General features: G+C 29.5%; 5 protein-coding genes across 10 annotated transcripts; 3 read left to right on the forward strand and 2 right to left on the reverse strand.

Moving 5' to 3' along the window:
- Window positions 1-1,516: 1,516 nt before the first annotated feature.
- On the forward strand, window positions 1,517-51,023 carry LOC129988192 (tetratricopeptide repeat protein 12-like). 4 transcript variants are annotated; one of them, XR_008785632.1, is made up of 22 exons: window positions 1,517-1,670; window positions 1,756-1,847; window positions 7,616-7,690; window positions 10,566-10,611; window positions 10,848-10,904; window positions 11,717-11,742; window positions 11,962-12,042; window positions 27,807-27,866; window positions 27,974-28,020; window positions 28,117-28,150; window positions 28,991-29,104; window positions 31,091-31,133; window positions 31,943-32,033; window positions 32,130-32,180; window positions 32,816-32,906; window positions 33,773-33,877; window positions 36,887-37,098; window positions 39,462-39,551; window positions 41,666-41,768; window positions 41,865-41,944; window positions 44,275-46,460; window positions 46,501-51,023. XR_008785632.1 is itself a non-coding variant. In XM_056096350.1 (22 exons), exons 5-22 carry the CDS (start codon window positions 10,572-10,574, stop codon window positions 44,411-44,413), a joined length of 1,464 nt encoding a protein of 487 aa, XP_055952325.1. In that variant the 5' UTR covers window positions 1,621-1,670; window positions 1,756-1,847; window positions 5,463-5,524; window positions 7,616-7,690; window positions 10,566-10,571; the 3' UTR covers window positions 44,414-51,023. The 4 variants fall into 4 exon arrangements, 3 of the variants coding, with proteins under 3 accessions (XP_055952323.1, XP_055952324.1, XP_055952325.1); XM_056096350.1 differs by adding an exon at window positions 5,463-5,524 and having other exon boundaries at window positions 1,621-1,670; window positions 44,275-51,023; XM_056096348.1 differs by having other exon boundaries at window positions 44,275-51,023.
- Window positions 51,024-70,865: 19,842 nt separating this feature from the next.
- On the forward strand, window positions 70,866-312,437 carry LOC129988833 (corticotropin-releasing factor receptor 1-like). 3 transcript variants are annotated; one of them, XM_056097107.1, is made up of 12 exons: window positions 70,866-71,726; window positions 241,042-241,182; window positions 255,204-255,295; window positions 279,163-279,266; window positions 282,782-282,911; window positions 291,435-291,591; window positions 301,391-301,521; window positions 302,987-303,072; window positions 304,636-304,771; window positions 304,992-305,033; window positions 308,827-309,056; window positions 312,281-312,437. In XM_056097107.1, the coding sequence occupies exons 1-12, from the start codon at window positions 71,651-71,653 to the stop codon at window positions 312,315-312,317; spliced, it is 1,362 nt and encodes a 453-aa protein (XP_055953082.1). In that variant the 5' UTR covers window positions 70,866-71,650; the 3' UTR covers window positions 312,318-312,437. The 3 variants fall into 3 exon arrangements, with proteins under 3 accessions (XP_055953082.1, XP_055953081.1, XP_055953083.1); XM_056097106.1 differs by lacking the exon at window positions 70,866-71,726 and adding an exon at window positions 168,548-169,093; XM_056097108.1 differs by lacking the exon at window positions 70,866-71,726 and adding an exon at window positions 211,428-211,538.
- On the reverse strand, window positions 202,783-211,338 carry LOC129988835 (uncharacterized). The gene is made up of 2 exons (XM_056097109.1): window positions 210,655-211,338; window positions 202,783-204,405 (listed from the first exon to the last, which is right to left on the reverse strand). The coding sequence occupies exons 1-2, from the start codon at window positions 211,336-211,338 to the stop codon at window positions 204,196-204,198; spliced, it is 894 nt and encodes a 297-aa protein (XP_055953084.1). The 3' UTR covers window positions 202,783-204,195.
- Window positions 312,438-414,079: 101,642 nt separating the features above from the next.
- On the forward strand, window positions 414,080-417,766 carry LOC129987527 (uncharacterized). Its single transcript, XM_056095497.1, has 2 exons — window positions 414,080-416,212; window positions 416,402-417,766. Exons 1-2 carry the CDS (start codon window positions 414,080-414,082, stop codon window positions 417,764-417,766), a joined length of 3,498 nt encoding a protein of 1,165 aa, XP_055951472.1.
- A 30,887-nt stretch (window positions 417,767-448,653) lies between these two features.
- On the reverse strand, window positions 448,654-452,363 carry LOC129988769 (uncharacterized). Its single transcript, XM_056097035.1, has 2 exons — window positions 451,691-452,363; window positions 448,654-449,049 (listed from the first exon to the last, which is right to left on the reverse strand). Exons 1-2 carry the CDS (start codon window positions 452,357-452,359, stop codon window positions 448,840-448,842), a joined length of 879 nt encoding a protein of 292 aa, XP_055953010.1. The 5' UTR covers window positions 452,360-452,363; the 3' UTR covers window positions 448,654-448,839.
- Between the last annotated feature and the right edge of the window lie 83,212 nt (window positions 452,364-535,575).

Here is a 535,575-nt window from a genome sequence, read left to right on the forward strand (position 1 = left end):
ACTAATTTATAAATTTTATTTGTTCAAAAATATTTTACATTATTTACAGCTAATTTCAATCGATTTTGAATCGAATCTAATAATAATCAATTTCTCATATACAATATTTAAATAAATAGGAGGGAAAGTGCATCGCTTTAAAAACAATAAAACATAATAGACATTGGCGACAAATCTAAAATTCAGCAATTAGCGAGTCGAAAGGGGGGGGGGGTGTAATATGCTATCGCAAATTTCAGTTATCATGTGAGAACATATATAACAAGTTATCATGTGAGAGGCACGCATTATGTACAAGCAGAAGCGACGAGCACACGCGCAATACAGAACGACACAGAGCGAAATGAGGAAAAGCTCATGAACATTTTATCTCTGGTCTTATGTAACATGAGTGCTTATATACAATGAGATTTCGATAATGATTTTCGTTACACGCGCCGACCAGGAAAGGGAAACACAGGGATCTTTTAAAAGAATTTGTTAAGTCAGCGGTATTTTGTTCCTTCACTCGGAGTGTGGGAACGTGAGGCTTTTAACTGATTCAGCAATTTTACAAAGCTTCTGTTGAATTAATTAGATAGAAAAAGTGGAATGGGATCAGGAAATAAGAGAATATTCTAGAATCAAGTTAATTTGGGCTATATTGAGCAAAAATTAGGAAATTAATGAAGTTTAAATAAAAATTTTAATATATATATATATATATATATATATATATTATAAATAAATATAATTATATTATATATATTATATTATTATAAATATTATTATATAAAAAATATTATTATATTAATTGCAGATTAATTCTTTCCACTTTAATTTAAAGCATAAATTCTACGGGAGCTAACAGAAAATTGGAGAGATACAGATTACCTTATGACTGAAGGCCTTTATAATATTCTGAGTGAATTGAAATTTGAAGTTTTAAAATATTTTAATGAAGAAGCTATTAAAGTAGGAATTGCATAAAATATTTAATTATTAAAATTTTAACGAACATTAAGATTGGCGAACCGGCTGGTTGCCAAAGGCGGCTAGTATATATATATATTTATTGCTAAATTTCTGCCCATGCCTATTAAGTCTTCAAAATTTCCAAACCAAAGCAACATTAAGTTCTAACATAATAATAATAATATTAAAAAAGACGAGAAAAGGTATGATATTTGCTCAATTTTATATAAGTACGCTTCTCGCACTGCCAGATCACTAACATCTCATTGCTTTTTTAGCTTTTTACATAGTGCGAAAGCCTTCTTTAAATCCGTTCTTCGTTTCAAGTAGATGACGCCATTTGAATTCATTTCTGTTTTGTTTTTTTCTCGTGTAACGTTCATTTTTAATTCCATTTATTCAACAATGCCCTTATAATATTTTTATCTTTAAATAAAGTTTAATAGTTTTTACTATATTTAAATAAATGAGGATTATTATTATGCACTGATGCCATTTGATGGGTATTTCCCTGTAACCGTTAACTGCTGCAAAACTCAAAAGTTTCATTCCTTCAATTTTTCGAAGCAACTTGTCATACACGCGTCAGAGCTGAAATTTTTAGTAATTTGGAGCTGATTTTATGACTAACAATGAAAAATAATTGACAGTTAGTTGTTGGTTAGTTATGCCTTTTTCTAAGGATATTGCTTTAGATATATTAGGATTACCATCATGTAAGATTGATAAATTTTAATCATTGTTTTGACTCTTGATTTATGTTAGTGCCGATTAATAAACGAGCTGTTTATTTTTATACAGTTGCTACAGCGGATGATATTGTGTTTCGATATAAAGTTTTATCTTTGATGTGGTATCCTGAAAATCACCATAATCGAGAATTTGCTTTGCATGTAAGTTTCAGATCATTATTTTAGATGAATGTCTCACTGTGATGAACTTCTGAATTTTTATTAAAACGATCGATTTGTTCACCATATCATTCAATTTCGTTTGTTTCTATGATTTTTTGATCAGAATAACACATTATCGCAAGCAAATGAAATTAGATCTGAAAATAACTTGTTATTTTATTGTAAATCTCATTGTACGTTACTCTATAGTTTATACAGATGGTTATTGTAAGACTGTTTAGTCACTTTTGGAACGTTAAAGTAATAGAAAGGAAAAGAATTTGAATAGATTTTAAATTTCTTATTATTTACTATGTTTTACTTATTTATTTTATGAATGATTTTTTTAATGATGAGATTATGTTTGGTAATCTGTCTTATGTTAAAAATTCATCAAAAACAATTTTTGTTTTAACTTTTTATTCTAATTTTGTTATAGTCTGTTTTGTTAAATTTTTATATAGTTATCTGATTTTTTTTTGTGAGGCTAAACAGTTTCTAAAATTTTACTTATTCCCAAAGATTTTAATCATCATCATTTTGGAAGCTGTTAAATGTAAAAAATTCATAATATATGTATATTATTAGTATAATTTTTTCAAATATCAATTTGCTCTGTGCTTTTATGTCATTCTGATTTTTGCTGAAAAACTTATGACCTTATAAATGCTGTATTCATTTTATCACTATGTTTTATCTGTGACTTTTAAAATGCATATATGTTTTTGATATAGTTTTATATTTTTGATTGTTATTGTATTTCTGACAGTATATAATTGTCATCTTTGTTTCTAAATCTCTTATAACATAGGAGTGTTTCTTATTTCAGTTTTTTTTAAATTTAATTGAATCCTTATTTTTATATATTATGACATTCTGAATCTTCTATTTTATTTTCTGATTTATGCTAATATTTTATTTTCTGATGTATTATGTTTAACATTTTGTAAGTTCCTAGTTTTTGTTTATGTATGTAAGTTTCTTTATTTGAAAGAATAATTTTATCTAATGCAATATTTGTTTAATTGTGCCTTTCTTAAATATATATATTTATATGCATACTTTATTAAAATAATAAATTTGTGGATACCTTCTGATTGTTGGATTGCAAATTTAAAGTTATTTACTGGCACTCGTGTATGAACCTCATGCCATTGTTAAAATTTATTATAAATTGCATACTTTTGGAGAATATAATCCAATTTTAGCTGAGAAAGCACCTGTTAAAGAGAGTGCGACCTTTGGCAATTGATCGCTAGCATGTGGTTAATATACAAGTTCTATTGATTAATCTTAACCATAACCACTTATTAATCTTAACCTAACTGTAATAATAGTGATTGGCTTGCATTCTATCTTATTTTTATTTTCATATATAAATATTATTTGCTCTTCACATAGTTAGCAGTTGGCATAAATATTGTGTTTTTACTTTTTATTTATTATATTAAATTAATATTAATTATTTTTTAAATTTCGTTCCAAATCCTTCTTTCCAAATTCCTTTGTTATTTCTTTAGTAGTCCTGCATTTTATTTGGTTGCTAAGATAGGTAGTTTCTTTAAAATTTAATGTAGTTTTTCAAAAATTTTAGCCTTAAAGATTTGAATTGAAAACTTACGTTCACCCAATAAGTATAAGATTTGAAATCCACAATTATGTCCTTTCCTGTCAGGTAACTATTTTAATGGTACCCAATGTAATTTTTTAAAAAACTTAAAAAAAAAAAAAAAACATTCCTAGGGTTTGGCAGCTGCAAGAAGGGAAGCATATTTTTTTATTAGTGCCACAAAATTAAAAATAAATCATGTTTTCTTTATTAAACCAATGATTTTAGATAAATTATGCATATGATATTTATTGTAAAAAAGGGAATGGGGAAAAAAACAAGCAGGCTTTGTTAATTGCCGGAGCGAAAGACATGCTTAGCTTCAATATTTCATTTAAACATATTCAATCATAATAATAAAAATAAAACTTTAAGAACTATTTTTATAATTTATCTGAATGGTAACATAGGAAACAGTATCTAATTTTAATATACTATTTAAACAAAATTTTCATTTTTCTGTAATTATTGAATCGGAGAAATAGGAAAAGAAGGGAGAGGGGGAAGATAACAGTAGCATTGTTTTTATTCAAACTAATGTATATTTTCTACTAGTTGCATTTGACAATTGGTTGGTGGCTAGAATTATTGGTAAAGTAAAATTTTCGTGAAATATTATGTAGTAACTTAATCTTAATGGTTTCCTCAGCAATAAATTTTCAGATTTAAATAACAATGCAATTCATATTATAAAAGTTTTAATAAGGTCTTCTGCTATTCACCTCACAAATTTTCTATAATTTAACTTAAAATTTGAATTTTGATTTTGAAAGAAACAGATTAAACTTAAGTTAATCCAACAGGCTTTATGAATTGAAGCACATTTATAAAAAAATATAATCACTGAATAATAAATAATTTAATATTGAATTTTGGGTGAACTACAAAATAGATTTATTGATTTACATAATATATTGTAAGATTATTCAATAATATTGATAAAAAATCGCTAACTATAATAACAAAACATCCAGCTTAAGGAGTGATAATATTACTGTTTAAAATTGCACAAATTTAAAAAGGTTTTCACCGTCATTTACTTCTCAAATTAATCATTTGCCGTAATTTAACGGCAAATTAATCATTTGCCGTAATTTAATGGCAAATGATTTAATTAATATCTTATTAAAAATATGCTTTAAACAGAGACCTATTCATCATGAAAATAATAAAATCTTGACTATAGAATTCTACAAATAAATTGATATCACTGAAAAAATATTTTTTTAAACTTTAAATTGATGTAAAAATAACTTTTGTGTAGAAATATTTTTGGAAGCTAGTCATTAAGAAATGTCAAATTTATGCTTAATTTTTAATAATTAAATTTCAAAAAAATGATTTGATGTGCACATTCTTACCCTTCAAACTATGTATGTTACAAATTTAATTGCTCTAGATCAATTGGTGTGGCTTGCAGAGTGCTAGCACACACACTCTCCTTTGTTTGTAGGGATAGAGATGTATGAGCATTTGGAAAACTAGGATTCTAACTCTTTATGCATTTACTTCATTTATTCATCTTTTGATGATTTAATCAGTATCTGATTTACTTTTTGTGTTGAAATGAATTATATTTTGAAAAATTATTACTTTTTGATCAGTAAGAAAGTATAATCCCCCTTCTTCATAAGGTTTTTACTTCTCATTTCTCTTTTTAAATTTTCAAGTCAGATAATTACACTAAAATACGATTAAAATTCTCATTCCATAATGTATTAATCTGATTACATATTGCTGATTTTTTTTTTCATTTGCTTTAAAATGCTTGGATTCTTTTGCGATTGCATAGGTATGAAATTTATTAGTGAATTAGAATTAATAATTTGAATGTATTTTTGTTAACAGTTTAGAGAAAGATTTTCTTGGATTCAGAATATCCTTTTTATTTGTTAAAGAAGCCCCTTGTTCTTTTATGATACAAAAAGTCTGTGATGTTAAAGTATTTACCAATCGCACACAAATAACTATTTATTGTAGCTAAAATCACTTTATTGCTTGTACAGTACAAAGGCTACTAAGAAGTGTTGCACACTACAGCTGCAAACAGAGCGTAAGTTCAAGTTGAGTAAGTATTTGCAACAAAGAGAACTGTTTTCTTTTTTTAAGTATTATTTCTGCAAGTTATTAATTTGTTTAAATTTAAAACAATGATGTTTTAACAATATAACATACTGAAAATTCTGTTATTAGATTTTGGAACATGATTGTTTACTAGCAGGGTAATTTTTTTTTTTTTTTTTGTTATATAAAGCATGATTTAACTTTGACAAAAATAACAAGGAATAGATAAAATAGTTTTATATAGATAATTAAAATAATTTTTTTGTAAGAAGATTATTGAATATTAAGTTGCTTTTAGATTCTTTAGCGAGGTTATAAATACTTTTATCAAAACAAAAATCTAGAATATATATCAGTAAGGTCAATTTGGTGTAATTTTTCAAAAATTAATCACAGAAGATGCTAATATATGAAGCTAAGTTGTGTATTAAAGAGAATTTAATGTTTTATATGAGAAGAATTTATAAGAGAATTTAATGTTTTATGCATTGGTTTTTATATACAAATCTTAGACCTACAGTTTTATGTGAATGAAGCAAATAATGATTTAAAATGAATCATGATACTGAAGTGATGTAAAAATGAATGTCACACTATTAGAATATATACCTGATGAAATTATAAATTAAAAAAAAAAATGCCTGTTATACAATGCGCACACACACACACAAATTGCTTAATTTATTAATATATATATTGTACTTGTTTCCAGTTTTATCTGTTCATGATAAATTTTTACTTAGATTTTAATTTTATGGTTATATGTCTTATGGATATTGTACTTTGTGTTGCATATATATATATATTTAAAATCTGTTTTTTATTTATTTTCTGCAGAACAATTTTAATTATTTAGAACTATACATGAATATTCTCATTCTTTTTTCTATAATCATTTTATATTTCTTTCAATTTTATCATTTTTATCTCTCTTTAATTTTATAATCAGTTCTTGAATGAAAGAGCCGTTCATTGGTTGATTTGTTTTCATTGTTCTGAGTTGAATGAAATATCCTTTTCTGGATTGTATTGATTTGGCATGAAAAAAAAGTTGTTATTATTTGCTTTTTTTTAAACCTCTGTTTCCTTTTTCAATGTTAACAGGCAAGGTGAGAATTAAGAAGTATAAAATTATTTTTTTAATAACTACATACAAATTCTGGCAAACAATTTTCATGAAAAATATCATTTTTACAGTTATATAAATAATTGATTTAATAAACTGCAACTTTAGGGTAATTGCTTCATTTAGTAAAACAAAAATTTATTTGGTTTCAAATATACATGTACTATGAAGGTTTCATGAAAATTAATTGAAATAGTTAATTTTTGTTATTAATTATAATTCCTTAAAAAAAACTTATTTTATCTTTGGTATTGGTATTTTATTTTAGTATTGAATGAAAATATTATAGGTGGTTTAAAATCATTTTACTTATTGACTTTTGAGTGAAAAATTGGAGATGATAAAATAGTTTGTGCATTATATTTTTCATATTTTTTTTTGCATTAAATGTAGCATATATAAATTTAGAAAAGAAAAGCCCTTTTTTTATATGAATGTAATTATTTTATTAAATGTTAATATTAAATATATTCTTACATGTATGCATATCGCATTTACACTATTTGATTTATCATAAATTTTCTTAATTACCTTTTCTATGACTTCCTTTATAACAAAAGTAATTATAACAGCACTTCTGTTGTATTATTATAAGTTCATGTTTTGCTCACAAATACTGAAACATAAGAAAAGTTTAATGAAGATTTGGTCACTACTAATTAAATAGTTATATTTTCATTGATAAAAGATCTCGAAATATACTAACCTCTAATTTAAATTAAGTATTTTTGACCTCAATTCAAAATATGATGGTATGTATCAAATATGTGAAAAGTCAGTTTAAAATTGAAGATTTCCATACACACCTGTTATGATAGATTTTTGTCTTTTCTTTTCTCTTGTTCTTGATAGAGATTTTTTTTTCTGAAATTCATTCTTATTTTCTCATTAAGAATTTTGTTCTTTAAAAATTAATTTAAAACATCCAGTTGCAATTTCCAATTTAGCTTTGATGTTTTTCCTTTTCAGGAATTTAGTAACGTTAGTGAAGCAGCTGTGAGACTAATTTTTCCTGAAAAAGATTTACCCAGAAAATTGACTTTGGTAATATAAATTTTTATTGTCTTATTACTCAATTTAAAAAATTGGATATGATAAATGTTATAATAATTTGCTGCTGAAAAATCAAAAGAAATATATATTTCATATTTGGTAAATTCCGTAACTCAGAGATACATTTGATTTCCTAGTTCTTTCATAATGCTTCCTAGGATGTAAACTTCAAGCTTTTTAATCTGGAATGCTATTTATATTTTGAAATTAATGTTATGTTATGTTTTAGCCATAGCCAATAAAATGCATTTTTTTTCTTGGAGTTATAGTGTGATTTGATTCATTGGGATGAAATCTTGCATAAATCTCAACAGCATATTTGAAAATAGTGTTTGCCAGCAAAATTTAATTTAATACGGGATATACATGTTTTATCCAATAATCATATATTGATTAAATTCTATATTATGTTATGTAGTCTTAGCCTTAAATGACTTTTGTGATGCAAAATAACTTTTGTTTCTTTATTTGAAACTTAAATAAATTTTGAAAGCAACATAGTCATGTGATAATAGTGTAGAATTAACATTAAATTACAATGATACTAAATGCATTATATTCTTTTTCATAACTTAAAATATATTTATTCTTGAAATTTGAGATTCAGAATGTACTGTTAAATGTAGTTTATGAAAATTAATTGTATTTTTCTTTTTCTTTTGTCAAAGTTTATTTTTATACAGAGTAATAATAATTAAAGTAACCATACTCAAATAAATGCAGAGCTTATTTTAGTGGACATACTTTATTGAAACTTGATTTATGCATTTTAAACAATGATATGCTTGTTGAATATCTGAAAGGAGATTCTTTAATAGGTCTGAAAACTGTGTATGATATCATAAACTTTTATGGAGGTGTTTTAGATGTTCAGATTTCAAAAGGTTTGCTTCTATATGCAAATGAGAATGTGCAAGATATTATGAAACTTTAGAAGAGCAAAAAGTAGTTTAGGGAAAAGAAAAGAAGTTCAGCAAGTGCAAAGCAGCATTGCAAATAAAATTGTTGCTGAAGAAAAAAAAAATTAAACTGATGACTGGAAAATTTGTAGAAATTTCAAAAATTGAGAAGTTGCAAAATATGAGTTGGAAAATAAATAAATAAAAAAATCTTGCTCTATATTGTTTTTTTTGGTTAAGTAATCATTAAATAATTTGTATCATGATTGTAAAAATTTTATTTTCTCGTTTTATTTCATCTGAGTTCTTAATTTTATGGGACTTACAAATAAAGAGCATTCAATATATCTGTTCCCTTTATATGTAAATAATGTCTTTGGACAATAAATAAAGAGAAATTGCTTTTTCTTTATGTAAATGTAAGCATTCTTTTAATATATAATTATTTCAAGTAATATTAAATTACTACTTTCTTTCCTTGCTTTTTGATTCATTAAAACCATGGAATATTGTTATTCCATTATTACCAGCACATAAGTTTTGGTCATGTATTTCCTCTTATATTGCTTATATGTACAGGAAATCTTTTTTGCCAAATTTGAGTGGCAACCATGTTTATGGCATGAAAGATTCTATGTTCTATTTTAAATTAGTATCCATACAAAGTTCCCCTGATGTAAAACTGTTTTCTCAAGATTTGGTACATCCCCCCCCCCCCCATTTTTCTTAAGTCAAGTAGAATGTGAATGCGCCCTGGTGAATCATAGAAACAGTTGTCGGTTTTTGCTGCTGCACCATAATGTAATCGCTTTTTTAGTGCATAATTTCTCTTTCATAATCACTACTTTTTTCGTTTATTACCCATTTTCAAATCTTCTCTGTTGTACACCTCACAAATCATTAAGCATACCCCAAGAACAATTTATGAAATACTGTAGTACTGTGCATTTATAATCAAGAACAGCGGCAATAACTGAGGTACTTTATACACTGACAAAATTTCTGAACAAGGAGCAGAACTCTGCTCATTTCCTGTCACAACTTGTGTTTAGCACACAATAAGTCAGAGGATCACAGCAGACGCCCACTTCCAATGCCTTTGCAGTATTGCCAATGCAGCGCTTTGCTTTCATCATTTATTTATCATAAAAGAAAACTAGACCGTACAATCACGAACCAGATACTTGGGAATGTACTGTATTTAGGAGCATCTGTCTTCATGCAAGACGGTACAACACCCCATATTCGATAAATGAAGCAAATGCTTCATGTTCCCTTTAGAGATAAATGGGCAATGCAGATACATTTTACTGATTATCTGATCTTCTTGTGTTTTCTAATTTTGAGAATTCTTGAAAGATTGCATCTGTAGAAAAAGCATACAAACTTTGCCTTAAATTGAAATCAAGAATAATAATATGTCATTTGCTGCAATTTCTCAAGGAACACCTCATGCTGCTGTTGAGTACACTTTGAACATGTGATTGATGTCAATAGAATGTGCATTCATAAATCATGTGATAAATTAACTTATGTGTTTGAATTTATGATTTTATAATTGCGTATAATATATACGAAATAAGTTTCAAGAAAGTGCATCAGCTAGTACAGTCTCTACATAAATCTGAGTTGGGTTGCTTTAAATATAACCACTCTGTACTTTGAGGTACAAATTATAATTCTCTATGTTTGCTTAGTAATCCAATTTTTTTTTTCATACATGATATTTATCATACTAATTACAGAAACCTTGAGTTATTAAAAAATGTCCTGTTAATTAAATATTTCAAAATTGAAAATAGGCCAGAGTTACTCATGATAAGTATGAATACTGTAATTAACAATTTTATGGTATTAAGATTTTGGTGTTGAAGTTAATACATTAAATATAATTTAATTTTTATGATTATTTTTCCATGGATGTTCAAGAGATAAATTAAATTCCATTTTAATTTTATATCTTTTAGCCAGAAATGTATGGATTTTTCCAGTATATCTTCTTTAGAAATAAAGGTAAATTTCATAATTTTATCCCATTATTTTTCTCCCCTTTTTTTTGACAGTAGCTCTATAACTCGAAAATCTTAATTAAATCTTAAATGATTTGAAATTTTACAATGATTGATATTTTAATTTCTTTGAATTTCTATCTTTGAATTAGTAGACTTAAGTTATGTTTTCTTGCTAATTAATTTTTACTCCTATTGTATGTTAATTTTTAATTGTATATAATGTTTAATGCTTTTCAGATAAGGATAAAGATAGCTGTGAGTATGTGAGTGATGACAGCTCTGTGACAGTTGAAGGTAAATATTTTTTAGATCTAAGCATTGAAAAATTGAAGTATTCTACCTCTTCCCATCTGAAACTTATAGGCTCAAAATAGTAGACATTTTTGTTTGATAAATTAAAATTCCATTACTATGTGACAAATATCTGATTACATAGAATGTAATGACTTATATTATTTTTATATATAAATATTATGTCTATATTAAAATGCCTTTTTATTAAATAATATAAATATTAAAATGTCTTTTTATCTGAAAAATGATTAATAATAATTTTTTTTTCACTAAGATAAAAATGACTCTTCCAAAAATTGGCCTTTTTTTTTTTTTTTTTTTTGAGAAATTTGAAAACTAGATTTATGATGATTGGTCATATATTAAGCAACAATGTAAAAACAATTTAAAAATAAAGATATTCCAAATTGTCTGTGGCAGTTAAATATTTCCCCAAAACATTTAAATGATTTAATTATATGTAGCTTATAAATAGATTATCACAAATGTCTTTAAAAAATGGTGAATGCTACTTTATAAGGTTATATTTATTAAAAAAAAAAAATTAAGTTTTTCTAGGTGATAACTATTAATTCATTTACTATGTATACTCAAATCAGTTTGAATTACTTGTATTAACAAATTCAATTTTGTATTCTCATGAACTGAGATATCCAAATATACATTGCCATATTTTTCTCAATTATTTATGTGATTCCAACTCTTTAATTTTAAATGTATCGAGCTTATACTTACATGGGTGTTTCTTTAAATTTGTTTATTTTGATTCATATATTATATTTGTACTTATTAATTTTGATTTGTTTTTTCAGAGGCTGACATAGTAAAAGAAATTCAGGTAATTTTTTTTTTGTAACTTAATTGCATTAAAACAGTGTAAATGTTGAAAACTTCAAGTATTGCAAAAACATTTCCTAACTTCACTTATTAGTAAAAATGGATTTTGATTGACTAAATTAATAGAAGTAAATTCTGGTTATATGATCTTTGAAATTTCGGGTTAATGTTTAGATAAAAGTTCTACTTTGTGATAATTATTTATTTTTAATATTTGCAGGCTGATGGCAATGCAACAGAATTGATAATGGAAGAAGAGCGTGAAAAAAATAAAGCAGAAAAAAGGAGAGCTAAAAAGAAAGTAAAAAGACATTTTAAATTATTTATTTATGATTTTGTAATATTATCTTTTAAGTCAAACTTTCTGAGCTATCAAAGAGGGTTGAATTTCCATAAGTTTCTAAGAGATTTATTTTTTCCAAAATATTTAAAAATGTACACTTTTTCCTTGCATTTTTTAAACAATATTCGATTTTCCTTAAGTCATTTTTTAAAAACTATTAATAAAACTTTTTCATTTAACCTTTATTTATTGCATTATTCTTCAAGAAAATAAGAATTTATTCAGCTGAAAGTTATAGAATTTCTGTTCTTTTCTTCTAAGTGATCAGTGCTTTTACTTCTGCTATGAAAGAATAAAAAATATTATAATTTTAATATATTAAGTTGCATTTTTTCATTTAAAATAAAGAAATAAAAATTAAACCATAATAAGTTATGTGTTATTTTAAAAAATAGATGTTTCCTTGAATATTTCTGTTCTACTCAATCCAAAAGAATGAAATATTTGCATTCAGGAATCAAATAACATTGCATTGCAGAGATTCAGCTGTTTATAATAACTTTTATTTGATTTCGTTAATCCGTGGAGTTGAAAATGCTACCTAACATTGATAACTTACTTTCAGCAAAACAGTAATAAAATCATTTGAAAGTACTATGTATGAATAAATATTTCCCAACTGTAAAATATGCTTAGATTTAAATTTATTTATTTATGTTTGTTTCTTTTGTTGCTATGCATATTTTTAAATATTTTCAAGAATAGGCAAAAAGAAAAAAAATCAATTACAGTAGCAGATATATTGAATTCAGTGCTTTAATTAGAAAATTAAATGATTATTTAGTTCTTTTTACTGAGACATCATATAAGATTTCACAATATGTAATAAAAAAATTCTTCTTATTCTTTAGTTGTTAAATTGTATCTAAAAGGCATGATTTAACAAAGATACCATTATTCTGTCTTGATTTAGTATGATGTATAACAGATTCTTTGATATTTCATTGATTTATCAGTATCATTAGACCACTCCTGAAAGTCGTTATAAATAATATAGGTTTAATTTAATTTTTAATCTTATACATGCAAAATACACCATTTACTAATAAATAATTTGACACCTGTGATAAAAGAGATAAACACAATTTATTCATATTCAATTGTTGGTAGAGCCTCCACTTGAGGCAATTACATCCTTAACCCTCTGGGGCATGCTTTCCACAAGTGTTTGGACAGTGGTATTTTCTTCCACTCGTTTGGAGGAAACATGCAAGTTCTTCTATCATTTTTGGATGGTTGCTGCACCCTTTAATTCAGTAATCTATCATATCCCAGAGGTTTTTTTATTGGATTCAAGTCTGGACTCTGGGCAGACCAGTCCAGTCGGTTCACCCCATGACAAGTAGTGTAGTCATCCTGGAAATAATTATTATCCAATCCATAAAATTGCCATAATGTAGGAAGCGCATTGTTGTCTAAAATAGTGGAGCTGGAGTCAGCATTGAGCTTACAATAAATTGGGATCAAGTCCATATCGCAAGAAACATCCCCTGACCATAATTGCATCTCTAGCAAACTTTACTGTAGGCATGAAGCATTCTGGTGAAATGCATCCTCCATGCATATGCCAAACAAAGACTCTGCCATCCGACTGGTAGAGATGGAACTTTGATTCATCACTCCAGAAAAACCTGTTTCCACTCACTTATAGTCCAATTTCGACATGCTTTGCTCCACCTCAACTGAACAATGTGCTTGGATTTTGTAATCAAAGGCTTATAGGCGGCAATATGACCACAGAAATCAAGCAAATGTACTTCCTTATGGTTGGTATTGAAACAACAGTCTCGGATGTTTGTTGGAACTCCTGGAATATGTGGGCCATCGGTTTAGGTTTTTTTCCCCCCCTAAATTTCTTTGGACAGTTTTTGTCTGTCTCTGTATCTTAATTTTGTGTGTCTGCCAAGTCGTGGCACATCCTGATAATTACTACTTGCCATCCACTTAATCACAGGTCACTGCTGATTTTGGAATGTTTAAGTCACTACATATGTAATATAATGATCGGCCATTTCCATGATATCTGGCAATTAGGCCTTTATCAAAGTCAGATAGCATAGAATTTCATGGCATCTTACATCTGAGCCAATGCTGTTCCCTACACGATGTTTTTCTGACTTAGATCAGGATCACAGATATCCTCATTTGCATGGGTGTCCGAATACTTATTGGTAGATAGTGTATATTTGTATTATTTATATAATGAATACAGTACATTTGCTTTTCATGTAACTTGCTGCATAATGTGTGCTTTGAAATCCTTTCTCCAGGCTATTAATCCACTGCTGAATTTTATAAACATAACACCATCATTATGTGTATGTTTCAAATTAGTGTATGTGAGATATATTTGCTTGAGTTGAATGATGACTACACTGCTCTGTCCCTGACTATAAGTTATGCATTAATTGTTTGTTCTGATATTTATGCTTTTACCCCTTCATATATTTTTGAAATTAGCAGAATTTAATATTTTAGGTTTCACTTAGTTTCGATTATTTTTTGTGTTAGTATATAATTTTGCATGATATGAATGCTGACTTCTTAGCTCCGTTGCTAATTGAAATTGATGCATTGATTGTTTGTTTTGGTATTTCTTCCGTGATGCGTAATTTGTTTGTTCTGATATTTCCTCCTTTAACCATTCATAACTTTTTGACATTTGTGAGGTTAACGTTTTAGATCCAAAATAATTTCAATTTTTTTGTGTTTACATATTAAGTTGCATGGTTTGAATGATGACTTCATTGCTCTGTCACTGACTATAAGTTATGCATTAATTGTTTGTTCTGATATTTATGCTTTTACCCCTTCATATATTTTTGAAATTAGCAGAATTTAATATTTTAGGTTTCACTTAGTTTCGATTATTTTTTGTGTTAGTATATAATTTTGCATGATATGAATGCTGACTTCTTAGCTCTGTTGCTAATTGAAATTGATGCATTGATTGTTTGTTTTGGTATTTCTTCCTTGAGGCGTAATTTGTTTGTTCTGATATTTCCTCCTTTAACCATTTATAACTTTTTGACATTTGTGAGATTAATGTTTTAGATCCAAAATAATTTCGATTCTTTTGTGTTTACATATTAAGTTTCATGGTTTGAATGATGACTTCATTGCTCTGTCACTGATTAAAATGATGCATAATTTGTTTTTTCTGATATTTACTAATTAACCATTCATACCTTTTTCACATTTATGAGGCTAATGTTTTAGGCTCCAATTACTTTGATTTTTTTTTTGTTTGTATATAAAGTTGCATGGTTTGAATGATGACTTCATTGCTCTGTCGCTGATTAAAATTGATGTATAATTTGTTTGTTCTGATATTTCCTCCTTTTGACATTTGTGAGGTTAATGTTTTAGATCCAAAATAATTTCGATTTTTTTGTGTTTACATATTAAGTTGCATGGTTTAAATGATGACTTCATTGCTCTGTCGCTGATTCAAATTGATGCATAATTTCTTTGTTCTGATATTTTCTCCTTCAACTATTCATACATTTTTCACATTTATGAGAATAATATTTGCGGTTCCAATTAATTTTGATTTTTTTTTGTTTGTATATAAAGTTGCATGGTGTGAATGATGACTTCATTGCTCTGTCTCTGATTAAAATTGATGCATAATTTGTTTGTTCTCATATTTCCTCCTTTAACCATTCATAACTTTTTGATATTTATGAGGATAATATTTTAGATCCAAAGTAATTTCGATTTCTCTTTTTTTTTTGTATATAAAGTTGCATGGTTTGAATGATGACTTCATTGCTCTGTCACTGATTAAAATTGATGCATAATTTGTTTGTTCTGATATTTCCCCCTATAACCATTCATAACTTTTTGACATTTGTGATGTTAATGTTTTAGATCCAAAATAATTTCGATTTTTTTGTGTTTACATATTAAGTTGCATGGTTTGAATGATGGCTTCATTGCTCTGTCGCTGATTAAAATTGATGCATAATTTGTTTGTTCTGATATTTCCTCCTTTAACCATTCATAACTTTTGGATATTTATGAGGATAATATTTTAGATCCAAAATAATTTCGATTTCTCTCTTTTTTTTTTGTATATAAAGTTGCATGGTTTGAATGATGACTTCATTGCTCTGTCACTGATTGAAATTGATGCATAATTTATTTTTTCTGAAATTTCCTCCTTTAACCATTCATAACTTTTTGACATTTATGGGGATAATATTTTAGATCCAAAATAATTTCGATTTTTTTTTTGTGTTAACATATTAAGTTGCATGGTTTGAATGATGACTTCATTGCTCTGTCGCTGATTAAAATTGATGCATAATTTGTTTGTTCTGATATTTCCTTCTTTAACCATTCATAACTTTTTCACATTTGTGAAGTTAATGTTTTAGATCCAAAATAATTATTCATAACTTTTTCATATTTGTGAGGTTAATGTTTTAGATCCAAAATAATTTCGATTTTTTTTTTTGTGTTTGCATATTAAGTTGCATGGTGTGAATGATGACTTCATTGCTCTGTCGCTGATTAAAATTGATGCATAATTTGTTTGTTCTGATATTTCCTTTTTTAACCATTCATAACTTTTTGATATTTATGAGGATAATATTTTAGATCCAAAATAATTTCGATTTCTCTTTTTTTTTTTTTTTTGTATATAAAGTTGCATGGTTTGAATGATGACTTCAATGCTCTGTCGCTGATTAAAATTGATGCATAATTTGTTTGTTCTGATATTTTCTCCTTTAACTATTCATACATTTTTCACATTTATGAGAATAATATTTGAGGTTCCAATTAATTTTGATTTTTTTGTGTTTACATATTAAGTTGCATAGTTTGAATGGTAACTTCATTGCTCTGTCGCTGATTAAAATTGATGCATAATTTGTTTGTTCTGATATTTCCTTCTTTAACCATTCATAACTTTTTATCATTTGTGAAGTTAATGTTTTAGATCCAAAATAATTATTCATAACTTTTTCATATTTGTGAGGTTAATGTTTTAGATCCAAAATAATTTCGATTTTTTTTTTTTGTGTTTGCATATTAAGTTGCATGGTGTGAATGATGACTTCATTGCTCTGTCGCTGATTAAAATTGATGCATAATTTGTTTGTTCTGATATTTTCTCCTTTAACCATTCATAACTTTTTGATATTTATGAGGATAATATTTTAGATCCAAAATAATTTCGATTTCTCTTTTTTTTTTGTATATAAAGTTGCATGGTTTGAATGATGACTTCATTGCTCTGTCACTGATTAAAATGATGCATAATTTGTTTTTTCTGATATTTACTAATTAACCATTCATACCTTTTTCACATTTATGAGGCTAATGTTTTAGGCTCCAATTACTTTGATTTTTTTTTTGTTTGTATATAAAGTTGCATGGTTTGAATGATGACTTCATTGCTCTGTCGCTGATTAAAATTGATGTATAATTTGTTTGTTCTGATATTTCCTCCTTTAACCATTCATAACTTTTTGACATTTGTGAGGTTAATGTTTTAGATCCAAAATAATTTCGATTTTTTTGTGTTTACATATTAAGTTGCATGGTTTGAATGATGACTTCATTGCTCTGTCGCTGATTCAAATTGATGCATAATTTCTTTGTTCTGATATTTTCTCCTTTAACTATTCATACATTTTTCACATTTATGAGAATAATATTTGTGGTTCCAATTAATTTTGATTTTTTTTTGTTTGTATATAAAGTTGCATGGTGTGAATGATGACTTCATTGCTCTGTCTCTGATTAAAATTGATGCATAATTTGTTTGTTCTCATATTTCCTCCTTTAACCATTCATAACTTTTTGATATTTATGGGGATAATATTTTAGATCCAAAATAATTTCGATTTTTTTTTTTGTGTTAACATATTAAGTTGCATGGTTTGAATGATGACTTCATTGCTCTGTCGCTGATTAAAATTGATGCATAATTTGTTTGTTCTGATATTTCCTTCTTTAACCATTCATAACTTTTTCACATTTGTGAAGTTAATGTTTTAGATCCAAAATAATTATTCATAACTTTTTCATATTTGTGAGGTTAATGTTTTAGATCCAAAATAATTTCGATTTTTTTTTTGTGTTTGCATATTAAGTTGCATGGTGTGAATGATGACTTCATTGCTCTGTCACTGATTAAAATTGATGCATAATTTGTTTGTTCTGATATTTCCTCCTTTAACCATTTATAACTTTTTGACATTTGTGAGGTTAATGTTTTAGATCCAAAATAATTTCGATTTTTTTGTGTTAACATATCAAGTTGCATGGTTTGAATGATGACTTCATTGCTCTGTCGCTGATTAAAATTGATGCATAATTTGTTTGTTCTGATATTTCCTCCTTTAACCATACATCACTTTTTCACATTTATGAGGTTAATGTTTTAGATCCAAAATAATTTCGATTTTTTTTTGTGTTTACATATTAAGTTGCATGGTTTGAATGATGACTTCATTGCTCTGTCACTGATTAAAATTGATGCATAATTTGTTTGTTCTGATATTTCCTCCTTTAACCATTCATACCTTTTTCACATTTACGAGGATAAGTTTTTAGGTTCCAATTAATTTTGATTTTTTTTTGGTTTGTATATAAAGTTGCATGGTTTGAATGATGACTTCATTGCTCTGTCGCTGATTAAAATTGATGCATAATTTGTTTTTTCTGATATTTCCTAATTAACCATTCATACCTTTTTCACATTTATGAGGCTAATGTTTTAGGCTCCAATTAATTTTGATTTTTTTTTGTTTATATATAAAGTTGCATGGTTTGAATGATGACTTCATTGCTCTATAGCTGATTAAAATTGATGCATAATTAGTTTGTTCTGATATTTTCTCCTTTAACTATTCATACATTTTTCACATTTATGAGAATAATATTTGAGGTTCCAATTAATTTTGATTTTTTTTGTTTGTATATAAAGTGGCATGTTGTGAATGATGACTTCATTGCTCTGTCTCTGATTAAAATTGATGCATAGTTTTTTTGTTCTGATATTTCCTACTTTAACCATTCATAACTTTTTCACATTTATGAGGTTAATGTTTTAGATCCAAAATAATTTCGATTTTTTTGTGTTTACATATTAAGTTGCATGGTTTGAATGATGACCTCATTGCTCTGTCGCTGATTAAAATTGATGCATAATTTGTTTGTTCTGATATTTCCTCCTTTAACCATTCTTAACTTTTGGATATTTATGAGGATAATATTTTAGATCCAAAATAATTTCGTTCTCTCTCTCTGTTTTTTTTTTTTTTTTTTTTTTTTTTTGTATATAAATTTGCATGGTTTGAATGATGACTTCATTGCTCTGTCACTGATTAAAATTGATGCATAATTTGTTTTTTCTGAAATTTCCTCCTTTAACTATTCATAACTTTTTGACATTTATGAGGATAATATTTTAGATCCAAAATAATTTCGATTTTTTTTTTGTCTTAACATATTAAGTTGCATGGTTTGAATGATGACTTCATTGCTCTGTCGCTGATTAAAATTGATGCATAATTTGTTTTTTCTGATATTTCCTAATTAACCATTCATACCTTTTTCACATTTACGAGGATAATGTTTTAGGTTCCAATTAACTTTGATTTTTTTTTTGTTTGTATATAAAGTTGCATGGTGTGAATGATGACTTCATTGCTCTGTCTCTGATTAAAATTGATGCATAATTTGTTTGTTCTGATATTTCCTTCTTTAACCATTCATAACTTTTTATCATTTGTGAAGTTAATGTTTTAGATCCAAAATAATTATTCATAAGTTTTTCATATTTGTGAGGTTAATGTTTTAGATCCAAAATAATTTCGATTTTTTTTTGTGTTTGCATATTAAGTTGCATGGTGTGAATGATGACTTCATTGCTCTGTCGCTGATTAAAATTGATGCATAATTTGTTTTTTTTCTGATATTTCCAAATTAACCATTCATACCTATTTCACATTTGTGAGATTAATGCTTTAGATCCAAAATAATTTCGATTTTTTTGTGTTAACATATCAAGTTGCATGGTTTGAATGATGACTTCATTGCTCTGTCGCTGATTAAAATTGATGCATAATTTGTTTGTTCTGATATTTCCTCCGTTAACCATACATCACTTTTTCACATTTATGAGGTTAATGTTTTAGATCCAAAATAATTTCGATTTTTTTGTGTTTGCATATTAAGTTGCATGGTTTGAATGATGACTTCATTGCTCTGTTGCTGATTAAAATTGATGCATAATTTGTTTTTTCTGATATTTCCTAATTAACCATTCATACCTTTTTCACATTTATGAGGCTAATGTTTTAGGCTCCAATTAATTTTGATTTTTTTTTCTGTTTATATATAAAGTTGCATGGTTTGAATGATGACTTCATTGCTCTATAGCTGATTAAAATTGATGCATAACTAGTTTGTTCTGATATTTTCTCCTTTAACTATTCATACATTTTTCACATTTATGAGAATAATATTTGAGGTTCCAATTAATTTTGATTTTTTTTTGTTTGTATATAAAGTTGCATGGTGTGAATGATGACTTCATTGCTCTGTCTCTGATTAAAATTGATGCATAGTTTATTTGTTCTGATATTTCCTACTTTAACCATTCATAACTTTTTGACATTTGTGAGGTTAATGTTTAAGATCCAAAATAATTTCGATTTTTTTGTGTTTACATATTAAGTTGCATGGTTTGAATGATGACCTCATTGCTCTGTCGCTGATTAAAATTGATGCATAATTTGTTTGTTCTGATATTTCCTCCTTTAACCATTCTTAACTTTTGGATATTTATGGGGATAATATTTTAGATCCAAAATAAATTCGTTCTCTCTCTCTGTTTTTTTTTTTTTTTTTTGTATATAAATTTGCATGGTTTGAATGATGACTTCATTGCTCTGTCACTGATTAAAATTGATGCATAATTTGTTTTTTCTGAAATTTCCTCCTTTAACTATTCATAACTTTTTGACATTTATGAGGATAATATTTTAGATCCAAAATAATTTCGATTTTTTTGTCTTAACATATTAAGTTGCATGGTTTGAATGATGACTTCATTGCTCTGTCGCTGATTAAAATTGATGCATAATTTGTTTTTTCTGATATTTCCTAATTAACCATTCATACCTTTTTCACATTTATGAGGCTAATGTTTTAGGCTCCAATTAATTTTGATTTTTTTTTGTTTATATATAAAGTTGCATGGTTTGAATGATGACTTCATTGCTCTATAGCTGATTAAAATTGATGCATAATTAGTTTGTTCTCATATTTTCTCCTTTAACTATTCATACATTTTTCACATTTATGAGAATAATATTTGAGGTTCCAATTAATTTTGATTTTTTTTGTTTGTATATAAAGTGGCATGTTGTGAATGATGACTTCATTGCTCTGTCTCTGATTAAAATTGATGCATAGTTTTTTTGTTCTGATATTTCCTACTTTAACCATTCATAACTTTTTCACATTTATGAGGTTAATGTTTTAGATCCAAAATAATTTCGATTTTTTTGTGTTTACATATTAAGTTGCATGGTTTGAATGATGACCTCATTGCTCTGTCGCTGATTAAAATTGATGCATAATTTGTTTGTTCTGATATTTCCTCCTTTAACCATTCTTAACTTTTGGATATTTATGAGGATAATATTTTAGATCCAAAATAATTTCGTTCTCTCTCTCTGTTTTTTTTTTTTTTTTTTTTTGTATATAAATTTGCATGGTTTGAATGATGACTTCATTGCTCTGTCACTGATTAAAATTGATGCATAATTTGTTTTTTCTGAAATTTCCTCCTTTAACTATTCATAACTTTTTGACATTTATGAGGATAATATTTTAGATCCAAAATAATTTCGATTTTTTTTTTGTCTTAACATATTAAGTTGCATGGTTTGAATGATGACTTCATTGCTCTGTCGCTGATTAAAATTGATGCATAATTTGTTTTTTCTGATATTTCCTAATTAACCATTCATACCTTTTTCACATTTACGAGGATAATGTTTTAGGTTCCAATTAACTTTGATTTTTTTTTGTTTGTATATAAAGTTGCATGGTGTGAATGATGACTTCATTGCTCTGTCTCTGATTAAAATTGATGCATAATTTGTTTGTTCTGATATTTCCTTCTTTAACCATTCATAACTTTTTATCATTTGTGAAGTTAATGTTTTAGATCCAAAATAATTATTCATAAGTTTTTCATATTTGTGAGGTTAATGTTTTAGATCCAAAATAATTTCGATTTTTTTTTGTGTTTGCATATTAAGTTGCATGGTGTGAATGATGACTTCATTGCTCTGTCGCTGATTAAAATTGATGCATAATTTGTTTTTTTCTGATATTTCCAAATTAACCATTCATACCTATTTCACATTTGTGAGATTAATGCTTTAGATCCAAAATAATTTCGATTTTTTTGTGTTAACATATCAAGTTGCATGGTTTGAATGATGACTTCATTGCTCTGTCGCTGATTAAAATTGATGCATAATTTGTTTGTTCTGATATTTCCTCCGTTAACCATACATCACTTTTTCACATTTATGAGGTTAATGTTTTAGATCCAAAATAATTTCGATTTTTTTGTGTTTGCATATTAAGTTGCATGGTTTGAATGATGACTTCATTGCTCTGTTGCTGATTAAAATTGATGCATAATTTGTTTTTTCTGATATTTCCTAATTAACCATTCATACCTTTTTCACATTTATGAGGCTAATGTTTTAGGCTCCAATTAATTTTGATTTTTTTTTCTGTTTATATATAAAGTTGCATGGTTTGAATGATGACTTCATTGCTCTATAGCTGATTAAAATTGATGCATAACTAGTTTGTTCTGATATTTTCTCCTTTAACTATTCATACATTTTTCACATTTATGAGAATAATATTTGAGGTTCCAATTAATTTTGATTTTTTTTGTTTGTATATAAAGTTGCATGGTGTGAATGATGACTTCATTGCTCTGTCTCTGATTAAAATTGATGCATAGTTTATTTGTTCTGATATTTCCTACTTTAACCATTCATAACTTTTTGACATTTGTGAGGTTAATGTTTAAGATCCAAAATAATTTCGATTTTTTTGTGTTTACATATTAAGTTGCATGGTTTGAATGATGACCTCATTGCTCTGTCGCTGATTAAAATTGATGCATAATTTGTTTGTTCTGATATTTCCTCCTTTAACCATTCTTAACTTTTGGATATTTATGGGGATAATATTTTAGATCCAAAATAAATTCGTTCTCTCTCTCTGTTTTTTTTTTTTTTTTTTTTTGTATATAAATTTGCATGGTTTGAATGATGACTTCATTGCTCTGTCACTGATTAAAATTGATGCATAATTTGTTTTTTCTGAAATTTCCTCCTTTAACTATTCATAACTTTTTGACATTTATGAGGATAATATTTTAGATCCAAAATAATTTCGATTTTTTTGTCTTAACATATTAAGTTGCATGGTTTGAATGATGACTTCATTGCTCTGTCGCTGATTAAAATTGATGCATAATTTGTTTTTTCTGATATTTCCTAATTAACCATTCATACCTTTTTCACATTTATGAGGATAATGTTTTAGGTTCCAATTAACTTTGATTTTCTTTTTGTCTGTATATAAAGTTGCATGGTGTGAATGATGACTTCATTGCTCTGTCTCTGATTAAAATTGATGCATAATTTGTTTGTTCTGATATTTCCTTCTTTAACCATTCATAACTTTTTATCATTTGTGAAGTTAATGTTTTAGATCCAAAATAATTATTCATAACTTTTTCATATTTGTGAGGTTAATGTTTTAGATCCAAAATAATTTCGATTTTTTTTTTGTGTTTGCATATTAAGTTGCATGGTGTGAATGATGACTTCATTGCTCTGTCGCTGATTAAAATTGATGCATAATTTGTTTGTTCTGATATTTTCTCCTTTAACCATTCATAACTTTTTGATATTTATGAGGATAATATTTTAGATCCAAAATAATTTCGATTTCTCTTTTTTTTTTGTATATAAAGTTGCATGGTTTGAATGATGACTTCATTGCTCTGTCACTGATTAACATTGAGGCATAATTTGTTTTTTTCTGATATTTCCTAATTAACCGTTCATCCTATTTCACATTTATGAGGCTAATGTTTTAGGCTCCAATTAATTTTGATTTTTTTTTTTTTTTGTTTATATATAAAGTTGCATGGTTTGAATGATGACTTCATTGCTCTGTCGCTGATTAAAATTGATGCATAATTTGTTTGTTCTGATATTTCCTCCTTTAACCATTTATAACTTTTTGACATTTGTGAGGCTAATGTTTGAGATCCAAAATAATTTCGATTTTTTTGTGTTAACATATTAAGTTGCATGGTTTGAATGATGACTTCATTGTTCTGTCACTGATTAAAATTGATGCATAATTTGTTTGTTCTGATATTTCCTCCTTTAACCATTTATAACTTTTTGACATTTGTGAGAATAATATTTGAGGTTCCAATTAATTTTGATTTTTTTTTTTTTTTTTTTTTTTTTGTATATAAAGTTGCATGGTTTGAATGATGACTTCATTGCTCTGTCGCTGATTAAAATTGATGCATAATTTGTTTGTTCTGATATTTCCTCCTTTAACCATTCATACCTTTTTCACATTTACGAGGATAAATTTTTAGGTTCCAATTAATTTTGATTTTTTTTTTTGTTTGTATATAAAGTTGCATGGTTTGAATGATGACTTCATTGCTCTGTCGTTGATTAAAATTGATGCATAATTTGTTTGTTCTGATATCTCCTCCATTAACCATTCATATCTTTTTGACATTTGTGAGGTTAAATGTTTTAGGTTCAAATTAATTTTTAAATTTTTCAGTTGTATATAAAATAGCATGGTTTGAATACTTTATTGCTCTTTCGCTGTTTAAAATTGATGCATAGATTATTTGTTTTGATATTTCCAAGTTTAATCATTCATACATTTTTGATACTTTTGAGGTTAAGTGTTAGTGATTTCATTTGTGTCTGTTGTTAAGAATACAGCATGGTTTGAAGTTTGACTAATTTGCCCTGACTTTAATTAAAATTGATCCATTACTTGTTTAAATATATATATATATATATTTTAGATGTATTGAGAAATTTTTGAATTCATCTTATAAATTTTCGCTTTAGTTTAATTTTATACTTTGCCTTGTGCATGTATTTTTTTCTTTTATTTGAATGAGATGCATATTTATTCTGTTGCTGATTTTAATTGATGCATATCTTTTTTAATGTAACTTTCCGACTTTCTTTTTTTTTTTTTTTGTTAACATAATTAAGGTTTTATTTAGTTATGAATTTACTTTCATGCATTATTTGATTACTGGTTACATGTCTTTGTCTTAGATTTAGTTCTATGTCAGGCTTTCTCTGTTTGTTATTTTTATGATTTAATTTTCAAACAAATTTTGTAAGATCCTTTTTTTTTTTTTTTTTTTTTTACCTATTTTGAATGACTGTGATTTGTGTATAAAAAAAAAAAACTTCTTTAATTTAAATTGTGATTTGAAAGTTGCAGCAGTTTACCTTACCTTACCTTAAAGATCAATGTTTTACTTTGATTTCAATATTTGAAGATTTTCCTTAAAAAGTTCATTATCATTACTCTTTTATTTACCTAGTGATTAACATTATGGCATGTACTTCCGTGTACTTTTAAGTTTCCTTCCTTTTCTTTTTGATGCTTAAAACAACAACAATAAAAATTTAATAATCCCATATATTTTGAACTACTTTGTGAATGGCGTATTATCATATATATTTGAAGAAAACATGAATAATTCTTATCATATGTTGTGTGATTTGAAATGCCAATATCTTCATAAGTATTAAAATATGAAATAACCTATATTGTATATGCTGTTAAATTTTCACATCCTGATATTAAGAGCAGTTATTTCTACCAATGGTCAGTATTTATCTAAATATAAATTTTTTTAAAAAAGTAAAAGAATGTTATTAAAAGCAACATTTTTTGGAACTTAAGTCATTTTCTTTTTCTAACAATTTCATCTATCAATGTAGAAATTTTCTATACAGTAATTAATTTTAGCTTTGCAAATAAAGGGAAAAAAAAAACTTTAAAATTTTCCATGGGTTGTAGAATTTTTATTAATCACTTTCTTAAAACTTTTCAGACTGAATTAATTCTGATGACACATTACTATATCTTTTATGACATTAAATGACAATTAATGAAAGGCTTCTAGATCGAATAATTGCAGGCTTGAGATCAGGTACCAAAGATTATCAAAATAAGTGTGCTTTATGCTCATCAATTGACCTCTTGCAGAGATTTTCAACATAACATATAACTTCTGACTGAAATGTTAATCTGGACCAAATCCTTAAGCTAAACTTTGATTGCATTAGAAAAAGCTTTCGATAGTGTTGCAATATTCTTTGGATGGGTCTGAAAATGAAATTTGGTGGTTTTTATTTAAAACTGAGATAGATCAGATTCTCAAAATATGGTATAATCAATATTTGGTGTTGAAATTTTTTTTCCTTTCAAATATTTGGTATATTTCTCTTAGCTTATTGAGAGTACTTGCTGTTATTTCATCATTTTATAATGCACATTTTTCAAATTTGAAACTTGATTTGATAATGTGTCAAAAGATATTTTCATTTGGAATCTATACCATGGATATTTTATGCAGAATTGTTGCTTCAATTAGTCTTTTTCACATGTAATTTGATTTTATTTGGGTGCATAAAAAAGTTGATGCATTTCCCCTCTCTGTTGAACATTAATTTGTTTTATTGGGCTTCCTAAAATGGATTATATTCATTTTTAATTGTTTTGGGAATTTTATAATTTTTTAAAAAAAATAGTATCTGATAGTTGAAGAAAATTTAGAAAATATTTTTGCACTGTTATAATTTATCTTTTCTCCCTGAGTGAATTTACAAGAATAATTTCAATCCCCTTTTAGTTTTAAAAGATTAATGCATCTGGAATCAGACTCAAATTGAGACTGGGGCTTTCTATAATTTGTTCCATAGGAAAGTGTATAGAATGATTCTATAGAATGATAGGATGTTTAGTAAGTAGAGGATTTTGAAGAAAGTAAAAGATTTTATTAATGGCAAAGAGTGTTTTTGCTCTATAGTAATTGTAAATCCCTGTATAGATTTTATAATGAATACAAATTGTTTTTATAATAAATTTTCAACTTCCACTACTCAACAAAAATTTCATTATGCTCATTAGTACTAATGAATACATTATTAAATTAGTACTTAAATAGATACATTAGTAATTTAAATAGATAATTCTGAAAGCTTTGAATGACATTATCACTGATGGATGTTGCAATAGTTTCTGTATGTCTTATTCCCTAAAGACATGGGTTCTTAAAACCTAACAACTTTTTTTGTCTTGAATTTCATTACATAATATTTTGATTATTGATATTTGAAACTAAGTTTAATTTTTTACTTGTAAGTCTAATTGAGCTTGTTAACTATCTAACTAAATTGCTTAAGGATCGTTTTCAACTTAAATTGTCTCTAACATCAACCTTTTAAAATTGATATTATGATGGATTTTCTGAATTGTATTTTTATTGTTATTTTTTTTCTTATGTACATTTTTTGTTGATAATTACATATTTTGTGATGGTATTAATATTATTTGAGAAAATAAGTTAAAAAAATGTATTTTAGAGAAGGAAGGAAAGGAAAAAAATGGAAAAATTAGAAAAGGAAACAAAACCTGAAAAGAAGGTGAGAAATTTTTTTAAATTGCGGATGATTCGTAATATAACAAATTTTTATTTCGTTATTTTACGAATGATTGATTTTGATGATTTGATTTTTCCAAATTTTTCCAGAGTGCTACATCTAAAACCAAGACACCCAAGTCAGTTAATAAACAGAAGTAAGGCTTTTTTTTTTTATTTAGAAATATTTTTAAACTTCTGCATATTTGAATGAAGTTTTTCATATTATAAACACTTGATTACTTTTCTTCTAGACCTCAAGAGCCTAAATCATCGGAATCAGAGGAAGTAAGAAATAAATTGATTTTTTTTGTTTATTATTATTTTTAAAAACTTTCTTGATGGATTTATATTGCAAATTTTAAAAAAAGTATATGTGTTGTCATAATGAAATAATTTAATAGCATTTTCATTGCAAATTATATTTTATTTGAGAAGTTTAAATATGTTCCAAATCTCTGGTAAATTCTGTGAATTGTCAAAGGGTTTAGAATTTAAGGAGTTAAATATACCTTAAGAGATTAAATGTGTACATTGTTAATTTGTTTCTATGACTGAATTTAAGTGTAATTTATTTTATAGCACCATTTTAAATTGTGCACAATAATTTTAGGCATTTTATAGTATAACTGGAATGCTTGTTGACAGAGACTGTATTCAGTTTTATAAGGAAAATAAAATATAAATTTTATATACATTGACATCCATTTCCATCATGATTTTTGAAAAAATAAAAATGGATTAGACTGATAAAAATAGGTATATAATTAAAAAAATGCTGCATTTTATGCTAATTAAGGAAGATGTAGAAGCATTACAAAATAAAATTCATGAAATGTAGTTCATAAAAGACGGATAATTTTAGAAAAAGTATTAAAAAATTTAAAGCAATAATTACTTTCTTTGGAATAATTTTAAATTTGTAGATGCCTACTTATTAAATAAAGAAAAAAAATTGTTTTTGTAATTGACTTTTACTAAACAAATAAAAAAATTTCTTCTTAGGAAGGAAAAGAAAGATCTTTGTTAAATTAATGTAACTGACTAGTTAAAAATAAAACATAATGTTATAGATGGTGATATTTTTTCCCACAATATTCTATTTAATTATACTTTAAAATTTTACAGGATTTTGACACATCTAGTGCCTTTGTTTCGGTGGTAGCTAGAAAACATAAAAAAGTTCCTGAAACCGTAGAGATAAAAGAAAATAAAAAACGTTCTAATTCGGCACTTCCCAAAGTAAGTTTTTAAACATTTGATTGAAATTTGTGCTTAACTGTATTTTGCTTACTCATAACCCTAGAAAATGTGATTGATGATTGCTATTTCTAAGTATACACATAGATCTAAAATGCTTTGGAGATTGGGAAAGAAAAACATAATTTTATAGGATTTTTAGTTTTTTTTTCTTTAAACTTTTCAAAAACATTTGATAGTATAATTATTACTACTAAGTATTTTTTTTTTTTAAATTTTTAGTTATTATATACTAATATATGAAGTTAGATTTCACAAGTAAGTCATGTTCTATTTAGAAATAGTGAGTTATGAAAGTGATCCTAAGTATAAATATTCCATAATTAATTTTTAAATTTTAGAGAACTGTTGTATAACCTTACCTTATAATTAGCATTTCATAGACAAAATTGTAATCCAATTTTAAGTATTTTTTCTTTCAGATTTTAGACTGTCTAGAGACTTGTGTCCTTTATTTGTCAAAGTAAGTCAAAACTCAGTGGCCCGCTTTGTTTATTAGATTCAAAACTGCTTAAGCTTAGAATCAAATCAGCTTAGCATGTAATGAAAAATTTTAAAGTAGTATTTTGTAAAGTTTTTAAAAAGCATTTTTATTTTATTTATTTTTGGTCTTATTGAAAGGACACTAAAGGTTAAATGTTGTTAAGGGTCAACATTAAGTGTTACAAATTTTGCCTTAGGTATGAGGCAATTGAGACTTTGTAGTGGAATAATTTTTATTACTTGTGGAATTAAATTTTTTTCTTAAATTTTATGAAAAAGGATACATGTAAATGTTGTAAGCATGACTCAATTACTTTTTATTTGGTTAAATCTTCTTTAAAAATAAATAGAGCAGAAACTGCTGATGTAATTTTAAGTTGTTGACAAACAACTTTTTGTAATGAAATACATAATTATGTCAACATATGAGTAACAATTCGTAGAATTTAAAGATAGATCTAAATTGTCTTTAGATTTAGAACAAGATATTTTATTGTAATGCTGCATTTTTAAATTTGAATTTTTTAATCTGCTTTCAAGGAAAGTATTTTATTTTAATTGGTAAAGTTTTTTTTATACTGTACATTTCTTCAAAATTCTTATATCATCATTGATTTTAAAATTGCTTCCCTAATTTAAGTCTAAAAAAATAATTAAAAAAATATGAAGTTATGCTTTTGAATGTGGAACAAAAAATAGTTTTCCCCTTATGAAAAATCTATATTTCAATCATTCCCCTCCATACAGTTTAAAATATTTTGATTCACTTTTTTGTTATTTATTAGGCTTTTAGGATTTGTAAAATAGTTTTTAATATAAAATTTTAGTCAGCTTTTATATTTTTATTCGCTCATATAAGCTGCATTTCTTGGCTGGCCACTGTAAATAATGCTGAATTTAAATTAGCAAATTGGAATCAATATTACTATCCATTAAGAAGTGAACATGTATATATTGCTTTGCCTTTGCTTTTGTTTTGATATATTTTTTTCCTTAATTTGTTTAGGAAATCTATTGTAAATATCACTTATATAATTTTTTATTCATTTATTTTAATTTTTAGTGTAAACCATTACTGTTTTAAAAAACCCAACATTGTTTTTATGTTTACATTATATTGAATTACGACCAAGTAATAAAAGAAGGAATATTTTTACTTTTAAAATACTTTTCTAATTAACCTAATGGAATTTTTATTATAAGTACATACTCACTTTTTTCTCTCTCCAATCTTTACGGTGTTATGTGTATTGTTTCCAAATTATGGTAATTAGATTTTAAAAAATAAAAATAATAAATATGATTTTAATAATTTTTTTTTACATTCCTCATGTATTTTGGATATGTAATAAAAAATATATCCATTGTTCTTCTAGAGTTATGAGTATGCAATATTTATATTTTCTTGTTTTGTTTTTATGCATATAAATATATAAATTTTATTTCATTGTTCAAATTAAAATTAAAAAAAAAAAATATTTTCAGGAAGATCCTCAGTCTGTAGTTTTACGAAGCAGGCAGCTGGCAGGTAAATCTGAAATTGAAGTGAATTTTCAATTTTTTAATACTAGTTTTATACACTAAGTGTATTGCTTTTATTTCATGAAAACTTTTTATGTAAAATAATTTATCTATTTTATTACAAAAGATAAGACAGTGTTGTGGTTTTGAAGAAATAGGTGAACACATATTATTTGAATCTAATATAGTTTTATAAAATTGATTTTGATTAGATAAATTTTGAATTTAAATATATTAATTATAATTTCATGGCATTATCTTTTACTATTTGATATCACTTTAAATTTTTGATTGGTGACCTTCAGACTTTGAAAAGCAGAGGGAAACAGTATTTGAAAATGTTTACAGGGTGTTTATTCAATAAATAATTATCTAGATTTCGAGTCTTGCGAATTATTTGGTCATTTTAGTTTGAAATTCAAATCTGACTTTCAGGATTGTAAATCTTATGAAGATAAATTTTTAAGATTTGAAGTGGAATATAAAAATATTATTAAATATTTAGCTTTTGGTTAAAGCCAAAATAATTTGTCCTGTTAAATAAAATATCATTTTTAAAAATGAATGTAAAATAAAATCACCCAGAGAAATTTAAAGCACATGGTAATTATATTTGTATTAATTATCAATTTAAAAAAAATAAATTCATGTTTTATTACCTTACCTCATTTTCAGTCTGTAAAATCTATCATGAGTAATTTTTTCTTAATCAACTCTCAAAATATATCAAATTTATATGTGTTGCACCTACTGTATTTTTCTGTTTTCCTTCCTCCTTTTACTGAAAAGAAATTTATAATTCATTTTTTTTATTAGTGCGTGGGAATGAAATGGCAAATTTAGGTTATTATTCTGAAGCTGCAGAGTTGTTTTCTGAATCCATTAAATTAGATCCAACAGATCACAGGTAATTGTTAATCTTTATTAAATTGATCTTGCAAATTGTATTTTTTCAATAACCATAAAAATTATCTGTGACTAACTGTAATTTGTTTCTTTTTAGGTTTTATGGTAATCGCTCATATTGTTATGATCGTCTTACTTTGTATGAAAAGTAATTATACATTTTTTTTAAATTCTAATATATGTTCAAGTATTTTTAGTCTTTTTTGTTTGAAATTAAAGTTTAAATCTTTTGTTATTTCTTTTAATTGTTACCACCTTCTCATTTATTTTTTTTATTGCCTATATATAATGTTTATGTCATGATTTACTATAAGTTAAAGAAAAGAATGGTTTTTGTGTAAAAATTGGGTAATTGCAACTGAAATGGCTTTAATTTAAATCGGAAAATCAGTTTATAATTAAAAATTGGCATAATTATTACATCTGATTATGAGTTGTATTGAAACTTTTATGAGAGCATAATTAAAAGGTCTTCCTTTTTAATTTTACCAACATTATTGATTAGTAAGAGATGGATATATGTAGTGTATAATCATATTCAGTGTCAAATGATGCAGCAATATTTAAGATTTCTTTTGTTAAAACATATTTTAATCACTACAGTTTAATTGTAAATCTGTTACATGTGATGAATTTCTACTGTTTGCTGCTCCTTTTAAATTTTGAAATAATTTATCTTGATTTAAGAATATCACAAATATTTATTTGCCTTGTTTTATTAATGATAGTACATTTATTATTTATGGAATTATTTTTTACTAATAAATGTTTCTTTTAATGTAGAGCATTAAAAGATGCAGAAAAAGCTATTGCATTATCTCCTGTATGGCCTAAAGGATATTTTAGAAAAGGAAGAGCGTTATTGGGTTTAAAAGTAAGATTTTTTTTCAGTAATTTTTTATCTGATAATTGTAATTTTCAATAAACTCATGACTAGTATTAGTGGTTATAATTAATTTTGATATATAGATATGTTTATTACTGCATTTGATGTTTTTCATAACAAATATTAATTTTATGTAAACAATATTTATGTATGCATTGCTTCTTGTTTTTTATCATATTGGCATTTTTTTAAATTGAGCTATTTTTATCATTATTTGAAAATTGCATTTTGTCTTTTCTTTTCATGTAAGAAACTGCATTTAATTTTATGGATCAAAACAGTTCCATTTATATTTTTAATGGTGTTGACTTCTTTTTTCTGTACTAAAATTTATTTTGGGGAGGAGATTAAAAGTTTGGTCAATGTAAATGACATCAAATAATTTTTAAATATTTCTTTTCAGTTTAATGTAGAAATAGGGTATTTTTTGTAGTAATTGTAAAATTACCGTATTACATTTATAATTGATTCAACTCCAGGTCTCAAGAAAATTTTAGCAAATGCTTGAAATAATCATCTGTTCCAATTTTTAATAATGTATTGATTAAAGCAACATGAAGGGGACTACTATAATGTTGAGGATATGCTCATTAAAAGAAAGGGCTGATTTTCTTGTGTATTAGCAAATATGATAATTTTTAGTTGTGTTTTTTTTTCTCATTAAAAAGAAGTGATGAAAGGAATCTAAAATCTGCATTTACTGCTATTAACAATTGCATGGTATGCTGAGGACATTATATATTTCTTCAATTTTTTTTTTTTTTTATTTGCAAAAAATTTTGTCTTTTTTTTTTTTTTTTTTGCTATAGTATATTGATAAATCAAAATGTTCTTTTTCCTCTCTTTTTGCGTAGAAATATGCGTTAGCTGAACAGTGTTTTGTTGAAGTAATGAAGCTTGATAATGATTGTGTGGATGCAATAACTGAATTACATAAAGCAAAAGTTTTGCAAATAATGGTGAGTTTAAAAAAAACTAATTAATAAAAAATCATTATCATAAAAAAATTAGTAGTATAATTATATGAAAAAAAATATTTGCATAGTTTTTCAAATTTACAATAACAAAATAACCCATAGAAATTATTTTTAATAGTTATTTAATAACTTTTTTGTTTGTATATGACTGCAATCAGATTAGGAAATTTTTAGTTGTAGGAACTTAATAATTTGTACAATTGTTGTACAGGGGGAACCTACCATCAAAATTTGCTAGCTGTTCTATAAATCATATTTGAATTATTTTTTTTAAAAATCAAAACATAACAATTTCTTATTATTATAAGTTAAATTTAAAATTTTCTTTAATTGTAAGTAAAAGAATTTCTATTTCTTATTTGCATGTGATTTGAAGGTAATTCGTTAAGTTTTGTATAATTAAATGTTATAAAATTTATTACTGGGACATTCTAATGCATTTAGAATGTTTACACACTTCATGTACGACTAAATCTTTACTAGAACTATTTTCTTAATGGGTTTTTCAGTTGAATTAATATTTCTTTCACTGCATATTAGAATGCAAGGTATACAGTGTCTTGAAAAGTTCTTAAATTTGAAAACCAGTAAGTCAAAAACACCTTAAAAATGCTTACTTTTAAAAAAAGAGTCCTTATAAAGTGATTCATTTTTTTGCTAAGTGCAAAGAATATTTTTTGGCTTCCCCCCTGGCATTGAATGTGATAAATTGAAAGCATATTCACAAGGATTTGGAATCAGTTATATCAAGAAAGGAAACCAACAAAAGGGATGGATTCAGTAAAGGAAATAGGTCCAGAGGGGCCAACTTATACTAAGATAGTATTTAATAACTTTTTTTCTTCTCCTTCTTTCTTCAACAATATGTAACACTGTTTATTGAAATACTAGAATGGTTACCCCTTATTAGGCAGTATAAAATACATATTGTGTCATGCTTGTCACAGTTTGCAAAATGTTCAAATTTCAATTTCTAATATTTAGAATGTGAAGAATTTATTTTATTTATGCTTCGTAAATTGAACAGCATGATCAGTAAATGTTTTCTTTGCTTTAAAGTAAATTTAAAAAACTTTAAAGCAGTTCATTGAATGATGTTGTTAAATTTTGAAGCAGTGCAATGAAGCAACAATTTTGAAGCAATTGTCATGTGCTGGCTTCAAAAAAAAAAAAAAAAAAAGAGAATATATATATATATGAACTCACATTTTTATTTTCATTTCAGTTCTAACTACAAAGCTGGCATCTTTTTTAATTTCATGAATTTATTTCTGTTACTCACAGAAATTCTTAAATCTCTGATAATGCATCAAGCTAATTTTTTTTTCATGTTTACTTACTGTTACAAGAGTTGTTACTTTATTTTCATTTGCTTATATATTATTTTGAGAAATCTAACAATATTTGTTTATGTATTAATTTCAATTCCTATTTAAAAATCAATCACCTTATTTTTCTTTTTGCTTTAGTATTTAATTTCAATTGGCACTCAAATCTTATCAAATGGTGAAATTAAATTGAGTAGGGAACTCTGTTAAGTATCCACGCAAATCATTTTTATTTTTTCATAAAATATATAATCATGTTTCTCTGCAATTCTTTTTAAAGCAAAAGTAAATATATATATATTCTGTATATTTAAAAACAGGTTTTTATTAAATGTGTGAAATGTTAAAAAAAAGCACTTACTAAATTTCAGAAATAAGATGTAGTAGGTAATTTTTGATACTTAACCAAATTTAAACACTACAATTGTTCTATTAATAAAATTGATTAAAAAAAACTTAATTAGGCTAGGGCACTGTTCTGTTGTCAATTTCATAGTAGTTTTGCCAACCTTATAATGGTAACCTTTCTGGAATGTTTTAGTTTTTAGTTTTGTAAGACTGCAAATAAAATGCTCTAGATTCCTAACTATGATGAATTATTGCAGTAGAAAATTTACACTTTCAGTCACAATTTATTTGTTTCTGCATATATAAAAATCTAATACAGTATTTTGGTCATGTTATGCTTCTATATCAATGTCAACATTTTCAGAAGTGATGTATTTCTCCAAATAAACTGGTAATTTATTACTTTTAAGAAATGTTGAAAGGAGTCATGAATAAAGATAATCTTAAAAGTTGGTCTTTTAAAAATTGATATAATTTTGGATATTGATAGTGTTATTGCTTACTTTCATGTTTTGATCAAAACCAAAAAGGCATAATTTGTTTTTAATACAAATAGAGTTAATTAATAATGCAAAATATTAAATAAATATAAAAATTTTAAAAATATATATTTAAAAATTTAAAAAAATATATATTTAAAAATTTAAAAAAATATATATTTAAAAAGTTCTATAAAAACTATATTTCCCATTTTTATTAAACAGGAACCATCCTATCAGTAGAAAATACTTATTTTATATATGCATGCATATATAAATGTATCTAATTTTATTGGCTAAGGTGCTTAGTTTTTGTTGCAATTTCTTACTATGTATACTCTGGGATGATAGAATCGGAGCATATAATGATTTGGATTTTGTTTTTCTCCCAAATTTAATGCACCACACCTCTTACCACTAGCAGAAATTTTTACTTTTCATTCGTATTAGTCTTTCCATAAGTGATTTATCAAGTAATGCAAACATTAGAATATTAATTGTAAAAATAAATAGTAAAGTCAATGATTTATTTAAAAATTGCAAACATACTTTTTAAATTGAAATTTCCATTTTAAAAATGTTTATAGATTTTAGCATATATAAAAGACCTTTAAAAAGAAAGGGAAAGAGGAAAACATAGAAAGACGAGGCATTCCTTTCAGGTATAAATTGCAATGTCATATAAAAAATGTCTATATCAAATACATGAAATTTCTCATTTATTTAAAATAGTGGAACATTTCATGTTAATTGGATTTTTACTGTATTTGGCTCTTGTAAGCATAATTGAATTTCTTTAAGTTTTTTTAAAAAGAAGTTTCCTTTGTATTTTGTAGGAAAAAGGATTTTCTAAAGAACATGCAGAAGCTGCTATTTCAACTTGTAGTACTGTTGCTGAAGCCTTGAACTTTTTACGAGTTAATGGGACTTCAAGATTACCTGTAAGAAGTGACACAGACATTTTTATATCTGATGATGAAAGTGATGTAGTTTGGAAGGCTGTCAATAAACCAAAAACTCCACAACAGGCATATGATATAAAAATGGAGTATGTATTTCATATTTCAAGACTACTCTCTTTTCGTTTATGTCACATCAATGAGAAAATATAGAGAATTTTAAAAATAATCTATAAAACAGAAAAAATGCAAGGGATTTTGAAAATTTCCATAAAATAAACCCATAAAAATTCAGGAGATTTTGCAATTTTTTCATTTAAAAAATATTGATTTTTTTTTTTTTTTTCCAAAAATAAAATACTATTCAGGATGGTTAAACCAAAGGTCTTTTCTTCTGCATAGATTAATCCAGTTTCAAGACTGAGAAGAAATGTTGGAAATATGATTACTAGCTACTTGAATATTATTGGAGTTACTGAAACTGAAAAAGTAGACCTCATAGTAGAGAGTTTTATAATTGGGAAGAATATTACAAAAGGGATTTTTGAATACATGTACAAACATTTTGCTGTTTTTAAAGTTGTCTTTTTTTAAACCTCTGTTTGTTGAAAAACAGTGCAGTATGCAAGCAAATGGTTTATTTTCTTCAACTCCTTTATTTTAAAGCACAAAATTCCAATACATGTTGAAAACATGTAAAGATCTAAAAGAATGTAACATGTAAAGAAAGAAAGAATTTAAAATTTTTCTAAAAAAAGCAAAGCAAAGCAAAAAAAAAGTTTTATTTATGTTTCTATTCTAATTTTTTGAGGTCTAAAAATTTTTCTGATTTTTAAAAAATGAAAAATAATTCTTGTATTGCAACAGCAATGCAACTGTGGAAAGTGGATTTAGAATGAACAAGGATATGCTTGTTGAAAATCTGAAAGATGATGATACTTTAGTTGTTTTAAGAACTGTATATGATGCAATAGATTTATGAATTTAAGAGTTGTCTAAAATGTTCTAATCTCAAGAGATTTGCTATGATATGCAAAATTATAACTTGATTATGAAATTTGTGAAGCGAGGAAAAGGTCAGGGGGAAAAAAAAAAGTCCAAAAACTCCAAATCAAATTTATGTATTAAATTTTTGCAAAAAAAAAAAAAAAAAAAAAAAAAGGAGGGGGCAATGTTTCTGAAATTGATGTTCAAATTTATAAAATGGAGAAAAAAGGATTTTCAGTTTTCCTTTGCAATATTTTTTTTTCTTAAGTAATCATTAAATATAATGATAGCAAAATTGTTATTTTGTTTTATTTCACCACAGATATTGATTTTGTGATTTTAAATTAGAAAGCTTGAGATAAGTGATCAATACTTTTTTCTCCCCTTAACATGTTAATTTTATCTTGCTAAATTCTAGACAATAAATAAAAATAGATTGATTTTTTTTGTATGTAAATATAAACATTCATTCAATATATTATTATTTCAGGAAAAGTTAAATTCTTACTTACTTACCTTAGTTTTTTCCACTAATAAAAACTAGAAGGGTTTTGATATTCTGTAATAACTAGCATGTTAGTGCTATTCACATTCCCTTTTATATTGTATGTACATACAGATAAAGCACAGGGATTCTCTCTCCCCCCCCCAGATTTGAGTGGCAACCTTATATAAATATGTAAAGCATGCTAATTAAATAATTGCTTTTAAAATTAATTTTTGGTTTATAAATTTTTTTTCTTCAAATGTATGAATATGTAAACACAAGATTTTATATAATATATATATATATATTAGTAAATTTTAGGTACTAAAAATAGTATGTTATTTTGTTTCTTTTATTAATTTACTTTATAATAATGAAAAAAAAAATTGTTTATAGAAACTTTTGTGAATTTGAACAATAGTTGATATTTTATGTTGAAGGAAGATATATTCCTTAAGTAATGATTTTAGAAATTCTCATGCTTTACTGTTCAATCTTAAATTCCTTATAGCTAGCAATTTGTCATGATCTATTTTAATATAATTTTATGGAATTGTTGTGAAATTTTATATACAGTTTTTAGCACAATTTTTCTATGTATTAGAGATCAAAGAAAAATACAAATAAAATTTTAAATTTTATTTTGACATTTTATATCTTAAACAGTAATAAAACGTTTGTGAAAAATTTCATTATGATATTGGCACTATTGATCCCCATAAATGGTGAAATTTCTTTATTGCATCCTTAATGTTTAAACTACTTCGAAATAATTTAAAAAATTATTTATGAAAAATTTTTGACTTTTGTATACTGTGATAAACATCTTTTTTTTTCTCTCTCTTCAGATTATTAAGTGAGGAAAATTACTATTTTGAATGCAAATTTGCGTAAAGTATAGCAACTTGTATATTTTTTTGTAATAAGTCATGCCTAATTACTTATACAATGCTGATTTATCTGAATTAGTTTAAATGTTTTCTCCAATAAAAAAAGTTTATCTTATGTAATTTTAATTATTAATTTTTTTATTTTTAGTCCCAATAATCCAGAAGGGCACAATTCTTTATGGATTGGGAATGTCCAAGAAGATGTAACAGAAAAAAAATTAATTCAGATGTTTGGAAAGTAAGTTAAAATGTTTTTTAGAAATTATTAACTTTCAAATGGCAATTGCTGGGCTAAACTGTCTGCATATGCCTTATTTTCTGTGGAGGCAATGCTGTAAAATAATGATGTTGTTGACTTTTGTATTAAATATTTAAATTAAAAGAAGATGTGAAAAGAAGTCTTGACAAAATTAAATCATTCCCCAGCCTCCCCATTGAATTATTTGGATAATATTATGATAAATGGTGAACACCTTCGAGATTGGGTAGGCTGTAAAAAATTGAGACCGTAAAACCTTATTTATTTATTTTTTAAAACAAAAACACATTTATGGTTGTGGGGATCAAAAAATTCTTCAAAACTCCCTTGGCAAGATTGCATGGAAAATTTGAATTTTCCATTCATGGCATTGTACAAAATTGTTTTACTATTTACAATGAAATTTTTCTTCCTGGGTGCTGTTTCTTTCCGATGCCTGTTTATATAGATACTTTAACAGAAATTTTAGTTTCTGCTGGAGTACTAGAAGGGTTAAATGCAAAACTGAAATTTCATTTATTAGCTGCACTAAAACTGTTCCCACATTTAAAATGCAAGTATTACAATTCCCAGAATTGTCTACCCTCCCCAAAAAATTGTTTGAATTAAGCAGTTATTAAAAGAATGCCAAATGATATTGTGAAATGATGTAGCGAAAAATAATTACAAAATTACACCTTTTCTTTGTTGATTGAAATTGTTTAAATATATGAGCATAATAAAATTATCAGAAGTTATTCTCATTATTGAAATTTTTATTAGTTTTTAATAATTTTATTTCTTTGAAGTGAAATAAAATCTTTCAGTTTAGTGAAATCTTTAATGGAATTTAAGTTTAATGAAATCTTAAAAAAATATGCATGCCATCTTATAAACATTCTAATTAATCAATGTTATATCAGATTTTTACTTCCTGTTAGTTTTCAAGATTTTTTATTTGACATTGCAGTAAATTTTATCTTTAATCATATTTTTCTCAGATTATTGTTCGTTTATTTTTGCAAAGTATTTTAAAAATTGTTACTTTAATTTATCACAAATAGATTGAACTACAAAAGAACTGGCAAGCATTATTTCTTGATTTAATTTGTCATGCAGGAACAAGTTATGTTGATTGTATCTGTTTAAAAATAATATTTCTGCTAGTTTTGATTCATCAGTATTCATATTTTTAAAAACATTTGACTTTAGTATTGGTTATGTTATTTTTATTTAAGATTTTTTAAAATTGAATAATATGCGATAATGCCTTGTATTTTATTGGTTGGTTATAAATAAATTTAAAAAAAATCAATTATTGTTCATTAGCTCAAAATATTATACATTGGATGCCAATATTTGAAAAAGGCATGTGCCAATATTTTTTTAGCTCTATGTTCTGTAATCAGTTTGCAAACTATGATATATGGTGTTATTTTAAATGCTGTGTATCATTTGAGACTTATGTTTTTTTTTTTGACACTTAAAAAACACTATCAAATTTTATTTTGGGGAAGAAAAAAAAAGTGATTATACATTTTATTTTCATATTTGTAAAATCAAACTTCTTTTTTTTTTTAAAAAAAAATTGATTTTGATTTATTATAGGAATAGAATTTTTAAGCTATTTGCTGGCTGCATTAGCATCTGTGATTGATTATGTCTGGCTTTTTGTAAAGTATTGAATGTCAAATTTTTTTTGTGAAATATCACAAATTAATTTTTAATGTTTAGATATTTTTTCTGTGGTTGAACCCAAAATGCAATATAACTAGCTCGGCATATTAGCTTTTGTACTGAAATGAGCCAAACATCAGATTTCTTTATTTCATATCTACTTTAAAAAATCTCACAGGATATATTTTGTGCTTGACAGCCTCTGTTGTTGAGAAGATAAAAATATTATTTTAACTTTGCAAAAGATTTATTTATCTCTTTCAGTTTTTAATAGGCACTCAATTTAATTCAATTTAAAGGTACTTGAGTTATAATTATTTGTCTGATTAATAGTTTCAAAACCTTAAAATAAACTTTTATGCATTTGGATTACAAATTTGTAGAAGTTTGCCTTTGCTTGTATGCATGTACATGAATGAATTTTGTCTCTCTTGCAGATATGGTGAACTGTTAAGTGTCAAAATAATGCCTGAAAAATTCTGTGCATTTGTAAATTATAAACTCAAATCATCACCTGGCAAGGCAATGCAAGCATATCAGGTAAGATATCAGTAATTAGATCTATATAATTGATAATCTTAGTTTTTGTATTTCTTTATTTTCAGTGAAAATAAACTTACTTGGTTTGTTTTACAGGGTTATGAATTGAGTGGATATAAACTTGTAATTAGATTTCCAAATCTGCCTGGAGAAACAACTGTGAAGAAAAAACCTGTGTAAGGTTTTATACTGATTAAAACATTTTTAAAGTTTCGTTTTCATAAAGTGTCATTTATTTATTCATATTACAACTCATACAATTGTCTATATTCTGATTTAAATTCTTTATTATCTTTTCTTTTATTGTTATGCTTAAGATTATTTTATACTAATTGACATTGATTCCTCTGTAGTTTTCTTTAATGTATCCTGCAGTATATTTTGCTACTGCATATATATATATATTTCTGCTTTGCAACTAATTGGAATTAGTCATAAAATTTTGAAGACTGCTTCCTTCTGGCCACGAGATTGGTATTCAGAAGGAACCCACATCCTGTCCTTCATGAATATTATATCATCATTATGTTGTGTACAAATTTATGTTAATAAAATAGAAAAATATAAATAAAAAGAATTGAAATAAATGCATTCATCTATTTTAAATATTATTTTCATTGAGTTAAATGCCTCTATGTGACCTAATGTATCATAAAAAAACAAATTAGGAAATTTGTGTACTTTTTACATTAAATATATAGAATAAAACTGTAATATGATAGTTTATCCCATTTTGCTTTTCAAAGTGTCTGCATAATGAAATTATCTAATAATGAGATAAAGTATCAAAATACTATTTAGAAAGATATTGGAAAAAAAAAATGTTTAAAAAGTTGCTAAATGTGAATTTTGTTTCATATTTAATTTTGTTATGAGTAAAAGTTATTATATTTTTTAATTATAGTGTATGAAAAAAAAAGGATTTATAATGACTAAAAAATTGAAATAGAACAAAAAAAAAAAAAAAAATCTCTCATTTAAAGCAAAGTAAAGACCAAATATATGTCATCATGTTGTAAAAATTGTTAGTTTGAAGTATAAAATGATTTCTTTTCATATAATACATCAAAACAAACGAAAATGAATTCATTCAATGAGTTTGAATCGACGAACAATTTGCAAGATTGCATTCCATCCAATTGCAGGAAAATATCTTGGAGTTAATGCATTTATTATAAAGAAAAAAAATTATAAAACCGTAAGTTTAATAATGCAAAATACATTGCATTTAAATTATCTGATGAAATAATGAAATTTTTAATTTCATTTCAAAAATGAAATGTATTATTGCATATTTTTTAAATGTAATATAATATATATATAATATAATTTTTAAAAAAAGCATTTTAAATTTATCATTTATTTAGTATTATTGAACAGATGTTTTTTAAAAAAAAATCAAGATGTTGTCAAAATCATTTTTGTATGATGACATATTTGGATGTTATCATTAAAAGATGGATGGAGTTGGATGGCAAGCCTTTGCTTGATTAATTTTAAGCTAAAATTCTTAAAATATTCCAAGATACAGTTTCTGATCCTTTAAAATAACCTTATACCAAATTTAAAAGCTCTTATTCAGATGATTTTGGCTTTTAGATTGCTGATGAATATAGACTGAAAGTCAGACATTTGCTTTTATTATTAATAATCATTTCAATTTGTTTTATTTTTGAAATTCTTCTTGAAAAATTTCATAAATCAAAATATACGTAGTTACTAGGTGTTTTAAAAAAATGTTTTTCATATATTCACTACATTAGCTCTCCCCCCCCCCCCCCATCATTTTATTTTGATTATAATATTTGAAATTGTAAATGCCTTTTTGCACATATTATTAGTAAATTATTATACAGGCTTATTGATGTATACATATTGTCTTCATAGATTTTTATGATATACTATACAATATTTAGTGTTGATCTTAAAAGCATAGATCCAAATATTTGTATAAGACAAATCTGCATACTTTTAAAAATAAAAGTTGTATAAGAAAATAAATGAAAGAAATTTAAATTTTGATAATCAAAAAGAAATTTAATTTAAACTAGCAATTTACCAAATTTAAAGAGATTTTTTTAATTTAAGTATTTAATAACTTTAAAAATCTAATTTACTTAATTAACTTTTGCTTAAAAACATAAAAAAATTTAGCAGGAAAATCCTCCTGAGCATTTCTATGGCTGACAAATTATTATGTTACCTCAAAGTTTTTAATAAATTAAAGGCAGTAAACTACTTTTTATAAAAGCATTAGTAATCTTAGATTTCATAATCTATGGTACTTTAGATGTTAACATTAAAAAAATATTGATATTTATAAAGGCTTGTGCGGTAAATATTGTATTACTGTGTCTTTTTTTGCTTTGTTTATTTACTTTGCGTATTATGCATTTTTTTCAGTTGCTTATTAGATAACATTTTAAGTTTTGGAAATGAGTTCTAGGCATTAATTATTGATTTTATTAAATAGCTCATCTTTAGTTTTTGCATTCATTTTTTTTAGAGCAGCTGCACAAGAAAAGAAACAAACAGGCCCAGCAAATGGTAATGAATGTTATTTTTGGCGCACAACAGGTTGTGTTCATGGTCCAAATTGTCGCTATCAACATGTGAAAGAACATAAAGGCATTGATAAAAAATAAAGGCTGATTTCTTGATTACATCATGATAGAGAAAATGATTTGAACTGGGTTTTTATAACTATTGATCTGGAGACTTAATTTTATGAATAGATTCTGAAGACATTATTGTAAAAATATATGCATATATGCTCAGACAGCTACTGATGCTTTTTTTGCATACTTGATTAGTATATTGGTAATTTGGTAAATGTCTTTGATGTACTGAAAAATAAAGCTGAATTGTTAGTTTTTCGGAAATTATTACATGTTATATTGCTGATTTATAAATTCAAGTTTTTATTTTTTTTTATTATTATTATTACTCATTGCTTTTATGGTTGAAATTATATTGATCAGAATGTCAAAGACTACATTTACTAATTCATTTAAGAATTTGTCGATTTGTGAAAAATTTGCATGTATGCTAATTATAATGTTATTTTAGTTTTATATTATTTTTTAATGTTTTCATCTTATTTTTTATGTTGCCAATGATTTGATTCCTTTTTAAAGTGTCCATTTTTGTAATTGTGCATTTAGCCATTAAACATAATGTACTTTTCAAGAATGATGATGATTTCCTACAATGTATTTGTAAATAGTTATATTTCTCAAATTGATTTTATCCATTTCTTTTGTTGTAAGATATTTCCATCTCTCAATGTATAATGTGTGTTTGTTGTTGTTGTCAGATGAATTACTTTTTACCACTCCAATTCGTAAGTCGTGTTGAAGTTTTTAAATTTTGTAACTATCTTGCAGAACTGTTGGCAGTGGCTTGAAATTTTTCTAAGAACCAAAATTTATTAATAAAAAATGCGATTTTAAGCTGTAAGATATATATCTTGCGCAGTGTCATTTTATATTAAAAAAAATTAAATCTTACAATTTTGCAGGCTTGCTAAAATCATTAGTTAATTGTTGATTCCATCATCTATGAATTCAGTTTTTTTATTAATGCATGCACATTACTATTTCTATACACTGCTTGATTTCTATACATTTTATAATGTTCAATGACTATTGCTTATTATTTATTTTCTTTTATTAATGCTTTATTGACAATATCAATCTTGATAGCCGAAGAATGAATTATTTTGTATTATACATATTTTTAAAAGATACCAATTCACATTTATAATATCTTTTGGATCTGCTGGAAAGTTGTTTGCTACCATGATCTGTATGTAGTTAAACGAGAATTCAGTCTTGCATTTGAAAATCGGTAAAGTATTTTTTTCTCTTATTTTATCATGCTTTTATTGTTAGCTGGCGTGTTTCAATTTTTTCTTAAATATATATCATTTCTTCGTAAAAATCATTTGTTCTATTTCTCATTGATTTAGAAGAATTATAATTACTTATTTGCATTTATAAATCAGGTTAATTCAATAAACTTGTCTAAATTATACATTATTGTGTGCAATGAAATAGATCACACATTTCTATTATGTATGCTTTATGCAACTAATGTTTATGCTGATAATACCTATATGGTAATTCATTCTGTGCCATACATTATGTTATTTTATCATTGTTGTGGCACTGTATAGGAAACTAAACTATTAAGGTATTGATGAACGATGTAACATATGTTCATATGCATTTTGAATTTCATTGTAAAGAATATCAATTATTGGTGTTTAAGACAAATTCTGTGTGAATATATCAATTACTTTTAAATATATTTAGATCATTCGTAGGAATTTTTAAATGGGCATGTTGACCCATTTAAAAATAACCCAATTTGTGCTGTATTATTAATGTGAATTGTTATTGACTGGTGCAACTGATGCGTGCATCTTTAGTTCTTGCTTTGCCCTTGAATAAGTTCACAAATTCACAATATATTCACCCTTTGGTAATCCCCTAAAAAATTAATAACCAGTATCACGTTAATAGTGGCTAATTCGGCAGTGCAATAGAATATCATTCAGAAGAATTTCTCAACTTTAGTACCACTGTATAGGTACTGATTCCATTGCCATTTTATGGTTCCTTTTTTATCATTGAAATATAATGATGCTACAATAAATTAATAACCTAGGAAACAAATTCTATTAAGAAGGTGTTTTTTTTTAAGAAGGCTTTTCTTTTCTATTAATAAGGTGTTTTTGCAAAATTATTTCACTTTTTTTTTTTTTTTTTTAATTTTTAGACAAAAATTTCACTGCAGACATCAAAAATGAGTGACAATGTTTATAGACTAGCACCATTTACTTACAAGAGCTTACTAATAACAGAATTTACCTAAAGATACAGATTTTTAAAAATTTCTTACATAAATTTTTCAAAAATTTCATGTTTATTATAGATGATATTGCTTGGGTGAGTCAATACAGATGATGCACTGAGAATTTTTTAAAACTCTTGTCAATAAGGATGTGTAAGTTCTATTCATAAATAAAACAAATCCATGAAAATTTTGCTGATGTTTTGGAAAAAGAGGTAATTTTGCTTCAAATTGTAAAATCACTTTCATGCCTAAAATTTCATCTGAAACTTTTTGAAAATTCTATGGCTTATAAATTTATTAAAATCTCAAATGTATCAAAATGACATACAGTTAACTACTTAACTGTTTATGTGTCATTGGTGCATTGAACTATCATATTTTGGAACATTTATAAACATAATTCAATGCAAAAATGGTTTGGAATATGCAGACATCTTGAAGTTTTTTGAACTCTAAATTGATGGTGAAAAAACCCCCATCAAAATATTATTTTAAATGTTATTTTTTTGTATTATATAATTATATAATAATTTAATGCTTTGTTGAAATTGTCAAGAACCCAAATCTTCTATCTTTACAAATTATTAGTTTGTTCTTAGTGTAAATGCATTTCATCTTTGTATTAACTTAGTTTACAGACATTGCCTTTTAAACTGAACAATTTAAATAAATTTATTCTTAATCCTTTGACTAATGCATACAGTCTCATTGAATTATATATATGTATTTATTTTTTTTAAAGTTTTGTAACTAATGTAAATTTGTAGTCACTAATTTCAAAGCAGCATGGTTAATTTAGGAAACAAAATTCTTTTAAGACATTTAAATGAATTGACTGTTTTTGTTTTTTTGAATTTAAAGTATTTTATCTCCCTCTACAGGTATTTAAAGCTTAAAATAGAATATTTTATCTAATTGTGTTATATCAGATTGAAATATTTCTTCCCCTCCCTTTCTTATTTCTTTTTTCAACCAAAACAAGTTTTCCCCATTTTTAGCTGATGATTTTTATTACTTGCAATATGCATCTTACAGAAATAAAGAATAAAGCTATAATTTATAGTTAACACAAAACATAATTCAATGCAATTATTTGATTGAATGAATTGCTTTGCTGAAAACTTATGTTATAACTTTATATTTTTCTATATCTTTGTGGATCTATTTTGTGGAGACCTGGAAAATTGTACCTTAAGAGATGAATGACTTTTAAATTAGCCTTGTTTGTAGTCTACTTAAGTATATGAATAGTTTAGAATTGGCAAAGGAGTTGATTAATGTCTGAAGTTTATTTACATTGCATTGTTTGTGTACTTATTATGAATTGTTTTTGTTCATGGTAAAAGTATAGCATATATAAAATCTATAATATAATATGATCTAAAAATAAATAAAAAAATATCTGACCAATAATTCTATTATTAAAAAAATCCTTGTTAACAATAATAATCTAAAAGATACGAAATCTGGTAATTTTTTGGAATTGGACTATTTGTAATTCCACTACAATTATTAAAAGGAGTGGTGGAATAAATAGATATGTTTTTTCCCCCGTTCTTTTTAATATTTCTATTGAAATATATTTGGCTATATAAATTTTGCATTTAAACCTTTTCAAACAGTATCTTTTTTAAACACTGTTTATCAATGTACAATCAATAAGGAAATATTCCCTGCTTTTATGCATGTACCAGGGGTTATTTATTTTGCCAAAATAAAGGTTAAGTGAAAGAAAATGCTCTAATGGGATGGAAGTTAAATTCAAAATCTAACAAAAATTTCTAGAGATATGCCATTTTTGCTGTGCATTATCCTTTTGTGGAGTAAAATCATTCAAAACTGTTAGTCTTAGAATTCTGAAATGAACAGTATATTTGGATATATTGATATACAAATAATTCCACATTATTGAATCTTATTCTTTGTACATTCTGATTTATTTGAATCTTTTTTTTTTATGTTGAGAAAAGAAACATATGTTTTAGAATTTCTCCTTTTAAGACCATCAGAAATATATAGGCCACAAAATCAAAAAAGATTTGACCCCTTGAAAAGATTTTCAGTCATAAAATTCCCATTAATCTTCTTTTAATTACTGTTAATAATGCTTTGTTCAGTCGTGGTAGGTGGTCAGCTGTATACGAAAAGAAAAAGTCTTCTTTAAATCTTTCATTGTATTTCTGAAAAGTTCTATGCCAATTAAAATTCTGCTTTATTTAAACTTTTATCAGATGTTAAATGATTTCATAAGTATATTTATAAAAGTACTCTTAATAAAAAATTGAAATTGCCACATTTTTATTAAATATTACAGAAGTTATGTAGAATTTTATTTAAAAAAAATCTTGAAAATATTCTTTTGTTAAATAGAAGCAAGAACTAGAGAATACTCAGTGGCTCTACTAACTTATCTGTCTGTTAATTAACATATTGTGCACTATTTGTAATCTGTGTGTTAGTAAAAATGTGACTGGTAGTTGTGTAAAATGATTTAAAAAATATGAATGAAACTGTCATTTGATATTTTAACAAGATTTTTTTTCTCTTCATTTTGTTTTTATTCTCTCTTTTCCAACTCCTCCATCATTTTATAGTCATATATGTGATATAATTTATATGTAAAGGATCAAAGAATAAAAGTTATGCTTTGTGTTCCTTGTAATTGAATAGTGGTTTCTTATTCTAATGGTGAAACCATTTTTTTTCTGCAGAAATATTCTGTGTACAAAAGAGTTTTGTGCAGTTCCAGTCGTTTGATATTTTAACTCAAAATTTTCTTTTTCTTTTGTTTTTGTTCTCTTTTTTCCAGATAAAATGAGCATAAACAGAAGGACAGCAAAAAAAATAACTAATGGAATTAATGATAAATAAATGAATATTAACTGATTTTTTTAATAATATTTTAATGATATGTTTCAAATGAAGCTGATTTTCTTAGTTGTTTTCTCATTTATATTTTAAATTCTGGCAAATGTTTATACCATTTACTTTCATGGCACCGAAGGTCATTCATGAGACCTCGCAGTTTAAGAAGCCATGTTCTTAATGTTAAATGGATGTTTATTAAAAAAAAAAAATCATGAATGTGAGTTATACAGTTTTTGAATATTATAATTAAATGTTATACACAATGGATAAACTTGGTGTCTGTTTACCCCACATTAGTATCACCTGAATATTTCTTATTGTTTGATTGTAGCTTGCATGTTAGGGCTGCAGAATTGCAGCACCCTGTTCGATTATTTAAATTTATTTTTGTATTATTTGCTGATTTGTTCTTCCTGAGATTTTTAAGGCATTTATTAATTGAAGATAAAAGTAATTTTTTAGGCACATTATATAACAATAGTTTGGTTGTAAAACTCTTCTATCCTTCAGTCAAAAGACCATTTTAAGCCTTTCTTTTAGATAGCTCAAAATCGCTGAGTGGGTATAAGGAAATAAGTAGGCAAGAATGGTATTTCTGTTTGTTTCTGGAGATTGCAGAGCTTATCAGGCCATCCCCAATAACTGAAACAATCAAGAATATGCACTTTTTCCACTTCCTTCACCCATTAAACAGTTTTCTTTGTTCTGTTTTTTAAAAATCATTCTGCTTTAAGATTTGCTCAAAGAAGAGTGCTTTGTAGGTATTACCCTATTAGACAAAATATTGTGTGATATCATCACAATGTTGCTCTATATTTTGAATACTGTACGATATTGTGATCATTTTGTGCTAATAGAGCATGCATTTTTAACACGTTTCTCAAGGATATCGCTTTTATTTTAATATTTATAATTCATGCATGCACATTAAATTTCGCTCATGTGCAAAGCAGTTAAAATGTTGAAAAGTGAGTTTTAAAAATTGAATATCATAATTTGCACTATAATTAAAGACACTTTTAGAAATATTGCTACAACACTATTAGTTTCTGAATCAATATTTGCTGATATGGTTTGGAAATATCTACTGTTATTAAAAAGATAAAATAAGCTCATCATCATGATCTAATGGGTAATACCTTATGTTTTGTTGCTTGTCTTTACCACCAAATAATGATTTTTTTTTTTTTTTTTTTTTTTTTTGAAAATCCTTTCCCTCACTTCAAGGTCTGTTAATATTTTGAAAGAAGTAGGTTTGTTTATAAAAGTAATATCAACATTTTGAGTGCTATTCACGAGCTTAGCGAAGTGTGTTGTACTTTTCATTTTTGTTTCTTTTATTGTATCTGCATTTTATTTACCAGTGTAATGCATTTTTATTTCAGTATTCTTTGTGTTGTCTTTTGTTTTATTCAAAGTATCTTAAAATGTAAAGCAAATCTTAAAGATTTTTTGTTTTTTATAAATGTGCCTTACTGTTCACTAAAGCTTATTTTGAAACTTTGACCCTAGTATTAATATTGTACATGTGCTCTTTGTAATAAAATATATTTTTTTAAACTTTTTTTGTGAATTATTTTATTTTGTGCTGAAAAATTTCTTTTACTGGCTGGGAAGTGTTATTTTTATTATTTTCTAATAAAATCTTTCATATAATATAGCATGTCGAATTTCTGGAAACTATCTTTGAAATTAATATTATTTCTTGTAAAAGGATATCTTCTCTCTCAAATATCACATATATCGAATATTTTTTATTTCTATATCAAAGCTATCTCATGTAGCTAGCTAATCCACAAAAATGAATAATAAGCTATTTTTTGTACATTTATGTATATAATATATATATATATATATAATAATAATATTTGTTTATCTTCTGTTGGAATTCTCAAAAGCTTTTCAATATTTTTCATTTCTTTCAGTTTGTTAAAACATGGTTTTTGTCATGATATTAATCACTATAAATGTTAGTAATTTAATAATTTTTATGTATTGCAAAAAGGAATAAATGCAGTCTCGTTTTAAAAGATGTGGAATACAAATCTGAGGTTTCAAATAAATTAGTATAATAATCTTGATATAAATAAGTCACTGTAGTTATGTATGAATATATGTACATCTCGCATCTAAAAATCCGGTTCGAATTGAACCAAATTTTGCACATTTGTTATTTAAAACGAGAGAAGAGAATACTGCCATCTTTTCAAATTGCAAAGGTTAATTAGAAGATTTGAGAAAGCTGAAATGTTGCCTTTTTTGCTGAAATAAACTTGGAGCAAATAATTTTACACGAAATATTTCAATACCCTTTAAAAATCCCAAGTTTTATTTAGTGATGTAAAATTAATTTCTGTATAATATTTCTTTCGACTTTTTTTTTTTTATTTTAAAAAAAGATAAGTGACAAGGTGCGCTTACATCACATCATAAGAGCGAACGAAATGCTAATCCCCATGATTATATGCTGTGAGATTCTGATAGGGATTTTTTAAACGTGTCGATTTAGGTAAGGGAATTATAGGGATCTTTTAAAAGAATTAGTTTAGATCGACACATTTTTATCCCTTCACTCGGAGTGTGGGAACTAGTCGATTTCAGCAATGTTACAGAGCTTCTGTTGCATTAATTCAATAAAAAAGGTGGAATTGGATCAGGAAATAAGAGAACATTTTATAATTAAGTTAATATGGCTGCATTAAGATAAAAATTAAGATTTAATCATTACATATATATCATTTTTAAATATAAGAAATCGAAACAAAACATACTTAACATTTTTTTGATTTTTTTTTTACAGGTGTGAAAACATGTAGTTTTATTATCGATTTACTCTCTCGAGGTATCTCGGGCAAATGAAAAATATTTAAATATTAGTCCATTATATTTAAAGTCCACGCCTTCATAATCACTATTTGAAAAATCATCTGCACTGCATATTCCTTATTTTACGCAATTGCCGTTTTTATTACTCCTTTGCAACGTAACTATCCTTACTTATTTAGCAGCTGCCACAAAGACTTGAGCAAAACGCCTGTCCGTCCTGTCCCATTATCCAAAGTCCTCTTACAAAACTTTGTAAGCTAACAATTAAAACAGAATATTTCTTTTTGAGTTTTAGGGCGAAGAAAAACGTGATTAAACAAATCGTATTGACAAATCTTGTGAGATTCGAGTTTTCTCGTAATAATAATGAATTACAATATATACGAACTCGAGATAATCAGAAAAGCAATTAATACATATATTTAAACAAGGTTTTCATTTGTTTCAAAGTAGTGATGTAACAACAAGTAAAAACAAGCAAAGATCTATCTCTTAAATGGAGCCAAGAAGAATAAATCTTTTGTGAACAAATGAAATATGTTTTCGACAGCAGCATAGGATTCAGTTTATGAGAAGCTAACCAATATTTTGACCTTTTTTCCGCAGAAACTTCAGTGAAAAATATTCTATAGGAATTAACACTTTTTTATAATTAAAATTTTTACCTTTGCAATTATACCAGTTTCGAGCAATTTTTCTTTCGATTCTTATTAATTCTGATGATTTTGAAGTAAGAAAATTTATAGTTTTTATTTTGCTGGGCAATTTAAAGCTTAAAAACTTTACCGGTATATATATATATATATATATATTAAAAAGTTCTGTTTTATTTCAATACATATGTCTTGAAAATTATTTTGTATAAAATACTATACAACAGTAATTTCTAAGTTAAAAATATTATATATTGATGAATTTTAATCCAGAGCAATGCCAAGTAACATCAGCTTATGAGATATAAGCGCATACACTGGTATGTTTAGTAAATTCCTTTTTCAATATATATAGTGGTTCAAACAATAGAGAATACACCTTATTTTACGTGATAAATCAATATAAATAACACATTACCGTTGGGGGTCGTTGTCCTGCTAGAAAATGAAATTTCCATCCAAACTCAAATTTTTAGCGTTTTTCTTTAGATTTCTACGAAGTATATTCAAGTAAACCATATGGTTCATAATGCCATCTATAAAAAGTAAATTTCCTACCCCGGAGGAAGATTTACAATCTCCAATTCATGACGGGGTCACCACCATGTTTAACTGTAAGACTTAAATTTTTTGGATCCAAAGCAGTACTAGGCTTTCTCCATACGGTGCGATGGCTTTCAATGCCAAAAGGGTTGAATTTTCTTTCGTCACTGAATATAACTTTCTTCCAAAAGTTATTGGTCTTCAGCTGATGAGTTTTTGCAAATTTCAAACGATTTTTTTTTTTGAATTTGCAAGCTGATGAAGGGTTTTTCTCTCTAAGAATTCACTTTTGTATCCAGTTTGTCTAATTACTTTTCACACAGTTTCTGCACTTAACTTCTGCCTATGATTTGAGAAATTTCTACAGCAAGTTGCATGAACCATATGGTCCCAGCAAATCTAAATGAAAGTCCTAAAGATATGGGTTTAGATGGTAATTTAATTTTCCAGCAGAACAACGCCCCCAAACAGAATGCACATAACATCAAAATGTGGCGTCTTGTTGATTGTAAACAGGAGTAACACACACTACCACAGTCCGCCGACATCAATGTCATTGAATATCTGTGGACCACACTTGAAACAGCGGTCCAAAAACACAAAATTAGAAACGAAACCCATTTAAAACAAGAACGGCAAGAAGAATGGGTTAAAATATCTTCAGATACCAGCAAAATTTGTTGAATCGGTGCCATGACGTTTCTAGGCCATTATAAAAGTCAAAAGACATGCAACTAAATACTGACACTTTCTTTGTATGCGAGATATTACAAAAATTTCATTGGTTTATTTTCAATTTTTTGAGGCAAAAATCTGCGTATGTTTATTTAAAATGCTTCTGAAAATTTTCAATTTAGAATTTTTTTATTGATTGTACTTTATTTTTACTTTAAATTGAACCATTTGTTATGTGTAACAATAAAAACTTGTTTGCACTTCCTGGTAATGTATTATTTATATTGAAAGTCGGATTTATCAAGTAAAACTAAGGTGTACTCTTAATTGTTTGAGCCACTGCATATATTTAAAAAATATTACAAATTTATTGGTTTAACTATAACCGATTGTTCAGGAGTTGTTTGTCTAGTGGGATAATTTTGATGAAGAAACAGGGCTGTCAATGATTCAAAAGCAACGAATTTTCTATACTGACTATAATTTTGAACTAAACCATTTACTTGATTCTTGCTTTATACAGGATACAAATAAAAATATGGTAATAATTTGTAACAGTCATCGATTTTATAATGTTAGAATCGCATGTATGCCACTTAAAAAATTATTCGCAAGAAACAATCAGGGGAAAAATTTTGACCTATGCGTGCCATAGAAATTATCAAGAATTTTATTTAATTAGAATAAAGTTTTTACTGTCTCCTTATATTATAAATTACAATAAAATGCATATTTTTGTATTAATAAAATGAATTGTTTTAAAATTTTTTAAAAAAGCAAATAAGTTTATGCGTTTTATTATATTATATATGTTACTGCACTTTTTGTATTAAATAAATCTATTTAAAATTTTTATTACTATTAATTATTAAAATTTATTACTATTTTATTCTGTAATAATTGAAATTTATCATGGGTATGATCAAAGCAATATAATATTACTTGCAAAATCTTCTTTTGGAAAGGTACTTTTAATCAAAAAATAGATGGTATCTTTTTTTCCCCCTTCAAATTATTTTATTAATTAGGCATTTCAAATTCAAACTCCTAGTTATAATTCTTGTTGGGAGACATTCGAATTGGAAGACCATTTGAAACTTTCTTTATTGAAAACTATTACTTAGGAAAGTTATCCTATTGAACTGCTTATTTCTTATTGAAAATCAAATTTATTAAACATCACTATAGTGAGAATAGGTAGTTGTAGCTAGTACTACTATCAAAACAAATCTAGTTATATATATATATATATATGACTTGAAATATGACATAATTAGATGGCACAGGGATTCGGAATGATCATTGCCAATAGTTCTGACGGGGCGATAGATTTGTTAAGAAATCTTGCTTGTTCACCTTCTTGTATTTTCAACGTATTAATCATAAATCTGATACGTTTTTGGATGAAGGAAGACCAATTAGTCATAGATATCAATACGGTAACAGTGAATTGCTTTTTAAAACAATCCATACTGTTAGCATCTTATACGGTGTTTAAGACTTTGTATTAGACATTGGAATCATTAACCTGCTTCATTATCATGGACCTCTAAAGGAACCGATCATTTTTTTATTTGTGTTTTTTTTACTTGTCGTCTCCGTATTTTGAGTTAATTTAGGAAAAGTTTTCGGGTGCATTAAAAAATAATTCCTATATTTAGTTTACTTTTTATATGAAAATAATATTGTTCCGAAATTTCCGGGGTTCGTTTGGATAGTGGAAGTTATATGGTGTGAAGAACGCTCAATCACCAGGCGGCAGTAGGAAATAAAACAACGACGTTTGTTTACACGAAGACACACAGGACAGCACAAAGACGACAACTATATACAGCACAGAAGACGATTATCTTCAGCCGAGACGTGCAGCATACAAAACAGCATACAACAGACAGTAGAACACAGGTTAGTTCAGCACTAGCTTCACTCCGTCGCTGCTCCGCTTATCTCTGGAAGGCCAGTTCTTTATCGTCGTTTCCGACTACTCAATTCACCACTGGTTCACCACTCGACTCACCACTGCCCGGCAGCTTGATGGTTGGGTTGACGGGGCGCCTAGCCTCGGCAGGGGCTTATCCCCATCCACTGCCTTCAGCTGCGGGTGCTTCCTTTTATAGGTCTCAGGAGGCGGGGCTAGAAGCCTCTCAACCAATCAGGAACGTTCGAGGCGTATCTCCTTTTCTACTGAACGGATCGGGAAAATTCTCGATGTTTCGGGTATAATCTGTTTTGGCGCCAAAGTCGCTAAATTCGTCGCCAAGTCGCCAAATGGTCGCCAAGTTTATCGCCAAGCTCTGGGATCTCCTATGGAACCCACTATGCCGGGAAGCCGCCTCACAGGTTCGTAACAATATCAAAGAATTTGCATTATATGCACTGAATAACTTTTCACTTGAACCGGAAGTATGCATAGTAACAGATATTTAGTTGGAAGGGATTGATTATTGATTCCAACTTGATCTAGAATAGTACGTTAATCATCTGTCTAGGTATTCATTAGAGTATTCCTAAAAATCTTTATCAATAGCATTTTAAGAAGAATTTTGTGACGTCCACATCAGTGATGGATTTAGGTGTCTTTCGGCTCTAGATAGTGCGTGTTATGAGGTCTCTCTTTTTACATGATGATCAATTTAGTTTCAAATTCCCACATATTTTAAATATGTTAATGATTTATTTTAAGTTAAACTTTTTTCATTATTTTTATTAACCTTTTGAAACTATAGTTGTTTTTATCCATTATGATTTCAGATTGCTCGGCACAATATTCTTGAAGTAGAGGATTCGATGTTTATATTCCTGTCCTCTTCCTCTATGAGCGAATACCTTCAATGACCTTTGCAGAAATGCAACATAAGGCCATCTTGTGTTCCCCTCCCCAAGTGCCTGTAATACTGAGGTTATCACCACTGCAGAAACAGGTTATCCTTCCCCTTTGAGAACGAATAATTTATGATCCAGTTTCTTAGAATTTCCTAATCGTTTTTCGTATTCTAATTGCACCTCTGTGAATTTTTTGAAACTTCGAAATATCTCCACAAAATTTCTAATACGATACCGCCATACTGATTTAAAAAAAAGTGTTTTATCTGTAAAGCACGATTTTATAACTTGCATGATATTTTTAATGCAAAAAATGTGAAAATATTAAAAGATCCATTGCATGTTTGTATTTAGTAATTTTTTCGCTTCAATGGTTGATAAAAATTTCATATGGATATTTATTAACCAGAAAACGCTCTTTACCATTACTTTTTATTACAAAATTTTTTACTTTGGCGTATACTGTGATAGTATTCTTACTCTGACCATAAATTATAAGCATGCAGAGTTTGATTGAAAGCGATCCAGTCTTTTAGGAGACGTGGAACATACAAAGTCTTTTTTTATATTACATTTAATGCCTTGCCACAGTTTTTACTTTCTGATATACGTAGTAATGAGGAAGTATTGCAATCTTCAAAAATTCGAACTCGAGATTTGTAAGAACTTTCACGTTTTAGATCTCCCCGAATTCGAGAAACATCTTTTTAGAAAATGTTTGTCTGTCTGTAACAAAGCTAACTCAAAACAGATTTGAACTAGAGGTTTGAAATTTCCTATAGGATCTTTAAATCAAATTTACCGATTCATATCAAATTTTGAATTAAATCAGTTCAGAGGAAGGCCATCTTCACCTCCGTTCGAATATAATTTAACACGAAAATAACAAAACAAAGAAATCTAAATAGACAAAATTCTGCGCATAGATTTAACATCTATAGTATAGATACCTGTCAAATTTTGAGCCAAATTCAACTACGAGTTGACTGTCTTTCAGAAATATGTAAACGTGACAATTCGAAAACGCAATGACTTAAATATATCCAGTTTGGTATGGGAATTTGTGACTACAAGTGCAGTTTTCAGTCACATTTTTTGTTTCAATCTGTTCAGAACAGCGTGTCTAAAACACAGATTCTACCTTTGGATACGCTTGACGTGGATTAATTGCCAAATAACTCGCCAAAGATTCACCAAAAGTTAATATTTTGTGAGTATTGAACGCCAGTGCCATGTAAGGCATTCTCTGGCATAACAAGTTTATTAGATCATGCGAGAAAGTTTCGAAGAGACCACTCCCGCTGGTTTTTCAATCAGTACATATTGATTTGAATAAGATAAGAAGGAAATTTTAGAAACACAGTTAAATAATCATATTAGTATTAAAGAAAATTTAACGTAACACATATATATTTTTTAGTTTTAATTGAATATTATAATAAACTGTTTTGTTCAAACAGTGCATATTGGTTCGAACCAGTTAATAAAAGAATTTTAGAATCATGGCTTCATTTATTGTATTAATGCAAATTTAATGTTAATAAATGATATTGTTTCAGTATTTATTAAATTTTATAATATATTATAATTCATTCTCAAAATGTTTTGGCATTTGTTTAAAATTTTGATCTTGCAAAATTTCTACATCTTCTCTAATTTGCAAAATACCTTCACAATCATCTATTTAAACCATTAAAATTTATGATTGGTTTGGTTATATTAACGTCCCGTTTGAAGCAACACTAGGGCTATTTTGGGACGGACCTCGTAATTTGGAACCACGGTCAGATGACGAGGACGACACCTGAACTGGCACCCCCCTCTCCACACCACACCACTCCAGCGGGAGGACATTTGGTCATAACGGATTTGACGTGCAACAGACCCCCTTACACGACGGTTCTTCGGTGGAATCGGGTCACGAACCTGGAACCCACCAGTTCCGAAGCCGAGACCTTACCACCAGGCCACCGCGGCCCCATTAAAATTTATGAAGCAACTGTTATATATGTACGGTGGCTCAAACAATATGTGTTGAATATATGTGGCCCACACTCGAAATAGTGGTTCGAAACACAAAATTAGAAACAAAACCTATTTAAAACAAGTGTTGCAAGAAGAATGGGGTAAAATATCTTCAGAGACCATAAAAAAATTGGTGAAATCGGTAACACGATCTTTAGAGGCCATTATAAAAGTCAAAGGGCATGCAACTAAATATTTATACTTTCTTTGTATGCGAGATATTACAAAATTTTCATTGGTGTATTCTTAATTTTTCGAGGCAAAAATCTGCGTATGTTTATTTAAAATGCTTCTGAAAATTTTCAATTTAGAAGTTTTTTGTTGATTGTTCTTTATTTTTAATCTAAATTATACCATTTATTATGTAAAAATAAAAACATGTTTGCACTTCTCGGTAATGAGTTATTTATATTGAAAATTGGATTTTCATGTAAAAGTAAAGTGTACTCTTAATTGTTTGAGCCACTGCATATAAAACAGAGACGATTTTAGTGGATTAGATTTCATAATTTTTTGAGAAATATGTTTATTGACTCAAAAAGCTAAAGCATAATGCTTCTCATCCTTTAAGTAGGTGACTATATTACAAAGTTGATTTTTTACGAAAAATGATTTTTTTAATTTAATATTCTTAATGTTTAAACAATTTTCTTTTTTTACATTGATTTTTATATTTGCATTTGCATACGTTTTAATGCTATCTTTCATCTTCAGATTTCTATTCTTAAATAAAGAATATGATAGAATTTTCTTACGAAAAACTTCATAAATTGAAATCTTATGTATATTTTTTGGTTAAAATTTGATATAGTGATTTTTTTTATTATGTTCTACAGTTCCTGAACAAAAGAATAAGTAATCTATTCATTTAGAAATATTTTATGGTTGTTTTAATGATTCACGATGCAAAAGAATTGAAAATTTCGTGTTATTTATTAGTCGATTGATTCTGTTGAATAGATTCTTTTTTAATTATCTCATGGCTCATATCCTTATCTCATGGCCTTCTGGTGTCAAGCCGCCAACTTGTTGAAGCAGGTTCGATCCTCGCCCTTCCAATTAATTTTTGGACCGCGGTGGCCTGGTGGAAAGATCTTGGCTTCGGAACCGGAGGGTTTCAGGTTCGTGACCCGATTCCACCGAAGAACCGTCGTGTAAGGGAGTCTGTTGCACGTTAAATCCGTCATGACCAAACGTCCTCCCGCTGGTGTGGTGTGGAGAGGGGGTGCCAGCTCAGGTGTCGTCCTCGTCATCTGACTGCGGTTCAAAATGACGAGGTCCGTCTAAAAATAGCCCTAGTGTTACTTTAAAACGGGACGTTAATATAACCAAACCAATATTCAAAGAATAAATAGAAATATAGCTTATTTTTTAGTTCAGGAAATAGATAATATTCCCCTTAAGCTTATCCGCAAAAATTGAATCAAATCATTTGATAAACCTTTAAACTTTAAGATTTTTTGCTTTATACCTCTTTTTAGCCAAAAAAAAATGCATTTTTTCTTCCTTCCAATTTTTAAAACAATTTTGGCTTTTGGCTGGTATTTTTTGGTTTCATAGATGTTTTTTTAATTTCCTTTATGCAAATATTCAAAAATACAATAGTTTTTGAATGTTTTTCAAAAAATTCATCCCAAACGTAGTCACATACCTATTAAAGCATTTTTCCATTTGAAACTATGTGTCTATTTCTAACAGTTTAGAAATTGTAATTGGACGACGATAAGAGTGACTGGATATCCTGTATGTAAAATTAAATTTTGTATGCAAAATTTACATAACATTTGTTTGTGATCGACTTTTCCAATTAGAAAATATTTTGAAAGGTACTCTTTGCTATCACGAACTGAAATCCGCTTAAAATGTTGCCATAAACTTGCATATCCTAACTTTTAAACGAAACAGAGTTCAGAAGTTTCAGCTTTCAATTTTTTTCCGTCTACTCCAAACATAAATGAGTTAAAAATGACTCGCTTGTCTTCATAGAATTCGCAGAACACTAAGGAATTTATTGCATCTATTTCAGTAGATTTTCTTCATCCTCTGAGATATTTATGAGTATTCCAAACAAAGTGCTGTAGTTTTCATTTTTGGAATCTTTTCTTGGGGAAGAATCTATGCATTCAAGATGTGGAATTCCTAGAAGTGTTTAAACGATATCTCGCGCTCAGCAGGGTTTTGTATGCGCGTAGTTTTAAAAAAGATGCTTGTCTAAAAACTCAAATGAATGAAGTGTCATATTTCTTAAAACTGTTAGAGAATTTTAAACTATTAGATTTAGTCATTTTGCGGTTTCCTTTTCCATTTTTTTTTTTTTTTTTTTTTACTTTTCCGCATTCGTATTATAGATAAATTATTGTAATCGTCAAAAAATTCGAACTCGAGTTCATGCCGAATCTCTATGTTTTAGACCTTCTAGAGTTCGAAAATCACATTTAACTCAAAAATGCCTTGAGCTAGACGGTTGAAATTTGGTATACGGTCTTTATACCAAATTTGTAGATATCTATCAAATTTTGAGAAAAATCTGCACATAGGATGTCTATCTGTCCGGGTGTTCAAATATAATCTAACACTATAACTACAAAACGAAGGGAGCTAGCTAGATAAAATTCGGTACACTGAATTACCATCTATAGTCTAAATACCAATAAAAGTTCTAGTCAAATACAAAGCCCTAACCATCCGTTGGTTTGTACTTTTAGAAACATAATTCAAAGTTGCAATCATTTTTCAATCAAATTTTTTATGTGATTTTGTGACTGCAAGTGTAGTTTTCCGATAAATTTCTATTTGGGAAAGACACGCTTAAAATAAGAAATCAATTTTCAGACACTATTAACCTTATGCCAGGAATTAATTGCAAAAACAACAACAACAACTTGGGCCGAAAATGACACGATAGATTCAATAAAAATGCTAAATTCACACTAAAAGTTAGTGTTTCACAATTATGTTACGCCAGCGTTATGCAAGGCGTTATCTGGGATAACACCTTTATTAGAGAGTATCCGAGAAAGTTTGAGGGAGACCATTTCCATTGATTTTTTTTCTTCCATAAAATGGTGAGTTTTGTTCAATATTTTCAAGATATTTTTCACATAATCAACATGTCAATGAGATATTCTAAGTAATTTTTTTTTAACTTTTTGTAATTTTTTTTTGTAACTTTTAAACCAAAAAATAAAACTTCTGTTGAACAGTATATGATATGATATATATGATATATGATATATATGATATGTATGATATTATTTATATATGATATTATTTATGATATATATGATATTATTTATTTACTAGCTGTTTTCGATGATCAGCACGTTTGTCATGATTATTAACTACGAATGAATTGAATTTCTTTGAAAGTATTTATTGCTTTTCTAAATGGCTTTCTCAGGACAAAGTTTTTAAGTTTTGATTTTTGACAATCATTAATTATTTGTATTCTATTATAGAGTGATATAGTTTTATAATTTTGAAATCTAGAAAGAAACAAGATTTCCCATCACTGTTTTAAGATATTCGGCACAAAATAATATAATTATAGTAAATCTGGCACTATAATTATATTATTTTAGAATCCTTAGATAATTATTTTCATCATGTATAGCTATTTAATTTTCAGTAATTTCGCCTAAAATCTGAAGTTTAATTGTCAAAGAGAAGATATTAAATTTCAACTAGTCCAGTAATGTGCTTGCTGAATTGAAGCACGTTCGTAAAAAATATTAAAATATAAAGGAAAATCATGCAATATTGAAGTTTTATTATGTACTATTGAAACTTATTTCATGTTTACGCTTTATATCAGAAGATCATCTGTAGCTGGATGTGTTGTGTTTTATCCAATAAAAAATTCTTGTTTGCCTTTTGTCAATTTATTTTTGCATTTCAACATCACACATACTCACATATAACATGGACGAAAATCCCATAACATTTAGGGTAATCCATAGCATTTCATACTCAACATATCCACTAACAAAAAGCAAGTTGTGCCTAATTCACCAGTTTAAACACAGAACAAACACAAAAGTAAAAAAAAAGAAAGAAAAGAAAAAAAAAAAAAAAGAAAAAAAAAAAACAAGTGCTCGTCATTCATTCCCAAATTATACTGTTTAGAATGAATGGCGTCATCTGTACATGTAACGCCATCTATTAACAATATTAATTAGTTTAGCTTGTGAATAATTACAGACAGAAAATTATAATTACAATTAACAGAAGTACATGATCATTATCCTTTCCAAGATCCCGTTCTGGTGCCTCATCGTGGTAGAGGGGTGTTCTTGGATGGAATGGGCATTTATTCCTTTGTAGATAATTCGCATAGATTTTCTCTTGGATGAAACTTCAATGACTAATTTGCTGGTTAAAACACTGCAAAGCAGAAATAGGATTAAGATGTTTTAGAATACTGGACTGTCTTGCTTACTTTCAACTGTGACTGCTCAGAAGGAGAAAATTTGCCGTGTTTGAAGATCCGCGATTGTAATCCCATAACTATTTAAAGTTATCGACACATTCTACATTAACCTTTGATTCTCATATCAAAGAACATCAGGAAAGTTCATATGATTAACTGTCAATCATTTTAGATATCAAACATAAGATCTTCCTTTAAAATGAATCGTTAAGTTATCCTTACTCCAAGGACTCTTTCATCTAGAGATCAATAGTCATTACAAGGCTTAAAAAAATGCGAATATTTCAAAATCAGCACTTGATGAATATCGTAAATGTTTCTTGATACGTCATATGAAATTATTTAGTACAATTATTTAAGAATCAAATCAGTTTTGGGTCATATTACATGAAGGTCAAATTTCTCCTTAAAATGTCTTCGATTTGCAAGGAGTTTCTCCGAAGTTTCTCAGCTTGTGATTAAGCTAAGCCTAGTTGAAATGAAATATCTTCCTCTTGGACTATATAGTTGATAATTTTCCACTGATTAAGAGAAGAATTTTTGATTCTTTAGAAATTTTTTTTTTTCCCATTATATTAATTTTATTTAAGCATAATCTTTTTACTTTCTCTTATACCTAGTATAGATAAAGTTTAGAAATCGCCAAAAAATTCGAACTGGAGATTTTGACGAATCTCCACGAACCATCTTGAGTTCGGAAAACCTCCTTGTGATAATGTCCATCTGTCTGTGAAAAAGGTGACTCAAAAAAATTTATGCTAGACAGTTTAAATTTCGTATACGGTCTTAAAACCGTTTGGTATGACGGATTTAAAGTGCAATAGACCCCCTTAGACGACGGTTCTTCGGTGGAATCGGGTCTCGAACTTGAAACCCTACGGCTCACAAGCCGAGACCTTAACACCAGGCCACCGCGGCCTTTCAAGTAGTTGAGAAAAACGAGCCTAAAATACAAATTCGATCTTCGGATACTATTTATCACATACCAGAGATGAATCGTGAAATAACTCTGCAGGGATGACTGGATAGATTCAGTAAAAGTTCTAAATTCATGCCAAAAGATAAAATTTCGTAATTTCTGTACCCCAATGCCATGCAAATGGTTCTCTGGCATGACAGATTTATTAGAGAGTATGCAAACTAGTTCTCTCTAGTTTCTATTTCTAATACATTTTCAAATAAATTTTACAAAACACTTTTTATTGTTGTAGTTAATGAATTTATAGGATTTATATTCACGCTCTTTTTTACTATATCGATGTTTTATGTGTGTGTTTGTGTGCACATTACTGTTATTTTTATGTTGCTTTTTTTTCCTATAAACTGCGTCACGCAAAAGTTATTACACACAAAATGCAACGGCTTAATGAAGCCAGACTCCGACAGGACAGACAAATCGTGCATTAAATATTATCCATGTATGAGGCATCTAATTAGAAATTCGAATTATCTTTTTTTTGTCAAGCAATTTATCACAAACTCATCTGTATATTCATGCATTATTAAAAAAAAAGATTTAAAAAATTATCACCCCATAATCATTTTTCTTAAATAAATAAAAAGCACCCATGGTGAACTGGCGTATTGATTGCTAACTTCACAATAAACGGGATCTTTCTTCATTTTCCTATCAAGTGCAGCTGACAGGGGGTCGATTTTTTTTCACTTTCGTGCTTTGTTGGGTTTCCCACCCCTTTCTCAATTCTTTTTTGATACTACATCAGAGGTTTCCCACCTTGTCATTTTCCTTCTTCATTTTTTTTTTTTTTTTTTTTTTGAAAATTAATTTTTCCAAAAATTTTTTTTTATCAATAATATCGAATTTCTTATGCCTGAATACTAAAGAAAAGCGTTTTTATATTCGATAATTAATAGAATTCAAATTCATAAAAAATATTATCAATTATTATTATTATTTATTAAAAAACAATATTTTTAAAAAATATATGTATTTACTTTCTTATATACAAAGTATTCAAAGAGAAAGTATTATAATCATTAAAAAGTTTGGGACTGAGATTTTGATGGCTTTCCATTTCGTAGAATAGAAATTATGTCTATAAATTATGTCTAGAATTATGTCTATCTGTCTGTCTGTAAACACGATATTTCAAAAATATTTAGAATTAGAAAGAAGAAATTCATTACATGGTCTTAACATTAAATTTGGAGATTTCTACCAAAATTTGAGTGAAATCCATTGAGAGGAAGTCCATCTTTTCAGCAGTTGTATATAAGTTAACATGCCAACTACAAAAAGAAGAGAACTAGATGGACAAGATTTGGTACATTAATATCTTTAGTGTGAATATAAGTATTAAATTTGGAAAGGCCAAATTTGTCAGGGTATTGATCTTTGGCCTGTGTTCTTTTGAATACATATAAACATGCTTCAAAAACGTAGAAGTTAGATAAATGAAATTTGGTCACAGTTTTAGAATCTTAATGTAGATCTTTATTCACATCTGTCAAAGAATTGTTGGTCTGTACTTTCACAAGCATGTAATTGCTATCTTTCAAAGACGTAATACTTTAAATATTAAAATTTGGTCTGTGTTCTTGAGATACAATTGTTCTGTGTCGAATTGTTGTAAAATTTTGGTTTTAATAAATCTGTAAAAAGATTTCGAAAGACAAATTTATTTTTTTTAAACTTGTGGATTAAAAAAAATCCCAGCGATTAATCGGTAAAGATCGTTCGCAATCTAATAGGCTTTTAGTTTGCTAGAAGCATATGCTTAATAATATACAAATACATTTATTGGACGGTACGCGAGAAAATTTCAGGGAGACCAAGACCACTTCCATTAATATTGTTCCATTTTTTGGAACAATAATAAAAAATAGTTCTGACGCACAATTGGGAGAATTATATATTTTGTTATATTTCTAAAGTATTAAGCACATTCCGACAATAATAGCGGTCTGCTTTTACCACTATTGAAATAAAAATTACAATTGCAAAAACTTAGAGATTGTTGAATTTAATATCTACATTTTGCTTTTGGGAAAAAATTCGGTGGTGCATATTTTTGGGAAATAAATAATATGCATCATCAATTGCTTCATAAATATTATAACTAAACCATTAACATAGACTTTCTATTAAATGATTAAAATGTACTTATTCGTTAAAGAGTTCGCATTTTGAGATATGAAATAGACTGTAATTTAGCGTATTGTTATTTATTGTTTTATATTAGAATAAATATGCTTCATGATTTGCTAAATTTGAAGCTCGATAGAGAAAGCAAAAAATTTGCCTACAAAATTCATATCTATCTGTGACAAAATTTAAAGGTTTGTATCATTTATACTGAATTGCACATTTGGCAAAATTAGTGAATATTAGTTTCATTATACTTCAAAAATAGTTTGTCCTTTTTTTTTCATTTGTTCTCTTTTAAACTAAACTAGAATTCTAATTCTAATAGCAATTTATTAGATTTTTTTACAAGGAAATTAATGAAAACGATTCGAAATTACCGAATGTAAGTAAATTTATTATTATTTATGCAGCTTCCGTAAATACATGTTTTATTTGAAATTTATCTAAAAAGTAAACATTCGATGAAGCTATGATGGCGATTTAAAATTGCTATTGAATCATACAAGACATTTAATTAATTTAAATAAAACATAATTTGACATAGGGAAGAATTTACTGAATTATTTTATTTATAAATTCAGACGTGTAGCGACGACTTTTAAAAATTGCTTTAATTACCACACACACACACAACTTTTTAAAACTCTTTATGTATTATCACTGCAATTTTCTCCTATTACATTCCGTGTAATATAATTCTTGATAGAATATGTTTCCCTTTTATTTTTGATACTGTTGATTAAGAAATCTTTTCTCTCGAATTTTATTTATTAAGTTGAAAATGCGTTAATATATTTTAATTCAATATAATATGTTTTCAGTTTCACGATATGCAGGAGGTCCTTGTAAATTTGAACTCAATTTCATTCAGAATGGATAAAACGATAAATTTTTTAGAATAGAAAAAACAAATATATATTTTTTCGAGAATTTGCATATAGGATTAATATGTTTATCGAGATATATATAAAAAGGAAAAAAACAAACAAACAATTTTATTTAAGTTTATTTAAAGTTTCCTGAAATATATTCTAACTTTTGATATCTATATTTTAGGATTTCTGATACGAATAATAAAAATTCTAAAATATTGTAAAAGAAAAATTTTAATTATTTTTTAAAATTCAGTTGTAGGTATATCTTTTACAAGAAACATAAATTAATCCAAAATGCGTTGTTATTGTTTCAGGGAAATTTTTATTCCTTCAATAAACTATATACGCATATAAGTATAAATAATATAATGGTAATTTCTTTTATTCAAAATCTTGCTAAAAGGCAATCAAAGATACTCTTTGTAAGCAATTTTTACAAGAAAATTCGCATGCATTTGTTTACTCGGCAATTTGACACTTTTAATACTAATAAATTATAAAACATTAAATAGGCAATGATTTTTAAAAATCAACCATAATGATTCACTTCTGAAAATATTTCATTTGATAGTTCAATTTTATCTTAAAATGGAATGTAATAATCTAGAATTAAGTAGAAGTTATGTAATTTAAATCTGTATTATAAATGAAAAAGTCATGTCTTAAATAATGTTAAAAATGTTTTTAAACAATATTTGCTAAAAAATTTAAATTATTTTACTATACGTTATTCCTTCTAAAAAATTAATTTTGCTGTGAATACTTTCTACGCTTGTAATCTAATTAAAAAACATGTGTTTTTTTCCCCCAGTGAAATTGCATCTAAATGAAATTATAAATTACAATATAAGAATTATTGGTTTCTTTATTGATAAATTTATATGCAACATAAAGTGAGTCAACTTCTATCATCATTTTAATAAACTATTATTTGAAAATAAAAATTTTAGGAATGGGAAATATATGAGTTTTTGTAAAGACATGTATTTAACGCAAAGTAATGACAGTTTTAAAATATATACATTATTATTCTCTGCTTATCTTATTATTTAACAATGCCTACTCATATTTCAGTGAAAAAAGTGAAAAGAAGTTTAATTCTATTTCACTCTTATAATTCTAATTTAAAGTAAAAATCTAAATTGTTTTTCATTTGTGAATTTAAAATTAAATGCAAATAGAAATATATGATTCAACATCCTTCAAATTAAAATGATATTTGAAGCATTGTAAACATGTAAAATAATTTTTAAAAATTTAATTATTACATTTTTTTTTTTTTTTTTGCTCCCTGACTTTACCTTTTTATTCGATAGACTGCAAAACTAAAATTTTTCAAAATTTGTTATTTTTCTTTTCATTTTTTTTAAAAAAAGAATTTAATGGGATCAAAAATAACATCGAATATTTATAAGTATTATGATGTTTATAGTTCTCCCCTGGAAAAACTGCAGGAGATAAACGGCAAAACTAAAATTTTTTCAAAATTTGTTATTTGATTCCTTTTTTTATAAAAAGAATTTAATGGGATAAAAAATAACATCTAACATTTATTAGTATTTTGATGTTTATAGTTTTCTCCTACTATCTAGAAATTGCTTTATGTGACATGCTTGAAGAAATTTTTTTTCAAAATGTTATTCAGAGCATATTATTGAACCTTGGAACTACCAAATTTGACAAATAGTTATTTCTTGGAAAATAGTTCCTCATTAGGAAAGGATCTTTAAATTGTAAACATATTTTTAATTAAAATTTAGCGAAATTTTAGCATTACGCTCTCGTATTAACATATTTGCTGTAACAGGCATTATCATTTATTTCTATTATCTCTGAACTATAGAAATAATAGAAATAATTATAGTAGAAATAACTTATCTAGTGGGAAAATAGGTATGAATCACCTACTTTAACCGCTTACAATAAAGAAACAATTAGTGGTAGTTTTGTTTCTGTACTGTACTTTCTCCAATTTTAATAAATAGTTAAAAATATTTTAAATATAATTTACATTAATACTTTTCAATATTTTACTAACTGCATTTATACACATGATTGTTACGACGATATTGAATACATTTTTTGATTGCAGATTATCGTTACGATATAATGGAACAAATTAAAAAAAATCCTAATAAAGATTTGAAAAAAAAGTTTAATAAATCTATATCTTAAAATTTTTAAAAATCTAAAAAATCTTGATGAATCAAACCCAAAATGTCACCGCGTTCTATATTTCGGATGAGGGATTCGAATTTCGCGAATTTTTTTATGGATTAGTAATTAACTTGCATTATGATTTTGTAATTATGATTTTAGTCAGTATTTCTTGCATAAAAGAACTGTAATGTGATTTCTAAAAAGAAAAACTTCTATGCATTTTGAATTACCACGAGAACGAAAAGCCTTTTCTGTATTTACTTTGACATACAATCTGAATGCCTTTAGATTAAAAAATTTTCAGAATTCGAAGGCGGAATTTGAGATGTTATTTCCTCCAGAAATTTGGTACCAATATTCTACGAACAAAATGAAAGAAATTTGTAATACGAATGAAATAAAATAATAAAATGTAATATAATTTTGAATTTATTTTTCCTCATAAATGCGTCATTTGAACACATCGAAGTCTTGTGAACAGAGTTTGTGAAATTCCGCTGAAATGTTTTTCTTATGAGTTTTGACATTCAAATTATGTATATATTTTCTGTAATAATATATAAGTAAAAATTAAAGATAATCTTCTTACTGTCTAAAACTACTTAAAACTTTTACGCAACTCAATATTACACGCTTTAAGTGAAAGTTCTTTATTCTCAGAACGAGGAAGTTCGATTTTCCATTGATGGAAACACTCGTGATGTAATAACTCGCGCACATGCGCACTGCAACTTCCCCGCTCGACTCAAATGTTTTGGGAAAAAGCCCGCCAATCGGTCGCAAACGGAACACCGAGTCGAGCGGCTTTTATCCCGGTTCTCTACCTAAGGACTGCTTATTCCGTGGAAAGTATAAGGCTGCGAACTTTGTTGAGAAAAGATTTTAACAGATGTAAATAGTAGCGAATGATATTTGAAAATTTCTGTTAAAAAGTGTTAAGAGTTATTTTTACTTAAAAAAAATTATAATACTTGTAAAGCTTTTATTAAAAAGTGTTATTTCTTAAATTTAAGTTGAAATTTATATATTTTTAAAGAAGAAAAATACTTAGAGATTATTTAATGTTTTTATTTGAATTTTAGTTTTTTTTTTTTTTTTTTTTTTGTTATTCGGTATTTTTATGATTTTAACATGATTTAAAGTTTGGCTTGAATCATCAAAAGTGAATAAAATATTTTCAATTGTAATTTTAATAAAATTAGGACAATGCTTTTTAAATTGTGATTTTTAACTTAATTAAAGGTTTTTAAAGTGATGAAATTTATTTTGAAAAGATCTTAAAGCCCTTTGCGTGGAAGAAGTAAATAGAAGTTTTATAAAATACGGAATAATAATGGTCTAATGTTTAAAAATTTGAGTAAATTGGAAAAAAATCATTTAAATGAATATCACAGCACGTTATTTTTCATTTGATGGTATATATTTCATTTAAGGATTATATATTATTCACAAGATAAAATCATTTTATTAAAATTAAAACAAATGTTTTTGATAATTTTTTGAAACGAAGATGACTTTTTCTATAATAGCTGCTAGAAAAATGGAGATAAAATTAGACAATTCTAAATACTAGTTTAAATAATAAAAAAAAGGAAACAATTTTGTTGAATGAACGATTGCAAATAGAGAGAACTAGAAATGATTGAAAAGAAAAAGACTGTGAATTTCTTTTAATTGTGAACTTCTATTAATTGTAAAGAAACAAATGTTAAACATGCTTTTCACATTCAAAATATTTATTCAAGAAATATAGACAAAGCAAAAGAGTTTCTAAAAAAGAATCTACTTGCGAAAAAGACTTTTTTCGAAGAAAAATGAATTCTGAATTCATAAAAATGGACCTGAGAACAGCAAATATATGTTGATAATCGTTCATTTATATAACGTACAAATTCTGAATGGACTTCTTTGAATGGAACTAGTTATTTCAACGACTTTTATTTTAAACATAATTGAACAGTTTTAGTTCATTGGAATTGATTTTCACGGCTTTAGATATTCAGCTCGAAAAGTCGAATGAAAACTGTCTAAAAAAAATGGCAGACGATTTTTTGCTAACTTCAGCTGAAGAATGCATCAGAAAATTTGGAAGAAACAATACAGATAAAAATGGTAAGTCCAATTTTAAAAAAAATTTTTCTGTTACACATATTGATTTTTGTAATATAATTTTATTCACTTGTTGGTCATGTTCGATTTTAAAGAGAACAGAACGAACATTGATATTTTCTCTCTGAAATCGCCGTGTTTAATAAAAAAAAAATAAGATTAAACATTAAAAGCTAAAATTTCAATTCAGACAATATAATTTTTAAATTTAATTTGTACTTGAATCTACGCTTTAAAACAATGAAACAAGAAAACAAGACAAAATATGAATTTTGGAGCATATTATTTATTGCATTTCTAAAAGATGTGTTGGATTAAAGCGTTATAGGCTTTATAAGCTGTTGAAGTTGTGTTCCCAATTTTTGTGAAACGTCAACGTTAAGTTACGGACGAGCAACCTTTGTTTATTATTTCTGATATGTTCTTTAAGAGAATGGTTGTATTGTTCGCTGTGATTTATTAGTATCGCTTGAAAATTATTGACACTTTTATAGATTTGTCGTCTTTTTTATCAAGCCATTTCCTTTTACTCAAAAATGAACGAAAAGGAAAAACAAATTTAGGAATTCAAAGCTTGTTAGTGTTTCATGATTGGTAGCGACTTGCTAATCATTTTTTTTGTGTTAGTTCAGCTTACAGTTATTTAAAATTTTAAAATAAGTTAAGAAATGTTGTTTATCTAACTTTCAAATTTAATGCAATATTTTTGCAAAAGTATTTGGGTTTAATAAAAGCTGTCATTTTATTCGACAATTTTTTTTCAATGAAACAATAGAAAAAATATGAAATGATGAAACAACTAATATAATTTTACAAGTAAGTAATAGTGGTCAAATATATTTAAAGAAATTAAAAATCTGGTGAAGTTTATTTTACAATAAATACCCCTCTAAGAAATCTATTCCTTAAATATTTTGTTAAGAATAAACTAGATGCTATGTTGGGGTTATATTTTTATATATTATATTATATTTATATTTTTTATTATATATACTTATATTTTTTTCAAACAAACGCGTAAACCCTTTTCAATATACAAAAATTGCAAAAATCTTTGAAACCTCTCATTTAGAAAATAGTTATCAATAAAAAAAAATTACGAATTTATTTTTTTGTCGAATGTGAAGTTGATTCTGTTATTTCTAGTTGAAAATAATAATTTGAATGGAATTTTGCTCATCGTAATGATAAATATAATTTTTACTTTTTAAATAACTGGATATAATCTATAATTTTAAATCGATGAAAATTTCTTTTATGAAAAATGCTCAGATTATCTTAATTTTCTTTAATTTTTCATTCATTATAACGATTTTATCTCTTTTATGAACTAAAATATTTTAGAAAATGTTTAGATTTGTCTTTGATTTTTTGAAGGAGAAAGTTTTATTGTATTTCTACTCAACAGGAAAAACAACCTCTGTTACATTTATGTATTTTTAATGTAATCTGGATCATATACATTTTAGTTAAAAATTTGTCAGAGTATAATTCCTGAGAAAGATATTCTAAGTAAATTTCAGAAGTCCTTTTCATTACCTGTGCAAATGTAATAAAATGTTTCTGATATAATTCTTCTTTGAGCCAGAAGAGTTGAATTGAAAATGACACTGGAGTCAGATTTAGTGAACAGCATTTTACCATTGACGGTAAATCCAGTAAATTCACTTTTTCACTGGAACAAGCAGTTGTGCTTTTCTGTTTGTATGGATGTGCAATTTCTTCCTTTAGAGATTGATAGCTTTTTTCCATTTAAATATAAATAAGAAATGAATGCCGCTATACGGAACTTTCAAGAACGATATGCTTTTTGATTTAGAAAAGACCTACTTTGTTTACTACGATCGCTTCGGGTCCTAAAATCTTGAAATGCACTCAGAAGATTGTTTTTTGTTCTTGGTTTTAAGTAACGATACATGTTATTTGGGATTAGTTAAATTTATTTGAAATAGATTTTTTGAATTCTGAATATACCATTCAATCAAAGTTTTCCTTTTTCATTATTTGAAATAAAGTGCTTGTAGTAAAATGAGATTTCATAATTAATAAGAAGAAAATTTAAATTCACTTCCAACTTTCATTGATCAAGGAGTATTAAATAAATATATTATTAGTCTGATCTACAATTTATTGGAATCTTTAGAAATAACATCATAACATGAGGTAGCATTATCTAAATAAAGACTTTAAAATGTCATAATTTATAACATTCAAGAGACAAAGTTTCTCACAAGCCTAAATTGTATATTTATTTATTTTTCAGTTTGTAGTGTAAATATCTGCAAAGGTAATAAAGCAATATGGAAAATATGTTTAGAATAGTAATTTTGAACTAAAAAGATTTTAATTAAAGATAATTAATTAAAGACTTCAATTGTGCAAGGTAGTACTTGCTATTTTTAAAAAATTTCTTGCTTTAAATCAACCATCTAATATGTGAGTTATTTTATTAATTTATAAATTTAACCGTCGTCATTCTCTCAAAGTCCATCCTAGACAGTGTATCATTTTATCTGGAATGGTGTATGAGAAAAAAACTTTTTTGATTTCGATAGTTAATAAACCCTTTCAAAGTTGCAAGAAAAAAAAATCGCAGATCAATTTTTTAAACCAAAAATTTTAAAGATCTGTAGCGATTACGTTTTTTTTTCACTTTTTTAAATTATAAAATGAGTCTTTGTATTCCATGAATAATAATGTACTAATAACTTTTTCGACTGCAAGGTGTTAATTATTTAAAATTAGTTTTCAAATGACATAAAAATGAAATGATTGAACTTTGTATTATTATGTAATTAACTGTTAAAATGAATAAAAATAGCATTAATTTGACTTTTCTACCTCATTAATGGCTCTGCAAGCAGACAATAATGAAATTGCAATCATTTTAGTTGAGAATGAATTGAAACTTTCAAGAATTTAAGGTGTGGACTTAACTCTAAGACCGAAAACATATCTCGTATTTCGGTAATTTTTTTTTTTTAACTTGGTTGTGTTTATATTGGAACTAAAAAAAATTATATCCACTTTTTTTCTTCTATTAAAATATCTTACACACATTACATATCTTTTACAAAAATATTAAAAGATATGATAATAGAAGAAAGTAGCATAAAGTAATTGCTATAATCTTAGAATTGTATATATATATACCGATTTCAGAAATATTTTTGCCGAAATATATTCAGAAAAATTCAATATTTTGAAAAACGCTGATTTTATGTATAATTTTATATAAATATATATATTTTTTCCTTCTAATCTGTCTTGTCTCGATCATTTTGTAATAATTTCGTCTAATAAAAATCGATGTTTAATTAAAATTACAAAATGAATGAACATAAATTCCTCGTTTCGATATTTTCGTGTACTAACGCATCATGAAGTGTTTTGTGGTTCATATCAGTTCATTCAGTTGTGGGATAACCTACAATTGTATCAAGAACATCCTACAATTCATTGTATTTCTACAACTATTAAGGACATCCTACAACTGTTCTTGAATCAGTTGTAACTCATTTGCCTATGTCGTTGTGTTCTAGAGCATTAAATTCTGAAATATAAATCTATTAATCCACCTTTTGGCGCATTGGGTCCAAAATTTGACATAGATCTATAATTCTAATGGTCATCTAATGGTATTATTCTAATGATAATTTATCTATCTAGCCGTCTGCACATCAGATGTACATATCACACCCACAGCTTGTTTGAGTTGTAGTCTTAGCTCTTTCTCTGAAGGTCATTGCGTTATGAGTTATTTACAAACAGGCAATATTTCATCTTTTTTGTTTGGATCGGGTGGAAGGACTCTGAAACTTGGCGATTTATCACACTTTCGAGTTCGAACTTTTCAACTTTTAAAATAATTTATCTTTGTATACATTATCTATGAAAAAGTTGACGATATCAGTTGTAAGGTGATTTTTACTTTAAAAATTATACTCTATTTTTTAAAAAAATGTACTTTAAAAATGTCCTTGACAAATTACTTAAAAAAAATGTAAAAATTTTCTTGACGTTAATCGGAAATATTTTTTTTTTGCATATCACATTTACATCTTTTATTGGGAATATACGAAGAAATCGAATTGTAAAAACATTCGCTATTACATTTACGAACTTTGAATCTCTCATGAAATCAATTCCTTTGAAGGACAAGAAAAGTAATCAGAGAGAAATATTGATTTTATATGTTAAAGAAATCAAGCAATAATATTTTATATACATAATTTTTAAAAATTTGAATATGTTTCTTTGTTGCTAGATCAAAAGTTAGATATTTGTTTGATTTTATACTCATTTTATAGCAAGAATTTTGTCAAAATTATTTAAATATTAAAATTATACATTTTATTATTTATGTATATTAACATATATAAATAATAAAATACATTTTTGTATTATATTATATCCATATATATTTATAATATAATATAAATATTAAATTTCTTTAAATATATAATTATAAAGAAATATAAATTATAATTATTAAAAAATTGTTGTTAAATTATAAGCAAAATTATTTATAAGCTATATTATTATTTCTTTCATTTATTTTTAATTAATGGTTGAAGCTATTCTATTCTATTTTTGATCTTCTTCTATATTGTTTTTCTTCCCAATTTATTTGAAAAAAATTTACTAGAGCAGTATTTTTCCTATATTTTAATAATTGTGTTTGGGGAATACTTCTAAATCAGTATATGTGTGAAGGATATTGTTTATACATAAAAAAAGTTTGGCTATCTTAAACCACATGAATTAATTTCTTTTTATAGAAATAGAGGAAAAATAATGAGTTTATCATTGGTATTGTGAATATTAATTCAAGTTACTTTTATATATTTTTAAAGGCTTGTTTATCGCGTGCTTTCCTCGATTGTGGTAAAAAAAAGCACTGATCCATGAAATTGAACAAAAGATGATAATGCCTAGCTAGTGGTTATAAAAAAAATATATGTATTGTATCTGAAGAAAATGAAGATACATGCGAAAAGAATTGCTATAAAACACTATTTTTTCGCGAGTCTGCAAATTACACGAATTATATACTCGTTTGCAAAAAATTTTCTCTTAATTGACCAAGAAATTTCTTGAACAGGAAACTTGGCCAACCAGTTCCAAACATTCTTTTTCACTACTTGTCGAGCTATAATTTTGCAATTAACTCTTTCTTTAGAGTTGACTACAGGTAAAAATATTATTTTCTATTAAAATCTCATTTGTATTGTGTTCGGAGCCTATTTTTGGAGAAATAGTTGTGAATCAGTACCCAAAGACGTATGTAAATTGTATAAATCATATTAATCCGTTTTTGAAAATGATTTCCTTGCCATTATAATGTATAATGGTTAAAATTTTTACATAGTTATTCTTCACTTTTTTAGATTAATTGAAGCTTATTAAGAAAACTGGTGGGAGTTATCTCTCCAGAACTTTCTAGCATATTTTCTAATAAACTTGTCATGCCAGAGAACGCTTTGAATGATATCGGAATACAATAATTACGAAATATTAACTTTTGGCATGAATATAGCATTTTTATTGAATGTATCATGTTATAATTGGCGAGTAATTTGGCGATTAATCTCTAGTATGTGATCCGTAAATCGAATTTATGCTTTAGAGACGTTTTTCTCAACCGATTGAAACAAAAATTTGACACAAAACTGCACTTGTAGTCACAAAATGCCATACCAAATTTGATATATTTAAGTCATTGCGTTTTTGAGTTATCGTGCTCACATGTTTCTGAAAGTACAGACAGACAGACGGTCACCCCATTGTTGAATTTAACTCAAAATTTGATAGGTGTCTACATTATATAATTAAATCTGTGCACCGAATCTTACTCTCTTCGTTTCGTTGTTATTGGGCTAACTTATATTCGAACAACCGAGTTTCCTCTGAATAGATTTTATTCAAAATTTGATAGAAATCTGGAAATTCGGTTCAAAGACTGTATACCAAATATCAACGCCCTAGCTCAAATGGTTTTTCAGGTATCTTTGTCACAAACAGAGAGACGGACATTTTCTAAAAATGTGTTTTTCGAACTCAGGGAGCTCTAAAACGTGTTATTCATTACTTATGAACTTCATTAAATTCGCGAGTTTGAATTTTTTGACGATTACTATACTTTTTCTATACTTCGTATAAGAGAAAGTAGGAAAAAATGTCCGAAATGTGTGAAAGTAGGAAAACTGATAATCTGTTTTAGTCAGTACAAAAGTAATTATGATATTCATCGGTTACGAATCATGTTTAATTAACACAATTAAAACAATTGAAGTTAAACAACCAATCAATTTATTATGACAAATATACGGCTGTTTAATTTTCGAAATTATTGTACTTCTTGAAGGAAGAAAACGGATGTGACGGTAGAATTATAGAATAGACGGAAAACGGTAGAATTATATTAGTCACATGATATAAAATCACACGAACTGTCTCTATTGGCATTTGCCTTCACAGTTTTTTCAAAGTATCGGTACTTAATAATCTATTAAATTTTACGATAAATAACTTAAAATAAGAGTATGGGAATTATTTGTGCGATTGGGAACATTAATGAGATCTCACAATTATTTTATTTATATTTTCTTTTACCTTTTTCACTTCTCGAAATTTCTTTGATATTATGGCACGGTTATTTTCTTTCAGCAATTTTGACTAAATATGCTATTATTTAATTTTTATTTGTTGTCTTATCCTATATTTTTTGAGACCCTTTTAATTTTATCAAACTGATTTTGCTAGAAAAATCCGCCCTTCAGCGGTATTTTTTTTTTCTTTTCTCGATTGAGAAACTTAAAAAATAAATTTAATTTTTTTCTGATGATAATAAGAAGAAAGTGAGTGTATATATGCAAAAAAAAAAAAAAAAAAAAAAAAAAAAAATCCAGCAGAACTTTAGAAGTTTTACTATCTTCCGTCTTATTCAGAAAACATCTTCAGTTTGGTTTACTAAGTAATGATTTATTTTTGTACAAAACTGTATTAAAAATTATTGTTATTTTTTACTTTCACAGTATCACTTCAGGGCATACCTTTTCCTTTGATTATGACTTTTTTTATTTTAAACGACATCATTGGAACACAAAGAAAGGGCAAATTATTTGAAATGGCCTCTCTAATCTAACAACAGCTAATTTCTAAATCTTTAGGGATACACAAATAGCTACGATTACATCCTTTTGATGAGTACAATACCTTCTCTTTATGTACTGCGTATATGTGAAAGTAAAATTTGTTTTAAATATGTTACTGTTATTTATTTATACATAAAATAGAAACTCCCATTTTTTGGATGCATGATTTTCACAAATTTTAATTTCATCTGACTACTTGCCGGAAGGACTGAAATTAATTAATGAATACATTAAATTAATTAATTGAATACATTAACTTGAGAATATAACAAAATGAACAATTAGAATTTTAATACAGTCATTCATTATTTTCTAAAACAGAGATAGCATAATCTAAAATAATTCCACGTTACTTGACGATTTTCATCTATCTATACTTATAATAAAGCTCAATGTGTGTGTGTGTGTGTTGGCGCTCTACAGGCCAGACCGTTTGACATAAAGCTACCAAATTTGGTACATGTATACCTTGGAGGTTGGGAATGTGCACCTGGGGTTTCTTTTTTCGAATTTTTAATTAGAATTTTAATTATTAATTAAAAGCTAACTTTCCCGCCAAAAAAATCTTCCATTTTTCCCACCGCCAACTTTTCCGCCAAAAAAATCTTCCATTATCCCCAGCGCCAAACGAGAAAGGCTTCAGTTTTTTTTTTCTCCCAACAGTAATGAGGCTAGGGTTAAAATTTTTCGGCGGATTATTTCAATCGGTTCTGTTTATTTTCTTAATGTTTGATGCATTTAAAATGAAACATTGTTAATGAATCAATCTTTCAGATTCATTCTGAAGTACTTTTGAATTAAAAAAAAACAGAATAAAGGAAATTAAAAATATATAATCTGCATAGCGTTACCCCAACTGGCGTAGAAAAAATCACGTATTTGCGTTGCGTAACTGGCGTTGAAAATTCACGCATGCGCATTCTGTTCTGATTGTTGCCATGACAACGTTATCAATGGATGATTTAAATTATTTTTGGGTTAGTTGCATGCTTTTGTAAGTAAATTGTATTTATGTTAGTTATATATTTTTTGTATATGCTTATAGTTTTAAGTACATCGTTTTTTAAATTGTTTTTTTAAAACCTGTTTTCAACCGTTTATTTTAAACTATAAGCATATTATTTTTTGTATATGCTTATAGTTTTAAGTACATCGTTTTTTAAGTAGTTTTTTTAAAACCTGTTTTCAACCGTTTATTTTAAATGATTCGTTTTATTTTCTTAGTGCTTCACGCATTTAAATTTAAACATTGTTAATTAATCGATCTGCTCATAATGAATCTAAGAAAATTTTGTTGACCAACTCTTGAGATATTACATAAATTAAAAAAGATATTCTTTAGTGCCCATAAAGTTTAAACGCTGAGTGACTCTATTTTCAGTAATCAGATTATAAAAAAATGCTTTGTTTCAGTAAAAAATATTATTATATTAATTGAAGATAAATTCTTTCCACTTTAATTTAAAGCATAAATTCTACGGGTGCTAACAGAAAATGAGAGAGATACATATTACGTTATGACTGAAGGCCTTTATAATATTATGAATGAATTATATGATAATCAAAATTTGAAGTTTTAAAATATTTTGATGAAGAAGCTATTAAAGTAGAAATTGCATAAAATATTTAATTATTAAAATTTTAACGAACATTAAGATTGGCGAACCGGCTGGTCGCCAAAGGCGGCTAGTTAGTTTTATAAAAAAGAAAAAAGTAGATACGATATTGAAATATAAGTACAACATTAATATTAACTCTGTTCGAGTGTATCCTTTGAAGTGAGTATATTAGCACATGGTAATTTATTAATTAGTCTAACGGAAGTTATACCTGTTTATAAATATCTAATGGTAATTTATTTGAAATAGCAGAATATATTGTTGAATTTCCGATTCTTTAGGTTTCATATTACAAAGTGAGGATATAAAAAACACACACACCCATTTTTCTGCTAGTGACATTTCTGAGTATAACTTAGTTTTAATCCTTTGACAGTGTGTGACAGATGATGAATATTCATGGTTCAATGTTCCGGCTCGGAAGTATTGAGAAAATGATTTTCGATAGCTGATCAATACTTATTTCTGAAATCTTATCTGAGCATATGATTGAATATAAATTACTTTTTCAAATCATTTATTAGATGTCCAGGTCGAATCATTTGTCAGATGTTAGAATTTTTGCAAAGAAAAGTTTTTAATGAAATTGGAATAAAGGAGTTCCAAATTTTATTTCGTAAAAACATATGTTTATATACAGATTGTCCACAAAATGTGGAACAAGCTATTATTTCTTTAATATTATAATTAGACACATGCTTCCAGTTACAAAGTTTTATTAAATAATGGGGCAATTGAATAAAAACAGTGTATATTGAAAAAAAGTTTTAAAAATTATTTTTCTATCCCACATAGTGTAAAAATATCAACTAATAAAACACATACGTACACAAAACTTTCACATTTATATCTAAACATTCTCCAGATATATGTTTATTTTTAAATTTATAAGGACAAATCACATATTTGGACGAAATCATTTATTTCTCAACTGCAAATTTATTCAAAATAGGAAAATGTAATACTTAAATATTTGTGTGGAAATCACCGTAACATTTGTCTGAAAGTGCATTATGCGTGACTTCAAAGAAATTTGTTAGTCACGCATAATGTTGTTCACTTTGATTGGTCGACAGTTGAAACACCGACTTTATAAAGAAGGAAATGGAAACGTGAGAAAATGAACGTTAAAGATATCTCAGAGAAGTACTGGAATGCATAGCAATATATATATATATATATATATATATATATATATATATATATATATATATATATATATATATATATATATATATATATATATATATATATATATATATATATATATATATATATATATATATATATATATATATATATATATATATAAAGCTCAATGTGTGTGTGTTGGCGCTCTACAGGCCAGACCGTTCGACCTACAGCTACCAAATTTGGCACATGCATACCTTGGAAGTCGGGAATGTGCACCTGGGGTCCCTTTTTTTGAATTTCTAATTAGAATTTTAATTATTAATTAAAAACTAACTTTCCCGCCAAAAAATCTTTTCATTTCCCCACCGCGAAACGAGTAAAGCTTCAGTTTTTTTTCCCACACTAAAGAGGATAGGCTTAAGAAATTTTCGTCAGAGTATTTCAAAGGATTCTGTTTATTTTCTTAATATTTGATGCATTTAAAATTAAACATTGTTAATGAATCGATCTTTCAGATTTATTCTGAAATACTTTTGAATAAAAATAAAACAAAATAAAGGAAATTAAAAATTTTTAATCTGCATAGCATTACCCCAACTGGAGTAGAAAATTCACGCATTTGCGTTACTATAATTGGCGTTGAAAATTCACGCATGCGCATTGTGTTCTGATTGTTGACAACTATTATCAACGGATACAGACTTGACTTTGAAGGCTTAATATGTTTTCGACAGATTATTTCAAACGATTCTGTTTATTTTTTTAGTGTTTGACGCATTTAAAATTAAACATTGTTAATGAATCGATCTGTTCATGATGAATCTGAGAAAATTTTGTTGGAAACTTCTTGAGATATTATATAGATTAAGAAAAATATTCTTTAGTGCCCATAAGGTTTAAATACTCAGCGACTCTGTTTTCAGTACTAATATTTAAAAAAAATGCTTCGTTTCGGTAAAAAAATATTATTATATTAATTGCAGTTCAATCCTTTCCACTTTAATTTAATGCATAAATTCTACGGGAGCTAACAGAAAATGAGAGAGATACATATTACGTTATGACTGAAGGCCTTTATAATATTATGAGTGAATTATTTGACTATAAAAATTTGAAGTCATAAAATATTTTAATGAAAAAGCATTTAAAATGGAAATTGCATAAAATATTTAATTATTAAAATTTTAACGTGCATTAAGATTGGCGAACCGGCTGGTCGCCAAAGGCGGCTAGTATATATATATATATATATATATTGTTCATAGTTATGTGCTTTACAAAAGAACAACATACTTTACTCGGTACTTGAAGATGCAACATATTCATATACGTTTATAATTTATGATGTTTTTAATCACAATGTTTGCCTAGATGTAAAAGAATACAAACATAGCATGCCTGATTCCCGGCATTCTTCTAGGCAGTATTTGATTTGTCGATATGATGGGAGTTTCACGGAGCTCTTAAACTGAAGGTTCTCAACCTCCGGACATAACAGATGAATAGAGTAATGGTATGGTTATGAAACAACTTAGTAAGTGATTGTGATTAGAAAATAAAAATAAAAAAGATTTAGAAGATTCTATGCAGTGTGTTTACCGAACGGTTTAATGATCACAAACAGGAGGATCCTTGCTTGCGCAATGAAGAAAGGATTGGATGACGCATTATATATGGAAATGATACAGGAAATGATTATAGCCTGTTTTCAAGTTACCCTTTTGCTCGTGTACGAACAGTCTGTCTAGAGTTCAACAGGCAACTTAGAAAATATTTCATTGAAATAACTAGCATCCATGCAGTATTTGTCGAATCCGTGAACTGATACAACAGTTACATAGACAACTACACGATCGGCGTATAGAATTTTACAATTGGGCCCTACCTTAGATAAAATCAAATCATTCTTTTTTTTTGAGAAATGTAATTTGGAGAGACAAATGTTGCTTTAATCGAGATAGAAATATAAATCTTCAACATTTGGAATGGCACTGTTCGTTCTTCGTACAAGAGGTTCACCGTCAGTGGCAATTTTTGTTTATAAACATGCTGTGCGGTATTTTTTAACAATTTCTTGGTTCTTTCCATTTTATACAATAGTGTGATTAATAGTGACTGATATATTCAATTCATTTTGATTGACATTGTGTCTAATATTCTACGAGATACCTGATGCTTCCATCAGCCATTTTTTTAGAAACCTCAAAATGACTGATTACAAGAGTCATCAATCTTTCTGCGCCAAAAATGCAAATGAACATACAAGAAACTTAATTAAACGCGTCTGATATCTTATAGCAGTGTGAAGAGATATAAATAGCTTATAATTGTAACCTTTTCGCCAATTATGGTTTTGAGACGCCATTTATTTATTTTTCATTTTCTAGTATATATAAAATATATAAAAAAAAATCATCAAAAAACTCCAAGTTTTGAAGTCCTTTCAGACATGTCTGAGTTCGAAAAACTCATTTTTGACATTATATTGGTCTATCTGAGATCCCAATAACTTAAAAACCATTTGAGTTTGATGCATGAATATATGGTCTTCACAAAATTTGTAGATTTCTCACAGATTTTGAACGAAATCCATTCAGAGGAAGTCTGTCTGAATTTGAAGTGCTCTATGGATAACATACAGTATGGAGTCTTAATTCTAAAGCGTAGATTTTTTCCTCAAATTTTGAACTAAATGTGTCAAAGGGTTGACTTCTACCCGTCTATGCTTTTGCATGCATGTGTACGTGTTAAATCAAAATCACGACCTAATAAAATGAAGTTTAATACACAGTTTAATTAGATTAAATGTAGATCCTTAAAATTTTTTTTATCATATCCATCAAAGGGTTGACCGCCTGCTGATTTGTAAATACATGTAAATGCGTATACATACAAATGCGTGTACATACATGTAAATGCGTATACATGTAAATGCGTGTACATACATGTAAATGTATGTACATACATGTAAATGCATGTACATACATGTAAATTCGTATACATGTAAATGCGTGTACATGTAATTGAGTATACATGTAAATGCGTGTACATACATATAAATGCGTATACATGTAAATGCGTATACATACAAATGCGTGTACATGCATGTAAATGCGTATACATGTAAATGCGATAACTCAAAAATATAACTAACATAACTAAATAAAACTAACATGAATGAAATTCGGCACATTATCTTCTTATTAAAATTATAGTTTTAAGTCAATATTTCATTTTAATCCTCAAAAAAAAAAGTGCATTAAATGCATATTTGGTCTTTTTCACTATATTACAAAACAAAATTCTCCCGTGCGGTACACTGAAAATAAAAATATGAGTACTCAGGTGTTTACGGCCTTGTCCAGGTTCTGCAATTGTGTATGGGCGTGCGTGTGGATAACATCTTTTTCTAAAGAGAATGTGAGGAGAATTTCTGATATCACTCTCGCTGTTCGTGTTTGTTAATCCGCCAGAAATCATAGGGTCGCGGTTGCCTGGTAGTAAGGTCTCGGCTTCGGAACCGGAGGGTTTCATGTTCGAGACCCGATTCCACCGAAGAAGCGTCGTGTAACCGGATATGGTGTGCGTTAAATCCATCAAGGCCAAACGTCCTCCTACTGATGTGATGTGGAAATTTGAGGGTGGAGTGCCAACTCCGGTGTCGTCCACGTCATCTGACTGCTATTCAAAATTACAGGATTCGTCTCAAAATAGACCTAGTGTTGCTTTTAAACAGGATTTTAATGTAACTAAATTAAACCGCTAGCCATCATTGAGGAGAAAATTCCATTCCCATCAATCAACAGAAAAGCATAATAATTATTTCGAAAAAATCTTTAAAATCTTATTTTTAATATGGCAGTAAATTTTTGCTTATAAAAGGTTTGACTTTGGCAAGAATAATAGTTTCTCGCAGAGCACTTAACTCTAATGCATTTCCCACCGAACAACAAAGATTATAACAAATCACGAAAACGGCAAGACTTCGAACACAAAAGAAACGGAACTATGTGGCAGACATTTATTTGAGTTAATTATTTCTTAAACTCATAAGCTTAAGGCATTACATCATAACACTAAAACGCGCGTTTCAGAAATAATCCTATTACGTCCACGGTACTCTTTAATTCTTATTTCTACGCCATGAAATGAATTTTACTAAGATATTTCCTTTTAATTATCGCAGCTGCTTTTGTGATATTTTAAATTTTTTTGACAACATTTTTCTTCTAAGAGGATTAATTATCAGACATTTTAAGTTCGTGATTTATTATAATAAACAGCAAGAGATTGAAAGTGGAAAAGTATGAAACGTCTTATGACGTCTGAATTATTAAGTTGTAACTTAAGGGCAAGAGTCGGTATCACGCAAGCTCGTTCAGGTGTTTGTAGTTGAGAAATTATTAAATCTGTATGCTAATCTCTGAGGATCAGAATTTGCATTTCTAGCGTAATTCATTTTGCTCAGGTGATTATATCTTTAAATACATAGTTGATTTTTATATTTTTGTGCATGAAATAAGCAAAGAGAAAATATTAATAAGATAAACTGCTAATAACTTGCATTAAAATTTGTTATTTTGTACTAATTTGAGGTTAATTTAGGAAGGGAATTATTAGCGTCGACTGAAGTGAACAAGCAGCAAATATGGCAATGTCACGTTTTCAAATGAAAGGAAAATAAAGATAATTTTATTTCTAAGTGCGGACTTGTTTTTTTAAAAAAGCAAATGAAATTCCTATTTCACATGAGAAATATACCAAAAAGAAGTAGCGTAATCATCGAAAAATTCTCTTTTGAGATTTTTATGCACTTCCATGTTTTCCGAATTCGAATCAGTCATTTTTGTAATTATATCTGCCAGTCTATGAACACGATAATAACTCACTGTCTACTCCGACCCGCTCTGAGGCACACAGATAAAATCTGAATTACCGCATCTCCATGTTAACATTGGGTCAGTCCTAAGGTCCATTACCGGACACAGTACAACTTTTCACGTGGGAAGTATGTCCAGTCATCAGTAGGGGGTAGTCGCCCTCACATCATTTCTGTAGCCACAAAGGTGGCGATATCCAACCATCATGCCGTAAGCTTGTCATTCTCATATCTGAGGGGCCTCTTCCTCTGGGATAGTGAACAGAATAAAAAATCACTTAATACTAGATGAATAAAATATGCTATATAACGTTACATTGACAGTATAAATTTCTATCAAATTTGAACGAAACCCAACCATTGGAGGTTTGTTTGTCTCTTTAAACGAGTAAAAAATAACTCATCAACTACAAACTATAAAAAGCTAGATACATAAAATTTGGTGCATATTTATGATAATGCGTTTGATGATAAATTAGATTGGCTGTCTGTTGTTTTGCGTATTCAAATGTATATAAAGGCAGTAATCGAAAAATTCAACATCTTAGATAAATGAAATTTATTATGTATTTTTTGTTACTAAAATTGTAGTTTTGTAACAAATATTAGTTTCTACCCATTGAAAAACAAACATCCAAAATGCATTCGCAGTTTCTATCCATTACATACTCGTGGCTCTCTCAATCTACAGGAAGATGGGAAAAGAGGAGATGTATTTCACTTTTGTTGTGACTCTTCTGTTTTATTCTGGTCTCCGATTCCTTTAAATAAATATCTGAGCATTCGTGGGATTCATGGATTTGTCCAAGGTGTGCAACTCTTATGCGAGAAGGAGAAGGAATGCGTTTTGAATTTTTAAAAATCTACCTTATGTGATAAATTTTATACAAACGTGCCATAAACTTAAAAATAGCTTCGACAAGAATGCGATTTCAGATGTTTTTACTGAATGTAATATAATCATTCGTAAAAATGGATTTTAGATTTTGCTTTGCTGCTTAGAAAAGTCATTATCATTTCGAAATGATTCATGTATTAAAATTCTTTTATAAAATTCACATTTCGCTATAATTTTTTATGCATGATTTCTTGTTAAACAATACTAAAAAAGTTTTAAAGACTTATTTTTTGAGAATAAAAGAAAATATAAATTTTTTTAAAGATATCTGTCCACAAAAAATGAGACTTAACTTCTCTTTCCTTTTTTAAATAAAAAATTTCTCTGTATATCTTTACACCGTAAAATTCAATTTTATACGCAAAATTCTTTTGACATAAAGTAAATACCAGGTTTCCTATTGCTGCATATAGGGACGTAAAAGAAAATATAATACACCATAAAAAAGATTGAGTCTAAGAAAAAGATTGGCAGGTAAAAGAAAAATTCTTGCAGAGGTGTCACGCTTCCAAACGCTTGTAATTTTAGAAGAGTGTCTTCGGTCTTTTTGATGAGACCGTTTAGCCCAAGTAACAATTAAGTTTGTTTTGCTGGCATGAATATTTATTTTAGCCGGTTTTATTGTTAATACCGAAACTTACATAAAGTCGATTATGAAGTGAACTATTTTATTTTAGTTTCATCATAGTTCGTTAAACCTGAAGTCATTTCAGAAATGTAAACTGTTTTATAATAATATTGTATAAACAGGTCGCTGAAACTTAAATAATTTTAAAACATGAAAACATACAATATTTTTGCGTGATGCATGAGTTTGCAATAAAAAGAGGATTTTTGGTAAAAGGTAGCTGAAGTAAAAACTAGCAGTAGTGGTCTCCTTAAAACTTTCCCTCATACTCTCCAATAAACTTGCCATGCCAGAGAAGGCTTTATTGGCCAACCATAGTTACGAAGTAGCAACTTCAGGTATGAATGAATCTATTTTTATGAATCTATCATATCATTCTTTGACAATTAATTTTCGGCATGCGGGTAATAATATCTGAATATCAAATTTGTGTTTTAGACGCGCTATTCCCAATCGATTGAAACAAAAATTTGACATAACACTACATTTATAGTCGCAAAATCCCATACCAAATTTGATATTGTAATGTCCTGATCTAGACTGATCAAATAACGAAGCAGAATTTCTAGACAATTCTTTATTTTACAGCCCTATATATACAAAGAACAACTTGTTCTAATCTTGGTTAAATAAATAGTTATTTACACCTGTAGTGGGAGATACAACAGTTAAAATCGAAGGTTTTTCTTGAAACTCAGTTCTCCATCACGTCAACACGTCCACTGCAGGGGTAGTTTCTCAGACTCGTGGGCGAACTCGTGGGCGTCGTCCAACCGTCTACTGCAATAGTTTCTTCTCTCCCTCCTAAAAAAATCTCCGCGCTTTATTTCGGCGACAATCTCCACCTCTTAATTTACATTGGTCATTTGAACTCTCTTTCGGCCAATCGGGGTTCAGCCATATGCTCTCTCAGCGGCGCCAGTGGGTCGTGGGAGGGTCCTTTCACAAAGAGAAACATCTAGCATCCAGATGTTTGGACTCCCCTTTCTCTTTGAAAATACTATCAATACCTCTTGGACGAGGAATTCCACATGTGGTCTGTCACTGTAGTCGCTAATGAACAGATGCGAGACCACCCAGGTGAAAAGATCCACCATCTGGCTATCTCGAAGGGTTTAGTAAGTAACAACGACGACACAGCTGACTGTAAATGTCTTATCAGTACTGAGAAACGGGGAATGTTACAATATGTTTAACTCATTGCGTTTTTGATTTATCGCGTTTACATGTTTCTGAAAGTACAGATCGTCGAACCCCTGTTGGATTCGCACAAAATTTGATATGCGTCTATACTAAAAATGCTAAATCTGTGTACAGAATCTTATCTGTCTAGCTCTCTTCGTTTTGTAGTTATCGTGCTAATTTATATTCGATCAGCCGGACAGACATCCTCTGAACAGATTTTACTCAAAATTTGATAGAAATCTGCTAATCTGCTGTAAAAACTGTATACCAAATTTCAACTGTCTAGCTAAAAGTGTTTTTGAGTTATCCCTGTCACAGACACATAGACGGAAATTTTCTAAAAATATGTTGTTGTTTTTTTAAATTAAAAAAAAAAAAATTTTGGTTTAAAATGCGGAGATTCTTCAAAATCTCGAGATCGATTTTTTTTTTAATTACTATATTTTCTCTATATTACGTGTGCGAGAAAGTAAAAAACGTTCTATAATATTTAAATACAAATATTAAAATATACACATTCTTAGAAACTTTTACAAAAATATATTGCCGATAGAAATAAAAAAAAAAAATGCCATCAAACTCATATGATCAAAAGCTATTGTTACTCAAACTTCTTCTAAAACTTTTAAATTTTTCTATAAATTTTATTTATAACAAATAATTGCGGAAACCTAATAAAAGATTTGAACAAACCTCTGAACGAAATGCCTTTCCATCGCATTGCGTTCTCGCTACGTGGACAATAACAATAATAGCTCTTTTCTTTGTTTACTAATGTAATCAGAAAATCTGAGGTTTGCTAGTTATTTGTATTTCGGTATATTTATTATTTATCACGGAAAGCAATATGTGTTCCCTTTTGTTATTTTGTTTGGTGCCGTAGAAAGAACAGATGATTTATTATTGCAATCCCAGACTGAATTATTTGTAAATGAATAAATTATTTATTTTACCTAAAAAAACATTGAGGTTGTTCTTTTCTTTTTTGGAATATTACTTATTTCAAACAAAGACTAATATTTTTCAAATTAAAAATTTCTGTTGCTTTTCAGATGTAAATAAAATTACATTTTATAATCCATCTCATAATCATATATTTTTATTTTCAAAAAAATCTTTAACGTGATTAATCAAAAATAAGTATCAACAAATTGTAGTATAAAATATTTTACAAATTTATTGATTCTTGGAATAATATAAATAAATAACCACGACATCATTCTATTTCATAAAATATTATTTATATGTCTAAGACAGCAGGAATACACTTTAACTAATGCAATAAAAACTTTAATACCATATTTGGCTACCATTGGGTCAGTATTGCTAATCACAAAAAATATTGTTTGAAACTTTTACTTATAATTTTATCCCAACTATTCTCTTTAGTAATCTAGTTTTATAAGTCAAAATTTTATAGTTATTTTTTTATCCAATGTGCTATATTAAAAGTCTTACACCTGTTTTACTCATAGAGTCATGCACTTTCTTAATTTTCAATATCTGAGTACTCATCTAAATTTTGAATTTTGATCTAAAGCTGGAAATTAAATTTCATCCTACACAATAATTTTTTTGTTTTGTTCATTTAATGACACTTTTTAAAATATTGATTTCTTTATTTCATTTGCAGTTGTCAAAATAGGGTGTTTAATTAAAAAGTTAATTTTATTAAGAATTTTCAGTAGATGCTTATTGGAAACTAGCGACTTTTAGAGACCAGCTAGCCCACTGAAAATATTACTAGTTTTGTTTAATTTCAATTAAATTCTGTAACTTGAGTTTATAATTATCTGAACAAATTATCAGTGGTGCTCCTATATCAGGGCTGTAGAGCTGCAGCACCTTGTGAAGTCATTTTTTTAAATTTGCATTTTTGTTTTTATTTAATGTACTAACTTTTCCACTCTGAGTACCCGAAAAGTTCTGTAGTAACTTTAACTTCCTGAGAGGCTGACGATTAAAAACAAAACAAAACAAAAACGAATTGAGAAAAGTAAAAAAAATAAATCTACAAGCAAGAGAAATCCAAGCTGGAACTAATCTTTCGGCAGCTCCAAAATCACTCTCACACAATTGATTGATTAATTTAAAGATTAAAACCAAACTTACTCCCTTTGTACTTAGAAACACCAGAGTTGCAATTTCACTAAACCTGCTTTGAAACGCTGGCAATTGGTCCTTTTTTCTTCCCATCCAAATTTCGCCTTGGTTTTCTCAGTGTTTTCTTTCTTTCTTTTTCTTCCCTCATTGGCTATTTATAAATTTCAGTTTCTCTTCCTTGCTTCTTCGAAAGAAATATACTTCGTTTATTTAATGATCATTTTCATTTAATTTAACTAGCATTTAAAAAAATTCGTAAATAATTTTATAAAATGTTGTTTAGATAAAAAATTATGTAAACAAGGATCACTAATTATTAATGATTACGTATAAAAATGATGTATTTTCGTTGTTTCCACTAAGCGAATATTTGGTTAGAAATCTTACAGTTCATTCTGAATGTTGTTTAAGTCTCCAAACACAAAAATTCATTACCAATAAAAATCTCACACACCTAAATTTATTCTGAACATGGTTTGCAATGCAAAAAAAGCATTATTTTGTTTCCCTCGTTTACTTTATGGTGCAAATGATGCATGTGATGTTAATGGTGTGAATGATTTACGATATTTTCTGAAAAAATGAGGAAAAGTAAAAAAATTAAGAAAAACTTTTAAGGAATGGAATGTACTTGATATAATGATGCTTGATGACAATAAATTTACATCTGGTTTCGAAATTTAAAGTTTTAAACTGCTAATGGATAAACTAGCATTTTTTAAGTGCTTTTTCTTGATAACTAATATAGAGTTATATAAAATATATAGTTTATATAAAACTATATAAATTATATAGCTAAACTATGTAATTTTTTGCAACTCTGTTAATTTCTGAGATGATGAACTGCTACTGCAAAATGCATTAAACTGTAATAGACACTAGAACAGTGTTATTTTCACAGCTTTGTATCTGCTTTGTTTATTGTATGACAAAAACGTTGGAATGAAGTAGAGTAAAAACGTAATTATATAGGTAATCTATCTTTTAATTGCATGTTTCTTGCACCAAGGTAGGCGCTCACTTTTTTTCTTAGCATGTAATCTGTGCAGATAATAAAAAAATATTCTTTATTAATTTTAGCAAAGTAGGAAAATTATGCGATTAAATATTTTATGAAATATGAGAACGGTTTGAATTTCATTGCAACAGTGAAATGTATCATTGAAAATTATGCATTAACACATTTATGAGGAATTTTGAAATTTCCAGAGAAAAATTATGTAACATTAGAGTTACCACAATTAAAGGATACATCTTATATTTTTTAAAAAACTAAGTAAAAATAATTTTGGTATGATTATATTTTTAGAAGTTATTGCTAGAAAACCAAATCTTGTTTAATTATTCAATTAATAAATAATTCTAATTACAATTTTGAAAAAAATCGCTCGAAGATGCACATTTTTACTCTTTAATATAAATGTATACACCAAATTTAGTTGTTTGAAGCCAAACGATCAAATTTGCAGACCGCAAAGTAAGCACACATTCACTTATACTATTAATAGAGATTAGCCATTATTGATAATAAGATCATAATGAAGGTAATATTTTTCATTTTAGGATAGTAAAAACGTAAGCTTTAAAAATCATTTAACAAAACTCTATGATTAAACACTGCAATTAACCATTATCATTTAATTCATTTACTTCCATGATGGTGTATTCTATTTTCACTGCAGTGTTCATATTTAATTTCAACTATAGGCTTCAAATTGGATTTTGAAAAATTCCGTTGCAGTTAAGAAAATTACTATCCTAGATAATCTTCAAATTTTTATTAACAATAATTGATTGAAGATAACATCTTTTCAAGTAATCAATAAAATTGCATTTTTAAGGAGCTGCAAATGTACTACTTGCAAAAGAAGAGAGGAAAGTCCACCCATTTTGTTCTCTCTTATGAAGCTGTTCGTGTTTTTGCTGTCTCAGCGAACTGATAATGATACATAGCTGTTACTGTTATCGATAAATAAAACGAAACAGAAAATCAATGTAGTGATATTCATTATTATCAATTAGGCAGTCATGATAAAGTGAGGAAAAGAAAGAGAGTATCGCGTGAACTATTTTTCTTTTCTATTGGATAAGCATTGTTTTTTAATTACAACCTGTCACCCCGTTATCGCAGAACTAAGCCGTATAAACAGGGATTATTGTGATTGGCTGTTATGCGCCTTAACCATCCAGCTTTTACATAAGAGGACAACGAGCCGAGACAAAGTTCAAAGAGCCTTCAAATTGTTGCTAAAAGGCCAGAAATATTTTCCATCATTTTTTTAACCCTTATGCTCATTTTGTATAGATACCATACATACAACTTTATAAAAATATACTACCATTATAAAATAAAAATATATATAAAATATAAAAAAATATAAAAATATAAAATATAAAAAATATAAAAACATAAAATATAAAAAAATATATATATAAAATATAAAATAAGCTACCTATATACATTTTTTTTTGCTTTTCTTCAAAAAAGCAATCTTGCCACGATAAGGGCTAATGTTTTTAAATTTTCGAGGTATTACGGAGGAAGCTAACATAAATTTCTCTTAACTCCTTGTTCTAAAATCCTTTTCTTAAAAAATTCGTGATAAAAAAGTTCCTTAAGAAAATCTGCTACGTATTTAATATATCAGCCTTTTTCCGATTATTGCCTCAAATATGAGACACGATTTCTTACTTTTTCATATACGTTGTATAGATAAAGTATTGTAATTATACTTTTCGAACCCGAGACCCGAAATTCGAACCCGAGATTTTAACAAATCTCCACGTTTTAGACCTCCCTCAGTTAGAAAAACATATTTTTTGAAAAATGATAGATCGTCCGTTTGTTTATCTGTGATAAAGTTAACTCAAAAATTCTTTGAGCTAGATAGATGAAATTTGATATACCTCGCTTATACCGCATTTGAAGATTTTTATTAAATTTTGAGCAAACTCCTTTCAGAGGAAATCTGTATATTTATTTATTCGAATATAATTTAGCATGATTACTTCAAAACGAAGAGAGCTAGGCAGATGAAATTTGGTTCTCTGCATTTGCATTTACAGTGTAGACACCCCCGAAATTCTGAGCCAAATCCAAAAAGGGACTGATAATCTGTCGAGCTATACTTTTAGAAACATTCGGGGCCGCGGTGGCCTGGTGGTAAGGTCCCGGAGGGTTTCAGGTTCGAGACCCGATTCCGCCGAAGAACCGTCGTGTAAGGGGGTCTGTTGCACGTTAAATCCGTCATGACCAAACGTCCTTCCGCTTGTGTGGTGTTGAGAGGGGGGTGCCAGCTCAGGTGTCGTCCTCGTCATCTGACCGCGGTTCAAAATTACGAGGTCCGTCCCAAAATAGCCCTAGTGTTGCTTCAAACGGGACGTTAATATAACTAAACTAAACTTTAGGAACATGCAAACGTAAACCTCAAAAACACAATGACTTAAATATAACAAATTTGGTATGTCATTTTATAACTACAAATATAGTTTTCTGTCAAATTTTTATTTTGTTCAGTTGGGAAAAACAGATCCAAAATACAAATTCGATGTTCAGATATTTTTAACCGCATGCCAATGGTTAATCGCCAAAAAACTCGCCAAGAACGACATGATCGATTTATAAAAATGCTAAATTCAAACTTAAGAGCAATATTTCGTGACTACTGTACTCCACTTTTATGCAAGGTGTTCTCTGAGATATCTTTATTATAGAGTATATGGGAAAGTTTTTGGGAAAAATTCCCACTGGTAGTTTTCATAAATGATAATAGGAAATCCCTTTTCTTTGATGAGTAATCCAAGAAGTATACTGAATTCATTGCTACCACAAGTTAAATAAATATATTCTATGTTTACAGGGGTTCAGAAGATATCAATCTTGGTTAAGAAATCTCTACTGTGCAATTAGCAGTAATGCTTACTCTAAGTACTAATGGATCTTTTTGGACAACATTTCTACTCAGCTACCATGTTCTTAATTTTGAGAAGTATCGGCCACAGTTATTTTTGACATATGGCGTATCATTTGTCTTATATCTTATTGAAAATTTATTTCCCATTATCCTAATAGGTTTCTTTTTTACAAAATAGAAATAATTACATGCGCACATCTTTCAGGCTTTTAAAATGAGATGCATCAAAATGTTTGTAAAATTAAAACTACATTACTTGTGTTTTCTTTCATATTCGAAAACATTCTGGAACAAGAAAAGTTTTATGTTTCTATGTGTAGGATAAACTTCTATATTCCTTATAGATTTAAGGAATCTTAGATTCTGTTTTAAATCTCAAGATGTTGTTTATTACCTTTTAACAGACTGAAAATCAGGTAATTCCTATTATTATAAGAGGGGGAGGGGAAGTACTGTGGTGATCATGCTTTCATCAAGATCACGTCCGGGTCACCAATATGGATGGTTGTCCACATTTTCAATTCAACAACGGTGTAAAATATAACATTTGTATAAAAAAAATATTAAGATGTTTTTGTTTTGTTAGTTAATGGAATATGTAGCAAATATATACAAATCTCGTGAACACAGAAATAAAATATAGTAGGCTCATGCATCGCATGATTCATCCGCTGACACGAGCACGTAGCTTAAACTGAGACGACATCTTGATGAAAGCAGGATTACCACAATTATATAATTAAATAAAATTATTAGTTATTTTCTCACTTTTGTTATAAATGCACTTCGGTAATTCTAATTAGAATCGGTAATTCGGTAATTAGAATTCCCTTTTTTTTCGTTTCTTTTATCACTGGAATTAAAACAATTTCTATAGTTGAACGAATTTGATGCATGAAAACAATTTTGTAAAGCTATACGAATTTGATTGCATGAAAACCATTTTGTAAAGCTATACGAATTTGATTGCATGAAAACAATTTCGAACATATATTGCATGAAAATAATTTCGAACATATATACGAACTTGATTGCATGGTAACAATTTCGTACAGATATGCGAATTTGATTGCATGAAAACAATTTCATATATATATACATTCGCATTTGATTGCATGAAAACAATTTCATATATATATATACATTCGAATTTGATTGCATGAAAACAATTTCATATATATATACATTCGAATTTGATTGCATGAAAATAATTTTTTATTGATATACAAATTTGGTTGCATGAAGAAAATTTTGTACAGATATACGAATTCGACTGCATGGAAATAATTTCGCACAGATATATGAATTTGACTGCATGGAAACAATTTCTAACATATATACGAATTTGATTACATGAAAAAATAACGTACAGATATGCAAATTTGATTGCATGAAAGCAATTTCTAACATATATACGAATTTGATTGCACGAAAACCATTTCGTATATATACATACGAATTTGATTGCATGAAAATAATTTCATATATATATACATTCGAATTTGATTGCATGAAAATAATTTTTTATTGATATACAAATTTGGTTGCATGAAGAAAATTTTGTACAGATATACGAATTCGACTGCATGGAAATAATTTCGCACAGATATATGAATTTGACTGCATGGAAACAATTTCTAACATATATACGAATTTGATTACATGAAAAAATTTCGTACAGATATGCAAATTTGATTGCATGAAAGCAATTTCTAACATATATACGAATTTGATTGCACGAAAACCATTTCGTATATATACATACGAATTTGATTGCATGAAAATAATTTCATATATATATACATTCGAATTTGATTGCATGAAAATAATTTTTTATTGATATACAAATTTGGTTGCATGAAGAAAATTTTGTACAGATATACGAATTCGACTGCATGGAAATAATTTCGCACAGATATATGAATTTGACTGCATGGAAACAATTTCTAACATATATACGAATTTGATTACATGAAAAAATTTCGTACAGATATGCAAATTTGATTGCATGAAAGCAATTTCTAACATATATACGAATTTGATTGCACGAAAACCATTTCGTATATATACATACGAATTTGATTGCATGAAAATAATTTCTTATCGATATACGAATTCGATTACATGAAAAAAATTTCTTACATATATACGAATCTCATTGCATGAAAACAATTTTTTATCGATATGCGAATTTGATTGCATGAAAACAATTGTGTACATATATACGAATCTGATTGCATGAAAACAATTTTGCATGTACATACGAATTTGATTGCTTATAAATAATTTGTACACACATATATATATACGGATTTGATTGCATGAAAACTGTTTCGTACAAATATGCGAATCTGAATCTCGAAAGTCACTCACATATTTAATAGTAGCATGCTTATTTTATCATATGTTTGCAGTATCAGTCAGCAATTTGCAAACCTGATATCCCATTTAACGTTTTGATATGCGCTATCTTTTTAGACATAAATAACACAATCTTGTTTCGAAATGATAAGTAGAATGTTTTTTTTCCAAGCATATGAATGAAGCTTATTTTTACTTTTTCAAAATACCTTCGCCGAATCGCTACGCCGAAAAAAAAGTCTTATAATCTCTTGCATCTCCTTTACAGCAATAAACTGATTTTTTCCCCCTGACTGCCACCCACAAAACACTCGTTCAGTGATAACGACAGACAACAACTGGCTTTGAACTTGAAGCAATTTCTTCAGGAATGCTTTCAACAAAACAGACTCTACACAAAGCTTTTGGTGAATCGTTATCTACTTTCCAGTCTTATTTGATAGCAGCGAAAAGTGGAATTGGACAAATGCTGGCATTCATTCGAGCACTTATGGACTCCAAATGCCGCCGGACTGCCCACTAGGATTCCACGAAACAACCACGTATGGGAAACGCATATTTTTAGATGCAAAAAAACATTTTGTAGCGAATTTTTTTAAAGCGAAATACAGCCGCCCGATGTTATTATTACTGTGTTCTGTTATGTTTCAGATTAATATGATATAAATATATTGATAAATTCAAGATGCCATTATATAATGTCGGAAGATCTATTTCGAAGTAAAAATACGGCGTCTTGCTTCTTCGGGCGTGATTTGATTTATCGTCCTAATATTTGGCAATAATTGTTTTTTGATAGCGACTAACTGTTTCTTTCTTTACCCTACTTATTTAGAGATCAATCACTTTCACTCCGCTAAAAAAAAGTTCCGAACGTATACAAGAATTAGCCACGGTTGAAAGATGAAGAAATAAATGACAGAGTTCAAAGATACTAAGCGGCATTTAATCAAGGCGTCTTTCATTTCGTATTGTGATTATTGAAAGCGATGTTGACAATGATAGGATCTCAGGCTACAGTCTGAACGACATAATCAAAATCAAAATAATTCAAAAATTTGGGAATTAAATTAAAACATTTTTTTAAAATAAGAGTAGTGAGGTATTTATTATTATTATTATTATTATTATTAATGACCTAAAAAAGTATTTTAATCAAAAAAACAAAAACATTTTTCTTATTAAAGTGAAGAAAAGCTAATATTTTTTTCAGTTGAAATAATAATAATAAAAAGGATCTTTATCTTAATATTTGGTCTTTACATTTATATTAAGGAAATTTAATGAACTGTGTATTCATCTTTTAAGAATTAGAATAAAACAATGGATAAGATTGTTAATATTGATTAATTTATGTAAATTGAATGGAAAATTATGATTACGTTTGAAAACTCAAAGTTAAAGTTTTGTTTAGTTATATTAACGTCTCTTTTAAAGCAACGCTAGAGCTATTTTTGGACGGACCTTCTAATTTCAGTCGTGGTCAGATGGTGAGGACGACACTTGAGCTGAGACCCCATCCTCCAAGCTTCCCGCTACACCAGCGGGATGGCATTTGACCCCGACGGATTTAACATACACCAAGTCCACTTACGCAACGGTTTTTCGGTAGAATCGGTCTTGAACCTGAAACCGTCCGATTCAGGACCTAAGACTGTACCATCAGGCCACCGCATCACATTTAAAGCTAAAACTTTAGTAAATATTTAAGATTTGCAAATGGAAATATTAAATAAATGTTGTTCCATATATTTCATTCTACATGTTAAAAGCGGTTTTAATTATTAGGCAATCTGCACAATTTGTTTATTATAACTAGTGAACAATCTTTTAGAAAAATTTTGCAAATATATATATATATATATATATATATATATATATATATATATATATATATATATATATATATATATATATATTGTAGTTTTTTAGAATAACTCCTCCATTGTTTTTGAGAAAGTGTTCATTTCATCCACTGCACTTTTGTCAGGGAAAAGCCCATTTAAATTTCAAATTTTGAAGCATTATGCTCTTCACTCGTATCTGGAATATGATTGTCCCGTAGATTATTAACTTACAAATAGACCTTTTCAGATCAGATCACAGACCTTTTCCCGCTTGTTTACGTTTTCGAGGTTACTGTAAGTAAACACCTGTCTCTTTTCTGAAAATTTCAGCGTCTTCAAAATTAACCTAATATTAGAAGATGAGGGAACTAATAGGGGATATTTATCAGGGAATCTCTCAACCGCTATAACTGAATTATTAATTTTTTTTTATTAATTCAGAACAGACATTTTCTTGCATTTCTTTCTTGCTAGATACATTAAATAATTTTCTATGTCTTATATCGGAATGAATTATTTAATCCTTCATATAAGTTTTGTTGTCAATATACCTATTTCTCAAATAATATAAAGATTATAGCGATTCATTATGTGTCAGTGGATAAGACATTTAGTAATTTATGATATAAAATGTTCAGTTTCGTTAAAGCGCATTGTTTGTTTAAAATTTAAATGAAATAAAAAATTGATCTTTTGACCACATATATGCGTTTTCATACCTTTTTTCTATTTCGTAAAAAAATTAACCTTTAAAATCATAAAACTTCCTCTTACTTTAGCCAATTTACACACACACACACACACACACACACACACACACACACACACACACACACACACACACATTTACTTTGGGGTGGAAGAAATAGAATATATGAAAGTTTTTCAAGGATTGACTGATACTTAATATACTGAAATTAGATAATGAAATGACATGGAAATTAAAATAGTGGCATAAAAATAAATTTGTGTGTTAGATCCAATTTTCTTTAAAAATGTGTGAAATGGCACATTCAGTTTTTGCACTCATGAACAAAAATGTTTTATTATATTTTTTATTATTATAATTTTATATTATTACAATTTAATAATTAATAACGTATTTCTATTAAATTTTCTAATACCTCATACTTTGAAATATAATAAATATTAAATACTTTACTTTTGAATATATAATATAATAAGTATTAAATACTATATTTTTTGAAATACATAATTAACCATATACTTTGAAGTATAATAAGATATTACATTTCAAAATATTTGCATGTAGAGTTTTCATTTAAAAAAATACAAAAAATATCGTATGAAAATATAAAAATGTTCTGCATTTCTTTCTTCTAAAAAGGATTTTATTATTTAAAATATATGCGAACTCATTTATCACTCGGATATGACGAAAAACGATTCCATGCTGTACAAATCGATATTCAAAAAAAGTCGTCTGGTATTATTTCATAATAAGATTTATTACCAAATTGCTTATTATAATGATGTGTTTCTTCCACATGAAACTTCTCGAATTGGATAAAAACAAATTGTCATAATAATTGGTTACTCACTTCTAATGTTTTTTATAATGATTATGCAGAATATAAATCGGAGATTAAAATAAAAATCGTAGGAAGAGTCTTATCCCATTACGATAATTACTTTTGTGCTATTCTTGATTTTGCTTCCAATGTTTCAGGCAATTCAGTGTGATTACTTTTTTAAATCTGAAAAAAAATCACTTAACAACTGATTCATTTTTTTAAATTAGAAAATGTATTAAATGATTGTTAATGCTATTTTAATATATATTCAACATTCATGAAGTTAGAAAAAGGTTAAGAAATGTTAGAAATTGAAAAAAAAATGTTATCAATTGCATTATTTATTGTTAATGAATTATTTAAAGAGAACGATTACATTAATCAAAAAGAAAATTTGGTTGTTTTAAGGTATTGTGAGGCAGCTTGTTTCAAAGCTAAATGTTCATTTTGCCGACTTAGCTCTGCCTTTCAAAACAATGCTATTCTTATAATTTAAATGGTGTTTAAGATATTAATGTCAATGTTTATCTATAATATATAATGCATTTCATTAATACATATAGTTAATACATTTACTATTATTACCACCGTATAAAATATGGTGGTAATAATAAAGGAGATATACTCATATATGTGTAGAGTCCGTTTCGGTTGACATATTTCATTGATACTTAATTTGGTGCATAAAGAAAAGAAAATTGTAAAAAATAATAAATTAAATTTTCATCACTAGATGGCGCTTTTTAAGTAATATAGAAAAAATCATTATGAAAACTAGGAATACTAAAAAAAAAAAAAAAAAAAAAAACAGTAATCAATTGAAAATGTCATTATTCTCGTAACGAAGTAGTGGTTCAGGTGTATTGCGAGAATTTAGACACTTAAAAAGTTTGCGAAAAGACCTTTTACCTTTACCGAAGAACAGATTGAAAAGGAGGACTTTAAAATGTGAAGAAACTGAGGAGTTGGATGTGCTACAAGGAAGAAGATGGAAACGATTTTCAAATGAAAGTATAGAAGAAATCCGTATAAGAGTCGTTACAAGTGGGTCGGTTCTCAGCATTCTTTCTTAAGTGCTCGATCGGTGTCACATGATTTGTCTCTTTCTTGATCTTCTATATGAAAGGTTCTGGAATTTTTATGAGTTCTTCGACTCCTAGAGACATCCAATTTCTTGGCCGTCTGAGTCTGTATTCTCGCCGTAGTGCTAGCTCTCTTCTAATGTAAAAAGTTAACACTCATTTAATGTATTCTATGCATTTTTAGTGTTTCATAACTTAATATGCAATGTAAAATGTAATATTATTTTCCTCTATTCTTTTTCTGTACTAGTGCGCGTTTTCTTTAGAGGGTTCTTTGTTGTTTGCAAATGTTTGCAATTGTTCCTTCTTGCTGGGTGGGTTTGCTTTTTGGCGGCCTCATTAAGTTTCCGGCATGGCCTCTGGCTAGGTCGGGTTATTGCACAGTATGTACCTTTTTATGAAAGGATCTGGAATCCATTTTACAGTGGCATAGATACAAAATCCACTATAAAGCATTTTTTACAGACAGCATTTCATCGCCTGTGAATCATACAATGTATTAACCACCATACCAGCCATGTGAAGTGAAATTTATGTAATTGTTTCAGGGAGCAAAAATTGTAATTCTTATTACTGGTATCATACATGCACCATCTTTTTATTCTTTTTTTGATTAATAAATAGGTTTTATGTATAAGTCATGTTTATTTTGTTTCTGAACTTTTATCTGCTGAAGTTGGCATTATGGACATGAGTGCATTTTAGAATTGAACAGAAATAGTTTCTTTCTGGGAATTTTTCGTTTTAAACTTTGTAATAAGTTTTGCAGCTTAAGAGTTTGTAGGAAGGCGACTAGTTCTGATTTTTCAAAAGCTGTAACTTTTCTATATAACTGTAAATCATTATTTAAAGCTCGGGATTTTAACCCCAATTTCTTAAATATCTTTCAGACAGACAACAGAGGGAATTTTGTAAATTTATTAATCAACGAATTTTCAGCCTCAGAAACTGTTAAGTAAAATTCTTCGAAATAAAGTAACAGAAAGCTTTGCCCAGTGAATAACCTTCTTTAAAAGCTTTGTTAATCGAATTTTTAAAGTAATTAATCGATTTTAAGACAGGAATTCAAAAATAATCATTTCCCGTTGTTTCTCTTTGTCTCTTAACACCAAATGGAATAATATCGATTTTGTTAATATACTTACGTTTTATTTTTTAGTTAATAACTAGTAATAGATTTTTTTCAAAAAAATATTTAATTTTCTTTCTTCTTTGATCCCGGCTATTTTAAGAATTCTATTTTCTCAAAATCCGGGATAATTTTTCGTGCACGAAAACAGAATGGAATCGCCTCTTTCATATGAATAATTGATCACGAATTATTTTTCTTCTGCATTTTTGGTCTGCGCCCGTAAATACCCGAGTCAGAGCTTTATCAGACGGGGAGAGTTCCGACTTAGAAGAATTAAGCAACAGGGCATTTTGAAATTTCATTAATGTATTAAGAAGTAAATTCCAGAATATCGGTTTTAACTCAGTATGGTATTGTGTGAGAATAATATCTAATAAATGAAATAATTTTGAAAGTTGTTTCAAAAACCTTTATATAGTTTAATATTTAAAAAAAAATTGAGAAACCCTTATATACTTGAATATTATAAAAAATTTGGAAAACTTTAAATATTAGAAGAATAAAAAGCATTCTTATTTGAGAATCACCCTCTTTTATACTGATTTAAAAAACCAAACAGTAACAATGCATTTTTCCTATAAAAATGATTGCGTGCACTTTATGAAAACATCATAAAGCAACTTTGGTTATATAAATGCTCCGTTAAAAAAAATAAGGCTATATTTAACTAGACATGGAATTTTAAGTCGTAGTCAGTCGATGCCAGAAAGAGTATATTTGACTTCAACGAATCAAGTGTGCTTACAAAGCAGTTGTTCGTTGAAAATGGGTATTAAACATGGAGCTGTCCGGTTCCGGAAGAGGAAAACGCCCGAGTCAGAGCTTTATCGAAAGGGGCGAGTCCCGACTTAGACGAGTTAAGCAGTAAGTCATTTAGTTATTTCATTTCTATGTCTTAAAATTACAATGCCCTGTGGTCGTCTTCCGGAACCGGACAGCTACATGTTTAATACCCATTTCCACCGAAGAATCGCTGTGCAGGCAAGAACGATTCGTTGAAGTCAAATATACTCTCTCTGACATGGCTTGGAAGCCAGAAGAGGGTAACACTAGCTGAGGTGCCGTCCTCGTCGACTGACTATTACTTAAAATTACAGTCTTACCACAAGGGCATCACACCCCATCATACATCAACGAAAGGTATATTGCGTCATTTACTGCTATGTATTGTTACAAAATGGATGATGTATAAAGTTACATTTATAATGTGGCTATGCTGTCACATGAATTCACTCCGTTTCAAACCTATGAATATAAATATATCATATCGCTTGAATGACTTCGGATGTCACAGCTATTTTGTGATAAACATTGCATACAACATAGTTTGCAATTGAATTTCACTTAACAAAAATAGTTTTCAGTCTTCAAGAAAAATTTGAGTTTCAATTTTATCTATTTACCTTAATTCAGAAAACCCCCGGGGGGCACCTCGAAATGAGGATTAGATGCTTCCGGCATGGTGGATGGATCTCGCCACCTTGGAGGGTACATTAATAGGTGGGGGATCTGACTCCTCTCATCGATGACGGGACGTACTTCCTTCGGGGAGGGTTGTACCGTGGCCGGTGACAGCCCTTAGGACTCAAACACAGTTCCCGCTAATATTGCTGTTGCGGCGGTCCGGTCATTCAGTTTTATGGTTTAAATTCGTGTGCCTTCGTGGCGGGTCGGAGAGTTAGATGGTTGACTTACCTGAATTCAGAGATCAGTCGTAATAGATTATAGAAAAATATAACATTTTACTGAGATATTTTTGTAAAACGCGAATACAAGCTATAAACATTAAGAAAGTTTCAGTTTACTTGGCACAGCCTAGATGTCTCGCAGGTAACTATTTTCCTGGATTTTGTCACTTTCCATTAAGGTCTGATTGCGATAGCGAATGACACTGCCAGTTAGATTATGGAAAAGAAATCTTAATTGCCAATTTGTCAGGTTTTATACTTCCCTGTCTTCGAAACGGATAAGAAAATACGATCTAATAATGTAGACTTTTACTTCGCCTAATATACTTTGTTTTCAATGGAAAAGAACCAATTTTTCCCTCGTCTGGACTTTCTTATCTTTTATTTAACAAGGTATCTTTCAACTTTTCGCGGCGGAATCTTTTTCCCCTTGAGAAATTTTCTGTATTCTCATTATCTTTGTTTTTATCATTTTTCGACCCACATAAATCGGGTATAATCTTTTTTTTTGTTTCGTTTTGGGAAAAATCGATCAGCACAAAATATCGTCATGTGGGCAGTTTTCTTCTTTTTTTTTTTAAGTCCAGATATACTTATCTGGAGCTTCTTTATTTTTCTGGATGAAAGTAAAAAGAACTTGGTTACTTTGTGGGCGTTTAAATCTTCGTTAATGTGAGCTAGATTTCATGTAAGAAGTTTCAGAGTTGCCCAAATGAGGGGAGATGGGGGGCTTTTGTAAAGCAATTTGTGGGGCAGTAAATTTTACGTTTTTTGCAATGCAAACCTTATTGGTTTTTACACAAAATAATTCAATAGATTTTAGATTTAAAAAATATGAAGTATATAAATATCTTGAACTATATTGAATCTTTAACCACTATTATGAATTCCAGGGAAGTTTCTTTTCTTGTCTATTTGAATTCTTGTTTATACTTTTTTTTCCTCTTGAATAGATTGATTTTTATGGCTGCTAATAAAGTCTATTCTCTTACTGTAATAAAATTTCATTCAAGCAACAGATGTTTGTCTTTAATAGTGAAAGAAAATGATGAATGATTGTTAGATAATAGCATTTGAACAGCCTTCAACCCTGTTTGGAATATATAGTGGGTAAAAAAGTATCCTTGTGTGGGCATTATGCAGAATTGTCTAGATAGTATGTGGGATAATATGGATAGGTATTATGTAGATAGTATGTGGGTTTCTGAAAATAAAAATCTAAGTACCTGAGATGTTCACGGCTTTGCCCAAAATTCAGTATTTTTTGCGGAGAGAAAATAACTCCTTTTTAAGAGTGTATGTGAGAAAATTCCGTAGAGACGAATCACGCTCGTTTACAGTAGAAGAATATATCATTCATCTTACATAATCTTATAATAAATAAATTATTTTTTTGTATTGGTTTTTTTTTTCGTAAGCTTGTGCAGCATGCTGAATTCAGATATCGTTCTCTTCATTTTATCTCTTCCCAAAATCAAGAAGCAAATCACAGAAGTACTTTTAACTTGAAAATGGACATTATCTAACAAAACGAAACAAGTCATATTTTCACATTGAAATGTACAGTAGAAACTTCAAAACGAGAATAAATTAGCTCCAATTTTTATTCAAAATTCCATGTTTTAAATTTATGTTATTATTAAATTCAAATATGATTGAATTGATATAATTTACATGAATTTATATATGCCGGCGTCCTGACAGTGGTAGCCCGTCTTCCTCATGTTCTGGTCGTCCCGGGTTCGACTCCCAGGTCGGGCATGGTTGTTGTTCATCTTCTATGTTCCGTCTGTGAGGTGTGTGAATGTGCCCCCCCCCCCCATAAAAAGGGTTGTGCAAGCGAATGTGACGCATGAAGTAGCTAAGTCGTCCTCTTGGCCCTTGTTGGCGCAACTGAAAAAACAAGAGACGCTCACTCGGCTTAAATCGCTGACAGATAACTGTCAGTGGACTTGGAAAGTGCCATAAGTCACAACAATGAATTTATATTTTGAATTTGATTTGTTTCATATTTCGCTTTATATTTTTATTTATATTTCTAATCAGCAGATATCTTTCAGTCATTCGAACATATTATAAACTAGCCACCTTTGGCGTCCAGCTTGCTCGCCAAGATTATTGACTTTTTTAGGTCTTTAAACGATTAATTTGAAATGCATTTTTAAAAATTTACAGTTTTTTTTTATATGATTTAAAAGAACGGCTTTAACTGAATCATTATGCAAGTCAACCATCTAACTCTCCGACCCGCCCGAAGGCACACGGATTTAAACCATAAAACTGAATGACCGGACTGCTGCAACAGCAACATTGGTGGGAACTGTGGTTGAGTCCTAAGGGCCGACACTGGCCACGGTACAACCCTCCCCGAAGGAAGTACGTCCCGTCATCGATGGGAGGAGTCCGATCCCCCACCTATTAGTGTACCCTCCAGGGTGGTGAGATCCAACCACCATGCAGGAAGCATCTCATCCTCATTTCAAGGTGCCCCCCCCCGGGGGTTGAATCATTATGCAATAAATTATTATGGTCACAAATTAAAAGTGTATATAAAATATAAGAGGAAGTGAAATCCTTTTTTCTTGAATTAATGATAAAATATGCAATTTGTATCTTAATTAAAATTGATGAAAGCACGCGATTGAATATTTTGGTGGATGAGTTTGAACTTCATAACATTAAAAAAGCAAAGCATTACTCTTAGAAAACTTTTCTTAAACCAAATCAAACGTAACCTAACATTTGAAGCATTGTGACATTGTAAATAAATTTTGAAGAATTAATTAAAACTAAAGGAAAAAAAAACTGTAAGGAAATAATATAGACATCATTAAAAAGGTAATTTTTGAGTTTAAGATAATGCAAAAACTTTTTGGGTTATTAATAGGTTTAGAAGTCTTCCATTTTCATAGATGAGTATTTATAGTGATAGTTAAGCCTATTTTCATTCTCGATTCTTAAACTTTTCTATCGATGCTCATCTCTTAATTTCTTTTACATCTTCTGACTGAATAAAAGGTTTGACATGGAAAGTAGCATTTCAATATAATAATTTTATTTAATTAGAGAAGTGTTCAATTAAGGGCAGCTGTAAAAACGCTGAATAGAAGTCTGCTGAAATTATCGCACATCGATATGTTTACATTCGAGTGCTGCCATTCCGTCATAAGTAATAAAAGTGATTTCTCTGCCACGTACGTTAGCGTTATATCTATATATACAGTGGGTAAAAAAAGTATTGGCAATTGCCTTAATTTATTCATATTGACAAATAAATAAAATGTTATGCCATTTTAGCTGTCGTAATTAAATACAAGACATCTTAAATATATAAAAATAGTAAAACTTTTATTTTAATTTGCATTTTCTACGACTTTTTCTTTTAAAATCGAAAAATTGCATGTCAAAAAAAATATTGGCAAAGTTTTAACTACTATGCAAATTTTGTTACATTGAAGTCACGTGTTTCGACTGATAAGAAACTCTACCGGTATAAAGTCTGCAAAACTACTCCAAAAGTGTCTGTGCATTATTTTGCGATTACTGCAGTAAAATGACTTCGAAATCGAAGGAGTTGGACGTTAGTGTTAAAAATATGATTATTAGGCTCCTAAATGAAGGTTTAACTTATCGTGCTATAAGAGTGCAGTTGAATATAAGTTTATTTACTGTCAGAAGTGTTGTGAAAAAGTTCAAGGAAACAGGATCAATGAAAAATAAGACTAGAAGTGGACGACCTCGAATACTTTCTACAAGAGAAAAACGTGCCATTATTAACAAGGTTAAGAAAAACCCTAAAATAAGTGCACCCCAGATAGGTAGAGATGTTGCTTTCACTTCTCAAAAGACTGTCAGCGTATATATATATATATATATATATATATATATATATATTCCTTGCATATTGGATCACTCAATAGATGGCGCTGGGAGCCTGCATCTGTTTACATAATTTACCGTTAATTTTTTAAAAACAGGGAATCACAATCGATAGTTTAAAGTTTCCTTGACTGTTGATGGTATGTACTGGCCTTTTCGTTTTCAATTTTTAATTTTAGTGCTATTTTTTGTTTTTATTGTTATTTTTGTTATTGTATTTTTACTTTGTTGTGGTTAATTTCTTCTAATTTGTTGTTTTATATTTCCTTTCTGTTAAAATGGTATATCTCTTGAGCATAATTTCAGGGGATTTTCGGGTCACGAGGAATCATTATTAGACAATGTCTGTATTTCCTCACAGAAAAAATCCCTTTCTTTGAATCCCTGCCTGAGGGTGACCCTTGAAAAAGTCTTCAGGCCGGATTCTTTTTTTATATTTTTTATAATTTTTTTGGTTTAATTTTTTTTTTGATTTTTTGTTTTTCCTATTAACTTGATTCTAATACTTATATATATATATATATATATATATTCATTTTTGATTATTTATATTAATAGAAACGAAACTGTCAGAATGGAACATATTGTATGAAGGTTTACGATAAAATCAGTTATTGGATTTTTTTTTTTTTACATAAGAAACATTGTAACTAAGGCAGGGAAAAAAATTAGAAACATGGATATGATGTTGATTATTTAGAAAAAAGCTCAAGCGGTCATTCCTCCTGCCCAAATTTGATGTTTTTGCCTTTTTAAACGAGCAGCAATGGTCTATGCTTTCCCTTCCTAGAGTTTTGCTTTCAAGTTGTGATAAATATTTTCCATTCACCAAATATTTACCCTTATTTGCTAAGGGCGTGACGATTTGAATCGTTGCATATTTCTCCCAATATTGGTTTATTGATTTCTAATTTCAATTCAGATTTGAGATGAAAAAAATCCTTTATAGAGAATTTGTTTCCCGTTTTTATTTATTCCCTTCGATATGGTTGAGAATGACTACTTTGAAGTTCACATTAACTTGCTTTCAGAATATTATTTCAAAATATGACACAGAATTATCGATAACGCACAACTTGCAAAGAATGCTTAATGTTAGAATGAATATTTCATGCAGAATTTCAACTAAAATTGACAGAATGCCAGTAACGTTTCATTTTATGTCTTTGTGGTTGATATTATCATTGCTAGGAATTCGAAATATATATATCAGAAAATATGAATAGAGGCGTACGATTGGTGACTCGGAAATATATTTTTTCTATTAAATTAGAGCATAATAAAGGTAAAAAAAATATGCTTGGAATTTTTAAGAAAAGATGTATTCTGTATATGATTAAAAACTTTAACATGGATGATTGTAAAAGATGTTCTACTCCAACTGAAACCGATTTAAAATTTCAAAAACTTCAAAATAAGTATGAAAGTCTTTAGAAACATCTATTACGACGTATATAATATTAGAATTAATATTAAATATATGTTCTGTTATTTATTTCAAGATTGTGTCTGTAATTTGTAATAAATTTGTCAGCGAAATCTATAATGCTAGATGGAGTCAAAAAATATCCTTTATTCTGCATCATTATCGGGTGCACAAATCCTAATGTATATTAGTTTGGGGATGGTCCAGCAACCCAGGCAAATTTTTTTAATATTTAAATGGACCGAATTGTTAGCTTGAGATTAAACCTAAACTTGAATAAAATTATGGTACTTATAAATTTCCTATTTTATTTATATTTTTTATGGATGGATTGTATCAAAGATAAATCAGCTGTGGTCTGCAATTTCCATAATTTTATATTCATACTTATTCACTGATGTTTATAATTAGTAATTTCTTTCAGTATTATTGTTTATTTTGTTTTTGCCATTGCATATTTTTGTTATGAAGCAATGTTTGTTTCCATCGGATATTAGAGATTAGTTTTGATTTGAGTGTTCGCCAACAACATGGGTAGAGAAGATCTCATTGCAAAGAAACAAAACTTCTAATATTATTACAGATTTACATCTAAAGTTTATTCCAAATAGTAATTTTTTTTTATTTCTTAAGCACGATGCCAATGTGCAATGTTTTCTATCAGAAATTTTGCTATTTGTTCTTTAATAATCATACCTGGAATATTGTTAACAGGATAATAGCCCGTAGACGGATACGCGTTTTAGTCTATTAGACACATTTCAAACGAGCTTTTCATTATCTGAAAGAAGCCATGAAGGCTCGTGTTTATAAATACAAGTCTTAAGATTATTGAGTAGCATTGAAAAAAATTAAGAACTCGGTGACAAAGTGATAAAATATTTCATATTTTTCAGAAATCCAGAATGTGTGTTTTATTTGTTAATGATTTAAAGGTATATTTATAATTATTCATTTGATTGTTATAATATTAGTATAATATTAATTATTTATCTATAAATCTGATGATTTAGTAATGACATTACTATCAAACAGTAGTGGATAGCTGTGAAAAAGATTTTATTAAGTTGGAACAGTTACTAAAAATTATAGTTCTCATCCATAAGCCTTATAAGTTATTGAAAATAAATATTTTTGAATGCAGCCAAAAGTAATTTTGGCTTAATTTCATGAATTCTAGAATATCACACAATAATTAGACGTATTTTAACGGAAAACTTCAACAAAAAGAAAAGATATGAGGCACGTTTGAAAACGCATACTAAACTAATCAGCAGTGAAGAAATACGATATTCAAGGATCTAATCAGATTCCGTTTATTGTCCGATTCAAAGTGCCTGCATACATGGGGTTAACATAGGAAAAATCTATTATTCCATCAAGATCTTGGAAGATTACCATTAAATGTTTAATGGGCTTAAAGAAATTTGAGTCAAAGGAAGGGGACCCTTAAGTTGTTATTTTTTCATTATATTTTTTCTTCAGGCTTACTTGATGTTATTTTCATCTTTTATTTACATAAAACTACAACAATTATTTTTTCTTATTAAAATCTTGCTATTCCTTTATTTATGAACATCATTCATGTAATTCTGTGTATTTGCAATTATAATTTTTTTGTGTAATTATTCATATGCTAAATTTGTTAATTAATATTGTTAATAGATGGCGCTGCATGAACTCTCTAAATTGTATAGTTTGAGTGTGAGTGGAGAGTATTTCTGATTTTTCACTTCCGTGTCTGTTTTGCAATAAACTGGTGCGACTAGGCACAGCTCGCTCGTTGTTAGGAGCAATATTAAATGTGAAATAGAACATGTTATCCTAAATGTTTTGTGATTACAATCTTGTGTGTGTGATATCGAATTGCAAAAATAAATAAACAAAAAGCAAGTAAGAATTGTTCATTGGATAAAACATAACCCATCCAACAACACATATTAATGCATATACCTTATGAAATTGTAACAATTTTAATTTGGTGTACAAATTACATGAATTAGAATTTGTAATATTGTCACGTAGGTACTTGAGTGTGGAACTCAATGACACACGCAAGAAGTAGAGCTAAACCAATTTTATTAACTCAACTCTGAACTGACAACACAGTGACTGACAAATCTTCTGCTTTAATACTAGCAGGGAAAGTTCCAGAATACTTTTCTGGAGACAGTAAGAAATGTCCAGAACACTTGTCTAGTAAACTAAAGGAATGTCCAGAATCTTCTTGAACATGAAATAAAAAGAACATAAAATCAATTAATTAAATATTTACACACACTGTGAATCGCGGGATTCGAACTCACAATACCTTGATTATGAGATCAGTTCTAAGACCATTCGGCCATGCAAAGTCGACTGCCTCTTTTCAATGCGGCAATATTAACATATTGTTTTCTAAAATTTGAATAAATATTTGCTGGGAACTTATTAAAGTTGCCTAACAGTAATATACTAATAATATAGATTTATTAAAATATATACTAATAATATAAATTGATTAAAAATTAATATTTTAAATTTATTATAAAAGTAATGTCGAAAATTAATTAATACTATGCATTTTTTTCCAATAAACATATAAGGGAAGGTGCAACGACCTGTAAAAGACGTTAATACTTTAGAATAATAAATGATTCTTTTTCCATCATAGTCGAACATCAGTTTAATTTCTTCTTAATACCTATGATTGATGATTAAATCAATAGTGCTTAAACACTAAAAAGAAAGAATGAGGTCCAATTTTTTTACTTTTGTCTGGAAAATTAATAATCCTAAAATATTAATTCTAAAATAAATTTAATATTTATTATTATTGAGTCTCGTGTTTTGTACTTGCCTAAAAAATTTAATAATCCCGAAAATGGAAATTTTTAAAATTGATTTAATATTAAGGATGAGTGGTAAAATAATATTACGAATAATTGACATAATAATGCATCTGTTTAATTTCAGAGAACTTCTAAACAATGGAAACTCTTATATAAAAATATCTGTTTAAAGATACTACTAAATATTAAATAATGCTCTAAGCTTCTTTTAAAAAAATTTTTTATAAAGGGAATTAAGAGATTAGTTATATCAAGACTAACAATGAAGGCATTTTGTTTTTCATTACTAATCTATCTATACATTTTGAGTGGCAAGGACTTAAACCTGATCAGAAAGATTAAGGTTGCATTATGAAAAATTTCTATAAGTGTTGTATCCATTCATATACAATGAATGGATACAACATTGTATCCATTCAATTCATTTTCCCTAAAATGAATTTGTATATTATTTTTTATGAATAATAAGATTTTGATTGTTATAAAAATAAAACTGTTGGACATGAAAATAAACTCCAGTACCAAAGCAAGTACAATCTTTGAAAATGAGTCCTTTAATTGCTTGAAAAAGATGAAATGATACTTTAAAAGTTAAAAAAAAAAACTGAATTTTGGGTAGAATCCGCTAAAATATTTTCGAAGAAATAAAATTTTTTGGTTTGAATGGCTAATGGATCTGAAAAAGACCGAAAAGAAATCCGTAATTCTAAGACGAAGAGAAAAACCATTCAAGAACTCAATGTTATTGAAAATTTACGATCTGAATGGATGAAAGACCTTCCAGAAAAACCATTTTAAAAAGTATTATAAATAAAGACCCGTTTTATGAGAAAAATTACGAAAAATACATCGAAAAGGGAAAACTATATAGAACAATCATTTCAATTCAGTTATATTAATGTCTCGTTTCAAAGAAATACTAGTGATATTTTAGGATGGATTTCGTAATTTTGAACAGTGGTTAGATGACGAGGACAGCACCTGTACTGGCACCCTCTTTTAAAACTTCCACACTGCACCAGCGGGAGGACGTTTGGCTCCGACGGATTTAACTTGCAAAAGACCGACTTATACGACGATTCTTCGATGGGATAAGGTATCGAACCCAAACCCTTCCTTCCTTTAAGGTATCGAACCCGAGGTTTACCACCAAGGCACCGCGGCCTTACATATGCAATAAAATGTTTTCTATTATTTCCCGTTTTTAAAAAGATGTGCAAGATGTGAATGCGTGTTTTGAAAATATGACTTAGGCTTAAAAATTATGTGAATTAAAATATTATTAATTTATCATTTCTATTCTTTTTGTCTATTAAATTTTGAATGTACTTTTCATTACAACTATAAATATTACACTTGATACAGATCTTTATACTAGTCTTTTAACCTTTTGATGAAAATGAGAAAAATGTATTATCTATTTCATTGTTATAAATAATTACTTGAGGAGTGAAGTTCATTTTTTTTCACACGATATGATAAGTAATTTTATAAGCAACGAGAAATTGCTTCAAGTTTAAAGGTTAAAAGGTTTTAGAGAAAAACAGACAATATGATTATCTTATTAAAATTATTTGAAAGTGTGACTTGCAATTAATCTTGATTTTGGGGAAAAGAAAAGTGTTCAATATGATAAGCCACATTTCTGTAAATCACTTGCCATCATTCGGAGAGAACACCGACATTTTAATTCTAAGGGATTCTTTTAAGGTTTTATAATTTGCGAATTATTTTGATCTATTTTTAAAGGCATACTAAGTCTTTTTCAGCTCAAAATATTTTATACATCAAAGATCTTTTGAATTTCTTCCAAAATTATTTTATTGAAAGCTAGCAACAAATTCAAATCCCATTCTACGCTATTTCCGCTTTGAAATGGGGCGATTTCTATTTGCAGAACCATCTTATTTTCTGCTGCAGCTTTAAAAGTCCTGTAAAATTTTTAGAAATTCTAGAATAGTTCGTGACTCGAGATAAATCTTCCCAGCAAGATCCTGCAAGATTTAAAGCAGATCCAAAGAGTTAGCTAGATGTTTAAATCTGTCATAGGAACTTGACGAATTGCGCTTTTGGAATAAAAGATGCATCCACTTTTCAAGCAAATGTTTATAGTTTAAGAGTCACTACAATGGGGAACATTTATTGAAGTAAAATGCAGAATGTATTTTTCGATTTCTGAATCACATGTGTGTCTCTTTCGTTAAAAGTGGAATAATAAATAAAATAAATTGTTTAGTTTCATCTAAAGTTTAAAAAAATGAATAATCTGCATTTAAGATATAGGAATTTTAAATTTTGGAAATCCACCTTTCATTTTTAACTTTAAATAATAAAAATTATTCGTAACATAAAATATTGCTTCAAATATTATAAATGGATAGTTAAAATTTAATTAAATAATTTTTATTCTGATAAGTATAAGTTCTTATATCGTTGGAAAATGTAAAAAGTAAAAATAGTGATAGTAAAAATATTATTATCAAAGTATTTCGAAAAACAGTTGAACATTTTTATAGTTTTTCATCAGTTTATAATAAAAATTTGGCTTAAAATTTATTAAATATTTTAAATATTATTTCTCTTTAATTATTTACAATCTAATTATGCAGAAAATAGACAGCAATATGTTATACTTTTGCTAATTGTGATAATAAAGGTTCTTAATCTTAAGTTTATTGTATTTATTACTCGACAGTTATTATTTCAGTTCTGCAGACAAAAATCTAAAGGATTTATTTTAGTTTGACCCCATCAAGGTGTTTTTTCAGCCCCATTTTTTTAATATCAGGTGCTTGCATGTATTTTAATCAGCGACATCTATTGGTAAACATGCGAAGTATCTGTATAGACGACCGTAGTTGGGGTTTTACCAATTTACTATTACTTTATTGTTATTATTTTGAAAGTTTTACATTTAGTATTATTGAGTTATTCAGTGTATAAAAAACCCAATCATGGGACGCTCCAAATTGCATTTTCGACATTCACTGCTTTTTTGTGTGTTTGATTTGAAGAAATCTATTGCCGAAGCACATCAGACACTTTTAAAAACTTATGATGTTGCTCCGTCATATCCTAATTGTCGGCTTTGGTGTCAACGATTTAAGAGTGGCGATTTCGATGTCAATGACAAAGAACCAAATGGAGGACCAAAAAAAATCAAAGACAATCAATTGCAAGATTTATAAGGACAAAAAATGGGGAAAAGTTCTAAAGAAATGTTGGAAAATATTTTGATTGATATATATTGTACCAATTTTTCACAAGAAATGCCTTTTTAAAGTGAAAAAACGATAAAAATATACGCAAGCACCTATAAGAATATATGCTATACATAAATAAAATCGATTTCAAATGTCTTACTTATTCGATGAATTGCCATCTTTTATAAACTGAATTCCTCATTTTTAAGATCTAAACTAAGTGTAACTAAATACAATTATTAATAAAAACTGAATAGTTTTTACTCAGTGTTCAGAATTGCTTTTATACCTTTATAAAAATATAATTTTCCCAGCTCTTTTCAAATTAAAATTATTTAATATAAAAAAATCCGCATCACTAATGATTACTGTAACTTATATTAGTGTTGTTAAACTGCAATGAACATCATATACTTTTATAAGCCTGTATTTTAAAGGTTAAAACTTGTACTTTAAAATGGCGTTTTAATTTATAGGCTTTTGTTAAGGAGAGATGATGTTTCAACTAATACTAACATTTCCCATTTGTTTTTATTTAATATTTTGCACTGTTTTTTATTTGATTTTTAATTCCTATAATAAAGAATAATATGAGATTCCTGTTCAGTAATTCCAGAAATATTACAATAAATATTTTCTCTACATAATTTTATTACGTAAAGTTATCAAAAAATTCTTCTTATCCAACAATGCATAATAACATGTATAATTTATTCATTCTTGTATTTAACAGACGATAATATAAAAGATTTTAATTGGATTTCTGGTATTCCAAAATAATGAACTGATTTATTTCTAAAGGCATGCATTTAAACACACTAATTACACAAGATTAGCCCCTAATGTAAAAATTCTAGATGCCTTCCCCCCTCCCCCTCATTCTATCGTAAACAGTCCAATTAAGCCTTTGTGTATTTTCATGTCCGTAATATTTCGTGTCATTAGTTTTCTAACATTTCTATTGAAATATAAGTAGTCAAGTTCAATCTTTCGGTTGGAATGATATCGATAATTAATTTGGAAATCTTTTGAATCATTTCTAAAGAAGATTTATGGGACGGTGTTGTAGTTCTCTTTAATCATCCTAAGTGGGAACATATCAATAAAATCAAAGTTGTTGCTGAAGTTCACTCTAAGAAACGGCATAATCTATTAATCAGTTAGATTAAAGAGAAAATATTGTAAGATAAGTGATATTATAAATTTTATTTCCAATTTTTGTTTAAAATGCAGCAACAAAAACTATAAAATGCAATATTTTGTAAAATTGAAAAAAAGTGGAATAAAGATATATTTATTTTAAAATGATTTAATTTTTGGTTGTCAGACTATGTTCATTATTTTATATGTATGACAAATAAATATAAATTAGCGAATAAATTAAATAGTTCCATCCGATTATTTTTTATGTAACGATATACAAATGATGAAGTGTCTGAACGTATAGTTTTTAGCGATGAATCAAATTATTTCTTTATCTGAATTATATGAAAAATTAGTATTTTTGTAAAGTGTTTTACTATACGTAGACTTTTGCGTGTATATTAGAGAAGCATGAAAAAAGAAAAGAAAATAAATAAAAATTGAAATAAGCTATCACAAATTTAAAGTTATCATGTGAGAAAATTATTATTAGTAGTATTTTTAAACAAATGTCAGAAGTAATTGATTGATTCTGTAGTATCAATCCGACAGAAAAACGATGATTTTTTTTAAATCTCAAAATCGTTTGAGCTCTAAAATGTTTCCCTCGAGGTCAGATTTTTTTCTCTCGAAAATCCGGTTTAAACTGGTTTGGAATGATCACGTGACTATTGTATTGAGCAATCGTCACCTTTTAGAAAAGATATATATTTTTTTCCATCTCAAAATCGTTCGAGCTTCAAAACTTTTTTGTCGGCTAGAAAAATTAAAAATGATAATTTTAAAAAATTATATATATAATAATTACTATATATCTTTCTATATCTCCCTTCGCTGCTTGACGTTGATTCCCGTTTTCTTCTTCATGCTTCTTCAGGTGACAACTTCTTACGACCCAAGCCCTTTATTTTCTGCATACGCATTTTGAGGCTTCAAAAATCCCTAACCAAAACACATGTTCTCACAGAATAATAACAAATTGTTTTGCTATTTTCAAAACTATTCTTATGAGAATAAGCACCTAGTTTTTTCTTATTTATGAAATGTATTCTACAAGAATAAAAGATTTTATTTCTTTCCATAAAGATATTATTAGTTTTAATTCCGTTTTTTAATTGATAAAAAAAACAGCATAATTTTAATCTTTCTTTACTTTTTTGTATACCAAGTGTTATAATCTTTAAAAAAAAGCAGAGCAGTTTCGTGGCTGAGAAGAGACTTTCGAATTTTAAATTTCACTTTATTCCATCCCTGGAGGCATAATTTATGTACAAGAAGCGCGGGCAAAGCACGTCCATTCACAGCACGGCACAGAAGCGAAACAGAGCGAAAAAGGGACAGAAAATATTTTTCCAGAGTTATTTATACTATGAGATTCTGACAGGGATTTCTTTACTCGTGTCTGTTTAGGGAATTATAGGGATCTTTTAAAAGAATGTATTAAATCGACAGATTTTTAACCTTTCGGTCGGAGTGTGGGAACTTGTCGATGTCAGCAGTTTTACAAAGCTTCACTTGAATTTATTAAATCGGAAAAGTGGAAGAGAAACTTTATCATGAAGAATCAGAAAATAAGAGAATATTTTAGAGTGAAGTTAACATGAGGTAAATAAAGCTAAATATTAGCAAATTAATTAAGCTTAAATTAGATTTTAAAATATCATTACATATCTATGTAACATATGTTGTTTGAAGCAGAATGCAGGTTGAAGACATAGACAAGACGTTCTATTTTTAATTTAATTTTATTCTCTATTTAATACCCATCTCGGGAATACAATTTATTTACAAGAAGACGCAGCACGGCACAAAAGCAGAAGTAAGAAAGAAGCAAAAAAGGCCGAAACAAATGATCACTAGTCTTATATAAAAATTGGATTTCTGGCCATGAGTCATTTCAATACCGTAGTGATCTTTGACACCTTTTCAGGGGCACCGAAGGGATCACTTTCATTTGAGACGTAGTACTACTGATGACGCATTAGTTGTATAGAGGAATTAATTGAACCTAAAGTCGAATTGGATCACGAAATAAGAGAATATTTTAGAATGAAGTTACTATGGGCTAAATTAAGATTAAACCTTGAGAAATTAATTAAATTGAAATTATAATTAAAATATATATGCAGATATTTTCCTGAAATTTTGTCCAGAGAAATAGTGCAATTGGTAGTCTTCCTATAAGAATCTAGGAATCTACCTAATAATTTCGCACTAACTTCCATTCTTAAAATTAAGAAGCAATGAGTATATTTTATTTATAGCACAAAAATTGGCAGGCACGAACATCAATCTCATTATAAAAATGTGAAAAATATCTTTCCAAACTGCGTTGTTTGTCTAAGTACGCAGTAAAATTTTTTTGAAAGAATAAACTATCGCATTTGTATTTGAAAAGACGGCGAAGAGGTATTGATGCAAGCAGGTATTTGGGTTTGCATTTCGAGCGGATTTGTGCATTAGAATGTGACTCAGGTATCTTCTCTTTCTTCTTTTTTTCTTCTTCTTAAGAACTTTCAGTGTTGTAGTGGAATATGTAAAAATTTGGCTGGGGTTGGTTTAGAATATCTAAACTGAGTGGATATGCAGAGTTGTTGAAAAGACTGAATGTATTTCGGGTTTCTTTCGTTCAGTATCAAAATGTAACATACCTAATACATTATTTAAATAAAAAAAAAATCGAAAATAAATATTAGACTCTGGTTTATTTTTTACTATGTTAAAAAAGGTATGAATAGAATCTTAACAATACTGAGATTCGTTTGATAGAGCATCATTTCTAAGACTTATTTTTAAAGCAGCAAAATAAAATGTATATAATATAGTACACGGGGTTTATCAATGCATCGATTACAAACTTTCAACAGTTTTTTTTAAGTGTTATTCGTATTAACGTCCCGTTTTAGAGCAATACTAGGGCTATTTTGGAACGTGCCTCGTAATTTTGAACCGCGGACAGGCGACGAGGGCGACACGTGAGCAAAATTTCAAGAGAAATAGAGTACAGCTAGATGATGGGAAATAACATTGCATTGCAAGGTCGGAAACGTTTTCCTGAGGCAGTAGTGACGGTACAAAACCTAAGAATGGAAGAAAACGAACAAGATGAGAAAACATGTTTATTATTCTGAGTACGACAATAATGTTGGGAGGTCTTTGGTTGGTGTACGCGATAAACGTCGCTGCGTAAACCGACGGCGTCTTTATCTGAATGCAATGTATGGTCTACAGTGGATCGGACGGATTGATCCAGTGCATTCACCAGCTGGATTGGCAGATTACTTCTTCAGGCTTCTTCTCCGAGGGCCGCGATTACCTGGTGATAAAGTCTGGGCCTCGGATCCGGACGGTTTCAGGTTCGATACCCAATTCCACCAAAGGAACTTAAGCCTAAGTTAAATTTCCACAACACACATTCACATCTTGTATATATTTTTAAAAATCGGGAAATAATAGCCAACATTTTATTGCATATGAAAGGCCGAAGTAGCCTGGTGTTAAGGCCTCGTCTTTAGAACCGAAGGGTTTCAAGTTTGAGACCCTGTTCCACCAAAGAACCGTTCTGTAAACTGGTCAGGGGCACATTAAAGCAGTTCGGGATCAAACGTCCTCCTGCTGGTGTGGTGTGGAAATTTGGGGGGGGGGCAGGTCTGGTGTCGTTCTTAGCATCTGACCGCGGTTTAAAATTACGAAATCCGTTAAAAAATAGCCCTAGTGACTGAGGTCCATGTCGTAATTTCGGAACCTCCTTTAATAAAAACCATTGTCTCCTTATGTTCTTTTTTTTAGTTTTTTTGTTGAATAAGAATAATAAACATGTTTTCTCACCCTGTTCGTGTCCTTCCTTTTTTGAGTTTTGTGTCGTCACTACTGCACCAGGAAAGCGTTTCTGACTATGAATTGCTATGTAATTTCCCATCTTTATCTGAATCTTTATCTCTCCCGACACAACCTGTAGCATAAAAATATAGTAACAAAGTGTAAAATATATGTATAGTATTTTGGGTGTAATTCGTGTTTCAAAGAAAATAAATCTGGCTTTCACCTGAATCGTCAGATTAAAATCTTGTTGAAAAAGTATGAAATGGATAATGAAAATAGAATTTTCCATCCGAATATCGATTTTCAGACATTCGCTCTACAATATTGTAAGGGTATTTGATGCTAGACAAAATTTAATATACGACTCCCTAACTAATAGATATTTTGTAGAATGTGGAGGATAAGTCTACGATTTCAGATCAATATACTCATACTTGGGACATGAAAAACAACTAATAAGGTAATATAAATTTTTATTTTGGATGTATAAGATATAATAATTTGATAGATTTTGATTATCAAAAAAAAAGAGAAGTATTTAAATGGCAGTATTGATTAATTCCTAATTAAAACAAATTTGTAAGCAATCTAAACATATATTTATTTGCTGAACATCTAGAGGTATTTATTTACACAAAGTATTTGTTCATACTTTTTTATGCGAAGTGTACACACACACACACACATACACAAATGCCTTGGCATGCTGGGAGGCAAAGGCAGGCATCCTTTACATCTAAGTTATTATGTGACAACATAAATTGTTGATGCTAGAAACGGTCAAAATGAGGGCTTGAAAATCACTTTTCTGCCCTTCAATTCATTGCAGATATCTCATTCAGCCTCTCAAGATATTGCAGTTATCGAAAAACTGTAAATACAAAAGTTGTTCGTCTTAATGAGGGGCTAATTTGGCTAATTGGATTTATTTTTCTATCTTTAATATTAAGAAAGTTATCGCGAAATGAAAATTCCCACCTACTATTTCCACCTCCTTTGAGCCAGATGGACCATTTACGAACTCGTCCGAGACTATTACATTTCTAACAACAAATTCCAAGCCAATTAAAATCCAAGCAAAATTACTGTAGTTATCCTGTTCCTCAGATAACATGGGCAAAGTGTTATACGCATATATTATATAAATATATACACTTTTGAATAAAGAGTAATTCGGGGTTCTAAGGATCATGATTGGTAAAGAACTGAAGAAATTTTCCCGAAGTCTTGTCATGAGAACCATTGCAGTAGGTAGTCTTTCTATAGGAAATCTACCTAAAAAATATCATGATTGTCAAATTTAATTTTACATTCATTCATTTCCTTTCAAATCATACAGTGTGAAAAAATCATTTTGAGAATTTTGGGTGTTTGTTATAAACCAAAGTATTTTCTTATTTTTTTAAATGTTTTTTTTTTATTTTGCTAATTTTTTTTTATGATGTTTGTTTTAATTAATTTGGGATTCTAATTACTGGAGTGAAAATTTGTGTAAAGGCACCATTTAGATAAATTAAATTACTTATTTAAACAGTCATTGAATACCACTGCCTATGCTTTTTTTCTCTTAAATTTAAGCGTTAGAAAGGAACCTTATGCAAATCATGGTAGTTAAAAAGCAATTGTAACTTGGTCGTAGAAAAAGATTAGAACGGGATAAAAAATAAGGATTTAATTTTGACGTCGCAGTGAAAAGCTAGATACAATAGGATGTTTAATTGGAATTACTTAACTTTTATATATCTTTCGCTGTTTTGTGCTTTAAATCTGAAATTAGTATAATTAGAAAAGACTCTGAAACAACTTCAGCAACAGATTAATTAGAATGTAACTCATTCATGTTAAAAAAAAGAAATTATGTATAAAGCAAAAAAACAAACAAACAAAAAACTATTATAATTTTACTGGAAACCTCTATGACAAAAATTTAAATGCTTAGAATGTACTTAATAAATAATTTTTTTTTCAAATTGGGAAATGGAACTTTTTGTATATCGTGACAAATCAACTGAGATGAATTCTCCTTATCCAAATTTACATGTAACGGCTTTACCAAAGCGTTTTATCTTCTAGAACGCTTTGATGGAAAGAACTTTATCTTGGCAATTATTTTTATCTTTTTTGTTATACACTGGCGTTTTTCGCAAATGTTTTTGCACTTTTCTTTTTCATCCACAATTCCCCTGGTGAGCATTGGGAAGATTCACTTCTTTGAGTATTTCTGCGGGAGCTGGAAATTGATTTTCTGTAGTCAATACTCGAAACGGTCTCATTACCTCCTTGCTACAATCTCTCCCAAGAGGCAATGTATTCCTTAATCCCTTTTTCGAGGATACGGTAAAAGAGGTACTCGATTTATTACTTTGCCTTCCATCTTTCCCGAATATCTTCCTGCAATTTACGGCGTTCCAGGAATTCTTAGTTTTTCTTTCAAGTTAAGGCGGAAACCGTGTTAAGTTGATAGCCACACTGTCTTGGGAAAGTTCCACAAAGAAGACTGATATCACTGAAGATTCAAGACATTACAGAAGGAAACGTGTAAGAGTATTGTTAGGGCTTGGATCCTTGTTGTTGTTGTTTCTTATGGCACTTGCCACGGACAAGCCCGCTGTTCAAAGACAGCCGATTTAAGTCTAAGGGGGGGGGGGGGCGCCTCTTGTTTTTATCGTAGAGCCAACTTGGGCCAAGAGTACGACTTGACTACTCACGCATCACTCATTCGCTTGCACACCCCCTTTTTACAGGAAGGCACATTCACACATCTCAGAGATAGAACAGGAAGAACAACCATGCCCAAGCCGGGACTCGAACCCGAGACGCCCATATCACGGGGAAGATGCGCTACCCCTATGCCAGGATCCTTTATATGCAAGAGGTTGCTCCGTTTGCTATTCTTCATTTTGTTTTTAGAAAAAAAACACATTATTCACTGTCAGTAGTGCCGAATTAAAATTCCTGGAAATGAATATGTAATGTCTCGCTAAAGAGTCCAGATATTATATAAGGAATCATGTAATACTCGAATCCTTTAGATACAGTTGCTTATTTTTATGATAGAAGCGATTACTTCTTTTGTTGTATTTGACTTTGTTTTTAGAAAAAAGTATTATTCTAAAATTCCTCGAAATGAATATGTAATGTCTAGCTAAAGATTCATTACATAATCACGTAAATGTATTGTTAGGGCTAGAATCCCTTAGCTACAGTTACTTATTTTTATGAAACAAGAGATTACTTCTTTTGTTGTTCTTGACTTTGTTTATAGGAAAAAAATATTATTTACTGTCAGTAAGTAGTGTCATATTAATATTCTCCGAAATGAATATGTAATGTCAAGCTAAAGATTCGAGACATTATATAATCACGTAAATGTATTGTTAGGGCTAGAATCCCTTAGATGCAGTTACTTATTTTTATGAAACAAGAGATTACTTCTTTTGTTGTTCTTGACTTTGTTTATAGGAAAATATATTATTCACTGTCAGTAAGTAGTGTCAAATTAATATTCTCGGAAATGAATATGTAATATCACGCTAAAGATTCGAGACGTTACCTAAGGAATCATGTAAATTCGCTGTTAAGGGTCGAATCTTTTAGATACAGTTACTTCGTTTTATGATGCATGATATTACTTATTTTGCTGTTCTTTGTTTTTAGAAAAAAATACTATTCACTATCAGTAGTGCCAAATTAAAACTCCATTTAAATATCGATTATGTTCTGTTTTATTATATGAATTCTGCTGTTAATATGAACATTTCAAATTTTTCATTATTCTTTATGGAAGATAGATTAAATCAGTTACAGCTTTAATAGATGAAAAGTTTCTCATGTAATTTTAAACCTGAAACTTAATCAATGCAGCTGCTATAACGACTTTCTTTTGTTAAAACTTGAAGCATTCGTTTATTGTCTGTTATAAATAATTATCTACTATAGGTGACATTAGATTCTTTAGCCAAGAAATCGAGATACATAAACAACATTTTCGAATGATTGCCATAAAGTCTGCTTAATTTTATAAATATATAGAATGCTAATCATATTTCCCAAATACTTATTTGAATGAAAAATATCAACATTTTTACACCTAATATTTTTATGGTAAAGTTTTCTTTTTGGTTCTGTGTGCTAAACTTTTGGCAAAAAAAAAAATTAACATCGCCAGTAATGATAACAGTCATTCAGTTTGGCGTGATCAAAACGATTTTCTTCATTTCACTGCAAATGTTTTTCAAAAGTGCTGATTCAAATATTTTTCAATTTAAGAAGCAGGCTGGTAATGGCTTTTTGAAACATGCCACAAGTTATGAAGTTTACAGGCTTTTTTGCTTTATCATTAGAATTTCAAAATTCCTTTTTTAGGAGGAATGGCTTATTTCAGAATATCCGCATTCGAAATTCCGGCAGTTCGTCGTTAAATTTAGCTCCAAGAGTAAACGCAATAATTTAAAAAGAACATTTATTTAAAAGATAGAATTGAAATAACTTAAAATCTGAAAAACATTATATATTTAATATTTTCATTCAATTTTGACATAAGAAATGAATAAGTTTTGTTATCAGATATCTATTACTCAAAATATGATTAACCCTTTCGCGGCGCAGCACTCAGAAGTGAATTGCGCTCTAAGCAGCCAGCGTAACGGTGGAAGATCTGCGCGGACAACACGATACGTGAGTCGTTCCGAATGCAGTGATTTTGCTGGTCATTTCCCTGAAGCGGCTCACCGGTACGAAGATCAAACAGTAATAATAATAATAACGATTTTAAGTCAAAACATTACCTATAAAAACATTTTAGAAACCTACTTCAGGTATGTCACAAATGAACGGCGCCAAAAGGTGCTGTTCGTTCTGAGAGAGAAACTGCTTGAGGGCCTATAGGTGATTTTCGCTCAGAGCGTCAATAGCTGAGCGCCTAAAGTCTCTGTTTGCCGCGATTGGATTAACCTTAATAGTATAAAATAGTATGTATGTACTGCTGGGAAAATATACCACACATTCTAGTCATCTTTATTGCGACATCGCCAGTCATGCAAATATACCAAAGATATAATTTAAAAGAAATTGATGTTCTTTACAAGATTTCAACATAAAAGAAATCATAAAATGTCATATATATATTGAAATAAGAGCAAAACTTTTTAAGATCAATACCAATTCTCCTCAGAAATTTCAAAATTATTCTCAGCATTATAAATTTCAATGTCTGGGCATATTCGTTTAAAATTAATGGACTACAAAAGTTTAACTCTCTAATGTTAAAAAAAAAATCATAGAATTTTATTTTTATCATAAAAATTATAAAATGCAGCTTAAATGAAAGTTTAATGTAACTGAATGAAAAATATTTTGATCTTCTCCAGTCAGAATTCTCAACTATTCATAAAATATGAAGTTTATTAATAGAAAATTAATTTTATATTAGGATAAATAATATGAAAAATCTCCTTTATAATTTTCTGAAATGAAATGTATTTGTTTTTAATTATCTTTAAAAATATAAATAAATAAATAATGTATAAGAAATGAAGCAGTTCACTTTGAAAACATAATTCGGGCTGTTAAAGAAACCTCTTTATTCTTGAAAGAAAAGACTATTTGCTCCACGAACATAGTTTCAAATGAAGCCTTTAGCTTAGCCTTTCATTTTTGCAACATTTTTATCCCGTTTATATCGTTTAATTTAAATGAATGTACAATGTAATTGAAAGGAAATTTTTAAGTTGAAAATCTTCCTGGATTCTTCTGATATTATGATTCTCGTATATTTTAATTTCATTAAGTAAAATCGTTAGAAAATCGTCTGCATAATTTTCTGCAAAGAAATGAAGCCTGTTCCTAATCTTTAAGAGAAGACAAATAAAAGAAAAAAAAATTAGAACCAGATTAGAAAAGGCAAAAGAAGAAAGTCAGAATCCCGATCTTGTTTCAAAGGATATTTTTAACTTTGCTTTTCATCCTTCGGTATTCATATCCTCTCTGAATAGCATAACTTAAAGGAAAAAATATATTTGGAAGAAAAAATATCAGAATACACACGAAGTCGAATTTTTGGTTGTTACTTTATGAAATGTTTTAGTTTCATTATCTAAAAACATAAAAAAAGTTACCATTAAAATTTATGAACTGAAATTAATTTTATTCTCCTAATGGTGAAAAGAAATATAATTAAATAAAAGACAAACAGTACTTTCTGGCAGCATTACAATAAAATACCTCATAGCTGTGAATAAGATAGCTTGTAGTCGCATGCAAAATGCCACGAGCTATCTGACTTCGAGAAAGGCACAATTGTCGGATATCATAGAAATTGTTGATCATTAAGGAATGTATCCAGTGAGTTAAATGTTCCAAAATCGACAGCGGCTGTTACAATTACGAAGTGGTGGTTGAATAGGGATTGTCGAAATGTGCATCGACCCGGCAGACCCATGAAACTAATAGATCGAAACCGACGAATGCTGTCCAAAGAAATTCAGAAAAACTGCACCAAACCGATGGTCCACATTCTCCAGGAGTTCCAACAAGCATCTGAGATTATGGTTTTGATAAGTACTATCCGCAGGGAAGCAATTTGCTTCGTTTCCATGTTGTGCTGCCACCCATACGCCCTGATTACAAAATCCAACCACGCTGCAATTAAGGTTCAATATTTACCAGTCGAATGGCGGAGTATGAGTTAGGCCTATACATGGAGAACGCTTTTTGCCAGAATGCATTGTGCCTGCAGTAAAGTTTGGTGGAGGTTGAATTATGGTCTGTGAATATTTCTCGTGGTAAGTACTAGAACCCTTTTTTGAATTAATGGAAGCACAACGACTCCTACTGCACTATTTTAGACCACAATGTGCTTCCTCCATTGTGGCAATTTTACAGGTTGGATCATTGTTATTTTCAAAATGACAATGGCACTTGTCATGCTGCGAGGTCCACCATGGATGGGTATGATGACGATGGGGTGAATCGACTGGCCTGGCCGGCCCAGAGTTCAGATTTGAATCTTATAGAAAAACTTTGGGAAGAGTTGGATTCTGAATTAGAGGATGTAGCAGCCGTTCAAAATCGGTGGAAGAACTTGCATATTTTCTCTAAGCCGAGTAGAAGAAAATACCATTGTCCATCATCCAAACACTTGTGGAAAGCATGCCCCAAAGGGTTAATGCTGTAAATGCCTCGAGTGGAGGCTCTACCAACTAATGGATATGAATAAATTATGTTTATTTCTTTTATCACAGGTGTCCAATTACTTATTGGTAGTGTGTAGTATTTAGTGAATAGACTCTTTTGAATTTTTCTTGTTTGGATCCTTCATATACAGTGCTTTGAGTTTTTATGATATTATTTGAAGTGGGTTTACTCTCTTATTACAAATTAGCCATCCCTCCTCATTTCAAAATTCGCCTCACTGCTCACTCTTTTCTGTCATGCATTTTTTGTGAGTAACAGTTTATATATTTTCTTCCTTGATTTCATTTTAAACTATTGTACTTTTGAAAATGGAAATATGCATCTTAGAGTAAGATTACAAAGGTTTAATTAAACTTTTTAGTAATTAAAATTTAATTGATGCTTTGGCGTTTTAATGCGATAACATCAGAAAATAATATCGAAGAGAATTAATTTTACACCATTTTAAAATTTAAAGACTTTTTAATTATACGAATTTAATTTGCTAACACTTTTTTTCCTAATTTCCACGAATTTTAAAATTTTTATCTATTCTCTGTTGCACTATTTTTTAATTGTTGTAATGATATTAAAATTAATTTAATTGTTTCAAAAGTTTCCTAAATAATATTGGTTTCCGCTGTTGAAACTATTATTAGCATTTTTGATACATTAATTCCAAAAAAGTTATTTTCTTTTCCTTTGTTTGAATTTTTTATATTTTCCAAAATATGTTCTTAGACTCAAACTCATTAAATAAAAAGATTTTGAGATTTCCATTTCATATAATATGTTTTCATCTTGAAATATTTTTCTCACGTCAGTTTTAATCTTTTAAAATCAAGAAGGCTTATAAATATATTTGTTATCTAATGTAGTACTATTAAGACTAACGGAAAAAAGTTGAAGCAAACTATGAAAATTCGTATATATATCCACAAATCATAAGAAGTAATATTTTAATGTATCGGATTTCGTATTGAGTGAAATTTTCTATAAATAAGTGTTTTAATCATGAAATAGTTTCATCCTCCATCTTTATATTATACAAAACATATTAAGAAATTATTCTAAAAGCATTTTTGGAGGGATAAAAGCTATTTACATTTTCTAAAACTCCAATACACACATCAAGAAAAAAAGTCATTAACAAGAAACATCTTTCCTTTAGGAAAGAAACCATAAACGTAGTATCTTTCTTCCATTAAGTTAAAATATGACGAAACATCTGTTTTCCTTTCATTACAGTTACAGTTTATTTATTTCTTAGCGGTTTTAATGTTTTCAAAGTGAAATGAATTGGAATGCAGTCTCTGCTCCATTTACAATGCAATCCGTTTCCGAGGGATACTGAAAATTTATACCGGAATCTCTTTCTTTCTCTAGTACGAAAATAAAGCCGAGCTTCAAAAAGAAGTTTGATTTTGTTTCGGAGATTATATACCGAAGAATTATTTCGGATGTATCTTGTCAGAAATAAAGATCGGAAGACGTATATAAATAGATTGTTTTAAGAAGAAGGCGGGGGGGGGGGATAACTGAAAGAATACTGATATTATTTCTAGATACATTCCTTCATTAGTTAAATGCTGGGAAATAGAAATTTGAGCGGATTCAAAATGAAAGGAACATAACAAAATTGCACAGAGTTGTTCAGAAATCCTGTATTCACTTAAGAATGAATTATACCAGCATTTGAATATAGGACCGATAAAGGAAGAAATATGCGATATAATATTAGTTTTTGCGCTTTTAACCCTTTCTAGGGCCGTGGGAAGTATGCTTCCCACCAAATTATCAATCTTTGTATAAAATTATGTAGGTTGGCATAAGTTCTGACAAATTTTTTTAGTAAGTCAGAAACTTAGATGCTTCAGTTCTTTGTCACAGACAAAATGATGATTTCTTACTTAATTATTAATTATTCAAATTAATTAATCAAATTAAATTTATCTAATAAGCTAAATGAATCCCTTTTCTTATTCTAATTTCAAGCCTAAAAATATTTTAACATAATATGACTAGAAAAAAATAGCCCTTTAAAGGGTTAAGATTGCTTAGAAGAAAAGTTTAGTTAAAAACGTTATAATTATTAAAAAACTTATAGAACGAGCTACCATGCATTAAAACACCTAATTTGATAAAGGGCAAATTAAAAAAAAAAGGCAAGATTCAAAAAAGTCTTTTTTTGAGTTGCCGATCTATGCTGCTAAAGTACATATTATATAAGAAGAAAAATGTGATAAAATTTTCAGAATGACATTTGCGTTATTATTTGAAAAATTCACTTTTGTCGGTAAACTCGCGGGAGTGATCTTTCCAGAACTTTCTTGCATACTTTGCATGCCAGATCACGCTTTGCATGCCATTGGAGTACAGTAATTATGAAATATTATCTTTTGGCATAAATTTGTCATTTTTACTGAATCTATAGTGCCATTCTTGGCGAGTTTTTTTTTGGTGATTAATCCCTGGCATGTAATTAATAGTATCCAAAAGTCGAATTTGTACTTTAGATACGTTTTTCTCAACCAACTCTAACAGAGATTTGATACAAACCTGTACTTACACTCACAAAATCTTATACCAAATTTGATATATTTAAGTCATCTCATTTTTGAATGTTTCTGAAAGTAAAGACCGATAAACAGTCAACCCGTTTTTGAATCAGGCTCGAAATTTGGCAGGTTGTGCACTGTAGATATGATACGAATTTTATCTATCTGTCTCTATTCGTTTTGTAGATATCATGTTAATTTATATTAAAACAGCCGGACATACGGACTTCCTTTAAACAAATTTTACTCAAAATCTGATAGAAATCTGCAAAATTTGGTGTAAAGACAGACTACCAAATTTCAACCATCTAGCTCAAAATGCTTTCGAGTTATCTTTGTCACAAACAGACAGAAGGATATTTTCGAAAGATGTATTTTTCGAACTCAGGAAGATTTAAAACGTGATGATTCGACAAAATCTCGAATTCGAATTTTTTGACGATTACTATATTTTCTTTATACTACCTATACAAGAAAGTAAAAAGATCCACGAACAATGAGTTCTGAGCCCATTTTAATCAATCTGAGGATTTGAATCAAAACTCTACTCTAAAATTATTGTTCTTTTATTTCAAGTGGATTCTATCCGATTACTAATGGGAAAATGTTGTAAAATTAACCGATCAGTTAAACTTTTTGTATCTGAATTAATACGATTGAATACACTTGATCTGAAATCCCAAAATTTTAGAATATTTTGCTAATGTGAAATCTTAGAACCAATCTATAATGATTAGATCAAAGAGAAACAATTTTAAATACCACAAATCTGCTTGTGTTATGATTGTGAAAATGATTGAAGTAGTGTCAACAAAAGTAGTTATAGTTTTACTTCTCTTATTTTTATTAGAGGTCATAGAGATGCAAATTTAAGGAGACATTATATTATTACTGTTTTAGTCTTTTTGCATTTAAATAAAATTTAGGATTACAGAAAAGGGCTATCTTCTTATGTTGCATAATTTATGGGAAAAAATTTTATTAACTGCTTAACATTTTGCGATAGATGATTGTTGTAGAATTATGAAAAAAAGATCGAATTTATCATTACATTAATTTTTATATATATAACCCTAAAGGATGATTAAAATGAGTGAGATATTTAATGCGATCCCGGGTTAAACATACCATTTATTGTTGCCAAAATTATTTTTAAAAAGTTTACTTAAACATTTTTACTAAACACTACAGAGCAGGAATTAAATTAAATTTTAGTAAGTAATAAATTAAATTAAATTTTAGTAAGTAATAAATTAAATTTTAGTAAGTAATAAATTAAAATCAACGAAATCTTTAAAAAATTAAAATTACTTAAGCATTTAGCTGATTTTAATGAAATGCTTACATTTATTATGACTATATTAACTATACTTACTAGTATTAATAAGACCCCTCCCCGCAAATAGCGCTATATGGAAATTTCAACACCATTATATTATTCTACGCCAAACCTGATACAGTGTTTCATTTTTCAAATTTTAGAAACCTTGCTTTAACAGTGTTATCTCCTTCCAAACATTCTTTTCATTTCCATTTTATAATCTAAAAGGCAACCAAGTTAAGGAAAGAAATTTAGCTACCCTTTGGATTTAATTTAATTTTTTGTGGTCTTTCATATAATCATGGTCTTCTAATATATTCATAATTTGCCTCATGAAATAGCTTCTGCAGAATTACTTTGGTTGTTAAATTTCAACAAAAAAAACTTCTCACGTAATGATTTTTTAGTGGGAAATAGAAAACTCCGCACAATTTCATATGGAGATTTTTCATTTTTTTTCGCCTACCTTTTCAAAGAAAAAAAATCTCTGAGTTATTATGCACTGCATATTTTTAAATTAAATTTCTTTGTACTGTTGAATGAATTTTACAAAAAAAAAAAAAAAAAAAAAAAAAAGGCTGAATTCATGAAATGCAGAGATTTTTCTCTGATGTCAGTAGCGCTTTGGAAGTTTTCACAATAGAAAAACGAATGAAATGTAAACATTACGAACTAATATTTTAATGGAAGTTTGGAACTTCTGGGCGATTCATAAAAAGTCATTTTGATGAAGAAAATGACAACAGAATATTTTTAAGATTCGAATTTAGCTTTCATGCAGCTATAATTTTAAAAAAAATTATTTTTGATAATCTTTCTTTAGTTTATCAATTTTTAATGCCATTCCATAACGGAAATGGAATTTAAAATTTCTAAAAAGAAGATACATCATATTTGAAAAAATAGAAGAAACATTTTTTAAATGCACTTTTACATGTAATGCCTTCATTCAATAACTGTGGCTTTGCTCGATGGCATAGACTTAGAGACTTACAATACAAAAAAAATTACTTTGTTGTTGTTTATCGCCAGGAAAAATACTAAATACAATTTTTTATGGAACGAATAAAATAAAATTAGATGTTGCATGAAGTATTGAAGATTGTTAAAAAATGGGTATTGTTTGTCCAATCGATTGTCGGCTAGAGTGTATCTACTTTAAGTAAATTCCGAAAGGGTAAAAAATAATGAAATAAATAATAGCCTTATAAATATTATAAGGCCTTGTTGCATCGATTCTAATGTTTTCGAAAAAGCGGCATCTAATCTTTTAACGAAAACACTCGAAGATTATTTTAAAATTTCCATTATAAAAAAAATCCATGCTTATAAGAAGCATGGTTTTTATAAATCGATAGCTATTATTTTAAATGTTTGCTGATGAGTTTCATTATACTTTATTTCCAATAGTTTCTAAAATGGTCTAACATTTCATATGCACTTTCCTACCTTTAGTGGAAAAGATGAGGATCAGAGGTTCTCGCTCTGATCAAGTGTAGGAGTAGGTAAAGGGAATGATGTTTTGTGTGTTAATCTCGTTATTTTGATTATGGATCTCGAGTAATTATTTTCCAGTTTTTGAGTTTTTGAAATAATCGGTCGAAAAATGTTAAGCCTAACCTCATTAGCGTGGGGAAAAAAACTGAAAACTGAAGCTGAAGTTCTTCTGGCTTAAGAACTGGATATTTATATATTTATTTTTAAATACTCATATCCAAGCACAAGTCTGGATATCAATATTTATGTACATTATTGACTAGAAAAATATTTTACAAAAAAAAATGAACTATTCTCGAAATTTGTAGATTTATGATTTTAGATATGAGATTGCCTCATAATTTATACTTCTTTAAAAAGCCGATTAAAAGATAAGTGGATAAATTTTTTAAAATTGTAATGAAAAAAAACCCAGCATTGTTAAAAAAAATTGTATTTATTATTAATTTTTACATTTTGTATTTTTGTAATTTAAATATTATTTTGTATTTGTATTGTAGATTTTGTATTTTATATTTTTGTAGTTCTTATTTTTTTAAAAAAAATCTTTTTGTTCTAAATAGAAATATGAGGATTTATCAAAAATTATCTATGCAATAAATTTTTTCAAGGATAAAAAACATAAATATTTTCTTAATCAGAAAACGTATTATACATTGAATTTAAAAATTACATTTTACACATTGTTTTGCTATAAAGAACATACATATTGTTTTGCTATATTGTTTTACATATTGTTTGCTATATTGTTTTACATATTGTTTTGCTATATATACGTATTAATATATCTCTTTCAAAGTAACTTGAACATTAATAACAGCGTTATATTTCAAAATAACAGTTCAAATATCAAATATATTTTCTTATGAAAATGAAAAACATTGTTAAAAAAATTATTCTTATTTATCTAAAAAAATAACTCTTTCGAAACAAATGTATTGACTGTGCTTGTTTCACATATATTTGAAAGAAAAATTATATAGGATTAAAGCTAATTTTAAAATATTATGTAAAAACAGGTTAAATATTAAAACATTGATTTGAATTGATGGGGTTTACTGTTTTAGTATGATTAAAACATTACAAAGCATTATAAGAATATAAAATTCCTAAACATGAAACTAAATCGTGAGTTTTGAAATAAATCGTCCATTTCCTTTGGCAGCTGAAATTCAAAATAGAAAAGGCATTACTGAATTATACATTCAAGTTCAAAATTTTAGAAAAACTATTTCATGCGTTTTTCGATTTCAGTTTAAAGTTTGGAGAAAGAGAATACATTTCCTTTTGATATATAACTCTAGAAAATCTCAAATGGTCAAATTTTATGACAGTGAAAAATATTTCAAAATAACATTGGTTGAAGTAAAGGATCAAAGAAAACATTTTTTACGTTCTGTAATATAAAGACGCCTTTGAAACCATATAGAATAAAATTAGAGGATTTAAACGTTTTAAAAAATATTATCACATTTCAGAATTAATTTGATTATAATAGAATGTCGAAATTCTTTAATACTGTAGAAATTAAAAAAAAAACACCTCCGATTAATATTGCATTTTTAGGAATGAATTTTTAAGTGGAAAGATTAATTTTGCTGAAAATCAAACAGAAATACAAAACAGAAACGAAATCTGATCAAAGAAAGATATTTTCTTCACTTTTGTAAATCTACATTCCCGATTAAGGCATGTCAAGCCTTATGAACTCAAGATCGTTAATAACTATCTTCATAATCCAACCAGCATAAAATTGCAATACTGGTCAAAAGTATTGCAAGTTTGAGAAATTTCACGTTTTTACAAGAATAAGCTCCCCCAAGGTATTATTAAGGTAATATTATTTCATTTAAAATGATATTTTTTTTTATGTCAACATGTTACATTAATCTAAAGGCAAGATATATTTAAATAATTGGACAAAAAATATTTAATAAAGAGTAATTTAAGAATAAAATACAAACAAAATGTACAGGTTTTCAGTATTGCAATCCATTTTGGTTCCCCGGAATAAAATGAAATAAAGAAAAAAAAATCAAGTTCTTTTGGTCAGAGAAGACAATAAAAGAGTTCAAGTTAACTGGAAAGCATTTAATATTTGGTTGGGCCGCATTTGGCTTCCATCACAGCAACCACTCTGTTAGGCATGGAATCCACAATGTTTTGCAACACTTCTTTCAGTATTTCATGGCGCTAAACTTTAATTATTTTTTCCTGAAGTTCTCGTTTTGTTCTGGGATGATTCTCAGTAATTTTCTTTCCCATTATACTCCATAAATTTACAATGGAGTTGAAATCTGGAGAGTTTTCTGGCTATGCGAGAACATTAATTCCATGTTTTGCAAACGCAGCCTTAACCTAAAATAACGAATGTTTCGATATGGAGATCAGAACTGAACTGAAATGAAATTTAAAATCAATTGTAAAGTTTGTCTTACCTTTTTCGATGTATGACAGGGTGCTAGATCTTGCTGAAATATTCATTTCTGCCTTGGGAACATGTTACGAGCACTAGGAAGCAATTGATCCTTCAAAACACCAACATATTTGTCACCATTCGTGGTTCCCTGTACAAAATGAAGTCGCCAAGTTGATATATGACATGCATCCCCAAACCATTACGCTTTCTGGGTGTTTTGATGTACGAACTAGGCATTCTACCTCATGCTCTCCTTTGCTTACGCAAAAAGTGGCTAGCCTTGTCAGACATTAAAGAAAAGCGACTTTCATCGCTGAATATAACTTTATCCGAAATCCCCCAATTTTTATGCACCTTGGCAGACTCCAATCGTTTTTCCCACATTGCTTTTGTTAGTACTGGGTTTTTTTTCTAGGTACTTGTGCATAGGTAGCTAGGTACTTGTGCATCATAACCAGCTTCACAGAGCCTCCTCTGCGAACTGATCTGGGACTGTCAATGATAGATGTGCACTCATTCCATTCTCTTGCAAATGTAGCAGAACTTGCAAATCTATTTTAACGACATAATCGTGCCAATGTGGCATCAGCACGTTTAGAAGATAACCTCTGACGACCACTTCTAGGCTTTTTATGTATGGTTCCTTCACTTTTGAATCTCATGAAAAATTAATAAAGGTCTGCACTTTTATATATGACGAATTTTTAAATGAAAATGTCATTCCTAAAAATAACTGGTTTGACTTATGTAATTTTAATATTACTGAAAATTACGTTTTTAATGGTATTAATTTTTATAAACGAGTTAAGGGCATTCCAATGGGAACAGCTTTCTCAAGTGCTTTAGCTAATATTTTCCTACATTACTACGAGAAAAAAATAATTAAATGTAATTTAATAAACGGGTGGAGGTATATTGATGACCTACTTTTGATAAACTTCGACAATACTAATATTGTTACTAATTGCTATCAAAAAGATTTAATTCTAACAGAAACAAATAAAAATCAACTTGAGGCTACCTTTTTGGATTTAAAAATCGAAATTGCTAATGATAAAACAAAAGTTGGTATCTATGATATAAGGGATGAATTCGACTTTAAAATAACAAAACTATGTAACTATCATTCCAATCTAAACTCTAAAATTTTCAAAAATCTAATTTTCTCACAAGTTAACAGGATCAAAAGGGTTTACAATAATAAAAATTCATATATTGAAGCTTCAAATAACCTCATTAAAAATTTAATTAAAAATGAATTTCCTAGAAATTACTGTAATGTCAACTTTGTAATTAAACAAGGTATGGTTTGGGATTAATCCTTTAACTAAAATAAAAATAGAACTTTCCTTGCATATTAGATCACTCAATAGATGGCGCTGGGTGCCTACAATTTTTTTAACCTAAATTACCGTTAACTTTGCGTTTTTTAAAAAGCGGGAATCACAATCGATAGTTTAAAATGTCTTTGCCTGCTGCTGGTATTTCTTATCCGTTTTGTTTTCTTTAATGGTTTAAGTGTTATTTTATGGTATTTTTGTTTTTATTGTTATTTTTGTTATTGTATTTTTACTTATTAGTGGTTATTTTCTTCTAATTTGTTGTTTTGTATTTTCCTTTCTGTTAAAATGGTACATCTCTTGGGCCTAATTTCAGGGGATTTTCGGGTCACGAGTAATCATTATTAGACTGTCTTGTCTGTATTCCTTCACAGAAATTTGGTATTCCTCAGGCAGGGAATTCAAATTTTTTGAATCCCTGCCTGAGGGTGACCCTTCAGGCCGGATTCTTTTTTTATTTGGTTTATTTGATTTTTCTATTAACTTGATTTTAATACTTTTGTCTCAATTAATCATCTGTGTTTTAGAAGTAGCTGCATTTGCGCTTTCTAAATACTATGAAGTTTTTTTCCTGTTCCTTTTTTTGGTTTTAGTTTGAATAAGAAATAATTTTTAGTTGCGATTCCGAAACTGTTTTGTTTCGTTTTCGTTTCGCTTTCAAACTATTTCTTACTTTAGATTGGTTACTATATATATATATATATATATATATATATAAATCGGAAGGGAGGTAAATAAATTCAAAAATTAAATTCAATTTTTAATTCTTTTTTAGATATTACATGATTAAAGTGAACACAAATACACCAATTTTAATCAAATTTTGATATATATATATATATATCGTGCAATTATGTGATTAGAGACAGCTTGACAGCTTTTTATATCGAAGCATTTCATCTAAAACTGATTAAACTAAAGAACACGTAATATTACTGACGTTGTAAAGCGTTCGTTTAAAAACAAAATTCTAATTCTTTTTCTGACGAATGTCAATAAGATAGGAAAATTCAAATTATATTAGCTTCGTATACTTGATAGAAAATTTTAATATAACATGATTCTTTGTTTGCATAGCTTGTTATTTGATAAATTAGTTCACATTTATGTTTTCTTACAAACTGGGCAATATTATATATATATATTTGCAAATAAAATACACACTTGCTTTGAAGGAGTTTAAACAAATAAATAAAATACAAACACTTTATAAGAGACAAATAATGCATTCTGATGTTACTTTATTTTGAAGAAATATCGACTGTACTTTCAAACGCTTAAAGGGATAAACAAAGTTCCTCTCAAAAATGTACACACGTTCCAAGCACAAATTAGTTCCAGTTCTTGTAACGTGAACGTTTGTTTTAAATAAAAAGTTGTTCGTCCTGAAAATGTAATATTTGAATCTAGTCACAGTCGAAAGTCAATATTTCTCTGAACATTTTATAAGATGAATTCTTCCGCTCAAGAATGAAATTAAAGTCTGCAAAAGTATGACATTTTTTCCCCCTTTAAAAAGCTTCCTTTTTTTCTTCCTAAAACGAAGAAAAAATTGACCTCGTTTTGAGAAATTGAGTTATAAACTTTTGAAGTGTTTTTACTTTTTGAAATACGACGTTCAGCCTTTTAACCTTTTGTTTTATAACTAACAAAAGACGTATATGCAATGCCATTCATGTTTTACATCTCAGTTATATTTGCTTTTAAAATTAAGCATGGATTATTCATCGCATAATCAAAATTCTTAGGACTGTTACAAGTTGTTATAAATTTTATAATTGAAATTAACATAAATTATAATAACATAATAAATTATAATAATTAACATAGTAAATTATATAATTTTTAAATATACTATACGTTTCTAATATTTTTAGATAATTAATGGTAATTATGTTTTTATAAATTAAATGACTTTATTATTCGTAGAATTACCAGTTACTTTATATTAATAGTAACTGGAAAACTAAACTTCGCTCGGCAGTTTTTTTTTATAAAATTGAAAATAAAATCCTATCCTATCGTTCGTTTAAAGTTATAATTGGAATCTAATTGAACTGCAAACGTGGAATCGAACATGATAAAAATGCATGGAAGCTCTAACCATTACTCCATCTTTGATACACTTATGTGAGTTATGTCAATATTTAATTATAAAAAATGTTTTTCCTTGTGTAAAATTCCTTTCATTCTACATTGGCAATGAGTTCACAGAAAGAAAATCTATATTTATGTTAAAAATATATTTTTATTTTTCAAAATCTGTTGATATTATGTAAATTACGACAAAATAAACCTTAAAATTTAAACTTATTATTTGAACTGGAGCCCTTCAATTTGTTTCTTATAAAGTTCATACTCATGCTAAGCGTATATCGTCTTCAAACGTTGGTAGCCTTCAAATTATTGAAAAAAATAAACCATGGTATGAATGATAATAGATCCATCATATCTATTTCTACTTTCTCGTTTTCTTAATAGATAAAGTATAGTAATTGTCAAAAAATACGAACTCGAAATTTTGACGTATCACTACGCTTTAGACTTTCCTGAGTTCAGAAAACACATTTTTGAACAATGTCCGTGACAAAGATAATTCAAAAATGCTTTGATTTATCGGATAAAAGTTTGTTCAAAGGTTAATATTTCATAACTATTGTATGGCAATGCTATGCAAGACGTTCTCCCGAATAACATCTGTATAAGAAAGTATACGAGAAGTTGTGGGTATACCAATCACGTTACATTTTTTTATTGACACTTGTCTTGAATTTGGATACAGAGTTTCCTTTCTTAAATGTTTGAAATGCATCAATTACTTTTTTCAGCCTGTAGGCTTAACACATAACGCTTCAAAATGTAAAAAGACTTGAAGAGTTTCTTTGTATTTGAAACTGTAAAGATTTTTTTTTTCAAATATTTAATGATTGTATTTTAAGCCAATGAAAATATCAAGTTTACTTCCACTGTCCATGAATTTTTTGCTTCACCTACTAATATTTCTTTCTAAGTTATTTATAAAGTCATATATTTCATTCTTCGTAGGACAGACAGTATACGTTTTGGGGTAGGGGCACGTTTTTATAAAAAATAATACTACTCTCAGGTAGATGCAATTTTACCTTTCGCAGCTATTTTCATTACTGAAATTGTTAAGAATTTATGATACAAGAAAGTTCTGGCCAATGACTTCCCTGATAATTTCAATCTCTTTGAAGAAAGGTTTATGTTTAGAGTTATTTTCCTCACAAATTAAATGAGTAAAAACTCGTTTTTGTTAGGTATGATAATTTGATTAAAAGCACTGTAATAAATAAAAAGTCATAAAAATGCTTTAAAAATAATTAAATTTTAGCTGCTAAAAATAATAAATTATTAATTAAAATATAATATATTGTCACGTAGGTATTTTAGTACGGAACTCAATGACACACACAAGAAGTAGAGCTAAACCAATTTATTAACTCAACTCTGAACATAGTGACTGATAGATCTTCTGCTTTTATACTAGCAGGGAAAGTTCCAGAATACTTTTCTGGGGACAGTAAGAAAAGTCCAGAACACTTATCTGGTAAACTAAAGAAAGGTCCAGAATCTTCTGGAACATGAAATAAAGGAAAACATAAAATCAAGGAATTAAATATTTACACAAACTGTGAATTGCATTGTCTCTAGCGGGATTCACTTACGATCTCTTGATTATGAGACCAGTGCTATGACCATTCGGCCTTGGAGAGTCGATTACCTCTTTTCAATGCGGCAATATTATTAAATAAATAATAATAACAATAAAAAAAAACCAGCGTCCTGGCAATTGACTTATACCAGTGTCATTCTCAGATCAGTCAGCAGATAGTTTTGGAGCTGCTTCTTGTGGTAAGATATTGCACTATTGATTCCTGTTATTATCACACTAAATAGAGCAACCAGTAAAGATTCCAAATCCATTCTTACCTCAGATCGTATAATTTTTAGATTTACTTTACTTTCATTCTAACCAGCTCAATTGTGTCAGTCTGTCTTATCAACAGCATATAGGCAATACAGATCAAAGTGTCACATATTTGAAGCATTTAACAAATTTCTATGTTTAAATAAATTCAGATATGAAATTCTAGATCATTCTGATACCAGTTTATATTTTTGACATAGCTTATTTTATCGTCATTATTAATAGTACTTGAGAAAAATGCTACCAGAATACCAATGTTTAAATCTTTGTTTGGCCTTTTCTTTTCTGATACTTCAAGAAAAAATAGAGAAAAACCAGATGAAAGAGAAAACCTATTTGAGGAAAAAAATGAGGATGTATGGTTTTAAACTGCAATTTAGAAAAAAATGATAAAGTGAATTGACAGCAGATAGTGTGGAGTTCAGGATGCATTAACTTTTATTTTTCGAAAACAATAGCTTTCAAGAGATTCTTGTTTGTTATGCTCTAAATTTATTTTCTCTTCGAGTGGTTTTTTTTCTCTGATAAAGAATGGGCTTTACGATAAAGAGAAAATCCGTTTCGTTTACTGAAAGTGAGAAATTCCAAATGATAAACAAACAAAGAAGTTTAACAAACAAAAGAGTCGTATTATTTTTATTCAAATAGTTTCGAAATGATAAAAGTAATAAATATAAATTGTTGTAATGCTTTATAAATGCATACTATAAGTATTGTTTTATATTTGCTTAAAATGTTATTTTATGATTTAAATCACAATAATTTTTTAGTTTTGATATTAATGATTTTATAATCAAAGCGGTTTTTGTTCTAAATAGTTATTAAAATCTTTATTAAAATAAGTACGAAGGCTATATTGAATGGTAAAAAGTTCCAATATTATATTATTTCATATTTTAATGAAGTTTCTAAATTTTTTTCTTAAAAATTCTAATGCATATGAAACTGATTTATAAAAACTTATCAATGCTCAAAAATCACTTTTACAGTACACTTCGGAGTATCCGGTTCATGACTATCCGGTCCAGTTTTATTTTATCGTAATTAAATGAAGGCGTTGTTGCATCTGTAACATTGCGAAGGCCTTAAAAGCGAGTGCCTGCTACGAACTAAAATACAGAACCGGTAATCTAATAAAGACTTTTTCAAAAACTAAAAACTGTAGGTTTGATTCTTATCTTAGGGTTACGCTTTCATATTCGTATCATCATTTATCAGCAAAAATAAAAATCAGTTTGGATCCATTTTCTTAAGAATTAGGTCTACGATTTACGTTAATGTTTTGTTTATGTTTTCTGCATTTAAGTTAGCCATTATAGAATTCACGTTAAAATGTGAACAGTTTATAACTTACTTTTTCTCTAATAAATTCTTGAAACTTGCAGTGCAGTATATAAATTACCAGTACTGAGCCTTTTATTTTAACTCCGTGGCCATGTTCACATTCTACATGGCTTCAGATAAATGAAGAAATTTGTACTCAGTAAGAAATAAGAAAATATGTATTATAAGAAAACTTTGTCTTCTGGCATTGGTAGGCAATGAAATGAGTTCATAGAACTCCGGCTTATCCGGCTTTTTTTTATCCGGCCTGCCTTTTTCCACATTAGGCCGGATACTCGGGAGTATATTCTAATTTTAATAGTGATGATTAACGGATTATCCTTATATTTAAAAAGCAAGGAGATAAAAATATGTTTAAATATATTCAATGATCGTAAAGGATATTGTTACAAAATTTTCTTTTTACAACAAATACCGCCAATAAATTGTAATGGCGCAGCACATTTAATTGCAAGTTCAGCAGCTTTCTTGCTGTCTAATCCTCCAGTTTCTCTACGTGTCGGCGACTCCGACACACCACTTCTGAGGATCCACACGACTTCTTCACTGCAGTTTCCGAGTGCCCGTCTTTTATAGCTCCGGGAGGCGGGGCTAGAATCTTCAGACCAATCAGGGCGTACCTCGGTGTATCTCGGTTATTACTCGATGGATCGTGAAACTTCTCGAACTTTTATTATCCATTTAGTAGCCAAACTCGCCAAATTCATCGACAAGTCGCCAAATGGTCACCAAGCTCAGCACGCACAGTACAGATCTTACAACGGTCTTTCTCACGATGACACTATTCATGCTGGGTAGCAAAATTACAGATTTGTAACAATATTTTCCTGAAAGTATTATTTTCAGTAGTCTTAATTTCGTTTATTTGCTTTTTATCCAATTTAATTACTTATTAAGGGTACTAAAACTTAAATAATTAAAACAAAAGTTAAAAAGTTTTCTTATTTATTTTTAGTTTTATTAAGTCTGAGATAGAATTTTCGAAATCATCTAATAGGTAAGTATATGATGTCTAAACTGAGTTTAAGCAGTAAAAACAAAACACACAAAAAATCTGAAGATAATTAACCTAATTCATGGAAATATCATTTATTAAAGCATTTAAATATTATATCTCCAAAGTTAATTTGGCTATGCTAGTACTTTGCTGTTTTAAAAATAAACTATTTTTGTTCTTTATATTTCTTAATAGTAGTATTAAACTAAAGTTTGATCAGGATTCTTTTCTTATTTATTTTGCTATTAACATGGTGATCGTAATTAGAAATTTTATTCTTTACTAATTAAGGAGAGTTTTTGAATTTCTCTTGATTCTACTTTTGATTTTAATGAGTTTTTGGTTTTACGAAAAATTAGCTTGTTTGCGAAAAAGGTGGTAATTCCGGTAATTTAGAGCATAATTTTTTTTTATTGAAAGGAGCATAATTATTTTACTTGAAAATTTAGAAATAGATCGAATTTAAGAAATGGGAAAACTAATAATTGTTTGAAAATGCGAGAGTTAAAAAAGACCTAAAAAGATTAATCTGACAATTATTAAATTTATTTTTATATCTTTAGCCGGTCCACATTGGATTAAATTTTGTTTTTCTTGTAATGAAAAAGTATATATTTTTTTATTTGAGTATTGATTTCTTTGCTATAACGATTTAATATTCTGGCTTCATAGCAAAAACCCTTTATTGGATAATTTTACATTTGTTCAATTGGATAAATAAATAGGCTCGATAACCAATAGATTTCAAGAAAATACTGAAAAGAGATTTGCTATCTACAATATTTATTAGATACATGCATTCTGTTATAGCTGATGCATCAGCACTTAGTATCAATGAAATATAACAAATAAAACTTCTCTAACTACCAAAATACTGTAACATTAGATTCTTTTAATTCGGAAAATTGATATGGATCTAGGCAAATTCAGTTGTGTGACAAAATAACGTTCACACCTGTAAGAAAAGAATTTTAATAAAACTAATATTTACAAAAAGAAAAAAAGAGTTCTGAAAAAATTTGCTAAATTATCGTTTGAGTTTTTTTTTTTTTTTTTTACAAAAAAAATTTTTGAGTTGAGAAGTTTAAATTAAATCGTGCACGCGACAATAGCTTTCGTTTGCTCAGTTCCTTCAAAATATTATTGAGGATAACACCCATACCAGAAAAACAAACTCAATTTTATCATTTATATTTGATTTATTTTTTCATATGAAATGTTAAAAGGTTAAAGATATATTGCAGATTTTTATTAAAAAATAACAATGCAAAAAAGTATTTATTTTCTTATATAAAATATATTGATTAAAAATATTTCCTTGAAAACGGAATAATTACCTATTCATATAAAATTTTTATTTTATTTTATTTTATTCCTATATTTTCTTTTCAAAAAAATAAATAAAAAATAAATAGGAAACACCGTTTTTTATGTCAATTCATTTTTGTGCATTGCATAAAAAACTGTTTAACCATCTCTTCGGTAATATGTATTAAATGTAATTTTAAAATCTTTTATTATTTATCAAGCCATTGGGCTATTATTTATTACATCAGGAAGGTATAGTACTCGAAAAGCATATTCCAAATCTGAAAAACAAACATTACTTCATTTGTAGTATTTTAATGTATAATTTTACTATATTTGTATAACGTGTCTGCCACTCTAATGTTAGGAGAATCCATTACACTTTTCTTGCATTATGAAATTTTTAAAATAAAACAATGATTTCTCAATGTAAGAGTTTATAAGAATTATTTAAGATTAAGCCTTTATTCTATTTATGCCTTACAATCTTATTTTCCTATTTGGGCTTTTTATTTTATCACAGCAAAGGTTTTATTTTATTCATTATTTTTTCTCAAAATGTTTGTGTGTGTATATTTCAAATATAATTCTGGCGCATCGCCATTTTTTTGCCAATTTTATTTTTAAAAAGTAAGTTTAATTTTTTTTGAAATTTAGTTTATTATCTAATTAACATAAAATCAGGTAAGAATTTAATTTTTTTAACCAAAAAAGGAGATTATCTAGATTAAAGGATTCCTTTTTTGCTATAGTCACATGATAAATTTATCTGAATATGTAATTTGTCATTTAACTGAATGCTGTTTTATGATTAAATTTGTGATTTGAAGATCTTTTTTCTTCTGAAAAATAAGCAATGAATTTCAAAATTATTTGTTTCAGTGCGTGCAACACATATAATAACAGATGGAATCGTCGTGTTGTGCATGTACAGATGACGATTAAGTATCTGTCTACGTTTTATAGACAGTTTTTGGTCGAAATTCACAATTTTTTTTTATTGTTTTATTTTAAAATCCATTTATTTGGATTTCCAAATCTGCGTTTGTTTTAATTTTACGATAAATAGAAACCGAGATATGTGAAATTTTATAAACCACTGTAGCTAAAAACGAAACCGGAAGTACCAACTGGAAGTTAAATATTTTCTAAAATTTTATCAAATAAACGCCTCTCTGAATTATAATTTATTTTATAATATGTTATATCAGCAAGCTACAAGTATTAGAAAACGTTTTGAGTAGTTTTTATATCAAAAAGATTGGATTTTATATCTGCTTTTGAACATTGTTTATGTTTACAAAGCATTTTAAGTGCAGGACAAATGGAAACTTTAAATGAAATTTTTTGAAAAACTAGGATTTCGTAAAAAAATTCATACGCAAAAAATGATATCTTAAAAATTTATTGATATATTACCTTGAAATTTTGCATATATGTTACCTTAAATATTCCAAAGGCAATGAACTAGGGATATAATTTTGAACTGAGTAGTTTTTGTTTTAGAGTTGCTTAATGGAAATTTCAACAACGAATTTCGTGAAATTTTCAATACAGAAATACCCGATTAGCTATAAATTTTTGAAAAGGCACATATTTCTTAGATTCTAGTTCATTCCCTTCACTATAGTTGTTAGTATGATGCGTATAAAAATAATTGGAGAATGTACAATAGAATTTTTTGTAGAGTATTTTGCTTTTTGTTGCAATTTTCACTATTTTTTTTTTACCCAAATTGGCATATTTCACAGAATTTCAATTGGCACAGAATTTTCTGATAACTATTTTTCATTATTTGCAATGACACTGATCTAGAAAATGAAATGAAATAGCTCATTAGAGGGATTTTTCAAAAATTTGTCTCCGTAGGTAGACAGATACTTTAAAGCAAAAATTTACTATCAATTTATTCTTTTAAAAATGTCTATGCATATACAGAATTCCCAAGTCTGAAATTTATCCATTTATTGCATACAGGAATTAAAATTTTTGAGGAATTATTAATTGAATGAAAAGGTTTGACAAATATTAATGCTTCTAATTGAAAAAAACAAAAAGTAGAGTGATTTTTAGTGAATGATTCCATAAAATACTAATGCACATGAACAGAATAGTTTAGTTCGATTCAAATATTTGTGAAAAGCTCTTTTGATTCAAGACTACTATTCGAAATTCCGGTGATTAAATAAGTTACTAAAAGTTCCTCCGTAAAGCCATTTAGAGAATGAGCGGAAAAGCCCTTTTAATCCGTGCACAGATACTAACTTTTGACATTTGCATATCAGAGAGTTCAAGAAGACCATCAAGAGGTGATACCGAATGGAATGTGTTTTATTGAAAGGTCATTTAAATCTCAAATGATATTTAAAATAAACATGAAGTACATTGATTATTATAAGTAAGATTATTTGTCAGAATTGCAGGAGTCATCAAAAATTAATTAAATACAGAACAATAAAATTGTTTGTGATCTGTTTAATATATATATTTTATAAGATCTACACTTTTAAAACAATTAACAAATACTTTTGTTTTTAACTTATTTGAAAAAAAAATAACAAAGATAGCAAATAGTATGATTTATCATATAAAAGTGCGTTAAATTTGATGGTTTGGACTTCAGGTTAAAAATATAATTCTAAAGATTATATCTAGTTATCTGATATTTGGTGCATGAACACAAAAACTTAAAAATGCTATGAGCTGAATAGATGAAATTTAGTACGTAACCTTTAAACAATATTGGTGATCTGAAACAAATTTTCATATTTCTGCTAAGTTTGTTCACTCAGATGGTATGCGGATGCAGGAATGGAATAGGGTCATATCTCAAAAATCATTTTGAGATACAGTTCTTCCACAAAACTTCATCAAAAATTTTTGAGGTTTCATTACTGCAAACTGTTTGTTAATAGTTTATTGTGTAACTGGTTTGAAATGAATAAATTTTGCAACATTTGTTACTATTCCCATTAAAACACTAGTAATGCATAAAATGGTGGATTTTCCATTTGCATAATTGCACATGATGTTTGCTCTAATATTCATAATTCTTTGTCAAGGTCGATTTTTTTTGTTTTAATGCATATGTAGTTATAATTAACGAACTAAATGAGTTTTATATCTGGATTCTAAAAGACATAGGGTTTAGTTTAGTTATATTAATGTCCCGTTGTGAAGCAACACTAGGGCTATTTTGGGACGAACCCAGTAATTTTAAACCGCGGTCAGATGACGAGGACGACACCTGAGCTGGCATCCCCCTCTCCACACCGCACCACACTAGCGGGTGGACGTTTGTTCTGACGGATTTAACGTGCAACAGGCCCCCTTACACGACGGTTATTCGGTGGAATCGGGTCACAAACCTGAAACCCTACGGCTCACAAGCCGAGACCTTACCACCAGGCCACCGCGGCCCTAAAGACATAGGGATAGAAATTTCTAGAAAAATAATACCAAAACCGCTGATAAGGAAAATTTTGGTTCTGTTCATATCAAGGAACAGGCAAGCATTCAATTTCCATGGTAATAAACTCGATTATGCATAATTTTCAGAGGGACAAGCTAGCAGCGCCACTGTTATTGAAGTCTGAAACTTCGCCAGCTTGTTGCTGCTCGTACCTAAAGTCTTATATGTGGATTAAGAGAAGGATTTCATAGCAGAACCAATATTTCTGACTATATGATTCCTAAGGAATTTATATTTTGCATCATTACCGGGAAAAATTATTGAGAAATGCAGGAAAATTTTGCAATCCCTAACATTGCATTTCCTTATATTTTCCATGAAGCAACATACTATGCCATCAATCTTTGAAGCTCAATGAAGATCGATCACATAAAGTGAGAGTGCTTTCAATCTTTGCACTGGATGCCCTAATATATATGCCCAGTATATACACTGGATGCCCTAAATTTTATTTTATATATTTTGTTTTATCTTCATTAACTTTATTAGTACCTTTTATGAGATTTAAGTCACAAGAGATTTGTTCATTCTTTGGTCAATGAAAAGGTTTGGTTACCTATATCCAGCAAACATCTTCTTCTTCTTCTTCTTTTTTTTTACCATTCAATAATTTATCCTATACTTAAATTTGTACAATACACAATAAAATTTTTTGTTTTGACCAGCTCATATCAACTTAATGGCGGTCTTACTTCGAAGGTAAGCTAATGGGAAAAAACCTATTTCAAGCTTCTTGTTTATGTTAGAGAAGCATCTGTGATTTTACATATTTTTTTTACATCATTAATTTATTATTTTGTATTTCCTCACGGGAAATGAATTAATATGCTAAGCAACTTGCAGCAAAAATAATTTTTGTAAGACTATGATCTATAGATTATATAGAAGAGTTCATATTTTTTATATTTTCTTCTCACTCATGGACAAAAAGTCTTAAATAGAGGGCAAACATATGGGAGAAGGGAGCTTCATTTCTTCGACTTCAATCACGGTTTTACATTTGAAAAATTCTTAGCATTTTAAAATATATTGTTACAAATTTTCTATTCCTTTCTCATCTCATTTATGAGCATGCTTCTCAAACTAAAATATCAGTCACACTCCTTTGCCAAATCAATAGGTCGAATCACATATTAGCTTGTCTAACGCGAAAATGAGCAGTTGTTTCTCGATCTAATGTTTGAAACAATTTATCCGGAACTATCAACTGTTTTAAAGTTTCGAACTATGATTCTCTTCTCAGTTTTAAATAGTGATCAAAACTCGTATTTATTTAAATACGAAGCGAATTGAACGAGTGTACCGTTTTACCTATGTACATTTGTCAAATTCTCTAGACACTGTTAAAGAGTTGACTCAAATTCTTTCAAAACAATGGATTTAATTTCCCATAATCGTTTAGTTCTTTCTCGGTAGTAATATAAGTTAGAATATTAGAAGCACTTTCTTCTTATAAATTCAACCAGATTGAATTTTTAACTTCCTATGATCATTTATAGTGTTATTCTCTCTAGTGAAGTAGAAAAAAGATTTATTCAAAATTTCAATTTTAAATGTTTCATTATTTTTGATTGCAATGGCAACTGGCTCTTGGCTTTCGCTTTCAACTTCAATTAAAAAATTTTTATTGTCGCCAATGGCTCTTAAGTGTCTGACTTTAATTCTCTTTTAACCCATTCTAGGGCCGTGGGAAGTATGCTTCCCAACAAATTTATCAATCTTTGTATGAAGTTATGTAGGTTGGTATAAGTTCTGACAATTTTTTTTTAGTAAGTCAGAAACTTAGATACTTCAATTCTTTATCTCAAAATGATGTGTCTTGATTTGTTACTTAATTATTAATTAACCAAATTAATCAAATTAAATTTATCTAATAAGCTAAATGAATCCCTTTCCTTATTCTAATTTCAAGCCTAAAAATATTTTAACATAATATGACTAGAAAAAAAGGGCCCTTTAAAGGGTAAATTCAATTTGATTCTTCTCTATCTCAGTTTTGAATTCATTTTCATATTTTTTTTTTGGGGGGGGGGGCAGGTCTTCTTTTTATATATTTGATCAAAAACATTTTTCAATGATTCAGTATCATTTAAAAAATATCGTCCTCTTTCATCAAATATTTTAAATTAACTATTTTGCGCTTTCTGGCACAGTTAACCCAATTCCATCAGCAACGATAAATTATTATTATTATTATTTTGCTTTTATTGACATTCTTAAAATCTCAAATAAAAATGCAAAAAAATATCTCTAACTCGAATAAAAAAAGAAAATACTCTAAATTTAGAAAACGAAATTGATTTTGTAACTCTGCAGAACGACTTTGCTTGTCAAAGCGAAATTAATTTCAACATAAAGGAAACAAAATTTTTCTTACTTTAAATCCTCATGGGATCACTATTTCAAAGTGTGTTTGATTCTCAAATAATCCTATTTATTGGCATGCACAAAGTCATTAATAATTTTTTGTTTCATTTCTTCTTACTTCTCCGGTTCGATGGACCAATGGACTGCTCGTTCCACCTATGGTTCTTACATGCTCTCAGCATTTTACTTCATATATTATCTATACATCAGAGATAGCAAAATCATTTCATTAGAGTGTCCAGACATTACATTTAAATAACAAAATTGATTTACAGGGAAAATATCTAGATAAAAAATAACAATGTAAGATAATTTGTCAAATGAAAATTAAAATATATATTTAATAAAAGTGTATTTCTTATGAAAAACTGAGTTCGTAATCGATGTTATAAGAAGAGGATTTTTGTGTATTTTAGAAAATAATTAACATCTAAACAACAAATGATAGGTTAATTTAGGTCAGTTTTATTACATTATTTCAAGGTTAAATCTATCTCAGCTATAATTAAATTTAATAATAAAATTTTAAATCTCTGAATTAGATTCTTATTTTGAAAAAAAATAAAAAAAATAGCTAAAATTCCTGAAGACAGATAAGTCTGGAATATGTGAAAAAAACTTGTACATTCATAGATTTCTCAAATTGAATAAACGGATTTTGAAGAATTGCAAAACTATTTTTATAAAATTCAGCTTATTTTGTTAGCCAAGATAAAAAAAAAAAAAGGATTTTCGTTCTCTTTTTATATGCTTGTGTATATATAAAACATTGTAACGTAATTTCTACAAAAAAGACTAGGAATATGTACAATCTAAAAGGATATTGAACACATTCTATCTAAAAGTTAAGTAGGAAAAGATTGCAGATACAATGAAATTACGAAAAGATCAGAAGAACAGCTTCAGATATCTTATTCTTGTATATTTTTTTTTATTATTTAGTATATTTATTTTATTATTTACTATATATATTTAATATATCTTGTATATTTTTTATTACTTTTATTATTTTATTTATTATTAGCTATAATAGAATTTAATATTAGAATTTTAAATCTCTAAATTAGATTCTTATTTTGAAAAAAAAAATAGCTAAAATTCCTGAAGACAGATAAGTCTAGAATATATGAAAAATACTTGCACATTCATAGATTTCGCAAATTGAATAAACGGATTTTGAAGAATTGCAAAACTATTTTTATAAAATTCAGCTTATTTTGTTAGCCAAGATAAAAAAAAAGGATTTTCGTTCTCTTTTTATATGCTTGTGTATATGTAAAACATTGTAACGTAATTTCTACAAAAAAGACTAGGAATATGTACAATCTAAAAGGATATTGAACACATTCTATCTAAAAGTTAAGTAGGAAAAGATTGCAGATACAATGAAATTACGAAAAGATCAGAAGAACAGCTTCAGATATCTTATTCTTGTATATTTTTTTATTATTTAGTATATTTATTTTATTATTTACTATATATATTTAATATATCTTGTATATTTTTTATTATTTTTATTATTTTATTTATTATTAGCTATAATAGAATTTAATATTAGAATTTTAAATCTCTAAATTAGATTCTTATTTTGAAAAAAAAAAAAAATAGCTAAAATTCCTGAAGACAGATAAGTCTAGAATATATGAAAAAAACTTGCACATTCATAGATTTCGCAAATTGAATAAACGGATTTTGAAGAATTGCAAAACTATTTTTATAAAATTCAGCTTATTTTGTTAGCCAAGATAAAAAAAAAGGATTTTCGTTCTCTTTTTATATGCTTGTGTATATGTAAAACATTGTAACGTAATTTCTACAAAAAAGACTAGGAATATGTACAATCTAAAAGGATATTGAACACATTCTATCTAAAAGTTAAGTAGGAAAAGATTGCAGATACAATGAAATTACGAAAAGATCAGAAGAACAGCTTCAGATATCTTATTCTTGTATATTTTTTTATTATTTAGTATATTTATTTTATTATTTACTATATATATTTAATATATCTTGTATATTTTTTATTATTTTTATTATTTTATTTATTATTAGCTATAATAGAATTTAATATTAGAATTTTAAATCTCTAAATTAGATTCTTATTTTGAAAAAAAAAAAAAATAGCTAAAATTCCTGAAGACAGATAAGTCTAGAATATATGAAAAAAACTTGCACATTCATAGATTTCGCAAATTGAATAAACGGATTTTGAAGAATTGCAAAACTATTTTTATAAAATTCAGCTTATTTTGTTAGCCAAGATAAAAAAAAAGGATTTTCGTTCTCTTTTTATATGCTTGTGTATATGTAAAAAATTGTAACGTAATTTCTACAAAAAAGACTAGGAATATGTACAATCTAAAAGGATATTGAACACATTCTATCTAAAAGTTAAGTAGGAAAAGATTGCAGATACAATGAAATTACGAAAAGATCAGAAGAACAGCTTCAGATATCTTATTCTTGTATATTTTTTTTATTATTTAGTATATTTATTTTATTATTTACTATATATATTTAATATATCTTGTATATTTTTTATTATTTTTATTATTTTATTTATTATTAGCTATAATAGAATTTAATATTAGAATTTTAAATCTCTAAATTAGATTCTTATTTTGAAAAAAAAAATAGCTAAAATTCCTGAAGACAGATAAGTCTAGAATATATGAAAAAAACTTGCACATTCATAGATTTCGCAAATTGAATAAACGGATTTTGAAGAATTGCAAAACTATTTTTATAAAATTCAGCTTATTTTGTTAGCCAAGATAAAAAAAAAAAGGATTTTCGTTCTCTTTTTATATGCTTGTGTATATGTAAAACATTGTAACGTAATTTCTACAAAAAAGACTAGGAATATGTACAATCTAAAAGGATATTGAACACATTCTATCTAAACGTTAAGTAGGAAAAGATTGCAGATACAATGAAATTACGAAAAGATCAGAAGAACAGCTTCAGATATCTTATTCTTGTATATTTTTTTATTATTTAGTATATTTATTTTATTATTTACTATATATATTTAATATATCTTGTATATTTTTTATTATTTTTATTATTTTATTAATTATTAGCTATAATCGAATTTAATATTAGAATTTTAAATCTCTAAATTAGATTCTTATTTTCAAAAAAAAATAAAAAAAAAATAGCTAAAATTCCTGAAGACAGATAAATTTAGAAAACGAAATTGCTTTTGTAACTCTGCAGAACGACTTTGCTTGTCAGAGCGAAATTAATTTCAACATAAAGGAAACAAGATTTTTCTTACTTTAAATCCTCATGGGATCACTATTTCAAAGTGTGTTTGATTCTCAAATAATCCTATTTATTGGCATGCACAAAGTAATTAATAATTTTTGGTTTCATTTCTTCTTACTTCTCGGGTTCGATGGACCAATGGACTGCTCGTTCCACCTATGGTTCTTACATGCTCTCAGCATTTTACTTCATATATTATCTATACATCAGAGATAGCAAAATCATTTCATTAGAGTGTCCAGACATTACATTTAAATAATAAAATTGATGCACAGGAAAAATATCTAGATAAAAAAATAGCAATGTAAAATAATTTGTCAAATGAAAATTAAAATATATATTTAATAAAAGTGTTTTTCTTGTGAAAAACTGAGTTCGTAATCGACGTTATAAGAAGAGGATTTTTGTGTATTTCAGAAAATAATTAACATCTAAACAACAAATGATAGGTTAATTTAGGTTAGTTTTATTACATTATTTCAAGGTTAAATCTATCTCAGCTATAATTAAATTTAATAATAAAATTTTAAATCTCTGAATTAGATTCTTATTTTGAAAAAAAATAGCTAAAATTCCTGAAGACAGATAAGTCTGGAATATGTGAAAAAAACTTGTACATTCATAGATTTCTCAAATTGAATAAACGGATTTTGAAGAATTGCAAAACTATTTTTATAAAATTCAGCTTATTTTGTTAGCCAAGATAAAAAAAAAAGGATTTTCGTTCTCTTTTTATATGCTTGTGTATATGTAAAATATTGTAACGTAATTTCTAAAAAAGACTAGGAACATGTGCAATCTAAAAATATATTGAACACATTCTATCTAAAAGTTAAGTGGGAAAAGATGGCAGATATAATGAAATTACGAAAAGATCAGAAGAACAGCCTCAAATATTTTATTCTTTTAAATTTTTTTATTATTTAGTATATTTATTTTATTATTTACTATATATATTTAGTATATCTTGTTTATTTTTTATTATTTTTATTATTTTATTTATTATTAGCTATAATCGAATTTAATATTAGAATTTTAAATCTCTAAATTAGATTCTTATTTTGAAAAAAAAATAGCTAAAATTCCTGAAGACAGATAAGTCTAGAATATATGAAAAAACTTGCACATTCATAGATTTCGCAAATTGAATAAACGGAGTTTGAAGAATTGCAAAACTATTTTTATAAAATTCTGCTTATTTTGTTAGCCAAGATAAAAAAAAAAAGGATTTTCGTTCTCTTTTTATATGCTTGTGTATATGTAAAATATTGTAACGTAATTTCTAAAAAAGACTAGGAACATGTGCAATCTAAAAATATATTGAACACATTCTATCTAAAAGTTAAGTGGGAAAAGATGGCAGATATAATGAAATTACGAAAAGATCAGAAGAACAGCCTCAAATATTTTATTCTTTTATATTTTTTCTTAAGATAATGTTGTAAAGGCTTATAATTTAATATATAACGCATTTTATAACTTAATAACCAATGTTTTTTTAAAAAAGCGAGTGTCTAACATCTTTCTCATTGTGGTAATGGATTTCAGAATATCGTAAAATATGTGCGGCAAAATGCATAAACCTCTATAAATAGATACTTAATAATAGATTTCTGAGAAGTTTTTGAGTATAATGTCTGGAATTGTTTTAACTTATTGAATTTAAGGATAGAGCGGTTTTACTAGCCAAGCATTGTTATGTTAAACTGCAGATATTTAAGGATACCCGAGATATTACATAACACATAAGACATTTAAAAGATATTGTAAGAAATATAAGTAAAATCTTTGAAAAAAGGAAGTTGCGAAAAATTCTCACAAAATTTTTACATAAAACTTTTAAATATTGGTTTAAATAATTTAAAAGTTTTACTAAAAAACTATACAGAATAATTTTAATGATAAATTATGAAATTTTGTAACAGACAAAAAATATAGATTTGTAATGGTGGTGATTCCCATGACATCAGAATTACATGCTATGTGTAACAATTCATGTAACACAGCGATTCTCAACCTGTGGGGGGCGCCCCCCTAGGGGGGTGCGAGAATATCCAAGAGAAAATATTATTTAAAACAGTTGATTAAAACAGTTGACTGAAAGGAAAGCACACATACACATAGAAAACAAAATACATTTCGACATATGTAATAACTTATTAAAGTAAAACAACTTTCTTAATCAAAACATACTAAATTAAAACAAATTTAATAATTATTAGTGACTTCCTGCGGCCTGTCTTGCAGAGCAAAGTTTTTCGAAGGAAGACTTAATATTAGAAATAGCCACTCTCAGTTCTGCCGAGATGTATATTTTGTCTTCAAAGAAACCACAGTAGAAAATCCAGTTTCACATAGGTATAATGTTGAAAATGGTAATAGAATGCGAAATGCCCTTGTTTTTAGTGCAATTAAAATCATCCTCTACTCCTGCCCTAAGTCAAATAGTAATTTATTACTAAATTGTCTTCTAGTTTTGCCAATTGTCGTGAAGTCTATGAATTTTTCTTCCTCATCAATTGAGAGTCCTTCAGGAGTCTTATGAAATGGATCCCTAACTCACTCGTAACTCGCTATCAGTTTGTCGTCAGCAAGAAAATACTTTTTCAAATTCTTTGCCAGCATGGCTAAATGATTTTCAGTGGTTACAAAAACAATTTTTACATGTTCTTCTTCAGCCTTATACGTTTTAGTACAATCATCCACATTTGCAAACATTGTTAGATTTCTTTGCTTTAAATTTCTGCTCCGCAATTCCAATTTTCCAAAAAAGGCATTAACTTTATCACTCGTATCCAACATATGTGTATTTGCTCCTTGGAGTTGAAGATTCAAGTTATTAAATTTCTCGAATATATCGACCAAGTAGCTCAATTTCATCATAAATAAACCATCGCGAAAATTCTCGGCCTCCGATCTGTTTTCTTCTTCTAGGAAAATGACGATTTCTTCTCCTAATTCATAAACACGTTGTAAAAATTTCCCACGTGATAACCATCTTGCCTCGCAATAAAATAGTAAAGCTGAATGTACTGAACCCATGTCTTTACAAAGTGTGGAAAAGATTCTCAATTTCAGGGGGTCTCATTTTTATATTATTTACTACGGTTACAAACGTAGTTAACACAATATTCAGACCAGGACTCGTTTCTTTCGAATCCAAAGCTTTTCTGTGGATCATGCAATATGTCCAGACGTAGTGAGGTGATTTTTGTTTTACAAGTGCTTGTATACCTTGGAATCTTCCGGACATTGAACGAGCACCATCGGTGCATATTCCGACGCAATTTTTCCAATCTATGTTTGCCTATTTCATAAAATCATTTAAAATAGCAAATAATGCGAGGGAGGGTTTTGAGTTCTATTGGTTTGCAGAAAAGTCGTTCTTCTACTACTGACATATTATCACAAAATCGAACATAGGCAATCAAATGAGCATCTTTATTACTATCTGTTGCTTCATCAAGCTGTACTGAAAACAATTTGTCACGCAACTTCTAGAAAAGTTGACACTGTACATCTTCAGCTATATCACCAATTAGACGAGCAACAGTATCATTTGAAACAGGACGGACTGCAATTGTTTTGAAAAATTATCTCCAAACATAGTTTCTACAATCTCAATTGCTGCTGGCAAAATAAGCTCTTCACCAATGGTGTGAGGTTTATTACATCTGGCTATTTTATATGAACTTTGTAAGATGCAATAAAGCTTTTTTATTCACAGACAAAGTTTCTTTAAAAAATGATTTTAATTTTAATTCGAAGAATTCTCTGGGTTTTTTTACGTACTCACTATGAAGCGCTTCCAAATGTCGTTTCATGCTGCCTGGGTCAACATTCTTGAGTAAATAATATACAGGGGCCTTTCTTCTTCATTTACTTCAGTACTGGTGAACCCAAAATTTAAGCATTCTTGAGAATATTTTCTTGATTTTATTTTCGGAACCACGCTCGTCACGTACTTGTTCATGCTTGACTGTCGTCTAATGCTCGCTTACTTCCGCTTAAAAATTCATCCATGAGTTTGCATAAATCTGCTGCCGTAAATATTTAATATGGTGAATTGCAATTAACACGAAAACATATATAAAATACACATTCACGATATATTCGATAGCGATAGAAGGATCGACTCGACTGAGACTGACTGAAATTGAAAATTGAGTTATCAAACATTTCCCTTCTTCCTATGAGAAAATATCTGCACATGCTCGAGACGGCATCGGTCGTGTGGATTCTCTTCCACAAACATTACTTATTTTTTCTCTTTTGTTTAGTCATGCTCCTGTTTTATTTCTTTTATTATTCGAAAAAATGTATTCCCAGTTTTTAAATTTAACTCACCCCGTCTAGGTTAACATTCATTGACAAATTTTCTACTTTCATATTCTTTTAACGTTATCTCCCTGTTTGGTTTTCATTGTAAATATAATAATTAAAATTTCCCCCTTTCATTCGCTTCATCTGTTCACTGCCCGCTTTGCAAAATGCCAGATGTAGTTTTTCGCCAATGTTGGCTCGCTTTTACTCTTTATTTGGCAGTTAGTTAAAAATAATTTAAAAACAGAATACTCAATATACATTATTGTTGTATACTTTTTATTGTAAGCGCGGGGGGGGGGCGAGATGAAAATTATGATTGAAAACTGGGCCACGAATACTGAAAGGTTGAGAAACGCTGTTGTAACACCTAACACAAATTGTCCTATGTTGTGCCACGGTATTATGTCCCTGCAAAATATGCAATAGTTTCAAAATGAACTGGGCACATTTCACGAGCATCACGTGATCATAAATTTATATCCTAATTTATTTTTTATACAATATCAGTATTTATAATAATAATATTTTTATGCAACACAGACGTCAGTTTTATTAGTTCACAAACTAAATAAATATACTCTTGAAATAAATTTTATTGCTTCCTATAATATGCTAGTTTTAGTATTGAAATTTATCAGTAATTTGAGTTTCTTTCAAATAATCAAATTAAATTAATGTACTCCTGAAATAAATTGTATTGCATCGTTTAATATGCTAGTTTTAGCATTGAAATTTATTAGTATTGTGAGTTTTTTTTCTTCCAATAATCAAATTAAATTAATGTAACTCGTGAAAAAATTTGTATTGCATCTTTTAATATGCTAGTTATTGCTTTGAAATTTATTAGTATTGTGAGTTTATTACCAATAATCAAATAAAATTAATGTACTCGTGAAATAAATTTTATTGCCTTGTTTAATATGCTAGTTTTAGCATTGAAATTCATTAGTATTGTGAGTTTTTTTCCAATAATCAAATTAAATTAATGTACTCGTGAAATTAATTTTATTGCATCTTTTAATATGCTAGTTATTGCTTTGAAATTTATTAGTATTGTGAGTGTATTTCCAATAACCAAATTAAATTAATGTAATCGTGAAATAAATTTTATTGCGTCTTTTAATATGCTAGTTTTAGCATGGAAATTTATTAGTATTGTAAATTTCATTACAATAGATTCTTTTTTAAATTTAGATAAACACTAAGTTTTTTCTTCAGTCAGGAACTAAATTACGGTAACATTTCTGATATTTTTGATACTCAATATTCACTGGCAACTGAAGCTGATATTACACATAAAGAAAAATATGAATGGCAAAATCATAGATGAATGGATTCTCTTCCCACGTGCCTTGGGGCTATAGAAAATAAGCGGCCAAAGAAAGGAAACATAAAGATGAATTCAACAGCTTTCCTTTCATAGATAGAATTTTACTTCATAGAGTGTCGATTATTCCTAGTAAAATCTTTCGAATATTCTATTGAATAATAATAAAATTTTCGAATATTACGTGGGTGTGTAAAGAGTGAAGTTTTTTCTTGGATAATGTTACGCCTTCATCTTGATTTAGATTCTTTAGCAGTGTAATAAAAAATAGTTCAACATGCTGTTTTATTTTAAACATTTCTCTATATTTTAATCTAATAAAAATTTTAATGAATTGTTTCCTGTAAATGTTAGCTAATTTTTCATATTTATTTCAAAATTTTTGAACAGCATTCTTTTTAACAAAAGTAGGTGTCCAATGAAAAGATTTTGAAATGTTCTTATATATATACTAATTACTTCAAGACAGAGTTATGCTTAGAGCTAGTAAAAAAATGGATTCTATATTGTTATAAACTTGTAATGTTGCTTCCCAGCATGGTTAGTTCAACAACTGAAAAGACAGTTTTACGATCAGTTCTGTTGGATGCTGATCAGGTGCCGCATCAATGATCTCAGTTATTGATGACAAACTTGGCGATTATTTGGCAACTTTGGCGGCAAAATGGATATTACTGGAAACTTCGAGAATTTCCGCAAATCATCCAATTGGGATAGAGATGCGCCTGATTGGTCCAGAGCCTTCTCGGCCCAGTTAATAAAAGGCCGGCAGTCTTAAGCTGAAATCAATCGTAGTCAGACAAAAACAAGTATTGAATCGTCAAGAGGATAACGAAGCAACAACGTTGTGTGGAGCTCATGTGATTGCTGAATTGAGCTGTGTACCGAGTCCTGGTGTTTATTGTAGAAGCAGCATCGAATCATATGAGGAGTAGCCAGTCGTGTAGTAATGAGGCGGCAGGTGGATACAGCAAAAGCGAGGAGACTGTGGAGAATTGCAGACGTTTGGAGAAGCCGCAGAGAGTAGCTACGACGATTCCCTCCTCCTGTTGAATTCTGTCTGGCCGCTTTGTGTAATGTGGTTGTTATTACTACCAATTACTACTTGTGGGCTATGGTTTGTTGTAATGTGTTGCCTGTGTTCGTCTCGGCTGTATATTTGTTATCTGTGTATTCTTGTCTTCGTGTTTAATAAAAGTCGATGTTCGTTATTGAGGCCTGCTGGTTGTTTTCACACCATACACTCACTACAAACGAACCCGGCGATTTTACGGACATAGTAGAATTGAAATTCCGTAACAATATCAATGCAATAAACGATTGATCACTTCCGCATTAGCAACTTCACTTAAATATCTGAATCAATAAATTTTGTCTGGAAGATAAGTTCAAATCCGGTAATAGACGTTTTTTCCGATTTTTTTTATTCTTTTTAAATGAATTGGATTAGTTTCAAGTGAATAAAATTTGCAACTGATCTTCTATTCAATTTTTTTTTATGTTCTCGAGTTCTGAACAGTTCAACATACGTGTGTCCTTAATGGCTATGCAGTATTTAAGATTATCAGAAATTTATTGATTAATTTTAAACTGCTTGTGATTCCGCACTGTGACGTCACCTGGTGGTAACCTTACAGGAAAAAAATAACAAAATCTCATTATGATTATGATAAAAATGATAAGTTAAAGATTAAAATAGAAATATAAATGATAGATTTTATAAAAGCAGCTTTTATTTGTATACTAAAAATCAGAAAATATTTTTGATCAAAATGTAGGCATCAATGTATAAACTAGAAACGCAGATGTTGAAATCAGTGCGATAAAAATAATTAAACAATAAAGAATATCATAAGGGAAAAAAAACAGCAAGTGTGGTCGCCTCAAAACTTTCTTGCATATCCTCTAATAATGGTGTTATACCAAAGAATCGTCTGTATGAAATAGACGTAAAATAGTTACAAAATATTAATCTTTGTTGAGAATTTAGCCTTTTTACTAAACCTATTGCGTGCTTCTTAGTTGTTTTTTTTTTGGCGATTAAAATCTGCTATGAGGGTAATAATATACGAACATCAAATTTGTGTTTAAACGCGTTTTTCCCAACTGATTGAAACAAAAATTGGCTCGAAACTATATTTGTAATCACAAAATAATATACGAAATTTGATGTATTTAAGTCCCTGCGTTTTTGAGCTATTGCGTTTGCATATTTTTAAAAGTACAGACAAACAGATGCTCAATCCTTCCTAGATTTGACTCAAACTTTCATAAGTGTCTACAATAGAGACATTAAATATGTCTACCGAATTTTATGTATAGCTCTCTTCATTTTGTAGTTATTGTGTTAACTGATATTCGAACAGCTAGACAGATAGACTTCTTCTGAGTGGATATTGCTCAAAATTTGACAGAAATCTGCAAATTTTATGCAAAAATCACACACCAAATTTCAATCCTCTAGCTCAAAACATTTTTGAGTTATCTTTGTCTCAGACAGACAGACGAACGGACATTTTTCAAAACTGTGTTTTTCGAACTCCGGGAGCTTTAAAATATGGAGATTCGTCAAAATCTAGAGTTCTACTTTTTTTTTTAATGAGTATAAATATTTTCTCTGTACGAAAAAGTAAAATTCAAAAACATTCAAGAAAGATTAAAATATAAATGAGATTAAGACTGAAATTTACTTAAAAATCAATTTGTTTCAGAATTTTATGCTTTTTGTTTTTTTTTCAAACTTTTTTAAAAACAATCTTTTTTTTAGTACATTAATAAACGCATCAATTTAAAATATTTTACTATTTAAATATGTTGATAAATTGAACCACGACAATCTCGTTCATTATTCCCTTTTTCATGCGTCTGTATTATTTAACATGGCGTCTGTGAATTTCTCTGGAATACTATATATCTTAAAGTTACTTTATGCTGCAAATTATTGATAAATATGAATTAATATACTTATTTGCATCTCGAATATGCCCACTTAAAGCAAATAAAGGAAAAAATTCAGAATAATATTTTATGATTCAGTATTAACTCATTCAAAAAAACTTTTAGTTTTTATTTTTTGAAAATACTACATCTGAATATTCTTAAATACAGAATTTAGGATAAATCGTATTTTCTTTCGAGAAAAAACCCCCTTGAATTCTCAGTCATTATTTTACTCTCGTTTCAAAATCGATTGACGAAAAGTTTCATCGCAATTTCATTTTATCTGCTATACATAAAAAGTTAATTTATTTCTGTTCTTACCATATGGGCGCCTTTATTTGAATATGCAATGCATTTTAGTTTAAGGAAATGTTTCGAGAACAAATTTAATAAAAAGAGATTGTATTTACTTTTTTTAAATGATTTTTGATCGGCGAAAAGGTTTCGTTTTTCGACGCAATGCGTGAACTTTGCTTTACTCTTGGAAATCTGTATCCTCAATAAAGTGATTTTTAGACACTTTGATTTATGATAAGGTTTATAAAAAAAAGAGTTAAATGTAGCATAAACTCGAAATAATGTTTCCTCGCAAACAGGGATACAAATTATGTTCCGGAGATATATCCGTAATTCCTGATTCTTTTTTTTTTTTTTTTTTTTTAAAGTTTTCGAAATCCTGAATTCCTAGATTTTTTTACAGAGGCTCTCGAACTCTTTCGGAATTTGTCTTGTAAGACTTAATGTTTTATTATAACTGAATTAGAACTTTGTCAATCGATAACTCACCCAATGTGACAATTTGGACAGTTTTATTTGCAACTCTAGAAAAATGAAAATTAAATGTTTCTTTAACAAAACTTCGGGTTTTTTTCTTATTTTATTTATTTTATTCGGTAATAAGGCTTTTCGTAATTCTATCTGACAAAATGCTACAATTGCTCATTTTGTAAAGAAAGTAATAACAATCAAAACAAAAATTAAAATGCCTTAAAAATGCTGCATTAAAAAAAATAATTTTCCACATTTTATAGTCAATCTACCAGATTCAAGAGCATCACTATTTTTAAAAATCGATTACGATTTTTATGTCAAAATAGCTCCACTTTTCACAAATTACTTTCCAGGTGAAAGGATGAAGGATTTTTTGAAAAGACATAATTTATTAAAAATTTGTTTTCTTTACAATAAACAAGAATATTTTGACCATAAAATCTGTTTTGAATATTTTGAACACAAAATATGTTTTGAATATTTTGACCATAAAATCTTTTTTGAATATTATTGACATAAAGTTAACTTTTTAAAATTCATTAAATGCCATTTTGAAAGTAATTCCAACATTAGAGTAAAATTTACGCCAAGATACTTTTCTATGGCATTGACATTACAGTAAAAGATTAAATTATTTATTTCTTAGATTTCTGATGAATTACTTTTAATGATGATTAAACTTTTAAAAACAGTCTCTGGCTTTTGTGCCGTGTTTTTTACCTGTCGGCACGTGATTAAAATATATTGCACTAAATGGAAGCAAATTAAAATATCTAAAAATTACATTATGCACATTTTTGAACTTCACCTGAATGCAAAACATTTCTTAATAATAAACATAACTAATTTGATAATGTTATAAACTTAAAAGATGAACTTCAAAGGTTACGAATCTTTTCCGACTCAAAGCTGAAGTGCCTTAGTGTGATTAATTCCTTTCAAGTTAGAGCTGCACTCAACGGCCTTTGAATTCTTTATCTTCTTCTGCATCAAAAGTCCCTTTAATAAAACACTCTATTTGGATAGAAAAGACCTGGAAATGAAGCGAAACACCACTCATCGTTTACAAGAAAGCATTCTATCTTCAAAAGAACAATACAATCGCTCAATTTCTCGGATGTTTCTTTGTTTCAAAAAAGTAGAAAGAGAGAAGTTGTTTAAATAAAGGTACCCGCATACAGTAAGCATAAACGAATTTCGTTTTTAAGCATGAAAGTTAAGAGGACGCGCGCGTGTGTGTATGTGTTTATAAGGGAAGTAACACAGTTTAAATCAATCGTTTAACAATCATTATGGCGTTTAATTCAGTTAGTGAGATATGAGTATAATTAAACTCATACAAAGTAACCTGTACGTCTAAACAAATAATGTGAATCGGATAATCTCTTTACCTATGGTTTGAAGAAAAGCATGAATATGTTTTAGATATCACAAGTGAAAGATCTCCGAAAAATGACCTCACGCTGAAATGAAGTGATTCTAATTTTCGTCTTTTCTTTTACGAAATTGCAAAACTCCCGTCATTGTTTGAGCTCCATTCTCTAAGAAAACTGATAGTAATAAATAAATCTTTTCGGATTTTGCACGTAAATATGTTCCGGCAGAATGCGCTGTTTACTTCAAGAAAATAATTACGTTTATTTGTCTTGAAAGAGCACCTTTATGAATATATTTTCATAACGTACGCGTTTCCGGAGGCGCATTTTTAGGACAATTAATTAAAACTTTTGGTTTCGTCTCGTTTTTAATGGTGATTCAAATGACGATTCTTCACAATTTTAGCATATATTTGTTTGTCCAAGCGATATTTATATTTATTGATTCAAACGATGAGTTATTTATATTTCTGCAAGAGAAATTTAGAGTAGTTTCATAGCGGAAAACCAATTCAAAATTTTCAAATATAATCGAGCCAGTAAAATATTGCTGGAAAATCTATCCATAAGAAGTCTGTCATTTCACGGCTGTCATAATTAACTAAGCATTGCATTTCAAAATGCGTATATTTTAAGTTTACAAATTTCATACGTTATTCACAATAAACAAATTGATTTTTAGTTTTAGATTGACTAACCGCTTTCAATTTGTATTATATTTACACTGCGTTTAGATTTCGATTTATGATTTCACAAATGCTAATATACTGAAAACAATATTCCAAATAAAAGTTAAAATAAATTTTAGTTCAACTTATAATCAAAATTTTAAAAAATATATCTTTTAAAGAGTATATTCTTGTGGAGTGCCAACACACACACATGCATTTTTTCATCTTTATTAAAGTAAAGATAAAAATATATATGATGTGCTTAGTATGCAGACAACTAAATATTACTATTTCTTCGATTATATGGAATTATATTTTTATAATTTTTATGGTTGTAAAAAGTAAGCTAATTTCTTCTGAGAAATATTCCACGAATACGATGCGATCAAAATGAAATCAATGTCATTCTTAAATTCAATGAATGAACAACCGTTTCAGAAGTTTTAGTAAAAGAAATTTGACTCTATAGTCGATATTTAACCCTTAGTACTCAGTAAAGTAATTCGATGCTTAATTATTCACTTAATACAAGCACTTGTTCATTGTTTCAAAAAATAAATATATATAATTGCATTAAGTTGGATTTCTCCAAAAAATTCATCTATATCTTCTTACCAATCTGTAGATATTTTTAATAATTAAAATTAATAAAAATGTCAAAATGATGCACTGTATTACATGGTTCCTTGTGAGTATACATCCTAGTGCAAAAGGATAAAAGGATAATAGGATAAAGGATTAAATTATTATCCTACCTCGAAGCTGAAAATCTCCCACTTTTATGGCGTATTGTATAAAAAAAAGTCAATAGTATCTAATCGAGTGTATATTTTTTTAATCGCAAATGATGTTATTCCCGTAAAACGATCACTTTCTTACGAAAAATGAACATTACTAAATTTAGTTTAATTACATTAATATCAAGTTTGGAAGCAACACAAACGATATTTTCAGCTGAACCTTATAAGTTTCAGCCGCTGGCAAGGAGATGACAGAGCTGACTCTGAACGTTTCTGCTTTTTAATAACAGGAGAACGTTTGTTTCACGGCATCAGATTTAATGCACATCAGGCCTGGATATATGACGAATTTTCACTGGAATAGAATTCCTGAGCTAATACCTTTATACGCTAATGCTTTTTAGAATTTTATTCTTACATTTTATTTTCTTCTGCCCTAAAACCTAGATTTTATCAGAGCTTACTTACTACCCACAGTGGCTCTAGAATATTAATCACAGAAAGATGTTGAGGATGGTAATTCTGAAATCTTTATTCCGAAATCGTCTGTAATGAAATAAAATTCAACCCATTTTAAGTAAGATTGGTAAGAATAAATTTTCTATACAGGAAAACAAGGGGTTTTGTTATATATTTTGTCAGCTAGCATGATGAACCCAAACTTTAATGCTTAAGAAAAGAATTTTTAGGCAGGAATAGTCATTATTTAGAAGAGAAACATGATTTTTACAAGAATCGTTCAAGCCATCAATCCAGGACTTAAATTATATAGTATGTATTTATAGCGAAAATAAGTATTTAATATTTATTTGCTAAATTTTTTTTATAAAATATCTTATTATTTATATTATTACTTATTATTATTATTATTATATATTACTTATGATAAAAATATTTTATCAGATAAACAAATAAGGGTCTTGTACTTGAATCAGTTGCAAAGACACCTTTCATTATTTACTAATACAGTATAAAACTAACAGATTAATTTTAAGCCAAAGTTTGAAAGTAGCAAGAAATCATCATCAATATAAATAGAAAAGAATGTAAAGTGACTGTTTTTTTATATAATTAAATGAATAAAACTGAAACACTAATTTTTAGAAAGAGTGGTTTGGTTTGGTTATATTAACGTCCCGTTTGAAGCAACACTAGGGCTATTTTTGAACGGACCTCGTCATTTTGAACCACGGTCAGATGACGAGGACGACACCTGAGCTGGCACCTCCCTCTCCACACCAGCGGGAGGACGTTTGGTCATGACGAATTTAACATGCAACAGACCCCCTTACACGACGGTTCTTCGGTGAAATCGGGTCACGAACCTGAAACCCTCCTGTTCCGAAGCCGAGACCTTACCACCAGGCCACCGCGGCCCTTTTAGAAAGAGTGAACCAAGAGCTTAAAAGTAAATTACAATCACATTAAAAGTATGCAAATATCAGAATTCCATCTAAGACCTGAGTAAATAAGATTGGTATGTTTGAATTTTTTTAGAATTCGATAACTTAACCCCTTAACTATGATTTTCGTTCCAAAAGTTTGGGCCGAAAACGTAAACAAGGCCATGCTGACTTCGAGACATTAAACGGTTCGGCAAATCGGTCCTCAGTTGTACGCGCACGACTTACGGAATGTAAATACTGCACATAAGCCGCAATTAGTTTAATTTTGTGGGATATTTGATAGGTAATTATAACCTGATATAATAATTGCGATAAATATACAAAATAATTATTATCAATCTCTAAAATATGACATAATTCAAAAACATCCATTTGCAGTCCGATTATCGTTGCTCGAGCATCATACTACGGGCTATGCCCGTAGTTGTAGGTAAAAGGATTAAAATAAATTAGTGCCATCAAAATAATAACTTCATTGAAATGTGAAGAAATGTTAATATATAACAGGAAATCTTTTTCTACCGAAAGGTATGTTGATATCAAAGAAGTTTGTCATTGCTTGGTTTTAATCCCTGGTGTTTGGGTGTTTTTGTATTTTGACAATATTTGTATTTTGATAATATTTACCTTTACTATATTTTGTGTATTGTCTCAGTGTCTTCTGTTATTACTGTATATTATACTACTGTTTCTGGCAATCAGTTTTATTTTTGATGCCATCAAATCTGTCTCTTTGTGAATGGCAACGTTGTTGTGAAAAGAATTCGATATCCATAACCGCACTATGCTGCAGATATACTTTTCCTGTATTTTTATTTGTGTGCCGTCCTCATCTTGAATGTGAAAATCAAATGCTGTGTGTGCAAGAATTCTTGTCTTTTAGTCCCAAACGACAACCTTGATTCTGAAACTATGAAGAAATTTGAAAAAATGATGAAAAAATTTTCCATCAGATTAATTTTGAAATTTACAAAAACATATTTTTCATATGAAAATAAAATGGATTCCATTGACTTTGTTTTAAATCAAGTATATATATACCTCTTCAATTCTCAAAGTATTTAGGACGCTTGCATAGAGAAATTGGAAAATACGAAGAAAAAAAGTCTACAAGATCAAGACTGGAATTTGAAAAAAATATATTTTTATTTGAAAATAAAATGAATTCGATTGAATTTTACTTAACATATAATTAGTGCGTCACTTCAATTTACTTTTGGAATCCCTTGTGTATCTTGCGAGACATGAATCGCAGCATTAGACTATATCCATTTAATTGTTTGATGATATTTGTTGGGTCAATTACCTTCATATCGCTCCTGAAAACAGGTAAATATGAGTAGGAATTATTTCTTCCTAAATCTATTATCTTTTAAAATAAATTCATTGTTTCTTTAAAAAATGAATGTATTATGTGATATAAAGTGAATGCATATTCCCTTTAGTTATAAATGAACTAATTTTCTGCTGTGTCATTCTATCAATCACGATTTAGGTTAACATTTTCCTGACAAGCAAATAATTTTTCTGCTTTTTTTTCTCGCATTCATATAAGAGTAACAAGGATTTGATATTCTTTGATGGAAATTCTGAAAATAATTGAAAGTTATTTTTAACCTACATACAGTAGTAATAATGTCCATTAATGATCGCAGGTTCATTAATGACTTTAGATTTTAAATTTTGCTGCTGTCTGGGCATTACTTTTTTCCTTGTATTTGGTATTTTTGAGTGCTAGGTATATAAAAAAATATATGAAGTATTTGAGTGAATATTAGATTGCATAAGGCAGTCAAATGTTACATCAATTTTTTTAAACGTAATATCTTCATTCTTATTTCTGTGCAAGTTATCTCAGTGAAATAAATATTGCTTTTATAACCTGAAAAACCCGATTGAGGTTATAAAAGTAAGGATAAACTGGAATGGCAGCAGAGTTAAATAGCTGCTCTCCGAAGATAAAATTTTGAAGATTTATATCTTTGTATTCATAATCTAATTCACGAATATCCGATATACATATTTTACAACAAACGATTTTTCGAGAATTTGTTTTGCAATAATTGAATTGAAAATAATATATATATACGATAAAGAACAGACGATTCCAAAGTTTCTGTTTTCGAATAAACACATATTTTAGATTAAGTTTCAAAAAAGCAGCTGTTCCTGAAATTTAGATGCACTCGAAATAATTGGATTATGAACACTGAAACCTTTAAATAACAGACGGGTTATAATGCGAGATTTTATCGTTTTTATAAAGGCACCTATGCATTTAAGAGATACTATAAAATATTTATTGTTTAATATGGATAAATGATTTTTCGTGTTTTGCTTTTAAAGACCAGAATTTTTGTTTGGAATGTTAGGAATTGGTTTTTTGAAAGAAAACCAGAGAAAATAAAATGGAAATTACAGATTAAACTTTAAGGCAAAGATCCATTATGGCTGAAAAATAAAACATAGGCTTTTGAAGTATTACTGCAATTTATTTTGTTACTGTAACCATAATTAATTGATACGTATCTTATTCTCTTTTTAAGTTGTTCACTATACAGATCGATATAAATTATTATTATAATTTCGAAAGACTACATAAACAAAACGAGAAAGGTATAAATCTCATTTGACAAGTCAATTCACAATTTTTTTAAGATAAAATAAACCTATAACTTCGCAAATGTTTATTGCTATCGCCATGAGAAATCTATTATTTCTCATATATTGATTTATATTCTTTACTTTGGAGATTAAAAAAAACTGATTGCCATTATCCCTGTTTATGAGTTAACCTGTGCTAATCTGCAGAGATGGGAAAGGTATCGATTTTAAACTACTTCACAGAAAAAAAAAATCACAGCGATTTATTTTAAGATTCTAAGATACTCATCGCTAACTGACAATTAGCAATAAACACTCGAAATAGGATGAAAGAAGCTCTTAAAAGCATAATAAAATGAAACTTCTTAGCGTATTTCTAACGATGAAAAGTTGAACAGAACTCCAAGTCGAACAATTACGCGTAAGATGTTGAGGTCGTAATATTGCGGTGATATAATCTTATTAAGCCGTAATAACATTTCGTTTGTTCTTTTCATATATAACTACCAAGTCGTTCATTTTCGAATGATGCGGGACTATATTATAAATATTGTGACAATTTGCACCTCAAATTCCAAAATTTCATTAGGAAATGGCTTTTGAATAATACAATGGATATAAATGCCGTTGGTAAGGTCTTTTAATGTGTTAAAAGAAATATATACCTTTAGAGTGCTGTTGCGTTAAATTCAAACGCAACTGAATTCATCGAAGGCATGTTTTTTAAGAATTACCTTCGGCTTGGAATGTAGGAATTATTTCATGGATATTTGGCTGCTCGCCTGCTGATTGATTGATCAGCGTAACAAATGTACAACTTCAATATATTCAGTATATAAGCATCTTAAAAAATTATGAATTTGATCTGAACAAAAATGAATTTCCAATTTTAACACTTATCTTATCTCGCAATTTCCCGAATTGGCAATCAGTGCATTTTCTATTGGATCTCGCATTTTTTGCACTTTAGAGTGTTTATTTTTTACGATTACAGATTTTCATTATATCATATTAGCCGCCTTTGGCGACCAGCCGGTTCGCCAATCTTAATGTTCGTTAAAATTTGAATCATTAAATATTTTATGCAATTCCAAGTTTAATAGATTCTTCAGCAAAATATTTTAAAACTTCAGATTTTGATAGTCATATAATTCACTCATAATATTATAAAGGCCTTCAGTCATAACATAATATGTATCTCTAATTTTCTGTTACCCCTCGTAGAATTTATGCTTTAAATTAAAGTGTAAATGATTAATCTGCAATTAATACAATAATATTTTTTACTGAAACAAAACATTTTTTTAATAATATGATTACTGATAATAGAGTCACTGAGTGTTTAAACTTTATGGTCACTAAAGAATATCTTTCTTAATTTATGTAATCTCAAGAATTTGCATGCAAAAGCATGCAACTAACCTAAAAATAATTTAAATCATCCGTTGATAGTGGTTGTCATGACAACAATCAGAACAATGCGCATGCGTGAATTTTCTTCGCCGGTTACGTAACGCAAATGCGTGAATTTTTCTACGCCAGTTGGGGTAACGCTATGCAGATTATACATTTTTAATTTCCTTTATTCTGTGTTATTTTAATTCAAAAGTACTTCAGAATGAATCTGAAACATGGATTAATTAACAATGTTTCATTTTAAATGCATCAAACATTAAGAAAATTAACAGAATCGCGTGAAATAATCCGCCGAAAAATGTTAACCCTAGCCTCATTACTGTTGGGAGAAAAATAAAACTGAAGCCTTACTCATTTGGCGGTGGGGAAAATGGAAGATTATTTTGGCGGAAAAGTTGGCGGTGGGGAAAATAGAAGATTTTTTGGCGGGAAACTTAGTTTTTAATTAATAATTAAAATTTTAATTAAAATTTCAAAAAAAGGGACCCCAGGTGCACATTCCCGACCTCTAAGGTATACATGTACCAAATTTGGCAGCTGTATGTCAAATGACCTGGCCTGTAAAGCGCCAACACACACACACACACACACACACACACACACACACACACACACACACTTTGAGCTTTATTATAAGTATAGATTATTTTCGTTTAACATATAGTATTTCACTTTGTTTGAAAAATAGTTGAACTTATTTGCAAACATCGCATCTAAATAGTGATTTTAAAAAAAATCACATTCAGAGGGTTAAAAGACTTTTAGATAGATGTTTTCTTTTAAATGATTACGCTGAATTATGTTCAAATTTTAATAAGGTATAAATGGAAGTTCTATCGCGTTATAAAGAACTGTTACTTCACTTGCATAATAATATTAACTTATTAAATTAAACCGCGAATATCTCATACATTTAGAAAAAGATGTAGCAAAATTTTTTCATAATAAACAAGAAGTATTATTATGAAAATATAACTAATTTCATTAAATTCTTCAGATTCTAGATGATTCGGGTAATTCCAGATCGTCGAATCCTCAACCAGTTTCGATTTTTCAGTCTCAGAATGATGGATTATCGTCCAAAATACATTTTCTGCCAGTATTTCGATTATCTTGTCCCCTCCCCCCCTTTATTTTTCCGTTCCCTACGATGTCTGAAAACTTAGTTTACCTTTGTAGCCTTCGAAAATTCAGCAACAGAGGTGCAATTTTCAACGCAATTTTTGATTCCCGCTGCCTAGCACAGCTGCGCGTTTCGGTATTGGTGCATGCCGGGAAAAATATCTAACCATATGCGACAAGCGGTTTTGGAGTCCGCTGCCTTTAACAGGCTTGCAGGGTAGCAGGTTTTGATTTGTTGCTGGAGTTGTAGGAAAAAGTCTTCTTCTTTTGTAAGAAGTTTTTTGTGTGTATATGTGTTTTATTTTTCAAAGATGCTTTACATTGTAAGTCAAATACTTGTGGTCGAAAAGAAAATGTAAGAGTTGAATATTTGTTCTTTCAAATCCTTCGAAACTTTTTTTTTCGCAACTAATTTTGTAAAGAATTTTTTTATTTTTTATTTTTTTTATTTCGGTTGAAGATCAACCGCTGCTTTGAAAGAAAATCTACATCTGAAAGCATTCTTAAAATGTCTTCAGTAATTTCATAAAAATTTGTGTGATATATTGTTTGATTATACTTATAAACTTTTAATACAAGCGATCATCGTAAAAAAATAAAAGGGAAAATGTAATAAAATCATTTTTTTTTAATTTTAACTATCTAAAACCTTTAAAAAAGTATATAAATTTTAATAAAGTTTGCAATTAACAAATTTTGGAAAAATAATAAAAAATGATGTAATTATCTTTAGAATTGATAATTTACATTTTAAATTATTTTGTTTATCATTTTACTAATATCGTTGTGCATTTATTTATTTTGAAAATGACAATTATTAATTTATTATTCTGTTAACTAAATACAAATTTTAAAACAGGCTGACATTTATATAAAAAATTCAGATATGTAGACTGCAGAGAATTTTTGTTAATGTTTTATGACTGAATTCTTCGTCAGTAATGGTAAATGTATAATTTGATTCTTTGTTCATCCTGATCCTATTTTATCCAGCGATGCTTGTTTTTTTTATTTCGGTAAAGTGATTTACTAATTAAATCTTTCGATTTCACGTGACACCTTAGGGATTTCTAAATCTTTAAAATTTAATACAAGATTTGCAATAAATGTTTCATCCGACCTTCATCCCGAAATTCATAAATGAAATGGATGAATTATTAATCAAAATGTTAGATATCTTTTAGATGAAGTAAAAAGGTTCAAAAAGGTGTTAAAATCTAAATTTTGTTAAAATTTCTGAATATGAAATAAGTTCTAATATTTTGCTGATATCAATGAATGAATGAATAAATAAATATAAATAAATAAATCCTTCAAGATCATATTTAAACTTTAGGATGTCTTGATGATTGCCAAACTTACAAATCTCTTTTCAGTTTAATAGTTTGAGGCTACATAGATAATTGCATACGCAATTCTGATGAATCAGATGCAAATATGATTTTAATTTGCTAAAACAATTCGAATTAATATATAGTAAGATGGTTTTATTTATATATAATGCAGAAACTTGAACATTGATTACATAACACACTGAGTTAGAATTTCTTAAATCTAAGGTCCCGTGATTTAAATTCTGCAGCTACAATTAAATGTAAAATTATGTGTTCAAACAAATTCTAACTGCTTCAAAAAGCTTTTAAAAAATCCGGCTACTGCTTTTATATGGTTTGTTTTCAGTATATGAAAAAGGGCTTGATCATAATTTTTTTTCCATTATCAGCTCATATATACTCAATTTCATAAGGCCTTGAGCCCCTTATATATTGTCCATTATATTTGTGAATTTTTAAAATTCAGGAATCTGTATAGGTCTAGGAGAAATTATTTTATATTTTAGTCCATTTTAAAAACGCTGAATATTAATTCTTTTATTTAAATAATAATTATTTACTTTTTAATTTGTATCTATCAATTTCTATGTCTATCTAGTGTATTTGTATCTATTCGATTTTAAGCCAACTTCCAAGTGACAAAATGTGAATTGAACTGACATGAAAACGAGTTATTATTTCAATATCATCCAGTTTTGGGGCGCTTAAACTTAGATGTGTTAGAGACACACATCGAAAAGTTAGTTTAAAATCGATTGCAAAATTTATACCAAACTGACAAACAAGCAGCACGCACCAAAAAGCGAGTAAATAAAAATGTTTAAAAAATTATACCACTTATATTGCTTATCATGGCGCCATCTGTTGGTAATGAAAATTTTATTTCTTTTAAAATCAGTTGCAAAATTTGTACCGAACAGACAAACAAATAGAAGGAAAGAAAATGAAGTTTAATATTGTATTTTTATCCAGTTCTGAGTTTCAAGTCTCTAGCTCATCAGAAAGTTAGTTTAAAAAAGATTTAAATATTTGTACGGAACAGAAAAACAGTGACAAGAAAGTAAATAAGAAACATGTTAAAAAAATCACAATCATTCGGCAATTGCTTTATTTCCAAAATTTAAAAATCGTCGAACACCGGAAATAAGTAAACAAATTTCTGACCAACAAAAATTAATTATTAATTTGGATATCGCCTAAATCATCAGGGCTTTAATGGCTAATGTATTTTTTTTTTTTTTTGCGAGTGAGCCCAAAGTATTAAAGATTTATTTTGTAATTTATTGACCCTACTACAGAAATCTCATAATTAAATTTGTAAATTTCTGAAATAAGATGCAATCTCTATGCTGAAAAGCTAATAAATGAAAGATTAAAATATATGCAAATAAGTGGTCCAGTATGGTAAAATCTTGATATATCCTTCGGAGCTTTGTTTAAATACTTAAAATCTTATGGGTGAATTTGTAAGATTTCCTCAAGTCATTTAGACAACATAAATGAAGTTCCTAAATCTCAAAATGTTAAAAATCACAGAAGACGAAGAAAAAAAATTTTAAAATTCTGTTTCCATTATTACCCAGGTTACCTAGGTAGCACAGCCTATTGCACACTATTATACAATAATCTGCTATATTATATGATATTAAACAATATTCCTCTATATTATGCATTATTACGAATATTGATCAATGCCATACAATATTATACAGTATCCGTATGCTACAGGGTAGAAACCGCTGTTATTTATAATTAGATTTCTAATTTACAACACTTGTGAAGATGTAAATTGAGCAGTACAATTGAGGCCACTGGCAGAATCAATGATTCACTTTTACTTTATCTGTTGATTTACAACTATTTGTTTGCGTTTTACTTAATGCCTTTTGCAAATTATCAAAAGAAAGAAAGCAGTCTGCTAATGATGAATGAGTTGAAAAGGTTTTTAATCTTTCTTTTAAATCTAAAATTAAATTTCACTCTCTATCGTGAACCTTTCAGAAAAATGCTTGTTATTCGTGAACTTTAAAAACCCTGATTTCGAGAAATAACCTATATTAAAATTTGGCAAAGGCTCTACATTAACTTTTTTTTAAAAACAAGTTATATAATATCAAACATTTAAATTTATTTTGTATATTATTTAACGCAATTCATTTTTCAATCACATTTAATTTATCTTCTAGCTGTAAATTCCAATATTTTCATGAGTTTCTGAATTTTGCTAATATCCTTACGGTTTCAAGATAATCTTATCTATTTAAAGTTATCTTATCTCTTAATTATTTAAAGTTATTTTCTATCAATGGACTTGATTTAACAACAACAACAAAAAAAAAGAATTTTAACGAACTCTGTGGAGAGGAAGATAAGGAAATGGAATGTTTCAATGATTTAAATCTCCCTTATCAATTGCTTTAAACTTTTCTCAAAGATAGTATGGTATTCCATTTGAAAAAATCGCAGATTGAGCAAATCTTATCGATCGATTTAAGACTATAAATCCATTAACTTCTCAACAGCTTTGCTTGATGCTTTTTATTTTTTCCAAAGGAAATCTCACAAGCATTTAGCGAAAAGACGTCATCTAAATGTGATTCTGCACGACCTCTGATTCAATTTAGGGTCAATCTCGTCAGAATTTTTTTGAAAAGAGGGAGAAAATGGAATATATATAAATGCAGTAAGATCTCCTGATTTCCATTACGGTCGCTGGGAAGTAAAGAGCACTTGCTTTTAAATATGTAAAAGAAATCAGGTTGTTCCTGCAGTTTTTCTTGAAGACTGAAATGAGATGGAAAAGGAAAGGACTGGTTGAGTAATTGATATGCAAATGCTGATTGTCCATTCGCAGAGAAATAGATTTATCAAGATAAAGAATTTTGCAAATATATCGAATAAATTTCATCTTCCTGAAGACATTAACTGGCATTACCATATTTAGTTGATAATCAATATAAATCTAAGAATAAATTTCATAGATTCATCAAATATCTATAATAAGTTACAAGCGAACGAACCTAAAAAAAATTTCTTTTTAATCAAATCTTTGTAAACTTTCCGTTTAATGAATGAATCAGTTTTGAAAATGTTGTTTTTCCCATTAGGCCTAATTCTCAATTTTATTTTATTTAATCAATGAGAAGTTTAAATATGTTTAGTAAGTAGTTATTATCACATTTAAAAAAAATTTATAAAATAAAATAAAAATTGGGGTGTGATGTATAATGAACTATTTGAAAATCTATAGATCGTTCAATCCAAAAATTTGCTTGCAAAGTTTTGAAATCTTGATTTAAATTATTATCATTCTAATTAGATATTTAACTGAGAGCCATACAGATTAGATAGGAATTAATCCGCCCTGTCTAGGAATTCTGTGTTTAATTAAATGACTATCCAGCAAACATAGGCAGAAATGTGAGAGGGTAAATCTTAACAGGCACGGCTGTATCAGTATCCATTTTTCTCCTATAGGAGGTATTTTCCATCATTGTAGTAAAGATAACTCGACCCCACACTATTACTATGCTCATTATGAAAGCTAAAAATACTTCTTCATAAAGCAACTTCTCATTCACGTACTCATGGTGCCCGGTTGGGATAGTAAAATAAATATCTATAGCTCAGTAAATCAGATAGGGTAATTCTTAACATGCCCGGTTTAATCGCCACCCATTTTTCCCGTAGGAAGCACATTCCATCATCGGAGTGGAGATAACTCGATTCCACATTATTACTATGTTCACCAGGAAAGCTACAATATTTATTATAAGGCAACTTCTCATTCCTGTACTCATAGTGCCATGTTGAGATAGAAAAGGAAAAATATATATATCCTTAAAATGGGAAGATAATTTATATACATGGAAGCATTTAATTAGGGGAACTGATATTATTATATTTTACACAATAGTGTTTCTCTGAAATAGGCAACTAATATAGATTCCGGTTGAGAACTCTTATGGTGATAGTCATGCTTATAACAAGCAAAAAACATTATTGCCATTTTCTTTTCGCAAATTTAAACATGCATATTAAATTAAAATTGTACAACTAAGTCGATAAATTATTAAAAGTGAGGCCTAATAGTACTTAAAAGGCTGAAATCTTTTTGTACTCTTTATATATTTTCTTAATTGAACTGTTTAATAGATATTAATTTGCGAATGATAGCATTTTAATCAATGCATGTATTTTTGCACAGGAATCCTGAAATATCAAGGGGCTTAATTGAAAAATTCAAATAAATGAAATGTACGTTCATTTAATTAATTGATTATCTAAGCAGTTATTTTATTTGCAAATAAATATTCTTAATAAGGATAATTCTTTTTTTTTTACTCTACTTTGTAATTTCTCAAACAGCAGGGAATGTTTATACTTTTTTATACATCTGAAACTATCTCTAGCATCAATGCTTCGTCTGCTTAGTTATCCTCAACAATAGCTAAATTTTTGGAAAAAAATTTCTCTTTTCTTTTTATTCTGAAATTTTATTTTCATTATTTTTCCCTTTTCCGATTCTCACTTAAATATGATAACAAACACATATTCGCTACCTTCGTTTATGAATATGATTGTGTTAAATAGTTCTTAAGATTTTACAAATCCATTTTCACAAACCAAAAAAGTTTCCGGAATTAAATGCAATTAATTACTATATTGATGATAAGGTTATTAAAACCATAAAAGCAAGTAATTAAAAAAATTAAGCGTTGGATTCTTTTGTTTAGTGTACGTACTTAAAAGATGGATCCAAATGAAAATAGAACTGTTATTATAGAGAAATTATTCTATTAGCAGAATCTCAAGATTTCTCTAGCAGGTGGCCCTGTGTGACAGAACAAATATGATATAAAATGGTTAAAGCGATGGGTCTTTAATAAAAACCGGAAATATAAAAGAAATAATGTCTTATTGTGGATTACTGTACATATAATCAAATTTTTATAGGCAGAAAGTATTAGTGGAACTGATATTTACTGTCGAAAATGTATAAATGCTATAAATATATGTCATGTAACAAAGTTTTCAGATGGTACAATTTAATCACTGAAATCTGAATGCATGCAATCTGACATAAATAGAGGAATCGCACTTTTTTTTACAAAAGTAAAAATCAATGCATTTCGTGATGGAAAACTGAATATTGTTACCCACCGCTTTATTGTTAACATGAATGCCTTCTGAGGCAAATAATTAGATTACTGTTTGTTGTGAATCACGTTTTCATGACACAACTTTACTTGTTTTGTTACTCCTGTTCCAGGCAACAAAGTGGAACTTGTGGTATTTCGTTGCGTCACTTGCGATTATTTCAACGAGTAATCTAGAAAAATAAAAGATTCTTTTTATTGGCTATGCAGACTGTTATGCTTTAAAAATTAATACATACAGTTGTGCTTTGGAATTAATATATCAGATGCCACCTTTGGTGACTAGATGATTCGTGACGAATATTGGTTGTTTAGTTTCAATCAGATTTTTTATGTGTAACTCATGATTCTGGTAGTTAAATGCCAGGTAATTTTAAGCATGACATTTTTGAGGGATTTAAATTCTTGTATTTTAATAAAAATTATACTTGCTCTGATTAATGTATAATTGAATGAAATGAAGGAAATTCCATAAGTGAAATAAAATCCAATGAAATTTCCCCCAAAAATCATAGTGTGGTTAAAAACATAGCTGATCAAAGAATTCATCTTCAAACTGCATGTTGTTTTTCGCGATATTTGGGCTTCACTTTCTGATATCGCATGTTAACTGGCCAGATAATTAACAAAGTATTTCTTTAGCTTTCAACAATGGAAGAAAGTCATAAGTATTTGGTGAAACAATAAAAAATTTTGGAATTTCACGGCAACAATGAAAATCAATGTTGAAAATTATGAAAAAAAAAGCTATTGAAAAAAAAATTTAGAAATTCCAAGGGACAAATTTCGCAATTAAATTAGCATTAATAAAAAAGCAATTTTCTGATTTTTAAAATAATGTATAAATCATTTTTGTTCAGTAATATTTTCGGAAATTATCTGAGGGAAATGTCAAAATCCCGCGTAATTTGTAAATAAAATTTCGAAGTTTATATCTATATATATTACTTTGAGGAATTTCTACTTCCTAAAATGTGTTTCGTTCCAGTTGTTTCCAGTGAATTTTGTGAGGCTTGTATACAACCCTTATTATAAACTTATAAATTAAGATTAAGTAAGATAGTTGTCTTTTACCCCTATAAAACAAATCAAGTTTTAATTAAAATTTCATATTTGTCTCAGATTTAAAATTTCTAGTTATATACTACATGGTTATTAATGAAGTAATCTTTGAGGTTTATCGTACTAAAATACACGAAAACAAGTTTTAAAACATTCAACATAAGGTCAGTAGATTAAAAATATTTGGTGGATCTGCTTTCCATCCGACTTTCTCCGTAAATGCAGAATTGTTGATAATCATAGCGGAAATTAGGGAATGGAACCTCCAAATAGCTTAAATTAAATCAAAATTCAAAACTGCTGGTGGAGTTTCAAAGCTTAAAATCGGATTTTCCGATGCAAATTTTGAGCTACGCATTCCTTTTGTACAATTAATAAGAGTTCCTCACAATATCCGAAGCTTTTCTATTATTGAAAACTGAATTCGGAGTTTTAATCTTTTCTATTATTAAAATCCTTTGATAATAAATGCGAAATCATTTGGAAAAAGGTCAAGAGCGCTATGTTAATTATGAATGAGTTGCGCTCGAGTATTTTCGCCAACGATGCAACATTTGCAAGCCAAAACGAATAATTAAGATTAATGCATCCTTCTGAATCCCTTTGCTTGTCATTAACAGAATTTACTTTGTTAATTAACTGTGTTAGATATAGTCAATTAAGCCATTTTATCCATTAAAATGAGCGCAAATTAGGTTACTTGCTTGTTCATGGTTAAATTGATGATTCTTAACCAGTGTCTCTGACCCAATTTTCCATATTGGGTTCGAAAAATGGAATGAGGTCAACTGCTATTTATGCCAAATGTTAAAACCTTCAATACTGGATTCAAATGAATTATATAAGAATTTCAAAATGTATTCATGTACTATTTTGAAGATAAACGAGAAATATTTTGAATAAATCTAGCAATAACGAAAAATGGTCAAAAGACGAAGACAGACGCCTTCTCCCTCTATAGGATATTAATAAGTGAGATATTATTAGCTCCCGCAGACGGCACATCTCTGATAGAAAAGGATCTAAATACTAGAATTATAATTATCATGCTGTGATATATAAATGTATAGAATTTGCAATTCATTAAAGAATACACACATATTGTTTTCTTTTTTTTTTTTTCACCGAAGTATGTACTTTAATGTATCGACACTATAATTGATTAATTAATGGGTTATAATGGATTAACTTTCAATAAAAGCAATTTTAAAAGATGAACATGTAATACCAAGCTTGAAATATAAATAATTCACTATATTCATTATGCCGCATATGTTTGTTTTTAATTATTATTTGCATGCTAATAGATAGATGGCGCTGTACAACCGAAAATACAGCTGTGCAGCACATTTTCGGTTGTACAGCGCTATCTATCGGTGTTTCTGGAACTATTTTTCAGCTTAATCCATTTCCCCATGTCTTGAATAATATGCTCAACAATTTTGGAGCCCTTACAACGAGTAGTTCGCTGTATAAAGAACACAGAGTGGATTTTTTTTTAAATTCTGACTTCCTTGTAATTTACAGATAACGTAAATCAATGATTCAAACCCTTTTAAATAATGGATGAAACCACATCGATATGTCAGAATTATTTTCTAGTGCACCGAAATTATTTCATAATAATTGCGAAGATATGTTGATGACATTTTTATTATTTTAATTACTTTTTAAGAAGATCGCAAAAAAATAAAAAATTGCATTGTTTGAAATATATTTTGATTAAATACCAATATGGAATATAAAAAATGCCAATATCTGGTTTCTTTTAATGTGAAACAAATAATTACTTTGAAAAAAAATCTACTTTTTATCACTTTATATTTAACAAATTACTCTCTCAGAATAAAATTTATTTTCGAAACGTTTAAAAAAATGCGGAATGTCTAAATGCATTTTTTTATTATAATAACTATAACATTAAATATAATTACACAAAAAATTGTAGGAATTGAAAAATTTATTATTTTTACTGAATTAAAAATTCAGCATATTTTTCTTGCAGCTATTGTAATTATACTGTAGAAGCAAATAAAAAATTTTCTAAAAATATCAGAAGGCATGTATTAAATCATTGTAACTAATGATGAAATGAAGAATCCGTCATTTCCATTTCAATAAATAAAAGTTAAATTAATTTAAACTTACTAATTATTGATTATGCTGAGATTGAATAGCTTTAAAAGAACAGGGGGGAAATACATATCTAAGTTCTTTAAAAATATTCGAAATGGATTTATAATTAACTGCAGTACATTATCAAATCCAATAACAAATCGCATGTATTAATAATTATCTTATTTGCATGTAGTATTTATAAACATGTAAAATAAATTTTTATACGAAATAAATTATTTCATAACTGCATATGTTTTAAAATACTGTATCGTATCTTAAGCACACAATTTATTTATTTATTTTGCATAAAAGTATTCTTAAAATAAATCTTTAGAACAAAAGTTATGAACAATCGTTTAAAAAAATCTTTAAAGCTTCATGACTTAAAAACTTTGGATTAAGAGATTTATTTCACTAGGAAAAAAACGAATCCTGTATGATAATGGAAATTAGCGATACTAACATTCTGGTTTAGGAATACCCTATTTTTTTATTGCAAAGGCAAGTTAGGAATGCATAAAGAATTTAATTAGCCCTCTCTTTTTATTTCATCCTTATTATTTCTCCTCTATTCTTCTTTAAGCTGTATAATTTTCTTTCTTTTTTTTAATAAAAGAAATACTAAAAAAATTATATGATAATTAGGGAAAAATAGAATATTATTTCGAACATTTAGAAACAAATACGTCACCCCCCAGCATAAAAAAGAAAAAAGAAACTGGAGATAATTCTTTTTAATGAATTATAATATTTAATGGAATACCTGTAGAGAAAAAAAAAATTCTTTTATTTTTAAAATTAATTTTTGTTTTTCTTCTCTTGACTTATGAAAAAAGAACTTATTCAGATAAAAATAACTGAAGATTATGATTTCTTGTTCGCAGAATAAATCCGAATTACAGAAATTTGGAAAAAAATCTAGCTATACATACATAAAAAAAAAGACTTTCCTTTGGAAGATTTTTCTCTATTAGGAGGGATAAAAAGGTTTCTAGCTTCAAAGTCAATATTTAAAAAAAAAAGGAAAGTGTTAGAAATACATTAAAAAATATATGTGCTACTTTTTTTTACTGAAAAATGAACTTTTTAAAAATCTTATTTCTGAAGGGTTCAGTAGTTTATTTTATTAGATCTTCGAATTTACTTTTGTGCCTTTAATAAACATCACTGCTTTTATCCAAAAGGGTAACTCTACGAGTGAAATCCTTGAAAGCTCTCTCGTTTCCAATTTTAAGCATCTTTTCAAGCTCTTGCAAGTTAGAAGATAAATAAATAGTGAGTTTTACTTTCAGATGAAATGAAAATAATAGAAAAAGTATAGAGACATATTGATTAAATCTCCTGCAAATATGCTGTCCATTGAAGTATCTTTTTTGTGTGTGTGTGTGTCTTTTCAAAAGAGTTTTGTATTGTGTTATGTTCTGGCCAGTTCTTTTTCGCTGAATTTATTCCCAAACCTTTTATGGTTCTACATTTTCCATGGACTAAATTTTTTCAGTGTACTGTCATTGTAATTCATATAGTTTTTTGCTTTATAAAGAAGCTGTTTGGATAAATTGGCTGATTATTGGGACTGCAAGGCTCAAGATTCAAGTTTCGTTACTTTGTTTCACTTCAAAGACTGAATCTTGTCAGATGATTGTCCTATTTCTAAGCCAGAATGAAATTATTTTGGAATGAGCACATTAATTGTGTACCGCGGTTTGGATGACAAGAATGAAACCTGTGCTGACTTCCTCTTTGTCAAAACTCCATGTCACATCAGGACTTGGATGTTTAATTTCAACAAAGATTTAAATTTTCATCTTCAATGACAGTAGATTTTTAATTTTGTGTATCTCCATCTTGCTACTGAGGATTTCCAAGATTAAAAAAGCACGATTTGTTAATATGAAAAAACGATTCCAAATATTATTAAGTTTGTGTATTGATGTTTTTGTACCACTTCTTACTCTTGTACAAGAAATTACTACTATATAAAAAAGGTGAAAGTATATATATATATATATATATATATATATATATATATATATATATATATATCATTTTTAATGTTATTTTTATTATTAATTTTTTTAGCCTAAGATGAAAGAATTGATAAAAGTATCGTAGATTTAACGATAAGGAGATATTAAACAAGGTTTAATCTTTTTGTATTTTCGGCCAATTTTATTAATGTTTGTTTTTTAATTTCATTTTAAGTATTTATAAAAGATTGCATTATCCTTCATTTTTGTATAGCAACTTTTAAAAAACAAATAAGGAAAAGTATCGAAACAATAAATAATTTTAGAAAAATAAAGAATTCGTGAAATTACCGTTTATTTTTCTGAGAACTTCGTAATGTTTTGACTTATCAATTTTCACTGACTTTCCTAACTTTATTATTTTATTTTTCAGTAATTGATGGGAAATTTAAAAAAACATGAATTAACGGTAAATTTATTTAAAAAATTATTTTTTAAAGTATCTGATTAATTTTATCTCCAGAAAACCTGATTTATTACTAATGATAGTGTTTGTTATACTATCATTCTAACCCTACTATGCTAAATTAAATATACTTTATGCTGTCTCTTGAATAATTCTTAACAGTCTTTCCTCTTTTCGTCATGTAAAACGTTTCTGAGTTTAAATTTTTGGAAATTATTATTTTTGTTTCTATGAAATGTAATTTTTCAACAATTCTGTTCCGTCCAATTTGGTATTAATTCTTTTGGAAATGATAAGATAGGGAATTTTAAAATTATATGCAGCATATTTTATGCAAATGGTGTGAAATTTTTTAACAATACATTTTCCCTTAGTTATGACAAAGTGAGAAACGTTTATCGTCATGGATTGTAAGATAATCACTAATTTGAAGGTTAATCATAAGTAAGGAAAAAATATGCAAAAATCTTTTTAAAATGGGAATTCTGACAGGAAAAAAAGTTAAATGATTTTTAATCTTTCCTTTATTATTGAAAAATAAGAAACGTGATACATTTTGACCAATTTGGAAGTTTCCTATTCTTTCATGAAGAGATATAGTAAGATAGTAAGGTAAAATTATTTACTTTGTAAATAGATGACATAAGATTAATTCTTTGATTAATCGTTAACGGAATTCCTCAATAAACGATGGAATATTTCTACCAGCATCCCCCTTTCTCTAACCCACTAAACAGAAGGGGCTGCTCCCGCTTCTTCATTATATCCTTCAAGATTCTCTAAGATCGGCGGGAGCTGTTGTATTTCTGAAAATTCTTGAGAACAAGTGACGATATTCAAGCGATATTAGGATCGGGTGTCGCAATAACTGCTCTCTTATTTACAGTCTGGAATTTGTTGTTGAAATTCAGAGCTCGAAAATGATTATAGCCTCCATTTTCAAATCTGTATGTCATCGTCATAAGGTACCGTTATGGGAAACAAGGCTAGACAAGTACGATATAAATGAACTGTTAAATAAGATTAATTCTTCGAGGAATTGAAATTCCATTTGGTAAAAAGTGCAATAATTTTACCAGCTCTCATGAAGGAGGAAAACTTCCGATGATCATAAGAAAATAGCTGAAAGTTATAAAAATTCTGACTTTAAAGATTTCGATCTTAAACAACTCGCTGGTAAGTTCAAAACGGAAGGATGATCTCAGTAAACTGAATGTTACATTTTACGGAATTATTTTTTCACACAAATCAATTTTTTCCCTTCTTAATTAAAATTTTTATTATATATTATTTCTTTCGTCTCTTTAGAGATAATAAAAAGTGAAGAAACATGTTCCAAAAATAAGAAGTGAAATTTATATTGAATAATGCGAAACCGATGTAAAAGAATCAGATTTTGTCTCGAATAGTAGTAATTTGACTTTCTAATGGAACTTCTAGTTGAAATTTCTTTAACGAATAAATAAAATACATAAAGATTATCTTATAATTTTAAACGAGCATCTCATGTTATATTATAAAATTTATTTATTTCGTGTATCTCGGAAACGGCTCGAATGATTTGGATAAAATTTTATATTTAAATAAGGTTTTGCTTTTTAAGTTTATTTATACAGATGTTTTCACTGAAAAAAAAACGCAATGTTACACCTAAAAAAAAACAGTTTTTTAGAACAAAATATTGATATGTGGGGAGTATACATGACATGTATAAGTGTATCAGAAATGGATTAGTAGTTAAGGCGTCAGCTTGCGATGCGTTTTTATCATGTCCGATACCACGTTTACAATTCAGTTATATTTCGCTTATAACTTTAAACGAGTGGCAAAATAGAATTTTATTTCCGTTTTTACAAACGAAAAAAAAATGTCGAGTAGAATTCGGTTTTTCAGGTATTTATATTAAATTATATATTAGGGGCTTGCATGTATTTTAATCAGCGACATCTATTGGAAAGCATGCGAAGTATTTATATGAAAGACAATGGTTTTGGGTTTTACAAATTTACTATTTCTTTATTGTTATCATTTTGGAAGTTTTCCATTTAGTATTATTGAATTATTCAGTGTATAAAGACCTGAATCATTTAACGCTCCAAATTGCATTTTGGACATTCATTGCTTTTCTTTTTGTTGATTTGAAGAAATCCCACTAGACACTTGTAGAAACCTATGGTGATGCGGCTCCATCATATCCCAACTGGCAGTTTGGGGTTCAAGGGTTTAAGAGTGGTGATTTCGATGTCAATGACAAAAAACGGCCTGGCGGACCAAAAAATTCAAAGACAATCAATTGCAAGACTTATTGGACGAAAATGGAAAAAAAAGTTGTAGAAAATGACGGAAAATATTTTGATTGATATATACTGTACAAATTTTCCCCAAATACCTTTTTAAAGTGAAAAAAAATGATCAAAATACATTCAAGCATCTAATATATTATTATAGAACTTACGCAGTGCTTTTGTACTCGCTCTATTCTTTCTCAATCACTCTATTCTTTCTCAATCACTCTATTCTTTTGGACTCATTACTATTTCTATAATATCACTTAATTTGATAGAAATTTAAATCACACCCTATGAAACGGCACAAGCGTTTAATAACTTATAATGCTAGGAAAAAGCATTAATCAATAACTACAACAATTATATTTTATTAGAAATGTATCTTATTGTAGAAAATCATCTATTAGTTTAATTTATAAGGCATACAAGAACTGAAGCTTTCAACTCATTAATTTTTTTATAACTGACACATCTTTTAAGTAGTGAATAATATCGAGTTTTTAAAGATTGAAAAAACACCCAGGCTTAAGAGTGTTTTTTTTCTTTCAATAATTTTTTTTCATGCTCTGAAGTTGTAGAGTTTAATAAGCTAAATCCTCATTAAAACAATTTTAGTAAGTGTCTCTTTGTCATCATTAACGTCATTTTAACAAATGAGCGGTTCTGAACATTTTTTCAACATTATTAATTTTTCTCTACTCTCTGTCCCAAGATTTTTCTAACTTTTATGCTTTTCAACAAAAAAAATGTCTTACATTTTTCGAAATTAAATTTTATCTCTCCTAGTGTGTGATAGAAAAACAAATACCGTGTGTTGTAATAATGAAAAATGCTTGAATAACATTTAGAATTTTTTTTTTCATCAGACCTTTATTTTTAATTAAAGAGCTTATTTTAATAAATCATATTTCAGTGTTTTCAAGAACTGGTATTTAATTTTCACAATTATTTAAACGTAATCAAGGAAAAATTATATAATAAAAATATCACAATAGCACAAAGCTGTTTCTTTAGTTTAATGATATTCTTAATATTTGAGCTTTAATCTATACTTATATAAAGCTCAATGTGTGTGTGTGTTGGCGTTCTAGAGGCCAGATCGTTCGACCTACAGCTACCAAATTTGGCACATGCATACCTTGGAAGTGAGGAATGTGCACCTGAGGTCCCTTTTTTGAATCTTTCTTTAGCATTTTAATTAATTAAAAACTAACTTTCCCGCCAAAAAATCTTTTCATTTCCTCACCGCTAAATGAGTAGGGCTTCAGTTTTTTTCTCCACGCTAACAAGGATAGGCTTAACATATTTTCGGCCAATTATTTCAAACGATTATGTTTATTTTCTTAATATTTGATGCATTTACAACTAAACATTGTTAATTAATCGGTCTTTCAGATTCATTCTGAAGTACTTTTGAATTAAAATAAAACAGAATAAAGGAAATTATAAATTTCTAATTTGCGTAGCTTTACCCCAACTGGCGTAGAAAATTCACGCATTTGCATTAACAAACTGGCTTTGAAAATTCACGCATGCGCATTACGTTCTGATTGTTGACAACTATTTTCAACGGATGCGGACTTGCTTTAAATTATTTATAGGTTAATTTTATGCTTTTGCAATTAAATTGTATTTATGTTAGTCATATATTTTTTGTATATGCTTATAGTTTTAAGTACATCGTTGTTTTAAGTAGTTTTGTTAACCTGCTTTTGATCGATTATTTTAAACAATTCCGTTTATTTTCTTAGTGTTTGATGCATTTAAAATCAAACATTGATAATTAATCGACCTGTTCATGATGATCTGGGAAAATTTTGTTGACAAATTCTTGAGATATTACATAAATTAAGGAATATATTCTTTAGCGCCCATAAGGTTTAAATGTTCAGCTACCAAATTATATTATTAAAAAAATGCTTTGTTTCAGTAAAAAAATGCATTATATTAATTGCAGATTAATCATTTCCACTTTAATTTAAAGCATAAATTCTACGGGAGCTAACACAAAATTAGAGATATACATATTACGTGATGACTGAAAGCCTTTATAATATTATGAGTGAATTATATGATTATCAAAATTTGAAGTTTTAAAACATCTTGATGAAGAAGCTATTAAAGTAGGAATTGCATAAAATATTTAAATATTAAAATTTTCACGAGCATTAAGATTGGCGAACCGACTGGTCGCCAAACGCGGCTAGTATTATATATATATATATATATATATATATATATATATATATATATATAATATTTTGTTGGAAAAAATTGTTCTTTCAGTAAATCATATCCTCGTACTTCATTTGATTTTATATTCTGAATATTGAATGAAATTATTTTTTTTCTGCCAAGATTAATAAACTAAAGTTTTATGCTTAATTTTTTGTAATGAAAATAAATTATCAGTTATTTATTCCTATTTAAGCGATAAATGGATTATATTTTTTCTGTTTCTGCTAATAATAAAGATGAAAGTATGTGCGTGTTGGCGCTGTACAAGTTAGATCACTTAGCTTAGAGCGACTAAACATGGCGCATGCATACGTTGGAGAATAAAAATATGGACCTCGGATCAAATTAAAAAAAAAATTTAACACCAATTTTAATTAAAAATTAAGCGAAATGTTATCATTTTTTGGCGATAACTACCGAAAATGTTATTACACAAAAATGAATTTTGCACCATTTCAAAATTTAAAAAAATGTCTTATTAATAATATCAATTTTCCTAAATTTTGAACAGTTTTTTAAAAAGTAGTTTTTTTCTAATTTTTAATAATACATCACATTGTTCCATCAAATTCAAATTATTTTCATCGTTTCATTAAATATTTCGTCTATTGTTGAAGCTAAAGAAGAAGGATTCTGTTTGATATCTATGTACTTTGCAAGACAAAAAGTGAAGTTACAGTATCACTAAATTTAGAAGATGGATTATATGTATATTTAGATGGGAATTGTCTCCTTTAGAAAAGTTCCTTTACAAAATAAATAAAAGTTAAATAGTGCATTTAAAATAACACCTTTAATATCAAATAATTTGGCACAATCATGGACGTGAAGTTATATCTAAACTATTTATCTGAATTCAAATATAACCAACATTTCCGGCGAACTGTTTCGTTATCTGAGACGTCTAGTTTAAAATAAAAGCAATGGCAAAAAAAGGGAACCAGAGTATAAGAAAGGAAAAGTACAATTTTCTTTAAAGGAAACACTGAAAAACTACGATAGTAGAAATTTTCCGCAATCATCTTCTTTTATTTTAGTCATAAAATATTTATCATTTTTAAATTCATATATTGTTTGACATGTATTAAAATATTCATTTATAAAATATGACTTTTATTAAAATACAAATATGAAACAATTTGTCAGAATCATAGACGTTAGGTTATATCTAAATTATTTATTTAAAATCATATGTAATCAACATTTCCGGCGAATCAGTTGGTCGTCTGAGGCGACTAGTTTAACCCTTTTTAAGCCGTGGGAAGTATGCTTCCCACCAAATTTATCAATCTTTCTATGAAATTATGTAGGTTGGCATAAGTATGACAAACTTTTTTAGAAACACTTTTTTTTTCTTTATCTCACACAATATGATGTGTCTTGGTTTGTCACTTAATTGTTAATTAACCAAATTCATTAATTAATCAAATTAAATTTATCTAATAAGCTAAATGAATCCCTTTTCTTATTCTAATTTCAAGCCTAAAAATATTTTAGCACATTATGACTAGAAAAAAAATGGCCCTTTAAAAGGTTAAAATAAAAACAAGGCAAAAAAGCCAGAGTTTAAGTTGAAAAAAGGGAAGAGACAAAAATTTACTTTAAAGAAAACACTGAAGAACTACGATAGCGAAAATTTTCTGCAATCATCTTTTCTTTTAGTCATAAAATGATGTTCATCATTTTTAGTATTATTCATAGATTGTTTGACGTTTATTAAAATTTTCTGAAAATTATTGATGCGTTCAGAAATTTTCTTTTCGTAAAACAACACTGCGAATAGAAAGAAGATCAAAATATTGAAGAACAAAATAAAAAAAATAACGCTATACACTTGAATTCTGAATATGAACACTATTTTCATCTTATGAATTTTCAATTTGCGACTACTTCAAAAATTGTGAAAAGTTTTTTCGCTGCAAACATAACATTAAACCATTCTTCTTATATCTAGTAAAATAGAAAAAGAGGTTCGAGAAATTGTATGGTTAAAGATCGAAATAAATTCTTGTAATTCTCTTTAAGTTTTGTTTGTTTTAGTTTTGTCAGTTGCATTAGCGTCCGTTTTTAAATCAATACTTGTGCTATTTTGGGACGGATCTCGTAATTGTGATCCACAGCCTCTTCGTCTTTTTTATTTCTTCTTTAAATAAAATAGTTTATAGTGGTTTACTTTTACGTATTTTTATATTGAATAGTATTTGCACTCTAGAAAATACTCGTATTTTATCATTACTACATTTCCAACCAGGCAGACTAGGTAAACTCCCTATGGCTGCTAGGATGAGAGTTGTACTGCAAGCAGGTCGATAAATAATATAAATTCCATGAATTATAAAATATTAAGATAATATTAACACTGTAATATAATTAATAAAGTTCCTGATTATTTCAATGCATTCATTTGGTTTTTAGAATATTTATAAAACTACCTCAGTATAACTGTGTACAAAAGTGGATACCAGGTCGTATAGAACCCCATAAGTCATATCTCTGACTCTCCGACCCACCCAAAAGCTTACGGATAAATAACATTGAAGGACCGGACCGCCTCAATAGCAACAATGGCAGGAACTGTGGCTGAGTCCTAAGGGTCATAACCGGCCACGGTACAACCCTTCCCAAAGGAAGTTTGTCTCGCCATCGATGGGTGGCGCCAGATCCCTCACCTATTTATGTACCCACCAGGTGGCGAGATCCAACCACCATACCGGAAGCATCTCATCCTAATTTCGAGGTGCCCCCCGGTGGTTGGAACCATAATAAAAAAAAAATTCTTATCTGCCAAATTAATAAAATAAAGCAATGAGTGTGGTCTCCGCAAGACTTTCTCGTATACTTTCTAATAAACTTGCACTGCATGAGAACACCTTACATGGCACTAGTGTATAATAGTTACAAAATATTAACTTTTGGAGTGAATGTAGCATTTTTACAGAATCCATCGCTTCATCCTTGGCGAGTTATTTGGCGATTAATCCTTATCATGTGTTAATAATATTCAAAAATAAAATTTGACTTTTAGACGCGTTTTTCTCAAGCGATTGAAATCAAAATTTGACACAAAACTGCAGTTGTAGTCACAAAATACCGTGCAGGTCAGTAATAGATTGCCACATTGTTGCTCTGAAATTCAAACTGTTTTCTTTGTTTCATAAATATTTAATCGCATGATTGTCTTCCATGGTTGAAAGCTAAGGAATAGAGATTCGGTTTAATATCTGTGTAGTTTACAAAACTAATAAAAAGTGAAGTTACAATACAGCGAATGTTTCAAGAGAGATTAACCAGAAAATTGCCTTTTTAATATGATATTAAGAGACTAGTTTCCATCAGGAAAATTTCATGTAGTAAATAAACAGAACATTCTAACAATTTGACAGAATCATCGACATGAAGTCATATATACAGGAATTTTTTTAGATTAAATAAAACCAATATCCCCAAGGTAGCAGCTGGTCGCCAAAGGCATCTCGGTTTAAATAAAATAGCTAAAATTGTCTATATCGGTTACTGAAAATATTCTGTCTCTAAAAAGAGTTAAATTAATATGAAAAAAATGATGTTAAATATTTATTTTCTATTAACATTTCATGCACGGTACAGCAACAATATTTATAATTTTTTAACTGAGTGGACAGTTGAAAATTGCATTTTACTTATTTCATATATTTTAATAAATTATGCTTTCAAACCTGACTCTATAATTGAAGTATATTTTATATTAAATGAACTGCTTCAGCTTACTTACCGAAATTTATCAACAGAAATTGTAGTAATTTGAGATGTGACGTAATAAACTCTTAATATTTTGCTGAACAGTAGATTCAGAACGTTTATTTTATATCCAAGAACTTTATAAAATTAAATAAAAATTTAAATTATTTTTTGGTGTGAATGACAATCAAAACATTTCATGAATTTCTAATTCACAGAAAGCAAAGTTGTAAATTAATAGATGTCCTGCAGTGATTCAGATTTAGAATTTGTAAAGCAATTGGTAATACTAATCATTCCATTGTAATGAATTGATAATTTTAATTTAATCGTTTTAAACTGCCTCTTTATAAAAAAAAAGTCAGCATTTTTATATCTTTCATAAAAATGAATGTTCAAAAAAATAAATGAAAAAATAAGGCTTTTTTAATTAAATGAGAAATTATTTAAAATAAACAATTAAATGATTTCCCTGAAATTGAGAAATTTCTAATATTTCTTAAAGTTATCATTTCCTCAAAACAAAAGTTTTATTCAAAATATACATTTATCTTTCATACAAATAAAATAATTTTACTGAAAGCAAACGATAATTTTCTGAGAGTGATGATTCTGAGCTTTCTGTCAACAAAATAAAATTTTTTTTGAAAACGTGCGTTTATTTGTAAAATGTTCTTTAGAGTTATTTTTGTTTCTTTATATTTTCAAATTTGTTCATCACATACACGTAAAATTTACTTACCTTTTTAATCATTTCTATTAGATATGAATAGAGTGAGTGAATCTAATGAAAAGATAAAAAGTGTCTTTTAAATTTAATTCTTCAAAACCAGTATAATAATGCTTTTATTCTTGTTTTAAGGGGATTATTATTTTAAATTATTTGATAAAAATTATTAAATTACGTTTTATATATTGTAAGTCGATATTTGAAAATTCTCAAATATTGCCATTTTACTGTTTCTATATTTAATTAAAGCTAATTGTAGTGTTTCAATTTTTGTTGTTCAAATCTTTTAATTTTTGTGATTTTGTTTTTATTCTTCCTTTGTTTATTTTGTATTATATAAATATATTTTTCTTGTTTTTGAAAAACCTCAATTTTGAGCTTCAATTAAACCTCAATTAAAACCTTAGATGATGAGCTGTTAATTTTTAGATGATAGTCAGGCCCTCGTAGAGCAATTTGAATCTCTAATCATGATAAAAATGCTCTGATCGGTTTCGTCCATCTTTTCTATTTCTATTTATTTATTCGTTATAATTTTCAATTTTTTTTTCTATTTGGAATAATCTGTATGTAGCCATTTGTTGTTTAAAAATTGTAGCTTTTACGCTGTCTAATCTCAATATTTTTTTACTAGAAATTTTTTTTCTAATGATTGCATTTCTTTTAATATGTTTACTTGATTGGTTTTAATTTTAGCTTTAATTATTTTTAGATTTTTTTTTTTTACTAATGAAAAAATGTAATACTTATTATGCAATATGAAACTGAAGTTTCCATTTCTTATATTAATTCAATGACGGTCAATCAAAGCTTTATTTATTAGATTTAAAAAAATAATTGCTTTCTTTTATAAATAAATTGTTTCAAAAACAGTTCTTTTATAACTCAGTTCTTATCGCATCACAACAAGTACTGCGAAATTTAAATACCAGATCGTAAAACGTCTTCACCAAGTTTATATCCATTTATTTCATGCTACACATATTTTTCTTGATGTCTCTTAAACACCTGGGACTGTTTTAAGATTGTTTTTCTCGTTTATGATTTTATGTTTTTGTAATATCCAACAACGGAAATCGATGCAAAAAATTCGTTTGCCATAAATTTTTACTGACCTTTTCTAATCTTCTTTATACCATATCGCTAAAAATCGTCTTAAAAGCTAACTTTAAAATGGATTCAGTAAGTTTTATTTCTTTAGATTCGCTCGAGTAAAATGTGTCAAGAACGATTTTATGATTCTTTTAAGACTGAAAAGAAGTAAATTCTGTCAACTGCAGAACATTCGTTTTGCTTCTTGCTGAAATGCACAATCCTTAAAATGTTGTAAAGGATAAAAATTCTACCTCATGGACGAAAAAAAATTCTACCTCATGGACGAAAACTGACATCATCAAGTTTTCCAATAAGTTGAGTAGAATTGATCAAACTGGTGCTTCATTCAAAAATTCGAAATCATGTTCGGCCTATTTCCAAGCTGAAATGTTCCTTATATTTTGCTCGGATGTGCTTCCAAAGATATTGTATGCATAAGACAGTATGGCGCCCAAAATGCTTGGGAACATCTGTTTTGCTTATGTGATATGCATAGGCTATGTCCTAACTTTGAAGCAAAACTTTTTATCGTTCGATGTCAACGTTTCATCCAAATATTCTTCTAAGAAACTCGGACAGAAAAAAAAATAGAAAACTAGTGATTTCATTATACGAAAACCCATTTAGGAAAAAAAAATGTTTGTGTTCTGAATGATATAAAATTAAAAATATGTTCACTCATTTTTTGTACTGATCCTTATCAATGTTTTTATTTCAATATTTGTTAAATTGAATTTTAAATTATTGAAACAAATATTTTACTGCACTGTAAAATATTAATAATATATAATACTAATTATAATATTACTTATTTTTTGTTATTTATATTTACTATTACATATCACTTTACTGTAAATAAATTACCATTTTTTCCATTTGAAAGTTCAGAATCCCTTTATACTTTCATTTTCAGAACGTATTCCAAAAGAAGAAATAATGAATAATTATTCTTATAACAGTCATGTTTGCTCTAAATAGAAATCATAAAATCTAGGCTAGTTAATCACAACTGAAGCACTACGACAATTTTATTTATTTATTTTTTTATTTTCAACTACGTAGTGTATGAAAAAATATACATAGTATAGCAATCTTCAAAAAATTTGAACTCGAGATTTTGACAAATCTTCATGTTTTAGACTTCCTGAGTTCAAACACATGTTTGGAAATTGTCTACTTCCCTGTCTGTGACAACGATAACTCAAAAACTCTTTGAACTAGACTTATTAAATTTGATATATGGTAGGTATTTGTAGATTTATATCAATTTTTGAGCAAATTCCGCTCTGAAGAAATCTATCTGTCCGTTATTCGAATATAATTTAACATGATAATAGCGAAACGAAGAGAGCTAGATAGATAAATTGAGGAACAGAATTCACATCTATAGTAGATTGTCAAATTTTGCTACGAGTTGATGTCTGTCGGTCTGTAATTTTAAAAATATGTAAAAGCACATGTAAGAGAATATATAGAAATTCATAAACACAATGATTAAAATATATCATATTTGATATGTGATTTTGTGACAACAAATGTAATTTTAATGTCAAATTTTTATTTCAATGTAATGTCAAATATAATGTTAAAAATGTCAAATGTAATATGTAATGTAATAAAATGTGATGTCAAATTTTTATTTCAATCAGCTGGGGAAAACGCGTCTAAACCACAAACTTGCTTTTCGTATTTTTAACTGCATTCCAAAATACTCGCCAATGTACTCGTCAAATGTACGCCAAGGCTATGGTGTTCTCTGGAATAACACCTTTATTAGAAAAAATGCGAGAAAGTTTTCAGGATACAATTCTCACTTTTTTTTCTTTTCTTATTCATAATTTTGTTGATTCAATTTTTATAAAAGTTTATGTTCTTTTGCAAATGCAAATGCAGAAAAAAAACCCATTTATTAATTGCACTTTTTAAACATTTTAATACAGGGAAATTGAATGAAGTTTTCAAAAATATTAGCTGAAACGGAAATTTGAAACATTTTATAAAGTACTGATCTATTCAATTCGGTACTCAAAATCAATTATTCCACAAAATATTCTATGAATAATCAAGAGAAATCTATATCCTTCATTCCAAGTTGCGTATTTTTTTATTACATTTATTGTGAAAATTTTATTTTAACAAACGATAATTAGTAAAAGATTGCACTTAAATCTGAGAGATACATTGTGCTGCAATAATCGTTTTTAAAATTGACTAGCCTCCAAAGAATAAGATAAAAATAAAATCACGGTCCGAGTTTGGTGCTTCAACAGCATTGGATGATGAACCACCTGCACCTTTCCTTTAGTTCCAGACGATAAAATTCCGAATAATTAGTTTATTGTTCTGAAAGAACATTTTACAAAGAATTTTAAACAAAGAATATATTAGCAGGAGAAAATGTTGGTTTAGAAGTCCTTCAACTGTTATTTGCATTTTGCCCTTTCTCCGTCGGTGTTCGGTCATTCGTTAAATATAATTAATGGGTGTTTCCCTTGTTGCGGTTTAAATTAAATCTGCGGGTTCACGGGAATTTTTCTTTTTCAAGTAGTAAAGTGGCAACAGCGGAACAACAAAGAGATAAATTTCCTCAGCATTTGATACTCTATGGAAAGATTATCGAATTAATTTTCTTGAAACGGATTAAAAAGGAAAGAGATAATTATTGTAATTGTAAGGGCAAATAAAACTTTTTCTGTGTATTTTTAGTTTTTATAAACCGTTTGTTCTGCCATATTTTATAATATTTTTGTCAAATTTTTCAAGGCTAATATTTTTTTAGGAAAACAATGTTTAAATATTTTTAGTGAGGTTTACATTCTAATTAAACCACTTTAGTGCAATGTATAATCTTTTGGGGATAATAATAAAATAAATGAAGCTAATAAGAATTATTAAAGTTATATAATAATTTATAGTTTAAATTCTTTTCGCTTAAACTTTCAGAAATATTAATTAAATGATGAATTAAAGTTTTTTTAATCTTAAAGGAAAGATATTGGCGTCTTAATAAAAATATTAATGAATATTAATAAAAATAAAAATGGTATCTTTAAAATGTATTAATTGCGATAGTGGATTTAATTTTTTTCTGACTATACGTGTTTAAATAATTTGGTTTAATTATTTGTAATTGAAACTCTCTTACTCAAAAGATCAATGATGATATTAAAAATAGAAAGCTTTTAATCAGTTGTTTTCCAAATCGTTTATTGAATCTTTATTGAAATTTTGTTTTAAAAATGAATCTGAAAACATATTATACATATCAGAGCAGAATTTTAATTACTTGTTTCATTATTACATCCTACTTTTTCTTATATAAAGTATTCAAAGAAAAAGCATATTAAAATCATCACAAATTTCGAATTCGAGAATTTTATGAATCTGCACGCTTAACTTCCCACAATCCAAAAACACACACACACATTTTTGGAATTATGTCTGTCTGTCTATGAACACTATAATTTATAAACGCTTTGAGTTGGTCGAATGAAATTTCGAATATAGTCTTTACAATGAGTTTTGTAGATTTTTATCGAATTTCTAATGAAATCCAATTGAGGATGTTTGTCTGTCCGGCTTTCTAAATACAAATAACACATTAATTATAAAACGCAAAGTGTTCGAGGGACAACTGTTCGTTCACGGATTTACCATCTAAAGGTAGATCGTTATTATACCTATCAAAGGGTTAACTATCTATATCTGTACTTTCACAGGCATGTAAATTCCGTTTGTAAAAAAAACGCAATGACTTAAGTAAAAGAAATTTGATATGTGAATTTGTGACTATAATTCTTTTTTCATTTTGTTTTATTCAATCAAAAAAGAATCCATTTATTCGTTATTCTGGTATGTGTGTATTAATCACATCTTAGTGATTAAATACCAAATAGTCGCCAAAGATCACGCACTAAAGAATAGTTCATAACTATTTTTATGACATATGGTTAATAATGCGCAAGTGACGGGTTTCTTAATTGCGCTACGTAACACACAGTTCTCATTTGAGGAACTCTGAAATTAAAAAGCTATAAAAACTGATACTATTCCACGACCCTTTTTTCTTGTTCTCTTGCGCATCGCCACGTTTATAACTGGTTCTCTTTTAAACTTACTTAAAAGGACATATGTGTATGATACATTTTTTTCACCAAATTCTTATCTGATGCAAATTTACTGAGTTTTATCTCTTGCATTGACTGAGAAGTTGTCTGTAAATATTTGAAAATGTATCTTTTTATGAATAATGAGAAATATGCATATCTTGTGACTAACAAAGTGAGTATGCTATTGGAATGAAGTCGTAGAAACTCTTATCTAAGGATATATCCAAGTTGTAAGATTTGTATTATACCAGAAAACGGGATGTTGACGATAGAAATACCATATAGGATTGTTTTAATACGAAAAGATAGAATGACTTTGAATTTCTACATTTTCAACATACAGGGTGATTATTATTAAAGTTCCACTTAGAAATGGTCATAAAAGGAAATCTACTGGACCAAATGTTATCAAACTTGGTAATAAATTAAAGAAGCTCATGGGAAATTCTTTTCTGCCAAAAAAAAAAGGTTCAGAAACTCACCACCAGGGGGAAATTGGCTCTGTATGCATTATTTTTAAGCAAAATAGGACATGAAGACACCGGTTTAAAACGTGTTTAATCTTTTCTGAAACGTGTTACAAAGCATGTTCAATATGTGTTATCTCAAAAGCTCTGTTTATGATGAAAATCTAAACAATTTGGCGGTACTGAAAGATGCGGTACACCTACATGTGCGTAACATTCCTCCTCAAGAGTTTCTGTTGAGAATGCAGTAATGCGATTTAACCCTTTCTAGGGCCGTGGGAAGTATGCTTCCCACCAAATTTATCAATCTTTGTATGAATTTATGTAGGTTGGCATAAGTTCTGACAAATTTTTTTAGAAAGACAGAAACTTAGATGCTTTAGTTCTTTATTTTACACAAAATGATGTGTCTTGGTTTGATACTTAATTATTAATTAACCAATTTAATTAATTAATCAAATTAAATTTATCTAATAAGCTAAATGAATCCCCTTTTCTTATTCTAATTTCAAGCCTAAAAATATTTTAACATAATATGACTAGAAAAAAATGGCCCTTTCAAGAGTTAACTTGCTTTCAGAAAGTGGCGGACGCCACATTGAACATGTTTTGTAACACGCTTTTGAAACGATTAAACACATCTTAAACGAATGTCTTCATGTTCTATTTTGCTTATCAATATTGCATACTGCGCCATCTAACCCCTGATGGTGAGTGTTTGAACTTTTTTTTTTGGTGGAAAAGAAATTTCTATGACCACCTTTAAATTATTGCGAAGTTTGATAACATTAGTAGTTTTCCCTATTATGACTATTTCAAAGTGGAACTTTAATTATAACCACCATGTATTTTAGATGTTCTAAAAAACTTAAAAAATAGTTCATTTAGTTAAATTTTTAATATATATGATATATCATCTTATGTAAATATATGATGTATCATCTAAAAACATTAGTCGAAAATGTAAAAATTATTTAAGAATGGCACCGTAACTATCAGAAATTATTTTATTCTTTAAATGGATAAAATAAATTATCAATCTAATTAATCGTAAAGCGATAAGCACAGATTCACTCCAGTTTGTGAAAAAAAAAATGAAATTCTGCTCTTCTTTCACATTGGTCAGCAACATATTAAGCAAAATCGCAAAATGTTATACTCTTTTTATTGTATTTAAATGACAAAAATAAGGATGGAATTCTTCAGAATTCTCGTTTAAATTGTTATTGTTAAGAAAAAAGAAAGAAAATAAAAATAAGGATATAAATATCTTAAATAAGTAAGGCGAAAAAAACTTTTTAATTAACGTTTTTCTCAAAATTCTGAAAATGTTTTTTTTTCTCTTTTGCTTCATTTTATTTAAGTATCTCAATTTTTAGGCTTCTGTCATATACAATTTTTTTTCCTTTTTTTTTTGTATCGTGTCTAATAATACAAGTCAGCAAACGAAAAAATTGCCTTAAAAATAATTAGTCGTTCTTATAGTTTTTTATGCTAATTATCGGAAAGATAATTAAACCTAATCCATCATGTAAAGTTTTTTTTATCACAAATCGCAGATCTAATACGAATTTTTTATATATATATATTTAAGAGCAATTTAGCATTGTTTAAATATTCTTGTAAAAAAATATTCATAAAATTAAAATAATATTTTTACTTTGTATCCGAAAAAAATAAACCTATATTTGTTTAGATTGTCCTTCTAAAATAGTAAATTTATAAGGATTATACCACATTGAAACCCAAGTAATTAATGCAAAGCTTAATCACTAGCCTGATAGTGTATGTGTGTATCCCCTTCCTTTTTAATTATTTAAAATTTTTCAAGCATTTTTTTCCCGTTTTCTTATGTCAGCGTTGTAAACATGTATACAGGGTTTGTCACAAATAAGTGGAGCAAGCGTTTATTTCCTGTAATACTAAATATAAATTTACTAAGTACTAAAGTATTACTACGTATAAATTTACTACTTTTACTGTAGTACTAAATATAAATTTTAATATTAAAAAATTCAATTAATCACTCTCCAAAAAGGGGAAGTGGGTGCCCTCTTTACGGGACAATGTTCTAACAGCCAATTTAGAACAATTGATTCGTTAGAAAATCTACAGAGATTATTTCGATAATTTCTTATGATGGTGGCGATAATTATGAGTACCTTGACTCATAAATAATTTTATATCCATGATAAGAAATGTAAATCATTTAAAATAATAAAAATACACAAATTAATAAAAATTCTTTTATTAGATACATGGATCAAATGTGATTTGTGTTGATTAGGAAAAATAAAATTAACTCCATTCAATAAAATTTTAACTAAAAACTTAAATAAGCAAAAAAATGTAATCATTTATTATATTTAAATTATTAAAATTTAAGATATCAAGTAAAAATATGAAAATTGGGGATTTTTCATTATTTTGAAGGAAATTGCTAGAAGCAGGTAGCAATGTTTATTTGCTTCGCGTATAAAGAAATGTTGCATGTTTTCTGCATGAATTTACACGCAGATGTTAGAGAAGTTGCTGAGCTGTGATAGTGCGCCTATATGAGAACATTTTTAAGACAATCATTTAGATAAGTTCAGAATGAGTTAAGTTTTATACAAAGATATTAATTATATTTCAAGGATATTGGTGAAATAGGATCAATTGATTTTATTAAAATTAAAATCTTTAAGAAATTTGAAATATCCCCTTATTATAATGAAAAATTTGTGGCATTTTAAATATAAAATCAATCTAATATTGGAAACCATATTCGATCGTACTTCTCTCTATATTTCTGAAAAAAGACGAGATTTAATTTTTCATAAATTTTTCGGGTTTTCAATGTGTACAGTTTTTCTAAGAATATTTTTGTATTCTCTTTTGTGACCACCGCGACTGAAAGGGTTAATAATGAATTTACATTTTTAAGTTTTATTAATTATTGGTAAATGGTAAGGTATCCCAAAATTAACGCAAGATTTGAATTTGTTACCTTTCGTTCAATAAAGGGCTGACAACTCTATTAAAATAAAAAATTTGACAGGTGATAGTTTAGTGTTAATAAAAATGGAGCGTTACAAGATAGAACAACGTGTTAATGCAAGATTTGAATTAAATAAAAAACACAGATTTTCATTTAAATTGTTATATTTTTATTAAATCGTAAAGTTTACATGGTAGAGTTATATATGGAATAACACATACGGGAAATAACCTCCACGGCTTTGCTAACATGTATGCGCAGTATTATCGAAATTTTCCCACGACCATTTTGCCTAAATGTGGCTGAATTTCGCTGATGCAGCGTTGAATTTCCTTCTTCAATGACAGCATAGATCTTTACCTTATAACCTCATGAAAAGAAATCCAATGGTGTTAAATCACACGATCTAGGGGGCCGATTCTGAAACTTTTTGAACTGTGGCCGCCAGACTTTCGTTATTTTTGAAATATTGTTCAATAAGGAAAACACGTTTTTCTATCGTGTAACACTCCATTTTTACTAACCCTAAACTATCAGCTGTCAAATGATTTATTAATAGGTTTGCCACACTTTACTTCATAAATGGTGGCAAATTCAAATCTTTTGTTTTTTTAAACGTGTTCGAAAATTAACAAAACATTTTGGCTTTTATGAAGGTTGTTAATGATAAGCTTAAATTTCAATGGCTCTTCCAGCAAAAAAATTAACAAATGAATTGAAAGGCTCAATAAAAGCAAATGTTGAATTTAATGTTTAATGTTTCTGCTTCAATGCATTTGAGTAAAAATAATTTATTTTCGAATTCTAAAGCAACGAACCTCAATTCTATTTACGACATTATTTATTGTATTTTCTTTCTTTAAATTATTGAAATGTTTAATTACTTTACTCTGAAATAACTGTATATAAGACATTAATATATTAAATTGTTATTTTGAGTGTTTTGTAGAGTTTTAAAAACTCCTTTCTTAATTTTATATTGAAAAGGCATTGATAATGATAAAATCCATGTACTTAATGTCATTCATATCATTATATAGTTGGGCAATTGGTTGACACTCTTTTAAACTTAGAAGCGTAATGAAGTGAGGAATAGTTTTTAAAAATTTTCTTACCTAACTTAAATATGGTGGATATTTTTTGTAGAGTGTTTTCCCTTTCAAATAAAAAAAATATTGAAAATGATTATATTACATATTTTCAAAAAGTAGTGTCATAGTCTAATTATTTAAGAGTAGTATTTAACATAGTAAAAAGTTTGCAGTTTAACATTTCTGTATATATCTGTTATAAAAATAAATGAAAAGCTTTTTCTTCAGGATCATTGAATATATGAAATTTAATTTCCAATAATATTATTTTAGATAAATAATACAAAAATTTTTCAGCCATTTAAATTTTTTTTATGTTTTTTGTAAAACATTAGCAAATTAAGAAAATTACAGAACTTTATAAGTGCAATAAAATTACATAATAATTTCTAAATAAAAGTAAAAATGAAGAAAAAATGTTCGTCTAATTTTATTAGTCTGATAATTTGAAAGAAAAAAAAACTTATTTCATATTCTTTTAAATATTATAATTTCCTGATTTGTGCTAGTAGCAAATCTGAATCGGAACCGCTCCGGAAACAGATACAGTTCGTACTTATGACCCACGTTTGTGCTAAAAATTCTCTGTAACTTGTTTCTGAATATATCAAAATCATCATAAAATAAAGGATCCAAGACCACGAACAAGCTTCCTGGAGTCATTGAAGAGATGACATTCTGGAAAAGAGGAAAAACAAATTATGTGAATTATGGCAAAATCTTGTCACAAAGCAGAATGAACATTCTTGAATTCAAATTCCAAAGTTGACGATATCAAAAATTCCAGTTTATTTATTGCTTTTAATTGGAATCATTGAATATTCTTTACATTTATAGGAAGATGCTCTAGAATATTACGTTATATTATTTTAAACTGTGTACATTCATTCTGATTATGTTATTAGCTAAGAGTATCTGATACTAGTGTGGCGGATTGGTATGAGCGAGGATAGAACCTGGGACCTTGTCGTTCGCAGCCCAGTTACATGCCCACGATACAAAAGCAATTGATCGTGCAGCGTAGCTGTTAACTGGTTTATAAGTTTTCACCACATACTCTCCCTTCAGTGAGTCAGAGGTGAGACGAACGATATGGCTGTTGAGTGGTGATGTATTGGCTGTTGATTCTAATGCGCATGTACCCAATTGAGAGTGCCAAGCCTTATGGCGAGCGTGTGTGGGTGAGTGGTTGCTGTTTCTGCGTCAAGTGAGTTTGACGACTTTGGTTGCGGGTAGATGGCTCCACAACAGCTGTACGAAGGTTGAAGGTTCATCGTCCGAGGTCACTAAGGTGGCGAATTGTTATGAGCGAGGATAGAACCTTGGACCTTGTGGTTCGCAGCTCAGTAACATGCCCACGATATAAAAGCAATTGCTCATGCAGCGTAGCTGTTAACTGGTTTAAAAGCTTTCACCACCCTAGTATGTAAATTAACTGCATTAATACAATTTAAGTTGTGTGCTTAATTTTATACATCTTACATCATCGCACATCATAATTTTATACATCAACCGGGCAAATAGCGATTTCAATTCAAAATGGCTTTTTGCATTCAAAAGTAGCTCCTTCGATCTTAAAATTTGATCATTCTTCTTCTAACAATTAAAAAAACTGTCTTTAAATATTGTTTTAAGTCCCAATCTATAGAATAAACACATTAGCACACTGCTAGCTTTTACCAGATCTGTTAGAAACCTTTATTTAATTGGAGGATATTAGCTTTGTATATATCTATTTGGGTTAAATATTGTGGTTCTTCTCTAAAATTTCGTCCGTGAATCATGTTGATAATCTTGTTCTAATCTTTATAACAATTAAATAAATTAAATTTATACATAACTAGCCATCTTTGGCGACTAGCCGATTCGCCAGTATTAATGATCACTAAAATGTTCATTTAAATATTTCATGTAACTTGGTCTCTTAATAGCTTTTTCTGCAAAATATTTTTAAACTTCAGAATTTGATAGTTATATAATTCAATCATACTATTATGTAGACCTCAAACAGTTCTGTTCATTGTACTGCGTATCACTCTCTTTAATTTTCTGTCAACATTCATAAAATTGAAACTTTAAATTAAGGTGGAAATGTTAAACTGCAATTAATAAAAAAACTGTTTTTACTGAAACCAACCGCATCTTTTTTTTAAATATGAAAATGGAAAACAGAGCCGTTCGGCATTAAAGTTCACTGCAGAATCATTTTTGTAATTTATATAGTATTTTAAAGAATTATTCAATACAAATTTCTCTGATTGATCGTAGAATTAAGTTTTTTGTTTTACATACAAAATATTTAAATGATGTAAATAAAAATATTTTACTTTATTTCAATCAATAAATTTGTCAATTTTATTTTATTTATGAGAAAATTATGAAGTTTAAATTTTACGCTGTCCTTTTGTCCTAAGGAATCATATTATGCAAAATAGTTTTGACACTTCAACTTTTAAATAAATAAATAAACGTTTCTATTTTCAGCGATTAAATCTGACCGATTTATGAAGTTTTTATATATCACTTTTAGAACAATTAACATTTTCATTATCATTTTCTTTGAGACGATCGATGAAGTGGTCTAAAATAACCAGTTGCTATAGAAGAGTGACATTCAAATTTCATCAATTAGTCAGTTTTATTTAGTTGATTGTAGTTCAACAATTTTTATTTTAAATATTTGTGTCTCAAGAATATTTTGTTAAATATGATTCAAACGGCAGAGGACCTATGTAAAAATTTAAAATTGGTAAAATTAAAATTTAAATGTAAATAAAATTTTTAAAAAATTAAATTAATTTCATCGGAGCATTTTTTTACTCAAGTTACATAAAATATAATTATTTAGCTCATTTTGATCATTTTTTTAGCAGATGTATGCTCGAAATTAGCTGATGGGCACTGATTAGAGTGATTATCCTATATATATTAAACAAAATTCGGCTTAAATTAAATTGCTTTATTGAATTAATAATATAGATATTGTAAAAAATCATAGAAAACTTTTCCTCCATTTACTTTTTAGATAATATTATATTACAAACTTTTTCCCTTCATACAAGCACGTGATGAAAATTACATTTTTATATATTTAATTTGCAATAATAGTTGATTTATTATTTAATTTGAACTTCTGATAATGTGATGGCAACACTTTGATAAAAGCTAATTTTTTTCCATTGAGGTGCTCGTGCAGATAATATTTTATTTTTATTTTGTGTAAAATATATTGTGTAAAAATATGGTTAAAATATTTTTTAAAAGTTCATTAAAAATCGAAACTTAGTTTATAGGTTAAAGCATTGATATCTTTAAAAAGATATTTTTTCGAGCTTTAACTTGATGCAATAATCAATTTTGTACTCAAATACACATTTTTTTTTCTGATTCTCTAGTGTTATGATAAGATTTTAATGCTTGAGGATTAAATTATTACTTTTTAACTATCTACCAAAAAGTTCTATTATTTATTGTCGATTACATCAGTTTATCTCGAGTATAAGAAAACTACATAAATTACGCACTACGAAGTAACTCGGTTCATATCTTACAACTGTTATAAGGAATTTTAATACGTTGATACTTTATTAAGCCTGTTTTTTTTAAACATGTGATAATCATGAAATAATTTATTGCTGATGTCAATTGAATTAGAGGATTTAATTGAAAATGTGCTTTTTTTAATATCGGCTAAAAAATCGTAGGATTATATGTATATCAATATACGCACACACATACAAACACACGTGCATGCACGCATTTTTAATTTTTATTTTTAGTACAGAGGCTAGCATTTAATCAAAAATAATCCCCTGAAGTGTTTTAGAACGCTTGTGTATAGAGCTGTGAATAGCAACATTATTCAGAAAAAAAATAAAACGAAAATTTATTAACATTATTGAGAATAGACGAATGAGAATAATTTATTAAGTATGATAAAGGGTTGGATAAAAGATAGACAGAGATATTTTCAATTGATAATAATGTTATTAGATCGCATTTTATTATATTTAACATTTTTTATTGTATACAAATTTTGTATTTGACAATGCATTTTTTCTGTTAATAAACCACTTCGTGTTTTAATCCGAGTTTAATTATTAGTTTCAATTTGAATGTTCCTTAACTTTTGTATAGAGAAGTTCCCATGGTAAGGATACAAAGTTTAGCAGAGAGAAAGAACTACATGATGAACTTCGAGACAAATATAAAAATTAAGGGAAATCAAGAATATAAAAATTAGTTATGAATTAACAAACTTCACATTTTATTTATACTGGATTGTAGCAAAGGTTAACGAGCTGCAGACTGCTGATTCATAATACTCTCACTTCATTTGAAGCTTATTGCTAATATTTTGTTTCAGCATTATTTTTATTTTGTATTTATCATTACATTTTTTTTTTCCTATTACTGGATCACTGTTTGTTTCGAACAGATTTTAGTGATTAGTTTTGATTTGAGTATTCTTGAATATGAAAGATAAAGAAGATCCCACCATAAGAAAGCAAATCTTTCAATGTAACTGTATGTTTACGTTTAAAAGGTACTACAAATAATAATTTATAAACATTTCTTAAGCACTCTGCTAATGTACATGGTATTTTCTGTAACTGAAAAAAAATTGGACTTTCCTGATAGAAAAGATCGATTTCTATAAGTATGTAAATTGTGATAATGAGATCATGATTTCGGAACCATTCAAAATTAATGAATTAATTAAAGACGAATTATTTGATGCTAATTTAAGCGATGAGGCAAAAGAAAGTGAGAAGATATTTCGTTTCCCTTTACGAATACAGTGGGCTCCACTGGGTGATCAGACATATTCTGTTGATCAAACTGCACGTAAAAAAATAATCAGTGAAATTAGTTAGGTTCATAAAGTTGTATTTAATAATCACCGACTATCAACGCATTAGATAAGATAAAAACATTTTTAAACAAAAATTGAATATTTACTTGTATGTACAAAAATGGAATAAAATTAGAAGCATATAATCTATACCTAAGAAATATGCAAATAAAGATACGATTCCTCTTACTTTTATAATAAATTTTAAAATTTAATTATTATTTTCAACATTATACAATAATATACTGGCATTTCTCCTTTTAAATGAATTTGCATTAGTAGATTTAAATTTCTAATAATCAAATTTGTTTATTAAAATTTCACTATAACGTCATTCATTTGTACTGAATTGAAAATAGAATAAAGGGGCTTTATTGTATGTGAAATGAAAGATTCGATATTGCAAAATTAATCGTAGTAGCATAAGAAGTTTGATAATATACCGAGATAACCGAGAATCAATATTGTAAAGATAACCGAGATATCTTTACAATATTGTAAAGTCATCAAAATACCGAACAATATTGTAGAAATATTATAAAAATCTCTAGTTTATGAGATTAAATAAATATATACAAGTAAAAAATGACATTCAACATTTTCTATAGTTAATTATATCCAAGCCATTTTTAAAGACAGCGCAAAACACATTCGCTGATGCAATATTGAAAACGGAAAAAAAGTTTTAGAATGCATTCAAGGTATTTATATATTCGAAAAGGGACTTTTCCCTTAATTGAAAAATGAAATTAGACGTTTGCTAAATCATCAAATTGAGGCAATAGAAGTTGTAAATATCAGATTTTGAAAGGTGTGGGGGAAAAAGGCCCGTTATTAAGGGAAAAGAAGTTAAAATGTTCTTAACTCTGGATTTCAGTGAGGAAAAAATAAAGAATTTATTTTAGATGTATAGAATTTATTACCTAGATATATAAATAAATTTTGATGAGACAAAAATAAGAGTTTAGTTATCAAAAACCACAAACATCAAAGATGATAATGAAACGTATGGTAAGTCTATTATCGAAAACGTTACCCGCTAAAGGCAGGAGATTATAAGAACGGGTATCTATATGAGAGGATTTTGGCAGGATTACTTGAACCCTCAAAATTTTCTCTTGTCTTATCTTAGTTTATATTATCTGATCCAGTCTGCAAGACCTGACATTATCGGCATATTCGAATTCGCGATTTCATGTACGAACTGTTATCTGGAATTCAGTCTATCTAATCTAAACAATGTCGTTCATTGTAAAATCCAAATACACACCTGTTTATTATTCAAGAATTCTCCTGAGTCAGTATACTATACAGCTTATGGAAAAATGACATGATAGTGACAAATTTTATAAATCTTTAAAACAGCTAAAAATGTTTCATTGCTTACTAAACGGAGAATACTCATACTTCCCTGAAAAACATTCTGAAAAAATACCAATTTTTACTTACAATTAAGAGTTGTCCTTTTGTGCAGATTTTTATAATCAATTCTAAACTTATTTAATGTGAATTGGTTTTAAAATGTCTTATTTCATACTAGACGGTGAATATTCCTGTTTTCCCCGATAAACATTCTTAAAAAAAATACCATTCTTTACTCACAATTAAGAATTGTCCTTTGTTGCAACTTTTTATAATTAATTCTCAACTTATTTAATTAAAACATTAAAAAGATAAAATGCTATAAAGAAAAATTTAAATTATTACAGGAAATATATAGAAACTTATATAGGAACCATCTAACAAATATATAGAAACTAATATAGAAACCATACTAACAGGGAATATATAGAAACTAATACAGGAACTATACTAACAGGAAATATATAGAAACTAAACGGATTTAAATTTATGACTAAAATTTGGTCTCGTTAATTTTATATAAAATCATTCCTTATCAAACACTGAAATTTGAAAAATCAGTTCTGTAAATTTTCATCATTCCATGAATCATATATGAATGCTTTTTATTGAAATATAAAAATATTAAAATAAATAGCGAATAACAACAAACGTATTATCAAATCCTTATGTAATACTATATAAAATATAAAAGATGTTGTAAAATTTACCTCAGTTACCCGAATCCTTTCATAATCACCACTCAGGATAGATCGCAACCCTTTCATCCAAACCAAGTTTGCATTTCGTATTTCTTGCTGCAAATTAGCAGGCAACGAGTTTCCTAAATCGGCACAAACAAATGAAGTATTAATATTTCTGCTTTGGATTAATTCGGAAGCCTTTCCAAAAATCTCTTCATGGAGGCATGCTTCCACGGCTTTATGGTACGGAAACCACTGGCTGTTGCTATCTGCTAATGTTATTTCCATGTTTTCAAAGGTGCTCCTTCCTTCATAAAGAGCACTGTACAGTCCCACTAGATCACTGCCTGTACCTCCTCCGACACTAACCACCTTCAACGATGATTGATTGAAACATGATCGAAATTCAGGACAGTTCCGAATAGCGGCCAGAGCTTTTTTTCGCGTAACGCCTGCAGAAAGGGGTGATGACCAATAAAAATACCCCAGGGAATCTCCAAGTGTTCTAAAGTTAGCAGCTGCACAAGCGTCTGGTGGACCCCTCTCTCTGAAATAGGCAATGATGTTTTCGATGCCAGCCGAAATTTCGTCAGCAGTCGCACGATTTCTGTTAATTGACATCAACACTGTATCGAACAGTTCGATAAAACATCTCTCTTCTATTCGGGATACAATGGGATCGTCAATATCTTCTAGAAGGACGACTGCCATTTTCAAAAATTCGAAATAAACACAGTTTAAAGTGAAGACGTGCCCCCTCTGATAATGAAATGCTTCCTGAAATCACTCGTTATATACTACTTCAATATCAATAGTCCCTTATCAATAGAAGAAACAAAAAAAGGAACCAATGACGCCGTTTGTAAACCGGAAGGAGGGATGAATGGCTGAATCAACAACTCCGTATTTTAGTAGGTATTTGCTGAATTGGCAGACACACGCCAACGGCTTTTCTTTTTTCTTGTCTGTGTAACTCTTAAAAATTTAAATATTTCAGAAGTTTCAAATATCATTGGCGTTTTGCCAAGAAATCAGTAGATTTATTTTGCCTGCTAATACTTCCCGAGGTCAGTGTTTGACCTTGGTTTTATTATGTTGACGACGAAAATCCATCTCTTATAATTAAAAAAAAAGTGTTAAAATAATATAATAGAACCGTAAAATATTTTTAACGCAAAATTAGCTTATATATTTTATGGCTCTAATCTTATTCTCGTTCGACATTTTAATCATTTTTTTGTGCCATAACATTTTCATTTACTTTTTAATTTCATATATAAATGTTCTATTTCATTCAATTTCTATGTATGAATTATATGTATGTAATCTATGATCTTAATAGAAATTTTCCTTTTAATTTAGGAAAGGTAATGATAGACATTTAACTAATCTAAGAATGTGCATCTGGCACGGCATAATGTTCATCATTTTTTTTAAATAGAAATTCTTGGCACCGCAGTAGTTTGTGTATTATCGAAATTCACTTTTCACTATTTTAAAGATGATTAAAGGATAGATTTAAAGAATAAAAATAAAAATATTCCATACCATAAACAAGCGAAACTTTAAGCTCATAGAGTAACCATATTTCTATATGTATATATATAAATGAAAATCTGCTTCTTTATTTGTTTTACAAAATTCAACAAACCCTTAAGGAATTCGAACGAAATTTGAAACACACATTTCTTAGCATCTAAAATGATTAACTGTAATTTTAAATAAGTTTATACGGTCCTCTAAAGGAGATGAAATGGTATCTAAAAATTTTACATTTTTCTGCCCAAACTTCTGAACAAAACAAGACACAAAAAATCATACCTTCTTAAGATTAAGAAAATTTAATTTAATAGAATCTGCTTTATTACTATACCATTTTGATTTTATTTTTAATAAATTTTTCACAGTTAGTTTCAGCATCATTTTTTTTGTCGAAATATTAAACCTTTATTTCACCGTTTAATCACATTGATCATTCATATGGTTTTTTTTCAATATTAATGTTTTAAGTTGCTTTCGACTGATATTTTTCTTTTCTTTAACATGTAGAGTAAAAGCAAAATTTAATACGCTCGTGCTGTCCACCATTAAACATTATCTTTTAAAACTATTTGATTATATTATAAAATTTTATATTATAAAATTTTAATGTGCCTATTTAGCATAGCCTATGTTTTCTCATACAATTCTTTTAATTTGAGTTAGCTTTGGTTTTAGATAAAATACTGAAGATATAGGTTTTTATAGTCTAGAAAATAACTAGACTGTGTATTATAGATCATATAAAATATGTCTAATTATTTTTTATTTTTTAATATTGGGAGCACGATTTCTGCATTAGATTTAAATTTTCTTTTCCATATTTTTTTAATAATATTGTTTTTTTTTAAATAATTTTTGCTAAATTTTGAACTTTTCCAATCAATTTACCTTTTTATGATTTCAATAACTAGTTTTATCAGATTTCTATTTTTTTCTTCAATATTCGTTTTTTATTTCTTTTATTCTAAGTGATGATGTCGGAAGAGTTATTGAATTATCTCTAAAATCTTAAACAATATTCAGTTTTCAAAAGCGATCAATTCGCAAAATATTTCTTCGTATCCTCCATATGCAAAAGAAATTCGTTATATGATAACCAAGTATCAAGAAAATAATATTTTTTTTATATAAAATGAGATTTAATGGTAGAAAGATCTTTAAATTAATTTTGCTCGATATAAAAGTTTAAAATTTAATTTAAATACAAATTGTTGTTCACTATCTTAATTCATTACTAAAGTTCGTTCATATTTTGACAATCCTTACTTCATAAGAATTCTCTAATTTGCCGGTGTCCTGACTTAGGGGTAACACGTCTTCCCTGTTCTGGACATCCCGGATTCGAGTCCTAGTTCGGGTATGGTTGTTCTTCCCCTGTGATTTATCTGTGAATTGTGTGAAAGACTCCCCCTGTAAAAAAGGGGTTGTGCAAGCGAATGTGTGTATGTCATCTTCCTGTGGATGAGTGAATGAAATGCATGAATGAAGTTCGCCGCGTAAAAAGGGTTGTAACGCGTGAGTAGTTAAGACGTACTCTTGGCGCTAGATGGCACTACTGAAATCAAGAGATGCTCTCTCGGCTAAAATCTCGGCTTAAAATAAATTAGCTTAATCTATGACAAGTGCCATAAGAAACAACAACAACAACAGATCTTTAATTTATTCCTAAATTTCCTGCTTGTTTAAATACGTTGAAATAAAAATAAATTAGTTAGCAGGTTTCTAGCATAAAATACATGGAAATCATGAAATCATTGTTAACAAAACTGAATTAGAGAAATTATTTTATCATATAATGGAATATGTGGAAAAGTCGAAAGGTCTGAAGAAACCATTTTAATTTTAACATTGACAAAAGCGCCTCAAAATCGAAGGGGTTTTCAGATTCGAAGCATGAAAATTCCCTAAAATTCTTGTTCGAATTTTAAAACTATTATAACATTTCCTATTTGTATATGTTACCGTTACAGCTCGAAAGCCGCTAATGTGTAGATTACCTCTCTAGTATGCATTTTAACTGATTTGCTCCATTAAAGTGAGGAAACAAGAGTTTTCCTGCATTTTAATTAGGCAATGTGCGCATTAACGGCTTCCGTATCATTAAAGTTCAAAAGTTTTCTTCTGTTTCTTTGTCTGTACTCCACCCCCCAATCCCTCTAGTTTTAGTTTAGTTTATCAGCATTTGGTCGTCCCCGGTTGCGAGATCTGAATTCAGTGTTTGCAAAGAGAGTTTTTTAACGAAAGAAAAACCTCTTCCTGCTGTAGAAGTATCTTTACGTCAAACAGCAATGAAACAATCCCTTGACACCGAACAGGGTTTCGAAAAAATGTAATCTAATTCAAATCTAAATGCACCACAACAAATAGGCGTGCTTGTCGCAAAAACCAATTTCTTTGCAATTTCAAAGTGCCACCAATCTTTAGATTGCACTAATAAGTAAGGGTAATTTTATCACATATTTCGCAAATCCATTTCTTTGATTGTAATAATATGTTAAACTGTTTGAGTCTTTGTATTATAGTTCTTCAATTGATTAATGATTGATTCTATCAACAAATGTGTTGATTGATCTATTTTATTATCTTAAATCTTTAAATAACAAAAATTAATAAATAAATACTCAACACTTAATATAAGCTCGTAGAATCGTTGCTGTTGTCCCAGCGAGGATCTTATTTTCACTTTAAAGAGTACCTAGTAGGTAATGTGCAGATTTTCTAGGTAATTTGAGAAATGAAACAATTTTCCGCATTTTAACGGATCACCTAGTTAATTGCAGTTTAACTGATTCTTATACTTCAATAGTAACATTTACATCATATAAGCAGAAATAAAAGCTGGAATAAAATAAATGTTTAACATATTGATTAAAATAAAAAAAATTATAGAAATGTGACACTAAATTGACTTGTTATTGAAAGATAGAAAATGTAAATTACGTGAAACTGCTAAGTGACAAAATCTGCTTCTGAAAACACTGGGTATTTCGTTTGCAAACAATTAAAAATTGGAGATGACGATTAAATAGAATTATAGATAGATTAATCCAACAAGAAACGAATGCAAATTAAACAAAATGAATGTAAATAAGATTTTGAATGAGGTTTAGCCAAATTTCTATTACAATAGAGAGAAGAAACAAATTATAACATTGCGACACAAATGAGTTCGATTCCATTTTGAATGTAATCGCCCTTAAGCAGAAATGGTGAAATCCGCTTTTTTCTGCAGATTGGAACGTTTGAACGTGACCTTAAAACGTCATTCGTCTGTCAAAGGATTGAATAATCAGGGTTAGAAAATTCATGCGGTTATCGCTCTCGTGCTGCTACTTTTACTTTCTTTTTTTATCGAATGGAGCTGCGTGATTGGTCTTTGTGCAGGGAGAAACGGTAAAATCCCCTTTTTTTCACTTACAGTGAAACTTTCAACTCCCTGCACGCAAAAGTTTAAAAATAAGACACCTACGTCAGTGGATTGGTGGAATAATCAGAACTGCCAATCTGTGATTTTACCGCTTCTTCTTTGCTACTTTTGTGTCCTTGTTCATTGAATGATATCAGGAGAATATTTCTGTAAGGAATTGTTCTGTATTTAGAATTCTGCATTAAAATTAGCATTAGAATTCTGTATTAAAAATAGATGTCTCTCCAAATATAAAATTTCTTTAATTTTAATTGAACAGTTTTCATGTTGGTAATTTGAAGCTATAAATTTGGAATTAATTCAAAAATAATTTTTTTCATTTAAACACGTGAATACTTAAGCATTTCTAGTAATAAGTATATTTGGCATACAACCTCCAAATTAGTTGCCAAAAGATTTTTTACTCGTTTAAGTATTTTCACAAAATTTTTAAGAATGAAATTTTAAGAGGTTGAATACGAAGAGTGAGATTTCGGAAGTCGTTGTGCACAAAATCCCAAATTGGTTTCCTCATTTTTAAAAAAAGATTGTAGTAATTACATAACTTTACTACCTTCTCTTTTGATACAACAGAAAATGTTACGCATGATCCTTCTTGGGAGTTATTTTTTAATGGTATTCTGAGTGTCGTGTATTTTTTGTGTTCGTGTTTGTTTTGTCTTGTGAAATGTGGAACTTAGAAAATAATTAAATAACTGTTCCTGAAACTCGTCTGTTATTTTCATCTACCTCATAATGACGTCATAAAAAGTCTTGCCCCTCAACAAAGTAATTTTTTTTTATCATTTTCATAGGGAGCTCGAAATAGAGAAATATGCGATAAGAATAATCTGTAAACAGTCCAAAGTCCAAAAATAAATATATTTTAGCTTTTTAATTATAAAATTTGGAGTTTGAAACACCATAGGAAAAACGGAATTTTGTTTTTTCAGTCCAAAATTTCTTAGCATGATAATTTTATTCTTGATTTACCAATCTTTATTTTATTTTTAGAATTTACTCTTAATCATATAGTAATAATGGCGTGCACACAAAAAAAAAACTGTATTTAACTTTATTATTATTAAGTTAAATTCTATTAATATAAACATACCTATTATTAAATATATATTTAATTATTATTAAACTAAATACACTTTGTAGCGGTTACATAATTCTACTATTTTCTCTTTTGATACAACAGATGGCGTTACTTTATTAATATCAAGGTATATTTCCCATGATCCTTCTTGAGGGTCATTATTAGATTGTATTCTAAGTGAGAATCGTGTATTTTCGTGTTTGTGTTTATTTAGTATTGTGAAATGTGGAACTTGGAAAATATTTAAATAACTGTTCCTGAAACTCGTCTAATATTTTTCATCTGCCTCTTAATGAAGTTAAAGAGTTTCCTCCTTCTACAAGTTAAACTAAATACATGCTTATTATTTATTAACTGCTGCAACGCAGGTGAAAATAAATGTATTAAAATTTTGCTGAAAAATATATTTAAAATATTATTAAATATTTATTGAAATTAGGAAGAAAACTATACGGAAATAAAGTTGATATCGATACCGGAAAGCTATTCCGCATTAAGATTTCATCTTCGAGAAACCTTTTCTTAGTTCCTTATCTAAGTGCCTATTACCTACACATTGTTGACACGAATAGCAAACTGATACAACAAGTATAAGTAGATTCTACAATTTTTCTACCGATTTTTTTAAAATAAAGGGGGGGGGGGCAAATATGTGAACTAATTAACTGAAAACCTGTATTGTTATTTATAACCGAAATGTATTGCATTTGAAAATCAGTTTGTGTATAATATTCACTTTTTTACGACTCTAATATTCTTGTAAATCTATGACATTGGGAAGCTATTTTAGCGTTGAATGGTTACATTTAAAATTACGAGAATATCTCTCTCACAGAATTTTAGAGGAATCTGCTACATTATATAATCATTATTTATATCATTATCAGTATTTATAAATCAGTGTCAGTATTTTATATATCAGTGTAATCAGTATAATATCAGTATTTTATATATCAGTATAATCAGTATAATATCCGTATTTTATATATCAGTATCAGTATAATATAAATATTTTATATATCAGTAGAGTATCAGTATAATCTCAGTATTTTATATACCAATATAATCAGTATAATATCAGTATTTTATATATCGATACAATCAGTATAATATCAGTATTTTATACATCAATACAATCAGTATAATATCAGTATTTTATATATCAATACAATCGGTATAATATCAGTATTTTATATATCAATATAATCAGTATTATATCAGTACAGTATCAGTATTTTTATATCAATATAATCAGTATAATATCAGTATTTTATATATCAGTACAGTATCAGTATTTTTATATCAATATAATCAGTATAATATCAGTATTTTATATATCAGCATAGTATCAGTATTTTATATATCAGTATAGTATCAGCATTTTATGTATCGGTATAATCAGTATCAGTAAATTATATAATAAGTATAGCATCAGTATCAGTAAATTATATAATAAGTATAATATCAGTATCAGAAAATTATATAATCAGCATAATATCAGTATCAGTAAATTATAAAATCAGTATACACAGCTAATTGTTAATTTCATCATTTAATAAAGTTCTATTCTTGTAAGATTGCTTAGTAGCTTTGCAAATACTTCAGATTTAATTTTTATAAGTGGAGTAAGTTTTATATTTTTAATAGTTTTGGGACACCATACAGCACTTTGCATGTAAATAAAGACAACAACAGAAGACGTAAATAAAGACAACAACTGTATAATATTTTCCTTAGTGAAAACACTAAAATAAAAAAGAAATGCATCCGTCCAGAAATTATATAATTAGGGTTGTTAAATGTTGACCTTATTCACTTCCTCATAGTTACTTTCACTTTCTTATTAATCGAATGAATTGGAAACAGTGATTAAATCCTCCCCCCCCCCTTTTTTTTTTCTCTACCGAAACTTCAAATTATGGAACTATAGATATGACATATCCATCATAGAAGTAAAGAAATCTGGTAACCATTATCACTCTGACATTGCTTCTTTCTTGTTTTTATTCATCAAATGACTTGGCGAATGTATTTCCAAAGAATTGACGGGTTTTAATAGTTGAATTTTGATTTAAAAATATTTCTAGACAAAAATAAATGTTATATATTTTTAAATTAATTAGACTTTATGTTGTTAGTTATTTGAAAAGACGATATGGGATGATAGATTTGGACACATTCAAAAACAATATCTTTCCTTTAAAATATGAATTCTTTGTCCTTTGTAATAATATTTCTCTTCCATTCTTCAATCAGTTTGTAGCAGTTTTCTGTCCTTTTGGCTTATCTTCATGGAATTAAAAGTATATGGGTTGAAAAAATTTCGAATTTATCGATATAGCCAAATATCGAAAATAACGATTTCAACCTCCCTAATTCGACACTTAAAAAAATCGCAAGTTTGTTTCCCTATTTTTTTAAATATATATTTTGCATAATTTATAATTGCATTGTTTCTTTCGTGAATAATTTTCGGGACTGATGCGGGTACTGAAATACAACAGCGTAACTGATGCCAGTACTCCAATACAACAGAGTGACTGATGCAAGTATGTTTTTTTTTTTTTTTTTTTTTTTTTGAGAGAGAGAGAGCTCTTTGCCACACTTGGAAATAAAGCATAACCATGTAAAGATTTTAACTGTTGGTTATTAAAGATTAAAGTTCACAACAACAAAAAAGGCTTTAAGAAATTTCTAGTGCTTATTAAATGGTAGTGATGAAGAGTGGATATTAGTATTTCGCAGCTCTAGCCAATAAACCCTTTTTAATGATGATGATGATGTTGTGCCGCGTTATCATGGAAAGGGGTTGCAGTAACTTCTGAGGGTAAAGACCCCTGAGCATCCAAGGGTAGAAGTCTGACTTCTTACTCATATGAAGATGAAATTCACACATTCGCTTGCACAACCTCTTTTTACAGGGGGGCACATTCACACACCTCACAGATAGAACACAGATGAAGAACACCCATGCCCGAACTGGGACTCGAACCCGGGACGTCCAGATCACGAGATAGACGCGCCACCCCTATGCCAGGACGCTGGCAACCCTTTTTAATGAGCTGGCTTATTTAATTTTACATTTCAAAACAATTTTAATTTCATCACCATGCTACTGATTTATTTTATATTAATTTTTATTTTATTTTAGTATCTCTGTGAAAATGTGTATGCCCTTATTTATTTATTGCAACTCAGATCTAATACATTCATACATGTAGAAATAATTTTGATTTTTTTTCTTTGCAAATTTCTAAAAATATTGAAAGTGAGAGTAAAATCGCTGTGTTGAATCTTTTGATGACTAAAATATTTTCTCTGTGTATTTTGGCGGGAGTGACCTGGTTATAAAGTCTAAACTTCAGGACTGGAGAATTTCGGGTTCTAGATTCGATTCCACCGAAGAACCGTCGTTTTAGTGGGTCTGGTTCATATTAAATCATCGGGGGAAACGTCTTCCCTCTGTTGTGGTGTGGAAGTTTGGAGAGGGAGGTACCAGCTCAGGTGTCATCCTCATCATCTAACCGCTGCTCAAAATTACAAATTCGTTCCAAAGTAGCCCTTGTATTACTTTAAAAACCGAACGTTAATATAATTTAACTGAACTCGATGTGTTTCGCATACTAGATTTTTAAATATAATATGCTGATATGAAAAACAAAATGTAAAAAATATGTCCGTGAATGTCATTTTCTGTTACTACTTAATCATGTTTATGCATGATTAACATGATATTACTTAATCATGTTACTCTTAATTCTGTTACTACTTAATCATGTTACTCTTAATTCTGTTACTACTTAATCATGTTACTCTTAATTCTGTTACTACTTAATCATGTTACTCTTAATTCTGTTACTACTTAATCATGTTACTCTTAATTCTGTTACTACTTAATCATGTTACTCTTAATTCTGTTACTACTTAATCATGTTACTCTTAATTCTGTTACTACTTAATCATGTTACTCTTAATTCTGTTACTACTTAATCATGTTACTCTTAATTCTGTTACTTACTTACTTACTTACTTAATCATGTTTTGTGAATTTTGAGAAAATTTTGCATTTCGTTTGCCATATAGTTAAAATAGAATAAACCGAAAGAAAATTAGAATTGGTTAATTTTGAAGAAATACATATATATACGTGACAAAACTTCTATTTTTTATAATGCGTATGCATTGATTATTGCTTTTAAAAAGCAGGAAAACAACAATCATGCATTTCAGTTCTTTTTTTCATGCAGTTCAGTTCCATTTTGAACTTACCACCATCACTTGGACAGAAAATAGTACATTCCGCTTTTTTTTCTTTCGAATTGAAGTTCAAATTGTGACGCAATAAGCATGATGAGAAAAGGAAGAAAAATAATATACGCAAATACGTTTCTTGCTATTGTTAATCATATCTCCTGAAATAATCCCTGTTCAGGGCGAGATATTTATAAAAGAACAAGATATTATTATAGAACCGCCTTCGGGATGTAAACAGCAAAATATTTCCACGAGCGCAGCTGGCACTTGAAATGCGCCTCATCCTTCAAAGAATTGCATAATTATTGTTACTTTCTATGGTTATCTCTCTTTCAGTGTTAGTTTCCGGTAGCAAGACTATAGAATGTTATCTGATTATTCGCTCTTTTGTAGGAAACGGTTTAAGTATCTTTCTTCCGAGCTGCAACTTAGTAATAATTGGTGGATTTAACAATATCTCAACTGCCAAAAGATGAGTAATCCATTGGTAATTAATTACTCGTTCTTTAAATCGATTGAAAGGATTACTTCAAAACTGATTTAACGTACCTAGTGAATTTCTTTTCTGAATTGTGAATGGTTTTCTTAAATCGGCGCGACTAATAAAAAAAAATATATTTTTTTCATTTCATGATGAGCTCTAATAAATGCAATTTTTGCGACGAGAAATTTCAATAAGAAACCGAGGATGGCTTACAGAATAAAGAAAATTAAAAACAAACAAACATTGTAGCTATTTAATTTTTAAAAAATAAAGAGTAAAACACTATGGAAGATAATAATTTCAAGGGAAGTTTAGAGATCAACTTAGTAAAATGATTGAATTTCATCATTTATGTTCCGATGAAAGTGAAAAAAAAATAGTTATATAAAATTAAAGAAACCTCGAACTTCTAGACCTGAACATCGTAGCATAAACGTTTTTGACTTGCTTCGTTTATCTTTATTTTATTTTTAATCTTAATTTTATAGATGCAATAAAAGGCACATAAAATATATATTTGCTACTGGTGCAAAGTGCGTGAGCATAAGTACAGTAGCCTTAACTCGTTGATGAACAGTAGGCTCTCGGACGCCAAGCTCATGAAAATGATACGGCAGATCGCCTTACGACGTGAATGGCTTAATCCGTTCTGTCATGTCACATAATTTTATAATTATGCGTTGTGATGCTACGCCTATAAGCAATATATGAAATTTAGTATGTCTCATCAGGCACTGCAACCAAGGTTGTACTATCCATCAACGTGTTAAACAATGAAAAATTTTATTGTGAAATAATCTTTTAAATGTTTTTAAAAATTTATTAAAATTAAGGAAACGAGTAATAAGTTTATAAAACTAGCATAACTGAAAAGCTAATTTATTGAAGTTTAAAGTGGTTTCTGTGCATTGATATTGTCGAAGTTATAAGAAATTAGTGGAAGAAAAATGTAAAAGTTCCTTTAATTTTTAATTAAAAATCTAACTAAAATGTGCGATGATAATTTGAGCAAATGTTGAAAACATTTGTTAATTTAAAGCTACATTGTTGTTGGCGCATGCGCTCTCCCAACCGGTCATGTGATCATGAGTGTAAACAAGGGGAGACGCCGACAGGATTTCGGCAATAACGGACGTGGGTAATCACTGTGCTAAAGTATGAATCGAAACCCACAATAACAAAATTTACTGTCATTTATATTAATGTTTTGTGTTGTCTTGTGTGATGTCAATAAATAATTTAGAAAAAGGCAACACTGGTCCGTCGTTATTTTATCAAATGGAATCTGGATTTTAAGCCAGACCAATTGTTATCTTCAGTTTAAGAAGTTGTTCCTGGCGCATGTGCTGTCTGGTTATGATAATTGAAAACGGAATTGGAACAATCAAGCAATTTCAAAGCAACGTAGCCGTAATCTGCTAATCTTATTCATCACTCTGTCATTTGACTAACTATAAAATGACTGTTAATTATGTTCAATTATGTGTATGATGTTAATTCTTTTACCGGGAGAGAAAAGTGTAATAGGAGCTTGGGCATTGATAATCCAACTTAGTCATCTGATTTTTGTCGGAACTTGCCTCACTTATTATGAATAACCAATGTGTAGTTATATAATAGGATATTAATTTAAGAAATGAAATAAAACATATTTCGAACTAATTTTCAAACAAAAGCATTTCTACATTTCATCAGAATTTATTTAATGATTAATTTATCTTAATTTCTGTCAGAATCAAGGACGCGGTGGCCTGTTGGCAAAAACTACCATTTCTCAGCTCAGGTTCAGAAACCGATTCCGCCGAAACCTCCATGTAACGAGCATAGTACATATTAAATCCTTTTAGGACCAAATGCTCTAATGGAGGGAAAGAGAGAGAGAGAGAGAGAGATGTTGTCTGCGTCATCTGACTACGGTTTGAATTAAGGGATCCATCGCAGATTGTGTTTATATTGCTTTGAAATGGTGCCTACATTTAAAGAAACAAGGCCCAACGGAATCATACGACTTGTTGAAGCTCATTTTAGATACATCATTCTATCTGGGAAATACTTAAAATGTCTTATTTACCAGAAATATGATATAAAAAGCAGAAGAAAAAAACAACTAGATTTTCTTTAGATGTTTATTGAATAACCTCATTTTTATTCCTTCGATTAAAATGAATATTTAAAAATATTAGTCAAGAAGCTTTGGAAAAATCCGTTGCGATATAACAGATGAATTCAGCTATAAAAAAAATAGAAATCTGGTATCTCAAATTTCAAATTATCATGCGAGAACATTATTTAAGTCACGAGGTATCAATCCGACAGAAAAACGTCGTGTTCTCACATGACTCATATTCCGCAATTACCGACATTTAGAAAAGCGATGATATTTGACCATCGCAAAATCAATCGAGTTCTAAATTTTTTTTTTCTCGAGGCTAGATGCTTTTTTCGTGAAAAGGCAGTTTAAACCGGTTTTAAACAATCACGTGATTATCAGATTAAGCATATATCGATATTTTGAAAAGTGATCTCTCTGTCTGAAAATCATTTCATCTCCAAAACTTTTTTGCCAGCTAGAAAAAATGAAAATAAAAAAAAAGTTATATATGCATATATAATATATATATAAACTTTCGATATCTTCTTTCGCTATTTTGCATTCATTTATATTTTCTTCTCTGCGCTTCTTCGAACCTGCGCTTTATTGGCTAGACATGACAATCGGGTACATGGCGGATATTCACGCCAAGTTGTAACTCTTTATTGGCGATAAGTCACCAAATGTGGCAACATTTTATCCTTTTCTAATAACCCTAAAAGCGTAAAACTGATGTCTCAAAAGCGATAAATCGCCAATTTTCTGCCCGTGTATTTTGAAGCTTCAAAAATCCCAAACCAAAACAACATTAAGTTCTGACATGATAATAAAAAAAGATAAATATATGTCTTTCTTTTGCACAACAACAAAGAACAAGCATGTGGAATTAGAATTTGAAGTATTATAATGACAGTTTGATAAAAAAAAAATGAATAAATTTTTTTGCAGTATATTGTTTTTTTTACACGTATAAATCAGACTTTTCATATAATTTTAACATACAAAAACTAGCATCGTATTTGTAGCAGATCTACAGGGTAAATTTTAAAAACTGTTCTTCTCTATATTTAGTAGGTTAGAAAAATAAAGAATGTGGGCATCCTTAAAGATATATCTGCTGCCTATCTAGCTTTTGAAATGTCTTGTAAAAAAGATTTCAGAGATTTGATCTTTACGGATTATTTACTCCCGTAAGAATTTTTCCCGGCATCAGTCCACGTAAGAAACCTTTTATGTACCTCTCTCAACATGAAACAAATTCATTATTGATTAAGTCCTATTTCGTTACGGAATCGCGAACCATAACAGCCACCGTCTTTGAGTATCGGATCTAAAAAGGCAATTTTTGTATCGGTCAACAGCCAAGTCAAGGCAATAACTGTCACTATCTACAAAGCTGCAATATATTACTAAAGTGTTTACCCAACAAGCGAGATAACCCATTGAGAAGAAAAATGTTCGATTATCTACTGCAAACCCCGACCGTTTAATGTTAGTTTAGTGTTGTTATATATAGGACTTGTATTCCAGCCATCCACGCAGATAAGAAGATATCTCTGACATATAAAATGAGATGGGCTAATGGATATGCGATGACCACAACAATGTTTATCCTGTAGAAATCTACTAGATTGATTGTCTAATAGATTAAAAAATTTACAAGGTCGATAAAAATATTCACAAGCTAAAAAGCGGTATAAACTGAATTATTGAAGTGGATAAGTTGATGTTAACGGAATAGCGTTCGTTAATTTTTTTGGTGGAATACGTTAAAGCATATCCTAAAAAATCTGAATAATATCCGTGCTAAATTATTATTATGTAAACTAGCGGTATTGCCTCCCCAAACCTTTCTTGCATACTCTCTAATAAAGGTGTTACTCCAGAGAACACATTCAATGGCATTGGTGTACGATAGTTACGAAATAGTAACTTTTTTAGCATTTGTACTTAATCTATTGTGTCATCCTTGGTGAATTATTTAGTGATTAATTCCTGGCATGCGGTTAATAGCATTCGAAAATCGAATCTGTATTTTAGATATTATTATGCCGGCGTCCTGGCATAAGGTTAGCGCGTCTTCCACATGATCTGGTCATCCCGGGTTGGAGTCCCGGTTCAAGCATGATTGTTCTTCTTCGGTATTCTATCTGTGAGGTGTGTGAATGTTCGCCCCTGTAAAAAGAGGTTGTGCAAGCGAATGTGACGCATGAAGTAGCTAAGTCGTACTCTTGGTACTAATTAGCGCTCACTAGAGACGCTCACTCGGCTTAAGTCGCCGACAGATCTGTCAGCGGGCTTGTGAAGTGCCATAAGTAACAACAACAACAGATATTATTATTAAATTTAATATATTTAACTCATTACGTTTTTGAGTTATCGAATTTATATGTTTTTGAAAGTACAAATCGACAGACGGTCAACCCCTCATTCGATTTGGCTCAAAATTTGGCAGTTATCTACACAATAGATGTTAAATATATGCACCGAATTTTATCCATTTAGATTTCTTAGTTTTGTTATTTTTGTGTTAAATGATATTCAAACAGCCGGACAGACAGACTTTCATTCGCCGAATATTTCTCAAAATTTGATAGAAATCTACACATTTAGAGTAAGGACCATATACTAAATTTCATCCGCCTAGCTCAAAGCGTTTTTGAGTTATCTTTGTCACAGTCAAACATTTTCCAAAAATGTAATTATCGAGCACATGAAGATTTAAAACGTAAAGATTCGTGAAATGTCGAGTTCGAAATTTTTGACGATTACTATATTTTCTTTTTATTTATATCAAGAATTTCAGGATAACAATAAATACTAGCATTTATAATGCAAACCAAAATTAGAAATAAATATTAAGTTAATAGCCAAAGAATCAAAAAGAAAGATTAACTGAATCCGGCCCGAAGACTTTCTCAAGGGTCACCCTCAGGCAAGGATTCAAACCAGGGAATTTTTCAGTGAGAGGTCTGACTTTCGTCCAACAAACTGACCCCTCGTGACCCGAAAATCCTAGAAAATTGAGGTTTTAGAGATAAATTAGTATCACAAGATTAAAACAAGTAAAAACACTAGCAAAAAACAATCCAAATAATACCACAGCAAATCAAACCACAAAATACATGAAAATAGAACCAAAAAAGTAATATAAACACAAGGCAAAATACTTACAAATTGAAAGTACAATTCTGAAGAAAACTACTTGAAGTTAAAACGTGCTATTGTAGATGCATTTCGTTAACCTAAACTAAAATTTAATTTTTCCACGTTTACAGCTATATCCGCCTCCCACGTTTCGTCATAATGCATCGTCATCAAACTTGAAGCGCCATCTATTGAATTAAAACTCAAAGCTAACAAACCGGAGGAAGTCAGAAATTAAACAGACCCTCTCTTATCAAAACTTCTATATTGCAAAAGTTTTTGGGAAATTCGTTAATAGTTAAATTTTTAATGAGATTGTTTGTTGCTAAGATAAAGGAGCTTTTATTATTGCAAATTTTGTTAATCCTGTTAAATTGTGAAAATATCAAATTTTTGAAAATTTTAGAGTTTAAATTAGAATGGAGAATTTAAATTAGACCATTCTAATTTTCAAAAATTTGATATTTTCACAATTTAACAGGATTAACAAAATTTGCAATAATAAAAGCTCCTTTATCTTAGCAACAAACAATCTCATTAAAAATTTAACTATTAACGAATTTCCCAAAAACTTTTGCAATATAGAAGTTTTGATAAGAGAGGGTCTGTTTAATTTCTGACTTCCTCCGGTTTGTTAGCTTTGAGTTTTAATTCAATAGATGGCGCTTCAAGTTTGATGACGATGCATTATGACGAAACGTGGGAGGCGGATATAGCTGTAAACGTGGAAAAATTAAATTTTAGTTTAGGTTAACGAAATGCATCTACAATAGCACGTTTTAACTTCAAGTAGTTTTCTTCAGAATTGTACTTTCAATTTGTAAGTATTTTGCCTTGTGTTTATATTACTTTTTTGGTTCTATTTTCATGTATTTTGTGGTTTGATTTGCTGTGGTATTATTTGGATTGTTTTTTGCTAGTGTTTTTACTTGTTTTAATCTTGTGATACTAATTTATCTCTAAAACCTCAATTTTCTGGGATTTTCGGGTCACGAGGGGTCAGTTTGTTGGACGAAAGTCAGACCCCTCACAGAAAAAATCCCTGGTTTGAATCCTTGCCTGAGGGCGACCCTTGAGAAAGTCTTCGGGCCGGATTCAGTTAATCTTTCTTTCTGATTCTTTGGCTATTAACTTAATATTTATTTCTAATTTTGGTTAAGTTCATTTGTGTTATAGTTGTAGCAGCATTAGCGCTCTCTAAATTCAATGTATATTTTATATTTTATTATATAGATTTAGAAAAATTATATAGGTGTTTTTGCACATTGTTTATTTATGGATTGATAGTTTCTTATTTATAATTCAAAGTCATTTATAATAATTATATCACTCAAATTTCCTAAACTCAGACTCAGAAGTCATAACTCAAGAAACAGAAAAATAAACCTTTATTTTTGAAAGAAAAAAAAACTAAAAATATGTTAATTAAAACTATTTCTGTTTATTTAATTTGAATAATTTTCAGACCCCTAACCATCTGCATATGAATTGACTGAATTGATAACCACGCTGTTAGGTTGTTGTTTTCGGAAGACAAATTACTACGTACAAGCTATACGAAAATTTGAAGTCTATTATTATCTCAGAATTGGATAGCTATTTTGCTTTAATACTTTAATAAATAAATATTCTAAAAGTACACTGCCAATATACTAAAATTCATCCGTCTTCTCTCTCCTTGTTATTTTTTAAACATTCGAAATCAATTTTGTTTGTTTGAATCTACCTTCTATTAATTGATTGATCATGTTTCATTGCCATTGACTTTTATTGGAATGAATCTTTTTTTACACACGCAACCGAAAACTTTGTTCTTTCTTTCTGCACATCTTCCTATTCCAAATGACAATTCAAAAACTCTTTTATTTTCTTTAACATCAATGTTCAGAATTCGCGATTACCTTCAATAGAATTTCTGCATTTTGTTTGAACTATTTTCAAATTATGGTTGAACGATTTTTTGCTTTTATTTTTCAGTTAAATGCCTCATGAAACCCATAATATGATAACTTAATAGCTAAATTTAATTGGTTATTTTAAATTAATGCATTAATTGCGATGCTATAAAAACCAAAACGAACAAAGAAAGAAAAGAAAATATAGCCCTTATTGGTATTTATCTATGAATTATTTCTTGCTGGAAATGTAAAAACTCTCAATATATTACCTGTCAGCTTAGATCGATAGTATAATCAATCGTATTGGTATACAGTGGTGGCCAAAATTGTTGGAACCTTTTGAAAAAAGTTCAGTTTGGAAACTCATTATAGCAATAGTATTTGCAGTTATATATCTTTTTCAACATAATTTAACCAACAATGAATTGCATTTTCAAATTTTGCTGGCTCAGGTGTCGTCCTCGTCTTCTGATCGCGATTCAAAATCACGATGTCAGTCCCAAAATAGTCCTAGCTCTGCTTTAAAATGGTACTTTAATATAATTAAACTTAATTAAACCCATGCTATATGAGAAAGATCCGAAACTACGATTTTAATGTGCACGAGGTATCCTTATACAATAGTTCTATAAAGAAATTAGTTTTAAAACCTTTGGTTTCCGATTTTACGGACAAATACCTATCATTATCACAATTCCGACATAAAGAAGAGGACGTATTTAAAAAAGAATAAAATGGAAATTTATAAAAAAGGCATATAGAAATATATTAGAAAAAAAAACCTTTATATAAAACCCTTACATTCCATAAAGTCGTTTCGTTTGTTTCAGTTACCAGGTAAGTAAGTGTAAACCTTTAAGTATATTTATTCAAAATAATTTTTTGGTTATTTGCATATTTTTATTACATTATTAAATTCTTCAAGTGCGATTAATTTTAATATTTAATTGGACTGGAATCTGACAATGCAACGTTTCATTCTATTTTATTTTATGTTAAACATTTCCACGAAATAATTTTCATTGAAATAAAAAGAAAGAAGAAATGTACCGTTGTCTCATAAACAAACCCTAAAAATTGTCTTGTTGTAACGTTAAAACGAATTTAAAACGTGTTTCGTGTGCACGAATTAATCTCTAATTTGCAAATGAAAGGCCCGTCACTCTAGGGGAGAATATGCATGCATTATTTGAAATTTAAATGCATTTCTCATGAATATTTAGTGTAGAAACGCTACGCCGAAATTCGAAATGCCAACTAACGGAAAATCTTATTTATCAAACACTTTAAAGAGCGCAGAATTTTAATTATTCAAACAGAGAAGGCAGATGAGTCTCATTTACTGTCAGATGCGGGCATTAATGGATGTTTTACCGGTACATATGGATGATAGGTTCACGATTAACTTTCTGGTAAATAAATGTCTGACAATAACTGCTCATTAGAAGCAGTAAGTGACAGATAAATGCCTTCTGGCGCGATTAGTCATTTAATGTTAATAGCGTGATCGTCATTTGGTAAGATATTTGAAATGGAATCTATGAAACTTTTAGGCCTTTATTTAAAATATGGATTTCATACTTCTGGGGATTTATAAATTTTTTTGGATATTTAAATTGGATAGTTATGTCATCAATGGAACATGTCGTTTAGTCAAGAAACGAGAGCTTTGAAATGAAATTGCGAATTTGATTTCCGGGATTTAAAAAAAGTTATTAATTAAGAAAATAAGTGAAATGTATCGTTCATTTTTTGACAAAAATAGGATAGGTTAAGGGAAAAAAATAGAATGACATGCAATGCGACTAAAATTTCTTTATACTCAAACATGTTTTATTTCCCTATTAGATACTAAGTTTTTTAAAATGAAATTGTGATATTTTATAGAAAATAATCGAAAAAGGAATGCTTTTGAACGCCTTTTGTACTTTGATACAATAGCTTAATTATTTTATATTATGATTATTGTTCGCTTCAGGATTCCGAAATTAGGACTTTTAGACACTGGCACTTCGCTAAGGGGTGGTGAGCAAAAAGCTGAAGGGTTATTAAGTCTCCTACTCTGCGAATAATTTGCTGCTAAATGTAAACATCTCCTCCTTTCAACTTTCTTTTCACCCCCCCCCATTTGTTGAAATGAATTCTTTCTGGCGCATGCGCAAAAGCGCGGGTGGTACTTAGAATTCAAAAAGGAACAGTATGTTATCATTTGATATAATTTTAAGATTTTCTTATTTCATATTGCTTCAAAGTTTTTATTATTTTTTAGGTATTAAATTCTCTAAACTGTAGAAAATAATGCCTTTTTGTGTTCTGATAGAAGAAAGTGAAGTGTCAGTAGCGCTGCATGAAGGTGTTGTCGAAGTTGATGTATTCAAAAATGAATACTCACTTTTAAGCAATTGAGTGACATACTTTTGAGACGACTTTTGTCCAATAAAAATCAACAAAATGAATTTACATTAAAAAGAATATTTATAATCTTCCATTCCTAGTTTGATGTACTTTTGGGGGCCCTTCCACCGGAGGGCACCTCGGAAGTGAGGATGAGAAGCCTCCGGTATGTTGGTTGGTTCTCGCCACCCTGTTGGCCGGGGTCGACTACTTCCTATAGGTGACGGGATGTGTTTCACACGGGAAGGATTGTACCGTGGCAGGTAATAACCCTTAGGACTAAACCTTAGCTCCCGCCGATGTTGTCGCTGCGGTCCAGACATTCAAATTTAATCCGAATGCTTTTAATAAGCTGGATAGAGCAGCCTATGTGGTCACTTTTCGGTTCTAAAATGCGTATATTTCCTGAACATTGGACTTATTCCCTATTGGTCAACAAACCCTATATTTTAGATGAATTCTCGTAGATAGAACTATTTTTAAAGAGATTTAAAATGTTAATGATGCAAAAGTCGGTTCAAAATGGCTGTGAAATAGGTTTTGTACTTATCAGAAGAATAAACGAGATAATGATAGATAATTTTATTACGAGCAGGATAAAGTGGGGGAATTAGCTAGAGTTATATTATGGCTTCAGTCAGTGAACATTATGACATCTCTCTTTTAATTTAATGTCATGTTTGAAATGAATTTTTTAACAGGTCAATGATGCATTCATCCGTTACGTACACTACATTGGCAAAGGGGAAGATTAATTATAATTCACTGAGTCCATTTTTAATTCTTAACTTCATAAAGAGAATAATTGTAGCGCGCATACTATTGCTAAAAGAATGTATTTGTCTTCTTCAAAACTTCTACTGTGAAAATTAACGCACATGCAGCTGGATCTTTAATGCATAGCTTCATAAATAAGAAAAAGATCCAAAAGCATTGATTTTTTTTTTTTTTTTAGTGAGGTTAAAAAAATTTTAAGTTGTTTTGAATCCCTTAATTGTTTAATTCAAAAATGGTAACAAATACATATCAAATTTTGTTTCAGTTTTTTCTGATTAATTTTCCATTTTTGAGCTGCATGAAGGCCATTTTCGAAAGGCTTTTGGAATTCCTGATGGCAACTAGGAGGCAAGGACAATCAATAAATGCCCTCCTCCTCCTTTTCCACACCAGGATATTTTTATCCGTGACGAATCCACGTCTCGCATACATGTTGGGTTTTTAGTAGTGTGAGGTATTGAACTTGAGGTTCTCTGATTCCAATGCCGAGTTCTTGCAAATAAATCATCATCATCGCATTTCTGTAAAAATCGGGTTAGATAAATGATCAGAAAACATTAAAATTATCTTTAAAAACACTGCAATCAGAGTTTAGATTTTTAAGATTGTCTTACTGAAACAAATAAATTTAATGGAAATTACGGGTTGGAGTTGAAATTGCTTTTAATTGCAGCAAAAGAAAAACTTAAAAGGAACAGGAATAAGATTTGACCAACGCCCTATTTTTCTCTCGCAACGATAAGAAAAACATAGGTAAAGATATTGACAGTTTAGGGTGAAGAAAAAAAAAGATAAAGAATATACTAAAAATAGACAGGAAGGGTGTCATAAGAAAGAAACCAGAAAATTCCAAACGCTGCTAATGTTAAAATAACCTGAAGAGAAAAAGAAAGATAACTTACAATGATTCATGTCATAACGTTGGATAAAAATAAAAGCGAATGACAACCAGACACCGAAAAAAAGTTATCGTCCATATTTTCTGGAGCGTTAAACACTCTGTAACATATTTTCACAAGCAATGACAGGAAAATGGAAAAAATGGAGAAAGTGAGAGAGAATAGGTTGAAAAAAATGTATCTTATTCTTATAAAAGATACTATGCTTTAAAACTTTATCATCATCATTATCTACCCATTGCCATCATTATCTCAATGATCACGGCAATTTGAGTTAATTAGTTGTGATAATAATTTGCGATTATTCTTTTAAATTCTTGGCTGATGATTAAATTTTATGATCATTATTTTTTTTCTAGTTTGAAAATAAAGCCAATATTATTTTTATTTCTTATATTATTTTAAAATTTTAATTATTCGTATTATTATTTTATAATTTTTAAATACGTAAAAAAGTGTTTTCCTCACAACTAAATTATCTGTACTTGGTGTTACGTAAGCATGTTGTCCCGCCTCTCACTTGTAACGCCCTCTAGCGGTATATGTTATAAACCATCAGTCTTTGTAACATCATCGACGAAGCAGCACGCCGAAAGGCAAGGCTCAAACAAACTCCCGAAGCGGAGAATCAATAAAATCTTTAAAATACAAAAAAGGTCCGTCATCATTATCGAACCTCATCACTTGGGACAGATGTTAATGATGGAAATAATGATGAATGGATGATTCGAATGATGGAAAATTTACCAATTTCAAATTATTGTATTTTTTTATTTTTTATTATTATTATTATTATTATTTTTTTTTTTGAAAATTACAGAACTGCAAATGCAATTTTCCTCAAGAACTCTTTTTATAGATATGATAATTTCTCAATAATCTACGATCTGAAAAATAATTTCATAATCACTCAAACTCTAACTATACTATAACTTTAATCTCTGTCTTGAGCGGGGCTATTATTTTTCTCACGGAACCAAACCATTGGGCCAGCAAATCCTTTTCTAAAACTATACAAGTTTAAAATACTTTCTCACTCTCTCTGTTTTCTTGCCTTCCTATTCGGTATGCTGCACTATGCTCACCAGAGTTTGGACAAAGGATCTGGACAATGTATTAAGAGAAATTTCCTGAAATTATGAAGAATAAAAGTTGATACAGAACTTCAAAGCCTCTTTCTCTAAATCATATTTTATATGCATATAGATAAAAATAAAATATTGATGGCTAAATTAGTTATATTATTAATTAGTAATATTATTATGGTATGTTATTTAATCAGTGTTCTAGATCTTGAATTTTTCAGAGTTATTAATTAAATGCAGTTGACAGAAACAATATATAGGGTTGAGGATGTAAATCAGTATATATGAAAAATAATGTAGTAAGCTCAGTTCAGCATTTAGGAAAATAAAACAGTTGTATTGTAACATAATAAAAATAAAACAAATTTTTGTATATTAAAAATTTTACATAAATGTAGGACTCGGGAATCATTACTATTTTAGAATCACGCACATTTAACTACATTTAGGACGGACAATTACATTAACATAAAGGAAATGGACATTAAACAGATTTCGTCGAATACGTCGCAGGATTAATTCACATGTTAATATCGCAGTCATTGCATGGCAATATTCGTCGTTTCGTCAGCTGCATTCATCGTCTCACAGCTCTCGTCCAGACCTAAGTCGCGTCTTTCGTTCAGAGACCCGTCAAATTTTTGTATATTAAAAATTTTACATAAATGTAGGACTCGGGAATCATTACTATTTTAGAATCACGCACATTTAATTACATTTAGGACGGACAATTACATTAATATAAAGGAAATGGACATTAAACAGATTTCGTCGAATACGTCGCAGGATTAATTCACATGTTAATATCGCAGTCATTGCATGGCAATATTCGTCGTTTCGTCAGCTGCATTCATCGTCTCACAGCTCTCGTCCAGACCTAAGTCGCGTCTTTCGTTCAGAGACCCGTCAAATTTTTGTATATTAAAAATTTTACATAAATGTAGGACTCGGGAATCATTACTATTTTAGAATCACGCAAATTTAATTACATTTAGGACGGACAATTACATTAATATAAAGGAAATGGACATTAAACAGATTTCGTCGAATACGTCGCAGGATTAATTCACATGTTAATATCGCAGTCATTGCATGGCAATATTCGTCGTTTCGTCAGCTGCATTCATCGTCTCACAGCTCTCGTCCAGACCTAAGTCGCGTCTTTCGTTCAGAGACCCGTCAAATTTTTGTATATTAAAAATTTTACATAAATGTAGGACTCGGGAATCATTACTATTTTAGAATCACGCACATTTAATTACATTTAGGACGGACAATTACATTAATATAAAGGAAATGGACATTAAACAGATTTCGTCGAATACGTCGCAGGATTAATTCACATGTTAATATCGCAGTCATTGCATGGCAATATTCGTCGTTTCGTCAGCTGCATTCATCGTCTCACAGCTCTCGTCCAGACCTACGTCGCGTCTTTCGTTCAGAAACCCGTCTGATCTGTACTCCGTCTAACAAGCATCAACACTTGTTGGCCAGCAGATGGCGCTCGTCATCAGGCGTTCGTCACTAAATAGATTACATGATCAATACAATGTAAATACAGCAGATGAACATTTTGATTCTATAAAACTTACATAACACATAGTTAAAAATGGAAGAAAAATATCAATAAATCACTTCAAAATAGAAATATATAAAAGAATACAAGCAATATTTCAAACACTTACGAACTGCACTCATATTAGCGGTTATAAAATTGAAAAAAAGAAAAAAAAGAAAAAAAAAAAAAAACCTCGCTATCACTCATTGACCCCTAGACAATTTAAATTTAAAATTTAAATGTTTAACATTTTGTTAAGAAATTTTTTCGATTATTTTCTAATTAACGGCATTCTTAAATATGGATGGAGTAAATTACTTGCTGATTTAAATCAAATTGATTTTTCAACTGTTTATAATAATTATTTTACCTAATTTTATAAATGAATTAATTTTCGTCCTTTATAATAAGCATCATTTTTGTTTTATTACAAATAAAACTAATGATTGACTAAAATAAATATCACTAGATTCGTTTTCTTAGATTTATATTATGAGCAAATTCTTTCTCTATAAAATACTAATGAGTGAAAAAATAAAATTAATGATTGACTAAAATAAATATCACTAGATCCATTTTCTCTGATTTATATTATGAGCAAATTCTTTCTCTATAAAATACTAATGATTGAAAAAATAAAATTAATGATTGACTAAAATAAATATCACTAGATCCGTTTTCTCTGATTTATATTATGAGCAAATTCTTTCTCTATAAAATAACTAATGATTGAAAAAATAAAATTAATGATTGACTAAAATAAATATCACTAGATCCGTTTTCTCTTATTTATATTATGAGCAAATTCTTTCTCTATAAAATGAATTTTGTCTAGCATTATATAAAACTTTTTGACTTTATATTTATCTTTATAATACCATCATATAGCAGTTCAAAAAAAAAAAGTAATGGATATAACGAACTATTCACATATTACAAACATTTCTAGCCATCTACTTTATTCAAATAGAAAATCGAAGTATTTTATAGTTAACCAAAAAACTTTTTAAAGCTAAATCAATTTTCTCTTTTATCTTCTTGGAATTCTTTCTAAATTGTAAAAACTTACGAAATTTAAAATCGATTTTTGTATTTCCTTGGCTAAAGTAAGTAACTATAAATTTAATAAAAAAGCTTTGGCCCTTTTCCAAAAATTTCCGACCGATACTTAAGTCAGTCTTATTCCATTACCTTGTCAGAAAAAAAAAGTTTTTATTGATTGCTAATGGTTCTTAGAAAGTATTACAAAGTAGCATTTAAATTCGAAATTTAAAAACTCTATTAAGAATAGAAAATTACGTTCTTGTGAAGAATTATTTGTTCTGTTTAAAGCGAGGAGGGATAATATGTATTTATGTCGTTATGGTTATTAATAAAATATTCCTGTTATTTATGTATTAATACAGATGAAATCTTTGTTATTAGTTGAAAACCTTTCAAAAAATTTTAAACGATGAACCAACTGGTACGAAAAATGCATTAAAAACGTAGTTTCTGTAAAGCAAAAGAATTTAATATTTTGGAACAAAATAAAGAAAATAAGGTGCCGAGACATGTGTATAGTTGTGTATAGTTGGAAAGTCAGAGGCCGTGGTGGCCTGGTGGTAAGGTCTCGGCTTCGGAACCGGAGGGTTTCAGGTTCGAGACCCGATTCCACCGAAGTACCGTCTTGTAAGGGGATCTTTTACACGTTAAATCCGTCTTGACCAAACGACCTCCCGCTGGTGTGGTGTGGAGAGGGGGGTGCCATCTCAGGTGTCGTCCTCGTCATCTGACCGCGGTTCAAAATTACGAGGTCCTTCCCAAAATAGCCCTAGTGTTGCTTCAAATGGGACGTTAATATAACTAAACTAAACTAAACTTGGAAATTCTAAGAAGGTATGTTGTTATTGTTGTTTCTAATGGCGCTTGTTATCATCACTATCAAAAATGAAAAGAAGTTTTTCTAGATTTTCGTTAGTGAGAAAAAAAATTTGAAGGAGAGATATTCGTTTTAACATTTACATTAATTATATAACTGAGTTCTACGAAACAAAATTAATAGCAAACTTTCATAGCATTGTCCATTGAACTTTTTTGAACTAAATAAAGATTCTAAATATATCCCATTGAAAATGCTGGAAAGTACGTAGATAATGATTGGAAATGGTGGACTACGCTTAACATGGCTGCCGTGAAAAACTATAGACTATCTAAATAAGTGTTATCGAGTTTAATTTCTCGTTATTAGTTTTTCCTCGTGTGTCCACTTATAAAATGACCATTTGCACAGTAAAATGTTAGATTCTTTGTGAGAATAACGATTTAACTAGTAATATGCATAATAAAAAAATAGCCTTGACCGTCCTTGGAAAATTATATTTTTAAAAAAATGATAGAATCTTTGAAACTAAATCTTTCTGAAAATTTGTTAAATGAGAATATCTTACTCATTGCAAAAGATACGAATTCTGTTCTTGTAGGCTTTGGCGGCTGCTGTGGCCTGGTGGTAATGTCCCGGCTTCGGGAACGGAGGGTTTCAGATTTGAGACCTGACTCCACCGAAGAACCGTCATGCAAGCAAGCCGGTTCGGTGTACATTAAATCCGTCGGTGCCAAACATCCTCACGCTGGTGTGGTGAGGAAGTTAGGACAGGGGTGACGGCTCAGCTGTCGTCTTCGTCATCTGAACATGGTTTAAAATTCAGAGGTCTATTGCAAAATAGTCTTAGTGTTGCTTTAAAACGGGGCATTAATATAACTGAACTGTAGGCTGTGTCATAGATAGATGTTATTGTCAATAATAATCCATGATCTTCTCGAATAAAGCATTATTTTACAAGAAATTTTCAAAGTTTATGTTATCCTTATGCAATCTTTACTGCCATTTTTTAAAAAAAACTCTTCCGGTTTTGTATAAAAATATCTCGAGTAGCGACAAATAACAAATGCCTTGTCGTTGCGTTATTAGAGTGCTTATAAGGAATTTAGACAGTTTATGAATAGGACGATAGTTTTTCTGATAAAAAGATTTCTAAAATAAAATATATCAAACTCACGTTATTATTTTTTTCTTTTTATTCGCGAAAGGTTTTAATAAAATACTATTTATATATAAATTATCAAATAGCAAATTTAAATTTATTTTACTCTCTGCATAAATACTTCTATTTCGACCACAAGTCAGTATCATAAAGACCGAGTCAATCATCAGATACATTTCTATGGACTCTTCCACAATACGCTACAGCTGATTGGCGGCTTCTTTTTAGAAGTAAATTGAGTCACCATTTCACCTAGGGCGCTCTCTGTCTCACCTTTCAAGCTTCTACCTTCGTCCCACTCAAGCATTTCAGAAGGGTACGAAGCAATCCATTAAAGTTTAATAGAGTTAGGAGTTCCACTGTAAGCACTATCCTAACCTGCCATATTAATTATGCATATTACTCCACCTAGACTTCATTTCACGCTACGCTACCATATCTATGTGTGTATCTAATTAAGTACTCAATATCCATTGCTTTAATATGAGTACTCCGCGAAACTGGAAAGAAAGTGAAAGAAACAATTGGAATTTTTAATTTCACTGCTTTTATTTAACTATCATTTATGAATGAAAGTTCAATAGTATTTATTCAGTAGTATTAAACATTCTAGTTTCCGAGTCTGATATGTCTTTATTCATCTGACGACAGTTTCAGATAGCTTATTTTGAAGATGCACCTTATAATAGAAATAACAATAAATTATGAACCATGTTGTGTCAAAACGATGACATAATAATTTTAACGAAAGAAAAATAGAATTATGGAAATTGTGGTTATCGAAAGATTGTCAAATAAAGCCATAATAAATGGAATAATCTACCATTTACTTTTGTTCAGCCACAAAAGATTTTAAAATATCTATACTGACTATTCAAATTCTATGCATTTCGCATACTGGCAATTTTCGCGCTCCGAAAAGCATCACAATGTTTCCTTTCTATTTAGTTTCCTATAGCTTTAAAGTAATGACGTACCTAGGCAAAAAATAAATAAATGAAAAAAAATTTTGTACTTCTAAGCTAAATTTATTTCAGATATCTCATCAAATTGCAATGAATTTTAGCAGTTTGAGCCTGGGAATGGATAATATATAGTTTCTAACAAATTCTATTAGAGCATATTAATATTAATATTATCTTTTTCTATTGGAAAACTTTTTTAGGTATGCATTCACTAGAAAATGCTTCCCATTACTATACGTATACAAATATAGCAGGAGTTAAAACAAAACTAAGTCTTAATCAATGACTAAAAAAAACGATATAAATATGTGGAATATTTGATAGCTCTAGATCCAACAAATACAAATACGACAAATTTATAATATTATAAATGCTTCCCTGTGATATTAATTCCATGGTGAGGAAGGAATTTTACAAATCACTCTAACGGTGACTGAATGGCTTTGGCGATAAAAATGGATGTTCGAGAAAATACTGGAATTCGATAATATCTTGATTAGGACCGAAGATACGATATTCTTCTAGGAAATTCTTTGCCCTATCACGGAAGCTTTAAAATGGCTGGAGACAGAGTTAAAGCGTGTTCATCTCCAGCGACTGTTCTACTGTTGACATCGTTTAAGAAAAAGTTGGCGCTTATGTTATTGATTTCTGCAAATGTAGTTTTGGTTCGCCTTGTCTCGGTACCTATCTACTATTTGGTACACCTCGTTTTGTTACCTATGTTTTATGTTTTTGTGTAGAATAGAGTGTCATTATTTCTTATTGCGATTCTTGGACTTTTCACTGTATACTTACTGGACGGATTTTATGTCACAATATATGCTGGAAAATAAAAAAACTAACTAAGAGTAAATTAAAGATTTAAAAAAAACTATTTATGTGCCATGTTTGGTAGCTTTAACGATGTGCCTGTAGAGAATTTAAAACGATTTTTGCATCATGCTTATTTCATGCTGCATCAAAGAAATTATAAATAATATCTAATATGTAAATAATATTATGTTGAAATATTTCTGTAAGGTAAAAATTAAAAAAAAGTTTCTAACCTCTAATCCTAAACGTCGTCACGTGATAACATTTTAGGATTGATTCGTCTGTCTTTATATTATTAAAAAAATATTATTAATTATAGGAAAGATAACATGCATACAACGAATTGTTTTAAATACTGTCGACATACGCTTTAATATAATGGCAGTTACTAAAACAATGGAATAATATTAAAATATTTTTAAAATCTATTAAAATTAGGGATAAACAGGGTGAAAATTAAATTATTATCACTGAAATGTTTTTTAATTTTAAAAAGATGTAAGAATAGCTTTGATGATGTTATACATATATTTTTGGTTTAATATGCAAACATGCTTATTACGGTCTAAACATAATATAAAATATTTCTCTTAATGTTGGGGTTTTGACAAAGAAAACTGGAGAACATTTCTACATTTCAAATTGATGTCTGCTTTCGATCGATCGAAATATAAAAATATCCTTGTCACGCCAAGATAATAATAAATCTAGTTGCTCCACATGAGACTAAACATGGGGAGTGTAAGAATAAAAGATCCAGAAATGATTGGAGAAGACGAAATAGCTACTCTGTGATAATGAATCTTTAATAATCTAATAGTGTTACAACTATTATAGCAACTGTAAAAATTGCACTCCTATAAGAAAGAATTAAACGTATTTAGTTATATTATTTATTTAACTAACTTTTTATTGAAAATTATGAAATATATTTGTATTTTTCTTATTCATTTTAATCGTTCTCTCCAGGTGAGGCCTTCTGCGAGCCAGTGTGGGATTCAGTCCTCTGCTGGCCTGCAGTACCAGCTGGAGAGACAGCCTGGCGGTCGTGCTGGTACGTCCTGCAGTACATTCCATCCTTAGATGTCAAAAGCGTTGTGCTTCCCCCAGGTAAAAGAATTTTTTTTAATAAATATTTTTTATATGAGTTCATGAATTTGAATTTTTTTGAAACTCTAGATAAAAGAATACAATGCCAACAATTAAATTGACAGATAATATATTTGCATTTGTTGCAGTAGTCTTCAAGTACTTCAGATTCTTAGAAATCCTTACTTAAAATACTTGCAATTAAAAAGTGGTAAAAAATGATTATTTAACAAAATTTAGATCGTTTATGATTTTGTATCGTATGTTTCCATTTTTAATCTGTCTTTTCACGAAAGATTATACAGGTAGACTTTATAATTATACGTTATTTGCTTTATAATTGATGTTAATTTAATGATTTGCTTAACTTCAGATAATATTTTCATATCTTTATTCCAGCATGCTTTTATAAGATTTTATTTAAAGTAATTGTATTTAAATGTCAGCATATTTTTTTATTTTATATTTGGAAACCATATATGTTATTTGCATCAATAAGCGAACAATTGTAAAAGTTTTCACAGTCACTATTTCTTCACATTCATATTTTTTGTAAAAGATTCAACTCTGTAAATTGTTCTCCTTCATGTGCGTAAGAGTAAGGCTATATAAAAATTAATTGATAAATCATAATAACTAATAATAAACTTGAATAAGCCGACTAAAGTGAATACATATTAAAAATTTCAATAAATGAAAAAAAATGTAACGTGAAATTATGAATTGTTTATGTTTGATTATATAAATAAATCTGTTACTTTGGCATACGATGAGCAATTTGGAATATAATCCTAATTTTTGCTACCTTAAGATTTATATACAAAGCATGATTTAAGATTATAAACAAGATCCATTTCATAAGAAATTTTGCAATAAAACAACAAACAAATTATGAATAAAGCTAAAATATCTCCGATTGTCCCCAACCAATTTACCGAAAGCTAACTACATTCCATCTCTTGCCAAACAAAGAAGTAAATCGCCAAGGCACACAGAAAAGCGCCAACTACCGACTAAACATTCCGCACGATCTGTCCAAGAGAATAATCCCATTTGAATTCACGTTCGGGTGGCTTTCGTACAGGAATCGAGCAAGATTGTCAAAGCTCATCAATTATAGGAATTTTAATAAATTTCAATTGAAAATGCCTTGCCTAATAAATATGAAATGATCGGTTCAATCCGTTTTAGTGATGGAAATTTCTGGCACAATTAGATTTCTGTAGTTAGAGATGGCTTAGAGAGAAGAGAATGTGGCTTAGAGAATCATCAGCCTCCTCTAAAAGTTGAGTTTTGTTTATACTAGAGAGTAAAAATAAAAAAGTTATTTTTCATCATACAAATATGAAATTATACACTCATGTCCATAAGTTAAGGATAATTCAGTCACGCGGAAATAGACCTCTAAAATACATATATCACCCGTAAAATGACTACACATATCTTCAAAAATCATATGCAAATTTCAGGAAGCAACCAGATGACACCGATAGTTCGTCACAATGACGAGAGTGTAAGAAAGTGATGTATAAAGAATACAGGCAAAGAAATAAAATTGTTCGCAAGCGCTTTATAAGCCTTTAAGTGCAATAACCGCATAATTATGACACAAAGGACGCATTTGTATGATTTTTTACTTGGTAGAATTATCGACCGCCTGGAATGTGGTCGTACCCAGCTGGAAGTATCCGAGGGACTTGGAATCGCCCAGAGTGTCATCTCCAGGTTTTGACAAAGATTCCAAGATGATAGTAACATGAGTAGACATCACAGCACAGGTCGCATCGAGTTACAACGCCGAATGAGGGCCGGTATTTGGCAGTTACTGCCAAAATAAACAGACGGAGGAGAGCCTCAGACCTGTCTTGTCAGTTCTCTTCAGCCACAGTTTCAAGGCAGACCGTGTACAGACGCTTAGGGCAGATTGGTATATATGATCGTAGGCCTGTCAGATAAGTTCCACTTACTGTCGACTGTGGTTAGCCTGGAGTAGAGAGCAGGAATAGGGGACACCGCAACAGTGGGCTTGTGTGATGTTTTCCGACGAGTTCAGGTTTAGCTTGCAGTCTGATTCTAGCCGGACTTTCACATGGAGAGCGCCAACTAAACGTTACCACCAAATAAACATCATTGAATGACACCGTTACGGTGGTGCAGGATTGCTCGTTTAGGGAGGAATTATTTTGGGTTCCAGACAGACCAAATCTATCGGGAGGTCATTCTGAAACAACATGCACGTTTGTTTCGGAGCGCCATGGGCGCAATATTCGTATTTATGGATTACAACGCCCGTCCTCACCGTACAAACATCGTAAACGAATGCCTTCGATCGGAGGATATCACCCGTATGGACTGGCCAGCATTCTCACTGGATATGAATCCAGTAGAGAATGTGTGGGACATGCTTGGCCGATGAGTTTCAGCCAGTCAACCACCTCCTACATGTTTACCGGAACTTCGGAGAGCATTGCTTGATGAGTGACGTAATATTCCCCAAGATCAGATCGATAATTTGATACTTGTACGGACTGTATTACATTGTCTGGGAGACATACTATGTATTAACCATCATACCAACCATGTAATACTGGTTTTTGTGAATAGTTTTTTGTAATTTGCTCCAGGGAGTAAAAAATAGCAATTTTTATTAATGATATCAAACATATAGCATCTTCTTTGCTCTTTACCTTTTCATTAAAAAATGGGCTTTACAAATAAGTCACATTTGTTTTGCACATTTGTATATAGTCATTAAAAGAAATACATATACAAATATCAGGACCATGACGTTTGAGATGTTATGGCTCCTTAAATGAGTAGGATCAGCCCACGTAGTGCAAGGTTACATAGAAAGAAAGAAGAAAATCACATTTCCTGGTATCCTCTGGAAGAAATTATATTTATTTTCAAAATAATAACAAGAATCAATCAAGATGCTTTACATGAAATAGAATGATTGGAAAATTAAAAGAAGAGCATAGTTTTACGAGTGTTGCAGAAAATTTTAGAATTGTCTGAAATGTTGTTTCACAAGCTCTGAAATGTGCCAAAGAGCAGGTACAGTTGTGAGAAAGTTTGTTGGTGGTTAACAGTTGTAGAAAGGTTTACTCCCATTTCATTCCTTCTAAAAGGATGGAATTGAAGTTGCTGTTAGGGTTGCTGTTAGTAAAACTGATATCGTATTTTTCAAATGATTAAAGGAAACTACGAGAACCCCTTAACAGGAGATAAAATGTTTGAAAAACCGGAGGAAGTTCTTAGTTTCAGGAATGTACAGTTTGAAATTGACAAAAGTATTGTTTCACGAACTCTAAAGACATTTTGAAGCGCAGATACCACTATTAGAAAGGTTGCTGACGGACGGCCAAGTTAAACTAAGGGAAAACATACCAAATATATCGTCGTTCTTGCAAAAAAGCGATTGTTGCCAGGCAATGAACAGTATTCTTTAGCACTTGCGAATGGTAACCAGGCAGCAGGTCCCAGTTCATCCCCTGGTCCGACAGAGTTTTACTAGATGACTACACAAAGAACCTTATTCGTTCAGCATCTTTAACGCTGCATACCATTGACAACCGGCCACCAGGTATCGTTTATAATGATGCAACAAAAACAAAGACTGGGCATCTTTTTAATTATGTTATATCCTCTTTATGATAGATCGAGTTGTTTTAGTCTCACAAACGATTCTTGACGACATTTGATACATAGTATTATCGAGACATGTTTTATCTCAATAAATCAGAGGGAAAAAAACTGCTAAGACATTTCTGGTATATTTATAAGGGGAGACGTAATGATGAATGAAAGAACAGAACCCCACATCTTCAATAAAAGTTCAAATCGTTACTATGATAAAGTTATCCTTCTCCTACGTATGTCTGGTCGAAGTTATATATACCCAGTGTTTATGGTCGATAAAGCAGGGAGCTTCTGGAAAAAGAAGATAACTGTTGTATATCTTGACCAGGGTTCTCTTTTGATGCCCCTAAATACGTTGGAAATGTTTTGGGGAGACTTCGAACGACGTCATCGTATTCTCCGGAGACCAACAAATAATTGACAGGGATGCTCATTGGGAATTGGACACTCATATCTCAAAAATTACTGGATAATATTATTTTGAATAAGAACAAGAAGCATTAAGCAGTTACTGGTATTAGCTGAGGCCATATATCTCAATAAGGGGTATCTGTTTGTTGTCCTCCTACATGTCCATACATTTTTTATCACCACTATTCTTCGAATGAAGCCTTTTTCCGTTTCGTTCCTTAATGTCTTTACTATTTCAATTTTTGTTATACTCTTTAAATACTACATTATGGCTTTGTAGTATGAATTTCATGCCTTTCAGATTATATTTCACAGAATTACATGAAAATAAGAAAAGTTGTTTAAGTTTTACGCTCTAACATATTTCTGATATGCTGATTCAATTTAGTTATATGGTGTAAAACTTCATTTAGGACGATGGGAAAGTTGATTATATAAGTATCCTTATAAATTTTATATCAATACTGAATCGAACAATATTAAAATATTAAAATGGGTAGCAATCAAAGAGTGAAGACACAGTGAAATATAAAAAAAAACAAAGAAACTGAAGAAACTGAACAAATATGAAATATAAGTAATGACATTTATGATGCTACCAAGTCAAAAGGCAAACCATAAAATTAATATATTTATACAAAATTAACCACTATCATCTTATAAATTTCAAATAGCAAAATACTAGATAAAAGTGAAGACATATTGTCCTATTATAACTATTATATTATAACTATTTTTGAAATAGTTATTTCATATTATATGCAAGTGACTGCTTTTCTTAAAATGTAATAATATACATCAAGACGGTTTTTAGTTTTCTTTAAAAAAGTATTTTCCCTTTTAGATGTAAGATATTATGTTATAATAACCATTCTACGTTTTATCTCATCAAAAAAGAAATGATATAAGGATGTTGCAGACAAAGGCACTCATTTTAATAACTTTAATAATCTTCATCTGAAGCCAAAAAACATGCATTTAAATGAAATTGATTTCACCTAGGTTGCCATTTCGAAATGACGGATATTTATGCAAGATTTATCATGCATTTATTTATAGCACATTTAATCGCAAAACTGTTTGCTTAATTAATTTAACGGGTTGCATGCAATCAATTGTAGAAAGTGATCTACATCTTCCTGTCGTACACACGGTTTTTCTCTTCTTCTTGATGCAGAATGTAATTAGTTCTTTGAAATTACTTTATATGACATTGGACACAATAATCTGAAGAATGATTTTTACTAAATAAGAAAAAAATCTTTTAAACGAACAACTTGAAAGGTAGGAAACGAAAAGTACCACGAATATGAAATAAAACGATAAATTAATTTTTTTAAAAATAGTACAAGCCTAATTTTATTAATACCACACATTAATTAAACATAGTCAGAGCACAGTGTTTTATTTTGTGATGATAAATTACTTATTAAATATTGTTCATGTTTATTTTCTGTGGTACTAACGATCTACAGTGATAATCTTTACAGCAAACATCATTAAAATTTTGAACTGAAATGTCAAATCCGGTTTGTTATAAACATCATAGAGCAAATTGATAATAACAAGCTGCACTCTGCAGAACGTATTAAAAATTGATGATTTTTTGTGAAAAGTTTTATTTAGGAAACAATTTTTTATAAAAATAATTCTTTAAATTTAATAAATCCCTCTTAAAAAAATTAAATTGTCTACTAGAGCAGTGATGGTAAAAAATAAATTATAATTCAAGAGGTTAATAATTCAATAAGTTTGACCAATCAATTGCTATCACTTAAGACTCAACATTCTTCTAATATTGGTAGACAGTTTCCTTATAATTAGAGTAAGCAAAATTCACATTCTCTACTTAAGCAAAATTTACATAAGAGCAGATAAGTGCTTTTCCACGTTTCAAATAATTTGGAGTAAAGATATATTGTCTCTTATCTCTTGTCTCTCATATTGCCCCTTAAGAGTATCTACTTGCTTCTGTAAAATTACCAATTCTCGACTTAAATCAGTTATAATAACCTTAATTTCTTGATGTAAATGAACAGAGCACTTATTATCTATAGATTAATCAGAGACCAAACATAACGAAAACAAAAGCGTTATCACTTTGTAGTGTAGTATACACAACAGACTGTGCATGGAATTAAAAAATATATATTTAAGATGATGAATTACAGAGATTAATTTATTTCGGATGATATACAACGAACCAAAACAATGCTTTGCCAACATCTTTAAGTACATTGTAAATATATCTGCTTAAACATTTTCTTAAAATCAAATTTTCGGGTGTGATAATTTTTCACCACGGTGTAATTGAAAAGCTTAGAAGGCGCATCGCTAATTTAAACTAACTGCACAATCCAGGAAGGGATAAATTTCAAGACTTAAAGCAGATATTTTGGATAAAAGGGCAGCCTAAACAAAGTATCATCATAAGTGCTGTCAGCTGAAATTTCAGAAACTAGTTGAAGCGATGACTAGACAGTTTGTATAGACTTCTAAAAGGGCTAGATATATAATATAAGCCAAGCGGAAAGCGACGATAAGTTATTGTTGTTAGAAGCTGGCTTAATAACCACTTTGCTATGTCATGGCAATAACCGTCGCCTCTTAGTCTAACGCGGATCCCAATGAATGCTTATTTGCACATTTATGTGTTCATTTATTACAAATAATAACATTCTTCAGTTCATTTATTACAAATAATAACATTCTTCAGTTCATTTATTACAGATAATAACATTCCTCAGTTCATTTATTACAGATTATAACGTTCCTATTCATTTATTACAAATAACATGCCTCTATTTTTTACAGAAATTATTACATGATGCGAAATTAATCCAATATTTCACCATTTCATAAAAGAAAATGAATAATTATTATCAAAGAGTAAAAACTTAGGTATTTTTTCGTTTAATTCACATTACTATTTTCAAGGGTATTTTTTTATGTATTAACCCTTTATTTACCGAATTATTTTACCATCAATTTTTCAACTTTATTTTCGCAACGGTAGTTACAATTTCCTTGCAAAATAATCCCAGGGAATCCAAGAATTTTTTTAATTAATCAAAATATTAATACTATTGATAATTAATTTAATTAATAATTCAATATTTTTAATTTCTTCTTTTAACTGATATTATCAATTTGCAATCTGGGATACATTCTCCGTATTCTTTTGAATACATCTGAAAAAATAGTCATATTACGAAGATATAAGCCGGTTTTAAATGGTACTTTTAAGTACCGTCACTCAATAAAGGGTTAAACTACAATCTGAATAAAAAAAGCAAAACAAAATGATTAGAAACAAAAATATATTTAGGTATTTCAAAAGAATCTCGAATAAATATTTAAACTATGATATTTTGGAAATGTGTGTGATGAAAATTTTTATATTTCAGTAAAAATAGTTTGGCGTTATTCTTTTTATATTTAACAATAGCATTAAAATTGATTTTAAAGTTACGATTATCATAAAAATAAACTCATATTATAATGTCATCTAGTTCTGAAACAGTAGAACTTAAATTCAAAATTGTGTAGTTTTCTTTTAAATATATTCATCGCCGTTGAAAGGTTCATAGTTCTATTTTTTATTTTATTAATTTTAAAATTAGGAGATTTAAGGAATGTCTCAGTGACTTCAAAAAACTGTAAAAGAAATCTTCCTTGCACTGATTATTTAATATATACCGAAATCTTTTATTTGCCCTTTTTTTTGGAAGAATTAACATGATCTCTTTATAAGCGTATTTAATTATTTCAGATTAACCGTCTTTGACGACCGGTAAATATATGTATAACTTGTACGAATATATAATTTAAATCGAGTATAACCAATTTTTAATACCTAGTATCTACTTATACGACTATAGCTGTCAGCGTTTTGAGATACAAATGGATATAAAGGACTTAATTGGCATTGTGCACGCAAAATTTTTATGTTATTAATATTTCATTTAATAGAGAAGAAATTTTACGATTATTTTTTGGATAAATCATATTCCAAAACAATCCAATCACTTCACGTGCATACTTTAAACTTTAAATGCATTTTAATTTTTTGTAATCATTTATATTTTGTAAAAAGGAACACGTCATGGTAATGCAGCATATTTTAAAATGTACAGTCATGAGAGTGTGATTTTAAATGTTCAATCATGATTGATAGTATGTACAGTACGATCTTTATTGTACCATATAAATACGGGTAATGACCAATGTTTATTCCTACCAATGTTTATTCCTAATAATATTTTTGCATTTTTAAGGAAATTATAAGAAGATATATCTCATGATATAGGATTCTGGAATACTTTCAAAACAGTACTGAATTTAAAAATAGGTTGCATACTTATTTAGTATGTGTTTTTTTTCAAAACTGTAACATTCCCCGTTTCCCAGTACTGATAAGACATTTACAACCAGCTATGCCGTCGCTGTTAATTACTAAACTCCTCGAGATAGCCAAATGGTGGATCTTTTCACCTGGGTGGTTTCGCATCTGTTCATTAGCGACTACAGTGAAAGCCCACATGTGGGAATTCCTCGTCCAAGAGATATTGATAGTACTTTCAAAGAGAAAGGGGTGTCCAAATATCTGGATGCTAAATGTTTCTCATTTTGAAAGGACTATGATAAATCCGTGTTCCAGAATAGTCAGTTATGAAAGGTGCTTCACTAAAAGGACCTTCCCACGACCGACTGGCGACTCTGAGAGAGCATATTGCTGAGCCCCGATTGGCCGAAAGAGAGCTCAAATGACCAATGCAAATTAAGAGGAGTCCGAGAACTACCCCTGTAGTTGTCGTGTTGACTAATAACCTGTTAGTTCCCTGTGGTATTGTTCCTCCGTATTGATGGAGAACTGAGTTTCAAGATAAACCTTCAACTTCGCCTGTTGTGTCTCCTACTACAGGTGTAAATAACTATTTATTTAACCAAAATTAGAACAAGTTGTTCTTTTGTATATATAGGGCTGTAAAATAAAGAATTGCCAGGAAATTCTACTCCGTTATTTGATCAGTCTAGATCAAGACATTACAAAAGAAATATTCTTTTGAGATATATATTCGAAACAGTAATTTTCAAAATACTGATATGATATCGCGTTAAAACATGTAGTTTCCAAAAAAAAAACACCATTTTATAAATTCAATATAAATTGTACTAATTTCCTACAAAAAAAAATTCTTTAATATTAGAAACAATACATTTCTGACACATTTTTTATCTTGGCAGACTTGAGGAATTTAATTTTCAAGGACAAGTTATCATTCGCATGCTTAGCAATCAAATGAATGTTTTTTCCGATCTTCTGTCTAAAAGATTTAGACAAAATGTTTATTTTGTACAATAATGTACACCTCAGATGATTTTAAGAAAATCTAAATTAGAATTTTAAGTAAATAATAAACAAAATTTTGAAACATTATTTTAAGTACATTAGTATATGTTATATCAGAAAATGCGGAGAGAATTAATACAAATTAAAACCGGTTATTCAATCTGAAACCAAACATCAGTTTTTTTTTTTCATTCTAAATTCCTTGTTAAGTTTGAAAACTTAAAATATGCGCAATTTCCAACGGAAAGATTAGTTAATTACAAGTCATGGTATAACATACTGCAGTTGTTTATAACAGCTATATTTTTCTGCAATATTTTGCTGGCTCAATTATACCTCAAAATTTTGAATTGGTTTTCCGCTGCAAAACTACGTTAAAAACCACTCATCATTTGAATCAGAAATTAAAAGTTACTCGGACAAACAAGTATATGCTAAAATTCTAAAGAATCATCACTTGAATCACCATTAAATTTGGGGAAAAACCAAAAGCTGCAACTAATTATGCTAAAAATGCACCTTCCAAAACGCTTTATAAAAGTAGATTCATAAAGGCACTCTTTCAAGACAAATAAGCGTAATTATTTTCTTAAAGTAAATAGAGAACTCTCCCTGAACATATTTACTTGCAAAAGTCACCCAAGTATTTATTTATTACTCTCAGTTTTCCTGGGGATTGGAGCTCAAACAATGACGTAGGAGTTTCCCGTTTTCCTGAAAGAAAAGATGAAAATTAGAATCGCTTCATTTCAACGTGATGGCGTTTTTCGTTCTATCATCGGGGACATCTGAAACGTGCTCATTCGATTTTTCAAATCATAGGTAAAATGCATTATCCAAATCGCATTATTTGCTTTGAGGTAAAGATTATTTTGTATGCGTTTAATTATGCACATCTCACAAATTGAATCACACGCCACAATGATTCTTAAACGATTAATTTAAGCTGTGTTACTGCCCTGATACATACACGCGCGCACTCTTAACTTTCATGTTTAAAAACGAAATTTGTTTATGCTTGTTGCATGCGGGTACTTTTATTTAAACAACTTCTCCCGTTCTACTTTCTTGAAACAAAGAAACATCCGAGAAATTGCGCGATTGTATTGTTCTTTTGTAGATAGAATGCGTTCTTGTAAACGATGAAAAGTGTTTCGCTTTGTTTCCAGGTCTCTTTTATACAAATAGAGTATTTTATTAAAGGGACTTTTGATTCGGAAGAAGATAAAGAAATCAAAGGCCGTTGAGTGCGACTCTAATTTGAATAGAATTAATCGTACAAGAGTACTTCAACTTCGGAAAGGATTCGTAATCTTTGATGTTCATCTTTTAAGTTTATTCTTTTATCATATTAGTTCCATTTTCTCTTATTAAGAAATATTATGCATTCAGGTGGTGTTCAAAAATATGTTCAATTTATTTTTGAAATATATTAATTTTCTTCTACTTATTGTAATAATATGAAATATATTTTAATCTCGAGTTCAATTGGTTAAAAACACTGCACCAAAATCACAATCTATTTTTTAAAATTTAATCACCAATAAAAATGATTAATCAGTGATCTAAATAATAAATAATTTCATCTTTGATTATAATGTTAAAGCCATGAAAACGTATCTTGACGTACATTTTGCTCTAATTTTGGAATTACTTTCCAAGTGGCATTTAATGATTTTAAAGAGAGTATTAACATTATGGTCAATAACATTCAGAATAGTCTAATATAGAGAAAACAAATTTTAAATGAATTATGTCTTTAAAAAAAATTCATTTGTCCTTTTAACTGGGAAGTAACACCCGAAAAAGGGAGTTCTTTTCACTTACTGAATGTGGTGTATCGACTATAAAATGTAAAAAATCTTATTTATTTAAAAAAAAATGCAAAATTTTTTGTGTTTTTTATTTTTGTTTTGATTATTATTTCTTTCCATGCAGTTTCTGAAATAATAGCATTTTTTACCATTTAGAATTATGCAAATACCTTATTACCAATTAAAATAATAAATAAATAAACTAAAAACTTAAAAGTTTTGTTAAAGAAACATTATTTTTCGTTTTTTAGAGGTGCAATTAAAAGTGTTTAATTATCACATTTGGAATGGTTCGATTAAAAAGTTTTTTAATCCAGTTATAATGAAATATTAAATCTGACAAGACAAGATTCGAAAGTTTTTGAGAGTTTTGTAAAACATCTCGATATTCAGGATTTTGGAAATTAAAAATCAAGATGAACAGAGAGCAAGAAATTTTTGAAATAAAATAAACCTTTTTGGAGTTAATTTATAAGTAAAAGAATTGAAAGAAATCATAAAATTAGACACAAAAATGTTACATTAATATAAGTCTATGAGAAGAAACTGTCATTATCGACATAATTATCGATATGTAGGTCAAATATTAGACAAGAAAATCCAGTGTAGAACTGATAGAGCTAGAAATTATAATTTTTTCTATAAATGTTCTAAGGTTTTTGAATTATCTGGTGTTCTGACCTTTTCTGTTCATTATCAAAAGCATGTAAGATTCCGTATAAATTTTTAAGCACCCATAGATAAAGTATTTTAAAGATTTTAAAAATATGATTAAATATCAAAAATTACAATTAAATTTATTTACAATAATCATTTTATTTATAGGACAATTACATTTCACTTCTGTGGTTAATTTGAATTTATTTTATTGTTTCTTTTATTGATTTTCCTAAAAAGTCAAGGTATATTTCCAAACTTGTAACCATTAATCAATATCAGTAAATATTGGTATAAATAAATCCTATTATTCAGATTTTGAACCCAAAGAGTAATTATTTTGATTTCTGCTTTTTCTGTTGTGGCTTTCATTTATTTTAGAGTTTATACAAATGTTTCAAACATTGTCTATTTGTTTATATTTCATTATGTTTACAAAACTTTATTTAAAATATTTAAATGTTCTCTAAATAATTTTTGATAATTTTTTCTAAAAAAAAATCAAACAGTCTTTTAGTTGGTATCGAATTTTATTTCACATTTATTTTAATCTTTTGTGTTTATTATCCAAACGATGTTTGATCAAATATATATACTTTAAATTAAGTTGCGCAATAATAGGGTTTCGAACTTGAAAATCAAAATATTGGGGTTTCTCGAAGGTTTAGAAGCTAATAGGAAGCTACATATTTTGAATTATAAACATTTGTGGAAATAAACAATACAATCAAATTCTATATCGTTTCAAATTCAATAATTGCATTTAAAGAAATCAATTGTGCGGTGAAGTTCTTTCTTATGCAACAATCTGCAAACAAATGAATACAATTCACTATATCAAATTCAAAATCAATAAGATTGGTTTGGGCTTCCATTTAGATAACTTGCAGTTATTGGAAGTAGTTAATATTATTTTTATTATCTTTATTTTTAAACTAAAGAAAATAAATTTGTTAGATCATGAATTCATGGTCTAAGGTAGATTTTTCTTCTTTTTTTGTATTTAAAATATCCTCATGCGTAAGAAGTTTTTACAATTACATAAATTCGCAATATTTTACATTGAGAATAATAGAAAATGGGACAGTTCTAGAAACGGGTACCATTTAGCGATTTTCCGCCAAATTTTTCTCGCCAAGCCCCGCGGACGCTGTAATCAGATTTTATTTCTCAATATTATGACTATTTTCAAGAGATTTTTTCTGAAGATTACAGCGTCCATGGGGCTATGGTAGGAGAAAACTTTGGCGGTACCCGTCCCTAGGATTTAGCCTAGAAAATTATAGACTAGTTTTTAATCATATCAATTATTTATTCCAGATTCTTTGGAATATTCGTATTTTAGAAGTAGTATGAAAGGAATATTGCACTCATCTTCATTAAAATGCGTGTGAAGTTATATTTACCTCTCAAAAAATGTAAATAAAAACAACATCTATATGCTTTGTGGCATTTTCCATCGTTAAGAAGCTATTAGAGCAATTTTTGTCTTAACTTCTCTAGCTGTTGTTATGCGTTATTATGTATAGTATTATATATAAATTTTACAATATTACAATATTTTTGTATATAAAACAATTAAAATACATTTCTTTACACTACTTTAGAATATTTCCTTATTTATAAATAATATTGATTCTGTTTTAAGATTTAAAACGTTGATTGGATTCTGTGCATTAGCATTATGAAATAATCATACTTTCTTATATTCATTAGTATTTCTTTATACCATACATAAAAATAGCTAAATGAAAATAATGTGGATATTTTGACTCCACTGACACCATTTGATTCACATCTTCAGTTCAATTAGAGGACCATTCCTCTACTGAAGAAGAAAAGGAAAGAGTACTATCTAAATGAATAGAATGTTAGAAACACGCTCATGATCCATGAAAGTGAAAATGTTAACAGCTAATGTAAGATTCAACAAAAATCAACATTCAGAATTTCCATTTCACGAGCATATATCATGCCATGTTTTTAAGTTAAACACGTCAATATTCTAAATGTTGTAGCGAGATACGTTTTAAAACAAAAACGGAGCACAAAAGTAACTCGAACCAATAAATGCAATAAAATTAAGAAATAATATAATAAATTGATAAACACAATAAAGTTAAGAAATATATATCTCTTATAATAACTATTTAATTTTTTTTCAGGTGCAAAAGCCTACAGAATCTGCGACAAGGATGGAAAATGGCTTTGGGGCAACTGGACAAACTACAGCGAATGTTTAAACTTTACTACAACAGTAAGCAATAAATTTGTATTTTTCTTTCAATCCCAGTATATAATCAATAGAATTATCTGGGGGAGTGAAGGAGCTGGTAGATGCAAGGCAAGTGACCAAATAAGTAATGAGTGATTGATGGACGACAAAGTAATAGATGTTGACTAAGGGCCTACCTCTCATCTGGGGTTGTAAGAACTGTCTATAGATTGACTTAACCCTTTAAAGGGCCATTTTTTTCTAGTCATATTATGTTAAAATATTTTTAGGCTTGAAATTAGAACAAAAAAAAAAAAGGGATTCATTTAGCTTATTAGATAAATTTAATTTGTTTAATTAATTAATTTGGTTAATTAATAATTAAGTAAGAAATCAAGACACATTATTTTGTCTGAGATAAAGAACTGAAGCCTCTAAGTTTCTGACTTACTAAAAATATTTGTCAGAACTTATGCCCACCTACATAATTTCATACAAAGATTGATAAATTTGGTGGAAAGCATACTTCCCACGGGCCTAGAATGGGTTAATAGAGAAGGCACCTTGTATTAGGGTGTATTGTTTCGATTATAATGAGTGGCGAAGGTCATTTGTATATGCTTTTCCATTGGAAGTCAATAACTTCCGCTGTCAATTAAAATAAACCTAAAACAGGGCGTATACAAAACGCATTCTTCTGTAGTAGTCAATTAAAATGTAGCCGTCAGCGAAAATCAAAATGTAGCCATATTGATTTTCTCTTCAAGGATCTTCTAGCTTTATTTCTTTCTCGTATACGCAGTATAGAGAAAGTAATGTAATTGTCAAAAAAACCGAACTCAAGATTTCGACGAATCTCTACATTTTAAAACTACCAGAGTTAGAAAAACAAATTTTTGGAAAATGTACGTCTTCCTATCTGTGATAAAGATAACTCAAAAATGCTTTGAATCAGGCGGATGAAATTTGGTACACGATCTTTATAACAAATTTGAAGATTTTTATCAAATTTTGAAAAAAATATGTTTCGAGAAAATCTGTCTCTCCCGCTGTTCGAATATAATTTAACACGATAACCATAAAACGAAGAGATCTAGATAGATAAAGTTCAATACACAGATTGGACACCTACAATGTAGACGTATTTGAAATTTCCAGCAAATTCCAATGAGGAATTGCCCGATTTTCGGTTTATACTTTCAGAAACATGTAAACGCAATGACTTAAAAATATCAAATTTGGTATGGCATTTTGTGACAACAAGTCTAGTTTTGTGACAACACTTCGTTTCAATCGGTTGGGGAAAACGTGTCCTAAACACAAATTTGATTTTCGGATATTATTAACCACAGGCCAAGGATTAATCGCCAAAAATTTCGCCAAGGATCAGACGATAAATTTATTAAAACTGTTAAATTCACGTCAAAGTTTGATATTTTGAAACTATTATACGGCAATGCTATGCAAGACATTCTCCGGGATAATACCTTTATTAGAGAGTTTGCGAGAAAGTTTTTGGGGAGATACCAGAGAGATAAATTTTTCAATTTAACACATTACACATAAAATGAAATCAAAAATAATATATTTGTTTGCGTCACCATTATACGAAAAGCACCAAGCATTCGACATGAATATGGTTGATTATTTGAAGCCTAATCTGGTGTTTCATTATCCCCCCGTACATGATTTTATATTTCAAGTTTTTAAATTAAATTAAATATTATTGTGAAATTAAATAGTCCACCAATATTAAATTTTATCTTGATTTATTCTATTACAGAGAAATTGTTTAAATAACTAACTTTAGAAGAAAATATACATATTTTATAACAAAATTCAGGCTTGAAGACATTTCTAGATGGATGTATTACATTTTTTTTTACATTTACATTTTATTTTTGTGAATTCATTACATATATTCATTTTTTTACATTTACATTTTATTTGCAATTACTTAACATTTTTATGAATTCATTTGGTAGAAAAGAATGAAAATTATGAATTTACAAAATAATTGTGTCCAATTACATCCACATATAAAATATTCTTTTTTTTTTATTTAATTCAAGCTAAGATGCTGAAAATCTTTCTCGTCTAAAATTGTTCTGTATTTTAAAAAACTGAGGTGTTTTATATATATATATATATATATATATAAATTGTTGTTTTTGAATCATCAAGAAATGTAAATTGCTTTAATGCTTATTTGTAAATTATCATGCAATTTATTTTTCTTAAAAATCTAAATATTTCTAACTTTAATTTATATTTAAGTTTAAATCAAAGTTTTCACATTTCTTTCAAACTCTAAATGTCCTCTTCATTTCTTATGACTTAGTGAAATTTAAAGCTAAATTTCGTTTTATTAGAACATTGTGTGACAAAAATAAATATATTTGACATTTATGGAGTCTTTTATTTTATTTTTAATTTTCTTCAGTATAAGAACAATTATCTAATTAAAAGAAATTTCGCGAGAATAACATATGAAAAGCTACTCCTACTCCTACATAATTTTTAAAAAATAAATGCTGTACAACTGAGTATATTTTGCATGATGTATGTATGGCCTTGCATTCCATGAGCATATCCTGATTTAATAATTAAAGCCTTTTTCCTTAATATTAATTCTACATTTAACTACTGATTTCGATAATTTTATTTTCATTAAAAAATGAAAATAAAATTATAATTTTTTTTTTTTCGATAGAAATAAATATTTTAGAACGACATCACAAATAGTTATGCATAATTCATTGGAATCTTAATCTAAATAAACAGATAAACCTTAGAAAGAGAGGCCAATATGGAAAAAAGGTATTTTTTGCTATACAAACCTAAAAAAATAAAATGACTTTCAGTTCCGTCATTGAATATTTTTTGAGAGTCTCTAAAAGAGAATTTTTTTTTTTTTTAAAAAAGAAAGATATATTTATGTGGACTCTCTAAAAATGATGTTGCTGACAACAAGTAGTAGTTGTCAGCAACATCAACATAAAAAATCTCTTAAGTGATAGGAAAAACAATTTTTTTTTTTTTTTTTTTTGCTCAAAAGAAACGAGCAAAACATGTTGTCCTCAATGAAAAAGCCACTTTCAAAACCTATGACAGTTTTCTGTGTTGAGAAGAAGACTATTTTCCGTAACGTAAAAATGTTTTGAACCTAAACGTTTTGTTTGGGGAAAAAAAATGTCCCTTTTTGTCGTTCAGCTGCCCGTAATTAGTGCCTTCTAGATATCAATACAATTTGTTTCCGATTTTGAATGTTAAGGAAAAATTACAAAAAAATCACTATACATGGAATGATTTAATTTACTTACATATACATGCATATACTAATTTATTAGTAGGAATTTTTATTTTTCTAGGAAATATAAGGTTTATCCAAATGAAAAGTGGGAAAGCCAAATGAAAAGAATATCTTTATAGAAAATAAAAATAAAAAATCGCCATGAACGTTGTAACACAGGTAGGTCGTTTAGGTAGCAGGTCTATCTATGCCTTTGCTATGAAAAGATGGTTGTTGATTTTTAAAGAACTCCGGCACAGATTCCTTCACTTCGTCGCCCGAATCTAAGCATGTTCCCTATAATACTCTCATAAGGGACCCAAAGATGTGGAAGTCACAAGGTGACAAATCCGGACTGTACGGCGGATGCTCCAACATTTCGCAACGGGATTTTATTAAGGTCGTCTGGGTATCATGGAAGGCGTGTAGACAAGCGTTGTCATGGAGAAGGATCACTTGTTGTATCAGAAGGAACTGGCCGTTTGCCTTTGATTGCTTTCCGTAGTTTCGTCAGAGTACTGCGGTATTGTGTTGAATTGATAGCGCTCTCTTGGGGCAGGAAATCAATCAAGAATGGCCCACGGCAATTGAAGAATCAGAAACCTACAACCACGCTTTGTTCCGATCTGGGTGCATTCATGTATAACCCGACTTTACTTTCAATTAATGTCCACTGCTTCGAACAGCTTTCATTGCTGAGCGCCGTCTTCAGAACACTCCTCCTACCGCCCTTTATATTCCTGTTCGGTGGCGCTGCTATAGCTGCAGTCATTCTGACGCAATAGCAAGTGTCAAGCAAGTTTTTCATTTGAGAAATCTTTATATTTTGTAAAAAAGTAAAAGAAAAAACAAATTAATGAAGATTTTTTATTTATGTTGCTCCCAGTCTTTGAACAAGTTAAATTTTTAACAAAATAAATCACTACTAAAAATTTAATTTAGTTATATCGAGGTCATTTTTTGAAACAACATTACAGTTATCTTAAGATGGACCCCATAATTTTGGACTTCGTTCAGAAGACTCTGTGACACATTCACTATTACCCGCCTCCTTTTTAAAAAACCTCACAATACTAGCAAGAGAATATTTAGCCCTGAGAAATTTAACGTGCCCCTGAACAATTCAGAAAACCACGCATTATGTACATACGTTTTAAGAAAGTATCGATAAGGTAAATGATGATATTTAATTAAATATATTAGCTACTTTCAATGACCCGTATGTGTCATTTTAGATCACATCAGTGTGTGCAGATAATAATAATGAAATTTGGAATTCTGTGTATGGACCATTTTATGCTTTATATAATTTGTTGATGCTTGAAAAAAATGTTCAGCCATCTGAATACAAATATTATTGTGACCTCTGAAAAATAGCCATTACAAAAATTACTTTTTGTCTCATAACAGTTTTGGATACAATTAAGAAATTTTATAAATGTGTACATGCTAATGATAAATTAATAATTTTATTTTGTGTAAATTCTGTTTTTTCAAAATCAAAAATGAGTTATGCGAGTTTAAATTCAAAACTGTACAATGTTCTGTCGCTGATCAAAATATCATTATGTTTTTTTGTTTCTTTGATCAAGTCAGAGATACAATAATCTTTGTTTAGAATAAAATAAAGGTACTTGAACCCAGATGAAGTCCTCATATTATGAATAGTTGACAAACTGTGTATACTATTTCTATTTGATCTTTAATCATTTGGTATACTATTAGGGGTTTCTATTTTAATATGAAAAACTATTATAATGGATATTTGGAAAAAGTATTTTGAACAGATTTCCTTTCTTATTTTCTCGTATACTAAGTACAGAGAAATTATTGTAATCGTCAAAAAATTAGAATTCGAGATTTTGAAGTATCTCCCCGTTTTAGACCTGCCTGAGTTAAGGGGGGGGGGGAAACATTTATGGAAAATATGCGCCTGTTTGTCTTTGACAAAGACAACTGATAAAACCTTTCAGCTAGAAAGATGAAATTTGGTACATTTCTACACCAAATTTATAGATTCCTATCACATTTTGAGTAAAATTCATTTTGTAAAAGTCTGTTTGTCCAGCTGCTCGAATATAATTTAACACGATAACCACAAAATGAAAGGAGCTAGATGGATAAAATTCGGTACACAGATTTATTCAACTTTTATGATGTAGAAATCTATCAAATTTTGAGTCAAATCCAACTAGGGATTGAATGTCTGTCGGTCTGTACTTTCAGAAACATGTAAACGCAATAATTCAAAAACGAATGACATAGGTATTTCAAATTTTGTATGGGATTTTATGAATACAAATGTAGATGTCTGTGTCAAATTTCTGTCAATCGGTTGGGGGAAAAACGCAAAAAGCGCAAAATCGATTTTGGGTACCATTAACCATAAAATTCCTTTTTTATTTCTTATTTTATCCGACTGTGCTTTGAAAAACTCCAAGAAATTATTAAAATTTAATAATTTCTGTAGAATAAAAAATAAAAAAAACTTCTACATTGCCGATTCTATTTTTTTCCCAGGAAAATTTTATCGCAATACAAAAATTCAGAAGAATGAATAAATAGATTATTTATAGTTATAACAAAAAATAAAATTCAAATTAGTTTTTTTGTCCTTCTTAGTATAATCCCGAGATGATTATCACTATTCTGTGTATTTTCCATGCTTTTTGCTTTCCAGTTGGAACTTCGGCCAACTTTATATGTGTCACAGACTAAATGGATTTATAAAAAACATTCTAAAAATAGCTCATTTTCTGTGATAATCGTAAGAGAATACAAGCCTTTGTTTAACAAACTCATTGCCTTCTTTCTTTACCATAAAAATGAGTAACACACACACACACGCTCGTACACATACGCGCGCACACACACATTCAATGACAACTCGACTAATAATGTATACAAAAGTAATAAATAATCGCATGTCCAATGAAAAACGAATAATATTTCTGTGGATCCTGAAACACCCATTCACCCGAATTTGGGGGTGGTAGAATATCCATTTTTTTAATATTCCAACACGTGCACATATGTGAGAAATACATTAGTAGAGAATATCACTTTATGCTTTTTTATCGCAGGATACGAAAGCATGAAAGCAATTGATGGTTTTATTAGTTTTCGAAATTCACCTTTCTCTTACAAAAACTTGATCAACTACACATACACACAAAGCAAACTACACACATACACTTACACTTGATCTACACAACAAGAATCATTAAAATATCATTAAAAATCAATAAATCATCTGAGCAAGAATCATTAAAATATATTTATTTTCTTAACTGTGGAAAAACTTTAAGAATAACTATATTTTAATTATTACATTCTTGATAAGAAACGAATGAAAAAAATATCCTATTTGCTGCCTAGAATTGAATTTTTTTCTTCAAAGTTTCTTGTATCCACCCTAAAAAAATTGTCTGATGCTCGGCAGAATCTTAAATTAAATTAAATTCAACTGCACTCCGCAATTTCTAAATTGAGCAACTTTTAATCGAAAAATTATGAAATAAAAAATGAGCTGAAAAACGCGCCCCCACGAGTTTTTTTTTTTTTTATTTGAACTTTTTTTTTTGAGACATAGACTCGTCTCCCAAACTTAACAAGAGAAAGCAACTTTATAAAAACTAAAAATTAGATAAAAAGTTTAGTTATCCATTTTTATTTCCTAATCATTCGCGAATCGGAACTTAAAAAAGAATTTAATAAATCTTTAATTATTCATTGAATTTTTTTGCCTCCTACAACCAGATCAAAATTGCTTTGCTTTTTGAGGGAACATATTTATTAAAGGAACTACAGTCAATCAGGTATAGTTTTGAAGAAAAAAGCTATTTTTATTGCATTTTTTTCGTGATTTATTAGTTAGAAAGTTTTACAACTCATTTAAATTGGCTTTTTTTTCAATTGTTCGCGATGCTAAAGTAAAAAAATGCGTCGTAAGTAAAAAGTAAATAAAGTAAAAAAATCGTCTGCGGGTTCATATTTTCACTTATTCGTTTTATATTTTTGACGGAAAATAATACAGAATGAGAAAAAAAATAATTTATTAAAATTTTTTAATTTTTTTAGTGACGTCCAAATGTCAATTTCATTTAGAAAATTAATGAAAGTTATTTTTATAGAAACCCTGTGATTAAAATGGTTTTTTCATATTTATAATTTAGTAAAAAAAGGTGAATTAATAATTTATTTTAATGATTCAAAAATAATTAAAACAAGAAATATAATTTTTTTCACTATTAAATTGGGCAATAAAAGCAATCATTTTATAGAAGTAAAAGTTTTTTTCAGCATCAAATTGTCTTTATTAATTTTTTTATGAAAAAAAATTCATATCTTCATATTTTGTTAATAACAATTTGAGTTCTTTTTTCATTCCATATACAGGGTGGATATTAAATACTGCAACATTCAAGGACATATGAATTAATTGGGATAATACTTGATCCATGAAGGAGCGTGCATGTGGTGTGTTAGAATTAATTAGTTAATTTTCCACAAACATGCATATTTAATAGAGTTTTGGTGCAATAGGGCCTCAAACCTTTGTGCCTCCGAAACTGATGTTTCATCCCCGACAGACATACAAGGGGCCCGCTCATCTTTGAAAATTAATTGTATCATTGAAAAATTAATAAATTCTATCATTGAAAAAGTACCTAAAAATAAATATGTAAATAATTGTAACATTGAAAAAATACCTAAAAATAAATATGCAAAACATTGTATCATTGAAAAAAAAACCCTAAAAATTTTATAAATATAGAAAATAAGTATGTAATAATTGTATCATTAAAAAAATACCTAAAGAATAAATATGTAATAATTGTATCATTAAAAAAATACCTAAAGAATAAATATGCAAATAATTGTATCGTTAAAAAAATACCTAAAAAATAAATATGCAAAAATTGTAAAAAATACATAGAAATAAATATGCATAACATTGTATCATTGAAAAAATACCTAAAAATAAATATGCAAAATAAATATGCCCACTGACAAATAACTGCCAGTGGGCTTGTGAAGTGGCATAAGTTACAACCCAATAATAACAATTCTTTTAGCATAATGCCATTACAAAAAAGATAGATATAATAGAAACTATATACAATTTTTGTGTATAAAGTATAGCAAGAAATGTATTATTTTAGTCAACCTTGAAAGTTGATACTGTACGAGCTTAAACAGCATTTTTTTTTAGCATAACGTCATTTAATTAAATGTAAAAATTAAATACAAGCTTTATATTCAGGACATTGTAAGAAAGGTATTACTTTAGTCATAACTTTAAAAAGGATAATTTATAGTTTAAACAATAGTTTTTTAGCATAACATTAGACAGAAAATAACACAGAAATACATTGGATATAAAGAACATGAGATCGTTTATTTACAGAGAGAGTTTATTTCATGAGAATAAAAGATCGTTTATTTACAGTTAAATGCAAGTAAAATCGCTTGAAATTTACCTAAATACCATATCAAAAATTCAAATGTTAGTATTAATGACAACCAATTGCAGTACAAGAGTCAAAAATTGAACTAAGCGGCATTCATTGAATGAAGATTCTCGACATGTCAGCCTACTTCTACAGCTGCGACACGATTTAACTGGTTTCAGCACACTCCGCTGCCATATCTAAGATGGTATTTCAGATGTCAGTAGATAGAAAATTTCATCAATTCTGATTAATATAAACTATCATTTTTTTAAAAGTAAAATTCAGTAAGACAATTTTTCGGTTTCCATATTTTTAGCTCTTATTGTGTTTCAATATAAATATTATTATTTCAGTATAAATTCCATTATCTATAACGTTAATTTTGTCACGAAACGATGTATAACGAAATAGATACATAACGCGTAACGAAATATTCTATACCTTCTGAATTTTCTAATCCATTAAATTGTAACGATTCCATTAAATCATTTAGCCCTAGTCGCCTCTTGCGACTAGCTGGTTTGCCAAAAAGATTGGTTATATTTATTTTCAGATAAATCGTTTAGAAATAGTTTCATATCCACAATTTCATCCATTTATCAGGCATTAAACAGACATTATTTTAATTATTTTACATATGTTCTGTTTCTTGTAAACATGAACCTTTCTAAAGGACACTAGTCCCATGGCATCATATCGCTATTAAAAACATAAATGTTCGTTTCATCAACCTTCGTGATCTTGTAATTTCTATTTATTTAATGTTTTTTGTCTTCTAATATTCTAATCAAAAATGTTTTTTTTAAAAAAATCTTTCTGAAGTGCATATTTTTACCCTCTAAAGTATATATCTGCCAAATGTTCTAACTTTAGGTCAAAGGGTCGGGCCTGTAAAGCACCAACATATACATTCATTATTATTAATAGAAATGCACAAATTTTCATATTACCTGAAAATTGATAAGTTATTCAAAAATACATAGTAAGTCAATGAGATAAATTTGCAATCAGGGAACAGGGAAGGATACGGAAGGAGATTTATGAAAATTGAAATGACAGGTTTCGAAGCAATTACTAAAAACTTAAAAACGGCTTTTAAAAAAGAGTAATTTTAAACTGTAATTAATAACAAAGTCAAAGAAAGAGTAAAACTCATATATAAAAAAAATTGCAAATGAAAAATGAAAAGAATAACTAGGGAAAGAAAAAAGAAGTAAGCAATCTAAAATTTATTAAATGAAACGATTTTAAAACAAAGTTAATTATGATGAGTAGCAAACAAACGATAAACTATTTTTTTTTCTTTTAAATAAAAAGGAACGATAATTACAGTATAAAAACAATATCATTATATAGAACTGTAACTGAACAAAAAAAACAAAAAACAAATAATTAAAAAAAAGGATCGACGAATAAAAATGATTAGATGCATCCCTCTCTTTCTACCTTTCGTCTAATACGTTTTATCCTAAGTTCTATTTAACAACATAAATCACTTTTATTATGCAATCAAAATTTATTGATGTGTTTACTTTCCACTTTCAGTTTTTAATGCTAATCGTTAATTTGGATTTTTATAGCCTTTCATGCAGAAAGTTAGCCGTAATCAATAAATTCCTCGTCAACATTTATAATCCCATTTAATCACAAATAATCTGCTCGAATCATCGCCATTTGTTTAATGAATACCGAACATAAATTGCATCGTAATTTTAGATAGATTGATTAAAAAAGTTATTTCTTTTGAACTAAAAAAGAATTTCCGATCTTTCTTCAACATTTAATAGATTTTGTCGTGATGTTTTTGTTGAATGCTTATTAACAGTAGTTGTTCTGAAAACTTTTTAACATTTCGCACATTTTTTTTTAATAGATCTGCTTTAAAAGACTGAAACACCTTCATTATATTGTTGTAATACTTATGTATTATTTATAATTATTTTATTCTATGTAACAATGTAAACACTCTCACGGGTAAAAATAAATGTTAGGAGAAAATAGTTATTTAAAATCTTGACTAATAATATGTCGATGATAAATGTATATCGATAGAAAATAAGGTTTCAGACATTAGTTTTATATTTCTAGAGATAAAAATAAAGGAAAATGATATTTAATATTTGCGAGCGAATTTTTTTTAATGTTCACAGTGGATATATTTTTCTATTGTTTTATATTTTGTGGTACAGCCATCAACAACAACAACAACAAAAATGGGATACCTCTGTATTTTTTTAAAATTTATTGTCGCATTTTCACAAAATTGGTATCGATGGAAACAACTCGAGGGGACAGTGCCTATTCAAATCAACAAACTCATTAACCGAATTAATTAACGACTATCTCGAAATTTTTCCTTTATGGAAATTGAGATTTTTTAATAATTCGATTCAGCAGATCTGTATAATTCGATTCAGCAGTATGTGTATCAAATTTCGTTCCGAAATTCACAGTAGTTCTTGAGATAAAAAAATTTTGTTTGCTCAAAATTTCACCCAAAAAGATCCAAACCATATGGGACCATATATTAAGTAATTTTCGGCTTTTTAATAATTGCCGGTAAAGAGAAAAAATTAATTAGGCATTCCTGCAATCTGTTCTGCTATCAAATTTTATATCGTCTTAGTGGGAAAAAAAAAACGTCTCCTTTTAAAAATGAAAACAAAATTCATATTAAATTAAATCGTATAAAATTTATATTAATTAATTCATATTAAATTTTGACCTGAAAATTAATTTATTATTCATCTAACGGCGATATTACAGTTGCCATTGAAACTTGAGCCTCATGTAGATCTATATATACAAATAAAATGAATATACTGTCCCGTAAAAAATGAGCGTTGCAAATCGACCGGGGAATTTTACAATTTTTGTCTATATTTCAAAAACTATTTGAGTTATGCGCACAATGTTTTGAAATCAAATATTTTAGAATGTCAGCTTTGCATCCATGTAAAAATTTTACTATGTTACTATCCTTTTTTTTCCACCTTAGTGTTTAAAAATCCATAAAAAAAATATATTAAATTTGTGTTATTTATGCATTTATTTCGTGATTTAAAGAAAAAAATTATATATATATATATATATAGATATATTTTGGTGAACGAAAAAAGTTTTGAAAAATATATAATAGTTTCCAAGATATCGCCGAAAATGCATAAATTGCATTTAACAATGGAAGCGTCATTTTTCAAAATCGAAAACTCGAAATAACTCTCGAAATTGTCATTAGAATTTCATAAAATATGATTTAGAAGTTAATTACAAGTTAATAAATCGATTCAGCTAAAAATCTAGATTTCCGCATTGGAAATTTTTTGAGATAGTAGTTAATTAAGTATATTAATTAACTCGATTAATGAGTTTGTCGGTTGAAATAAATTTGTTCCCTCTAGCCATCTCCATCTACCCCAATTTTGTGAAAATGCAACAATATATAAAAGAATTACAAAAGAATCCTTTTTTTTTACCACTGTAAATTAACAGAAGATGAGGCTTTATTGATATGTAGACAGTTTGTCGCTTCTATTTCTTACTTATGTATTTTTTCTCTCTCGTATGCGAAGTATAGAGAAAATATTTTAATCGACACAAAATTCGAATTCGAGATTTTGAGAAGCTTTATGTTTCAGAGTTCCCCGAATTTGAAAAACACATTTTTGGTATTATGTCTGTCTGTCTATGAATTCGTTAATTTAAAAACTCTTTATGCTACATGAAACTTGTTATATGGGCTTTAGACCAAATTTGCATATATTTCTATGAGATTTTGAACAAAATCCATTCTGTGGATTTCTGACTTTCGAAATACAAGTGAAAAAGATATTTCGATAGACGAAATAAGGTAAGTCGAAATACAAGGTATACGAAATGTGTTATAAAAATTTAGCATTTAAAATATAGATTCTAATTAACAAAATCTCTCAAAAAGTTGGTTGTCTATTGGACTGTAATTTCTCATGCATGCAAAGGCAATAACTCAAACATGCAAGGGCTTAAATCATTGAAATGCAACATGTCATCTTGTGGTTACAGCTACGGTTTTTGATTTTTTAATTTCACTCGATCAGAAAGTAGGTGTTTAAAGTACATATTCAGTTTTCCGATATCCCATACCAGGAATTAAATGTTAAAAAGTAGTTTCAGATAGAGCGATAGATGCGATACAAATGCTAGATTCAAGCCAAAGATCCCATTTCGTAACCCTTGTTCGCTAAATCTATGCAAGCCGTTCGCCGTTCGATGTCCATAAGTTTATGCGGCAGGATGTGGAAAAGGCCTTTACTGGAGAGCATCGAGAAAATGCCAGGTAAACAACTTTTATTGCTCTTCTTTGTTTTTGTGAGTGAAACTTGGTTATTTTTGTTAATTTCTTACGTACTTATCGATCTAATAACTTTAAACGAACAGTTCTTGTGCATGTATCAATTTATTTATTTCGTGTATCTGGGAAATGGCTGTAACGATTTGGAACAAATTTTATGTTTAGATAAAGTTTTGCCTTTTTAAATTTATTTATATAGATGTCTTTCCTGAAAAAATGCGATTTTATACACATACAAAAAAATTACAATTAACTATTAGAATAAATATATTCAAATGTGACTTCAAAAAGTGAGCAGTGCAGTGTAGTGATAAGAACAACATAAGTGACGCCAGTGTTGAGGGTTCTTGGTTCGAGTCACGCTTTTTACTTTAATTTTTACTTATGTGTTTATATTTAATGTTTTTGCTTTTTAAATTAATCTATATAAGTGTCATTCCTAAAAAAACGGAATTTTATACAGAAAAAAAAACATTTTTTAATAACTATTACAATTTTTTTTCTTTCTGCTCTCATGCTGACAATGTTATATAGCGCCATATCGGGCTCGATTTTACTATGAGTGCAAGTTCAAAAATATAAGTAATGATGGATAAACTGTAAAATGAATAACATGTTAAATCATGTGATAAATCATAACATTTAACATGTTTTGTTAACACGTCAAATCGTGTTAAATCATAACATTTAACATGTTTTGTTAACACGTCAAATCGTGTTAAATCATAACACATAACATGTTTTGTTAACATGTCAAATCGAGTTAAATCATAACACATAACATGTTTTGTTAACATGTCAAATCGTGTTAAATCATAACATTTAACATGTTTTGAATAACATAAATTAAATCAATTCATGATTTTTTTTTATTTAAATGACCAGTTCATATGTGGATAAGATTAAAAAATATTCAATATGAGATTCGTATTTAAATTTTTCTCAAAAAAAAATGCCGATCAAAGATATTTTCCAGATATTTTAGTTAAATTATTCATTTTTTTCTAAAGAAAGACAAAACTAAACATTTATTAGATATTAGAAACGTATTCGTGACTTAATGTACACATTGTAACTTGTGTTCTACTATTATTACTTTTTTTTTGCTTTTAAACGTCTGATTGTTGCCATTCGGCTTTTTACATGCTCTCTCTAGTAATAATAAATATAAACACATCCTGCTTTTGTCAGTTACTCGCAAAATATAATCTCATCATGTATCTGCTGCAAAGCGAAAAAATGATTTAAAAGAGCTCGTTTTTTCTATATGAATATTCTAGGGTTTTTTTCTGCATAAGAATTTTGGTACTGACTTTTTCATATTTAATAAATAAAGTTAAGCGAGTATAAAATTCTTAGAGATCAACGATTCATTGAAAAATTATCATATAGTGATTTTTGTGAGAGAAAATTATTAAGGTTTTATTATTAATTATTAAGGTGACTTACTGTCTAATTTTAAGTATTTTTATGATGAAGGAAGTAATATACACTGCATTATCTCTCATTACATGATATTGTGGATATATAAGTATCGATAGTTTCTGTGTAATGGAGAATAAATACTTATGCCCCATTTTATGCCATGGGTACATTATTCCAGTAGTTAGAGTTTATTAATCAAATATCCATAACTTGAAAAACGTTTCAACAAGATTACATTTTCGATTCCAGGTTCATCAATATTCCATGAAAATCGTGTTTCAGTAAATTGTGTATAGAAAGAATAATGGCTGAAAGGTGTTAATCCGTTTTGGGAAGATTTCTTCGAAAAAATGACGTTGTAGTTCGGAAAAGGTTCCAAAGCAGTGCGAACCATTTCGGAGAAAATCGAATGTTTGGTAATGTGGTATAAGAAAATTATTTTTGATGAAGCAGTTTCTACGAATCTGTATCCTTTTTTTTTCTATTTTCATATCAACATATAAATGTCGAAGCATTAAAATTCCATTCCTATAAATTTCATAATAATTAAGGCTTAGTTAAAGGTAAATATAATTCCAATATTATCTAGAAATTTTTCTAATATTAACTGGAATAAATTCTTTATCAAGAATAAGAAAGAATAAACCCTTTACCAAGAATAGGAAAGAATAATATTCTTTACCAACAATAAGAAAGAATAATATTCTTTACCATGAATAAGAACGAATACCAAGAATACGAAAGAAAAATATTCTTTACCAAGAATAAGAAAGAATAATACTCTTTGCCAAGAATAACAAGGAATAAAAAAGAATGATATTGTTTACCAAAAATAGTAAAAAATAATATTCTTTACCTTTTACTTCCTTATTCTTACCTCTAATATTCGTTACCTTTTTTCTTGGTAAGAATAATATTTTTTACCAAGAATAGGAAAGAATAATATTCTTTACCAAGAATAGGAAAGAATAATATTCTTTACCAAGAATAAGAAAGAATAATACTCTTTACCAAGAATAAGAAAGAATAATACTCTTTACCAAGAATAAGAAAGAATAATATTCTTTTAAATATTATGCAAGTGTAATGAAAGGGGAAGAATATTCTTTCTAGAAGAATTATATTTTTTATGTAGAATTAATTTTATATTGTATAATTTTTGCACATATAGACTAAAAAGCGCCGTAACTGTGTTTCAACACGTTACGTGCTTTCTGTCTGTACATTACAATGAACTAAATTTAAATACTGAATTAGAAATTGGTATTAATGAGTCAACATGAACTTCAATAAGATCGGTATCAGTGCTTTACGTCGCCTGGGTCGGTTTTATCTTCCTGGGAAAATAAATAAGCACCAGTAAAAAGATTTGTATATGTAATAAAATAAGCTCCTTTGTAACTCGGCTGATAAATCAGGTTCTTCCCATCGTTTGATACAATAGTTTAAAAAATGGGTTTCAACTTTTATTAAACTTTTTTCCTACTTCGTAAATATCACAATTATTTTTAATGAAAGAGTGAGGCGAGATGAATCGTCTATAATATACAGATTTTAATTTTAAATTTTCTTTACAAAAATAGTAGTAATAGTTTGTAATAGCAATCTTACAAAAATATTTATTTAAATTCTTATATGAAAGATTAGAAAAATACACATAAATTAAAATAAAGGGAATAAGTAATGACATTCAATGATATTCAAACAAAACTTTCCAAATACATCCTGAAAATGAATTTCGAAAAGCATTTCTGTCACAAAAAACATGTGACTTTATAGCACCGTATGATGTTGCATGTGCAGTTAGGCGTTAAATGAGGATTCAGATAGTTTGGTATTAATGTTTTGACTTTTAGTGAGAACTGACCCCACTGAAATTATTGAACTTAAAAAGAAGAAAAGGAACGATACTTTAGAAAAAAGAAAATAGTATACATTTGAATGTTTCTCTTAAAATGGCGAAGCAAAGAAACAAATAATTAATCATGCTACAATCTTAAAGCATTAATATTTTCCTATAAAATCTCAGTAATAAATAATATATTACAGTCACTATTTTTTTAATACTAACAGAAAAAGAATTAAAAAACTAAGAGTGTAAGCTCTGTAAAAACTACAAAAAAAAATCAAGCACCCTTTTTTTTCGTCACTGAAATACAAAATTGAATAAAACTTTATACTGTAGTAAAACGTAGCGAAAAATGCCCTGTAAGTTTCTAAGAAATCCTAAAAACAATGTATTAGAAGATCACTAGGGCGGCATCACTAAAAGTTAATCAAGCAGTTATCATTATTACTATTATTATTAATTACGAGTTTTCGCTCTCGGTCTTTCTTTATTACCTCATATTTTTTTTCCTTTTCTAATTTTTATGACAACTGCTGATTTTCCACTTTTTTTATATTTGTTCATATCATCTTATAACATAACCAAAATAGTTTCTTTTTTATTCTCCTCGTTTTATTTTTTAATATATTTCTACCAACTAAATGTTAAGTTTTCTTTTCAATTAGTCTTTCGAGTAAAGAATTAAAAATATGCATGATTGAATTCCCCAACTCATTAAAATTATCTCATTTAATCACCTTTAATTTGTGCTAAACCTAGTCATCTATTTAACTAAAAGATTATCATTCAAATATTCTTTCATGTTGTCACGAATCTGTAATGTTTCTTACCAGTACAGTTGGTTCCATCGTGGGAAAGACCATTTCAGGACTAGCTTTATTCAATGCTGATCGGATGCCGGAGCAGTAATCTCCGGGCTTGGCGCCAAATTTGACGATTATTTGGTGACTTGGCTGCTTTGGCGACAAAATGGATGATATAGGAATTTTCAAAAATTTTGACAATAGCCAATTGGAGCTGAGATATGCTTGATTGTTAGAGAACCTTCTCTGCCGTGTCAAGAGAACTATAAAAGAACGTAAGACCGAAATGGAGACAGTCTTTTGAGTTCAACTTTAGCTAGTAGTTGAACGAGTTCTCTACCTGTGCGTTTCTAGCTGCTTATCATTGTTGTGCTGCTTGTATTCAGCCGTTTTCTAGAAGTGCTGCTGTTTATTGCTTGCGTACGTCTTGACTGTGTATTAGTGTTTCGGTGTTAATAAAAATAGATATTTGTTATTGAGACCTATTGACTGCGTCTCCATGCACCCACTACAGTGCGAACTCGTTACTATACGAATTTAGTGGTGGAAGTTCTGTAACAATACTATAGAGAAAGATAGAAAATGCTTATATACAGACAAAAAAATTATTGAATATTTGAAAGAACTCAGCAAAAGCTTTCATTGAACATAAGAGAACAATTGTTCTTCTGAAACTTATTCTAATTTCACCCAGCTCTCTTGACAAACTCTGTATAACTGTTTTAATACATGCGCTATTTGGCATTTGATTTTAAGGAGAACGAATTATGCGTGATCTGAGAGATAAAAAATTGCACGTTATTAAAGGAAAAGAGTCAAATGGCAACATTCTCTTTGTCCTTAGAATAATAACATATCAATGATAAATTCAAATCGTCAGAAAACAACGCACCAAATTTTCCACTGACATTATTTTCATTGTTGTGTAAAGAGAAAATAAATAAAAGCAGTGATTAATTTCAGTGTTCAGGTAAAGAGCAAATAAATAAAAGCGGTGATTTAATATTTGTGAGTGACTTTAGCGTATTTGTTTTCCGAAATCTTTTTCTTTTATGCTTACGATGAAAAGTGAGTCTGTAATAGGATTAGGACTTCTGTCGGTTTCGTTATATTTTATTCTTTTTTTTTTTGCATATTTGTGCTTGTAAAGAGGTCGTTAAGCATATGGAAAAGAAATTTCTTTACTGCATGGATTTCTTTCTTTTTTTGAACATCCAATTAACTTGCAATTTCGAATTTCATACAATCAGTTGAGCGGATATTAAACACAAACAAACAAAATTTTGTAAAAAATAGCATAGTACTATATATCATTAAAGAAATCAATATTGAAATAATTTGTTTTATGTTGTTGTTATTATGAAAACGAATTTCAGAGATAGTGTTTGATGAAAAATAGGCAAAATTTCTATGAATTTGTAATTATGACTGTATTTGTTATATACTGCATGACAAAATATTTTTATTATTTTAATGGCATTAAATAATAAAATGCATTATTATATGCATTTGGAAACAAAATTCATGTAAACTAATCTCAAATTATGTCAAATACAATTCAACTTCTTTTTCAATACCAAACTAACTTCACTCCATTACACAAGAGATTATTTATCATTTAATAATTCATTTTAGTAAATCAGAAATATTAAAATTTTTTCCATGGCATTTTTCAAATTCAGCTAGTTATATTAGAAAGTGTGTATGTTGGAGTTGATTTCCATTTGTATTTTCATTCGTTCATAATAATTCGCATCACTAACTTTGAACAACTTTCATAAAATTGGTGGATTCTGGAGCAATCTGTAATTTTTCTAATGAGCAATTTTGACAAATGACTTTTTTTCTTAATTCTGAAACAGTAAAATAAGAAAGAAAGCTCTAACTCAATCAAAATGGTATCATTTTTAGTTGTATAAAAAAATCATATGAAACATTTTTCCCCAAATAGAAACTAAGTATCTAAAAATAACCTTTATAGTTGCCGAAGCCAATGAGAACACAAATAATATACGTGTAGAAAACTACGATCATCTGAATCATTCTAATTAATAATTTCATGTATGCCTACAAAAAAAGTTCAATGAAATTAAGTAGATTCCATTTTAAATATAGAACACCATTTGGCATAATGTCTTTTTCTGATTCCTAAATCGATCGCGGTGACCAGGTGGTAAGATCTTGGCTTCCGAACCAAGGCTTTCAGGTTCGAGACTCGATTCCACCGAAGAACTGCCGTGTACACGGGTCTGGTGCACGTTAAATCCGTCTGGACCAAACGCCCTCCCACTGGTGTGTTGTGGAAATTTGAAGAAAGTGTGCTAGCTCATATATCGTTCCCGTCATCTGACCGAGATTCAAAATTACGAGGTCCGTCCCAAAATAGTCCTAGTGTTGCTTTAAAACAGGATGTTCATATAACTAAACTAAACTCTGATATTTAAATTCCACGTTCTTTTCATGCAGGAGATGATTACGTTATTAGGGCTTCTGAATAGAAAGTAAGATAGGAGTAATTTTAATACAAATAGGGGCAGAAATTTTTATAGCCTCTTTATCTTTAAAATAATATAATTGATTTTTAAGACATTCGTTTTAAAATAGTAAAAAATAGCTTATTTAAATTAAGCAATCGGTTCAATTTTTTCCAAAATTCGATCATCAATTCCTTTAAGCTCGAATAAAGTAAACATATTTATTGATTCTAAAATAAACACTTGTAAACAATGAATGAAGCCAATTGTGGGATTTTTTGAACTACATTATTTTATTTTCCTTTGTTTCGTCACATAAGATAAAAAATCTTAAGCCTTAGTTTTTGTCGTTTTTGAAACAATATTTGATATCGTTAACGTCCTTTAACTTATGATAATTTACCGAATTCAACCAATCAACCACCATCCATTTGGATTGGAATTTAAATCTGAAATCAAAATATAAATTCTGTTTCTCCCTAAAGAGAAAAAAAAACAGGAGGGGAGAGATAATAAGAGGACAGAATTATAAACAAGAAAATATTTTTAAAAACATCTAAGTAGATTGAAAAAATTGATGTAAATTTCGTATTTTAGAATTTTAAAAGTTTTAAAATTCACGAAGAAAAATTGAGTCTAATAAAATCTTTCTAAAACATCACATTCTATGAATGAATATACATATTGACATTGGTGGTAAAAAAAAGAACATACATCGACCACATAGTGGCTTTGTTTTGTAACTTAGAAAATTAATATCAAAAACATAATGTAACTTTGTATTATGTATATGAATCTGTACAAACGGAAAAATCGTGTATCTTTCTTATTAAAAGAACAGATATATTTTTTCATAGATAACAAATGAGGTATGTCGAAGGTATTGTCAATTTATTCTCTGAATATTTCATAAATATTCTGTGAACATTCCAAACTACATCGATCACAGAAAAAAGGAAAAGTTCCGTTCAATATGGATTTGATTTATTCGAAGAATGTCCAACATTGTTCAACCCCAATATTTGATTAAAGGTTTCCTGACAGTTCAGAAACCAGGTCATAACTCAAAGATGAATTGAATGAAACGTTTCACTTTGTTCTTTTATATGTATGGAAACATTTTTATCTTTTCCCCCTTGTAAGCAAAGTTTTCATCGTTTGATTTAAGTAATTTATTTTTTGCCATTATATATTTTTATAAACATAGAATATATTTTATATATAACGAATTAAGATTTTGCATGAAAAAATATTTAATTAAGCATGTTTCAGTATTAAGAAAATAAAATAACATAATAATAATAATAAAATAATAATTATAAACATAGAATATATTTTATATATAATGAATTAAGATTTTACATGAAAAAAAAGATTTAATTAAGCATGTTTCAGTATTAAGAAAATAAAATAATTGTCAACGACTTTAAAAGTTATTTCTCTTAACATTACAATAATTTGATAGATGGTACATGACCAAAATAGAAAGAGTAACTTATGATCTTATTCGTAAACCAGAAATAAATATAAGAAAATACCATCCACTAACAATCCACATTACATCAGGACATGGGCCGGCGTCTATTCATAGGGGTAGCGCGTCTTCCCCGTGATCTGGGCGTCCCGCGTTCGAGTCCCGGTTTGGGCATGGTGGTTCTTCAGTTGTTCTATCTGTGAGATGTGTTAATGTGCCCTCCTGTAAAAAGGGGTTTTGCAAGCAAATGAGTGATGCGTGAGTAGCAAAGTCGTACTCTTGGCCCTAGTTGGTGCTACTATGAAAACAAGAGACGCTCCCCCACCGGCTTAAAATCGCTGTCTTAGTAACAACGGGCTTGTCCGTGGCAAGTGCCATAAGAAACAACAACAACATCAGGACATGGAAGATTTCCCGCTTGCTTTCAAAGATTTGGAAGAATGCGGGAAAATAATTGCATCTGTGTAGGAATCGAAACTGCTTATAATTATTTAAAGGAATACTTAGAAGTTTCGAAATGAAGAAAGAATCTGGGAGTTGAACATGATGACATTAGCACAGTACTCAAAGTCCTCGAAAATCTTAAAACACTGAAAGACATGATGCTAAAAGTTGACAGTTTTATGCCAACTACGTAAAAACTTCAACCCGTGTGCTTTTCTTTTCTTGTGTAGCTGAAGGCCAACTGCCTCGAAGAGGATGTCAATTTGGAGAATTAGCCAGTGATATGGATGGACAGTCTATAAATCCTGTCGATACTACTTCGTTCAGCGATAGTGGGGTGGTCGGATGTACAAAAAAAAGTGGGTTTAAGTACATTGATAGCAGATAGGCAGTGTACATTCTATGGTTTTGCTCTGATTCTACTTCGATTTTTATGGAAAATTCTGAGAGAAAAATGTCACATATCACTCATTTAGAACATTTCGACGTAAGAGGTCTGTGAGCTGTTTCCTACTTCTCACAATGTAGCACTTTAAACCTTAAGTCGCTTCTCCGTCATTTTGTGCCTCTAATGATACCTTCTATTCAAATAAGATGTGTACGCTGATGTCAGGGTAACGAATCCGGGATCTATTCCATCAAATACCAGATGTATGTGTCATTATGAAGTTAACAGAAGCGATGTCAGCTCAGATGTCATAATCATAAGCTAAACAACATTCAAAAATACAAAACCTCTTATAGAATATCTAAAATGAAATCTGAAATACATAATGGTTTTGTTCATTGGGTTAATTTTAAGTATCTCAATAATCTTAAGATTAAATCCTTAAAACTTACTCCGTTACATGCTCCGTTTTGAAAATTACAAAATCAATTTCAAAAATGAGTATTAGACATGTAGATAATTATAAATATATAAGGAAAGTCAACCAACTGAAAGTCAACCAAGTGACCCGCCACGAAGGCACATGGATTTAAACCATAAGACTGAATGACCGGACCGCCGCAACAGCAACACTGGCGGGAACTGTGGTTGAGTCCTAAGGGCCATCACCGGCCACGGTACAACGCTCCCCGAAGGAAGTACGTCCCGTCATCGATGGGAAGAGCCAGATCCCCCACCTATTTGTGTACCCTCCAGGATGGCGAGATCCAACCACCATGCCGGAAGCATCTCATCCTCATTTCGATGTGCCCCCCCCCCGGGGATTAAATATATAAGGGAAAAAATATTTCTTATTTTTCACAAATTTTTGATTTTTTTTAGTGAAACAGCTAAATTTTAACGATATATTTTTCCTTGTTAAATAAAGCAATGCACAAAAATGGCATAGAATGAAAACTGTAACTAAAAGAAACTAAAATAACTTTATTCTGAAACTATAATTCACCAAATTTGATATATTTAAGTCATTCTGTTTTTGAAATATTACGCTTACATGTTTCTGAAAGCATAGACCGACAGATGGTCAACCTCTTGTTGGATTTGGCACAAAATTTTATAAGTATCTACACTATAGATATTAAATCCGTGAACCGAATTTTATCTATCTAGCTCTTTCCTTCTTGTAATTATTGTAATTCTATTCGAACAGTCGGACAAGCGCACTGCCTCTGAGCAAATTGTACTCAAAATTTAGTAGAAACCTTCAAATCTTGTGTAAAGATCGTATATGAAATATCAATAGTAGAGCTCAAAGTGTTTTTGAAGGCCGCGGTGGCCTGGTGGTAAGGTCTCGGCTTCGGAAACGGAGGGTTTCAGGTTCGTGACCCGATTCCACCGAAGAACCGTCGTGTAAGGGGGTCTGTTGCAAGTTAAATCCGTCATGACCAAACGTCCTCCCGCTGATGCGGTGTGGCATGGAGAGGGGGGTGCCAGCTCAGGTGTCGTCCTCGTCATCTGACCGCGGTTCAAAATGACGAGGTCCGTCCCAAAATAGCCCTAGTGTTGCTTCAAACGGGACGTTAGTGTAACCAAACCAAAGTGTTTTTGAGTTATCTTTGTTACAGACAAACAGATAGACGAACATTTTCCAAAAATGTATTTTTAGATCTTAGGGAGGTCTAAAAATGGAGATTCGTCAAAATCTCGAACTCACATTTTTTGTTGATTACTGTACTTTTTTTATACTACTATACGATGAAGTAAAAATTGTCAATTGTGCGATTTTACTACGAAACTAATTAGAACTAAGAGAAGAAATATATTTATGTTTGAACCGAAACAAAAGAAAGTGTTCAAGTAACATAATCTATGACAATAAATTTCAAAACCCTTTTGGCACTTTTGGTAAAATGGCTTTTACTTTGAATGAGAAAAAGGATGATTCACATTTGACTCACTTTTTATATTTTACAGGATGCCCCGAAGGCCCCACTGACAGTGAGTCTCATCCTCCTGATCTGCTCTATGATCTCGCTTTTTTTCCTCTCCGTCACCATCTTCATCTTCTTCTACTTCAAGTAAGTGCCTATCCTTCTTTTCTTTTTTTTCATTATCTCTTTCCTTCTCCACTAACTTCTCTGAGCAGAAAATGCATTTTCGGCATGCATTTTTTTACTTTCATCATCACGCCTGTTAAAGAAAAAGAAAACTGTAAATGTTTGATGGTAAATTGGATTTCACTTTGGAAATCTTGTAAAGGAGCGACAGTGAATGTGTTAAAGTAATGGTATTAATTTGTTGGAAATGTTTTCTTGGGAAAATCTCTGTTGAATGCATTTTCGGCCGAAGGGCGTGGGAGGTTCTTTGTAACTATTATAAAATTCAAATAAAAAAAAGTGGTAATGATTAGCATGAAGTCTGGAAAAGTGCATGAGGCTTACCTCGAGAATTTGTTTAAACGGTACTTAACTATTTCTAAACGTTAAATTTTTTCTTTTATAATGTAATCTCTTCAAACTATAAAACTTTTATAGATCGTAAAAGAAATAAACTGTAAATCTCAAAAGAAATACTTTTAAGGTGTACATACACACTAAAAGAATTTTAAATTTTATTTTTAAAAATCCAGTTTTTTGACAGTGGCTCATTAATATATGTTTAAACTCATTTCAGTGAGAAAAAAAACCATATTAAACTGATTATTAATTAATAAAATAATATTTAATGCGCTAATTAGCATATTTTTTTAAACATAATATCTTAAATTCTTATTTGTACAGACACACAATTCTAATTGGAAATGATGCCTAATATTAGTCTTCATGTTGTCTGCCTCAAACAAGTTATAAAAATATATAGTTTCTGTTTAACAATTTTTTCATCAACAATAAATAGAAAAAGCGAGATTTTTTCTGTAATTTTAACTTTTAAATAACTATTAAAAATTTATTTTTATAAATATAACTTTGATTGAAGCCCAAAACATCCTACGTTTCCTACAGATTATTTTGATACATAAATAATTGTATTTGGTTCATTTCTTGTTGAGTTATGATTGTTTGAATGAAGCAACAGAGTGGAAAAATATCATTCTTCATAAAATCAGTTAAAAAAAGAAACGAAACTAGAGTTTTTAGTAAAAGTACCTCAATAAAAATAATTATAACTCGAGAAATATTCCGCATATTGACAACATCTTGGTATCGTTTGAAAGCTAAAGCTTCATAGAACATTGTGAAGCATTTAAAAAATATTCGATATTTTGAACGATTTTCGAAGTTTCAAGTGTGTACGTACACCTTAAGTTCCCTAATGAATAATATGTTCTTTAATAAAGATCTCATATTAGTTTAATGAAGTATTCATTTAATATTTATGCTATCTACAAATATACAATATAATAGTAGACGTACAAGACCTTCTTTATTTGTTTTACCAACGCCCCTTCAGTTTGGTGGAATTAAAGATACATGAAGAGATTTTCCTCTTGGCCCACATGTTTTAAATATAGCACATAGAATAGATGTTAGAAACAGATAGCACCCATGTTATAATTTATATACAATAAATAATGATAAATTATACACTAAAAACAAAAATATTGATTGTACACTGTTGCGGTTACAGAATTCTACTACTTTCTCTTTTGATAGAACTGATGGTGTTACTTTATTAACATCAAAGTATATTTCCCATAATCCTTCTTGGGGTCATTATTAGATTGTATTCTGAGTATCGTGTAGTTTCGTGTTCGTGTTTGTTTTGTCTTGTGAAATGTGAAACTTAGAAAATAATTAAATGACTGTTCCTGAAATTCGTCTATTATTTTCATTATCACAAAATGACATTATAAAGAGTCTCGTCCCTCTATAATGCAAAACAAAAATTCAGAGTTCAAGTGGCAATAGCGTTAGTGACATAGAATATGTTTTAAAATAAAATTATATTATACATTTTCCTTTTTTATGTTCATTAATAACTTTTATTATACATAAATTCGGGATTTGTAATGGTTTCGATTACAGAAAGACCGTGGAAAAAAACCCAATTAACTTCGATTGCTCTGTTTGATGCCCAGATAAGTGTATAATTAATCGCAGCTATTCCGGAATGAAAATCTGAATTGGGTTTCTTTAATTGGAAATAATGTGTTCAAATTTCAATATTATTATCAATTCTGGGCTCATTCAAAATATAATTTGAACTAATCAATATTGAATTGTTGATATAAATGCGTGATTCCAATTTCAATAAGATGGTTAAATTGTTTTGCAATAAGATATTAAACTTTTACATTGATAATATTGTTCAAATTCTCAGAATGGAGTGTTTATGTTCCCTTTAACTATTTATTTACCGACGGTACTTAAAAGCACCGTTTAAATCCAGCTGATATCTTCACACCATGACTATTTTTTCCAACGGTATTTGAAAGAACACGAATAACGTATTTCCAATAGAAAGCAGTAGATATCAACTAAAAATAACATTAAAAAAATCTCTTATCATTAACTTAATTAATTAAATTATTTTAATTAATTGAAAAAAATTGTTTTCATCATCTGTTTATTCTGTACCAAAACTTAACTAATGGTTCAAAAATAAATTTGAAAAATTGATGGTAAAATAATTGGGTAAATAAAGAGTTAAAGTATTGTGATTGAATTTAAATATGTAAAAAATATTCCAAGTTAGCATATCAAATCATCAGCTAAGCATGGCAAGCACTGTATAATAGTAATTAAAACAATGTTCTAATACTTTGAAACTTTTCATTATTTTTGATATTGAGAGTTCTAAATAATATCCAAGCACTTCACAAAAGAGGACTTTTCTATCGTTGTCGCTTACCAATATTTTGAAAGAATTTTGTGAAAGTTCAGATTCGTCTCAATCAATGAAAATATGTAATTAAATGATAAACAATATAAAAACATTAAAATATGTGATGATTAGGATAGTTTATTATTAGATAAAACTCTCAGACATTATAGGCAATACATGATTTTGATTTTAAAGTTGATAATTTTAAATTATATTATCCGATAAATTATCCTTATTCCTTTTTAAAAATCATAAATCTATGATATTCTATGATCTATGATAATCTATAATCTATGATTGATTATATAAAGGATTAGTGATACTATCAGAATAAGTTATGCATAAGTTATTCAAAATACTAACAAATAGATGAAATATTATTTTCATTTCTTATATTTCTCACTCATTTTTTTCAAATTTACGAAACTATTTAAATGAAGTCATATTTAAATGTTTTCTTTATATATAAAAGAAACAACATTTATGGCTACAGCCTTAAAGAAGTGTATCAAAAATGGGTATAATATACACGAATCAATTATAAATCTATAATTCTTCTTCATCGCTATGGTTATTATATTCTACCTTGTATAATCAAATTAGATTCGATTCACATAAGAATAATTTTCAATACTGATATCATGATGAAATATCTCCTTTTTTATTTTGTATTTCAATTATAAGAAAGGGGGGATTTTATTTTAATATAATAATAACAATCAATATAATTAATATAATAATGCGAATTTAATGAACATTAATTCCACAGGTCCTTGCAATGTTCGAGATTACGAGTTCATCGGAATCTAGTCTTGGCTCTTATCGTCCACTCTTTAATGTTAATCGTCATTTCACTGCCTGTCGTAGGAGGAAACAGCATCCCATCGTACCGAGATATTGTGAGTATTGGAAATTTCATCACATCTGTAGAAATATATGGCTATAGTCAGTAGCAAAGGGCGTATAGTCCATAGCACACTGATATGCTTGGTTGTTTCTTATATACACAGAAATAAATGATGTTTGAACTGAGTTTAGTTTTTAAGAAATAAAGTCCATATTCTGTATAATTCAATTTTGTTTCAAAGGAAAATGTTATTGAGCCGGGCAAAGAAGGTTCTGGTACAATCAGGTATATCTAGGTTCCTATTGGCTTTATCGCCAAAATTCTGGAAGATTCCAGTATTATTTATTTTATTGCCACTGCCGCCAAGTTTGCCGCCAACACCTGAGATGACTGATTCGGTATTCGATCAGCATCCAACAGTGCTAATAGCAAAATGGTCTTTTCAGTGATTGAGCTAACAGTGCTCGGAAGCAACATTGCAGATTTGTAACAATAGTAATGAAGGGAAACAAGAATAGTTATTCCGTGGGTAATTAAAACAGATCTTCATAAATCTGTATGTTAAGTTATTCATTAGCGATCATAATTCATCATTGCTCTATTTTTATATTTTTTGATTTGAAAAAAGAAAATTGTACACTTCAGGAATTTTCATTAACATTTATTATTTTTTGATTAATAAGCAGACTTTGTTCTCGTTTAAGCAGACTTGTGAAAATTTTTAAAAAACGAAAAAAAAAATAATACAATATTCCAGTTTAAAATAATAAAAAGCGGAAATGATAGAAAATAAAAAAAATATCGATGTAAAAAGATTTAATGAATATATGTTCCTTAGATTTCTACTATTATACTTGATTGCCACTCCGTATTCCTTTCTCTTTATCAAATTCTTTTCCTCCCAATTAGAGCTGAGTGTCCTTTTTGCCTCAAATGAAAAAAAAAAAAATTACACTGTTCAGTAAACCTTACATAAAGGGCAATTAAGATAAAAAAAATACAAGGTGATTCATAAAGAAGTATACAGTTTCAATTCACTATAAATCAAGAACCATGCAAGATATTATGTCACCTGTAACAAAGTTGTATGGGGTTATTTTAAGTTTTGTTAGAGACAGTCGCAAATGTTCTATGTGTGACCGCTTAGAAGGGACCGTACACTTTCTTTCTGAAGAACAAATTTACCTTAGGGGAATCTCGAATGTTTTGAACTGTGAATTTGTGATTTTCTCTTTCCCAAAAGGGAACATTGTGCTTGTGTACCAACCCACTGACAAGAAATGTTGTTTTTATCAATAAAAACTGGGTGATAGGCTAAATCATCATTTTCAAAACAAAGCTGCATATGGCACAAAATTCAAAGCGTTTTTCTTTGTCAAAGTCATTTAAATTTTACATCTGCACATCGTATGGAATCAGTTGCAGTTTCTTTTTCCAAATTTTCCAACAGCGGGCTGAGAAATCGGCACTTCACGATTCGCCCTAGTGTTTATTTTTCCGGGCTTCGTTGAGTGATGACTTAATCAATCAGCCAGGATTTTTACCTTCGCACAAATAGCCCGTAATTTAAAATTTTTCATGCCATTGATAGATAGATTTTCTAAGCTGAACTTCTTTTCCGAATTAGGATCGAAAATGCTATTGCACAATAGTTGCGAATTCCGTTTTGCTAAATTGAAAAACAAAAAACCTTCCTCACTGCAAACGCTGCCATTTCGAATGATTAGTCACATGACATACATGCTACTGCCCGTGTGATTTCTGTCAAGGGCAAGACACAAACTTTAAAAGTACATCTACCTTACGATTATTTAAGGTGATTAACGTTTTCGACTGTTACTGTTTTACAGCATCTAGAAAGTGTATATTTCTTTATGAATCGCCCTGTATAGTCAAATAAATATTCTTTTTTTCTTTTTCTTAATTAAAAATACATTCGCTAGTAAAATAAGGGATTCATGGTTTTAACTTAATGGTCATTACTACTGCTTTATGATTACTTACGAATTATTCTCTCTGAATTATAAACTGAGTTTCTACTTCTTTCTAAGACGGCTAGACATTAAAACTGTTCGCAAAAGACATTAAACCCGAATGATCTTTTAATAGTTCAGATATCGGTTCCTTTCTGCATTGGTGTCATAGTTTTACTTTATGGCAAGAACTGGTTCGAGGTTCCTATGTGGAAAAAACTGGTGTAAAGAATAATAACCTTCAGCAAATTTTTCTCCTTAGAATTCGAAAGAAAACAAAATAAGAATCTACTTTGCATTTGGAAAACATTACGGCAGAACGTGACTTGTAATTTCAAAAAGACGAGAATAAATATATAATACATTGAGAAAAAGGTAATGCTGATTTGTCATTTTATTTTCAATGCATAAAACTGGATATAAATTGTTTACTAGTCAATTTTGTAAAAAGTTGAAAAAAAATGAGCATGCGATTTAAGAGTATGAACTTTCCATACATTTGTACCTAAAGTTACAAAAAAGAAATGAAATGAATTCAGTTGATGTCAGAGTCAATTGAAAAATGTAAATGTACTCACTTAACGTTCTGTGAGTAAGAGGATTTTTTGAGAAAAACTGTTTGAATAATAAATAGAATGATAAAAGATTATACAGATTTATTTTTGGTTGCTATGATACAAAATAAGCAGATAATTGTTATATGAAAATATTTTTCAAGATGTTCTTCCCTTTTATAATCCTGAATTATTAAAAGCATGAATTGAGTATTTCAAGGGAAGGTTTTAAACCTGCACCGAACACTATATTGTTTACTGGTAATAAATATTTTTTAATAAAATGGTAGAATTTATTAAACTTACAGAAGAAACGTCATACTAACATAAACATAACATAACATAACATACTAACATAAATGGACAGATTATAAATTCAAAATTGATGATTCTGCTTATATTACATTAACTATATTAATAATAAACTTCACGTATAATAATATAGGTCTATTAAGGAAACTCAGTACCCCAAAAAAATTTTCAACAATTTTCAGCAAATTTTTCAAATTTTGTAATAGATAGATATTGTTACGCAATTTTTCCTCAACAAATACCGCTAATCAATCTCAACACATTTAATCGCTATAGTTCAGTAGCTTGCTTGCTGTCTAATCCTCAAAAATCTTTTACTTGTCGGCGACTCCGACTCCTCTCACACACGACTTCTGACGATCCACACAACTTCACTGCAGCTTCAGAGTGCCCGTCTTTTATAGTTCCGGGAGGCGGGGCTAGAATCTTCAGACCAATCAGGGCGTATCTGAATGTATCTTGCTTCCTACTGGATGGATCGTGAAACTTCTCGAACTTTCCAGTATGATCCATTTAGTCGCCAAACTCGCCAAATTCGTCGCCAAGTCGCCAAATGGTCGCCAAGCTCTCAGTCATTGACGCGGCAGACCGCTCAGCACAGATCTTACAACGGTCTTTCTCACGATGACACCACTCGTGCCGGGTAGCAAAACCACAGATTTGTAACATTATTAAATATTAGCTGATAGATGTTAAAATCGATTTTTCTGAAATTCCCAGGGTTTGGAGTCCCTTTAATAAATTCGAAAAAGTTAAAGAACTAATGAAACAAAATCCTGATGTTTATCAATGTTATTAAATGTGAATTCCATTAATAAAGAAAACACAAACTTAAGAATAACTATTACTATGTGAAATAAGAAAAAAAAATGCATTCTCAAATTTAGGAATTTAAAATGAAATACATTTGCTGAATTAATTAACATTACTTATAAGAATAGAAATTTCTAAAGTCTGATTCTTGGAACCCACAGTACAAAGAGTGTTCACAATTAAAGATACCATTTAAAATTAATTTGCAAGCGAAACCCATCGTTCGAAATTCGGAAAACTGTTGAATAAAGAAATGGGAATTTGTTTTAGTTTGAAAAACAACTTAACATGTCATTATAGGATGCACCAAAAACACTTTTAGGAAACTTGGAAATGTATTCGACATCATGTAATAACGGTTATCTTATTTTCTTAACTGTTATTTGCCTCCCCGATTCCCGGCCAACAATCCATATGTGTTTAAACTGTGGAGAGTATTCGAAACGTCAAGACAATTTAAGAGATTTATTTGATATTGTTACAAAATTTTTCTTCTACAAATATCGCAAATTAATCGTAATAATGCAGCGCATTTACTCGCTAGTTCAGCAGCTTTCTTGCTGTCTAATCCTCCAGTTTCTCTACGTGTCGGCGACTCCGACTCCTCTCACACACGACTTCTGACGATCCACACAACTTCTCCCCACCTTCAGAGTGCTCGTCTTTTATAGTACCGGGAGGCGGGGCTAGAGTCTTCAGACCAATCGGAGCGTATCTGGTGTATCTCGGTTCTAAGTGGATGGATCGTGAAACTTCTCGAACTTTCCAGTATGATCCATTTAGTCGCCAAACTCGCCAAATTTGTCGCCAAATGGTCGCCAAGCTCAGCACGCACAGGACAGATCTTACGAAGGTTTTAACGGTTTTTCCAGGATGACACTATTTGTGCCGGGTAGCAAAATTACAGATTTGTAACAATATTAAAAGCAGCATTTCACGCCATGTATTGAGCATTTATTTATACGCACACAATTCAAGCAGTAATAAAATAAACTATCTTGTGATTTCACATGATATCTGAAAATGATGAACATAATAATATGGAACATGTTTGCTGTAATTTTCTTGCATTTCATTATTTGTTGCAGCATGTTTCGCCACATTAAAAAATCGCACAAGAGTATAAAACTCCCAATAATTATGAAACTTTTTAAAAATTGTACACAGTATAAAAATATGTGTGTCAAAAAATTACAAAATATTAAAATTGTGCAAATGTTTCCAATTGTTATACATTGTAAAAGTATTTTAAAATTTGTATAAGTAGTCGATATTTACCTAAATGTGCCATTTCTTAATAAAACACTCTTTGGTTGTGAAATGTTAATTACTACCTATGAGTGACATGTGATATGTTAATTACAATTATATTTTCTGTCTGAAGCACCACCTTGTTTCCCAAATTTTGGATGACTGATTTCGCTTTTAAGCTGATAAAAATAGTATTAAAAATAATGGCATAGATTTCAAATATAAGAATGTCATTTTTATCAAAATGTAGAATTTTATGTAATATTTTAGTTTTTTTTTTCTTCATGTGTAATGGTTATACGCATATCCAAAATTTCATTTCACAACATCTGTACTATTACTAAGTACTATAAATTATTGGAAATATGTAAATCATGAGACGTTTGCCTTTATTTTCACTATATTAAGTAGTTAGCGATAAAAATTCATTTCCAAATATTTCCAAATTTTTATTATTCTTTCCATCCTTTTATGAAACATAAGAGGTTTGTTCTGGCTTTCATACATTTCGTCATTTTCACATTTTTCTGTAATTTGAGCCGCGTTCGATCCAAAAACAGACCATAAAAGCTGTATATTGCCTGCCATTTTCAGGTAGGCAATGCGCCATTTATTGTGTTAAATTGGCATTTTGGATCATAAAATGCGGAATAGATGCTACTGAAGACGCAATGAATTCCTGTATTAGATAATAAATATTGGCTGAGCGATAGTTCCTGTATCTAGAGCGAAAGTTAAAACAACTGGGATACACTGTCCAGGCATAGTATTTTCGGAGTTATTAATAATAGCATTAGAGATGAAAGCAGAAAAAAAGCAGGCATTGCATTTACTTGATACAATTATTTAACATATAAAAATGGAAAAGGCAAAAAATTATAACATTTAAATTTGAATGAAAAGTCTTTTTAGGATTTATATTTAAAATATTAGAAACAACAAATGCAGACTTTAATAACACATTTTAAAAATAGAAAACTCGCAGAAAATTACAAAGGAAGAATTTATTAATCAGTTACAAAAAAACAACAACATTCTTTTATAAATTTTACATTCATATATTTATTCCTTTAATTATTTACTCATTGTTTATTTATTAATGTTATTCCCCTTTATTCCTTTATTTATTTATTAATGTTATTCCCATTTATTCATTTACTTATTTATTATTATTATTCCGATTTATTTATTTACTCATTGTTTATTTATTTATTAATGTTATTTCCCTTTATTCCTTTATTTATTTATTAATGTTATTCCCATTTATTCATTTACTTATTTATTATTATTATTCCGATTTATTTATTTATTCACTATTTGTTTATTAATGTTATTCCCATTTATTTATTTATTCATTATTTGTTTATTAATGCTATTCCCATTTATTTATTTATTCATTATTTGTTTATTAATGTTATTCCCATTTATTTATTTATTCATTATTTGTTTATTAATGTTATTCCTATTTATTTATTTATTCATCATTTGTTTATTAATGTTATTCCCATTTATTTATTTATTCATTATTTGTTTATTAATGTTATTCCCATTTATTTATTTATTCATTATTTATTTATTAACGTTATTCCCATTTATTTATTCATTCCTTTATAAATAATTTGCTCTTTCATTTGCATATTTTCTTTCCGTAAATAATAATCTCTCTCAATAAATAAAAATGTTGTCTTGAATAGTATTAAGAATTCAACAATGCTGGAAACTAAAAATAATTTGCGAAAAAAAGAACATTTAAAGAAATAAACACAAAGAAAACTTTCTATTGTAGAGTCTCCGCGTTATACCTTTCCTTGAATTAAAAATTTTATAAAGCAATTGCATTTACTTTATAGAGACGCTTACATAATTAGATTTTCAGATCGAAACTGGCAAAGTTAAGTTATTGCAGATTATGTAGAAATTCTTTTATTCTAGTTATCAGCATTAGTACTCTAAGTAGCTATAAATTGCTCAAAACGTCAATTTAGAAGAGATTGATCCTTTTCTTTTTTTAGTTATTTTTAAAAATATTAAAAACGATAAATGCATACTGTCACGAATCTGTAATGCTGCTTCCCAGCGTAGTTGGTTCCACCATCGGAAAGAATGTGTTACAGTCATCGGTATTGGACGGAGTCGGGTGTCGCGTCGAAGGTTTCCGGAGCTTGGCAACAAATTTGGCGACCATTTGGCGACATTGGCGCCAAAATAGATTATACCCGAAACATCGAGAATTTTCCCGATCCTTCCAGTAGGAACCGAGATACGCCTCGAACGTTCCTGATTGGTTGAGAGGCTTCTAAGCCCCGCCTCCTGGGACCTATAAAAGGAGGAGGCCGCAGCTTTTAGGGCAGAGTAGTCGGAATCGACGATAAGGAACTGACCTTCCAGAGATAAGCGGAGCAGCGACGGAGTGAAGCTGGTGCTGAACTAAGCTGTGCGCTACTGTCTGTCTGTCTTGTTATATGCTGCTGTGTATGCTGTTGTTGCTGCACGTCTCGGCTGAAGATAATCGTCTTCTGTGCTGTATATAGTTGTCGTCTTTGTGCTGTCCTGTGCATCTTCGTGTAAATAAACGTCGTTGTTTTATTTTCTACTGCCGCCTGGTGATTGAGCGTTCTTCACACCATATAACATCCATTATCCAAACGAACCCCGGAAATTTCGTAACAATACTTTAATAACAAAGTTTAAATCTGAAAAACTTGCCAAAAAAAAAAGAATTTGTTAAGCAGTTACTAAAAAAACATTATTCCTTTATTAATTTTCCATTCATATATTTATTTCTTTATTCACTAAGTTTTTTATTTATTCATTAATATTATTTTCATTCATTAAATTTAATCCTTTATAAATATTTCCCACTTTCATTTGCATATTTCTTTTTTTTTTCAGTACATAATAATCTTTTTCTCGTTAAATAAACATGTTGTCTTGAATAATATTAAAAAATCAGCAATGACAAAAACAAAAAATTAAATAAGAAAAAAAAACCCTCCACAATTAAAGAAATAAACAAAAAAAAACATTCTGTTGTAGATCCTTGTATTATTTCTTTCCTTGAATTTAAAATTTTATAAAGCAAGTAAAGATTTACCTTATAGAGATGCTTAGTTAAGGTTTTAGATCGAAGCTAGCATAGTTAAGTTATTGCTGAATATGTAAAAATTCTTTTATTCTAATTAAATTCAAAATTAGTACTTCTAAAGTATCTGGAAATTCCCCAAATTTCATTTTAGAGGAAATTGATTTTTTTGTATTAAATTCAACAAAATTCTTACATTTTATTCAAAATAAGTTAAATATCCAGCATAATATCTATTCAAACGTAAGTCGATAGAAATATTATGGCGACCAGAAATTGTAGTCTTTATTTTTACATCAGTATTTCAGAAAACTTTTTTACGTTCCTTTTAGGACCTCCCTTTATTTTATACATTTTTCATTTTGAAATATACGATATTTTACTGTCCATACTTATACAATTTAACTTTGAAATAAAAGAACATTTAATCTATTATCCAACTTCCAAAAATCTTGTACTAAAATTAAATTTTCAAAGCCACGTCTTCAATAGAAATAATATAAAATTTCCGAACACAATCAATCATACTATCTTAAAAACTATTTTTTCTTTCTGAAATTAATTCTGAATTATTTTCATTATTTTTACAGAATTGGCTTTGCAAGACGGTAGTGTCTATCAAGATGTACGCGGCCCTCTCCAGCATCAACTGGATGTTCGTGGAAGGGATGTTGCTGCACAGCCGAATCACCACCAACATCTTCCAGAAGGATGCACCTTTCAAACTCTACTACCTCATCGGATGGGGTATGCTCTCAATTTATCTATTTCCGAACAAGAGCTAATTTCCAAATTTAACAATTTCAATCACTTTTTTACTTAAAAATCACGAAAGAATGTCAAAGCAGTTCAGTTATTACAGAATATTAATTGTTACAGAAAAACCATCTGTTAAGTAAGTAATGAGAGGTGCAGTAAGTTAGATAACGACTTGTGGAACGAATTGTAAAATTCTATTCCACAAGAATAAACTCTGCACAATACAGCCGAAGCGTACAAAAACACGCTCTTACCCAAATGGAAAGCACGTTCCCAAATAACAAATCATTAAACAGAAAACAGCTTTGTATAAACAACCGGAGAGCTCGTTTTGCGAACGATATCAAAAAAAGATAACGACTCATTTCATTCTGTAAAGTTTATATAGGCTCTCCGACCTTTTAGAAGAATATGATATCTCGATTTTTAGTAGAGATATCATCATAATTTTTGTATTTTCGAGAAACTTTTCATTCTTTTAGCTATAATTAAAATAGTAGTAAATTTTCCTTCCTAGCTATGAAACTAACCGTAGAAGGACGCAACTTTACAGATACATAATAGTGTAAAAAAGGTTGGGGTATTAGATCACAATTTCATTAAAAATACGCTCTGTACTTTTTATTAAGACACTAAATACGCTGGAATGGGGTGAAAATTTCATGACGGAATGCATGATGGGTATTTTCACAAGAATACAGTACAAAATTACATAGTCTATCCCAAATAGTTCTTATGCAATTTCTTCATTAAACGCTACTATAACTAAATCTTGAAAATGTTCCACATTTTTTCTAAACAATGGCTTTTAATTTCCAGTATGCTTGCATTTCTTTTGAAAGTTTAAAAAAAAATCGAAAATGAATGATTTTTCTGAATTTAAAATCTGCATTGAGCTCAAGATCTACAGAAATTTGTGAAATAAATGTTATTTTCCAAAACTTCTAATTATTTCTTCCACATAATCTTAAATAAATAACAAGAAATAGCAACCGTAGAAGGTAAAATGGTTTGTTTTTATTCGAAAAATTATTTTTTATTCCTTTGACAATGGAAAATACTCATTTTTAAAAAAATCTGACCTTTTATATCAAAGAAAGCATTTGAGAAATTTTGAGAAATCATAAAAAGAAAAAAAATGTACGTAATCTAGTCAAATTCGTGTAATCATACCATTCCCTCAGGTAGATTTTTAGATTTATACATCTTTGATCGTTCTCATGAAAAGGCATTTTCATGCGCATTGCTTTTGTCTGACTTGCCCTCCAGGTTAAGAAAAATAAAATATTATCCTTTTGTTTTCCCCTTTTTCACGTAGGAGTAGTGCCTCTGGCTAACTAGATATATCTATAAGAATAGAGATAGAAAAACAATATATACTTCATAACACGAATGTAGTTGTTTTATTTTAATTGTTTGTTCAACGGCATTTGATTTTTTTTTCTTTTATAAGAAAGAAAAGAATGTTTTAATAATAAAGCATTTGACCTTAAGATTTAACGAAATTCTACTCTTCTAACATTCCTAAATTCGAAACCATCAATTTTCTATCTTACATTGAAAAAATATATTAACAAGTCAAAAAAACAAAGTCAAACTTAAGGGAATGATAGCCTCGAAACTTTCTCACATATTCTCTAAAGTAGCGTTTATACGATGCCAATTATTCCGCACAATAGAAGATCACGCCCACCTCAGGAAGATCACGTGACCCGAATGCGACAATGGTATTAGTTGCCTCATCGGGGAAATATTTGTCATCGTCTCATCACGGTCGTGTAATATTCCTGAGGTATGGGTGGCTTACTAAGCGGAGCAGTTGGTCTCGTGTGAACACTGCTTGATAATGATTCGCCCCCCCCCCTACTTCCTCTCGCTAGCATACAGGTTGTGGATTTGGGACAAAATCTTAACTACACAATTGTTCAGATTTTTATTTCAGAATCCTACACATGAGTCTTTTTGTACTTCGTATTATAATAAAGAAAACCAAGAATATTCAGACCGACAATTTGATAATCCCCACTATGACTATGCCTACCGGAGAAGCGAGAACAGACCACAATATCGGAAAGATCTCATTCACCCTCTATGGGTATCTATAGGGGAGGGCATATATTTTTAATAATTTAAAGTGTTTGTAAAAATGGAGCGTTGCACGATAGAACAAAATGTTAACGGACGATTCGAATTAAATAAAAAACAGTTTTTTTCCCTTTATAATTGCTATATTTTTATTGAATTGTAAAATACACAGGATAGGGCTATGTATGGAATAACATACAGAACAAGTGACCTCGACGGCTTTGCTGCCAAATACTCACTTTTTTGACGAAATATTCCATGGTCATTTTTGATAAATGTGCTGAATTTCGTTGAGGCAGAGTTGAATTTCCTCCTTCAATGTACATGTACTTGTGGGCTTGTTGATATGGACCTTTGACTTTAAATAACCCCATAAAAAGAAATCCAATGGTGTTAAATCACACGATCTAGGAGGCCTCTTCGAAACTATTAAGATTAGCAGTTAATCAGCACTTTTCCTGTTTTCTTCGGAAGGAAGAATATCTCCCTTATCAGACATATGAGCATACAGCACACATTTGATGGAGTCAATAAAAAATTTACAGCAACACTTTCTACAGAACTGCCCATTTCTTACTCATTATTTAAGAAAAGTGTTGTTTGAAAATTCTTTGCTTTCGAAATTTAGTGTTTCACTCGCGTAGCTTTTCATAGCAAAACATCGAATGATTCCAGTTTAAAGAGATGTGATTGCAGGGTATTTTTGTATTTTCAAAAATGTCATATAACAAATACTCAAACTGTAGGAATGTTTGTCTTTTCTGAAGTTATCCCAGATTTGTTGACTGTCTCTTTTGAAAGTTACGGTTCAGGAAATAAGCAGTTAAGGAAATCAAAGCTCCAATGAATCATTAGTCTTGCTCGTTATTTGTTAAATACATTTTTTATACCCTGTTAGTATCACGTTTATTTGGGAATATTGCTCTTTATTTGTTAAGTGCACTTTTTATATCTTGTTAAGATCACGTAATTTGGGAATATTGCTCTTTATTTGTTAAGTACACTTTTTATATCTTGTTAATATCACGTTATTTGGGAATATTGCTCTTTATTTGTTAAGTACACTTTTTATATCTTGTTAATATCACGTAATTTGGGAATATTGCTCTTTATTTGTTAAGTACACTTTTTATATCTTGTTAATATCACGTAATTTGGGAATATTGCTCTTTATCTGTTAAGTACACTTTTTATATCTTGTTAATATCACGTAATTTGGGAATATTGCTCTTTATTTGTTAAGTACACTTCTTATATCTTGTTAATATCATGTTGTTTGGGAATATAGTTCACCCTATCCGAACAAGGCATATATACCGTTCCTATCAATAAATGAGGAATATTTTTAGCAAATTTTACAAATGTGTTTATAATTATTTTTAACCGAAAAATTAAATTTACATAAACAATGAAACAAGTACGATGGACTTGTTTCATTGTTTATGTAATCATTTTCATCATTGTAAGCATTTTCCTTGAAACAATATTTTCATTGTTTCACGGAAATCAATTAATTAATTCTGAATATTTAAAAATATAATTGTTTTTATAAATTCTTAATTTTTATTTATATGTAATAAAAATACTACATATAAAAATAATTGACTTCTATGGTAGGAACAATAGTAGCATTCATTGCTTTTCAAAACCCTATTATATAATTGGAGTTTGCACTGAGGGAAGAGAATTTTGAGAACCATATAATAAATTACAGTTAAATAATTCTCCTAAGAATCTCCGTTTTGGGAATACAATTATGCGGGTATTAGCTCCTACGGTTTCATCGTTAATGACAGGATTACCCCCCCCCCGATCCCTTGAGAGAAGTTTCCCACATATTACGCTGTTAACGGAATCTATAACTCTTACTTCTCAGAATGCATATTCTTCGAGACGGGACGAGGTATCTTTAAAATGTTCCGATTTATTTCAGTTCTAATTACTTCTTATTACAATTGAAATAAATCAGAATTTTATTCAATTTCAATTTAGTTATTCTTATTTCAATTGTAATTTAATTTTTGTGAAATACATAAGGTAATGCAGAAGAAATTTTAGATATTTGTTTTCTACAGTTATGTTTTCCTATAAATTTCAAATTGAAAATGCATTAGAACTTTTTAAATAGGGGTGATGTACATTTGCATTATAACCGTGGTATCTAAGAGATCAATACTAGATCAATAAATCAGAAATAAAAATTTCATTTTATTATGTGAGAACATGATTTTGTTTTGTTTTGGGTCTTAGGATTATTAGAAAATGATAGAAAAGACTGTCACATTTGGTGACTTATTGGGAGCAAACATTTACAACTTAAAGCGAATGCCCCCATGCACTCGATTCTTTTGTCTAATCAATAAAGTACAGGGTCGTAAGAAGGTATCGTCCGAAAGAGCACGTAGATTAAAATGGGAATGAACGCGAAACAGCGAAGGGAGGTATCGAAAGTTATATATATATATATTTTAATTTTCAATTTTTCTATCTGGCAATAAAGTTGCAGCGCTCGAACGATTTTGTGGTGGAGAAAAACTATTGCTTTTCTAAAAGTTGACGATTGTGTAATGGAATAATCAATAGCACGTGATTATTCCAAAACATTTTAAATCGAATTTTGGAAGGAAAAAAAATCTGGCCTTGAGAAAAAGTTTTGGATCTTGAACGATTTTGAGACGAAAGGGTAAAAAAAAAATATCGCATTTTCTAAATATGGATGCATGCGTAATCCGATAAACCGGTTTAAACTGGTTTTTCCCGAAAAAAAAGAATTTTGGTCTCAAGAAAAAAATTTTAGAACTTGATTGATTTTCAGAGGATCAAAAACTATCGCTTTTCAAAATGTTGGTGACTGCGAAATAGAAGTCATGTGAAAACATGTTTTTCTGCCGGATTGATATCACGTGACTTAAAATAATTTTCTCACACTTGATAAATTTGCGATAGCAGATTTCAATTCTTTTTCCAGACTAATTCCAAAGATTATATGAATTATTTCTAATTAATTTGTTTATCCTCAAACTCAATCAGAATTTTTTTTATTACATTAGATTGCTAAAATTATTAGATAGATTTGTAGGATAGTAATTATTAGATAGAATAGAAAATTTAAAATCTACTCCACATGCATATCATTTTTTTCTTTCATTCTCCTTTTATTATATTTAGTGATTTTTCTATTTATTTTTTATTAATTAATCATTTTTTTATTAATTTTGTGCATTTTTCAATTAATTCCTATTCTACAAATCTTAGTAGTTTCCAGTAATTAAAAAAATATTGCTTAAGTTAATTATAAGCATTTACTTATTCAAAAGATTGTTTATTTTTATGCAAAATAAAATATTTGTATCTTATTCAAGCTTTCATTATTAGTTGCTTTTTTTATTATATATAATTTCTAACCAGCTTTTTAAGTCTCTAGTAGAACGACCTATCATTCTGAACAATGTGGCGGATATTTTGTATCTTCGGCAATGTTGCTACATCAATATATTCATTGATTATCACTTTCATTACGTCCTAATTCTCTAAGAAACAGATAAGCTTGAAATTTGCTATGACTTTTCTTGGGAACTTCCCCTTTAGAATCAATAATGTTCTTTTTGTTGTCATATTAAGAATTCTGCGAACAATGAAATTTCTAAAGTATTGGATTTATTATCTTTATCTATACTACTATTATAAATGTGAAAGTTTGGATGGATGGATGGATTTTTGTTAGTCAATCATGTCAGAACGGCTGAACGGAATTGGATGAAATTTAGCACAAAGGTAGATTACAGTCTGAAATAGGACATAGGCTACTATATATTCCGGTTAGTTGAGTGGTTAATTTTTTATTAATTAAAAATAACTTTATCGCCAAAAATCTGAGGAAAAAATCGCCAAAAATGAATATGGTTTCAGTTTCCCCCCCACGCTAACGAGATTAGGCTTAACATGTTTTCGACCGAATATTTCAAACGATTCTATTTATTTTCTTAGTGTTTGATGCATTTAAAATTAAATATTCTTAATTAATCGATCTTTCGGATTCATTTTAAAGTACTTTTAAATTAAAATAAAACATGAATATAGGAAATTGAACATGTCTAATCTGCATTGCGTTACCCCAACTGGCGTAGAAAATTCACACATTTGCGTTACCCCCACTGGCGTTGTAAATTCACGCATGCGCAGTGTGTTCTAATTGTTGACAACTGTGTTTTCATTCTAATTGAAAGTTTAAAAATTATGTGTATCATACTGTTGTAGCTATCTCAATCTCGATAGGTAAATAGCATAAACTTGACTTGATTTTAAAGAAACACGAACTTGATTTGCTGTTTTGTTTTATTTCAGGTACGCTATGTAAATAAATTGTTTTTAGATTAGTTGTGTGATTTTGTAATTAAATTGTATTTATATTAGTTATATATTTTTCGTATATGCTTATAGTTACGTGCGTCATTTTTTAGGTTAGTTTTAAATTTCTTTTATTTGTTATTATTTGATAGTTTTTCGAAATTCCCATAAAACGCAAATCTAATCTTTCGAAGCGGAGTCATAAAGCTCGGGCTATGAAAGTAGCTAGAAGACTTGCTTGCAATTTTAGTGAGCACTTGCGGACTATTAACCCCCTCCAGCTGTGTAATAAATACAACGACCTTTATAAGAAAATATCGTGCATAGGCTGAATGGCACTCAAATGACCTAATCATTAACGAAGCTTTGGTATTGATTGAGAATAAAATTATTTCCATATCTGGAAAATTTCTCGCTGATTTCGGCCTACCCCCACCGTAGCGAAGAGGGAAATTATCAGGCGAAGTTGTGAAAGAGCCTCGGGCATTGCTTCAACTTTGCTTAACGGTGACCGGACTGCACATTCCGTTTTCAAATTGCCGCTTAATCTTGCAAGCGAAGATACCCCAACCTACAACGTCACCAAAAATAGCGGCCGGGGAGTCCTTTTGCAGCAGTGCAAGTTAATAGTATGGGACGAGTGCACAATGTCGCACAAGCATGCATTAGAGGCGTTCAACCACAGCCTGCAGGACATCCGCGGCAACCAGGTGGTGATGGGCGGTTTTGCCGTTTTGCTAGCAGGCGATTTTCTAGCCTGATCAACACCTGCCAAGTGTTGATCAGACCGTCAGTTTTCATACAAACACATCAAAATTCGAAGTCGCGGGTAATAGCTAGTTATATCATATTTATTGCATTTTAACACTAAACATGCCATAACCTGTCAAATGACCAATTATGAACTTTTGCATAGAAAATGCGCATATTATCTTATCGTTTTTGCACTTTTTCATGACTTTTTCCTAAAAATTATATACAGTTAATATTCTATTATTTTTTTATTTGTATTTTGTTTATTTTGAGTAATGCTTACCGTTATCTACCACAACCGGTCATTTGGCTGGGAGAACACTTTATTGCTTTATAAGGTTACCGGATCAGAAATTACGATTTAATGCGTATTCAAAGTGTTGTATTCAGTTCAAAACATAAATCTGTAAAAACTGAAAAAAAAAAACGATAAACGTTTACCTGAGACCGTTTCATATGTCAATAAAACTAAATTTGGTGTAAACATGACCGATCAAATGGCGAGGAAATATACCACAAAATCTAAGTCTTGCAGATGGCCTATCCAAGTATTTTTCAATATTCTTGATTGAGCTGGCATAAATGCCTGGATTTTGTACTTGAAAACAACGGACGAAAATATCTCGAGACAAGATTTTTTATTCTAGTTAGCAGTAGAACTTGCCGTCGATTTTCGAGAAGCTCGTGAACAACTAAAAGAAAGAACAAATACGAAACGATCGATGCCTAAATCTAATACAGAATCTCATCAACGTAAGACATGTCAAATAAGATATTGTAAGGAATATAAAACCATCAAAATTTGTTCTAAATGTGAAAAATATGTTGGCGGAAAATGTACAATGGAAACGCCCTGTATATGTAAAAAATGCGAAAAGCAATGAATTGAAAATTCTTATTCTTTGTGTTTGTAATACATAGAAATTGACAATATACAATTTTGTTTAATTATAATGAAGTTCATTTCCTTTCTAATATTCATATTTCATACACTCAATCAGGAAGTATAAAGTCCGATCATTTGACCGGCTATGATAGAAATAGTTATTATTAAGTGTTGGTATGTTTAGTATTAAAATATATCTTGTAACAGTTTATTAACAGTAGAATATTAAATTATATTGCAAATACTTTACAATACCCTATTTAACTTGATGTCATTTGATTTAACATACTATTTGACTTGTTTAAATTAATACCAATATTTTGAATTTGAAATTATGTCAAAAAGTAAGGTGGAAATGAACCTTACCAAGCCAGTGAAGATGTCTAATTTGAATTCTTTTCATGTCTGTCGCACCTGTTCCTCATAAAGCTAGCTGCTCAAGCATGCTTTCTCTTTTAATGTCCATATTTAATGCGTATTCCACGATGCACTATCCATATCTTAATGCATATTTGGAGAAAGCTCTGAACATCTTTCATCGTTATATTCAATGAAACTCTTCACGTACAGTGGCATGTCTGGAACAGGCATCGAGTTACTTAATTTTTAATTGTAAGGCTGTTCTTAAGTGAAAATATTAAGTAAATTAAAATATAAAAATCATTTAGAAAGGTTTCAATAACTCAAAAGCCCTTTATATTATTATAGAAATTAATATAACATTAAATGTCTTAAATAGGATGGGTCATCCATTTGGGAAATTCAGTTAATTTGTAGGTGAAAGGTTTAAGTTATGTGACTACGTTAGTGATGAAGTTTTTGAAAAACGTTCGAAAATAATTATATTTTTAAAAATTTTCATACAACAAGATTTAGAAAACATCTATTGAACCAAAATATACCAATTAAGTGGCAAAAGTTTTTTTAATTGGAAAAAAGACCCTTTTTAGGTTAAAAAGAGGAATAAAGCAAAATCTTTCAGTTTAAAGGTTTATCAATTGATTTGCCTAAAGTGTTGTAAATATCTTATGAAATATATTATATAGTTATTAAAGTAAAAAAAAATAAGCTTTCTTCCAATCATCCTTTAAATATTGAGGTTAAAGCTATAATAAACACGAAATTTTCAATTTTTTTCCACGTTACGAAGCACTAAAGCAACTATAAAATATTTCTAAGGGAATGTATTACTTAGTCTCTAGTTCAGAAACTGCAGAACATATTGTGAAATTATTATACTATATTTGAACAAAAACTAAGCATTAGATTTTAATTCGTAAGTTTTTACTTTAGAAAATTCCATCAAAAATTAAAATTTGAGAAAATATCATCTAATGATATAAAATAGCACTAAAAATTATGTAAATGTAAATATAAAAATCAATATAACTTCCTAAAATTAGGCTTAGAAATGAAATTCGAACAATTTTACAAAGAAACATGAAAAAACATTAAGAAAATTAAATAAAAATAATTCATAATTTTGCAAAATAAATAATCGATTTTTCGAAGAAGTTATTTTATTTGAATCCCACGTGTATTTCAACACTTCTTGGACAAGCGCAAGGCTGCTAGCAACAAAGTCCGCTTACATAAAAGCATAATGTATTACAATATTGACAGCCAAGTCCCATTGTATTCATTGCTGAGTGCTTCTCTTTTAATAGAAGAGCCAGTCGCCACAATATTGTAGCATGATTCTTTTATTCCTATTAGGTATTCCTATGATTTTAATCATCAGTTGGTGCTACATGATGAATACGCAGCTGAAAGGCGATTGTTGGGAGGGATACGGCCGATCTCCGTATGTCTGGATCATCACGGGTCCTATGATTGGAGCACTAGGGGTAAGCTAGCCCCTTTCTAAGTTACTCACATTATACTTAGTTATATTAAGTTAAATATCCTAATTAGTGATCTGCCCGAGGGAGTACCTCGGAATGAAGATGAGAAGTTTCTGGCATAGGGCTTGGTTCTCGCCACCTTGCACAAAACGGTGGAAGTCTAGCTCCTCTCATCGATGACGGGATGTACTTCCTTAGGGAAAGGTTGTACCGTGACCGGTGATGACCATGGTACACTCTTCCCTCAACCACAGTTCCTGCCAATGTTGCTGCAGCGGCGGACGGTCATTCAGTTTTTTTATACGTGCGTTTTCGAGACGAGTCGGAGAGTCAGTGATATGACTTATCCTAATTAGTACTCTAAATTAGTACATCTAATCTTAATTATCATATGAATACACATTGATAAAAAGTTATGTTTATTATACTGAATTTGGGTGAGCCACATAGATAAAAATGGAAAAACAAACACAATTTAAAAGTGAAAGAAAAAATCAATAGGTTGGGAATGCATTCTCAACTGTGGTGGCATCTTTTTATATGTATTTAGGAAATACAATACCTCCTGTTAACACATCCTCCATTCATAACAGTTCTTTTGTTGAGCATTATTTTTCAAAAGAAAGAAAAAAAAGAGGGAAGGAAAGGGGGAAAAGAAAACTGGTTTCTTCATTCACCCTAAGTACACCTTTTATTCTAAATTTATTTGTCGTGCTATCCTAAAAGAATGATGTACTGGTATTTTCTACCAGAGAACGTATGCTAAAGATAATCCACAACTTTTAGTTTTGTGGCTTGCGTAAATATAATTAATTGAATATCTCTTACTTTGTGCATTGACTCTGATTCAGTTTGTAAATTCAAGGGAATTTTACCAACTGAATTATTTGGTATTATAATTTCTCTTTTCCCATGGGAATATTTCCTAATTAGACCAAGTATCTTGTAAAAGAGTATCTGGAGTTACTGAAGATAAATCTATATAGGGCTCAGAATCTTCATAATAGTTTATTGGAACGTTAGAAGAATGGGATATTTTTACAGTTTCCAATCTCTAATTTTTTTTTTAAAAAAAAAAGTGTTCTTTTTAAAGATATCAGTCATTAAAATTAACAATGGCTATTCCATACTCTTAGAACATCATAATTCCTGCAATATCAAATGTTTTAAGATCAAATACTGCTTGAGATATTTTTTGTACTCAATATTCCACCATCGAAGGATTAATAGAATACAGATTTATAACCCTGAACAGAAAACCTAACAAATGTATTTTGTTAGGTTTTCTAATTTGTAAAATTTATACCAATAAAATGCCTCTGAAATTGAAACGTAACGCTCTGAGCTTAAATTATTTTAACGATATTCCCAATTTGACTTGTCTTTTCATATTGCATTTGTAATAGAAAAAAAAAAACATTTTAATCTTAAAAAGCATGGATTAAGATTTAAACTTTCTCTTCAACAGATTAATCTCATATTCCTCGTGAATATCGTTCGAATCCTGGTAACGAAAATGAAAACGAGCTCCACATTTGAAATTATACAAGTGAGGTAAGTATTTAAAAATTGTTGCTACGAAATAAATATCTACATGTATGTCATTCTTTTATTTATTTTCCTTTTTTCTAATTTTTCCCATTAGAGAAAGAGAGAGATTCGCATGTATGTCTTTCTCTTGATTATACAGGGTGGGAATTTAAATCATTTACACCCAAATGATAACATCTATAGTCATGAAAGTGGTGTCTAGATATATTAAAATGGTTATACGATATGTGAAGATACTATCTATAATGCTACTTAGCGGAAAACTTTGGAATTAGCGCTGTTATCTTAAAACTAGCACAAGATAGGGAGAATACTAATTACCATGATATCTACATTTGATTGTAGATGCTATTATTCAAGAGTAAGACCTTTAAGAAGGCATCCATTAGATATATGTGTCAACGAGAAATGAACTATCACTAAATTTACGAATCTACATTGGTTTCTTTCAAAGTGTGAAAATGATTATAAACCTACTTTATTATAAAAGATACAATTTTCAAGAAAATAATTTTTATGCTATTTTATTATAAAAAATTCATTAAAAATTTTATTATAAACAATACATTTTTTTAAAAAAATTTTGCACATTTTTATAAAGATTGAAAACCTTGTAACATCTTCCTGAAATAATAATCGCATTCGTATTAAATCAAATGCTTTTATCATTTCTTCTTTTGAAGTTTTTCTCTTAAAAATGTTTTTGTTGCCTTCTTCGCCACTCTTTGTAATCATCATTTCGTAAAGCATTAGAATACGTCAACCTACGTAGGAAACTCAGCAACTACAATGTTTCGTAAACGTTAAAAAAAGCTATACTAACTTTCTTCAGCTGCTCTTGTCTTTCAGATAAATGCTACGTTTCATGGCAGTTGATTTAATTAATTTTGTTGGAAATTCAATATATTGTGGCGAATTGATATGAGCGAGGATAGAACCTGGGACCTTGTGGTTCGCAGTCCAGTAACATGACCACGATACAAAAGCAATTGCTCGGGTAGCGTAGCTGTTAACTGGCTTATAAGCTATTCACTACAATATAAAGAGTCGCGCAATTTTGGAGAGAAAAAAAAAACAGAAATTTACAATAAATAATTAGCTCAACTGTCTTTTATTTTTAACCTACACGTAGTAAATGTATAGGTAAAGAAGAAATGCACCTGGGGTTTATAATATCACATATCGGCTTTCTGATTCTCTAAATGTAACTTTAATCATATTTTTGTTGTTTTGGGGGATAACTTCAGAAATTTTGATCCAAATAATTTCATTATAACCCATCATATTAATTAAATAATATTTATTTAATGATATATGTTTGGTTAGCCTGTACTTTTTTCTCTAGTTTCCATTATTTTCATAGAAATTTTAAATAATAGACACAATCGTACAGGACACCATAACATAATAAAGAAAATCAAGTATCGTATAAGGTGAGAGTAGCACTCATAAATAAGAAGAAATTTTAAAGGAAATCACCAAAATGCACATCTTGAGACTATTTACATATTTCAAGAAAATTCCTTAATTTAAAGCAAAAAATATGTCTTTTAATCAATCTTTCAGACGTGCTATGAAAGCGACTGCTTTACTTTTCCCCCTTCTGGGCATCACCCATCTGTTATTCTGCGTCAACCCCAGAGACGATAGCAAGCTGGAAGAGGCCTACATGATCACCAACGCCACCCTTCAGTCATCCCAGGTAAGAAAAGAAAGATATCATTTTAACTAGAAGCACGTAAATAAAAATATTGCATTTAATTTCCCCTCAGCGGAATCTTTCCCATTTTAAAGACTCTAGGCAGTATTAATTTCGGTTCGGAGTATTAAAACGAATCTATTTTTTTTATTCTAATTCGGGTGAATTGTTTCTCATTGATGTATCATTGACGTTACGTTTATGTTTTTCATTTCTTTTTCAGGGAATATTTGTCTCTATTCTGTACTGCTTTATGAATATAGAGGTAAGAGAATTTGATACTTTATGTTTTATTCATTTAATTTTTCCTATTATAACAACCTCAGATGTGAAAATATGGACATCACATTTGATTAATTTACAATTGTGAATGAAACGTTGCAAATATTATATAGAGTGTTTCATTCACTTTTATGCATCCTGGTATGATTCATCAATGTTTCGATTCCCATTATGCATTCTGATATGATTAATTTCGATGTTTCGATTCCCATTATGCATTATGATATGATTCGTTTCGATGTTTCGATTCCCATTATGCATTCTGATATGATTCATTCCGATGTTTCGATTCCCATTATGCATTCTGATATGATTCATTCCGATGTTTCGATTCCCATTATGCATTCTGATAAGATTCATTCCGATGTTTCGATTCCCATTATGCATTCTGATATGATTCATTTCGATGTTTCGATTCCCATTATGCATTCTGATATGATTCATTTCGATGTTTCGATTCCCATTATGCATTCTGATATGATTCATTCCGATGTTTCGATTCCCATTATGCATTCTGATATGATTCATTTCGATGTTTCGATTCCCATTATGCATTCTGATATGATTCATTTCGATGTTTCGATTCCCATTATGCATTCTGATATGATTCATTCCGATGTTTCGATTCCCATTATGCATTCTGATATGATTCATTTCGATGTTTCGATTCCCATTATGCATTCTGATATGATTCATCAATGTTTCGATTCCCATTATGCATTATGATATGATTCATTTCGATGTTTCGATTCCCATTATGCGTTCTTGTATGATTCATCAATTATGTCCATCTAAAACCCTTATTTCATTTGGAAAATCTACCCCAAACCTAATATAATAAATAGGAACACGAAAATGCAAAACGAAATATCTGAAAATAATTTCAAATAAAAAACTTTTTTATGTTTTTTTATCAGTGGTCACAATTGATATCCACATTTTTTCTAAATATTTTTATAGCTTTATATTGTTGTTTTTTACGCTGGAAATGACCGTCGAAAATGAAACGTTTAGATAACAACACTACTAAATAAGGGCATATACCTTCATATAATTCAAATAATTTTGTATATGACCCTTGTGTATTTCAGAGTAACTAATATCTTTCAATGTAATTTAAACCAACCAATATTACTAAGTGCGATAAATCTCTATTTAAAATTAAAATTTTAATTTCATGCATCTTTTCTATTAGACTATGAATTAAAGCATTATTTTCTAAAGATGCAACTTTCCTCTTACCGTCACTTTAAATTGCATTTGACACATAACAATTTTGAAATGCCACTTGGAGATAGCAAATTCTCATTCCCTTATCAAATCTCAATAGATTTTAGGGAAAGTCCATGTCTTTGTTTTCTATATAGGCGCAATTCTGTCAGCTGACTTAAGATTTAAAGGTCTCAGTCTGGAGCTAAGTTGCGATGGGAAAATAAAATAACTTATTATTAGAGACATGCAGCTTTAGAAAGCTGATTCCTGACAAAATAATAACTGAAAAAGAAAAAAAAAAATTCATAAAGATTTTGAGCAGATATTATATAAGACTTTGTAGCGCTGACAAATCTGTAAATGGTAATACCATTTTTATATTCCACCTCAAACAGCTATTAGCTGTTTCGCCCGGCTTTAAAGAGACACGTTACAAAAGGATATTAAGACAGATATCCTTTATTGAAGTTAAATTAAATTTCTGAAATCGTATCTTTCATAAGAAAGTCTTACTTAAACAAGTATTACTCTTTTTTCAATGATTTTTATCCATTTCTATCTCAATACACTGATAAATAAAATTAATTTGAATTTATATTCTCTGAATAAAATTCAAATTAATTTAAATAATAATGAAATAAACGTTGTGGATTTAATTCGTAAGATGTCTTTTTTTTTATCACAAGTAAGTTAGATACTATTAAAGCATTATAGTAAATCGGATTGTCCTGGCGGCGCCCGAGTAGAAGAAATAAATATTTTAAAAATAGTTTATAAAAATATGCTTTTATCAGTATTTTCTTTTTGAGATTCTTTTTATTTATTTATTTATTTATACTTTGGGGTTTTTAATTTTTAACTCATTATTTTAAATACTATGGACACTAAAAATAATTTTCCTCTAAAACTTAATACCAGATGGCGCCACTTTATGAAATCAAAATTTAATTAATTTAATTTTTTGATTTCTAACTAATTCTGAAAATATGAAAATAATGTGTTCTCATAAACGAAGACAACATACAAGTGCACTAAATTTTGAAACTTTAGCACATAAGAAGTGAAATTTGATTCAAAAAAAAAATTCGATTGCAAAATGCCATGAAGGAAGTAGTTGAATTAATTAAAAGGGCTTAATGAAGCTTTTCTAATGAAAGTTTTTCTTTTGCCGCATATCCTTTTCCCACCGATTTCCTATTCTAAATTTCTTTTTATTAGATTTTAATCCGTGTTAATAATACACAATGAAAATATATCAAAATTGTTATACATCGAAATTGTGCGATCAAAAAAAAAAAGCTAGAATTCTGGAAACTATATAATCATAATCTCTACAAAAGAATGTCGTAAAAAGACTGCAGGTAAGAAGCCATGACCCCTTTTCTGAGACTTATTCCAGCTACCCTAGCATAAAATCTGGGAAATATCGATTTTCTCTCAAAACATTTGACAAATAGTTGTAAAAGTTATGTAGACACTGCTTCCAGAACTCGTGCTTTGTCTATTCGAAAAAAGCTTTATTGCATTACAACAAGGTATATACCCTAATAAAATCACGCGGTCAGAATCTTTAAAATTAAATATTTATACCTCCTTCGTTTACTTATTGCGTTCAAAATTGTTTATATTATATATCAATAAACAATAAATAAATATTACAAGTCATGCCTTGTTGTGTATCATGTGTAGAAATGAAAAATATTCAATTATGTTAAGATATATTTAAAAACCCTAAACACTAAAAAAAGAAAGAAAAATGTTGGCACCATCAAAAAGGTATCGCGGTAAGATAATTGATTTAGTAGTAACCCAAAACTGAGTTAGTTTTTATAAAGGGTGACCCAAAATTAAAGCGAGATTTGAATTTGCCACCATTCGTGCCGTAAAGTGTTGGCAACTCTATTATAAAACCATTTAACTGCTGATAGTTTAAGGTTAGTAAATTGAACAATATTTCAAAAATAAAGAAAATCTGCCAGCCACAGTTCAGAAATTTGAGAATTGGCCCCATAGATCTTGTGATTTAACACCGCTGGATTTCTTTTTATGAGTTATTTCAAGTCAAATGTCTATGCCAACAAACCCACAAGCATGTGTGCATTGAAGGAGGAAATTCAAAGCTGCATCAAAGAAATTCAGCCACATTTATATAAAATTGTCATGTGAAATTTCGACAAAGGATTGTGTATGTGCCAGCAAAGCCGTAGAAGCCATTTGCCCTATGTTTTATTCCATACATAACTCTATGTCGTGTAAACGATTTAATAAAAAATATAACAATTTAAAGGGAAAAAACTGTGTTTTTTATTTATTTAATTAATTCAAATCTTACGTTCTATCGCGTAAAGCTCCATTTTTTACTAACCCTAAACTATCAGCTGTCAGGTGGCTTTTCAATAGGATTGTCAACACGTTACTGTACGAATGGTGGCAAATTCAAATCTTGCGTTAATTTTGAGACACTCTTTATTTGATAATCTGAAGTTTGAGGCAGCTAATTGAAGTTTCAGCTTACCACTTGATTTAAATTGCCATTCTCTAAGATATTCCTTTCTTTCGTATAGGTACAGACGGTTGTGCGCAAGGCGTACGTACGTGCCGCCCTGCGCCGCAACCCGAACCATCGGTACACATGGAAATGTCGTACCACTCGGGCCTCTCAGACCAGTACTTATGTCTCCAATTGCGACACCTCCGTCTCGGATCCCTCTCTCTCCGGTGCACGCGCAGTTTATATCATGCGGGATATGAGGCGACTCGACAGCAAAGGACACTTCAAATACCATGGAAGGAGGTAAAATTTATCAATATATTCTGTTACGGAATTTAGTAGATGTTTTTATACGTCTACTTGTCAGTGATGTAGCGAATACTATTAGCGCCCGGGTCAAAATATTATTTTTCCGCCGTCTTATTATATTCCACTTTATAAAGGGCATAAACCGTTAATATATATATATATATATATATATATATATATATATATATATATATATATATATTCATGTCCAAAATTAAGGTCACAAAAGTGTTTTTTAAAGTAATTCTAAATAGCTACCAGTAAAATTTAAACAAATTATATTTTATATATTGTGAAGGACCAGCAACATGATATTAACCTTTGTTGTGGGAAAAAATGTTGTTTAGCATTTGTTTTTGAGGAATTACTGAAATTAGATCGTTTAGGCATCTGGGATTTTTGTCTGCAATTTTGTGAATATTGAATTAAAACAAAAAATTTAACATGTTTCCAATGAGAATGAGTTCTCATAATCGTTTAGACGAGTAATTGAGATGGAGAGCCGTTGGCAGGCTTGAAGCTGGGCAGTCTTAAGCGGAAGTAGCTCGATGATTACAAGTGCCACCGAAAATGGTATCCAGGTTGTGGAATCAATTCCAAACAAGTGGTACTGTAACCAGAAAGGCCGACCAAGGCCGTCACAGAAAAAAGACGCCTGCACAGGATCCCTATTTGGCATTAAGCGCACGACGACATAGGCTGGCAACGGCTCCTCAACTTGCTCTTGGCCTTTCTGCTGCTTCTGGAATAAGAATTTCCAGACAAACAGTATACAGACGTCTAGCAGAGAGGGCCCTTTACGCCTGGCGACCAGTTGAGTGTGTCCCTTTGACTGCATCCAAGAGAAAAGCCCGGTTCTTGTGGTGCCTAACACAGCAGTCTTGGGCACAGCAAGAAGGGGGGCGTGTTCTTTTCAATGATGAGTCGAGATTTACCACACAGAGTGACACTCGTCGAATCTTCATCTGGAGAGAGCGAGGAGCTCCCTATCATCCCTCCTACGTAAAAGAAATCGACAGATTTGATGGCAGAGGAATCCTTGTCTGGGGTGGCATAATGTTAGGCAGTCGTGCACCACTGCACGTCTTCAATGCGGGTACTGTCAATGCACATCTCTATAGCGATGAGATCCTTGAAGCCTATATAAGGTTGTACCGGGGTGCTTTTGGCCCAGACTTCATATTTATGGATGAAAACGCGCGTCCACAAAAAGCCCAGATCGTTGACGATTTTCCTGAGGAAGAGGATATTCGACGTATGGACTGGCTCTCGAGGTCTCCGAATCATAATCCTATTGAACATGTTTGGGATGGTCTCGGAAGAGCCATTGCACTGCGTAACCCCCCTCCTAATACCCTCCAAGAGTTAAAAGCCGCGCTTTTGGAAGAATGGGCTTTGTTGCCCCAAGCATTTATTCACACCCTCATAAACAGTATGAAAGCTCGTTGTGAAGCCTGCATAGCAGTGCACGGTGGTCACACTCCATATTAGACAGGCTTTTCCCGAGATAAATGCTTTATCTCTGATTCATAATGTAACACTTTTTAATATACCTGGTTTCTTAAATCCCAATTAAAATATTTTCCCCGTTGTTATGTGTCTATATTCTTTCTTCCATTGTAGTGTACCTCTGTGCCAAATTTCGTGGCAACACAGTGAATAGTTTTTCATTTTTCTCAGATTTTATGTTTGTGACCTTAATTTTGCACATGAGTGTATGTATATATATATATATATATATATATATATATATATATATCACTTTTCGAAAATGAAAGTCGGTTGTTTATAATAATCTGAAGGCTTTTGCTGTCAAATACAGGAAAAAAGATTAAGCTCATGACAAGAAAGTGGAAATCGTAATATTAATGGGCAATTCAGACAATGATGATTTTGACTCTTTTCAAAAAGAAAAGGGGACTTCGAAGGCTGGCTTAATAACTTATCTAGAAACATTCATGATTTAGTTTTCAAAAAATACGTAGGTTTTGATTGGAAACTGTTAACATTTCAGAATAAATGTTAAGCAAAAGTTGATGTTGGTGAACAGGAATACGATAAATTTAAGAAGCATGAATTCCTCTAAATCAAAATTTGTTTCGATGTCAAATGACCAATGAGCGATTTCCGTAAATCGGATGAATGCTACACTCTCGGATCCTATTGTTAAACTAATGATAGGATAAAAATTTTTGTTAATTTATATTAAAGAGTAAACTCAAAGGAAAAATGTGTTGGATAATGGATTGAGTATTCTGTCTAAATAGAAAACTCTTATTTTTACAACTAAATTGAACTACTAATATTTTTACTAATTTAAATGAGTAAGTCTTACATTTTCCTTCACATGTGCCTTAATATTCAGTCATTTTTGCTATTACAGAGACTCATTTCCCAATTCTTTCAAACAAATTTGAAGATTGAATAAATTCTTCAAAATGAAGGTAATAATAGTTATGAAAGTATTTATGGTTGTGTGTGATATTCTATGAAATAAATGATATTTTTTCGGAAAAATAGGTTAAAAAACGGAAGTTTAATTGGAAGCAAAATAGTAAAATACAGACTCCTACGGTATACAGCATTTTTTATCATTTCAAACATATTCTCATTAAATAAATTATTTACTGTAATTAGAAGCCGAAACACATGTTCCTAGTCAGCCCGTAATCTCTAGGATAATTAAGAACAATTCGTGGTAAATGAGAACTTTCTTTTAAATGAGGCTGGTTATTGAAGAAATCTTCGGGGAAAAGGCACTAGTTGAAGAACCGTACAAAACATAAAATAATCACTCACAAAAAATGTAAATCTCTTCTTAATCGTATGCTATTATTTTTTATCAAATATATATATATATATAATTACAATTTCAAAAATCGTCTGCAATTATCCTAAATGACCGTATATTCTTAATATTTTGAATAGATAGAATATTAGAAGAGAATAGTTAATATTTAGAATAGATAGGATATTAGAATAGAATAGTTGATATTTAGAACAGATAGAATATTAGAATAGAATAGTTAATATTTAGAACTGATTTCATTATAATAGAAATAAAATTATCTAAGACAAAACAATCTTTCCACTCATATTGCTGAATAAATTTTATAAGTTGTTTAATGTTGAAAAAATGCTTGTGAAAAAATATTCTATATGAATTCTGATTAAATGAGACTCAGGATTTTTTGAATATTTGTTATTTGTTGTTTCAGGTCTGACATGAACTCCATGGATATAAGCGATGTCTGAAAACGCCATTTTCCCGCCTTTTTTCTCTCACGCTGATGTTACTTGGTGCTTTCTTCAAACGGCATCTGATTTCATTTGTAGATAGATATCTTCTGTATGTGTGAAACAATAAAATGCTTCTCCAAGGGTATTTGGTGTTGCATGCCATTGAAGATTGTTGGTCATTGTAAGGAGATGCACCATAAAAAAATATTTTGAGCGATTTCTTTTCGATTGTTTTGAGTCTCTTATTAAGGAATAACATTTAAAATGCATATTAAAAGATGGTCTATAAATTTTGATTTGAATTCTACAATTTTGACTTTTCTCAAAAGATAATATTTTAAATTATTAGCTGAAGCGAATTACTTTTTTATCATCATTTATTTGCAAACAATTATCTGTTAAACAATATCAATTTGATTGCTCTGCAGTTTCTTTCTGTTGATAGCCATGGTTGAAAATTTCTAAGTCATAACTATATTAATATACCTAATATATGAAAAGTGTTGTTGCTTATCCCCCTTCGAATGAATACCAATCTAAGAGATCGGGGGAAGAGGGGTGCAGTAGCTCCTGAGGGTAAAGATCCCTGAGCACCCAAGGGCAGAAGTCTGACTTCTAACTCATGAGAAGATAAAACTCACACACTCACCTGCACAACCCTTTTTTACGGGGGGGGGGGGGCTCTTTCACACACCTCACAGATAGAACACAGGGTAAGGAAGCCCTGAAACTCAGGATAAAAAGAAAAGAAGAGGGTGTAGCCATGCTCGAACCAGGACACGAACGCGGGACGATCAGATCACGGGGAACATAACTAGGCGTTACCCCTAAGCCTGGACGCCGGCATATATGAAAGTACTTTATATAAAAATGAAAAAATGGAAAGATTTATTGTAAAAAGGCACAATAATTAAAAAGTCTCAACAACGCTATTTTTAGATTCAACTCTCAAAAATCATTTTAATAAGATATAAATATCATTTTGGGAAATTCTAAAATAGTTTAGAAAAGCAAAACATTGGATTAACTAAAATGTTTAAACGAAATGTTCATTAAGAGTATCTTGAGAAGAATATAAATATCATCAGGAGTATAAAAAATCAATTAAAATATTTGTTAAAAGCTACAATGTCTAATTTTCAATCCGTTATTATGAAAAAGAGAGGGAATGCCAGAAATTTAAACAGTGCTTCATAACTTACATTGAGAAAAAACGCTTATTTATTGAGAAAAACGCTAAAATTTCGATTTATTTTTAAATGAATAAAATTCGAATCGCAAAATAAGAAAGCATTTTCTTAGTACGCATTATTTGCCTAAGAAACAACTATGTTTCCACCTTCCTAGTTCTGTATAGAAAGTTTATATTACGAGTAAAACGCTGGTTATATTCTATAATTTACAAAAACTGCAGCATTACAAAACATTATCATATGAAATTGAATAATAATTTCAAATAAAAAGAAAAAACTGTACTTATTCTTTCAAGCAACAAATGTTTCATTCCAGTTAATTCCAAATTTTAGCAAGTAAGGGACGAATTATTTTTGTTCTTATAGTGCAAAGTATGTATGATTTAATGTCATCTGTCATTTGCCTTTTTATCGTCTTTTGAGGTTTGCTAGGATTATTCAAATTAGAATTATTAATGTTATTTTTAAAGATATTTTTGTTTAAATTTCTCTGAAGTATTCAAAGAGAAAATATTACAACTGTAAACTCCAAATTTTTCAAATTTCGCCAAATATTTCAAAGACAAAAAAAAAAAAGAATAACAACGTAGATAAATGAAATTAATTTAACAGTTTTAGTATTTACAATGTGGATTCGTAGTAAATTCTGCACTAAATCTGCAATAGGGTTGCCACTTGTTAGTTTGTACTTTCGCATAAATGTAATTATTCAAAACGCAATAACATAAATGAATGACCTTGCGAATATGAACTTGTGACTACAATTCTAGTTCTGAATCGAATTTTCATTTCAATCAGTCCTAACAACTTGACTGATGAGGCGGTCAACGGTGGCAGGCGATCACATATAAATGGCATTGTAAGAAACTCAGCGTGGCAGTCAACGTATTCAAAATGCCAAGTGCGTGAAAGTTAAGTACACTATGGTGTGTTTAAAAAACATTAAGTGTACACCAAGAATAATTTACGAATCTTGTACGTAATGTGCAGTTATAATCAGGAACAGCAGTAACAATTGAGGTCCATTACACACTGACGAAACATTGAACCACGAGCAGAACGCGGCTCTTTTCCTGTTACAACTTGTATTTTATACACGACACGTAGGAGGATCGCAGCAGATGCCCCTCCCAATGCCTTGGCAATGTTGCCAATGCAATGCCTTACCATCCTCATTAATTACGATAAAGAAAACTAGATCGGATACTCGGAAGTTTGTTGTATATTCGATTCTCCTTAATATGCTTCTAAACACACATTTCCTATGGGCAGGAAACTGAAAATAAAAATCTGAGCACTCTTGGCGTTCACAGCTTTGCCCGATTTGCACAATTTTATGTTGTGGTTGGATAATATTTTTATCACAAATTACACGAGAAAGTTGCAGAAATACCGATCATTTTGCAAACCAAAGGAAAGAAGAGGATATTCTATATAATGAAATTCACAATAATAGATGTTATAATAATAATCCCAATTGTACTTAAAGAGCAATTGTATAACAATGTTCGAAATTTAGATAACTTCAAATTTTTTTCCCAAAATAAATAGTTATTATTTTTAGTATTTCTTATATATATATATATATATATATATATATATATATATATATATATATACTGTTACGAATCTGCGATGCGGCTTCCCAGCATAGTGGGTTCCATAGGAGGTCCCAGAGCTTGGCGACCATTTGGCGACTTGGTGACGAATTTGGCGACTTTGGCGCCAAAAAAGATTATACCCGAAACATCGAGAATTATCCCTGATCCGTCCAGTAGGAACGGAGATACGCCTCAAACGTTCCTGATTGGTTGAGAGGCTTCTAGCCCTCCTCCTGAGACCTATAAAAGGAAGCACCCGCAGCTGCCGCGCAGTGGTGAGTCGAGTGGTGAACCAGAGGTGAATTGAGTAGTCGGAAGCGACAGAGAAGAGTAGTCGTGGACCAGTGGAGTCCAAGAGTAGTCGGAACCGACCTTCCAGAGATAAGCGGAGCAGCGACGGAGTGAAGCTAGTGCTGAACTAAGCTGTGCGCTACTGTCTGTCTGTCTTGTTATAGGCTACTGTGTATGCTGTTGTTGCTGCACGTCTCGGCTGAAGATAATCGTCTTCTGTGCTGTATATAGTTGTCGTCTTTGTGCTGTCCTGTGTGTCTTCGTGTAAATAAACGTCGTTGTTTTATTTTCTACTGCCGCCTGGTGATTGAGTGTTCTCCACACCATATAACTCCCACTATCCAAACGAACCCCGGAAATTTCGTAACAATATATATATATATATATATATATATATATATATATATATATATATATATATATATATATATATATATATATATATATATATATATATATATATATATTTGATACAAACACAGCAGTTATTCTAAGAGCTTTTATGATTTAATAACGTAAATGAGAAATGTCTTAGCATTTTAAGGAAGATTTAATTAATTTTTTTAAATCGATTATATTTATTATTTAAAACATAAAAATCGGTTCTGTCATCGTAACGATATTAACAAGTCCACAATTATTCATCTTTTGACAGTAAACGTCGAAGATAACTACCGAAATCGCAGTTGTTTTTTAATTTCCTTCCTTAAAATCGATTAATTACTCCTAAAATTTGATTAATAAGGCTTTTAGAGAAAGTTGCTCAACAACAGATTTTTTTTTCTCTTGTTTCTTAGTTTAAAGGCATTTTGAAGAAGACTTTCTGAGGCTCAAAATTCTTAAGCTAATTAACTTACAGAACCACACAAGCCTTCTGAAGTATTTTGGAATTAGAATTAAAAAGCTAAGTTCTATACAATTAATGGATTTAAAGCCTTTCGAAAGTGCTGCTGATATTTGTTATAAAAATCGACACATCATTTCAAACTTCACTATATATTTTTCTATAAACTTCCAAGAACCATTGTGCGAATTGCTTACCAATGGAAACAAATATCATTGGCGTTGAAATTTAATAATTAGCGCGTTAGTTATATGTTCACTTCAAGTTTTCATTTTTTAAAAAACTTTACTTCGATTAATATCTAAAGTATCTCCCAAAGTTAACGCAATATTTGAATTTGCCATCATTTCTTGTAGTAAAGTGTTGGAAACCCTATTAAAAGCCATTTAATTGCTGATAATTTAAAGGTAGTAAAAATAGGGCGTTACACGATAGAATATGTGTTGTCATTTTTGAATAATATTTCAAAAATAAGGAAAGTCTGACGGTCACAGTTTGAAAATTTGGAATTGGCTCCCTAGATCGCGTGATTTAACACTATTGGATTTCTTTTTATGGGGTTATTTGGAGTCAAAGGTCTATGCCAACAAGCCAACAAACAAGTTGCATTGAAGGAGGAAAATTCAAAGCAGCATCAACGAATTCAGCCACATTTATGTAACATGGTCATGGAAAATTTCGACAAAATAAGTGCGTATGCCCCAGTAAAGCCGTGCAGGCTATTTTTCCTATGTATTATTCCATACATAACCCTGTTCAGTGTATATTATAATTCAATAAAATTATAAGAATTTTTTTTAAAAAAAACCGTGCTTTTATAATTCAAATCTTGAGTTTGCACGTTGTCCTATCGTATAATGCTTCATTTTTACAAACGCTAAACTATCAGCTGTCAAATGTTTTTTTTTTTTTTTTTTAATATGGTTTCCAACATTTTTCTGCATGAATGGTGTCAAATTAAAATCTTGCACTAACTTTGGGACCCCCTTTATAATAAATCCATACTAGAAATAATCAATGAGCCTTAAATTTATATTGCATTAAAATAGAATAAAATGGAAAACTTTAAAAAGTAATTGGAAAAAAATTATGAATCCGGCATGAAGACTTTATCAAGAGTTACCTATAAGCAGGGATACAAGCTAATGATTTTGCAGTAACTTTGACTCTCGCCCAGGTATTGATCCCAAAATCTCGAGAAACTGAGATTCTTAGAAGACAAGAATTAGTATATACAGTACAAAGACAGTAAATTCAACAATTGATAAATTCAAATATATTGCTACGAAATTTCCGAGTTCGTTTCGATAGTGGAAGTTATATGGTGTGCAGAACGCTCAATCAGCAGGCGGCAGTAGAAAATAAACAACGACGTTTATTTACACGAAGACAGGACAGGACAGCACAAAGACGACAACTATATACAGCATAGGGAAGACAATTATTTTCAGCCGAGACGTGCACACAACAAGACTCTACTGCAGACAGTAGCGCACAGCTTAGTTCAGCACTAACTTGACTCCGTCGTTGCTCTGCTAATCTCTGGAAGACTCGTTCTTCACCGTCGATTCCGACTACTCCCGGCAGCTGCAGACTGCCTCCTTTTATAGGTCTCAGGAGGCGGGGCTAGAAGCCTCTCAACCAATCAGGAACTTTCGAGGCATATCTCGGTTCCTAATGAACGGATCGGGAAAATTCTCAATGTTTCGGTATAATCTATTTTGGCGCCAAAGTTGCCAAATTCGTCGCCAAGTCGCCAAATGGTTGCCAAGTTTGTCGCCAAGCTCTGAGATTTCCGACGCGGCACCCGGACTCCGTACAATACAGATTACTGTAAAACAGTCTTTCTGATGATGGAACCAACTATACTGGGAAGCAGCATTACAGATGCGTAACAAAGCTAAATAGCAGCATTGGTGTATTCTAAATGCTAAATATTCCTTTATAATTTTCAGGAAAAAATTGTTTTAATAAATTAGATTAATAAAAATTACTTTTAACTTAAAGGTTTATATTTTCCTATCTACAATAAACTAATTGGTAATTAGTGGATTAAGTTTCTACTTTAAAACATATTACACTTCCTTTTTAGTCCGTTGCAACTAAATGTCACAATAAACCTTATGATTTCTTCTTTAGAAATAATTTTAACTTCAAAATAGTTACAAAAAGTAAATATGAAAAATTTCATTCTATTACGAAATGTGCTAATAACGATTTCATTTGTTCAAAATTGAATTACGATGACAAGCCGCGATAAATATGTACAAAAATAAAATAATTTTATATTCTCAATTGGTATTGCAAATACGTAAGGAAAATATGCCATCTAAAATGTCGTATCGCACTATTTTTTATTTAGAATTTCAAAATTATATATAATTTTTAACGACATTACATTACATTTCAGTAAATTAGGCAAAGAATTAATTTACATATATTTATTAACAATTCTAAACACAAGAGGCCAAATTCCCATATAAAAGTTTAAGAATAAGTAACAAATGGGATCGAGGAAAACTTTGTGGAATAGTTTTAATACAGGAAATAGTTTAAATTATTTTAAAACGTTGGGACAGTAGGAAACTTTTCGTAAACATATTTTTAATATTTTGAAAAGAGCCTGAAAAAGAATTTTTGAACATGAAATTTTCTCAAAAATGAACAAAGAGTGTCTGGTCCCTATGTGCACTGAATTCTTCATGAAAAGGAATTCAAAAAAGTTTTCAAAATAACGGATTCCGTAATGAGACGAAATTATTTTAAAACGTTGGGACAGTAGGAAACTTTTCGTAAACATATTTTTAATATTTTGAAAAGAGCCTGAAAAAGAATTTTTGAACATGAAATTTTCTCAAAATTGAACAAAGAGTGCCCTATGCCCACTGAATTCTTCAAAGGAATTCAACAAAGTTTTCAAAATAACGGATTTCGTAATGATACATATTGGCTTGTTCTTTCGCAGACAAAGTAGATATCACTTTCATAAAATCAGGTGGCTATGGATGGTAAGTCAACCATCTGACTCTCCGACCCGCCATGAAGGGGCACAGATTTAAACCATAAGGCTGAATGACCGGACCGCCGCAACAGCAACACTGGCGGGAACTGTGGTTGAGTCCTAAGGGCCATCGCCGGCCACGGTACAACCCTCCCCGAAGGAAGTACGTCCCGTCATCCATGGCAGGAGTCAAATCCCCCACCTATTTGTGTACTCTCCAGGGTGGCGAGATCCAACCACCATGCCAGAAGCATCCCATCCTCATTTCGAGGTGACTCCGGGGGTTAGCTATGTATGGTAAACAATTTCTTTACAGGCATACATGTAATGTACACACCACATGTTAAATAAATGTACAATTTAATGTTGCATTGTAGGACACACACCCTATTAGCTCAAAATATCCAACAACCTTTTTACGATATATTCACGATATTGTCCGGCTCTCAAAATATGAAAGAACATCGTAGAGATATCGTACAATATCGTGTACTAAAAATAACAGCTTTAACTGTTATTTAATAATTTTGGCTGTACATAGTAGCGGCCTATGAAAACGTATCACTGTAAATCTTGTTACATTTTATAGAAAAGACTACCGAAATCTTTGTAAAGAATGACATATGAACAGAAATAATTATTCAATTATGCATTCTTTTTGTAAGCTGATAGCAGTTAACTTCTTTTCAACCGTGCTCTTTGTTTAATTAAAATTTATGGCCCCCTTATTCATAAAAAATATACGCGTTATGTTTTTCTCGTAACTAATGCAATATTAGTTTAGTTATATTAACGTCCCGCTTTAAAGCAATGCAAAAGTTATGCTGGGAAGGACTTTGTTATATTTAGTCGATGGCAGATGACTAGGATGACATCTGAGCTGGCATCCCACTTTAAACCACCACATCATCGGGAAGGCATTTGGCTCTAACGGATTTCCATGGTTGTTCTTCGGTGGAATTTAGTCTCGAACCTGAAACCCTTCGGTCTCGAAGATGGAACTTTACCACCAGGCCAATATGGCCCATGATGCATTATTGCATTTGCTATGACACTATAAGGCATAATTTCTATTTGAATTTATAAAAAACATTAGTAAGAGATTATAATAGTATAAGGTGTTGCTCAGAAACATGATAAAATAAACGCGAAATAAATGTTACAGAGAAATATTTTAAAATAAACATGAAATAAATATTATAATACATGTTTAGCCAAATATATGTTATAACCATTAAAGAATTCCCTAAAAACTTTTTTTACACAGCGTAGATATCTCGAAAGAAAAAATTAGTAAAAGTAACTAATTTTTTGGGGGAAGGGGGGTAAAGGGTTGGCCATTTACTAATAAGTTCTCATTGCGGTTGGGAATAGTAATGCGGTTAAATTTTGGAAGAGTTATCTTAATCGCACAGTTTATCAGTTTTTTTTCCCCTTGTTTTCAAAGCAGATAAGAAAATAGGATCTAATTATGTAGACATTCTTTCAGCGTAATATTCTATGTTTTTTTTTTTTTAATGTTGGAAGAAAAACAATTTTCCCGTCATGTAAATTTTCTTATCTTTCTAATTTTTTTTTAAAGTTATTTTTCGTTTTTTCAAAGTGAGATGTTTTTCCACTCAAAAAATTTTCTAAATTCCTATTATCTTTGTTTTTATAATTTTTTTGACCTACATAAATCTGGTTCTTTTTCTTCCATGTTAGTAAAAAAAAAATGCTAAAAGGAAATGTTGTCTTGTGATAAGTTTTCTTTTTCAGCAGTTTTCCTTTTTAATTTTTATTTATTTATTTTAGAAAAGAAATAAAAGGACATGATTAGAGTTTTGTTAAATCAATTTGTAGGATACAACATATCAAGTATTCGCGATAAATACAAATCTTACGGGTAAAATTGTTCAGTAAACTTTTAGCCGTGTAAATATAAGAAACAGAAATTTTCGTTAATTAAATTAAAACACGCCTATATGAATATTTGAAAAAAAATGAACTAAAAGTGCACGGGTATCAATTTTTTAAAAACACTATGATTTATTATCTTTTAGGTGATTATTGACTATCTGGTCATCACAAGGCATTTAGACACTAAAGAATATTTAACATTTTGGCCACTTGCTACATTTCATCTGATCTCTTATTAAAATTATTTACCTATTTTTGAACTGAGCAATGCTTATTTTTTATTTTTCATTATGTTGATAAACATTCAGCAGTTTGATTCAGAAAATTATACTTACTCATTTTTTTAATTGTATTTTATTCCACCTGTAATTTTGATGCATAAAAGGATGTTTGGTCATAGAAATCTGATTGAACTAGTATAAACATCTACATGGGCGGTCGTATTTTTCGTAGAATTAAGCTTCGAATTTTGAATCCGAAATTCCCTCATGTCTTTCAAAAACAGGTCTCATCTGTTTACTTAACCCCTTAACTGTTTTATTTTCTTTACTATCAAATAAGAAGACACCACCTAATTTGGTAATATTTTCTTATTTTGATTCAAATGGAAATCCATTGAACACTTGACCTTATTTATGTATATGAAGTAATTTTAATATTGAATTATAATCGTTATGAATGGTTTATTTTTTGCTTGCAACTATCAAAATTCGATAATTCGATGCACATTTGGCACTCGGTCAAAACAGTTAAGCGGTTAATACCGCTTATAAGTTATCGCGTTTAAATATACTTGTATAAACATAAAAAACATGTGGATGTGATAAAAAAAAATCCATACTCAGAAAGGCCTAAAATATTAAAACTCCACAAATTTACAAAATTAATATAATTTGGTGATTATAATGCTCTCTTTTTTGTATACGAGAAAATAAAACTGTATTAAAGAAAGGAGAGTTGGATTTTTTAGTATTTATACATCTTTTTTGTAAACATACGACAAATCAAATGAGCTTGAAAATTCACATAATCTGTTTAGATCAGTAGGGAATCAGAAAGAAACAAGGCTAGAAATATATTTTTTTAAAAATCACTATTTATCAACTCATTTTTTTTTACAATTATTGACAAATTTTAAAGTTTTCTATGGTTTAAAAAATATTAATAAATCAAGACTGAATACCAGTTAATTAAAATTCTCAGAGCCATTTAAAAAATGATTCTCTATATATTGTTGGATATCCATAATATTATTTCTCTGTGCAATAAATCTCATAGCAAAGAAGAGAGTAAACAGATATATATAACAAATAGATGCAGGTTAATAATTTCTGGTCTTGGCGATAAACTTTGCTACCATTTTTGAACAAATGTGATGACACTGGTGGCAAAAAAAGATAGTTCTGGAAAATGCAATAATTATGGCGATATTTCTATTAAGAACCGAGATTCGTAATTTCTTCTCGAACATTCCATACGCCATCATGGAGATTATAAAAATGAGAGAGAGCTAAAGCGAGACGAAAGTCAAGTGTCATCTCTTCATCTTGCTAATGTTGATCATGAATTAAGTTGTTTAATTCTTTAATTCTAAACACTTTGTGTTGATGCGGTTGTTTAATGACGTTTTTCTGCTTTCCTGCAAGACATTGCTATCTTGGTTTCATAAATGCTATCGTGTACCCGCCAATTATGTTTCGTATTTTTCTGTGACCTAAAACATTTTTATCTGTTATACAGTTTATTTACCTACTCATCACATATATAGCTGACGGAAGTTTTTGTAAAAGTTATGTTTATTTCTTCACTGGAAAACTATTCTGTTAAACTGAATAATTGATTTATAACAAGAGAAACAGAGAAAAGGATTCAGTGACGCATTTCAGGTTAGAAGTACAGAAAATTACCCTACAGAAAATAATGTGAACAAAAAGGAATCCAATTAAAAAAGGATTTTGCAAAGAAAGAAAAATTATTGAATATTGTCGATATCTTAATGATCCGATGATTACAGTTCTCCATATAAATGATTATTAAGAAATTATGGGAGTAACTTTAATCAATTTTAAAATTATTGCATTTCTATTTCCCCTATTAATATTACCTTATGATACATGAAAAATAAACGAATTTTATAGCAATTCATAGTGTAGTCAATTTTCTAATCACCATCATCATATAATTATAGTTTCATGAAATGATAGAAGGCTTTTCAATATGGTTTTTTTTAGTTAATTATATTAACTTCCCGCTTTGAAGCAACACAAAAATTATTGCAGAATGCTCTTGTACTTTTGAACTGCGATTACATGAAAGGTCCATACATGAGTTTTCTCCATCCAGTTTTTCAACCTATAAGCGTTAGGACGCCTGCCTTATTATTTTGATTTAAGGTTCACCAGACACAATGCACGATAGATTTTTAATGGAGACAGGGACCAAGGCGATTAATCTCTGGAATGCGGTTAATATTATCCGAAAAACGAATTTGCGCTTCAGACGTTTTTCTCAATTTATTGAAAAATTGGGCACAAAACTGATCTTGGAGTCGCAAAATCCCATTCCTAATTTGATATATTTAAGCCAAAGCGTTTTTGAATTCTTGCGTTCACATATTTTTAAAAGTGCAGATAAACAGACAGTCAACTCGTTTTTGGTTTAGTCTCAAACTTTGGCAGGTGTTACACTATAAATGTAAGGTCTGTATACCGAATCTTATCTATCTAGCTTTCTTCGTTTTGTAGTTACCTTATTAAGTTATATTCAAACAGCAGGGTGGTCAGATTTTCTCTGAACAGATTTTACTGAAAATTTGATTTAAATCTGCAAATTTGGTGCAAAGAACTTGTACCAAATTTCAACCATCAAGTCCAAAGCGTCTTTGAATTATATTTGTAACAGACAGACATTTTCCAAAAATGTGTTTTCGAACTCGGAGAGATCTGAAACATAAAAATTTATCAAAACCTCGAATTCAAATTTTTTTTATGATTACTATATTTTCTCTATACTACATTATACAATAAAGTAATAAAACTAAAATAACCTGGTTTGAATTTGAGCCCCCCCCCCTCCATTACTGAAACTCAAATATTTCCACAAGGCTATCGTTGTCCCATTTCTTCAACTACAGTTATAAAAAGTGAACACCTACCGGACGAACCTCTACTGGTTTACACATACACTTAAAATATAAAGAAAAAGAGATAACATTACAAATGCGTTTCTCTCTTTCTACTGAAATATATACATATTTATGTCATGGAACTTCAAACATCCTGAGGGGGAAAGAGTCAATCGTTTTTCCACCACTGCAGACAATTCAATAAAGTAGCTGAAAAATTGCCCGGGAGATTTTGGCAACTTATAAGAAAGGAAAGAATAAAATTTGGTATTCAGTAGAGACGTCTGAAAGGGGGGCTGAGCCATACTTCCTGGAATAATCAATAATATTGAGAGAAGTAAGATTGTTTTGAACATGTTATCGTTTAAAAAAAAAAAAAGAAAAAAGGAAAAACGCAGTTTGAAAATACTTAACGTTTATCCGTGGATTCTGCAACTCATAGATTTTCAATCATTTCACTTTTCGAATTTTGCCTTTCAGTTTTAAAGGTAAAAATAATATTAATAAATTCTGAAACATTATCAAAAAATTCATGTATCTAGAAAAGTATTTCTGTTAAATATTCTCGAAATAAGCGGTGATAGCCATAAAAGATATATACGTCTTCCGTTTGAATCTGTTTGAGTAATTTTATTTTCCCACTTATAAAATTCGACCTCCAGAAGTTTAAGATCTATCTGAGTTCGAAAAAAACATTTTTTTAATATATCTGTCTGCGAATACGCTAACAGAAAAACACTTTGAGCTAGATGATTGAAATTGGGTATATGGCCTTTACATCAAAGCTGTACATTTCTATCAAATTTTCCCTCAAAATCCGTTCAGAGAAAGTCCATCTGTCCGGATATATGATTAAAAGTTAACTAGATAATACACGATACAGATAGACATATGAAATTTGATATATAGTCTTTACATCAAATTTGTACATTTCAATTCACTTTTTTCGCAAAATCCGTTCAGAAAAAAAATCTGTCTTTCCGTATATCTGAATAAAAATTAACGCGATAAATATAAAGCGAGAAGAGCTACATGGATAAAATTTAGCAAGCATATTTATCATCTATAAAGTAATTCAGCAGCAAATTTGGTACGAAATCTGTCATGAATTCTATTGTCTGTTGGTCTGTTCAGTCGCTTGCACATAAACGTAGTAGTTGAAAAATGCATTTATTACAACAAATTATTTTGCGACTGCTTTTATAGCTCTATTTCAAATTTTGGTTTCATTTGATCGGAAAAAAGCCGTCCTAGATAAGCATATGTTGTTCTTGTGCTTTTGTATTAACCACATTCTAGCGATTAATCGCCAAAAATAGCACTCTAATAAGTTCTTTCCAAAATTATTGTTCACTAATGACATGCAATTAGTAATACACAGTGAAATTTAATAGGGAGTATATGAGTGTGTTCCCGGAAGACTAATCCTGCTTGTTTAACTGCCTTTCAACACTTAAATTAAAATAAATTAATTTACATTTTAAAGGCAACGTTGCTGACAGACATCATTCGATGAACGAAAAAGAATTGATCTGATTTTCATCATATTAAGAACCTAGAACCTTCTTTAAATCTGGATCAACCAGTTATTAATATATCTAGTTCCAACCGGCGCTCACGACGAGAACACGCAATAATTGATATAAAAAAGGTTTCAAATTTTATTAATATGAAAGACATTGTTTAGCTAATAAAATCACTAATAATCTATTTGAAGAGGGTTTATCAAAAGCCAAAATCATTTCGGGTTACTAATTGATATTTGTAGATGTAGAGTTGTTAACCCCTTGCCATACTTCAAATGGATCTGACGCATGATAAAAATTTTGGATTAAATATGAGTATTCCGAATCACATTCGTGGAAACAAATGTTCGCTAAAAGGGATCGTGACGAGTACTATTCTTGGACTGATGCTCGGGCAAACATTGAACATCGCAAATCAGATTCGTTGAACGAAGAAGGAACTATATATATTGTTCAAAAGGTCTTCAGAGCTTCAGTTCAGACGTGTCTTTGTAGCGTTATATGTCGTTTAATCATGCAGAATTAATTACCCATAAAACTGTTGAAATAGTGACAAAATAAATATAAAGAAAAAACTAATTGTGAGTTTCAATTTGTTCTGTTTAAAGATTTATTTACAATATACTTTACAATATTACTCTTAGATACCTTAGTACCACATTCCTTCTGACAACCTCACATTTGAAGCAGCAGTAGTCTGGTAGTAAGGTCTTAGTTTCGGGATCAAAGGGTTTCTAGTTCGAGACCCGATTCTACTGAAGAACCGCCATGTAAGCGGGTTTGATACATGCTAAATTCAGCGATGTCAAATGTCCCTCCGCTGTTGTGGTGCGGAAGTGTGGAGAGGGGTGATCGCTCTTTTCATCTGATCGGGGCTCAAAATTACGAGGTCAGTCCCAAAATAGGCCTTGAGTTGCATTGAAACGGGGCTTTAATATAACTAACTAGTTGACGCCTTACTTGATAACTGTTATTTCATTTTTATTTGTTACATACTATTTACAAAATAAATAAAAATAATTGATTAGTTTTAGCATCTACAAAAAGTTAAATTAGTTTTGACGTCTCGAAAGCATCTAATTAGTTTTAGTTTCTTTCTCTGTGCGAATTCAATGAATCATTCGTATCCGCATTTCGGCTCGTATTGCAACTATTTCGAACTTAAAGCGGAGTTCACACGAGACCAACTATTGCGGACAATCGAAGATCACGCCTACTTCAGCAAGTTCACGTGATTGCAAGGGACAATGGAATATAGTTGTCCAGATGAAGCAACCATTTGCCATTGTCCCGTTCGGGCCACGTGATGTTCCTGAAGTAGGCGTTTCCTCCAATGCGTGCAATAGTTGGCCTCGTGTGAACCCTGCTTCATTTTGGTATTTTAACGTCTGAACTAAAGTTTCAACTAGCTCAGTTTCACCGAAGAAAAGGGTTATTGTTCCATTTTATTGAATTTATATTAATTTTTCATCACTGTATGTATCCTTCCAGTTCTCGCCTATGTGTGGTAAGGGAAGAGAATTGTGCATGCTACCAAATTGGCAAGTGAACTGAAAATGGTAATATCTGCATTTCAACAATTTCCAGCTAAAACCGTGTTTCTATTTTTGATATTGTTTCCCCATTACTTCAAATTTGCTGACAGTCGATGAACCATTGGGAGATTTCGTCTTCGATCATCATCATGAGTAACATCAATTAATTATTGTTTATGATGATATCTCAACACAGCTTTTATTGGGCATGAAAGTGATTCGATTTATTTAAGAATTGCAAGAGAATGAAATTTGTTGCATTTTATACGTAAGAGTTTTTGGAATATTTTCACATGTGGAGAGCAATTGACTTTAATTTGTTGCACTTTTTAAAATCATGGAACTATATTTCAAAAAATATTTATTACTAGAATTGAAAAGAATTTATTCAATATGACGGTAGAAGTCATATGACAATAAAAGATTTTGAATTTGAATTCCATTCAACCTTAAGTGACGCCCAAACAAACTTACTTTTTAATCTCAATGAGTGCATCGAAATATGGTATTTTTAACTTACAAGTTGAAGTTAAGTCCTTCATAGAAGTTGCGTTTAAGTTAAGTTTCATAGAAGTTAGACAAAAGAATGCCGAATAATCCGCAAACATCTCAAGTGTATATAGATGTTTATTTGAATCAAAAGGACTACGCTTTATTGAAATAGAAAGAAGTCCTCTAATAGATAAAAGAGTGCAACACAATTAAGATGGTAGTTCACGAATTGGCTTCAAATATTTTGACTCGATGCAGTTAACTCTTTCAACTGTTTGCGAAATATGGATGCCTCCAAAATGTTTAATCACTCATGGCAACATTTATCATGAAAGTGCATGGCTAAAGTGCTAGTAAATGTTGCGCCTAGATCTCAAGAGTTTGAACTTCCATATGACCTGATGTTATTTAACTGGATTCATGGATTCGCTGACTATTATCAGACCTGCATTGTCGAACGGAGGATTTGGCTTGGCGTATTCATCTCTACGTTCTGGTTGTCCACATTTTGAAAAATAAGAGTAATCATACTGGTAAGCGCATTAAATTTCAAGTTTTTAAATCATTTGCATAAAGTTGGTATGTCAAATCTCGTCTTAAAACTATCGAATGTTAAATCAAATTCTCGTTTGTAGACTTAAAATTTAAAAAATATGTGGTTATTTCAATGAATACACTGAAAGTTCAAATCGCATTTTTTTTATAGTGGAAAAGAGTTTCAATAGATCATATTTCTCTTTTAACATCAATATTACCTCTCAAAGGTCTCGATGGAAAAACAAAGATATAAAAATTACAATAATTTAGATATAATATTACCTAACTTTGATAGAAGGATCATCACATTAACGCATTTTTATGAAGTTATCGTTAGATTTTATTAAATATGCTTCGAAAATAAAGTGCAATGACGAACTGGAAAGGAGAGATTAAGGTAAGAAAATGTAAACAATCTAATAAATTCTAACTTCTTTTCATTTGAATTAATAATTCAAGGCTGAATATCTGTCATGAGAGCTTTCAGTCTTCAACTCACAATGCATTTATTTAAATGTCATTTAGCTTTGCTTTCAAAACTGCATTTTGAATTTCATTTTTATATAATCTTTATATCTTATTAATAATTTTTATATCGCATTATTCAAGTTTATTTTTGACTTTATTTATCAACGAATTCTTCATAATTTTACTTTTGACATTTATGAATAAATTTTATGTCAAGAATTATAGTTTTATTATTTTTTTGCAAAATATTTGGTTTTCGTCACGCGTATTAATTTTCTTTATTTGCTATTAATATTTTTTCAATGCAACTATCTAAATTTTCTGTACTGGTATATTTTAACCTTTTAAGAGCCCTTTTTTTCTAGTTACAGTATATTAAAATATTTTTTGAGTTGAAATTGGCTTAAAAAAATGGTTCATTTAGCTTATATAAATGATAAATATGATGGTATTAAATTAATTTAATAATAATTAATTTGGTTAATTAATAAGCAACAAATCAAGATACACCATTTTGTGTGAGATAAGGAACTAAAGCATCTAAGTTTCTGTCTTATTGAAAATTTTATCAGAATTTATGCCAACCCAATTGACGTCATAAAATAATTGAAGAATTAGATGGGAACATACTTCTCAGGCCCTAATGCAAAAAAGTATGCAAATTCCAAATAAAACAATTCTGGTAATTTATAAAAATATTTAAATAATGTTAAAGCTACAATTTAAATATACAAAAACGAGTTAAAGTTAATTGGATGCAAAGTAAATTATTTTTTACATTTTTTTAACTGCATGTAAAAGATAAAATGCGTCTATTTTGCTATATAAAACTGAACCAACAACATACTTACTGACTTCTAATAAAGTAATATTTTAATTTGCAAAATTAAATTTCTCAATTTGAATTTTTTTTTCTGCCACATTTTGCCGAGTCAGTTATTTTCAAAATGTGTATTCTTGATCCGATTCCCCTACGTCCACTAAGCTGAATGAATTTATTATGAAAATATGATATCGCAGCTAAATTTATCACTATGAATTTATTATTTCGTAACAGCTTATACTGCAAGGTTTGCAACTGAATTTTCTTTCCGTCATATTTTGCCTAGTCAATTATATTTCAAAATTTATGAAATTCCACTAAATTTATTAATTTATTATGAATATATGATATAGCAGATGAATTTATCACTATGAATTTATTATGAAAATATAGCAGATGAATTTATCACTATGAACTTGTTATGAAAATATGATAAATATAGCAGATGAATTTATCACTATGAACTTGTTATGAAAATATGATAAATATAGCAGATGAATTTATCACTATGAACTTGTTATGAAAATATGATAAATATAGCAGATGAATTTATCACTATGAACTTGTTATGAAAATATGATAAATATAGCAGATGAATTTATCACTATGAATTTGCTATGAAAATATGATAAATATAGCAGATGAATTTATCACTATGAATTTGCTATGAAAATATGATAAATATAGCAGATGAATTTATCACTATGAATTATGAAAATATAGCGGATGAATTTATCACTACGAATTATGAAAATATAGCGGATGAATTTATCACTATGAATTTATTATGAAAATATAGCGGATGAATTTATCACTATGAATTTATTATGAAAATATAGCGGATGAATTTATCACTATGAATTTATTATGAAAATATGATATAGCAGATGAATTTATCATGAAAATATGATATAGCAGATGAATTTATCACTATGAATTTATTATGAAAATATGATATAGCAGATGAATTTATTATTTCTTGAGAACTTATACTGCAAGGTTTGCAATTGGATTTTCTTTCTGCCATATTTTGCTAAGTCAATTACATTTCAAAATGTATATTTTTGCTCCAATTCCCCTACATCCACTAAACTGAATGAATTTATTATGAAAATATGATATCGCAGCTAAATTTATCACTATGAATTCATTATTTCACAACAGCATATACTGCAGTGCACAATGATCTGGGAAAGACATAAATGTTTTAGCATGATAAATGATGGTTTTTTGCCGGGTTAAAACAGCTATTTAATGTCTTCTTAATACATCTGATTAATGATTCACTCATTAACCATTAAAGCACCGAAACCTGAAGAATGAGTTTCATTTTTCTAAAAACTTGCCACGGAAATTAATTACCTGCATGAAAAAGTTCCAAAATATATTGATGAATTGTACATCCAGGTCTATCTTTCATTTTAATGACCTTTAAATAACAAAATGTTCCTTATAAAAAAAATTAGCTGTTGAGTTTTATAATAGCTATTTCCAACAATGGATTATGCAACTACTAATTCTATTTTATGAAGTGAAGAAATAAATACTTTGTATCATGACCAACAAAAAAGAAATGAATATAATCCTTTTATTAGGAACTTAGTGGAATGTTCAAAATTTCAGCGTTATGTCCAAAGATAAAATATAGTAGCAGCTTTTAAAAAAATTATTATGAAACAAATTGCTAAAAAAGTAGATCGTTTTGAAAATATAAAGGCAGTATGGCTGACAGGCAATATGTGGAAGTTAGTGTATTTTGGATGAGACGAAAAAAGTAATGGATGCTTTATTATTAAATAAACATTCAAAACCTAATGCATAAAAATGAGCAGTTTAACTAATGATAAATAAGAATAATAATAAAATAAGAATGACTAAAATAAAATAGCAAACAATCATTTTAAAATTAAACGATGATTTCAAAAATTATTGTTCAATAGTGTGGGTAAATATAGATTATTTTTTTCCATTTTTTTTATAAGTCATCGTCATAAATTTTATTAAAATTTGAAATAAGTTATGAAATTTACTATTAATCTCTGCTATAAAATCAAATTTAAATCAATTAAATATATTAATTGATTATGACGTTCAATATATTAAATGATTGTGGCGTTCAATATATTAAATGATTGTGGCGTTCAATATATTAAATGATTGTGGCGTTCAATATATTAAATGATTGTGGCGTTCAATATATTAAATGATTGTGGCGTTCAATATATTAAATGATTGTGGCGTTCAATATATTAATTGATTGTGGCGTTCAATATATTAATTGACTGTGGCGTTCAATATATTAATTGACTGTGGCGTTCAATATATTAATTGACTGTGGCGTTCAATATATTAATTGACTGTGGCGTTCAATATATTAAATGATTGTGGCGTTCAATATATTAATTGATTGTGGCGTTCAATATATTAATTGATTGTGGCGTTCAATATATTAATTGATTGTGGCGTTCAATATATTAATTAAATGATTGAGGCGTTCAATATATTAAATGATTGTGGCGTTCAATATATTAAATAATGACATGAAAATGTATAATTGATAATGAAAATATTAAAATGTATTGCCTTTATTAATATATAAGCATACAAAATTACCAGAATCTAGAGTAGCAAAAAACATGTTAAAAATCTATTACCGAATTCGATCTTTACAAACGTGAAACAAATTGATTAGTAAATAAAAATAATTTTTTAAATTCGATTTTATCCATATTTTTACTGATTTAAATATTTATTCAGAAGTCTTTAATCTACGAATCAATTTTTAGCACCATACACTGGTGGAAAAAAACTAAGGATGAATATCTGTTTTAAGTAGCTGACTACGTTCGAATTCGATTTTTTACAAAATTATGATTTTTATTATTTAAAATTCTTAATATTTGAAAAGATTATTTTTTAAAACCGTTAGAATTTCGTTTCTAATTCAATTTTTTGGAAAGTTACATTGATTTTCATATTTGAATTTACATACGTTTAAATGCTGTTTTACATATTTAGAAGCTATTTTCTCAAATTTTTATCATTGCTAGTTTTCTTACAATAAACTTCATAAATTAAAATCTAATACATATTTTTTGTTGGTATAATATTTAAATTTGGTATAATAATTTCTCAATATATTCTGCAGTTTCCGAACTAAAGAATAAGTAATCCATCTATTCAAAAATATTTTAACTGTTTTGGAGATTCACAATATGAAAGAAAAAAAATCGAAAATTTAGTATTTATCAGTCGAACCGTAATATTTAAAGAGTGAATAGAAATTCAGCTTATGTTTTAAATAAGGAACTAGGTAAGTTCCGCTTTGAAATGATCGTAAAAGGAAAACTACTGGATCAAATGTTATCAAACTTGGTAATAATTTAAAAGAGGTCATGAAATTTTTTTTTCCTCCACAAAAAAAAGTTCAAAAACTCAGCACCGGGAAGGGAATGGGGGATGTATGCAATATTGTTCAACAAAATAGGACATGAAGACATCGATTTAAAATGAGTTTAATTGTTTCTGAAACGTGTTATAAAGGATGTTCAATGTGACTTCCACCATTTTCTGAAAGCACGTTAAATCGTATTACTGCATTGTCAACAGTAGCCGTTAGCATATTGGGAGGAATTTTACGCACATGCCGGTGCATCGCATCTTGCATACAGCGCCATTTCTCCCCTGGTGGTAAGTTTTTGGACTTTTTATTTATTTATTTATTTATTTATTATTGCCGGAAAAGAAATTTCCGTGTCCTTCTTTAAAATATAACCAAGTTTGATAACATTTGGGCCAGTAGTTTTCCTTTTATGACCATTTCAAAGTGGAACTTTAATTATAACCACCTTGTATATCATAAAATGATAATTTGAAAATAAATTTTCAGCGAGATTAATTTCTCGAAATCTTTCTCGCAGACTATTTAATGAAGGTGTTATCTTCTTCCCGCATAAAACTATTGTCCAAGTATGTCGAGCCCTTAGGTGAAGTTAGTTGTAGGGCATTGGCGAGCAATAGTTACGAAATATAGATTTTTGGGTGAATCTAGCATTATTACTTAATCCATCGTGCGAATATGTATTTTGGATGCCTCTTTGCTTACCAACTTGACATGAAACTGCAACTGTAATCATAAGATATCATACCAAATTTCATTCAGTCAGTCATTATTTTTAAGAGTTATTGGGTAAATATGTATGAGAAAGTGTAGTACGTCAAATTGTCTATTCCCCAACAGATTCCTTTCAAATTTTTATAAAAATCTAATTTTTAATGCCAAATCTGTTTTCTAGATTTCATCTATTTAGGTCTTTACATTTGTCCACTCACTTCCCAAATAACTTTTAAGACTTTTCTGAATGAATTTCGTTCAAAATTTCATAGAAATTTACAAATTTGGTGTAAAATCAAAGCGTTAAGCTTTTTTTATTTATCATGCTCACAGGTGGCAGACAGACAGACAGACATAATTGAATAAATGTGTTTTTCAGAAAGAGAGAAGTCGGAAAATTAGATTACTTAAGAACTCAAGTTCGAATCTTTTAACGGACTGCACTACTATAACTTTGTAGGACCGCGGTGGTCTGGTGGTAAATTATCGGCTACGGAGCCGTAGGCTTTCAGGTTCGAGACCCGGTTCCACAGAAGAACCGCCGTGTAAGCGGGTCTGGTGCACGTTAAATCCGTCGGGGTCAAACGTCCTCCAGCTAGTGTGGTGTGGAAGTTTGGAAAGGGGGCTACCAGTTCAAGTGTCGTTCTCTTCATCTGAAAGCGGTACAAAATTATAAAGTCCGTATCAAAATAGCCCTAATGTTGCTTTAAAACGGGACATATAATAAACTAAATTTTGTATGTTTCTTATATGAGAAAATAAAGGACAATAACGACCCGTGAAACTACTTTGAGATTTGGACAAATGATTTATTAAAATGAAACTTTTCATCCATAATTTTTATCAAGTTGCTATGAAAAATTGTTTACTTTTTACGAATTAACGCTACCATAAGCTACCACAATTGCAAAGGGATTCGCTTTTTTCTACTTATGCTTGGAAAATGCCAAAAATTGTGACAAAATAACCAGTTTTTCTGTAACACTCTATCAACTGAAATATAGTGGGTTTGAAATTCGAATACTTCCATTTCACCCCTTGCTAACCGTTTTGAGAAACTTTTATGGGCGCATTGAGAAATACTTTTTTCAATTTAAAATATTTTATACATCAAAGCCTCTTAAAAGTGTTTTCGAAATAATTTTACCGAATTTCAGAAGATCCAAATCTCACGCTACACGACATTCTGTTTGAAACGATTCCTTTAAGTAGATCATCTTGCAATAGGTTGCAACTTGAAAAAGGTCTTGAAAATTTCTAGTTCTTGAATAGTTCACGACTTCACACATTTCCTTCCCAAAGGCAATTTGCCTACTTACAAGATTCAAAGCTTATCTATGGAGTTGGGATGGGTGTTTTAATCTGTCATCAAAACTTGATGAATTATGCCTTGGGAGTAAAAGTTGCAACTATTAACTACTCGTGCAAATATGTTCAATAAATATGAGCTGTTCAATTGTTGAAGAGTCATTAAAAGGGAAGACATTTCGTGGATCGAGATGTGATTTTTTTTTTATTTCTTGTATTGGAAGTAATTTTTAAAAAATATTTTAGTTTAAATAAGGGCTTTAAAAATTGAATAATTTGTATTTAATATATAACTTTTTTAACCTAAGGTAATTCAAATTTTATTTATGTTCAAATTTTCTTGCCTTTTTAATCGAATTAATTTTAAAAACTATTTAAAATAATAAGAAAAAGGAGATTTGAATTTATAATTCGAAACATCGTAGTATGATAATGTTTTAGGATTGATTCTTTTGTCTGTTTTTTACTGATTGCATAAATTGTTTCATTTTATATATAACAATTAGAAAGTTTAACGTTCTGAAATTATCGTCATTTAAAAAATACTCTACTAATAAAAATATGGTAAATCATTTTTAATAAAAATAAAAGCTTAATTTTTATATTTACTTAGTCGTAAGAAAATAATTAAAATATCACATCCCTTATTCAAAATATGAAAATTCTGTTTCACTCATTTATAGATCAGAGTAAGCATCGCTAAAAGCTGTTCTTAAAATGTTAAACAAAAATTTCACAAAAATAAAATTGACTTTAAAAAATTTCTTTTACTATTTCTACTACTATTCTTTTACTGTTCTACTTATCCAAAAATTCTGACTTGAGATTTTGATGAAACACATTTATGGGGTTATGTTCCGTCTGTCTGTGAACATAACTCAAAAACGCTTTGAGCTACACGAATGAAATTTTGTATATAATCCTCAGATAAACTTTCTAGATGTCTGTCAAATTTTGAACGAGAATCATTCAGAGAAAGTCAGTCCTTCTGATCGTTTGATCACATGTTAATACATGACGATAAAATGAAAAATGCATGAACATTTTGTACACAAATCCATCAGCTAAAATGTAGGTATATACATCTAATGTAAAACAAATTTCTTCAAGGGATTGATTGTTTGCGGATATGTAAGTTCGCAAGCCCGTAAACGCAATAATGCAGAAACGCGATGACTTAAGTGTAAAAAATTCGGTATACGGTTTTGTTATTAAAATTGTAATTCCATAATTAAGTTTTCGTTTGTGCAGGTCGGAAAAAAGACTTTCGAAATAAGTTTCGGTTTTCTAGTACGCATGTGTTAACCGTATCTCAGCGAATTATTACCAAAAAATCAGACTGATAGACTCTTTCGTAATTATTGTTCGCCAGTGGCTTGCAGTTAGTAATATACAAGTACACCACCACTTCCGCTTCCGCTTATTTTTAAATGATACAAGAATGTTACGTTGAAAAATATTGTCCAATTTTATTGAAGAAAGCCTTAGAAAAACCGGAAATAGGCTTTACGTTAAATATGTAGAATTTTAAAATTTATTCAGAGGAAACTTCTATGTCCTGCTATTCAGCTACTATTTAACACAGTAACTATAAAACTTAAAGAATTAGATGAATAAAATTTAATATACAGATTTAATTAAAAATTTAGAAATCTAAACTGTAAATATCAATTTTAGAACCAAATACGTTTGCCTAGGGGTTGATCATCTTTCGGTTTGTATTTCATAATCATGCAAATGTGATAACTTTAAAACACAGGGACTTAAACATAAAACTTGGTAGTTAATTTTGTGACTAAAAATGTAACTGTCAAATTTTGGTTTGAATTAGTCGGAACAGGGGCATCTGAGGGTTATAATTAAAGGGCGGTTATAATTAAACTTCCCCTATAAACAGCATCCTACAAGGTAAACGGGTGAACGGATTGCAGCAAAATTTGGTATATAGACTAGACACGAGATGCGCTGAAAGACTTTCGGAAAAAAAATTTTAGTTCCAAATTGTCCATTAGAAGGCGCCTTTTCCTGAAAAACATTAATTTTAACACAATGAACGACCAAAACGGAATACAGAAACAACATTAACATTTATTGATTAGTTTCTGATCACCTTCTCGTCGAACCATATTAAGTAAAGGTAAGAAAAAAAATAACAGAACGCTGTTTGAGGAGGAAAAAAAAGTTCAGTTTACAGAAACATGAACAGATTAGAACGAAATTGCACAAGAGAAATAGTTGTTAATCGTGTCCAGGATGTTGTAGGGAAGGTGCTCTATATCACCCTCATTCACCTGCAAAATGTCAAGTCGGTGGACAGTGTGTTCAACAACAGATCATAACTGATCAGTTGTGATGCTTCTTTATGGAGTTCTTTAAGTCATTCAATGTTGCAACATCGTCGCAACAAGATACCGTCATCATTACAGCTGAAAACATCAACGTAAAACATGACAACGATTGCAAACGTTTCTTACCCTAACCTGTTTTGCATAAAGCTTCCTTTGCTTTGCAAGCATGCAAATCTCGACATTTTTCCCTAGAATTGAAAAATATTTCCGGTTTTTCATTTTATTACTCATGATTCTTGTTCTGAATTGTTAATATTGTTTCTGTATTCCGTTTGGGACGTTCATTGTGTTAAATTTAATGTTTCTCCGGAAAGACGCCCTCTGGTGGACATTTTGGAACTAATTATTTTTTCGACATTCCATGAGCGCATCTCGTGTTTAGACTATATACCAAATTTCGCTACAATTCGTTCATCCATTTGCATTATAGGGGAGATTTAAGTATAACCACCCTATATATTCGATTTCTGATTTTTATTAAATGCTTCCCAGCGATTAATCACAAAAAATCGTTAAAAATAGCACATTAATTAGCTCTTTGGTAGCTATTATTTCCCAATGGTTGTAATTATTTAAAGTATGCGTTGTGAGGTTTGGAGGACACCACTCCTGCCAGTTTTCTCATATTTTCATCAAAATATGCTCAATCATTTATCTAGTCTCAAGAGTTAATTAGAAAATCTCTTGAACCGTTTCTAGGTAATGTTGGCAAGATTTATAAGACAGCATTGGAGTACACATTATTCATCTTGAGTATATAGATATGGATAAAAGTGAACTAGTTACTAAGCTTCATTCTAGAATATACCTTTATCTATTACTCAGGTAAATGAATGGGAGAAAATCAGGAAATGACGCAATGTCTCGAATTTCATTCTCAGTGTGTATTTAAAGCATTCATTAAAAATAAATCTAAAATTTTTGTTTGAAGTTTTGAAATGAATATTGTATTTTTCTTTAAGCGTCATTTATTTTTAATCATTATTCATTCTCAGAATGCGTTTTTCTGCATATAAATTCAGTTTTCTATACGTATGACATACCAACTTCTGTAGATATGAATTTCAAATCTTGTCTATGTTGGAGCGCGAAACTTTTATTTCACTTAAAATGTTTTCCACAAATTGAGCAAATTGAATGATGATACAATGAAGGTGCAATTTGATTAATAATAAGAATTTGCAAAGCATAGCCTATTTTTATTTCTAATCAAACTGTACCTTCTAGTGAAATAAACGATAAACAATTTTTATCGGAAAGCTTTGGTTTTAAATTTTGTTTTAACAAATATGCGTACAGCTAAAATTGTTTAAATTTATTAAAGATGTTTTTAAAAAAATTATAAGCATTTCAGTTATATGAATCAATTAGTAAAATAAAAATAAAAGTCGCAACATAATTTTCCTGATTTAATTTGTATATAGTTATTTTTAAAATGTATTCCCAACATGCACACAGAAAAATTTCTTTAATTCTGTTATTTCAATCGTATTTTCTACTAGAAAATAATTTTCGATTTTATGTGATCTACACATTACATATTAATTACATGACTCTATAAACTGTACGTTTAAAATAGTCACAGTTTTGTGCGACCCTTTATTATGAAATTTTATTTTTGTGCGATTTATTTTGTGAGGTTTTTTTAATGCGGTATTTGAATTTCAACAGTGCTGGCATTTTAATACCCTTAATATATTTTTTATCAGTGTACATATCATGCCAACTAATTCAAATGTTCCAAAATAAAATATATTCCATAAAAATTATTCAACTTTAATAATCTTCAGGTGATAAAAGTGATTTGGGGCGAATTCATCAGGAGAAAAGTTTTGCGCGTTCTTTGTTACGACAAGTCGTATTGAATTATGTGATTCTAGAAACTTTCTTCCTATTTAAAATGACAAATTAATTTTTTTTAAAAAATATTTCCATATGTATTTATTTTATTTGGAAAGCAGTTTCTCATTATTTTGTAAAACATTGACCGATTTTCTAAGTGATGCTTTTTTTATTCTGTTCCCCTTCATCGCATAATTTTTTTTCTTTACTATGTTGTAAAAGATTATTTTTTATAGCTATTAATGAAGTTTCGGAATGTTTTTTTAATTTCTTTTATACGGTTAATATAAACCGCACAAAAATTATAAATCACATTATGTTTAGATATAAATAAACATTGCTTGAACAGAATAAACATTGCTTGAACAGAATAAACATGGTGCAGTTAAAAATAAATCAATGAATGTCTAAATATATGCTTAAGTATTTTAAAATTTAAAAAAATTAATCTAAATATTTTTTTTTAAATCTTACATATTTTTTATTTGCAATTTGGACAAAAATATAATCTACATGAGACTTGCAAACATGTTTACATTTCTTGCACAATGTAATCAATTTATTGTCACTGCTTGATGGCAGGATCTGCATTGGGAAGTTTATTACACAATTGTAAATTAATAGCAAAAGTCCTGATAAATCATTTTAACATTTAGCATGTAACATTCTGCGATTTTTAATTTCTGGGGTAATGCTTTTCTCAATATATATGTGTGTGTGTGTGTGTGTGTGTGTGTGTGTGTGTGTGTGTGTGTGTGTGTGTGTGTGTGTGTGTGTGTGTGTGAATTTATTTTGATATATAGTGTGTGTGTGAATTTATTTTGATATATAGTGTGTGTGTGAATTTATTTTGATATATAGTGTGTGTGTGAATTTATTTTGATATATAGTGTGTATGTGAATTTATTTTGATATATATATATAGTGTGTGTGTGTGAATTTATTTTGATATATATATATAGTGTGTGTGTGTGAATTTATTTTATGATATATATATATAGTGTGTGTGTGTGAATTTATTTTATGATATATATATATAGTGTGTGTGTGTGAATTTATTTTATGATATATATATATAGTGTGTGTGTGTGAATTTATTTTATGATATATATATATAGTGTGTGTGTGTGAATTTATTTTATGATATATATATATAGTGTGTGTGTGTGAATTTATTTTATGATATATATATATAGTGTGTGTGTGTGAATTTATTTTATGATATATATATATAGTGTGTGTGTGTGAATTTATTTTATGATATATATATATAGTGTGTGTGTGTGAATTTATTTTATGATATATATATATAGTGTGTGTGTGAATTTATTTTATGATATATATATATAGTGTGTGTGTGTGAATTTATTTTATGATATATATATATAGTGTGTGTGTGTGAATTTATTTTATGATATATATATATAGTGTGTGTGTGTGAATTTATTTTATGATATATATATATATAGTGTGTGTGTGTGAATTTATTTTATGATATATATATATAGTGTGTGTGTGTGAATTTATTTTATGATATATATATATAGTGTGTGTGTGTGAATTTATTTTATGATATATATATAGTGTGTGTGTGTGTGTGTGTGAATTTATTTTATGATATATATAGTGTGTGTGTGTGTGTGAATTTATTTTATGATATATATAGTGTGTGTGTGTGTGTGTGTGTGTGTGTGAATTTATTTTATGATATATATAGTGTGTGTGTGTGTGTGTGTGTGAATTTATTTTATGATATATATATAGTGTGTGTGTGTGTGTGAATTTATTTTATGATATATATATAGTGTGTGTGTGTGTGTGAATTTATTTTATGATATATATATAGTGTGTGTGTGTGTGAATTTATTTTATGATATATATATAGTGTGTGTGTGTGTGAATTTATTTTATGATATATATATAGTGTGTGTGTGTGTGTGTGTGTGTGTGTGAATTTGTTTTATGATATATATATAGTGTGTGTGTGTGTGTGAATTTGTTTTATGATATATATATAGTGTGTGTGTGAATTTATTTTATGATATATATATAGTGTGTGTGTGTGAATTTATTTTATGATATATATATAGTGTGTGTGTGAATTTATTTTATGATATATATATAGTGTGTGTGTGTGTGTGTGAATTTGTTTTATGATATATATATATAGTGTGTGTGTGAATTTATTTTATGATATATATATATATATAGTGTGTGTGTGAATTTATTTTATGATATATATATATAGTGTGTGTGTGTGAATTTATTTTATGATATATATATAGTGTGTGTGTGTGAATTTATTTTATGATATATATATATAGTGTGTGTGTGTGAATTTATTTTATGATATATATAGTGTGTGTGTGTGTGTGTGTGTGTGTGTGAATTTATTTTATGATATATATAGTGTGTGTGTGTGTGTGTGTGAATTTATTTTATGATATATATATATAGTGTGTGTGTGAATTTATTTTATGATATATATATAGTGTGTGTGTGTGTGTGAATTTATTTTATGATATATATAGTGTGTGTGTGTGTGTGTGAATTTGTTTTATGATATATATATATAGTGTGTGTGTGTGAATTTATTTTATGATATATATATATAGTGTGTGTGTGTGAATTTATTTTATGATATATATATATAGTGTGTGTGTGAATTTATTTTATGATATATATATATAGTGTGTGTGTGTGAATTTATTTTATGATATATATATATAGTGTGTGTGTGTGAATTTATTTTATGATATATATATATAGTGTGTGTGTGTGAATTTATTTTATGATATATATATATAGTGTGTGTGTGTGAATTTATTTTATGATATATATATATATAGTGTGTGTGTGTGAATTTATTTTATGATATATATATATAGTGTGTGTGTGTGAATTTATTTTATGATATATATATATAGTGTGTGTGTGTGAATTTATTTTATGATATATATAGTGTGTGTGTGTGTGTGAATTTATTTTATGATATATATATAGTGTGTGTGTGTGTGTGTGAATTTATTTTATGATATATATATAGTGTGTGTGTGTGTGTGAATTTGTTTTATGATATATATATATAGTGTGTGTGAATTTGTTTTATGATATATATATAGTGTGTGTGTGAATTTATTTTATGATATATATATATATAGTGTGTGTGTGTGTGTTTGAATTTATTTTATGATATATATAGTGTGTGTGTGTGTGAATTTATTTTACGATATATATATAGTGTGTGTCGTCGTCGTCGTCTGAGACCTGTTCAAAATTTAGAGATTCGTCTTAAAATAGCCCTAGTGCTGCTTTGAAATGGGACGTTAATATAACCAAACTAAACTGAACCTCCTCCTTTTTATACTATTAATTTTTTCAATGACAGATATTCGTGTCTCGTATCAAACAAACACTAGCCTAAATACAATATTATATTGAAAAGCAATAGAAAATAGCGGGAAAGATTTCAGTTATAATATATAAAAATAAATATCGATCGATACGACTTCGAGGCTCATTCAAAAAGGATTACATATGAAAAATTTCTGAAAGGATATCTTTTTGAAGGATTTTATGTTTATGTTCATCTGCACAAAATGTGAAGATAAAATGCAGTAGAGTCAAGTATATGAATTTAGGTTTCTGAAAATTATCATATCTAAACCAGAATATTTTATTATCAATTCCTTTTCCTTTTGGAAATGCATCTTATTATAAATGAATACATTTATTGAAAGAATACTTTCAAAAGTAAAAACAATAATGTTGCCAAAAAACAGGATTGTTTTTAAGCTGACAGGCTACGAACCGAATTCAGCTGTTCAAATGTTAGTGTTTCTTCACAAAAATATTTTCAAACATATTACGGCATAAAATCTATCATTATATTTCTTAAAATTATGAACACGATTTTTTTTCCTATTCTCTAAGCAATTTATAATTACTTTCTTATAATCTGTAAATATTCTTTATATTAAAGCTCTGATAAATGTATCATTTGATTAACATATATACATTGGAGGTGACATGTGCATAGTATAGAGGTATTACTGAAATTTGAATTTATTAGAAAAATCGAGATAATTTAGTACTTTTTTTCCGAAACTATTATTGCATAAAACTCATTTTTGCACTCTGTTAACCCTTTCACATACAATGACGCGTCTAACACGCGCATAGAATTTTTGAATTTTTAATTTTAAATCTGTAATTAATTGAAAGTAATAACTAATTAAAAGTGCAAAAATCGCTCAGAAAAGCTTTAATTCTTCAAAGCTTTTTTTATTATTTTAATTCCTATAATAATATATTCCCCAGATACTTTCATCTAATACAGTCATCTAATTCGGAACTTAAATAAATTCGAAATGTCAAGGGTTTAAAAAATTGTCTTTTTTATTAATACTAGTTGATCGTCAAATAAAATTTCCAATTTTAATGATTATATATATATATATATAATATAAAATCGCAATTTTTAATAATGGATCTCATTGTTGGAACGGTTTCCACTGTTTCATCAAATATTTTTTTTTTTTCATTTTTAATAGCTAAAGGAGAAAGATATTGGTTATTACCTATGAAGCTTTAGAAGAGGGATTAGAAAATTAAATTCCATTACTGAAAAAGACAACATACATTTTAAAATAGAATAAACAATCACTTAATTCATAATTACACTTAGATATCATGCGAATTATAGTTCATGCACACAATAAATGGAATATGTGTAAGGCTATTAAAATTACATGTCCTTACTGTCTCTCACAATTTTATGCTAAAATTGTCACTAAATATAGCAAGTTCCAATTAACAGTATAATACGTGCATTACATTTTATAGATCCACGTTATGACAAACTTTGAGAGAATTTGGCACAGCATCATTCATTGCGTTATTATTAAATTCCTCTCGGAAAGCTGTAAGGCAAAGGTAAAGTCCTTTACATCTAGTTTACTATCAGACAATATAAATTGTTGATGTTAGAAACAATCAATATTAGGGCTTGAAAATCACTTTTTAGCCTCTAAGATATTGCAGTTATCGAAAAATTTGAAATACAAAATTATTTCGTCTTAATGAGGCTCTCATTTGGCTAATCTTATTTATTTTTCTATCTTAAATATTAAGAAAGTTATTGAGAAATGTAAATTTCAACTGTACCTCTTTGAGCTAAATGGGTTATTTACGAACTCGTCCGAGATTTTTACATTTCTAACAGCATACTCCAAGCCAGTTAAAATCCAAACAAAATTACTCTAATTCTGCTCACGAAATAACATGTGCAAAGTGTTATGCGCATTTATAAATAAACATATTTTTCTAGCAGTTGCGTGGCCGAGAATTTTGAATATTTAATTTCGGTTTATTCCATCCCGGGAGGCATAATTTATGTGCAAGAATAAGTGATAAGAAATACGTCAATCTACATCACGACAGAAGAGGAAAAAAAGCAAAAAATACCGAAATTTTCCCTTTAGTGGGTTTTAAAATGAGATTTTGATATGGATTTCTATGACACTTGTCGATTTAGGATAGGAAAATGTAGGTATCTTTATAAGAATGTTACAAACATTAAGGATTTTTCCCTTCACTCAGATAGTGAGAAAATACAGAATTAAGTATTTTTATAGAGAGCATGTAGTATTGATTGAATAAGAAAGTAGGAATTGGATGAAGAAATAGAATATTTTAACATGAAGTTAATATGGATTAGATTGAGATAAAAACTTGAAAATTATTGGGATTTGATTTAGATATCATTACATACATACATATATATATATATATATATATATATATATATATATATATATATATATATATATATATATATATATATATATATATATATATATATATATATATATATATATATATATATATATATATATTATATAACTCTTGAAAGAAGGATGGATGTGGATTGGGATTCTAGTGATCATGGTCGATAAAAAGGAAATTTTTAATTCCTTTAATTAAAATTGCAATTAGTAGTCTACCTACAGAAATCTACCTAATATTAAAATTAAACATGTCTGCGTTCTTTTTGAATTTCGTAGTAAATTATATTGGTCTCCTTCGGAAGAAAAACCTGATAACACATCCCTGGCCTTAGTAATTATCTTTAGATCTGTAGTCCATTCTACCTTTGCATTGATCTTAATAATCGTTTTCTTTGAGCATGTCTCAAGTGAAATTTAAACGTGATATAATAAGTGTTAAACTCGTCACTATATCCGATTCTTCAAGGCCATCAAGCGTTTTTATTTCCTGTTGGAAAGCAGATGGACATAAGCATCACTGTGATACCAAATATCTATCGAAACTGGATTTTCTTTGTCTAATATCATCACATAACATTCCTTGAAAGAATAGAACACCGAGTCTGTGAAAGGAATGGAATAGAGGGATGCCAACGGAAGAGAACATCAGGGTTTGCATTTCCGACGGATTCATGAAACAGAATGCGACACAGGAAGCAACTTGTTTTTTTGTTCGAGAAATTTTCAATGTCTTTCTGAATTCACGAAAATAACCCTTTATTTTTGAGAAATACTCAGTAGATATACAAAGTTTTTGTGGTACTCCGAATGTATTTTGAACTTGCTTTCACTCTAAATCAGAATGAAACCTGAAAGGAAAATGAATTTTGAAGTGAAATGAAAAAATAATAATTCTTTGTTATTTTACTTGTTTACATAAATATAAAATATATTATTTCATCTTGTACAGATAGAATTTTATAACAGAGATTATTCTAGATGAGTCTACTGATGGAGTTTCGAAATCTTGTAAGTTTGTTAATTCTTGATGCATATATACTATATTAATATTTTCTGAAATTGTTAATTTATGTAATCAACTTGTGACTGAATTTCTGTTGCATCATTTACACAGGGAATTATAAAAAAGTCTTTGAAGATGTTTATAATATATATAACATAAACATAATTTTTTTAAAGCAGAAGGCAGTTTCGAAGACAAAAAAGACTTTGAATTTATAAGCTCGTTTTATTTCTATCCCGAGAGGCACGATTTATTTACAAGAGGCGCGGACAGGGCACGTCCGCTCACAACGCGACACAAAAACAGAAGGGAAAATATTTTTTACAGTGCTTATATACTATGAGGTTTTGATAGGGACTTCTCTAAACGCGCCGATTTAGACAAGGAAATCACGTGCACTGTGAATAACCTGCTTATTGGTTCACGCCTGATCCATAACGGCTGTTGCAACTTCTTCCACTTGTTCCTGCTTGATACCTTTTTGCCTGGTTGCACACCAAGAATTCCTGTTATTTCAATTTTTTCAACCATTCTTCGTAAGTTATTTATGGTCATCGGTCCTCTACGTAACTGTTTTAACAGCCGGTATTTACGAAGAGCCGCACTGGCATTTTCATCTCGCTGATAAAACAACTTGACTAATAAGGCGCGTTCACGTGGGGACAACGCAATCGACAGACGAATTCTTGCAGAATGACTTAAAGTGAGCCTTCCTTTTATCTTCGATATCATGTCACAAAGTATACGTATAAGCAAATTACATAATGAAGTTTTCGATGGCAGCGCTAGGATTTCTGCTATCGGCGTTTTTGAGTACTATTTTTTTTCTTGATAAATCGAAACCGCATACTTTAATGTGTATGGTGGCCAAATTGTGTTATATTTCGTCCAGTACATAACACTCTACAGGGCTCCGAACACCTCCTGTTATTTCTTGATCACCTTGTATATATATGATAGATAAAACATTTTTTTTTTGAAAGCATCGATTTGAAGTGGCATAAATTATAAAATAATTCCGGTAAATATTTTATAAAATAATCAAACATTAACGAATTTATCTATTATATCAATTCCTCGTTTTAAGACAATGAGGAAGACTTGGAGAAATAAAATATATCAATGCCCAACATTTGCCAGGCAATATGAAAACCATATTAGTAAGAGCAAATTAATATTTTATTAGAATAATGTAGAATAGACATCCACACAAGATTTTGCGTAAAATGTAATGTTCTTGGCTCCAAATATTTGTGAATGGAAAAGGGCAGAATATTTTTGGTAATTATGAAGAATTTAAAAATCGCCAAACTAAGTGATTTTAAAAAATATCAAATTTAATTTTCTTACTATCAAATTGTGTTACTACAAACCACGAAAGAATTTGACTTATAATTCATTAAGATCAATAAAATTGCAATTGAACCGATTTTTCTACAAAACTGTAAAAGACATAAATGAATAAATATCCCATCTGGTCAGACTGCAGCTTTCAAATATTCTTGGGAGTACAACGGGTGATAATTTGTACTTAAAAGATAGATCTTCTTTTGGTATCGCAGTTTCTGAACTTTTGCATCATATTATAACATGAGATAGTCATTTCTTGGGCTTAAATTTAAATGGCAATTGACATATATGGCATGTTCGTTCTTTAGACGAACTCTGATTTCGAATCTTTCCATCAGCAGACCGTGACATAAATAGAATCTATGACAGTATGTATTAATACTGTGGTGAAAGCTTATAAGCCAGTTAACAGCTACACTACCCGAGCAATTGCTTTTGTATCATGGTCATGTTACTGGACTGTAAACCACAAGGTCCCAGTTTCTATCCTCGCTCATCACAATCCGCTACAGTACCATGGTTAGAGGACAGAATCTTTTATCAAACCCAACACTTTGACTACCGATGCCGGATTTGATGAAATATAATTGACCCGATGATCCATAATCTTTATTTGTATTGGCCATTTAATTTAAAATTCATCAGTCTGAAATCAAGCCTTAGCCATAAGATCACTGCTGCTCCGGAAATAATCAAAGAAATTTGAATATATGAATTTATACGCAGATATTTTTTATGTAGAAAAGTTATGGCAAGACTGCAAAAATGTGGTTCACAATGTTTCAAGAAACCTCAACATTCGAGCTTTTTCGCTTTCGAATAAAAATCCCCTTTTCGAATTGTGTGCATCTCTCTGTCATGAATTATGGTACATTTTTATATTTTATAAACTAATTTATGAGCTTGTTTTAAAATATTGTAAAATTTTATTGAAATCCTACTTGTAATAAAAACACAATTTATGCAACATTAGCGAATTATCAAATCGGGAGTCGTTTCTAATTATAATGGTTTTACTTTTTCAGAGTAAGTGAATTTATTTTGAGCTGTCTGACATCTGTAATTCTGCCTTAAATTTCTGAAGTAATTTGACAAAAACGGAAACCAACTGTCTTAAATTTACGAAATTCTAAATTCATAAAATGAATGCTAAGAAATAATTATCAAGCCATAAACATGTAAATCGGAATTTTAATGCTATGAGTCATCTAAATATACAATATCACTGTTAATTTAAAATCGAAATCTGCTATAGAAAATTTCAAGTTATTATGTGAGAATTGCCCTTCATTGGCCGGACAGGAGAATCAGGTACATAACAGATGTTTGCGTGAGTTGTAAGTTTTCATGGGCGATTTATCTCCAAATGTGACAAGCTTTATTTTCTAATAACCCTAAAGGCGAAAAAGTCAATGAGTCAAAAGCGATAAATCGCCAATTTTCTGCCCATGCATTCTGTGTCTTCAAAAATTTCAAACCAATACAACATATTCTTATATGATAATAAACAGTGAAAAATTTTTATATTCCGATAAATTTACTTTATTTTAATAACAAATATAAAAGTTTTCGCAAAAACATTATCTTCTAGAACGGTTTAAAAATACTCTTTTTCTGTTTTTACTTTCCTTGTTAATCTTAAATTGAAGGTTTAAGAATTCTGAGCTCCCTTCTTTTTTGTCAGTGTTTTCCCTGTCGAATTTCGGGAAAATTCTCTTTTCCGAGTATTCCGCAAGAGTTAGAAATTGATTTTCTGCAGTCAATAACCGAAACGGTCTCTCATTACGTCCTTACTATAATCTCTCCCAAGTGGCGACCTATTCTTTAAATTCTTTTTTGAAAACACGCAAGAAAAGGGAGTACTGGATTTATTGCTTTGGTTTCCAAACTCCCTCAAGTATTTTAGTATAATTTATTCCGCTACTGGATCTTTAGTTATTCTTTCGAGTTAAGGCGAAAACCGTGTTCAAGTGGGTAGTGTAAACCAAAGAAGACATTTCTCCTTTTCTCTAAGTTCATTGATTGGGCATGGTTTTCTTTTAAGATAATTGCTTGTTTCGGAAAATGTAGAGAACTTAGAGATAAATATTATGTTTCATTTTGCTTTTTAAAAAAGTTTTCAAGAAAAGCAAAATGATCATAAAGATATTTGTCAATGGTACGACTTTTGGATAAAAGTTTAGAATATTTTTTTCTTGCAGTAAAAAAGTTCTCTAATCGTCAGCATAACTTATATATCGGTCTGTGTCATAGATAACCCATAAACGCTTTGATCTGGACTGAAATTTAGTTTATGGTCTGAGTTCAAAATTTGAAGATTATGAATGAAATCCATTGTAACGGAAATCTATCCTCTCGGCTGTCCGAATATAAATTAATACATTGACACACAAATCGAAGAGAGTCAGTGAGAAATGACTAACAATGTTTTGAAAGACCAAAGAGAATAGAATAGAGAAATAGAGAAAGAAAATAGAATAAATAGAAGAGAATAGAGAAAGAGAGAAAGAGAATAAAGAGAAGAGAAAGAGAATAAAGAGAAGAGAAAGAGAATAAAGAGAAGAGAAGAGAAAGAGAATAGAATAGAGAAAGAGAATAGAATAGAGAAAGAGAATAGAATAGAGAAAGAGAATAGAATAGAGAAAGAGAATAGAATAGAGAAAGAGAATAGAATAGAGAAAGAGAATAGAATAGAGAAAGAGAATAGAATAGAGAAAGAGAATAGAATAGAGAAAGAGAATAGAATAGAGAAAGAAAATAGAATGAAGAGAAGAGAAGAGAATAGAGAAAGAAAATAGAATGAAGAGAAGAGAAGAGAATAGAGAAAGAAAATAGAATGAAGAGAAGAGAAGAGAATAGAGAAAGAAAATAGAATAAAGAGAAGAGAAGAGAATAGGAAATAGAATAGAATAAAGAGAAGAGAAGAGAAGAGAATAGGAAAGAGAATAGAATTTTGATGTGTAGATGTTTTAGTACTGGTTCTCGGAACAACACCGGTTGATTTTAAGAGACTGTTATTGGTCGTTTGGTATCCAGTTGGAAAACTGCATCAACCATTTTATTTAATATTTTTAGTTGAAATAAATTCGTCTTGTTCCCTACTCTCTATTTACTGAGGCTCTACTATAATTTGGAACCGAAGTCAAATGGAAAAAATTCAACAGGCATTGTCGTGGCATTATTCATTAGCCGAATGCTATTAGTCGTTAGTCACAAAGTACGAATAAATTGCATGAATTCGACTAGCGACAATACATTCAGCATAAGTTCAAATACCTTTTAGATGTGAAAGTGAATCGTGTTTCAAACATGCGATTCTTCAATTCCAAAGTTAAAAGCCCTTTCTAGACGCACATGTAATATTCATTTCAAAGAGAACTTATAAAATAATATGATAAATAAAACGCATATTTTATTTGAGACAAATATAAAGAAATAAAAAATATATATAATGATGATATTATAGGGTCTTTAAAATAATTTTTGGGTATCAATTTTCAGAAAGACATTTACTCCTTAAATAAGAATTCGTTCTCATTAATGTTATGAAGCAAATGGATAAGATTAGGAAAATGAATCAAAATGGGTAAAATAAGCAACTCAAAGCAAGGTTATACAAAAAGTTCATTTTTTATGAAGAATTCTTGACTAGCATATGTATAACATTTCGAAGCCTTAAACATCTGTTGTTTATTTTAAAAGAATGAACTCTTGCACTATTTACATCGCATTCAGCTATTCATACCACACTATATTAACTTCTTTTTGGCTGTAAAAAAAAGCTTAGAATATTTTTCATGCCTTACTCTTAACTCAGCAAATTTTAGCTCGTAAAATTACTCTAACGGTCCTTTAGTAACGGTCCAAAGCGATTTTCTACATTTCGCTGAAACTTTTTTAAGAAAAGTGTAGATTCAGCTTTTTTTTTATGAATTTAATAAGAAACTATTTTAATGATTTTGATAGACTTTTTTTTGAAGATTTATTTAGTTTATGTGCTGTCTTGTTTCATCGTTAGTATTTGCACAATTTTCGGTGAAAAATTAAAATTAAAATTATTTCCTCTCAAAATTTTCTTAATTTAATATTTATTTTAACGTAAAGAATCAACAGTGTTATTTTTTTTAAGTTATTAAAAAATAGAGGTAAACTAGTTTTGGATTTAAAGACATTTTGAATCTAATCTTCAATGTCAGCTAAACCCATCGGAAATGGTCGTCTTAAAACTTTCTCGCTTATTCTCTATTAATGGTGTTACCCAGAGAACGCTTAGCACGGCACAGACGTACAATAGTTTCAAATTATTAAAATTTGTAGTGAATTTAGCATTTTTAATGAGTTTATCGTGGGATCCTTGGTTAGTTTTATGGCGATTAATAAAAGCATCGGAACGTCGAATTTGAATTTTAGAGACGTTTTTCCCAACTGTTTGGAATAAATATTTGACACAAAATTATACATGTAATCGCAAAATCCTATATATCAGAATTGCTGTATTTAAGTTATTGTATATTTTAGTTATCCCATTTCGATGTTTCTGAAAATACAGATTCGTCTAAGAATCGGTCACACTATAGGTGCACACATAAACATCTATTTTAATGAGCAGTTTATAAGAAACAGTTTATCATGTCCTTATTGAATGTCCATATTTTAATGCTCAGCTCTTCTTTTACTTCAAAACAACAGCAGAAATTAGGATTTATAGAATTTTGTTCCTTAATTTGAACTCACGATCATGTTTTCATTGCGACTTTTTGTAATTTATCGTTTTTTCAATGGTTATTTTTGTATCATTTTAACAGAAACTGTTTGTTAAACTTCGAACTAAAACTTTTTTGGCCCAGTATGACCTTTCTATTGATGATTCTTGTGCCATAAAACCCCAAACCAAATCTGAAAGTACACACTTACCGGCGATTAATTTCTTGTTAGATTTCGTATAAAATATGAAAGATGTCGTGGGCCGCGGTGGCCTGGTGGTAAGGTCTCGGCTTGTGAGCCGTAGGTTTTCAGGTTCGAGACCCGATTCCACCAAAGAACCGTCGTGTAAGGGGGTCTGTTGCACGTTAAATCCGTATGCCAAACGTCCTCCCGCTGGTGTGGTGTAGTGTGAAGAGGGGGTGCCATCTCAGGTGTCGTCCTCGTCATCTGACCGCGGTTCAAAATTACGCGGTCCGTCCCAAAATAGCCCTAGCTTTACAACGGGACGTTAATATAACTAAACTAATTGATAGATGTCTTCACTATGGATGTTAAATCTGTGTCCCGAATTTAATCCGTCTTACTCTCTTCGTTTTGTAGTTATCCTGTTAATTTATATTCAAACAGCCGGACCGACAGACTTTCTCTAATTGAATTTTGCTCCAAATTTGTCAAAAATATACAAATTTGGTATAAAGAACATATATCAAATTTCATTGTTTTAGCTCAAAGCACTTTTCAGTTATCTTTGCCACAGGCAAACAGAGACAAATATTTTCCAAAAATGTGTTTTCCGAACTTGGAGGGGGGGGGCTCTAAAACATGGAGATTTATCAAAATTTTGAGTTCGAATTCTTTTGACGATTTTAATACTCTATTTATACATCGTATAAGAGAAATTAAAAAGAGGGAAATTACGGCTAGATATTTATTGCGTGCAAAAACAATCATCAGAGTTATATTCCTTTATTGAAAATATGTGGAATGTTACATGTTTCCTGAAAAAAATAACACTAATAAAATATTATATTCCTAAAAGCTAACATACGGCCACGCGCGTCTACAGGGTGGTGTTGTTGCAAGGAAATAGAGAAGGTGCAAGTAATAAATCAATTAAAATTTTTTAAAAACTAATGATTGAAATAATATTGCCACATTGAAAAGAGGCAGTCGACTCTCCGTGGTCGAATGGTCATAGCACTGGTGTCTTAATCAAGAGATCGTAAGTTCGAATCCGGCTAGAGACAATGCTATTCATAGTCTGTGTAAATATTTAATTCCTTGATTTTATCCTTTCCTTTATTTCATGTTCCAGAATATTCTGGACCTTTCTTTAGTTCACCAGATAAGTGTTCTGGACTTTTCTTACTGTCTCCAGAAAAGTATTCCGGAACTTTCCCTGCTTGTATAAAAGCAGAAGATTTGTCAGTCACTGTGTTCTCAGTTCAGAGTTGAATTAATAAATTGGTTTAGCTCTACTTCTTGTGTGTGTCATTGAGTTCCACACTAGAGTACCTACCTGACAATATTAAGGCAAACCATTAATTTACCCCCAAAATAAAATATTACTTAATTTAATTTAGTTAGTTGATTTTAAATGAATGCATCGAAATATATTGTTTCTGATCAAAGGGCACTCAAAACAATTACAAACATAAAATTATAATTCCTGACTGCAGACATAAAATTATAATTCCTGACTGCAGGCATAAAATTATAATTCCTGACTGCAGGCATAAAATTATAATTCCTGACTGCAGGCATAAAATTATAACTCCTGACTGCAGGCATAAAATTATAACTCCTGACTGCAGGCATAAAATTATAATTCCTGACTGCAGGCATAAAATTATAATTCCTGACTGCAGGCATAAAAATCATTATTTAAATTTAGATACCATCTCCCATCTTGTTGAAGAGAATAGGATTCCAGGAAAATAGGTAAAAATTCTAAAAACTTCCAGCTATGATACAGGTCCCCCATTAACAACATTTTATATTGACGGCTTTTTTGTCGTTTAGTCGAATCTGGAAAAGGGCGTCTTTCTATGTAAAACACATGGAAGGGTTGCCGCAACGAATTCCGGATTACGAGATGCAGGAAATGAAAAATATTGCCAGTGGAGACCTACATTGAAACCGTACCCTTCCACCCCCACCCCCACCCCAAAAAAAACTCTGAAGGAGTGATAAAGAATATAAAACAAAAATTGTTAGAATAGGATAGGATAGAAGTTAATCTTTTAACAAAATGCTACATGATGTATAGCCGCTGTCTGACATGTATCTACTCACCATATGAATTAGTTTTTCTAATGCATATGATTTCTTATGAAGAGGTTGTTTTTCTTTTATTCAATGTTTTCAAGTTGAAATTTTTATTTTTTGCCCTTTGCCATCATATGTTTACTAAAAAAATAATTAATACTTTATTCTTCAAAAACATCTTTACAAAATTCATTATCCAAAACTTTTATATATGCGCCTTAAAGTATTAATTACGGTACAAGCGCAAGAAAAATATATTAATGTAACAACCATCATCGTAAAGGAAAGAAAGCATAAACGTGAAATATCCCATTTACTTAAAAATGCCGCGAGTCATCCGTTTTCCTTTCAATACAGTTACAGTTTATTTATTTCTTGACAGCTTTAATGCTTTTAAAAGGAAATGAGTTGGAAAATGTTCGATGCTCCACTTACATTGTAATTCGTTTTCCGAGAATTCGGGAAAATTTTCACCGGATTTTATACGTCCCATGGGGAGGAAAAATGAAGCTAGACTTCAAAATGATTTCGGTTTTGTTTCGGAGATTGTGTTCCGAATAATAACCTCAGAAATATCTTGCCAAAAATAAAGATAGAGAATCCTACATTAACGGATTGCTTTCTTTGAGAAAAATGAAAAATGGCTAACGAACGAAATACCAATTTTATTTACAGTAACATTTATTTTTAAAGTAATACTTGATATATGAAACTTCAGAAAACCGAAACCTTATCCGAATTTATATTGTTTTTCTGATGTGTCCCGTGAACATCTAAAAATTAGATTCCTTCATTTTCATCTAACTTGATTTGCGTTAAAACAATTTGTAATGATAGAGTATTTTAGTGGATATCTTTGGACTTTCTAATGTGTTTGAGATTTATAATTTTCTGTATTTGTGCTTTCGAAAAAGTCACACTATATTGATATTTCATAACTTAAGGAATATTTCATCGTTTAATGTAATTGTATTTTGATTTCATACTGGTGGTGCCACCTAGGGGGAATGTGAAAAAATGGTTTCGGGATTTCGTAATATATATAATAAGGAAATTATAAATTGGATATTAAAAATAGAAAATAACTTTTTAACATTAATTTAACATCTTAATAAAAATTGTTTTAATTAAAATTATTAATATTTTTGCACAACAAACTATGATATTGAACACTTATTTTCTGTACACTTTGAAAATAATACTTTAACAAATAATTTACATTTTTGTTTTCACAAATGTTATCATATTTGGTAACGTTTCTCTTGTAATAAAGCTTCTTTTTACTCAAAATTTATATATGAATATTAAGTTTTAATTCAGAAAATAGCAAGATTTACTGGCATAACGCCAATATTTTATTAACAGTTCATAAATTATAATATAATTAAGAAATTTTAGAATTAAAAATAAGTATTTTTTCTAGCTTTTAATCAATAATAATCCTTTATTATAAATATTATCGAATCGTCGAATCGAATTTTTCTCAAATTTACAAGGTAAATACATTTTGAATGAAAACAAATTTATTTAAAAACTTAATTAAATTAATTTATTAAATGAAATTTGTGATTTCAAGATTCGAAGGCTTTCATAATAACAAACTAAAAATAAAACACTGAAAAGTAGAAAATAATTAAAATTTTAACGCGTTACAAAAAATCAGTCTTTATTTTTAAGTATTTTTTTATAAAATAAGTCACTTAGTAAGTAAAGATAACACTCCAATTTTTTATAACCATGACCTTTAAATTTATTCATTGTTTGCTGAACGAAAGTGTTCCACTAACATTATTTGGTCAAAATTTTATTATGGAAAACTTACACCTTTTTTAACAGAATCTGAAAGCTCTTCGCGCTCTTATACAAGATTACTTCTATTTTTTTTTTAATCTTTTTATAATATGAGAATATGATGTTTTGGTTAGGGGTTGTGAAACTCGAAATCGCGTAGGCAATGAATGAAGCATAATTGGCAATTTTCATCTTTTAATCGCGTATATTTTTTTACCTGCTTTTACCAGTATAGCATTATTATTATGTATGCTTCTTTGAAAATAGATGCGTTTTTAAAGGTTTGCCTGCTTTTACCAGTATTGCTTTATTATTATGTATGCTTCTTTGACAGCAGATGCGTTTTTAAAAGGTTGACGTAGAACTATGACATCATAGCTGTTATTTCATCTCAAAATCGACCGAAACTTTGTTTGCCAGCTAGAAAAATTGAAAGTGAAGGTTTAAAAAATTATATAATACTAGCTGACCCGGTAAACGTTGTTCTGCCCTATAAATTATTTCTAGTGAATATTTTGGCTGTTAATTAAAAAATAACGAATGTATTGTAAATGTGTGGGGATGGGATCTATGACAGAAAGAGAATTGGAGCGTTATAGTTGTAATATTATAAATTATAGTTGTACTGAATTTAGGGTATCGAAAACCGCTTCACGTTTCATTCATATTTTGCGAAAGTTCAAACGCTCAACATAATATTCCAATATGGCCTCACCTTTTTCTTGTTAGTTTAATCTTTTTACAGGACATAACTAACCCGATATACGAGACCGTAACTGGTATATCATTCGCGGGAATGGAATAAAATTCTGGTTCAAGGTATTTTGAGGTATGCGCCGAAGAATCATACTAAAAACAGTTAAGGTGGCAGTGACAAAATTCAAAATTTTCAAATGGCAACATCAGCTCTTTTATTATCTTATAACTTTCTCCATTGAAAAAAAAAACAATAAATGGAGTTGGAACGGTACCTGTAGCACGAAAATCACCAACGCTAAATAGACTAAAAAGGAAATAGAAAATAACCAATGACAGCATAGAAAAAAGAAAAAAAAATTATTGCGTTTTATTAATTTTCTACTTGATCTACTTCAATCATGAAGACAGTTTGCATGCGGCAGATGGTGCCTAGAACCAAAGCACATGCGGTACCGAAAGAAATATATTGAACTTCATATCTCCGTTAGGCACACCATAGTTGCTTTCTCTTTTCTTCTTAGTCAGTCTAGGACTGCTGAGTTTAGTGAAACAGGTACCGTTCCATGGCTATATACTGTTTTTTGCTATGGAGAACACTCTCAAATGAAAAAAAGTTGGTGTTGCCATTTGAAATTTTGTCAATGTAACCTTAATTGTTAGTTTAACTGTTGTTTTTCATATGATTCTTGAGCGTATATTTCAAAATACCACGAACCAGAATTTTATTTCGTTTTTACGAACGGTATAATAGTTACGGTTTCATAATATCCGGATAATTTTTTATAGTCATCCTGTATTCACTTATCTATTAATTTTTAAATTTTATTTTAAAGATATTTTCAGACACCATATACAGTCTTTAGATTACCGTATGTTAGAGAAACATTATAAACTAACTCCTCAATCATTAAATCACACAATGCATATGAATTTAATGTGCGAAGTGCATAAGTAATTTTTAAAATCTAAAAGCAATAAATAAACGCAAACCCTTCCCAAAAGTGAGCTAGTTTTGAAATAAATTTTCCATTTCATTTCACATTTGGAATTCAAAAGGGAAGAATCTTACTGAATTATGCAGTCAAGATGAAAAAAAAAAAAACTGAAAGGAAATTTTTGGCATATATTTTAGTACAGACTTAAAAGCAGAGAAATAAAATACCATTGACTGTGATATATAACTCCAGAAAACCTCTTCTCTCCATATGGTAGTTATATTTCTTGCCATACTTTAAAAAAATATTCCATTCTCGCTTCGGATGAAAAGAGATGGAAGGCAACACGATCCCCATATATATATTCTTTATTCAGTCAAAATTTATAAAACTTAAATTAAGAGGGGCCGTGGTGTCCTGGTGGTAAGATCTTGTCTTCTGGACTGGAGGGTTCGAGTCTCGATTCCACCGGTCATGTAAGCGGTTCTGGTACATTCTAACTCCGTCGGAGCCCAGATCCTCCCGCTCTTGTGGAGCGGAAGTCTAGAAAGGCGGGTGTCGTCCTTGTTATCTGATAGCGGTTCAAAATTCCAAGGTCCGTCCCAAAATAACCCTAGTGTTACTTTAAAACTGTGCTAACTAACTATTCTTAATCTAAATTAAAAACTTGAATTTTAATAAATTGATTTTTCTCATTTGAATGTAAAACCTTCCTGGTTTTTTTTATATCAGTTTCTAAATCTTAGCTTAATATATATGAATTTTATAAGATTGAATTTCTTTCTGATGAATTGATTTTATGATTGACCATTTTTATTGAAAATCAAATGGCTTATTGAAAATGGAACAAAACTAGGGTTATTTCTAAAATTGTTCAAATGACTTCACTATTTTAATTTTTTTTCTATTTTCTATCAATATTTTCACTATTTTGAGAGATCAAATGTATCGAATTTCTTACCAGTAACTAGAATCTTCATTCCGTTCTGTATCAAACTATGTAATAAAAAATTTAACTTATTCCATAACAATATTATTTTCCTATTTTAAAATCAAATTATTAATGAACTTTTGAAGAAATTTTATGTATGAAAATTGCTTGTAAAACATTTTGTACTCTATAACGGATTTGAATTCTAGTTTGTAAACAAAAACCGTTTATAAAGTGTGGTGTTTAGAATTTAAGGAAAATTTTTATTAATATGTTGATTTTACAAATGCTTGTCAACGAAGCTAAATCGCATTGTTACGAAATTTCCGGGGTTCGTTTGGATAGTGGATGTTACATGGTGTGAAGAGCGCTCAATCACCAGGCGGCAGTAGAAAATAAAACAACGTCGTTTATTTACACGAAGACACACAGGACAGCACAAAGACGACAATTATATACAACACAGAAGACGATTATCTTCAGCCCAGACGTGCAGCATACAACAGCAGCATATAACAAGACAGACAGACAGTAACGCACAGCTTAGTTCAGCACTAGCTTCACTCCATCGCTTCTCCGCTTATCCCTGGAAAACCAGTTCTTCACTGTCGGTTCCGACTACTCTGCCCTAGCAGCTGCGGCCGCTTCCTTTTATAGGTCTCAGGAGGCGGGGCTAGACCCCTCTCAACCAATCAGGAAAGTTCGAGGCGTATCTCGGTTCTTACTGGACGGATCGGGAAAATTCTCGATGTTTCGGGTAAACTCTATTTTGGCGCCAAAATCGCCACATTCGTCGACAATCGCCAAATGGTCGCCAAGTTTGTCGCCAAGCTCTGGAACCTCCAACGCGACACCGGACTCCGTCCAATACAGATGACTGTAAAACATTCTTTCCGATGGTGGAACCAACTATGCTGGGAAGCAGCATTACAGATTCGTAACAGCATTTATAAATTCGTAAAATTAATTACTACAGAATGTAGAATGGGTTATAAATAGGAGAAATTACTTTACAAAAAGAAACAATGCCATTAGAATTTTCTTCAAAAAATTATAACTTCTGATGATTCCATAAACTTTGGCCATACTTATCCGGATCAAATAAACTCAAATTTCAAATATCTGTCATACACTAATATCTGAAAAAAAATGAAGTATCTTGTCGGTGTTGTAAGAATGATTTTTTTTTTTTTTGTCCTTTATGCATAAATAAATCAGAAGACTAAAATGTAAAAGCAAGTTCTGAACTTATCAGCAGAGCCAGTTTAACCCTTTAGAGGGCCATTTTTTTCTAGTCATATTATGTTAAAATATTTTAGGCTTCAAATTAGAATAAGAAAAGGGATTCATTTAGCTTATTAGATAAATTTAATTTGACTAATTAATAATTAATTATCAAATCAAGACGCATCATTTTGTGTAAAATAAAGAACTAAAGCATCTAAGTTTGTCTTTCTAAAAAAATTTGTTAGAACTTATGCCAACCTACATAGATTCATACAAAGTTTGATCAATTTGGTGAGAAGCATACTTTCCACGGCCCTAGAAAGGGTTAATAAAATTTTATACTTTGTACAGTTTTAAAAATACTTCTGAATATTACTTTAAGAAATGATGTTCAATTCATAATACAAAGTATTATATGGAAAAATTCTAAACATTTAAGTTTTATTTTAACACTACAAGTAAATATTTAGATAATATGAGGGTACCGAAATCTAATTTTAAAAATACTTTGCTGAAGTAGCTATTAAGAAACAAACGTACATAAATATTTAATTGAACATTATAGAGAGCATTATTCCTGGCGCACAAACTGGTCGCCAAAGGCTACTAGTAGATAATATTATTAAAGTTCAAGAAATTGTTCATTTATTTTATGCAATGTATGGTGGAAAATAACCGGATTTTTTACTACAACAATTCAAGAACACTCATACCGTCTCTACCGCTTGCTATACTCAAAACGCCGCATATCGTTCGAAGAATTTGTAACTTGAACCCTTTCAAAGGCCGTGGGAAGTATGCTTCCCACCAAATTTATCAATCTTTATATGAAATTATGTAGGTCGGCATAAGTTCTGACAAACTTTTTTGGAAAGACAGAAACTTAGATGCTTCAGTTCTTTATCTCACTCAAAATGATGTGTCTTGGTTTGTCACTTAATTATTAATTAACCAAATTAATCAAATTAAATTAATCTAATAAACTAAAGGAATCCCTTTTCTTATTCTAATTTCAAGCCTAAAAATATTTTAACATAATATGACTAGAAAAAAATGACCCTTTAAAGGGTTAATTAGAAGTGAATCGTTGATTCGATTAGCACTAAGTTTAATCACTAAATATTCAGAGAAAGCAGCATATTAATGTGAATTACCATTTTTAAGCTTGAAAATAACTATTTGAAACCAGTATGAGTATTCTCCTCGAAACATTCCCGCATTCTCTACAATAAAAGTCTTGCCCCCTCCCCCCCCACATAAAATGTTGGACCTTCCGTAATGCTGTTAATGTACAGTAGTAGAAGTATATATACAAGTCCTTAACATGAATCTAGCCTTTTTACTGTATCTAATCATGAGAATATGTATTTTGCTAACCGATTGACACTGAAATGTAAAACAAAACTACAATTGTAATCATAAGATCATGTAAAGAATTATATTCATTTAATTCATTGCGTATATGAATTATTATCATTAAAATATAGACCGGAAGACGTAAATCTTCTGACAAATTTGGTTTAAAGTTGGAAGGGAAAAAATCTACATTTTAGATGTTAAACCAGTGTATCAAATTTTTTCTATCTTTAGCTCAAGCTCTTTATGTTGCTTAGTTATTGAGTACATTTGTGTTTGAAGTTCCAGATAGACTTCCTCGGTTTCGATATCGATATCGGTTTCGGATACAAATTTGAGCTAAAATTCATTTACCAAATTTCATCTGTCTAGCTCAAATAATTTTTGAATTATCATGTTTACGGCCAGACATACAAACATTGATGCCAAAAATGTGTTTTTTCAAATTCAAGAAGATCTCAAACTTAGCGGAGTTTGAGTTTTTTGACAGTGGCAATACTTTCTCTATACTTTGTTTACAAGAAAGTAAAAATCTACTACAATAACTTATTGACTGTTGCAACAAGTACACATAAATGAATGCTTATCGTATAAGCAAGATTTTGAAAAATCAATCAGCAATATTACACAAGATTCTTTAATACTCTATGCAAATGCTAAAGGAGAAATTGTTCGCATATATTTGATAAAGTACAGAATGTAAATTGCAGCACTAAATCCATTCACCTTATCTCACACCATGTGATTTCTTTTTATTCCTAGGGATCAAATGAGTGTTAAAAATTATATTTGAGACTAGACATAATAAATATAAAAGCGACGTAAATGATAAAAGGGTATACACAAAATAGCATGAAGAACTACTTCGATCTGAGTAAAAATTCATATGCTGCAGGAAAGGCATCAATTACGAAGACCTTTGAAATATAGTAAAACATTAAAAATAAAAAGTAAACAGCGAAGTTCGGTTTCCAGAAACTTTTTTATATTCTTCTCAATAAAGATGTTGTCCCTCCCCCCCCGTATAAAAATGGTGGTTTCTAGGCAATGCTATGAAATGTTTAGAGTCAAGATGAGCATTTTGGTTTTCGTAGTGTAGCAAAGAAAACCAAGTATACATCCTGGACGCTTTTTTTCGATTGATTGAACTCAATATAGTGATACAATTTTAATAAAAAAGACCACATATAAATTTCATTTTTCTAAATAATTTTTTTTCTTTTATGGAACATTTATGTTCATGGAGATGTACAGAATAGTACAATATTAGTGCAAAATTTGGCATGGATTAACATTTTGGATGCTAAAACTATGTACTAAATTTTATCTACTAACGTTTTGTAGTTGCATTCACTTGCTTTCAGACATAAACTACTTGAAAAATGGATTTCGTTGAAAGATTGGTAAAAATCTATAAAAGTGATGTGAAGACCATTTATCAAATTTTCTCCATTTAGTTCAGTGCATTTTGGAGTTTATTGTCTTATTATCAGAAATTTCCAGTTCCGCAGTTAATTCCAAAAATATGTACTTTTCTGTCTCGTGGAGATTCGTCGAAATCACAAAAACGAATTTAATGATTACTACATTTCTTGTTTATATATTCCATAAGCAAGAAAGTCGGAAACATCAAAGCGATTGTTTAGGGGTTTTTTTCTACCCATGTTTAGAAAAATGGCGATATTTTACACAAAAATTAATTTAAATTAATTCTGGTTAAAAATTAAAAAAAATTTCTTAATATAGTATAACAAGAAATAATTTTATATTGAAATTAAATACAAACTAAATTTTTTGCTATCAATTTTTTTTTCAAAATGTTATTGACCAATCGTCTGTTTAATACTGTGTAACAAAATATCTCTTGTGACAAAATCTAACCCAAAGAAATAAATAAAATCAATAATTCCTTTTGGTTTTTCAATTCATTATTAATATTTATTCAAGAATATTAACGCTAAATTAAATATGTCTAAGCAATGCCCTGGATAGAGTGAAATATTTTTATTCAAATATTTTATTAAAAAACAGTTAAAGAACACGAAATGAATTAAATGCAGTAAAGCATTTGATTAAAAATCTGAAGGCGTTTTCAAACGAATATCAACGAGAACAATAAATTGAAACTTTTTAGCATCGAAATTCTTGATTAAAAATTTTAATATGTTGTATTTCTTTGTCTGCATTTTTTGTTTATTAAATCGTTTTCAAATAACATATACATATATGTTATTAAATAATAAATATATGTAAAAATGCGTTTTTTTTTTATTTCAAATAGGATAAAATTGTTTAAAAAATAAAGAATCTCTTTTATTTTAATAATTTATAAATAAATAAAATTCTGAATTTCTTGAGAGGAAACAATGTAGTATTGACAAAAGATTATTTTTCACAAAAAAAAGTCAACTATTTTCTGAAATATTAAAAAGAATAAACATAGGTTTTTTTCAGAAATACGCACAAATTCCGAAAGAATTTAGTTCTAGTTCCAACTACTATAATATTTACTTTTAAATAAAATGTTCGCCTTGAAAGTTTAGACTGAAAATAAATTCAAATATTAAAGTCGATATTTTATAGGCCTTTGTCTCTAAAGATTTTGAATGATGCCTCCCACCATAAAGGAAGGAAAATTAAAGTCTGTTTAGTGGGAAAAATATTTTTTAGATATATGTAATTTTTTTCATTTTATCGAAAAAGAGTATTTGAATTTGAAAAAAACTGCATACTCAAAAAGTTTTGTTGTTTTACCCTGTTAACTGGATGTGACGAAATATTTCACAATGAAACAGCTAACAGGTTTATCGTAAACAATTTGACTTATCTATACTTATAATAAAGCTCAATGTGTGTGTGTGTGTGTGTGTGTGTGTTGGCGCTCTACAGGCCAGGTCATTTGACATACAGCTATCAAATTTGGTACATGTATACCTTAGAGGTCGGGAATGTGCACCTGGGGTCCCTTTTTTTGAAATTTTAATTAGAATTTTAATTATTAATTAAAAACTAACTTTCCCGCCAAAAAAATCTTCCATTTTCCCCACCGCCAACTTTTCCGCCAAAAAAATCTTCCATTTCCGCCACCGCCAAATGAGTAGGGCTTCCGGGGTTTTTTTCTCCCAACAGTAATGAGGCTAGGGTTAGTATTTTTCGGCGGATTATTTCAAACGATTCTGTTTATTTTCTTAATGTTTGATGCATTTAAAATTAAACATTGTTAATTAATAGATCCTTCAGATTCATTCTGAAGAACTTTTGAATAAAAATAAAACAGAATAAAGGAAATTAAAAATTTCTAATCCGCATAGCGTTACCCCAACTGGCGTAGAAAAAAAATCACGTATTTGCGTTACGTAACTGGCGTTGAAAATTCACGCATGCGCTTTGTGTTCTGAATTCCGCATTGTGTTGACGAATTATTATCAACCGATGCGGACTGGATTACAATTTTTTTTAGGTTCGTTGCATGTTTTTGTAATTAAAATGTATTTATGTTAGTTATATATTTTTTGTATATGCTTATAGTTTTAAGTGCATCGTTTTTTAAGTAGTTTTTTTAAAACCTGTTTTAAACCGTCTATTTTAAACGATTCGTTTCATTTTCTTAGTATTTGATGCATTTAAAAGTAAACATTGTTAATGAATCGATCTGCTCATGATGAATCTAAGAAAATTTTGTTGACAAATTCTTGAGATCATACGTAAATTGAAAAGGATATTCTTTAGTGCCCATAAAGTTTAAACGCTGAGTGACTCTATTTTCATTAATCAGATTATAAAAAAATTCTTTGTTTCAGTAAAAAATATTATTATATTAATTGCAGATTAATTCTTTCCACTTTAATTTAAAACATAAATTCTACGGGTGTTAACAGAAAATTAGAGAGATACATATTACGTTATGACTGAAGGCCTTTATAATATTATGAGTGAATTATATGACTATCAAAATTTGAAGTTTTAAAATATTTTGATGAAGAAGCTATTAAAGTAGGAATTGCATAAAATATTTAAATATAAAAATTTTAACGAGCATTAAGATTGGCGAACCGGTTGGTCGACAAATTCTTGAGATATTACATAAATTAAGAAAGATATTTTTTAGTTAACATAAGGTTTAAATGCTCAGTGACTCTGTTTTCGTTAATCATGTTATTAAAAAAATTAACATTTATTGACGAACACGAACACACTGATATTCTCTGATTAGATATTATAAAATCTGAATAGATAAACATAAACGTGTAAACAGCTGTGCGCCGGTTTCTATGGCAACACAGCTGGAAAGGGAAAAGAAGTTTCCGAAGAAAATTCACGCATGCGCATTGTTCCGATTGTTGTCATGACAACCACTTTCAACAGACGATTTAAATTATTTTTAGGTGAGTTACATGCTTTTGTAAGTAAATTGTATTTATGTTAGTTATATATTTTTTGTATATGCTTATAGTTTTAAGTACATCGTTTTTTAAGTAGTTTTTTTTTAAACCTGTTTTCAATGATTTAAATTATTTTTAGGTTAGTTGCATGCTTTTGTAATTAAATTGTATTTATGTTAGTTATATATTTTTTTGTATATGCTTATAGTTTTAAGTACATCGTTTTTTAAGTAGTTTTTTTAAACCTGTTTTAGACCGATTATTTTAAACGAATCATTTTATTTTCTTAGTGTTTGATGCATTTAAAAGTAAACATTGTTCATTAATCGATCTGTTCATGATGAATCTGCAAAAACTTTGTTGACAAATTCTTGAGATATTACATAAATTAAGAAAGATATTCTTTAGTGCCCATAAAGTTTAAACGCTCAGTGACTCTATTATCAGTAATCATATTATTAAAAAAAATGCTTTGTTTCAGTAAAAAATATTATTATATTAATTGCAGATGAATCATTTACACTTTAATTTAAAGCATAAATTCTACAAGGGGTAACAGAAAATTAGAGAGATACATATCACGTTATGACTGAAGACCTTTATAATATTATGAGTGAATTATATGACTATCAAAATGTGAAGTTTAAAAATATTTTGCTGAAGAATCTATTAAAGTTGGAATTGCATAAAATATTTAATTATTAAAATTTTAACGAACATTAAGATTGGCGAACCGGCTGGTCGCCAAAGGCGGCTAGTAATCAATAAAATCTATGCAGCGCTCCACTTAAATTTGTTTCAACATCAGCGTCAATTCAATGTAGTTCAAGTATTTTTAGAGTTCACGGAAGAATACAGATCTAATTTTGATAATATTTGAACTATTAAACCTGTTGTGAATCATGATTTTATGAGTTAGTATTTTATATTAGAAAATTTCAGATATATTATTTTTGAAAAATGGCATCATCACTTTTTATAATGACTGATTCATTACAGGTTTATTCTTATTTTCTATTATGATAATGGCAAGTTTATTTCTTAGTTTTTAGAGCCATCATGAAGCTATTCGAATAGAATTTTGAGGCGTTCTGGTAATTTTTATCAGATTAAATTGACATTGGAATCTCAACTGTGATCTTCTCGCCAAATAATTGTTAGCTAATTGAAAGTGTAATAGGAAATTCAAATTCGGAAAACTGTGCAGAGAACCCTGAATGGCCGATTACAAACTTCCAAGTATTCTCCATGCCATATCAAAGTTAGCAACATTTCGTGTTCAGATTAGAAAATTAGACGTAACGCCATCATGCGCCCTCGGTTCTTTAACAATGAGTTATCTAACCAGTTGGATGAGCGCAAGATAGAAGGAAAAAAGAGGATAAAGGAAAGAAAGAAACGACAAACAATCCAGGGATCTCCAGAGAGAATCCCATCGGTGTCAAATCCTACACGACAGTATTTAATGCTTACAGAGAAACTTACAGAGAAATGAGATTACTAATTAAAAAGAAAAAAATTGATAAATAACATAGTTAGCATCTATATGACATATATAAACATATAAGCAAACATTGTAGAATCAGAAATCTGTAGCGCCTGTCTGAGTCCTATGATTTTGATTTTCTTCGTGAGAACAAAGTTCGTTGGTTCTGTAGGGTATTGAACTTATGAGGGAATAATTTCGGCTGATTTTGATCTTAACTATTGTGTGGTCTTGAAGAGGTCTTGGTATTTATGAATATGATTTACTATAGAGTGCATCTTGCCACATGAAAGGGTATTTGATGCAACTCTTCTGTACCATTCATCCTCGATACTTGTTTCTGGCTTTCTCGTGTACCACCAGAGAGTCAGTAAACAATCGGTGACAGTGAATTTACAAATATGGAACGAGAATTTGAAGGAATATTGAGAATTTTGAGGAGATTTTCTTTTAGTAGTAGCCTGCTACTCGTTTAACAGGATAATAGGTGTACGGGCAGCTGAGGAGGAAGGTCAGAGATTGCCTACTTCGTGGCTGGGGGCCAACTGCCTCGAAGAGGATGTCAGCTTGGTGAATCGGCTGGTGTTATGGACGTGTTATGTTAAAGACAGCAGTCGGCCATAACAAATCATGTCGATACTGCTTCGTTCAGTGATGGTCGGCTGTACACAAAAAGAAGTGCATTTACAAGCTTTGAAGTGTTCCCCGCCCCACAATAATGTTGAAGACTAAGTACAATAAAAAGTTCAAATTGGAAAATTATGTCGAATATCCTGAATGATCGATTACAAACTTCCAATTATTATCCATGCCATATCAAAGTTAGCAACTGTCCGTGTTCAGAATAAAAACTTAGGCAGGGTTCCCCGCCAGTAAATTTACAAACTTTGAAGCATTTCCGAAGCTACAGCAATGTTGGCGACTGTAAGTATAATGGAAAGTTCAAATTATGAAATTATGCAATTACCATGTAAGGTGTTTACAGAATTTAAGAATTTATTATGCATGTACAAACAAATCATTTTTACAATAAAACATAGCTAGCTTTTTACCAAAATATTTAAAGGAAAGTATATACCAGTTAATATACACAACACAAATTTTCTGAATTTCGAATTTATAATAGCACAGCAATTCACTTGTATAGATGCCAACAAGTGAAACGTGAATTACTTCAGTTGGCAATTTTTTAAGTATTTACTTTAAACACTCCAAATAATTGCTGATAACGCATATACTACTGCTATCCTACATATACTATATTCTTAATATTTTATCTATGTACGACTTTACATTGCATACGGCTATGTAAATTCGTACATATACGGCTTACGTATAGTCGTATAATACGGCCGTACGTTACGGCTTTACATTAATATATAGAATACGGCTTTACATTAATATATAGAATTCGGCTTTACATTAATATATAGAATACGGCTTTACATTAATATATAGAATTCGGCTTTACATTAATATATAGAACTCGGCTTTACATTAATATATAGAATTCGGCTTTACATTAATATATAGAATACGGCTTTACATTAATATATGGAATTCGGCTTTACATTAAAATATGGAATACGGCTTTATATTAAAATATGGAATACGGCTTTACATTAAAATATGGAATACGGCTTTACATTAATATTGCATAGCATATGGCTTTACATTAATAAAAATAGATTGTTATTCTTCTGTATCTGTATTTCGTTAATCCAGTGTTGTACATTTTATATGGTGTATACTTTTGCGTTACTTAATCAATTGACAAAGAATCTTTTACAACGATTCTCCACTTGTATTTCAGTTCTATATTCTATTGTAAAGAGTGATTTCTTTTTATATCCTTTATCCACCTTAAAGTTTGTAAATTATCCCTGAGACTCTCTGTATTAAAATGAATTGTACCAATTATTTTTTAAATACAGTCATATTCAATTCATCCTTTTATCACATTCATAATTTCAAGCATCTATTGGAAAAAGTATAAAACAACCAATAATTAACTATTTGCCAATGAATTCCATAAAAAAAATCTAAAAGCATATTTTTATTTAACTTTCCGTCTTTACAAATATGACAAAGAAATTTCCTAATAGAATCTCTCAAAAATTCTGTGACGATATGCACTTTAGTTTCGATGATAATATATTATTTTAGTATTTTCCTAACTTAAATTAATCAAATAATTAAATTAATTCCTAATTTGATACCAATGACGCCACCTGGTGATTAATTAGGGAAATGTCTTCTCTGATTCCATAATATTTATAAGAAAGTATAAGTTACAAGCTTAAAAAATTAAAATTTAAATAAAAATCTACATTATAAGACAGTAATAAAGTGTATTTTTTAAAACTATTTTCATTAAATTTATTTTTCCTTATTTTTCGACATCAAAATCTTTGTTATAATTACAGTAACATCCTTAAAATTCTAGTACGAAGTCAACTAGAATATCAACAGTCTATTAAGCCAATATTAAAGTTTTCTTTGTTTTTCAGAAGCATGAAAGTTGGGAGATTTCGGTTAATCACTTCCTACCAGAAGGAACAGAAAGTGATTTAATTCTCCCAAAAGAGCGATCAATCAAATCTCTTGAACGTAGCAAAGAATTGTCCAAGAATTAATTAGAAGCAAACAAGAAAATATTATGAAGAATTTGTCCTAGATAGTTTATAGGAAGGCCAAAGTGTCAGAAACTTGGAGATTCAAAAGAGGCGGATACTTTTGTGACATTTAATTAATGTTAAGAGTCGTGAAAAATAACTTCGAGGAATATATACGAAATGAAAAGATGCTTTATTATTTTAATAAGATTATTTATATTTAAGCAAATTTGCTTGATTTCTTAAACACTTTTATTTAACTTGTCTTGTTTTTAAAGATGAAATTATGTAATCAACGTTTTTCTTGCAACCATATGTTAGTCTTGAAAGGTTGTAAGCAAATATGTTTTCGATTGCAAAATACTATTTTAAAAATTTCTAGAATTTAATTATCAGTCATTCGTTGAATTCAATTAAATTTTGATTCCACACGAGTGATATTAACTGATTGTGAATTTAAGAATTAATTTACAGCAAATTTCTTTATTATAATGAAGTAAAGACTTGTAAAAATAATTTTAAAAAATTAATTTTTAGTAAAAATTAAATATTACATGAAACTTAAAAATATATGCACCTAAAATACTGTCTTCTTCAAATTCATTTGCTATGTTTGATATAAATGCATGATGCTAATTACCAAGATTTATTTTTATGCTACTAAATGCATGCATATTTATAATTCTACTAGCCACCTTTTGCGACCTGCTGGTTTACAAGGTTTACAAGGAATTTAGCGTGCTGGATTAATGCACGCTAAAATCTTTATTTAAATATTTATGTAACTTGATATTGAGCAAAATATTTAAGTTTCAAATTTTGACAGACATATAATTTTACAATTATATTAGGTCGATAAGCTATTATAAATTTTCACAGAAAATGGATTTCCTAATCCAAGAAAGATTTAACAAGATAGCATTATCAAGTCACGTACTTATTAATAAACAACAGTTATACATGATGTCACGAACAATGAATTTCAATTAAAAATGTGAATATTTGAGACTCGTCAGTGAGGAAGATGCACTTTGAAAATTATATGTTTCAATACTTCATTAGAAATTTATCTTACTTCATATTAGAAATTCACTTCATTCATTAGAAATTCACTTACTTCATCTTTCAATACTCCATTAAAAATACTTCATTAGAAATTCATCTTAAATACTATTTTAAAAATTTCTACAATTTAACTATCAGTCATTCGTTAAATTTATTAACTTGTAACTATTGTATCTTTAAAAACTTTTAACTACAATTTTATAGGTCATATAACACCTTCTGGTTTTAATAAATAATATTCCATCTATATTTTTCTATATAAAATTGAATTGTTTAGTATATCCTCCCTACTTTTAAAATTTCTCAGCATCATTTCTTGTATACATTTCCTTACTTGCTTTGCCTGCATTTAACTATTTAGTTTCAGCAAATAGTTAAAGAATTTTCTTCTCTCATTTTTTTTCTTTACAGTAACCACTCAATTTTTGATTAAATTTTGCTAATCGTCGATGGTAAATTTGTTGGAGCATTTTAATTTTATACGTTTCACCGGAGAAGTAACTAGAGCGTACTTCTTGTTAGGTATTCTGAAATTAGTTCTTTAAAATCGACATTTTTAATATTTATCGCAAAAGAATTCTTGAACATTTAATTCTATTTCCAGATTAATTTGTTTTTCAAAGTATAATATTATTCTTCCATTCAATATATATATATATATATATATATTATGCCAATTTTGATATTTTTCAATTTTATTCGCCTATTAAATTTTTTGCTGTTAAAGTTAGTTATGCATAGGCATTTGTTGTGGAGAAAAATACTTTTTGTAAGTGAGTGACACTACATGCCACCAAGTTTGCATAACTGTAACTGTGACGTTGCTGAGTGATGTCATTATGTACTTGTAAATAGAAAGAAGCAATCACTAGTGTAGGCTCGGCGGTTGTTCTGAATAAATATACTTTATTTTACTAGTTGAGGACTGAATTATTTCCAATAGCACCCGACATCTGGTAGATGCAGCCCGCAGAATTGAGATTTGATTTTATTCTTTACAGCATTTAATTTCAGGACTTAGTATTAAAATGATTTATTTCGAAAATATTCTGAAAAATAGCAAAATTCATTCAATTCAATTATTTTAATTTTATTATTTAATTATTTTAATTCTATTTAATTTATTTAATTTTATTATTTATTTTAATTTAATTATTTATTTTTATTTTATTATTTAATTATTTTTATTTTATTATTTAATTATTTTTATTTTATTATTTAATTATTTTTATTTTATTATTTTAATTTTTCATTATTATTTATAATTCGATAATTTATCTTTAATTATTATTCGTAACTCGATATTTATTTTATTTTTAATTCGCATTTATAACTTAATAATTAAATTATTTTTATTCGGCTTTAAAACTTAAATTTGATTTTCTATAAATTCATATTTTTAGTCATATGAAGTAGCATATATGAAATTTCAAATAGTTATGCATTCCATATTATTCATTTCAATGCCAGAAAAACTGATACTTTGTGCAAATAAAAATTGTTAAAAGAAAGTCAGTAAGAGAAAAAAAATTTTTTGAAGTATTTTTAATTTTGACAATTTTTAAACGGAACCTTTTCTTTCAACTTTATTCCAGTATAAAACCATTTCATATCTAATTTTCCTAATTGCAATAATTTTTTATTTCAAAAACTGTTTTTCTGATATTTTAAAATCATCTAAAAATAACGCTTGCGAAATATAAATCCTCATTCGTACCAATCCCTGGATTTACTACTGCCGAAAAATAAAATTAATAAAGAAAAGAAACTGTTTGAGAGAATAAAAATGGAGATAAACAGTTTTAAACAACGATTTAGGTAGAATTGTTGAAAGTAAATCTACAAGAGATAGTGTCTGTTTCAAAAGTATTAGCTTTTATTCTTCTTAAAATAATGCCTTTGAAAAAAACTGTTGTGGTGGGTATTTTTTCATACTTTTTTTTTATTCTCGTGGCTTGTTTGCTTTTTCCTTTCGTTTTTTTTTTTGTTTGTTTGTTTTTCCTTTCCTTTTACAAGTAATGGGGTATAGGATAGCCAGAACTGATTCGATTTTTGTTCCAATATGAAAAATTTTCTAAATAATTAAATAAAAATATCTTTTAAATAGTAATTTTTTTTTTGAAATGATAGAAGTAATTCAATCAATTAATGCTTTTAAATAGACAGTGAATGAAAGATGAAAGAAGAGGAACATTGGTTTGTTATGTAATTCAAATGACCATAGATGGCATATTTCACATGAAATAAAAAAAAGAAATTGGCGAAATTGCTTCAGTATTTATGAATGGTAGTAATAATTATTTTGTTTTACAATTTATTTTAAAGATATTGATGAAGTTCGAACAACTGATTACCAAAGGTGTTTAGTTTAGATATTTATATCCATAATATGATGAATAAAAAATCATGTGATGTCACAAAAAAAGGCATTGGATTATTTTACAATAATGTCCCTCGAAAAGACGCCGATTGGTTTCCTTTATCATATATGTAGGAAACGATATCGGCTGTAAATCTGTTTCAGGGATGGTGATTAATTGAAGTATTTAGCTGGTTTCGATTGTAAGAGATGACGACGCCAATCATATCAAGTCGGATCTGGCCTGGGTTTTGGCATCCAATAAGAGAGACTCGCCCTCGTGTGACATCAGGGCGCCTGGTAGGCTTCTAAAGCAGTAACACTCGATTCTTCCGGCGGCGATGGACGAGTTAGATCGGACGCTGTTTACATGCCCCCTTTACGTACCGTTTTTATACTTGATCACGTTTGGCGTCCCCATCTCAAGTGAACCTTGCGCCTAATTAAATCTTATCTCATTTCTGTAAATATTGAAATCTGTTATATAGTCTTAATAAATTGTTTGTTAATTCCGATATTATCTTTTTTACAAAAAATTCACTTTACCCCTTGACGCCGTCCTACATATGTTATCCAATTACATTTTGTAATTATTTTTTGTTTCTCTTTAATATTTAACTAATACTCTCTGTGAAAAGCATTTGTTATTTATTAAAACACATCTACATAATCTTCAATATTCTTATTCAAAAAATGCAGTCAACTTATTTGACTCAATCTTGAAAAAAAAATTTATTGCAATTGAATCTATCACTTGTACTATCAATTATCTATTTGGTCTGTTATCTTTTCTAATGCCTGAGTAAGTAAAACTTCAAAACTTTAACATAACTGAAAGTGAATACAAATTCGATGATAAAAAACTTTTTACAAACATGAAACAAGTTAAACTATACATTTACAAACATGAAACAAGTTAAACTATACATTTACAAACATGAAACAAGTTAAACTATACATTTACAAACATGAAACAAGTTAAACTATACATTTACAAACATGAAACAAGTTAAACTATACATTTACAAACATGAAACAAGTTAAACTATACATTTACAAACAGGAAACAAGTTAAACTATAACTTGTTTCATGTTTGTAAATGTATAGTTTAACTTGTTTCATGTTTGTAAATGTATAGTTTAACTTGTTTCATGTTTGTAAATGTAAACTATACATTTACAAACATGAAACAAGTTAAAGTAAATTATACAAAAAGTGGGTAAAAGTTCTATTAATCAATGAATAGCATTTGGAATTCCAACAAGTTTGAGGAAAGTCAATCCCTAATTAAGGCCTTTTAGGTAATTATCCAAGAGGGCGCTAAACTTTCCCAGAAGTAGGTGTGCAGTCACTAACTTCTGACATTTACACATTAGATAATTCTGAATTGACCGTCAAATGTCGGAGCGGATGCTTATTTCAAAGGTCATTTGAATTTAGAATAGCATTTGAATCAAATTCGTGTTTGAATAGCGTTCAATATTAAGCTTAAAATTAGTTCTGGAAAATTTATTAAAATTATTGGTGGTATTAATAAAATTAGTAGCTTGGTTTCAGACGCATCGATACTAATGATCTCTTTACTTTCAAATTATTTTAAAATATAATTACATTATAATTTTTTTTAAAAATGCATGTTAATAAAAACACTGAGCTTAAGTTAATTGTGAAATAAATTGTTGTTCCTAAAAGATTTTTAAAAATTTTGAAACTTGGCAATGGTTACTTTAAGAACATTTTATATATATATATATATACATTAAAAGATTTTTTTTTGAGCATAGTAAATTATCAAAAAATAAAAATTATTTTCGATTACCTTGAGTTACTTTGAAAATTAATCTAAAAAGAAAAAAAAATTTAATGACCACACTTTGATTTCAAAATCCGGCTAATGTTATACGTCTATTGAAATCTGTTTAGGAGTTTGAGATTTGTTAGATAAAAGGAAAATAAAACATTGAAATGTGAACAGCTTATACTTAGAGTTAAAATGTCATCTCAGGCGTATTTCAATGAGAACACTGACGCTAACGAACTAAATAAGATATATTTAGAAACCTTGAAAAAATTTTCTTCTGTTTTATAATTGATATTTCTAACATTGAAATTTATATTAATCTAATACAAATTTCAATTAATATTTCTAACATTCTATACATTAAAATTTAATATAATGTTTCAACGCTGAGTTTTAAATGTTTTCATATAGTCGTATTTAATTCAAAAAGGAAAAAGTTTTAAATTGAAATTAAATATCTAAGAGTTTAAAAATATGGTAGCATTCTTTTATAATTTTAATATTTTTAAAATTATTTTTTGAAAACTTTTGCAAATATTAAATTTTCCAGGTAAACGACGCATATTTCTATAGATTAAGTCAAATCATCATTTTACAGTACGAATGAAAACAAAGATTTAACTAAGTTTGCTCCTTATCATCAAAATTCTTACTTTCTGGCATACGAGGTATATAAAAAGAAATGCTGTAGTCATAAAAAAATTTGAAATCCAGGTTTTAATGAATTTTCCACTTTTCAGACCATTCTGGGTAAGGGAAATACATTTTTGGAATTCTGCCTATTTGCAAATACAATAACTGAACAACGCTTTAAGCTAGACTAATGCAATTCGATATATGGACATAACATTCACTTTATAGATTTTGGCCAAATTTTGGAAGAAATATATTCAGAGGAAATCGGTCTGTCTGACTCTCCGAATAAAAAATAATGCAACTGTTAAAATACTTAAAGAGCTAGATTGATAAAATTTGATACAACGATTTAAAATATCAAATTTGTAACTAAATCGGCCTAGGGCTTGACTGTCTGTCAGTCTGTGCTTTCACATACATGTAAACGGAAGGACAATTCAAAAATCCAATGACTTAAATATTTGAAATTTGATATGATTTTTTGCCTATAATTAAAATTCCATACCAAATTTTGGTTCCATTTGGTCGAAAAAAAACGACCAAAATACACAATTGATAATTGTTTACTTGTGTATTAATCGTTGCCTAACGATTAACAGTCGAAACTGGCACGCTGATAGAATCTTTCGAAATTATTGTTCCCGAATAGTATGCGATTAATAATACACTCCCAATGGTTGATTTAAAAAATTGGGGTGGATCTATTTTAGGATGTTCTCATAGCTTTTCCTTAATAAATTAAAAATGTTTAATAAAAAATTTGGTGATTAAAGAAATGAACTTTATATGCCTCTCTCGTATACTTCCAAACAATAATGTAATTTATAAAGTGTGTTCAGACTCTCAATATAATATGTATTTCAGCCATAAAATAGAATAAAAACTTTTAAAAGTGGGATTTTTTTTGTAGTGTACTAGAAATTAGAAATGATTTTTACATTCTTTCCTTGTTATTTTATAATTCTTAATAATAAATATTATGCAGTCTTAAAATAATTTTTTTGTAAATTGACTACCAGGGGGCGCTCTTCTCAGGCCATCAAAATTTAATTTCTGATTACATGATAATTAAATTTTAAAGGAGTTTAAGTAGTGCAATGTAAATAATGAAGTAGTAAATGCAAGAGTACATAAAATTACAAAACCAGAAAGCCCCCCAAAAAAATCAGTTAAAAAATCACATCATTTAAGAACATGAATCAAGTTAAATATGTGGGCACAATTTTTTTCAAAAATATTCAAATTGCATGTTTTTAGAAAAGCTTTATATTTGCTGTAAATATGACATGAAAATCAAATGCAACAGCAAAAAATTAAACCTGGAATTTTGATTTCACTAGTCTAAAAATTTATATGCTTAAGTCTGTCCATGAGTATTTGAAAACTAAAAATCAAAAACAAAAAAAACTATATTAGTGAAATTTAAGAAATGATACCCATAAATAATATTTTTGAAATGAGAAGTTTCACCAAAATTTTCAATATAATAACTATATGTATTTCTTACATTATTTTGGTTATTTTAGATATTTTTGCATTGTTTTAGTTCAGGTTATTTCAAATTTTTGTTTAATATAATTAAAAGATGATTTTTCTAGCATATATTTTGTTTTAGATACCAGATATGATATGGTATTACCGAAATATATTATAATTGATTATAAAAATATTATAAATATCATTAAAATTTCAATGAAGAGCAAAAAAAAATTCATTTTCGTTTAAAAGGTTTATTATTAAATTTTATTTGGTTTAAAAGGTTTTGGTTTATTTTAATTTCTTTTTGGTTTGATTTCTTTTTGGTTAAAGTATGAATTCTTTGTTTTGAACCGAATATTAAAGAAATAGTTAAAGAAAACACAAACAAGTGAGTATTTGCAGTATCATATTTTCCTCAATTACTGATTTATGTTCCTTCTAGTGGAAAATACCAATTGAATACCAAATTTGAAAAGTTTCCATGCTTTCAAAAGTTAGGTGTATTTATGGCATTGCATCAAAAAAATTTTTATGTGATGTTTATAATATTCGAAACTTTCGAGTATTATTAATGACTTTTAGTTGTAAAATCACCTCAATATTCCATGCAACTGAGCTTGCACTATGAATTTAATATGTGCGGAACACATCTGTAACATATACAGCGCTGGTCAATTCAGTTCAGGCAAGCCGTAACTGACAGATTCCAAATTAATACGCTACAGGAAATCTAAACACATGAATGATTGTATCATGCCGAGACTTGAATGCTTGCTTTAACAGCTAGCTAAGGCTGTAACTATAACTGTATCTAGAGAATTCCCTCCCTACTGGAGTTTCCACTGACATAAAATCTTTTTTGGATTATTATTTTATAAATGCTATGCATAAAACTGATTTAGGATATATTATCTGCAAATGTAGTGTTCTTTTTTCATATAATAGAAGAATAAAATATTCGACTTTTCATAAATAGTGTAAAACCAGGAATATTTTTCATCTGCTAATGTCAGTGCAATTTAAAGGGCATTAAAACAACATGCATTTCACATCCACGCTCATGAGACTAATTCCTCAAACCATTCAATAAATTTAATTCATATTTGCTATATAACAACCCTGCATTAGCAATCTAATATTTGTTATCTTAATAAATTTGACTAAAACGCACTTTTTAAAACGTGCACACAGTTGCAAAGTACATCTAAACAATTTACCAAATAGTCACCGATGGATTTAGTGATATACTATATTTCTACTTCAAAGTAATTTTCGAAATTTTTAAATGAAATCGCATGCAATTATGAATTAAAATGTCTTGCTAAAATGCATTTGTGACAATAACAACAAAAAAATATACCAAATTTGTTGAAAATTTCCTCATTTGTTCAGAGTACGCTTTCATTGCAGTTGATGCACAGTACAGTACACTACCGGTTTGAGACTATCCGGCTTAGTTTTCTTTACCGTGATCCATTGAGGAAGGTAAGGCATTGTGTTCCCAACCTTGCCAAGGCATTGGAAGCTGGCGTCTGCTACAATCCTCCTCCTACTGATGTATGCAAAAATACAAAATTGTGACAAGAAAAGAGCAGCTTTCTGCTCTTTGTTCATTGTTTCATCAGTGTATAATGGACTTCAATTGTTGCTGTTGTTCCTGATTATAACTGCAGGATACGTAAATTGTTCTTTGGGTATGCTTAATGTTCTTTTTAAGTATACCACAGTGAAGTGAACGGAAGTCGTATTAAAATGTGAACAGTTTATATCCTTTATCTTACTTTTCTCTAATAAATTCTTGCAGTGCTGTATATACGCATATATAAACTACCAGTAAACAACCTTCTATTTTAATTCGACATGTTACCGGCACGTTGTAGACACGTTGATTCACCAGACCGAGGCTGCGTTAACATTCTATGATATCCATTCGAGATAAATATAGGGCTAAGTAATCAATAAGGAGAAAATACGTATTGTAACAGTTGATAAGATTTGTCTTCTGATATTGGTGGACAAAGAAATGAATTCGTAGAACTCCGGCTTATTCGGCTTTTTTGTTATCCGGACTTCCCTTCCACCACATCAGGCCGAATACTCGGGAGTGTACTGTATCCTTAAGAAAAAATTGTTTACTATATAAATACTTACCTATACACTACATAATAAACTCAATAAATAAAATATATAAAAATGTAGTGTCTGGGCATTTCAATAAATTGAATACATACATTTAATAAGGAGGAAATCGAAATAAACAGATCAAAGATAAACAGCTTCAAAGGTTGTGAATTATTTTCAGATTTTTGTATCCTGGAAAGATCAACTCCTCCCAAGTTTGAACCACATTCCACAGTCTTTGACCTCTAACTTTCCACCGAATCAAAAGTCCTTTTAATAAACCACTCTATTTCAACACAAAAGATTAGAAAACAAAGCGAAGCATCTCTATCTTTTGCATTTTCCGCAAAAGATAAAGCAATCGCTTATAAACTTTCCACTAGTTCTTTGTTTCCAGGAATTAGAAGATGAACATTTAAATATAGGTACCAACGTCTTACATATAGAAGCATGTTTGGTTTTTAAATATTGAAAGATAAGCAAAAGTTTCATTCACTGATTAAATCAATAATTTAAGGAATGCGTTTGAATTTCGTTGAATTTTCCTTCGTCAATGCACGCGTGTATGTAGGCTTATTGAAATAGACCTTTGACTTCTAATAACAACCTAAAAAGAAATACAATGGTGTTAAATCACGTGATCTAGGTGGTCAATTCTCAAATTTTCTAACTGTGGTAGCCAGACCTTCATTATTTTTTTAATATTGTTCAACAATGAAAACACGTTCTATCGATTGACGCTCCATTTTTGCTAACCCTAAACTATCAGCCGTCACATGGTTTCTTAATAGGGTTGCCAACACTTTACTGCATGAATAGGGGTAAATTCAAAATTTGGGCCGAGCTTTAGAGATTTCCTCTTTCGTTTAGAGTATATTTTCAGTGTATTCAATTTATTTTTAAAACAATTTGTTTACTACATAAATACTACCTATACACTATATAATACACTCAATAAGTAAAATATATAAAAATGCAGTGTCTGGGTATTTTAATAAATTGAATACATGCATTTAATAAGAAGGAAATCGAAATAAACAGATGAAAGATAAATAACTTCAAAGGTTATGAATCCTTTCCAGAATTAAGTGCCCCAGTAAGATAAACTCCCAAGTTTGAACCACACTCCACAGTCTTTGAACTCTAACTTTCCAACGAATCAAAAGTTCTTTTAATAAACCACTCTATCTCAACACAAAAGACTGGAAAACAAAGCGAAGCATCTCTTGTCGCTTAGAATAAAGCATATTCCTCAAAAGGATAAAACAATCGCTTATAAACTTTTCGCTGCTTCTTTGTTTCCAGGAATTAGAAGATGAACATTTAAATATAGGTACCAACATCCTGTAAGCAGAATCAGACTTAGTTTTTAAACATTGGAAGATAAGCAAAAGTTAATGCACTGATTAAATCAATAGTTCAAGGATAAATATAGTGTGCTTAATTCAGTTCGTGAGCAATGTGCATATTTATCCGCGTACAAAGAATTCTCTCATATATTGGATCCAGCCTCCTTTTTACTATATAATTAATAGGATTCAATTAACATCTCTTGCTGTGCTTTGAAAAATTAGACTAAAATATGTTAGTTGTAGGCAACGAAAGAGCATGGAAATATGCAGAAATGAAGCGGTTCCACTTTTCATCTCTCCTTTTACAACGACCGCATACTTCCTTTATTATCTTGGAGCTCCACGTTCTGGAAAAGCGAGAGTAATAAATAAATCTCCCTGTGACTTTCTCTAGTAAATATACACCGGCTTTTCCAGAAGCGGTGATTGCTTCTAGAAAATAATTGCGCATATGTGTTTTGAAAGAATGGCTTTATGAATCTCCATTCATTACCGGCATTTCCGATGGCGTATTTTTAAGACAAATACATAAAAGTATTCATTTTCTCTCAGTCACACAGTTGGCGTTGTAGCCAAATGATTATTCTTTTAGACTTTTAGTACTTCTTTATCTGTCTTTGCGTTTTTAATTTTTGGCTTGCTAAAAAAATTATTTGTGTTTTTCTTGAGAAGCTAGAAGCACTTTCGCAGAGAAAGATTGATTAAAAAATACATGTCTCAAAATTTAATAGCGGTCATAAAGTATTAAAGATGTAAAATTCGAGAGTTCGTTTTTACTGTAGTTGGTTATCGCATTAACAGAATTCTTTCATATGATGAATTCTGGTACAGTTGGTACCAGGACTGATACAATTTTGCTCATAAATTGGTACAGTTGGTACCAGGACTGATACAAATTTGCTCATAAATTGGCACAGTTGGTACCAGGATTGATACAATTTTGCTCGTAAATTGGCATAATCGGTACTAGAACTGATACAATTTTGCTCATAAATTGGCACTCGAACTGATACAATTTTGCTCATAAATTGGCACTCGAACTGATACAATTTTGCTCATAAATTGGCACTAGAACTGATAAAATTTTGCTCATAAATTCCTTATACTTTTGCAAAGCCGGATATAAGAGGCAGGTGCTTTATAAACTTGTTGAACAGCCACCGGAATATTTTTATAACATTAGTTACAGTTCAATATTGAGAACATAGAATCTGTAAATTTATGATTGGTTCCTAATCTAATTTCCTTTAGATTTTCTTCATATATTTAATTTCAAAGATGTTTTTAGTTTGCACAAGTGCTAATATATCAATTATGCTGTCTCAAAATTCATATCTAAATCTTTTAAATCCTTATCACTTTCGAGGTGAAGAAATGATTAAGAAATACATGTCTTAAAATTCAGTAGCACTAATAAAATCAAATAAAAATAAAACTCGGGAGTTGTTTTTTCTGTCGGTGGTTATTTTGGTGCATTTGGTACGAGAAATGATCACGTTTTGCTCATAAATTGGTGCAAGTGCACATAATCTGCTTATAGTTTAGCAGAGCAGGTACTTTATAAAATTGTTGACTTCCTTGAATTGTACACCCACTGAACGATTTTTAAAATATTACAGCTCATTATAGAGAACATAGAATCTATAAATTCATTATTGGTTCCTGATCTAATGACCTTTACATTTTCTTCATATATTTCATTTAAAAGATTTGTTTAGTTTGCACAAGTGCTAATATATTGATTATGTTATCTCGAAATACATCTCTAAGTCTTTTAAGTTCGCATTCATTTGAAATAAAAAAAAAATTGGAACAGAAAAAAAAATGTAAAAGTTTTTTGAATATGTTTAAATATTAGGTGCTGAACTGCTTCCAGAATTTAATTATAATTACCTTTTTGAAAAAAAATTCTAATCTCATTTTAAACTACGCTTTTAAACTCGAAATCTACCATTGCTTTTGAATACATATAAAACCCAAGACTTTCAGAACACTTTTATTTATTTTTTTTTCAATCAATTTTTACTTTCTCACCGTAATATAAAGTATAGTAGTAATCAAAAAAATTCGAACTTCACATTTTGACGAATCTTTACGTTTTAGACCTCTGAGTTCGAAAATACATTTTTGGAGAATGACTGTATGTGACAAAGAACTCAAAAACGCTTTGAGCTGGACGGATGAAATTTGTAATAAATTTGTAGATCGCTCTATTAAATTTTGAGCAAAATCTATACAGAGAATGTCTGTCTATTCAGCTATTCGAATATAAGGTAACACGATAATTGCAAAACGAAGAGAGCTAGATAGGCAAAATTCGATCCACAGATTTAACATTCATAAAGAAGATACCTTCCAATCATTGAGGCAAATCCAACAAAGGGTTGATCATCTGTCGATTTGTACTTTCAGAAACATGTAAATGCGATAATTCAAAAACATAGTGGCTTAAACATATCAAATTTGATTTGGGATTTTGTGACTAGAAGTGTAATTTTGTTACAAGTTTTTCTTTAAATCGTTTGGGAAATACGTATCTAAAACACAAATTCGATTTTCGGGTACTATTAACCGCATGCCAAGGATTAATCGCCAAAACCCTCGCGAAGGTTGGCACGATATAATCAGTAAAAATGATAAATTCACGCCAAGGGTTATTATTTCGTAACTATTGTACGCCAGTGCCATTCAAAGCGTTCTCTAGGATAACAGCTTTGTTACAGAGTATGCGAGAAAGCTTTGGAGAGAGCATTCCATCTGAGTAATTATTGACTGACTCGGAATTGTTTGTTTTCCGCAGAAGCAACAATGCGAATTTCTTCCTACATGTCTTAATTATGTGCGTTTTATTTTAGTACAAATATCAATAAATTGATATTTGTACAATTTCTCACCATTTGCATGGCGCAGCCTAGCCAAATGTGGCTCTTGCGCCAAATAACCTCACAAATCAAATCAAATCCAATTGTACAATTTCTCGCCACTATTAAAGCAACAATTGTTGACGGCATTTATCTATATCCTCATTTGTTTAATAAAAAAAAATCTTAGAAACAAATGCAAAATTCGTGAATAATCAAGGAACGGCTCTTAATTGCTTAATACCAGAATCATACATTCACTAGCCGGCGTTCTGGCAGAGGAGTAGCGCGTCTTCCCCGTGATCTGGGCGTCCCGCGTTCGAGTCCCGGTTTGGGCCTGGTTGATCTTCCGTTGTTCTATCTGTGAAATGTGTGAATGTGCCCTCCTGTAAAAAAGGGTTGTACAAGGGAATGAGTGATGCGTGAGTAGCAAAGTAATACTCTTGGCCCAGTTGGCGTTACTATAAAAACGAGACGCTATCCCTCCGACTTAAAATCCTTGTTTTCGTAACAGCGGGCTTGTCCGTGGCAAGTGCCATAAGAAACAACAACAACATACATTCACAAAATGTAAAAACGCCAAGAAAAAGTCTTTTTGACTAAAAAATGGTATGCAAAGGTATTCGTGTTGTTAGATGACAGACGAAGCACATAACTATGATGCCATGTAAATTGAATCCTTTATTAGAAAGATCAATTTTAAGAAATAAACTTAACTGCATCCGTATTTCTATATAGCACTACCGTAGAAAGACTTCTAAAAGTCATTTAAAATATATTGAACTTATCCGAGAGTAACAAAACATCCAATTCAGCAATTGAATATTCACAATTTTTTTAAAGTTTTCCCCAAGAGTGGCAAGAGATTCACATATTTTTATATTGAAGAAGTTATTTGATTTAGGTACACAAAGGTTAAAAGGTATTTTTCTTCTTTGCATAGCACAAACAAGTTATGTAACATCTTGAAAGGATTTCGGTACCTTTTACCTCAAAGTTATAAGAAAAGCTGATTCGATAACGAAGTAACGAATAGGTCAAAAGAGCAATTTTGAATATTTTATCCCTGTAAGTATGTTTTTTTCAGAAACAGATTCCAAAAGATTTTAACTATATATATAAAAATCCATTTTGTACATTTATAAAATATGCATTTTTAACCAAACGATATTTACAAGATTTTTTCTTTAAGGCGATGAAATCTCAAAACATATAAAATATTCATGATAAAGTGCATAAGCTTCAAAGGTCTCTCTTTTTCAATAAATAGAACTTTAGAATAGATTTCGAAGTTTGTGTTTATAAAATTTTCGACTTGCATGAAGTTTCACCAAATAGTATATTTTCTTAGTGATAAACAGTATAATGCTATGTATCTTTATAAGCCACTTGGATATTCAAGAAATATTTCAAATTATTTGGAACGGATAAATGATTCTTTATGTAATTATTTTAGTTTAATTCACTAAAATTTAGCGCTAACTCTCGAGTGGTTAGAATAATAAAAAATTAACTTTAGAAACGATATTAAAAATTAATTTTATAAAAACAATTCAAAACACGTTTTTAGTATTCAACTGAAAAGTTAATTTTTATTTAATTAATCTCCATTTTTAGTTTTTGCTATATAGTGGTTTTTAATAAATATTTATAAATATTAAAAACCAATTCTTTTGCAAACTCACATTTTAGCAGACAGCAAATCACTGAACAACAAATAATTAGAGAGCTTACTCTACGATAAGCTATCTAAAGAAAAAGTTCACTCAACTCGCTCGCTTTAACTGTCTAGCGTTATTTAGTTCCAATGACAGGATTTCCGTAATTCTTGTATTTTCTAGAACTATCATTTTTCTCATCTAATAATCGCCAATTTTGTCGCCAAGGCTGAGGATTATTAACCTGGCATCTATTCAACATCCATTAAAATGCCTGTAAATCCCTTTTCTTTACTGTGAGACTAACTGCTCAAGGAAGAAATAATCTAGATGCGTGAGGATATATAAATGAAAACTTATGAACAAAGGATAATTTGGGTTCTCTAGACCCTGATCAATGCAGATAGGTAAAAAAAAGTTTTCTCGTTGAAAGGAATCGCAATAGGTAGTTCTTTTATGCGGACAGTTATTGCTCCTGTTTGTCCCTGTATGATTGGGACACATTACTTGATGTCAGGTTATATACAATGTGTAGACGTTCTCTGTAGTGAAACCTTTTTTCTACAAAATAAGACTCTGAATTATTTATCTGAAAATCTTTTAATTAAATAAAAGCACAAAACATTTATATATATTTCATTTAAGGGTACTTTTTGCAATTTAAATTTGTAATACTTTAATTGCTGATAATTTTATATGTGCATATCTTATAATGCATAGTATTTTGTATGTATTCCCAGAATGAATGTTTTGGCTTCACACAAAAATGCATAAATGCAACAAAATAGTTGCCTAGTACCGCTGGGCTGAGACGGACAGCAGGAAAACTGATTAAAACGATGTTAATAGCCTATTTTCCAGAAGTAAATACAAAATCGATCAATTATAAAGTATTATGATAATATTAAGGGTTTGTCAAGTGTTATTTTTCATGTTCCAAACTGATTCATTTTGTAAATATAATTATTACAGTATTTAAATGTCGAGCATCTGCTGAAATAATATGTATTTATGTGAGTGTCACGCAATATTGAATTATAATAAATAAGTACATAAAAATATTGCATTTCCATAAAGCTTCTAAAATAAAAATAATTAATATAAATTAAGTTCTTAAGTTAAAAATACATCCTAAACTGAGTAGATACGTTTATAAAAACATGCTATTAGGTTATGCACTATATAGGAGTGAGAAATGCCTAAATCCACTACAGATAAGTCTCAAACTATTCAACCTGTATATTATTATAAATCGCTCTGATCTCTGATTTTGTATCATCCGATGCAGCAGATATGGATTTCCCATTTAAGTCAACAAAAAAAAAATGTCTGCTACTTTTGAAAAAGTGTTTTCGTGTTTTGCTGTTCAAAGCTGTTTTACAGTTTAAATCAAAATGATAGCACAAATATTTTCTGCTCTTTCTATCATTTTGATTTCAAAATTATTTTCAAATCATATGACATTCTGTGCACATTTTCGTTTTTGATGGAAGATAAAAAAAACATAAAATATTATCTTGAAAAAGTTACTATTCTTGGAATTCCTATCATACTTTTAAAATAATAAATTTTAGTAAAATATGTTTTTTAAACTTACTTTATTAAATGAAAGAAAAGTAATTTTTTATTTTAATTGTAATTCAATTTTCTGTCTTTTAGGAGAAAAAAATTTATAAGTATGTAATTTTCAATTATTTTTTATAAGTATGTAATTAATTTTTATAAGTATGTAATTAATTTTTATTTAATTTTTACAAGTATGTAATTTTTTTAAATTTTATAAGTAAGTAATTAATTTTTTATTTAAATTTTATAAGTATGTAATTTTTTCTCAAATATACTATCATATACTGCTATTCATTTGGAGTTCATTCATTTTATTTAATTAATCATTTATCTAATAATTATGAAAAATTATAAAGTAGAGTTTTATCATCAGGAATACACAAGTTTTAAAAAATTTAAATCTATAGATGAAGTAATAGATTTAAATAATGAAAAATTAAATAATTAGATAGAGTAATAGAAGTAATAATTAGTTATAAATTAAATAATGGAAGTAAATGAAAAATCCATTTTAAAATTCTATATTCACAAACCATGAAATAAAACATTATAAATACAAGATTTAAAAAAAAAATTATATGTAGAAAAAAGATAAGGAAAATGAATGGCTGAATGATTTTGAAGTAAACAAGTTTTCTCGAAATGGAACAATATTTTAATGGCAAAAATCTTGGATAAGAAAAGAAAAATCTTCTTAGGTCCTTGACGATCGATTTAAAGCTATAAATCCATTAACTTTTCAGGAACTAGATTGATTTTTCTTTTTATTTTCTGCGAAGTACTTACGACAGTACTTCGACAGTACTTACCGAAAACTACATCATCTAAATAAGATTTTGGATGCTTTCTGATTCAATTTAAGATCAATCTCATCAGGACTTTTCTTAAATTAGGGAAAAAAAGTGAATAAATATAAATGTATGGCAATCTCCAGATTTCGATTACGGTTGTAGTGGAAGAAAAATGCATCGGTCTTATCGCTTTTAAATATGCAAGAGAAATTGCTGTAATTTTTCTTCAAAACTGAAATGAGATGAGAAAATTGTTGATTATTTGGGTTATTTATATGCAAATGCTATTTATCTGCTTAGAGAAGCCAATTTTTCTAAGATAAAATGGATTTCGCAATTACACTGGCTGAAATGTAATCATCAAGTTGATTATCATCCAAAAGCGGTGACGCGCTTAATGTAAATTTGGAAATAAATTGTTTGCCGATCAAATTCAGTAACAATATATCAAGAAAGAATCTTGAAGAAAGATTTTCATTTATTTTTTGATTAACTTTCTAACTAATGAAAATTATTATTTTTCGCAAAGAAAAGTTTTCAATAAATGTAGTTTCTCTGCAGTTATGTTTAGGTTTAAATAAATAAAAATTCAATGCTGCTAAACAAGGAATTGGAACCTCTTTTAGGTATTATTTATAATATAGAATTTTGTGTGAAGTATTTAAAAAAAATTGCAAAATCAGTAATTTCTTTCAAATTGTAATTTTGGAAGCTCTAATAATAAAATTATTCTTATGAATATGAATATTTTGTTTAATTTGCATTGTTTGTAAATTAATTTTCGGAAGAAAAAAAATTAGGTCCCTAATTTTTTCATTTTTTTATATTTTTTATTCTTTATTATTAATATATATATTATTCTATTTTTTATTCATTATTATTAATATAGTCTTCATTATTTTTTAATATTTTTTATTCTTTATTATTAATATATATATTCTATTTTTTATTCATTATCATTTATTTATTCTCTATTTACATATATTACGTTGTTTATTTTTTTATAAAAATAAAATGTTTAGCACATCTTTGCAATCGCTAATTGAAAGAACAATGGAAAAAAGTCAACAGAATAATACATTTATAACATCTTCATAAGATTTTAGTTATTTGGTCGTCATATGGTTGTCGTTGATTAAATCAAGTCAATTTATTTGATTTTACAATCCACATAATGAATATATCTGTTCTGATCTTCTAACATATAATTGCACTTTAACTTGAGTTGCAATATGACGTTGAGCCTTTTTTCTTTAAGATGCGCAATCAAATATAAAATTAAATAGACTAACTGCCTTCAGCAACTAGCTTTTTACCAACTTTTTAAAAAGCATTAATTTAATAATATCCATCAATTTTTATGAACATGTCATTACAAAAAATAAAGGAGTTATTTTACTTTATACTCGTACAGTACGCATAGAGCATTCTGATTCGTTAGCTACACACGCGAAGTAGAGAAATTAATTGGCGAAATCGCAGCGCTTGTTGAGGATGAAGGTTACATTAAAGTTTTATTTTGTGTATATCTCTAAAGCGGAGAATAAAAGAGGACAAATAACCGGCATAATTCTGACATCACGACTTATCAAATGAAATAAAAATTGACAAATTCAGTACAGTAGTTGTGGTTGTTTTATCAGTAGAGAATTTACTGGAAAATAGCGTTTGGAGAGTGATGTAGTAGAGAATTCATCAGTAGAAGATTTACAATGAAAAGTGGAGAGTGATGAAGGTCATAATCAGGTCATGAAATTTCACATGAAGCAAAAATGGACGAAATCGCACCGTTGTTTGTAGCTGGCGGATTGATTCTTCGGTTTTTCCTTATTATTTTAAATATATAGAGTATCGCACTTGAATTCCGTGAATATACATTGACTTCAAGGAGATAAAATTACATTTTTCTTTCAGAAGATGTTATAGTTTAGGTAAATCAATTGTTAATTTTCATACAAAACTTCTAACTTATAAAACTGATCTGAAAAATATTTGGCCTCTGACATGCTATTTTTCCCCCCTTAGTTCTCTAAAAAAATCCGCTTAAAAGTTCTAAATATGTAGTAAAACCAATGACCTAAATATGTTTGAATACATCTAAAAATAAAATTTTATGTTCGTTGTCTTGAGTCGTAATATGGTTGGTTAGATACAATAAAAAAGAACTAAAATGTATCGCATCTAATTACTGTTTGTTCCCTGTAATGTGCTGCTGTAAAATGTTGTTTTTACTTTACCAATTTATTTATTTGCATTTAATATCAACTGAAATTTTTTAAGTTGAATTCTTTGTCTGTTTGTCAAACCTCAAGAAACCGAGATACCTTTAGCAGTGAATGGAATCATACAGTTTTTATTATTATTGATAATAATGTAGGCAAATATTTAAATAGTTTCTCTTAAATTCTTTTGCAAATAATATGAAACATTAAGTTATTAATTAATATCTAAATTACCCGGGGAAATGAAAAACATTCTATTTTCATTATATTTGCAGAATTTATAACCATTTCCTTGTTGGTATTTATTTTATAAATAAATTTTAATTTCTAGTCATTTTAATGAAAACAACCCATTCTCTTTTGTCTTTATTTCTATTTGTTGAATTTTAGTTTACTTTTGCATGGTTTATATACAAATAATTATAAACCATTAAATCTGGTGGAAGATATTCTTCTTTAATTTATACAACTTTTTTCTTTTCGTGTTTGTTATATTACAGTGATTTTTCTGTTACAAAATCTGAAAAAAATGCCTTTATAAGCATTTGTTCTTAACATCATTTGGTGCAAAATTGTTAATTTCTTTTTAAATTTCTAATTTCGCATATATTAGCAGAAAATATTGTAATTATCAAAAAAAAAATCTCTCTAGGTTTTGCTGAATTTCTATATTCCAGATCTTTCCAAATCCGAAACTAAAACTATTCATATATAAAGTAAATTAAAATTATTTACACTTTTCAAATAAATTTTTATCTGCACCCTTCAACATCTATACTTTCTAAGTCTATATAATCTTTCTGTGACTATATACTTATTCTATATATCGAATATCGAATTCTGTATATCGAATTTTATATATCTAGAACTCTTCGTTTAGCAGTTATCGTGTTAAATTATATTCAAACTGGCTGACAAACAGACGGATTTTGCTCAAAATTTGAGAAATCTACAAATTGGGTATAAAGACCGTATGCCAAATTTCATCCCTCTAGAGCAAAGCGTTCCCGAGTTATCTATATCGCAGACAGATAGGCATTTTCCAAAAAGGTATGTTTTTCGAACTCTGGGCAGTTTAAATTTGGAGATTTAAAGTGGAAAAAAAACTTGGAGAAATCCGAAGTTCAAATTTTTTGACGATTAGTATACAGGGTGGTTATTATTAAAGTTTCACTTTGAAATGGTCATAACAGAAAAACTACAGGACCAAATGTTATCAAACTTGGTAATAGTTTAAAGGATATCATGAAAAAAAATTTCCACCCCCCCCCCCAAAAAAAAAGTTCAAAGGGGGAAAAGGCGCTGTATGCACTGTTGTTAAGCAAAATAGAACATGAACATGTGTTTAATCGTTTCTGAAACTGTTCCAAAACATGTTCAATGTGTTCATTTTCTGGAAGCAAATTAAATCGTATTAGTGCATTCTCAACAGAAGCTCTTAACATATCATGAGGAATGTTACGCAAATGTCGCTGTATCGCATCTTTCAATTTCGCCAAATTTGTTAGATTGTCACCATAAACAGTGCTTTTAAGATGCACACTGAACATGATTTGCAAAACTTTTCAGAACCGATTAAACACATTTTAAGCCGATGTCTTCATGTCCTATTTTACTTAATAATATTGCATATAGCGCCATTTCTCCCCTGGTGGTGAGTTTTTGAACTTTTTTGGAGGAAAAGAAATTCCCATGGCCTCTTTTAAATTATTATCCAAGTTTGATAACATTTGGTCCAGTAGTTTTTTTTTCTTTTTATAACCATTTCAAAATGGAACTTTGATTATGACCACCTGTACTTTCTCAATATTACGTACACAAGAAAACAAAGAAAAAAATTGTTTTCGTTTAGAATTTTTTAAGCATTTTCTATATTCAATTGATTTAAGGTCCCTGACATTTATATAAATATGCAATTATATCCTCATATAGGTTTAAATGACTTCACAAACAATAGTTTCATCAAACAGATCAAACAAAGAAAAGCTTGAAGAAGAATGAGATTAATTCAAATCATAGAAACTATCGACGAACCAAACTGATCAAATAATGGTTCAAAAAATATTAGCAGAACAGCGCATACTGGGTACAAAAATCATAACTAATAATCTTTCTGAAAAGAAGAAAGGCATCTTTAATAGAATACAATTTTTTTTCTGTTTGTCAGAAAAGTAATTAGTCAAATTGTGGAATATTTCAAACCAAATCTAATATTCATAATAATAATTTCAATATTTGTTGCTTTCTATTTCATATATTTTTAAATGGATAGTTAATATGAATGTGAAAAGTTTGAACGAAACACGTGATATTAATAAATACACAATTATAAGTATCATTAAAATATACACAATAAGTAGGTCAATAAATAGCAATAAATTTATAAATGGTTGAACTATTGTTCATTGAAAAAGGCTAAAACTCGAATTTTATTTCTAGGAAAAAATATTTTTTCCTTACCTATACCAAAAGAAAACAAATTCTCAGCTTAAAAAAATCTACCAGGCTTCGTCGTAAATTGAAAAACAGAAAACGAATCGAATTGTAACGAACTTATATTGAATTTAAAAAGTTCGAAGAAAAAATATGGCAAAGCAGACGATAAAATTTTATAACATGAATGGAAAACAAAGTAAGAATAGGAAAATAAAAAAAGCAACTTATCAAATTTGAAACTGAAACACGTCGGGGAAAAAAAGAATCGTCAAAAAATAAAAGATGAAAAGAAGAAGAAAAAAATAAACGGCAAACATTGAAATAAAATATTATTGTCGATAAAAAAAATATATAAACAGTTATAAACAATGATAAGACTTGATAAAGAATCCTATTATTCGATTCGTCGTTCAAATCTAACGCCAATAAATCGGTTGATAAAAGTTGAACCATAACTGAAATTAAAAATGAAAGAATTTAGAAATGTAACTTTATAGGGTAAGCTAAAAAATAAGTAAATTTAAGTAGAAAGAATTGTTTGATTACATTTTATGCCAAGTTTTGCTTATTTTAGAAGAGAATTAAAAATTTCTCTAAAACAAGGATTACAATTTCTATATTATATAAACATTATTATTTATTGTCACATCTCTTTTATTACTCTTGTTTTGTTTTTAACTTTTTGTAAGGTTATTTCTTTGTTTTTATTTCTTGCCATTTCTGCACATGAATGTCTTTTTTATTTTCGTTTTATGTTGCTGTGTCAAGATGGTATTCTGGTGTCTACCTTTTGAACCTCATGAGGACTTCTGTCATACCTTGTTCTGTTATTTGATTGGATTGCGTCTGTTCACTACTGTAGTCTCCCGTCAAAAGTTCTGGAAAACAGATTACTGTCGGTGAAGTTTGCATTAAGGTAGGTCTTCTTGAATCTTTCGGTTGGTGATGATTGGGTAGCCCCAATGCACACCACTAACTCTTAGTCTCTGTCTTCTTTTGAACATTTTTGTTTTGTATTATAATTTTTTTCCACTACTTGATCTTGTTTAGCTTTTTTGCCATAACATCGCATATAGCAATGTATTCTAAATTCCATTCACTGCTTCATAGGTCTAATTTTTTTTAACTATGAGGTTTTGACCATCGTCATGTCTTTCTTGATATACCTCTAATCTTCATCAAAACTGCCATACATCAGCCCTCCGGGTAGTAGTATATCTCAGATATGGGAATGAGAATTTTCCAGCATTTTGATTGCTTCTCGAAGCTCTGATGGGTACAGAAATGATGTGGGAGTGGCTTCCTCCTCCCGATGACTAGACGTGCTTCCTACGGGAGCGGTTGAACCGTAGCTTGTGATGACCCTTACAGCTCAACCATAGGTCTCGACATTGTTACTGAGACGTAAAGATCATTCAGCTTTTAATCATTGTGTTTGTTTTTTCTTACCTTGGGTGAAGAAATAACAGAGATGTACAGAGTACAGAGATTACGTGTAATTGAATTCCTACTACCGATAATGAGATGTGCTTACTACAGGAGGAGTGGAACCATGGTTAGTGATCAACCATAGGTCCCGACGTTGTTTCAGGGGAGTAAAATGCATTTAAAATGTTTCTTTGTCACAGGGCGGAGCGGACGTAGTTAGTTTACTATTGCTATATACCCACTAGATGGATGTTCCGATCAATACGTAAATACTATGTAAAAGCCTCTTGTACTTTTTTAATTAATCATCAAGATTATACCAACTACGCATATGGGTTACCATTGATTTGATTATTAGACAAGGTCTTGTTGAAGAATAATTAATGAACTTTCAAGACACAAAAGTTTTAATTAATGATATATCAATCTTTTTAAACAGAATCTAGGAAACGGGCTTTATATAAAATTTTATAATTGTTAAAACGCAGTTCTATTATCTACCATTATTTTAGATTTTCATTTTATAAATCATACGAAACTGAAATATTTAATCCAAAAAAAAATCTTTGATTAACAAATTATTTGTTCAATTCGTTATAAATATAAATTTCTAAAGAAATATTTTCTAGATCTTATTAAACAATATTCCAATCTTTTTTAAATAAATAACAGAATAAAATCGCATTCATACCATTGATACTTTTTTTTTGTACTTTCACAAATATTATTTCCAAAATAAATGTTGACATATGTTTTTGATATTTCAAATGTAAAAGTAATTAATTTTTCCGAGAATATTCTGAAATGAGACGAGCATTGTTTGAAATAAACTGAAATTAAGCTCCAATGCGAAATGTTCGAATTGTCAGTATCCGGTTTCCTTTATTTTGATTGGAGCAATTACGCTGAAAGGGACAATTTTTTTTTCTTCATCGCTTCATAATTAACGTTCTTCATTCGAAGAATGAAATTCGACTTCAATTTGATTTAAAGAATGCGAAAGGTTGTCATCAGTTGTCTGTTTTGAGTAATGAAGACACATCTTTTAATTAAAACTGAACCAACTGAAAAAAAGAAAGTAATTTCAAACTTCATCGTTTAATTCAAAGAATTGATGTTATTATTGTTAAAGTAAATATATCGTCTTTAATTAAAATGGACTGATGTGCCATGTACATCATGATAGTTAACATTAAAACGAAAAATTGATCATAAAAGAATAAATTTAAATCAAATAATGTAAAAATAAGTATTCTATCAAATGCGTATGCTAGAAGGGCTTCAAATTAAGAACAACAAAATACAGACCGCATTCTTTAAAAGAAATCTGTCTATTTCACGACAATTGATTCCGTTTAAGAATTTTAATGATAACAAATTAATTAATGTCATTCATTTCTATTAATAATAAAGAATATGTGTGTTTGCGTGCGCATGTTTCTGCGTGCAATTACAGCTACCAAAACTTGCATTTATTTTAAAGGTTGCAAATATGCATCTTCAAAAATATTAATTAAAATTTAAATGAAATTATTTTAAGTGATAACATGTGAAAATATTATACCACAAAAATAATTTTTTATCTTTTTAAGATTTAAAAATTTATCTTTTTAATAATATTTCTTCACCTTATAATTTTTTCATTGTTAGTTAATTTTTAAAATATATTTTAAGCATATTTTTAAACAGTATATTTGTTGAAATTAAATTTAAATCATTTTCATTACTGCTACTAATAAAGTGCACAAATTTTTAAATATGGGATTCATAGAGATATACAATGTAAAGACATTATATAATGATATAAAATTATAAAAAGAAATAATTAAGTAAATGCATAGCCGTACAGGGAATAAAATTCAGTATATCTTCTAACATAATACGAGTCCATTTGTATCTGACGCGTAAAAATATTTTTCCGATGAAATCTTTAAGACTTTGAAATTAAAATATTTAATTGAAAGTCTTAGCAACCATTAATATGGCTTATCGTTTGGTCATAAAAGGTAGGTTACTAATGAAATAGATAAAGGCAAAATAAAAATTAATGATAAGTAATAAGTATTAAAGCTATCTGCATGTATTCTGTGCTACAGTATCGCCAAATACGTAACAAATTCTGAGAACAATAATATTAATTTTAACGCAGTAACATTTTTAATCCTTTTTTAGTATGCTTGGAAGGACAAAGCGTTTTAGTAACTAGTTGAAAGAACAAGAAACATCTTTTAGAAATTAGTCTAAGGACCAAAAAAAAAAAACTCTCAGATGCCTTAATTTCGAAGCTAGTTAGTTTCAAATTTTGTGCAGAACTATAATTCTGAAAACAGTAATATTAACATTTACCCAGTAACATTTTTAATTCTATTTTTTCAATTAGAAATTATTATGCATCGGAGCACAAAGTATTTTAGAAATTATTTGAAAGAGCAAGAAACAACTTTTAGAAATTAGTCTAAGGACGAAAAAAAAATCTCTCAGATGCCTTAATTTCGAAGCTAGTTAGCTTCAAACTTTCTGCAGAACGATAATTCTGGGAAGAGTAATATTAACATTAACACAGTAACATTTTTAATCCTATTTTTTCAATTAAAAATTAGTATGCTTGGAAGGACAAACAATTTTAGTAACTAGTTGAAAGAACAAGAAACATCTTTTAGAAATTAATCTATGGACCAGCAAAAAAACTCTCAAATGCCTTAATTTCGAAGCTAGTTAGCTTCAAACTTTGGGCAGAACTATAATTCTGAAAACAGTAATATTAACATAAACCCAGTAACATTTTTAATTCTATTTTTTCAATCAGAAATTATTATGCATCGGAGCACAAAGTATTTTAGAAATTATTTGAAAGAGCAAGAAACAACTTTTAGAAATTAGTCTAAGGACGAAAAAAAAAATCTCTCAGATGCCTTAATTTCGAAGCTAGTTAGCTTCAAACTTTCTGCAGAACGATAATTCTGGGAAGAGTAATATTAACATTAACACAATAACATTTTTAATCCTATTTTTTCAATTAAAAATTAGTATGCTTAGAAGGACAAACAATTTTAGTAACTAGTTGAAAGAACAAGAAACATCTTTTAGAAATTAATCTATGGACCAGCAAAAAAACTCTCAAATGCCTTAATTTCGAAGCTAGTTAGCTTCAAACTTTGGGCAGAACTATAATTCTGAAAACAGTAATATTAACATAAACCCAGTAACATTTTTAATTCTATTTTTTCAATTAGAAATTATTATGCATCGGAGCACAAAGTATTTTAGAAATTATTTGAAAGAGCAAGAAACATCTTTTAGAAATTAGTCTAAGGACCAAAAAAAAAAAACTCTCAGATGCCTTAATTTCGAAGCTAGTTAGTTTTAAATTTTGTGCAGAACTATAATTCTGAAAACAGTAATATTAACATTTACCCAGTAACATTTTTAATTCTATTTTTTCAATTAGAAATTATTATGCATCGGAGCACAAAGTATTTTAGAAATTATTTGAAAGAGCAAGAAACAACTTTTAGAAATTAGTCTAAGGACGAAAAAAAAAATCTCTCAGATGCCTTAATTTCGAAGCTAGTTAGCTTCAAACTTTCTGCAGAACGATAATTCTGGGAAGAGTAATATTAACATTAACACAGTAACATTTTTAATCCTATTTTTTCAATTAAAAATTAGTATGCTTGGAAGGACAAACAATTTTAGTAACTAGTTGAAAGAACAAGAAACATCTTTTAGAAATTAATCTATGGACCAGCAAAAAAACTCTCAAATGCCTTAATTTCGAAGCTAGTTAGCTTCAAACTTTGGGCAGAACTATAATTCTGAAAACAGTAATATTAACATAAACCCAGTAACATTTTTAATTCTATTTTTTCAATTAGAGATTATTATGCATCGGAGCACAAAGTATTTTAGAAATTATTTGAAAGAGCAAGAAACAACTTTTAGAAATTAGTCTAAGGACGAAAAAAAAAATCTCTCAGATGCCTTAATTTCGAAGCTAGTTAGCTTCACACTTTCTGCAGAACGATAATTCTGGGAAGAGTAATATTAACATTAACACAGTAACATTTTTAATCCTATTTTTTCAATTAAAAATTAGTATGCTTGGAAGGACAAACAATTTTAGTAACTAGTTGAAAGAACAAGAAACATCTTTTAGAAATTAATCTATGGACCAGCAAAAAAACTCTCAAATGCCTTAATTTCGAAGCTAGTTAGCTTCAAACTTTAGGCAGAACTATAATTCTGAAAACAGTAATATTAACATAAACCCAGTAACATTTTTAATTCTATTTTTTCAATTAGAAATTATTATGCATCGGAGCACAAAGTATTTTAGAAATTATTTGAAAGAGCAAGAAACAACTTTTAGAAATTAGTCTAAGGACGAAAAAAAAAATCTCTCAGATGCCTTAATTTCGAAGCTAGTTAGCTTCACACTTTCTGCAGAACGATAATTCTGGGAAGAGTAATATTAACATTAACACAGTAACATTTTTAATCCTATTTTTTCAATTAAAAATTAGTATGCTTGGAAGGACAAACAATTTTAGTAACTAGTTGAAAGAACAAGAAACATCTTTTAGAAATTAATCTATGGACCAGCAAAAAAACTCTCAAATGCCTTAATTTCGAAGCTAGTTAGCTTCAAACTTTGGGCAGAACTATAATTCTGAAAACAGTAATATTAACATAAACCCAGTAACATTTTTAATTCTATTTTTTCAATTAGAAATTATTATGCATCGGAGCACAAAGTATTTTAGAAATTATTTGAAAGAGCAAGAAACAACTTTTAGAAATTAGTCTAAGGACGAAAAAAAAAATCTCTCAGATGCCTTAATTTCGAAGCTAGTTAGCTTCAAACTTTCTGCAGAACGATAATTCTGGGAAGAGTAATATTAACATTAACACAGTAACATTTTGAATCCTATTTTTTCAATTAAAAATTAGTATGCTTGGAAGGACAAACAATTTTAGTAACTAGTTGAAAGAACAAGAAACATCTTTTAGAAATTAATCTATGAACCAGCAAAAAAAACTCTCAAATGCCTTAATTTCGAAGCTAGGTAGTTTCAAACTTTGTGCAGAACGATAATCCTGGGAACAGTAATATTAACATTAACCCAGTAACATTTTTAATTCTATTTTTTCAATTAGAAATTATTATGCATCGGAGCACAAAGTATTTTAGAAACTATTTGAAAGAGCAAGAAACAACTTTTAGAAATTAGTCTAAGGACCAAAAAAAAAAAAACTCTCAGATGCCTTAATTTCGAAGCTAGTTAGTTTCAAACTTCGCGTTGACGATAATTGAAATCAAGGAAATAAATAACCTGTCTTTGGAATATATCCAATTGCATTCGCATGGCCATCACAAGAACCAGATGAGAATTTTAATATATTTCTTAGTTTATTGCTGTTCGAACTGATTCTTTCTCTGGAATAAAAAAAAGCTTAAAATGATTATTTCAAGCATTTTTAAGTTAGAAATAAAGAAAAACAAATAAAAATAAGAATTCTAATGTTTTTTTTTAATGCTCTCATTTCATGGAAGACCTGCAAAGGGAAAGTTTTTTTTAATTCTGACATTTTTTTAGAATTAATTCCTGCTTTCTACTTTTGTCTTTAGAAAAAAAATCGCCTGCCTCCGGTAAAAGGCACTCGGAGTTACAAATCCTGACTCGTGGAATAAATCTGAATCTCTGAACCTTTTAAAAAAAGAGATCCAAGTTCGGGAACATGTTTAAAAAAATAACAATTCTCGTTTGGATGAATTTTCTCTATGAGTAGAGGGATAAAGTTTTTGCAACTTTAAATCTTAAGAAATGCGAAAGCTACTTTTTTAAAAAAAAATGTTACTGAAAAAAAAAAGAAATTTCTGTTTTCTAACTTTATTCTGACGGGTCAACGGCTTGTTTTATTGGGTTTTCAGGTTGTCTTTATTTTACAGGGGATTATTGTTTCAGACTGAATAAATATTTTCTTCCATTTATTACTTTCAAACGCTTCTGGATTTTTAATTTTGTGATCCTTTAGGAAATTTTAACTGCATGAAAAATGAACTCTTTTTATTTGAATGGGTTTGTACAAAAATTCATTGATTTTCTACTAATGTGCTATTCTGAATTTTTTTCGGTTGTTGAAAATGCTTTGAGATTGATAATTTCCTACATTTTTATAAAATAATTTAAGTTTCGCAGAATCTTTAATATTGTTCTGAGCATGTTTTTTCATGAACTATTATATTTGTATAAATTATTCACTTTGTAATAGTATGCACTTATCCAATCAGAAACTATTGTGTGATGGTTAACTATTACAAATTATAGCTAAGCGTGTGAAATTATTATACAAAAGTTAATTATCTTTAACACGTTGTCATTTGTAGTATTTACAATGCAACTGTTAATTTGTTAATTTTGAAATATATGATTCTTTTCTATAAATTCTTGTCAAGACAATTGTATCTAAAAATGTATTTAGGGAGATGGATTCAATTGGATCAACTCTTTAATTTAAAAAGAACCATGATATTATAATATTCGACGACTATAAAAAGCAAAAATAGGGAAAAGTCTAACTGCTGTAAACTTGCTATATATTTAAATAAATCAAACTATCTTTTTATATCGTTTTTTATTTTTTTTATTTTCCTGTATTCAAAAAAATATAAAATATTTTATCATAAAAAATAAATCTCCACCGGGTTTGATTATTCTCCCTATTTCTAAAGTATAAATTCTATAAATAATGTAAATAATATTCTGAAATATAAATTCTATTTTTGGCATACCAGGGATTAATCGCATGACTCGACAGTAAAAATACTAATTTTGCGAAAAAAGTTAATATTTCGTAACTATTATATGCCAGTGTCATGTAAGGCGTTTTCTGGTATTGCAAATTTATTCGATAGTATGCGAAAAAGTTTTTCGAAGACTACTTCTGCTGGTTTGAAGCTTCAATTAACTATATATTTTGTAGTTCCTCTTTTAATTAAAAATATAAATCAACATATAAGTGTAAACAGAGATTGATATCCGAGATATAGGCAGGATTCTGCATGTGAAGTTACAGTGTGTAATGTCATTCCATTTGCGAAGCATTATTGATCAAGGTATTCACTCACTTTTTGTTTTGCTTTTTTTACGAATCAGTAGTTAAGACAGAAGAGGTTTTTTGTTGTTGTTGTTGAAGTTATTAAATTATTAGATTTAGCTAGCAAAAACACTTTTTTTATGTTAATGTTAATTTGACATATTGATATGTAATAACAGAAGAGCTGCATTATATATCAATCATGCCAGGAAAATAAACTTGCATATTAAAATCTTTAATTCTTTTTTAAACAAAAATGTATTTTAAAATAAAAATTTATCTATTTATTTAGTTTATAGAATATATAAGAATTAATTTTTTTTTCAAATAAATTAATTTTTATTTCATGTATTTCTTTCCGGAAATGAACAATATAGAGATTTTTAAAGATTAAAAAAATCCAGGTTGAAAATTATGTTTACTTTTTTCGTACAGTTGAAGATGCAGAGTTTAATAAACTACAAAGTTTCATTAAAAATGTTTTAATTGTCTCTTTATCATCATTAAAATTGTTTTAATAAGTAGGCCCGGATAAAAAAAAATTAATTTTTTTCTCCCATCTAATTGCTTCTGTATGTTATATTTTTTTAAAACAAGTATCAATTTACATTTTAGTGAAATGAAATTTCAGTCGTTCTTATTTAAGATATAGAAAAACAAGTATCGTTTGCTGAAATAATGAAAACTATTTTAAAGACTTTGAAAAAAATTCTATATCATTAACCATTTGTTTCTTCTGAAAATGTTTCTTAATTCTTCTGAAGGTTTTTAATTTTTATTATTAAATTAAATAAATATCGTAATTTCTTTTCCACAAAAAGAAGCAGACAAAAAGAATTTTGTTGTTTCTTTATAACCTAAATCTCTTTTATCTTTTTACCCTGTTCTTAGCTTTTTGAAATTGATTAAAGGTTTTATGTTCTTACTTTATGATAAATTGTTCTTTTAAAATATTTATCTTTTTATTTACTTTACCCAATCATCTACTTTAGTTCAAAATTTCTTTTCCGTTTAAGAAAAAAGATGAAAATTCAATACATTTTTGGCAGTTAAAATAAATTGCTTTCCTGTGAAAATTCTTTTCATATTTAGATGATATATGGATCGTGTAAAATAAAGATTATGACAGAAAAGAGAATCATCGGTAATTAACTTCGATCAAAAGAATACATGAACTATCTTAGAAGATTGCGTTGAAAACAAAGAAGGGAAGAATTTTCGACAATTTTCTTTTCGATAACCTGTGGAATAGAAAATTCAAAATCCCTTTTGCTATATAAATATGTTGTGCTGATTATTAGAATATTCTATTTAAATGCTGCTGATTTTGGTTTCTAAAAAAGCTGATTAGTGAAAAACGCTAAATAAAAGATATTTTCTTTTTTGAGTGCGCGAAGTATCAATTTTCGAATTCATAACATTTGTTTGTCTCCATGAACATAGTATGATTGTAATTCTTCCTTGTAAAATAAAACAAAAATCTGTTTATGATGATTATTTGATAGAAAAAAGAACATTTTGCTCTTAAATATTGAGTTCTGTTTTATTTTCCAAAAAATTCTAATAACAATATTTTTATTGCCGTCTTGATAGAAAACATTTGCAATTGTAATAAACCTGCTACAAATGTTTTTCTTACAGATTAGGGACCTTTGCTGATCAACTGGTTAATCAAAAATATTGTTTATATTTAATTTCAATCAATTTTCTAAAGAATAATTTTATGCCCATGTTCTTTGTTAGTCTTGCATTTTTATGCATCAAATTGTTCAATAACATTACATCTGTTCTGTTTATTATGTACATGAAACTTTAAAATAGTATCAAGTCCCATAATGTCACAGAGACATTAAAGTCATAATGGCCATCGTTGCCTTTCGAGGTTATGTTGATTTCGTAATCTTATTTATCATTTATTTTAGAATGACTGTGGATAAAAAGCAGAAACTTTCTTCGTTAGTTTTCAATAAGGGAAGGAAATCTCGTGGTTAAATCTATACTTATAATAAAGCTCAATGTGTGTGTGTGTGTGTGTGTGTGTTCGAATTTTTAATTAGAATTTTAATTATTAATTAAAAACTAACTTTCCCGCCAAAAAAATCTTCCATTTCCCCTACCGCCAACTTTTCCGCCAAAAAAATCTTCCATTATATCCAGCGCCAAACGAGAAAGGCTTCAGTTTTTTTTTCTCCCAACAGTAATGAGGCTAGGGTTAAAATTTTTCGGCGGATTATTTCAATCGGTTCTGTTTATTTTCTTAATGTTTGATGCATTTAAAATTGAACATTGTTAATGAATCAATCTTTCAGATTCATTCTGAAGTACTTTTGAATTAAAATAAAACAGAATAAAGGAAATTAAAAATTTCTAATCCGCATAGCGTTACCCCAACTGGCGTAGAAAAAATCACGTATTTGCGTTACGTAACCGGCGAAGAAAATTCACGCATGCGCATTCTGTTCTGATGGTTGCCATGACAACGTTATCAATGGATGATTTAAATTATTTTTGGGTTAGTTCCATGCTTTTGTAAGTAAATTGTATTTATGTTAGTTATATATTTTTTGTATATGCTTATAGTTTTAAGTACATCGTTTTTTAAGTAGTTTTTTTAAAACCTGTTTTCAACCGTTTATTTTAAACGATTCGTTTTATTTTCTTAGTGTTTGATGCATTTAAATTTAAACATTGTTAATGAATCGATCTGCTCATAATGAATCTAAGAAAATTTTGTTGACCAACTCTTGAGATATTACATAAATTTAAAAAGATATTCTTTAGTGCCCATAAAGTTTAAATGCTGAGTGACTCTATTTTCAGTAATCAGATTATAAAAAAATGCTTTGTTTCAGTAAAAAATATTATTATATTAATTGAAGATAAATTCTTTCCACTTTAATTTAAAGCATAAATTCTACGGGTGCTAACAGAAAATGAGAGAGATACATATTACGTTATGACTGAAGGCCTTTGTTATATTATGAATGAATTATATGATAATGAAAATTTGAAGTTTTAAAATATTTTGATAAAGAATCTATTAAAGTAGAAATTGCATAAAATATTTAATTATTAAAATTTTAACGAACATTAAGATTGGCGAACCGGCTGGTCGCCAAAGGCGGCTAGTGTTTTATAAAACAAAGAAAAAGGTTTGAATTCCATTAAAACAATGAAAAGTATTGTTAAAAATTATATAACAAATTTTAACTGCCAACATTCAGAAAATATCACACGACACTAAATTGATATCATTAAGAAGGCAATTTTTTAGATTTTGATTATATATTGAAAATAATATAAAAATTATATTTTCAATTGCATTTTTCAGAATTATCGTAGAAAGCGTCAAAATCTCGCTAATTTTAATTCATTAAAGTACCGGCCAACTTTTTCCCTCCAACAAAGTACATCTATACTAAATTTGATAGCTTTGAATCTAATAGAATGGCTTATAAAAACACAACAACCATCTACATTCTGCTTTATTATTGGTATAACACGCTCAGTTCCAAAAAAAGCTTATTTATATGAAGTTGTGCTCGTAATTTTTTTTCTGGATGGCGAGAAGAGGATATATTATTTATTTATGTAATTTACTTTAGGAGACGTGATAAAAAAAATTTCTTAAGACGGAAAATTTACATTTATTTTTTACAGTATCCCTGCATGCAGTAGAAAAATATGATTAAAAATAATTATAATATTTGTAGAATATATATAGAAAAATTCCCCATCAAAATAGCTCCCATTGAAAAAAAGTTTCATATGTGGACAATTTTCATTGGTTGAATCGGCAATAACAATAATTGAAACATTTTGTTAGGCAAAAAAAAGTTTTGCGCAGAGTGAAAAAGAAGGGAATTTTAGATTATGTATTTATTCTATTTAGTTCTAAAACGCAATCTTTATATTCGAGAATTCAATATCAAATTTATTTCACTTAATTACTTTAATTCTAAAATGATTAATTGTGAAGACATTTCTCTGCAGTTTCTGATCTCTTGATATTTTTTTATTTGCTTAATATTCCAAATGTAAAAAAGTAAGAATCGCGAAATAATGCTATCTAATTAAAAGAAGTTAATTTGATTAATTCTGTTTTTTTGTATTTGCAGCAAGTATTCAAATATCTTAATTAGATATTTTAGCTCATTGTTCAACAAATTTTATTTCAAATTTGTGTTTTTTAAATAAGAATAAACTTATCATTCGACTGAAAAAAATTATAAAAATTTGTGTTCTAATTGGAATATAAATTACGAAATGTTTTTATGACGCCATTTTTTTTTTATGGAAGTGTGAAAAAAAAATTCTATTTAGCTTCATTGTAATTAATTATTTACAATCTCATTTTTGTTCTGCTTTCATTGCCTTGCAAAATAAGCAGACGATAATGATTTATAAAGAACTTTTTTTTGGATAAATTCTAAAGCTTTCTAAAATCTTAGGAAATGACTCATTTCATTGGTTTATTTACATAAATACGATAACAGAAAAAAAAATTCAATGAAAAAATATTCTACGATTGTTATTTATTTTGAAAAATATCCCAGTGAAATTACCCAGTAAAAACATCTTGTAAATATCGAAATTTCAATTTCTTTGTCATTTATTTTAATGATGCTATTAAGAAAGAGATTAAGAGTTCAGTGATTTTTAATTAGGTGATTGTTAATAAGTTTTGCAAAAGGAAAAAAAATCATATGAAAAACATCTGGTAGGAGATAAGCATTCTTCTTTAATTGATATCATTTTCTTTTATTTGCTATAAAATAACTAAAGAACGGATTCGTTTTTTCTAACTACCATTTTTACTGTGCAGTAGCATTTTATCACATTACATACATAAATAATAAATTTTGATTTTTAAAATTACAAAAACTAATTTTTAATGACGAAAATGTGAATGGTTAATCTGAAAATGTTGGTAGAATTAAATTAAAGGAGTTAATAATACAGTGGCTCCCAAAAGTGTTCGTACACCAACAAGAATCAATTAAAAACCTCATTATTTACCATTATATATTCTTACTTTTACATGAAAATTTTGTCATAGCATATTTTTACAGTTCTTAATAAAGCAGTGAAAAATAAATTTTAATTACGATGCAATTTTTTTTAAAAAAAATAACAATAAATAAAATTGCACAAAAATAGGACACAAAAGTGATCATACACTTTAAAAAAACATCACTAAATATGAAATTTTCTAAATTTTTATAAATGTTTAGCATTTAGTAGGATATCCTTTATTCTTTATAACAGCTTTTAAACGTTTGGGCATAGATTTAACTAAACGGTCGGTTACTTCTGCACCGATCTTGTTCCATTCTTCGATCATTACTGCTTTCAGTTGAATTTTCGATTTAATGTCGTGACTTCTTATTCGCACCTCTAATTCTTTCCAAATATGTTCTATAGGGTTTAAATCCGGTGATTGAGCTGGTGTTTTAAGGGTTTGAGGGCAATGATAGAGGCAAAAAAGACGAACATTCATGGCCTTGTGCTTAGGATCGTTGTCTTGGTAATACACAAAGTTATTTAAAATGCCCAATTTTTGTGCTGACACTTTAAAATTATTATTGAGAATATTTATATAAACTCTATGAGCCATTATACAATCAATAAATACTAAATTTCCTACTCCAGCCGCTGACATACACCCCCAAACCATGACACCTCCACCGCCATGTTTTACTGTTCCAACTAAATTCTTGGGATTAAGTTCTTCGTTGTTGTTTTTTTTCTCCACACAATGATTCTCCCATCCGACCCAAAGATGTTAAACTTACTTTCATCTGCAAATAAGACACCTCTGGCTGGTTTATCATAGATATGGCAAATTTAAGCCTAGCAATTCTGTTCTTCTGACTTACAAAGAATTTTCTTCAGAGCGGCCATGTATACCAGCATTCCGAAGAATTCTACGAATAGTTTCACAGGAAATAGAAGTTCCATTTGATTCATTATATTGTGAAGTAAACTTTATTGCACTCAGACGTGGATTTTTTAGAAATTTACTCACAATATTTCTTTGACTTCTAGCTGACAGAATTTGAGGGCGACCATTACGAGGCTTGTTTACAATCCTTTTCCCCTCTCTGTAACGTTTTATTATGCTTTGCACCGTTGAATGAGGTAGATTAGTTATAGTTGCAATGCCTCTAATTGATTTTCCAGCTTTAAAATGAAATATAATTAATTTTCGTACGTCTAAACTCGTTTCTTTATGAATGCGCGTCATATCTAAGAATAAAGTAAATAGAATAAATAATTGTGATATTAAATACTGAAATCAAACGATTTTAGTGTATTTTTCAATTAGAAGAAAAATAAGCGCAAAAGATATTTTTATGATGAATTTAAATAAATAATGTTTGGATTTACGAAGACTTTTGTGTTCTAATTTTGTGACATTTTTTATTTATTTATTTTTTAGAACAATACTACTTGATTTTTTATAAAAATATTTGCTCAGTTTTATTAAGAACTATTTAAAGATGCTAATTAAAAAAACCAACTAATAAAATGCTTTATTAAGAAGTATAGAACACAATATCAGCAAATTTCTTTAATGTACGAACACTTTTGGGAGCCACTGTATGTCAAAGAGAATGTTTACATTTTTTGTTATTCTTTTGAGAATAATAAGGAATAAGCGCAATAAGCAAGTAAAAATACTTTTTGTTTTCTTTTATTTCCCAGATTAATATCAGTCTTAAATTTGTAACAAAGCCTTTGCACGGAGTTAAAACTGATAAAATCAGTATTGAAATTAAGAAATAAAATATAATTGATTAATTGTGCCCAAAACTATTTTGAACCTTGTGATGCTTTCAAATAATATATATTTTTTTCCATTTCCCTTAATTAAAAAGAACAAAGGTTTAAATAAATAACCATTGTCATTAACCAGTTTAAACCGGTTTGAACAATCACGAGACTTCTCTGTCGGTCTCTATCCCCCCCCCTCTCTCTCTTTCTCTCTGTAATATGTATATAATATAATGATAATTTTTTTTAAACTTTCATTTTCAATTTTTCTGGCTGGCAAACAAAGTTTTGAATCTCGATCGACTTTGAGATGAAATAACAGCTATGATGTCATAGTTCTACGTCAGCCTTTTAAAAATGCATCTGCTGTCAAAGAAGCATATATAATAATAATGCAATACTGGTAAAAGCAGGCAAAAAAAATATATGAGATTAAAAGATAATGATGAAAATTGCCATTTATGTTTTATTGATTGCCTACGCATTTTCGAGCCTCAATATTCATTGCCTACAAGATTTCGAGCTTCAAAACCCCCTAACCAAAACAACATCATGTTCTCATATGATAGTATAGTACATTAATTGTACCCAAGACTGTTTCTAACCTTGTAATCCTGTCAAATAAGGTATTTTTCTCTCCATTTACCTTAATTAAAAAGAAAAAAGATTTAAATATCATTCAAATTGATATAAAGGACGATTAGCTCTGAACGAAGTCAGAGAAATGAGGAGGCCAAGCTGCATTGTTTGTTAGTAGACAACTTATAAGTGTACGTCTTTCGGAAATATTTGAGGGCCGCGGTGGCATGGTGGTAAGATCTTGGCTTCAGAACCGGAGGGTTTGGGGTTCGAGGCTCGATTCCAACGAGGAACCGTCGTGGAACCGGGTCTGATGCATCTTAAATCCGTCGGGGGAAAAAGTCCCTTAGCTGGTGTGATGGGAAGTTTGGAGTGCAGGTGCCAGTTCAGGTGGCATCTTCGTCATCTGACCAAGGTTCAAAATTGCGAGGTTCGTCCCAAAATAGTCCTAGTGTTACTTTAAAAAATGGGACGTTTATAAAACTAAACTAAACTAAACATAGGAAATATTTAGTATTTGTATCCTAATATTTTTTTTCGAGTACTTAGTGTTTGGCATTCTGAACTTCACCACTGTTGTAGTTAGTTTTTGTGCATCCTTATTTCATTCGATTTGTTTCATGTTTGTTGACATGGAATTTTGTAAGCTAATTTGTTTTTTGTTGTTGTTGTTCAATTTGGCACATACCACTAAAATGTTTCGAATCGCAGCAGCATACTATTTGAATTTTTTTCGAATTTACTTAATCGATCGATTAATCGATTAATTTAATTAAATTTGATTTAAACGGGTGGATCCACCTGACAGATAAAGTAAGGATTTATAACAAGTTTTCATAATACAGTAGAACCACTTTTTTCACTAAATGTTAGTATGACAAGATTATTTCACCAACTATAACTACTAAGAAAGAACATAAATATATAAATATACGGTCTTTAATTTTTCCGGGAGTATATTTATTGATTCAAACTTCATTTTACGTCATTTTTTACGTCATTTGTGTCAAACGTATTTTTACGTCATTTAGAATTTTTACCAACTGGAAGTCAATGATTATCTGTAAAACTATAGAGCTTAGCTCTAACCGGAATGGACACTCTTTAGAGCTATTTCCTGTTGAATGAAAGGGGCACATGATATATTGAGAAAAAGTATACAATTTCATGCTTATTTATTTATTGCAAGCTGCTAACATTTTACTGAAAAATAGTTAAAACATCAAGTTTCTATCTATTTCATGTGCACAAGATCTGCTGCAATGGTGAATTCAGATTTTTAGCCTAGAGCCCCTGGGCTCCGAAGCCTAGAGTTTTTCACCAGCCTATTACTGGCTATTATTTCAGATACATTTTTTAAGATGTCTGAGATTATAGATACAAAGAGATTTTCTTCAGATAAATTTTGAAGAACTCCGAAGGCATAAATCAGAAGAAAGCAAGTAAAAGAAAAGAAGGCTTATATCTTACAGCATAAGGCAACATGCACTCGGGTTTTAATTGTGAGAAACAGCTGCTATTTAGCTATTGCGACGTGACGTATATAGAAGGCAATAAAATAATGTTTAATATTTACTAAAGGGTGTCCCACAATTAACACAAAATTTGAATTTGGCAATATTCGGGCAGTTAAGTGTTGGCAAAACTATTAAAGAATCCATCTGAAAGCAAATAATTTAGGGTTAGTAAAAATGGAGACGTTTTTCATTGTGGAATAATATTTCAAAAATAATGAAAGTCTGGCGGTCACAGTTCGAAAATTTAAAAATTGGAACCTAGATCGTGTGATTTAATACCGTTAGACTTCCTTTTATGGGGTTATTTGAAGCTCTTTGCCAACAAATCCACGAGCACACGTACATTGAAAGAGAAAATTCAACGCTACATCAACGAAATTCAACCACATTTATGTAAAATGGACATAGAAAATTTCGACAAAAGAGTGAGTATGTTCCAACAAAGCCGTGGAGGTCACTTGCTCTATGTGTTATTCCATATATAGCCCAATCTTGTGTATTTTATAATTCAATAAAAATATAACAATTTAAAGAAAAAAACTGTTTTTTTTTTTCTATTTAATTCGAATCGTCCGTTAACATTTTGTTCTATCATGCAACGCTCTATTTTTACTAACTCTAAACTATCAGCAGTCAAATGGTTTTTTAATAGGGTTGCCAACACTTTTACTACACGAATGGTGGCAAATTCAAATATTACGTTAATTTTGGAACAGCCTTTATAAATACTCAAAAATTAAGCGCAATTTCAAAGAAAATCATGCATTACTGCGACTTTAAATCATATAAATAAAATTATTTAAAAGAATGCAAAAAAAAAATTATTTTTATGGAAATAACGTTTTTAAAAAATAGAATAGATTAAAAGAATAAATATTTTTTAAGATTTATAAAGCAAGAGAGAGAACTCATATTAAAGAAGTTTTAAGTTTTCAACAAACATTGGAAAAGGACTATTTTTTCCCTTCTTTCGCTTTAAAATATTTGAATAAAAGATCTATGCACAGTAACACGTTCCTCTCATGGTCTTTATTGCTCGAAGAACAAACTTTTGAAAGAACAATACAAAAGGAACGATTCCCGCTTCAATTAAATGCAAAATGATTTCCATTCACTTCAAAAATCCTGAGGGATGTATGTCCGAAATAAATGTATAAAAATTAGAGACAAAATCTTTGTTTGGTTAACAAATAATTTTTTTTAATTCTTTTCTCAAGTTTTTATATCAAATTCTGTTCGATTTATTTGGGAATTCTTTTAGAATGAAATGAAGAGAAAAATCGTTTTCGTTTATTCGGAAAGAGTGGGAAAAAATTCTCTCGTCATTGAAAAATAGGAATAAAGAATCTACAGATTGATTTTGCTTTCAAGATAAATCAAACAGAAGTTTCTGTCAACTTTTGAGTTCCATTGTATTTTATATAAAAAAAATTTATAAAGTTATAAGAATTGATTTTGATTTTCCAGATGTTATGTTTAATGACTTGTATTTAATCTCTAATGATGGAATACTTCTGAATTATTAGAATTATTAAAAATAGAGCCTAAATGTAATCATTGTATTAAATGAAACAAAAGCATACTTTTAATATTAACTCTCATGGTGTTTTATTTTCCCATGGATAGTGGTGCACACCACGTGACATTTATATTTCATAACAAAAAGTGCAAAGAATGTCGAATTCTGAAATTTAAAATTCCTGTACGTATAATACAGAAGTTAAATTTTCTTTCTTTTTTTATATAATTCTTAATTTTCTATAACATAAGGCATTATTAGAGAAAATTTAATCTAGTTTGAATTATTTTGCATTTTACTATATTTAGAAAATGCTATTTAAATTTTTGTACGACTAAAATTTAATATTTGATCAGAAAAATTATGTGTACATATAAAAATTGTGGTGGAAATAATTTTATCGCTGAATATATGCAGTATTCCATATAAAATAAGTGAAGGCTTTCTTTTCCAATTTCCTCAATCTTATTTTTTACTAGACGCCAAATGCATGACTGTGAAAGATAATTAGTTCAAATTGATAATAAATTATCATCAGGTAAATTTTTTTAAGTAAAGGCAGCTATTACAGTAATGTTGCTTATTATGTGGTGAAAGAAGTATTAAAGACCATTTTCATCATAAAATATTTTCTAATATAAAACTTTTGTTAAAAATCTGTAGTATTATTTCACTGTTCAGTAGGTCTCTTGGTAAAGAAAAAAAAATGTAGATATTTTTAATAGATACTGAAATCCCCAATATATTATATTGACGACTTATTGAGTTCTAGAAAGTGCCTGAATTTTGGCAATATGTCTATTTGAACCGTAGTTTCTTCTCGATATCTTGTTACATAAATTATAAAAACGCGAGAGATCTACTGCGAGTCAGTTGGGTGAAGTCTTTGAAGTTGTTGGATACCAGGCCTTAACTGTAACCAGTTTTAACTGTGAAGAACTTTCCCTTCTCACCACCAGGGGTTTGTTGACTTCCTCTCGATTTGGCGGCAACCAACGAACGCGTTTTATACTCTTCTAACTTGTAAATATATTCTTAATCATGTAACCTATAATCAAGTAACTATTAAAATAATATCTTAAAGAGAAGTTCCCCATGTTAATGAGTCATACAGTCACTGAACCTGCCACTAATTAGATATTTGAGATTTTCAGCTGCAGATGGAGACAACAACACCAGTATGTAAACTAAAAGAGATTCCAACCAACAAAACAAAGGTAAGCGCATTTACTTGCCTTTAATTTGGAGATTGTTCGTGTTGGAATATTATTTGGCATCCCTGCCGGGATAATTGGTGTGGTTTATTCCAATTTAGAGCTGAAAAATATATATTAGAATTTTGAACTGATTTATTATTATTATTGAATTTATATATTATTGAATCTTACTGAATATAAATTTCGAACTGTTCAATTCTAAAAATGGATGATAAAAGTGGCAGGTTAAGAAAGAAACGGGGAGTATTGAGAACATCTGTTACCAAAATTTGTAAAACTATTGAAACAGAACTAACGAAAACAGATGTAAATGTCGATATGTTAGAAGAAATGTTAGAGCAGCTTGCGGTTGAGTCAAGTGAATTAAAGAATCTAGATTCACAAATTGAAGAATTCGTTTCCGAGGACAAATTAGAAAAAGAAGTAAAAGAAGTATCGGAATACACCCAAAAAATTATAACTTGGAAATTTAGAGCGACCAAAAAAATTCGCGAACGAACAAAAAATGTTGATTCTTTGAATGTTCCAAGTTCCTGTTATAAAGAATCATCGAACATTAAATTGCCAAAACTTGCGATATCTAAATTCTACGGGCAATCAAGTTTATGGCTTTCATTTTGGAACTCCTTTGAATCAGCCATACATGAAAATGATTCATTAAGTGAAGTCAGTAAATTTAATTACTTAAAAGCACACCTAGGTGGTTCTGCCCTTAGTACCATAGAAGGATTTGCATTTACACCAGAAAATTACGAAATCGCCATAAAATTACTTAAAGAACGCTTCGGAAGATCAGATGTTCTCATTAATACCCATTTGAATAATTTACTGCGTATCTGCCCATTAAAGAACTCAGATGATATTGTATCATTCAGAAAAATGTTTGATAATATACAGACAGAAATCCGATCTCTTGAATCTCTTAATGTTTTGAAAGAAACCTACGAAAACCTACTTTGCCCAATCCTGTTAAAATGCCTTCCCCCCGATCTCGTTTTAGAATATAATAAAAACATGAAATCGGATAAATATGAAATAGATGAATTGCTCGACTTCCTGTCTCTTCAGCTGAAAGCAAAAGAACGATCGTTAATGTATGCTTCTCCCGTGAGTTCGAAAAAAGAAAAGTATTCATTTCACCCGTTGCGTTATGACTCAACTAGCGGAAAAATAAATAATCCTAGATGTTCCACTGCAAAGAGATTTAGCAGTTCAGAATTGATTAGTTCTGAAGTAAAAATAAAAACACCGGAATGCTTATTCTGCAATAAATTTCATGATGTTGTTGATTGTGAATACGTACGTACTTTAAGTTTGGAAGAACGGAAACGTATACTGTCTAAAAAAGCTGCGTGTTTTATTTGTGCAAAGCAATTTCATGTTGCTAAATTTTGTAGGTCAAAAATAGTTTGTACTCTCTGTGGTAAAAAACATTTATCCATATTATGCAATCAAGATAATTCTGTTCCGAAAAATAATACCCATTTTAATGAAAGTAAGGATGAGAATAATCTTTTAAATGAAAATTTCACGTTGGCGAATAATTTATGTTCCAGGGAGGTTTATCTGCAGACTTTAATTGTTAGCGTCGAAAATAATGATTTAAAACACTATGTTAGATCGATCATTGACCTCGGGAGCCAGAGGTCGTATGTCAGCAAATACGTAGCGGATGTAATGAAATTGAAGTGTCTTGGGGAACAAACGGTGACTCATGGACTTTTCGGAGGACTGAAAAGGCGGGAAAACCACAAGATATATTCCATTAAATTGCGTAATACAGAAAATAATTTCTGTTGTAATGTAGAAGTAATGGATCAGAATAAAATTTGCACTTCTCTTCCCAAATTAGATTCTAAAAACATCGAAGAAGTAAAACAATTGGGTATATTTGTTAGTGATATTTGCTTAGATGAAAATCTTTGTTTGTATGAAAACGATCCCAAGGAGATTCACATATTATTAGGGGCAGATACGGCAGCCAGATTATTTACAGGAGAAATTAAAAAACTTTCGCCTGATCTAATTGCGATGAACACCAAGTTAGGGTGGACAGTTATTGGAAGATCAGGAATTAATAAAAATGATAGTTCCAGCACGCTAATGTCGCTACTTGTCAACGACGTAAATATATCCGATCTTTGGAGGCTTGATACATTGAATATCAATGACCCTGCGGAAACTCAAAGTAGAAAAGAACTAGAAGAAGCGGCTAAGGAACATTTTGAACGCAGTGTAACACGAGATAACGAGGGGCGCTACATTGTCAGTCTACCGTGGATACATGATCATCCACCTCTTCCTGATGGCAGAAAGTTAGCTGAACGAAGACTTAACAGTTGTATTAAAGCCTTAGAACGTGTCGAGAAGCTGGCCGATTATGATGATGTTTTTCAGGATTGGCAGAATGAGGGTATCATTGAAGAAGTTGATCCTATGCAAGAAATCAAAGAAGGACAGCATTTCTTACCTCACCATCCTGTCTTCAAGGAGAATTCGACGACCAAAGTTCGACCCGTTTTTGATGGTTCAGCTAAAGAAAAGAATACACCTTCTATTAATGACTGCCTCGAAAAGGGACCAAATCTTGTAGAACTCATTCCATCTCTCATAAATCGCTTTCGTGTTGAAAAATATGGAGTGATATCTGACATTAAGAAGGCCTTTCTGCAAATTGGATTACAAGAACGAGATAGACCATATCTCAGATTTTTATGGAAGGATAGAAGAAAAGACGGAAATATCAAGATCCTGCAGCACAAAAGAGTTGTGTTCGGAATCTCCTCCAGTCCTTTCCTTCTAGGAGCTACATTAGAACTTCATTTAAAAAACGCCCCAGATCATCTCAAGGAAACAGCCCAGCAACTTATGAGGTCCTTCTACGTTGATAATTGTGTTTTCAGCGTCAACAGAAGAGAAGAACTCGCTAGATTTATTTCGGAATCACAAGCACTATTATCTACTGCCAAGTTTGAACTTCGAGGGTGGGAGCATTCTCCTACTGAAGACAAAACTGAAGAAAGGCAAGAAGACCGAAAGGTTCCAGTTCTTGGGCTTCTGTGGAATTTACCAAAGGACACTATATCTCTAGATTTGAAAAGTTTGATGAAAGAAGATAAAGGACCTATTACAAAAAGAAAAATCCTGTCAACCGTTCATCGAATCTTTGATCCGATAGGATTTTCTTGTCCAGTGACTCTAGAGCCCAAATCTTTGTTGCAGGAATGCTGGAAATTGGGTCTGTCCTGGGATGCTGAACTCCCTCTGCTGATAACTGAAAGATTCGAACGCTGGAAGATGAAGTTACCGAAATTGAATGATCTTGAAATACCAAGATGTGTACGTGAGGACTTTGCAGAAGATTCCAAATTTTCCATCCATGTTTTTTGTGACGCAAGTCAGAGTGCCTACGCTACATGTATCTTCTTGAGAGCTGAATCTGCTGATAGCACGTCGTGCCAGTTAATACAAGCTAGAAATAGAGTTGCTCCTTTGAAAAAGATCTCTATTCCACGCCTAGAACTTTTGTCCTGTACTATTGGTGCTAGATTGGCAAAAGCAACCATATCCGAACTTGGACTTGAGAACATACCAATCTTCTACTGGTCTGACTCTATGAATGCTTTGTATTGGATCAAAAGAAATGAGAATTGGGCCACGTTTGTTTACAACAGGGTACTGGAAATCCGTAAACTCACCAATCCTGAAGACTGGAGGCACATAAGTGGAACATTAAACCCAGCTGACCTTCCATCACGAGGTTCCAATGCAGAGGAACTTGTGAAATCTCTTTGGTGGAAGGGTCCAAATTGGCTGAGAATGCCTATAGAAGATTGGCCTGTTTCGGAAACTATGCCAGATTTCGACGTTGTAAACTCCGAAAAAAGAAAATCTATTGTGTCTGTCACTAACACCACGACAGAGCAATTAGAGTACTTTTCTAAGGTATCTTCTTTCCGAAAAATGACCAGAATCACGGCTTGGATTTTTCGTTTTTATAAAAATGCTAAAACCCAGAAAAAAGAAAGAAAATTCGGTACCCTAGATTTTGAAGAAGCAGAGGCTGCAGAAAAGTACATTTTAAAACAAGTTCAAAGTCAATGTTTTTTGGGGAATGAAAAACTGAACTTACAGACATTCCTGGATTCAGATGGTTTATTAAGAGTAAAGACCAAAATTTCTCAAAGAAGTGATCTACCAACATTTAGATTTCCAATTTTGCTGCCTTCAAAGCATGATGTTATTGGAAAACTTATTTTTGAAAAGCATGTTGAACTTAGTCATGCTGGGATACAGATTTTGATGTCGAGTTTAAGAGAGAATTATTGGATCTTAAAAAGCAGGAAGACAATACGTCAAGTAATAAGGAATTGTGTAATATGTCAACGTTTTTCATCTCGGCCATTAGAAGTAGCAAGTGCTCCACTACCCGAAGATCGCGTCAGAGATGCTTATGTTTTTGAAGTAGTAGGAGTTGACTTGTGCGTACCACTATATTTGAAAAACAAAAGCAAATGTTGGGCTGTACTTTTTACATGCGCAGTTTATCGCGCAGTCCACATCGAGCTGGTAACTAGTTTATCAACAGATAGTTTTATTCTAGCTTTACGAAGGTTTATTTCTAGAAGAGGAAGACCAGCTACAATTTATTCAGATAATGGAACCAACTTAGTGGGTACTTCTAATGAGCTGAAATCTGTTGATTGGGTGAAAATACAAGAATATGCCTCAGTAAAGAAAATCCTATGGAAATTCAACCCCCCATCAGCCCCATGGTGGGGCGGATTTTGGGAAAGGCTTATAGGTATGTTGAAATCTATCTTAAGAAAAATTCTTGGAAAGGCCTCCTTACAATTTGAAGAATTGTACACTGTACTATGTGATGCTGAGGGCATTATAAATTCAAGACCTTTGACATACTTAAGTGAAGACAATGAGGACCTTATAGCATTAACACCTGCTATGTTTTTACAAGATGTAAAAGAAATAGGAGTTCCAGATATAGATCAAATAGATGCTAAGAGAATGAATAAAAGATTCTTCTACAGGCAAAAAGTGTGTCAAGATCTCAGAAAACGTTTCAGAATCGAATATCTTGGACATCTTAGAGAATTTTCAAAGATTCGTAATGAATCTAAAATTAAAGAAGGAGACATTGTTCTCATCGGTGATAGTAACGTCAAGCGAATAAATTGGCCTTTGGGAAGAGTCATCAAATTATATCTTGGAAAAGACAAGAAAGTTCGTCTCGTGGAAGTCCAGACCAAATCTGGGTCTTTCCTACGTCCAATCCAGAGACTTTTTCCTCTTGAGGTCAGCCAAAGTGAAAAATCTGCTATCCCGTGTCTCCCAAAGAGTGATTCTCCATCCACAATGATGATTCCTGATGGTACACCTACCTCTAGTGACTCTCATACTGTTTCAGATGTGAGACAACCAAGAAGATCCCGTTATGGCCGGCTTTTAAAGCCCAATGCTCTCCTAGACTCATTGGTTTGAGTATCTAAAGTCTTTACGAAACTCAAAGGTGGGAGAGTGTTGGATACCAGGCCTTAACTGTAACCAGTTTTAACTGTGAAGAACTTTCCCTTCTCACCACCAGGGGTTTGTTGACTTCCTCTCGATTTGGCGGCAACCAACGAACGCGTTTTATACTCTTCTAACTTGTAAATATATTCTTAATCATGTAACCTATAATCAAGTAACTATTAAAATAATATCTTAAAGAGAAGTTCCCCATGTTAATGAGTCATACAGTCACTGAACCTGCCACTAATTAGATATTTGAGATTTTCAGCTGCAGATGGAGACAACAACACCAGTATGTAAACTAAAAGAGATTCCAACCAACAAAACAAAGGTAAGCGCATTTACTTGCCTTTAATTTGGAGATTGTTCGTGTTGGAATAGAAGTATTGACAGCGGAGCGAGCTCTAAAGCTACACTCGGCACACTATTATGATGTTGCGTTTATATACTAAGGATGCTCTCTGGCCTGCTAGTGCTGTCTTATGTGCTCTTTTTTTTCTGTGTTTGCTACTTGTGTTTTCGCATTTTCTTGAAGAAGAAAGCATTGTTGTCTGTTATCGAGCTAGTTTGTCTTCTAACTATAATATTAAAAATACTGGCCTCCTTTGGTGACCAACTGGTTTGCCGGGGATATTGATGATCTTTAATTTACATTGAATCATCTAGATATAGTTTCATATCCATGATAACGTGAAATTGCCAGACATTAAAGGTAAGTTACTCTAATTTTCTTACATAAGCTCTCCTCATTCATACAAAAAATTTTCTAATGAAGGCCAGTCCTATGACGTCATGGCACTTTTAAAAATGCAAATGGGAGATTCGTGTATCTAATAAATTTTGCAGTATTGTAACATCACATTTTTTATGCATCTCATAAATTACACAGATATTAAACAAAATTAATCTTCTTCGACTTTAAACAACGGAAGTAAATCACGATTAAATATTTGCTGAAACAATGAAAACACTTTGAAATTCAGGCAATAATGTAATCCATCATAAAAAAATTAGGTAACAAAACAATAATTTTGAAAATGGCAATAATTTAGTAAAACTTTCCATAATTATTAATTTGGTACCATTAGGAGACATTTTTTTAAAACTTTGAAACGGTTTAAAATTCATTCTTATATTATAATATTTTAGGAAATTATCGTGGAAATATCATTATATCTTTCTTTCAAATCGTTTTTCAACTCGTTGGGCAAGATCTTCTGTTGAACAGATCTCTTCTTAATCGAAAACTCGAATTAGAGCCGATTCAATTTCATTTCTTCCCTGAATTAAAGAACTCGTTAGGAGCCCAAAATTTCCAAATTAATGAGGAGCTTTAAAGAAATGTTCAGGCCCGTTTTGAATCGCTGGAGGGAACATTTTTCGAAGAAGGGATTGTAACACTGATCCACCGATACGACAAATGTCTGAGTATTCACAGCGATTAAGTCGAAAAGTAGCTATGTTTTGCATACATTTTGATAATAAATTTATTCGTTCTCTAATAATGTTCTACTGAGGTCCTTCAAAGCATGATAAAATAGTTTTTGTGCAATTTGCTGACAAAAACGCATATCAAATTTCATTTCTCTAATTCTGAATTTTTTAACTATCATGTTCAGACACTAGCAAATTTATGAACCGGCAGATGATTAAAACTCTTAATCATATCATATTTACAATTCTTGATGCGGATCATTGAGTCCTGATACAAACACACATGTCTTATATCTATATGCTTGATTTCACCCCCTAGTTATTTACGTTTTTATTTAGTTATTTTTTGTTCCGCAGATAAACTTCAATTAGAAAAACTTGATAAAAACTTTGAAATTTATTAAAAATATCCATACCAAATTTCATGACTATAGCTAGTTGCATATTTGAATTATTGTGTGCACACACAGACAAAGACAAAATTACAAAAATGTGTTTCTAGGGCTCAAAGCTGTCTGAAATGTAAAATTTCATCAAAACCTCGAAATCAAATTTTTTTGACGATTACAATTCAGAAAGATAAAAATTAACCTCAGTACCAGAGATCATTTATAGACATAAACTTCAACGTGCCCTCTGGGTGAGAAAACGGAAACTGCATCAAAGAACAACAAGAAAAAAGTCAACGCGGTTAGATATTGGATGACCTTTGCAGTTGCGTTTATTATGTGGCGACAGTATACGAACTTTTTTATATTTAACCAGATGAGTTTTCAGAACTGAGTTTAACTGCATTCATTCCCGATTTTTCTAGTTTCAAAATATTGTTGTAAAAAAAAGTAATATACCGATAGGAACAATTTTAAAAAGAACAGAACATAAATTCACTCTTTATTTTTGTCTTATATGTTGCATAAAAAATAAATAAGACGGTTCATACTCTGTTATTTGATTTTTTGTTTATCTGCGAGCAAAAATTTATTTGTTATGTAAAACAATAAAATGTTATGTAACATCATGAAAAGTAGATATATTTTCGTCCAAAGACATCTCGAAGCTGAGGATTATTATATCAAGAAAAAAAACAATATTTTAGTGATGAAATAACGAATAAATCGGAACAGCATCTTTAAACATTTTGTTTTTGAAAGATTTATTTTTTAGAATAAGGCTTCAAATTTGGAAATTTTTGAATGAAATCCACTTTGTATATTGATAAAATATGCATTTCATACCAAATTATATTCCAAAATTTTTCTCTCCAGTAATTGAATATCACCTTCGTAAAATATGTACGATAAAGAACATAGATTTTTGTAAACCTCTTTTTATATTACATACTTTTTATATTTGCTATACATATTTTAAAGCCTATTTTGAAGTTGGGAAAATGAAACTCCCACGCTCTCAAAATAATTGACTTTATGGTACGATGAAATTCCAAATTGATATAACCTTTTGTTTTATGAAATCATTTAAAGGTTTGGAATGTACTATAAAATTACTATTAGTTCATAGAAACACACTTTTGTTTATATACTTCTTCCTCACAGAAGTAAACTTTCCATTGAGTAGAAAAGTTTAATGACCTTGGCAAATAACCTTTAAATGGACCTTTAAACAACCTTGACAGCATAAATTTCATTTCAATTTATATAAAATCAAATAATATGTTATGCACATATTTGAAACCCCCCCCCCTCTCTCTCTCTCTTTTTTTTTTCAAAACAAAACATTGCATTACTACGCTACTATTTTGAGTCCTTTTGCTTTACTGTTTAAGACCACTAGTTGAATAATAAAACAAAAGGGTGCTGATTCTTGTATTTTGACTCTCCTGTGGCTATATTTTGCATTCACCAATTTAGCATCTTTAAGACTTTTTATTTAAGATTTTTTTAAAAAAAAGTGATCTTTCATTCATCGCTGTCTCTCCTCCATATGTTTCATCTTAATCGCAACATTATACTCTTAAATCTTTTAATGTCTTCTAAAAGTGAGGAAAAATAAATTCTCAAAAGCATACTTAAGTTTATACTCAAATTTTAATATATCATTCTATTGGAAAATACATTTATTATCGTTATGTAGTTGAAATAAACCTCCTCCATATTTATACACATCAGGAATATCCATAAGATAAACTGCATTGAGAAATTAAAAAAAGGATAACTAAACAAACACTTTTATTACATAACTAGCCGCCTTTGGCGACCAGCCGGTTCGCCAATCTTAATGTTCGTTTAAATTTTAATAATTAAATAGGTTGAACCGGAGTTTAACCCCCTTCGCCAAGTTGCGATAACGCACCAAAGCTGCCAATCTTTATTATGCACTATAATTGAACATCTGCTTCTTTGCTTTTGAACATTTCGCAAGGTCGTTGTTTGCGATTTTTAAAAATTTCGCCAAGCAGGAGATAAAACTCCGGTCGTACCATTAAATATTTTACGCAATTCCAACTTTAATAGATTCTTCAGCAAAATATTTTAAAACTTCAAATTTTGATAGTCATATAATTCACTCATAATATTATAAAGGCCTTCAGTTATAGCGTGATATGTATCTCTCTCATTTTCTGTTACCCCTCGTAGAAATTATGCTTTAAATTAAAGTGTAAATGATTATTCTGCAATTAATATAATAATATTTTTTACTGAAACAAAGCATTTTTTTAATAATATGATTACTGATAATAGAGTCACTGAGCGTTTAAACTTTATGGTCACTAAAGAATATCTTTCTTAATTTATGTAATATCTCAAGAATTTGTCAACAAAAAGTTCTCAGATTCATCATGAACAGATCGATTCATTAACAATGTTTCATTTTAAATGCATCAAACACTAAGAAAATAAAATGAATCGTTTAAAATAATCGGTCGAAAACAGGTTTAAAAAAAACTACTTAAAAAACGATGTACTTAAAACTATAAGCATATACAAAAAATATATAACTAACATAAATACATTTTACTTACAAAAGCATGCAACTAACCAAAAAATAATTTAAATCGTCCGTTGGTTGTCATGCCAACAATCAGAACAATGCGCATGCGTGGATTTTCTTCGCCAGTTACGTTAACGCAAATGCGTAAATTTTTCTACGCCAGTTGGGGTAACGCTATGCAGATTAGACATTTTTAATTTCCTTTATTCTGTGTTATTTTAATTCAAAAGTACTTCAGAATGAATCTGAAACATGGATTAATTAACAATGTTTAATTTTAAATGCATAAAACATTAAGAAAATAAACTGAATCGTTTGAAATAATCCGTCGAAAAATGTTAACCCTAACCTCATTACTGTTGGGAGAAAAAAACAACTGATGCCTTACTTATTTGGCGGTGGGGAAAATGGAAGATTTTTTTGGCAGAAAAGTTGGCGGTGGGGAAAATGGAAGATTTTTTTTTGGCGGGAAAGTTAGTTTTTAATTAATAATTAAAATACTAATTAAAATTTCAAAAAAGGGACCCCAGGTGCACATTCCCGACCTCTAAGGTATACATGCACCACATTTGATAGCTGTATGTCAAATGACCTGGCCTGTAGAGCGCCAACACACACACACATTGAGTTTTATTATAAGTATAGATAAAATACAATGGTTAAGATATTTTTCAACACATTTGCACCATTTTTTAAGCATTTATCTTAGCAAGACAAAAGATTTTGTATGCCGGTGGTATTGGAACAATAAAAATGAATTCCCGATTCAGCAAAATTTTAAATGTCTTTTCTTGCAATCTGATAACATTAGGCTGAAAATAAATTCTTTTGTATACTTACTTACAAAAATTACAACTAACAAAAATCGTTAGTGATCTCCCGTCAGAATTTATTTTAAAATCGCTAGACATTTATTCTGTTATCAAAATCATACAATGAGAGAAGGTCAGTACAACAGATAATAACTTATTTCACAAAAGAACACAGAAAACACATCTGAAATATTCACAAAGATAGTATTATCAGAAATCCATGATCGCTGGGCGCAGATCACTGATTAACTGCACAACACAAAAATGCTCTGCTTAAAACAATTGGAGAACTCAATTTGAGATCAACGCAACGAAAATAGAATTCACTGAGAGCCTCCGAGATAGAGCATAGAGTGTTCTAGAAGAATTTCTGTCCTAACTGAAATCTCGCCAAAGATCTTATATATTCGAGACCAGTTTTGTCGCCAACTTTATCACCAAAACCAGATGTCGTTGACCATTGGTCATTCAACCTCCATTAAATTATCAGTAAAACTATCTTTCTTACAATAAAACTAGCTGCACAGAGAAGAATTTTAATTATTAATTAAAAACTAACTTTCCCGTCAAAAAAAATCTTCATTTTCCTCACCGCCAAATGAGTAAGACTTCAGTGTTTTTTTTGTTTTTTTTTCGTTTTTTTTTCCCAACAGTAATGAGGCTAGGGTTAACATTTTTCGGCCGATTATTTCAAACGATTCAGTTTATTTTCTTAATGTTTGATGCATTTAAAATTAAACATTGTTAATGAATCGATCTTGCAGATTCATTCTGAAGTACTTTTGAATTAAAATAACACAGAATAAAGGAAATTAAAAATTTCTAATCTGCATAGCGTTACCCCAACTAGCGTAGAAAAATTCACGCATTTGCGTTACCGTAACTGGCGTTGAAAATTCACGCATGCGCATTGTGTTCTGATTGTTGACAACTATTATCAACCCATGCGCATTGTGTTCTGATTGTTGACAACTATTATCAACCCATGCGCATTGAGTTCTGATTGTTCACAACTATTATCAACGCATACGGACCTGATTTAAATTATTTTTAGGTGTATGCTTCTGTAATTAAATTTTATTTATGTTTTTTTTTTTTTTTTTTTTTTTTTTGTATATGCATACAGCTTTAAGTACATCGTTTTTAAGTAGTTTTTTAAAACCTGTTTTCAACCAATTATTTTAAACGATTCGTTTTATTTTCTTAGTGTTTGATGCATTTAAAATTAAACATTGTTAATAGATCGATCTGCTCATGGTGAATCTGAGAAAATTTTGTTGACAAATTCTTGAGATATTACATAAATTAAGAAAGATATTCTTTAGCGCCCATAAAGTTTAAACGCTCAGTGACTCTGTTTTCAGTAATTATGTTATAAAAAATGCTTTGTTTCAGTAAAAAATATTATTATATTAATTGCAGATTAATCCTTTCCACTTTAATTTAAGGCATAAATTTTACGGGTGCTAACAGAAAATGAGAGAGATACATATTACGTTATGACTGAAGGCCTTTATAATATTATGAGTGAATTATATGACTATCAAAATTTGAAGTTTTAAAATATTTTAATAAAGAAGCTATTAAAGTAGGAATTGCATAAAGTATTTAGTAATTAAAATTTTAACGAACATTAAGATTGGTGAACCGGATGGTCGCCAAAGGCAGCTAGTACAATAATAAAGTTACCTGGGTCATTTTACGCATATACATTTCGACCATATTTCTATTATCTTTCAACTGAAAAAAATATCTACATTTTCAATTTTTATTTTTATTTATGCAAAATTTATCTGAATTTTGAAATTTATCTTTATCAACAGTTTAAAACCACCTTTGTGGCAGCTTTAGAAAAGACAAATCGAGCTTTTTTACAGAAGATATGGAAATGAAAATGGTTAAATGATTTTAAAAAGTGGATTAAATGTCTTTAAAGACAAAACACCATTTCATTTTGAGAAATCGTATATATTAGATCTTTATCGATGAATTTAAAACTATAAAATCGTTAACTTTTCAACAGTTTAAGTAATTTTCTTTTCTTTTCCTACTAAAAACATCAGAAGCAGCAACATCATTTAGAGAAAACGATGTCTTCTAAATGGAATCCGGTAATTCGTTGATTCAATTTAGGGCCCATCTTATCAGTCGTTTTCTTAAATGAGGGAAAAAGAAGAATTTGTTTGAAAGGCTGAGAGATCTCCTGATTTCAATTACGGTTGCAGTGGAACAAAACTATATTAGAATACTTGCTTTTAAATATATCATAAAATTAATTTTGCTTAAGAGTTTACTTCTACTTAAAGATTAAAAAAATAGCCGATTTTGGTTGAGTTATTTATAAGCAAATGCTGTTTGTATAGTTACAGATAAATGAAATTTTTCTTGTTAAAGGGTTATATTGACAGGATTATCCTTAAATATGAATTATCAGTTTAAGAGGATAATGTTCTTAAAGTACAAATAAGTGTCAAAACAATATAGTAATTTGATCCCTAACCGTAAATAATAGCAACTCTAAATTATATACATAATCAAAGAGTATTGATATTCATGAATAAAATTCATCAGAAGACATTAAAAATAGATATCAAAAAGCATCATACTGAGAGAATCTATAAATATTCAACTCTCGCTTTTGGTTTCCAATAAGAACAAAGAAAAAAACAGAAAGAGAAATTCATCATATATATCTGTACATAATTTGTTCGTTTTTAATTAATTTTTAAAATAAATGTTAAACATATTTTACAATGATTATTTCATTGTTGAAGTGTGTACCAACCAAGTCTTTTCCACTATTGTCATTCATATTTCAAACTTGGTTTTTCTTATTGTTCGTGATCAATCTACGAAGATTCAGCATTTTTTTTATATATATAATCAAGAAAGATATTTAACATAAACTCATGTTCTTAATAAAAAATTTTGAATTTTCTCATACTTATAATTACAACTTCAGAATCAAGAAATTTCGATAAATATTTCAAACACACCGTTTTTTAAATCCATCTATTCTTTCCCGTGATATAATTAGATTTCAAAAAAAGAGGTAAACAGAAAAGCTGAAAGATGCATGGCATAATAAATAAGTCAGTGAAAAATTTTTAGAATAAGATTTTGTATTGAGTATATAATTATATAAAATAATGAGAGTAAAACTTTGAGCTTTGATGACATGAAGTGTATGTCCAACAAAATTTTATATTTAAAAAATATTTTGCTAAGGAAGAAGACTATTAAGATCATAAAAAAATATTTAATTGAAACTGTAATTGTATATTTAATTCAATAGTTGTTAGTAATAGAACAACATTATGTGATTAAATATTTGATGAAACAGTGAAAACGATTTGGCAATTCCAATGGCATCACTATTAAAAATAAATTCCAGAATTATTTCTTCTGCGGCAGCAACGCGCCAATAAAAACGTTTAGACCGTTAATGCTTAATCTTCTGCCCAAAGAATATGCCTCCATTTGATTCGGAAAGTTAGCTTAGAAAAATACAAAGAATTTCAATATCCCTTTCCTTATTTCAAAGAAGTATGAATTTTCTTCCCTTGAACTAAAAGCTACTAAAATTACTTCTTTTCCAAGATACGAATTCTAAAAATTAAAAAAGAAACAAATAGCAAAACTATTTTATTCACTATCGCATTTCATGGACGCCCAGCACTGAAAAAAGATTCTGACTTCAAGATTTTTTTCTTAGAACATATTTTACTTCTTTTTTCGTTGTGAAAAATCTTCTCGCCTTAGGTAAAAGCATTTGAGATTACAAATCCTGGTTCGTTGAATAAATCCGAATGATAGAGATTCGGATAAAAGTTGCATTCTATGGAAAAAAGGAGAAAAAACTTGTTCAGAAGAATTTTCTATGTTAGTATTATTACAGAAGGAAAATGTTCCCGCTCTTTAAATCCAAAAATCGAAATGAGAGATGCATTAAAAAAACTTTATTTTGTTTCCTGCTACTGAAAAATAAAAAAATGAATAAAAATGTTCGTTCTTCAGTCTTTATTCTGACTTTTTCAAAGCCGTATTTTATTGTGTTTTTAGGCTTGCTTTTATTTTGGTACGTTTCTGAGAAGATTATGGTTCGAAATTTCCTTAGTGTTTTCTACCATTCAAGATTCTTAAAAGCATCTAGATTTCCGATATTTTAAACATCTGTTCAAATGTTTGTCAGCTTTAAACTACACAGCGCGAAAAGTTTTCTTTCAATTACAATGCTTTATAAGAGTATTTATCCTAACATTTATAAAATCGTTTGCTAATGTGTTAAAATTGATTTTTTTCTGTCGTTTCGTATTTTTTATATTCTGATAACAAAACTTTTCATCTCATAAGCTACTTTCTGAAAGTTATACGTGGTTGTTGTTTTTGGGAGGGGCAGTTAAATTTACTCCAGAAATTCTCTTTGTAACTAACCGCACTTATACAACTAGGAACTATCGTTTAATGGATAACAGATTAGTTATTGCAAATTAGAAATAATTTTTTAAAGTATAAAGCCTTTTTTTGGCATCTTGGCGAGGGTAACATATTACCTAAAAAAAACATCTTATCCTTCAGTTAAATACCCTAAACATTATAGAGGTAACGGTAAACTAAATTCAATCTTGTTTCTTCAACGGACAGGAAAAAACTGAATTTTTAGTAAACTTTAATAAAAAAAATCTAAAAATAGAGAGATGTCACTACCTTTTAAGTACTCATATCAATTTTATGCCGCTTCAAAATAGGAATGACGGTACAATCCAATCGTATTGCACTTTGAGACGGAAAAAAAATAACACCAATTTTAGTAATTTAAATTGTTGAGTTGACTATGCAAAATTTGTCTCTAAATTTTCTCCCGGATATATTTTTGTGAAAAAAGACAGAGAGTGGAATTATAAACGTCGTTTTTTCAATATTCAAATGAGAAACCTAGATCTATCAAATTTGGCACAGATATACAGGGTGGTTATAATTAAATTTCCACTTTGAAATGGTCGTAAAAGGAAAGCTACTTTACCAAATGTTATCAAACTAGGTAATAATTTAAAGAAAGTCATGAGAATTTCTTTTCTGCCAAAAAAAAGCTAAAAACTCACCACCAGGGGTAAAATTGCGCTGTATCAATATTGTTAAGCAAAATAGGATATGAAGACACCGATTTAAAATGTTCTTATTAGCTTCTGAAACATGTTACAAAGCATGTTCAATGGGTGTTATCTCAAAAGCACTGTTTATGGTGATAATCTAAAAACTTTGGCGGAACTGAAAGATGAGATGCACTGACATGTGCGTAACATTCCTCCTTATATGCTAAAAGCTACTGTTGAGAATGCAGTAAGGCATTTTAACTTACTTTCAGAAAATGGCGGACGCCATACTGAACATGCTTTGTAACACGTTTCAGAAATGATAAACACATTTTAAACCGATGTCTTCATACCATATTTTGCTTAACAATATTGCATACTGGGCCATTCCCCCCATGGTGGTGAGTTTTTAAACCGGTGTTTTTTGGCGGAAAAGAAATTCACATGGCCTTTTTTAAACTATTACCAAGTTTGATAACATTTGGTCGAATAATTTAACTTTTATGATCATTTCAAAGTGGAACTTTAATTATAATCACCTTCTCAAAAGGTTCAATCTGTCTGAGAGTGACCAGTGCTGTTGTGGTGTGGGGCACCGCAGTTCATTATGCTACAGAATGCCTCCTTACAATCTCCTAGCATATGAAAAAACCATCACCAAGCCATGAACAGGAATGGCTGAAAAGAGACACCAACAACTTCCTTTCCAGGGAAAAAATACACAGTATAATCAAATTTATAAGTGCAAATAGAGACCTATTCTTGCCTCCATAGCTCTCAACATCAAGTCTCATACCAAAAAAGACTAAGGGAAAAAACAAGCACCGCAGTCTCCTGTCACACATTTCAATCAATCAGAGATTGTCTTCATTTCCGTTTCTCAAATTATTCTCCATCTGATTTTTTTTAACTGCATCCTGATCTACTATATCATAAAAAATAAGTGAACACAGATTATATGTATATTTTTACATGTTTTTTCTCTCAGCACTATATTTCTAAGTTTATTACTACAAATTATATTTCTAAGTTGAAAAATTATGTAAACGGTCTCATCATGATATAATTTCTCATATAATTGTAAATTCTGTATATAGTTATTTTTGTTTCGTTTTCCTACTGTAAATATTTTGTTAATTAAATAAATTTCCCGTAACATGCCCACCAAACCGTTCAGTGACCAGAATGGTCACGGATACGGGAGCATGAGACGGCGTTCTGTTCTGTACTTTGGAAGATGGAAATGTGCAATTCGATGTAATGATATATATAACAGAAGCAATAAATAGAATAATATACAAAACTGGATGCATTTATTTCATTTTGAAAAAAAAATATGGTTTGAAATAAATGTTAACCTAATTGGGTTAATTTCATTTACTAATTATATAAGATTTTTTTTACAAATCATTAACTGTTTTCCCCGAACATGTCTTCATATATAATAGAAGTCTTGATGAATAAAAAAAAATGTTTCCAAACATAGACATCATCTTTACATTAAAATTTTTTTGATCTTCCGAAGTTACAATTTTTTATATACTAAAATCCCATTAAAAATATATCTATAAATTATATATTTATCATTTTATTTTATTCTCTTACATAGGAATGTTCTTAGCCCTTTTTATTTTAAAATATGATCAAAATTTTTTAATTTTGTGGACTCTTCTTTTTGCTGTAAAAAACTCATCATGAAATTAAAAAAAAAAAAATTCAGTATTTTTTTTTTAAGATTTTAGTATTTTTTTGTCTCATTAACCATTTCTTTTATTTAAAGCTTTTATTTAAGCAAAATCTTTCTCTTAATCTTTTCGAAAATTGGTGTCTAGTTATAAAAAAGGAATTAAATCCCAGCAAACAAAATACTATTTTATCAAATCTATGATTAAAATGTAAAAAATGTGTCTCTTAACAGTGTTCTTGGTGTTTTAAAATTGATTAAAGATTTATATTCTTACTTAATGGAAAATTTTTCTTTCAGAATATATATTCTTCTTAATCTTATATTCTTATTTTTTGGTCTGGAGAAGTAAACCAGCATGTTTCTATTTATTTTTCTTCGATTGTTAAAATAAATTGCTTCTCGGCAAAAGTTCTTTTTCGTTCTTATAATTGGATTAATGAAAGTAAAAGTTATGACAAGAAAGAGAATCGGTAAGTAATTTAAAAAACAAAAAATCAAACACTGTTTTGAAAGAAAATATTCTAAACAATAATAGAAATTTTCTGGAATATCTTCTTTTCCGAAAAAATTAACAGTGAAAATAAAATATTTAATATTTGTTTTTCCATTTGCACATGGCATTTTGAGATTTATTTAATTATTCTTCCCATTAATGTAAAAAAATGTTGTAATTTTTAAAGGAAACAAATTAGTGATTAATGACTAAAAATGATAAATATATACTACAAAGTAGTCCTGAATTCGTAACCATTTAGCATTTTTGGGGAATTTTGAATTTATGAATTCATCAAAAATTTACATGAGTTTTTATCTGCGAACATAATGCTGTTTTATCTGTAATTCTTCTTTATTAAATAAAAATAAAACTGATGTTTGAAAATCGTTTGACAGATAAAAGGAAAAAGGGATAGAGAGCTTTTGTGAACGTAATCGTTGCGTTGAAAAGAAAAACATTTTTGTCACTTAGCGGTTTTCCATTTTTTAAAGATATAGGAACTCGTTTTGTTTGTGCAAAATATAGAGGTTTGGTCGTTCTTCTTTAACTATCTAATTTATTGAAAAGCAATCGCAGTCATAATAAACAACGTATAGAAAAACATAAATAAAGCAATTCTTTATTTCATATCACCTAAAAAATCTTAAAGCCAGCAAAAGTCCCTTTGAATTCTATTTATGTCAAATTTAGAAAAGGAAAACTGCATTTTAAGACTATTTAAAAGTTGAAATGTTCATAAAACATATCAACGAAATTTAATTATGGCTTATTTTGTCTTTGTTTTTATTTTTTCGTAAATTTCCGGCTCTCGTTAATCTGGTTTCAACATTTTTTTTTGTCTGTAAAATAAACTAACTAAGAATAATTTATTCGTGATTATAGTGAATGTTTTATTCTATTTTTGAAATTTTCCTTGATAAAAGAGGAATTATGGTTTTAAAAAAATTAATACAAGCATACTGACAAATTAAAAATTTGAGTAAGAATTTTAAAAAAATATGTTTAAGATATTTATGCCTTTCTCGCATGAATAAGAGAAAAATTGCGTTAAATATGTAAAAATATTTTTTTCTTTGCTTTATTTGTAACATTAATATCTCCTTTTAAAGTTGTAAAGAAATTTCAACAAAAAAACGAAATCAAACAGTCATTCAAAACATAAATGAAATATTAATAACAAGAGTAACTGATGATTTATGACCAAAGGTGTAGGGTCGCCATATCAAGTATAATAAAGCAAGATGTAATTTCAGAAAATGTGTCTTCGAAAGAAATTTTTACTTGCATTATTTATTAAATTACATTTATTTTTAAAGTTCAAAACTGTCGAATCAATTTTCCCAAATTTTATTTTTAATTCAAAAATGGATTTTTTTCCCTCGAAGGAATTTTTAAAATTTCTTGAGTAAATTATTTTGGAGGCTGGTGGAGAATTCAAAGCTCGATTGCATGTAAAAATAAATGTGGTTTGGTTGCATTAAAGTGCCATTTTTAATTGTTTAAGCTTTCAATATCAGAATAAAGTTGAGCTTGGAAAATTCATAATTATATATATCGGTGTAGGGATAAATCTCTAACGTCTAAACAGCCACACTGTATAAAATGAAGCAGCCTTCAGACCTTCAGCTCCATTTTTGACAAAGTTCTCGTCTAATTATTGAGGGTTGTTCAATACAAAACGGATAAAAGAAAATAATATAGCAATCGTCTTTCTCCCTTCAATTACAACAGTCAAAAGCAGTTTCAAGAATTCAAAATCTGTAGCTTAACTATCAAGTTGTATGTATGAATTCGTAAATAATTTTTAGGTAATAAATTGGCGTATAGTATTGTAGATAATCGTTTGATAAGTAATAAATTAAAAGGTAATGTTGAAGATATTTCATGCAAAACATGTTTTTCCAAAATATTAGCACACTATAAGATTTTAAATGATGATGATATGTATTACTTATCACATATTGACAGTTATGTGTGCGCGCTTACATAGCTGTCAATATGTGATAAACGCTCACATTCTTTTTTTTTTTTTGTTTATACATTTTAAAAACTAAAAAAATTATAGCAGTGATTCATCTAGTGAAAGTTTTCTAGTTACGTAACACAAATTTCAGTTTAGTAAACGGATTTAAGATAATGTTATTGTAAGAGGATTTGACTAAAGCGGAACAGTAAAATCCCCATGTCATCAGCATTGCTGGTGCAGGCATCTTATTTCAATGAATAATTCACTATTTTCTGCAGCACTTCTTCCTTTACAAACTCTCAATAACTATACTAAATTATTACTCAGACTTGCGTATGGAAAACAATTTTGAGAACCATACAATAAAAAAAAATGGAGGCATCTCTGAAGACAGGCTAACTTTTATTACTTGGACCACTTGTTCGATAGGTTTAAATGCAATAAGTCACTAAACTTATCTAAGGAATATGATGCCTCGTACTGTAAAATTTAAACATCCTATCATATAAAAGTCATCGAAAATGAAACAAATTTAACGTAAATTTTTCTCATCACGTTTGTTTACTTTATACTTTATATATTTATTTTTATCATTTTCCTTTTAGCAATTTTCTACTTAATATACTAGTGAAAGCAGCAAAAACTTACTCCGAATTAAATATTAATCGCTACAGTATAGAAACTTGATATTAAAAAAAGACGATAATCCTTAGATGGAGGTCGATTGATGACTTTCAGTCTATGATGCGTTATCGTAAAACAATGAATTAAAGCCTTAGGAGGGAACTTAGAATGTTTGTCTATGGTTACCGTCTGTTTATGAGCGATCAAACGATGCCTCAGTAACTTGCAGGTCAATGCATGCACATAGATAACGGAGAATATTTTTTGTAGCACCATGTCTTTTGTTCTTCTCGATGGCGGTGATTGATGAACGAAGACCCAACAATAAATGTTTCGTGGCACTTTGGGGAACTTTAAGAAAACCTAAGAAATGCTGAGGGCTGTTTATGGAGATAACGCATTGTGTGGGGGCGGGCAACTGTTCCAAGTGCATCAAATATTTCGGTTCGTATAGCCTGCAAGGATGACTTTCAACTTCCTATTTTAGACTTATTTTTAGAACCATGTCACTGTATCTTGTTTCATATCAAGAGAGTACTCTAAAAAATATAAAAATAAGGAAAAAAAGTAATTACATTTTTCGATGGCTTGTATAGTTAGAAATCATGGCTGGAAATTTTAGATCTAATAACAAAATAATTTCTGCGTTAAGAATCTTAAAATTTGATAAATGTGGCAGTGGGGTTAATTTCTTTTTCATTTTGAAGCATTTTTCTGTTTTTAAAATTAATTCATTAGAAGATATTTTAAAATAAATAAGTTCATTCCTTTGATAAAATGATTAATAATTCAAATTCCTCATATCAAACATGTCCTTTTTTTACGTTATGCGTTCTTTTTTGAGTTCTCAGTGCTAGCTATCTAAAATTTAAAAAATTGCCTTTCGCAAGAGCATTATAAGCTTTCACAGTAGGATTTTTTTATTCAGACTATTAAAAATATTATACTATGGGTTCTGAAATGTAAAGTAGTCTACTTACAAATTTACTGCACAGATGTCATTATAGTATAATTTTAAAATTCTGGTGTCGAATGCAAGTTTAAAGTGCAATGTTGGATCTTTAAAAGCACCAGAAAAACTTCAGGCCGAAAACTGTCTTTCAGCCGGTTCCTCATCAAAATATTTTGCTAGCTTTACTAATTATAGAAGACTTGTTTTTGAAATAAAATAAAATCGAAATAAACGAATTATTTCTTCATTTTAGCTAGCCCTGACAATAAAACGCAGTCTTCAAAACACGAATTATAAATTTCCTTAATATACTGATATTGACAACATCATTTTCTCAAAACATCAATCGTTCTTTGGTCAAATTATTGCACGATTCTTTAATTCGAAATCATGTTTGACATGCTTGCAAATTTAAAAATTTCTGTGATTTTATTCGGATCTTCTAACTAATATTTCAGGAATAGATGATATGGGAAATAAAATGCTGCCTAACATCTGTTTTGCGTTTGTGATATGCATGAATTTTCGTTTTAACTCTGCTGTAAGAGATTTTATCGTTTGATATCAATGTTCTTTCCATCTTTCTGCTACTAAAATCAACGACATTTTTTTATGCAAAATTCTGTTTAAATAAAAGGTTTGTTTTTCGTCTGAAATCTGAATGAATAAAAATGATTTTTTTTCTTCTTATTTTTATTCTTGATAAGATATGAAATATTGCTTTGTCTTTTTAATATTTCCGTAATCTTTTTTTTTTTGAAATTATTAAATACAAGTTTATTTTAATGCTGTTTATAATCAAAATTATTGGCAATTTTTTGTATTCAAGTTATGTTAAAAACTTACATATTTTATTTCAAAACACATTTTTGTATTACATATTACAATTAACAGTCCTAACGGCATGTTACATTAATTCTGCAAAATGCGTAATATATATGATAGTTGTCTAAATGCTGGTTGTCTTTTAATATTGCAGTATTGAAGCAATTTCTTGTTTCTTTTGTGTAATTATTGTTTTATCTTAGCCAGGTTTATGACTTTTTCCTAATACAGACAATTCAATTTGTTAAAATCATCCTCAAATTCAACTTCAATGCTGAAACACCTTGAAGCTTTAAAGCGCATAAATGTAAAGAAAAATTAGCAACACTGACAGATGAATCGAATTTGTTTACAAACGAAAATTCGTTTTCTTCTATAGGCAACTCCGATTATACTAAAACTCTGTTCAAAATCATATTATGCATTGCAAAATACATATAAATTAAACAACGGACCTTTTTCATCTCCCTATTTCTCTCTTTATATGTTTTAAAGTTACTTCTTCCACACGGCGAAAATCATAAATTGGCAATTTTCCAATTTCTTATTGGCCTTGTAACATTCCCCGTTTCCCAATACTGATAAGACATTTACAGCCAGCTGTGTCGTCGCTGTTACTTACTAAACTCCTCGAGATAGCCAGATGGTGGATCTTTTCACCTGGGTGGTCTCGCATCTGCTCATTAGCGACTGCAATGAAAGACCACATGTGGAATTCCTCGTCCAAGAGGTGTTGATAGTATCTTCAAAGAGAAAGGTGTGTCCAAACATCTGGATGCTAGACGTTTCTCTTTGTGAAAGGACCTTCCCACGATCCACTTGCGCCGCTGAGAGAGCATATTGCTGAACCCCGATTGACCGAAAGAGAGCTCAAATTACCAATGTAAATTAAGATGCGGAGATTGTCGTCGAAATAACGTGCGGAGATTTTTTTTAGGGGAGAGAAGAAACGAATTGGAGGAGACGGTTGGTTCGGAGTCTGAGAAACTACCCCTGGAGAGGTCGTGTTGACGTGATGGAGAACTGAGTTTCAAGAAAAACCTACTACTTTGACTGTTGTATCTCCTATTGCAGGTGTAAATAACTATTTTTTAACCAAGATTAGAACAAGTTGTTCTTTGTATATAAGAATTGTCTGGAAATTCTGCTTCGTTATTTGATCAGTCTAGATCAGGACATTACAGTCTGCTTTCATATTCATATAAAGAAAGAAGTTCAAGACTATTACAAATTCAGATTTTCTATTATTTAATTATACATTTTCACTTAGAAATCACAGGAAAATGAAAATTCCTTTAAATGCCATTTTAGACCCACGTCCAAGCATTAACTGGAAAGCGGAACAACAATGTATATGGATCTGCAAAATGTTTGCGTTGACTCACTCGTTTAAATATAATTTTCTTTTAATGCAGTTATATTAAACGAACATCAAATATTTATTTAATAGTATAGGTTTGGTTTAGTTATATTAACGTCCCGTTTGAAGCAACACTAGGGCTATTTTGGGACGGACCTCGTAATTTGGAACCGCGGTCAGATGACGAGGACAACACCTGAGGTGGCACCCCCCTCTCCACACCACTCCAGCGGGAGGACATTTGGTCATAACGGATTTAACGTGCAACAGACCCCCTTACACGACGGTTCTTCGGTGGAATCGGGTCACGAACCTGGAACCCACCAGTTCCGTAGCCGAGACCTTACCACCAGGCCACCGCGGCTCCTTAATAGTATAGGAAGCAAAATTTAATATCCAACATTGAATGCAAGATTTTGTAAATAAAAAACAGCTTTTTTACTGTATTTTAAACTTCAAAAAAACTTCATTTGTCATTCTAAAAGAACCTCAACAAAGAACAATATTAACAGGAGAAAACCCTGACTTTGAAGTCAATTAACTATTATTTACATTCAACCCACACTCTTTCGGTGTTCGGTCATTCGTTAAATACAATTAATGAGAGTTTCCATTGTCGCGGTTTAAATTAAATCTCCGGGTAACATACTCTCCAAGACATTTTATCGAACTTTCCAGGAATTTTTCTTTTTTCTTCTATTAAGTGGCGACAAAATGTAACAACAACGATATAAATTTCTGCAGTGTTCGAGATTCTATAGAAAGGTAGTCGGATTAACTATATTGAGAAAGAAAGGCATTGAATTATCTATTGTGAAATTATGGAATAAATGGAAGTATTTTTATAATTTTTATTTATTTTCTGTGATACTTTGCAAACGATCTTTTGTTATTCTTTAAGATATTAGAGGAGAATGTTAAATCGTATTTATGTGGTAAAAAACAGCATATTAATGAAATGAAAATGTTTCCCCGTATTCTAATTAAATAACTATTCTTAAAAAAGTATATATTTTTATTATATCTTCAAAGATAAAAATTTAATTAAAATGTAAATCTTTCATTCATTCTATTTGAGGTTTTTGGAAATTTTATTTATGTAATGTTTTAACTATTTAATCCTAGAAAAAAATGAAGTATTTGTTTTAAATTTAAATTGTGTATTAATCAGTAATATTATAATGAAAAAAATGTGAAGATTTTATGGAATTTAACAAAACATTATCTCTTAGATTTTCTGTCATAATTAGGTGTTTAAAAAGATAATTTGAAAGCAAGAAGAACAGTTTTACAAATCTAATAAATAAACATAATATTATAAATAAATGTAGATTTTGGAGGATTAATACAAAGTAAATAAAACTACCAATTTATTGACTACATAGTTTTCAAAAACAAACATTGCGGTGGAATGAAGATCATTATGATCCGTGCAGTGGAAGCAAGAGGACGTATGTTTTCAGGAACATTGCTTTATTGATCATATTTCACACAAAACAAACACAAACACGAAAGGCAAGACATTAACACTCGCACACCTTAACAGAACAGCATCTCATCTCCTTTTTTATAATCGCAATGCACTATAGGATGCGTACCTAATCAGGTATCGCCATCCATTAGCCAAAAGAGAAGACAAAGTAATGCAGTTACTACGACATTATTTTGTCACAAACAAATGGTCGAAAACTTCAGTATGCGAATACAATTCTTTCCTTAAGATAATTCAAAATGGCTTTAAAATAATATAATTTGCTCAATTGATGTTAAAATTACTGAAGGAATGTAATTTTTTTTTAAATGTGAGAAAAGAGATTGCTGTTGACCCCAAGACAAGTCTTTAGAATGGTTGGATAGATACATACCAAGAAAGTTCTTGAAAGAGATGTGCTATATGATTAATCATATGTAAGAGTTCATTGTCATGGATCAACAGATCATCTTCACTGATCATCTCTGCCTTTTCTTAAGAATGCGCCTTTTGTAAAAAGTTTTACAAAAGGCGCATAAACTTTTTAAAATTAATTGTTATATATTGATACATTGTCAATAATTTAACAGATACATTATTAATACATTGATAGATTGTTATACATTGTTTCATCAATTAATAACCTTATTAATTGATGAAATAATGTATAACAATCTCTGTTTATAAGGTATCATGTTCACAAAATGATCAATAATCTGGCATAATTTAAAAATGCTTCTTCAGGACTTAAATCTTTTAAGTCTTAAGGACTTCCCAAATTAAAGGTATATAATTTCATCAAAAATTCGAAATCGGAATTTTTTAACGACTTCTGGGTTTTTTGTTGATATGTTCATGTAAGAGAAAGTAAAAAAAAATACAGTATAAAATGCGAGTCCACTCGTGAATGATACTTGGAATCTTTAAATTCCACATTCACTCGGTGTTCTTGATTTCGCAATTGTCTAAGAAGTTAAATCATTACTATTAAAAAAAATTACAAGAATTCAGTACATTTCGGAATAATAAGTTTTCAATCGCTAGCTCTCATAGAAGAGAATGTGCGGTTTGTGAAGCTTGGTTTGGCATCAAATTTAGAGAAATAACAAAAGACATCGCCAAGATTTATGATTGTAAGTATAAGCAGTACCCGCCCAGCGTTACCCGTGTCATAACATCCAAGAGGAAAAAAATAGCTTTAAACTTAAGTCTAGCCTCCAACCGATAATGTGCTCCGGCCAAGGTTGAATTTCCTTTTATTTGGGGGGAGGGGCATAATGAGTTTTGAATCGGTGTTTAACCCTTTCTAGAGCCGTGGGAAGTATGCTTCCCACCAAATTTATCAATCTTTGTATGAAATTATGTAGGTTGGCATAAGTTCTGACAAATATTTTTAGTAAGTTAGAAACTTAGATGCTTCAGTTCTTTATCTCAGACAAAATGACGTGTCTTGATTTGTTACTTAATTATTAATTAACCAAATTAATTAATTAGTCAAATTAAATTTATCTAATAAGCTAAATGAATCCCTTTTTTTTTGTTGTAATTTCAAGCCTAAAAATATTTTAACATAATATGACTAGAAAAAAATGGCCCTTTAAAGGGTTAAAAGCAGGTGTAAACAAAGAAATGTATCGCATATACATCCCACAGCTCTTGCTATTTGCGCATGCGCAGTTTGAGGTTTTTGCATAAGCAAGCATAAGTGTAAAAGACAGTTACTGCTGTTTTACGCATGCGCGAATCGTTGTAAGAAAATAATTAAAATCGCAGTTATAGAACTTTTTTTTTTATTTTGATATGTCTTCAATATACTGAAACCTTTTTCGATAAATGGCCTTCAAAAATTTGTAACTATCTCCAATGCCAGTTAAATATTTCTCAAGTTCTTCAGGTTTAAACATACAGACGCTTTCAGGAGACTTCATTTTATACTATGTATAGATGTAACATATAATGCTTTTATATCACATATGTCCTCATTTTGATCTCAATAGAAAACTTAAATCCTATAATTAAAATGTTAAAATATGCAAAGAGATTTCTTATAAAAAAACTCTTTTTATACATTTTTACTCTGCGTGCAGTTAAACTTTATATTTTGGTTTTCTATTTGGGTATACTTCTTTGAAATCCTGCGCTCACAGTATCCATTTATGTTTCAAAACTGCTTTTGCGCAAAATATCGCCAATTTTGAGAGATGATTGGTTGAAAAATGGAAGATCTACTACCATCATCGATCTGAATATTACAAAGATATTTTATTTCAAAAGCGAAGTAAGCACAATTTTGAAAAAATATCGCAAAATTGATGAGTTGCATGTAATTTATCGAAAGAAACTACATTTGAGAATAGTGCAGCATTTTTTTTTTTTTTTTTTTTTTTTTTTTGAGATTTGAGGGTAATCATTTTTCTTTTCATCTTGATGTCTCTAAAAAATTTGAGGATTTTCAAGAAAAGCTATTGATTTATTTCTTTAAAACTTGGTAGATATTGTGCGATTATAATTTATATCAATTTGGAAGTTCTATATATGGTATAATGTAGTGTTTTGATAATTTTGAGGAAAAATGATTCAGCTGTTGAAATCAATAGTTATCGAAATCTGGGTTGCTTAAACCAGTTCAGTCAGTTTTTTTTAATAATTTGTGAAATCTTGACATCTTGCTGAATCTTGGTTGTGAAATCTTGGGTTTCGCTCAAAATTTGATATGTGTCTACAATATAGATATTAAATTTATGTACAGAATCTCATCTATCTAGCTTTCGTTTTGTAATTGTCGTAACTTATATTCTAACAGCCGGACAGAGAGACTCCATCTGAACGGAATTTGCTCAAAAGTTGACAGATAACTACAAATTTGATTTTAAATCGGTATTCCAAATTTCTTTGACTTCGAGACTTTGAGGGAGGAGGGGGAGGTTCTGATACAGACAGACAGATAAACAGATGTTTTCCAAAAACGTGTTTTTCGAACTCAGGAACTGTCTAAAACGTAAAGACTTACCAAAATCTCGAGTTCGAATTTTTTTGGAGATTTCTGTATTTTCTCTGTACTTCATATATGACAAAATAAAAATCAAACAAAGAGGTGATTTTCTTGTACCTATTTTAAATTATAGAGAGATTTGAATAATGACTTTGAAAATCTTCTTAAATATAACAGAATTAAAATGACGGTAGTAAGATTTTAGTACTAATTCTTCAAATTTCTCAGAAAAAATTATTATTGTTATTTATGTATTTTTCAAAATTAGAGCTCCAAAACGAATTTTTCTAAAATAACAATAATTTCTCCTATAATTCTGTACCTTTTTTCATTATTTTTTTCAACAACCTGAAAAAAGAATATAATGGGCAAATAAATAAGAAAAATAATCCAAAACAACGCAAAACATTAATAAACATTTTTTACATTAAATTTTAAAATTAATGCATCGAGATTCATCGAATCACCAATCCGATTATTTATATACCAAATTTCATGATTGTAAGCGTGATAGATTTGTTTGGACACCACAGGCACAAACGCCCATTCTCTCAGATGCAAACGCTTCTTTTTGTACAAGAGAATTAAATTTAGAGCACTCCCTCTGGTTATTTTCCATCTTGGTTATAGCTTATAGATTCATCAATTTTTTGTGTATTTCTGACTTGTACTTACTTCAGATTCTATCTAAAGAGAAAGATAATTAATTCAATAAAAAGTGGCATAAAAGCTTGCACTCTCCCCTATTTTATTTACTTAAATGTATAAAGTTTTTTTTTCCCCTTTGCTATTTTGATAAAATTCTAGTTGCCTAATAAACAGCTTCAATAGTAGCAATTTTATTTGCTCAATTTTGAAGAGCGCGAAACCTTTTTGTGATAACATTCATAACGGTACAATTGCTGCATCTTGTGAGAGCACTTTAAATAATTGAACTTAAGCTCTAAGCGAACTTTCTCTCAGGTTTATCTAATCAAGAAACAAAAATTTTGAAGTTGAATTTTATCTCGGAATTGAATTATGAATAGCCCAAGAAATCCTATCTTTCAGCTATTGTGAGCAATCGTTATCTTGATATATTTTTGTATCTAATGTAGCTGTTTTTACTTTCTCGAATATTCAATAGTTCCACTTTGTATATTTCAATCTTTAAAGATTTAACTGAATATTCGATAAATCTGAATATTTTAAACTTTCCTGACTCCAGATAAACCGACTTGGGAAAGTTGTTTGGTGCTATATCTGTCTGTAAAGATAGTAACACGTAAATGCAAATAATTAGATGAATAAAATACCACATGTTGTTTACATTCGAGTAATTTGCAGATTTCTACGAAAGAAACCCATCTGGAGAAATTTTATCAGTCTGTCTGTCCATGTGTGGATAAACATATTAACTCAAAAATTCAAAAGCTGACTAAATCCGTGGCTTTCTACATTTCAGTTTTAATATAAATATAAATAATTTGATTATGTAAGTATGTTTTTTCTGCACCAATTTCTAAATAACTGAGTTGTACTTATCCAAACTTTGCACGCTTAATATTTCAGACGAAAAAAAAAATAGTAACAGTTTTAAAAGTAATTACCTACCTAGTAATTAACTAAAGTAATTTAACTAGTTAATTAACTACCTAACCTAAAGTAATTAACTATTTAAAGTATTTAACTAATTACTAATTGATTAGAATTTGACCGAAATTTTGCCATCCATTTTAACGCAGTAACCATATAACAAATTATCCCATAAGAAATATGCTTGAAATATTTTAAGATTCAAAAATTAATCTTTTCATTGATACCAGTTTCATTTTCATGTAATTTTTTTCTACATTTTTCTTAATTTTATTTCGAAATTAAATAAACAGTTGAATAGATGCAGACGATTTTGAAACAAAGAAACGTATAAATACTTTTTTGCTAGGAAACGAGACTTTGAATTGCACTGTAACTGTTTTGGACGAGCATACTCGTTATGGAAAAAGAACAATATTTTGCGTTATAACGAGTTTATTCAGTGACAATAGTTACATTTATTTAATAATTGTATTATTATTATATTTATAATTAATTATTTATTATAATATATATATATAATATAATATGTAAGCTTATTTTAGTTGAAGCAGATTTGAAGACATAGAAGACGCTTTAGATTTTTTAACTCTCTTTAATATCCAATCCGGAAAAGCAATTTATTTACAAGCAGAGACGCGAACAAGACACATCCGCCACAGCACGGCACGGAAGCAAAAGTAAGAAAAGAAAAGCGGGAAACAAATAATCACTAGTCTTCTATAACGTGGGATTTCCGGCCACGTGGCGATTGAATACACGTGTTGACCTTTGACAAGAGCAACGGATAGATCATTTCACTTGATAAGTAGACTGATGGAGCAGTACTTTTTACACAATTGAGTTAATTAAACCGAAAGTGGAATTGGATCAGGAAATAAAAGAATGAAATTACTATGGGCTAAATTTAAAAAAAAAACTTTGGAAATTAATTTGGTTTGAGTTTAAAATATCATTATATATATACCGGGTGTCCCAAAAATTTGTAAATACTTTAAAATTTCATAAAAATTGAAGGAATGAGTATATTTTAATGCGGTTTGCGAAACTGTTATTCTCATGAAGGGGGATTATTTTCATACGAAAAAAAGAAATAGTTCAAAAATTTGTCGATAGTGGGCGCTACACACAAGCAAAGCATACAATTCTACGGGAAAAATACTTTTATTTGCATGCAAGCAATTGTTTACATGCGTATCACACCAGTACTACAGTACTTGTTTTATGTGTCCGCCATCACAAAAATAACAGTTTGGAAGCGGGAGACAACACTGGTAACTGCATCATACAGCATATCCTGATGAATGCATCAGATTTCGTGGCGAATGGCTTCCTTTAGCTGCACTAACGAAGTTGGCCTATGGCGGTACACCCGAGACTTAAGGTAACCCCATAGCCAAAAATAAAGGGGTGTTAAATCTGGTGAGCGTGGGGGCCATTCATGTGTAAAGTGACGGCTGATTATCCGTTCTTCAGTAAAAGTTCTTCTCAAAAATGCCTTCACTTCGGTGTCGATGTGAGGAGGTGCCCCGTCTTGAATGAATGTCACTGTGTCAAGGACATCGTGTTCCAATAAGGACGGTATCACTTCCTTCTGTAACATTTCCAAGTAACTTGTTCCATTAACTGAACATGTCTTCCATCCTGCTTTTTTACAGGGCTTTTCAAAGAAAAAAGGGCCTACAATAATGGATGCAGTGAAACCACACCAAACAGTAACCAAAGTGAATGCAGGGGCTTCTCAGTGTAAGCATGTGGATTCTCATATCCCCATATTCTACATTTATGGGTATTAGCTGCTCCATGCAAAGCAAAATGAGCCTCATCTGTCCACAATATTTTCAGCAGCCATCGCGGATCATCTTCAATTTTCGCCAAAGCCCAATTTGAGAATTCCAATCTCTTAGCTGTATCATTTGGTAAGAGCTGATGTAGCGATTGCAATTTGTATGGGTACAATTGCAATACACCATGAAGGATACGGTACACCGAAGTCTTTGGTATACCAGTTATTCGTGCCACTTCTCGTGGGCTACTGACTGCACTTGTAGACTGTTCCCTTAGCGTGTCTATTTGCGAAGTGACATTGAGGGTACGGGCTGTTGTTAAACGAGGTACACCACTGCGTGGCCGATGACACAAACTTCCAGTTTCTTCGAAACGGCGTACTAGGGAAACAAGTCCAGCAGGAGTGATCGGACCTGAACCTTTCTTCAATCTTTTCTGGGTCCTAAACTTTCGTAAGGCTTCAGCCGCCGATTCGTTGCTGACATAAAACAACTTTACCAATAGTGCTTTATCCACCAGTGTCAACATCTTAATACAAACCTTATGCAAACCTTTAGAAATGATGTGTCAATCGCTCACTCTGCCTTTCATAAGACTTTAATTTGCATATTTCCACTGATTTGCTTGTGTGCAGCGCCCTCTATTGACAATTTTTTTTTCTGTATCAAAAAAAATCCCCCTTCATGAGAATAATAGTTTCGCATACCGCATTCAAATATACCCAGTCCTTCAATTTTTATGAATTTTTAAAGTATTTACAAATTTATGGGACACCCGGTATATATATATATAATATATGACAATTTAGATACGCATTTTCCGAAGAGGACAAAGCAATTAACCGGTTAAAAAAAACGAGAATACCTTTTGGGATCCTATTTTTCGATCGATTAATATTGAAACTTGACAGTGAACTGCAATTTTAGTAAAAATATCACATAACAAATTTCATTTATTTAAGTCAATGCGTTTTTGAATTAGCTCAGTTATATGTTTGAGAATGTACAGATCGACAGGTATACAACTTTTGAGGTATTTTCCTCTAAATTTGATATAGGTCTATATCTTAAATACAAAATATGTGCACTTAATTTTAATCATTTAGCATTTTATGTTTTATAGATATTATTTACCAGCATTCGAAGAGATAGACAGAATTCTTGTAAATGGATTTTCCTGCTAAAGTGAGTAAAAAAACTACAAATTCGGTATAAAGACATCATACCAAATTTCATCCGTCTTACTTAAAGTGTTTTTTAGTTGTCATATCCAGATACAAACAGACATAATTCCAGAAAAAAATGTGGAAGTACGATAAAAATCCGTTTCTAACTTTTTGAAGTTTAAATTTCTTTCTCTTTGTATATTTCGTATACGAGAGAGTAAAAATAATTTTTCGCTCCTTGAATTTTTCTTGCAATTATAATTCTATAGGAATCCAGAGAAAGGTAAAAATAAGAAAAATGAAGCGTCTTTTAAGTTGCGCATATTTCAACTTCAACCATAAAAAAAAGTCCTGTAAAGATGGAATTTTGTAACTCATTTCCGACTCAATACTGTACTCTGGTATGTCTGGATTGATAATACACTTAATATTTTCAGAGCTTCAATATCAGTTATAGATTATTCAAATTTATTTCCATATTAGTTGCTATATGCAGAGATGAATTTGAGACATTATACTGCAACATTTATTTCACAGTTCCATAATATTTATAATAACTGCTGATAAATTAACGATAAAAAGTAGATAACGATTGGAATTTCAAAAAAAAAATAGCTATTAATCTAAATAGATCTTTAAAAACCTTTCTTCATTAAATTTGTTATTAATCTTTCAAAAAATTCAGGTTTTCAAAAAATGTAATTTTTTTCCTTGGAGGAAATTAAACGAACACAATTTCTAATCATGAATTTTAGGTAAAAGAGAAACAAATAATGAGTTCAATTTTTTCAATTTTCTATTCCTATAGACGAGGTACCCGGATATAAAACATTTATGATTTAATTGAGTCAAATTGTAGAATTATTTATATCAAGTACTAAACATTTTCATTAATAAAAGCTAAAAAGTTCAAATTTGGATATGTGTATTTTTAACTTGCAAGAAAATTCTTCATGTTTCATTTCTGAACTGAAAAACCATTGTTCTACTTAGTATTATTTTGTTATGTTTTACCAGGCCTAGCTGATAAATCCAATGTTGTTATGAATGAAATATTGTTCGCTGTTTTTACTAGTGAAATATTAGCTGGTTAAGTAACTTTCGCGAAACCTTCATTAAAACCGTACTTATTCTTCAGTATTTGATAGAAAAAATTCAAAGTATTTCTAAAATAACAAATATTTATAGTAAAATGAACGATTATCGCTTATCAAAATATCTTTTTGAAGCTGCTTAGTGTAAATCATACCACGCAAGAAAGTAAAAATTGATTTATTATTAGCGCATCCGAATCTTAATACGCCTGCACACGTACATTTTTAAATTTATATTATATTTTTATATTAATTCAATAAATCTGTTTTATTTAAGGTTCACGTGGTTTATTATATACAGGAGATCCATTCTAATCCGGGCTCAATAGCTAATTTGTAAACTTTTAATAATAGACATACACCTGCCAACAAAATGGTCTAAATGAAATAAATAATTATATTATATACAACTTGAGTCAATAAATACTCTGATGAAATATGAGTTTTAAATTTTTATAGAGATTCTCTATTCATATCTCTAGTCATCTATCTATCTATTTTCTATCTATCTTCTTCTATCTATACTTATATAAAGTTCAATGTGTGTGTGTGTGTGTTGGCTCTCTACAGCCCAGACCGTTTGCCTTACAGCTACCAAATTTGGTACATGTATACCTTGGAGGTCGGGAATGTGCACCTGGGGTCCCTTTTTTGAATTTTTAATTAGAATTTTAATTATTAATTAAAAACTAACTTTCCCGCCAAAACAATCTTAATTTTCCCCACCGCCAAATGAGAAATGCTTCAGTTTTTTTTTTTTCCCCACGCTAATGAGGCTAAGCTTAAGATTTTTCGGCGGATTATTTCAAACGATTCTGTTTATTTTCTTAATGTTTGATGCATTTAAAATTAAACATTGTTAATTAATCCTTGTTTCAGATTCATTCTGAAGTACTTTTAAATTAAAATAAAACAGAATAAATGAATTAAAAAATTTCTAATCTGCATAGCGTTACCCCAACTGGAGTAGAAAAATTCACGCATTTGCTTTACCGTAACTGGCGTTGAAAGTTCACGCATGCGCATTGTGTTCTGATTGTTGACAACCATTGTCAACGGATGCGGACTTGATTTAAATTATTTTTAGGTTAGTTGCATGCTTTTGTAATTAAATTGTATTTATGTTAGTTATATATTTTTTGTATATGCTTATAGTTTTAAGTACATCGTTTTTTAAGTAGTCTTTTTTTACCTGTTTTCAACCGATTATTTTAAACAATTTGTTTTATTTTCTTAGTGTTTGATGCATTTAAAACTAAACATTGTTAATGAATCGATATGGTCATGACGAATCTGAGAAAATATTGTTGACAAATTCTTGAAATATTACATAAATTAAGAAAGATATTCTTTAGTGCCCATAAAGTTTAAACGCTCAGCGACTGTTTTCAGTAATCATATTACAAAAAAATACTTTGTTTCAGTAAAAAATAGTATTATATTAATTGCAGATTAATCCTTTCCATTTTAATTAAAAGTGTAAATTCTACGGTAGCTAACAGAAAACTAGAGAGATGCATATTACGTTATGACTGAAGGCCTTTATAATATTATGAGTGAATTATATGACTACCAAATTTGAAGTTTTAAAATATTTTGATGAAGAAGCTATTAAAGTAGGAATTGCTTAAAATATTTAATTATTAAAATTTGAGCGAACATTAAGATTGACGAACCGGCTGGTCGCCAAAGGCGGCTAGTATTTAATAAAATATTCTGGGAAAATTAATATCTTAATTAAAAAATAAATTCTACTCTATTTCAATTAAAACTGATTGAGTTATGGAAATTAGGATATCACTATTCTTTAAAAACGTAAAGCCTTTTAGACCTTTTCAACCAAGCAGCATCCAATACAGATGATTGTAAGTCGGTCTTTAAGGCGATAGGACTACTCCGGTGATAGGATGAACTAACTGTGCTCGGAAGCAGCATTACAGGTTTGTAGAAATATTTAATTGAAAATTTTAGAGAGCATTACTTCTGGCTAACCTGTTAGTCGGCAAATGCGGCTAACTTAAAATAAGTGGAACCTTGCTAAATGAGCATAATTCATGATCAATAGGAATTCCTGTGAAATAGAAGAATGTTTTGCATTCGGAAAAAGAATAGTCAAATCTATAGTTATATAATTCATTAATTATAAAGTATATTTTTTTACCACAAAAAAATTTGTATAAGGATATTTTTCTTTCACTGCGCTTCAAATTCTGTGAAGAAAGAACACATATAATAACATTTTTACTATATCTACTTAACAGTTCTACTGGTTTTGCATTCTTTTGATCCTTTGCAGCTATAATGTGTAGTAAATTTTTTGTTCCTTTCAGAAAAAAATGAAACTCTAAAAACTATTATATGGTTTCCAAAAAAAATATCTTTCAAAGGCTAATTGCCAAAACATTGATTCCGATATTCTACAAACTAAAATTTTTACAAGCTAACAATTTGTTTAGTATTGACTTTGCGCATATATATCAAAATGATTTTTTCATTTGATTTTTTGTAGTTCCAACTGATTTTATAAGTGTTTCTAAATCTAACTAATTTAGCTAAAGAAATAATTCAAAGTACTCATGCGAAATCAAGATATTTATTAAGGAAATTAATTAAGGAGCTCCAAGAAACTAACAAATTTAAAAAGTATTAATAACAGAAATTATTACATTAACAATATTTGAATACATTGCGAATTAAAGCAGCGCATAAAAATAGAATGAAAAGAATAGCATTTATTTTGCTCGCTGTTGTTTTCTGTTTTCAAATTTTCTCAAATATGAATATTTCTTGATTGCTGGACAGGGAAATCGGGTACCTAGAGTCAGAAATTGAACTCAGATTGTAACGACCCTCCTCTTGTATAAATACATTTCGTAGCTGGTTTCCGTCGATGAACTCATCAAATCTATTATAAGAAGGAGAATCCATAACCACCAGTAAGGCTCCAGGAACCATTGACGATATAATATTCTGAAATGAATGTAAAAAACTGTTATAGTATTATCTTTTAAATGGACAAGAATGTACTGTAATTTCTATTTAAAATATCATCATATACTCAAAAAAAAAAACATAACTGTTCATCTTATAATTTTAAACATTCAATTCTTGCATAATTATAAATTTATTTATTTCATGTATCTCGGAAACGGCTCTAACGATTTGGATCAAATTTCATATTTAGATAAAGTTTTGCCTTTTTAAGTTTATTTATATTAAAGTCTTTCCTGAAAAAGCGAAATTTCATACCAAAAAAAAAACATTTTTATAACTATCTGTACTTTTATAGTCCAAGAGATGGCGCCACCAGTCCTAGCAGAAACCAAACAAACCGAGGTAAACATCAGAGCTTCAGTTAAAATCTTATAACTTTAAACAAGCAATTTTTGTATTATATATAATTATCTATTTCATTTTATACAAAAAAATATTTAAAAAAAACTCACTTTTTATAATTAACTAATAGGATATATATATTCAATTCCGCTTCGCAGTGTGGGCAGTGCTGCATAGTGGTCAGAACAATATGAATGACGAGTGTGTTGTGGATCATCGGTTCGAATCGTTCTTTTTACTTTATTTCTTTACTTATGTATTTATGTTTATTATTTTTGCTTTTTAAGTTTATCTATATAGGTGTCTTTCCTAAAGAAACGTGAATTTATGCCAAAAAAAATTGTAATAAACAATTAGAGCCTTTTTCTATCTGCTCTCATGCGGCAATGTTTTATGTAGCGCCATCTTGGACACGATTTCACCATGGTAAAACTGAGTATAAGTTCGAAAATATAAGCAATGATAAATAAACTGTAAAACGAATACTGTAATATATCTGATTGTTTCAATTGATATGTTAAACTAAGTTCATTCCTAATTTTTTTTTTTTTATTTAAATGACCAGCTCATATGTAGGTAAGATTGAAAAATATTCATATGTAATCAGTATATAAATCGTATCTAAATATTTTCTCCAAAAAAATATTATTTAACAAAACAAAAAAGGAACACCCGAGAGAAGTTCGATTATCCAGATATTAAATAAAAGTATGAAGTGCATTTTGAATTTGTTTTGACCGGATCATAGAACTCATACATTCAAGTAGATTTTTAAGAAAATAAATATCATAAATTTAAAAAGTCTAATATGTGGGAAAGTAGCTTATAGCAAAGCTTATTTATATTATGGTAATTCTAAATTTTAGTTAAATCAAATTCGATTTTTAACTGTTAAAATAATTTAATTTTCAACTATATCGTCTACTCTGTCTCAAAACTAACAAAAACGGATTCAGAAATTAAAATAGCTTGTCAAGTAGAAACCAGGAGGAATTGCAACTATGATGCCAGAGAAAACAAAAGTTTAATATCTAATGTGACGCTGAGACTAAGAACTTTTCTTTCAAGTGCGATTGTTCCTGCATAGACACCTGTTTCTTTCTCTAGCAAAGATAAGATAACAATTTCAAGTTCCGAAATGAAACACCTTTATTCTTAATCAGTATTAAAACAAATACAGAGCCAGCGGGAGTGGTCTCCCCCAACTTTTCTCGCATACACTCTAATAAATGTGTTATCCCATTGAGTGCCTTTCAAAGTATTGGCATACAATTATACTTTGGCGAGAATTTGGTAAGTTTTACTGTACCGATCGTGTTATCCTTGGCGAGTTATTTAGGATTAAATTTTAGCTTGCAGTTAATAGTATCCGAAAATCCAATTTATGTTTTAGACGCTTTTTTTTCCAACCGACTGAAACAAAAGTTTGATACAAAACATAGTCATAAAAATCGCATACCAAATTTGATATATTTAAGTCATTTCTTTGTTGAATTGTCGTGTTATTGTCTCTGAAAGTACAGACAAACAGGCTGCTAACCGCTGATTGGATTTACATACATTGGATAATTACATTGGATAAACATTTGACATATGTCTACTCCGTAGATAATAAATCTGTGTACCGAATTTTATATATCGATCTCTCTTCGTTTTGTAGTTATCGCGTTAAATTATATTCGCACTGCTGGACAGATGGACTTCCTCTGAACAGAGTTTACTCAAAATTTTATAGAAATCTACAAATTTAATTGTAAGCCTCTTTACCGAATTTTATTTATCTGGATCAAATCATTTTTGAGTGAATCATCTTTGTCACAGAGAGTTGGGCAGTTTTCCAAAAATGTGGCTTTCGAACTCGGAGAGGTCTAAAACATGGAGATTCGTCAAAATCTCGAGTTCGAATTTTTTTACGATTACTGTACTGGTGATGATGTGTCCGTGTTATCACGGAAAGGAGGTGCAGTAGCTTCTGAGGGTAAAGACCTCTGAGCACCCAAGGGAAAAAGTCTGACTTCTAGCTCATATGAAGATGGCACTCACACGCTCGCTTGCATAACCCCTTTTTTACGGAGGGGGGGCTCTCTCACACACCTCACAGATAGAACACAGGATGCCCAGATCACGGGGTAGACGCACTACCCCTAGGCCAGGACGCCGGCGATTATTATACTTTATCTATACTATGTATACCAGAAATCAAAAAAATAAATAGAAGATTATATTTTCAAATACGGTACTTAACATATAATTACCATGATTCCATAATACTTACCATGGTTACGGCAGATTGCATAAAATCATCTTCAAGAGTGGAAAGAAATCCTTTCATCCAAACTAAATCTGCTTTTTGCAAAGCATCTGCGCAGTCAGGGGTCATTTCTGTCCTCAGGTCAGCAGTAATAAAAGAAGTAGTCATTTTCCTATTCTTCATCAAAAGACTAGAATTTCCGAAATCGCCGCCACGAAGTAAATCATTCACTTGTCCGAAGTATTCTCGCCATTCGCTGTACTGATCAATCAGTGTTATTTCCATTTCTAGAAAAGTAGAATTTTCATGAAGGGCACTGTACAGTCCCACTAAATCGCTGCCTGCTCCACCCCCAACATTAACCACCATCAATGATGATTTGTTGAAACATTCCTTCAATTCTTTACAGCTATTAATCGCATCTAAAGTTTTATTTCGCGTTATACCCGCCGATAAGGGAGAATAACGGTAAAAAAAACCCAAGAAATCTGCAAGACTCGAGAAATTATAATTTGCGCAGGCACTTCTTGGCCCTCTATTTTCCCTAAAATAAGTAATAATCTTTCGGATGCTTTCTTCTATTTCGGAGTCTGGCACTCGCCCATTGTTAATTATTTCAACAACTTTATCGAACAGCGCGAGAAAAAAATTCTCTTCTTGTCGGGTTACTTCACGAGACTCTCGAGTCGCCATTTTCAAAGTGGGAAACTGTAAGCACTTAACTATCGACCGATTTAAATAGTACAGTTTATCAGTAAGCAGATAATTAGATATTTGGAACAAAGCCTTTACGAATCTCCTGATAATGTTGAAGTTTCTTCTCTGTTGTTTATATCACATTGGCATATCACTCGATTTTTAAAATAACGAAACTAACGATCTTAAAAATGTGAATCCCTTATTCAAAATTCGAGATCACTATTAAAGTTATGTCTAAAATGAAAATTTTTGACGCTTTCATTTTTAAACAGGAAATTTCACTAAAATTTTAATTAATTAAAAATTAAACGAAATTTCGACGTTTATTCGCCGAAAATTCCACACCACAAAAATGATATTTTTGTATCATCTTAAAATTCCATCTATTATCTTATCAGTGATACCTATTTTTATTTTTTTTTTTCTATTTTTAAATAATTTTAAAAAAATATTTTAGGCATATTTTATAGTAGTTCGTTTTACTGTTTCTATTAATATTTTATTCCCTCTTAACTTTATTTCCCATTATTAATAATTAAAAAGCAAAAATTTGGTTTATTTCTCCGTGCTAAATCGGTTTCAGTATAAACATGCTTTTAATTAAATTCTTATACAGTGCACTCCCGAGTACCCGGTTCTAGACAATCCGGCTTCCATACTATCCGGCCTAGTTTCCTTTTATCTTATTTAAATGAGTTAGGCAAGGAGTTGCATTTTCACCATTGCCAAAGTATTGGAAGCGGGTGTCTATTAGATCCTCCTGCGTGCCGTGTGCAAAATACATGTTGTGACAGGAATCTAGCAGCATTCTGCTCGTTGTTTATAGTGTTACGAAATTTCCGGGGTTCGTTTGGATAGTGGGAGTTATATGGTGTGGAGAACACTCAATCAGCAGGCGGCAGTAGAAAATGAAACAACGACGTTTATTTACACGAAGACACACAGGACAACACAAAGATGACAACTATATAAAGCATTATTAATTATTATCAGTTGTCTTCAGCCGAGACGTGCAGACAACAGCACACAACAGACTCTAATGCAGACCGTAGCGCACAACTTAATTCAGCACTCACTTGACTCCGTAGCTGCTCCGCTAATCTCTGGAAGGTCAGTTCTTTCTGTCGATTCCGACTACTCTTCAACTCCACCGGTCCACGACTCAATTCACTGTCGGTTCACAACTACAACGACTCCACTGGTCCACGACCACTCTTCTCTGTTGCTTCCGACTACTCAATTCACCACTCGGCTCACCGCTGGTTCACAACCCAATTCACGACCGCCCGGCAGCTGCGGGTGCTTCCTTTTATAGGTCTCAGGAGGCGGGGCTAGAAGCCTCTCAACCAATCAGGAAGGTTCGAGGCGTATCTCCGCTCCTACTGGACGGATCGGGAAAATTCTCGATGTTTCGCGTATAATCTATTTTTGCGCCAAAGTCGCCAAATTCGTCACCAAGTCGCCAAGTTTGTCGCCAAGTTCTGGGACCTCCCATGGAACCAACTATGCTGGAAAGCCGCATCACAGGTTCGTAACAATAGTTTCGTCAGTGTGTAACAGACCTCAGTTTCTGCCGCTATTCCTGATTATATCTGTATAATCATTTATCAGTGAAAAATAAAATCAGTTTGAGTCATTTTCTAAAGAATTAGGCCAACAATTTCCGTTAATGTTTTGTGTATGTTCCCTGCATTTAAATTAGGCATTACAGAATTTATGTTAAAATGTGAACATTTTATACCCTTAACTTACTTTCTCTTTAATAAATTCTTGAAACGTGCAGTTCAGTATATAAACATATATAAATTACCATTACAGGGCCTTCTATTTTAACTCGACACGTTACCGGCAACTGTTTCGATTCGCCGAGTCGCTGCTCCGTTCACATTCTACGTGACTTGAGTTAAATGGAGGGTTTAGTACTCAATAAGAATGCGAAAATACGCGTTATAACAGTGAGTTTTGGTACAAAGATTGTCTTCTGTTATTGGTGGGCCAAGAAATAAGTTCGTAAAACTCCGGCTTCTCCTACGTTTTTTTTTTTTTTTTTTTTTTTTTTGTTATCCGGCCTGTTATTCCGCAACATTAGGCCGGATACTCGGAAGTTTATTATATATGTTTTTTGCATACATATTTGCACATTTTTCTTTATCTTTCATAGTTTAATCATCTCAAGTGTTCTTTAACCCTGAAAAATTAACTATGCATAATCGGTTTGAACAAATGCAATCTGTATTTCCATTTATCGAGGTTTTTGTACACCTTCATTATTTAGAAAGAAAAAAAAAGTTGGTGAAAATTAAATTTGAAGTTAATATTTTGACTCAATCACATGCTTGAATGTTTTTAAAGTTGTCATAATAACAAAATATATATTATTATTATGGACTATTTTTAAACGCGTTGTTATTCAGAACTAATCTATTAAACGCGAACTTCATTTCGTATCTTTATCTTTCAGACTGTAGCTTATGGGTGACCTGGAATTATCGAGACGAGCGAGATTAGAAAACTGCTAACTGTATAAACTGAATAAACCGTATAATTTCCATTATCTCTCTTTTTTATCATTATTAATCAATTTCGTTTTTCTCTCGTACGTTGTAACAGATTAATACACAACTTAATAAAGATATTTAACAAGAGACCTTTGTGAATTATAATTTAATCTCCGATTTCCTGACTGTTCGACGATAAGAACTCTTATTTTCAGAAGAAAAACTATATAAAATCTTCTAATACTTAATTTCTAAATTAGATTAATTTATGGCTAAGTGACACTATCATCATTACATCATATAATGGTTGTAAAATACTATCAAGTTAGCTACTTTTGATGACCATTTGCTTTACCGAAATTAATGGTTGCCAAAAATGCCAATTAAATATTTTGTGTAATTTGTTCTTAATGATCCCCCAACCGTTAAATGTTTTTAAATTTTAATAAATATATAACTCATATTATGTGTATGTGTGTGCTTGCTCGCTTGAGTACGCGTCCATGAAGTTCACTCCCAGTTATACCAAACTTGGCACATATATCCCTTGGAGGGTGCGAATATGCACTTCGAAACCATTGTTTTGAAATTCCAATTAATTAAAAAATAAATACCATTTTGGCGATCTGTTTTTGACAATATTATTTCACAAAATTAAATTTTATACTGCTTTAAATAAATTTTTAAGAATAATATCTTTTTGATGATACCAACTTAATACTCGCGCAAATTTTTCCTGAACTTTAGCAATTTTTATGGGTTTTTTTTTTTTTTTTTTTTTGCATTATTTTCAAAATAGATTGCATTACTTCCCTCAAATTTAAATCATTTTCATTATTTTATTAAATATTTTATCGCGTTATTATCTTGCATTGTTGAAAGCTAAAGAAGGAGAATTCTGTTTAATATCTGTCTAGTTTACAAGACATATAGGAAAGTTGAAATAATATGACGAAAGTTAAAAGATAGATTATCTCTATATACATATACACTAAAATGACATGGTTTTAATGTTTTATCATTTGACGCAATCGGACATGAAGTTGTAACAAAACAATTTAACTGAATTTAAAAATTACCAGCATCCCAGGTGAGACGACTAGTACAGTACACTCCCGATTATCCGGTTCGAGACTATCCGACTTCTGTACAATCCGGCCTAGTTTTCTTTTATCGCAATTAATTGAGCAAGCAAGGCCTCATCTGGATGCTTGGCAATGCTTCCAATGTCTTAGCAACATTACCAAGACATTGGAAGCGGGCGTTTGCTACGTTCCTCTTACGTATCGTGTGCAAAATACAGGTTGTGACCGGAAAAAAAGCAGCGTTCTGCTCGTTGTTCATTGTCATTTATTAAGGATTTTTCGAAAAGTAAAAACTAAGCTTTTCATATCTTTTATTACTAAGCATTCATATCTTTTAAGTACCTTTTCATATCTGTGTAATCATTTATCAATAAAAAAAAAATCAGTTTGAGTCATTTTTTTTAATTAGGCTTACCATTTTCTAATGTTTTATTTATTTTTTCCGCATTTAAATTAAGCATTGCAGAATTTATGTTAAAATGTGAACAATTATATCTCTTAATTTACTTTTTCTCAAATAAAGTCTTGAAACCTGCAGTGCAGTATATAGACATATATAAATTACCAGTACCAGTTGCAGCATAAAAATTTTATCAGCTGTTATTAGTGGGCTAATAAATGAGTTCATAGAACTCGGGTCTTTTTTTGTTATCCTGCCTGCCCTTCCGCCACATTAGATCGGATACTCGGAAGTGTACTATATATAATAATAAGCTAAAATGTCCCAATTTGATACTGAAGTATTGTCATCTATGCATGTATAATTTATAATTCATCACTGCTCATATTTTGAAATCTTAAAATCAATTTCTTTTTAATTTTCCGTACACCTAGGTGTCGCTGTGTGCATGGCAAAATAACTTATTTTAGTTAATTGATTAACTGATAAGTGAATTATGACAGTATTAAAATATTGTATTATCATTGAGAATAAACCGGCGAGTGAAATTTCATTTCTATAGTACTTCGTGGACTGAACGTAAAATACGTTTCAAAATATTGTCAGTACAAACAAACCAAATTAAATAAAGGGAGTGGGATAATTTTTCATTAGATAATCCAAAAATGGAATAGAATATTTATATTTTTAAATTCAGTTAATATTTTTACCTTGAAAAATAATCCAGAGAATCTTATCAACAGCAAAGCGTTCCCCATTGAAAATGCTTATAGGACATCTACAGGGTGTACCAAAATTAACGCAAAATTTGAATTGGTCACCATTCGTGTGCAGTAAAGTCTTGGCAATCCTATTAAAAATCATTTGCCAGCTGATAATTTAGAGTTAGTAAAAATGAAGCGCTACACAAAAAAACATGCCAACGCAAGATTCGATTAAATATAAAAAACAATTTTTTCTCTAAATTGTTATATTTTATTCAATCGTAAAGTGAACAAGATAGGGTTATGTCTGGAATAACACATAAAGCAAATGGCCTCCACGGCTTTGATGGCACGTTTGATGGTTTTTTTGGGTCAAAATCAACTTTATTGAAATGATACTTGTTATAAAGATTAATAGTCAAAATATTCGCCATTATTACCTAAAATGTTTTTGATTTATCTTCGTCAGACAGACAGACATTTTCCGAAATGCGTTTTTCTAGCAGGGAGGTCTAAAACGTGGAGAATTCATCAATATCTCGAGTTCGAACTTTTTGACGACTGCTATACTTTCTCTATACTACATATACGAGAAAGTGAAAACCGCAATGATTAAGCTACATATATCCAAAATCGCGGACAAATTGGATACGTTTAAGTACGTTTTTAACGCCACCAATTTCATATCTAAGTTTCTACTTACATATTTATTAATTATTGCTTTGCATGATAAAATGCTCGTACACCTCTCTTGAACAAGGTTGCGTTATGTCGCTTTGTTTACATTTTGAGGAAATATTTTCTGAAGTAAAGAAACGCATTAATGCTCAGCTTTTGTTTTTCGTCGTAACCTCCTTAACTTCGGTAAACAAATTCCTTCATTCCGTAAAAATGCGGCTTTAATATAAGTAAATTAAACCCAGAATGATGGTAATGCTTCTATATCATGTTTGTTGAAATTTCTTTTGTTAAAAAATTAATTAATATTCCCTACCACAAGAGAATAGCAGCAACAACAGAAAAATATATATAAATATGTTTCGTCATTTTTTTTCGCTTAAATTTTATGTTCTGTGCCGCAGGATACAGGCAGCAGTTAACAGTTAAATTCCCACGAAGTTTCGACCTTCTCAAAATCGCTGCTGAATTAATATTTTTCAAAAAAATCAAAATAAAACAAATAAATACTAAATTAAACTAGGGAGAAGCCTCTAATGAAGGCGAATATTTTTATTTCCTCCAGTTTCTAGAATGTTTTCTAGAGATTCTTTTTTGTCCATTTTTAGTTTAATGATCCGTTTTTAGACTTTTATTATTTCTTTTTTCTTGTCATTAAGGTTGTGCTCTCACCGTCTAAGAATGCCGTTAAAATGACGAAAAAATATGAAGAAAACATTTTTGCGTAATATCGTTTAATAATTAACTCCTTTTATGACAATAATTATCTTCATAATCCTTTTTTTCTATGGATTTTATGTTTAATTATCAGAAATTTTAATTTTTTATGATTTTATAACACTATACTTCAATTAATTTATATAATTATATTCCTTAAATAAAGGAAAAACCATTTATAAAGGTCATTGCATGAGAAAATCGGGATTTTAATTTAATATTTTATGCACTTGATTAAAGTCACCAGCAAAATATTGTACCGACCTTAAATATGTCGATTGACTTAATGGTATCTCAACTATAACTATACTTGATGGTATCCGAACTATAACTATCTTTACTTGATGATATCTGAACTATAACTATCTTAGTATCTCAACTATAACTATCTCTACTTGATGGCATCTCAGCTATAATTATCTTTACTTGATGGCATCTCAGCTATAATTATCTTTACTTGATGGTATCTCAGCTATAACTATTTTGGTATCTCAACTATAACTATCTTGGTATCTCAGCTATAACTATCTTCACTTGATGGCATCTCAACTATAACTATCTTTGCTTGAAGGTCTCTCAGCTATAACTGTCACTATTTGATGGTATCTCAGCTATAACTGTCATTATTTGATGGTATCTCAACTATAACTGTCATTATTTGATAGTATCTCAGCTAGAACTGCCGTTATTTGATGGTATCTCAACTATAACTCTTTTTTATTTGATGATTGTACTGGAGGATTTTTCGTTCGATACCCGATTACACCAAATATCTACAGTGTATGTAGCTAGATACATACTAATCTGACTTCTAGATTCAAATGTCTTCTTTCTAGCGAATCGCGAACGTTTTAAAAAAGCAGAGATGGCTCGGTTATTGCAGTCTTGCCATGGTTCAGAATTGCGTGATTTGTCCCAAATAGCAAACGTGTGGCTTTCTATCAACCATTCTGAAAGTTCTTGATGACAGATCCAATATACCTTGTTCAGTTATTCGATTCTTACTTATTACAGTGCCCTTTCAAATAGTTCCGAGAAGGAATTTTCTTCTTTCTGATTAGCTGGTAAGCTTCTAAAATGTTGGAATAATTCTTTTATTTCGTAAAAAGAATATAATTTAAATAAGATTGAAAATGTCTTAAATATGCGTAATGTATCCAGATTTTTTTCCCATTTGCTCCAACATAGATTCATATGTCTAAAATACATATTTCACACACAATTTATGTCTCGGATATGTTTTAAAGATAGTTTAGAGTAACATATGTAATCAAACTACGGTTATATTGATACGAAAAAAAAATCAGCAAAAAAGAACCGATGATTTTCGAAATACAATAGTCTAGATGTATCTGCTTTTTGAACTATCAAGCCACAAGGAAGTTTATAGTACATATTTGAGCAGCCACTTAGTTACCTAAAACGAAAACAGCAAGCAGTTCATTTTACCTTATTCATGTGGCTGTTATATTGTATCAGCCTCCGTGCTTGTTTCCCCCTTTTTATATTCTGCTCAACTGCATTATTTTTACTTTTTATCTTCCTATTAAATATGAAGAAATTAGAATGCACGAAAATTTCTCTTGAATTTGATCAATGTTTTCAAATGATTATACAAAAACATAACTAGTTTCTACACATTCATTCATTTGACAAAAAGCTCAAGGAAAATTTTTTTAGGAATTTAAGCTTTGTACAATGTTTTAGCATGTATGCTTGCAGGTAGATCAACAAGTAGAACCAGTCGTCTGGAGGACGTAATATACCTAAGCCCATGACATTAGATGGCCCCTGGCTATGAAGACTATATACTCACCTTTCAACGGGGGGGGGGGTGAGCCTACAATACAAACTTTAATAAGTAAAGTAAACTAAAGGGACGTATGATAATAGTATTGTTAGGGGCTGCTATAAAAATATAATCATAAAGCCCCTGACCGCTTTCAAAGATGGTTGGTTCTACTGACTCTAGTGATTCGTTTCCGTGATAACTGGTAGCCTTTTACAATATTTCCATCACTCACTGGGAAACTACATGCTAAATTAGTGCCACTTCGGGAGTATGCAAAAGTTTTTGAGGGACATACTACAGAAAAAGTAGAGGCAAGTCAGAATACAGGATCTCGCCCACAATGCTTTCAAAAGCAATAATTTTTTAAATATTTTAGTTACTATTCTATGCACCAATGATAATACAAAAATTATACGTCCTCTCATACAAATGCGGTCTAACATGAAAATAAACATATTTATATAAATAAATTTTTGATTAAATATTTTTAATATTAATTTTTTAATTTTTTTTATTTTTGTGTTTATAATTTAGGCCTTTCCTAATACTTTTTGCGCATGAGCCTCTTAATAGAGACGTCCGATCCTGTAAACAAGTTAATAATGCAATACAAAAAAAATTAAATGGAAATTAAACCATTCATTATGGTAGCTACCATATATGGTTCATCCCATTAGAAGGCATCTCATGCATAGCATTGAGAAACTTACAACATGGTGGTTGTTTCTCGTTCACCTAGTAGGTACAATAATTATGTGAATCATGCGTTCACCACTGAACCCGTTCAAGTGGTGAACGACTTTTGGCGACTCGATCATTCAGATTATCTTAAATGTAAAATCAGGTAGCGGAAGTTCTTTGGGGTTATGATAGTTACCTTGATGATATAGAATGCCGGTATCTCTAAAACAGGAAGCAGTTATCAGTTTTTATTAATTTTTCTTAGAAAAATCGTGTTGCCATATATGATATTTTTAGAGAAACGTCATCTCCCCTTTAAAAGTATAGTTTAATTATTTTAATTCTATAGAACATATTTCTAATATTGTCCGTTACTCTGTTTCCAAGCATGTTTTCTTTCCACTGTCGATAAATTGTTAACTTTCTAAATAAGCGTGAATTGAATAGTTACATTTTATTCAGTTAAAAAGAATTATTTAAATTCTACTGTACTACTTTTGCTGATAAATATTTACATGAAAGAAGAAATTCGTACATTAATGTATCTTTAAAAAAAATAAGAAAATTATGTTATCAGTGTTTAAATCTGACTTTTTATTTTATTGTGAAATTATTTGAAAGGATTCATTTCAAAACTTTCAGTTTTCAGCATCAAACATTTGGCCATCAATTCGTAAAAAACAATAATCATAATATAAATAAACAATAATTATCTAACATCTTAACTATAAATTGTCTTAAGCAATGCTGTTTTTTCATCCTAAAAAGTGTACAAGGTATCTCAATGTTCTGTTAGCTTTCAGTATTTTATGTAAATCACAGGAGCATGAATCTGTTCCATTATTATTTAACAATAGGCAAACAGCAAAAGAAATTTCCATCCAGTACTTGAAACTCTTAAAAACTGGAGTTAAAAAACAAATAACTTCGTTAATCTCTTAACTTTTGCTCGTTGAGATTTAATTAAAAACTCTCTCCCCATTGCGTTTTTCATCACCTTCAGGAAAAAAATCACACTTTCGCAGCATCCTGCATTGTGTGCTCTTTCAGAGTCAATGATTTCAGAGATTTCTATGCCAGCTTATAATTAGTGTGTTTAAGCACCGAGTGAAAGCCATTAAAATGACTCTCCTATTATGCTGTTCTGGTACTGTTAGCTACTACTGACTATTGAAAGGTAATTATATATTATGAAAAGAGCCAGGAGAGCTCCTCTCATCAACAGGGTTGCTCAAGCAAGAGATTTTACAAAAAAAGAAAATTAAAGAGGTTTTTTTATTTTATCATCTGGTTCAGAGTTTATGCGGGTAATTTAGTGTTCCAATTAATGTCTTACAGAATTTCTACTTTTTCTTTTTTCTCTTTTTATATATTTATTTATTTTTTATCTTGATTTATTTTATTCGAAACTTATTGTTTTGCATGACGTGTGGTGGAGGATATGCTGCTTGGGCCACTTTACCGATATATTTTTACTTTCTCGTATAGGTAGTATAGAGAAAGTATAGTGATCGTTAAAAAATTCGAATTCGAAATTTTGACAAATCCCCACATTTTAGACCTCCTTGAGTTGGAAAAACACATTTTGGGGAAATGTCTGTCTATCTGTCTGACAGTGACAAAGATAACTCAAAAACGCTTTGAGCTTGACGGTTGAAATTTAGTATACATAGTATACAATTTTATATACTTAAAGCTAAATTTATAAATTTTAGCAAATATTGTGTAAAATCCTTTTAGAAGACGTCCGTCTGTCCTGCTGTTCGAATATAAGTTAACGCGATAACTACTAAATGAACGGAACTAGATAGATAAGATTCTGTACACAGATTTAACATCTATAGTATAGACATCTGACAAATTTTGATTCAAATCCAACTTCGGGATGTCTGTCTGTCGGTTTGCACTTTCAGAAACATGTAAACGCGATAATTCAAAAACGAAATGGCTTAAATATATCAAATTTAAATGAGATTTTGTAACTACAAGTGCAGCTTTTTAATCAAATTTTTGTTTTAATCGATTGAGAAAAACGATTAATTTGTGCTTAAAACATAAATTCTATTAACTCATGTCAGGTATTCATCGTCAAATAACTCACTAAGAATGGTATACGTTAGATGCAATAAAAATGCTAAATTCACGTCAAAAGTTAATATTTCGTAATTACTGTTAGCCAAGTGGCATGTAAAGCGTTCTCTGGCATGACAAATTTTTTAGAGAGTATGCGAGAAAGTTTGGCGAAGACCACTCCCGTTTTCTTTTTAATTTCTTTTCTTTATCTTCGCACTCAGCACGTGTTTTTATGCCCTTTCAGGAAGGAATGGTCTTTTATTCTAAATTCTAAATTTGCAATTATTATGAAGTGTGCTGACTCCTATATAACACCACTTTTGGCGCTAACCGTATAATCAACAAAATAAAATAATTATTTTTAAAACATCCTTTTACTTTGTATAACCCAAAAAGAAAAATGTTGGGGCCTACACCGATTATATAGCAGCACAGGTATTGTTTTTCTCAAAACATCAATTCAAGATTAGTCACTCTAAAAACCTCTTACTTACCTCACCCATCCAGGGGACACTTCGTTATTGATTAAAATCTATTTCTCAACGTTATCATGGACCATAACAGCCACCGTTCTGGAAGTATTGGGAACTAGAGAGGCTATTTTCGTATCGGCCCACAACCAAAGCAAAGCAATAACTGTCGCCTTCCACAATGGTGTAATAGATTATCAAAGTGTTTATCCAACAAACGAGATGACCCATGGAGAAGCGGATTTGGACAGTTTAATATATGAGTTCAGTGTTGTTACGTACTGGATATTGGTTACAGAAATAAAGCCAGAACTTGAAGATATTCCTAGATATGAAAGGAGATGAGTTAATGGTTGTATAGTAAGCATAAAAATCTTTATCTTGAGGAAATCTATCATCTTTATTGCTTAGATTGATGTAATAACGTGATGGTTGTAAGATCTATAAAAACATTCACGGTCAATGAACTAATTTAAGTCTCTGTCAAGTGCCCATCGATTTCATAGTAAAATGAGTTTGGACTAAAGCTAAATTAAATAAGAATCTTGTTTATTGGATTGTATATAATTCTCTGTCAGTTTTCGATAATTCATATTAATCAATCATGTAGAAGCTGAATTGCTGTTATCAAATTTATAAATTAGATATTTTCTGAAAGATGGTCTATTCGCTAGTTTTTGTCTAGATAAATTATCAACAATGATTTTAATTTGTTTATTTGGAGTCAATGTAAGTATGAAAAACAAGAAAAAGCTCATTTTGTTTGTTTTTGCACTGGTATGAACTTTCACTACAGTAAAAGCAAAACATTTTTGAAACCAGGAGAAAGATATGTGCATCTTAAGGAGACAATGCCATAAGCGAATAATAATTGTTCTGGAATTGACGTTGAAGATCAAAAACATACTAGTAAACCGGCCATGATTGATAATGACACTTTGATCTCAAATAATCAACATCAACTGTGAAATAGAAAAAAAGGCTCAAAGTGTCCAATTCAATTTTTTCATCATTTGATGTTTGCATATTATATAAATTAAGAAGTAATTTTAAGGAACTGTAAAAAATCTGAAATTTATTGTTCAAACAGAATAAAAATTAATATTTTTTAATGGATGGTAGCAAATAATCGGTCTTCCATATTAAATATGAGTGAAAAGGAGTATTTATCCAAATATGCCTTTAACACGCATCTCTAAAGGCCCATATCTATTTCCAGAAAGTTATGCTGTTTTGGTGATGAGATTTCAAGGCCTTAGAGCATTACAAGCTACTCAAAATAATTATTTCGATGAAATATATTAGCTAGCAGAATAGTTTTTACTTACTCATTCTTTCTCGGATACTATTTTAAACTACTATTTAATATATTTTTTATGAAAATCTTAACGTAATCTTACGTACTTAACTTTTAGAAACTTTTGAAGCTAACGACTTTTTATCACATTCGCATGCGGATGAACTCGAAATCCGAACGCAAAGATGGAACTAGTAAAAAATGTGATTAATTTCTGTACAAAGCTGTAATCCAAAGTTCATCCATCTAGTTCGTTCGATTTGTGAGTAATCATACTTCCATGCATCCAAATGAACAGACAGACTTGGTGCTAACGGATTTAGATCAAAATTAACAAATTTAACCAATCGAATTTCTTTCATTTAGCTTGTTACGATGTATGTTACGATGTTTAGAGTTAAACACAGACAAAAAGAAGCGTTTTCCGAACTCAAGGAGACGTAAAGTGAGAAAATTCCATAAAATTTTAAATGTGTTTTTTTCTGTTATTATATTTCCTCTTTATTTATTCGTATACGTAAAAGTATAAGCTACTGCAAATGAATATTCTTTTCAATTCTTGGATCGAATCTGATATGAAATTTAAGACCCTCTCTTCCCCAGGTCGAAATTGGGGCTTCTCAATATTTAGAAATGTTCTTTTAGATAGTTTATAATGGAAATGCGAGACAAAATACTCAATAGTATCTTAATCCACATCTTATATAACCAAACATAAAGACAATAATATAAAAATCGTAAGTATTAGTTCAAGTAATATATATGAATAATAATACACAAAGACATAAAACTTTTCATAACATGACTTTGAATTTCTTATATTCTTTACTAGTCGTCTTTGGTGACCAGCTGGTTTACCAAGGTTGATGATTACGTTTAACTTCAATTAACTCATTTATATAAACGTTAAAATGTTGTTGCTTTAATTGTCTTGCATTATGTTCTGTTCATTGTGGAATGGACCTCTTCGAATGGAGGTCGGGCTCATAACATTATAGCACATTAGCAACCTAAATGAGTATTTTATTCGTATTCTAAATTTCACGGTATTGTAACTTCATTTTTTTATCATCTGAGAACATGATGTTTCCTTGCTTTGGGGTTTTTGAAGCCGCCTCAAAATGCACGGGCAGAAAATAAAGGGCATAAGACATTATAGCCCGAAAAAGCAGAAAGCAGAAAGCGGGATCCAAACCAAAAGAGCGAGGGGTAGTTTGAAGGGTATATATAATATATATATATATATTGGAATCCTGTCGACTAAATAAAATGTAACATATTTTTGTTTTAAGTAGAATGCAGGTTCGAAGCAGTGAAGAGACTTTGTAGTTTTAATTTTGTTTTATTCTCCCTCTACTACCATCCAGGAAAGCATGATTATTTTACAAGAAGACGCAGCGCGACACAAAAACAGAAGTAAGAAAGAAGGCAAAAAGGGACGAATAGATGATCACTAGTCTTATATAACATAGGATTTCTGGCCACGCGCCAATTGTGGTGACCTTTGATACCTTTTCTGGCCTAAGGGATCACTTTCATTTCAGACGTAGTACTGATGGTGCATCATTTTTTACAGAGGAATTCATTAAACCGAAAGTGAAATTGGATCACGAAATAAGAAAATATTTTTAGAATGAAGTTGCTATGGGCTAAATTGAAATCTTGGAAATTAATTAAATTGAAATTAGAATTGAAATATCATTATATATATATATATATATATATATATATATATATATATATATATATATATATATATATATATATATAATATTGTAATGATAATAATAATATAATTTTTTTTAAACTTTTAGTTTCAATTTTTCTAGCTGCTGCATAAGAAGTTTTAGAGCTCAACAGATTTTGAGAAAAAATAAAACATCGCTTAAAAAAAACATCGCTTTTTCTAAATTTAATGATTACGCAATACAATAGTCACGTAATCATTCCAAATCCGTTTAAACCTAATTTTTGCTAAAAAAAAAAAAAAAAAAAAAAAAAAAGAATCTGGCCTGGAGGAAAAAGGTTTGGAGCTCGACCGATTTTGAGATGAAAAAAAAGCATCGTTTTTCTAAATATTGACCTGACATAATCTGATCGTCACGTGATTGTTTCGAATCTCTTTAAACTGCTTAATGACTTAAATTAATTAAGACAAATAATGACTTAAAAAATAATAATGTTCTCACATGATAACTTGAAATTTGCGAAAGCAGATTTCAATTTTATTTTATTTATTATTTTTATTTTTTTTTCATTTCGTAAACTATACTAATGTTAAATAAAATTCTTCTTCTGTAGCTTTCAGAAATGGAAAAAAATTACGTGATTAAATATTTTATAAAGCAATTAAAACAATTTGAATTTCAGGGTAACAATATAATCTATTATTGGAAATTAAATTACTAAAGAAATCGCCAAAATTCAAGGAAAATTTGCACAACTATTAAATTGGCATCAGTAAAAAGATACTTTAATTTTGAAGCGATATAAAATTCATTTCTGTGCGATAATATTTTCGACAGTTATCATTGTAAAATGCCAAAATTCTGTTTAATTTTTAATCAGTCTCAACTACTAACTATACCTGATAGAAACGTAGAACTGCATTTCTATCAGATACTTCTAGTTATACAATTTTAAAAATGTGTATAACTTTGAATTAAGCTCAAATACAACATTTCTGCCAGTCAAAATATTATGCTAACGTTTTTATTAATCATCACGAAATAAATCCCTGATGAGAATAAAATATAATACTCTATTCTCAAAGAAATACCTTCAAATTTACCTTTGTACTCGCTCCAAAATGGATTTAAAAGTGTTTGGTATGCACAAATTAATCTCTAATTTGCAACTTAAAGGCATGTCACTCCAGGGAAAGGTGATAATGCATCGCTTGAAATTTAAATGCAATTCTTATGAATATTTAGTGGGGAAATCCTACATGGGATTCCAAATGCCGCCAAACGTAAAATTTTATCTATCAAAGATTTCAAAGTGCATAGAATTTTAATTATTCAAAGAGAGAAGGCAGATGAGTCTCATTTACTGTCAGCTGCTGGCATTAATGGATGTTTTATCGGAAACGTATGAAAGATAGGGTTCACGATTAACTTTCAGGTAAATAAATGTTGGAAAACAACGGCGCATTAGATGTAATAAATGACAGATAAATGCCTTCTAGAGTATTTAGCCATTTACTATTAGTAGTTGCCAACCATTTAGTTGAATATTTGAAATGGAAGCTTTTAGAGAATGAAATATTTATAACTTAATTACTTATCTTAATTTGAGTTTCAGATTTCGGAGAAGTTAGGAATATTTTAATTTGCTTAAATTCCATAATTCTGTAAATAATTAAATGTTCGTTTAACATTTTTTATTAATTTTTGTTCCACATTTTTCTCAAAAATTTAACACAAAACTGCTCTTGTTGTCACAAGATCCCATACTAAATTTGATTTATTTAAGTCATCGTGTTTTTGAATTATCATGTTTATATACTTCTGAAAGTACAAACCAGTAGACAATCACCTCGTTGTTGGATTTGACCCAAAATTTGATAAGTTTCTACACTATAGATGTTAAATCTGTGTATATCTAATCTTATCTATCTAGCTCTCTTCTTTTTGTAGTTATGTTAATACCAGAAAGACGAACTTCCTCTGAGTATATTTTACTCAAAATTTGACAGATATCTGCAAATTTGGTGCAAGGACTGCATACCAAACTTCAATCGTCTAGGTCAAAGAGTTCCTGAGTTATCTTTGTCACAGAAAGACGAGCATTTTCCAAAAATTTGTTTTTCGAACTCAGAGTGTTATAAAACGTGGAGAGTGATCAAAATATCGCAAATTGTACAGACTAAGTCTATGGCAAAGAATACCAACGTGCTCTGATTGGTTTAAGCCTTGGCATCTTTTTGGCAATTTTTTGCCAAAAAGATGCCATACCGAAATATATTTTTATAAAAATAAATAAAATTTGTGAATTTATCCCCCTCCCCCCTCTATTTTTTACGGTTTACATGTAATATTAATCTGGAAGACATAAACAGCAGAAAAGATCAAATCCTGAAACCTAAATTCAGGAAATATTAAAATTACAATTTATTAAAAATATTTTTTGTATGTGTTTCTTCTTAATATTATTTTGATATAACTAAAAAAATTAGCTACGAAATCACATATTCCGTTAAAGCTTACATATTTATACATTTTGGGCATTAAGTAATCATCTCCCCATATGTAGTTGATGGGAAAGTAACAAACGTTCAGCAATAAGTTTCAATGACTGCATAAATTATGTAATAAAGGCACGAAAATAATAGAAAAATAAGAAATTTAATTGCTGCATCATATGTTGAGTAATTATTTTCATATAGTTTTTATATTTATGTGCATAAACAACATTAGTTACTTGTATTACTAGTATTATTAATTTATTATTAATAATAATAATTAGTATTAGTAGTATTACTAGTAATATTTAGAGAAAACAATTATATTAATAAAAATTAGATCGTGTTGATATTCACTCGTATCTTCCATAAAACTAATGAAAGGTACAAAATTTGAGCCAAATAAGCGATAACTACACTATTACGAGTGCAAAAAATTGCCAAAAAGATGCCAAGGCTTAAACCAATCAGAGCACGTCGGTATCCTTTGCCATAGACTTAGTCTGTACAATTTGCGAACTCGCCAAAATATCGAGTCCGAATTTTTTGGCAATTGCCATACTTTCTCTATACTACGGGGTGAGAAAGTAAAAAAATGGGTCATTTCATCCCTTCTCCATCCAGTTGTGCTGCAAAAAAGAAGCCAAGTATCTGAATGCGGATAAGGAATAACGATTAAGTTAAATTTTCTCAATATTATTGTAGATTTAAAAATATGGGATTAATTGTTTTTAAAAATGTTTGCTTTTCGTCAAACATTCGTCCAATTTTCATTGCAAAGGCAACCGAACTGTCTGCATTAGCACAAGAGAATTTAGATTGTAGAATTACAGAATTTATGTGTTTTTCTGATTTAGTTTTTATGAAATCTTTCGCACCAGAACGAATTCAAGTCTAAAAATAATACTACTTAACTACTCAACGAGAAAAAGTGTAAAAGTAAGGGGGAAATGTAAAAACAACGAGCGATGAGAGAAACCAAAACTGCTCGCGTAAAAATAACCCAAAAAGAAAAAGAGAACATGAAATGATTCATATCAAAACATTGTACAAACTTGACATAGAAATAGATCAAGCAAAAAAAAAAACATATACATCGGGGAAAAAAGGATGATCACCCAGATTTCTGGTAGTTATGTGCTGCCCAGGATATTTCTGTAAGTGATTAAGGAATGGAAAAAAACAGAAAAGAGAGAAAAAAGTTTTTATTGCTCGAATATATTAAGTATTTTCCGAAGTTTTATTATCCCTTTTATACTGATAGTTTCAATTAATTTATTTTCAAAATGGTCCAGTACTTCACTTTTTTGAATTCGCGTAAACTCTTGATTTTTATGCTGATATTTTTTTAACGCATTCTTTGTTTCAAAGGGTATTCTACTGTAATTAAATCATATGTTATTTTCTTCTGAAAACATTTTAAAATTCTGATTTTGATAATCAAAAAAAAATCTTATTTCATAATAAGCGACTTAATTCTGAATACGGTTTTATTTTTTAACAAAATTGTAAATACAGCGCAGCCATAAAATGATTTTCTGTGATTTCGAGCTAATGTTGCCAAAACTAAGGAACGGAATGACACCAAATTTCATCAAAAGTCTACCATGAAAATGAATTTCAAAAAAAAAAAATCTACGTGAAAAAACCACCAAAAGCCATCGGCAGGAAATAAGAAAACACTCTTATGTAAGAGCAATGCATGAAAACGGGATGTAACAATTTAAAAGAATTTAATAGACAACCAATTATGCAATACATTACACTTACAATTACACAACAACAATTTTACATTTAGTCTATACTTAAATTTACAGCTTTACATAATTAATTCTCTAGGTCCGTAAGTTTTATATGCTCACAGTCTTGAAGTTAGGATTGTACTGCCGTGCTTTGGATTGGCGAGGAGGTTGGCACTTGGTTGGCGCACTGGCATTATTAGAGAGTGTTACAATTCGATGGGGTTGGCACTTGGTTGGTGCATTGGCATTATTAGAAAGTGTTACAGTTCGAGGGGGTTGGCGCTTGGTTGGTGCACTGGCATTATTAGAGAATGTTACAATTGGACGGGGTTGGCACTTGGTTGGTGCATTGGCATTATTAGAGAGTGTTACAGTTCGAGGGGGTTGGCACTTGATTGGTACATTGGCATTATTAGAGAGTGTTACAGTTCGAGGGGGTTGGCGCTTGGTTGGTACATTGGCATTATTAGAGAGTGTTACAGTTCGAGGGGGTGGCACTTGGTTGGTGCGCTGGCATTATTAGAGAGTATTGCAATTCGAGGGGGTTGGCACTTGTTTCGTGCACAGGCATTATTAGAGAATGTTACAGTTCGAGGAGATTGGCATTTGGTTGGTACATTGGCATTATTAGAGAGTGTTACAGTTCGAGGGGGTTGGCACTTGGTTGGTGCATTGGCATTTTTAAAGAGTGTTACAGGTATTAATAATCATATAGAACACACGAAAAATGGATTATGGAAATTAATGTTTAAAAGTAGAAAATAGACGTACAGAAATAAATGGTATGCAACGTAAGAACATCAGCAAATAATCTTTTATGAATCAATATTAGAATTACATTTCCTGTGTGCTGATCTTACATTTGTGCATGGCATATTACATTAGCCACGATTTTTTTTTTTTTTTCAATATTGATATCTCTGTTTTCCACATTGTATAAAAGAAAGTTAGTTTTCATACTTATAATTGTATTTAGCTATCGATGCATCTAAACATTGAAAGCAACTGGAACACATTATTTCACAGAAAAAAAAAAAAAAAAAAAAAAAAAAAAAAAAAAAACATCATCTTAAAATTAAAAAAGATAACTTTTCGGTATCATAAATTTTATATTTTCACTGCTATATTTCTATAATTCTAATCAAATTTTCAAAATTAATTTAAACACAATACAACTCCTTTTTTCTCACTGAAATATTATGTTTATAAATGCATGTGTCGAACGGTCAGACAATAGTGAATCCGAAATCTTAAATGTTAATTAATAACTATTTTAATTAGTATTGATGGTTCTAAAACATTTTAATGAAGAATAATTCATATAAGAATTCGAAAACTGTACAATGTAAAATTATAAATATTTTGCTTTCGCTTACACATACAACAAATAAATCTAAAAGGCTCCCAAAATATCATTTCTATGCCACCGAAATTAATTGTTTGAATTTGGAAAGTGTCAAATATTGGGTATTAAATATTATATTTCCTTTTTTAAAATATTTGCATCCAGTACAATGTGCTAAATGGAAATCAGTTCAATGAAATCACTAAAATAGTTTCATAAACATAACTTCTTAAAGTATCTAACTCTAAAAGTAAGGTCTTCATAAAAACTTCATAGCCATAATAAAAATATAAAATTATTATAACATTAACATTAACTAAATAATAATTTCTAATAAAAAATTTTATAATTAAAAAAACAATGAAATAAAATTATTTAATTAAATAATCATTGTATTTGAAAACGCACATTATGTTTTCATTAAAAAGGAAGAAGAAATTAGTCTCGAAGTCGGATTTTAGGTAGATTCCTATAGGAAGACTACCTATATAGCTGCCATTTTCTTTTTTTTTCTTTCCGCTGGTGTGGTGTGGAAGTTTGGAGAAGGGGGTGTCAGCTCAGGTGTCGTCCTCGCCATCTGACCGCGACTCAAAATTGCAAGGTCCGTCCCAAAATAGTTCTCCTGTTGCTTTAAAACGGCAGTTAATATAACTGAACTAAAATTAAACATCTTTTATTTATTTATTTTTCCATTCTCATAATTCCTAAAATCTACCTTCTTTATAAAATATACAAAAATAGTGTAAGATTTTAGAAAATATTTTCGGTTCACAACTGAACTGAGAGTTCAAGCCTGAAATTGCCTTTAATAATCTCCATTCTCAAAACGGATTCCGAAATTCTATTCTCCATCCCATGCAGCCTCTGTTCCAAATCATTTCCAAATGAAGCCACCAATCGTCCCAGAAATTTCCGTTCACAGATTTCAGCCGGTAATTTCGTATTTATTCGGCGGGGCAGTTTCCATTGAAATTCATTACGATTCCGGGCATTGACGGGCTTTGACGAACCTATCCGACCCGTAATTGAATGCAATCCGAGCGGCTCAATTCAAATAGGCCGATTTCCTTTGCCAATCGGCGCAGAATATTTATTCGGGAAGTTGGCGCCTTTCTGTGTGCCAAGGCGATTTACTCCTCTCTTTGTTTAGTAAATGGAGGGTTGAAGTCGGCCTTTGATTAACTGAAAGGGGAGTACATGGAATATTCAAACTTTCATCTGTTGGTTCAGTGGAAATGTGGTTGATTTGACTGATTTTATTGGGTTTAATGAGACAAGAATTTAATTCAGCATTGCTGTGTCAAATATCCAAGAATAAATTTAAATGTTTTGTAATTTACTTAGATTGTAGCAAATACTGTAATACTGATCTCAAAAGGAAAAGAAAGCTCGCATTTCGAAAAGAACAATATAAAAATATTCTGCCTGACAGAAATCAATTAATGAGTTGAAATTCAAGGAAAATAAACAGGGTATTGACTCTCTGTTTTCTTAAATACTTAGAAGTTTAGTTTATTCCTTTCGTCTATCATTTTCCCTGCCTCTGCATACACTGAACAAAATAGAATATTGTAGGGGACGAAACAGCAAATTCTCGAAGGCCACGGCAATCTGCGTAAGCTTGAGCGCCTTTTCTCTCGACTTTCATTAGTAGTGGCAGTGTATGACGCGTTTTGTGCGTCATGAAATGAAGAAAATTGAGCATGCATTTTGTAAGTCATTTTGTAAGTCTTCCTTTGCACCAATTGGATTCCAAATTTGATACAGATATACAATTTTGATCACAAGACCGCATGCCAAATTTTATTTATCTAAGCCTTCGTTTTTTTGTTTTGTTTTTTTGTTATCATATTTACATAGATCTGATAAGCTGTCCGCTGTTTAATATCTATGGTCAAAATTTCATTACACATCTACAACTGAGAAGATAAATCTATATACTAAATTTGATCAATTTAGCTTTTTTTTTTTAATTATCGTGTTTACATGCACACAGGTAGGCGGACTTTCTTGGACGTATTTCGTCCAGGTGTTGATAAAAAAAATATATCCACATTTGATGTAAAGATTGCATACCAAATTTCATCTGTCTAGTTGAAAGTGTTTTTGACTTATAGATTGGCATAATTTCAAAAATGTATTCTTCAGATTTATAGAAATTTTTAAAAATTCTAAGAAACCACAATTACATAAAACAAAGATTTGGGATGGAAGCATAAAAAAATAAAATTTATTTTGCTTGTATTTTTTTTCCTTCTTAACAATGATATCACCTGGAGAATCATAGATGATAAATATCTTAACAAAGTAGTCAAAACCAGCGGGGGTGGTTTCCCCAAAACTTTCTCGAATACTCTCTAATAAAGATGTCATCTCAGAAAACATCTTACATGGCATCGGCATGCAATAGTTACGAAATATTAACCTTTGTCGTGAATTTAGCATTTTTACTGAATCTGTCGAGTGATCCTTGGCGAGTTATTTGGCGATTAATCCCTGGAATGTGGTCGAAACTATCCAAAAACTTTATTTGCTTTTTAAACGCGTTCTTCCCAACCGATTGAAACAAAAATTTTACATAAAACTATACTTACTTAAAGTCAAAAAATTACATGTCACATTTGATATATTTAAGTCTTTGCGTTTTTGAGTTGTCGCGTTTACGTGTTTCTGAAAGTAGAGGTCAAAAGAGGGTTAATTCCTTCTTAGATTTCGCTCGAAATTTGGTAGGTATCTATATTAAAGATCTTAAATCTGTGTACCAAATTTTATCTATCTTGCTTTCTTCATTTTTTAATTATCGCGCTAATTTATATTCGAGCAGCCGGATAGTCAGTCTTCCGACGAAAGGATTTTGCTCCAAATTTGATAAAAATTTACAAATTTGATTTTAAGCATGTATACTAAATTTCATCATTCTAACTCAAAGCGATTTTGAGTTATCATTGTAACAGACAAACAGAGGGGGCATGTTCCAAAAATGTCTTTTTCGAACTTAGAGGGACCTAAAACGTGGAGGTTTGCCAAAATCTCGAGTTCGAATTTTTCGACGATTATTTGTATACGAGAAAGCAAAAAGGAGAGGAACATGCCAAAAATGAGGGGGAGAATAAAATAAGAAAGTTTGTTGCAAACGATGTTATTAGAATTTTAAAAAGTTATTTTTATGATTTTTGATATCCCAACTAGACTGCTTGTCATTTAATCGAAAAAATGGAATTTCTCTTTGCGAATCCTAGTTTCCTGCCATGGATCAGCTTAGAAAATCTTTGAACTTTTCTAAAAATAACTAATTTTAAAAAAAATCAATGGAAAAAAATGTATTCTGGTCGTCTTATTTTTAAATTTTTGAGAAATTTTTGAATAATAATCTCAAAAAAATTTGAAAGACATAATAGAATTAGAATGTCAGATGCAAGAATTTTGGCTTTAATTGTTAAAATTTCTCTAGGCACATCAGATTCTCTAGATTTCTTTCTCAGATTAGAATAATGCAATTAGTAATACTTAACGTAGGTTTATTACATGTCAAAAATTGTTAATTCAAACTAAATAGCCATTCCATAAAAAAATTAATAAATAAATAAATATTTCCTTTAATTAATTTTTTAAAAAAAACCTCAGAAATATGAAAATATAAAACGAAATTTGAAATTGTTGAGGTAACCTCAAATAATAAAATTTAAACAAAAAGAAAACTACTTGCTATATACGTCTTTAAAATACGTCTAAATAAAATGGTGATAATTTAAATGCTGGAATTTAAATTTGGAATATACCGCGATAATTATTAATGTTGACGTAGCTAATTAATTAATTAATTAATTAACTTGGATTAAAGTCGTAATAAATCTTCCAGAATATGATTCTTCATTCGATAAATTAAAGAATTATTACTTCGTTAAGAATCGCATAAATTAAAGAACTATTTGCAGAATATTTTAAATCGAAGTGAATAACAACTTCTGTAAACTTATTTCCTAATACCCGAAGTGACTCTATTATTTCTTAATAGAATTAATTATATTTATTTTTCAAAAGTTTACTTTGTATTGTATTACTATTTGTTTTTCAACAAACTTGTAATTGTCCAATATCGTGTAATAAATTATTATATGATGTATCTTTGAATTTAGCCGTTCTATTTATTTAATCCGTTTTAGAAAAATTTCGAACATTCTTATAATACTTTGCCCTTTTCTATAAGAACATTTTAGATATCTTCCTAATAACATTCTGTAAACTTTAAACCTTATGATCACACCCACATTTCAGTTTAAAAGTTTTCTTGGGAACATCGCAAATTTAATCTAGCAACGATCGGGTAAATGATAAATTTAATTCCAGGACTCAAAGCAGATATCTGAGATGAAAGGACTGCTCAACTACAAAATCCCCTCCCCCAAATGCGTTGTCAGCAGAAATTTTAGAAATCTGCTGGTAAAAGCGATGACTAGCCATTTTGTAAAGGCTTTTCAAATGATATTTAATGTAATATAGATTGAAAGAGATTATGAGTTGTTATTGTGAGAAACTGATTTAACAGCTATTTTGTTAAGTCATGGCAATAACTCTCCATTTATTATTTTAAAATGTAAGCTAATAAACAAACAAGGAATCTAGTAAATATAGGTGTAAAATGCTTTGTTCTGGAAATCAATGCCTTTCAACAAACTTCTTGACAGTTTATAAGTATTTTTAACATGATAAAGAAAGATTTACTTTCAGATTTATTTCAAAATAGATTTTATTATTTCCTAACTTATATATCTGTCATTGATAGGGGAAATGTTATTTTCAGAAATAATATATTTAATATAAAAACTAATTTAGAATAAAATATTCTAATACACATCATTTTACAATTTTAAACATTTTTTATAACCGATGTATTAATCGAAACGGTATGATTTTTAAAAACTACTAATAGCTAATTTTCTTCGTAAATTTAAAAAAAAAATATTTCAAATATTGTTCACAAATATTGAATTTAAGAAAATATTATTATAACCGATGTATTAATCGAAACGGTATGATTTTTAAAAACTACTAATAGCTAATTTTCTTCGTAAATTTAAAAAAAAAAATATTTCAAATATTGTTCACAAATATTGAATTTAAGAAAATTTTCCATTAACGTTTTGATAGAAATAATTATATAAATAATTGCTTTATCAGTAAAAAAGTGAAAATGAAAAAAGTTGTTGACAAACACATTGTCATTCGTATTCTTATTTTTCAACCATGCTTTTCTTTTTCTTTCAGAAGTTTACTTTCCTTGACTTTATTTAAATTTGAGAGATAGATTTCTTTTCTTTCAGGTTTTGTTAAATCCTATTCCAAATTTTTAACTGTACAAATTTCTGAATTTTTCTTAATTACTTACTTATGACTCATTAGAAGATGCATGTAGGAAACTTTAACGGAAATATTTTTGATCTAATTGAATAATATTTAAGATTCTTTTAAAATAAAAAATATAGCCAAAAATATTTAGAAAATAAAACAAAAATATACATAGAAAAATAGAAAATTTTATAAGAATTGTAAGAAAATTATATGGTATCACTGATAAGGTAAAATCTTAAATTTTAAGGGATAAAAAAAATATTTGTGTGTTATAATTTGCTCCAAAGTTTCTGCATGAAAACACCCAAATTTCAATTAATTTCTAATAAATTATATAGTTAATTGATTTTTCACTCTAAAAATTTGGCAGAATTCTTCATTCGATTTTAAATAAAAAGTATACAAAGTTTTATTGGATTCGGCTCAGTTGTTTAGTAGAAAATGTAAAATAAACAAATGAATTTTATTCATATTAAAATGAATCACATATTTTATTTTTTGAAAAAATCGTTTGCAGTATATTTAGCTATTCAAGGAAGAAAGTTCTTTAAAAACATTTTAATTCTTATTTATTTCAATAATTTGTTACAATTTTTATAATTAACTTTTTCTATTTCTCAAAATATCGTTTGGTTTTATTTTATATCTTTTTAAAGTTTGTATCAGATTAATTTTAGAATTAATTAAGCTAAATGGAAGAAATTTATGCTTATTGATTGCCGAAAAAGGTAAGTTTTAAATACTCTAATATCTGTAAATTAATTTATGACTAACAAAACGACTTTTGTATTATAACTAATATACATATATATATTAATTATTAAATTTGTTAGATTACCACGTAAGTGAATTAATTCATGCATAAGTAAAAATCTGCATATAAAACATTTTAGAATTAATCGTGAATTTCATACGAGAAACCGGAAGTGATCTAAAAATTCTCCTTTAATAACAATCCATTCCATATAAATGTTTTTGCATCTTCCAGATACAAAATTTCTTCTTTGATATATTCATTTAGATTTAATAATTTTTCACTTATAATTATACTAATTATTCTTAATGATAATGTGAAGTAATATTATATAATAAAAAGTTTAAAAGAGTTCCAAATATCATAAATTACTAACACTTTATACTTGATTCGTCAATCTTTATTTTATTTTTAAATTTTGCTGTTCATAATAAAGTAACGATAAATGTACACAAAAAAATATCATCTCAAAGTATGTGAAGGCATAATTAAAAACATGACGAATAACAAAAAACAGTATGTTGGCGTCTAAATTGATAACCCAACTGTATTATCATATGTTAATTATTGATATTAAATTCTTTCTGCTTCTTTTTTCAAAAATTGAAGACGTAATGTATTTTCCTTGTCATTTTACATCGACATTGTTATTTATTAATATATAAATATGTTCAGTCAAAAAAAAATGAAAACGCCTTTTAAAAAAAGAATTCGTATGTATTTTTTCAAATTACTTTTTGTCACCCATAAGTTGTTTCCTACTTTGGTGGTGCTGAGCTTCTCTTCGCCCAACACATGAGTACCGAATTTTAAACATGCAACTTATTGTGCAGATATACTATATGATATAAATGATTGATGATTATGATTTTGAATGATTGATTGATTGATGATGATGATGATGAAGAAGAAGAAGAAATGATTATGATTTTATTGCGGTTAATAAAACTACGTTTTTTCTTAATCATTGCGGTTTATTATTTCTTACCTTTTCTTAAGAAACTGCAAAAAAAAAAAAAAAAAAATTCTCAGATTATGAGATCGTTTTTTACCGATGATTTTTTTTTCGGTTAATTGTAAACTTGTTGTTTAAAAGCAATAAAATTTTTACCCAGTAATTGGCATATAGCTTCTTAAATTCATTAACAAAATTTCACACCTATTGGTGATGCTTATCGGTAACAATGATTCCAACTATTATTGGAATAAATACCCCAATGTATGAAAGGTTGCCCTCTATTGAGAATATATAAGGTTCCTTTCTGTAAAATTCTGGAACGTTCTTCTTATCTTCATGAAAGTATATGCAAAATCATATCCCTTATAACGAGAACCAGTTGTAAATTTAGCTATGTTCAGAGAAATTCGAAATAAAGTTTCTATCTATAGCTATAGTTGTGCTTTTTTTATATTCTAATGAATATAAAATGGCTTTCAGTTTGAACGAAAAAACATTCACGACAATAAGACTGAATTGCTACTATCAGACCTCCGAGGACCGAGAAATTTTGCAGAAAGATGTAAAAATAAATATTCTTCGCTGTTCCTTTCTTTTTATAGGTTATTATACTGATTCTTTCATCCCATTAACTAAATAAATTTTTAGAAAATATTTTCGCCATACTTTTAACATGATAAAGCTTACAAGATGGATACAATATCTAGATTGTTGATGCAAAAATCTTTCAAAGCTCTCTGCATAAAATTGGAGCTACAAAATATGCCACTCAGTTACTTCCTGAATGGTAAGTGTTCATTGAAAAAAAGGAGGTGAGGCGCTTAATATTTTAAATAGATTTCTTATCAAAATTTTAAAGCAAAAGGTTTCCTAATTATGATCGAAAAAATATTTAACATGTTTGCAATATTGCGATTGTTAAGCATTGTTTCTAAATACATCTTAGAATTAAACAAAAGTATATGCCCTTTTAATATGTTTGTTCGAAATAATCTAATTCATAAAAATTGATAAGTGACTTCAAATTAATTTTGAAAAATAGTTCTTGTTCCACTCACTTTACTTAAATCTTGTCCTAATCGAATTATTAATAATTCTATAGCCGATCCTTATATAGTTTCTACAAATGCAAAGTGGAACATTAAATTTGTTTATACAGATATCCAGATGAGAATTACGTGACTAGGAGTGTCTTTTGTAATTCTAGAGAATGTAAGTGAAATAATATAATTTCAGAACGGGAAAAGGGAGAATTCGATCGAACTTTAAGTTTCTGTGACATTTCCAAACATTTCATTTCTACACGCAATTTCAATAAATTGGATAACTTGTGATTCTCAGTTCTGCAGGAGAATTGATGGGAGCACAAAATTTGAAAGGAGCCAAAAAACATGAAAAGGAAATAAAAAAACACGAAGACTTATTAGTGAAAGCCAAAGGTACGCCACATAAGAAAGGCACATGCTATTAGTTCGAAAATAAAATGTCACCTTTAACGTTTTAATAAACTTATCAGTATCCGATCGCTTGAAACCTCCCAAATCGTCATTATAAGGTTAATACAGAATAAGAGAGTATGTATATAACGCAAAGGGTATTTATATAGTAATAAGGTCAGTTCACGGCACATCACAATCACGTGACAAATATAATTAAATCTTTTACTTAGCTACCAGTGATATAATGGATTTTGAAATTCAGCTCAAAGTTGTGCCACATTAAGTAAAATGCTCCAAAATTATTAGAATATATGCTACTAAAACTAATGTATGAAATGGAAACTTTCATTCTAAAATTTTGCAAACCTCTCGAATTACGCTTGAATGCTGTATAACATGTCTGCATGCGTTCTTTTGGTTAGGTAGAGTCGTATTAGATTTTTTTTTTGAAAATGTCGCATAAATCTAAACTATAATCATTTCAAAGAAAAATAACAATTATGTATTGAAATGTCTTTAATGAAAACTCATTTAAATAAAGAGATAATAGCATAAATTAGCGATTTAAAATTTATTAAATTAAATAATTGAAAAAAATGAGTAATCAAAGTAAATAATGGTCAAAAGATAAATTAATAATTTGTTCTATCATACAGTAAAAATAAAAGTCAGGGGATTAATCATAATAAAAATTCAATCAAAATGTTTTTCCACTAAACTATAAAAATAAAATGTAATAAATAATTTCAAAATCAATTATCGAATGAAGAATTTAAATTTTCCTCTTACTTTAACTTATATTTTTACTTATCATTGTAATTTTTAATGAATGCTATGAAATGAAATAGATACTTTTTGCTTTATTAATTGAATGAATGAATTTTTATGGAGAAAAAGTCGGTTCTGGCCATTTTGCATCAAAGTTGGTACTATCTTTGTCAAGGTATAGATATTAATTAAAAAAACAAGGTAAATCTCCCAATAAATCTGTAAATTAGGGTAAATATTGTTAAAATAATTTATTCTGAATTTGTTAAAATTACTACATTCTTACAAAATATGTTTAATAGACAAAACCGTGTTGCTTGGCCATCATTATTACTAAATACTTTTTGCATAATCAAAATAATTATTTGTTCGTTTTCATTTATTATTCTTTTTTCAGCAGCTGATTCTACCATTTTTCATATCTTTTTTTCATTTACCATTTCCATATGTTCCCAATGGGGGAGGCACTTCGTAATTGAAAATGAGAAACTTCGGTATGGTGGTTGGTTATAGTCACTCTGGTAGGTACAGAAAAAGGTAGGGGTTGACTGCCTACCATCGATGGCAGGGCGTACTTCCCAAGGGAAGGGTTGTACCGTGGCCGTGTTGGCCCTCAGGACTCAACCACAGTTCCTTCCAGTGTTGCTGTCGCGGGGGGACTGGTCATTCAGATTTTTCCGCGTGCCTTCAAGTGGGTTGGAGTAGCCAGTTATAGGGTACCATTTCCATATAAAAGATCAAGTAGAAAAGAAGTAGTCAATTCGCCATCTACAAGCTCATATGCTCGAACTTCATCAAATTCAATACTCCAAATTAATACTGGATTGTTTCAATCCAAAATGCTCAGAAGAGCAATCTGGAATGATAATCGAGAAAAGAGGGGGTGGGGGCAGTGCTGGACTTTCGAGTAGGTAACTGTCTAGAGACGCTGGACCGAAAGGAAATCACAGACGGTAAATTAAAATATGCATTTAATCTAGTTACCACATAATTTATAGACTCAACTTGTTTACAAATTTACAAAATGCTGAAACTGTAATTTGTGCTACATTTGAATTATGTGCATTATCATTAAATAAATGGAAGTAGATTATATATCGTAATCAATATATATATATATATATATATATATATATATATATATCAAATACTATTGATATCAAATATCGATCAAATATATATCGGTATTAAATATATCGATATCAAAAGATATATCGGAATATTAACTATTCTTTAATTAAAGCATATAAAAACATAAAAATTATAAATTAAAACATATATATTTTCACAAAAGTATTAAAATAAAAATACTGACCTAAAACAAATCATCAATAGGTTGGTTAAGATAAAAAAAAGTCATGCCTTGAAACCGAATTTGCAAGTTATTAAACTAGAGTCTCATAATGTGTATTGTCTATCGTCTCTAAATGCATAAATCCGCTATTGGAGGGGAGCGAGAAATATAGGCTGTTAAATGGATTAATAGAAAATTTATTAAAATAATTAATATTAATAAATTAGCAATGTTTAGTGACAACAAAGGAGTCAATTAAAAGAAAATTTCGAAAAAAATTAGAGAAAAAAATAATAAAATATTTCACTATTACTTTTAACTATTTTTCTCCTTCAGTTGATTTTTCCATCTTATTTATTATCAATATGATAATAAGTAAAGTGGATTTTTTTATTATAATGCATTGCGTTGCAAAAGATAGAGTAATGCGCAATATATAAATCAAATTCATTGTAAATAATTGAAGAATAAAAAATCGAATACCTAGAATGTTTAAATCAGATTTTTAAATTTAACTATAACCGACCCTCAACCAAATTTTTATTTCATCCAAAAAAGAGGTCGAAAATTTCTTTTAGGTTTAAAGATAATTTATATTTCATGAATATTCCACATATTTAACATTAACAACATTATATAGCGTTTCTCATTCTTTATCAACTGTCACTTCTCTTTTCTTTTTTTTTTTTAGGATATAAAAATAGATTTTCCTAATATCTCTGTCAAACCAAATTGAAATGCATTGAAAAACAGACCATTAAACTGCCCTAATTCTTACGCATTATTTATTTTTTAATTTTTTAAATCGAGCTATGTTATATACGATTACAGAGAAAAAAAATGCACATTTTAGCAGACGACAGTCATTCGAAAAATCTCGACTAATATATCGATGATAAATGTGTATCGATAAAAAACAACTATTGAGCCTCCTCCAATCATTAATTTTACATTTCTGTAAAGGATAAATAAATAAAATGGGATTTAATATCTATGAGTGATTTTTTTTATGTTTATCGTTAAAATATTTTTTTGTTTCATCTTTAGAAGCGAATCAATAAAAGTTGGATCTGTAATGGGATTGGGACGTTTTACCATGATCGTAATTTTTTATGTCTTTTTGTCTTCCTCTTTTCTCCGTTGAAGTCAGTTATTGCATGAATGCTAAAGTTGGACAGGATGACTGAAAATAACTTGTTATGAAAAGTGGATACTTTTTTGCTGTTTCGCAAATGAAATATATAAAGAGAAAGTATTGTAAAATTAAAAAAAAAAAAAATTCGATCTTGAGATTTAAAAAAATTTCCACGAGTTCCGAAAAATAAATTTTTGGAATTATATCTCTCTGTGTTTGAACAAAGAACTCAAAAAATCTTCCAACTAGAAGCATTTAAATTTTTATATGATCTTTACGGCATATTTGTAGATTTCTCTCAAATTCTGGACGAAATCCATTCAGAGGAAGTCTATCTGTTCGGTAGTTCGAATTTAATTTAATACTATAAGTACAAAACGAAGAGAGCTAGATGAATGAAATGTATTACACATATTTAGCATCTATAAATTTAGAATCGTGTTGAATTTTGGACCAAATCTATCAAAAGGTTCATTTTTATCGGCCTCTACTTTTGCAAACATGCAAATGAGGTTATTAAAAAACGTAACAACTTATGTAAATAAAATTTCGTATATTGTTTGTCAACGGTGTGTAAAACACACCGAGCTTTTGCGCATGCGTTAGGATAAGTTTAATTCAACAAAATAAGGGTGAGAAGAAAGATAGAAAGGGGAGAGATTTGCATTTAACAATAAAGTAAATTCCAGAAATGCGCTCATCCTTCCGCGTCTCACCCCATAGTGAGATAGAATCATCGAAAAGTGGTCGTCTCAGGAGGATATTCAAATGAACAGTATGTTCTTATGACTACAATTATAATTTTGTTCCAAATTTTGCTTTTAAACAGACCGAAAACAAAAGCGTCCAAAATATGTATTCTTTTTTCGGGTACTTATATAATAACCCTATGTCAACGATTAATCGCCAAAAATCGACCAGTTAGATTAAATAAAGGCTTTAGATTCTCGCCAAAGATAGATATTTCGTTACTATTGCTGCCCACTGACGTGTAGTTAATACACTAGTGTCTTGGCTTTCTTAATAATACTACGACATACACAACGGCATGTTTAAAAATAAAAATATGAATATTGATGGCCTTCAAGGCTTTACAAGGTCTGCATTTTTATGCAGGAGGGAGGTTATAACACCTTTACTACAGAATATGCGAGAAAGTTACGGGAAGACCATCACCGCTGGTTTCTCAAGATAAACTTTCGTTTAATTGATATTTTGCTTTCGTACAGTGAAAGAGCATGTACAAACAAGTACTGAGCTCAAAGTGCAATTTTATTCTAACAAAAAATTTGCTGTGATTTTTTTAAAGGTTTAGTTGTTTTAAGATTATGAATTAGATTATTTCAAATTTGACTTTAATATTACCATCAATGGAAGAAAATAATTTTCAAGATTAAATATAGGAAGAAAACAATGAAAATAATTTGAGTTTTGAGAAAATATTGTTGCGAAATATTCTTAAAATAATTTTTTAAAATTAATTAAAATTAAAGGGAAAAAATTGTATGATCAATTAAATAGGTACAATTGAAAGGACAATTTTAAGAATTTTCAGATGCTATAAGAACAATTTTTGCGCTGTAGCATTTTAAAAAGTTGTCAAAGAAAAACATCAAAATTCGGAATAATATGGTTTCATTTGAAATTGTAATTTAAATTTCAAATAATAATAATAATGATAACTCTGAGATGGATATTCTTACCCTTCAAAATTTGTTTATTCCAAATTTTATAACTGTTGGTGTCGTGGTCTGCCCTTCATTCCATCAAAATCAAATTCCAAAATCAAACTTCATTCCACAGCTGTTTATACAACAATTCCACCGAAACTGTAGTTATTTAAAAAGAAATGTACGACAGTCAAAATTTTTGGGGGTGCTTTCTCAAAATATGACAGTTTTTTATTGCAACTCTAGGAATCACTTTTTTTTTTTTTTTTTTTACTTTCCCTTATACGAAGTATACAAAAGAGACAGTATTGTAATCGTCAAAAAACTCGACCTCAATATTTTGACGAATCTCCATGTTTCCATATCAATGTCTCCATTATTTGTTGCTTTATATAGTAATTTCATTTTAAATGTCTCTTATTACTTCTAATGAAAATTCCTTTTCATTTTTAAATTAAGATAAAAAAATCTAAGCATCTTCGCATTTGAGCATGTGTTTCTTGAATCTATGAGTTTTAATACTAGAAAAATAAATTATCCTTTTTCTGTCAGATAGAAAAAGAAAAATACAGAATTCTTTATAGTTGTAAAAATATTTTGAAATAGTTTGCCTAGATTTTTTTATTGAAAATAGGAGTACAATTTATATTCTTACATTTATTGTTTTATTTTAGGGGGAGGGCATAATAAATTTTTCTAATGGTTTTACGAAAGGAATTGAGGTACATTGACAAGCATCCCCAAAATATTCCATTATGCCTTTTTAATGTTGGATTATTTATCGTTTGGTTTTTATAGAAACAATGTTATGAATAACCTTAGAGAGTAAAATGAAATTGCGAACTATTAAGCAAAGACAATCTCTCTCTCTCTCTCTCTTTCTTTCTTTCTTTTTTCACTTAGACTAATAATATATCGATGATAAATATATATCTATAGAAAGCAATATTTCGTAGCTTCCCTGATATACATATGATTTTAAATTTCTGAAAGAATAAACGAATAAGATGAGATTTAATACCAGAGAAGGAGTTATTGTGTATATATTTATCATAGAATTCTTTCTTCATTTGTGTTTAGAAGCAGATCAATAAAAGGTGAGTATATTATGGGATTGGGACAATTTATCGCGTTCGTTATTTTTTATGTTTCTTTGCGCTTTTTTATGTGTAGGGACAGGTTGTTACGTGCATATTGAAAAGAGTTTGCTGTATTTCTTTTTATACACTTACAATTTTCATCCAAATTCAGATTTATAGTAATATAAATAAATAGATTTAGAGCATTCGTAAATTAATAATTAAGTCGCAATTTTCTCATAAAAAGAAGTAAACTTTATTTTTGTTTTATTTTTCGCATGCTAAGTATACAGAGAAAAAGTATTGTAATAGTCAAAAAATCTGAACTCGAAATTTTGAAAAATTTATGTTTTCTTGGATTTAAACATTTTTGGAATTATATCTGACTGTCGCTCTATCTTCCTGATAAAACGATAAACAAAAAAAAAACCGCTTTGAGTTAGACAGAAAAAATATCATGTGTGGTTTTAACGCTAAAGTTATAGACTTCTATCAAATTTTGTTCGAAAGTTTGTCTGTCAGTTCAAATAAACCTGTACACAATAATTACAAAACGAGAAAAGTGAGGTAAATAAAATTTGGTAGACAAGTTTCGCATTTAAAGTGCTTTAAGTAAAATTCTTTAATGGTTGAGTCTCTGTCGATCTGTCTATTTGCATGCAAATGCATAGATAAATAATTCGCATGTAAAACTCAAAAAAAGAAGCAACTTAGATAAATGGAATTTTATAAGAGATCTCAATGAAATTTGCTTTATTTTTACTCGGACAACAAAAAGGAAGTGCAAAATGCATACTTGCTTTTCTTAACTATACTACAAAATACAAAAAGCTTTCGAGTGAGAGAAAATAAAAATATGAGTACTTATGACAATGAAGATCTTACTCAATTTCTAAAATATTTATCCTGAACAGTATCTTTATTAGGGAGTATGCGAAAAGGTTTCGTAAAGACCACTTCCATTCATTTATTTTTGCTTGAACGCAATATATAAGGGAATTCGAAGGGAAAAAAATATATTTCAAAATTCCATAATATTTGTAATAAGGAATTATAAATGGAATACTAGTAAGTAGAAAATAATTAAAATAGAAAACCTGTTAGTTATTAACGTCCTAATAAGATCATGTTTTTTAAAACTTATTATTAAATTTATTTTGATAATTGCCTAAAACTATTATATTTCAGTGTGTGCATTTTGGATTTGGTTCTCATTTTCTATGTTTAATCATATGCTACTTAAACAAACAAAGCACCATATATATTGAACATCGAGGAGTGTTTCCTCTTTTAGTGAGATATATTTCATGATATTCTTACCATATTTACTTTTTTCATTATTTCCATTTGTTAGCTGCTTTACTTAAATATTCAAATGATTTGTATTAAAAAAATTATTATTTTCGAATAAAATGTGACGAAATATTTGAAACTGTGAAAAGCATGCTCAAATATTTTGAACAAATTTGAGCTGTAATCTTATCTAGAATACATCCAAAAGACAGCGCTATGATAGAGTGCGACTGATCCAAAGTTAGGTTCAGATAATCCGTAGCTTTCATGGTTTATTCTATCGCAACTACGGATCCCATAGCCTCCCATGAAAAAGTCCCCAAAGCATAATACCGCCACCACCAGCCTGTGCATGACCTTAAGGGAAGCAACTGTTTGCTTAGAAGCCGATGTATCCTGAAATGATCATCAACGCGGTGAATGAGAAATCGTGATTCATCCGACCATTCAACTTTCTTCCACTTATCATAGTTCAATCTCGATATTCCCTTGTCCATTGTAGGTATGTTGACAATGACGTTTGGTTAGCACAGGCTCATGAGTGGGACGTTCTGCTGCGCAATGCCATATCCAACAATGTCCGCTAACTGGGTGTTCCAAAACAATTGCATTCGGAACTACATTGTATTGGGCTGTCAGCTGAGCCATTGTCAGGGGCCGAGAGAGATAGTCTCTGACGTCCTTTTTCTTTGATGATACTTGGTCAGCAAAGGCACACGAGTAGGACATTCTGCTGAGAAGCCCCATATCCAAAAGTGCCCTTCGAACTGCGTGTTCCGAAATACTTGAACTTGGAATTGCATTATATTGGGCTGCCAGTTGAATTTTGCTGTATCAAGTAGGACAGTCTCTAACGCCCTCTTTCTTTGATGACCAGTGACCTTGGCCTCTGCTGCTGGTTTTACCATTATTTATCTACTTTGCATAAATATTAACAACGGCATACAGCGAACAACTTGCCTGACGTGCAGTTTCGGTTATATTTGTTCCGAGTCATCGGGCCATTACAATCCGCTTCCTGTCAATTCGCTTAAATCAGAAGCTTTCCCATCACTGGCAAAAGTAAGAGCAAGAATGATTCTTTACTATCTCCAGCCGCAGTTAAATTCCATCACATGCCCTTCATATCATCCAGACGAGTTCATTGAAAAATATGGAGATGGTCATAATATTTTGGCTCTTCAGCGTATATATGTCTCTAACGAGTTATCAATTCGGTACTTAGTTACGATTAGAATGGGTGTCGCAAAAATTATATTCAAAATTTAAATTGTTTTTGAAAGTAAAAAAACAACATTAGATTAATGAGTCCATAAAAATATGAATGATGCTACATGATTTTTAGAGCATTTATTTATATTTAAATAAATTAAATTATGATCACTAAATATCATTGACGATTTCTATTAACTTACTTTTGAATGTTTTAAAATGATTTTTTTTTTCATTTGCTTATCTTTACTTAGTGTACTTTTTTTGTATTTACTTGATTTTTTGAAAAGTATCTCACCAGTGTTTTGCAGTTTATTCATTGAAGAGCTTGCATGACAATTTTATTTTATTATTCCTTTTCTCATTCCCAAAATCAATTTATCATACAAAGTCCCATTAAGTTACCTTAAAATCGAAATTTCGAATTCCAGTTCAAATTTTTTCATCGTTTAATGTATGGAACTCTTATCTATTTAGTTTGTTATTTCTTTTAAAAAATAAGTCTACATTTAATTTTTTGGAAGGCTTTCTACAGTTTAAAGTGATTATTTTAATGCTTTTAAATTTATTCGAACTTACACATGTAGAAATCGCTGTACCTTCTATTCATGATTTAAACCAGCAGGAGCGATCTCTCCAAAAACTATCTCGCATATTCTTAATAAGGGTGTTATTCCAGGGAACGCTTTGCATGGTATTGGCGTACAATAATTTAGAAATATTACCCTTTGGCGTGAATAGAGCCTTTTTTCTAAATCTTTCATATAATCCTTGGCGATTAATCCCTGGCATGCGGTTAATAGTATCCGAAAATTGAAATTGTGTTTTAAACGCGTTTTTCCCAACCGATTAAAACGAAAAAATTTGAAACGTCACTATAATTGTAGTCACAAATTCTAAATACAACATATTTAAGTCATTATTCTAAATACAATATATTTAAGCCATTATTCTAAATACAATATATTTAAGTCATTATTCTAAATACAATATATTTAAGTCATTATTCTAAATACAACAGTCTTATTCTAAATACAACATATTTAAGTTATTATTCTAAATACAATATATTTAAGTCATTATTCTAAATACAATAGTCTTATTCTAAATACAATAGTCTTATTCTAAATACAATATATTTAAGTCATTATTCTAAATACAACTTTCTTATTCTAAATACAACATATTTAAGTCATTATTCTAAATACAGTATATTTAAGTCATTGCGTCTTTGAGTTATCACGTTTACATACTTCCGAAACTACAGACCGACAGACAGTCAATCCCTTGTTGAATTTGGCTCAACATTTGAAAGATATCTAGACTGTAGATGTTAATTCTGTGCGTCGAATTTTATCTATATATTCCTCTTCTTTTATAGTTATCGTGTTAAATTATATTAGAACAGCCGGACAGACAAACTCACTCTCAACAGATTTTGCTCAAAATTTGATAAAATATACAAATTTGGTATAAATATCGTGCACCAAATTTCATCCGTCTAGATCAAAGCTTTTATGAGCTATCTTTATCACAGACAGACGAATATTTTTTTAATGTGTTTTGGGAACTCATGAAGGTCTGAAACGTATAGATTCGTCAAAAGCTCGAGTTCGAATTCTTTGACGGTTACTATGCTTTGTCTTATACTACGTATACGACAAAGCAAAAAGGAAACTGAGTCTAGCTAATAAAAGGTATTCAAGACTTTTCTTTTTAAATAATGAATTTTTTTGGTGTTCCCATTAGAGACATATACCAAAAAAAAAACACCTTACCTGAAAAAATATTTCTCTAAAAAAATTATCATTCCAAAAATGACAAGTTGCAATGTAAAAGGCAAAAATTCTCTCAAATTCTCCCCAAATTTTTTGTCAAGAGATAAGTTTTAAAACTTCTCAATAGATTGAAAAAAATAATGATATTGTCAAACTGAAAAGAAGAAAAAAAAAAGAAAGAAAAAAAAAAACTTTTTTTTTTTTTTTTTTGCTTTAGAATCTGAGAGAGCGAAAAAAAATCAAAGTATTATCTTCCTGAAACATCACATTCCATGATGGAACGAACCTATTAGTGCTAGCGAGGAAAAAATGATAGATACATAGTCCGCGAGACATCGTCTTTGTTAAGAAGCTTGGAAGAATGAGAGCAAAATCAGATTGTAACTTTGTTATATGAGTCCATTGAAACGGAAGAATTGTGGGCGTCGTTTATTAAAAGGAGAAGCAATTTATTTTATCGTTGGATAACAAATAGAGCGCGTTGAAAGTGTTGCCAAACTCTTCTAAGAACAATTCGTAAATATTCAGTTAAGTGTTTGAGAAATAAATTCTACTCAGTGACAGGGGTGATTTATTCGAAATTGCACCAGATATTGTGTAAACCCAATGTTTGAAATACCCTGGAGTTTCGATAACTAGATCTATAACTCAAAAATGAACTGAATGAAATGTTTTTATTCTTACATGTGATTCTACGAAAAAAATTGTAAAGAAGATTCAAACAATTTTTCGAAATGTTGCAGCATGATAACGTCGTAGCCTTTGTTTGTTTAATTTATTTTTAAAATTTGTTCTTATATATATGACGGACCTCGAAATGAGGATGGGGGGCACCTCGAAATGAGGATGAGATGCTTCCGGCATGGTGGTTGGATCTCGCCACCCTGGAGGGTACACTAATAGGTGGGGGATCTGACTCCCCCCATCGATGACGGGACGTACTTCCTTCGGGGAGGGTTGTACCGTGGCCGGTGTCGGCCCTTAGGACTCAACCACAGTTCCCGCCAATTGCTGTTGCGGCGGTCCGGTCATTCAGTTCTATGGTTTAAATCCGTGTGCCTTAGGGCGGGTCGGAGAGTTAGAAGGTTGACTTATATATATGACGACAACAATGTAATCCATAAAGTGCATTTAATATCGATGCAATATGAATCTAATAACTAAACCAGTGGAAGTGGTCTCCCAAAAACTTTCTCGCATACTATCTAATAAAAGAATTATCCCAAAGAAAGCCTTGCATGGCATTTGCGTACAATAACTCAAAAATATATTTTTATAAAAATATACAAATATTAACCTTTGACCTGAATATAGCATTTTTACTGAGTCTATTGTGTCCTCTTTGGCGAGTTATTTGGCGATTAATTCTGGCACGCGTTTCATATTATACGAAAATCGAATCATGTTTTACAGACGTTTTTCCCAACATATTGAAACAAAAATGTGACACAGAACTACATTTGTAGTCACAAAATCCCATATCAAATTTGATATATTTAAGTCATTGCAACTTTAAGTTATAGCGTTATACGTTTCTTAAAGTACAGACCGGGAGGCGCATAGCACTCTTTGCTTCATTTCCTTCAAAATTTGAGAGATGTCTACACTATAGATGCTAATTTTAGGTACCGAATTTTATCTATCTAGATCTCTTCGTTTAGTAGTTATCGTGTTAAATTATATGCGAACAGCCGTACATACAAATTTCTGAACATATAATGCACAAAATTTGATAAAAGTTTACAAATTTGGTATAATGTACCAAATTTCATTCGTCTAGCTGAAAGCAGTTTTGAGTATTTTTATCACAGTTAGATACACGGACATTTTCCAAAAAAGTATTTTTTCGAACTCAGTGAGGTCTAAAACGTGGAGATTTGTCAAAATATCGAGTTCTAATTTTTTTTTAACCATTACTACACTTTCTCTATACTACGTATACAATAAATATAAGAGCGAAATGAGTTTAGATAATAAAAAATTTCAAAACTTTGTTCTTTAAGTAATGAACATTTTGGTGTTCCTATTACAGATATAAAACCGAAAAAAAAATTCTACATGAAAAAAATATACCTTTAAAAAAATAATCATTCAAAATATGACAAACAACAATGTAAAAAAAATCGCATTCCAAAGTTTTTGTCAACAAATAAATTTTAAAACTTCTCAATAGATGGGGGGAAAATAGTGATATTGTAAGATTGAAAAGAAGAAAAAAAACTTTTTCTTATTTTCTTCAAAATCTGAGAGAAGAAAAAAAAAAAAAAAAAACCTAAGTATAATCTTTCTGAAACATTATATTCCATGATGGAGCGAACCTATTAGTGTCAGCGGGGGAAAAGTGATAGATACATATTCCGCGAGACATCGTCTTTGTTAAGAAGCTTGAAAGAATGATAGCAAAATCAGATTGTAACTTTGTTATATGAATCCATTGAAAAGGAAGAATTGTGAGAAATCGTTTATTAAAAGGAGAAGCAATTTATTTTATCTTTGGATAACAAATAGAGTGTGTTGAAAGTGTTGCCAAAGTCTTCTAAGAAAAATTCATAAATATACAGTTAAGTGTCAGAGAAATAAATTCTACTCAGTGACAGGGGTGATTTATTCGAAATTGTACCTGATATTGTGTAAATCCAATGTTTGAAATACCCTGGAAATTTGATAACTAGATCTATAACTCAAGAATGAATCGAATGAAAGAAATGTTTCAATTCTTATATGAGATTGTACGAAAAACAAACTGAAAGGAGATTCAGACAGCTATTCGAAATGTTGTGACATGATAATGCCGAAGGCTATATTCGTCTATTTTATTTTTAAATTTTGCTCTTATTATATAACAGTAGTAGTATTCAACCGTAAAAATGCATTTTATATCTACGCAATCTGCATGAATATGAATCTAATAACTAAAATAATGAAATGTATATATGTAAATTATACATAAAAATATTTTGATAATTTTATCAAAATTAAGAAAAACCAGCGGGAGTGATCTCCAAAAACTTTCTCGCATACTCTATAATAAGGGTGTTATCCCAGAAAACGTCTTGCATGACAATGGTCTTCAACCGTTACGAAATGTTAGCCAAATTTGAAAATTACGAAAAAATCCAAAAATAATGGATTTATCGTGTCATCCTTGGCGAGTGTTTTGGCGATTAATCCCTAGCATGCGGATAATAATATCCAAAAATTAAAGTTGTGTTTTGGGCACATTTTCCCCAACTGATTGAAAGAAAAGTTTTATGGGGAACTAACTACACTTAGAGTCACAAAATCACATACTAAATTTGATATATTTAAGTCACTGCGTTCTTGAGATATTGCATTACATGTTTCTGAAAGTATTGTTACGAAATTTCGGGTTCGTTTGGATAGTGGTAGTGATATGGTGTGGAGAACGCTCAATCAGCAGTAGAAAAACAACGACGTTTATTTACACGAAGACAGGACAGCACACAGGGAACAAATATGTACAGTAGAGACGAACACAGTAGACGACAGGATTTGGCACACAGCACTTCAGTACTCGCCCCACACAACGCTGGCAATCCGCCGTTGCTTCGCTATCCTCTCCAAGACTTTTCGGCGACTCCGACTACTCAACACACGACTTTTTTCACAGCTTGAGAGTGCCTGTCTTTTATAGTTCCGGGAGGTGGGGCTAGAATCTTTCAGACCTAGTCAGGGCTTATCTGGGTGTATCTCGGTTCTTAGTGGCTGGATCGTGAAAGTTCTCGAACTTTCCAGTATTATCCATTTTGTCGCCAAACTCGCCAAATTCATCGCCACCAAATGATCGCCAAGCTCTGAGATCATTGACGCGGCACCCACCCAGCATGCTCAAGACAGATCGTACAACGGTCTTTCTTACGATGACACTATTCGTGCTGGAAAGCAAATTACAGGTTTGTAACAGTATATACCAACAGGCGGTCAACTCTTTGTTGATTACAAATTTATAATCATCAACAATATAAATGTAAAATTTGCACCAAATTCTATCCATCTAACTCTCTTTATTTTATAGTTACCTTGTTAAATTATATTTGAACAGCCATACTTCCTATGAATGGATATTGCTTAAAATTTGATAGAAATCTACAAATTTGATATAAAGATCATATATCGAATTTCATCCGTCTAGCTCGAAGCATTTTTTAGCTATTTTTATCACAGACAAAGAGATATTTTTCAAAAATGTAAGATCTAAAATGTAGAGATTCGTCAAAATCTCGAGTTCGAGTTTTTTGAAGATTACTATACTTTCTCTATACTTCGCATATTAGAAATTAAAAAGATCATATGAAAATAACATTGATATCAATGAAGAGCCAGTATTTATAATCTTAAAAAGACGTAAAATAGTTTTTGTATGATTATATGATTTCAGGTTATTGGGGAAAATTTATTAAATTTTCAGTATTTTTTTAACTAAAGATATAGTTAAAGTTTTAGAAGTCCAGAATAAAATAGAATACTATTGTCTAAAGAAACTTACATGCCAAATTTGATATCTCTGGACCCAATGGTCTTGCTAATAAAGCACTTTCAAAGATTTCTTTTTTCAAATATCGTACAATTTATGGATAGTTTGTGAACCTATAAATATTATCATACTAAAATGTAATTCTTATATTTGCATATGTTTTTCTCATATGTGGAGATTTTAATACCCATTTAGATTATCCAACAGTTACTCTTCTTTTTATTTCTTGATAATTAATATAAAATATGTCGTAATAATTGGTATCAGTCTTTATGTTTTACGAAACGCAAGATTGAACTTACCAAAATGCGTCTGGTAGTAATTTCAGCTTTGAGACTTCAGAGTACCGAGATGCAACGGTTGCAAACATATGTCTTGGTCAAGATTTGCATTTTATAGGGTTCACGTTAAATTCGCTGGAAGGAAAGGTCTTTTCTCAGAAAAGATGTGCAGATGCCATCATTGTCACCATGGAGAACAGATGGCCTCGGAATTTACTGAATCAAATATTTCTGAAGTCTGATATTTACAAAATCAGAATTTACTGAGAAAATTCCATTGTTAGCCAATACCCAGAAAAGATCACATATTATATTGATATCACATGATGATGATGTCGTGTCCGCGTTACCACAGAAAGGGGGGGGGAGCACCCGAGGGCAGAAGTCTGACTTCTAGCTCATATGAAGATGAAACTCACACACATTCGCTTGCACAACCCCTTTGTACAGGGGGGGGGCATATTCATACAACTCACAGATAGAACACAGATGAAGAACAACCATGCTCGAACCGGGATTCGAAACCGGGACGCTCAGATCACGGGGAAGATGCCTACCCTATGCAAGGACGTCGGCATTGATATCACATAAATTCTTTAAAAGAATTCTTGAATAATTGCTTTAAAAAAATTCACTGAGTTCTTATATAATCTCCCAATCTTATAATTAATATTTATTGGCGCAATAACTTTTTAAGCAAAAAAGAAGTTCGACTCTTCTTCTTCCAAAACTGACCAAGTTCTAAGCTTTGAACATCATTATTTTAGATCATTTCAGCTAAAATAAACCCAAGCGAAATACTTCGTTTCTTATAAGTGGCCATTGATTGTTCTAAAATCTTGAAACTCAGTTTCATAACTCGGTCATTTTTGATCTCAAAAACAGGAACTTTTTTAAAAGATCAATGCACCAAAAATATTTTAATGAATATGACTGTTATAACCAAAAAAGTATAAAATTTAAAATTCATAATTTTTAAAAATATATTTATTGATTGGAATAAAATAAAATGTACATCCTTTAAAGCATTTTTTCCAACTGAAACTGTTTGCATTTTTCAAATGGTTTAGAAATTAGCTATTTAGACTACAATTAAAATGGACGCTTAATATATGGAACATTTTTTTTTTGAGGTAACGCAATAGCAATATTTTTATTCTTGATGCCATCATGAATCCTTCTATTCTCAGAATTAGAGTTCTGATTAATGTTTGTGATATCTTTAAGTGAAAAATCTGCTGCAAACACTTTTTATTATCGAATTCCTAAACTCTTTTATCTACTATCTATTATCGTAACTGTGAAGAGATACCTGAGTCATAAGACACAGAAATAAGAAACTTAACAACAACATTATTCTATAATTTATCTCCCGCATCTGCACAATTTACATGTGTTTCTTAAAAAAAAAAGTACCCCTTGAATTGATTTTATCAATCTATATCTATTCTTTTGCGTCCTAATCTTGAGTCATTATTGCATATTTATGACGTTAATGCTTGTTTCTTCGCAAAACTGATTTGTTTTGATGCTTAAACTTTCTCTAAAAATTGTCAGAACCCTTTTCAATCACCCTGTAAGTGTAAAATAGCATATATGTTAATCAGAAACGAAAACGTTCGGCCCTTTTATGCACTCGCCATTAAATTAGCAGCAATTAAGGGTAAGATGAAAAATGGATCATGAAGTGTTTACTTTTTATCAAGCAATGTCTAGAAACATTTTATTTCCAATTATTAATTTAGTGTTAAGAGGAAGCATTTTAAAAATATTATAAATAATTTTTTTTTCATCTGAAGGTATTTATTTTGTCATTTAAAAGTATAATAATATTACTATATCTCACCCTTCTGAGGAATAAAATAATCCAAAAGTGATAAGATAGTTTTTTGAAACGAACGATAAATTAAATAAGCTAGAAACTAAGTAGCTTATATTCCCTTAAATTGTAAAATAAAAAAAACAACTGATGAAATCCTTTTGCCTTTAAACAACCAAAAGTTGTAGAATAAATTCAGAAAATCACTTGTCTTTTATGTTTAAAAAAATAATTTAGTTTTGATTTAATTCTTTTTTTTTTACAGGATGCATCGAGGATGTCATTCACAGTAAGCCTGATCCTCCTGATTTGATCCATTATCCCCCTTTTCTTGTTCTTCGTCCACTTCTATTTCAAGTAAGTACCAATTCTTTCTATCCCGCCTCTACTGGCTATCTTTCTGTGAAGAAAGAATAGGAAATGCATTTTCGACAATCTTTCAGTTAAACTTTTCTTCTTGACATTGGTGTAAAAAGGGGAATTGTAAATGCTTGATGGACAATTGGATTTTACGAAAACGAATTGTAAATGGGTGACTTTGAATTGTATAATAAGTAATAATTAAAGTTATTTTTAGTAATTAAAATAAATTTCAGTAAAGTAATAGAAATTTTTTCGTAAAAAAACTCTAGGAAAAGTATTTTTGCTGAAAGCACATGAAATTACTTTACCTAACTGTTGCAGATATTGGTAAGGAATCTGCATGAATAGCATTTGTCGCTAAAAAAATATATGAGTCTGCTATATGAAGTTGTCTTTGCAATAATTCATTGTTTGTGCGTTTTCATCTTTATTCTGAATAGCATGTGAATATTTTTTATTGATTTCAAAAACTAGTAGTTCTTACTTGAAAAAATTTTCTAAAGTCTGCTAAATTATAGACAAGAGGTACTGAGAATGTGTTTATTTGCTTATTATTATAATAATTAATTTACTACAGTAAATAATGGAGTTTTTAGTGTTTTATTTTTATGTTTATGTAGTATTATATTATTTTAAGTTTATGTAGTATAAAATTCTTATTCCACTTTTATCTATCACAATACAATCCAACTCGAACTAAATGTTTATTTCAGTCATATTTAACTCAGTTGTAAGAATGGACCTTGAAAGCTATAATGAGACTAAATGGAAATTTTGGCATAATTGCTCAAGAAATTTTTATTTTATTTTTTTCTAAATTTTTAGTAATAAAAAGTGAGTATGTGTGCTAGTGTGTGTGCATATACGCTTGCATGCGAGAGTGTGAGAGCGAGAGTAAAATTCTTTTCATCTATTCAGCATTCGGCATTTTAGATAAAAGAAATTTTTCTACGCTTATATCCGAATTAGTAAAGTTCGACTATAATTAATACAAACTTATAAAATCCTTTTTAACTTCTTGCAGTCTGTTTCATTTTTATTTTGGCAACGTGTATAAAAACAAAGGGTACAACATTTTTTTATATATTTTTAATTATTATTATTAACAGTTTTTGGTGATCACTTGTTTTATCTAAAATATTGATTATATTTGATTCCATAGAAAAAAATAATAATAATAACTTACCTTTGTATCCATGATTCCATCAAATTCAATTCGAATTTCATCCAAAATTGGAAAGTAACAAATTATATTTAAAAATTGAATTCATATCATTGATATGAAAAATTTGTTTGAATTTGAAGATAACGGCAAAAACAGATTTTAAGCAATAAAATTTTCATATGAGCAAAATATTGTTCAATTTGAAATTAATAAAAAATCTGACTTAACTTTCATGAAAGTTGCTCCCAGGTGCTTCTTTCCTGCTTTATATTTAAAAATTGAATTCATATCATTGATATGAAAAATTTGTTTGAATTTGAAGATAACGGCAAAAACAGATTTTAAGCAATAAAATTTTCATATGAGCGAAATATTGTTCAATTTGAAATTAATAAAAAATCTGCCTTAACTTTCATGAAAGTTGCTCCCAGGTGCTTCTTTCCTGCTTTCAAAGTTTTTTTTTTTTTTTTTTTTTTTTCAAATTTCGTAGCTTTAGACCAAATGAACGGGACTATAAAGTACCAACATACACGCACACACATTCTCCTTGGTTATCAATAGAGATAAATGCCCGGTTTACTCTCGGCCAATTATAAGATGGTCATTAGGCAACGCATGCGCAGAAAGGGACTGATTTATGTTTGCCACAATTTTATATGATAGATTCAGGCATTCCATGTTTGGCTATAAATTACCTTTTGGCATTCCTGTATTTTTTCTTTTTCACTGCGTATCGTATTAAAATTATGGATATTTGCGCAGAGAAACATGGCAAAATAAAAAAAGGTCAACATATCTAAATTTAGTAAACAATAGCAAAGAAATTGCAAATAAAATCACAACCTCGCATCAGAAAGAGCAAAAAGAAATCAATTTTTTTCACGTGAAAAAAAAATTGCTAAATTCTGCAAACGAATACCCAGTGAGAAAAAAGTGAAATACAGAGACACGTTGTTGTCCCGTCGGCATAATTACTTGCCATCGACCGAACAGCATTTTTCAGCCTTTCTACGCATGCGCTGCCTACTGCCGTTTTATAACTGGCCGAATTTTAACTCGCTATAGCTCGAAAAAAACTATATAAAATGTAATTCTTAATATCTCTTTATGGAACCATTTTAAATAGTTTAATTGCAACTATTCCAGAATAACTATTTTGATTAAAACTAGGGTTTATACAAAAACCGACTTTTTGAAAAACCGGTTTTCGAATTCGATATTTCTAAAAAAACCGGTTTTAGCCGGTTTTCGAATTTTTGTCAAAAAAAATTGAATAGGGAAAAATAAAATATTTTTCCCTATTCTATTTTTTTTATTTTATTTTAATTTATATAAAATAACAAAAAACGAAATCAATATTAAAGTCAAAATATAAAAAACAAAATTATAGATTACATATACATATTACTTACACAAAATAACGAAAACTCAAACAAAAATTTCAAATAATATTTATGTTATTTTCACAAATTTTAATTTCTTATAAGAAAATAGGATTTTAAAAAACATAAAATATCCACTGAAAGGTGGCTAAATCTCATTCTTATTTTAGACACAATATTGCCTGAAATTGAAAATACTCGTTCACTAGTTATTGAGTTTGGCATCAAATTACAAATCTAAGTTTTTTGTTCTTTTATTCGTTTGTTCAAATAATGAAAATTCAGCTTTCAGTGTCTTTGGATTTGTAAGTTTTTCTTCAGGGTCTTCAAGAAATTAAACAATTATATTATATCTGACAATTATTTTATGAACTGCTTTCAAATTATTATGTAGATTACTCGTAGATGATCCTTTGCAGCTCAACATTTTATTACGATGATTTCAGATTGCCTTGTCTATCCCGGACTTTTTGAAATTATCCCAAACTTTCGACTAACTTCCCAAACTTTATCTAAAAAGGAAATCAAAGTTATTGAATAAATATTTTATTTTACAATTTTATTATTTTAACTATTAATATTAATGCAATTTGAAATAATTTAATCTATACATTTTCTAGGAATTTTGAAAAAAAATAAACACTTCTTAATCTAATTCCGATGCTTACTAAAGACATAATTTATGTTAAAACGATGCGAAAAAAAATATGGAATATTTTAACACCCTGTGTTTTATTTAAAATTCCAATTTTATTTTAATTGAATATTTCGTATTGATATAGATAGTTCAAGTGGTGTAGTAAAAACGCTTTCAGGAGTGGTACGAAGAAAATTTTATATGATATCATTAAATACTGTGATCAGGAAGCAGAAAACGGGGAATTATTTATTCCTTTCACACGTTCTTCGAAACGAGCCAGTGAAATTGCTGACGTTTCTATTAGCACTTCACACCGATAAACAAAACATCCGACGAGAAGCAAGAGATAAAATTTATCAAACCTTTGTTTCACCTAGAAAAAAAAAGTGAAAAGGGATGTTCATGAAAAACATAAATTGACGAATTCGAGGCTCAACTGTACAGTGCACAAGCACTGGCCAACGCAACTTGCAACGTTGAAAAAAATATGTTTGCTGCCCGTTACATAGAATGAATAGCAAATCAAATAAGTTCAAAATTAATTTTTACATAATAATATGAATTCTTAAAACCGGCTTACTTAATTTAAAAACCGGTTTTCGAATGTGATAAATTTACTTTAAAAAACCGGTTTTTTAAAACCGGGTTTGAAAACCGTCAAACCCTAATTGAAACTAACTATTAAAATCTAGGGAAGCTATCTTCAAAAAACATTAAATATCATCTCTTAAAGACTGCACCTTTATTTTCAGAGCTCGAGGGGGGGGGGGGTATCAGAAATATCAACAGCAAGATTCAAGAAGTAATTACCACTTCCTCCACTGCAATGTTAAATCGGAGAACTTTAAAAATGAAACTTATATACCTGCCAGAATTGGAATGACCATTTCCACTCTATTAAACCTCTCTGTCGAACAGCATTTTCCTTCTTTTCCTTTCGGGCGACAGAAGTTTCGCCTTTATATCGAACAGATGGGGCTGATGTGCAACCACACATCCGATAAGAGCAATTAGAAATTTGGCGCTAAGCTTTCCACCCAACTGAGCACCGCTAACGCTTTATTTCAGAAAATTGCGGTTTGAGAACTCTTTTCGTTTTAAATTCGGTGTTCCACTTGCGTAGGTTTTCTAATGAAGTCTTCGAAAAGCTTCTTTCAAACGGAAGACTCGTCTTCGGGGTCTTTTCGTGTCTGGCATCGAATTGGCAGAATGAAATGCTCATTCGCCGTTGTTTTGGTTTGTTCGGGTAACTTGGTAGTTTTGGTGGAAGGGACAAGCAATTACAGAAAGTGACGCTCCAACGAATTGTAATGTGTTGATTTCTCTTTTTTATAGTCAACGAGTCAAATCGTGCTCACATGATGCACGTAAAATTTTGAAATCCAATGTCCGTCTTGCTACTGTTTCTCGTAATACTAAAAATAAAACTTTTGTTGTTTGAAATGACCTCTTACTTTCTCGTATACGCAGTATAGAAAAAGTATAGTAATCGTCAAAAATTCGAACTCGAGATTTTGATGAATCTCCACTTTTTAGACTCCCCTGAGTTCGAATTCTCGTTTTTGGAAAATGTCCGTTCATCTGTCTGTGACAAAGATAATTCAAAAACGTTTTGTGCTAGACAGTTGAAATTTGGTATACTGTCTTCACACCAAATTTTCAGATTTCTATCAAATTTTGAGTAAAATATGCTCAGAGGAAGTCTATCTGTCCATTTGTTCGAATATAATTCAACACGATAACTACAAACTGAAGAGGGCTAAATCGATATACGATATTAATATGTCTATCCAATTTTGAGCCAAATCCAACAAGGGATTGTTTGTTTATTTGTGCTTTTTTAACATGTAAATGCGATAACTCAGTGACAAAATATATCAAATTTGGTATGGTATTTTGTGACTGCAAGTGTAGTGTTTTGTGAAACTTTTGTTTCAATCTGTTGGAGAAAAAAGCATCTAAAACACAAATTTGACATTCAAATAATATTAACCTCATGCCAGGGATTAATCGCCAATTAACTCATCAAGAATATGATAGATTTAATAAAAATACTAAATTCAAGCCAAAAATGAAGCCAAATTTATTCATTAACATTCGTAACGAATGTACGCCAAGGCATGCAAGACGTTCTCTAGGTTAACGCTTTTATTAAAGAAAGATGCAAGAAAGTTTTGGGAAGACAACTCAAGCTTGTTATTTTCTTATATTTCGTAGACTTGAAAATGTGGGCCTCTAGAGGAATTCTTATCCTTGTTAACAATATTTTTAATATGATTTTCACAGATTAATTAAGGAAAATTGCATTAGAGAATCTCATGCTCATTTATAAAATGTTTAAGAAATTTTTAAAAAAATCATATGTAGTACATTTTAGACGTAAATACATAGTTTCATTGAAAAAAATTTCTTATGGTGGGATCTTCTTTATCCATAATATTCAAGAATACTCAAATCAAGAAATTTAGAAGGTGTGGTGATGTTCATGTAGAGTGTTGTATAAAGCACTTCATTGCTATTAGAAAAATAAACTCTTTATTTCACTAACAACTATCGGAACATCACTGCTTAGCGCATGTGTACATAGGACGGGGATTCCCCGGGCGAAGTATTAACATAGATTGTATTAGGGAAAGTAGATAGGTAGCGCTTTAGAATAACATGAATGAAAGATGGCGCTACGATCACTACAAAGGTAAAAGAATTGGTCATTTACATAATGATTAATATCATGGTACTAGTCTCCATTACAAAGATTCACATATAAAAATAGAGCATAAGACAACTAAAATAATACGGATGTAATATCTGACAATTGGAGAGAATCACGGACATGTTGTTATATCTGAACTCGATTGACATAATTTGCCTCGACCGACTGATTGATTATTGATTTGATTGAAATCAAATATAACTAATATCCCCAGAGAACCGATTAGTGTTCATATTAAAACATGTAATTTTATCTTTCAATAAGAATTCTGTAAATTATAATCTGATTTTCCGAATTCTCATTCTTTTATGGGTTTCTGATGGTTTTTGTAAAGTTACCATTTGAGTTTCAGAATGCGTGGCAGTCTTCAACCAACAACTTTTTAAATTTTTATGGTTGGCATTCTTCAACCAACAAGAAAAATTTAAAAGAAAAGCCTTGTTTCTTATAAAAATCGGCAAAAAAATATTGCCTGCAGCCTACAAAAGACATTTCATTACTGAAATTTCCAGACACAAAAGGGGTAAAAGAATGTCATTCTGATGAAAAGTCGAATATTTTAGACGGGCAGCAGACGTTAAAGTTTTTGAAAGATACAGACGGACAGTTATTTCGTCTGGACTTGGAACGGAAATAAATGGTGAAGACGTTTTCTAAGATTCATTGTAAAATAGAATTTCGCTTGGAATCAACGAACTGAGAATAGAAAAATGGAAAATAAAATTTGATTTTATCTAAAATGTAATATACTAAAGTTAAGTATTGTAGATTATTTTATAATCATTTATTAACTTATAGTCTAGATCTATTCCAAAATCATCAATCTTGCGAAAATTTTCAAACTTTTTTTTTGTTATTTGGTATTAAACCATACATAAAAGATTCCAAAAAAGGATTTACTTTTGTTTCTATGGTAATTCGAAGAAAAGTTATCTCAAAATTATTAGCCAAAATTGAAATATCCGAATAGCTGTTTTTTGCTCTTAACCCTTTCGCGGCGGAGTGCTCAGAAAAAAATTGCGCTCTAGGCAGCCGGCGTGACGGTCCTGTTCATCAAAATCAAAAACTTTTGGAGCCAAATTTTGTGCGCTCCAAAGAAATTGCCGTAGATCGATGTTTGGTAATTCCTCAATGTTTTCAGAATCATATTCCAAGCTACTTGGCAGTAGGCGTCTGTTGTTGTATGCATTTTAAATTTTACCTTTTTATCCAATTTCTCCAAACATTTTAGAAGGTTAGAATTCGATGACAATTCCATACCATCGCAGCTCATATTCGTCATTTGTCCATGATCGGGTCAAAATTTGTAGGTAATTACATCTGCTCATGCAAAAAAAAAAAAAAAAAAAAATCTACACAAGAAGCGTATGCTGCTAGCGCGTCGAAAACAAATGACTTAATGAGCATTATTGGACAGTTACTGATAACAAGCTGTCGTAACCCCCACAAATTCATGGTGCTAATTTATCATTGTTTTAGTTTGTTTTTGTTTTTCGTTTAATTATTTGTTTATTTTAATTCACAAAAAAACTATAAATAAAACAAATGATAATTACCCGTATGAAAAGAAATCCAGAACAACCGAATCGACGCCGCAACACAAAGAACGAAATAAAACCATTACCTATAAAAACATTTTAGAAACCTACTTCAGGGTAGGATATGTCACAGATGAACGGCGCCAAAAGGCGATGTTCATTCGGAGAGAGCAACTCTGCCTGAGCGCCTGTAAGTGCTTTTCGCCCAGAGTGAGAGTCTATAACTGAGCGCCTAAAGGCGTTGTTCGCCGCGAAAGGGTTAATGTGAACGTACAAATTTACTTTTTAAACATAGAATTTAAAATTATACATTTATTTATTATAACTTTTGTCATATGTCGCATCTGTTTATTTACTTACTTTTGCGTAAAGCTTATTCAATTCGATTACGTACTAGTCATTTTGTTGCTAAAAGGAAAACATTCAATTTATTCCTTTCTTCAAACTATCAGTTATGCATAAAACTGGTTATTAAAAATTCGGGAATGTTTCTATTTTCTCAAAATATTACTGATTTAACAATAAAATACATATCTATATTATTAGCATAGTTATAAAGTCTTCCCTATAAGCACAGAATGCCCAACAATGTTATTACAGTATATTGTTACAAAATTTTCTTTTACTACAAATACTGCTAATCAATCGTAATAATGCAGCGCATTAACTCGCTAAAGTTCAGCAGCTTTCTTGCTGTCTAATTCTCCAGTTTTTCTACGTGTCGGCGACTCCGACCACTCTCACACACCATCGCCTCTGACTATACACACACTTCTGACGATACACACAACTTCCTCCGATACACACACTTCTTCTCCAGCTTCAGAGTGCCCGTCTTTTATAGTTCCGGGAGGCGGGGCTAGAAACTGCAGACCAATCAGGGCGTACCTGGGTGTATCTCTGTTATCTCTGTTATTACTGGATGGATCATGAAACTTCTGGAACTTTCTGGTATTATCCATTTAGTCGCCAAACTCGCCAAATTCACCGCCAAGTCGCCAAATGGTCGCCAAGCTCTCAGGTCATTGAAGTGGCAGCCGCTCAGCTCAGATCTTACAACGGTCTTTCTTACGGTGATACTAGCCGTGATGGGAAGCAAATTACAAGCTTGTAACAATATTGACAACAATTTACTTCTATTAAATAAAATGTCCGGCATTGTTTTTACAATATCTTCAAGAAATTGTACAGCATTCAAATCTCAAAACACATCGTGGAGAAATTGTACGATATCATGCCCTAATAGCAATATACAGAATATCGAAAAATTCTGTCAAAATATCGTACATTACCTAATGCAAAAGGAGAACCAATATTTCTTCACAAAACATTTTATACCCGTATGAAAAATCTATACATATATAAAATACTTATGTGGACACAAAATCAGAACGAATTTGTTAAACATTATTTGGCAACAGCTCGCATGTTCTGATTGTGTACGTGCTTGTCTCGACGGAAACGTTATTTTTTTTATCGTGTGTGAACAGATTCTTGTTTTGATTTAGGCCTCCAAATGCAAGGACAGAAAATTGGCGATTTATCTCTTTTGAGGCATCAATTTTTCGCTTTTAGGGTTATTAGAAAATGATAAAGAAGGTTGTCCCATTTGGTGACTTATCGCCAACAAAAAGTCATGAACTTGGCGCGAATGTTCGCCATGTACCCGATTCTTCGGTCTGAACAGTGTCGTAAAAGGCTATCGCCCAAAGAAGCACAGAGAAGAAAATGGGAATGAACGCTTGGGAAGATATTGAAAGTTATATAATATATTTTTTTAATTTTAATTTTTTTTAGCTGGAAACAAAAGTTTTAAAACTCAAACGATTTTGCAATGAAAAAAAAAAAAAAACCGATCACTTTTCTAAAAGTTGACAACTGCGCAATACAACAGTCATGTAATCATTCCAAACCAGTTGAAACCGGATTTTCGCAAAAATAAATAATAAATTCCGGCCTCGAGGAAAAGTTTTGGAACTCGGACGACCGATTTCGAAATGAAAAAAACCCTCGTCATCGTTTTTCTAAATATCGACGCATGCGTAATCTGATAGCCACGTGATTCTTTGAAACTTGTTTTTTTACGAAAAAAAATTCTGGCCTCTAGATTATTCCAGGTGACTTTAAAAAAATAATAATGTTCTTACATGAGAAAGATGAGTTTACACTCGGCCAGTTATAAAACGGCCAGTAAGACAGAGCATGCTCACAAAGGGACTGATTTATGTTTGCCACAATTTCAAAAGATAGATTCAGGCATTTCATGCTTAGTTATAAATTGCTCTTTTGGAGTCCCTGAATTTTTTTTCACTGCGCATATTATTAAAATGATGAATATTTAACACAAAGAAACATGGTAAACTATAAAAAAAAGTCAACATACCTAAATTTGGAAAATGAAAAAAAAAGGAAGGAAGAAACCACACAACCATGCATCAGAACGGACAAAGGGCAAAAAATGGCGGAATTAATTTGTGATAAGTGATCATTTTTTTCATAGCGAAAAAAAAAAAAAAAAAAAAAAAAAAAAAAATGCCAAATTTTTAAAACTTATGCGCAGTAAGAAAAAAATATAGTACAACGGCATGTTGTTGTCCTGTCCGGGCAAGTACTTGCCATTGTAAATTCGCTTCAAGATCAGTGAGATATAATTTGTTTTATAGTAGGCTGTTTAATCACAAATCAACAACTCTGACAAATTTTGCATTTAAAAATTTATATTTTGTTGTTATATTATTATTTCCTCAGAACGGATTTAGCTCAAAAATTGCTAGAAATCTAAGAATTTCATGTAAGGACTGTGTACCAAATTTCATTCGATTAGCTCAAAATGTTTTTTAGTTATCTTTGGGACAGAAGAACATTTTTTTAAATGTGGGTTGGAACTCAGGGAGGTCTAAACTTAGAGCCTTGCGTTCGAATTTTTTGACGATTTCAACACTTTCTTAATACTACGTATACGAGAAATTAAAAATATCTAGCTATGTATATTGAAATGAGGAAGATAGCAGCTGAAATTTCCATTGCTTCCTACACAGTGGATTAAAACCGACCCTGATTTCCTTCTACAAAACATTTCCATATGCGATTGAACCAAGTCACATGTTTAGTTTTATTCTTTTGTTTGTTGTATTTTTCAAGTTAATAATGAGTTTAAAATAAGTGATAATAAACGATCCACAATATGTTGGGTCTTATTCCCTTCTTCAGACTAACGAACCAAAACATTATTTTCAAAAGTTTTATCCCTTCTTTTTTTCTTATTTTTATTTCTTATTCTCTTATTATTATTTCTTTATTCATTTCTTTATTATTTTAATAAACATGTTACTTAAGCATAGACATTATCAAACAGCTGAACAAAAGATAAGAATAAAAATGACAGAAAGGTGGTATTGGTAAAGAAAAAACTCCCTAGATGGCAGCACGACATTTTGATGTTTTGTTTGTTGTTATTTATTGATTGATGCGCAGAAGATTAACATTTGATTGTTATTATTCATTTATCGATGCGCAGAAGATTAACATACTGCGTAAACAGTTTCTCCTTTTCAAGGCATTGAAGAGAAAAATAAAGAAAACGCCGCAGTCCGCCAGTGGGCGAGACATTCGTCTGTATTCGAATCTGAGTAAATTCTGTCAGGATTCAAACTGATTTATTTATATATTTTGTTCGATCGCTATCATCTCTGAAATTTAAAAGGGAAAACTATGGATTCCCAACACCAACCAGGAATCGCGAAGGAATATTTGAGCCTCCCTATTCTTCTCATGAAAGAGCCCTTTTTGGATGAGGATGGAGAACAATTCTTGTGGAGCGGCTTCAGTATTGTAGGTGGAGCAGATCCTGCAATCAGACAGAGAATTTATAATGGCGGTATATATGTTTCTAATGTCACTCCTAACTCGCCAGCATCCAAATGTGGATTGAAAATTAACGATAAGATTCTGCAAGTCAATGGTTATGACTTAACCACGGCAACTCTTGAAGAAGCCCGTAAATTCATGCAGAAATATCCAGGGTTATGGATGCTTGTGGCAAGAACTAGAGATATTCATTTTTAAATTTCATTCAAAAATTTTACTTATTACTTTTAATAATATGTGACATTTTTTTTTTAAATTTAGAACATAATTTCACCCATCTTTTTCTATGCTTTTACCACTTATTTTGTGAAATTTATATTTCTGCTGCACAATATGTTCATGATAAAGATTCTGAGAAGAAATTTTACATATTCATTTAATTTTTTCTCCGGATTCAAAACAGTTAATTTCAAAAATGTTAATATTTAATCTGTAATTTTTCTGCTAATGTAATTTGAATACGAAAATAAATTATTCTTTACCTTACCAGGAATCTGTATTCATCTCTAATAGAAAGATTTCTGTTTAGAAAGGAAAACTGCATTCTTCTATAAAGTATATATATCATGAATACATTGATATGATATGATATTAATTAATTTCATTCTTAATTTGTTGCAATCACTTTTTAAAAACCAAAACGCAGGAATATGATTGCTATCATTTCATCTCACTTTTTATTTTGTTTTACTCATTGTGATGTGGTATTTTAATTTCACTTCTTTTTTTTATTTTATTTTAATCCATTTTTTTGCAGTCGAATTGCAAAAATGTGATATGATGTTATCATTTCATCTCATCTTTTATTTTGTGCAATCAATTTTTTAAATATTAAATATAAGAATATGATTTAATACTATCAATTTCATTCATTTTTTTTATTTTGTTGCAATCGATTTATTTTAAGAAAAATGCATGAATGTAGAGTGATATTATCATTTCATCTCATCTTTTATTTTGTTGTAATCATTTTTTTAAGTGAAAGGCATAAATATAATATGATATCTCATAATTTATTTTGTTGTAATCAATTTTTATAAGTTAAATATATGATTGTGATTTATCCATTTATTTATTGTGATTTATCATTATCCATTGTGATTTATCATTTTATTTTATTTTTTTATTTTGCTGTAGTTCATTTTTTGTAATGCATGAATATGGTGTGATGCAATCACTTAATCTCATCTTTTATTTTGTTAAAATTACTCTTACATGATATTTTCATTTCACTGCATTTTTTTTTATTTTGTTGCAACCACTTTTTTACCAAGGGAAATGCATAAATGCGTTGTAACGTCATCATTTTAGCTCATCTTTTATTTTGTGTAATCAATTTTTTTACAAGTGAAATATATGAATATAATGTGATATCCTCAATTTCTTTCTTTTTTTATTTTGTTTTTATCATTTTTTAAACTAAAATGAATGGCTATGATGTGATATTATCAAACCTTCCATTTTTTGTAATCGTTTTTAAGTGAAATGCATGTAATGATGTGATATTACCATTCCATCTCTCCTTCATTTTGTTGTAATCAATGTAATGCGATGCTATCATTCTATCACATATTTTATTTTGTTGTGATCCATTTTTTTTTTTTTTTTTTTTTTTTTTTGCAAGTGAAAAATATGAATATGCTGTGGTATCATCCATTCAATTTTTTATTGTTTTTAATCATTTTTAAACTAAAATAAATTGCTATGATTTGATGTTGTCAAACCTTTTATTTTTTTATTTTATTGTCATCATTTTTATGTGAAATGCATGAAATATTGTGATGTTAACCTTCCATCTCTCCTTCATTTTGTTGTAATCAATGTGATGCGATGCTATCATTCTGTCACATCTTTTATTTTGTTGTGATAATTTTTTTTTTTGCAAGTGAAAAATATGATGTGATATCATCATTTCATTTTTTGTTATTTTTTTTATCCTTTTTAAACTAAAATGAATGACTATGATATGATGTTATCACACCATTCCTTTTTTATTTTGTTGTAATCATTTATAAGTGAAATGCATGCAATGATGTGATATTATCATTACATCTCTCCTTTATTCATGTTGTATGTCAGTGTCTCCTTTATTCATGTTGTTGTTGTCAATGTCATTCTAACACATCTTTTATTTTGTTATGATCATTTTTTTGCAAGTGAAATATATGTGAATGTGATGTTATCAAACCTTTCATTTTTTATTCTGTTGTATTCATTTTTGTGTGAAATGCATGAAATATTGTGATATTATCATTCCGTCTTTCCTTTGTTTTGTTGCAATCAATGTGATGCGATATTATCGTACTATCACATCTTTAATTTTCTTATGATTAATTATTTTGCAAGTGAAATATATGAATGTGGTATGGTATCATCATTTCCTTTTTTACTATTTTGTTTTAATCATTTTTTTATAAATGAAATGCATGAATATAATGTGATAGTATCGTTTCATCTCAACTTTTAATTATGTTGCAATCATTTTTTTTTTTGATAAATGAAATTCATTAATGTGATGTCAAGTTACCCTTCCCTTGCCTAAGGAGTTTTTAAATCTTCAGACTTAAATTCTTAAGCAAATATTTAAGACTTAAATTCGTAAGAATCGATACACTTTTCTTATTATGAATCTCAAAAAATTCTCATGTATACTAATTCTGTCTCACATTTATATATATATATATATATATATATATATATATATATATATATATATATATATATATATATATATATATATATATATATATAAAATGATTCATTACAATTTCTTGGATTAGAAATTACCACTCATTTTGATGCTTCATTAAGAATAAGATAATAGCATAAAAAATGCAATTTTGATATTAAGGCAATATGCAAAGATAATAAGGTAAGGAAAGGTAATAAGGAAAAGAATTGTAGAAAGGAAAGGTAAGGTGCAGAAAGATGGTGATAAAAGTAAGGTAAATGATAAGACATTATGGAAAGGAATTTTGTAGTTATTATTTATCTATTCTAATTGAAAACATCTGGTTTTATCTTCCTTTCAACTGGGTATGTAATTTTTGATATTTTTCTTTTTTTCTTTTTCATTTTTCTTTTTATCTTCATAATATTCATTGGAAAAATTATATTTCTTGATTTTTTAAACAAATATCTCTAATATATAATGATGATAGTATCATATAAATGAAAAAAAAAATATATTATTAGATTTCAGACTCTGAAGTATAATGTATCTTAAATACCAGGCTGAATATTAATACTATTTGTCGATTTTTCTAATAATATTTTAATATTAGTTTCAATGAAAAGAAATGGCTCATTAAATGCGGTAATATTTATAAAAAAATAACTCATAATTTTTAATATTTTTAATTCAAAAAAAAGGATTATGTTTTCAAAAATACTTGAATTTTAGAATTTGATATGATTGAAAATATTTAGCTCTTTCAAACTTGATTAGATATCTAAGTCTGAACCATTTTTTTTTCTTTGAAACTCAAGGAATTGTTTGCGAAAGTGTGTATTGAAGAAATGCTCATACTTGCATTTAAATTTCTGACTATCATTGTGTTAAAGAAAATTTCCATATCTTAACACAAAATCAAGCAAAGGATAAAAAGAATTATTAATATTTTCAACAAACTCTCAGTAAATTTTTTGTTTGGAATAACGAAATAATTATATTTCATTTTAACTCATAGACTCAATTTTAGTAGATCACGACTTTAGGTAATCAACAGGCAATCACAACTATTTGTGTGCCAAATTTAATTGAACTGAATGTGATAGATTTGTCTGGCGATGGCATACACACAAAAAATGAATCCTTTTATAAGTACATATTTGGTACATCATTCTTCCTTGTTTCAACGCATTTCTTTTTTGAAAAATACATAATTTATTTAATTGCTTTCCATAACCAATCAATATCAACCATTTTTGAATGCCAATTACATATGTCAAAATTTTCTTGAATATATTTTTTTTAATAAATAGACTGAAAATTAAGTAAAAATTTCATGGACATAGCAGTTTGGGATCTTGTAACATTAATTTTGATGCCAGCCTAAGTCACAAGTTAAAATTTCTAATATTTGTCCTAAAAAAGGTATAAAAACTATTATATGGGCGTGTATCAAAAGGCTCCAGGATTTGCATAGTTTTATAGAATTGGCTGTACTAATGGATATTTTTGGCACACCCGGTGTTGTCGCGAAGAAACGAAAGATATCGCCAAGATGTTTGTAATATCTACACACAACACCGCCTTCATGCCCCTGCAACTATAACCTACTGGTTATTTAAATAGTGAAGTTAGCAAAGTGTGGAAGAGACATCGAAAGACGCCCCTGTTCTATCCATCGCTGTGACTATCAACCAAATTGTTCAACATCTGACATTTATCGATTAAAATTTGGTAAGAGGGATTTTAATATTGGAAAAAAAAAACGCCGAGAGCAATGGGCTGGTTAGAATTTAAATGGAAAATGGCTTTGGCTTATTAAGCAAACTATCAGATAGAAATTGAAAAATTTATGCTAATCTACAGAAATAGATTTACAGTTTGTTTGTGATTACAAAATTCAGGAAAAATGATAGTAGTAAAATTATTAACAAAAAGGGCTGCTAGAAACGAGGACAGAAATAAAAAAAAAGAAGAGGACAAAAAAAATATAAATACAATTAAACGCTGTTCACAAACACAAAAATAACAGAAAATAAATACCAGGTGTGGCATAAATTCGTGCAAACTTCAAAAAATCATAATAAAAAAAGTAATGTTCGAAAAAAATTGTGGTTTGCGGGAATATGTTCAGAGAGCCTTTGGATTTTGTTATTTCCATTAAAAAATGTATTTAAAAATGATCGATAGATGCCGCTTACATGTCGTACCAAGACGGTTTATGCAAATCAGCATAGCTATAAAACACAAGGCTGGATCTGTCATTCGACGCCAGTAGCATGCTATCGCTTCCGGGTCGAGCATTAGTGGTTAAACTGTTCTATAAGTGAATCCGCGATAAAGCATTGCGACAGTTACGGACGGTGAAAGGAATTAAGGCGAAGAAAAACCCAATTTCATTGAATGGGATATTGAATTCAGTTCGTCGTTTTGAGGAAACGGGAAGATTAGAGGATCGTCCACGAAGTGGCAGACCATCCGTCAGCGCTGACCGCGTCCCTGTTATCCAAAGGGTAAAGAGAAATGTGGCAGCCGAGACTTCAACGGGGAGTTGCAGTGCACGTGAAGCAGGTAAAGTAACATGAATACCGGAAAGGTCGATCCGACGCATTCTACACGAAATCTTGAAACTGCATCCGTACAAGATAGAGGCATTTCATCAGTTGTTGCCAGCAGATGGCGAGAAAAGACAAGCCTTTGCAACATGGGTGCTCGCACAAATGGAACGTGACCCAGAATGGTTACTGAACATCATGTGGACAAATGAATCCCACTTTTCATTGCATGGTGACGTCAATACGCAAAACAGTCATATCTGGACGACATCAAACCCTCTTGCGTACACGACCAAACCACTGCATTCTCCACATGTGACTGTTTCGTGCGGTTTAACTGCGTCCTTCATTCTAGGCCCTTTCTTTTTGGAAGAGCGTTGTCCTGTATCCGGTTGGAAAATCTGTTCCGTCACTGCAGAATGCTATCTTAGGCTTTTGCGTGAACACGTTATGCTTGCTTTGCAGCAAAGAGGTGCATTATCTTCCGTCATCTTCATGCAGGATGATGCCCCACCCCACGTTGCGAGTTCCGTTAAGACGTTCCTCCTGGAGACATTCACTGAGGACAGAGTGATAAGCCGACTATGTAAGAATGAGTGGCCCTCACGATAGCCAGATCTTGCTACAGCGGATTTTTGGTTGTGGGGATATCTAAAGTCTCGTGTCTACCGGAGCTCTCCTGCCACTTTGATGGAACTGAAAGATTCATTCAATTGGTCGTTGGACATCTTACAAGCCTCACTTGCTTAATACCTTGTGGTGGCGGTTATGTTGAGCATCTTTTGCTCTAAAATAAAATGTACTATAATGTTACTGCGCTCTGTTTTCCTGATTTGCATAAACCGTCTCGGTATGACGTGTGAGCGCCATCTATCGGTCATTTTGTAAATACACTTTTTTTAATGGAAATAATAAAATCCAAAGGCTCTCTGAACATATTCCTGCAAACCGCAATTTTTTTTCGAGCATTACTTTTTTTATTATAATTTTTTGAAGTTTGCACGAATTTATGCCGCACCCGGTATATATAGATGCATAGTGCTACTCTTGAATAGTGTTCTGGAAATCTAAGCAGATCGTGATTTTCTTCGAGATGACGAATCATTTTCTGAATTTTAATCCTGGATCCTTGGCAAGAGGCAACACTACGAAACCAAACTTGTTCTAGTTCAGATGTTGGCTTGGTCATGTAGAAAGAAGAAGTCAGGATACATTCTGTTACGTAGTGAAGAGGAGTGGAATCAAGATTTCCGCAAGGGCAGAATGCATTTGGGATCAGATTAAAACGACGAAGATTTGAGTGGAATGGCCCATGGAATGTAAAAGAATATCTTCCCTTTTCCAGTTACTTGGTTGAAAAGAGACTTTGGGGAGAATATTGAATGTAAATCAGCCCGTCTCTCCGTCTTCCTAATCCTTTTGCCACTCTTTCATCATTATCTGCTTGAGGGACGATTTTAGGTAGTATTTTAGTATCTTTTGGTATTCCATGTTTGAATCCACGGCTTCCTTCGCCAGTCTGTCGACTTCTTCAATTCCCTCATATCCAACGTGGGCTTTAATCCAGGAAATTTTGATTTGTCTGTGTTGGATTAGATTTTATTGTTTTATCTACAATGCAATATCTACCATGTAACTTGGCAATCTTAGCATAATCTGAAAATCGACAAACTAATGTGGTATTGTAAATATCCACAAATACCGAACTGGCAACTCAGGACTTAGTTTTTAGGGATACTGACCAGCTCACTTGACAAGATACTAAACACATTGTCATCTTTTTGTTAATATCAATAATTACTAATCAAATTTTTGTATAATTTTTCCGATTATCTTGTCAAGATTATTTTATAAATATTATGAATCACTATTAGGGTAAGCACAGCCTTGTTCTGTCATGTATGGACTTTCTTTAAAACAAGGTTTGGAAATTTTTAATGTGTTCAGCTCAAAACTTATAATAATGTTTCGCCCTTTGAAAACAGTATGAATAAGGAATCAAACCGTTAAAACCCAGCTTAATTTATCCTTAACCGTCACGTCCGTACGACATGCACTAATCGGATTATCGCTTCTCGAACACATAATTCGATACAAGCATTATCCAATATCTACAAGCATTTCATGTATTCCATAGATTCTATTAAATAAGTAGGACAGAACATATGTATGAAAAGGAAAGTGTACATAAAGTAAGTATGAATTAATCACTTAAGAAAACAAAACTATTACGGGATTGAATCGTAAATATTTTTAAATTATGTTGAAAGCACCATGATTACAATAACTACTAAGTAAATTTAAATTCCGTTGTTAACATGATATACGCCTATGATTCGGGTCATTTATCTAATTAAATGATTCTTTGTTATTTTTTAACTGATAGAGAAGTGGTCATCTAATTAGAGAGTAATTATGAACTAATTAGACAGTAAATATGAGTCATAGGCAGATTACATGGCAGTTAACGTGTTTAAAAAAAAGACTTGGTAGGCTGGTATCCAAAATTTTACTGATATATATTAAAAGATATTTTAATTACGCAATAAAAGATATTATAATTACGCAACAAATGATAAAGATTATTTTCTAATTTCTTACATTATCTCAAAATTAAATCAAAGCAAAAAGTAAGAATTTCAGAATTCAAAAAGTAAGAATTTCAAGACACTTTGACCTTTTGAAAAAAATTACATCGAAACGTTACCCGGCTTCCGGTTAAGCTACAGAAGTCACAAGTAATTAATCTATAAATAGGACGGCATTAAAAAAACTTATAATATAAAAATCGCAGTTCAGTTTAAGAGCTCGGTATGGTATCGTTCCATTGCCAGCCAGTTTGTATTAACAGTGTTAAATCTAATATTCAATCTATCAAGTAACCGCTTGTAAAAAAAATCAGATTTAATGCCCCTACCGTATCCTCAAGGCTAATAAAAGAACACAAATACAACGGTAGTAAAATTTTCAAACTGAGTTGATTTTAAAACACACACACACACACACACACACACACACACACACACACAAGAAAGATAAAGATAGAGGTAACGAATTCATAGAATCATCTTTCATCTCTTTCAATTCTCATATCTCTTTTCTTTAAAGCATTATCTGTATTTAAAAGATTCCTCAGGGTCACACCTTCTATAGGTGGGTACGGATGTCCCAATCCCAAGGTTCCCAGGGATCTTTACTTTTAAGCTCCCCTTCCTCTTCTTCATCTCCCCACACAGGGGCTCACCTTCTTTAGACGGATACGGTGTCCCAATCGAGAGGTTCCCAGGGATCTTTACCCCCTTTAAGTTAATTCTCCCTACCTTTCCTTTCTATTTCATCCTTCCATCCCTCGACAGCAAGCAACGGAGCTCTCCATGAGAAGCTGTCGCCGCTCTGTTTGCTTCTTGCTTCTCATGGACATCCAAAACCCCACGTGCATGGTGACCCTTAGGACAGGTGGTACATTTCGACTTCTGGTGTATCAATCGGCGGGTATCCCAGACATTTGACCGGACTGCTCAAGGGGATCAAAAGAATGGGTCATTTCTTGGGTTTAACGTTAAGGGACACTGTCTCCGAGGGTGACACCCAGAGTATCGATTCCGACAGCACCATGGTAAGCATCAGGGTATAAATGTCTAGAACCGGTTGCTGCCATCCCTTGTTGAGCTCCGTGGTGGGCGGTGTCGTCGGGTCTGAACTTTTATCCTTCTTGCATGGGTCTTGATTCTCAAAACGATTCCGACAAGTCAATTAACATTGCACAAACTGAACTTATGAAATTTCTCCCTAAATTCTTAGTTATATATGGTAAAAAGGATTTAAAAAAAGCCCTTTTTAATACAAAAGTATATTTAAAGTACTGCTGAAAACGTCACATCTGTAAAGAAGCTTAAATCTGGTGATTTGTTAATAGAGTCAACGATGATGAAACAGACCGAGCTACTTCTAGCGATAAAGAATTTTGATGATGCCTCGATAGAAGTACCTGGCGACAAAACTCTGAATTATACCAGAGATGCCATATCTGGTATGGATCTTATTATGATGAATGACGAAGAATTTTTTTCTGAACTGGAGCCATTTAGGGTTACAAGTTCATACCATATAACTTTTAAAAGAGATGGCAAAATAATTTCAAACAAGCATGTTATTTTAACATTTGCTATTCATGTACTTCCCAGAAAGATAACAGCTGGCTTTATAATTTGCTATGTATGTCCTTTTGTGCCAAACCTAATACGTTGTTTTAAATGTCAGAGGTTTGGACATACGAAAACTAGTCGCCGCGCTTTCTTCTCTCGATGTCCACAATACTCTGAAATTGGCCATGATGACACTCCTTGCACAAAGCCCGAAAAATGTGGTAATTGCAACAATATTAAAGCAACGGTCCTGTTTATTTTAAATCCTGTCCCAAGTGGAAGATTGAAAAGATAACCCACAGTATTAAAATATCCTGAAACATCTCTTTTCAGAAGCTAGGCAAATAGTTAAAAACCGAAATCCAAAGGAAAATCTTCCGTACAGTACAGCATTAAAAAGAACTATTTGCTCAAGTATGAAAACTGAACCGATACAAATTCAAGAAAGCACTAGTCCATTTCAAACAATCTCGCAGCCATATCCTACTACAGCAAACGAGTGCATTACCATCAAACAGAAAGATTGGCTTGAAATAATAAAATCTAATAAGACTTCCATAACTAAAAAAACACTACTCAAAACTAAAAACCTTTAAAACCCAGCTCCACAAAATAAAAAGAAAAAAAAGCAATCCTTACATTCAAAACCAAAATGAACAAAAAGAAAAGATAGACGTAAATAGTTAAGATGTTGCGATAGAAATTCATCCATCCGACGAATAACTCAGCGAAATGGATTTTGTGAGTGATGAAGCTAGAGTAGGCCCAGCCAGGTCAAAAGCATTCAAATTTAAATTCTTTAAGAAACCGAAATGACAAATATTAATATAGTCTCTTGGAATTGCCATGGTTTTCAGACTCATAAAGAGGATATTAAATCTGTTATTAACAAATATTAACCTGTTTGCATGGGAATACAAGAAACATATGTGACTCCACGCATCTCTCTCAATCTTAAAAATTATGTACTTCAAAGAAAAGATAATTAAGAAGATTCTAGATCATCTGGCGGAGTTGCATCTTTAACTACACGTCATTTGCCAAGTGATGAAGTTGTTTTAAACAAAAACTTACAGGCAGTTGCTGGCCAAATTCAGTTGAAAGTATTAATAACAATTTGCTCTTTATATCTGCCCCCAGATGAATATATTGTTACGAAAATTGTCCGGTGTGTGTAGGTGAACAGTCTAACAAGCAGAATACTAGAAAAATAGTAATTTATTCTTTAAAAGTAATAAAACAGGAAGCACAGATGACAACTAAAATCGTACTTGCACAAATTTGCAGCGCAAAATAAAGAGTAATCCGCAATTTTAAATAGACGTAGTCCGAACAAAATCACTCAGTTTGCAAAGCAATCAAGATAATCGCTTTCACTCCGAAAGACAAACTAAACTCGACGAACTTGATGGTTGGGTTGACGGGGCGCCTAGCCCCGGCAGGGGCTTATCCCCGGTAAGGAGAGACTTCACAGTGCTTTGCTGTCTATACTTTGCCGTGGCCGTCTTCGACGAAATTTGGAGATGACGAGTGTCAGGACTCATTGTGATTGTCTGATATTAGGGTGAGGGTGGGGGGAGGGGTTACGCTGCCGTTGGGCTTAGTAAGTTTTTACTGCTTGTGAGCTAGAATTGACTATTGAGATACTGTTTAATTTGAGTTTGAAAAAATAAAAATTAGGAAGAAAAACTAAAGGGCTGAGATAAATTAAAGTAGTATATTACGGGGTCTTCTAGAGTTTGTAGATGGTTTATATTTAGGGATTTTAGCTATTGCTTCATTTTCATTCTTATCCATGTTTTTAAAGAAGTTAGTGGCTACATTTTTAATGAATTTTTTAAAGGGGGATAGTCTAGACATAAGTACATATTTGTATTGGGCATGTAGTATTTCATATTGCAGAAATTTCTAATTAAGTTATTTTGCTGGCGTTCAATAAGTCTAAGATTAGTCTTGGCAGCATATCCCCACACAGGGCAGGCATAAGTTAATACTGGACGCAAGTAGGCAGAGTAAATAAGCATTTTATTTTGTCTACTCATTTTGGAGTTTCGAGAAATTAAGGGATAAAATTTACGAGTTAGGTCTCGAAACTTTTTAGCTGTGTAAATAAAGTGGGGTTTCCAAGTTAATTTACTGTCTAGAATAACGCCTAAATATTTGCATTCCTTAGACCACGGGACAGTTTGATTTTTAATTTTAACTGGGGAGAAATTCTTTTTACAGTTATTTTTATTAAAAACTATAGCTTCAGTTTTACTAGCATTTATTTCAATTTTCCATTCGATGAACCAGTCCTCAAGAGATTTAATATGTCGGTTTAAAGCTATGGTAATGAAATTTTGATTTTTGTTTCTAGCTAGTATTGCAGTGTCATCAGCGTACATGCACAACATAGTGTTAAATTGCTTGGGGATATCATTAATAAACAAGGAAAATAAAATTGGCCCTAGTTTAGATCCTTGAGGTACACCTGCAAGAATAGGTTTTACTTCAGAAAATTCATTGTTTATCTTGATTTTAAAGGATCTGTAACTGAGGTAAGAAATTATAATTTTGATAAGGTGTGGGGGTATGTTGTAATTAATTAGCTTGTATATAAGACCATCTTGCCAAACTCTGTCAAAAGCTTTCTGAATGTCAAGGAAAACCGCTGCAGTTTTTTTGTTTATTTTCAAAACCTTCCTCAATGAATTCTACTGCTCTAATTAATTGGTGGGTTGTAGATAGGTTACGGCGAAATCCAAATTGTTCAGGTGTTAGTATATTATGTTCTTCTAGGTAATTATTTAATCTATTGAGAATTATCTGTTCAGCAATTTTGCTGACAGAGGAGAGTAGGGATATGGGTCTATAACTGCAGGGATCAGTTGGGTCTTTTCCTGGTTTTAATATGGGGATAACTGCAGCTATTTTCCATAACATGGGAAAATATCCTAATTTGAGAATGCTATGAATTATATTAATTAAAAATTTTAGGTAATTGTCCGGAAGTATTTTTAACATTTTGTTGTTAATACTGTCAAGGCCAGGAGCTTTTTTGATATTAAGTTTTTTAATAAGATCCTTTAATTCATCAGTTGAGGGAGGGGGAATATCAATAAATTTTTGTTGCAATGAGTCGAGAAAGCTTTTGATTGTATTATTTACATTATGTTCTGTGGTGAAATTGCTCAATTCATTAAGTTGAAATTGTTTCTCAAGGCTAGCCGCCAGGCAGCTTGCTTTTTCTTTATCAGTTATTGCAATACTAGCAGGGCCTTTAAGGGCCGGAATTTTTTGTTTTTACTTTTAAAAGTTTTGACAAGTTTCCAGATTGAACCGTCTTCTGTGTTAACACTAATTAATTTGTGTATAAATTCATTGCTTTGGATTTTATTGTTAAGTTTTTCAATTTCCTTATTAATTTGGTTCATTAGTCTCTTGAAAACTGGGTCTCTGGTTTTTTGAAAATTTTTCCTGGCAAAGTTCCTGTTCCTGATTAGGTCTCTAATTTTAGGGTCAATAAAATTTTGACTATTTATAATGGGGGTGGAGGCTAGATTTTTTGCATTAATAATTTGCGATTCGAAGATGTTTACAAAATGGTCAAGTTTATCTGGGTTTGTAAATTCATCAATGTTTGGGGTTTCTGATTGACTGAGGGTTAATTTAAAATTATTCCAGTTTGTTTTATATTTATTAAGATTATTGGGCAGGGAATATTTAAAGAAAAAATTTAATAAGATGGGATTATGGTCAGAGCTAAGTTCAGGTAAGGAGTGAATTTCATATGGGTACAGGAAGTCTTTAATTAAGGTGAGGTCTATTGTATTGGCTGATTGAGGCCCAAATCTAGTGGGGGTGGACGGGGCTATAATGTCTAATCCGGCCTGAAGGGCGAATGATTTTAGGGAATTACCTTTTGGGCAGTTACGCTTACAATCCCAGCTAACGTGGTGAGCGTTAAAGTCTCCGCAAATTATTTGATTAGGTCCTGTTTGCATCAGGTTTTCGATGTCGAAAATAAAATTGGAATTATCTGCACTAGAGGGGATATAAATAGAGATTAAGGTTATTGGATCTTGATTTTTAAAATTTAATTTTACCACGCTAGCTTCTACATGTTGTAGTAAAGGTGGGGGGATCTCACTGTGAGGTAAACCATTTTTAATTAAAATTGCAGTACCGCCGCCAGCCTGGTTAGCTCTGTAACTGTAATATGAGAAATAGTTTGCCAGGAAAATTTTTCTTTGTGGTCTAAGGTGGGTTTCTTGCAGTAGGATTACCTCGGGGTTATACTTATTTACAAAATTACGAAGATCAATTATTTTATTGTTAATGCCATTTGCGTTCCAGTAGACTATGCGAAGGCTATTGCAGGAGAAAACTAGTTAATGACAGGTTGACTTGGGTTATCGAATGCCTTCATGAGTATATCCAGTTTTTCCATAACAGTGTTTGCGGTTTTTAGTTTTTTAAGCTGTGAGAAGAGTAAAGGGTACTCGGTCGTTAGCTTTTTCGGTTCTTTCATTGCTTCTATAATGTCAGCGAAATCATTGCCTTCTAAAACGGTGTTGTTGGCTTGTTTGTGACCATAGGTTTGTGGCGCCAGCTCTGGTGGGCTTGTGTGGTAAGAGTGTAATGGAGGTGCCATCTCATGATGGCTTGTGTTTTTAAAAAGACCTGCAAAACTGACATTTGGCCTGATCAAAGCTTGGTTTTTGTGAAAATAGTTGTCCCTATTTTTTCTCGCAGACTGAATTTTTGGGAAGGCCTCGCAGCCGCGGTAAGATGCTATGTGCCCTTGTTTGCCGCAATTGATGCAAGTTGGCGTTTCAATTTTTTCCTTTATCGCGCAAGCATTAGTTTCGTGGCTTTCGCCACACTTCAGACATCTGGTCTTTATGTTGCAGTTATTCGCTGCGTGGTGAAAAAAGTTGCAACGATAACATTGCGAGACTAGGTTGCGACCTCTGTAGGGCTCTACTGTGATACTAAGGTAATCCAGATGTTCTATTTTAAAGATTTCTTCGGCTTTTTCAGTTTTATTAAGTTCAACCATATAAAATGGAAGAGGTCTCTTAGTTCTTAGCTGGGTAAGTTGAACAACCCTAGTCACTGGGAAACCACTATCAACTAGGTTTTGAGCTATTATTTTTGTGTCGTATTCATGGGGGAGCCCTTTGATGACTGCTTTTAATGGTCTTTTGTTTTTGGGAGTTATGATATAATAATCATAACCCTGCTGCCTGCAGAAATTTTGAATGGCTTTGTGTTGATCAGCCGATTCTGGGAATATTTTTATGAACCCTTTATTCAGTTTGTTGACAGTTTTGCCGCAGGTTTTGGCAATTTGGGATAAAATTTCATTAAAGTTATCTGCGTATTTCAACATTATTGGTGGTATTTTATGTTCTGCAGTGTTGGTAGTTTCATTTTCAACTGGAATATTATTGAGGACTTGAAATTTGTTGCTTATGTTAATTACATTTTTAGGGAGTTCCGGTTTATTTCTGGCAAGTTTCCTCTTTGTTGGAGAGACGAAATTATCATTACTCAGGAAGGGTTCCTTAGAGTGTTCACATTTCGAGTCCTGACAAGAACTAACAAGGTTCATCTTACCCAGAAGGGTCTCCATCTCCTGAATCGCTTGCTTTCGTCTGGACTCCATAGCTGCAAGATGCGGGTGAGCATAATCAATCTGCTCCCTCTTGGCATGTCTTGTGGCTTGGTTGATACCTTCAATTTCTAGTCTTAGGACTTTTACCGCATCACGGATCATCAATCTTTCCTTGCAATGGATGCAAGTATATTTCTCTTTAGTTTGAGGCAGATCACTATGATCGCCATCAATGATCATTTCTTCATTCGTCTCCGCGCATCTGCGCTTTCCACCTTCCTCGCAAACGCTACCGTTCATGACGGAAGCTAACACGAGAATGACTTCCAACAAAATCAAGTAAAAATCACAGCCTGCTTTTATGCACACAAGTAAATACACAGCAAGTTCACTCAAAAATGACAACTATCTTCTTCTAACTGAAAACACTAAACTCGACGATCAGCGGCTCTGTCTATTTATACCTTGAAGACCGGATGTGACGTCACATAGAGAGTTCTCCAATGTTCCGGTCCTATTCTGGAAACTTCTCGACGAAACTAGTTTTTACTTGAAGATTCGTGATGCCAATTTGTGTCGCCAAAGTCGCCAAATTTGTCGCCGAGGCCGGGGGTCGAATTCCTGCTTTTCCCTTTGGCGTCCAGATAGAATGTGAAGGTCTCTTCGCAACCATACGATCAGTATTGCTGGGAAGTAACATTTCATATTCCTAACAATATTGAACAACGATATTTGGATCAATTAATAGAACAGTTGCTATAAAGTGTTTTTTTCTCTTAGGTGATATAAATGGCCATAACCCTATTTGGAATAATGTTGGTATTAACACTAGATGAAGGCAAATAGAAAAACTGATCGATAACCATTGTCTTTGCACACTTAATGACAATACTTCCATTCACTTTCAACAAGCTAGCAAAATATTCCACACGATTGTTTTTGCACTTTGTTCTCCTTCCCTTGGAGATTTTCTGTGGATTCAACTTTGTACAACAGTGATCAATCCCTTCCCTATTGTATTGACGCACATTCAAAATGAATTTTTATTTCCTAAACGACCTGTGAGATATAATATTAATAAAACAAACTGGCCATTGTTCAATTCAGTATGTCAACTAACACCACATATGATTGATGATATTTCTATCGATTTGGTAGTCAAGCAACCGAGCATATAATTGCAGCAGCAGATCTCAGTATCCTAAAACATTTGGGAACATATCAAAGTTATGCACGCCGTGGTGGGATTGTAAATGCGAAAACTGTAAAAGAGCACTAGACAAGGCATGGAACATCTTTAGGAGATTCTCTACCATTCAAAATCTAGTTAAATTCAAAAAAGCAAAATCTGAATTTCTTAGAATCATACGTATTAGTCAGGAGCAATCCTTTCATTCGTATGTCAATTCTATTCAAGGACAGATTCCTTCTAAATTCATGTGGGACAAAATAAAGATTTTTGGTTTTACTCAGATTCCGATCAAATAGCCTTCTTAAAATTGAGCGGAAGAGTAATTTCTAATGCAAAAGAAATTGCCAATCTAATTGGAAAAACTCTTCCAAAATATCGATTGAAAATTTTATAGCTTTTAAGAAACAGACGGAGAAACAAACATTGGATCTTTTAACCCTCATAAGGCGAGGAATATAATATTACTTTTAAATTTTATGAATTAAAAAATCTCATTCTACATCACCGGGATCTGACAGAATAAGCTATGATATGCTGAAACAGTCAGCGATTCATCATTGCGGGTGCTCTTAACTTTATTTAACAGAATTTGGATATAAGGGTTTTTCCCATCTTACTGGTAAAAAGAAATAATAATTCCTATTCTGAAGCGTTGTATATAGCAAACTAGGGCCGCGGTGGCCTGGTGGTAAGGTCTCGGCTTGTGAACCGGAGGGTTTCAGATTCGAGACCCGATTCCACTGAAGAACCGTCGTGTAAGGGGGTCTGTTGCATGTTAAATCCGTCAGACCAAACGTCCTCCGGCTGGTGTGATGTGGTGTGGAGAATGGGGACCAGCTCAGGTGTCGTCCTCGTCATCTGACCGCGGTTCAAAATTACGAGGTCCGTCCCAAAAATAGCCCTAGTGTTGCTTTACAACGGGGCGTTAAAATGACTAAACAAAACTATCTGAAAACTGGGAAAGATCGGCAAGATCCGGCTAACTATAGACCTATAGCCCTTACCAGTTGCCTCAATAAACTAATGAAACGTATGGTTATTCGCAGACTGATGCATATCTTAGAAGAGAAAAATTTGATTTCCCCTTTTCAAAGCGGCTTTCGCAAAAAAGAGAAGTGCATTAGAAAATTTATTAAAACTGGATATTGCTATCAGAGAGGCTTTAGTAAGCAAAAAACATGATGTATCTATTTTCTTTGATATAGAAAAAGCCTATGACCGAACTCGGCATTTAGATAGATTTATTTAACTTATATTCGAACAGCTGGACAGATAGACTTCCTCTGCACGTATTTTGCTCAAAATTTAATAGAAATCTATAATTTGGTAAAAAGATCATATACAAAATTTCACCCATCTAGCTCAAGGCGTTTTTGAGTTAACTTTGCCGCACATAGATAAACAGACAGACGGTCGGACATTTTCCAGAAAAATATGTTTTTCGAATTCGGGAAGGTCTAAAACGTGGAGATTCGTCAAGTTCGAATTTTTAGCTGATTACTACACTATATTCTCAATACTATATGAGAAAATAATAAAAGAAGAAAAAATGAAATCGAGATTTTGACGGATTTTTACGTTTCAGACCCTCCCCCCCCCCTGAATCTGAAAAAAAGAACAGTTGTAGGATTATATCCGGCTGTCTGTGAATATGATAAATATAAAAACTTTGAGACAGGCAGATAAAATTTAGAGCGTAGTCTTTACACCAATTTACTTTTGCCACATATTTCTGTCGAATTTTAATGGAAATTCATTCAGACTGCCGGACAAACAGAGAATGAAAATTCATTCTCTGTCAGTCCGGCTGTCTGAGTATGAGTGAATTCCGTAAATAAACAACTTATCAACAGTATGGTTAAGTAAAATTTCGTGTAGTTTCAGTATGTAAAGAATACATCCTTATCAAATTTTGAACCAAATTCGCTAAAGGTTTGACCATCTGTTGCTCTGTACTTTCATGGGCATGAAAATGCGATAACTCAAAAACGCGATGACTTAAATAAATGAAATCTGATTGCGATCTTGCTACTACAATTTTTAATTTATATCAAATGTTAGTTTCGACGGATCTTCCAAAATACATGTTCGGTTTTCTTTACTGTACTACGAAATACAAAATTCTCATTGTGAGAATCTGAAATTAAAAAGGCTGAGTACTCTTTTATGTCCACGACCATACCAAGATCCACAATTTTATACAACCCAGGAATCAGAGAATATTGCGCATTATTGTAAGATATTGTTACGAATCTGTGATGCGGCTTTCCAGCATAGTTGGTTCCATGGGAAGTCCCAGAGCTTGGCGACTTGGCGACTTTGGCGCCAAAATAGATTATACCCGAAACATCGAGAATTTTCCCGATCCGTCCAGTAGGAGCCGAGTTACGCCTCGAACGTTCCTGATTGGTTGAGAGGTTTCTATCCCCGCCTCCTGAGACCTATAAAAGGAGCTGCAGCTGCCGGAGGGTAGTGGTGAATTGAGTTGCGAACCAGTGGAGTCGAAGAGTAGTCGGAAGCGAAAGAGTAGTCGTCGTGGTGAACCAGTGGTAAATTGAGTCGTGAACAAGTGGAGTCGAAAGGTCGTGGTCGGAACCGACGGTAAAGAACTGACCTTCCAGAGATAAGCGGAGCAGCGACGGAGTGAAACTAGTGCTGAACTAAACTGTGTGCTACTGTCTGAAGTAGAATTTTTTATATGCTGCTGTTTTGTATGCTGTTGTAAGCTGCACGTCTCGGCTGAAGATAATCGTCTTCTGTGCTGTATATAGTTGTCATCTTTGTGCTGTCTTGTGTGTCTTCGTGTAAATAAACGTCGTTGTGTTATTTTCTACTGGTGATTGAGCGTTCTTCACACCATATAACTTCCACTATCCAAACGAACCCCGGAAATTTCGTAACAATATTATATAAATATTCAGCAATATTATACAATATTGCAACATATTATATTATTAAATATTCAACAATATTATAAGATACTAACCGCCTTTGACGACCAGCCGGTTCGCCGATCTTACTACTCCTTAAAATTTCAAGTTACATAGAAATAGTTTATGTGTTTTCACAATTTCTTCTTCATCAAAATATTTTAAGCTTCAAATTTTGATAGTCACATAATTCACTCATAGTTTTAAAATGACTTTAAGCCATAATGTACTATCTCTCTCTAATTTTCAATCCGCGCCCGTAAAATTAAAGTGGCAATGATTAAACTGCAATCAATATAAAAAAACTTTTTTACTGAAACCATGACTTTTTTTTAAAAAAAATATGAGTACTGAAAACAGAATCGTTCAGTATTTGTGCACTACAGAATCATTTTCATAATTTAAGTAGTATCTTAAGAATCATTCTACAAAGATTCATCATAAAATTCAGTTTTTAGTTTTATTTTCAATAGGATTTAAATGACGTTAAATATATATACAGTGTCTCCCAAAAGTGATGGGACACTTGTGCTTTACAAAAGGAAACTGTAATAAAATAAATTAAAAAAACATGTACAAATTTTTTGTGGGTGTGTTTCATACTTAAATTTAGTAACAATTATTACATAACATACATATTGTCAAAATATTAAAATATTAATTTAATAAAAATACAATTGTTTTGAACTAGACAAAAAATAGCTCACATAAGGGATGGGACACCATTAGATCGTCAAATAAGCAACAAAAATCGTCTGAAATAAGCAATAAAAATATTTTTGTTGGTTTTATTTTTACTCAAAATCAATTGGCAATAATTTATAAAATCGTCTGCAGTATTTCTCTCCAGCTTGTTTTGGAATTTTTGTGTTTTTAGCTCTGTGCAGCCATGAATGCTAAACGAAAAGAAACTTCGCCTGAAATTCGAAAATTAGTTATTAATTTGCATGTTGAACGTGGAAAATATATTAGAAAAACTGCTGAAACAGTTAACTTGAGTCATTCAACAGTTTTCAATATCATTAAACGATATAAAAAGAATCATATTATTCAGGATAAAAGAAGACCTGGCCGACCATCAAAGCTATTAAATGGTATAAAGCGAATTATCGTTCGAAATATTAAAAAAATTCCAAGAAAGAGTGCTCCTAAAGTTGCTGCTGATTTACAAGCATTATATGGAATAATTGTTAATCCTGAGACTTTTAGAAGGGTAATTCGATCTGCTGGATATCACGGTAGAGTAGCCAGGAAAAAATTCTTCGTAAGTGAAAAGAATAGAAAACTCAGACTAGCTTTCGCAAAATCCAACATAAATAAGAATTCTGATTACTGCAATAAAGTTATATTTGATGATGAGAGTAAATTTAATATATTTGGATCTGACGGTAGAATCTTGGTGTGGAGAAAACCCAGGGAAGAATTTCGCAAACAGAACTTAGTGCCAACAGTAAAACAGGGTGGAGGAGGAGTTATGGTATTGGGGTGTATGTCGTCCACTGGAGTTGGTAATCTTGTTTTTATTGACAGTATAATGGATCAGTACAAGTATACTGACTTTTTAAAGCAAAATTTGAAATCTTCAGGACGAAAATTGAGCCTTCATAACGATTTTAAATTCTACCAGGACAATGACCCCAAGCATACTGCTTTGAATATTAGACTCTGGCTGCTGTATAACTGTCCTGAAATAATAAAAACACCATCACAATCTCCAGACTTAAATCCCATAGAGAATATTTGGCAAGAATTGGAATTAAAAATTCTCAATCACACCATTTCTTCAAAACAACAATTAAAATTAATGCTTCAAGAAGAATGGGGTAAAATCACTCCAGAAATTACAAAGAAAAAATAGTCGAATCCATCCCAAGAAGATTAAATCATGTTTTAAAAATAAAAGGAAATCCAACAAAATATTCAAACTTTTTAAAAAGTAAAATTTTTGGATAAATATTTGATGGAAAAGTAAGTGTCCCATCACTTATGTGAGCCATTTTTTGTTCCGTTCTAAACAATTGTATTTTTATTAAATTAATATTTTAATATTTTGACAAAATGTAAGCTATGTAATAATTGTTACTAACTTTAAATATGAAACACACCCAAAAAATTTTTTGTACATGTTTATTTATTTATTTTATTACAGTTTCCTTTTGTAAAGCACAAGTGTCCCATCACTTTTGTGAGACACTGTATATTATTTTGTTTTTGTCTATAAATATACTTTAAAAAGTTATGAAATCTAAATTTTATACAGTCCTTTGGTCCTAAGGGATCATATTCTCGAAATATTCTTGACACTGCAACTTTTAAATAAGTAAATGATCTATCTTTTGCTGTCAGATAGGATCGATTTATGAAGTTTTGAATACAATAGTTTAGAACAATCAACATTTTCATAATCCTAGGCCAATAAATCTTGAGAATCTCTAGGCGGTGATTGAGATATCATCTTTGAGACGGTCGATGAAATGGTCTAAAATCACTCAATTTTATTAAATTGTGATATTTAAATATTCATAAATAAGTCAGTTTTAGAGACTAATTTAGTTGATTGGAAAGTAACTGTTTTTATTTTAAATATTTGTATCTCAAGAATATTTGATTAAATATGATTCACAAAGCAGAGGATCTAGATAAACATTCGTCATTTATTAGAGTATTTATAGATTCAAGTTATATAAAATATAATTGTTTACTTCATTTAGACAGTTTTACTACATGCATTTCTATTATTAAAGGTTTACAAATTAGCCGTTGGGCATTGAATTGAAAGGATATATATTAAACCATGTTTAATTTAAGTATAACTGATTTATGGAATTAATAATGTAGATATTGTAAAAGATTATAGAAATCTTTAATTTGCATTTACTTTTTATAAAATATCCTGTTTCATATTTATTTCATTTCATACAGACACATGCTGTAAATTACATTTTTGTATGTTTAATTTGCAATAACATTTTTTTTTTTAATTTAAGCTTTTGTCAGTATGATGGCAACATGTTGATAAAAGCTAATAATTAGATAATTTTTTTTATGCACATGTAACGGGCTCGTGCAAGTTAAATTTTATTTTTATTTTGTGCGAAATATAGGGTTGAAAAATATGGCTCAAATGTATCTTTAAAAATTCGTTAAAAATAAGAACTTACTTTATAGGTAAAAGCATTGGTATTATTAAAAAGATAATTTTTTGAACTTTAACTTGATGCAAAATCAATTTTGTGCTGTAATATTTTCGGAACTTATTGTGGGAAAACGCCGAAATTTCGATTGATTTTTAATTAATTAAAATTCTAATTAAAAATTTTAAAACATTTCTCCGAGGTGCACATATTCGACCTCCAAGGTATAAACATGCAACATTTGGCAGCTGTAGGTAAAACGGTATGGTCGGTAGAGCGCCAAGACACACACACACACACATTGAGCTTTATTAACGACGGGTTAATTATCTGGATATAGTTCATACAAAAATTTTAAAATCGCTATTAAAAATGGGAGGGTGGGAGTAGGAGGGTGAAATTTTGGGGTTATATGTATTTTTTTATGCCAAATAAAAAAATTAAAAAAATGTCAAAAAAATAGAAAAAAAATCTGGATAGGTACACCCTAATTACCTAGCGTTGTGGGTAAAATCCTAGATGGGTCCACCTCTAGGCGACTTATTTGAAATCTCGCCAAGTTGACTACTAATTGAATATTTGTTATTATTATTATTTTTCAATTAAAAACGATACTTGTAGGCCAGAAATATTAATAAATATAATAAATGAATAAATAATAATAAAATAAAATAATAAATAAATAATAATAAAATAAAATAATAAATAAATAAAAATAAGAATAAAAAAATAAATATAATATAAAATAAATAAATTTAAAAAAATCCGTCTAGGTTGCCACATTCGCGACGTTATCACCACTCGTTTGGCGAGAATGCAAAAAGACGCCAAGAGGTGGGCTGTGCTAGGTTGTGCTAGGCTGTGCTAGCTTTACGACCTATTCTCATACCTACCAAATACACATAAAAAATTTCATAAAATTCGGTCGAGCCGTTTCGGAGGAGTTCGAACACAAACGTCGTGACACGAGATTTTTATATATTAGTCTAGCTGACCCGACAAACGTTGTTCTGCCTTATAAATTGTTACTATTGAATATTTTGGTTGTTAACGAATGCATTGTAAGTGTGTGGGGATGGGATCTATTACAGCAAGAGGAATGGAGTACTGTAGACGGTGATCGCCGATTAAAACAAAAACAAAAAAAACTCCGACCATTCATTTTCTCAATACAATGCATTTTTTCATTAACAAAACGAACATAGACATTGATTGATCTCTTAAAAGTTAAACGTAAAGTGAAAAAGTAATATATTTTTTTGTCCTAAAGTATAAAAATGAAATAAAGAAAATCAATATTCATTTCGAAGAGCAATTGAGTGTACGATATTTTTTCTCAGTCCGTCTTTCGCCAACACAAATACGCTAGATAGTTTGCCCACGCTAGAACAGACCACGTGTGAAAAACATGGTGTGCCCAAATCTAAGCCGCAAACAGACATCGTTTGGCCTTGCGACTTATTGATTGTCACTGAGAATGCGAATCTAATAGGAAATTGAACGCGTTTGAATTCGATTGGCACGTCTGTGAGAATCATTGGAATTCGTGGCAGCAAAACATTTTCGGCTCGGAATTTACCATTCAAAATGGTGGCTTCGATAACGTTTTTTATCAATTTTTTTATAACCAATCGCGCGTCATTGCACAGCCATGGGAGTTCAAATTCCGAACTAAAATAACCAGAGATCCGACTTTCAGTTTTAGAAGGTGTGGTGACATGCCTGGAAAATCCAGTGTGTTCAAACACTTTATTGGATAATTTACAGTTTCGTTAGCATCGCAAACTGTATCGATCCATTTGTATGATAGCAAGTCGCCTGGCAACGACTGCTGTATCTTGAAGTTTAAATCGTCGACGTCCACATTTTTTGCTGCCAAATTGGCTCTTTCTGCCAGCCAGGCAGGATTTATGTATTATATGCGTACATCGGGAAATATTCGGTCAATGAGAGCATTATACGAATCAACGATAGTGCAGAAATTAGTGGGCAATTTTATGCGTCCAGTATTTTATTAGACAGCAACTTTTCCATCGCCGATATCTAACAATTGGCCCGAGAATGTGTCAGCAGATGGATCTTGTAGCATTTGGACGCACGTGTTTATTTTTAGCTGGACTTTTTCAACATTACGTCACAGTGGCGATGATTTCAAGCCAGCGCTGATCTCATCAGCGTACGGTAACGCTAGGTAATTAGGAACACCCTAATTACCTAGCGTTATGAAATATACTTTACGACCTATTCTCATACCTACTAAATACACATAAAAAATTTCATGAAAATCGGTCGAGCCGTTTCGGAGGAGTACGAACACAAACACCGTGACATGAGATTTTTATATATTAGATTATACAATATTGTAAGATATTATATTCGCAATGTTCAACAATATTGCTCATATTGTTTAAAATCGTATAATATTCTACAATATACTTCTGCTACTAAAGAAGGGCAAGGGAAAGTAGTATGCGAGAATATTTCAAAGAATCCATTCCCGCTGGTTTCCAATTGAAACTCTAGCTATTATCAGCAAGGAAATATTTCCTTACATCATGAGTAAGCATAAACTTTACCTAAGATACAATACAATAATGTAAGGTGAGAGTATTTTATCTGTGTGAATTTAAAAACTGAAAATGGTTGTGTATCATATTAATAGAATATATATATATATACCGTGTTCCTTTTTAGGTTTTGGTATGTAAAGTTCTTTTTCTCATGTAAGCGTAACCGTTCAGTACATTTATACTTGTAAAAGCAAACACCAAAATTACTTAATATAGCATCTATCCTAATATTTATATTCTGCTCATCAAGACGTGTTATGTTTTCATGCATTTCATAACTATTTGCTTTTGCCCTTCCAAATCTTTTTCGCAGAAGTTAGCTTTGATATTATTTCGAAATGTGGATAAGGACTTTATAGCACTAACCCAGGCATCAAATAATTTGAAAATTAGTCCAAAAAGTCGTAATACATTGCAACAAATAAATTAGTAATATATTGCCACAAAAACCATGGTATCACATTAGAAAAAGCAAATTTATATACTTCCTTAAATTTTTACAAACCGTTTGATGATGTTAAGACTGTAAACTATTTTTTCTTTTCCAAATCAAGTACTCTTTTATCAATTTTAATATATAACAGTTTGTCGTAATATTTATAACTTAACAACTAAATGAGATATTTAATTGCGAATCGCTTCAAGAGAACTGTATAAGTGTGTATGGCATATCAAAAAATTAAACTTAAAATTTAAAAGGAAATTGTAAACAAATTTTTACAAGCACTGTAATTTGAAATTATCAAAAAACTAGGGGGATAAGATTAGGCTCGCTGATCTGTAGGATAATTTTAAACTGCAGAAAATTATGGAGAATAATGTTCTAGAATTAAACAATGTTGATTATTTTCAAGTGGTCCATGAGAATCAAATACAAGCCTAAAATTAGGTTATTCTGAAAATATCTCACGGACTTACTCGCAAACGTTGTGGGGTTCTTAGGCAGTTGCCTATGTTACCTATTTGATAATTCTTCCCGGAGTACGTCAATGAAATTAATAAAAATTAATTAAAAAATCAGACTTTATAGATGAAAGCAAAACAAATAAAACTGTCATGAAATGCAAAATATGTGCTTATATAATGAAAGCAGATTGTGCATGGTATCTTTATCAGTTTGAGGGGAAAGAATAAATTGGAATTTGTTCCCACCTTAAAACTTAGAAGTGTTCTTTTCTTTTTTTTTTATGTTCGATTGCATTACCATTTGACACGCTTCTTTTTAATTTTTTTTTCTAATTAACGATGAATTTTAATATAACAAACACAGAGGCGGCGTTAGCAGGAGGGCAAGGGGGGCGACTGCACCCCTGTCGGCAGCCGCTTGCCACCCACCCCCACCCCCGGCGGCGAAGAGATTGAGAGTTTCGTCGGCAAAACTTTTCACCACTTCAAAATGGTTGTGGAAAAACACATTCTCGAATATGAAGATTTAAAAACCATCTTAAAGATAATATGTTGTAAACAATTAAGTAGCTGTTAAAGCGGTTTTACTACGTTTGGTAAAATAATCAATAGGGTGGCAAGTCAATAAGATGTCACATTTTGCGGACGATTTTTGATCGCTTGACTATGAACGCAATTTGATAGATATAGAAATTAAATTCACAGATATTCAGGCTTTTGATTGAAATCTCGTTCATCAAGCTTCTAATTAGCATTACTTTTGGCAATATATCCGACAGGATGAATACGTTATCTCATTCTGCCGACAATTTCTGGATGGCCGGATATGAACTGAATACGATGGAAGT

This window comes from Argiope bruennichi, chromosome 10 (genome assembly GCF_947563725.1).
Source record: "Argiope bruennichi chromosome 10, qqArgBrue1.1, whole genome shotgun sequence".
Classification (NCBI taxonomy): Eukaryota; Metazoa; Arthropoda; class Arachnida; order Araneae; family Araneidae; genus Argiope; species Argiope bruennichi.

What these genes read in the sequence shown, in the direction of transcription:
- LOC129988192 (XM_056096348.1), top strand. Translation starts at nt 1,622, where the DNA reads ATGCCTTTTTCTAAGGATATTGCTTTAGATATATTAGGATTACCATCA. An exon ending in TACCCAGAAAATTGACTTTG is followed by an intron (nt 7,691 to 10,565) that starts GTAATATAAATT and finishes TATATCTTTTAG; the next exon opens with CCAGAAATGTATGGATTTTT. An exon ending in AAGTCAGTTAATAAACAGAA is followed by an intron (nt 28,021 to 28,116) that starts GTAAGGCTTTTT and finishes CTTTTCTTCTAG; the next exon opens with ACCTCAAGAGCCTAAATCAT.
- LOC129988833 (XM_056097106.1), top strand. Translation starts at nt 169,009, where the DNA reads ATGAATCGCAGCATTAGACTATATCCATTTAATTGTTTGATGATATTT. An exon ending in AAGCGTTGTGCTTCCCCCAG is followed by an intron (nt 241,183 to 255,203) that starts GTAAAAGAATTT and finishes ATTTTTTTTCAG; the next exon opens with GTGCAAAAGCCTACAGAATC. An exon ending in TTCATCTTCTTCTACTTCAA is followed by an intron (nt 279,267 to 282,781) that starts GTAAGTGCCTAT and finishes TTAATTCCACAG; the next exon opens with GTCCTTGCAATGTTCGAGAT.
- LOC129988835 (XM_056097109.1), bottom strand. Translation starts at nt 211,338, where the DNA reads ATGGCAGTCGTCCTTCTAGAAGATATTGACGATCCCATTGTATCCCGA. An exon ending in AAAGGATTCGGGTAACTGAG is followed by an intron (nt 204,406 to 210,654) that starts GTAAATTTTACA and finishes CCTCTTTTCCAG; the next exon opens with AATGTCATCTCTTCAATGAC.
- LOC129987527 (XM_056095497.1), top strand. Translation starts at nt 414,080, where the DNA reads ATGGATCAGAATAAAATTTGCACTTCTCTTCCCAAATTAGATTCTAAA. An exon ending in AATTAGAGTACTTTTCTAAG is followed by an intron (nt 416,213 to 416,401) that starts GTATCTTCTTTC and finishes CTGAACTTACAG; the next exon opens with ACATTCCTGGATTCAGATGG.
- LOC129988769 (XM_056097035.1), bottom strand. Translation starts at nt 452,359, where the DNA reads ATGGCGACTCGAGAGTCTCGTGAAGTAACCCGACAAGAAGAGAATTTT. An exon ending in TGCAATCTGCCGTAACCATG is followed by an intron (nt 449,050 to 451,690) that starts GTAAGTATTATG and finishes CATTCATTTCAG; the next exon opens with AATATTATATCGTCAATGGT.